Consider the following 536,067-nt stretch of genomic DNA (forward strand, 5'->3'; position numbering starts at 1 on the left):
ATTTATGAGATCTTTGCTGCCATGACTCATACAGTAAAGAATGGTGGGAGAGGGCATTTTCTGGGATTAATATTTATATCTTAAAGGATGAAATCACTACTACATTTCCACAGAAGAGTTTCCTCAGGAGCTATTAAAAAGCCAGACTTGGTTACCTTTTCTGTACACATTCTGCTTTGGTAGATGTGGCTGAAGTGGAATAAAAAAGCTGACCAGCAACATGCTATTTCTCAGAGTGATTCTGGTGAAAATGTCCCTGAGTGAGGGAAAATGTGGAAAATAACAGAAGCAGCAATACTTAACCTAATCAGATAATTCAATCATTAACTTATTCTTCAAACCTTCAATCTAATAGATATTAATTAAATACTGGGGAAAATGGAGACAACTGTACTTGAACAATAAAAAATGTAAAAAAATCAAGGTAAAAAAAATGAAGTACCGTGATCAGTAGTTCAGTATAGGTTTATATAATACAGGGTGGGGCAAAAGTGGGCTTATAGTTATTTGTATGAAAACTAACACAATAATTAATAGATGGTAATGCAAGAATAAGCTCTGTGTTTCACGGGCTCACTACTGTAAACCTACTTTTGTTTATTACTCTGTATTTGTGTTGGAAGAAATCAAAGGGTGCAACTTCCTTATTCTTAGTTTTTGTTGCATTTCATTTTTAGGTTATTAGCATTGGTACACTATTATTAATTAAATTACAGACCTTACTGCAATTTCACTATTTTTTTCACTAATAGCCTGTTATGCTTTTAAAAATTATTTTAGAAGAAGGATAAAGTAGAACTGTGTGGGGGAGTGGCCTGATTTTTGCTATTTTTTTTTCTCCATCTTGGGTTCTTATTTGAATTATCCTTTTATATTTTTCTATATCTCTTTTATCCCCAGAATTTTTTAAAAATTTCATTTTTCCTTTTTTATCTTTTGACCCCCTTAGCCATTTCTCTGAATCCTAATAACCACCTGTGACAACCAACAATCTTCTGTGTGTGTGTGTGTGTGTGTGTGTGTGTATTTTAGATCCTATCTATGAGACCAATCATATGGTATTCTTCTTTATATGTTTATTTCACTTAGTATAATGCCCTTGAGGTCCATCCATGTTGTCAAAAATGACAAGATTTCTTTCTTTCATATGACTGAATAATGTATATTTGTATGCCACAGTTTCTTTACCTGTTCATCTATTGATGGTTATCGTAATAATTCTGCAATAAACATAGGGTTACATATATCTTTTTAAATCAGTGTTTTGGATTTCTTTTGATAAATACTCAGAAGTGGAATTGCTGGGTCATGTGATAAATCTATTTTTAGTTTTTTATGAACCTCCATACGTTTTCCAAATTGACTGCTCCCATTACATGCCCAGCAACAGGCACAAGGGTTTCCTTTTCCTTACATCTTCGCCAAAACTTTTTATTCCTTGAATTTTTGATAATATCCATCCTAAAAGGTGTGAGGTGGTATCTCATTGTGGTTTTGATTTGCGTTTCTCTAATGATTAGTTATGTTGAGCATCCTTTCATATACCTGTTGACCATATATATGTCTTCTTTGGAAAAATGTCTATTCTTTTTCCTGTTTTTAATTGGATTGTTTTTTTACTATTGAGTTATATAAGTTCCTTATATGTTTTGGATATTAGTCCCTTTTCAGCTTTATGATCTTCAGATACTTTCTCCCATTTATTAGGTTGTCTTTTTATTTTGTTGATTATTTCCTTTGCTGTGCAAAGGATTTTTAGCTCCACATAGACCTACTTATTTATTTATCCTTTTGCTGCTTTTGACTTTGATGTTAGATTCAAACAGTCATTGTCAATGCCTTTATCAAGGAGCTTACCACCTATGGTTTTTTTCTAGGAATTTTGGGGTTTCAAGCCTAATCCATTCTGAGTTAGTTTTTGCATATCATATAAGACAGCAGTCCATTTTCAGTCTTGTTAATGTAGCTGTCTAGCTTTTCCAACATCATTTACTGGAGATATTGTGTTCTCCTGTTGCGTATTCTTAGCTCCTTTGAGTAAAATAGTTGGCCATATATGCAAGCGTTTATTTCTGTCTCTCTATTTTATTCCATTGACACTGTGCCTATGTTTATGCCAGTACCAGACTGTTTTAGTTACTATAGCTTTGAAATATAGTTTAAAATCAGAGCACATAATGTTTTCAGCCCTTGTTCTTTCCCAAGATTGCATTGGCTACTCAGGGTCCTTTGTGGCTTCATGCATATTTTAGGATTTCTTTTCTATTTCAGTGAAAAATGTCATTAAAATTTTCATAGGAATTTCATTGCATTTGTAGACTGCTTTAGGTAGTATGAACATTTTAACAATATTGAGTCTTCTAACACATGAGCACAGAGTATCTTTCTATTTATCTGTGACTTCAATTTTTTTCATTAATGTCTTATAGTTTTTAAATACCAGTCTTTCATCTCCTTGGTTATATTTATTTCTAGGTATTTTATACTTTTGATGCAATTATAAATGGGATTGTTCTATTAATTTCTCTCTGATAGTTTGTTATTAGTACATAGAAATGCAACAGATTTTTGCATATCAATTTTGTATCCTGCAACATTACTAAATTTATTAATTAGTTCTGTTTTTAGATAGAGTCTTTAAGGTTTTCTATGCATAATATCATGTCATCTGCAAACAGTGGCAGTTTTACTTCTTCCTTTCCAATTTGGGTGCTTTTTATTACTTGTCCTATTGCTGTGGCTAGGACTTCAAAACCTATGTTGAATAAAAGTGGTGAAAATGTACATCCTTATTTTATTCCTGATCTTAGAGGAATAATGTTGAGATTTTTGCCATTGAGTATGAAGTTAGCTGTGGGTTTGTTATATGTGGCTTTTGTTATTTTGGGCCACATACTCTTTATACTCACTTTGTTGAGAGTTTCTATCATAAATTGATACTGAATTTTATCAAGTAAGGGCCTTTTTCGTAGGTATTGAGACAATCATATCATTTTTATCCCTCATTCTGTTGATGTGGTATATCGCAATGAATGATTTGCAAATGTTGAACTACCCTTGCATCCCTGGAATAAATCCCACCTGATAACGTTGTATGATCCTTTTACTCTATTGTTGCTAATATTTTGTAGAGGATTTTTACATTTATGTTCATTAGGAATATTGGTCTGTAGTGTTCTTTTTCTCTGACATCTTTTTGGTTTTGATATCAGGATAATGCTGGCCTCATTCAAAGAGTTTAAAGAATTTCCTCTTCTATATTTGGAAAGAGTGAGAAGAATTGGCATTATTTTTTTTTAATGTTTGGTGGGTTTCACTGGTGGGGTTGTCTGGCCCCGGATGTGTTTTTGAAGGGTCTTTGATTACTGATTGAATCTCCTTGTCCTTTGTTGGTCTGTTCAGATTTTCTATTTCATCATAATTCATTTGGGGTAGGTTGTATGTTTCTAAGAATATATCCATTTCTTCTAGGTTGTCTAATTTGTTGGTACATAATTGGTGTAGTAGTCTCTAATTATCCTTTGTATGTTGATGGCATCAGTTGAAACACCCCCTCTTTTATTTCTGATTGTATTTATTTGGATTGTCTCTATTTTTTCTTGGTGAGTCTAGCTAAAGGTTTGCTGGTTTTGTTTATCTTTTCAAAGAACCAGCCTGAGCTTCATTGATATCTATTTTGCTTTCAGTCTCGATTTAATTTATTTCTGTTCTTATCTTTATCTTCTTTCTTCTATAAACTTTGGGCTTCATTTACCTTTTTAGTTTTGGGGGGTTTAAAGTTAGGTTTTTTATTTTAAGACTTTTCTTGTTGCTTGAGCTGCTCATTAATCACTATGAATTTCCCTTGCAGAATTGCTTTTACCAAATCCCACAAATTTTGGCATATTATATTTTCATGTTAGTTTTTCTCAAGGTATTTTTTAATTTCTTTTTTCTTCTTTCTTTAATCCATTGGTTGTTCAGTAGCATGTTGTTTAATCTTCACATATTTGTGAATTTTCCAATTTCTTTATGTAAGCAACTTATTGTTTCATAGGTTTTGGTCAGAAAAGAGGTTTGATATACATAGATGTATATTAAGATAAACCAAGCAAGTAGTGAGGTCAGGAAACCTTGAAGATAACTTGCTTGTCTTTGGCCTGAAACATTTCTCTTTAATCTTTATTATAAAAAAGGAAAACACATAATAAACATTAAGAATTTACTTATAAGTGTCTCTTCTCCAGGGTTTTGCATTTTTAAATACCCTTAAATATTCATATATTTAATTAAAAGATATTAAGGGTATGACCTCCTCCATGGATAAACTAAAATATTTAATATAATTTTCTTTATATAAGTAGAATAATATCTTGAATAACAAAAGAAACAAACTTGGGTTATATTTGCAGGCAAGTAAACAATTAAATGAAAAATGTACAAACCCCCCACCAAAAAAAACTCACTAAACTTTATACTTTTTCAGGTTTATTAAAGAAAAAGAGACCAAATGTATCAATTTTTAATAAATTTGTGTTTAATAACTTATTAAAATGTATTCAAACACATATTTAACTATCATTTTAATCAAGCATAGTTTCCTCTTATAACTGATATTCAAAAAACTATTTGCTGCACCTGTTATGTTATCATCTCTGTTAGGAAATCAGTCTCTCTTTTTTAACTTTATTTTTATCATCTACACTATTTCAAATGTTCCCTTTTTCCCTCCTCTGCCCACCTCCTTCCAGCCCTCGCACCCCCTTCCCTCAGGCTATCACCACACTGTTGTCTGTGTCTACAGGTCATGGGTCGTGAACAAGTATACTGTGACTAATCCCTTCACCTTCTTTCATCTAGTCCTTCTCCCCCTCTCCTCTGACAGCTGTCAGTCTGTTCCATGTGTCCATGCCTCCAGTTCTATTTTGTTCATCAGTTTATTTAGTTCATTAGATTCCACATGTAAGTGAAATCAAATGATATTTATCTCTCACCAATTGGCGTGTTTCAATAGGTATAGTAAGTTCCAGGCTCATCCATGATTTTGCCAGAGGTTAGAGTTTCTTCTCTTTTCTGCTGTGTAGTATTCCTTTGTGTAAATGTACCACAGCTTTTTTTATCCGCTCATCCATTGATGGGCACTTGGGCTATTTTCAGATCTTGGCTATTGTAAATAATGCTGTTATGAACATAGGGGTGCATAAGTTCTTTTGAATTGGTGTTTTGGGAATCTTAGAATATATTCCTGATGTGGGATCACTTGCTCAAAAGGCAGTTCCATTTTTAATTTTTTGAGGAAACTCTATACTGTTTTCCACAGTGTCTGTATCAGCTACCATTCCCACCAACAGTGCACTAGGGTTCCCTTTTGTCTACAACTTCACCAGCACTTGTTTGTTGATTTATTGAAGATAGTCATTCTGACAGGTATGGGCTGATATCTCCTTACAGTGTTAATCTGCACTTTTCTGATGATTAGTGATGTTGAGCATCTTTTCATATGTCTACTGATTATCTGTATGTCCTCTTTGGAGAAGTGTCTATTCAGATCCTTTGTCCATTTTTAATTGGATTGTTAGTCTTCCTGGTGTTGAGTTGTGTAAGTTCTTTATATGTTTTGGACATTAACCCTTGAAATCACTATTTGTGCTCTTGTTAAGAATTTTCTGGTTTCAGACTGGCTATTTTTTTCCAGGCAAATTTAATACATTATTTCTTGTCAGGGCATTAGAAAAAATATGTATATGCAGGGACATGGAATTCTCCAGACTTAAGTTTAGCTAGAATATAAAAGAACTGGTGTGAGCTAATTGAACCTATGCTGAGTAATTACCAATGCAAATGAGTTTAGCCATTTTCTTTTTACACTGGGAATGTAAACAATGTTGTTGAGTAAATATTGATACTGTATTTGTGCATTCATTAAAGTGCAAAAGCTTCTCATTTTAATTCCAAGGATGTGGATTAGAAGGCAGAAAGGATTAGATGGAAATACCCTGCAGCATAAATGTATTACTGGTTGGATAAATTCTCTTTAAGTAGTCAGATTTGCAAAGGAATTTCCATAAACTAATAGTTTCTCTTAGATAATTTGACCATTCGGGGTGAGAGAGCCAATTCCTCACTGAATGTGATTAGAAATAACATCCTCTAGTAACATTTTAATAAACAGAATTATTACATGGCATGATTTACAGAAGATAATTTGTCAATTGATTATTTGTCTTTTAGATATATAGCTGTAATAAAGACCCATCCTTATTTTAACAGCCATGGTGAGTTTTCCTCTAGGCCTTAAAAATAATAATAGCTCTTCAAATCTAAACCTGAGTATTAAAGTTGCTTTCAAAATTTTGCTGTCCTCCAGCACCAAATTTTACAATTGGTTGTTAATATTGTGTCAGCATAACTGCATTTATTTTAAGACTGCATTTATTTTACCTGGAATGAAATACATATTCTCTTTTTTAGAGGATAGTGTTGGTATTGCCTAAAAGATGGTTAGACAAATAGTAGTTTTTTCAGAAAATGCATTGGATTACATGAAAAGGAATTGTAATGAAGAAAATTATGTGTTTAGGATAATGTATTCTAAAGCTAATGCTACCTTCAAAATAGGTGAGACTACTGAGGCAGCAGTCTCTTTCTCTGTAAATAGTTCCAAAGGGGAAGATATTATAATATTTTTTGCACTGAACAAGATGATATAAGGGTTGTTAATGTCTGTGTATTATATATAATAATAAAAATATATAAACATATACTTTTTTTTAGTTAAAGTAAGGATGTGAAACATATAAAGAAAGGAATGATGTGACTACTCTTTATGTGCTTGCCTGGGCCCTGGCACCAGACCTGCTTCTCCAGGCGAGATTTCACCTCTGCCTGCCTGAGACACAAGTTCAATTCTGTATCTCTAGCCTTGTTAAAAGAGACAGGGTGAAGTGATTCTCAGTTAGAAGCAGCAGCATGCATAAATCTTATTTCCTGGGCCATGATCTAAAAGGCCCCAAGCTCCAGATGAGAATGCAACCAGCTGACCCTGTGATTTTTTTCTTGTTATATTCTGAACAGAGAGCCCACCTATGCAGTGCTGAACTTCTGACCTAAAGAACTGTAAGGTAACAAATGGGTGTTGTTTCAACCACCCAATTCTGCGGTGATCCATAACACAGCAATAATAAGTTACTACAGTGGTAGAACAAGTTTCCCATACACTATTTAAAAAAAAAAAACAACGTTTCTCAGGGGTTATTTTGGATATATGCTCTTCTGTATTCATTTAAAAATTATTTTCTGATTTTTAAAACAAAAGCAATAAAAAATTAATAATGGTTAACATTAAATGGCATTACATATTAATTTTTAATCACATGACATTATTATAGTAATCTTTTAAAGAAAATGAAATTTATTTTCACTTAAGCCTTTTTTATTTTCCTGACATAATTTTCCAGCATTATTGTATAACTTTAAGTGGTTCATTTTTATTGTTTATTGTCAGTATAAAGAAATTTTTGTCACAGTTTTCAGGTATTTTATAATTTTGAAAATCCTTACTGTTTCTTTTGCAATATGTGTATTCACATCTTTAATTTTCTTGGCTAATTGTATTAGCTAAACCCTTCGAACAGTATTTAATGGCATTGAAACTTTATTTTACCATTGCATTGGCATGGCCCACTTTGTACTTTAGGAAAATTAGGTTGTCTTTGTATATAGAAGAAATTGGATGAAGAGGGATTTAATGGCAGTAGGAAGACTGGTGAGGATATTATTTCAAAAGTCTAACATAGAGAAAAAATGGAACAAAGAGGCACCACAGAGGTAAAATTGACTGAACTCATGGATGGTAGTAGATGACTTCAGGCTGACTGAGCTTTTATGTGTAGATGACTGCATCATGGATTAACAGTTGCTGGCAAGACCATGGAAGGTAGGAAATAGCTGAGAAGTCAATTAATTTGGATATGACTGTTGAGTTTATAATGCTGGAGGAACATCTAGGTGGAGGCAATTTGTTACAAAAAAGAGACTCCTAGTATGGTCAAGAAAGAAGTAATCTGAGAGTTGAGTCTTGGATTAAATTCTACCCTGCCTTTCCCATGTAGTAGCTGTTTTATCTTGGATAAATGGGTGAATGGAGTTTGTTCCTTCAGATGACAGGGCAAGGGAGTCAGCTGAATTAACCGAACATGTATTGAGACTGTACCATGTAGAAGATCTTGTCCTAGGAATTACAGTGATAAAGCTGGAGTGCTCTGAAAGACATCCAGAAGAGCTCTAATTTTGCTGGATAAGGAAGAATGGCAGAGTTTAGGGAACGGCCATGTGGAGCAGACCAGATCTTATTTTGGAAGAGTGATCCAGTGCAGTGAAATGGTTGGTGTGGGAATGCAGATGGGAATAGGTTAACAGGTTAAAAGAGAAGATTGGTTCAAGGTTATGGGAAACTTCATGCTCAAACCGAGAGTCTGGCTGTGGAGGAGCCCATCTCTGTGTCAATGAGGACGCAGGCTGTTTTTGACTAAGGAAATGGCCTCAATCCTCACTGCGATCGCTCAGATCTTCATCTTTCTTCATATAGGTGACTTGAGTGTCTTCTCATTTATACCTCCAGTGTTTTCTCACACTCTATTTTATTCTCAGTACAGGGAAAAGGAGGAATTTAACCTTCCTAATATAAAAAAAATCAATATATGTCCTCCCACACCTCAAAAATTTAAATAGATTTCCATTGCTTAACAAAGTCTAAACTCCTTACCATAGTATATAAGGTTATTTGTGACCTCCCCTCTCTTCTTCCTCAGACTATTGCTTCTGCTTTCTAATTTGTATTTCAGTCATTAAAGTCCTGTTTACTATACTACCTCAACTATACCTGACCTTATTCCTTCTGCCTATAATACTTTCCCTTACCATTATGTTGCTTACTCAGGAAATATATCAAGATTCAAACCAATTTGATGATCATTTTCTTTATGAGAACTTCTCTAACCCTTTTTATTCATGGTGGCCTTGCAGTAGTTGATCATCTCTTATTCACAGGGATACGTTCCAAGATTCCTGGTAGATGCCTGAAATTAAGGATAGTGCTGAACCCTATAAATGCTGTTTTTTTCCTGTACATGCATGCATACATTCGTGCATACCTATAATAAAGTTTAATTTATGAGTTAAGCAGAGGGATTAACAACAATAACTAATAATAAAAGAACAATTAATACACTGTAACAAGTTATGTGAATATGATCTCTCTCACAAAACATCTTATTGCACTATTCTCACGACCACCCTTCTTGTGATGACATGAGATGACGCAGTGCCCACCCAATGAAATTAAGTGCAGGGAATCACGTAGGCACTATGATATAGCATGAGGCCACTTCAAGGATTTCTTAAGCACAAGTGCTGAGATACCACAACAGTCAATCTGGTAAACTGGATGGCTGCTAAGCGACTGGCAGGTGGTGCATGTGGAGTGGACACATGGGACAAAGGCATGAATCTTGCCTTGGGAGGACAGACTGGGACTTCATTAGATTTCATCACGCTATTCAGAACAGTATACAGTTTAAAGCTTAAGAATTCCTACTTTCTGGAACTTTCCATTATTTATATTTTCACACCTTGGTTGACCATGGATAACTGAAACCCCAGAAAGCAAATTGTAGATAAAGGGGGGAGACTACTATACTCATCTACTGTTGTTTTGTGTGCACCCTTCACTTATTGGAGTTAAAAGATTGATTCCTATCTCTTTTCACCATTAAGTGGACATTGTTGAAGACAAGGCTTATGATGTATTTTAATATTTTCATTAAATATTTGGTTTGAATTTTTTCACCTTTGCATTTACTTTACCAGCAATTCCAGGTTCAGACAGGTCCTCATTAAATCACTAAATAAATGTCATTTTAGATGTATGCATGTCAATTGTCTGAATTGCTGTTTCTCTAGATCATAAACACACTTCTAAATTAAAGAAAACATGCTTACTCACATATTTAGGGGACTATGAGCTTATCTAAAGCAAATCAACAAAACATATGTTCATTCTTTTGGAGGCTATAGGGTATTTTCATATCTTTTAGCTAAAAAGTATTCTACTCCATGTCTACAGAAATTATTAGAAAAATATATTCAATCTTTTATTTCTCTAATCAAATGCTCACTGGTAGGCTTGCATCACAATTTGTTTCAATGTCAATTTAGGACCTTTCTCTATAAGCACATTTATAGAACTAGGACATCTGCCACTATTGGACACTCAGGCCCATGTAACAGCCAGCTGCAGCATACATTATTTATTTGAACAGCTGTTTGATTTGTAAGTTTAAAAAAGTTTTTTCCCTAAAGACGTCATTGTATAATATTTGTGTGTGTGTGTGTGTGTGTGTGTGTGTGTGTGAGTTTGATTTACTGGATATACAGGTTTCTATGAACAGGACCTGGGCAATTAAAGTAATAACAATGAGAAATGTGAAACCATGGCATCCATCCTATACATCTGTGGGGTAAAGGGAAGTCATAGTGTTTTTTTATGTTATAGAAGGCACCACTTAAAGAAGAAGAAAGTCTGAATATTTTGATTTGTACAAGTACTCATTAATTGCTCAATCAGTAAAGTTGATACATACAGAATATGCATGACCGAGTGACAGACAAAATTTTGACAAGTTAGCTTTGAAGGAGATTTATTATTTTCTAATTGAATCCTAATCTTATCAAAAACTGAATTATTTAAATTCTAGACATTTTAAATATTATAATTCCAAGAATTAAAAAATAGAGCCAAAATATATTAAAAACTGAGTATATTCTTCTTTTTAAAATGGCCATATTGTTTTTCTTTGTTACTGTCATGAGGTACAAGACAGACAATGTTAAAAACAGGGTGATGTGAAAGTGGATTATGTACAATTTTTCAGGGCATGTACTGAGACATGGGGGATGAAAAATGACTTCTGAGAATTTCATTAAAAGTTCACACTTAGTAAATACCAACAAAGAGTGCTAGAAAAAGTTTCACTGTAGTCATCATATAAATGCCTACTTATTTGTGACACATTCACTTATACAGCCAATTAGCTAAAGCTTAGATCCTGAAATAGTCACTTTGATGGTGGTTTTTTGTGGATCACATGCCACATAATGTATTATTTTTATTAGAATAAGCAGTCTATTATGTGAGTTCTGATGTTTTTAAAACCATGGATTTCTGATGATATGCAAAAATGAGAAATTTTATTAACATTAATGCTGTTTGCACAATGACATAAAATATTGTCAAATTGCCAGGAGTGGCCTATTTCATTGATTTTCCTTTCTTGCCATTTTCAATGTGTTTGATGATCTTAGTTTCCTGCTTTTGCAGGTTCAAAATATCAGAATCTCTCAGTAGTAAACCTTTTCTTACACTCCAAAGACTTGCTAATTCTGTATGTTCCATGTCTTCTTTATTTCTGTTCTCACTTTTCTTTCCAGACTCCATCACTGCTGTTCTATTTATCAATAATGCTTCACTTACTGAGGAATAAAGGCCTTCCAGCTAGCTTCCACACACCTGACTGTCTCTTAAAGTCACCTCTAGGCACACTAAAATAGTCTCTTCCTCATATACACTCTGCTTTTCCACCTCAAGTTTTTATTTATATATTTTTAGTTTCTATATGTACAATATCTGATAGTCTTTGCTGTTAAAACCATGGCCAGATTGATACTAATCACATGTCCTCATGAACTATGCTTGATTCCCTAGATGAATACTTTCTACCTTTTTGAGTTCCAAGAGCATTTTAAAGATCTTGGCATGTTTATAATACATTTTTTACATGTCTATCTTTACCTCTAAGACTCTAAAGTTGTGCTTCCCCACATAGTAGCCCCTAGCCCGAGAGATAGGACTAGTCTGAATTGAGATGTGCTATAAATGGAAAATGCACACCAGATTCTGGTAACAGTATAAATAAAAAGATCATAAAATAGCTTTATCAGCATTTTAGGGACCCATGACAGCTGCAAGATGCTACAAATTGCAGCATGTAGCACATACATAAAGATGTTTGTAGAAATCTTTACTATGTCAATATTGAATCAGTTCTGAAGTCAGGTAGTTTCCAGCAAAATAGCCTAATTGAAGGGAGACCTGGATCATCCTAGTGGGTGAAGAAGCTTTACTTTTTTCCCTTTCAGTTCTGTGCACACAGCAAGCCAACTGAATCATCTTCCCAGTGAGCTCCTTCTTAGTGCTTCATACCCCTTACAGCGGCCTTGAGGTAGAGCTGTAATAAAAAGAGCACTAACTTGTTTAGTTGCACCTGTGAGGCCCGAATGAGCTGAAAACAGCTTCTTATGTAACTCAGGGACTAACTTGGGCCCTGAGAGTATTTAGGTAAATAAATGTTATTTGACAATGATCCATTCTGGTTGCTTTATGCTGCATGAAGTCATGACTTTGGTTTATGAAGCAAGGACTGCTGGCATTCAGACATAGACACACTCTCCAATTGTGTCTTTCTGGGATAAAGTGACCTTGCAGCACAGTTGATGGACTCCCCTTCCCCCTCGCCCCCCCACCCTGCCCAAAGCTGGGAGCATAGCAGTGTCCACTTGAATGGCAAATTGTGATAAAGTAGCAGGAGCAAAATTGCATAGCATAATCACTGCAATTTTTTATTGAATTGAGCCCTTTGCTCTTTCTCTTGACAGAACAGTTTATTGAATGTGCATGTGGAAAACAAAGAAAGGCAATAAAGAAAAATACCTCTTTTTTTTTTTGCCTGTGAATAGAATAGAGAGAAAATGTGTCTACTTCCAGAATGCGTTTCTTAAGTGGAAGAACATTTTCAGGTGCAAACAGACTCTTTAGAAATATCATAAAACTGTGCTGCTCAAGGGCAATTCAGTGACTGATGAGGTTTCTATTTGGCAGCCGGTCAGCTCGAACAATGGAAGTTTCTTGTGTCCTTTATTCCTGAAAATGGGGAAATTCTACCAACTAATAAATTTTTTTCATTAAAAGGTTGAAAGATAATTTTAACAGATGGCTAATTTATTTTGCACATTGAATAATAAAAGATCTGTCAACTGCAGGTTAAAGTTTTATAATGAACATGATTTAATTGAAAACCAATTGTTCAGACTTCACGGAAACTGACCCTGGGAATTTCTGGGATTGAATCATAGCTCAAGCATTGACGCCATTTAGGGTATTTAGAATGAGGCTCCCTGGCTTTTCCTATCACTCTCAAGCTTAAAAATCTTGAAAATAAAATCCTGAAATTGCTTATTTCACAGTCTCTTCTCTGGAAAACAGGAACAGTGTGTGCCTATCACACAATGTTTTTGCAGAGTTTATTAATAAAACAAAAGCTTCAATTTTTAGACATTGAATGTTATTATCATTTGATTTGTGTTACTACCCATTCTAACAGATGATTGATTCTGATATAATCAGTATTTTCATCGATACTATAATCACAGTTCATTCTATTCCTGAAGTCTAGGCTTCTGTCATATATTTTAAATATTCTTTAAAAAAGTACACAATTGAAATAAACATCAAAGTTCTTGAGATTTTACCTTTTGTACAACTTTATTTCTTCTTAATATGATTTGTCTCTGTTGTTACTGTTTACATTATTACAGATGTCCCCATTCCCCCCCCCCAGTTGCCTACCTTCCTCCCACTGGCCATCCCCCACTGTTGTCTGTGTTTATGGATTATCCATATATATTAGAAACATTTTATAATTTTATGTATATAGTCTTTTAATGCTAAATACCTTGGTCATGCTATTAACTGGTTTTCTAAAAGTTACTTAGCATGAAGATTATTTTATAAATCATTTTTTGTGGAATCCCTTCTAAATCAATATATTTTAGAGAAAAATCCTTTATTTGGCAGAATAGCTTGAAGAGGTTAGCCGATATTTTTAGCTGTTCTCTAGGAATTTCCTACTATCCATTTGAACTTTTGTTATTACTGATATTAAATCCAAATTAATAAGGTCTTACCCGAGAGAGAATTGGACTGACAGCATCCAGGACTACTAAGTAACTAAAGTTTAGCTGCTCTTGAATAGTCATTAGCTGTCTTCAACATTTCTCTTCTATTAGCACTCCAATATATATTTGCCAATTGGATAAAAACAGTTTATTGAGCATTGATATGAAATTAAGAATTTAAAAGGAAAGGGCTGAAGATATGAATTTCATTTCTCTTCCTCCCTTTCCTGTCCCAGAAGTGTTTGACTTCATATATTTATATATATGGTTCTCACAATTTTATCTTTCAGTCCAGACTGGGATCTTATTTAGGGCTACAAATGCTATGGTAAATTGCAACATTTTCAGTCACCTCTTTTAGTGTTCTGTGTCTTTAATTCAGTTAAGTGAGTAACTTATATGGAGAAAAGGATTGAAAGGTATTTTGTAAAAAGGAGTTGTCATAAAGATAATGTATAGTTAATTACTAAGCAATTGATGGGGCTCACATATAAAAAAAGTTAAAACACTAACATATTTTATCTGATGACTAACACATATATTACCATCACTTTTATTAGGTACCTTATTTTATATTTTCTAGGTCCAAAATTTATTAAGGCACACATTATGCAAATAAAATGGAAAGCATTTTTCCATGTGAAGTATACAAACAACCAAAATTTTCAAATGGACTATTAAACAAAAAAGTGAAATTAATTTTATGATTTCAGTCAGTATTTCCCTCAGTAGCAGTCATTTTGTACCTGATTTTGTACCATCTGTTTGATGTATTCAAACTCCCTCCTGACTTACAAGTTCTAATTTGAAAAGTAAATGCTAATTGATAATTTTCTCACAATTCTTTACATATTGTCTTGTAAATCAATGTGAATGAACAGAAAACTATGATTTATTGCCCATTCCGTGCCTTTTACATCAAAGGTGCCAGTTCCTGATGGACTAGCTTGTGTCGGGTTCTTATTCTTCTGGTAGACTTTGTTCCCTCAGATTTTGTCTCTAGGCTAGCTTCCTTATGTCCCCACAACACGTTTCCTTTCCTGGTAGCTCAGCTCTGCTCTCAGCCTGGAAGGGTACAGTTGCTTCAAAGGCTGCTGTTGCTACTGTTTTGGCAATGATGGGCTCCCGCTGTTTCGGCATAAATGTTGCATGTGCACAGTGAGAGTAGTTTTCTTGACATTTGGGAGAACTGTTATCATGAATATAATGAATTCAGGAGCCAGAGTGTTTTTGCACTCTGCATTCTATTTTTCCTTCATTGTCTATTGTCATGGTGCTTCAAATAAGCATGATTTATTTTCACAGTTTTATTTAGAGAGCACAATGTACTTTCAGGTATGCATTCAAACAGACTTTGTTTTCCTACGTGGTATGTTTTTTTCTAGTTTATACTTGTCACTTTTTTACTATTTTTGTTCCTGTTCAGATTTCTTCTTTAGAAAATGTATGCACTGTTGAAAAGCTAAGGCTTTAGGAAAAAGACATACGTGAGTTTTATACTGAGCTCCATCCCTTGCTCTGTGACATTGGAAAAGTTACTCCATGCCTTAAGTCTTAGTTTCACCTTGCCTGAATGAGGCTAATAGTATATTTTTTATAAAATTATTTTGATGATTAAATCAATGCATCTAATATACACAGCACAAGGAAGATATTGAATAAATTTCAGTGTCCCTCCTATTCAAGTGTCTCATTATATTTTTCAAATTAATAAGTGATGAGAAAATAAGGCTATTTATGTTGGTCCTTGGAAGCTTCAGTAAATAAATTCTGCAAGGGTCTCTCATTCTAAAGAATTGTCTAAAGTTCTGCTGCAAAATGTAAGTACCCAGTCTTCTGACAAAGGGCATTTGAAGTTACACAATTTCAGAATTTGCCTAAAGTAGGGTTGAATTTGACTGAGACAAGGCTGGTGTTAAGCAATCTTACAGCGAGCACTTTCATTCACAGCATACTTTAAAAGGGACCAAAAAATCTCTTTTCCTTGAAAAAGATAGTCTTCCCGAGGAATATATCTCATTCTCATCCATTTCCCTAACATTTGGGAACACGTGACCGGCACAGAAAAGATTCACTAGTGCAAACTAAACTAGAAGATGTAAAAAGCAAACAGGCAGAAAATATATACGTAGTCTCCAAGTGTCTTCCCCCTAAAACTTTATTTTGTAACAAAATAGGGAAAATAGTAACTATAGAGAGCAGAGTCCTGGCAAACACCACTTTACCCAAGTTATCAAGGTTATACGTGTAATACTAATAATACTCACAGACCCCCTGGCCCCCCTGATGTGATGCACCAAGAAGGACACATCACCTCTAGGGGATTCTTCCCAGTCATGCAAAATCCAAGTCTATTCACAAGGAAACATCACCCTAAAGTGAAGACCATTCTAAACCCTAACAGAGTAATACACTTGAAAAGTGTCGGGAACGTCAAGGGAGGCCTGAGGAGATCACAGGTGGGAGGAACCTGATAACTAAACTCAGTGTGGAATCCTGGAACATAAAAAAAGACATTGGAGGAAAAATTTATGCAATCTGAATAAATTCAATATATTAGTTAAAAGTATTATACCAAAGTTTAATTTCTTAGCTTTGAAAAATAAATATTCTATGGTTAAGTGAAATGTTAACATAGGGAGAAGCTGACTGAAGGATCTTGGTGTATTATCTGTACTGACTTTGTAACTCTTATGTGAGTCTATAGTTATCACAAAATATTTTCTAAAACTTTGGGCATTTTCATCTTAAGCAGATGAAACAGAATATATTGATTATGATCAACCAGTTCAGTTTGCTTCAGTCATGTCTCAATTCACTGTGCAGTCCCCCTTTTCACAATGGTTTTCTAATCTGCTTCTCTGCTGTTCCCTAGAAGCAGCTGTGCCTCACACAGTTAGTGCTACCAACATTCGCTAGAATCCTGGGGTTTGCAGAGAAATATTTGAATATCATTATTCCCAAGGACCACATAGTTCTTAAAAGAGCTTAATAAATGAAAAAAGTGTGTCATGTAATTTTAATGCTATTCTAAAAGCATGAAGTTTCTAGGGAAACTGCAAAGATACAAAATAGTATGTGCCTGAAAGGTGATATTATAAGCATCAATTTGAATTTTTCAAATTTTTCCTAGTAAGAAATATTTACATTTTATGTTTGGATGACTCCTTTAAGTGAGGGAATATGGGGTGGACATTAAAGAGAAAAATTAAGGAAACATTAGGGATAGGCTTTTATTATATTAAGGTAAAAAGTGAGCAGATTATTTTTCCCACATAGTATAAAAGTTGTGTTTGCAAGATCTAATAGAAATGTTTACTTTTTTTATTTTAAGCAAGTCCAGAAAATTATTAGAGCTCTTTCTGCAGACTCAGTTATAGCTCAGCAAGTGTGTTACATACCTAATAGGTGATAATACTGCAGTGATGTTTGATGGTTTAGCTAATTCTTTCATATGCATCTTATTTGTCATAACTGCTCTCTGAATAGCTTAAACATGTGAAAAATATGAAATCCCCTGAGAAAAATCTGAAACCAAAAATATACTACCAAAAATTATCATTTTAAGCCCTGGCTGGTGTAGCTCAGTGGATTGAGCACGGGCTGCGAACCAAAGCATCGCAGGTTTGACTCCAAGTCAGGGCATATGCCTGGGTTGCAGGCCAAGGCCCCCAGCAACCGCACATTGATGTTTCTCTCTCTCTCCCTCTCTCTCTCTCTCTCTTCCCTCTCTAAAAAATAAATAAATAAAATCTTTAAAAAAAGGAATTATCATTTTAAAAAATGAGTTGCAAAAGTGGCACTTTCATATTGAAGTGAAGCGGGTGTGAGGGAAATGCTACTTGTTTGCTAGAAAAAACCTTCTGACTTGTCTGTAATATCAAAGGAGGAAAGTGAGTCATGTAAAAGGAGCTGAATTGGTTTTACTTTGAACTATCCCTTTATAATAAAGACCAAAAAACTTTAGTTTGGATAGAATCTTATTTTGTATAGCTTACACGGATTTGTCTGTTTACTTTTTCCTCAGCATTGTATCTGTCATTTTGCATTATTGCCTGAATGTTCTAGTAGGAAACAACCATGCTCTAATTTAAGCCACAAAAAATTGCAGCAGATTTTGTGTGTGTTGAATTAACCTAAGAAGTTTGTTTTATCTTGCTGTCCAGCTGAGGTAAAAATTTATGAGGAATTTTTGGGTCTTTTTAATCTTAACCATTCTAATGGGTATGTAGTGAAATCTCATTTGCAGTTTAATTTGCATTTCTCTGCAAAATTTCATGTGCCTATTTGTCATTTGTGTCTCTTCATTTGTGAAAGTCAGATTCAATAGCCTATTTTTAATTGGGGTTTATTTTTTATTATTGAATTCTAAGAGTTTATTATTCTAGCTACATGTCCTTTGACAGAAAATGTATTGCGAGTCGTTTCTGTTATGTGTGGTTTGCCTTTTTATTTTTTAATAATGCCTTTCAATGAGCAAAGTTGTAAAATTTGATATCCAATTTATCCTTTTTTGTGTTTTTAATTTGTACTTCTTATTACTGTGGGGTAGAAATCTTTGTTTACCCCACAGTGGCAAAGATATTTCTGTTTTTCTTGGCAATTTGTATTATCTTAACTTATAAATTTAGTTCTGTAATTTAATGAGTTAATTTTGTATGTGGTAAAATTTAAGGGAATATTTATTTTTTTTCCTTACAGGATAACCAGTTCTCTTAGCGCCACTTGTTGAGAAATGAGAAGACTATCATTTACCCCACTGAATGGCCCTGGTACCCCTTTTGAAAACCTAATGGCCGTGCACATATGGGTTCATATTGGACTCTCGATCTGATACCACTGAACTCGTTAGCCTTTTGCCAACCCCAGACAAAATAGATTACTGAAGATATATAGCAATTTTTGAGATCAAAGAGTATAAGACCTCTTTGTCTTTTTTCAAAAACAATTGGTCTGTCTCTTCTAGATCCTTTGTATTCCCATATATATTATATTCCCGTATATATTTTGGAATCTGTTTGTCAATTTCTTAAAATAAAAAAGCCAACTGTATTTTTGGGTGATATTGTGTTGAATCTACAGATAGATACATTTGGGGAGAATTTACCACATAACAATTTTGAGTCTTCCTGTGCATGAATGAGGTTTTTATGTGTGTACACACATAAATATAAAGAGTATGTATACATATTGTATAGTATAGAATTATATTACATATAGAGTACAGTATATATAGTATTATATATTATAGTTTATGTTATATATAGTATGCAGTATATGTAATTTCCTAATTTAGAATGTCTTAAGTTCTTAGAACATGTATTTGAAAAAACATTTGAGTAAATTTAACAGAAATTCTTATAAAGTAAATCGTCAAGCTATGTCCATCTTTGGCATTCCATAATCAAAAAAGTTACATTAAAGTTCACTGTGCTAGTGAGAAAATGTTTTCAAAGAAAGAGTGGGCACAACAACAAGGAAGACCTGATTTTCAGAACTTGACTATAAAGTACAACTTGCCCTTTCATCTCAATAATTTCCCTATTTCTATCTTTTGCCACACACTGGTTTACTAAAAATCTTTCTGAGGTTCTTTTATTTTTATCTTTCTATACCTTTTTTTCTGTATGACATGTAGGAAAAATCTAGCTCTTTTCAATTTACTGAAGTTGGGCTTCCAGATCCCTATGTGTTTAACCTTCCCTGATTTCCCTGTTCTAAAGCTAATCTTTATAGTTCCATGATCACATTTCTGCATTATTATAGGATGCCAGAATGTGACTTATTTGGTTTAGAGCTATATGCTCATTCATATTAGCTTGGTTAAGCCATTGTACCTTCTCACTTAGGCAAATTTATTATATGCTGTCATGTACAGATGTTTAATTTCGAAGATAGACACAAAATAAGAGTCAAATAGGCATTTTTATTCTTCATGGTTTTTTCTTCCTCTCCATGGCAGATGGGTCTTATGTCAACACCAGCCAATCAGAAGTGGCTGTCTGGAGTGCTGTGAGGGGAAAGACTGAGCAGCCCCATCTTGACACGGTGGCTGAGAGTGGCACAATCTAACAGCAATGTCCGTCAGGGGCTTGGGTGGCAGCAGACACTGTCAAACCTGCATTCTGTTATTTCCCCAAATGTTGGCCTATTCTTTGCTAGTCCTCAATGATAAAACATGCCTCAAAAATAATTCTAATGTAATTATCTCATTCTAGCTTTAGCATTTCTAATATCCTAATAGCGTATAATAATGTTATAGTCACTAATTTTGTTTCCATATGAGCCTTTATTAGTCATTGAATTTCTATTTAAAACCAAGCTTATACAAAAATATATCTGTGCATCTACCTCTATCTATCTATCTACACGGGTAGATAGATAGATATAAATAGATTAATCTGTAATGGGTAGAAAAAAATCAGTCTTTCATCACAGTTAGTTTGTAAAGCCCAGGGCCAAAGTGGTTTTAATGAACTTAAATGACATCCCATATTTGGAAAAAAAGATTAAAATCTAACTGTGAAATCCTTGAACATGAGCTTTCCTTAGCCCCAATTATTTTATATTAAAATTTTCATGTTATATGGACGTTGTTAGGGATTCGTTTTTCCCCTTAGGCTCTTATCACCCACATTGCTTCAGGTCTGTTGACTACTTTGGCTTTGCTTTGCTGTTTTCTTTCATGGATACCTCAAGCAGTTTGAAACTTCACTACAGATTTTGAATGAATTGTTGAAAGAGTACAAACTTCTAGTTGTAAAATAAGTCATGGGAATGTAATGTACATCATAGGGAATTAGTCCATGATATCATAAAAACTTTCTATAGTGACAGATGGTAACTAGACTTTATTGTGGTGATGATTTTATAATGCATATAAACATTGGATCACCATGATGTACACCTGAAACTGACATATTGTATGCCAATTATACTGCAACTAAAAAAAAAATAGTCTGTCCTTGAGCAAAGTTAGTATAGGTTACTGGATTTTAGGTGTTTTATCACTTAAACATTAAAAATAATATTATGATGTCACTCTTTAGTGGCCACAGTTTATTTTATAGTTAACACAGGCTTAATTAAAAAACATGTTACCTATCTGAATAATTTTTCTGACAAGTGAATTATGTGATAAAGATGTCTGTATGTGACTATTAATTGCTTTGGCATATTTCATTTTTAGTCATTACAAGTTTCAAATCTTATACATTATTTTACCTCTGTTGTCAATAAGACTTAAAATTTAAATGTATTTAAACACCCGTAAGGAAATTTATTACTTCATCTTATTATTATTAGTCAAGGCAGTTTTAGATGAAATATTTTATGATTTTTATCTCCCTAAGTAACCCATTGTTATAGTTTTCTATTCAAATAAGAAAAAAGATATTTGTATAAAGTCCTATTATCACTTCCATATAAAATTTAGCAGGCTGTGGTATAGAAACTACCTTTTATTTATGAATCAATTTTATTAGGAACAATGTACTTTTCAATTCTAAAGTGTTTTTAGATGATAGGGTGATAGTTTCATTAAATATTCCATTTTCTGGATTTCTCACCAATATCAACAGCAAAATTTTCTGTCAAATATTTTGATTCACTTTGAATTTCTGTTGGAGAAAGCTGGACAAGTGGCCTACATGACCTTATTTCCTTTAAAACCATATATAGTGTGATTTAACTCATGCTGCTATGATCTCTTTTTTTACTTTACAAGTAAAGTCTGATCTTTCAGCCATATTTTCTCAGTTAGTTTACTGAGCTAAGATGTATTTATCCATTTATTTTTGGATCATCTGTTTCCTACTTTTATTAAAATTTTAAATAACATGGATTCCACTTATTAATTGATTATTAATATGTTAGTCTACTTTTAAAATTCATCACCTTTAAGTTTAATAATTTCAATTCCATGAATGTTGTTAATTCTCTGAATTTTCTGAAGGTTAATTCTATATTATGGAGTTTAACTAAACATCAAATCAACAATATTCTTAGAGATATTTATAATGATGTTGATCTCAAACATATTTTTCTGGTTTTTTTATTTATGTATTCAACAAGCTCTTATTGAATAGCTTTGGTATTCTAGCCACTGTGTTGCTCATTAGGGATATAAAGATGGACATAACTGGTTTATGTCTCTTCTCTTTACACGAAGTATGTCTGGAAAAAGTGCAGTCACTGTTAATACAATGAGAACGGTATGCGCAACACTGATATAACCTGGCAGCCAAGGGGAGTGGACTAGAATGGGTGTGGGTGAACAAGGATGACTTCACTGTACTAGTCAGTGGGGGTGGCAGATGACCATTGAGTGAGCATGTGTACTATGTGGCCATCACATTCACAATGACTGATTGAGTAGAGCAATAAATCTGCATCGAATTTTGCAGAAAGCTTAAACATTCCTCCATAGAAACTGTTAGGATGATAGAGAAGGCCACAGCTATGGCAACTGGTGATTGGCAGCCTCATCACGACAACACGCCTGCTCATGCATCAGGTCTCGTGCAGAGTTTTTTGCTGAAACATCAAGTCACCCAGGTAGCTCAGCCTACCCATAGCCCAGATTTGGAGAAGTCCAAAATCACCTTTGAAATGCAAGTGATTTCAGACCACTGATGAGATTCAGGAAAATACAATGGGGCAGCTGATGGCAATTGAGAGACTGTGTGAGGTCCCAAGGTGCCTACTTTGAAGGGAACTGAGGCATCATTGCCTATGTCCAATGTTTCTTGTATTGTCTTCAATAAATGTCTCTATTTTTCATATTACATGGGTGAACATCTTCTGGACAGACCTTGTACTATATCCCAGGAGAAACAGATTCTTTGACAAGATTTTCATGCAGAAAATTTATTAAGGAGTGCACTCAGCAGTAATGTTTATGAGAAACTGAAGGAAATAGGCTTTGGCAGAGCTAGAAGTTGGCCTGCAGTGGTTTGCAGACAATTTTTTTAAATGTATGGCTCGGTTTAAAGTTCATCCACATTGTTTCATGCTCCACACTTCTTCCTTTCTCTTCCTTCCTTCCTTCCTTCCTTCACTCCTTCTTTCCTTCCTCCATTCCTTTCTTCCTTCCATTCTTCATTCCTTCTTCTCTCTTTCTTCTTCCTTCCTTCTTTCTTTCTCTCTTTTCCCCTCATCTATCTCTCTCTCTCTACACACGCGCGCACACACACACACACACATGCTGGTATCTTATAATAAAAACTAGTCAAAAATAATGTTGCCTGAATCATTTAAATTAAAGCTGCACCTAACTAGCAATCACAATGAAGTTTTGCTTAACTTCTCAGTGAAATGCTCCTGAAGAATAGACAGCTGATAACTCTGATAACAATGATTCAACAGAAAACCTAATGTAAGATTGTGTTAAAATTAATTGTTATTATCATGAATAAATGGAAGTAGATTAATTGAACTATACTCAAACTTGGAGTATGATATATCTTTCTTTCTTTTTTATGTAACAGGAATCTAAACAACAAAACAAAAAAAATACTAGCAAAATATAACCAAAGACACTGAAATAGGGGATAGTCTGACAGTGACCAGAGGGGAGACAAGGGGGAATTTCAGGGGGGAATGGGTAGGGTTTACAGGAACAAATTTGGAGGACACATGGAAAAAAACTAGGGGTGGGGGTAATGGGGGGTAGGTGGGGAGGGTTGAGTGGGTGGGCTGGAATGGGAGTAGGGGGGAGAAAACTGTACTTGAACAATGATTAAAATAAAAAAAAGAAAAGCAAGGATATGATTTCTTTTTCCTTCCTCCCATAACTTGTACCTTGTTTCAGAAACTTAGAGTGAAAATAAGACAGAGAACTTGTCACTTATCCTCCTATAATTCTTAAAATTTCTTTGCTGCTTTGTGAGGCAAATATCAACTTTGATGTTTTTCTTCCCATTTCCCAACTACCATCATTCTATATTTAGGGAGGGACTGCTGTACTCAGAGAAATAACTCTCAAAAAATAACTTTAAAAGATATAGGCATCTCATAGCTAATACTAAAGGAGCAGGCTCACTCAGAGCCCTTTCTGAGCTCTCCCCCATACAGATCCATAAAACAGTGAGACCGTATTGGAGAATCCATCAACCTGGTTCACACGGGTTGCTCTGCCCTGGTGATTACCTAAGGCTCCACCCCATCCAACTTACAGGTGCACTTTTCTACAGTAGGCCATGCTACTAAGACAGGAAGTCAAAGCAACTCTACTGAATACATAAAAACAAACACCGGGAGGCTGCCAAGGATGAGAAAAGAAATATGGCCCAAATGTAAGAACAGATCAAAACTCCAGAAAAATAACTAAACATAATGAAGACAAGCAAGCTACTAGATGCAGAGTTCAAAACACTGGTTATTAGGATGCTCAAGGAGTCATTGGGTACTTCAACTGCATGAAAAAAAAACAGGCAGAAATGAAGGTTATACCAACTAAGTGAAATAAAGGAAAATTTATAGGGAACCAACAGTGGACTGGATGAAGCTGAGAATCACATCAATGATTTGGAACATAAGGAAGAAAAAACATTCAATCAGAACAGCAAGAAGAAAAAAGAATCCAAAAAAACACCTTCAAATGTACCAACATTCAGATCATAGGGGTGCCGGAAGGAGAAGAGAAAGATCAAGAAATTGAAAACTTATTTGAAAAACATAATGAAAGAAAACTCCCCTGACTTGGTGAAGGAAAAAGACATAGAAATCCAGAAAGCCCAGTGTCCCAAACAAGATGGACACAAAGAGGACCATACCAAGACACATCATAATTAAAATGCCAGAGATTAAAGATAAAGAGATAATCTTAAAAGCAGCAAGAGAAAAGCAGAGGGTTGCCTACTAAGAAGTTCCCATAAGACTGTCAGCTGATTTCTCAAAAGAAACTTTGCAGTCTAGGAGGATCTGGCAAAAAGTATTCAAAGTGATGAAAAGCAAGGACCTATGCCCTAGATTACTCTATCCAGCAAAGCTATCATTTAGAATGGAAGGGCAGATAAGGTGCTTCTCAGACATGGTAAAGCTAAAGGAATTCATCATCATCAAACGAGTATTGTATGAAATGTTAAAGGTATTTATTTATGAAAAAGAAGATGATCAAAACTATGAACAATAAAGTGGCAATAAATTCACAACTATCAACAATTGAATCTAAAAAACAAATTAAGCAAACAAGAACAGATACACAATCATAATATGGTGATCATATCATGGGTTATCAGTTGGGAAGGGGAAGAGGGAGAATGGGGGGAAAGTACAGGGATTAAGAAGTACAAATTGGTAGGTACAGAATAGACCACAGGGATGTTAAGAATAGTATAGGAGATGGAGAAGCCAAAGAAATTATGTGCATGACCTATGGACATGAACTCAGGGGTGGGGATTGCCAGAGGGAATAGAGGGTACCAGGAGGGGACAAAAGGGGGAAATTGCAACAATTGTGATTGTATAATCAATAAAATATATTAAGAAACAAAAAATGCATTTAACATTACAAAATAAAAAAAATTTGAAGTATAAGAAAAAAATATATCGAAAATGGGTAAATAATGAAACAAAACTGTAATCCTAAAATTTCATACAGTCACCAAAAACTATTTTTGTGAGAGACATGATGCATAAATGATAGTGTAATAATTTGGCTTCAGAATCCAAAGATATGGTAAACAGGCTTGGGAAGAATAAACTTTATCCAATTCTCTTTCTTAATAGTTAAAAACATAATATTCTATTTAATCCTTGACACTAGATAAATATTTCAAGGAATGAATTTTAAGGAATTTCATTTGAGGGGTATAAAAGGTTAGCAATGATATAATTTAAGAAAGAATATACCCTCGACAACAATGGATAAAATATTAAAAAGTCATATATAGTGGAATCAGGGGAGGGAGGTGGCGATGAATGCAAACAACTGTACTTGAACGACAATTAAAAAAAGAAAAAAGTCATATATAGGAGAAATAAAACAATAGGAAGAACATTATAAATAGATATGTAAGTAAAAATGTATGAAACGGCTATATGTAAATGACTTAAATTTTCATATAAAATTACATCTGTATAATAATAGTAATCATCTCTAAGTCTGTTCAATTCCAAAGTTTCATACTTAAGACATAACAAAACACGCTAAATATTCAAGGAAGGGAGAAATTACATAATGAGTGAAAACAAACATTAAATGCAGATGTGCTGGAGGAAGGAGAGGGGCCCTGGTAGAGGCTTTGAGCTGCAAACCTAAAGGATAACTTTCTAGGGGTAAAAATGAAGAAGAAATAGACTGTACATCACTAAGACTGAAGCTCAGCTATGTACAGACTTCTTAATTCCTGGTTATATTAAGATGATTTGCAATGTCTGGTTTCCTAGGCCCCTGGCAGAAACAAATTTAAATTTCCTAAATAGAAAAATATTGTTATCCAGATCTCAAATATTTTTACATTTTTTGGTTAATATTTTGATTTATGTTAACATAGAGTAGAAAAAATTATCATATTTGTGTGTATTCTCCCTCTTTTATATATATATATATATTCTATACATATATACACACACACACGTATGTACAGGTTTAAGCACAAATAACACCCCTTTTTATTATAAAATCTTTTACTGCAAAATCATAAGCATGTAATTCTGTATCATAACAATATCACACTCAAGCACACCATATGACATTTTAGGTACAATGTTCAAATTAAAGCTGTAAATTATTACACCCATATTATTACCCTACCGACCACACTCAAGCAGACATTGCTTTCACTGGACACTGTGTGTGTATGATGTACACACACACAGCATGAAGCCAAAAGTAGGTTTATAGTTGTTCATATAGAAAATAATACAATAATAAATAATAATACAAGAATAATCTCTGTTTCATGTACTCACAACTGTAAACCTAGTCTTGCCCCATTCTGTATTTGATAATAGTAATCATTAACAGCTAGAAGTTATTTCTATTACATTTATTAAACAATTCAGTTAACGTCCATTATTAATTTTATTCACCATTATTGTTCACAGATAAGCTCGAGACAAGGGTGGGTAGACACAGAGTAAGAAAAGGGCTGAGACAGTCTTTCTCCCAGCAAAGAGCAGATTCCTTCCTGAGTAGCAAATCTAATTTTTAGACTGACTGTGGGGGGAATCTTTTTCAGAATAACCATCAAAGCCAATATGCTAATTTAACTTATCTGTGTTGAACAATCTGCCGCATAGTTTATCTGACATCCAGAGTCCAGAAAAGAGATTTCTTAATGAAAAGACTTTAATTTTCAATATAATTCTGTTAGACCCTGCTGAGAAGCACATCTATTCTTTTGAACCTTCATATTGCTTGAGTGAATATAACTTTTTTTTTATTTTCCAGATTTCAAATAGCTTACTGTGAACTTTAGAAACCATAATTAACTTGCTGTATTGGTGATATCTCTTTCATTATTTATTTTACTCATATAAAGCAGAAATCTATTAATTTTATCATTTCAACTCATTTTTAAAACTTCCTCCCATCAAATGTCCAGTGATGCTAAAATCTAGTAGTTCCAAGAAATGAGAGGAAAGTGCAAAGTATAACTCAAAACACTCATTCCTATATCATACAGTTTACATCCAATGGTACATTACCCACTAGGGCCTGCTTGTTGGAGCAATTGTGTATCCATGCAGTCATTAAAATTTTCTGTGTAAGTATTTAGGGATCTGTGGGGAACTCTAGCTGTCACTGTGGTTCCCTTGAACTCTTTCCTTTTCCATGAGAAAACACTGTAGAATAGAAACGGCCATATAAATTGACATTAGGGGCCCATTCCCAAATATTTCTTGCTTGAACCAAAGAAACCATTATAGTTGCCACTCACTCCAGGGATTTGTGTTTTGAAGAACAAAATGTCAAAAGTGAAATTAAGTTGTGGAATAAAGTGTGGTGAACTCCAGTTTTATCAGATCAATAGAAATTACCAAATGCTTTTTGGTACATTTCTTTATTTTCCTTTTATTCAAAATGAAGATGTCCAAAATTAGTTTTGGTAACCCTTAATTTAAAACTGAATGATTTTTATTTACTGTGGATATTATATTTTCACTTGTGTTTATTATATTATAATTCCATTTATTATTATTTATGATTTCATTTATTAATTTTTAATTTCAAAACACCAAAGTCAGATAATTCCCATTTTAATATTAATTGCTTAGTCATTAGATATTGGTAATCATTACTATAATCTCATGGGGGAGATTTTAAAGGTAAACTTAGCAAAAAAAGAGAAAATAATGTTGTGATATTGAATGAAGTCATTTTATCAATTTAAAATAGTTTATTTAGTGATAGCTACATCTTTTAATAAATCTAAAAATTGTTTCAATGCTGCCAACATCAAGTTTCTTTTTACCACATTACCTGGTCTTATGGTATTTTTCTTTTTTTTTCTGTAGACCTGTTTATCATGCCTTTTTAAAAACACTACTATTTTATAAAAAATATATAAAATATTTAAGCTAGGTTTAAAACCATCAACATCACTAATATGACAGCTGATTTATTAAGAGATGTAACAATGGCAGACTAGTGGTTGGAGCAGTGAATTATTGAAGATTATTAACATTTTGAGATTTAGCCTCTGGGTACTTGGTCACATTTGTGTCCAGACAGCAATATTTGTAAGATTTCTGGGCCAGATGATGCAACAAAGAATTTTAGGGGTAAAGAAAACAAGCAACAAAGACATAAGCTTTTAGTTGTCTTATTCTTACTTGATAGTTCAATTAGAATAATGTAAATTCCATACTGTTAAGCACTGATTAAATTTCCTGATATCCATTGATTGCCAACTTATGTTTTTTAATCCCAATATAATGGCTAGGTTAGGTTGAAAGATGTAGAAACAATTTAAGTGTCCACAATTATCTCAGTTTTAAAAATTAAATCATTATTTGTAGGCATATGAATTAAGATAATGTTTATATGAGTTTTTTTACATGGGATTTTCAAACTTTGAAATTCAGATATCAATGATAGCTAAGAAAATTGAATCTAACTCTTTTGAGGTTTGACTTGTTTTTGAGTTTCAAAAAAGGGTGCTGAGCTAACATTCAGATGACCATAATTTTGCTCCCAACTCTGATTTGGAATCAATCACTCCATTATCAAGCATATTGTTAAATTATTCAACACAGAGAAAGTGTCTCCCTAAAATTTTATTAACATGATAGATGCACTATGATGTAAAGATTAGAAAGTCAAGACTTGATATAACATGTTAATTTTAATATTTTTATTGGAATATATGCAGGTGCCTTGTTTAAATAAAGCTAGTATGGTTTGTTTAAACATAACATTTAGTTTAAATATTCAATAATATTTAAAACATAATGATACAGTGATTTTAGGAAGGCAGGATTAAAACTCTTTCTTTGCTGTCCATTGTAGTGAACTTTTATTTGAAATGTCTTTGGTAAATATGATCATGATTTTACCTAACATTGATATTTTAAGAAAAGATAAATGCAGAGGCAAAAAGTGAACTTTACTTTGAGGTTCTGAAGATGAAGTAATATAAAAATAGAAGCTGACACTACTGGCATAGTTTTCGGTGCTAATTAAGTTGTGGTCTACTGGTTCCCATATGGTTTACTTGGCTGCCATGGTCCCTGTCCTGCTATCTCCAGGGCTTTAAAGGAAGCATGGAAGGAACTGAAAGTCCATGTGCCTGTGGTTTAATTCGAATTGGGCTGTTGGCCGAAGCAGAAATTAAGCCCTTTACTTATCCATTCTATTTTCTTTTGTCAAATTATTTTTAATGTTTTTTTATAGAAACATCAAATATTTTTCAAGCAAATATCTTTGCCTATCAGTAAAAATACTGTAACTCAATAAGTATTGATATGAATGTATTATGTATAATATGCTGTGCAAGGTAATGAGGAAACAGCTAGTATGGTTCCTGCTGTCAAGAAGGTTCTAATAATATAGAATGTATGAGGTATATGAGCAAATAATCATTATAAATATCATAGTTGTTTTCAAAGCAGGCATATTCATGTTTGCCTAGGCAAATCAATAATAAATGGGATAATTTCAGTAGATATTTAATTCCATAGCCATTCAGTGTCTCTTGAACAACAGGTAAATTGTTAGTCATTAGCAATACACCGTCAATATTTTGCACAAGTGAAAATGCATTGGGAAATATTTGGAAAACAAATAAAAATGAGAAAGCTCCTAATTATCACTTGAGGGTCAGATAAAAATGTTGTCATTCTTATTTTTTAAGACTATTGCTTTATATCCACCATATCAAAGGTAACTGCTTTAGAAATGTCACATCACGTGAGACTCAGGCAAAAAGTAACATTGTTAATCACTAATATTTAAATTATAAAGTATAAGATCTATGATGTATTTGCTTTAAATAACTTAATTTTGAAAAGATAATGGGCAGTTTTTCTTTGTAGAATCACACTAATCATTTCAGTGACTAATACTTTGGAACTATCAAAGGAGGTGTATTCTGATTTTTTTTTCAATTAACTTTTAGGCCTTCTATATTCCTAATATTTTGTTCAATTATCTGAAAATGAATGAGAAGTATAAATTACCATTACATTAGTGATTTATTTAAATATATTTTGTTGTATCACTTATACTTTTTTGCTTTATGAATTTTGACATCATATGTTTAAGTATGTACATATATTTATTATTATTATGTGATTTAGCCCTAGGAAATCAAAACAATAAATTTATAAATTCTGTTTTATTTGTAGTATGCTCTAGTATTTACTAACTCTAATGATAAAATATCCTCCTCCTCCCTACTCCACTTCCTTTTGTATATGTCTATTCTTAGTCAATTATACTTTTTCCTAGAATTTATCTATGTATTATTTAATATGTTTATATGACTGTTCTTGATTTGTAAGCTTTAAAATACATATCTATTGATATTATTAGACTAGTAGGAGATAAAAGTAATATATTTGCTCCATTTTTATACTCTTGCCCTTTTTATTTTATGTTTTATATCACTTTTATCATCATAATATACAGGGGTGGGCAAAAGTAATTTTATAGTTGTTTACATGGAAATTAATACAATAGTCAGTAAACAATACAAGAATAAACTGTTTCACACACAACTTAAAGCCTACTCTTGATGTATCACATTTACTGATTTATGAACATTTTATAACCTTTCATCCCTGGGATAAATGCCACTTGATTATGGTATGCGACCTTCTTAATGCATTGCTGGATCTAGTTTGCTAATATTTTGTTGAGGACTTTATCATCTATGTTTATCAGGGATATTGACCTTTCTTTCTTTCTTGTGTCTTTACAAGACACTGACTTTGGAATTGGGATAGTTTTGGAATTAGGATAATACTGGCCTTGTAAAAATAATTTGGGAGGCTTCCCTCTTCTTTTTTCTTGGAATACATACAGTTTGAGAAGGATAAGTGTTATTTCTTTGATTGATTGGTAAAATTATCTTGTGAAGCCATCTGGTCCAGGACTTTTGTGTGCTGGGAGTTTTTTGATTACTGCTTTAATTTCATTGGATGCTATCAGTCTATTCAGGATGCTTCCAGGATGCTTCTTCCTGATTCAGATTTGGAAGGTTTTATGTTTCTAGTTCACTGCTTTTAGAGACAGATGAAGGGAGAGAGGGAGGGGGCAAGAGAAACATCGATGTGAAAGGGAAGCAGAGAAGCATTGATTGATTGCCTCCCATAGGTGCTTGGACTGTGGATCATATGCACTGGGACCAGGGACTGAACTCACAATCTAGGGATGTGCCCTGACTGGGAAAGAAACCCACCACCTTTTGGTTATGGCACAGTGCTCCAACCAACTCAGCCACAATGGCCAGGGCTGATATAACATACTTTATGTTGAATTTCCATTTGTATGTTTTGCTTCCATGCTATGTGTACATTCTGGGTTGATACAGGGACACTGTTGGTTTTATTTTTTCTCCAGCTTTATTGGAGTATAAATAAATTTTAATTGAATGTCTGTTTTATTTGATGTAAGTATAGCCATTTCTGCTCTCTTTTGGTTACTATTTGCATAGAATATCTTTTATCTTTTTTTATCTCTTCACTTTCAGCCTATATGTGTTCTTAATGCTAAATTGAGTCCCTTGTAGTTGGCATATTCTTGGTCTCTTTTTTTATCCATTCAGCCACTCTTTGTCTTTTGATTGGAGAATTTAATCCATTTACATTTAAAGTAACTATTGGCAGGAAAGGAGTCACTATTGACATTTTGTTGTTTTCTGATAGGAAGTCCCTTTTTCCTCTCTTCCTGTTTCTCTTTGCATTTATTTTGTTGTTGTTGTATGATTTTTATTACTTTATCTTTTGTGTATCTAGTAAAGATTTTTCTTTGTGGTTTTCCTGAGGTTTACATAAATGTTTTTATAACAGTCTATTTTAAGGTAATAACAATTTGCTTTTAATTGCATACAGGCACTCCATACTTGTACCTCTCTCCCCCCACCTTTTGCTATTAATGTCACACTTCATATTTTTATAATAGATATCCATTAACAACTAATTGTGGCTATAGTTATTTTTAATACTTTTGTCTTTTAACTTTTATACTAGTGTTAAAATGGGTTTACATACTGCCATCACAGTGTTAGTGTATTTTGAATTTCACTGTACATTTGCCTTTACCATTGGAATTTATATGTTTATATATTTTCATGTTGCTACTTAGAGTTCTTTCATTTTAACTTGAAGAATTCCCTGTAGCATTTCTTGTAGGAGGGTCCAGTGGTGGTGAAGTCCTTAGCTTTTCTTAGTTTCTGAGTGTCCTTCATTTCTGAAAGAGAGTTTTGCTGAGTGTAGTACTTTCAGTTGGCAGGGTTTTTTTTTTTCTTTCAGCATTTACATATATAAAACCTCTCCTTCACCTGGTGACAGTTGAAGGAAACAATCATGTTTTCCTGATTTTTTATGGTCCCTGGAGTCTTGTATTGGTGTCTGTACTTTTAAAGAGGAAAACCTCTCTTCCCTTTGCAGACTGCTTTGGGCAGAGGAAGATATACTCTTGTTGTTTCTCCAGGCTGATGGAATTATCTCCAGACTTGCAGTCAAGCTAGACTGGGGCCTGGCCACATGGCTGTTGCTGGGTCTACAGTGGTTTGTATGGTTGGTGAACCTGTCTCCAGCGTCAGGCAGTCCCAGATTCTGTCTGGTCCCTAGGTAGATGGAACTGCCCCTTTTTCAGGAGGGTATGCTTTCGGGTTCACAGTTGGGTCCACAGATGTTGGGCCTGTGACCAGGTGTGTAGATGGCCATAAATCCCACCACATTCTTTGGGAAAAGCTCCTGCTGATCGCTCAGTGAGTCCTTGGGTCCTGATTGTGGCTGAGGCTGGAAGTAAGTTCCACTGATGTTTCAGGATCCACAGCCAGGACTATGATCTGCAGACCTGTCCCCAAAGCAAGCACGGGTGTGACCCTCCTGAGCCACTTGGCATGTGGTGCTGCTGGCAGAATCAAAGGCAGATGGGGCTGTACCTGAGCCAAAGGGTGACCTTGTTTTTGGATATGTAGCCAGGACCACAGTCCCTGAGTCAGCTACCTGGGCATGGGCTTACCTTCATAAACCAGCCCTCCTATATCTTAGACTCCACATGTATTTCACAATACCCTACCAGGATCCCAAAATTCCATGAAAGCACTTTGTCTATAGGTGGCTGTCAAATTATTATTGTTAAAGTGGGGGTATGCATGGGGAGCCCCTGTTCTGCTATCTTACTCACCATTTTTTTTGTATTTTAACCTTTGTCTCTGTTGTTTTATTAACATTGCAAGAGAAGGCTTTCTACAATTTGATCCCCCCCATGCTGTTTCTTCCTTTCCTCTCTTTTGCCCCTAGAATTTCCATTATGGATAGCAGGATATTTTTTGAAATATTTATCTGTCTCATGATTTCACATTTTTATTATTTTACTTTTGAAACCAGGGAGAATTTCTAGAATTTTATTTTAACTTTATATATTTGTTTTTATGCAAGACACAGCAGGTACATACATGCCCATAGCTTGGAAAGGGGCAGTAGAATAAGGACAAAAAAATTGTTATCAGAGTGTCCAAGAATTGTGAATTTGGATTTGATTTAGCTATTCAACCTATTGTCTTTTCTATTTATAGGTAATTGTTCTCAAACAATGCAATGGATGAATGGAATTAATAGCAAGTGTCATTCCTAATAAGCCTCAACTCTGAAAATTCTTTAGCACTTTCATGTTTCTACTTTAATGATGATAGCTGTTAGGATATTCAGTTACTCAAGAGCCTCCTGCTTTGTTTATTTGTTAACATTTCAAATGCTGTGCTCAGGATGGACCTGCTAAATGGTTAAAACTGAACACCATTTGGATTGTAGATATGGATCCTCAATCAAATGACTGTCAATTAGTTATTGTCCTGCTGAACAAATCAGCGTCTAAAAAAGGATCTATGACTGACCTGGGATAATAACAGTGTCCTTTAATTGCTTTCATTGCTATTTTCTGTTGTTTCCTATGTAATTGTAACTGTCTGATGTTATAAACATAGCCTGACATATTCTCTCCTTGCTGTAAATATGTATTATTGTTATCATTATTTTGGTAAAGGTGCATTTGAAAATTTGGAACTGAGGCTCCTAGTTAGACAAAATAGATCCATCAGGTTATAAAAATAGCAATTACTGTGAATTATTTTAACTAAATGCTTTGGAAATAACCTAAGACTAGATCAGTTCTCCAGGCAGCTTGGGTCTGGTGATAAACAGCCCATCTCCCTTACTTTGTAGAAGATGCTAAACCCCGTAGTGAATGCTAACGTGTGTTTTGTTAGCCCTCCTTGCCTGCACAATTCATTATATTCGGTAACTGAAGTATCATCCACGCTTGCTCCTGTTTTCTCTGCCTTGTACCACAGATGGAGTAAATGGGCCTGCAATTCCTCAGGGTTTTAAAAAATTCACTGTCATAGTTTTGAAATTGTGGCTGCATCATTGACTTCTTACTACAGCAGCCTGGTTCAGGGGGCATCCTAGAAGGAAAGCTTGCATAGATTAAACCTGGAGCTTTGCTGAAAATCTCTTTATGGACTGTTAATCACCAAAGCAGAGAATATAATGGATTACAGATATTTACTAGATTTGTGCTTCCATATACAGCTGCATCTAGATAATTTAATCAAGGCTTGCAAAGCAATTTCTCCCAAAGAGTTTTATAATTTTGAATTTAAGCAAAGAAAAAAACCCCAGAAAAGTATTTTAAATCACAGTAGTTTTGATTGTTGGCCATTAAGTAAAAAGGTTTTCATTTATGGTATAATATGTAAAAATGGACTCAACTATTATCGAGTCACTGCATACAGTTGCATGCTAGGTTTAAAAAAATGTGTATCTACATAAAAGCTATTGAAATTGTTCCCATGGGAAAGCAGGAAATTGACAAGTCCATTCAAAGGGCAGAGCAGCAGAATAAAGTGAATATAGATCTTAGAGAAAGGGATGTCACGGTTTCACTGATGAAGTTTTACTTGGCTGGTGAACAGAATACTCATTTCCAGTGCACATACCAAAGATGATATCTAATTAATAAAACCTTGTCTAACAGACAAGCTTCTTCTCTCCCAAGTGGACATTGCTTTATTTAACATTTTTAAATTGCAGGCGAATATTTGAACAGCTGGCATTGCCCTGATTTGTGTGTCATTGTATCAAGTTTGCTTCACCAGCCAGTCTCTGTTTTGGAAATGCACACCCTCAGACACAAACCAGCTGTGTAAGTGAATCCTGCAGGAAACCAGTATGAGCAAACAAAGGGCTCTAATAATAAGTCACATGCAAAAACATTTACTAGTGATAGTAATTAAAATGAACTCTGGGGGAAGTTTATTTTCACAAGAACTCATTAAGATAAAAATCAGTGTTGGGAAACCATCGCTACAATAAACCCAAAAACCCTCACAAAGGAAGAGAAACTTTGTACTTGGAAAGATAAAAAATCACGTGTCTTTTACAGTGGAAACCTTAAATGGCGTGAATGGAAGATTAAAATATAAAGTGAAAAAAATGAAAAGGCATACAAACTGTTCTAGCAGCCTTGAGAGACAGAGGCTAAATATTTAATGATCCCATTTCTATATCTATAGAGGGATCTAAACGCTCAGTTGAAGGTTCATATAATGGACCTATCTTGAATAAATTGTGAAAACCCATTACCACAACTTTGTGGCACATACAGTAATAAATGTGCTAAATCGATAAGGAAAAGTCAGGTTAATTTGTGTTAATAGTCTGTCCTACACTCCATCCATTTATTTAAAGTATACTATGGAAGAATGGAGGTATAATAGCTATTTCACAAAGGTTCTTCACACGGGAAGAAAAAAGAGCCTCCGTAATTAAAGGCCAGGCCCACTCCGTTAGGGCCCTGAGGGGAGAGACAGCCACGGGAGCAGGGAGGCTCTGATGCGGCTTCCAACAGAACAAGCACGTGGTGCAGTAAATCCCTGAGGTTACAGTGTTGACTACAAAATGAAGTCCCCGGGATGTTTTGGGGAGGGGTGGGGCCCTGTATGGGGGTTGTTGGATGCTTGTCTAATATTCCTGCATATCTATAAGCCTAGATTAATTTTATCATCTGTAAATTAACTTGCCCTGCCTTGGTGGACATGGGCATTCCTGCTTAGGATGGCATGGATTCAGAAATTTTAAAAAAGCTGTAAACTCAAGGCATATGTAAAATCAATTTACTTTAAAGATTAGTCTGTGTAAAGTGAGGGAGGCTTCAAAATGTCAACAGACAAAAACTTGGCAAAGAGTGGAATATCTTCAAATGTGGAATAATGTGATTGCAACAGTATTTGGACTGTCTTTATTTCTATGATCTTGAGAAGCAGTCTTTTCTCTAACGTTATATTATTGTGTCAGCCATGAACCCTGGATTCTCTTGGAGAGCGACGAATTGCATAGATGCCATTGCATTTGTCTGTGTTGTCATTACAGTCCACAGGTCACGTGTTCAGTTATTCGGCTTGGAATATATGTTGTCTAGATATTGATAAGGTGACTTAAGATTTGGGGATTTCTTCCCTTCTGCCCATTGCTTTAATTCCAAACTGTTAATGACAATCTACTTATGCTCGTGTATGTAAATAGATTAACGACTATTTAAGATGAGTGTTTGGAGCAGTGTGACTCTTTTGTAAGCATTCTAACTGATCTGCTTTCAGCAGAGTCTCTGCCCACGTGAGTGCAACCCCTTTTTCTGATGGGAGTGAGTGCGGCAAACTGCATTCTAACACTGAAAGATTAAGGATCTTGTTAACTTTTTCATTCTTCTCTTTAAGTTCATGAGAACTTTCCATTTTTCAAATAGTCTATTGATTGTCTTTGAATTCTAAGATTGAACCTGGCTTGTAAATGCTGAGGAAACTGTTATGGATGCAACTGATATAATCTTAGCCAAATAAAGCCAGGAGAATCAGCACAGACGTACAATTACACTGCATCTGTATTATCGAGAGAAAAACAAAAACAAAAAAAAAAGGAAGACATCTTAAGGAACACTGGATAATAGGAAGACTGTCTTTCAACTATCAGAAACCATAAAGGAGTACTGGGTAGATGAAATACAACGAGGCTACCATTGGCTTGTAAACCCTGTGAGCTTTTCTGAGGATTAAGAGGAAGTCACACTGATAAAGCATTTGAAAACAAGCTTATCAAATACAGTTGGCTCTTCTGGGACTTGTGACAGTTGACAGCTAGGATTCGTTCTCAGTGAGTTAATAGGAGAAAAAACAACTTACCTATAGAAAGATGTCAGATCTGAGGGAGACCATTCTAAAAGGACGGGTGCAGTAGGTTATTCTAGGGGCTAAAGATGTATGAGCCTTTGTTGGATCCAAGTTAAAACAAACAAATAAACATCTAAAATATCTTTTACTTGGTACTATTTGAGTATAGATTGGTAATTAGATGATATCACAGAATTACTGTTAATTTTATAAAATGTGAAATGTTATGCTGTTATGAAGGAGAATATTCTTATTTTTAGAAGTTGCATGCTTAAGTATTTAGGGATGAAATGCCTGCAATTTACCATAAATTTCAATAGCAATAAAAGGAGTAAATATGTATTGAGAGAAATGAGCCGATATGGCAAAATATTTTAAAAATTGTTGAGTCAAATGGTGGATATAGAGATATTCATTGTGACTTGTTCAGCTTTCATGTGCATTTAAAGTTTTTTTTTTAAAGATTTTATTTATTTATTTTTAGAGAGGGAAGGGGGAGAGAGAGAGAGAGAGAGACAGACAGACAGACAGACAGACATCAATATGCGGTTGCTGGGGGTTCTGGCCTGCAACCCAGGAATGTACCCTGGCTGGGAATCGAACCTGGGACACTTTGGTTCCCAGCCCGCGCTCAATCCACTGAGCTACACCAGCCAGGGCGCATTTAAAGTTTTTAAAAATATTTTATTTATTTATTTTTAGACAGGCGAAGTGAGGGAGAAAGAGAGGGTTCTCTTTCGATGTGAAAGAGAAACATTCATCAGCTAACCTCTCATGGACTGGCAACATTTTGCTCTGTGAGACAACATTCAATCAACTGAGCCACACAGGTCAAGGCTGCATTTAAAGTTTTTATAACAAAATATTGAATAAAATCTATAGACCTTACATAGGAGCACAGGCACCAAGCAAAAGGAGTCCCAATAGCCAAAGCCAGAACAATTTGAGCAATAAAATAAACAAAGAAGTACTAGATTATAATATAAAATAATACCATTATTTGTATCCATACCAATATAAATAAGTATTAAATTTAATTAATAAGTGAAGGGAAGGAGTCAACCAGTGCAGAAGAAATCCAAGTAATTTATGTAGCTACTCTGCTCTCAAGGGGAGACAGCCCAACTCCTCACTCCTTATGAGTAGGCTGCACACACTGATTTCCTTCGGAAGAGTACAGTGTGCAAGGGGGAAGAGTAAAGGCCAACCTTACACTGGAACCTGACAACACTGCCTAAGCCAGGTGGTCAAGGTCAGCACCAACATTAGTCAACCATGTGGATGATAGGTACCCCTGATATGATGTAATAAAAGTGGTATTTTACTTCTGTGGTCTTCCTCCCAGTAACTCATAACTCTGCTGTAATGAGAAAAAACATCAGACAAATTCCAGTAGTGGGATAGCTTACAATACACCTGATGGATACAGAAAACTACCTTGTAACAGAAAAGATTCAGCAAAAACTAAGGAAATCAAAATAAATGATAAATTTTAACAAAATAAATTAATCAATGCTGTTCACTGATTTTAACATATATGCCATACTAATGTAAAATGGTAAAAAATAAGGGACACTGGATGTGGAATATGTAAGAATGTTGGGTACTACCTTCTCAATTTTTCTGCAAATTTAAAAACTATTCTGAAATAAATTCTCTTCAACAAATTACATATTTTAAATCAGTGATTCACTTGTAGGAATTTACCTTAAAATTGCTTACTATATATTGAAGTGTTGATTATACAAATGAAAAATTAGAAACAAAAACCAAATATGGTAGAGGTTTAACAAATTATAGTGCAACTATACTGTGTGGCAGCCAAAAAGTATATTATAGGAGGATCTTTAAATGGTGAAAAGCCCGTGGGCTAATGTGATGCAGAAAATGGATTACAAAAACATGGATAGTGTGATTCCAAATTACATAAAAGGCATTCTTTTTAAAGTAATGGCTTGAGAAATGATATAGTTTTCTTCTTGCTTCATGCTGTTGCATAGAGTTGGTTCTGGAGCAACAATTTTTTGAGCTGTTGACATTACATTTTCTTTATTTCACTTGGTTACCTGGTTAGACTGTTAAAGAGTTTTAATACTTTGCTAACTTTTCAAAAATGAGTATGGATATTATTTGTGCTTTTGTCATGATTTGTATTTCAAGTGATAATGTTTAAATAATTGTATTTTAATTTAATATAAGCCCCTTTTCTCTTGATCTAATAATATAATTCAGAGGTCTATAATTAATTAAAAACTCCAGCTTTAGTAATCAGCATCTGTACCATCATTCATTAAAAGTCTGTTTTGCTAATGATCTTTAAATTGGTGCTAAATGGTCACTTTATATTTTCTTGAAGCCCAATTAACCATAGAACATAAAGAGAAATAAATTATCTCTCTGTGATACTGGCTAAAATAAAAGCTAATATTAATTTTAATAATTTAAGATAGTTTAAATCTAACTTTCTCTTTTAGGTGTAACTTTGAGTCTATTTGGTCCTATTATGTGAAACTACAAAAATATGTTTCTAGGTAATAAAAGTTTTCCCTTTAATTTCTAACTAATAGCATAAACTATTTCAAGTATATTATAAATACACAAACACAAAATTTACCAATCACTATGTAACATGCTTAAATTTTACCATATTTTCTAAAAACCTTTAAAGAGGAAGAAGACTCTTAGGGATACAACTAAAAGTGCTTCCTTCTTAGCCCTCAGCTTTTACAAAGATAAATCAGTAATTTCATTTGTATCATTCCTGTCCACTTCTAAATAATACAAGTATTATTATTTGGCAACCCCCAAACCTGCAATTTATTTATAAAATATTGTGTATTTGTTCTGACATGTTTAAACTGCAGTCACCTTCAAAATACTCTCCATTTGATGCAATATACCTAGTGAGACATTTTTCCACTGCTCAAAGCAATTTTTGAACTTGTCAATTTTGATGCCTTTTAGTGCTTCTGCTCTTTTTTGTATCACCTCTTCCACATCAGCACAATGTTTCCCTTTGAAGAATTGTTTTTCATCTGCAGGGAAAAAAGTCACTTTAGGTGAGATTGGGTGAATAAGAATGGTGGGGCACGAGGGTCATACCATTTTTGGTCCAAAACTGCTGAACACCCAGCACGGTGTGGGCAGGTGTGCTCATAAATCACCATCATGAAATGGGCAACCATGGTGAAAGAATCTTCAAAAACAGTTCGCTGAAGCTGAACACAGACTCTCACAACAACACCGTCTGGTACACTGATACCCGTGGGTTCCTAGAACACTTGCCTGGTGGAGGAAGCCTGTACTTCACGGAGCCCACCCTCTAGACAATAATTCAACTTGGAGGTCCCCCTTGTACATAGTTTTAACATTGCATATCCTTTTGCGTGTTTTAAAAATTTAGTAAGTTGAGACCCTGGCCAGGTGGCACAGTTAATAAAGACATCGTCCCAATTGCCAAGGTTGCAGGTTTGATCCCCAGTCAGGGCACATATACAGAAAAACAAATCAATATTTATCTCTCTGTCTCTTTCCGCCTACCTCACTCCTCTCTAAAATCAGTAAAACAATGTAGTAAGTTGAATAACCTTGTTTGTATCCCTTTTTGATCTTATTTAAAATTATATGTGAGATTTATTCATGTTTGAAAAGATAGTTTAAATTAATTGAAGTTTATTAAATGTAGAAGAACACTATATGAGGTCTGTCCAGAAAAAGCCCAGCCATTGTTAGTATAATGAGAATGGTTTCTAGCATCGAAGTAACCTGGCAGCCAAGGAGAGTGGACTAGGATGTGCATGTGTGAGCAGTGATGATTTCACTGTACTAGTCAGTGAGGGTGGTAGACGCCCCGTGATTGAGCATGTGTACCGTGTGGTCGTCACATTCAAAATGTAAGAGCAACAAATTGAGCAAGTAGAGCAACAAATCTGCATCAGATTTTTCATGAAACTTGAGCATTCCTCCATTCCTCCATGGAAATTATTCAGATGATTCAGAAGGCCACAGCTATGGGCAACTAGTGACTGGCAGCTTCACCACAACAATGTGCCTACTCTGCACACCTTGTGCAGTTTTTTGGTGAAACATCAAATCACTCAGGTGACTCAGGTCTCCTATAGCCCAAATTTGGTGTCCTGCAACTTCTGGATTTTCCCAAAACTAAAATCACCTTTGAAAGTTAGTAGATTTCAGACCATCAATGAGATTCAGGAAAATATGACAGGGCAGCTGATGGTGATTGGGAGAACTGTGTGAGGTCCCAAGGTGCCTGCTTTGAAGGGGACTAAGGCACTAGTGTTCTATGTACAATGTTTCTTGTATCATATCTTCTTCAATAAATGTCTCTATTTTTCATATTACATGGGTGGACAGCTTCTGGACAAACCTCATATTTGTCATTTCTACTCCTATAGATGAATATAAAATGTATAGCCTCATTTAATCTGCAAAACTATAGTAGATTCTGTTGTTTTCTGATATAGCACTCATCCCTTACAAGAGATAAGAAAATTTAGGCTTAAACCATTTAAGGAATTGACCAACATTTAGGCCAGTGAGTGCTGAATCTGAGGTGTGAACCAAGTAGTGACTGAATATACCAAGGAATTACTCATTGAAATGCCTTTCTTTCCTTGTGGTTTAGTAGGTAAGGTTTGGGAATATTGGAGTAATGAGTGTTGCTAGTTTATGGCCTTTAAAAGTAAAAAAAATTAAGGGACATAACATGAATAATATAAAGAAAATAAATAGAAGACTATTGGAAATCAGTTATAAATACAATAAAAAACTGTATTCTTTCCCATATCCATAAGATTCAATTCTTGACTGATGATTTATCAGCTGAACACTCAGTGTGGAAATCCTAATTCAACTCAATTCAACCAGATACCCAGAGTGCTTATCATGTGCAGACCTCTCTGAGGAGCTGTGACACTGATGTAGAAAAACAATACCAATTCCCTGAATGTACAAATGAGTAAAATAAAAGAGTTGTGAACCTGGACAGAGCATGACTCACAGAGTCCCATGCATGGGCTGTGAAACTCAATCTAAAAATTAGGAAAGATTAGGAAAGGACCCCTACATGAGAAAAATTGATATGAATTCTATAGTATAAGAAGAGGTAAGCCAGGCACAGAAGGTGGTAAGAGTGTTTTCAGAAAGAGGAGATGTTGTGAGTAAAGACACAGAGGTCTGAGCTTGAACATCGCCGTGCAGGAACCACAGTCTTGTGCAGCCTTTGTGTGTGAGGGGGAACCCAGGAAGCGGCGCCCTAGATAGAGGTGGATGAGAGTAACATGATGAAGATGCTAAAATGTAGAGAAATCTTCATGAAGACAAGAAGAAACCATGGGACATGTTTTAGCTGGGGAAAACATTACGTTTCTGCATTAAAAATATAGTTTATTTATTTCTTTATAAGTTTTTCTATCACCATTTATCCCCTCATACCCCCTGCCATCTCCACCCACTCCCTTCCCCTGCCAGTCACCACACTGTTGTCCACATCTGTGAGCACTTTGTCTTTGCTCCATCCCTCCACCTACCCGCCTCATCCACAGAGCTGTCATCTGCTCTCCATCTATGAGTCTGTCTCTATTTTGCTTGTTAGTTCAGTTCATTAGATTCCACATATGAGTGAAATCATATGATACTTGTCTTCCTCTGACTGGCTTATTTCACTTAGCATGGTTTTAACAGAAGCTTTTTGACAGTATTTCAGAGAGTTGTTTTAGAGACAAAAGGCCTTTTCTGAGGTTAGTGGATCCAAAGCCAAGGTAATGCAAACTTAAGACATAAAATTTGTAACTTTCTTCCTAATGAATTCTTTACTGCCTGGGGTGGGGGGAGGGAGTAAGCATGAACTTCTTGAAATGCACTTTTTTTTACAGTCCCAAAATCTTCAGTTTTAGTACATATTTTGTATACCGGAGCTGTATATCCAGTTGTCCACTTTTATTATTCTCCCACATCTCTGCATACTCTACATGGCCAAAAAGGGGCTCTCTCCAAATTGTTCTTCCTCCTGCATTCTCCAGCTTGGATAACATACAGGGGAGTGAGTATGACTGAGAGTCAACAGGAGAAGTGATACTACTTTCAGAAGAGAAATTTCATAGTATCTTGTCTACTAAATGAAACTTGGTCTTATTTAAATTCTTCCATGTATAAATGATTTTGACAGAAATATTAGTAGAAGTGACATAGAAGGGCAGATGCCCTGAGTGACACTCAGGGTGACACTCAGGGCAGATGTACAATTTATTTTTCCTACTTAAAGGTTGAAATTTTTATATTATTAGTATTAATACAATGTGGACATTTACCTACTTGTCTTGGTAATGAGAAAAAGATTACTATAAAACATGACTTACAGATAGATCTTAACCCAATAGTCACTTTCTTAAAATGATTTTTCAAAGCTCATTAACTAAATCAACAAAACCTTAGTCGAGTGTCATATCTTTCTATGAAAATATATTATTAATTTAAAAAATCTAGTTCTCATTTCAAAATCTCACTTTTCATCAGACTCATCAGGAAAAGTGTATTTGGCATAAAATAATGTGATTCTTTCTTTTCTTCCAAGGACTCTTTTTGTCTGTTCTCTCAAAGTATGTCATAAGTTACCAATTAATTACCACTTACAATTTTTCCCTCTTTTGTGGGGAGACTGGCTTCCATAATATATTTATCTGTTCTTAATAAACTAATTGGATAGTTTCAAATATGAAAGGATAGTTTAAAAGTAAAAGGGAACAATGGATTGCATAAAATGTGGTGAGTGTTAAAGTGGCCGATGGAGGGATGTTTTTATTAGATTAGAAATATTATATCTTACAAGAGAAAATGCAAATTATGCAGTGCCGTAATGTTCCTTTCAAGCACACAAGATAAAATTTGCATATCTAAATTGGATCGGGTCGATTGGGTTTCCCTAGACTCTCTCCCTTGAGCAGCAGTCAGCTGGAAAAGCCTGCAGGTGATCCCGGCAGAGAGTTTTGAAAGTCCATCTTCAAGAGCCTGTGTATATGTATTTGTATGCAGGCACATAGATGTGTCTGTAGGTATATATGTACAAATATCAATGTATTTAGTTTATTTTCATTTTAATTACTTAGAGACTGACAAAATTCTTCAACCTGCTTTTAATAATTATTTACATGTCCGGATTGGTAATTATTTTTCACTAATATATTTCTCTACTGATTGATTTTTCAGTGTGATAAATATTCGAAAGTTTGATTTCTAAAGAGATCAGCTTTATATATTAATATTAATAGGCTATACTCTTCAATTCATCTTTAAGGAAATGTCTAAAATATTTAATAAAGAAGGAACTGTATTTTACTGAGTTTTTTTAATCTAAAGATATCCTACCTATTTTTAAAGATGAATTTCATATTCAAATTACCATGGTAGGAGTTTTTTTTGTCTCTTACAGGTGTATATATACAACTAATTTTGCAAATAATCCACTAGTCAACAGTTAACCCATCAATGGAATATGTGGAAATTTTCATGTTTACATGTATACTTGGTTTATTTTAATTCTTTCCAATGGAGTTAAAAGACTCCATTGTTGTTCAAAGACTTTTAAATCTTGTCATGGTTGGTCACCTTCACACATTTATAAGTTTAGATAAAATGAATAATAAATGCTAAGTGAAATAAGCCAGGTGGTGAAAGACAAATACCATGTGATCTCACCCATAAGTGGAACCTAATCAACAAAACAAATGAGCAAAATAGAACCAGAGACTTGGAAATATAAAGAACAAGTTGAGGCTGAGAAGCCTGAGATGCACATGCAGCTTCAAAAGGAGGAATCAGGGGAAGGGGCGAGCAAAGGAACACGCATAGAGGACTCATGGGCACAGATAATGGGGAGGGATTGATTGTGGGCATGGGGGAGCAAGGTAGAGGCAAGCAATGGGGAAAAAGGTGGGATGACTTTAAGTGAACAACAATAAATTTTAAAAAATGAATAATAAATGTGGAAGGCTTTAGTTGTATGATCACCACATTGTCAGTACTTAAGCAAGCATTCCAAATCAAACCCCCAACTCTAGGCGTTTGTAGTAAAGATTAGCTCTGGATATTCTTGAGGGTTAAAATAAATCCAAACTCTTAATAAGACAAGGGTAGCCAAATGTTTAGCTAGTGCTTTAAAAATTGATTTTTTATTATTTTATATGTCAGATACACATATATTGTCTTCGTGTATAGAGGATTATGTTTTATCCAAATGTTATAGAAGTATTCCTCTGTTGTCTATTCTTGATTATTCATAGATAAATAATCCAGTGTAGATAATCCATTCCCTAAGTTTCCCGAGTTTCATTTGAATTCATCTATTGCCAATTTTCTTTAGTTAGAAGTTCAGTGGAATATGTGAATGTTAGGGGTATATGGACTGTATGTTTTATTTTATATAGCCTTGTTTACACATGAAAAGGTAAGCTAATAAAAATCTTCCCTAAAACAGTGTTTTGGGTTCTACTACAGCAATAATTTCATAATTTGAAGAAGCTTCCAGAAAATAGAAACAAGAAATGCAAGACTATACCACCGGTACTATTACTATCATTATGTAGGATGGAGTTGACCCTGGGCCCAGCTGCAGGGGTTGTTTTTCAGGCCCATTCACCACTGTTTTCTGCCACATCTCCCATAATTCTGGGTTTCGCAGTGGCTCCTCCTACTCCCTACTACCCTCAATTTCCTAGTGTTAGTTCCCTTCTAGTAACAATTACCCAGGTAATAAGAGGACTTCACAGGAGTCTGTATAAACAAATGAATCACGACTTGAAAATATTGTATTTAAGTCTCTAAAAGTGAACTGTTTTAGGAAAGTGGAAATTTCATATCCTATACTTTCTGATTCTACCTAAGGGGCATATTCAGTATATTATCCATGACAAAGACATATAGTTTATATGAATACATAGATTTACAGATAGGTACATACATATTTACACAGTTATATTGCCTAGTTATAGAACACATACTACTTATATAAGTATTACACATACATACATATATTTGTATCTGTTGTGTTGTTTCTGATTCTAACTTTTCTCATTTCTTGGACAGTTTTCTGTGCTCTCCACTGTCCTCAGTTCACTTGTAAGTCCTAAACAAATGACCAATACTGATTTGTTGATTCTTTGAAGAACTATGAAGAAACAAAACAAAACTGACAAAAGCTTTTAAATCCCATGAAATCTACTGTCACTGGCATAAAAAATGTGTTACATATTTGGGAACATAACATGACAGTATCTGATAAAGTGAAGATGTGCATGCTTGTGACTAAGCTATGATGCCATGTAAGGGTGTCTTCCGGAGGGAAACTGACATGTGTTCTGGAAGGGGGATGCAAAGCGATTCAAGCGATTCGAGGCAGCCTCGTTTTTAATAGCAAAATAATAGACTTAACCTAAGTGACCAGCCAAAGGAAAATGCATAGGTGTGTGTTTATTCAATGGATTTTACCGTGAATAAGCATTCTTCTTCTTCTATGTTAACAGAGATTGGCAGCATTGCCATTTGGGGTACGCAGAAGCATACACTGAGGCACAGCTGTAAGTTCAGGCAGTACATTTGGGAGGTGATCCACAAGAATCCCAACAGGGGAGTGGAAAAGTGAAATAGGAAAGAGAAGAAAGCCAATAAAGTAAGTGTTGTCAGGTAAATCACTGCTGTTAAGTATGGTGGATACGCACAGTCCTGCTGGAGAATTCTGGAAGACTGGGTGGAATAGGCACCTTTGAGGTCTCATTTAAGGACCAGGGGCACCAACTTCCATCAGTCACTTGTTAAGGGCTTCAGGGTAGGGGTGAGGCTGGGAGTAGCTTCCTTCTTGAGACTTCTGCTCTGCTGCACAGTGGTAGGTAGGCTCTCTTGATCCAAGATAGCAAAGGTGAAGAGATGCAGACGCTGGCAGTACTGTAAATGCCTGGAGGATATGAGAAAGCTCTCCTCGCTAAACTGATGACTGTGCTTGCTGGTGCAGGGGAATGGACAGGAAAGGAATGGAAGTGGGTCTCTAAAACAAATTCCATTTATATGATTTTCTTTGTTTACTTAATAAAAGTGTTTGATATAAATATGAACAATGTTAGTAATTTTTACTTGATTGTGGATGCACAGATGTTTGTGATGGCATTTTTAAAAGTTACCTAAAATTTTTTAAAAACTCTCAAAATAAGGTAGCATAAACTAAAAGCCTAGTCTTTTCTTACTCAGCATACACTGAAAGGCCAAGATCAGATATATGAATTATGAACTCCTTGACATCAGGTACCGTGCAAATTGGTTTGCGAGGAGACTTACACAGAGTCTTGGAGAGTTTGTAAAGTAAGTGACAGAGTTAGTGATGGGTTCCAGTGGACCAAGCCGTGTTTTTGCAAGTACTCTGGACTAGTTGGGACTCAGCCATTTGGGCTGTAGCCACCAGCCTCAATGTAATTGTCTCTAATATCTCTAAATGTATTTTGTCACTGATGAGGGGGAAATTTAACTTTCATTCTTAAGTTACAATATTGTAGAGTGCTAGCTAAAAAGGTAAGGTCCTAGATAATTACGGGCATTGTCCAGTGGGATGTGAATAAACAAGACTGCTGAAAATATAAGAAGCTGGTTATTGGAGTCTCGGCCAGGCTCCATCTTGATGTCAGTGAGTCTGTGAAGATGAGTTTCCATCTTTTATTACTTTGAGACAATAGGATGCAATTGTGAAGTCACCATGATCTCAATCCATGCACAAAATTACTAAAGAATAAGACATGTATCTTCTTCCCCTTTGCTGTAACTATGACAAAGGTAATGCTGCTGCCAGACATTCCCTCTGAATGTTAAGAATCACATTAGGAGATGAGTTGAAGCACGGGGCTAATCCCATTCCAAAACATTACCAGAAAATACCTCAACAACCCAGGAACTCTATTTAAAGCAGCCCTTAGGCCACGAACCTACCTCAGAAAAACCAGTTCATTCTGTGTTTTCTGTCCAGCCAGCGTGAACTGAATTTTATCAGCCTCGCTAATAGCTGTTCTCTCATTTACCAAAGGCTGTGACCGTATTTGGTGAGTAATAAAGTATGTGTTTTATTTGTTATTTTGAAGGAAATAAGAGTGGATAAAACCAAAATGAAAAGGCAGGGGAAGGAAATTCTTGAATTATGTAGGTGAATATATGTCACAGAAAATATTGTTTGAAATAAAATTAAGAAACATTGATTGGAAAAGAAACACTTCTCTTCCTCACAAAATTATAATGTGAAAAAAGTAGCTTTTCTTCTTTTAGAATGAAAATTCCTTTGTGATAACAACACTGGGAGCATTTTTAAGAGTTGTAAAAATGTAATGCATTTCAAGATACTATTCAAAAATAAAGTAAGGCGCAAAAATTTTTAAAAGTCTGCAAGGCATATGCCATTTTTTGTTGTATACACTTTGCGGGTCTAAAAATGTACTAGTTGATTTGCTTAGATCCTACACAACAAGAAAATCTTGCAAAACTAAAGGCCAAGACCAACCTGAGATATGTTACTGAATGAGTTTTTTGCCTTAGGCAGTGTGTAATGCCAGTGCAGTTCAGATTTTGCTTCTGAACTTGATGTTTCAGGGTCAACATTCTTCAACTGCTATTGTGTGAGCTTTACCTAATTAGTGACTGCAAGGAGCAATGGGACACAAACTGCTGTGAGTGTTGCTCACTCCTTCACCTCACAGCTGTTTGATATGGAAACCGTGATCAAGGGAGATTGATGATGGTCACCTTGGAAGGGTATTGAAGCTGCCAAGGCCTTAGACTTGAAAGTGTGCAGAGAAAAATCTCTAAAAAGTAGATACTCAGACTTCATGGAACAGCAATGGGCCTAGACAAAGTGTCACAGGATCTTGGCACGTCAAAAGCTAAATTTTCCTTCAAAGTTTATTGAGGAGAAACTGCATGATCCCTCAGTCAAAATCTCCATCAAAAATAGATTTTCACAACATCTGCTATATCCTCCCCAGGAGAAAAATGTCCTACAAAATTTGGTGCCTGAATATTTCTTCAACCTCATAATTTCTACTCTGTTTTTAGAAATTTTCTTTATATATATATATTAAATCACCATGTTATACATCTAAGATTGTACAATGTTATGTGTCAATTATAGCTCAGTGAAACTGGAGAAAATGACTAATAGAAACATTCAAAAACTATTTCCATTAGCTCTTTATCATTTTGAGAGTTTCTAAAGAGTTTTGCACCTGGTAAACTATTCATAATTTCTTGGATTTTGAAGGACTATGCTATTTACTGAAGTTCCAATTAGAAACCACATTTTTCATCTTCATTTTACTTGTACTTTTAGTGATATTTCCTTAACCTTACCTAGTAAAATCTTAGTGCAGTTTATTTATTTCTACTACCATATTCTTAGGTTTAAAGTGTTATTTCTTGTGCTCTGACCCTTCCTGTTTTATGGTATGTTATGTCTACTTCAATTTTTTTCAACGTCTTGTAGTTTTCAGTGTATATAGGTCCTTCACTTTTTCTGTTAAATTTATTTCTAGGTATTTTATCCTTTTTGCAGCCATTATGGATGGAGTTGTTTCCTTTATTTCTTTTTTGAATGTTTCATTACTAATATACAGGAATGCAATACATTTTTGTACATTTATTTTGTATTCTTAATACAGTTTTCTTTTTTATATGTAATTGTATTGTATTGACTGGCTATTACAGTTGTCCTGATTTTTCCCCATTCGTACTCCTCCACCCAGCACCCCACACTCCCTCAGGCAATCCCCCCACCATTGCTCATGTCAATGGGTCATGTGCCTAAGTTCTTTGGCTACTCCATTTCCTATGCTGTGCTTTACATCTCCATGGTTATTCTGTAACTACCTCTCTGTACTTCTTAATCCCCTCTCCTCTCACGCATTCTCCTCCATGGTGTTCCCACCTGGCCACCATCAAAATGTTCTCCATATCCATGATCTATGTCTCTGCTCTTGTTTGCTTAGTTCAATTGTTGATGTGTATTTATTGCATTTTATTGTTCATGGTTTTGATGTTCTTTTTCTTAAATGAGTCCTTTTAACAGTTTATATAATAATGGTTTGGTGATAATGAACTCTTTTAATACTTTCTTGTCCGGGAAGTTCTTTATCTTCCCTTTGATTCTAAATGATAGCTTTGCTGGATAGAGCAATCTTGTCTGTAGGTCCCTGCTTTTCATGACTTTGAATATTTCCTGCCAATCCCTTGTAGCCTGCAAAGTTTCTTTTGAGAAATCAGCTGATAGTCTTATGAGAACTCCCCTGTAGGTAACTAACTGCTATTCTCTTGCTGCATTTAAGATTCTCTCTTTATCTTTAACCTTTGGCATTTTAATTATGGTATACCTTGGAATGGGCTCTTTGCAACATCTTGTTTGGGGTTCTCTGCCCTTCCTGGACTTGCCTGTCTATTTCCTTAACTAAATTAGGGAAGTTTTCTTTCATTGGTTTTTCAAATAAGTTTTCAGTTTCTTGCTTGCTCTTTTTCCTTCTGGATCCCTATGATGTGAATGTTGGATCTTCTGAAGTTGTCCCAGTGGCTTCCTATACTATCCTCATTTTTTTTGGCTTCTTTTTCTTCTTGTTCTGATTGTTTTTTGTTTGTTTGTTTGCCTCCTTGTGTTACAAAACATTGATTTGATTCTTGGCTTTGTCCACTCGACTGTTGTTTCCCTGTAAATTGTTCTTTATTTAAATTAGTATATCCTTCATTTCTGTCTGGCTCTTTTTTATGCTGTTGAGGTCCTCACTAAGTTCCTTGAACACCCTTGTGACCAGTCTTTTGAACTCTGCATCTGATAGATTGCTTATCTCTATTTTGTTTAGCTATTTTCTGGAGGTTTGAACTGTTCTTTCATTTGGGCCATGCTTCTTTGTCTCCTCATTTTGACAGCCTCCCTGTATTTGTTTCTATGTATTAGGTAGAGCTGCTTTGACTCTGTGACTTGGTAGTGTGTCTTAATGTAGCTAGTGTCCTGTAGGGTCCAGTGGCACAGCCTCCCCTATCACCCACGCTGGGCACTCAAGGTGCACCCTTTGTGTAGGCTGAGTACACTTTACTCTTGTAGTTGAGACTTTGTTGCTGTTGGCAGATCAATGGGAGAGATTTACCCAGACCAGTCAGGTGCGGGGACTGCTTGTGACCACTGACCACCAACCTTCACCCTCCGTGAAGGATCTGCTGTGCAGGGGCAGGGTGGCAGTGCCCCACCGTGGTCTGTAGCTGTCCACTGGGTATGTTAGCCCTGGGTTTTCCTCGGTAGTGCAGGCCAAGGCCAACCCCCACCTGTGTTTTGCCTGGGGAACCCTTCTGCACTATGAAGCAAAATGAGATGGCTGCTATTTGTACTGAGTTGAGAGATTCCTAGGCAGAGCCAAGCTGTGAATCTAAGATGGCTGCTGCCAGTGAGAGGCCTGGGGCTCACTGAAGCCAGCTATTGTTTGTTTAATATGATTCTGGAAGTTGTGAAGCATGAGCCAAGACCAGCCATTCATATGGAAAAGCAGCTTGGGTGGGTCCGTAAGTTGGGTGAGGCAGAGCCTCTGGGCATCTCCAAGGTGGGTCAGACAGTGTTAGCCAGGTTGATGAAGTCTCAGATGTCGGACCAGTTTACCGGCTCTTTGTTGGGAGGGTTTAGAAAAGGGACAATGGACTCTGCTCACCTTGATGACACACACTTCAGTTTCTCCCTGTATACCACTAGTGCCTTTCAAGCCACTATGCTGGTGCAAGAGCTCAGAGGGAGTGTGTCTGAGTAGTTGAGGCCATGTGTGGGTTAAGAGGAACTGCTTGCAGCTCCAGAAGTTTCTTCCACTGACTTAATTCCCACCGATGTTTGTAGCCAGTTGTGGGGACTTATCTTCCTGGCACTGGAACTCTGGGCTGGGAGGCCTGGTGTGGGTCTGGGACTCCTTACTCCCAAGATGTTCCTCCCAAATTTTTATACACCGCAGGTGGGTGTGGGACCAGCCCATTCTGTGTTTCCACCCCTCATACCAGTCTGGATGGATGTGGTTTCTTTAATTCCGTAGTTGTCATACTTCCATTCAACTCAATTTCTGACAGTTCTGAGTGATGGTCCAGTCAAGATGGCATCATAGGCAGACATGGCTCACCTCTTTGCACAAACACATCATAATTACAACTAATATAGTTTTCCAATTACATTCTTTTAATAGAGTTTGACAGAATCTGAAATGAAAAGGTTGCTAAGGCAACTAAACTTGATTTGCAAGAAAAACCAACTCATGCTGTAATGGGACAGCATCTCAATGGACATTTCCTATTTTGAAAGCTTTTCTGCATTCACATTTATTAAATAAAGTAAATATGCTTTTGAATCTGATCTAACCAATCAGGCAAAATGGAATTTAGTAAGAGAAAAGACAATGTTAAAGTCACATGTCTGCCAAACAAAAAAAGTAAAAGAACTTTACTTGAAAGCTCTTACTAGGAGAAAATGAGTTTTATAGCTCTATGTGTGTCTCTAAATATATATAAAATATGAATATTTTAAATATTCCAAGATATAGCACTTTGACCCTAATCAAAGTAATTTGCTGAAAAAATATGGTAACCTCTATGGATGTTTTGGGGTATAAAAACACACACATTATTGAATAAACAGTCTATGAAAAGTTGAATAAACATAAAACATCATCCTTTGGATATCTAGTATTTTTTGAATTTCATACTCTTTGAACTCAAGTTTCTTTTTATTAAATTTTCTTTTTTTATTCTTTCAATAATCTTCAAGTAATTTTTATTCCTTTTATTGCATTTGCTAACTGGGCTGACCTTTACATTAACAATGAGATGTAGCATCTATACAGCAAGGTCAGTTTGCATTTCCAGTTGTGCTCGGAGTAACAATTCCAAAGATTTCTCACTGTCCAAAAAGCACTCAACTTTTTGGTGATTCAGCAGTTTTGAAGTGAGGAAAGGAGGGTAATTTCTTAGGTTTTAAAAGCATTTTCCTCTCTCAAGCAAATAAATAACAGAAACTTGTTAACATTCGGGATTGAAAATACATAGAGTGAAATGTAATTTGATGATGGCTTCATCATCTGCTAATGATGCCATAAATGTAAATACAGACTATAAAATTTAAAACTTTTAAAGCTTGTGTTTATCTGATTATTCCAGAAACATTTCAGAGAATGAATTTGTTTGTAGCGAGGTCAAAACAATTGAAGAAGTCTTGCATGGAATTAGGCTTGTCAAACCACTGTATCTGGAGGTATAAGGTGCTCCATGGCTCCGTGGAATACAGCGACAACTTAAGCCCCCTGCAGACATATAGGGATATAAAAGGAAGGTTTAATTTCAGAGCAGTGTGCACTCATGACCTTTCTGCTACATGGTGAACTCTGATTAATGTTTCTACTCAAGGTGCTGCAATAATCATTAACTCAACAAGAAACTTAACTAAAATATAAACAATTAAATGAACCTTTTAGTGCAGATTTTACTGGTTTAAAGAAGATTAGCTCCTTAATTATAAGAAATTATAATCATCTCTCTGTTGTTGCTATTACTAGATGGCTCCTTTTATAGCACAAATTGATTTGTGGGATTTAATTACCATATTTGTATTATCTTACTAAAGTTAAGTGTAGAAAACTCTACTAATCTGACTTTTTATAACTGTTCTTCTATTGGATTAATAAAAGAGCTTCAAAATTTTGGGGTTAATTGGAAAGGAAGGATTCTGGTAGCCACAGGCAACAATGAAATTATTCTGCTTAAATTATGATTAGAAACAAATATCTGATAACATATTGATGTAAAGTAAATTTTAATGAAAACTGACAAATCAAATGAATGAATTTCAAAAGCAACATTCTTTATGATAATCTCAGGGTCACTATAGTTGCCAGGAATTAAGATGATAAAAATATTAATTAAACTCAAAGTAACCACTATACTGGAAGACCCAAAATAATTTGGGCATTCTGCAATTATCTTTGTTGAAACACAGACTTGGTGTTTTGCAAAGAAATCATTTGTTCTGCCTTAGTGAAGCTAATTATTCTCAGCATGCAACCACTGTTTCAAATTGCAAAAGGCACATCAGCCTTTGCTGTATGTTGTAGGAATTAAAACCCAATCAAATGAGATAATGAAGTGCATACAAAGAATATGATAGCACTATTGCGATGCAATAAAAGTGAACACCATTTAAGGAAATGTTTCAAAAATCATAATTTAGAGTGTAAAAACATGTTGTAAAGCAAATGCTCATGATTTAATTTTAATTACTTATTGCGAAGAGATAAGCATTGGGTTTATTTATCGTGTGGTTAAGATGGTTCCTGTTAAAGACTGAAGAACATGGTGGTGGTTAACAGTCCAGCATGAAGCGACATAATGCAGGAGCTTTTTTAACTACGTGGAAAACTAAGAAAATAGTCCACATTATGTTAGAGATAAGAATATACACTTGCAGGAATTCCATGAGACTATATTAAAAAATATTAGTTAAAAATGGAGTAGCATCCTTGCTCTTTTGTACTTGTATGCCTTGAAATAATAAAATACATTGGTGCTTCTCTTCATTAAAAAAATACCATCTGTGCTAACATCAACAACATACTACCCATTTAAATTTTTCTACTTATTCTTTTTTTGTGAAACCTATATTATCAGAATACATAAACCATTAGAAGCCCGCCTATTATATATAATCAGCTATTGAAATATGATAAGGTCTGGGTCCGTGTTCCATTTTACTAAAAAAAATCTCTTGTAATTTAAACCTTGAGTTAATACTTTCTTTTATTGTTTGCTTTGTTGTTTTCTTCACACAAGCCATTGTCAGTGATGTTTCCTGCCACCACTGACACTACCTTTTAAGTCACATGGGGTGAAATTAAGATGGATTATAGGTTTTGTCCCTTGCTCCTTTTGGGAGAAACCAGAGCAAGCTTCCCTTTCAGCTGCCAACAAAGTGCAGTCATCTCAGCAGCCCAGAATGGGAAAGCAGCAGGACTCAAGCATCAGCAGTGACAACAGAGAGCATGAAGTTTCTGTTCATTACACACTGTGCGGGCTGCCTGTCTGGAGGAGCTTTTGCTGCAAAGTGTCGGCTGAGGATAATATCCACTGTTAGTTACTTACATGCCAACAGAATACCCTAGGTGTTAATATGTTAATAAGCTTTTCTCTTGCTCCTGCATCCTTTCTTCATTACATTTACCTTTGTTTACATAATGCTGATCATATATATTATGTTTTCCTGGAGTGGAGGAACATGGCACTTTGGCATGCGCAATTTCAAGCTCAGTGCCATGCATCCATGAAGGCTCAGCAAGTGACACATGATGTATAAATCATGGTACCTACAGAGCTTGATGCAGTGTTTGGCACATAATAGGGACTTATTAAATGTTTTCCCATTGGTTGAATGAATGGGTGAATTTTAATCAAAGGTTTGATTTGGAGAACATAGTAGAGATCACATAAGAAATGTGATAAAATGAGTGGATACTATGAACTTTTCCTAAACCACAACTGGGTCATGATGGGAAGGTCTTAGATCTAGATATTTAGCTTGCATGAGTTTAATGGTGTTTCTCTTAAGTCAGCATTGATATCTCTATTTTTAATTCGAACTAAAAAGTAGCAACTTCAGAACATGCAAACCTCTGTAAATTGAGGTTTCCATCAGTTTTCATTTAGGGACACATGTGTTTATGAGGGCATCTTGTCCACACTGTCAACCTTTTCAGGGTACACTGAGTACTCACATCCCATTTGCTTATGTCCATCTCTTTTCAGTCGAGTAAAGTAAACCTGGGTGGTAAACTATTGTTTAGGTAGAACTTGGCAGCTCTCAACCCATTCTTCAACTAAGAAAGAAAAAAAATTAAGTACTTTTTTTTTCCTTTTACCATCATCTGGGATCTACTGCAACAGTTTCTGTGCCACAGATTAGCAAATGAAAAACGTTATTTTCTTGGTAAATTGCAAAAGGATGCAATTGTCATATGCTGAGACAAGTTAGCATCTGTATCTCAAGGGAAAAACTTTTAGAAGTGGCAGATCTGCCAGCAGCAATTAATTAGAAAGCTTTTCATAGTATTTGCAGTTCCAGACGTGTACCAGCAGCCTGAGAAAATTGGTAGTGATATCTGCTGTCACCACAGGGTAGTACAATGGATGGAGCTAATTTACTGATGTTTGTTTTCTTTTTTTTTTCTCCAAGTGTCATATCTTCATCTTACACCGAGCTTGATTTTTCATTGTCAAGTGTTGAACTCTGCATCACTATAGACTTTTTATTGCATTGTAATGCATGGTGTATGAGATGTAAGCTTATCTTACTCTACATGAATGAGTGCTCTTACGCTTTTGAATGCCAAGATGTGTTGAACAGCTGTTCTCCTTTCACCACCTACTAAACAGAAGTATGAAGAACAGCCATTCTCTTAGCAAAGAAAGATCTATCAACTTAAAATAATCAGTGGCAAGACTGTCAACAATATTTGTCAATTTTTCTAAGACAAACATAACTTCTATATAATAAATTATGTTTTATTTCAATGATGAGTTCCAGGTTTTTAGTTCATTCATGGGTAATCATCTATACCCAAGGTCATTCTTTCTTAGGAAAGTATTGTCCTTGAATTCATTCTGCATATCTGTCTTGGAACATTGGGGCACAATTGGTTCCCTTTCTAATTACTAAATTAAAAAAACAAGTATTTTTAAATTTTAGACATATGAATTATTAATTTAAATTATTTCTCTTTTCAGAAATACTTGTCATACTTCTATTATAGACCTTGTATTATAAATAAATTTAAATTAGACAAGAATTTGCATTTATTATTTTTTCAGTGGAGAGTTTCTCTACAGACTCACTGATTTGCAGGAAGCTGTCTCTAATTTGGAAAATAGAATGTGTAGGGAAATTATGGTATTCTGCCACTTTCAGACTCATTACTAACTACACGGAAAAGTTGTTAAACCTCTGTGTTAATTTTTTCCTGTACTACATACTAGTATCTTCTCCACTTATTTTATTGAAAGGTATAAATAACGTCATATGTAAAAGTGATGGACATCATTTAATTATTAAAGTCTTATTTTACAGCTGATTGGAAAATACATAAGAAAAAGAAAAATATAAAATAAAGTAATTGACTTCCAATTACACATGATGGATTGAACATAAGAGTTCTCCCTGCTTCATCCTTAAAGTCTATTAAAACACCAACAGCAGAATCTAAAATGTATAAATACATAAGGCCAAACAGAATAGGAGAGGAAGAAGATATAGCAGGTCCTCTGATAACATTTCACTCAACATTGTTTCATTATAATGTTGAAGGGATGCTATAGGAACTTCGTTTTTGTTTATATCAATTAGCTTATACTGAAACTGGTTTTGTTATATGGGGTTCAGCTTCAAGATACAGATCCTATTGAGGACGTTTAGGGCTTACTGTAGTACAAAATAAGAGGCATCAAAAACTTAGAAAAAATTAAAATAGGAGAAAACTTTAAAAATAAATCAGCGTAATGGAGGAAGCCAAGATCCTGCCTGTATCAAAGTATAAAGCGCGCACAATTCATCAGGAAGGGTCAGAAACCAGAGGTATCTCCTGCTCTGAGGGTAGGGTAAAGGAAGATTGCAGTGTTGTATCACCAGTGAGAGTCACTCACCTTGTTGCTCATGTAGGTGGTGCCTGAGGGATTCGGAGGGGAAGTCTGATGACCTGTTACAAAAACCTGACCAAGTACAAAGGGGTAATGCAACTCTGGACACCACTACTCACCTCTCTCATCAAAAACACATGCTTTGCGTTTTTTCCTCTCCTGTTCTATTAGGCCTAGTATATTAATACATTGAAAATTTTGCCATTGATGTTGTTTGATGTTTTATTGATGTTTTGGTCTGGTTTGGAGATGAAGCAGACAGACTTCATGTTCAACCCATCACACTAGCCACCATGGAGTAATTATTTCCAGCCTGCCTATGTTGTGAATTATATTTCTTATTTGATCAGAATTGAACCCTAAGAGAAGTATATTATCACCAACTTAATTACTGCTAGCTCTCTGGAGAATAGACTTAAATTTTTATATTTCAATAATTATCAACCCACTATTACCTACCTATGTGCCAAAAGATTTGACCAGAAAACACATAGAGATTTATGACATCCAGGTAAGCAGACAAAGAAAACTTTAAGCCTTTGGGGTGGTGGAGTTGCCTGAATGTAGGAATCTATAGCAGAGATATGGCTATGTATTTATCAAAACCATTCCATTCTCTTCATCTTGGGCATATAGGGAGGTAAATTTTCCAGCTGTCCTTACAATTTGGTTGTGGCTATATGTTATGTCATGTAATGATCTTTAAGAGACACAACGTAAACATCTCGCAGAACTCTAGAACTCTCTTGCCCTCTCCTTTCCTTTGAAAGCAACCATTTAGGCCACATGTTAAGATACTGAGTCAAAAGATGGAAATAGCCTAGGTCCCTGGAGAATAACACAGTTTAATCAGTAAACATGGATCAATAGAAATTATCTAATCTGATGAATAGAGGTGGAGAAAAAAATGAAATGAGCAATGCCTCAAAGCCCTGCGAGGCAACATCAGGCATGCTAACATGTACATGAAAGAAGTAGTGGAGGACAGGAGGGGGAAGGAGGAGAAAAAAAAATAACGCTGAAAGAAACTGTTCTCAAAATATTCCCAAAATTGATGAGAAATATTCATCTAAACATTTAAGAGTCTCAGCTAATCCTGAGTAGAATTAGAGTTCTACATCAAAGAGTAAGAAAATGTTATAAGGCGCAAAGAAAGACAAAGACTTGAGAACAAGGGAACCACAATAAGATGAACAGCAAACTTTTCATCAGGAATAATGGTTCACAGGAGACATCAGAATGTCACATTGAAAGAGTTAAAGGAAACAAAACTGTAAACCAAGAAATCTAGGTCCTTCAAAACCATCCTCCAAAAATGAAGATGAAATAAAGACATTGCCAGATAAAATCTGAGAGGATTGATTGCTCAGCCTTGCCTTACAAGGAATACCAATGGAAGCCCATTAGTCTGAAAGAAATGAAACCAGATGGCAACTCCAACCCACATAAAAAAATGAAGGGTGTCAGAAACGGTAAACATGTGAAAGAGGCTATAAATATATTTATTATTTTCTCCTAAATTACTTAAGGTTTTATACAGCAGTATTTATAATACTGTTCTGCTGGGTTTATAACACGTATAGGCCACATAGGGGAGGATAGAAAAAGGAGACATATTGGAAAAAAGATTCTGCCCTTGCTGGCGTAGCTCAGTGGATTGAGCGCGGGCTGGGAACCAAAGTGTCCCAGGTTCGATTCCCAGCCAGGGTACATTCCTGGGTTGCAGGCCATAACCCCCAGCAACCGCACAGTGATGTTTCTCTCTCTCTCTCTATCTCCCTCCCTTCCCTCTCTAAAAATAAATAAATAAAATATTAAAAAAAAAAAAAAGATTCTATTCTTTATGGGAATTAAGTAATACTATTCTGAAGTAGGTTGTGAAAGACTGAGAGATAGATAGTGTAGTCCTTAGAGTGATTAACTCAAAAAAGCATTTCTAAAAATTCAGAGGGTTTAAAATCGTTTGCTGAAAAACAAAAAACAAGGCATTAAGGGGAAAAAGAGGAACAAAGGGAGATATGAAATGTACATAAATGTTCACAGCACAGTTACTTATGATAGCCAAAAAACAGAAGGAATCCCAATATCCACCAACGCATTACAGGACAAAGAAAATGTAGGATACCCATGTAACAAAATCAAGGAAGAGCTGATTCATAACATAACATGATTAGACCTTGAAAACTTACAGTGAGTGAAAGAAGCCATTCACCAAAGGTCATATATTTTATGACTTCATTTGTTTCAAAATGTTCAAAATAGGTCAGTCCATAGAGCCAAAAAGTGAGTTGCGGTTACCACAGGCTGGGGGAGGAGGAGAATGGGAACAACTGGGTTTTGGATTTCTTTTAGGCCTAATGAAACTATCTTAAATTTAAAACTGGCTCTCCCTTCACTACTACACATCCCTACCAACCAGCAAACTAATCAGCCGACTAATCAACAAACAAAACAAAGTTGTTATAAAAAAGATGTTGGAAGGAATATAAAAGGTAAGTATCAGTGTCAGGCTTGGGAGAGAAAGTAAAATCTATGGCTACTTATTACAAACATAAAAAGTGATGTGTTTTATCTTTTAATAATTTGGTGGGTGTGGCAAAAAGGGGGGAATAAAAAGAAGCCTAAAATAAATTTTGTCCATCCCAAATCTTGGTCAAGTATGACACCTAGAGGCCACACAAACAGAATTCCTTAAAAAAAAAAAATAAGGCAAGATGCATTTGTGTAGAGAAAATATTTAAAATTTTTATTTCAAACTGGACATCCTTAGACCCTATCCTATGTAACACTCTATCAATGAGTAACTATATATTTCTTCATTTACTTACTGTTTTTATTCGTAAAACTGATTATGTTAAAAGTTTTTCCCCTCCCTGTCAAGTAATTGAATTTTTGATGATTTATTCTAAATGTTGGTACTAGTCACTGAATGTCATTACCCATATGACTTATGGCTTATGAAGTATGTTTATATGCTTACGTTCGAATAAAGAGAACACACTTGCATGGATATGCATACACCTCTCCCCCCCTCCACTCTGTGCAGTTTAGAAATGATAGAAAAATAAAGACAGATGAAAGAACACCGCATAAGAGGTGACAGGTTCAGAATTGTCTCATTTCTAAACATTAAAAAATATGCTTTGCATTTTTCATCTATTGGTTTGGAAAACTTCTATAGCCCTGGCTCATTAATACTTGAACAGTTCTTTATGAAAAATGATGAAGGGCTTTCTTCATGGCAGCCGGTACAGATGGTCAATTTAATCTGCATCCTTGAGACTTTTCATGACTAAATTTTGACATCATGTCATTAAACATTTGTATGTTATTTATATCATACTCTAGAAAACAAAAGAATGTTATGTATTGCTATCTCTTGCCACCTATCAGTTTTACTGATAGGATTTATCCAGCTGGACACTACAGCTTTCACAAAGGAGCGATATATATATATATATCGCTCTAACCAACATTTAGAATAAATCATCAAAAATTCAATTACTTGACAGGGAGGGGAAAAACTTTTAACATCATCAGTTTTATGAATAAAAACAGTAAGTAAATGAAGAAATATATAGTTACTCATTGATAGAGTGTTACATAGGAGACTTCTGTCTCCTCAGAGACCCATACATCTTTGTCCCCAAGTGCAATAATGACATTGTTATAGAACAGCTACGTAGCAGAGGTGGAGACAGATGTTTACATGACTTTGTTTCGATAACCTTGTCCAGACATGTCTTTACTACTGACTGATGGTGAATGTGTATGTGTTTGTGTGTGACCCCCTAAGCCTTGTATAAATGGTAATTAAAAGAAGGAAATCCATTGTTGGCTATTTTCAAACACTATCATAGAATATTCACTCGAGTTGTTTATTTTAAGTGGCAGCAAATTTTGACTTAGAAGTGGTCCTTGGCTCATGCTTGAGGTTGTGGTTATAATGTTTAAAATTTCTCCCAGTTGAGCACTTATTATAAAACCATGGATAAACATAAAGATTAGAATCTTAAAGTTTCTTTTGACATTAACTTACTAAGTTTAGCTTCTGATGACTTTTCAAAGGGTTAAGTAATTGCCCTGTACATTAAATTGTACTAACTTGATTCTCTGCTTTCTGTTGTTATTAATGAGTTTTTACTTGGTGAATTGATTTGGGACTTCCCAAGAATGCTTAGAATGGAGTCATATTAACAGTACTTTCCATTTAAAATCCTCCCTGTGTCAGAGTTAGAGGATTTCAAGGTTCAGGACTGTTTTGGTAGCTGAGAAATACAAACAAACTGGGTAGGCAAGCACTGCCACTGTGGAGTGCCATTGTGGTTTTCCCTAAGAGGTCAGAACCAAGCACTATTTTCTTCTTTGGTGTGACTGCTTCTTGTTTGGTGTAACTCCTTCAGGGAGCCATACATTAGTTAAGATCAGGCTTCCTTTGTATCCCTTATCAACCCATAATCTTTTGATTGTTGCCTGTTTTTCACCAGTGAAGAAATAGTAATCCACAGTAGTTTATCTCTCCTAATCACAGACTCACAGAGCTAGGGCTCTCTGAGCTTTTAATTCCCTCTTAGAGGCCTAACAGAGTGGAAAGTAAACAAAGAGGGAATTTGCAACCTTCAACATTGCTAATTTCCTCTGATGTCAGAATACTTAAACAGGCAGGATCTGGGAATTATTTGATCAAACCTGCTCTTAATCTAATGCATGCAGAAGGGCTGTGTCTGGAATGATGTGCAAAATGACAGGCATCCCAAGGGAGCTTTATGGAAGGTTTCCTCTTTCAGGAACAGTAGCTTCCTCATTTTAAACTCTTGGTTGGCTCTGCTGATAAAGTAAATTCACAAAAGTACTTTTCCTGCTTTTTAAATTTTATTTTCATTTGGTCAAATATTGCTGACCGGATGTGAATAGTTTTCTTTGGCTTGGCTTTCTGTTTGTAGAGTTTTTAATTGGCTAAATGCCTTGATATTACTTTAGCTTTATTAGGAAATGAATTAATAAAAGGTCATAATTGGGGGAAATAAAGAGAAAGGGCAAAAAGCATAATCTGACATCACACACATGCCTCCATTACTACTGGTTTAAGAAAGTGAAAACACAAAGAACAAAAGACCCAAAGCCATGAGGTTGTTCAGATCCCCTTTTTCTACACTAAGAGTTTAGAGAAATGACGTCCAAGGATGTTTACGTAAAGAATTTACTAATTTAGAGATACTGGAACAATGAAAACTCAGTTTTCCCTTTAATTTTACGCACAAGTTTGTGGATATTGAAAGGCAGACTATTTTGGCGGAGACAAGTAAAGGGAGACCAATTAATTTTATTTATCCATATTTCAGATACAATTTTTAATAGTTTTTGTAAAATGTTATCCACAAAACTAGATAGCATTGTGAATACTTATTATTGTACATAGTAATTGTTTTAAAAGCTACTAAAACACAATGTACTTTGATTTGTCTGAGTAAATCAATATCACTCATATTTTTATTGAGAATAGATTAAGTTGAAACATTTTTAAAAAGTGGTGAAGTGCATTTCCGCAGTAAGTGAACACCTTTGTTGTTTTTCTATGTTTTCACATCTGATCATGAGTACTGCTCCCCACAAAAAGTGATTCAGAAGGCACCACTGAAAATCAATTATAAACAATGATACTTTGTGTACATATACAGTAAGAACAACATACCACTAGAGCTAGCCTTTGACTCCTTGGGTGACGAGGAATTTCAATGCCTGTTATTTGTCAGCTGAAGCCTGTCGGGTGATGATTCTTTTTATTGGTGTATCCTTCCAAACATATTTCATCACACCATGTGCACAGGAGTTCTTTGGGCGGGTATGTTGCATCTGGGTGCCCCCTGTCTCTTTCGCTCGCTTCCTTTCTCGCCCTCGCTCTCCCCCCCATCCCACCCCCTCTCCCTCATTTCGGCTCACGCCCCCTCCTCTCTCTCCAGCTGGCGGCCGGGGCTGCGAGGCTCCCCAGACCTGGAGGACCTGCTCAGTCAGCTGGGGCCCCCTGCGGACGGACGGCTGCTTCCCTCGCCACTAGGACTTGCGACTGTGCGCGGAATGGCAGCCGCAGCAGCATCCCCGCCAGCGGAGGTGGCGGCTGCAGCCACGGCCACCGCGGACGCTATTGTTCCCCGGTGTTAAAAGAGCTTTCACTCCTTTTCATCTGAAACGAACAATAGCAGGGAGAGCTTTGCTTTCTGTACTCCTTGGGAAGACATTCCGAGGGCAAAGAAAAATTCCCTGCCCACCGTGTTCCGGATCTGGACCCTGGAGCGGCTGCGAGCGGCATGGGGCTGCCAGCGAGGCGCTCGGCGTCGCGGAGCCCAGGAGCCGAGGGCCCGCGCCGGGGCGTCCTGCAGCTGCTCCCGCTGCTGCATCTGCTCCCGCCGCTGCTGCTGCTGCTCTGCCCGGGCGCCTGCGGGGCTGCGGCTCCGGCTGAGGCCGAGACACCCACCCTCTATCTGTGGAAGACTGGTAAGTGGGACGGAGTTCCCTTGCATCCCATCTCCACTGCTGGGCACCTTACCAAACTGCGGGGCTTCGGGTGGGACCCCTGTGCTTCTCAATGGCTCGGGTATGCTGGGATCCTAGGGTAAAAGTATGATTCTTAGGAAGCAAATTAGGTCATGTCCGATGCTATTTGGAAAGAGAAGCCTAACGACTACGAGGCATTAGTGACTCACTGGAATGAGCTCTCTCTGGCGCAGCTCTGTAGTTAATAAGCACAACCGACGCTGCACTTTCGAGATGAAGTGCCATGCTTTTAACCTCTGGATTCTCCTTCTACTACGAGTTTCTTAAATGTATTTCTAGCAAACAGTTTCGCCCCGGCCCTTATTCTGTCTCGAGGCAAACTCTGTGTTCAGTGCCGAGATACAGATGGGGACAGAACTGAATTTGTTAAGTATAGCTTTGTGATATGTGGGGCACGTGGCAACAAGCCAAACCAGAGCAGTTCTGACAGTGAAAAGCGAACGGGGCTCCAGTGAGCTCTCCGAGACCAGGTGAAACTCAGTTCTCCTCGAGTGAATCGCGGGGTTTTTGAAGTGCACGATTGTCAGGATGTTTAGGTTTAAACTTTCTCTGCCTGGAGAATTCTTTTGCTTTGTTTTGAACCAGCCAGCACAAGCAGTAAGCAATTACTCCTCAGCACCTCCTGGCAAAGTGCTGACTACAGGTCCTGGTGGAGCAGTGACAGGCAGGAAAACAATACCAAGTGAGGAATCACCGCTCGCTCCCCAGCGACTCCTTTCTCCTCTGAAGGACACTGGGAGTTCTTCGGCAGACTTGAAACTTGTGATGTTTATCAGAGTAAAGTGGGAAACGTTTTTCCTGTTGCTTAGAGCGAAGGATAAATTAAGTTTCTTGGCAATGCCTAGGCATTAAAAGAAGCACGCTGGAGAAAGGAGGGAGAGTACGTATTCATTATGGGTTTGCAAACAAGTTACAGGAGAATGAGTCTGCTAACTTCAGCTGTCAGTAGTTCTCTGCTACACAGACAGATCAGTCTACTCTGCAATTATACCGATATCCTGAATTTTTAAAGTTGTTGCATCTATCCAACAACTTAGTGAGATTGAACAGGAATTGATTTAAAGCTAATTTACACGATTTGGCTCACAATGTTGCACACAATATACACCCACTGTTTTTTTTAGAAAAACCATTTGGATTAATGTTAACTGTTGTTAACACTTGCAGTTTCAAGATGATGAGTGGATGTAGATAAAATCAAATGAATGTCAGTGTAAAACAAAGAGCAGATCTTCTCTAGTTTAGTTAAAGCCATCGTTTTACTTTTAAAAAGCTCAGTCATAACAACACATACTAATCAAACTATACTTTACCATTAAATGGTAGTATTTGGATGGTTGGTGGGGGCTTCTCAGGTAAGTGTGGGACAAAATAGTGCTTGCCAGGTTGAATTTGGTGCTGTTAAAGTAACAAGAGCCAAGCAGTTATTCAGATAGAAAAAGAGTCTAGGCAACATTTAGTGTGCAGGAACGGAGGTGCCAATATATGTCAACATAAATGTCATGGTGGGAACACAAGCTGATAAACAGTTTGAAATAGCGGGAAGCTGTCGCAAGCAAGGATGTGGAGACCTTGGCTACAGCACCAGTTCCAGCTCTTGCTAGCTATGGGAATGTTGGCAGTGCACTTAACTTTGATGCCTCGTTTTTTTCAGCTGCATAGAAATGTGGTGATACCTTCTCTGACTATTCACAGTATTATGAAGATCAAATGAGAGAGTTATGAGAAGTAATCTGTAAACTCCAATGTTGTGTGCTTGTCCAGATACAAATAGGCTAGTATGAGAGGGATGATAATGACATCTTTTCGATGGTGATTTGCTGGCTTGGGGGGAAAAATGGTGAGTTAAACTGGAGAGCAAAATAATGATCTCTTTATTCTTTTTGAGCAGGAAAGGCAATTTGACCATATCTATAAAGGAATTGAGAGTACTTATTGAAGGGACTAGGGAATATTTGAAGGGGAGGGATACATTGTAAATGAAAATGTAGAGATGACAGAATCATGAGTGTTTCTCATTTAATGAAGATAAAGACTCAGGAGGGAACTGGGAGAGAAAATGAGGTGAGACAGTCCAAGATATCTATTCCATTAGGATAACCTTGGTGTGGATACAGCAGGTTATATGGAGTCACATTATTGGTGAGATCATTAAAGTGACGGAGTGAAAGGTGCAGTGGATGAGAAGCTGGGATAGAATTCTAACACTGTGTTGATCAACAACAAGCTCTAGAACCTTGGCAAAGTCATTTGACTTTGGTTCTTGGCTTCCTATTTTGTAATAATCATTAATTAGGAAAGATGATATTCAAGGGCCTGGTCAGCCTGAAAATGTATCAACTGTATGTACACATATGCATATACATGTACTATAAACACACATATATGCATATATATATACATAATATATTAACATGTATATAATAAATGCATGAATATAATACATAAAGTTTATGACATATAATATACTACATAGTATATATTATATGGAATTTTAATGTATAATGTATATTACATAAAAGTTTTGCCCTGGCTGGTGTGATTCAGTGGATTGAGCATGGGCTGTGAACCAAAGGGTCACCAGTTTGATTCCCAGTCAGGGCACCTGCCTGGGTTGCAGGCCAGATCCCCAATAGGGGGAATGAGGGAGGCAACCATACATTGATGTCTCTCTCCCTCTCTCCTTTTCTTCCCCTCTCTCTAAATATGGGTAAATAAAATCTTTTTAAAGAAGGTTTATTAAATCAACTCACAACAAAGAAATGATTGAGAACTCACTGTGTGTGATTTGCATGAAGTCATGTAGTAGGAGAAGCTGACTAGGATATTGTCATCTCTGCCCTCAAGAAACTTGCAGTTGAATAATGCTATATGTACACAAGAATTACAACATGGCATATATCATACTCATAAAAGACACACTGTGAGAGCAGGGAGGGTGTGTAGCTGATAAAAGGGGCTGTGCAAAGTTTTAAGCAGGAGCTAATGTTGATCTGGATTTTGAAGAAGGAGCTAGATTTTTACTCAGGGAGTAGTAGAAGTCCATTCCAGCAGAGGAAAGAGAAAATAAAGGTGGCATGCATACAAACATTCCTAGATCTTGGAAATACTGTAGCTGAAGTCCAGGATGTTTGGTCAGAATGAATGTATTTAATGCCAATGAGGTGAGTTGCGTCAGGTTGTAAGAAAACCTTCAAACCATGGTAAAGATGTTAGAGTTTAAACCGTAAGCAGGTGGAAACCATTGGAATCTTTGAGTAAAAGTATTGACTTATTCTTTGCCAGGAGTGGAGAGAGGGGGATTAAGAGGCTAATAGGTCAGTAAGGAGAGGGACTAGAGGCAAAGGGGAGCAAAACTAAGACCATAGAAGTTTTAGTGACCGATGATAGTGGAGGACTGGGGGTCACACTGTAGAAGTTTTAGCTGAGGTGTAGAGCACAGGGAAGAAACTCTGTTCCCTGTACTGTGCGGCCATTGCATTCGAAATGACTGAGCAAGTAGAGCAAAGGATCTGAATCAAATTTTGCATTAAGCTTGAACATTCCTCCATGGAAACAATTCAAATGATTAGGAAGGCGACCGTTATGGACAACTGGTGATGGGCAGCTTCATCACGATAACATGACCATTCATGTGTCACGTCTTCCGCAGAGTTTTCTGGCAAAACATCAAATCACCCAAGTGACTCAGTACCCCTATAACCCAGATTTGGCACCCTACAACTTCTGGCTTTTCCCCAAACTAAAATCACCTTTGAAAGGGAAGAAATTTCAGAATGGTGATAAAATTCAGGAAAATATGAGGGGGCAGCTGATAGCAATTGGGAGAACTGTGTGAGGTCCCAAGGTACCTACTTTGAAAGGGACTGAAGCATCGTTGTCCTATGTACAATATTTCTTGTGTCTTGGATCTTCTTCAATAAATGTCTCTATTTTTCATATTACATGGCTAGGTGCCTCGTGGGGACACCTCATATGCATGTTATATATGTATATGTTACATGTATGCTATATATGTGTTTATACACATACATGTTTCATATATGTATATGTAGTATATGTATATATATTTTTTACTTAATTACCCTGCCTGTCTTTTTCACCTAGATCTCCTAGCCCGCTCCCATCTGACAGTTGTCAGTCTGTTCCATGTGTATGCTTCCATTTCTATTTTGTTAAATTAATTTATTAGATTCCACAGTACATGAAATCATGTGATGTTTGTCTTTCTCTCACTGGCTTATTTCATTTAGTGTAATGTTCTCCAGGTCCATCCATGCTGTTGCAAAAGATAGGATTTTCTCCTTTTTTGCTGTTGAGTAGTATTCCATTGTGTAAAAAAAAATGCACCATAGCTTTTTTGTCTGCTCACCTATTGATGGGCACTAGGGGTGTTTCCGGATACTGGCTATTGTAAATAACGCTGCTATGAACATGGGTGTGCATATATTCTTTTGACTTAGTGTTTTGGGTTTCTTTGGATATATTCCCAGTAGTGGAATCACTGAGTCAAAGTCAGTTCCATTTTTAATTTTTGAGGAAATTCCATTCTGTTTTCCACAGTGGTTACACCAGTCTCCATTTCCACCAACAGTGTGTTAAGGTTCCCTTTTCTCTACATCCTCACCAGCACTTGTTGTCTGTTGATTTATTGACGATAGCCATTCTGACAGTCATGAGGTGATATCTCATTGTGGTTTTAATTTGTGTCTCTTTGGTGATTAATGATTTGAGCATATTTTTATATGTCTATTGGCCATCTGTATGTCCTCTTTGGAGAAGTATCTATTCAGAAACTTTGCCCATTTTTTAAAAAATAGAACTGTTTGTTTTCTTGGTATTGAGTTATATAAGTTCTTTATGAATTTTGGAAATTAACCCCATATCAAATGTATCATTGGCAAATATATTCCATTGATCTGTATGCCTGTTCTTATGTCAGTACCATGCTGTTTTGATTTTTATGGCCTGGTAGTATAGTTTAATATCAGGTAGTATGATACCTCCTACTTTGTTCTTCTTTCTCAACATTGCTAAGGATATTAAAGGTCATTTGTGGCTCCATATACATTTTTAGAATATTTGTTTTAGATCTGTGATGTATGCCATTGGTATTTTAATTAGAATTGCATTGAATCTACAGATTATTTTGGGTAGTGTGGCAGTTTTAATGATATTAATTCTTCCTATTCATGGTATATGCTTCCACTCATTTGCATCTTAATTCCTTTCTTTAATATTCTATAATTTTTAAGTACATGTCTTTTACATCCTTGTAAATTTATTTATAGGTACCTTATTTTTTGTTGTTGCAATAATAAATGGGATTATTTTCTAAATTTCTCTTTCTGATAGTTCATTATTGGTATATAAAAATGCCATTGATTTCTGGATTTTAATTTCATATTCTGCTACTTTACCAAATTCATTTATATGTTCTAATAGTTTTTTGTTGGAGCCTTTAGGGTTTTCTGTATGCAATATCATGTCATCTGCAAATAATGACTTTTACTTCCTTTGGTAAAGGACATTTTATGTAGACCGGTAGAGATATAAACTTGACTAAATAAAGATAGTGGAAAAGGTATACTATCAGTAAAGTTGAATAACGAGGTGAAATTTAAGTCTCTCTACTACAGTTTTTGTTTTTTAACAGGGAAAACCCAGAATATAAGACATTAAAATATCAAGATATAGAAGTTAAATATTTCAACAGTTTTGTCACAGCCATTTGAAAGGTTTCAAATAATCTTTGTGTGAAGAGTTGGAAAACATTTTATACACACAGAGGTAAAGTACTTCTATTGAAAGATGACTAATTAGTGTTACTGATAAGTTACTTTTTTTGCTTTTTAATATTCTAGAATATGGAATTATTTCAATAATAATTTATGGCTAATTATATTCACCTAGCAATTCCAAATTAAGGGCATCAATGCCCAGGCCAAACCATGATTGACTTAACATGAGTCAGACACAATACAGTGAATACCTCTGACTTCTGTCAGTTTTTGTCATAGTGATATTTGGAAAAAGACCTTAACGAGTTGAATTGATTTCTATAATAATGAAATTACATTGAAATTCAATAAGTAGTTACTCACTAGCCATTATTCGTGATTCAGGTTATGAGGGTATTTAACGGTGTGAGTTTCTCTCAAATAAATTATTTCTAACATTAAATGCTTCTGTACTAGGTTCATCCAACATCAGATAATACTATTAGTGACAGTTACTGTCTTTTACCTAGTTCATTTTGCATAAAACAATCCACTGCTTCAATATAAAATAAAAATGTTCTTTTTTCCTTTCATATACTCGTACCGATATAAAGTATTTTGCAATGTATATGGAAAAGTACCAGTCCTTATCTTCCTATTCCTTAAATAACAAAGGGGAGGGGCATGTCCCTTCCAGGTAGTAGTAGCATGAGGGTGGCATTATCTTAATGAAAGTGTTTTACACATCCATTGTGCTTACGGTTTGCCTTAATTTGGACTGACACGATTTGCTCATTAAATGAAGGATAGGGATGGAGCAGACTGGACAGAATGTGGGCACCAATGTCAATTACTCTGAAGCAACATGGATCAAAATGTATCATGTTACCTACAAAATTATGTCACTTCCCTGAATCTTTTTTTCTATCTTAATATGGGCAAAGCATATATATTCCATAGGGATCTGAGGATTAATATGGTAACATGTAATGTGTGGTTGACTGCTTGAGACATATTAGAAATTTAGTAAATGGTAGTTTTATTATTGCCATTATTCTTATATATAATACAATGGCTACTTAATTTTATGACCTAGAGCAAGTCCAGTAATAAACATTAGCTTGCTGTAAAGCATCATTTTTTTTTTTGTAAATCCACTAGAAAGGACAAATTGATACAGTTAGAGTGCTAGATACTCCAGCAAATTATAAGGCAGACGGTATGGTGGGATGGGATGAACAGAGACTTTGGAATCAGACAAACCACTGTTTAAATCTTGCTTCTTCCTGACTGGGCAAGTTACTTAAATGCTCTGACTTAGTTTTCTTACCTTCGAATGATGACAGAAGTTCTAAAGTGAAGGGCATTTGTGAAGCTTTAACAGGTTGTAAATAAGTATCTAGCAAAATGTCCTAAATCTACTATGTTCAAGAACTGTTTGCTCTCCTCATGTTCTTTATCCCTTTATCTCCTAAAAATGACACAACTTGTAGGAATTGTACGCATCCAACACATTTATCTGTCTTCTCCCACTAAGGGACACCATGGAAAAAGAAAACAAGTCTGCAAAGAAGTTATTTTATTATAGGTTTGTCTTTTTTTTTATTAGTTTGGCACATATGTATACAGCATGGACCAAAGACTATAAAAATATTTTAAGTGGCAAATTCAGGGTGAATTATTTTATCACATTTTTTATATTTAATTTTGCTTGTGTCTTGGGACTTCTCAAAAATCTGAAATTTTACATTCTTGCAATTAACATGGTCACATGGGCCCTCCAAATGAAATTATTTCACAGAATTGTTTGTGGTTTATGCATTGTTTTGTTTTACTTGTTAGGTGATGATCTAAGTAAACTCAGTTTATACCTTGTTTTCCTACCCTTTTTTAGCATACATAACACAGTTATTGCTCAAAGTTTATTAATTATTTATATAAAAAGCCAATGTTCAGGTGGTTTTCTGAAGCTAGAACATCTCAATGGACTGTGGTAACTCAGGTCAGTCCTTATGCAAACTGTAGGGAAACCACCTGGTTTGCAATGTGATGAAAGACCCAGCCGGGACTGATTAAGAGTGCTATAGAGCAGTGCACAGCCAGACTCTTCCTGTGTATCATTGCCATATAAAAAACTGGCTTGAGGCTGGTGGGATGAGATGCTGACATTCTGGTAAAGATGCTGGGGAAGTGTGATGGGCTTTGGACTCGTTTGGGAGGAAATGAAGCCTCTCAACCTCTGACATTTTGTTGTGGATCTCTCTGGGAAGGGCAAGTGGAAGTGGAAGCCTGTCAGTCTAGCAAATACATAGGACAGGCTCCCTTGGAGTTAATTTAGAGGCACATTAGAGCGGTCCTTAATGAAAGAAGCATTCGGGAAAATACAGCCCTTTTTATCACAAGAACATCACAGAGTGTGAGTCAGAAGTGCTAATGAGTCATAAGGTAGGGATTTTTTTCTAACTTTTTTCATCAAAGCTGTACTCTTGACACTTTCGAATGTATCGAAATGATGAACAACAAAGGAAGTTACATTGAATTCCCAGGTACCCAAGCAAAAGGAAAAGTAATACTTAGAGGAAGTGATGCAACAATTAAAAAGCATATTGGGAAAGAGTGGGGGAAATGTAGCAGGAACTATGTGAAATCATAGTCTTTCTTTTATCTTTCTCATTGGTTCCATATTGTATCAATGTTATATCATGAGAAAAGAAATAAGGGAGATGTGAAAAAGCACAAGTGGGCTCCTTTATGTGGAAATGAATTTTCAGATGACACATGTAATATAGGGTGATGTTCGGGGGCTCTGTGCCCCGGGAGACATCTGAGAGATGGCCCACATGGGATGTACTGAGTGGCACTGGTGAATGCAGGAGAGGCTACGCATGGCTGCTAAAACTTGGGAGAAAGTTAGGCGTTGTAGGAGTGCAGCATAACCAGGAGAGAAAAGAGAAAACAGACAAATAATCTGCATTTTTAAAAAATTATACTTAAAGTCTGTCATTTATGATAGGGTTTACTCTAATGAACATTTGCCCGTATGAACATAATGAACAAATATGCCCATATGTGTCCACCACTAAGTATCATACAAGGTGGCTTCATTGACTGAAAAAGCCCGTCTTCACCTATTCATCCCTCGACCTTTCCCTTTTCCCCCTAAATCTGTGGTAATCTTGGATCCTTTTTCTGTTCCCATTGTTAAGCTTTTTTGAGAATGTCATGTAGTTGATATAATACATTACGTAGCTTTATCAGATTGGCTTCACTCACATGATAATGAACATTTAAGTTTTCTTCATGTCTTTCACTGGCTTGATAGCTCATTTCTTTTAATTACTGAGTAATAATCCATTGTGTGGATGTAGCACAATTTGTCCAATGGCGTGCTGAAGGACATCTTCATTGCTTCCAAGTTTAGAAATTATGCAGGAAGCTGCTATAAACATCTACGTGAAGGTTTTGGTGTGGACGTAAGTTTTCAGCCCCACTGGGTAAATACCAAGGAGCACATCACTGGATCATAATATGGTAAGAGTATGGTTATTTTCATAAGGAACCACCAAACTGTCTTCCCAAGTGCGGGGGTATCATGTCGTAGGCCCACCAGTGATGTATGCAAGCTCCCATTGCTCCGCACCCTGCTGGTGTTGTCAGCGTTTTCGATGTCAGCTATTTTAATTGGTGCGTGCAGTCGTATGTCACTGTTCTAATTTGCCATTCCCTACTGACATGAGCATCGTCTTTTCATCTGTTTATGTGTCATTCTTATCTTCTTTGTTGGGGGATCCGCATTCTTTCCATAGCATGAATGAGAGTAGCAGGAGCAGGTAGAACTCTTATAAGACAGTCCAAAGTCTCAATCCAGACTGTGCTGCACGTGCTGCACTTCTTGTTGCCCTGACGATATGACCTACACTAAAGACAATCAATCATTTTATAAAGAGAAAACACACATGGAAATTAAGTAAAGAATAAAGAATCAAAGGAGACAATCCCAAATTTGGTCTAGTTCGTTCCACCTGGAGGGGGACACCTTGGAAGAGAGTTTGGGAGTGACAAACGATACCTTGAAATGAAAGAAAATGGTCTGATATGGTAAAGGTTAAATTGAGCTCATAAACTTGTGAGATTTTCAAGTGCATGACACCTGTGCTGTGTCAGTAGCAGACTGTGGTCTAGTTAATAAGCCATGTAGTTGTATATCCACTTCTTGCTCTTGCATGGAGGAAGTCATGGGCTGGTGTAAGGCTGAAGTACAAATATCTTCCTGAACTTCAGGAAGCAGTGGAGGTCCACTGTCTTGAAGCCCTGGTAAGCTGACCTGGGCACCAAGTTGCAAAGCACCCTGATACTCAGATAGCCTCCACGGAGCTTCCCATGGACATAAAGTATTGAGCACACCCAAAATGACAATAGTAGAGCAATGACTCAAAGTGGATAGTTTCTGTGTGTACATAGGGGTAGAAATACAAGATAGTATCAGAGTGACTAACCTAGAACTATAAGGAGAGCTTAATGGAAAATTAATCTTCCCAAGCAAATCTATCAGGCATGGATGATGTAGTTGGAATAATTTAATTTATTAATTTATTAACTTATATGGCCAACAGGGCTTTCTGTGTTACACGTTCTGGGTAGAAAGTTACACCTTGGATTATGATAGCAGTAGCAATAATGAGACATTCTGAGTATTATAGATGGATGTGTTTGCAAGTATGTTCTATACACTGTGCCTGATAAAGAATGGTGTCAGAACACAAGTAGTGCCTATTTGGGTTGCACTATTTAAAGGCTATTTTTGTTTTTTCTACTAAAATTAGAAAGTGTCATTGTAAGTGACAGAAGGGTCCACTCTCTTTAGGTACTTCCAGTTGACAGTGAAATAGAGATTCACTGCAAATAATTAAACCCACAGCCTAAAATGAAAGAAGCAGCAATTGCTAAGTAGTTAAATAAATATATACTCATACACATTTGCATGTATGTAATAAATAAAATGAGATGTTCAAGGACAGACTTTTGAGCCAGACAAACGTGAGTCTTGACCTAATTTTGTAATTTATTAAGAGTAATATATATAACCTCTATTTCTTATTCCTCAATTATACTGCAGGTATGATATCTGTATCTACCTCCTCAGGTTATTTTACAGGTAACTTGAGATAAGTTATGGCATCTCAAGTATGGCATGCCATATTGGAAGAAGAGGTGTCTTGGACCACACATTAAATACATTGCAACACATTGTCACACACAAAAAAAATCTCATAATGTTTTAAGTTAATTTATGATTTTGAGTTGGTCCTCATTCATAGCCATTCTTGGCAGCACGCTGCCCGCAGGCTGCAGGTTGGACACCCCTGCCGGAGTGCAGACCACTTCCATGGTGCCTGGCATGTGTCACTGCTCAGCAAATGTCATCTTTTACTTGGTGGAATCCTGGCGTGGGCTGTAAGTGCCTCCTTCCTGGGACAGAGTTTGTCTCCTGCATGTTCCATCCTTCTCTCCTTCTTTCTGATTCTTCCTTTTTTTAAAATCGTTGTTCAGTTACAGTTGTCCCACCTACTTCCCCATAGTTCACCCCTGCCCTGCCCCCTCCCACAGTGATTTGCCCCCACCATTGTCCGTGCCCAGGAGTTCTCTGTTCATGTTCCTTTGCTTGCCCCTTCCCCCGATTCTTTCTTTTGAAGCTGCATATGCTTCTGAGCCTCAGCCTCTGGCATTGCTCTTCCTTCCGCCTGCTGTCAGAGCCCCCAGCACAGTGGCAGAACCCTCAGCTTTGCTGTTGGCAGGGTTGTTCAGAGTATAGCTTTCAAACACAGAGACATTCTGCTTTGGAGTTTTATTTTTGCTTGTGATGGTGCATATCTTTGCCATGCATGGAATACTGGAGGTGTGACTTTTTAGTGGGACTGTGCATTCCAAAATTCCTTTGTGTGGAAACACCTAAGAATATTCTTGGCTAGATTTTTGTGGTTTGTCATGCTGTTAGTGAAATGGGGCAGGAAGTCTGCAATTATCCTTTCTCCAAGTCCCCTCCCCACTCTGTATACACACACCATGTATATGATCAGTATATTTATATCTGTATGTCATATATAAAAATTATCCTTATATGGACACCTCAGTATATGTGGCTCCAAAGCTTCTAAAGGAATTAAAATGTTTCTTAGTTTGTAGGAGAAATAGTTGTTTAATTGTTTCATGCCCATTGGAACCTATTTATCTGTATGTTCTCTAAAATGCATGTAGCATTGGTAAACTTATGATAGAATTACATTAATAATTTAATGCACCATTACCAGCATACTCAAACACTTTTACACGTCTGCATACCTAGACGCATAAATACATAAAACATACATGCACATGCAAACAGCACAGTCACTTATGACTAAATTACTACACAGGACTTCATAATTTACCTGGTTTTGTGTTTTATATCTGGTATTTATAGTGGTGACTTTAAAAATATGTGCAATTGTGATTACTTTTCAGTCAATTATTAATTATACAAGAATTTATGTGAACATTTTTATTTCAGAAAACTTTATGCCAACCTTATATTCATCAGAAAATAGTTCATATAAAAGATCTTATTATACAAGGCCTCGCATGACCTCTCACTAACTTTTAGCTTTTATTTTAAGATTGTTTTATGTCTAACCATCTTCCTGTGTTTGTCACACTGGTGCCCAAACCATGTCTTCATATTGCAGTGCCTGCCGGCACAAATTTCTAGTAAGTACTTTCTCTCAAAGAGCATCTGCCTGCCAGCATATCCATGAACATCCTTTATGTAAAAGATTACTTATACATATTTGGTGTTTACCGTGCTATCATTAAGACAGGACTGGTAACAGACCTGGTGGGATGATATTGGTTAACTCTTATTTTTTTATTGTGCCTAATTATGTATATGTTTTTTCTTATAAAATACAAATAAAGTTCATTCAGCGCCACTCACTGTATTGCACAGCTTCAGGGACTCCAGAAACTGTCAGAATGAGGTGACCCTTTTCTTCTCAGTTTGTGTAGATCATTTCGATTAAGTAAAGCTTGCAGGCACTTAGTGCTTATTTTATGCCCTGTTCTGTGCTTGGTCCTGGGGAGCAAACTTGAATATTATGTGGACCCATCCCTCTGAAGCTCCCTAACATGGAAATCAGTAACTGCTGCCTGGCAAACTTATTGTAAAAACAGAAGCATATGTACATACATAGAATAGAGAAGGGGTGATTTTCTTGTAGAAGGAGACAAGAACAGGAAGATTTTATGAAACACAATTTGAAAAATAAACAGTTTACAAAATGGACAAAGGGAGAATTCTAGGCAAAGAGGAGCAGTTGGGAAGAAATGAAATGGCATGCATGTGCAGGGACAGCAAGCTCTGAGGCCCAGCAGGCAGGGAAGGAGCTGGGTGGCGAGAGGGGAGTGTGAAGTCTACACAGGACTGGCTGCAGCCAGGAACCTGGACTCGGTTTCCTGTTATTCCACTCACGGCATCTAGGAGCCCAATTCTATTTGAATTGATACAGTATTACCAAGAATAAAAGAATCTATATGCAAGTCTAAAGTCATATGTGAATTTATGAGTTTTAGAAGATTGTTAATTGTGAAAATGAACTATTTTATTTCCAGTTACAAACATTCTATGAGAAATGCTATCTTTAGGTAATGCTAGTTAAACACAGTTACTTCAATAATGGAGTATCCTTTCTGGCTTTTATATATATGGGTGATTTAATATTTTATTATTTCCTCAATAGTTTTGATTAGACCAGTGTTGAAATGAGTAAGCCTTAGGTCAGTGTGCTGTTTCTCTGGTGGGGTCAGTGACAGAGAATATAAATGAGTGACATGGACTGGGCATGGTGTAAAGGCTGGTTGTACTAACTTGTCTGTGTGGGCTTGGTTCATCAGAGAACTAATACCACTCCTTGACCCTGCTATGGGTCTGTTACTGGCCATCATTTACAGACGGGGTCTAATTTTTTGAAAAACCTCACAAGGAACACCATAGTTGACCAAATACAATATTTAGTGAGCCAAGGTAGATTATGGGGTGCTTGTTCACAACCCTTGCCTTTGGCAATCACATCAGGTCTTCAAAAATCTGCAGCTTAAATATAGGGGCAGAAGAAATATTTAAAGGATACATTTTTGAGTTTTAGAATGACTACGTGAGAAAATTTGAAATATCGAAATCAAAGTGTGTGAACAGCCTGTTGCCAGCCAAAAACAACATTTCCCTGCACTTCTCCCCACGCTGTGCTTCATTAGTTCTCATTAGCTAGCGAGCCCTGTGGAAAGCAAGGAGCTTGCAGGAACAAGGCATCCGCTGCCCTGAGCTGGTGCGTGTAATCACAGAAATGCAGCGAAGATCATGGGGTTCAATCGTTGTATGAAACAGCTTCTTCTGACAGTTTGCAGCGGTGACTCCACATCTCTAATGGGAGAGTCGTCAAAATGGATTGGGATTTATAGAATCCAATAATTCAAAAGGAAAGCTTTGACTGCGGCTGAGAAAAATGTCTCTCCCTGTCTCTTACTGCAAGATTTACTGTAATTTCTTTAGCTCCCTTGGCTTGTTTTATAAGAAGCGGCTTTGAATTGCTTCAGCTGTGAAAATTCCACAAGAGAATAAATGCTATAGAGGGGACAAGGTGGTCTTTCAACCTTGGTTGATCAAGCAAGCGCTGCCACACCACAGACCTCACGGTGCCCCAGAGCATGATGCAAGTTTCAGAGCTGCGAAGTCCATTCTTCTCTAATTTTCTATCTTGACAGAATCATCTAAAGGCTAACGTAATTTGATTATTTAATGACAATCTGAATATTGGAGGAAAAAGTGGCTCTTATAGCACGTCATTATATGTAAGATGAATCTGCATTGTTGGCTATATGTGGAATATTAGAATTTCAATGACAGAGACAGTTTTTAACAGCTTTTTTGGATACAATTTAAATACCATGCAATTCACCTGTTTCAAGTGTACAATTCAATGGCTTTTACTATACTCACAGGATTGTGTATCCTGGACCACAATCAATCTGAGAACATTTTCATTACTCCAGAAAGAAATCCTGTACCCTTGGCCATCAACCCAAACTCCGCATCCCTCCCCATCAGGCCCAGCCTTAGGTAAATACTAATCCACTCTCCATTTCTGTAGGTTAGCCTATTCTGGACACTTCATATAAATACTTCATATCAATAGTGCATGTCATATATGCTTTCCGTGTCTGAATTCTTTTATTTAGCATGTTTCAAAGGTTCATCCATGTTGAAGCATGTGTCATCACCCCATTTCTTTTACTGTTGAATAATATCCCATTGTATGGGTAGCCCCCATTTTGTTTATCTGCTCATCATTTGGGTTGTTTGCACTTGTTGGCTATAATGTATAATGCTGCTATGAACATTTGTATACAAACTTTTGTATATTTTCAGTTCTCTTTGCTAGGTCTTATGGTAACTACGTTTAGTCTTAAGAAAAATGCCAGAATTTTAAGAAATCTTACAGAACTGCCAGACTATTTGAGCTGTATTTTCTGAAGTCAGTACAGCATAATATACATCTTGTTTTCCAAGAACTTCAATGACGATATAGTTGTCATTTGAGAAAACACATTAAAGTTCCACAATAAAGATATCATTGTGTAATTAGGAAGTAAGTAGTAGAAGATATAGGGAAATGCTGTAGGGGACCTAGTTCATAAGAAGTAAAGCACATTTAGGAGGAAAATCTGCTAAATTAATCATGAGCATACTTGATAGGGTGCCTACAAGAAACTCTTGTAGGCTTTCAATCTGATTGTATAATGAAGGCTACAATAAAGAATAAAAAAGGAGTTGGGATGAGTATGCTGTGATGACTTAAAGAGAGGATGACTTAATAACATGTATTTAAAATGCATAGATAAATCTAAGTGAAACTAATGAAAAATTGAAGATGTTAATGCCTTTTGGAAGTTGCCCATTTGGTTTTTACAGCTAAGTGAATGCAATAACATTACATTCTAGTGTTCTCATGATACTCTACAATTCTCCAAGCACACATGTTCTTTTACTGGATTCTCACATTTTCTTCATTAATATGCAGCAGGAAGTAATGTCCTCTTTTAATGAAAGAGTAAACCCTGGTAGCTGAGGTTGATTGATTGGTCCTAAACCACACTTTTACTGTAAGACCAGCAGCCAGGTCCTTGGTTTCCTTTATGCTACAGCGTACACCAAAATAATAATTTTATACAAAACACTTGAAAATACACTCTTAGCATTTTAATTGAAGAAGTTTAAGAGAAATAATCTTTGCTTGTGTGAAGAGTTAGTTTAAAATATTTAAATGAGCATTATGTGGTATAAATAATAAGACAATACAGAAATTTAGTTTTAATACATTTAGACAAGCATAGGGAAATACAGTAAATGATCACAGATTCATGTTTTGATATTTTGACTACTCAGTATCTTAACTGAGCATTTGCCCATGTTCTTGAGATTGTAACTTTTTTTTTCAGAGCTCCCTTCAATTTGTAATTGAAGGAATAATATATACTTAATCTAAATAATTCATTGCCCTGTAATCAAGAAGAAACACATTCTCATACTTTTTCATGGTGCAATAAATCTTAACATAGAAAAGTATAAAATGCTGCTTTAAGTCATTTTAAGTATTTAATGACTGACATATTAAGTCAGTATTTAGTTTCAGTCTATTGATGCTATTCTTATTCTATTTAAAAAAATGTAATGTTGATTTAAACTGGACTTTCTTGACAGTTTAACAGGAGTTTATACTGAGCACCATAGAACAAAACATCCTAGGTACCACCTTAATTTCCCAAAATACCCCACAGAGCTTCTCTCCCCCCACCCCTGTGTGTTCCCCTGCCCCCACACACTCTTAGACATCACCTCCTTTACCTCTCTGACATAGTCTCAGGTTTCTTTCACTCTCTCCTTCAAGTTCTCTTTACTGTGAATCTCTTCCTTTTCTTTCTCTCTTATCTACCATGGCTGACCACGCATGTTGTGTTTGGGTACAATATGCAGTCTACTTATAATTTCAGGGAATCATTTTCCAAGTGTATAAATTGATACATTTCTTGAGTAGAAATACTATTGACAATAGAAATGCTGACTTTTGCAGTGTGCTGTACAGGGAGACTTGAATTCCAGCTGTAGTTTTCATTTTCTTTTCTTCCTGAAAGAGACAAAGTGAAAACCTGCTGGCATCATTATATTTGTTTGTAGGCAGCCAAACTAGGATAATGTTCAGTATAGACTGCTGTATGTGATACAGCTGTGAAATGAGCTAGAATTTATTATTGAAAGTAAAAGAACTAGTTTGAATTTATTCAAATGAAATCCTTTGCAAACATTACAGTGAATAGGCTTTTGAAACATTCTCATTCTGTCTCTTGTACCTTAAAATGACTTTTCTCAAGATACTACATATCGTAGGGCATGTGATGAAAGAGATGAAGATTAGGATTGTCAGCATTCAGGGACTTTGTGTGGTAGATTTGTCCTGCCACCAGTGGTGGGATTTCTAATTTGAATTCTGATCTATGCTTGCCTCTTCCTGAATAGCAAAAGTTCCTCTTCACGAAGTAGATGAAGTAGTAGAAGTAGCTACTCCTAAATGCATCATGAGCACATTGTGGAAGCATTTCAGTTTTTACATATTACAAATGTACCCCAGATAGCAGTTGTACCCCAGAGGAAAACTTAGAGTGTTCTTTCCATTTGAAGATCTTTACAAAGCTTTTGTGCAGTGCATGTCCTTATTTTAAGTTGTTTTTTTTCTCTGTGTGTGTATGTGTGAGTTTGATAATTCCCTTGGCCATCGCACACAGGAAATTTGGTATCTTAATCAAAGTCTGCTTAATGGACAGAAGAGACATTACACACAAATCACCGAGTTTTAAAATATTATAAACCAATAAAATGTACTTAACACTAACATCATACTGTGCATAATTTAATCAGTAGTTTATTATGATGCATAAATTTCTTTAGGAGGTTGAAGTGCACCAGAGTCTTTATTATGAACAATAATTTACTGCTCTAATAGAACTGTGGGGAAGGTCTGTGAGAAATTTCTGGTTGGTAGGATGCTGAATTAAACCATTTTGGAGGAGTCTTTGAGTCTTTCTCATTTAATTGTATACTTTTACAGCATATTTAAAAGTATCAATATTATTCTGACTGACTTTCTACATTCAAGAATTTAGATGCCCTCATCATCTTATTCCCCTCTATGTCTTTGAGAGTTGAAATTAAACCACTCTAAGGTGATGCTAATATCTTCAATGATTTTGCCTGCATGTACACTGGGTTGTATTTGCCTTGTTATTTTTGCCTAGTATTGATGTATCTAGAATGGAAAGATACATTTATGATGAAGACAAAGTCTTTGATATTTTATTTTTCAAGCTACGCTGTTCTCCTCCTACTTCCCCTTTTAATTGATTGCAAACATATTAGTGATGTCAGCATAAGGTGTGATGCCCTCTGAGCCGCCTTATTAACTGTCCAAACATTTTACTGACCCCTGGGCCAGATCCTCTTCTAGCTGTGCGGAAATGTAGACACATGTGGCTGGTCCCCTGGTCACTGATGAGCTCTTCGAAAGAGAGGCAGATACATAACCATAAATCAGTGTAATTGGGGCTATCGACGAGGCATGTGTGAAGTGCTCTAAGGACACCGAAGAGGGAGTGATCGATTCATCCAGGCTGGGAAAGGGCAGTGACCAGGAAAGGCCTGCCAGAGGTGTTGACAGTTATGTTGGGCTTGAAAGCGTGAGTAAAAATCTGGGAGATGAGAGCTGATGGGGTGTACACGGGAAAGACACAAAGGTGTGAATTAACCTAAATGGCTTTGATATTCTGAGTAGCTCTCTCCCTGCGTCTGAAGCCTGCGGCAACTCCCTGTGGGTATCCTCAGCAAGCCCAGTGAGCCCAGTCCAGTTTCCCTTTTGTCCTTCCTCCTGAACCTGCCTTTAGGAAACAGCCACATGTTCTACCTGCTTTTTGCTTCCTTGTTTAATCTTCTTGTCATGCGTCCACGGGTTTGTCTGCTCAAGGTCCAGAGACTGACTTTGTTCCTGGTGGATTACTTTTCTAAGTCGTCAGTTTTGTGCTGTTTAAGCAAATAAATGGTCAGTTTAATTCAACTTCCTTGTTTAAGTCCATTGTTCAAGAACCCTCAACTTTAACATGAGCCCAGAAATACCAAATCACTAAAATTGGATATTAGATATGACTTTCAGGTATATTTCCCTTGACCCTTGTATCATACCATTTATGCTTTGGTACATATGAGAACCACTTTGGGGTATGAAACAGATTTAATTAAAATCTGTTTATGAGAAATGTGCTATTACTATCTACGTTAAACCCAGGAATTAAGCAAGTAAACAAGTTCCACATTTACTTAAAATAGTTCATTCGAGTTTAAAAAATGTCTTCACTCTGTCTTAGTTGATGACATATAGTGCTTACTGTGATATTTAGCCTGGTTCATCTTTATCACCCCTCTTCACAATAACCTGATACATGCACAAGGCTGTGAGCATAGAGCTGTGAAAATCTTCCTCCAGTAATGAGCTGTGGTTTTCTTACACTCACAGGCAACCTCAGAAGAAAGGGAGGGGTAATTGTGGGTAGTAAAATGTGATTATCTTCTCTGAAGTCTCGTGCACCTAAGCAGCCCACGGCCTTCACTCTGAGAGTGGAAGATTACGGGACTGAAAAGTCGCCCTCCTGTCAGGGCAGCTCCAACACCACTTGCTCTGAGAAGCCTTTGCCAGCGTCCTTCCCAACTGGTGGTACCACTGTGATGACAATACCTGATTTCCTTTTGCTTTTTCTTTTCTTGTACCTGTATATGTGTCATTTGTGCCTCCACTGAAATACCTACAACTTTTTTTTTTTGCACTGTATTGATTCTGCTCCTACTATTAAAATGTGAACTCCTTTAGGCAGGGGCTATTTCGTCACCTTTGTTCTTCAGCATCGATGCCATGCTGGCTGTCAGCACATGGTTAATGAATAAATTACTGAACTGTATTTTAGATTACATAATTTTCTATTACGTGTTATTTTACTTTATAACACTCATGCTAACCTTCTTATTAAATATCCTTGGAAAATTTGATACCTTTTAATGGAGTACATTTTCTATTATGTAATACCAACCATTCAGGTTTCTTTTTTTATTATGGAAAAGGTGCTGTGAAATATACTGTTAAGTATATCTTTTCGCATATTTCTAAGTTACTTTTTTTATGATGCATTCCTAAGAAGGGAGTTAATTTATTTTAAGGGATGAACATTTTTAAAATTCCTGCCCCAGATTGTCAAATTATTATACCTACTGGAAGGGAATGGTGGGGGAGTATATCCCACATGATCAAACCTGGGCATAAAGACCTAAAAACTTTAACCAATATGACAGATATCTCAATTCTTCTATCTCAATATTATATATTTTTAAGTTATAACTCAAATATGATTAAAAATATACATTTGCATTTGTTGTATAGTTGGGTTTATTATTGTTTGGCTTATTTGATTTTGTTTGATATTGGTGTTTGGCTTCTTCAATTACCTTGAAGAAGATGGAGCAGGGCCTGGAGGTGCTCCAGTCTGGCGTAATCAGAACAGGTCTGGAGGGAGAATGAGGTTTCTGAGTAGCTGTGTATTGGTAGATGGTAGATAAGTGGGGAGCAGTGAGGGACCCCCTGGGGTTCTTGGGACAGGAGAGCAAGAGGTGGCATTTAGAAGACAGGAATGGGGTGTCAACAATGCTCTGTTTGTCAGTTATCATTCATTTTGGCATTACTTAATTAAGAATTATTTAGTTCTAGTTGAGAACTGGGAAAATAGGTACATGAAGTTAGTCTCATAAGAGATGAAAGAGAAAGCAAGAGAGAGAGAAAGCGAGAGGCAGAGGGGCAGAGGGTGGGAAGAGGAAATAGTCATGCTGCACTGGATATTTCGTGCAGGTGAGGAATCATGCCAGAGGTCTTAGATAGCAGTGGAAGAGACACATAAAGTTCCAAGGCTATTGCATGGGAAGAGTAAAAAGCTGAAGACACAAGTACCCAGCCAAAAGGAGGGTCATTGAGGGCTGACGTCCATTCTCTAAGCTACATACTGAACGTTTCTCTTCCACTGTCTCCTGGCTCTCAGCTCACCACCAGGCCCCACGAGGCTTTCCTGCTTCTTACCCTGAGGTCCTGCACCATGCTCTGTCATCCAGGAACCTTTGTAGCAAAACGTCGATCTGTTTTAATGCAGAACCATTTTCACACCAGAAGCCTCACCACACTTCTGCCTTTTTATTTTTATATATATTTTTAAAAAATGATTATACAATGTATACCAGCAACTATTTCTACATTCTGTGGGTGGACTAAAATTAAAGTCTCCTATTTATAAATTGTAATATATTTTTTACCATTTCTTTGGGAAGATGAACTGTGTAGACCATGTTCCAGAAGCTCTATATTTTGCACACTGAGTCTTTTGATTCTTGGTTACTTACTCTTAATGAAATGTTAAATTTAGGTTTAACATGGTTTTTGAAATTAATTTAGGGAGTTATTTCTATTTAGATATTTAATTTTTTTTTCTTGGAATAAAACATACATTTGTAGAATTTATTGCATAAGTTGAAGTTTGAACATAATAAAAAATACGTGTTTTTAAAATATGGGGTTACAATCCCTGACCCATAGAATGCTGGCTAACACTGTGAGGAAGACACATGTAAATATTTACCTGACCATAGGGCATTAAATAGATTCTGTTTTACTTACCTGAATTAAATGGGCTTTCGCTCTCACACAGAAAACCAGAAAAGTATGGCAGTGAGAACTGCTCTTGATTTTTGAATGAAGGTCAAAATAAAATAAAGAAATCAATCACTGAATAGTTTGCCATTTGTCCTTGTGAACATCTGAAATCATCCAGTAAAGCAAATATAATTCATATTATCCTTTTAAAAATAATCTACTGTATTATTTTTAGTCAACAATGTGAAAATTTGAAACCTATTATGTTATAACTGTACTGTATTTTTACAGTAGTGATACATAAATGATGTTAAATGTAAGTAGGTTATTTAGAATTAATAATTCTAAATAAAATTATTGTCATTTTCAACATTTCAAATTATTTAAAGTCAAAATTGCTCTATTTCTTTTACATTATAAATTACTGTCATTTTTAAACCATATAATCAGCTATGAACCAATAAAAATTATGAACAGATCTTTTCATTTGTTCATGATATAAGGAAATTATGTTCCCTTAAGAAGCTTTAGAGGAATGTTAAAATGTTTCTTTAATTAAAATATTATGTACAATATAGAGACGATGAAAACCCTGTGGATATTTTGTTTACATATATACATACAGTTTTTGTCTGAAAACATTGTATTGACAACATTGAAAATTGTAGCCACAGTGAAATGTCAAGTGCATTTACTTTATTGGGTAAACAAAGGTAATATTGTCACATTTTGGTGCTTCTTCTGTAGGTGCTAGGGATAGTAAATACAGCACAACATTTCAATGAACATTGTGATGACTGTGGGAACAATCACTGGTACAGGAAAGACACAGTCTCCATTTCCTTCACATTTCTTTTGGAATGAGAAGCAATCTCAATGTATTATTGCAGCAGGAACATAAATGGCAATGTCTTCATTAGTAAACAAGAGGACAAAGTTTGGGTATATGAACCAAAGGTTAGGAGACTTGAGGACAGGGGTACAAGTGCAGGCAGCTGGTAGGCTAAGCTGTAGTGACCAGAGATGATAGACCCTGCCTAATTACAGCCCCTGGTAGGGACTAACACAGGATTCAACTTCCAGAACTAGCAACAAGTAGGAGGGCTTGAGAATAGTGAACAAGGGAAAACATTCATTACCAGGATTAATGCTGACTCTACAGAGTTGCCAAATATGTGTTCCTCTGTTACTTTTTCTCTGTCCCAGTCAAATGATCCTAGAACCAAGGTGGGCTCTGTCTACAATGGGGACTGAGAGGCCCCAGGTCTGGGGATTGAACAGTACCAGGCAGTTCCTTAACTAAACAATGGAAGTATGTAAAATTCAGTCACAATATTTGGTGTATTAAAGGTGGTTTTCATTCCCTTTGAGAAAGATATTAGACTTAATCGTTAGCTAGGAATTGGAGATCCCATGATATCACAAAAGTATAATTTATGAGCCATAAACATTGTTTCAGTTCATTTAAGACACAGATTGAAACACCCTGTGTAGATCTTTGTATAAAGCATTTAACTAATGCCCAAAAGCATTTGAAGTAGTGTATATTTCAGTTGTGTTGGGTTTGGAGTTTATACTTTGAGAAGGCCTTCAACACAGATGGCATTTCCCAAACTTTTGTCTGAATCAGACAATCCTGGGAGAAAATCTTCAGAATGCACATCCCTGATTCCGCACTCCGAGATTAATTCAGTAATACAGTGGTGAGGCCAAAATGAAATCCTGAAGGGATGATAATGCGAGGACCATATCTACATCAGTGTTGGAAAAGAGCCATTGGAACTCTGATGTGGGAAAAGAAAGAGATTTTGAAGGCAACAAGGAAGTGATAAAGTGATACAGTTGAGAAGATTCCTATACTTTAAAACCAGGAAATTTCAGCCTTGGGAAATGAACTCTAATTTTTGGAGATTAAATAGTTTTGTAAAGAGCATAGAGGTGTCTTTGTGCTTATGGATACTCATATGCACTAAGGTGAAAAGCTGTTAATTTTAAACAGCTTTAAATATCATACTGAAATACTGCCTGTGAAATGAGAAATTTGTATTTTGTAAAAATAATGCTGGAATTGTTTATGTGAACTGATTTAAATGTATTCCAAATAACTTTGCAGTGTGAGAATGTGCATGTATATTATTAAATATGTCACTGCAATTTTATTGTAAAATTTGCCTAAATTGAACAATATATTATGTGCCTAATATCACCAGCTTTTAAAATTATTCCTCTTGAACAAAGTAGAAAAGCATGATTATAACTTCCCTATTTCTTGTGGTTATTTTTGTCATTGTTCCATATTTTTTGTCAATGGTTTTGTTATTTGATTTTCCCACTCATCTTTCCAAGTCTAAATAGAATTTACTTCCTTTTTTCCAATTATTTGAGAAATTTTTTTTACAAATTTGAAGTTGTATGTGTTTAACTATTATATAGATGGATGTGACTAAAAATATAACTAACTCAGTAAAGTAGACTACACTGATTTGGAATCCATGATGTTTTGAAGTGCAATGACAGTTCTGAACTCAATGTGCCTGATTTAAAACCCTGTTTCTGGCACTTTCCAGCACTGTTACCTTGGACAAGTTTCTTAAACTCGTCATATCTCCATTTACTCATCTCCACATCACAGATTTTCTGTCAGAATTGGCTGAAAGAATGCATAGGAAAGACTTACTCTGGCCCTTGGAAAGTAATAGATCTCAGGTTAAGAATAAAAGGCAGCGAGTCAATATAGACACCGAGTGTGCCATCCAGCAGTGCCACTTTCTGGACTGCTGCAGGACAACGGGCTCCTCTCCAGACTTGTGCACACGCCCTCCTCGCTCCTCTGCCCTGGGTGCCTGGTTCTCCTGCTGGTGATCTAGACACAGTGTGCAGCCAGCATCTTGCAAAAGGTTTTCACATCTCCAAGTGGGCCCATGAGAGCTTCCCCCATGTTAATTTTATATATGTGTACTAGAGGGTCAAAATCTACAATTCTGCTGCTAAGTGATGGTGTGATCTTGAGTTTCAACCATTGTTAATGAGCCAACTGGATTTTTCTTTATATTCACATCCTGCTCTTAAAATCTTTAATTTGTAATGTTTCCTCAAGTACCAATTAAGATCTAGTTTCGTATATGACAAATAAGTATTAAGTGGAAAGCAATTTTTAATATGCATAAGGACTTTTCAATATGTGAAATAAAATCCAAAATTATGCTTGGTTCTTTTACTGCCAATAAACAATAGTTAAGTGTTTTAGAATGACAACCAGGATATGAGTGCCTTTATACCATAGGCATACTTATTAAGAAGATTCATGAAGCCTTTTAGAATGAAAAAATCTTTTTTTTCTAATTAAATATATTTTTAGTTCCCCTTGTTATGCAAAATGGAATAGTTTTATTAACTGAGCATTAATGTTTTCCTGATTCAGTTATGAAGTAATATAATTTAGAGCATGATGTAGTCTAAAATCAGTGTATTATACTAAGTAGTTACAAATAAAAAGGGCATCAGTGTTCTAGAATTTTCCACACTAGAAACTAGAGAACTTATTTGTTCAAGTTCATATGCCTATTCTAACCATTCTTGCCCCTAAAAGTCTTTTTTTGTGACTGTGATATGAAAGCTTGTTCAATAAGATTCTCAAGTTTAAACCAAAAAATAGATATATACCAAATAGAGAAATGGGGGGAAAACTGCTTTTACGATATTTGCTAATAATGTTTAATACTTTTCCTTTCATCAACACTGTTTTCCCAGAAATGAATGTCATTGTTAATATATGTGCATGGTGTTATTCTTCATTGCCAAAATGAATGATTTAGAGGATAATCTGATTTATTGGTTGTATATCACATCACACGTTAATAACAAAAATATTTTCATGTTTGTCAATTTCATGCTTGTGTGTATTTAAAAAATAGAAATATTATTCAAATCACCTAAGTAATAGTGATACAGGTGTGCTCAGTTCTTAAATATTCACCAAGAGCACATGATTTGTGTAAATGTTTATGTGCATGTTTTATTTTAAAAAAGTAAGGAACTATAACAGATAAATCTATTATAGTAATAAGAAGATAATGTTAACAAATATAGCCCCTTCTGTTCCTGTTAATAGACAAAGTAGTTTTGTGAATTCTATACAAACTCTTATCAAACTGTGCATTAGTTCCCATCAATGCATCTGGCTTTGCTTTGACTCACTTTAGTCTACATATTGCTCACAATGTCTGTATTTCTGATATTTTAGTTTAATGTTGACATCTAGATGTCTCACTTAAATTTTATCTGGTATATTATTAAGCATTATTAGTTATTTAAGCAATATTCTAAATTAAATATTCATGGATAACACTATATTGAGTTAAAATTGAAATCACTAAAATAGCTGTTTTTTAGGATTTTTCAGAGGTGTGATATATTTTTGATTACCTTTAAGATGATGTACTATTTTTATTTATAAAGTAATTTAGCATTTTAGTTAAAGCAAAATTCCACATGCATCTACTAGTAGAAAAGTAAAATTGAGAAAGAAAAATGAACAATATGGAAATTAGATTGCTGCAAACAGCATGTGATTTAAATGTGTTATTCATATATATCAGTGTTATGAAATATGAGTCTGTTGAGTTTAAAAGCAAATTTTTTATTTCTACTGGAGAAAAAAGGTATAAGAGTAACATAAAAACATATATGAAATGCAAATGTTTAAGTAGTCAAAGAGTTGTTTTGATTGGCATAAAGTTTCTGAGGGGGAGTTCAGATTGTTGGTGGGCTCTAACTAGAATCATATGTAATGTTATCAATTTAATAAGTAAATCTAATCTATTAAAGAAAAGCACACTCCCAAAGCTTCTAATTTCTATATATAACAACATTTAATTTATGAACATTTGAAACTGTTCTAGAGGACAAAAAGCTCCAAAGCCAATGTCAGTATTAATGAAGTATATAATTTATTTCATTGTTCTTAATACCTTTAGAAAAATGAAATCCTGTTTTTAATCCATTTTTGTCTTACTGTCCCTAAACATAGCACAGCTTAAAAAGTAAACTTCTGTTGCACAGTACTCTGCCATAAGGAATTTGATTCTATTCTGAAGAAGCCAGAGATAGTGTCTGTGCCTTTGTATGATAGTAAAGTGGGTGGGAAGGCTGCTGAAAAATGTTTTACTGGTAACAAGACATGTTTCAAGTGACTTCACGAAGATGAGCCCCTCAGTATTGATTCTTAGGTCCTAGGCAATGATACAGAGTGCACTGGAAAATTAAGCAAGCTTAAATACTGGTCCAGACCCTTGGCAATGCTGCTTTCCCCCTCCACGCCGTGGATTAAGAAGAGATTGACCTGAATTAAATCCATATAGCATGTTGCCAAATACAAAAGATGCAGGAGTGTGGGGGTGAGGGTAGAAGGAAGTGCGTTTGTGGAAGAGATTTCCACTTTCCTTTATATCCATTCTGAAAGACATCATTAATGATCATTAACTCCTGAGCAGAAGTTTGATATGGATGTGATTCTAGGCCAAGTCACAATTTGGCTTAATAAGAAATTCTTAATTAAATTATGCAGGGAAACACTGCTAAGTGACTGGATGAGCTCTGGAGTACTTACTGCAATTTTTCAGGTTTTGAGTAAAATTGTTATGTATCTGTGTCACAGGTGGGCACAGGTAACCAGGTTCTTGGTGATCGGGACAAAGAATTGAACTGAATACCCAGAGTTTATAGCAGAGAACATGGAAGCAGGCCAACTCCAAGCAGAGGTCAATCTCCAGCAGAGGCTGGAGGGACTCTATTCTTATAGGGCAGATCCTTCCTGGCTAGTTTTGGTGGGCTTTTACTGAGCACATACAAGTAGTTGTATTACTTTAAAGCTACTGCACCTGTGGTCTCCCATGATTTTCCCTGATTGGCCGCCAGGGAAGAAGGTCCCACAATGCTACTGAATTTACCCCCTTTCTCCTGGGGTCCCCCTGTACTAGGTTCACCTTTCTCTTTGCCAGAGAGTTATAGCTCTCCATATTAGAGATTGGTGAAAAGGAAAGGAATTATTTATTCAAGTTATACAGACTTGAGAGTAATGACTTAATGTCTTCATCAAAATCCCAAAGTCCCTTAAAACACCCACAAACACACACAGTCCTTCCTTCCCCCCTTTGCCCAGTCTGGGGTACTGTATCTCAGGAAAAGAAACAGAAGTCCATGGCTCAGGCAGCCCCTGGTTCTTCCCAGTAATCCATGCTCGGCTGGGAGGCCTCCCTCAGTTCCCAGCACCATCAGCTGGGTCACCTGGATCTCCAGCTAAAGCCGCCTGGTGGTTCTCTGCTAAAGCTGCATGGTGATTCTTCTCATGGCTGGGGGTGGGGGGGTGGTCTCCACTCTGCCAAAAGTGCCTGGTTCTCCTCACTGCCATAGCCGAATGGTCCTCTCTTCAATGGCTGCCAAGTCTGAGTTTAAATCCTTGTGCCAGTCTTTCTCTGCAGCCCCATTTCTGTCTCCTCCCACAATCAGCTACACTTGCCAGCACTCCCATATCCTTTCAGCTTTACTGGGCTGCCATCGTGAGTCTGGGCAGCGGTGGCCCATGTAATGGAGCCAATCATCTCCAAGTTCTCATGCAGGAGCTGTAACTAGGGGGAGTTGCCTCCCAGTTACATCTTGGGGGGAAGTTCCTTCCATCCCCCTGGCTCAGAGCATGGCCACACCTATTTAACATATCAAGGCAACCAGTTAAAGGTTATAGATGTGTTAAATGACCACACCAGAGGTTAGCTGCAAAGCTGTTGCTATGCAAAGCAGCTCTCAATGGCCCTGCTCGATGTGTCCCTTCCCTCAACTCACACCTGTGGTGGAGGGTGAGGACATCCTATATATCTTTCTAATATTTCCTGGACACCTGGAGTTCTGGACCCCATTACAAATCCTTCTTTTGGGGGCTCCCTGGCTGTACCCTCCTACATCTGTGTGTTATATATTTTATTTTTATGTTTTAGGAAAGCATAGTAGGCACACCTGTGTATCTTGGCCTGACAAACTTAGTTTTTTACCCACTGTGTTTTACTGATTTTAATGGAAATGAAATATGTTAGAACATAATTAAGTGGAAATATAACAAGAAAATCTTTATAACATGAAAGTTTCTTCCTATTCTTTCTTTTTTGTCATTATTTCACATCCATTTTTGATGTGAACCTAATGGAACCTAAACTTCATTGTTTTCCCTCCTAAACTCTCCAAAATCTTAGATCATTTTATGTTAGATTATCTGATCAACATATTGAAAATACATCTACATATTTGGTTTTCATCTGTTTCTGTTCTTCTCCTTCTTCAAACATTTGAAGAAGAAATGAATACATAAGAAATCAGGAAAAAATACAGTATTAGAAGTTCAACAACATGATTAAAATGAAGCACAAGTTTTTTCATTCTGTTTTATTCAGTTATTTTTTTTAAAAGTAGTTAGATTGCTCTGTTTATAAATTTTTATATCTAATTTTTTAATTTGAAAAGTATAGTGTAGCATTCCCATATGACTTTTAAAAAGCATCATTATCTTATTAATGACACCCCAAAGCTAGAATTTATTTATTAAAAAATTGTGTATTCTGTTCTTACATTTTTAAACTTCAGCTACCTTGAAAGTACTCTCCATATGATGCAATACACCTGTTAAGACTTTTTCCCACTGCTCAAAACAGTTTTTGAACTTGTCAATTTCGATGTATTTTAGTGCTTCTGCTGTTTTTTGTTTTGCCTCTTCCATGTTGGCAAAATATTTCACTTTGAAGATTTTTTCATCGGAAGAAACAAAAAATAGTTGCTCAGGGTGAGATGGATTGAATAGGGTGGGTGGGGCACTGGAGTCATTCCATATTGGGTCGGAAACTGCGGAACACTCAGCATGTTGTTGGCAGTTGCACTTGTAAATCACACATCATGAAATGGGCAAACATATTGAAAGAATCTTAAAAAAAATTCACTGAAGCTGAACACAGCCGCTCACAACAAGCTAGCTGGCACAATAATATAGATCAGTTAGTTCCTAGATCACTCACCCAGTGGGGGTAGCCTGTACTACAAGGGGCACACCCTGCAGAAGATAATTTCCTTTTTTGGGTCCCCCCACTTTTGATTACCTTATAATTTGTCTTTAAGTTAGATTTCTAGAAGAAAAAATACTATACCATTTTTATTGTGATTTCTAGATTCTAGATTTTTAAGTATAAATTTAATTTCTGTGGAAGTTTTTCTGATTTCTTCCTTAGAGGCAGAAATTTTTTCAAGCTCACTTAGAAGTCCCTGTATGTGATGGTTCTTTGTCATGGTATTATGATTTTTCATTACATATTGGAAGAATTATTTGCATTCTCCCCAGATGGCCAAAAGTTTTGTGTTGTTAATTATGTTTTGTCTTGCTTATAAAGTAAATATTAATTTTGTCATTAAATATTGCTGTCTTGAAATACTTCTTACTCCCTTAATGTCTCGTTTTATTCCTTCTTATTTTCTCCCCATCACATCCTCTAAGCTTAATTTTTGCTGTGGTTGTCCATCTCTGTTGCACAGAGACTATGTGATTCTTTTTTTTTCTCACTTGTAGATACCAAACAGGTTTATGTACCTTTTTCCTGTTTCCAACAATAATGTTAAACATTCAACAAAATCTTAATTGATTTATGTGTATCTTACTTTGAAATCACGATACTATGACACATTGCAGGGATTGAAAAACTACAACCTCCCCAGGCCAAACCTTAACCACAATCTGTTTTTGTAAATAAAATTTTATTGACACTCAACCACATCAATTTCTTTACATATTATCTTTGACTGCATCTGGGTCACATCTGGGAGGTGAATAGTCGAGACGAAGACTGTATGAACCCAAAGCACTCAACTATTTACTATCTGGCTCTTTGCAGAAAATGCTTACTGACCTAGAGTATAATGGACATTTAAAAAATTTTTTAAATTTGTTTTGTCATATTTGCTTTGGGCTGCCCACCCATTTTCCCTGTCTAAGAGCTATTATTTTTTATTGGAATTACAGATTCCTCATGGGATACTTTGGGGAGGTATTGCATTTACTCCATGGGCCAGGTAAATAACCTTAGCTAGTCTATTCAGATATGCTACTCCTAGAATTCATATTTGAGTGCATTACACTGCTGGTGAAGCTCTGATTAGAGTCCCCACTATAAACTTTGCTACAGGATATATTGCGGGAGAGCAGAATTGGTAATAAACTCAGTATGATAGAACTTGGAGTTAGGAGTGAGGTTATTAAGAACTTATATACCATGAAGAATAGTTTGCAGTGGGCAGTCATCAAGGACTTCTCAGCAGGAAAATGACATTCAGATTTATGCCATAGGGCAGGCAGATCACTGCTGACTGTGGAAAAGCTCTGGTGTAAAATTGAAAAGCTTTTACATTACCAGCAGAATGATCAGGTATGACTCAGAGTAATCCAAGCCAGAAAGGGTAAGAAACTTCAGTCAAGACAATGATGATGGAGAGGTAATAGAGTGATGTTTGGAGAGTAAAAGCAATGACAGGTAAGATGGCAAGTGTGAAAAGGAAGGAGGGGAAAAGACCACAGCAAGGGTTCTGGTCTCCGTGACTGGGTTTGTGGTAGGAACTGCACAGAGGAGAGTGGTTTTACTAGGGGATAATGGTTCACTTCTTAGGCATATGGAGTGGAAGGTGTCAGCGGGGCCTTTAAGTAAAGTTATAAAATGGGGAGACCACCAGTAAACAAGAGTAAAAGTAGAAAAAACCCTCTATGGATAGCACCAGGAAGTGTCCCAAAGTAGGGGGTAGGCAAGGAAGAGGGAGCAGCAGACAGGAAAGGATGTGCCATTCAGAGCAGGGACATGATGCAATGCACCCTCACTTGCCATGGTCCACCCATGTCATGTCATCCCTCTGTGACTTTAGAAAGCAGAAACTATTTTTCATTTGCTTCTATGAAAGAAAAATAGCCATTAGTGTCAAAATTTGAAATCTAAAGAACTAGATTAATATAGGCTATGGTCTCTTTATTTCTAAAAATATTCTTAAAAGGAAGACAATGGTAGCCACCCAGGCAGCTATAATTTACCATGGAATTCTCCCTATGAAACTGTTCCTATCAGCAGAAAGCCTCACAAGGTAATACATTTAGACAACCCTCAACTCTCACAGTCAATTCCACTTTGGGAAATGACAGTGTTACCTCAAGCTTAACAGAAGGTGAACAAACCTGATTTTAACCACTTATACTACAAAATTTCCCATGTAAAGGAGACCACGGGCTGGAGGAAATAACATTGTTATCAGTATGAGAGAGAAGCAGTGCAATAAGACTTTCTATAGCTACCTGACATAAAAGATAAACACCAGGACCCAAGGAAATTGGGTGGAGTGCCCTGTGTCATAATCAGAGCAGACCCTGTGGAGGTAGCTACTGAGACACACAAAGTTCAAGTTTTTAGGCTGTAATCTCCAACCATATTTATGTATTGAGTAATCTGTGCCTTAGCAGGCAAATCAGCTACCTATTAAAGGTACCCTCATCAGGTACCTACATCAGCTACCTAATGTGGACATTAAAGTTGTCCACAGACATAAAAGGCTCAAATGTAATTTTCTTTAATTTTCATTTTGTAAATTTATAGTAGGTAAAAAAATTATTCAAGGCTTGACTTCCAATCTTCCACATTATATTTTTCATTCTTCACAATATTGTAAACACGACTGCAGATTACAGTAGAATATAGAGGGCTGTCTCAAATGGGTTTTGTTCTTTAAAGAAATGGTAAAGGCCAGAATAAGGTGTGTGAGTAGTCAACAAAGTGAAAAGAAGTTTATTTTAAATTTTATTTTTCATATAAAATACAGGAAAATTTAGAAATCACCTATTGTTTCACTAACTTGTCAGAATGAGTATCTGCCAGTCTTTATATGTGTCCTATTTTTATAAATTTGTAATAATATATATGTGGCACTTATATATGTGTATATATATGTGTATACAATTGTACCTTAAATTTTTATAATCAAAATCATTTAGTACAAACTTTTTTAGACCAATAAGTATTGGTCTAATATTGTTCAGCAATGAATTTTATAATGGGAGGAAAATTTTAAGTAGAAAAAGTTCCCATCTCTTTAGTGTAATTTTTATTATTTGCTCTTACTGCAGTGCTCATTTTATCTTTCACTGGGGCAGTGTTATTTTATAATCTTTAATCCTGCCTGCAGTACTAAAAGATTTAATGAGACAACATATGAGAACTTGAGGGGTGTGAGTACGAAACTATTCTATTGCAAAGTAAAGCACTGGGTGCTTTTTTCCAAAGCTCTGGACAGCTGTTTTTAGTGTTCCTTTTATGCAAATGTTACCACTCTGAGGGTATCAGTTTACAGCTTAGTTCCTTCAAATACAGTGTATCATTACTTTATTTTCCCAACAGTATTGGTTACCTTACATGACAGTCAGCAGCATCCCTTTTCTATTTTATTCATTTTCATTTTCTGTGCAGGATAGCACTATTTGAGCTGCTTAATTTGATTTTCAGCCCAAGACGCTTTGGTAGCCTGGAAACACTCAGCACTTTCAGGTCAATCATATACGCTTTTATTTTGACTCTGACTGAAAACTCAATAAATATTTAATTTGCCCCTTTTCAACTCTGCCTCTCTTATATTCTATTTCAATACACATTTTGTGTCTCCTTGCCTCCTCTCATTTGTATTTCCATAAGATTTAATATTTAAATAAATATTGGGGGGAAAAAAGACACCAGTGTAGTACACAGATTTTGTTATTCACTTTATAGCATTTTAATACTTAATTCGAGATATATAAAATTAGATATACAAATTTACTTCTCTACCAAGTGTTTATGACACAAAATTGGAGACTCAGAAGTCCATTTCACATAGTCCCGCCCACAAAGAGCTTATAGGCTACTCAGGAAGACATGCACACACATGAACAATTACATACCAAGTGCCATAAGAAAACTACAGTTACACAGCAATTTAAGGAGGACCAGCAGAGTCTCCAAAACAGTAGTACCTTTTGAGTTTGTTCTTAACAGACCAAGATTTATCTACTTGGAAAAGAAGATGAGAGTGTGTGATCTTCTCTTGCCTGGTAGGAGGCTGTTTCAAACATTTTTGTTCACAGTTAGATCTATGATCCACTTTGAATTACTTTTTGTGAGGGGTATAAGATCTGTGTCTAGATTCATTTTCTTTTGCAAGTGGATGTCCAACACTGTGGTTGAAAATAGTTGGGTTGGCCAAAAAGTTTCTTTAGTTTTTTTCCATAAAATAAGAGACACATTGTTCATTTTCACCAGTGACTTTATTGATTTGGATATTTTGCATATGTCGGCTATCTCCCATGTGGTATAATGTTGATTGTTCTCCATTAATGTCTCGATGTGATCGCTATCAGCTTCAACTGGTCTGCCTGATGGTGGAGCATTGTTCATCGAGAAATCTCCATCATGAAACCTCGTGGTCTACTTTTGACACATTCGATCAATCACAGCACCTTCTCCATATACTGCACAAATCTTTTTTGCTTTTTGGTTGCCTTTTTACCTTTCTTGAAATGTTGCATATTTTCTTCTATCTTCAGTATTAAAATGGCTACACGAAAATTCACTGATCAGTTCTGATCAGTTTTTTTAAAAATGCAAAACTGATATGACAGCTGTCATAATACAGTCTAACAAGTTTTTTTTTTAAATGAAATTAAAGACAACTAAGCACTACTAGAGCCATCTTACCAAACTAACTTTTTGGCCAGCCCAATTCATTTTTCTCTGTTGTATGGTTTGCTTCAGTTTCAAAAGCAGCCATTCTACAACTGCAGCTGGGTTGCTTCGGGATGTAGCGGTCAGTCCAAGGTTACCTGATCTTTTTTTTGTTTTGATGAAGCCAAATATCCAAATCTAACAGTTTCTAATGCTTAAGTATCGGTAATTTAACATTTGCATAAACTCTTTAGAGCAAAGCATAATAATTCTTGGCATTAATAGGCCCCAGGGACCACCAGTTTGCAACCACTGCTCAGCAATACATGGTTGGTGACAATACCAAGCATATATAGTTAGGTTAAAGTTTTAAGTTTTTAGTCAGTTGGGCGTAGGGGTAGGGAGAGATCAAAGAAAGATATCTAGTAATATGATATTGGCTTGCAAGTAACAAAAGTATAACTATAACAGTTTTTGTTCTTGTGCTTTTTTAAAAATGGTGTCTTCTTATTCCATTAGCAAGGCCCATGGGGAGAGACATCCAAGGAATACATGGCTGAACAACATATCAAGGTTTCAAGTACTTTCTTCTTTTCTACTTCCACTTTCTTAGCATCTTTTTTATAAGATCATGACTTATGAATGCAACGCAGCTGCTGTGCCTCTAGACTTAACAACCACATTCCATGCAGAAAGAGTGGAGGAGGCAGAGAGGGAAAAGTTATTTATCCTGGCAAGGCTTTGCCTTTCTGTATAATGAGGAAATCTCTCCCCAGGGTTTTCTAGCTACAGTTTATTGGCCACAACCATGTACCGAGACTATCCGTGACTGCAAGGAAGGATGCACAATTGAGTAATTGGGCTGACTTGCCTCTATTGTATAGGAGGGAAAGGGAAAATAGGGTTAATGAGGGCTTTTGTGTAATTGGTTGAGTATCTGCTACAATGTATTTTTAGGACAGGAGTGAGTATTAAAAACTAAAATATTTTAGAACAGAATGAAAGATCTGTTCAAGATGAAAAAAATGAAGATTCAAAAGATGAGGAAATGGTAAGTGAAACAAATGATTATTTAAAAAGAAAAGGGAGAAAGAAATGGATTAATATGCAGAGATACTCTGTAATGGATAAAACAGTTTAAAGGAAATCATTTCTGATTGAAATGGGAAATGAAATCCAGGGAGAGGCACAGAAATGTCTCAAAGATTTAGCAAAAGATGAATTAGAGATTATAAATTAGCCCTAAGAGCCCATTTGAGGTTTTGGAGAGTTATTTTATAAAGCAAAAGATTAGCCTATTCCTTTTTTTATTAAGGCTTGGCAAACTGATTGTAACTGTGTGTGAAGTTCAGCTGGGACTGGGATAAATTCAGTGTTTACGACTGAAAAAATAAGATTAAAATGTGAAATATAGAGAATATATGTGAGTAAAGTCAAAGTGCTTATTAAAATGTTATTTTAATAATCATGGTTTCATGAATATGGAAGAAATAAAAGTATAATGAGGCACAGAATGTGCTTATGGAACAGAAGATATTTGAGGGACAGGATTAACAATGAAAATTAGAAGTGAGTAAAAATGGGAATGAATAGATCAAATTAAAGATATTTTGCATATCATGAGCATACAATGTGTGTAACAAAATATAAATGCAAACTAAAATGTAGTTTAACATTAAAGGTAGGGATGAGCTCTCTAGAAGACTGGAGAGGAAATTTGAAGGGCCAGGAATGAAATGAAACTGAAACCCAGACTTGTTATTTCTACAGTGAAGCCAAGGTTGACCTGGTGAGTTTACAAATTTAGTAATCAAGGGATTTGGAATTTTGTATTGGAGAAATCTGAAGAAAGGAGACAAGGCTATGGAGTCTGAGAAGTAGGCAGTTGGAATTGAGACTTCCTACTTATCTTAGACACGAGAAGGGCTCCTCCCTGGCATAAAGAGGGGTATAATCACAGGTCTCCATTTTCCATGCTTGAAGTTAATAATCACTCTACCTAAGCAAGGTAAAAAATAATTTATAGTGGTGTTATTTGAGTTGAATCCCTCAGGATACTTGACAAAAGCCACCACAAACCCAGAATTTATGGTATAGTCTGAATATTTGCTCACAGTCTAAAATTTCAATGCACACAAAAGAATCCCAATGCCTAAGACTCAGGAGAAACTACAAATGGCATTATTAGAACTCCAAGAATTTGAGTGCATGAAATTACTGGCTCCAGCTTGAAAAATAAGTATAACATTTAATTATGTTAAATGGTTAAAAATATGATTTTTTTGTATTTGTGGTTAAAAATTTAAATATAGAATGGTTTAAAATGAAAAATAAAATGAAAAGTTCTGAGAGCACAAAAAGATACTATGCAAGAGGACCAGACATATTCAAAAGGGAAAGAAATAAACTGAGAAATGAAACAAAACAAACAGAAAAAAATTAGTGGATAAATTAGGAGATTACATATGGATTAATAGAGCATTATTTAACTAGAAGTAGATAAAATTAAATTTAATGCAGTACAAATAGTTGGAAGTTTTGAAAGAAGTTAAGAGACATGGAGAAAAAATGAGATTTTCTTACATCTAATTAAAATTTCAAATGGCAATATTTTTAAAATATTGGTTGAGAATTCTTTAGAATCAATGAAAGACATGCCCCTCTTAAGATTCAGAAAGCATAAAAATTTCAATCAAAAATTTAAAATTGCATATAAATGGATTTCTGGAGTAATCACTAGCAAATATGAATAATAGCTCCCATTAGCAAGGTTAGGGGGATCCCAGTTTCAGAAGAGGAGGTGTTTAGTTTTGTTGTGTTAACTTGTCCATGTCATTTGAATTTGTTAATTCTATAATTTTGCAGATTTAAAAAATAACTTCTTTATCTTTAAAGCAACTAATACACAGTATAAAAATGAATAGTAATAAATGGATATTTATGGCCTGTATTAATTAACTGATGAGCCAGAGGGATTGTTTTTCCATTTTTCATTTCACTTGCATTCTAGTAATAGAAAAAAAAATGTTTGTTTTTAAAGTATATTTTATTGATTAGGCTATTAGGGTTGCCCCAATTATTTTTATCCCCTTTACTCCCCTTTTCCCTGCACCACCCACCTCACCCTCCAGCATTTCCCCTCCCACAGTTCACGTCCATATGTTGTATATACGAGTTCTTTGGCTTCTCCATCTCCTATACTATTCTTAACCTCCCCCTGTCTATTTTGTGCCTACCTATTCTTCCTCTTAATTCCCTGTACCTCCCCCTGCCCACTGATAACCCTCCATGTGATTTCCATTTCTGTGATTCTTTTCCTGCTCTAGTTGTTTAATTAGGGTTTTTTTTTTTATATGGAGAGACAAATTTTACAACTACAGTAGTAGATCTAGTTAAAAAGGCAGTGCTTCCTTGAAATTTCTAAACTATGGTGTTTATTGTTTTATAGAAGTTGTAATAGAGCATATTTGGGCAGTGTCCCACCCATAGCCCCTCTAACTCACTAGCTAATGACTTCTAACTGCTCAAAGCTGTAGTTACTCATCTGAGCACCTTTTCTGCTTTCACTTTCGGTGGAGGAAGCCAAAAGTGCTAGCAAATTAGCGTTCCTGGCTACAGCACTCAAGGGCTGCTGAGGGTGGTGTATAAATACCCCATCCCGCTTGCACCTCAGTGGGATGGCTCTGAATATGTATTGTCTGTGGCTCTCAGTTTCCCTAACGGGGTTAAGCTTCAGTTGCTTTGAGTGACAGCTTGCTTAACCACGCGCCCTTTATTGGCTGCTCCCACCTTCTGTGTCTCACTTTTTTGGTCCTCTACCAGTGTTTTTCTTCTTTTACCATAAAATAAATTATACATACCCAAATAATTGTATCAGTGTTAGCTTCTGCAGAAAATATAACTAAAACAGAAAGCATAGTCTTTCTATTGTTACAGTCAAGATTCTTGTGTTGAAGTAAATGATTCACAACCAGTCATTCAAGTAAAGTGGAAAACGTGTATAATTTTAGCATGCATTAAAGAATACTTTGTAATAGTGCCCAGAAGTCCCTAATATTGTAAAAATTACTCCCTTTGCGTTGTGTAGCCATGGGTGCGACAGCAAACCTTTCCATGGCAGAAATATCTGTAATTCTAATAAGTAGGAGAATATATTATATTTCTTTTTTAATACCATTAATAAAAACAGTTATGCCCTTAATTTATTAAAGACCTTTCACTAATTCAGGTGGTGATTCCTGTTTACTCAGCTTTGAAAGTTTCAACAAAACAGACTTTAGTTTGTGATTTCTGCCATCCTTGGTGCTTAAAGGTATATTTGAGCTTTCCTAAGTCAAAAAGTCGGTAGTTTATGTGATGACCTACTAGAAGTGCAAACAATGAATGGCTGGTTTTTCCAGAGTACATACGTGTGTCTCTGTGTGTGTGTTTAACTTGAAGCCTTCTTTATCCTGTGTAGTAAAGACATCATATGCTCATCTAAAAAATTTTTTGTTGATTCCTAACATCAGGCTGATCATTTGTGACAATCTGGCAGATTATTGTAACTATGGCAGATGGCCTCAGTCTCTTTAATCAGAAAATCCAAACTGAAGGTTCTGGATTGGCTTTACGTTTCATCCTTAGATGTGAAGTGCTGCAGAAGAGATGGAACGTTCCTGCTTGTTGAAAGAGGTATTTTTTTTCAGTAAATGCTCATAAATTACATCACATTCTTATATCTGTAACAGTGGTCTTTTATGAAGGGTGAAATATCTTCTCAGGAACATTTGTTGAAGTCTGCAAACATTTTTCATCATGGCATGGAAAGGGGAAAGGTGAAAGGAATCAAGTTTTGATTCCATATTTAGGGTATTTTATTGCTACATAATGTTTCCCATAAAATTAAAGCTCTTTTGTATTAATTTATCCATTAATTTGTAAAAAAAAAAATTATCATTGCTGTGTAACTTATTCATTGCTGTGTAATTTATCTATTGTTGTGTGGCTTAAAAAAAATGAATGTTTATTATTCCACACAGTTTTTCGGGTCAGGAATCCAGAGATTTGATTAGCTAGGTGATTCTGGCACAGGATTTCTTATGAGGTTGCATCAAGGTGTTTAGGGGAGCTTCAGTCATCTGAAAGCTTGACTGTAGCCAGAGAATTCACTTCCAAGGTGATTCACTCATGTACACAAAACATTAGAGCTGGCTGTGGCTGAAGACCTCAGTTTCTCACTACACGGACCTCTGCGTGACCCTGTTCTCTAAGTCAATCCTATAAGGAGAAATACTTGAGTGTCTTCAAAATATGGCAGCAGGCTTCCACCAGAACTAGCGATGTAAGAAAGAGCAAGGCAGAAACCAGCAAGTTTTTTTATGACCTAGTCACAAGGTTCCTGCACCATCACTGGCACAGTACTTGATTGGTTACATAGGTCAGGCTTATTTAGAGTGGGAGGAAACTATACAGACACAGAAATCAGAAGATACAGGTCATTTGCCTGTCTCTGTGTTTCTAGTGGGCATGCTTCTAATATATTGGATAAAATGTTGAACTACAATTGGCCAAAGTTTTTACTTCCTTTTATGTGTCACAGAGTATGTTCATAAATTATTTAGCTGTGTTTCATATTAATTCTGCAACCCATTGATCGATGACTCGAAAAGGAAAGGAAGTAGAGAAATCAATAAGCAAGTACTATGACAATTCATTCAAAGGAAGATAAGGAACTAGCCCGTGGAAGCAGAAATAAACATTAAGTGGTAGGAGAAGAATGGGAATATGTGAGGTCAAATGAGTAAGCTTTGGATGTGAATTAGAAGCTTTGCAGATGATTCTGAGAATTTTTGCCTCTGCACAAAGAAAGACCCTGACCTTAGTAAGACAGCAAAAACACACCAGTGAAGAGTAATTTTAGATAATAAATCTAAATTTGATCCTCATGACCTTGATATGTCACACAAAAAAATTCAAGATAAAAATATCCAGGAAGGAAACTAGTATCTATTCCATGGGAGAGAATATCTAATTAGAAATCTTGTTGAGGAATTAATGGCTAGTAGGGATAGTTAAGATAGGTGAAGGGTGAGGGAGGGAACATTCACACTGAGCAGAAGTAGACAGTTCTGAAATGGTAGTCATAGCAGAATTGATGGGGCAAATGTTTCTTTTTAATCTAAGTAACTTGGTATAGTGAAAACCACATCACATTAGGTGTCAGACTCATCTCCAGTGCTAATGATTGATCTGTGGGAAGTCATTGAATTTCACTTACCCTTACTTTTCACACCAATTAAAGACTTACCCTAGGAAATCTCTACAGTACATCTAGGTAAAAAAGTTAATGATACCAATTATGTTTACACGTGTTATATGTGAATATCAATACTCTTGTTTATAGGATTAGTATAAGAACAAAATTAGATAATATATGAGAAAGTACTTTATATATTATTATTTATGTAGCATCTACATGGTGTTTAAAAATTAATAAGGATATTATATATTTTGTTCATGTTTACAGTTTGTAGAATCATTGGTTTATTTCCCTGTATATGATTTCAATGTGATAATTTCTTGTTCACATGAAAAAAATTGCTAAAAATTATAGTCTGCAGTTATTTTCTTATAATTATCCCTGTAGACATAAGAGGGAGAACCAAAAACACCCAGAATTATCTTCTGTAGGGGGTGCCTCTTGTAGTACAGACTTCACCTGCTAGGTGAGTGAGTATTCTAGGAACCCATCTGTATCAGTGTACCTGGTGGCAGTGTTGTGTGAGGCTGCATTCAGCTTTAGTGAATTCTTTTTTGAAATCCTCCCTATTCAACTGGTCTTCCCACTGAACAACATTTTTTTTTGTTTCCTGGATGAAAAAATATCCTCAAAAGGAAATGTTTTGTCAATGTGAAAGAGGCCAAAAAAATGTAGAAGCACTAAAAGACATAAAGGTCGATGAATTCAGGGACTTCTGATGAAGATGGAGTCATAGGTAAACAGGCTTCTGCTCCTTGTGCAACCAAAGAAAGAATTACAACTAGACCTCAAAAAAAAAAAAAAAACAAAAAAAACAAAAAACAAAACCAACAACCCTCAGAACTATCAGAAAAACGAGCTGTTTGTAAGTCTGACAACCAAGCATTTAAAGAAGACATGTTCATCCAGACATGTGGAAGGGGCAGAGATGTGGAGACAGGTACACAGGCATGGAGATGCAGTGTGACACAGAGAGATGGCAGCAGCGGTGGAATGGCTGGTCCCACAATCCTATGTGGTGGGTAAAAATTTGGAGGGATACCTTGGAAGCAAGCTCTCCCAACCTCAGTTCAGACCACATAACACAGGGTTCCAACACCAGGAAGATAAATCTCCATAACTTCTGGCCGTAAAAACCAGTGGGGTTTAGGGTGGTGGAAGAAACTGCCAGATTTTCAGGAGACTGAGCCTAAAGGTCCTGCACAGACTTAAGAAGTATGCAGTCCCACCTGCTCTGGGATTCAACACAAAAGGCAACAGCTGGAAGGGCTCTAGTCACACAGGAAGACCTCCAGAAGCCAGGCATCATTCCCTCTCTGAGCCTTCTCCCCACACAGAACCACAAAGTGGTGAAGTAGGTTGCCCCACTCTGGTGACTATCTAAAGCTCTCCTCCACACAATTCACAGGTGTCTTTTCTACAATAGGCCATGCTACTAATACTGGGAGTCAAAGCAACGCTACCTAATACACAGAAACAAAGACAGATAAGCTGCCAAATTGAAAAGACAAAGAAATATGGCAATTTAAATAATAGAACAAAACACCACAGAAAGAACTAAATGAAATGGAGATAACTAACTTCTCAGATGCCGAGTCCAAAACACTGGTGATCAGGATGCTCAAGGAACTCACTGAGTATGGCAACAAAATAAAAAAGACCCAGGAAAAAATGAAACTTACACTAAGTGAAATAATGAAAAATCTACAGGGAACCATCAGTGGGTGGGATGACCAGGGTTCAAATCAATGATCTGGAATATAAGGAAGAAGTAAGCATTCAACCAGAACAGTAAGAAGAAAAAATAATGTAAAAATCAAGGATAGTATAGGGAACCTCTGGGACATCTCCAAACATACCAAAATCCGAATCATAGGGATGACGGAGGGAGAAGAGGGAGAGCAAGAAATTGAAAACTTATTTGAAAAGATAGTGAAAGGAAACTTTTCTAATTTGTTGAATGAAATAGACATACAGTGAGCCCCAAACATGTTGGACCCAAAGAGGACCATGCCAAGACATATCATAATAAAAAATGCCAGAGGTTAAAAATAAAGAGAAAACCTTAAAAGCAGTGAGAGAAAAGCAGATAGTTACCTACAAAGGAGTGCCCATAAGACTATCAGGTGATTTCTCAGAAGAGACTCTGCAGGTAAGAAGGGACCTGAAATAAGTATTAGAAGTGATGAAAAACAAGGAACTATAACCTAGATTACTCTATCCAGCAAAGATATCATTTAGAATGGAAGGGCAGATAAGTGCTTCCCAGACAAAGTAAAGCTAAAGGAGTTTGTCATCACCAAGCCATTATTACATGAAATGTTAAAGGGACTTATTTAAGAAAAAGAAGATCAAAACTATGAACATTAAAACAGCACAAATTTACAACTATCAGCAACTGAATCTAAAAAACAAACAAACTAAGGAAACATCCAGTATAGGAACAGAATCATAGATCTGGGGATCATTTGGAGGGTTATCAGCTGAGATGGGGAAGGAGGAGAATGGAGGAAAAGGTACAGAGATTAAGATGCATAATTGGTAGGTACAAAGTAGACAGGGGGGATGTTAAGAATATTTTGGGAAATGGAAAAGCCAAAGAACTTATACTCACAACCCATGGATATGGGATAAGGGGTAGGATTGCTGGAGGGAATGTTTATTGGGTGGAAGGGTACAAAGGAGGAAAATTGGGACAACTGTAATAGCATAATCAGTAAAATATACTTTAAAAATCAATGAGTTCAAAAACTGGTTTGAGCATTGGAAAAAAAAAAGTCCTGCTAGGTGTATTGCATCAACGGAAAATACTCTGAAGGGGACCGAGGTTTAAACATATAAGAATAAATACACAGTTTTTTATAAATAAATTCTTGTTTTGGGGGGTACCCCCTCATAAGGATTGAACTATGATTTCTGAATATAAATATCATTCTTCACAAATTTAAAGGTACTTCATTAGTTTTAAAAGATATCTTCATTTCTAAACTGGTGAATTTTCTTAAAAATATAAGTACTCTTTTTCCAATCCTCCATCTTTCTGTCTCAGTTTCCATTCAGTTTGATCTCTTCTAAAATAGAGACTCAATACCTTGTTCTTTACTTTGTTGGACCTATTAACCAGGTATAACTCTTTAATAGTAGACATTAAAGTAAAAATTCTTATTAATTAAGTATGACAACTTGGTTAGTCATAACTAGAGCATTATCTGGTGATTATTTTTGAAGAAAGTGTTAAATGTGTGAGGAAGAAGTTTTAATCTTTTGAGAATAAGAATCTACTTAATCTGCTTTTCCAAAAACCCCATCTAGAAACTGACACCTCAAATCTGTTAATGAACCTACTGCACAGGGAAAGTTTTTCTTGCTGTAGGAGCAGGTACAATTTTAACTACTTCCATAGTGTGGTATATTGAGGACTATAAGAAAAAAATAAACCAAGTTTGAAAGTGTGCCAAGGCACAATTTCCACACTAATTATTTCATTCCTTTTAAGTCTTATTGATTTACTATAGATTCACTGAATTTGACTTCTTTAATGCTGTCCTTACACGTGGGTTTTAAGTCACAGGGAATTCTATAATTGGACTGTTTATCTTAGATGAACATGGGAACTTGAAAGATACACAAACAGGTGAGATCCAGGCATCACCCTCTCCCTCCCCTACCCTGAGCCCCCAGGACCTGCCCACGTAGGTGAAGACTCTGAATCATATTAAATACACTACATCATACATACTGGCTATAGCTGGCTCAAGAAATCGATGTGTGTGCACATGTACATGTGTGTGTATTTAATTTACCTTTGAACCATGACTTTTGTTACACCATCATGGAAGAACAATGGCCTTTGCTGTTGGGGTTTGGATCTGTTGGTGCTAATATTCTTTGTGGTGTTGTACATGTGGGCATTCTCTTTAATACATTTAGGACTCCTTGTGATAAAGATGGTTAGTAAATCTCTTGAAAATGCTATCAAGTGGCATCAAATGCCCCCATTCTGCTGGTAGAAACAACTATCATTTTGAGTCCTGTAAAGAATTTGGGCTTTTTAGAAATTGAGCTGAGCAATTTATATTACTTTTTGCATTTTTATTCCTTGTACATTATGTCTGGTGGTTTGCTGTCATGCAAAATAAGCATCACTTTCCATTCTGTCCTCAAAAATGGTAGATTGTATCTTTTAATGCTTTTATAGCAATTCAAAATAGGCACAATGAATACCTAACTGAGCAAATGGAGGGTAGTTAAACTTCTTGATGTTAAATCAACGGCAAAATTGATTGCAGTGTTTCTTTTTTATTTTATTGTATTTTATTTTATTTTTTCCATTACCATTTAGTGCCCTTATACTACCCCTTCAATCACTACACTGTCCATGTCCATGAGCCCTTTTTCCTTTTTGCTCAATCCCTCCTTTCTCTCCTCCCCTACACTTAGCTGTTATCCTGCTCTGTCTGTTTCTGTTTTGCCTGTTAGTTCAGTTTGTTCATTAGATTCCACATGTGAGTGAAATCATATGTTATTTGTCTTTGTCTGACTGGCTTATTTTACTTAGCATAATGCTCTCCAGGTCTCCATATAGTGGTTGCCACTGATGGCTGAAATGCCTTAAATTTAAACTGGGGTTGATGAGAGAACCACTAAGCATTGGTGCTTCACAATTTTAAATACCTATGAAGTACTTTCAAACTTTATGATGTTGGGACTTTTATATGAAGACAATTATATTAATTGTCAGGATGTGTCTTTGGCTCTTGCAGAGCACTTCTGTAATGTTTTATCAGTTCAGTCCATAGATAAAATGTCTACACTTTTAGAAGCTGATTTCTAAAAATTTTACAAATTGGGTGTAAGGTATGGATTGATAAAACCCCAAGTTTTACAAAACACAGCAAACGTTAAAACAGAGGAATGCAGAAGACACAAACATGATGTAGTGCTTCGTCCACCACCACATGAATTTAAAGTAGGTTCTATATAAAGCCATTAAACAGAAAATGAGATCTGATTATAATGGACCACCCTCTCTATTAGCAAATAAGGTTGTGAATAGAGGCCAGATAATAAAGGGAGTGCTTTTTTAAAAAATTTCTTTTTCTCCCTAGGGAATTTTGAAAAATTATAAAGCCTTCAACATCTTGCTTCCAGGCATTGTAGTCACACCAGCTTGATGCGTTCTATTATTGGGCCTGGTTTTTCATATGCAGATTCTGTCTCGGGGGAAAATTTCATACGTGAGGTTAGAACAGCTTCTTCTACAAATTTGCTAGCTGCCCTGAAGGCGAAAATGAAACATATGCCCTCACTTTATGTTTCAGATCTTTGGAGGTCTGCAAAGAGGCATTTCCCCCCAATGGAGTTATCCAGAGAATTGTTTTCAGTTCGCTTCATTGAAATTGCAACTCCCTCGTGCCCATCCACATGTCTTAGGAAACACCTGCTTCACCATCCGAGGTCCACAAAGGGAACCACTTTACTTACAACTAGCCTTTTAAAAGAATACCGGATCATATTTATCTGCCCTGTCAGTGTACCTTTGTAATTACAGAAGTAGGGGTATTTGAGGGGAAAATTTAGAAAGTGGGTAACTATGTCATTATCCGAATGTTCATAGTTATTTTTAATCCATGGGACATTTACTTTGATTTCTTTGTTAGTTTTTAAAATTGTAGTAACATATGCATAACAAAACTATTTTTCATTATCTTTAAAATAAACTTTTTATTTTCATTACACTTGACCTCCAATATTATATTAGTTCCAGTGTACAGTATAGTGATTAGATGTTTATATAACTTATGAAGTGATCACCCCAAGGAATCTAGTCCCCACCTGACACCACAAATGTGTATTACAGTATTATTTATGATATTTCTCATGATGTACTCCACATCCTCATGACTGTTTTGTAGCTACCAGTTTGTACTTCTGGACCCCTTCACCCTTGTCACCCATTCCCCAACCCCCTCCCATCTGCCATCCATCAAAATGTCCTCCATGAGTTTGTTTCTAGTAAACCATTTTAACTGTACTATGACAGTGTGTTCCAGTTGTGCAGCCAGTGCCATATTCACCAATACATACTGCCTGGAGATAATTTTTCTCCACAACTGGTTTTCATCTTGCAAAACTGAAACTCTGTACCCGTTAAACAAAAACTTCCTATTCTCTCCTCCCCTAGGTCCTGGCAGCCACCATTCTGTTATAATTTCTAGGTGTACGAACTTCAGTACTCTAGGTACTTGATATAAATGGAATCATAGAGTACCTATGCTTTGTGGCTGGCTTATTTCACTTAGCATAATGTCTTCAGGGTCCATGCATGTGGTAGCACGTGTCGAAATCGCCTTCCTTTTAAAGTCCGATTAACATTCTGTTATACATATATACCACATTTAATTGTCCACTCAGTTATCAATGGGCACTTGGGTTTCCTCCACCTTTCAACTATTGTGAATAGTGCTGCTATGAACGTGAGCACACGAGTATCTTTTCGAGACTCTGTTTTTGATTCTTTGGGAGATATGCCAAACTGTATATTGCTGGATCAGTGGTAGTTCTATTTTTTGAGGAACACTGTGGTGTTACAGTGATTGTACCATTTACATTCCCATCAACAGTACACAGGGTTCTAATTTTTCCACATTCTTACCAATGCTTGTTACTTTCTGTTTTTTTTTTTTTAAATAATAGCTATCCTAATGGATGTGTTGATTTTGTTGTTTTTTTTTTGCACAAATAATAGTGTAGTAAATAATTTTTTACTTAAGTTTTATATCTTTTTTCCTTAGACTACATTTCTAATTAGAGATTTATTGGCATAAAGGCAAGGATAGTTGTTTCACATATTACTATTCTTATTTATATTCCTCCTGACTGGATATGAGTGCCACTTTTACCAAATATTTACCAATATATACTATTATTATTATTTAAGTTTGGGTACTCTTATTGTTGAAACAGTATACTACTTTAATTTGCAGATTATTATTAGGTAAGCTTGTCTTATTTATAATTTCTGTCTATTTACTTGTGTCTACATGTATATTTTGTGAATGGTCTCTTTATGCCCATTTGTTCATTTTTCTCTGTGGATTAGTTTTTTATCATTAGTAATAGGCTTTTTATTAGTCATCTTACATGTAATTTTTCTTCTTCATATTTTAAAAATGATTTTTTTCCATGTAGAAACTTAAAGTCTTAGGCATTCAAATGTGATTGATGTTTTCCCTTTGTGTAATAATTCATTGTTTTCATATATGGGAGGTCATTTTTCACTTTCTATAATGATTGTTAAATTTTTCTCCTAAGGCTGTTATTGTTTAGTACTGATTGTGTATTTAACCATTCAATTTATTTGGAATTTATTTTGTATTATCACAGACTCTAAGGAAGTATCTTTTAATATCTCAAAAATATCTATCTTTTACTTCCCAGCAAACATGTGATGGAGCTTTATAATGATAATAAAATTCTTAGGTATATTGAGTCTTACTTAAGCTCTTAATTCTATTTCACTAATGTTCTTGATTGCTGCATGAGTATCAGTGTTAATTTTTATAGTTTTTTTGTAATTTTATCTTTTTTCTTTTTTTTAAATTTTGCTCAAGTACAGCTATCTCCATTTTCCTCCCACCACTCACCCCCACCCCATGATCCCCACCTCCTACCCTCGATCCTACCCCTCTTTGGCTTTGTCCATGTGTCCTTTATACGTGTTCCTAACAACCCTTCCCCCTTTTCCCTCTATTATCCCCTCCCACCTTCTCTCTGGTTACTGTCAGTTTGTTCTTTATTTCCATGTCTCTGGTTATATTTTGCTTGCTTGTTTGTTTTATTGATCAGGTTCCACTTACAGGTGAGATCATATGATATTTAACTTTCACTCCCTGGCTTATTTCATTTAGCATAATACTCTCCAGTTCCATCCATGCTGCCACAAAGGATAGGAGCTCCTTCTTTCTTTCTGCTGCATAGTATTCCATTGTGTAACTGTACCATAATTTTTTGATCCACTCATTTACTGATGAGCACTTAGGTTTCTTCCAGCACTTGGCTATTGTGCTGCTATGAACATTGGGGCGCATAGGTTCTTTCAAATTGGTGTTTCAGGATTTGTAGGCTATAATTCCAGCAGTGGAATTACCAGAGCAAAAGGCAGTTCCATTTTTAGTTTTCTGAGGAAATTCCACACTGTTTTCCACTGTGGCTGCATCAGTCTGCATCCCTGCCAACCATGCACTATGGTTCCCTTTTCTCCACAACCTCGCCAGCACTTGTTGCTTGTTGATTTGTTTATGATGGCCATTCTGACCGATGTGAAGTGATATCTCATCATGGCTTTAATTTGCATCTCTCTAATGGCTAGTGATGCTGAGCATCCTTTCACATGTCTCTGGGCCCTCTCTGTGTCCTCCTTGGAGAAGTGTCTGTTTAGGTCCTTTGCCTGTTTTTAATTGGACTGTTTGTTTTCCTGAAGTCCCATGAGTTCTTTATATATTTTGGGGATCAAACCCTTGTCCAAGGTATCATTGGCAAATATGTTTTCCCATGTGGTTGGTTCCCTTTTCATTTTGATGATGTTTTATATAGCCATGCAGAAGCTTCTTATTTTGATAAAGTCCTGTTTGTTTATTCTTTCCTTTATGTCCTTTGCTCTAGGGGATATATCAGTGAAAATATTATGGCATGGAATATCTGAGATTTTCCTGCTTATGTTCTCCTCTAGGACTTTTATGGGTTAGAATAGCTTTTCTTATAAAATAGAGTTTGGCCTCATTGTTATACTTCTTCCAAAGTGTCTTGCCTTTGTTGGAATTTCATTCTTCAGGTGAACTTTAAAATCACTTTTCCAAACTCTGATAAAGAACACCACTAGAATTTTTATTGGAATTGCATAGAGTAATATGAAAAAAAACTATTATCTTTATAATACTAAGTCAACATAGATTACAATTTTATGACTGCAACTTTACTTATCAATGGTTTAAATGAGCAAGTTCACAATTTTTCTATTTCATTTCAATTTACTTACTGAATTATAAATGTCCACATGCTACACTTTATACCATCTTCAATGCCTTCATATTCTGTCTTTTTTTACATGTACTCTTTGATTGCTGTGTTTGTTTATTCATCTTTATTATTAGAAGCACCTAGAATGCAATTAGGACCCAAATTGTATCTAGTTAATAAATGGCATTGCTGATTTTTATAATTGAGAATAATTATAAATATATTTATGGGCTTAAATTATGTCATCGAGATGTTTTATTATATTAATTATAGTGAAGAATCTTTAATGGTCAGTGTTAATTTATGTATTTTTTCAGGCTTGACAAATTAGTGTGTGAAGAAAAAAATTTAAAAGGGTGTTATGGGATACTGGTATGAAGAAACTATCTCCTCATTCTTAGCCTTCTGTTTCTCAAAAAATACAAATACTTGAAATGTTCTGATATTTTTTAGGCAAATTTATAGCTTCAAATGCATTTTTTTATATATTATCTCTGTTTTTTAATAGAAATTTTACAAAGAATACTGTGTTTTACTATACCATATAATTTTATTTACTCAAAAGAGCTCTGATATATTTCTGTATTTTCAGTAAATATGGGGCCAAAGAATACTAAATCATAAATATTTACCTTACTTTTAGTATTTTTGCAAATTGTACATAAATATTCACCATATTTTAAAGAGGTAGTAGTGTTATGTGTATTTTTTCTCAAAATACTGGATGTTTAAAACAAATCACTTAAACCATACAATCTAGAGCTATTTGTGATAATTCTATTTAAGATTCATTTTTCATACTGAATTTAATTTTTGGAGTAGAATACAGAGTCGTAGGAAGACCTGAGGAGTGATAGAGTAGAGAAGTCAGATTGAAACTGTCATTTGTCAGTGTCCAGCTGATGACGCTAGTCCTTCTCCTGGAGAGCACTGGTAACAGTGGCTTACTTGTACGACCCACTAACCTTGTCTTTAAAATGCACTGTTAACTGTAGACAAGCAGAAAATATGTTGTATAATCATGTATAGAATGATTTTATTAAGATCAGACATTGAGGAAACATATGATTAAGCCAGATTATTGCAATTTCAGTTAACATATAATTCTTGGAATGTTATTATTGTCATTAGCAAAATAAATATTTGGCTTGGCTTTTGAATGCAACATTAGTTATTTAAATGCTAATTAAAGTTAACTCTAATTAAATTTAATTCTTTTATTGATTAAAAGCCTTTGAGTATGATAAGGCAATATTCAAATAAGTGACTGAAAAAATAATTTTATAAAGCTATCCATGATAATTTGATGTTATTTCTTCTTCAAGGATTTTTTAAATTCTTTATTTTTAAAGTTTACATCAATGTCACAGAATTGTCAATTCACTATATGAAAGAAATATGACACATGTAGAATAGTGGTATGAACATTAAGATAACCACTATTCATAGTCAAATTCTAGCATGTCTTTTGACATATATCATAATACTTCACATTAACATAAATTGCAATAGTGACCAGGAAGTGCAATTTAAGATTAGACTAATATAAATGAAATATCTAGTTTGCAAAAATGTTGTTTACAGTATTTAATTTTTCAAGATGCCTGAATTAATAATTGCTATATATTGCAGGTAATGATAAAGATATTTTTAGATTAAAGTGAACAGGAAGACCCATTTAGATATTTTTCATTTAGAATTAAACTACTAGTCAGTAAAACTAAATATACAGATACTTATTGGGTATAAATAAATCAACTTGATATAAATAAATTTATAAATAGAAATATTTGATATAAATAATTAGAAAGAAAAATTGCAGGTTGCACTTTGTAAATAGTAAGAACTGAAGAACTGTTTGCTAAAATTAATAAATCAAGTGAGGTAGGATTACATGGGGGGCAGTAAATGCCTGCATGTGAATACCAGCAGTGTTTGTAGCTAAACATACTCAATGGAATTTTGCTTAGAAAAGTGTTTTTCCCTAAGGATCACTTCTTGAGGAATAGGTTCCTATACAAAAGAGATAAATTTCTAGTTAAACTCATTTATCATCACAAGCTAATGTCTAATGGCAACCTAGAGATAACCTCTGGCTCACCTTACATCCCAACTAAGGGACTACCACATTGATTATTTAATAATTAACTATTGTTTGCTAACAAATACATTTGAAATTAGTTTTCCAGGATAGGCTGGTCTGTAGTGATTATTTTAAAATCCATTAAATGTATTATGATAGGTCATATGTTTAAAAGTAGGAAGCTTTGCATTTTGGGGGATGTTGAGGTTGATTGTGTTCTAGAAAATTTGTAAACCATGATTGTAATGGAAAATATATATTTTCACTTATATATTATGTTCTTAGATAAGGCTTCCAAAACAAAGTGTTTTATGTTATAAATTAAGAATGCACGATAATTTTTCTAATTTTATCTTAAAAAGAAACTAAGATATATTAAACACAGAGAAAATAACACTTTTTTAATGAAACCATGACCTCCATGTCCTTGTTCAAGGAGTCCATCCCTGAGCTCAAAATCATATGATAGAGTTGGATCACTTTTGATCATACCCATCACTAATTTCCTAAATAAGTACCCCTAGTACCCAGGAAAAATAAGAATGCAATGCATATCTAGAAACAAGCCTCTGAGTGTCATGCCTTCCAACCTCAAGATTCCTAACCATCTCTCTCCACTCACAGCAAGTTTAAATGACTTCATGTTAACCAATAGTGTGCATTGCACACCATTGGTTATATATTTCCTATGACATCAGGCCAGTTTATGGTTGCAGCTGATTTATTTAGCACTTGAAATATGGAGAACTTGCCAGGTGATTTTGCCTCATGACAAGCTAATGGTTCCAATTGCAAATATCCCTTGATATATTGTAGGACCCATGCTCTTTTGCAGATGAGCTTTGAAGGCAGGTAATACCAGTCTCAACATGAGCATAAATATATCATTGGATTAGGATACTAAATAGTCTGAAAAGTATAGTTTTTTAATTTAAATTTTGAAAATTTCTTGCACATTACTTATCAAATATTTCATGCACATCTCACTGGATTACATTTATGCTAAATCATTTGATTATGAATGAGCTTTCTCATCCTACAAACTCTTTAAAGAATAGTTAATATATTTATTTTACTCCCCTTTCAGTTCTTCATTTGTGTTATAAAAGTAAGCAAGCCCTGGCTGGTGTGGGTCAGTGGATTGAGCACGGGCTGCGAACCAAAGTGTCCCAGGTTCGATTCCCAGTCAGGGCACATGCCTGGGTTGCAGACCAGGGCCCCAGTAGGGGGTGCATGAGAAGAAACCACACATTGATGCTTCTCTCCTTCTCTTTCTCCCTTCCTTTCCCCTCTCTACAAATAAATAAATAAAGTCTTATTTTAAAAGTGAGCAAATATCTAAGGTATCTTGAGGTTATCTCTCATTCCTATTCTGTACTCCTTGGATTTCCCCCCTGAGGCTTTTGTCTTCCTACGCTGTTCTCTTTCCTTCTTGGGCTTTTATATTTCCTAACCCATTGTGTCCCACCACAAAATCTCATGTAGATCTTTTCCTTTTAACTCCAAAGGAAGCCATAAAGCTGTTCTTCATTCACTAAACTTTCAAAAAGAATTAATTAAAAATCTGTTATGTGCCAGAAACTCCTGTAGGTTTTTTATCAAACAAAAATCCATCCCTCTTGGAGCTTATTTTGGGGTAATTCAAACTATAAAAGTGAAAATACTATGTAAGCAAATATATAACAATCTGAGAAACAAAATATATAGGAGCTTAACATGTGTTGCAGCAGAATTACAATTTTAAATATGGTAGTTGGACTAGGTCTCACTGAGGTGTCTCTAAATAAGGAATTAATACATCTAGAGGAATAATGTTCCAGGCTGAAGGAACAGGCAATGCAAAGGTGTGCCTGATAGGTTCAAAAAACAGCAAATGCACCATTGTGGCTGGAGTGAATTAACAAAAGGGGGGGAATTCTAGGCAAAGAAGTCAGATCATGTTGGGTCCTGTAGGCCATTGAAAAGAATGGTCGAATTCAGAGCAAAATGGCATACCAGTATAGTTTTTTGAGCAGAAGAAAAACATGATCTGAGTTTTTAAATTGTCTTAAACCCACAGAGAAGTTGAAATAATATGCAGTGCACCCCTATACAGACTTACCCTAGATTCATAAACTCGTTATTTTTTCATATAGTTGCTCGTTACACAATCACTTCACTTTGCCGAGTCGTTGTCTACAAACATCACAACACTTCCTCCTAAACATTTCAGGTGACATTTTCCAGAAACAAAGACCTTCTCTTACGCAGCCAAAGCCCATTACCATGCCTAACACAATACATAGCCACAAATTTGCCACATTTTTAAATTCCCCGTTTCTCTTAAAATGGCATTATTAGCTATGTGGCTGTTCTTTAACCCTGAATAAACCAAGGCCCACTCATGGCTGAGTTGTCTCTTTATTCTCCCCCGAAGTCCTTTTGCCTGCCTTATTCTTCATGGCATGTAATCTTTGGAAGAATTCAGGTCAGTTTTCCTGTCTATCACTCCTCATTCTAGATCTGTGTGACAGTCTCTTCATAATTGGATTCAGATCATAGCATCACAATATCCTTTGCTTCTTTTATATGTTCATTGCTTGGTTAGTTTGGCAGAGAAAGTCAAACTTGTATTTATAAAGACCACATGACATTCGCTTGTGTGATCTCTATAAGGACAAGAGTTGAATCAACAGAGTTATTTGTTAAGAGTCACATTTAGTTTAAAAGACAAATGACACTCTTGGATAGAGTGTGATCTTGGGTTCAATAGCCAGTGAGTTTGCCTTGGAAAGTTGTGTCTTATTTACCCATTTCAAAATTCCCACAGGACAGGCAGTTGACTTCTAAATTTTGGAACATTCTAGTTAGATGTGTTATTGATGAAATCACCGGTCAGGGCTGATGACAATTTAATATAGAACAAACTGGATAGAGTGACCTTTGCTGCAATTGATGTTGGCCCTTTTTTTTGTTAAGTGACTGGACAATTTATCTAACTTATAGGAAATATTGTGATTGCTAAATGGACTGTCATAGATAAAGATATATACCATTCATCTTGAAAAGGTTCACTGGGCAATAGTAATAAGAGTAGGTCAAGGGGCATGAAATTTCATAAACCTTCTTTTAAAATTCATTGTCCTTCCACACATAAGTAGTTGCATTTTTTTTTTACTTTTAAATATTTACTTAGAGTCCAGTGTCACAGAATAGATATTGTGACACCCCATTGTTAGAATATGTTTTGCTAGATCATTACAAAGTCAAACTACTTAGATTTCTGTCTGGGATAAAAAGTAACCTCTATTTATTCTTTGAGATGAAGTCAGGCTTAGATAATTATTATTATTCAGTTAAGTTGCTCGGGTTCTGGCCTCTTACTGAGGAAAATTGGATTTACTTCCTCATGGTGCCATACATGTTTAGGGTTCATACAGGCTGGAAGGAATAGATCTATAGCGTCATAAGCAGTCTGGGGATAAAATGAAAGACTGCTGCTATCTGCTTAAATTAAACTACTCAAGGAAAACAGTCTTTCTTCAGGGGAATGAAAACAAGTGAAACGTGTAGCATTCTTACTTTTTGATAGAATGTGGGACTAAAATAAACTAAGAAAGTATAGTTCAAGCCCAAAATTTAAGTTGGCAGTAGCTGAAGTTCTTTTTCTAGAAATGACTATACAAACCAAATATATATACATCTATGCTTCATTTTTTATCCTCGCCAAACCAAATATATTTTAACCACTCATTAGTATTAAGGAACTTACCACATAGTAAAGCATTTGTTAGTTCTGACCTCTTCTAATTTGCTCTTCTTCATAGGTAGCCGGTCACCTGTGGGACTGGTAAAAATCCTGTTCACATTGCTGTTGACCGCTGTGTTTCCCTGACACATGCCAAGGCTGAGCAAGGGTTTTCTGGGTCTCTGTAATTTTAGAGCATATTCATAATTGCACAAGGAAGTATCCTAAAATAATATAACAGATTTGGATATGGACATCAAAAGTTTATATCTGTATGGGCTTAAAAAATGATAAAATAAAGTTTATCATTCTCCTTGATAGTGAACTTCCAACTAGTAATTTCCTGAACTATTTTCTGTTAATGAAGCTGGGTTTTTTTCTATACCATATTTACCTATTTACAAATATATGTTTCTCACAAAAATGGATTTTTGTTTTTTATTTTTTCTATTATTCTCTTTTGATAAAATGAGTTACACATTTTTATCCCACACATTTCTGTATACTTAAACTGTGTCTGCTATTCTTAGTTGTCATTAATCATTTTCATACAGTTATATACTTTTAAACCATTTCTCCTTACATTAGGGTGTAATATATTAGCCTATTGAAATCCTTGTTCTGTTTTCCATAGTTCTTCCTAAGTTTAGACTTAATAAACTATGTAACCAGGGAAACTTACTTAAATATTTTGAAATTTAGTTGCTTCACTTAAAATACTGTATTTGGCTGGAGTTGAAATTATAATGAAATCAAGATTTAGATTTTAATATTTCAGGATATTGACCTGTTTGTCTTTTTGATGTTATCGTGAGAAACTACATAAGATAATTATAATTTTATTCCCTTCTCTTTATTCTCTTATTTACCCATTTTTCTCGTGTAAGTTATTTGCAAATATCATCTGTTTAATTTCACTTGGCCTTTAATGACAGAGGCGACCGTGTTGTCCAGTACTGGCCCCGTCAATCTGTAAACTGTCTGCCTCAGTGTCAGACATTCCATTTCTAAGATTTCAAGTAACATTGAATAACCATGTACTATATTACATCTCTTAGAACAATAAACTGGTAATAATGTGTTTAAAATGAAAATTTGCAGATTTTTTTCTATGTTCTTTTTCCAATTTGTGTTTGGAAGGAAGAAAAAATAAAAAATTTAACAGTATAATGAATAACTGATCATGCAAGTTGAGATTTCTTAAGAGCTTTGTAAAATCTGACTTCTCTTCATGCAATTATTATCCTATTGTAATTACTTCAGAAAGCACATTTTATGTTATGTATTCCAGCTGACATGTTTTTTATAGACCATGTCTTTAAATCCTAATAAAATGAGCTATAGAAAATAGCTAGAGGAAAGCTAAAGTAATGATTGAAATGCCCTTTTTTTCCTTGGAAGGCAGGAACACAATACTGAATGACCAGCCCCAAATACTGCTATATTAAGGGAGATTGTGTTCTAAGGATGAGTAAAGGTGATAAACACTAACTGATTTTTTAATTGTTATACTAAATGAGAAAAGCTAACAAGCCTTATTAATCTCTCTGCTTGACTTTTTGAGTAGACAGTTTTCAAGCACTATGCTGTATCTTAGGTTTTATTTACATGAAAAATATACATATACATACACATACATATATAGATGTTCATGTGTATATACATAGGTGTATATGTAAATATATACCTGCGTGTGTGTGTGTGTGTGTGTGTGTGTGTGTACATATACAGGTATGCAATCATACATATGTATTACGCATATGACCATGACAATACACTGTAAAAATATTTTTCATTTCTATGAGTACAAAGGAGGAAGCATCTTACTCAGCCTAACAGAGATAGAAGTAGCCAAGAAATACCCCAAAAGCGAGATTTTAGCTGAAACCTAAAAGTTGCCTAGAGGTGGTAAGAAAGGTGAGGACAGAGACAGGAGAAGGGACCAGAGCGAGCAATAACAGCACGTGTGTGCATCTGGCTATGGGGTGACTCAGTCTCCAGCAGGGTGGGAGTGTAGTTGGTGTTGAAGGAACAGTTGTAAAGGATGGTGTGAAAACAATGTAGAGTGGCATTATGTACTACACCAAAGTGTTCTTTTGATTTTTTGTTTGGTCAGTGATAGGGGCAAAATAAAGAATTTTGAGCAAGGGGATGAGTCAGCTAGAGAGGTGAGTATATCAAAATGGAGAATGGTTTGAAGTGTGTTTGTGGTGAGAGTAAGAGGCATTTAGAATTTGTCAATGTGCAACTCTCTTTATAGTATTATTTCCCATTCACGTGTTAATAAGTCTAAAGGACACACTCTATATATACATGAGATAATGTCCTTTTTTTAAAAAAATCCACGTTAACAGAATCTCCTAAAATAAGTTCTAGAAAGTATGTTTCTATATGTGTTACTGTATATTGAAGAAAGTGTAATAGTCAAAGGTATTATATCTTTCCTACTTTAGGTGAGCAGATTTTAAATTTCCCTTCCACATGAAAAAGTTATTCATTTTTATATCTTGCTCAACCATTCATGAAATACCTTTCATTTGTGAAAACCTAGGGCAACTTTTGTATTTAGAAATGAGTTTACTTTTTAAGAATTGACTATACAAATCTTAAAAAGTATTTTGCATCATTGAAATTTTTCTCGTTTTACAAACAGCAATTGAAGCTTCAGTCACTGCCTGAAGAATTTCTTTTTATTTGTTTGTGTGACATTTATAATTTTATGTTAGATATGTTTGTAACTTATCATCATTTTAGCCGAATAACAGGTTTGTATTGGAGTTACAAAGTTGAATGCTATGGTCCAATAGTGTTTATTTGTGTTCCAAAATATGTAAAGTTAGTGGATGAGTAGCTTTTAAGTAGGTATTTAAAAAATAAATCATTTGTATCATATTAAATATATTTGATCCTCATAAATTATTTCCAGATAAAAGTAATATTGTTGATTATCTGGTTTTAATTGGTTATTTGCTGATATTACTAGCACAGTATGTGCTAAAGCCTCTGGTACAACATGAAAGCTGTAATAAAATCTACTGTAAACCATCCATGAAGGGGACTTTTACAGATGTTGTGATTATGTGAGCCTAGAGGCTACATCGCAATAATTGGCCTCCTGTGAGGCTGTAGTTCTGCAATTGTTCCTGGAAGCTCAGTGAACAAGAAGATTGGATTTCACAGTGTTTACATATGTTGACTGATACTTTGTGTTAACAACAGCCACATAATGATGAATAGCAATTTAAGCTTGTATCACGGTTCTGATATAAACGAAAATTATATCCAGTTTCTTTTTCCCCACTACAGATTCAGCTACATAAATATTTTTGAAGTGACTATTCAGTAAATATTATTTTCAACATACTATGTTTATTCCTGCCTCTGTGCAAATGTACTTAACTCTACTAGTAACCTCTAAGTCCCTACATCATCCAATTTTTTTAATCCTCTAGTTGAAAAGTTTTATACTTTATAACTATTCAGTGGTTATAATAGATATGTTATTGGAAATATTTAACAAATTCTAAAGACAATATTTTTCTCCCTTTTTCTCAAAATATAAGTACCTTAGAGTGTTTTAAATCTGCTCCTTCCCAATTCATCTGATATCATTTATCACATTTAGATTTTGCATTTTTATTCCCTAAATATTACATAATTTTATTGTATACAATCAATAGTGGCTTAAATCCATGCAACTTTCTCATATCTTTGGGTTCAATAATTTTTTATAAAGCACATTCTTTAGAAGTTCTATTAGTGAGACTATGTATTTGGTAAATTGTCTCAATTTATCAGTATCTGAAAATGTCTTTAGTTTACCATTATTATAAAATAATGCTTTTCACAGTCTATAGTTCTAGCTTGACAGATATACTTTATCTCAGCACTTTGAGAAAATTTAATAGATTCCTTTGTTTTCAATGTTCTGCTTCTAGATGTGATTTTTCTAAGGATTCACTTGACTTCCTGAGTCTGAGTATGAATTACATTGTAGATCAAGTTGGGCAGAACTGACATCTTGATAATATTAAGATTTCCTATCCATGAATGTGAAATGTCTCTTCATTTATTTGTTTTTTTTTTATATTGTTCATCACTGCTTGGTAGTTTTCCCCATACAGATCTTTTACATATATTGTTAGATTACACATTAGTGTTTCACTGGGAGGGGTGCTCATGTAAATGGTACTGTGTTTTTCATTTCAAACTCCACTTTTTCATTGTTGATATAATAAAAAGCAATTGACTTTTGTATATTACAACCTTGAAATAATAGCTCATTTGTTTCAGGAGGTTTTTGTCTATTCTTTCAAATTTTCTTCATAGGTAATCATGTCATTTGCACACAAAGTTAGTTTTATGTCTTACTTCCCAAGCTGTATGTCTTTTATTTTATTTTCTTGCCTTATTGCATTAGCTTCTAGTATCTCACCATTAAGTATGCTGTTAGCTGTAGATTCTTTGTATCTATCTGTATAAATATAGGTAAGTTTTCTGAGTATGTAGTTTACTATGACTTTTTATCATGAGTGGGTGTTGAATTTTGTCATATGGTTTTTCTTCATCTGTTGATAAGATCATGTGATTTTCTTTTTAGTTGTTGATATGATGGATTTCATCGATTTATTTTCCAGTGTTGAACTATCCTTGCATACTTGTGATAAATATTGCTTGGTTGTAGTGTGTAATTCTTTTTATACCTTTTTGGATTTTATTTGATAACAGTTTTTGAGCATTTTTGCATCTAATATTGGGCTGTAGTTTTACTTTGTTGTAATGTTTTATCTGGTTTTGGTATCAGAGTAATGTTGGCTCCATATAATAAGTTAGGAAGTATTACCTCTGCCTTTGTCCTCTTAAAGAAATTATATAGCATTGGCATAATTTCTTTTTTAAATGTTTCACAGAATTAACTAATCAATTTATTTGAGCTTGATACCTTTTGTTTTGGAAATTTATTACTTATTGATTCAATTACTGTAACCAATATAGGTGTATTTAGATTGTCTCCTTCTTATGTATGTTCTGGCAGATTTTGTTTTTCAAAAAAGCAGCCTATTTATCTAAGTTATCAAAAGTGTTCACATAGCCTTGTTTATAGTACTTTTGTTATCCTTTTAAATTTCATGGGCTCTATAATGTTATCCCCTCTTTCATTTCTAATATCAGTTAGCACTTCTTGCTTTTTAAAAGGGGCCCAACACTTTTGTTTTATATTGGACCCTGCAGTCCAATATAAGTTGTGTTCATACTTAACTTGAAGTGTATATGCAGTTTGCAAATACAAGGTCTGTCCAGAAGGTACCCAGCCACATAATGTGAAAAATAGATACATTTATTGAAGAAGATACAGGATACAAAAAACATTGTACATAGGACAATGATGTCACTGTCCCCTTCAAAGTAGGCACCTGGGGACCTCACACAGTTCTCCCAATTGCCATTAGCTGCCGCATCATTTTCCCTGATTTCATCACTGTTCTGAACTTTCTTCCCTTTCAAAGGTGATTTTAGTTTGGGAAAAGCCAGAAGTCACACAGTGCCAAATCTGGGCTGTAGGGGGGCTGAGTCACCTGGGTGATTTGATGTTTTACAAAAAAAAACTCTGCACAAGATATGATGCAAGAATGTTCATGTTATTGTGATGAAGCTGCCAATCACTAGTTATACCTAACAGTGGCCTTCTGAATTATTTGAACAGTTTCCATGGAGGGATGTTCAAACTTAATGCAAATTTGATACAGATCCTTTGCTCTACTTGCTCAGTCATTTTGAATGGAAGACCACACAGTGCACATGCTCACTCAACGGTGTCTACTGCCCCCACTGACTATTACAGTGCAGTTGTCATTGTTCATGGGTGCATATTCCTGGCCACTCTCCTTGGCTGTCAGGTTACATTGATATCACACAAACTGTTCTCATTTTATTAACAATGACTGGACTTTTTCTGAACAGACCTCATATATAGTTTTAAGAATCTTCTACATAATTTGATAATTTCTCTTGGCTTTGTTTTGAGTTTTATTTTGAAGAAGAGGATTTAATATTCAATTATAATATTGAGAGTATATGTTTTTTGTATTTAATTATTCAACCATTTGTGTGCTGACAATTGAAGCATCAAATTGTTCTGACACTTTGCTTTAAGAAGTGTTTTCTAGAACAAATTACCTTTCATAAGCTGGGGGACAGCTTCATCTACAATCACTTACTAGTCACATTCACAGCCAGGTTTGACAGTTATCTCCATTATCCAAAACAACCTTCATCTCATTCTCTTCCTACCTAAGCTTTTCCTAGAGAGAAACCTGTTCTTCACTATTAAGGTTTTTTTTTAACAATAATTTTTCTTTTTTCTTTTATTTAAGATTTTATTTTTTATTTTATTTTTAGAGAGGGAAGGGGGGGAGAAAGAGAGAGAGAGAGAAACGTCAATGTGCAGTTGCTGGGAGTCATGGCCTGCAACCCAGGCATATACCCTGAATGGGAATCGAACCTGCGGCGCTTTGGTTCGCAGCCCATGCTCAATCCACTGAGCTATGCCAGCCAGGGCTATTAAGGCTTAATCAATTCACCAAGTCCTATTAATTTGTCTTCTAAACAGTTCAGCAAATAACTTGCCTTCCTTCATTCCCATTGCTATGATTAGGCCCTCATGCTTTCTGTACTGCTATTGTTTTCTTCTGGCCTCTTTGTCATAATACTGTGCTGGACTGTTTCTCAATCCTGGCCATACTTTATAAAACTTCCCTATTTAGAACTCATTAGCCTTTAGGTTGAAGTACAAATGCCTTTACATGTCATAGAGTCATTCATGATTCGGCCCCTGGTCTCTTCCTCAACCCTCTGATGGGCAATGTCTATACACATTCTGTCATGTGAAAACTTTGTATTTCCCTGAAAGTGGTTGTTCTGTGAATATCCTTGTGCCTTTGTACTTTTACCTCTGTTGGAATGTCTACTTACCCATTGTTCTTTTGGTTAATACCCCTCTTAAAGATTTAGTATATATCACTTTCTTAAGAAGTTTTTATGGCCTTCCAGGAGAATCAAACACTCCTAGTTTTGTGCTTCACAATTTTCTCTTTTCCATTTTTACATCAGCACATACTCACTGTAAAATTACTGTTCACTTCCTGTGTTGATCTACCTAAATGGTTACCTTACGTTATTAGGTAACCATTTCCTTACAGACTGTCTTTCCTAAATGCAACCCTAGTAGCTGACATAGGACTTGATATGTGCTAAACTAAGAAGTTGAAAGAATAAATAAATAAACCCAGAAAGCTTAGTTGGTAAAACCAATTTGGATTCTAATAATAAGCATATTTGTACCAATGTAACAATCTGATTGAATTTCTCTGTATTTCAGTTTTGCTAAGTTGCCTGTATTTTCAATATAAACCTTCTAAAGGGAGAGGTGTTTAAGTTCTTAGAATCACAATTAAGTTCTTAGAATCACAATTAAACTCAATAGAGAAACACATCAAGTGCCCATCTTTGCATTCACAAGTAGGGCTACCTCACAAAGTTTTATTTTTTAAAGAAGAATTCATAAAAATGATCACAGTAAATGTTAGAGATACAAAGCACTATGTAATATTTAATAAGTACAATGTGATTTTTCTTATTACAAGTAATCAAGTCTATTAATATTTTAGTTTTTATTCTCAGTTTTAAATGCATTTTTCATTAAATTATAAAAACTAGTCATTTGAATAAAGAGAGTATACTTTCTCTTATGGAAAACTAAAGAGGTTAATAATTGGTAAGACTATCAAAATAACTTTCATTCAAATTATTGTAACTACATAAAGCTCATATGTAAGTGAATGTTATTCACTTCTGGAAAGCAAACACCATTGACATGAGGCAGTGATTATAATCAGTATTACCATATTTTAAAAATAAGAGCAGGAGAGAAGGAACAAATCTTTTGTATAGCTTATTAGATGACCATCAACCTCTTCCAGAATGTAGAGCTTAACACCACCTCCTAAAGGGTGGGGTGAAATTAATGACTCACTTCCAAATAATAGAGTATGAATGAGGAAAGCATAGTGGACAGTCCTGGCAAACATGATCCAAAACAAATGACCAAGGTTAACATCCCTAGTGGCGTCACGTTGAAATTTTGTACCCCTTACATATTGGGATGAGAAATGCACTCCATTGATGAGATATTTGTTCGTAAAACTAAAACCACAGACTAATAATAAGAAAAGCATCAGATTAAACCCAAGTTGGGGAGCATTCTACAAAATATGTTACTAGTACTCCTTAAAACTGTCAGGTCATCAAAACAAAGAAAGTCCAAGGAGCTGTTATAATCTAGAAACTCACTCCTAAGGAGATCTAACTACTGAATGCAATGAGGAAATTCTAAACTGGGTTTTAAAAAAGATAGTGGGAAAAACTGGTGAAGTTCAAATAGAGTCTGGAATTCAGTTAATAGTATTATACCAATGTTGGCTCTTAATTTGACAAATGTGCCATCATAACATTAGGGGGAACTGTGGAAACATTATCTTGGAACTCTTTATACAGTCTTTGCAATTTTCCTATAGTTCTGTAATTATTTCAAAATAAATATTTATATGTATAATACAAGGTCAAACGCAACAATTACTAATACTGAGTAAGTACAGTTTTTAATTAATTAAAAGGTCAATTAAATGTGGTATAAAATTCATGCAAACACATTAATGTACTTATTTTAATTGAAAGCAAATACATGTGTACTCATTACTTAGTCTTTTGATGTCAGGAGAAGGCTTGCTTCATAAATTTATTGCCACATGTTTTGGTACCTTAGTCATAATAAATACAGGGCTTAATTTTTATCTAACAAATCAGTAAAACATCCTGCGAATTTATTATTAGCAGGATGGCTATTGTATTAAAAACAATTATCCACAATACAACAACATGGTATGTGAGAAGTCATGAGATGTCAATTTTTATGAAAGTTGTCGGGATTAGTTTTTGTGTTCCTAACAAGTCAGGGCATCTCTTGGAGTAAATAGCCTAAGAGCCTCTGAAGTCCTCTAGTGCCAGGATACGTCAATCTAGTCTGTATTAAGTAGCTGACAACTGGTTTACATTTCAAGTGGTTACATGGGAAGGGATGTGGTAGGTGCCATCAAAGTCAGCTATATGTTCAAATTTTATATCATGATGGAATATTCTATCCATTTTTTTATCTCAGATTAAAATTTTAACAAATCCATACCTTCATAATTTGTTATAGACATAAACAAATTGCAAGGGTCTTTGAATATCACAAAATAGGCAAGCAGTGCTTTTGGAAGAGACCCCTAAATGCAATGTGGGGATATTAGCTGGTAATGCTAGCATGGGATTGGGAAGACAGATCTCTCTCTACTAATACAACTCTGTGTGTTTTACAGGAGATGATAAGTGAGTTTGCACATCGCTTTGTACTTAGTCTTCATGTAACCATGTTGTAGTTTGTGTCTAGAGTAAAATAACAGTTTCCAAGACAAATTATATTCTCAAGAAAACATATTATACACTGGGAGGAATATGTTAAAATGCCATAACTGAAAATAAAATCTGAAACCAGAATGAATAGTATTAGATTACAAAAGGAGTGCAATATTTATTCTTAATTATTTGATATTTTCAAAGAAGCATTGCTCCCAATTGATCTCATCCTGAATTGATGAGATACTTAAAGAACATGCAGAAGATAAATTTGATCTCTTTGACTTAGGTGAATGTTCCCAGTGGATGATAAATTTATTTCCAGTTGCTATAAATTTCAGCTAAGAGATAAGGAAACACAGTGCCGGTAAAACTGGATTTGGTGTTACATTCTAAACACCTCAACTATTTATTATTGAACTGCCTTGTAAAGATAATGAAAGTCAATAAAGCATTGCTAAGTATCTCATCTATTAGAGCTATAAAATATTTATATACCTTCATTAATGTTAATGAAAGAGACTAGGTAAACAAATGTCGCTGGCTATAAATTAGAGTTTAGAAAAGCAATAATATATAGCCCAGTGTTTTAAATAAAAAATTTCTTGATCTTTATCCTTTGAATGAACCTTAATGTAGTAGCTGATTTCTTCAATAAGGAAGAAGAGTCAGGACTCCTAATTGCAGAGGTACATTTCTAACCTTGATGGTGATATTATCAAAGAATTATATTAGGAGCAATTTGCATTGGAAACATCAAGGAACAAAATCATGGTGACACAAAAGACAGCCATTAATTAAGGATGGATTACTATGTTTTAAAGCACTAGCCATGGAAGGAGAAATGCCACTTCCCAATGAAGGGCTTCTGTTTGATCTGACCTCCTCCCACTCAGATGTGCAGGTGATAAATCACAACGCACAGCAACGGCAGGGGTCCTTATTAAGAGCACCATCTGAGTCTTCTGGCCATCACTGCAAGTGACATGCACGGAGACTTTCCTTTTCAGCTGAAGAATGTGATTTTTCTATCAAAATTTCTTAGAAATGAATATAGAATTTCTGGGCCGTGCATCTAAGCACTTCACCTAATAGAGAGATATTGCAGGAGTTCTTGGAATGTGCTCTATCAGGCCATTATTTTGACAGTTTTGATTAAGTATTATCCTATAATAGGTATAAACTTGAAACAAAAAATATATACATTTAATTTATTTTTCTTTAGGCAATAGACAGAGGATCTAATATTTGCAATTTAAGCAGTTTGAAAGAAGAATCAAACTTCCAATGACAACTAAAAATAACCTTTAGTTATTTTTCTTTCCCAACCCTACTTGTTACATCAAAGAGTGTTGACTCCAAACATGTTTTGTAATTATACTTTTTTCAGTTTTTTTAGTTCAGTTATTTGTATACTACCTCTGAATTTGACAGCTTCCTCTGAAAATCACAAGTAGACAATAAGCAAGAAGTGAGGTTCAGTTTGATATTACAACTCTTCTGTATTTCTAAAGTTAACAGATAAAGATTTGCTTAAAGGAGTGTGAACTTGGGAAGCCTGGGTTTAAATCCTAGGTTAAGCCCTCTGTGAACTTGGACATGTCATTGCATTGAGAATTAACACCCACATCTTTAAAATAAAAATAACCATGCTGGCATTATCTAACATAAGAATTTTGTATGTGTGTAAGGACCATATGAAACAATGTTTGCACATGAGCTTTAGAAAGAGTAAACACAAAGAAATTAAAGGTAGTTTTACAAATGTTATTGCTAAGGCAAGAGTAAAATTTTGGATCACAAGTAGTTTGAGGTTAATATGAAATCATTCTTTGTTTCGGTCATCAACATAGCTATTCAAAAATGGGTTTATATAGATAGTATACACTTTACCTTTGACTTTCTGTTTCCCTTCCTAGAGGTGTTAGCATTGTAATTTAAACATATTTATTATTTCAGATTTACTTTAATCAATGAATACTATAATTTCAGTCTGGATTCCCCTGTATAATTTATGACTTCTTGATTGGTGCTTCAGTTTTCCTTCTCCTCTGGGCTCACCTGTGCACAAATGAGCACCTTTTCACAGATTTTCTGTAAAACATCCACTGATGGCAAGAATTCAGTGAGTATAGTAAATTTAGCCTTGGGAAGACTTTGGAAAGTCTTTGGAAAGGGCACAGGTAAGGGATCATATGAACCTTCCTTGGCCCTTGGTTTTCTTCATCTTCTACTCATGCTCCATGACCTTCCACAAGCCACCTCTAGGCCAAGGGACCCTTCTTCCCCAACTTACATGGAGCCCAAAGAAGTGTAACTAATTCCATCCCCTACCACCACCACCACACATAAAACAGCTCTGTATTCTCAACCAGCCACCCCTCTCAGTCTGATCTGACCTTCTAGTGTTCTCATATTGTGGCATATAAAATGTTCTTCTCATTATGTCAGTACAATGTAAGAAATGCCAAAATATTTTCAGAGTTTTTACTTTCTTTCTCTGAAGGTCTAGAATGTCTTTTTTTTCTTCACCATTAAGTGCTTCTTAGTTTTCTATTTGTATATAGGAGGGTTATACTTAGCCTTTTTCTTTTGGGGTTACCAACACAGATTGTGGTTTTCTTTTATGATTTTGGTGCAAAAAGAATAAAAACAGTATTTAGAGCTTTCTTATCACAGTCTTACACTAGTTTTGAACAGCTCTAGAAATGAAAGCCTAATTAAATTCCCCATTTACTATGTAAGATGTATTAAATATTATGAGACATGGAGAACTTTGCTCTAACTCCTATCATGTGGGCCTAGTTTATTATTATTACTCAAAATATTTTACATGCATCTATGACTTTAGCCAAATGATATCTTTATTTACTCTCTGTGTATTCATCTTTAGAAAAGAATTCACTCAATGTCTATGAACTGGATTTGATACTTCATTACCTTGATATTCATCTGAAAATTTGGATGTAAATTAGGAATGTTAAACATGTATTGTTGAACTTTAAGAGATATGTACTTACCATGTGAATGTTTAAAAGTTAACATACTTAAGTCTGATTAATGTAACACATGAACTAATAAATATACTGCCATTTGAGTGTAAGAAATCAGGCAATATTTGTTCCATTTTCTGGTCATATAGTTTTCACTTTAAAATGGAATACTTTTATGTATATGTTCACTTTTCATCTATAGTTAAGTGTATCCAAACAAAATATTTATATTATACACAAAGCACTGGGTTCTTACTACCTTCATGTGAGTCAGAAGTATCATTATCCATCCAAAAACTAATGCCAATGATTTTAGCACCATATTACACTGCTTCAACTTTTATTTCTTACATACTCAGATGAAATGAGAAATAGTTTTGACACTAATCCATAAAACTTGTGCTTGAGAGTCAAGTAATTATAATACCTTGTTCCCTCCCTCTTTAATATACAGAGAAAAAGTTCTGTTGCTGTAACATTATAGACACTTCAATAATTCTCACTAATGTATTCTTAAATGCCAATTATGTGATAAATTATTGTGACTATAGAAAATAAGAAAAACCTACCCAGAAGGACTGGGGAACACTCCAATAGAGTATAACTAAGAATTTGAACAGGAAATGTTTATGGCACAATCGACTGGAGATAGAAGGCATTTCAGGTTGGAGATTTGAACATGTAAGGAGAGGGTTCTTACAGAAAATGTTGTAACCCATAAAGGTAAGAAAGTCCAGTAAGTTTAGCCTTTGGCAAAAATAAGAATTTGATTTGGTCTTCTCAGCAATAAAAATCATTAACAAAGCAGTTCTCTAAAAAGACTATATAATCAACTGAAAATGCTTTTTCAAAATAATGGAAGTTTAATTATTTTCTCATTTCTAAAGCTTTCATATTTTTCAGGAGACGTGATGAGGCACTGTACTATGTCCTTTGTGGAATGAATATTTTATGAAATTGAAATTCTTGGGAGCATTGTCATTCCTTAGAAGCTTACCATCTAGAAAATATTAGGGACACAAATACTAATAATGTAAGAAAGGCCCATTGTCAATACCCTAAGAGAGAAACCAAAACAATATTACACATGTTCAATAGAGAGATTCAAGAGATAGTACAAGGGAATGTCCAAGGAAAAGATCCTACAGAGAGGTGAAAAGGGAAGACCAAGAATTGAACCCTGAAAATTTTGCTATTGATAAGTTGATTGGTCTGTGGAATAAAATATAAGAAAATTAATGCAGTAGCAAGAAGGGGAAAGGAAAGGGATGGGAGGAAAAGACAAAAAGAGAGAAAGAAGTTTGTAATCTGCAGTATCATTAACATATAACTTACTTTTTAAGACATGAACTGAAAACTATCTATGAGTAACAAAGAGATCATGAGCAGTTTTATTAGGGGAAGAAGCCAGGGTGATGGAGATGTTTTTAAAGCTTAATTTCTACCTTATCGAGAGCTGTCTAATCATTATTCAAATTCCACATCTTTGTTAATGATGTCTTCAGCACTGTCTTCGTAAAGGTCTCATGGCTCAGACCTCATCTTCCCACCCGTTGTAAAAAACTGCCCCTTGTTTAGTGCAGGTTGCATTTTCCTTCCCAGTGACAGTCAGCATTACCTCAGCCAGATCGATCCCATCACTACTTCTGTCTTCCTCCAAACACTTGCATGAAAGTGATGCAAGAGAGAGAAGGTATTCATGGGCTTGGCTCTCACATTTCATTACTTTCAAACACATATACCCTAGATTTTGATCATTAAATGTCATTTAAGAAATGCCAACATCAACATGAAGATATATTGGTCAGTGTTTGTAAACCAAGATGTATTTTCTGGCTTGCAGAGCTACCAATTGAAAATTCAACAATGGGCATAACAACACGGCCAATATTAACATCATTTTAAGTGGAGTAACTCCCACCTACAGTACATGGATATGTCATCCCTGTTTTTCAGTTGGGGCTGTAGGCACCCATTTTATAGAAAACACCGATTCCTCAAGAAGATTTTATCTGAGGGCAGGACCTAGCATAGGGAAGAAATTGCCTTGTTGAGAATTAGATGGGATTGCTTTGTTAGTCGATGATGATAGTCTTCAGAAGCTGTTCATATATTCTCATACTGTATGCTTTGATACAGCTAATCAGTAATTAACATTAGGTAATACTCTTGGGATATTTATGTCTAAGGGACTATTTCTATTATATAGTTACATGGGGTAGTTTGAGGTTGCTAAATATGTCCAGAGGCATCCCAGCATACGTGTGTCTTTGAAATCACATTCTTTGATGGCATTTTCTAAAAATCTGTGTGAGGAGTATAGGTCATATTTTCAGAAATGATTCATCTGAAGAAACAGGCTTTCCACCATGGTTCATATGCCTTCACTGCCATTTGATAATCTTATAATAAGTTCACTGCCATAGGCCACTTACATGTACTTTCAAAGCTATGAAGATGATTGACTCTGGATCCAATGTTAGGCAATACTCTGTGGATGGACTTAAAAGCACATGTACTGTTGTTGTTGTTTTATAAATAATTAAAGGTTTTCAGCACATGTGTGAATGTTGTGTGTTTCATACACGAACTATATAATACAGGCACAATGTAAAATATCTTTAAAATATTCTGGAAATATTTTAAAAGAAGAAAGGACACTGATATATGGGCTTGGAAGAATAATCCCTTTAGTGGTAACCTCATGAATAAGAATCAATTTCATGTTTAACATAGTTTTACTCTGCACTGTGTGTCCTGCGTTACAGTACACTGTACTTGGTTTTCAAATTTTTATTTTACATTTCTTTCATATTAAAATTATGTATTATCATACTTGAAGCAGTGCATGGTAAATTTTCAAAAATCTCTCTCTAAAGGGATTACCAAAGGATGTTGTGTGGCTCTTCTATTAAAATGAAAATATGTGTTCATGTTTTCACAAGAGCAAATATGTGCCCATGTGTTTGATGCTCAATAAGCAACACTATCTCCTTTTTTTTGCAGCTAAAATCATATCTCAGCTGTGAGATTTTTTCCAGAGGTGCACATTTTAAAATCCTTAAGTAACAAATGACATTGCTCTTAATATATGCCTAATTGTGCAAATACTCACCCATCAATTTGCTGAAAGACCTGGGTGCATAGAAACGTATCACAGACATTAAAGTACTATGGATTTTAACACTAAAATATGCTGGATGTAGTATGTTATTTATCACTTGTGATAATTAGGATGATCAAGTATATAAGGCTTTTTAATAATATTTTGAAGCAGAAGAGTGGAATGCCATGTGTCATAATTATTTTTGTCACCAAAGATTTTCTATTTCCATGAGCACAAATTAGATTTCCAAACACTCTCTCTGACATTTAGCCTACAGTATGATTTCCTCTGTTAATATCAACCACATTACTTTTCTGTTTTACTAGGTGTATTGGTTGTGATTTGGATTATTTAGATTAGGTAATTGAAGTTACTTTAGTTTCATGAATAAAATAAAGTAGACTATAAGAGAAATAGTAAGAAAATGATTTTGAGATATTGGAAAGAAGACAAATTTTTGAACTTAAGTAATGAACTTGAAGAATTCAGCATAAGATGTAAGTTTCATCAATAACTCTGAGGTATTATGGAAATAGTAAGAACTCTTAATTTTATGAGTTATACATAAGTATATGCAATAAACATACTGATAAATCTTTCCCAGATGAAGCCTTTGTTAAGAAGCATCTACTCTCTGTCAGCAGCATGGTTAGCACTCTTGGGAATGCAATTATCTCCCCTCAAGGAAGTTCAACCCTCATAGATAAAAGCTGATTTTCCTGAAAAATAGCAAGATAATTCAACAGGAAAATATGTCAATATGTATAACGGAGCAAGGATACAATAGGACGATGTATACAGCACAAGACAATGAGGGATTTACTGTCAAATTATCTGCACAGGGAACAAATACAGGATTTCAGCAGAACAAGAAGTTCAGCATATTGTTGAGGGACAAAGTGAAATATGAACTGTTTAAAAGGAAATTAATTAGATATACGGAAAGGCCAGAAAGAGCATTTTTAAAGATATCATGATCTAAACAAATTGCAAAGTCCGACCATCTAGGTTTGGTATGTTCTGAGAAAGGAGGAGAGGCTGTTATTTCCTTCAGTTTCAGAAACTGAAGGAAATAAGAATGAACAGACAGCTGAGATTGCCTCCTGGAGGGGAAGTGGGTACGCTACAAGATGGATAGCTGAGGAGCTATCAGCAAACTGAGAGAATCTCAAGAGACAGAAAATAAAATATAAAAGGGGTATTCAGTGACAGTTGTGGTGCAAAAATGGGTGACCAGAAGGCTGAAAGAGATGAGTAGAGTATTGATGCAAAGATAAAGGAACTGAACATGAGCACTAACTACCCACCCATGTTCAGGAGGAGAAATATTTACTTCTGTAAAGTGGGCGAGGGGAGTTAGCTGTGGACAGACAGGTTGTATGTGTGATTCATATTTTGAACCAAAGGTGAGGAACTGGGAAAATAGCGTAACACTAGTCAAACAGAAATTTCAGAATATTTGCATCATAATAAAATATGTTGTAATGCATTATGTGGCACTTGTATTTTAAAACATTAACTGTTGTAAGACAAAAACAAATTAAAAAGAAGAAAATATTAAGATGAAGGCATTTAGAATACATGTGATATCCTCCACAAGTTCAGTTTTATTTTATTTACTTTATATAAAGAGAAACACAAAAATATAGTTAATTACTAATTTAAATATTATTCATTGAATTTTTTTAAATGCATCACTTTATTTTAATTCTGGTTAAACATTTTGCAAAATAAAGTTTTAAAATTCTGGTTCTTCTGAATTCAGTTAAATTTAATGTTGGGTGCAGTTTGTCTAGATGCAAAATGATTCTGTAGCAAAATAGGTGAACCCAAAATGAAAAAGCTTATCATTGTCCATAGTTGCTAAATCATTGCAGTCATTTCAAATGTACTCACCAATGATAGAATGTGGGCTGATGTTGATGTTTCAGGTTCGGCTGGCTGTATCTCTGTCTTCACCAATATCAGTCAGTCAGTTGTTTGGCGAACTATTCTTTCAACAAAATGGTCTAAAACCTACAGAAATTCTTTATTTCAAACATTTTAAAATAAGTGAACAAGTTTAATTTTCAAATATGGGTTTATAACATTTATGGGAACTTCATTTGCTCAAAATACTACCTTGAAAAGACAGGTTAAGTATGTCTGTATTTTTTCCACACCATCCACTAGGCAGCATTCAGCTAGAAGGCAGTATATTTGTATTGCCTTCCTTTATAGGAGAAAACTGTTTAACATACCTCTAAATCTGATTCTTTTAAGTATTTTACAGGGCAGTCTGTATATAAATGATGTTCATGATCACTGCCCACATATCATTACAGTGTTTGTAAAGAATTTACTATAAGTCTTATTTTTCAGTCTGTTTATTTCTAAAACAGCCTGTAGCTCTTTGGGCTTTTCCTGCTTCAGCTTCTCTCTTGCATTACATTGTCCAGGAAGGATGGAGTGAGAGACAGTCACGTGCTGAGTTATCTCGTGGTGACCTCACTCCAGAATCTACTTCACTGGTGGTTACACTTAGAGACAGGGATCCCCCACCACAAAAATACCACTTTTATTAAATGTTATCTACCACTCAGAATGTGTCTTTCTCCCTTTTTACTTATTATCTCAAACTATGCCTTTCACAAGCTGAGACAGGATAGGAACTTTTATATTTACATCCCACTATGAACAGCTTTCCAAAATTGCATTACTTTGACATGCCTGGTCTTTCCCCTCATCAGCAATGTTTTCTACGTGGATTCCGTCCCCAGAAATTTGCTGACGAAGGAATTCATTTACGTTGCCGCTATATTGTTTCCTCTATATCATATCAGTGATTTTCTTTGACTAGGGCAGAAGAAACCTCCATTTCCCTAATGGTATAGTTTCATTTCATTATTTATCTCACTATTAGGTTAGAAATTACAAGATACTTTAAGTTATCATGATTTTAATATTGCTGAAAAAGCAGCAGAGGTTTGTCTTTATTAACAAAACATTTAGTTTTGAAATATCTTGCTCACCACGAAGGCTGAGGGTACCAGGAAACAAACACTCCGAAGCGGTACTAATATTTAGTGTGCAACCTGATACCCACAGCCTCGCCCAGTCTATGCTGTATATAAAACATTTTGAGGGAAGTTGGGATTTGACCAGTGCAAATCTTGTGGAATTAGTCATAGTCAGGCTAATCATAATTCAAGTGACTTTCTCAGTAATATGCTTGGTCTGTTTCTTATCAGCTATGACTAGATTGTCATTGCCCACCCCCAAAAATGTGACTGAAAAGTAGTTTGTAATAGAAGAAGAATCACCTTTGCCAGTTTTTGCTCCCTTGCGTTTGTCTGCTTAGCCCTGTCTTTCATTCATGTTTACAGGTTTCAAGCCATATTTGTTTTTGAAGGGTACATTTGTGCTACTCTTGATTATATAATCCTTTATTGTACAAGGGAACTTCAATACATTAAACAAGTGGAAATGAAAGAAAAAATTGAGCATGCCCTTTGATTGATCAAAATCTGATGTACAGAGTATCATATGTAGCAGAAGGACTGAGTAGGATTGCCAGCATCAGTTTGTACACTAACTATTAGTAATAATGTGTTTCCTATTTTATAGATAAAATGGATTAGGAAAAATTAGTGAAACACCTGGAGAACCTTTTGCAGGTTCTAATAAAGTAGGTGTGGGGTGGAATCTGAGAGTTTTCATTTTAACAAGTTCCCCAGGTAACTCAGGCTGCTGGTCTCTGGACCACAGTCAGAACAACAAGATCCCACAACACTTCAGTGCATTTTCTTACAATTGCCATAGGAAGCTTGTTCTGATTTGAAAACAGCCATAGAAAGTGCACTGTATAGTGTCATTTAAGGATTTTCTAGGACACAAAATAAAATCAAGTTTATTTCAAGAACCAAAAAAAAGAGAGATACCAATTCATAAGCTACTACAGTAGTGAGGTAAAAAAGGTTAGTATTGCTATTAGAAATGGAAAACAATGGATATATCCTAAGAGAAATGTAAATCTCGATATTATGAATGAACAGATCTATTGCCATTGGAATACCTTTAAGTATTATTGCTTTGAGATGCTCTTCTGTCATTTATTTAAAACAGTGAAATAATACATCTTCTTCTAAGTAAACTAAAAAAGTATAAATAATATATAGAAACATTTCACTTTAAAAAAACATGAAACCCCATTATGCTAAATTGGTAATGATGTTTATTGATTACTTCAACATTGTGGTCTCAAAATGAATTTTTAGAAGAGGAGAAATAAATGAAGGTATCCTTTATAATAGGTGTTTCTATAGGTGATATATTTATGAATTCACTCTACCATCATATCTTTATGTTAAATTGTTCCTTCCCCTTACTACAGGTGTTACCATTTCGAGATGTCCCACTCTTTTGGTAGGGTAAGAGAGAGCAGGAACATTGCTGTGATTACAATAGAATGAAGACATGACCACCTAGGAAAGAAGAAGGTCAATGAGGAAAGGCAAGAAGCTACTAGGAAAGGAATGAATGAGAGGTTCAAGATAGTTGAAATGAGTATCTGGTGATACTGGTGACAATTTCAATGACTCAACTTCACAAATACCGATCACCGCTGCATTTCCAGTGCAGTGACAGAGTAAGTACAGTCTTCCCTGTCGGCCGCAGCCTACATTTTCATGAGAAAGACAACAGCTATAATGTGATATAATATCAGCATTGGGGTCTCAAGATTAAATTAAAAAATAATCTGGATGTCTCTGAAGTGAGCCTCAGAACCCTTGTCATCCAGCTAGCGGTTGGTGTTTCATATAGTGCTTGTCAGAGCTCCGGCAGCTTTGTCAAGAGCTCTGCCCCAAACTCTGGCTTTTATTACTAGAGAGAGACTGGGTGGACATGAGGAATGGCTTTTGGGCAGTTGGCAAGGTAATCTAGGAAACACGAGAGCCACCAAGCATGGGGCACTTATGTTTTATGATTCCCCAGTCAGTGTTATTTTCTTCAGACTCTGGAAGAAAATAGAAGGGGAAATAAGTTAATTTCAGTACTGCTCACACACTGGTCGGATTCATGTGGCATTCACAGATCAAACAGCCAATGTGGAAAAAATATCGGTCCAAATTGCAGTTCTCCTTGATTCAGGTATGCCATGAGGGAGTCACAATCCATTTAGAATATTAGCACAGCCCTTGTCCACCTCCATCAGTTTAATGCAAAGAGAGGAAAGGGAATCATTAGGGCACTGAGAAAAAATAATTCTGGGCATCTGTCTGCATGCAGACCTCAGGCCAAAACAGATTGAGTACTAAAAAGTAGACAAAAGGGAAATCCCAGATTTCATTGTGCCATTCTTTGGTGGTGCTGCTGCTGTTATGTGACTAATGAACCTTTCATTTTGAATCACTGTGTTTTACAGCTGAACCTAATCGTCGGTTCTAGGACCTAAGACTATGATGTGTGGCAGAAGCTCTAGATGAGGTGAGGGATGATGGATTGTCATTGTCAAATTATTAATAGAAAAGTTCATTATATATTAGAAATAGAAAATACGATATTTTATTCACATCTCTCTTTTGAACTCTGGTTCCAGCTGCCAAAATGAAATGTATCATTCAAGACTGCACAACTTTGCTGGAAGATGTAGAGCCTTTGGCAGTACATATATTAAATTACTTTTTACTCTCTCTCTCATGAAAACTGCTTCGCACCATCTTGTTTCTCTCTAAAGCACTAGTAAATTCTTCTCTAAATAATTTAAAATGTGATTAAACTACACTGTGATAACCACAGTGAAAGAAGAACAATTCAATTAGTTTTGTTTTTGTTAAAATAATTAAGATTTTTCTAAGCCACTCTCAGTGTATTTATACTATAGATATATTGTAAAATTTAATATTATGACTATTATCTCTTTTATTGATGAAAGAACAGACTCAGAGAGGAGAAATAAATAAAAGTCCATTTTAGATACATGAAGCAGCTTATTTTAAGAACTAATTAACCACATAGAGTTCAATCTTAAAAATTACTTTCCACATTTATATGGCCCTATTGACATTTCACTTTCCAACCTGGATTCTAAATTAATGTATAATTATTTTATGAAATGAGAAAGTAGTGAATTTTAGTAGGTCCATTGCTAGTCAAAGCCAAACAAGCTAAGTATGTCTTTCACAACTTTAACAACAAAACATCCCAGAAAAAAATTATCTCCAGATATTTAGTATAGGTCTTTATTCCACAAACTATGTTTAATGCTTAAGCAAGCTAAGCCCTTACGTGCAAGTTCTAGTGAGAACATCTCTGTTTTCAGATTGTAAAATTAATCCTGTTAATTCAATATCATTACATGTATAATCAGGTTAACAAGCTGTATCAGGCATCCTTAGGAATTTCAAAGTAAGGTTTATTTTTATTAATGTTCTTTTTAAATTCAGTATTTTTTTATAAAAATACAAAAGACTGATGTTAATATTCAAATTTAAAAATGTATTATTTTTCCATAACTCACGTTTGAGTAGGACTTTAAATTTTACAAAAAAAAAAAAGTTCATCAGTTAAAGGACTTTTCTGTTGTTTCTTTGTCCTTAATTTTGAGGAATTTTATTAATTTATGCATTGCTTTTATCATAGATCTTACACTGGAAGTTTGTGTTTAGGGATTTTTTAATAGTTTATTTTTTATTGTATTTTTTCCATGACCATTTATCCCCCTTGGACCCTGTTCCTCCTCTTCCCACCCCCTCCGCTGCTTCCCTATTTTGTCTGAGGAATCTCCTCAGTAGCATTTACTTGTTGGATTACCACACTCACAGCTTGTGTAGCAGGCTTGACCAGTGCCTTTTAGCTGTTATATATACTTAAGCATGTTTCTCCACTGATTCATGCACTGATTGGGGTATTCAGATATACACATATGATGGTGGCCCTAAAATAAAGGAACAGTTGTTCTTTAACCTGAATAAAAATTATTTTCTCATTTAGAAACTCAGCTTCCTTAAGTGTCCACAAAAGTGGAAAATAAACTGAAAACCATTTTTAAAACTGCAAAGTGTCAAATTATCAAAACTGAGGCTTAAATAATATTTTGTTAGGGTGGGAAATTATATATATATGTATATACATTTATATGTATACAGGTTGTAAATACACATTTTTCCCTCTTAATTAAATTTTTACCTAGCTTTGGTCCACAGTGATATTCTGTGTGGCTGGTTGTAAGTAATCAAACCAGTATCGAGCTCTGCAATCAATACTACAGAGTCAGATCAGTGGAGGGTCACTTGAGAATGTGCAAGAGATGCCTCTGCTGCAGGCGCAAAGAATGGAGCTATCCTCAGACTTCGCCCTGTATTGAATTCTAGATCAGAGTCTATTATAGTTTGGCTCCAGAGCAGTATTCAAGCTAATATTCTGAATCATGTTACATCTCATTAAATGACTTCATTCTGTGCACTTTGGGCAAAAGCTCTGGTGTCATCCATGACCCCTCTCTTATACCCCTAGCCTACATGTCATCTATCACCTTCAGTCCTATTATTTTGATTCAAGTCACCATCATTGCTTGTCTGGATTATTGCAATAGCTTTCTAACTGGTCTTCAATTCCACTCTGGCTACATTTGGGTCTATTCTGTATTCAGCAGCCAGAGTGCACACAATCACCCAATAGGTTCCTACTTTACTCAGAGTGATAGCTGAAGTCTTTATAATGCCCTTTAATTACCTATATGGTCTGTCCCAGTTACCTCTTATCTGACCTTCTAGTCTACTAATCTCCTTGCTCATTCTGCTCCAGTGTTAATGACACTCTTTTTATAAGTGAAAATACTAGTCAGGCTTATCTTTCAGATCCTATGAACTTGCTCTTCCCTCTGCTTAAATGCTCTTTTCCCACATAGATATATGTCTCTTATCTCCATCTTTGCTCAAGTGAAAACCCTCTGACCATAGCTCCAAATAAAAGTGCAAAACCAATCATCAAACCAACAAATACATAGTAGCAACACTTGCAATTTGCCTTATCTGCTTTATTTATCTTCTAGGTACTATTACTGTCTAATATACCATTTAATTGACTTGTTTATCTAGTTTGTTTTTGTAATTCCTCAACTAGAGTGCAGGCTCTGTAAGGGCAGGGACTTTTTCTTTTCTTTATTACCATATGCAAAGTACATTGAACAGCACCTGAGACCTGGCAGGCAGTCAATCAGTATTTGTTGAAAGAATGAGTGAATTTATTTCCAGAAGATAGTTTACAGGAATGGAAAATATAGAGGTCCCATTGCTGCATTTATTTTGCACATAGTCAAAAATGTTACCAAGGTGTTTTGGAGAGGTGATAGAATTAACAATTGTATGGATATTAGAAGGGAGCTTTGGCATAGGTAAGAATATATTTGTTCTTCCGGGACAGCATTTTAGATTTGAATTATCTGTGTATCTAAATACCAAAGGAGTAGTAGCTTTAAGTGTTCAATGTCTTATGAAAGGAAAGCACATATAAATAGCATATACAAAGAAATAAAGGCAGCAGGAAGAGAGAGAGATGTTACTTGGAAATGTAAATTGGCAAGAAAACAAGTAAATTCTTTGACCTTGGGCAAACTACTGATCTTTTCTGAATCAAAGCTTCTACATTTTAAAATTAAGGATGTTGAAATAGATTATTTCTTTTTAAAGTGATTTTATGTATGTATTTATTTTTAGAGAGAGGAGAAGGGAAGGAGAAAGAAAGGGAGAGAAACACTGATTGGTTGCCTCTTGCACACCCCCAGCTGGGGATCTGGCCCCAACCCAGGCCTGTGTCCTGACCGGGTATTGAACCAGTGACCTTTCAGTTTGAGGAATGATACCCAATTCACTGAGTCACACCAGTCAGAGCTGAAATAGATTAATGCTTAGGCCCTTTATAGCTCAAATATGTTTCATTAATGTGTATGAAACATAAATTTATTATTATTAAGATATATAGATAGATAGGTACAGATATAAATGTATGTACACACACAGTGTGAGGCAAAGGGTTTACAGTTGTGAGTACATAAAACAGAATTTATTCTTGTGTTATTTATTAATTATTGTATATTTCCTATACAAACAACCATATGCCTACTTTTGCCCCACTTTGTATATACACACACAAGAAGTTATTAGCACTTCACACACTATTTTATCAAAAGAGATGTTTATTGAATTTCTGTTGTTCGTGAACTGAGAGTTATAAAGAAAATCTGTGAAGAAGTCACCAGAAGACCTGCTGTATAACTTCAGTAAGTTTACAGTTGGACTTAGAAAACAACAAATTAGTACAAAAAGTGCTCAAGCAAACCTGACAAATGGCATGACAAGAGTACACAGTGCTATAACACTCTCAAAGTGGAGGCCTAACTGGATGGTGAGGGGCGAGTAAGGCTTTCTGGAACAACATGTAATTTAGCCCATGAATAAAAATAAGAGGAGAAACTAACCAGGCAAAGGTGACAGGGAAGTTTTGAAGCAACAGAAGAAAAAGCATATTTAGGAGTCTTAGGGGCAGAAGATAATAAGGGTTCAACATGTATGGAGCATAGAGAGCCAAAGAGAGACTTCAAATCAAGTTGAAGAGGTATTGTGGGGCAAGCTCTCAGAAGCTCTGGGGTAGCATATGAATTTGTTATTTTTGCCTATGATCCTTGAAGGGTTTAGAATCATTGAAGGGTTTAGAATAAAATGCAAAAATTAGTTTTTTCAGTTTAGAAAGCTCACTTGGGCTGCAACTTGGAGAATGAATCCAAGAGGCGGAAGACTAGCTGTAGGAAGACTTGGCAGGTGCAGTCAGTAACCTGGGTGGGATGCCTGTGCCACTGTAGGGAAGTGCACTGGGAATGGAGAGACGTGGCTTAATTCAGGATGCTTAAGGACTATTTAAGGAAAAACAGATTCTTGGGATAAGAAGACTTCTGTCTTGTACTTGATTTTAAGTAGAAAGTAGAGTTTTCTAACAGTTTCAAATATTAGTTAGAAGCTTAAGGTAAGTGTTTTGCCTTGAGCAAAAGGTTTGTGATCCATAAACATATGCTTAGTATTTGAAGGCATGAGATGAGATGTAATCACTCACGGGGAGAGTATTCAGAAAAAAGAATGGAGGAGAGCTCAAACAGAGCCATAAGGAATACTGTCAGTTAGGGGATGGGTAGAATGGAAGGATCTAGCAAAGAGGAAGAAAAAGGAGCAGAGTGGGAAGTCAAAACTAAAAGAATCTGAAACTCAAGGGGAAACAATGTTTGAAAAAGATAAAGTTGTTGAGAATGTCAAATGCTGTGGAGCATCCAAGCCAATAAAGCGTGAGAAGTGTCCATTGGCTGTATCAGTGGAGCTGTCTGAGATGACCATGATGCAGACAGTTGCAGGGCATTGCTGGTGGTCAGAACCAGTTGGCAGTAGGTTCCTTGCAGATAGAGGAGGGAGGGAATAAGGAGAGTGACTTTGGATGGCTTCGTCTGCAAGAAATAGATGAAAGGCAGAAACTGAAGTGCAACAGGGCATTAAGGGGAAGTATTACTGTTTGCTATATTTTGCTTCATTAAACTGGGAGATTCTTGAGCACATTTAAAGGCTGATGGAAATGAGACAGTACAAAGAGAATAAGGATAGAGGACTGGTGATAATCAATAGACCTAGATTCCCTAAGAAAGCCAGGTTGGAACTCAGAAAATAAAGAGGGATCATTCTTATATAGAAGGCACATTGCAGAAAATAGGCTTGACAATTAAAAGTCTGGTTTTAGCTAAGGCTGTAAGCTAGAAGGAACCTAGAAAAGAGATAGAATAGGAAAGCTTGCTAATCTGGGTTGATGTAGGTGACCAAGGGAAGGCTTGCTTTGTCTGGAGGATGAAAGATGTGACACTTGGCCTTATGCGGTCTTTAGGAAGAACACACACACACATACTATATGTAATGTTTATACAAAAAAAATAAAGTTCTGTTCTTTTTGCAATAACAGCTACACAATTCTTCAGTGAGTATAAAGTAATAAGTTTGTCTGATGCTTCCTTTGACATCCTTTTTGCTTGTCATAAGCCTCCCATGTCAACAATGGTACCTACGTTTAAAACCTCTTGAAACAGCAAAGAAAATTTGCAATGAAATTCAAAGTTCTACATGCCTAAATTTTACATATCTTAAATTATTTGAACATAATCAGGGACATAATTCCTCTAAGATATATTATTTTGTTTTTAGATCGGCTTTGGAAGTTTATAAATTACTCTTTAAAGGGACTATGGATTATATGAAGATTTTTTTATCAGCTAACTCTTTGGCCAATCCCTTATCTTCAGTGAATGCACTCTGGAGACTAATAGTATATCAGGACCCATTGATGGAAGCTGTTTAGGCACAGATTGGTGATTTATTTAAAGGAAAATAATGTGGCTAATTGTCAGAGCTGTACACATTGTTTATTGGTACAAACTGGCTGGAGTTCAGTACCGCCTGATTCCATGCAACACAATCTTTTAAACTCTTCATAAGGACTATAGAATGTGTCTGTATTCAAAATGAAAATATTTTAATAGGTCAATGTAAAATGTGACAATATTTTGAATATTTTACCAGATTAGATGTAGTAAATGAAACAACCATAGTTCAAATTATATATAGGTATTATATATAAATATATACACATATACTTAGGTAGGATAGGCAATTTCGATAGAGGGAACAATGTTTAAATATATAAATTTGTTTAGAGTCTTCCTATGATCAAAAAACACTCTCTGCAGTTATGGAGACTGGAAAGCCCCATGGCCTGTCACCTGCACATCTGCAAGCTGGAGACCAAGGAATGCTGGTGGTCTAGATTCTGGTTAAGTCTGAAGGACTGACAGCCAGGGGAGCTGATGTTGTGAATACCAGTCCAAGGACAGGAGAAAACCAATGTCCCAGCTCATGCAGACAGGCAGGAAGGGGATGAATTGGCTCTTCCTCTGTTCTTCTTCTATTAAGACCCTCAAAGAATTGGATGATGCTCACCCACATTGAGGAGAGTAATGTACTATACTGAGTCCATCAATACAAACTCTATTCTCATTCTAAAATGCCCTCACAGACACACCTCAAGATGATGTTTAACCTGGGCATCTGTCCTGTGGCCCAATCTTGTTGACATATAAGATTAACCATCAGAGATATAAAAACCACTTGGAGAATGTTACAGCAAGCAGTAAATATGTAAGCATAAATATGATTATTTGCAATAAGAACAAGAAGAAGAATATGAGGCATAAAATGAGTTAGGAGAAACCCATAGTCTATTTGATTGTGTAATTATTTTGGGAGCATTTAGGGAGAGTTGGAGGAAGAGTATTGCAGTCAGAGTGAAATACATGTGTAAATCCCTGCATGTGGAAGAGCATGATATGTTGTAGAATGGCAAGGATTTTAGGGACAAAATTAGGAAGGCAGTAGGTATGGCTTGACAGAGAGGTAACACAGAATCAATGTTAGCTTGACATGCTCCTCAAGGGGTCCAGTAGGCAGACAGATGGGCCTCTGTGTACTCCTCACTGACATTATCATCACATCCTATTGGGTTCTCCTCTTTCCGGAGTCCTAGCAGCTCCATGTGAGCTACTCCAGGGTACATGGGTTTCCCCCATTGTTTAGTTCCTACCTTAATGAAAATGTTGTTCTTATATGGTTGCAGAACAAACAAACTTGATTTGCCTTCTAATATTTACAGAGTGGCTTTCATGTTAGTGGGTGTCCATTATTTACTATTTTTCTCCCATTGGAAGGTTCAGAAACGAGGAAATAGGAAGTAGATTAGACCCCATAGAATACCTTGTGCTATTTTATGGCCAGTGAACTATTCAGATAACACCGTTGCTTGGGTAAAGCAAAGTAAGACTTTTTTTTTAATGCAATGGCACTTTGTGTTTTAAGGAAGAGACTATAATAACTCTCAAATCAAAATTCTATTGCTTTGAGAGACTGAAAAAAAAATCTTAACAGGTGCTATGCATGTGAGTTATCTTTCATATGCATGTATTTCTGGCCAGCTCAATCACTCTTCACCAGTTAATTGAGATGAATAAGGCCATTTAGAAATGGAGACCTTAAAATGTCATTTTTAACCACTCATCATGGCTTTTCCCCCCTCTTTCTCCTGGAATTGCTATTGTACTATTTAATCAGCTAATGCTAAACTGACTTTGTTGTATTTTGGAGTGTCCTTGGAGAATTACTCTCATATAAACTGGGAGTCTCTACTTCATCACGAATGAAGCTTTATTGCAATGTAACAAGGGTCTCTTTGCTTTTAAATGAAAATAATCTGATTTTCCACACAGAATTTAATTTGCATAAATTTAATATAATTATCCACTTCTTTCATACACACCTTTTTTTTCCTTGAACAATGAATACTTCAAATTACTGACCCAACTTTTATTGACCTGGAAAAGCCAAGTTATTCCATCTGATTCTCCATAACTACAAGGGATGAGAGAACCATGGAAGCCACGTGGGCAGACTTGCACAGCCTGACTTGTGGGAAAATGAGAAGGGTGTGCTCCCCTGCACCCCTTCCTCATACGGTTATTCCTGGATCCTCTCAGCTAGCCTGGATACACCTCTTGCGATGGCCACACTAAAAAAATCTGTTGTGGACTCAAAGTCTGGAGTTCTTTAAACTTGACTGAGAAGATCCATGTGTGAAGAGTGGCACCAAAGAGAGAGAATAGTGACATAGAGTGCTCTGTGCATGCTGTTTTCTGGCAAGTTTAATCAAATAGTATCTATTAGTTCCAAATATTCTGTACTTCAACTGAAATTCTGGGCAAACTGCTTTTTCCTATGGAATTTTTAAATTAACAAAATATTTTCAGGTTATTTGCTTAAAAAAAAAAACAGAGGGCACAGAGTAGGGAAGTGTCTTTAAATCTGTTAGTGTGTTGTAATGGATCGAGTCAGAATCATTTATTTACTTATGAAAACATGCATTAATTCAACCAAAGTGCTATTACAAGGGCCTCTGATAAAGGTCTTAGAAGTTCAGTCTGTACGAAGTGGAAAATAAAAACACCCGTCTCACAGGGTGGATATGAGGATTACTTGAGAAAATGCTTGTATGTCACAATGAATTATTCATTGCACAGAGAACCTAATTTAAAATTTCATTATACTATTACTTTATTCACACATTTGGAGATCTCAGTACAGCAGGATTTATTATATCAGTGCTTTCTAAACTTTTTTGACTGTGACCCACATTAAAACAGTAGTTTTAAAACTGTGACAGTGTATGTACATACATATATAATTTAAAAGTTTCAAGAAATAAAGTTCTTTATATAATGCACTCATTTTCTTTACTTTTCTGTTCTATTTTTTCTTTTCTATTCTGTTCTATGCACTTTTTGTTTTGTTTCGTTTTATTGTTGTTCTATTACAGTTGTCCCTACTGATCTCAACCAACAATGTGAAAAAAAAAGGATATATATTACCAGCATTCCATTAACAAAATATGAGTCATGTTAAAATTTCAGGACCCACTGATAAGAATTATAGTTCTTATCTCAGCTTGGACAGTCACACATTAATTGGCCTTGACTATAGTTCTCTTGCCCAGAGTGGTTACCCATAAGATGAAGCTGGAGCACCACTGAGCTGTCTGTTTTCATTGGGGTTACAGACTTCTCCCGGGTCACACTGGGATATAACTGGCTAGCACTTCATCTTTCCCTTAACAAAAATTTCCATGTTGAGTACCCACACTGCACTACATGTTATAGCTTCACATTTATTATTCCACATACTCCTAATACCAGTCTTATCTTGTAGCTTTCCTGATGAGGAAATTGATTATGTTAAAACATGGAAGTGCAAATGTGAATTTTTTTATATGTAAAGGAAAAGAAACATAAGAATAGAGAGATTAAGTAGTTTTATAAATAAATGCCACATTTAAGATTTAAACAGCATTTCTGAATCTTCACTTGGGCTCCAGGAATGTCACGTGCACCTGGGGATGTTGACACAACTAATCAGAAGGAATCAGATCTGAACTCAGGTCTGTGTGGCTCAAGGATAGACACACTCTGCCCTTTAATTTATAGCACATGGAGTGGAGGACAAAACCCACGGTTTGAAATGACAGAGGCGCAATGTTATCCAATGTTTTTTGCCTGTGAGTTTAGCTAAATACTTAGAGCACTTTTGCTCATCTGGTTGACTTACCTTCCATCACCTTCCTGAGGTTTTTACTGGCCCTTAGAGATAAAAGAAGACAGTACTGGGAATAGTCCTAAAGGTTCTTCCACAAAGGAAGAAAATTATAAATTTGTTTGCTGAATTAAAATATTAAATATGCATTATTTAATAAATGCAGCTTAAGACCATTTAATACATACATCTATTGTCTTAAATCATATTAATAAGAACATTATTTTATCAAGTAAGCTAATAGTCACAATTATACAAGTAGCAATAACAGGCAATTAGATTTCGAAACTTATACTCAACTTTATATTTTCCTCTCTTATTTTTGATGTAATCTGCATAATACTTGGATGATCTAAAGCAGATGATATTCTGTCAATAGGGGCATGTAACAAATAGAAATTTAATAATGCAAACACTCTTTGGCTTCTCGGGTGAAATAATAAAGCACTTATCCTCCTCGGAGCATTTTGCAAACTTGATCAATTCTGTTTTCTTCAGAAGTAGGTCAGCATACAGATTCTCTGCATTAGAAGTCAAGAAATGCTTTTTAATTCTGCATACAAGTATTCAGCAGGGAATATCTCTCCTGGATTTTACCCTCAAATAATTCTGGCCTCCACCCCCTTGGGACTTGCAGATAAAGTTTTGCTGCTCATTTTTGTAGCTGAAGACTTACACTACCCATTGCTGAATTTCATTTCTGAGACTTAAGCCTCAATGAGTAGATGGAACAAAGAGTTACTGGGGCTCTGATTCCTGATTCAGCTTTCCCAAATTGTCTGAAAGAAAAATAAGTTACAGGAAGTACATGTATTTGAAATTAGAAAAGCCATGAACAATAACTCTCTATCAAAGTTTTCTATCTCCTCTCCCTCCCCCTGTCCCTCCCCCTGTCCCTCCCCCTCTCCCTCTCTCCATCTCTCCCCTCCCCCTCTCCCTTTCTCTCTCATCATAGATGTTTAATTTATCCATGATGCACTGGTTCACAAGGCTTGTTGCATGGCCTATCAGCATCACCTGGGAACTTGTTAGAAATGCAAATTCTCGAGCCTCACCCCAAGTGATATGTTTTAACAAGCTTGCATGGGTGTCTGATGCTAGGTAAAGTTTTGAAACCACTTCTTCAATATATACAACAGACCCCTTGATTTTGTAAATAGTGCTCATTCGATTATTTGTGTTTTCAGTAGTCAGACTGTAAAACTAAATTGGCCTGAAAATCCACAACACTCAAGTACAGTGACATTAAAGAAGTTTGTGGGTAGCACATATATTTTATCTGACTTTTTAAGAGCCCCAGCAGTCAGCAAGCCTGGCTGCATGAAGTTGCATCCAAGTAGGAAATCGCATTTGCATTGATCCTGGTGGGGAGCCAGACTACCTTTAGCTTTCACATCATGTGGAAAGGTATCAGGCTTTAACTAGCAGGAACTACTACGTTTCTTGACAAACTTGCTTTGCTCTCTGTGGCTTCCTGGTTAAGATTTCCCTTCTAAATCTCAATGTTTATATCCCTTTTGATAGAAAAAGAAAAAGACCATTTTAAACAACCTGGAAATACTGATTCTTACCGGTATTTAATATTCCCTAAGTTAAACTACTTCCCATGTGTCTGTCAAGGCCTTGTCTTTTTTTTTTTTTTTTTTTTTTTTTTAATAATATGTCAGGTACAAGCTAAAATATAGACCAAAAGAGACAGTAGTTGAAGTAGAGAAGAGGCTCCTTCTGGTTTCTTCTATCCTAGCTATGAGTTATGGCCATAGACTCAAATCTGAATTATAAGTGATTCAACTCATCATAACTCATTTACAAGGCCAAATCATGACATTGGTAAGTCAGAAAGGACAGCAGCTCTGGCACTCAGGTGGTGTGTAAATCATACCAGCAGCTTTTTTTTTTAATCGCAGGCTGATCTGACTATAGTAGGGTGTTTGGGGTATAAATTCATGTGGTAAAGAGAATCTATCACTTAAGAGGTATTGGTTACATACTATGTACCAGACACCATGGGGAATGTAAAGATGTGTTTCACATCGCTCCTATGTAGCTTGAACAGAGCCTTCAACAAAGCAGGGGCTGAAATATCCTGAATAACTGGTGGTTCAAAAACCCTGCAGCCTTGTCTTCTTTGTAGACTAGTTCAGGTTATACTAGAGTTTTCCGTGAAAGCAGGGGTCGTGTCTTATACATTTTCTAGTTTTCTGGGGCTTAGTAGAGAGTTCAGTGTATAGTAAGTTCAAAATAAATCAAGGTGGTTCAATTTTTCCCTTGTCTGAATTTTCCTTAAAATAGCTTTCTAAACTATTCGTGTGACATCCATCACATATTGCTAAAATTTCCATTATGTTCCCTTTGTTGATGTGCTTTATTTGCCCACATACAATGACTAGGCATCTAGAAGTCACATTAAATAATATTCTGTACATCTAAACTCCTTAAGGGCTATGTTTAGTTGATTCACCATAACTCTTTGTTAATGATTGTGGAAGCAGCATGTCAGAGTATACAACAGATGACAGAGAACTGTCAGCTAAGTGGCCCAAAACTTTTGAATTCAGAGAAGGCATAAATCCCTGCGCTGGAATAAGTGGAGAAAATGTTATGGCACAACAATTCAGAGCTAGGGTGGAATTTTCAGATAATCTACTCAAGAGTCTCCATGTTACAGCTGAGAAGACCTAGTTCCTGAAAGACTGATTTCTTTTAAAGGTCTTAAGGTTTTATGGTGATTTGTATTTCATTCTTTCAGGTTGCTGATCTTTGATTGATTTTATCAGAAGTTCTTTGTGTGGGGATGTTGTCCGTTTGCACCCTCAATAGACTATAAAACAGCAATGGGCCAACACATTGTATTAGAAAACAAACGGTAAATATTTGTGGTTTCTGCTCATTGTTGCTTCCTTTGTTTTTTTTCAAACCTAGGAAAACATCCTCACACCTATGGAAAACCTCACACCTATGAGAAAAATCCACTTAATTAAAAAAAAACTAAATATGTCTTATTACCTGTAATTATAAAGTATCACTGATTTACAACTATACCCACATAAGTTGAAGGAATAATTATAAATGTTTAACACTGGGAAATAAATTATAACATTGTTTCTGTAATATATATGTAACATCTGTTTAACCAGCTTTAATTCCAGGCTTTGAGCCAGGCATTTTGAAGATTAATAAATCTTGATTAGTCAGAGAAGCTGGAATTATCTTCTAGATTATAGAAATGGGGTGAAAAAGAATATAAAATGGGGGAAATTGCAAGAAATATTTGCGTGACCCATTGGCATTCCTCAATTTGATTCAGCTGTGTGCTATTTTCTTACCCAATGTATTGGCTTCTTTTTTTAGGCTTCAGTAATCATGGTAAAATACACATATCCAAACTTCTTGACAGTCTAGAAAAAATAAGTAGAAAACATAGAGAGATCCTTGAATAAAATGTTTTATTTGTATGAGCTTATTTCACTTTTAAGTGTTATTTTGGCCCAAGCCAAGTGAATTTCAAAGGAATATCAAATAAGCGTTGAAGGATGCAGACATGGAAACCGGAGTGTACCTCATGCTGTTGAAGGCTTTAGAACAGAATCCTTTGGGTCTTCCAGCCCCTGGTTTCAGTGTGCATTTCATGTTAATTAAAAATAAGAATAAGATTTCTCCACTGCTGGGGAAGGTCTTACTCTCTCTGATGGTTTTGCCTGCCAGGCACTCACATCCAAGGATTTGCAGAAATTATAATGATAGAATGTATTGATTCTAGCTAACAAATGACAAAACAAAAGTCAGTTGGGGCTCCCCTTAATAATAAATGCCCAGAATTTTCCATGATTCCTGAACCCAACAGAGTTATATGTACTGGTTCAGCGAGCAGCCAACACACTTGGCATATGGGGCAGAGTGTGGTGGTTAAACAGAAGGCCTGTAAAAAATTAACAGCTCCATAACTAAGAGGCAACATTCAAACCAGGAGGGCAGAAAATCTCTTGCAAAGACAAACACTGTGATTACCTTCCTACTGCGGCTTTACTATGATTTACAGCTACTTGGGCATGAATTCAAAGAAAACCAGAGAAGGAATCAGAACTGTTAATGGTGTCAATGGCTAGAGATGAGAATTCAAACATCTATTTCCAAGGGGTGACTCTAAGTCAGGGACAAAAAGGACTACCTCATTTCCTAACCTCAGTTAGGTGACACTAAGCAGTGTCACCTGCTTAGTTCAATGGTTAAATCATTTTGGAAACTCATTCCTTTTTATATTGAAGTCACTTTCCCCTTTTGTGGACAGTGTTTTCTTTCAACTGCACTGTGGTCTACCTCTTTGTCTCATGGTTTAAAAAATAAAAAAAAGGAAATTTTGTCAATCAGAAACCCTTCTTGCGTGCAAAGAAAAAGCTGGGAACTCCTGAGTCAGAGCTGAGTGGATTGCTTGGTATCTACTGTGTTCAGATATTGACAACGAGATGACTGATTACTCATTTACCAATAACTTGCTGGTTCTTTAAGCTCTGATAAATGTATTTTAATGATTTTCTGTGAAGTTGGGCTTAATCTTTGGAAGTGATTAGAACACATTTTCTCTGGTTTGTACTATTTCACCTAGTTTGTAGAGGTACCTTGTTTTAAGATGCAGACATATTCCTGCTAAGCAGTTTATATTTTTGTTCTCAAATGTTTAAAAATTTTAGTCAATTTTCAGACCCAAGTAATAGAAATTCTTATGAAGAAAGGGCTGAGGTGTAGATGTTAATGTAAGACTGAAAACAAGCAAAACACGAGTCTTGTCTGAATAGACAAGCCTTGTGAATAAAAGTAGATTGGGTAGCTGCCAAAACAGAAAGAATATTTTTGCAAATTAATGCTGTTTTCCTTTACTTGCTGAGGAATCGTAACCTCTTAAGTCTATTGTGTGCTTCCCCACTATCAAGTTCAATGTGCAGCCTCTGTTTTAAAACAGTCATTTGGACTGCAATAAAAGTAGCACTTAGTCTGTAAAATATTTAGCATGCATTCATATTTCAGACCATACCACTGGGGTCGACGCTGGCACAGCACACATATTCCAGCTGTAACAAAATGAGGTGCATATACAAATTGCAAGGTGGTGCCTTTTTAGCAGCACATTTTAATGTAAATGTGATGTCTGACAATACTACATTGAGATATTATCTTTGTAAAATAACAAACCTTCTTAGATCAATTTTAAAGTGTAAAATGATGGTAATTCTGAAACATTTTGTAAGAACCAGATCAATGTGGCTTCAAAGTATAGTAGTAAAAAGTATAACCGGAATCATCTGTGTAGCATGGAGACTCTAATAATAAAATGCTATGATTAATAATAGTGTGCTTTTATATGTTGCAATATAGTAGGTGCTCACTCATTTATTCAAAGAGTCTATATTAAAGGCAAGCTGGAAGCCATACTATGTGATAGATATTCATAGAGGCATTGAGTGACAATAATGCTGGAATAGAGAAGATAAGCCATTAAACCATGAAAGATAATTACTTGTTTTGGTAAAGCCTACTATATTCATGGACTAATTTGCAGAAATTAATTTGTCATGGGTTATGGTACTCCAAAAACATTTTCCCCTAGGAGAAAAAGGAATCACTTGCCTATTAAACCAAGTTTGATGAAAAGTACCTAAAATACAGTATAGATTGTATCATAAAATCTAATAACATTGTAAAAGCTAAAAATCCTCTTGTCTCTTTAGTCCCTAACTAGAGGGCATATCTCCTCCTGCCCCCTTTTTTGTGTGGGAGGAATAAATGAAAGAGGGGTACAGTATAAGCCCAGGCTGCAATAGGCTGACTTAGGGGAGATGAAGAGGAAATCAAGTCCCATGTGCCTCTGCAAGGAAACGGGGTTCCTGGAATCAAAACCCCCACTCAAAGTGGGTATCACCAGATCACCTTTCAGAAGTAGAAGGTATACCTTGGTCTGGCTAGATAAGCAAATCTAAATTTGGAAGCACATTTATATTAAATTATTAAAGTTTATAATAGGTACCTTTTGAACTTTGTATATGATTTTTACTCACCGAAGAGCTTAAACATGTTTTTAAGTTATTTAACTATCTCTGTTACTTATTAAGCAAATATAATCATGGTGAGACCTTTTATTTTACTTAGTGTACTATATCTGTAGGTTTAGGGAGTCAAGTTTCTGATATTTGATGATACTGTATCTCAGGTTGTCAGCACAACAGTGACAAGAACTTTTAAATTACATGCAAGAAACCAACAGTACTTTATTTTTCCTGTCTTTCCATGGGAATCGCTATATTTTTAAGTCACTTAGTTTTGAAATGTTAGTTAATGATTGGCATTTCAAACATAATGCAGCCATTAAACCTTGCTTAGGTAAAAACATACTCCAAGTAGGAGCTATTAGAGAGCTATTTTAAATGAAACATGTTCAATTACTTGATTTTCTTTATGGTGCCCCATAATGTAGTTCCCAAGGTATCACATAACTTGGCAAAATATGTCCCCAGAAGCTATAGAGGAATAGTTGCCTAAACTTTTCTTGGTCATGAACCATTAACAGATCATACACTATGGACCTTCTCCCCAGGTAGAACGTGGGAGAACAGCACATATACATCCACATACAACTCATGGGCCCAGGGTTAGCCTCGGGTCACAAACCCCACGCTGGGGAGTAGGGCTGGCAGAAATGTTGCCAAAGGATGACAAAATCTGCCCTTTTATAAATTTCTTCCACAACTACTGCTTAATAGTGAACACTTCACAAAAGTGGAAAGAAGTGGGCAAGGGTCAAAAGACAAATGGAGTCTTTGGCCGTCAGTGGGAGAAAAACCTGTCTATTGAAATAGAAGACAAGGAAGAGAGAGTAGTCCTGTAAAATCATAACAACAAGAACAATATAACAATAGTTATGATTTATTGAAACTTATGTGCCAGGCCCCGTATTAAGCAGTTTACATGGATAACTTAATCCTGCAACAAAGCCAATAAAATAGAGATTATGAAATTCCAATTTTACAGGTGAAGCAACCAAGTCATAAAAAATGACAAACAAGCTTAATGCCACCCATTAATAAATTGAGGATCCCAGCTGCAATGCCCAGGATCGTGATCACTAGGCAGAAATGAAATAGGGGCAGGCTTGGTGGGTTTGGAAGCGGGAAGTCGAAACCTCTGCAGTGGTGTTCTAGTGTGCTCCGAAGTCTGAGGCAAGTTTATATTCTGGAACTAAGGGGTAAGTTTGATGAGAGCTAGATTTTAAAATATTTAAAATGCTTTTCCTTTTTTCATGGGATATGTGTCTCAGAATTGGCCAGAGGAAAAATGGTATGATTTGCAGAAATTCTGTGAGGATAATGATCATGAACTTACAACGATAACCTGGCTGATGAGCAGTCTTTTCCCCCAGCAGTTCTGGGAAACTCCAGTGTAGGTATGGAGAAAGCATGCAACAGAATAACATCAGGGTTTTGGTAGGACCGCTACATGCTGTCATAGGACACTATGTCAAAGATAAATAGGAAAAAATGTGGGAAAATCAAAGAAGTAAATGTCCTCAAGATTTTAATGAAGTTGGAAAACACTTTTAGTGGAGGAAGTTGAATAATCCAGTTGGAAGTTAAAGATATCATAATCAGAACTCATAATCCAAGAACTGCTGATTTTGTATAAAAATAGGTTCTTGCTGCAGGTGTGACTTCACGGTGATTGGATGATGAATGGAATTCCTTTAGGTGCAAGTGACAGAAGTATAGCCTCACTAATTTAAGCAAAATTGGCAAAGGGGTGCTGGTGAGAAAAGTGTGAAGCCTGGAGGTGGAGCCAGCCCTGTATGACCTTTCTGAGGGTTCAGATACCACTGATGGGCCTGGGGGTCTCCGTCCCCCCTCCTGCTTCTTCTCCTTGCTCGTCAGAGAAATTCAGTGAGGGAGATACTGCTGTAAACATATATTCCACCTACATCTCTATTCCCCACAGGGTTAAGTCATGTAAATTGTATCTTGTGCATGATTTGAAAAAAATTATAATTTCATTAATAGTATGACAGAGAATGGGGCACAAGTAGGTTTGCAGTTGTGAGTCCATGAAATACAGTTTATTATTGTATCATATTTATTAATTATTGTATTTTTTTCCGTATAGATCACTGTAAACCTACCTACTTTTGCCCCACCTTGCATTTAGATATACCAAGATATGTTATTATGTACTATTACTATGTTTTGAAAATATTTTATTTCTAATTTTATCCCCATGTCAAAATTTAAAATACTGAGGATTTTGGAATTCAGGCAGCTTTGTGTTATTAGTAGCAACAGGGTACCATGATTCATTGCTTGCAGTTTTGCCTTAAAGTTTAATTAAAAGTTTTAATAAGTTGTAGGTAAAAACTGTATTTTCTCTACTTTTATTAAGAGACCCTTATAAGGGTTTTCTATGCTTTGTTCCTCCCAATTAAATACTTGTTCTGTGTATAAAATTAGTGTAAAGATTGGCTTATGGTTCAAAGATACCATTAATTAAGTGATAATCTTATGTATTCTGAAACCTGTTTTGTTTTCAGCTCAAGTCCATGTCTGTTGCCAATTATATCCCAATTAATTCCAGTTTCAGTGTGAGAAATCTTTCTTCTTTCTCCACTGCACTCGATAGAGGGGATGCCTTTTACTGACGCTTCTCTGATCTTCTGGCTTTGCTCCTCTTTCAAAAATGATACGCTATATGAAGCATGTTAATTTGCTCAGTGAATTTCACTAAGTCCTACTGTCCCTTGGAGTCTGTTTGATCAAAGCATTAGGAATATATAATGTGTGAAATTAAAGGGAAAGAGGTCAGAATACAGTCAGGGACCAAAATGTATATTTAACATTTTCTGAACAAAAATTTGTGAAATGCTATCTGCATATAAGACTTTATTCCAGGTGTTATGCAAAGAGATGGTAGTACATTTTGTAAATACTTTTTAAAAATACAGATGCCTTCAGAAAATAGCAAATATTAACTTCAGAAGAATAGCAGTTTCTCAGTTGTGATTAACCAGAGATGCAATACAATGCCTGGAAAATCTACAGACAGTGGATCTGCCCTGACCCAGTTTTAATCCTTGTACACTCATTGGGTATAGTAAAACAAAGTTCACTTAGTAGAAAAAGGTTTTGTTTATTCTGAAATAAAATCCCCAAGATTTCTAACCTACAATGCAGAAATAATATAAGTGCAGCGTTTTGTGTGTGTGTGTGTGTGTGTGTGTGTGTGTGTGTGAGAGAGAGAGAGACAGAGAGGGTGGGGGGGGGAGAGGGAGGGAGAAAATTGGAAGCCATTTCTCACAGTTTGTAGTTGTGCTTCTTAGGTCTGTAATTAGGCAAGTTGAGACAATTTGGGAAAGGGTTTTCTAGACTCTTGACACCTCAGCACCGCCAGGAAGTGAATTTGAATGATGGTGAGCAACAGAACACATGCTTGTTCCCTTAGGAAGGGTGAAATCGACTCTAGGGCCGTCCAGAGAGCTGATCTTGCCTAGAGAAAGCACCTAGCTCAGTGTTGTGCATGTTCTCCCTGAGCAGAAATACTTAGCCTTGAGCAGCTCTCTCAAACAGTTGTTGAATAGAGTATCTTCTTCACAGAGTTTCCAGAGGGCTGAGCATACATGATTACAAGTTTCTGTCTAAGGGAGCTAAGAAGAATTACACTGAGCTAGCCTAGTACCAGAGGCAGGAATAAGAAGCAAAAGATGTCAGTGACCATACTATCGATAATATTTGTAACTAACAGATATTGAGTACCTAACATGAGCTAGACAGTGTTGCAAATGTATTACATATAGTCTTATGAAATAGGTATTCACACCATCCTCATTTACAGATGAATTGGAACACAAAGAATGATTTAACTTGCTCAGCCAGAATTTGAAGATGGCTTCCTGAGGTTCCCAATTCTTGGTTATTCAATCAAGCACAAATCTAGGTACTCTGTAAAAACACTTTGCAGATATAATTCAAGTTCAAATTCAATTGATTTTAAAATATGGAAATTTATCCAGGTGGGGCTAGCTGACAAAAGTCACATGAACCCTTCAAGGCAGAAAGTTTTTCAGACTGGTGTCAGAAGTCAGAGATTCAGACGACAGAAAGGATTGGAGGGGCCATTGCTGCTTTGATGAGAGTGACTCCCTATGGATAACCAGCAAAATAGGGACTGCAGTCATGCAGCTGCAAGGTACATGATTCTGTCCACAACCAGTAGTAGATTTTCCTCAGGCTCTACAGTCAACCACCCATTCTGGCTGACACCTCGATTTCAGTCTCATGATGCCCTGAGCAGAGAACCCAGTTACACCATACTGGACATCTGGCTTACAGAAGTATGTAAGCAGCTCTGTTTGTAGTGACTTGTTACATAGCAATTGAAAACTAACACAGTCATACATTTACTGAGTGCACATGCTCTAACTGCTAAATCTCTAGAAGGTAGACAGACCTCAGACCCAGGAAATACACCTGGCAGTCAGAGTTAAGGCTTGGAGGTGGCAAGGAACAGCTAATAGCTTGGTGTGAGAAAGCACCTCCACAGAAGAAAGTGATCTCAGATGTCCCCAGGTCTTGAAAGACAGAAGCAGAGATTGAGAATGAGAGATAGAACAGAGATAGGAAGATAGAGAGATGGAGAGAGAAGTACAGAGAGAGAAAGGGTGAGAGAGATGGAGAGAGGCTTGTTCAGAAGTCTGATCCGTTGGTAGCCCGGTTATTATCACATGAGTCAACCTTAGGGACTGTGGTCTGAGACAGCCTTCCGTTGTAGAGGTATTTGGGAAGCAGGCAGAAGGAGCATGAGCATGGCACCTAGAGCCTTGCAACTCAAAATGTGGCTTGAGGACCAGCAGCATCTACATCATCTGGGAGCTTATTAGAAAGGCTGAATGTCAGTTCCTGTGCTAGACCTAATAAGTCAGAATCAGCATTTTGGCAAGGTTCCAGATGATTTATTTGCACACGAAAGTTTTTGAAGCACTTCACTAGGAAAACAACAGCAGTTTCTATACAGTAGTTTTTGTTAGTTTCTAAGTAGTAGAGTGTAGCTAAGAAAAAGACTTAATGGAATTTAAATAATTTGTTATTTTCTGTTTTTTAAAAAACATCTTCCTAGTGAATTGTAATGATGTATATAGCTTAGAAAAACTGCAGAAAAGTCAAAGATGGCTCTGGACAGGTAGTTCAGTTGGTTGGAGCATTGTCCTGTACTCCAAGAGGTTTTCGATCCCTGGTCAGGGTAAGTGCAGGAGGCAGCAAATCGATTTTTGGGACATTGATGTTTCACTCTTTCTTTCTCTCTAAAATCAATAAACATATCCTTGAGTGAGGATTGAAAAATCTTTAAAAAAATCTCAAATATGAAAAAAATGAATTGCTGAACTAAGAAGGAAATAAATGACTCATCAAATCTTCAAATGATTTGCATACAACTCTAAAGAAAGATCTACATATTGAAAACCTGTATGAATTATATGTGAAAGCCCTTATATTTACTATATGTTCCATGTGTGGTTTAATTTATCTTGGTATGCAACATCCCTCATTAAAAAAAAGAAAAATGGACACATACTGTGTTTTTTAAGTTTGAATGGTGTGCATATCTTGAAACATGGCAACTGGAACCCTATGAAATATTATTACATGTTTAAATTTTAAAGCATATATCACTATTTTAAAGTATACAAACCTATTTCTTATGATGAGAATTACAAAAGAATTTTTAAAAATCAGTATATGAAAAGGGAGGATAATTTTCATGTTCTTGTAAAATAAAATTAATAATCAAATTAAAGATTACAGTTCTTTTAAAGAAAATAGTGCATACAACCTAGGTATATAAACTTAAATATAATCAGTTCTTTAAAACTACAGATTTTTCCCAAAGTGAAGCTGGAATTACTTGGAGATGAAGTCTGTTATTTTTCCCCAGGCTATGAAATAATCATGAATATGAAAACACGTTATTAGATAAGGCAGTGAGAGCAAAGAGTTGTGAGACCCAGGGTACGACAGTCCCCACATGAGATTGCCATTAAGATCAAAATAAATGACTTTGATTTTCAGAAATGTTTGTGAGAGATCATTTCATCTTTCATGTACTTTTAGGAAAGCAAACATAACAACATTCCAGCTGTAGTTTTAGTCATAAGATAATTTTTAGTGAAGAATCTATATGTGGTTATACAGAGAACTCTTAATTTTTTTCACTGAAGGCAACATACTTACAGTTAAAGTTAATAATTTTTGTGTTAGACTCTTAAGTGAATTTTTTAATAAGGAAAAATAGAATTGCATAAAATTCAACTGTCTTCCAAAAGTTATGACATTTCCAATGTCATATGGTAGGTTTTTATTTGAAATTAGTGTCTTTAACTATGGTTTTTGCACTATTATTTAATAGTGCAAAATAATGTACTGTAAAAGAGTACATTATTTAATCAATTTCCCTTCTGTTACACCATATTTGGAAGGCTGCCGGGAATTGATCTAACAAGTAGTATCTTTTTAACCTGGTCTACAATCAGAAGCCCTCCTGTAAAACAGGATTTATGTCTTTGGCATGTTACATGCCTTGTGATTTTCAGAAAGTAATTACTTTATAAAAATAGTAATTCTTTAATTACAAAGAGTTAAAATAAATATACTGTTTACAAAATCTTCAACTAATGAATCTATCTCCATATAATTTTGAGTATTTCTCTTACATAATGTTCTGCCACTGCCTCTAAATAAGTGAGAAGACTTTGTCTAGGACAACACAAGATGTATGGGGCCATCTGTGTGTGTGTGTGCATGCGCACATTCAGTGCCTTTCCTGACACTTCCATCAGTGCAAATTCTAACCACTTTCATAGCACACTATTTACATGAGATCCAAGAAGTCAGTTATGTGATAACTTTCACACTCCAGGTACATAACTGGAAAGTTGAAGATTTCATACTGGAGAAGTAGCAAAATAGCCAAATAGCAAAGCTAGTGGATTCTGAAGTTCAGGGTGAGTCTGAAGGGGAATCTGTTTATAAGATAACATGCAGCATTTATCTACTTAGGACACATTTTCATCACCATGATTTAGTTTTAAGGTAGCTCATGATCTCAACTTTTAAGAATGCTTCTGCATTATGCAAGATGTGCTTATAGTTTATATTTCACATATATTTTTATATATTTTTTATATATTTTACTTATACTTTTAGTGCATTGAGCTAAGAATTTGTGGTCATAAAATCAGACTTATAAAAAACAAATAAAAATTAAAAATTAGTGCTAATAAATAGCTGGATATCCAGCTGAAAGATACAAAGCTTAAATTAGTGCCTTTTCATTTTCTAGTGGATTTTCTCAAGTTTATTTTCCAGAGAGAAGGGATAGAAAGCATAATATAAAGAGCAATACTAGTTCACTGTGGGTTTAATTTTAGTCTAAACTATATAGCCATGGAACATAGTTTTTTTAAAAAAGTTACGCCGGCCTTGAATCAGTTATCTGACTCTTAGCAATGGTAAGGGGTATTGGCACTGGAAATGCAAAAACAAAACAATCAGTGACATGTCAAGGCACCTGCATGCATATACGCTTATTTTAAGTCATTTTTATATAAAATGAATAATAAACTGGAGCTACATCGCTGACTCAAAACCTGATCTGATTTTCCAATCTTACGCACCTATTTAAAATGATTAGAACTGTTCGTTTCCATAATTGACGTCGCTCTCTCTTCACATTACCGTTTCTGAAATCAGCAGATTCCTTAATCTTTGTACTTCCTTTCAGTGTTGGATGATTTCCAATTTGAAGTGTTTTTGAACCTAAATAGAATCAGCTCAGAACAGCTCTATGATACATTGAGAAATAAAGGTGTCTTTGGAGAAAGAACTTCAAGTGCAAATTAACTCGAAATAATTTAACCTGAGTGTGGAATAATTTGCAGCCTTTCTTTGGTACAGCTGTGGGAATTGCTTCTGTAGGCCCCGTTGGGGGAGTTGCCCGGCTACATGCAATTTTGTCACATCTGTCAGCTGTAGCTAAATGGAAAATATAGTAAAAGGTAACATTACAGAGATTTGGGATATTCCCTAGAGGGTCTTGTCTCCTTGCAGCAGTGAATAAATTATGTGAAAGCTGAAATGCAGTATTGTTGATTTGCCAACTCATGCAATCTGAAAAGAGTGAAAAAAAAGTCACTTCTTGGATTCACTGTTTAAATGCTCTGTAGCCAGAAGCTCCTGTCTAGTAGGGTTGTATTTGCTGGTCCTAAAATCAAACCGGTGTTATTTAGGCAGGTGTGTTTTTTTCTGATTTATCTGTTTTCATGACAATATTTTACAGGGAAATGATCATTACATCGTATTTAGATACATATATTCAATTAATTTTTAGTTTTGAAAAAAAAGTACAGGCAGACATACCAGCATACCTACAATAGGAAGTGTCAGAGTCCATCAAAGACTAATTTAGTGATGATGACTATGCAGTTAGAACAGTCAACAGCTTCCAGATCAACGGGGCCCTGGACAGTTGATAGACTGCATTGCCGAAACACCGGGTATCAGACACTCAGTCGTAGACTGAAAGAAGTCAGTGTGCAGTGCTTATTTACATACATTTAATTGGTGATATTTTTAGTGGAGGAATTTGATTTCAATTCCTAGGATGGCACCTAAGTATAGAAACTAGGTGACCTTCCATCTGATCTTCTCACTATACAGGTTCCTGCATTTCCTACAGAGAGATCTTTAACTAAGTGGCAGGTTGTTAACAATAGCTTCCCCTCTCATTTTGAAGAGTTCTTGTGAAGGTTAATGAGAAGACATTTGAAAGAGATTTATTAACTGTAAAGGATCAATAATGATCTTTTGGGGTTCAATTAACAACTGAAGAACAGGAATTGTTCATGTCTCTTTCTCGGGCTTTGTTCATTCAAAAAATATTTACTATACATTAAATTTATGCAGAATATCATGTAAGATACACAGTTTTTATCAGCGTAAGTTATCTACTGATAACTTACTCCTCAAAGAGTTTGAAGCCCAAATATATGGTAGCATATAACAAGCACCAAAAATAAATTGTTGACTGACTTAAGGGAAATGAGAATTCTGTTCGTTCTTCCTAAAGTTATCTGTGAAGAGCTCTGGGCATGAGTTGGGCCTTAAACAGTTAATGAACAGTCAACAATCTGAGTAACTGGAAAGGTTATTTCAGGTACAGGGAATGTAATGCAATAATGTTTTGAAGGTTTAAGGCAAAAGATAGGTTAGTCAAGGGCAAATAATACTATTATGTTAAAAACCAGAAGTTACAACATTTATTTGGAGCTCACAGTATAAAAGAACTAAAAATCTATAGTAGGAAATGTTATCAGAATCCATTGTTAAATCCACAGAGATGGCAATCAACTCGGCCTTGCCAAATTCAAAGTCATTGAATTCTGTGAATCTATTGCCAGTATTTGAAAGGTTGGTATTTCCCACAAAATTCTTATTTCTGGAGATCTTGAACTTCTGATCAAAACTATAGTGTGGATTTACATTCTTTTATGGCCATAATCAGAACACAACTCATAGTCCATTATACAGGGTCTGGCACAAATAATACATTTTGTTATTACATAAAAATCTGTTTTTTCATTTTATCTTTTTATTTGGAAATATTTATATCAGCACAGTGATACTAAATTTTAAAAGACATTGAATGTTATTACTTTGGATATCATTAGTTTATAATAGAAGAGACACAGAAATTATTTACGTGATAAAAGATTTCAATACTTCAATGGAATGGACTTTGTCATGTGATGCCACTTCAATAGTGATTTATTTCAGTCTACATACTTTCCAAGACTGTCACCATCTCTAAATAAGAAATAATCCTCATCATCTGGAACTACTTTGGTTCCTCCATATTCTGGAAGAACTTTATCTCCAACTTTAGTGCTAAGTGGTCGAATCTCCCCACCTTTCCTTTGGAGCCCCATCCAACAGCTGCTACGGTTGCTTGCAGTACTTTTCCTTGAAACTTTTCTGGAAGCATAATGTGTCTTTTGGTTACAGTTTCTGCAGCACACCTTTCAACCAATACAGGGTCAAAGAGGGGCAGAAACCTGCTAAATGCCTATCCCACCATGACTCCAGCCACCACAGTTTGTACTCCGCTCTCGTGCCACGGTTGCAAAGAGATTCCAGCAGTCAGCCCTAGGGACACGTGAACTTGGGAAAAGGCCACTCAGTGCACAGGTGCACTGACCCCCACTACCCACCCTGCCCCATGCCAGAGAGGACGGCTACAGCGGCAGGCACCACGATTTGCTGGGAATGTTCTGCATAGCCCACTGACAGCATGACCTGGAGGCAGGAAGAAAAGAGGCACTCTCTCTGGGCTTTTCTAGGCTTCCTGCCTGGGTTAAAGTACTATCCCTTCACACCCCCCCAGGAAATTACATACACATGTTTTATTATAAAATAATAAGCATGTAATTCTATAACATGACAATATCACACTCAAGCACACCATATGACATTTTAGGTGAAATGTTCAAATTGCTGTCCATCTAGTGCGAGACATTCATGTGCCCTACCAACCATGCTCAATGGCATTATTTCTGCGGGACCCTGTAGATAGGAGGTGAGTGCTCTACATTATTTTACTTCTGGCTCTCTTCAGGTATGTATGTTACTTACTTAGTGCTCATAGGTATATGAATTTGTAAACCCTAATTTATAATACTCCAGAAGTCCATTTCACATTCATAACACTTTTTGAACACTACCACGAATTTCTCTTCTGAGGTAGCATCTTCACATTTCAGAGCATTTTTAGAAGTTCTTCCTTATTCCAAATGGAAATCTACTTGTATCTTTGAGGTGTTTGTCTTACATATGCTTAATGGAGCCACATTAGAAGTCTAATCATTTCTTCTGTGATAAATCTTCACAACAATATATTATCTCCTGGCAATTTCACCCTTATTTATGGATTTACTTAGCAACCATGCTGCCAACTATTATTTCCAGCTGCCTACTGAACACGTCTAGTCTTTGTCCCACATGGTAATTCAAACACGACATGTCTGAATTGAGTCTGAGCTCATCTTCTTCACCAAACCAGGTTGTATTTCCTTATTCCCTAGCTTAGTAACTGGCCTCAGCCTTTACGAAATTATTTAGTCTAGAAATACAGTCTTCCTAACCTCCTTGCTTTGCATCATGTCTATGCAGCAAGTACCATAACTGCACTGAAACTTATCTCAGTTCCTCATTACCGCTTACTGTGGACCACCACAGCCTGCCGGCCCCGTGTCCTGAGCCATGTCCACCTCCCCTCTGTTCTTCATGCTGCTGCCATACAATTGATTGCTCTAAAATATGAATTTATCCTGTTATCCCCCTAACTTACCAAATGTCACTTCTTTGCCACCATATTTAAGGTGAAGTCCAAACTATTTAGCTTGCTCTTCAGAATCTGTTTCCATCTACTTTCCAGTATCATTGACTACTATGTCCTAACATTACTGTGTTGGGACCAGTCACACCAGCCTTTAGTTTTCTACATTATCTGTCAGTTAACATCTCTCCCAACCTCCTTTTCTATCTCATTTGACAGGCTAATTTCTTTGAGTTTTGTAATAAAGTTCATTTAATGTTTTCTTGGTCAGGTCATTCTGCTCCACTGCATTTGAGAATAATTAGGTACTCAATTTTGTCTTCCCACCTGTGCATATAGCTAGTACTACATGGAAATCAGTATTTTATTTTTTTCCTTCCTGTATAATACCAAGTCAGCTATTGAGGATACAGATTACATCTTGATAATTTTCTGAAATTCTAGCATCTAGCACAGAGACTGGCTCATATCTGGCACTCATTAAATTTTAATTAGATAAATTAATCAATAACTACCTCTAAATTAACCATTTTCAGATCTTTATATATCTTAAGACTTTCTATTATCCTGATTATTCTTGGTATACTCTCTGTTTTGCCAGAATTCTTCTTTAATTGAAGTTTATTATGACCAGCAAGAGATGAACAGGAAACATAATTCTGTGATGAAATTTCTGTGAACTTGAAAGTTGGATATAGCTCGTTTCATATCTCATCTCACCCACATGCTGCCTGTGTGATCGTGGCAGATTTGGTCACCTCACTTAGTCTTGGTTTCCTCATGCATAAATTATGAAAAATGTGATACACTTTAAGTATGGATTCTGGCACGTGGCAAGTTTATATTCAATTATTTACATTAGGTTCATATTCTAGAACTCAGCACAGCATTGCAATGTGTAATAGTCATGCTAAGAATTTTTGTGGAACAGTCCTTGAGAGCTAGACTGTGAACTCCCACTCTTTGATAGATATTATCACTTATATTTCTAGGAAATGCAGTATGATGGTACATTTAGGTTAGAAGCATTAGAATAGGAAAGATATTGCATATTTCAGCTCGAATATTGTGACTATGTTCACAGTTACTTTGCTCAAAAAGAAACCCATCTGTCCCTTTTCTGATTGCTATGAACTGTATTTCACAAACCTCGTGAGCAGTGTCATGAACACTTCCTGAACTTACGAAAGCTTCACCACCTCCTATTCCAGGATGAGATCACAGTCAGCTACTCTCTCTGCAAGCCAGCATCTGTCATTAATCCCTTTTCTTGGTGTTCTGCCCTATGTCTGAATACTCTCAATATTCAATTTAACTGGAAAGCTCTTCAATGGCGATAGGGCTTGAATTTTAGTGGCTGACATGGAGTACAATATCTAAATCTGGTATAGATTCTTCTGACTGGTGTCTGGCAGCCTGGAAAGGGCATAGAGTTGGTTAAAATTTTTCTCTTGCTTGAAATGTATGCGAGAAAACAGCAGTTATTGGAAATTCCATACTAAGAGAGTGGCACTGTGAAAAGTCCAAACTAAGTCACTAATCAACTGGAGTGAGGCTTAGAAGGGTAGCCTAGAGGTACAGAAAAATGAGGCCATGGGAAACAATGACTGATAGAGTACGTTAAGAGTGACAAGGCTCCTTAGCTACACTCACTTATACTTTTATATACCCACACGTTTTAAAATCTCAAAAGGAAAACTTCTTTGAGTACTTCTATAAACCTAATTATTGGGATGTTGGGAAAAATAAGAAGTGAAATGATTCCTCTGAGTTTTATGAAATAAATTACTGCAAAAGTACTTATTGAACTTTCCTGAGGGAAGTAAAATAGAGATGCCTTAATTACTTGCCAGTCTCAGATATTCTAGAACATTTTTCCAAAAATGGTCATGTGATGACAATAATGTTGTGAACCACGGCAACAGCTACCATATAGAATGGCACGTGAACTTGACACATGCCAGGTTTTGTGCATGTATGTTTTCTAATTTGCTTCAACAGTAACTTTGTAATTATCACTACCCTTGCTTTCTAGGGTAGCCAGTGGAATAAACTGTTACCACCAGTGGAACCAAGATTTCAGGAAATACTGCCTGGGAAACAGATAACAAAGCTATCTTTGTCCAAAGATAGCCAAAGCTATCTTTGGCTGAGAACTTGCCTCATTGCAGTATATTTATACTTTCCCTAAAATATCAATCTGCCATACAAGTTTACTTTTGAGAGGCAGGTGCTTTTGAAATATATGGCCCCTTCACACTCTCTGAACCAAGGTGAATGTATACATTGCTTCTTGTATATTCACCAAGTGTGGTTACTCTTTGGACCCTGAACAGTCAGGTAGAAAAATATATCGTAGTTCGTTTTACTAGACAAGCAATTTATCCCTTAGGAAATTTGCCAGAAAAATACTTAGATGTCTAAAAATTTCAGGAGAATGTGGAATGTTGTTTTCTCCTTTCTAAGAGTATGTGGTTATATGGAGTGTTTAGGTTGATATTTGCTATTACCTATGAATTATTTATTTGTGTGAAGCTAAACAAGTTTCATAGTATTCCCGGTGAAATAAAATGAAATTTATGATTTGGCAGCATTTCAGAAACAGCTAAAGCTGTGAGTTTAACACAGGCAGATGCACACCTCTGGAGCTCAGCTTGGCAGGAACCTCAGTGGTCTCTGTCCATCGTTAACCTTTTCCTTTCTTCATTCCAAATGGGTGAGGGCTTCCTTAATTGGAATAGGGCCCATACACAAAGAGCTGTCTTCACTCCATTAGCTATTGATTTCTAAAGGTTTGACCTCTTATATTTTTTGAAATTGTGGGTTAACCTCCTTGCCTGAAGGAAAACGGCACCTGGGAATGACATTTCCATTTTCTAAAGCAATGTCATCATACAAGCCGGACTACAATGGCCATGACATTAACCTATGGTTCTTAAGAGGACAGTATCATTCACTTGGTTTGATAAAGAAAAGAAAAAAACACGGTTTTATTTTTAATTGACCAAAAAGGAAGAAAGAGCATGGACTCAGTCTTTCGAAATGTTTCTCCAAACCTTTTCTCAGTAGGATGTGACAAGAAGAAGGTCACAGAAGTGACACCTACTCTCTGCACTGTCAATTGTTAAAAGTCATGATCATGTTCCAGTAAAAGCTACATCTCTATTTCAATCAAATTAGGAAAATGACAGTTATGAGAAAAGCATTTTATTGCATACTGTGGTATTGGAGGCAGTCACTGAACCAGTAAATGCTTTGACCTGACATAATAGTTATCATTTTAGCAGCTTTAACCAATTTGTTCATAATTGCTGGGAAGATAGTTTGTCAAATAAAGAATTCCTCGACTCAGACTCTGTAGCTTATCTTTATGGAACATAAAGGCCCTACCGTGGCCAGAGCTTTCATTATGACATCGTGTTTTCTCGCTATTGTATAGAAATTAGTATTTATCCACATTTTAATCCTTAAAGGAAGGGAATACCACAAAAGTTTATTCCCACTTGAGAGGACAAATAGAGGAGAGAAACTTATTTTTTAAATCTATCTTTATTTCTATCTGATGCATTCTCATAAAGTCTGTCTTTATAGCTTCAACTCTTATATTTTACTTGCTACAGATCTCTAAGACTTGCTACTGGGGCAGGGCAAAGCAGAGTAGTGGGCTTGAAGTGCAGACACACAAAACTGTTACTACCTGCTCACCTTCCCTCTCCCTTTTCAAATCCACTGAACTCCACTGATGGTCTCTCTCTCTCTCATTGCCCTGCAATACAACACACTCACCTCCCTTTTCCCGTATTTAGAACTTTGGTTCATATTTTTTCTCTCTGCCTGAAATGTCCTGTCCTTGCCCTTCCATGGCCACCACCACCTCCTCATTTTCAGTCTCTGTTTAAATTTTGTATTTCAGGAAGGCCTGTCTGTGCGTCCCATGCAGGCGGCGCCTCTCCTTTTCTAAAGCGGCATTCGTTCCTTTGTTCACTTACGGTCTCACCTGATTTTCGGGATGAGTGAATGATTGTACACAGTGCCTGTGTCCTCTCCAGTAGACTGTACTCATGAGTTTCAACCCAGGCTTCCCTTTAAAATACCCGGGCAGCTTTTAAACAATCCTGATGCATGGGCTCCATCTTCTAGAAATTCCCAGTAATTGGCCTTGGGTAAGTCCAAGGTACCAGTATTGGTTGGAAGTTCTCTAGAGGATCCTGACTCACAGCGTGGTTGAAGCCCTGCCCTGAGGCACAGAGGCACTAGTCGGCCCCATTGGCCCCCGGCCTAGGGCTGGCAGGCCTGAGATGTACTATGATCATCTGTGGGGTGTGAATGTTTGGGTTAATGTCTGGCTCATTGCTGACATTCTAGTTGTCTTTGTTTTCCAAAATATGCCTTAGAGATGATAAAAATATTTGCAAGCAGCAGTACTCTAAAACTTGAAATGAGAAAGAAGTATCAGTAAATCTTCTGAGCTTAAAAATAAAAAAAAAATGAACCCTGTTGTTCTCTTCCATTGATGACATCAAGATATTTCCCTGCAGTTCTTTTGCTGAGTAATTTAAGAATGTCTGCCACCAAATGTACCCATAAGCTGTGTGTGTATGCATCTGGTGTAGGTATCTTTCATTTTCTTAACTATGAGAATCTATCCATAGATCACTAAAACCATACATCAGTATCCCCATCATAGGACAGTCATTCTTGCATATTACAACCAAAATAAATAATCTGTAGTTGAACTTAAGTTTATATTTCTTTTTGCTTATTAGCAAAAAAATATACTTTTTAGTATTATCTGTATTTTAGTGTTTTATTTTCTTTGCATCTGGTGATTTTATTCTACACCAAAGCCAGAACTAGGCTACTGGGCTGTGGCAAGGGGTTCATTTGTCTCGGGGTCAAAAAACCCAGTAGTTGCAATAATATTTTAATGTAATATTATAGAAATAAAAATTAATGCAAAAAACTCCATTGGGAAGAAAATGTCAAAATTTTAGATAAAGGCTGCCACCCTGCTGAGCCGTGTCCAAGTCTGAGGCAAAATGAAACATGTGCACCCCTGGGTACATCCTTGAGTTTTTAAATGGGTGATTTTTTTTTCCAGAACAATATAGTTGATGAAAAAAGTTTCCATGGTAGTATTTTATGCTAAATACTTGGCACAAAATAATTTATTATAATTTTAATGAAGGTGAAGCTCACTAAAATTATTTTAGGTTATCTGTTGGTCGAGAGAAATTGACAGACGGCAATTTTCTCAACTTAAAACAAGGTGAGTGGAGAAGTTAATTTTTGAAAAAAACGTGATTGATGAGTTTGCTTCCATTAAAATCAGAGTCCACACATTTCCTTTTGCCTCAGGCTCCAGCGTGGCTCCACACAGCACGGTGATGCATGAGTTTTTATTTATAAAGTAATTTAACCGCCCCCCCAAAGAAAATGTCACACTATGAAATGAAATTAAAATCGTTGGCTCAAAAGTGAGACAAAGATGGTTATTCTGTGTTGATAATGAAGATTTAATATTTACATATGCCCTTTGAAATGTTGCACAAACATAAATATGCAAACTTTGTTCAAGATAAAAAATGACTCATAATTGTAGAATTTACATCTTAATATTAATCTAAGGTAGGATATAACCCAATGAGAGAATTTTAATAATAAAGTGAAAGGTGTGATTTAATGGCTTAATATCAGCTTGACCAAGTTCTTTTTAACTGCAGTGAATTAGAAATAACAACTGTACAAGCTATTCTCTGATAGCAAACAATAAGAATAGAAAAAGTATTTTAAGCAAAAAGGAAAATCAGAAAGTACATCTAAAATATGAAAAAAATCCTTTTTGGGATATTAATGTTTCCCCCGTGGGAATATCTGAAAGAAAGGAGGAAACATAAGGATTCTTTAATTAGAAATACCCACAGCCAGGAAATGAGCAAACCTTCAACATTGTGATATCTAGAATGCCAGAAATTCTGGAATATTTTATAAGCTCTAACAAGATTAACTCTATAAAAGTTAAGAATTAACATGTCCAAAATTTTACTGAATTCTATTCTCCATAATAATGGAATTATTTTATTTTTAAACCTGAGAGGAGAAAAAAATGAAAGTAAGAGTAAAGAGAGAAAACAGTAAATATTATTTTAATATTTAATCATAAAAATATCACTAAACTATGGATTATAAATTCTACTCTCTTTAGGAATCTGTTAGATATATAACAACAGAATAAAATATTGAAATTACTATGGAAATTTTTGATCATCTTTATTTGGATTGCATATATTACAGGTGGAATATGTAAGTGGTGTTTCATTGTCCTAGTAAGATTCAGTGATAATCCAAATACATTCTCTTATGAACCTTCTGTACAATATGTTATAACATCCTAACCATCTACCTATAAAGTTAAACATTCCTATTGAAAAAGAAAAAAAACAACAGAAGATTTTACGTGCCCATCTTAGAAAAGGATGTGTAAAACTATGAGTGGGTTTCACAACAATTCGGCAAACTGCAAGTCACAATGAATAATAAGTGAACACAAGGCTGGCTCTGTAGCATGTTTCTCAGCAACTTCCAAATACTCATGCCCATAAAATCATTTCACTGTTGTGTCTACAATTTAAATAATTAGGTATTTGACTATCACTAATAAACAGTTTATAGCTCTGAGCCATATCTGGAACTGAAAAGTGAACTGTTGTATCCCAGGAATTCGTAATATAACGGAAACCATGCAGCACTAGAGGCAAAACACGGGCTGTTAAAGGAGCTGGCTATTTAAGTTTCACCTCATTTAGAAGACTGATTTTGCTGGTGCTTGGAGCACCAGAAAAGCAACTAAAAGCATTTACTACTTTCTGTGCCCACTGTTTACCATCGAAGGTCTATTAATGTTCCTTTGTAGCCTTCAGGTATCCCGAAAACAAGACCGGAGAGCTCTTCCTTATCTATGATTATCCTCTGGAAGTGCACATGTGAAAACTTCTCATCGGACTGGAAACGTCAGCAGACTTGTTAATGCCTCCAGAAAATAACGTTGTTTTACAGAGGTCAGGGAGTCTCACCATCTAAGACCAGTTGCTGCTCTGACAGCCAGGCTACTATGAAAATGTGAGCAAAGAGCAAATGTGTTAGCTTAACATCAAAGCCACAAAGAATAAAAATATTTGTGGTAGTTTGATTATTGGAACCCATTTTTTAGCCTATGATACTGTGAAAGCATCTTCAAAAAGATGGGATCGAATCTCTGTAAATAATAGATTTATAGCAAGGGCTTTGAAATGCACCAGAGCTGTGCTTTTGCTGAATAAGTTAATACTGTCTACAGTGCTTTGAAATGAGGCCCCTTCAGCCCAGTGGATCACTTTATTGAACTCTCAGAATTCTGGAAGTGGTGCATCTTAGATATCATGTCTTTGCTACAGTCAGTTTGTTCCCATCAGGGCTATGTTAGATACATGTTAACACAGCATTAACACTCATTAACAGTGGTTTGCATTTATCAGTTCATTTAGCTGCCTAGTAGAGCCCTAAGGCAAACTCTTCAATACCAACATTCTCCTTTCCATATACAAAAATTCAAAACCCAGGCCCCACCCAGACTGTGCCCTGCTCAGTGCCTGGATCGTGCATCCCCCTTTCCAGAGCCACAAGCCTGTAAATGTTTGGCTCCTGCCTCCTCAGTGAAGAATGCTCTGTGGTAGTGGCTCTCCATTGTTCAAACCGCAGAACCCGAGATTCAAGTATAGACTCATTAGCCCAGCCTTCAAAGTTCTGCAGAATCTGGTAAAAACCAGGTTTCCAATCTCATGTCCCACTCCGTGTATCTTACACTGGAGTGAAACTGGACTTCCAGTAATGTTCATCCAAAGATGTTCCGCCTTTTGCCTCTGCTTTTATGCTCTTCGTTCTGCTTGGTGTTCTTCCAATTTTTCTTCATACCCATTGAGTGTCACACATTGCAACTTACACTGACCATATTTGTAACACACATGCATTCATATGCATCTGCATGCACACAGGTATGCACATAGGCATGCACATATACATACAGTAGCACCTAGACATGAAGAGTTCAGGAGAGTCGTCATTAGGCATGAAAATGGCTCTTGTGGTTCCAGTCAGGTGACAGAAGTCTGGGAGTCCAAACTAGGAACCTTTAGGGCTAGTGGATGCTTAGATGAAGGATTATATATTTGGGATGAGACACCATCCGTCTTCTAATTTCTGTTGAATTATACTGATAATAAATACATTTAGAAATGTCTCTGAAGCAAGATCATTAAATTCCAGATATGACTACTTATTAACTTGTTGATGAATAATTAGTGCATATTAATTTATATTTACAAAATCTCCAGATATGAGTCTTTTAAAACCAAAGGTTTTACTTTTGTAAAAAAAAAAAAAAAAATATATATATATATATATATATATATATATATATATATATATAGAGTTAGGGAAACTATAACCAAAAATGAAGGTCATTTAATCTTGCTCTAACTTCCCAGGTGATGTTGATTATTCATTTATTTTGGATTACTTGACACTGTGTACATCCTTAATTACAGCATGCTTTAGTTTACAGAAGGTTGTTTCAAAGAGCTCTCACACTGGTTGTTGAGTTACACAAAGGCATGCCAAGCTTCTTGTATATATATATATATATATATATATATATATATATATTACCTCCACATGTGGTATAGTAATCGAAATATAAAGAAATCTTCAATTAGTGACTTAAGGTACTAATTTTCAAAACTACCTTTTTAAGTGTTATGTTCCTGTCACTCTAAGAAATATTTCCTGTTGCGGGTAGCCAAGAATATAGGTCTTTTTCTTTCTGGTGAGGTATGTTCATATTAGCAGCAAAATTCATGATTTGAGTTATCAATGAATGAATTCAGATTTTATTCAGCCCTTTCACTTTCCAAGTGCGACTTCTATATAACAATGATTTTCTGTATACATAATGATATGTTAGTAGACAGGTTAGCTTCTCTGACTTATTTTAATATGCTTGTATGAAACAATTTAATTGCAGCAATCACTAGTGAAATTTCAAACATTTTACTTCTTCCTTTACCTACATTATTAGCTAATTGTTCCTACAAAGTGGAATGTCACCCTTCATATTTTTAAAAAGGAATCTTTATTTTACATTTCTTTGGGTATATTTTATAAAACATATCCTTAACTATATTTGTAAACAAAATGTTGTGCTATAGCATAATATTTAAAGGATTAAAAAAAGTTTCATCAGCAATGGACACTCACATACTATAGCATACTTGATAATAAATTCATAAAAATATTATTCAATAAAATGTTGGATATTCTCCAATACATACCAGTCTCTGTACTAGGCAGAATGTGATAGGGATAGTTTAAATTATAATAATATTAATTATTATCTACTATTAATTAACACCCACAGGAACTGCCTAATACATTTTCTAAGTGTGTTATTTGAAAATTTATTTCTTACAACCCTTTGCTATTCAAATAATTATTTGTTAATCAATGATGTAAATAGCCTGATCACCTTTGACCGGCAAATCCGAGGAAGGTTTACCTGTAAGAGAGTAGAGCTCCTCACTTGCACAGATGCTTGGTAAAGCCCTGGGTGGAAGGAGAGACTCGGGCAATATTGTTATAGGGTCATTTATTTTTGTATTTGTTGCCTGTTAAAAGCTTTCAATTTGTGTCTATTTATTTTCTCATTGTATATAAATTCTCACCCTTGGGCCTAATTTTGCATCTGTATCTCTGTACTTTGTTTTTTTAGAGAGGGTTCCTAAATCGTATACACTTCAGATCTGTTCCTGCAGCTGAAAAGAGAGCTAAGTGCAAGGCTTTCGGACTATCGGTCAAGACTAGGCTTTTTCACTGTGCCCAACAACCTTGGAGGGCGCTCGCTCTGGGAACGGGAGTCTTGTGTGCAATGTCTAGAGACTGTAAAAAGAGATGGGTGCTCCAGACCGCCCACATTCCAACACTGTAGAGGGTTTGTGATTTGTCACACTGCAGAAAGCTTTCTGGAGAAGGCTTAAGAACAGCTTCTGATTACGGAATGTATGTGGTGGACAGATAAAGAGCGGCTCAATTAGGGACACAATAGAAACCCAACTCATATTTGCCTTATTTTCCTGTAGGGTTTTCGGTCTCAACCTTACTGCTTATTAGATCTACTCATACCATATTTATTGAATATATGTGCCTGCAAAGCTGTTCTAGCTGGCAGGGTCTGAAAATTATTGGTAATTAGCATTAATTAGCAGGAAAACTTTCAGTGGCAATTACAAAATCCTTTCACATCATGTCATAATATCTAGTTAAGAAGGTTGACTCTTCCAACATTCATTCACATTTTCTCCTTAGAAATAAGCTTTGTTGCATGACCTTATATATGCAGAGAGAAGGGGGGTTTCCTTTATTTGGAGTCTAAACATTCTTATGCCATCGGAGAAGCAGCCACAGGAAACTCTGCTTGACATCACAGACAAAGCCTTTGATGCTGCTTTACCTGTGAATTGGTATTGATGGCTCCCGAATTGTGAGATCCAGCTACAAGTAACAGACCCATCAATTTAATGCTCAAGTCACCCTTTCCCTTTTCTTTGATTTGCATCCATCTTATTAGAAAGTGACACTCTCTTATTGATTTCATTCAAGCCTTGAGAGAGAAGATAAGAAAAACGAAAATGTGACTGAGATAAGAGGGCCTCAAGGTGATCCATGGATAGAGTCTGAAGGGGAGGATTGTTTCCAAGGAAAACTGGGGTCTCAGGAGGTACTGTGAAGGGGACAGGATTCAGAGGTTGGGGAAAGCACTTTAAGGTTACTGTCCTGTCCTTGAGAATCTGTTCCACTACTTTATCCTTGGTAGTAATTTCAGTGCTTTTAGAAAGCATGCATCTCTTATCTTTTGTGTTTCTAGGTATCAAGCAGTCTAAGAGGTTACAGTTGATAACCATATACAACTTCACATCAGTTTCAATGGCTATTTGCTACTCATTGCTGAGTGAAATGTCAAAATATGTCTCTGCACCTTAGGCAAATGTGATACCTGATTTCTAAGTTCTTCCTTTTCAGTAATAATAATACTAAATGTGTGATATATTTAATACAGCATTCCTATGAAGTGTGTTCTATTATTATCCTCTGTGTAAAAATGAGGAATTAGATGCTTACAGAAGTTAAATGGTCCAGAGAAGTATAATAAATAAAGGGCAAGCATCTCCAAAAACTCAGATTCCAGGTCTACTCTCTGCACTCTGTCCACCTGACTACCATAGATTGCATTTTGTTATAAATAGGGACAACATACATATGTTTTAAGGTACTTTGATAACCCTATTTATTATTCTGACAGCTGACTTCTTGGCCTTCTTGAAATATTTGTACTAGAAAAATTTATTGAATCTCTCATAAAAGAATGTGGATGATAGAGACTGAAAGCAGTAAAAAGTGAATAACAAAATTATACACTAGTGTTGAGGCCATAGAGCACCAATGTAATAAAAGGGGTGGCTAAGAAGGCAACTTTTAGTTCTAATGTTATGTAGAAGAAAAGATGCCAGAATGTAGGACAACTTCTATTTTTACCATAGCATGTTACATTTATTTTTGAAGAAAATTTATCATAATTCATTATTTAAAATGAAAGGAAATAATATCAAAAAGGAAAATATAGTTAAAATCCATTATCATATGAGCAGAAAAAAGTCACCATTATCATTTTGCAAATGTCATTTCAGTTATTTTTCTCCAACACAATTGAGATTCTTTATATTTCATCTAATATCTGGTACTGTGACTTAACCATGCATATTGACAAATTCTCATTTCATGATGTTTATTGATCTTGAAACATTAAAACCAATCTTGTATTTTGGGGGGAAATTTCTAGTGGGTCGTGATGTATTATCCTTTTGATGTGTTTATTGTCGGATTGCTTTGTAAATTTTTAAAAATTATTTCTACATCTATGTTCATGAAAGAGATTGGTCTATAATAAACTCTCCTTATATCCTTGTCAGGTGGTAGGATCAAGGTTATTCTGAGTCCATAAAAAAATGAGCTTGTAGGGATTCCCTTTTTCTCTCTGTTCTACAATATTTTAGGGGTTGAATTATCATAGTTTTTTTCTTGGGTGTTTGATGAATTCATCAGCGAAGACATCATGGCCAAGCATTTTCTGTGTGGAGATGCTTTCTTATGGATTGAATGGGTAGAACAATATTTATTTATCTTCTTTGCATCACTTAATGCCAGTTGTGATAAATTTTGTGGTTTTCTAAGAATTTATTTCATTTAATTTTCAATATTTGGGCCTAAGATTTGTCATAATATTTTATTAATGTCTGCAGAATCTCTAACGATGTCTCCTTTGTAAATTTCTGATATTAGTAATTTGTAAGTGCTCTCTTTTTAAATTTATCTATCTTGGTTGAGGTTGACCAATATTGTCAGTGTTTAAAAAATGTCTTTTCTCTGTGGAATATATGATTTCCATTTTATTAATGTCTGCTCCTATGCTTATTTATTTCTTTCTGCTTTCTTTGAATTTATTATTCTTTCCTAACTTTTTCAGATGAATACTTACATCATAGTCTTTAGAACAGTTTTTCTTAAGTACTTACAACATTCTCACTTAGAATTATAAATTTTTCTCCAAGAATTACTTTAGCTTTATCTCACAAATTTTGATGTCACATTTTTATTCACATTTGCCACAAAGTAGTATTTAATATCCATTGTGACTCCTCCTTTGACCTATGTGTTACTTGTGGATTGTTAACTTTCTCCCATTCAGGGAAATTCTGTTTATCTATTTGTTATTGAATTGTAGCTTAATTCTACTGTGGTCAGAGATATGCTAGTCTGAAATTAATCCTTTGAGTTATGTCGAGACTTTGCTTTCACGTTTGCATGTGATCAATCTTGGTCCATGTTTTCTATGCATTCATAAGAAAGTACTCATTATGCAGCTGTGGATGTGATAGCATGTGTATATCAGCTGTGGATTTTGTTAATCTTGTTCAAATCTTCTAAATAGCTACTGATACTTTTTCTAACTTTTCTATCAACTAATAAGAGAAATGTCTTGAGGATTTTTATTATAATTACACATTTGAGCATTTCTCCTGGTCATGTCAATTTTAACTTTAAACATTTTGAGGTCAGATATTACTAGGTACATACAAATTTTAAAATGTTTTCATATTCTGATGGACTGATAATTTTATTATTATTAAATTCTTGTCTTTGGTGATTTTTGTTACAATATATTTATCAGGTGTTAATATATCTTTACCAGTTTCTTTTGATTTGTGTTTGTATGCTATCTCATTTTACTATTCCCTGTTTTCCTCATATGGGTTATAGTTTTGTATGTTTGTAAGCAATAAAAGTTGGCTTTTGATTTTATACCCAATCTGACCACGTTTGTCTTTTACATTGGATATATATTTTATTTACATTAGATGTAAATCCATGCATTTTGGTTTAAGTATACCATCTTAATTATTTTTCTACTTGTCTACTTTATTATTTTGCTATTTAACTATTTTTCTATTTTCTCATTTCTTCTACATATCTTTTTCTTTATTTTTTTTTCTTATCATTTCTCCTCTAATAGCTCATTAATTATACACTTTTTGGCTATTCTTTTAGTAGCTTATGCTTACCTTCATTTATTAAAGTCAACTCTAAGTTAGTAATTCTATTTCATCCCAGAAATTTCAATGACCTTAAAATTTTTTGTCTCTATTTGCCTCATCTTTCATTGTTAATCATGTTAGTGATGTATATTTTTATTCTATATACATGAAACTGCACTAGACATATTACTGTTTTTTGCATTCAATATTTGCTTGGATTTACCTTTTCAGTCTTTGTATTACTTCCAGAAAGTTTTCTTTTTGGATATTTTTTCTCCCTTTTCCTGTTAATTTGTTTGAATGTTACAGATTATTCCTATGTCCCTTATGTTCTTTTCTTTAATTTTTAAGTCACTCTAGATATTTCTAATTGAATTATCTTCTATCTTACTAGTCTCCTTGCTGTGAAATCTATTTATTCCATTCTTAATTCAATTATTATATTTTTTAGTTGTAGATTTTTCATTTAACTTTTTAAAGTTAATTTTTGCTCTCGGCTGAAATTCTTCATTTTTTTATTTTCTGGAAAACAATCACAGTTACTTTAATGTGTAGGTATCTTCTGTATCTTGGTATTCTAAGCAATTTAAGCAATTTTTGCTGAATTCCAGCCAATGTGATTTAAGACAGGGGAAAAGGGGACTCTGACAATTGATATAATTTTCCAGATAGGGTTTTTGTGCATGTGCCTGGCGTTTACTTAGGCTGCAGAAATATCACGATCATCTAACCTGGAATCCTGCTGATATTTTTTTTATTTTAACTTTATCCACAGCCATAGCATTTTGGAAATCATAACTGACAGCTGGATTATTTTCTTTCTTTCTGGTGAGCCCTGGACATAGCATTTTCTTGCCAGGTCTATAAAATGACTAAAAATCCTGGTCCTCTTCTTCACCTTTTTGCAACAATTTAGGAAATGGAAAATTACTCAAAGGTACCATTTGAGACAAATGTCAGACCTTTCTTCACTTCATTCTTATCTGGGATATTGTTTCTTCAACTTCTTGCTTCGTTAAAATGTTTCTGATGCCTTCAAACAGATTTTTAAAAAAAATTTTAGCTAGCTATTCGAATTGTTCTGATTGGAAAGATTGGTCTGAAGTATGTCAGGGTTAGAAGCAGAAAACTTCTTCCTTTGTTTTGAATACATATTCACTTGTATTTTTCTTATTTCTCTTTATAACAGGTTTCCTTTTCTACATTGTTCTCTACTAGGCATACATAATTTATTTTAGTGTATGTTACTAGGTAGGGATTTAACTTCTTTTCTCAAAGAATTAATCAAGAATTTAGTCTTATTTATTTTTATTCAGTTACTAAATTATTAATACAAAATGCAACATTTATTACATTTTGCTACAATATATTTTTTGAATTTTTTGTTTTTTTTTCATATTTTATTATGTTCTGTTGAACTGTTCTTACTTGGCCATCATATTTTATTTCTTGCAACTTCAAAATATGGCTTAATGTAAAAGCAGGCAAGACTTTTTATACATATCCATAATGTTTTTATCCCTAATGTTTATTTTAGAGATAGTTGATTTTATAAGAGATGAAGTTTGGAATCATTTCTCTTCTGAAATTATAATATTTTATTAGAATTTTTGTTTGACTTATATGAACCTGAATTTTCTGTTAACCTTTGCTTTCATTGTAAGTGTGTAATAGTTTTTGTACATCTTATTTAAGCTAGTCTTCTGATCAGGTGGGACTCTGTATGTGGGCAATAATGGCATCACTTTTAAACATCATGGTGCACCCAGGGCCTCACACAGTACATGGTACAGTTGCTACTTGTTACTTCTTTTTTTTTTAAAGCACCAGTGTCATAATTATTCTAGTAAAAATTTGTTTCTCCTTTAATTAATTCTTTTCATGTACAAGCATATCCCTCCCCATCTAGACTGATATGAAGGTCCTTTTATTTTGTGTAAATCAATGATCTGTACCTCTCAGACTTTAATACACATACAAATTATATAGACATCTTTTAAATATGCAGATTCTGATTCAGTTGGTTTGGGGTTAGACCTGATTCTGCATTTCTGATCATTGTCGATATTGCTGGTCTCTGGAGCATACTTTGAGTAAAAAGGGCCTACATTCTTAGATAGGACTTCTATGGATGTTTGTATTTTAAATAAATTAAGGTCTTGTATTTACTGGGAAGGGTTACCTATCACTAGTATATTAGTAGTGATAATTTTTAAAAATTAAGCAGCTGGAATTTATATTCATTAAATGTATTCACTAAATAAATATTTGTACAGCAGCAATTAATATGTGACATGCATTATCCTAAATATTGGAGGTAGAAAAATAACAGGACATTACCTGCCTTCATGGTATTAGTAATCTGTACAAAGGAAAACATACATAATAGCAACACACAAATGCTATGACAGAGATCTATTTGAGGCAAAGTGGTACAGAAGGTGAGTGTGGCTAAAGCACAATATTGGGAGGGAGCAAAATACGAGCCAGGCTTAGAGAGGGAGTTGCAGGTCTGGTCCTGTTGGCATTTATAGGCAGTGCTGCAAGCTCTGCTTTTATCTATGAGCAAAGGGAAGACATCAAAGAGTTCTAAGCAAGAAGATGCCATGAACAGACTTACATGCTGAAAAGATCCCTCTAGCTGGTTAATAGAGGGAACAAATTAGAAGTGGGCAGAAGTGGACAAGTGGCTTACAATTTTAAATTCCAAGTATGAGCATAGGTTGCTCTAGTGCCTTTGAACACATTCATATGATACTACAATCAATGGGCGCTGGGCTACTCGTGAGCAAGCATCTGCACAATGGGGAAATCAGTGACACATGGGTCGTAACCAGAAGAGCTTGGGAATGAATGAAAGATTATTTTGTTTAACTGGAGTAAATTGAAAACCCAAATTTACTCTGTCAATATACTTTTTTTTGGAAATATGTCCCAAAAGTACAATTTAAGTCCTAAGAAATATACTCATACTTGATAATTTTCCCACTGTTTTCATTCAGCCTTATAGGCATATAGCCTATTGAGTTTTTGCTAAGAATCTTAAAGTCGAATGCATTTTCTATGTGCTCATTTTCTTATCAAGAGAAACATCAATTCTCATGTTTTCCAGGAGCTACAAGGATCAGAAGTCAAAGATAAAGGAATTCCCCCACCAGTATCCCCTACTTTATGATTCTTTATATCAATTGAAAACTGCAAGATATCAAAGAACGTAAGACAGGAATGTTTTTATGGTATAACATCCTGAAAAACTGCTTATCTACAGATAAAAAAAAATAGCCATTGGCAGAATGAATTAAAGAATCCTGTAAGAGGTTGAGATTTGTGAGATCTGTGAAGCTCAGGTCTGTGTTTATCATGGAAGAAACCAGAATGCTTCAGGACAGAAGCAGTAATGAAAATGTGACTCACGCTCAGAGAGACATTGTGACATTGAAGAAAATGTCATTGAAATAATGAGTCAACCATTAGCACCATCAGAGTGTAAGACCTATATGGGGAAAATAATTTTAATTCTATCACTTCTTAGTCATCTGTGCAAGCATATTAGCAAGTGACAAGTCTAAAATAAAATAACCATGATAAACATGCATCCTCCTGATAACAACCTCAGAGAAAAAAAGAAACCAAACCAGAAGGAAAATAATGTTAAAGTTTGTTATTTTAAACAATCATGGGTAACTTCATCTCACAGTTTCCATTTTAATTGCCTAATGTCCCTGAGCAGCTGGTTGAGTTTTGGATTCATTTTAGGCACAAATTTCCTTAAGTCTGTAAGTTCATTTTCTCACCAATTAGTTTTGCAGTTGATGCATTTTTGATGTTGGACTGTCCCCCCACCCCACCCCACTGGTCTCTGGATGATGCCCCAGGGTGGACATCCTATCGAGTACTTGACTTTCATTACTGTTGCTTTTTGAGTGTAATATAACCTTCACCTTGATAGCCAGCTACTCTGTTTTTCAGCCTCTTGATAAGTCATACAGGATGTCAAACTATATATATTTTTTAATTCAGAATCTTTTCCTTTGAGGATTTCTGGAAACAGCTATCCTCTGCTATCTTTTGCAGCTCACCAAGTATCTATTAAGGAGCCATAGCCATTATATTTTGTGCTATGGAAAAGACTCATATCAATTTTTATTGGCAGTCTAGCATTATAGTGGAAACCACAAAAGGAATATAACAAAGCTCCTATCTCTGAGTGGTTTAAAATCTTATTTGAGAAAGAGGTTTTCATACACAAAATACTGGGTGAACAATAGAGAACACAATTTAACAATATGTCAAAACATGTGGAACAGATAGTGCAAGAAATCCTCTTAAACCTCTTAACATGAGAGGAGAATGAGTGAGCACAATTAAAGCAGATTATTGACAGAAAATTTGGATTTACTTGTAGTAAAGTACTGTAAGGTATATTAAGCTAGGATTCACCTAGAGGAAAGTTTCTAAGACTTTTCCCTACCTGGCCCCAAACTCTCTCTCTCTCTCTTTTCATATATGTGGGTTTCATGAGCCTCTTTATATTAATATATACAGCCTGCATTTCCTGTTTGTGTTCACGTTGTTTCCTATTCCTGGAATTTTCTACTCTAAGGTTGTACCTGTCCAACCTTATATCTCATGATTTCTGCTTTGGCCTCTCCAACTCCCATCCCATTACTTCCTTCAGGCTTTGCATTCACAAGTAAGAATATAATGTCCTTCTTCTTTAGGCTCTCCATGTACTTACTGTTCCCTTCTCTGACTGAAATCCACAAAATGCACTCTACTATTTATAAGCATTAAATGTTAACTTGTGACATATGAGGAGGTATGAGTTAAAGCGTATCACTAAGATTGCATTGCTATAGTGTATATCCTTTCATCCCCATGTTTCAAACTGATGCCGATAGAACTCCATATGAAACTTACACTTGGCAATTTTAGCAATTGGGTCACATAGAGCTTGCCTCAGATCTTGTTATGAATAAGCAATAGTTAATTCTTTATTCTCTGTCATATTTTAAATTAGAAGACAAGAATCTCATCTTTATTTTTCTACATTAAAAACTGCTTGGATCTTTCAATAATGACTTTTCAATAAGGAGAAAGAAAATATACCTACCCACCTCTAATTTTAATATTTTCTACTTTAGAAGTTCATGGGGAAATGAGGTGAGAAATAATTCTGACCGATTCCTTGGGTCAAAAAAAAAAAGATCAGGATGCTTAAAAAACCCAGGCACATGTAATATGTATTAAGTTAAATTAAATGGAATATTTTGATTAACCAGATATTGATGTGAACTGGGTCATGGATATTAAATAATTAGACCAGTTGGCACACCTGTTTTTGGAAGCACAAGCGATCTATGTGACTGCCTGGAGCCAAGACAGATACATCAAAAAGATAATCATTAAAAATGAATACTGCTAATATACCTTTAAGATCCTGATTTCAATTCTTTTGAATAAATACCCAGAAGTGGGATTACTGGGCCATATGGCTGTTGTATTTTTAATTGTTTTCAGGAACTGCTGTATAGTTTTCCATAATAGCTGAATCAATTTGCAATCTCGCCAACAGTATTCAAGAGTTCCAATTTCTCCACATCCTTCCAACACTAGCTGTTTTTTGATTTTAAGATAATAGCTATCCTGACAGGTGTGAGGCAATATCTCATTTTTGCTTGGTTGAATTTGCTTGATGATTAGTGACATTGAGCATATTTTTAGATACCTGTTGACTGTTTGTACATCTACTTCGGAGAAATGGCAAGACTAATCCCAATTACCAAGATGGAGAAACAACTGGAATGTCCATTAACTGATGAATAGATAAAGAAAAGGTGGTATGCAATGGAGATATCTGAAATAGTCAAGCTTATAGAAACAGAGAGTAGAATCGTGCTTGTCAGGGGCGGGGGGATGGGGAAATGAGGAGCTACTAATCAATGGGATAAAGTTTCATTAAGCAAGATGAATAAGTTCTAGAGATCTGTTGCATAACATTATACCTATAGTTAACAATAATGTATTATACACTTAAAATTTGTGAGTAGATCTCATGTTGAGTGTTCTTACCACAATCGAACAATTTAAAAAAAAATTAAAAATGAATTCTGCTAGGGACACCATCTAAGTAATCCAAATGCAAGTTTCCTCTGTCCTTCTGCTGTGTCCTATTTAGCCTAGAGACCATCTGTGGACTGGGAGCCCCTATGCCTGATGTCCTCTAGCAAATAATGAGTATTCAGTATAGAGTGCTCGGAACATTTTTAGCTCTGGAATTGCTTCCTATAAAGAGAATTTAATTTATGAGCAGAATTTTGATTTAAATAATTTTCATTTCTTTCCATCAAAAGAATACTAAATTGAGGCAGATAAATGTATAAAGCATTTGCTATGTAATTACTCTTATTTCTTCATAACATTTTATACACACCATGTCAAAGCATGCAAACATATGTTATGAACACTTATCTTCAAACATAACCTAAAACTTATCAATTCTGAACTATGCAAAGGAATTACAATCCCCTGAGAGCAAAAGATTTGGAGAGTGATAAATGAATGCATGGCACCTCAGGAACCAGGGTCTTGAAGGTTGCTGATTGAGTAATCTGGAAGAGCTCAGAGAAATATACATCTTGTTCCTGGAGTCAGCCTCTGGGTGAGGATTCATTGAAGAAATAGGTATTTCTTCAGGATTTTCAATATGTCTCTTCATCTTTATAGGGCTGAGTTAGCCAAGCAATTACCAAAAGAGTATACATAGTGAATAAATCCATTACACAGTGCAGTGTAAATCAAGAAAGTCTGAACCTGGACAAAAAGTGTGTGAGATGAATTAACAGTATTTAGAAACTTGAGGTGAGAACTCATCATGTTGAAATGAGTATGAGATTATTTGCCTTTTTTATTTTAATAAGGGCAGGAGTTATGTGGATGTGGTCAGATATTTTATTTATTATTTGTCTACTCCATTTTATTTTCTTTACTAGTTTCCTGATCTCTCTATGATATTATTGTACAATTGGACAGTGCCACAGAAAAGCAACAAGTTTAATGATTGGACTAGAAGTCTTATTAAGAATAGGAAAAAGAAATCCTTTAGTTAAAAGTTTTAGAATATTTGGAAAGTGGGTTAAAGTAGAATTCCTAGAGAGGAGGTTTTTATAGGAATATAGGAAAGATATAATAAGTCAATAAATACTTAAGCTTTCCATCACCAGAAAGGGCAATTTCACTTAACAATGGGCACTTTCCACCAGAAGTGTTCCAAATGAGGTTAAAAGAATGTAAGATGAAGAAAGACAGTATTACAGAATCTCTGTGGATCATTCCAAACAAAGAGTCCAAGATAAAGATAATTTTTTGTTCATGGCAGCAAATGATTTATGGAGGCTAAGATAACTTTGATAATTTACTAACTAGAGTTTGAGAAATATAGTTCATTTGTGAGCTACTCATCTGGATTAAAGAGTCATAAGGTAGAATGTGAGGGTACTGCGCTGGGCAATTAGGATACCTGGGTTTGGACTCTGGCTTGGATGACTGTATAACCTGCATTTAACTTCTGATGGTCTTAAGATCTTGGCTATAAAATATTACACTATTTATCACCAGCATATCCTTCAGTTTTAACAAACTAGAAAAGTCATCCCTGCAAGTATAGTCTTCCTTCAGGTTTTTCTTTTAATTGTTGTTCAAGTACAGTTGTCTCCGTTTCCCCCCCACCACTCCCCCCCACCCCAGCCATCCCTGCTTCCCACCCTCGATCTTATCTTCCTTTGGCTTTGTCCGTGTGTCCTTTATGCATGTTCCTGACAACTCTTTCCAATTTTCATGAATGTGAAACCATCAGCTCCTTTATTCTATATCTAACCGTTTCCTTTAGGTGATTCTCATGTTGTTATACTCTTGGAACCAATTACTCAGTGCAACCATATGTATCAATATCCTAAGATAATATTATGTGTATAATATTATATGTGTGTATATATATAACGTTTTTAAAATGAACCCTTACTGTGATTTAATCAAGCAAAAGTAATGTTACATCTATATATGTCTTCACAAAGACTAATGGTGTGTCTTAAAGTGTAGATTGACCTCATAAACTGGTATTAATGTATTATGTTTTTAAAATTATGACTATTTAATACTTGTGGAATTTGTCAGCCATAGAAATTTAATATCCAAGGAGAAATTTATACCCAAATACAGAACAAATATGCATAGAAACAAAAAATTTAAAAAATGGTTGTTCATTTCTGCCACCCTATATTTGTAACATCTTAATGGTTCACGGTAAAAGAAATTTCTTCTAGTTAAAGATATAGGCTCCATGGCTATTAAAGAACAATGAACAGAATTGTATGTATCTTCAACAATGTTTTATTGGTACCAATTCCTTGAAGATAAAACCAATTGTCTGACTTCATTAATAGAGGATATATATGTCTCTTCATTAAAAATATTTGACATTGATCAAATCTAGTTATGGCTTTGCATTTCATAATTTAGGGCTTTCTTTCATATGCCATATTTTCCAAAGTAAAATTATTATATGAAAAATACTAATCAAATAATCTAATTCTTAAGAAATTTGCACATGCATACTTATGAGTTACAGTTTATTTTAAAAGTTGAAAAGATACTGCTGAAAAATTAAGATATTTCTCAATTCACTTTTTGGGAAATTGAAGCACTTACATTCAGATCTTTTACTGATGGCCTATGCATTATTTTTTCTAACACCTTATAATTTTGAGCTCATGTTTAACCTTAAAAAATTGACTTGATTTTCACTCATTATGGAGACAATCTAAGATGTAATAGATATTTCTAAGTTACTAATGTTGCAAATTACTACCCTAAACCATACACTCAACTTCCTTAAACACATGGAGTTTGAAAGGAGATACTTGGCCTCAGGTGAAGTAACCATTTTCACACAAAGTATTTCAGTAGCAAAAATCATTTGTATTAGTAATTTGTGTATACTTTACATTTACATTTATGTATGTGCTAGTGTGTTGGAAATGTACTGTTTTAGGTATATGAATTGCTCACTTTTCTAAGGATATATAATCACAACATTTAGTGGGATAGAAATTGTGTGGAGGTTATAAAAATATATAGCAATGCATGTTGATTAAGGTAACCATGAAGGAAGGCTTTCTAGTCTCTTATAAAGAAGTCATACTTCTCAGTTTCCTAAATATATAATAGTAGTCCACTTAAGTAAGGAGACAAAAACTGAATTTATTGTTATCCTTCATAATGAAAGCCTGTAATGAAACCAGTCTTGACCCAGTGCCAGAAATGGAGAAATTAATGTGATTTTTTTCTGACTTTATTAATTGTTATATAACATTGGGGGGAAAAATAATTTGGTCCTGTCTTACAGGAGCAGTTTATTATATGCAAGGGAATACTAAAATGTACTATACACCTGAAAATGAGCTTTATAAAAAATAACAGCTATGTATATATTTGTTAACCAGAATATGGGTAAAACTGTCCCACAGAATCATAGAATACCATGTTCTAGGTGTGTGATGGATGTGGCACAGACATCAAAAGGTTGTCAGTTCCACTTCATTTTTTATTTTTCATTTTGTAAAGATGATACATATCTCACATTTCTGACTAAAACTATATTATAATTATTGAGGTAGGCAATGAACAGTGTAACATCAGAAGAAGAACGTGGAATGTGTTATTTCTAATGATAACTATGTATTTAACATGCTAGGCAGTGGACATAAGATAAGGATGGCATCTCTGAGCATCTCTTTCCAGTGTGTTTTATAAGACAAGGAAGAGTCTATCAGGTCTATAATTGGCCCTTCCCTTTTTGCTTGAAGGTCTCAAATAAACTGCTCCTAGGTCTAAGGAAGTTAAGAATTCCCCAAGGCTTTATAACTTGGCAGTAACTTCCTAGAACTTTGGAAGTACTGCTATATCCAGTGAGGTTCTCTAAGTTTCATTAGGATTATAAATGTGAATATCAAAAATGTTCGCTAAAGTTTGTTGGTGCGTTTTTTTTATTATGGTAAAATGTACAATGTAAAATTTGTCATTATACTACATTTAAGTGGACAATTCAGCGGTCCTAAGTTCATTCACATTGTTGTGCAACCATCACCAGCATCCTTCTGCAGAACATTTTAATCATTCCAAACGCAAACTGGGAACCCAGCAAACAGTTCCCCATTCCCCACTCACCTCAGCTTCTGGTGATATTCCACCTTTTATTTCTGTAGATTTTGTCCTTCTAGGTACATCATACAAGTAGGATCACACAATATTTGCCCTTTTGTGTGTAGTTTATCTCACTTAGCATAAGTTTTCAAGGCTAATCCATGTTGCAGGATGCATCAGAATTTCTTTAAGAATGAGTAATATTCCATTGTATGTATATACCATGCTTGGTTTATGCATTTAGCCATTGATGGATATTTGGGTCATTTCCACTTTTTATAGTCCTTTATCTTAATACATATCTATTCTGCTTGCTTATTGTAGCATAACACTTTGTAGGCTCACTAAATATCTGTTGAGTGCATAAAATAAATGTGATAAAAATTCAGAAATCTTCAGCCTTTAGCAATTTTTCCTGAGGGCATATTGTTCCTAGAAGAAAAAGAAGATGCAACAAAACAAACAAAAACCTTCACCATTTGGTTCACCATTTGAGACTCTGATCTTTTGATAGATTGAGACAAATTGTAGCTAGGAAGTGACACTTTTTGTGCAATGCTCTAACATATGATCCATGGGGGGAATTCCAAAATTAGTGCAACATTAAACATTCAAAATATGCAGGAGAGGTAATCTATATTAAATTCCTGTTCAATTGACCTGGATTGTCCCTGAAAAAGTAAAACAAAACTGGATGGATCATGGAAGATGATAGCAAGCTGACGTAAACTGAACCAGGTGTTAGGTCCAGTTGCAGCTGATAAGAGGAGGTAATATCTAAACTAAAACAAATCAACACTGTGTTTGGAACTTGGAGATGTGGATCTAGCAGTGATGTTTTTCTCAATTGCCATTAGAAAAAGGATCAGAAGCTGTTAGCTTTCACTGGAGGATGTACAACAAACACATTCACTCCCTCGTCCTGAGGCCAATGGAACACTTCTGCCTTTTGTCAAAATATAGTCTAGCAGGATCTGGGTTGTCTTGATGTTCCTCAGAACATCACATCAGTTCTTTATATTCAAGACATGCTGCTTGGACTGGGTGAATGAGAAGTGGCGAGTACTCTATCTGAGATACCCTACTAAAAAAAAAAACCAGGTGGCACCTTCTGCACTCTGATTAGATATCTTACATCCTCCAGTTTACTAGGGATATTTTCTGTATGACATGTGACTACAGGTGACAATATTGCTAAACTGTCTGCCGAGATATAACAAAAATCCCCTTGCCTCAGGTTCCCAATAACATTCTCCTCACATCTTTTGAAGTCCTACTGGTAGCCATTACTAGACTTCTAGCAGTCTTTTCAAAATACTCTTACTAATACCTCCCTCATTGTCCTCCCGGCTTCTGCCTGATGCCCAGTTCCACTACGTCGTTCCCATATTTTAGGTTTTTGGTTATGGCAGCATACCTCTCCAGGTACCTATGTTAGATATCGATTGTCACGTAACAAATTACTTTAAGTTCTAGCAGATTGGGACCAGTAAATCTTTATTATCTTCCAGTGTCTGTGTGTCAGGGATTTGGAAGCAGCTTAGCTGGGTGGTTTTGAGTCACACTCTCGCATGAGACTGTGGCCCAGACGTTGGCTAGGCCTGCAGTCATCTGATGGCGTGCCTGGTGCTGAGGTGATCTGCTTCCAGCAAGGTCATGGGTCACCCACATGGCTGTTGGCAGATGTCTCAGTTCCTTTCCAAAAGGCTGCTTGAAAATCCTCATGACATTCCAGCTAATTTCATCCAAAACGAATTAACCAAGAGAAGGCAAGTCAGAAGCTACCATATTCTTTTTGATCTAGACTTTTACATTACATACCAATATTTCTACAATATACTAGTGGTTTCACAGGTCACATCTGTTCAGTGTTAGAGTGAACTATAGAAAGGCATGAATACCAAGAAGCAGGGACAGAGGCTGGTTACCACAGCCTCTTTGCATTCTGAGAGCAGCACATATCACACTTGGGAATATTGCCATGGTCTACTTATTGGTTGACTTGAGAGACTGCCAGTTATGAATGGATCCTACCGTGGAGACCTCTTCAGTAGGTCCAGGCTGTGTGCAAGCTACTAAGCTGCTCAGGTCACAATGGCCCACAGATCTGATATTAATAGACAGATGATGGTATTAGACAGATTTCTGATAGATAAAATGGCTGTGTGGCATCTCTGGCTAGACCTAACAGGAGAGTTATAGCATAGACACCTAAGGTTTAGAAATAAGACTGTGAGTTTCTTAGAGGAAAAGAAAAAGCATATCTCACATATCTCTATACGTATATACATAACACACACACACCAGGTCCTGGCTTATTATTATGTCCTAGTAGATAGTTTGTGCTTCAGGAAGGGAACCTTAACACATTCACCTTAGCAACATTTGAATCGAAATGCAGACAAGGAAAATCCAAACAAAAATCTGTTCACTAGATTTCCCTCTGTGTCCCACTGTTTCTGGGTTGCTCAGCAAGAATTTTTTTTTACCCCAAATGTTTGTCCTTTCTCATCAGCCTGTGAATTAATTACCTGCTTTCCCTTTGAAGTCCTGCAACCCTGCTCCCCTTCTCCTTTGTTCTTAATATATACAAACCTCAACTGCATAATTGAGTCTCATAACTTATGGCACCCCAAAGGTAAAATCATCTTAAATTTTGAAACTTTTCTCCTGTTAATCCATCATATGTTAATGGGATTTTTTCCCAGCTAGAATAATTTAGAAGGAGGGAGGAAACTTATTTTTTGCATGCCATACTTCATAATATTAATACTTAGCTTAGCTTATGATAGTGTTATGAGATGATGGAAGTTAATGACATGTTTTATATTATATTTTACAAGTGGGAACAAGCAGGATTCAAAGAGGTTAAGTAATCTTTTAAGAGAAATCAAATATGATAGAACCTGAAAATAGATACTACTATATTTGGCAACTGTAAAATCAGCTATCACAGTCACTGATTCCTCATTCATTCTCTCATCAGATTTAAAGAACTTGTCCTGATTTTGTAAATTTAATTTGCTATTCTTAACATAATTTCTTCTAAAGCTTAATTAATACTGAAGATGAAAGCTCAGCTTGATTTCTGAGTGATCTTTCCTTATCCAACAAAGTGATCTGTCATTTGAGAATTATATTTTAAATTAAAATTAAATTACATTAAATAAAAACTCCAGTCTAAAAGCTATGAGCTCCCCTTTTGTTTTTTAAAAATAAATTTTAAACTACTTTATGCCAGTAAATATACAAAATTTAATTGTTGTGTTCATAAATCCATACAAAGAGATTTTCTAGACAGCATTCATATTTATAATTAAATTAATTAGTATTATGTTGAATAGCACAGCTAGGCACTCAAATAATCTATGGGACCACTTCAAGACAGCCATTTAAACCCACATGCTTGCTTCTTTCCACGGCAAAAAAAAATCATTTTAAATGACCAAATGGGTACAAAACAGGCAAATGTATATTTCAGTGTTGAGAAATAATAAGGGCAATATCAATTCTCAGGAAGTTTTGAGGTCTTTTGGGAGACCACAGTACACAGAGGATTGGGGTTGAAGGAATAAAGACTGTCTTAACAGTCAAATAGTCAAAGGAAGGATCCTGTGATGAAGCAAACACCTGCGAGTCCCTTAATAGATGCCCAAACCTGGAGAAATAGAAGTATGTAGATGTGAGGAAAAAATACATACTCATAAATTGCTGGTAGGATGAAAAACTGGTACATTTTGTTGGGCATTTTTGTAATTCTAGCTATATCAAAAGATTGAAAATTTGTCAAACTTTTGACTAAATTGTTTGACCAATGTACAACAGTGGATGCTCATTGTAACATATTTATTAATGTTGTAAACAATTAGAAAAAAGAGCTACATTTTCCACAAATAGCGTATCAATGAGATAAATCATGGTAAATTAGTGCAGCATACTGTGCCACTGTAGCATAGATTTAGTTGTGGAGTTATGAAGAGCAGATGAGACTGAGTGTCTCATAGGCTCGGTCTGGTGTGTGTTTGTGTGAGTGGGGAACTGCACCCCTCATGTCTACTGAAATGGAATTATTTCATAGCATACTGGGAAGTAAAAAATCAGAGTATAAAACAATTTATAGCAGAATTCCAAAATTATGTAAATGTGTATTTTAATTGCCTAGTAGGATGCCAGCAAAATATGACGACTACTTGCCTGTAGTTTATGGGATTTATGAGGGGTTTTATTAAGTAGCAGTCACTTCTGATTTTTTCTAAACTGACTTGTGGAGTAAAAACAAATAGTTTTTTAAAATGATGTGAACTATGAATTTTAAAATAAGATACTACACAGCATTCATGAGATAGAATTTAGTATATTAGTAAGCTGTTTGTGTACTCCTTGATCTTGGCAAACTAGAACATGCTGTTCCATTACCAGATCCAGGGGGGGAATGCACTATCTCATCTGAATGGTGCAAACATATTTAGTCTAACAAGAAACTGGCTCATTTGAGACTTTACAGCAAACAAGGACAGAAAGTAGTTTGCATAATTTTCTCATGCTCCTTTTATAGTGTTTAGCTTTTATAAGGCTATTTGGAACAGTTGCTCACCACCTGTCAATAATGTGGCCTTTTATAGACTTGGCTTTATATTGTTCTTGTGCCCTTGACATATAAAACAGAGCCTTAGAAGAAGTCAATGTTGAATGTGGTGAGCAAAATACTAATTCTAAATTTAAAAGGCCATCTATTGTAGACTAAAATAAAGACAGTTTTGAATGACATGAAAAGAATAGGCATGTTATAAAACCCTCTTCCACAGGAATTAAAAAAAAATTCCTATCAACATTTTTGACAAGTTCATTAAGAATTATATTTAAAGCACTAGTCTATGGAAAACTGAGCCAAGCAGCACTAATTTAAAGTTGTTATAACAATTGTGCATGATCTTGCATCAATTCCAACTGAAAATATTTGTGTTGTGAACCCATCAATTACATAAATATTTTGGGTATACAAACAATTGTTTTAACTTTTTTTAGTAGAATAAGACTTCTAGAATTTCTTTCTTGATTTACATAAAATATGTCAGGCTAAATGTTCTACATATATTTTTTGAACTGTATCCTTGACATGTGTTACATGATACTGAATGAACACAATCCTATGCAGAAATATATTTCCATTTATAAAGGGATATTATCCAAGGCCTTAACTTAAAAGCTGCCTATCCTTTGTTCTGTGCAGTTAGATTCCAAGTCCTCTGTATGTTATTGTGAACAAGAACAACAAATAAAACAAGTTTTAAACCAATGTAAATTCTTTCTGTCCTTGTTAAACAGCGAACATCCCCACACATACTTACACATGTGTGCACAAACACACACAGCCTTTCCAACACCAGTGTACCATTATGCAAAGATATAGGAGTTCAATATCACAGTTTCATATGGTGCTTAGGAGAGGACTTCGTGTTTTCCTTGCCAGAGTTTGCATATTGTGCTTTCAAGTTGCCTTTAGAAACATTTGTTCTCCATGACACATGGTAGCTAATTGGTCTAACAATTCTTAGCTGTCAAGAGCAATTTTAGATGTGGCCCCTTTTCTGTTCAATGTGTGATTATTTTAAAACTGCTGGAGGAAAGAAGTAGACAGCCCTTCATCGTGGTGGAGATCTGATTTTTCAAAAGGTCTGTTAATTGGACACGTGTAATATCCAAGGTGCAATGAAAAGATAAGACAGCAGTTAAAGCCTGCAGAGTGAATGAGTTTTCTTCAGGTTCACTTGTGATTATTTTACCACCTCCACTTTCACTGACACCTTCATACATTTTATCTTCCTTCAGCCTAGAGGGTATTTTTATAGATCTCCATGGAATTTTCTCAAGATTGCCTGTCTTCTGGTTCTCAACGTAAATATATTTGGAATAAGATAAACCCGACAGGGTTATCTATAAATAGATTATTAATAGGAATCTGTGGTGGATATTTTGGAATGAAATTTGATTGTATTTGTATTTAGTATGTATAAAATACTAATAAAATTAGTATTTGTAATAAAATACTAATTATCATCAGTTAGTTTAAACACATCTATTAATAATAGTGTAACCTCCCTACAAAGTACAATTAAGTATTTTTAAGTGCCAAATTTACAATTTGCTCTATTTTTTAAATTTTTATTTTGAGGATAAAAGACTAACTTCCTAATGATCCTAATCTGAATAATCAGTCTAATTTCTTAATTAATATTAAAGATTAGAAAAAAATAAAATATCAAGAAGTTCTCAGTTATATCTAGAATTTAGACTCTTAATTTATGCAAGACCTTTGTATTTTGAAATTTAGATATAATGGTGTATAGCTTACTCCTAACTTGGGTGCCCAAGATAAATTTATCTTCATATGCTATGTTCAGGGTAGGAAATAAGGATTATTGATTTGTTCAAGCACAGTGAGGAAAAGGAATAAATACCAAAGACATGTGAATTAACTCTAAAATTTTATACATATTATTTTGTTCCCATATTGAAAAGGGTCCTAGGTTCTGTAATTCTTAAACTGAATATTTACAAAATCTCTAAGAGAGTATCAACTAATTTATGAGTAGGTGTTTTCCTTTGAAAAATTAAAAATAATATCAAAATATCATCAGGTATTGTATGTGGACAGATGTAACAAACTCACTGACTTTCTTAGCTCATAGAATTTTGACATCAGCACTATGGGAGAACTGTATTTCTAAATGTACTTCAAATTCTTTATAACTCTTCACATGTGAACTTCATGCAGTAATGATATGGATACGCTAAATATACAATTCTTATTTTCATGCAATAGTGATTAGTTGGCACAATGTTTTTAGTCAATCCCTTTCCTATTTACATCTCCATTATTCCATTTGTCACGAAGATAACATTTCAAATTGTAAACACCTTCCTAGCTAAACAAAATTAACTGTTTAAGTTAAATATGATAAACACATTCTTCCTACTTCATTCTTTGTAGATTACTCACCTTGTATAGGCATATCTAAGTCTCAAGCTCTAAAATCTAGGATAAATTACTTAACTAAAAGTCAGAACTGGAATCTGAAATGCAGGATGGTTTTGTTCTTCACTCAAGATGTGAACCTGGCACGTCACTTCCGCTTCTTGTTACCAGTTCTTCTCATCCATGGATGAATCTGTTGGCCTCGTTGAGTGGTTTTCACTTTACAGCAACAGAAACATCTTGTCGATAAAGTCTTTCATAATTTCAACATATATAAAATAAATAAATAAATAATAATAATAATAATAATAATAATGGAGCTTTTCCTACAGAAGCAACAACAAAGAAGGAAGGAGGGCCTTGGGGGGTGGGGTGGGGAGACCCTGAAGCCCAGCCCTGAGTGCTGGCCCTCACCTGCCCACACAGCCTGTTCAGGAAGGCTCTAGGCTACATCAGACAGTTTCTCCAATTCCATGGACCACATTGTGAGAATTATGCAACTATGGGGTCATTCCATTTCTTCAAAATCCCAAAATAATGTAATTCTCAATTTTGTGAATTAAGATGTCAGTTAAAGCACTGAAATCCTATTATCCACATTAAAAACGAAAGAATGCATGCAGATGTAAGAGAGTTTCAATCTATGTTAAGAAGGATTCAAAGGTAAAAGGCCCACATTTCAGACTAAAGCCTCTGATTTAAGTATCCCATGAAACAGCTCTGTAATACCAAATAGTACATACCTCAGAAATGAATAGATTGATAAAACTCCAAATAGCCCTTCAAAGTTCAGAAAGAAGCAATAGTCTTTTAGTTAAATTTAAATTCTTTTGTTTATTTTTATACTTCACTGGAGAGATGAGGAAATAATAACTTTAAAGGCAGAATGTGCTTAAATGAAGATTTTTCACTTGGTTACCAGTGAGTAAGCACTTCTGTCGGCACACACACACAATTATTAGACTCTTATAGTCACAATGCACAGCAATAGACGATGAGGCAGAACAGAGCATATTCTACAAGACAGTCCCTTGCTTGGGAAAGAAAAGCCTGCAGGAGAAGTTCATATGGGTGCATTGTCTTTCCCAGTTACCAAAATCGATGACGGTTCTGAGGTTTTCACTGTGACTAATTTCTGACGTCCTTCATGAGTGTGGGTTCTTTAACAACCTAAAATTAAGGAAATGAATAAAAGCAATCTTTTAATAATCCCTAAAGGACCCAGAGTGAAATCGTCCCAGCAGTTACCTTATATAGACTTTGACACAGTTCCCCTCCCGCAATACTGAGTGTAGATCATTACTTTCTAATGATGCAGAGAGACCTACTTTATAACACTTCAGGGAAGTGAATGTACTAGGTCTTGATATGTCTTTCTGGAACGTAGAGTAACCTCTAGTTTTCTTCTAGTAGAACTGTTAACTCTTGTGTCATTTTTAGGTCCGTGGGGCCGATGCATGGGAGATGAATGTGGTCCAGGAGGCATTCAGACCCGGGCTGTGTGGTGTGCTCATGTGGAGGGATGGACAACATTACACACCAACTGTAAGCAGGCCGAGAGACCCAGTAACCAGCAAAACTGCTTCAAAGTTTGTGACTGGCACAAAGAGTTGTACGACTGGAGGCTGGGACCCTGGAATCAGTGCCAGCCTGTGATTTCAAAAAGCCTGGAGAAACCCCTGGAGTGCATTAAGGGGGAGGAAGGCATTCAGGTGAGAGAGATAACATGCATCCAGAAGGAGAAAGACATTCCTGCGGAGGATATCATTTGTGAGTACTTTGAGCCCAAGCCGCTCCTGGAGCAGGCCTGCCTCATCCCCTGCCAGCAAGATTGCATCGTGTCTGAGTTTTCCGCCTGGTCGGGATGCTCCAAGACGTGCGGCAGTGGGCTCCAGCACCGGACGCGGCACGTGGTGGCGCCGCCCCAGTTTGGGGGCTCAGGCTGTCCAAACCTGACGGAATTTCAGGTGTGCCAGTCCAGTCCGTGTGAAGCTGAAGAGAGCATGTACAGCTTGCATGTGGGACCTTGGAGCACGTGCTCAGTGCCCCACTCAAGACAAGTGAGACAAGCGAGGAGACGTGGGAAGAACAAAGAACGGGAAAAGGACCGAGGGAAAGGAGTGAAGGACCCAGAGGCTCGGGAGCTTATTAAGAAAAAGAGAAATAGAAACCGACAGAATCGTCAAGAAAACAAATACTGGGACATCCAGATTGGATATCAGACCAGAGAGGTTACCTGCATGAACAAGACCGGCCAAGCTGCTGATCTGAGGTAACATTTCATTACTATTAACTACATGTGTCTCTCTGTCAAGACCATGGGGTAGGGGAGTCCTTCAGACGTGCTCTACTAAATCCTGGAATGCACATGCCCACAACCTAGGATGAGCTGCCCGGAGAGTAACCTTTTCCATTTAAGGCATTAAAGCTTTGTGGGTGTCCTGGCATGATTTTCACTTTGCGCATGTCTAGGCAGCGTGCTACTTGCATTTAATTTTTCTGTCAAAATGAGAGATTTCCCCAAAAGGTGATACTGCTTCTTTAGGTCAATAGTGATGTTTACACCTCTAATGGAACAAAAAAAATTACTTATTTAAAGGCTGGAGTTTTAGGATTTGGAATTCAGATACTAACTTTACTGAGAATAAGACACTTGTAATCTTTCCAAGTTTATAGCATTTTCAGAATTACCCTATAAACAAAATCTAAAGAACAACTCAGGGAGCTATACCTAAGAATGTAAAATGGAATAATTTTCCCCAGAGAAGGAAAGGAGAATCAACATAAATTAAGTAGATGGTATTTAATCATGAGTTTCATAGTTTACAAAACATGTAATTAATTGGCTGCATTTTCTAGACAGAAATTATTTGTCAAGTTATCTCTGGGCAAATAATGACAATATTAAGAAAGACTTTCTCATGTGTGATTTATTTGTTATGAAAATATTTATTGACTACTATTCATTAAATATTATCTAAAGGATATGATGTTCTCTGGATATTCTGAATTTTGTTCTTGGATAAGCCAGACCATCTGGGAGTGGCTTATATGGATCATTGGCATAATTGCCTTTTCTGAAATATTTATGCAGTTATGATTTGGACTTAACTGAGAAATTATCATAACATCACTCAGAATTTTATATCATACATATTGTAGAAATGACATTGAAAATGTCATCTACTCCATCAGACGTCTGTTCTTTAATTAAAAGCACATAAGATGAATTTCGCTGAAGTCTCAACCCATGTGCTTCTGGTGAGCAGCTGCCTTCTTTTCCTTATGGTCCCTGGAAATCTCGTAACAGATTATTTTTCTGTTTACTGTGGCTGCTGGGAACATAAATAGGACCGGGTGACGTGTGCTGTTTACCAACAGACCCGCTTGGCTTCGTCTTTCTCACCCTCATTATTTTTCTTCACTCATTTTTGTCCAGTGATTTTGGTATCCTCAGATTTTGAAAGCTGGTTTGAAGCCTTTGTACTGCTGGGTATAGTTTAAATTAATGAGTAAACAAGGAAATGATCGATTAGTCAAAGACAATAATTTCTCTCAGTACAACATTGTTCTAGTCACTGTTTATAGGATATTTGCTACTCCCTCTCCTCTTAGAAAGGTGTATTTTCGCCCAGCCCTCCAGTGATTTGCTTTTTCTCTTTTCTATTTTCTTGGTGTCCCACCTCCTTTCCTGGCCTTGCTGATGGCTGTCGCTTCTCCTGCCCTCACTGTCCAGGTTCCTTACGACTCCTTGTCTGTGTATGGGTGTGTATGGATGTGTTCACCTCTGCTTCTTTGTCATGTGTATTCTCAAGTCAATTCCTGTTTTTATTCTTTTATGACCATTCCTTATTCTGCTAATTTCTTAATCTCTTCCCTGCCAAGTAATTGGGTGAGCCTTGAAGACAGCCTGAGCTGTCTCTGCTTTCACTGGCATTAACATGCTCTCGGCACTTAAGTTCATGTTGACTTCTCAGCTGAAAGTGTAATTAGGATAGTGCCTATCACTGCCGAGAGCCTAACATACCAATACAGTTGTTTGAAATAAATAGCTTTTAAAATCTGTAGATGATTTGTTAGGTGCTTTATTCTATTAGAAATAACTATCTAACTATTCTAATAAAAAAATTATAGTTGCATATATGTTGTAAACTTACCAGGGCATCGATTAAACATAATGTTAAGTTGGTTAATAATATTTTCTTATTTAAGAATATATGTGAATAAACATATATGATTAGGATAGTTAAAGTCTTAGTGAAGAAGAGACAAAAATCAGATGTGACCTAAATTTTGCTCAAACATTATACTGTGTCAGTAAAGCTAATAAAATGAAGACTAAATCCATAACACCATCAAAGCACAAGGCCACAAATATGGACTTAGTGATTAAACTTAAAGTATTTCATCAAATTGAGAAATAATTTTATCATGTAAGATGATGAAAAATGATTTAATATGGCTTCAAAATCTTATTAGCCCTGACTGGTGTGGGTTAATTGGTTGCACGTCTTTGTCTCATGGATGAAAAAGTTGCTGGTTCAATACCCAGGTAGGGCATGTGCTTGTGTTGTGGGTTCAATTCCCGGTCTGGGTGTGCATGGAGGGTCTGAGTGTGCAATGTTTCTTTCTCACATTGATGTTCCACTCCCTCTTTCTTCCTTCCTTCCCCTCTCTGTAAAAATAAAATAATAAAATCTTTAAAACTCTTATTAAAATACCTAAATGAATTTAGATAAATCTAACATTGGGGAAGCAATTTATAGGCAAATAAAAATAATTTTAGTAGAATTGCTGCTAAAGCATCCAAGTTAAAGAAGATAGATCTGCCCTGCTTCCTGCTTTCAAAGTCAATAAGAATAAAACTTATATATGGAAATCCATACTTTTATGATTATTAGAAATGGTCATAGCCATAGTCCCAAACCACAGTTGACAGAGAAGATTTGGAGAATGTGACAAAATTAGGTGTACCTGAGAGGAAACTTAGAGCAGCATTACGCCTTTGCAGCTGTCATGAACTCAAATCTGTGGGTAGCCTAAACTTTCTGAGGGGCCACACCGATGAGACCTCTTTGGTAGGGTATGGCCTGCATTAGTGACTTGGCTGCTAAATAGGGTTTGAGTTCTGTTTAAAAATGTTCTGGTGTAATAGGCGGGACTGCACAAGGAAACTCACTATGCTATTGCTGCCAAGGAAAGGCTATCAGCCCTGGCTGGTGTGGTTCAGTGGATTGAGTGCCAGCCTGCAAGCCAAAGGGTAACCAGTTCAATTCTCAGTCAGGGTACATGCCTGGGTTGAGGGCCAGGTCCCCAGTAGGGGGCATGTGAGAGGCCACAACACATTGATGTTTAACTCCCTTTCTTTCTCCCTCCCCTCTCTCTAAAAATAAATAAGTAAAATCTTTAAAAAGAAAAAGAAAAGACTATCAGTTTGACGGACTAAAGTCCATCAAACTCTTGGCCTGAAGGATTAAAGTTTTGCTGACCAGTGGAAAAGAATTCTAAATCACTGCACACAGTGTGAATGAATGCTGAATCACTCCCTGTGAACCAGTGAGTTTAAATAGAGTATTACCTCAGGCCAAGAGTTGCTATGAAAGTATGGGCAAACAGTTCTCCAAGAAACCAAAGATAGACAATGTAATACATTTTTTCTAAACCAAAAAGAGAAAATTTCAGTAGTCAGAGAAGAGTTAAGAAAGCTAAATGAGCTTTGACGTGATTTGATAGTGCACACAAAGGAAATGGAGAATTCTAAAACAAGAAAAGAAATGAAATTCCCATTAGAAGAAACAAAATGTGAGAAAATATTCTGCCATAAGAGGCAATGATATTGAGAACATGAAATAATGTGTAATTTTTTTAAATGATGGAGATAGAAACAAAGGAGATCACTATATGAAATTCTGGTTTTATTGAAGATAGGACCAGAAAAATTAAAACAGACAAAACAAAAACACTAAGATACAATAGAAGATTGTCCTGAAATTAAGGAAGAATTTTATCCACAGATTGACACTACAGAGGGCCAAATGTTCTCGAAGAGGCTGAAGTAATGTTCTCATGGAAGAACTGATATAGAACAATTGTTATATAGAGAGACAGGCAAAAAGATATCAAACCGAAAGCCAGAACAATACTCAGAAGTGTGATGCATTTCTTTAAAGTAAGAATAAGGCAGGACAGCACATTATTTCCACTGATAGTTAACATTCATCTGTAAGGACTAGTCAGTGTGGTTGAAAGGAGAAAGAAATGAAAATTGGAAAGCCAATGACAAAATCAAGACTCCCCCAAAAAAAATTTTATAGAAAACTCAAGATAATCATCTGAAAACATAAATAGTAAAATAGCTTAATGGGATGGATGTTTAGAAAGATAATATTCCAAGATTAATATTCCCTAGATGCAAATAGCAATTAGTTTGACATTGATGGAAACAAAAGATTAAAATATCCCATTTATAATAGTAAAAAAAGAAAATTTGAAATAAACCCAAGTATAACCATTCTGCACGTGATGCCAGGCTTCAAAAAGTAAAAAAGTGAATGTGCGCTTGTTAGAACATCTGGTAAATACAGCAGCTGTTCCTACAGTGTTTTTGTGCAGTTACCAAGGGGAAAATAAGTATATAATGAATGTCAGGAAAGTTCTGAAAACTGAAAGTAAACAGAAAAGACTAATGTCACAAGAAAATTCAATTCATTGTATTCCATGAATAATAATAATAACAACAAGTTTATGTCAGTACATAAATAATCAGACCAAACAGAATAGGGTCTGGAGAAAACATTAGCAAAAGTTCAAAAGAACGGAAAGACAAGCTACACTGGAAAGATTATTTGCAAAAGACATCTAATAAAAGGCTGTTACACTAAACATACAAAGAACACTTAAAACTCAACAAAAGCAAAAAAAATCAATTAACAAATGATTCAAAGACCTTGATACCTCACCACAAAGTAGATACAGATTCCAAATAAGCATATGAAAAGATGCTCTACATCATATGTCATGAAGGAAAAGCAAATTAAAACAACAATGAGATGCCATCACATACCTACTAAAATCGCCAAACTCCTTGACTTTGACACATCACATGTTGGTGTGGATGTGGAATTGCTGGTCGGTTGACAGTTTGGCAGTATCTTACAAGAGCAAACCTACCCTTACTACAGGATCCAGCAATCACACTTCTTGGCATTTACCCAGAGGAGCTGAAAACTTATGTTCATACAAAAATCTATACATGCATATTTATAGCAGCTTTATTCATAATTGCCAAAACCTGGTGGCAACCAAGGTGTCCTTCAGTAGGTGAATGGATTCATAAACTGTGGAACCTTCTACTTCCAGGTGATGGAATATTAGTCAGTGGTAAAAGGAAATGAGCTATCGAAAAGAGCCATGAAATGACATGGAGGGAACTTAAATGCATATTCCTGAGTGACAGAATTGATCTGAAAAGGCTGCATACTCTATGATTCCAACTAGGTGACACTCTGGAAAAGGCAAACTATGGAGCCCATTAAAAAATCAGTATTGCCAGGATTTAGAAGAGAGAGATGAATAAGGGGACAACAGAGGATTTTTAGGGCAATGCAAGTACTCTGTGTGATATTATAACAGTGGATACATGGCGTTATACTGTTGCCCAAACCCATAGAATGCACAACACAAAGAGTGAACTGTGATGTAAACTATGGACTTTGATTACGAGATGTCTTCATAGGTTCATATTTGGTTTAAAAAAAACTATCATTCTAATGAGTGATGTTGATCATGAGGGAGGTTATGCCTGTGTAGGAGCTATAGGTGCATGGAAAATCTGTATCTTTCTCTCTCTTTTGTTGGAAACCTAAAATTGCTCTAAAAAATTCTTTTAAAAAACCGAGTAAAACAATGAAGAGGAAAATAGTTTTGTAATCCCTAAAATACACTTTGGAGTATTTGTCATTTTTGTTATCAATTATATTTTTTAAATCTTTATTTAAATTCAGCCTTCCCATTTTAGATAGTAATGAGTAGAGTTCAAGTGGCTTTCTGATTTTTGTTCTAAATTCATGCTTTTCTGACAAACCTGTCAACTTCAAAATTAAATCTGTTAAGCAGAAAATTGTATTTCTTAAGAAAATAGAAAATTGTATTTCTTTTCAATACAATCTTTTAATGCTTCTTATTTTTCCTTGGAATACTAGTTGTTAACTACTCCATCCTTTAAGGATTGCTCTCTGAAATGGAGATATAAAAGTTGAATATAAAACAACTGGCTTTATAACAGCCTGAAAATTCACTGCATCAACAAGAGGAATTTAAGTAATGGATGAGTAGGGGAAATAAGTATTAAATAAGAATAGGGAAATCTATGCACTCTTGGCTACCCAATGATGAATACGTCATTTAAACTTTCCGGGACTCAATTTTCTCACCCACAAACCATGTGTGCGTAGGGGAGTGAGCAGTGATGTTCAAGAAGAGGATGGAGTTGAAAAATCTTTCAAAGCCTTCCAAGTCATGTGACTCCAGTGAACCCTGAACAGAAAGCATAACTAAAACTCTGCATATAAAACTCTATGTCATTGGTGGCAGGAAGTTAACTTCCAGCATGTTCCACAAATCAGTTCGTACTGGAACTTTAGATGGACGTATGCATAGTGCATATAGAGTGAGACAGCTCTCAGCAGTCCTGAAGGTAACTGCAAGGTTTTTACTCAACGATGTGCTGCATGATCCTGAGGGCTTGTTCCCATGTTATGACTTTGTGAATCCGTGAAATTGCAAATCTAATTCTAACCTCACCAAAAAGACGGGAGTAAATGGCCCACTATTTAAAGTAATGCTGACTACTTTTAGGTTATTCAGAATCCATTTATGAAATTACTACTTTTCATGAATAAATAGTAGGCTTTTAGATTAAAGAACTTTCTGTAATACCCAAAGTGTCAATTTGCCTGCCAAGGTACCCATCATCCTGTCTCACGAGCTTGCCTCAGCAGCTTGCTGGCCACATCTGACTAAAGAAGTGGAGTCAGTAAGCTCAGTCTTTCGCAGATGGCATATGGATGACAAGAACCTTTACTTCTTTTAAAATGTACAGATTACTGGGCACTTTGCCCTGGAGGGCCACTCCCAACCCCTTCCTGATACTGCTTATGTGCCTGGAGACTGATCTCTGGCATTAATAATTAATAATAAAACATTAATAAGCTTCCACCCATGGAAGGCAGCAGCCATATAGATGAAGATGGAAGGAAAGGGAAGTTGGGATATTTTTTTCTGTCTTCTTGAATCAACAGTGGCTACATTTCTCTAACAAAAGGCTTCACCCCCTGTCCTACAACCTTGTCCTATAGTTCTATCTAGGTCACTCTCAGATCCTGGTAAAAGCCTTTCCCTTGGACCTTTTATTACCTTGGGGTGATCATCTTCCCATATTTGCTAGCCCTTGGGTGCTGCGCTGTTCCTTAACAATTTTTCTTAACACTGCCCCCACTTTTAATAATCCTTTTATTAAACTCTTCTGATTTAGGCCATATGCGTTTGCAATTTGTTTTCTGCTAACCCTTACAGATATAAGTGATATACAATAGAACACAATGTTAGAGACAGAGAACTACTTCTTTGTTGTTGCTGGTTTATTTATTAGCTAATTAATTAACAGTGTTTATTTACTAATTTACTTTTTCTGCTTGGCAAAGTGCGACACATGAAGACATTCTGGGTGCTGGAATACAGAGACAAAAAAAAAAGTAGAGACCCTAATCTCATGGCACTATTCATTGCCGTGGAAAGAAGTCACAGAAAAGCTACATAGTAAGAGAAGCCTTGTCTTACATCTGTATATGGAGAGGGAGTGCATGCAAATAACAACTGAGGTAGTGAGTGCTTCCCAGAGGGAAGCTGACACGATACGGAGCAGCTTTACAGAGGAAATGCTGGTAGAGTCAAGGACTAGTAGGTATGCACAAGGAGAGGAGAGTGATGGAGAAAAAATATGAGACTAGCAAGTGCAAAGGCACTGAGATTTGCATTAGTAATTGTTCATTGTTCAAGGATATGATATATGCAGATTATTCACACATCTAGAGGTTACATTGTAAAGGGATGAGAAACTAGACTCAAGTAAAGCCAGGGAAATCTTGGAGGTCAAGCTTCAATGTTTGGCCTTTATATCTCGTGGGACATTCTTCTCCGCGTTTATTAGAAACAGTGTTTTGAGCACATCCCAGTATATGTATTATTTATTTAAAAATTATAAAAATATGCTATATATATATTACTACAATCATGATAATTAAAACTAAGTAAGATAAAGAAATAAGGAAATAGTATTTTGTTAATCACATAGGTTTGGGTTATCATTAGCTAAAATCTTAAGAAAAATTATCCATAAAAATGTACATTATTGGTGGTAGTGATTTTTAGTCCATTATATATATATTTATAAAATATTTTATTTTATATAAGCCAAATGAGCTATAATATATATGTATATATAAATAAAATAAATTATGTATTGGAAAGTGGAGATTTGTGAATATAATTACCATGTTATATGCATATTATAATAATTTAATCAATAAACAGGTAGTAGTTAAGCACTTACTATGTGTTCAACACTATGCCAGGCACAGAATTAACTTTGCAATTACATAAAACATAACTTTTACATTGAAATATTTTATTTTTATAGATTTTCTTTCTTTATTTTTAGAGAGAGGGGAAGGGAGGGAGAGAAACATCAATGTGTGATTGCCTCTTGTATTCCCCCAACTGGGGGCCTGGCCTGCAACCCAGGCATGTGCTCTGACTGGGAGTTGAACTGGTAACCTTTTGGTTTGCAGGCCAGCACTCAATGCACTGAGCCACACCAGCCAGGGCTACACTGAAATATTTTAAAAGATCACTATATATAAAATAAAGCTGATTATTATTCCTATGTTATAAATGGCAAAAAAATCGACTATGAGAAATTTTAAGTACCTTGCCAGGTCACCCAAGAATGAGCAACAAGAGCAGAGGGCAGTAAACAAGCCTTGACCAGTCAGCCAGCTGAAACCCGAGTGTTGCCTTGAATGTCTAGGAGGAAGAGATGGTTCTTGTGAAGACTTTCTAAGAAGCTAGAGCTCATTCTCATCAGATAGGGACATGATTCAAATCTAGAGGTACATCTAATGTTTAAAGAGTCTTCTGGATTTCTTCTGATTTAGGGGAAACAGCCTCTTTGGATCCGATTATATGATCATCACCCCCTCCTTGACTCGGCAGAAGTATCAGTCTTCCTTTTTCTTATTTTTCACATGTTCCCAGAAAGTTTCCTATTTAGATTACAGAATATAGTAGTGGGGAGAGAGATACAGCATACACTTATTTGTACTCAGTAAAAAGGAAGCACATACATTGTTATGCTCCTTCCAAAGGTGTTTCTGTTCATTTCAAAATACTAGACCAGCCGTCAGAACAAATGCCAATAACTCTGTATACACTTCAGTAAACCAGCTTTAGAGGATCCAAGATAGCTCTGGTCAGAATTATAAGCAGGAAAAGCTTGTCTTCCTTTTATTTTTATATCCTCACTTAACATCCCTCACTAACCATGACCTTTTCCTCTTCAAACTTACACTTGAGTTTATGCACTTCTCCCATCCTGATCCCTTTACCTAAAGTCTGACCCAAGTGCAGTTTTATTTCCTTCTGTTCTTTTCCTCAACTTACTTGATTCCTTTTTTTAAAAAGTATGTTTTAAGGATTGTAAAAAAAAAAACTGACTAGCTCATTCATATTATGTCAAGTTTCAGATTTCATTGAAACCTGTATTTTGTTAAATGTTGAAATTTTCTCAGAAGTTATTATATATATGTAAGGAAATATACTAACATATCTACTTATATGTATACATCTGTGTTCTACATAATAGCAATAGGTGAGTGGCTAGATAAGCCACACTAAGATAGCTTAGCTCCTGTTCAACTCTGACAATGCCTGGCATCATAATCAGCCCCCAATAAATGTTTGTTAAAATATTACAGTTTGAGGGAGTCTTTTGGTTTTAGAACTTGGGCCTTTTACTGAATAATAGGGAGTCAATTAAGGCCAATGGGAAATTAGAAATGTCTTCAGATTATGAAGAAAATAACCAAAATATGTCAAAGAATGTCCACACGAGAAATGTCACATTCAACTAGTAGAATATGGAATATATAGAATATTGAACATAGATATTGTTTTTTTCCACAGAAATTTTAATATTATTGTGCCTGGTTAATACTAAAAAATTGTTGTTGCATAGTTAATTAAAATATATTCTCTGTAGAAATTAGAAAATGTATCGTTCTTAATATTATAAATGTACTCCAGTAGTTTCTGAGCTAGTTTATTTAGTTTTATCTTTGGTGCATTTATAAATAGTTCTGTCTTGTCCCTCTTGTTTATACATCTTGAAGCCACTAAGCTATATAGTCACAACTGTCAGTTAGTTGGCATTGATGATGGTGGACTAATATTGTCAATTCCATCTATAAACATGTGAAATTCAGAAATGTCAATGTGACACCAGGGTCACTTCCCACATCCTAAAGATATGAGTGTCTCATCATGCTTACGATATATTCACCTTTCCGACACCTCTCTCTCTTGCCTCTCAGAAGTGTTTTGGTCTAAATGATGATCCTATCATGGGACAGATGAGCAAAGGCGGGCTCTTAGGTAGCATTTAAAACATGTTAAAGGCAAAGGAAAGGATTTAGGGCCCGGGATTAACCTTAAACCACACTGTAGATATCACTGCTAATCCTCCCTCACATAAATTTGAAAGTCCATTCCAATCCCCTTGCTTTTCCTCAGAGCCTTATTAATATCTGCCATTTGATTGTTCTAAGTTTAGCTTTCTTCCTTGCGCTAGTGTGAGAAAAGTTTCCTTGAGAAACTCCCTGGCGCTTCCTCGAGCAGCCTGGCCAGGGACTGGGGCAGTGACCTTGCATCTCCTAGGCAGGAACAGTGATCTCACCCATTGTTTTCACTTACTAGCTGCAGTTGTGCCAGCTTCATGTGGGTAGTGCTGGGTTTCCCCTTGACTGGGATAGGACAAGAAGGGTTGTAAATGGGAGGAAATATGTTAAAAGGAAAAAATATCCATGTAGGAGAGGAATTTAATAAATCATTAATGTATTATTTGTGTAACCTAATCAAGAATATGCTCACTCATTTAGAGTCCTGTATTTCAGAGACATGTATTTTATCTTGTTTCCTTCTTAAAATTGGTGCTTACATATTGAGCTTTATTTTAGGCCTCTCCTCACACTTTCATTTTTTATCTCTAGTCCTGTTTCTTTTCCCTCCTCTAATCTTCTTGTGTCATATTTTTTCCCTAACCTGGTATCATTTTATTACAGGGCAGTTACCTAGCTTTTCCTCCAAAATTTCTTGGACAGATATTTTCTTCTCTATTTAGTGCAAATATGTAATCACTGATGCTAAATTTTAAAAGGATGTGATCATGGAAAATTTCTTTAGCTAGCGTAGTGGTAAACACTACCACTCTGAAACACCAGTTGAATTGTCAATGAACGAAGTACTGTCTGTGCTCTGCTTGTTTCATACAAGAAGTCATTGTACAGCAAAGACCCCGGAATGCTGGTAGAATCATGCAGAGCATAGCGTGTTGGAACAAACAAAGCAGGTTTTTGATAAATAAAAATCAATTTTGACCACTCATAATTAAGATTTCATTAATTCTTATCTATGGCTTAAAAAAAAAAACTTCCAAAAGACTACTATTAGAGATAAGCCAGACCACTAACTGACATATGCCTAAATATGGATCCACATATACTCGTATTAGTAGATGGATAAGAGTAGACATAGTAAAAGATATCTGTGTATGTGTATAAGTATATATCCTAATTCAAGATTAATAACTGTGAATTTGTCAGAAATTGTTTTGAATAGTTTGAAATTTGCATACTTTTGGGTTTGCATACAGTACACTGATACATTTTGGAATTCACACTGGTTTTCAAAGAGTTTTTATCAAAAATGCAGTTCTCTGGCAGGTCCTGCTCCACCCAGGATTGCATGTAGTGAAAATAAGGAAACAGGTAAACAAAGATACAGTAGACACCATGTAGGTCCAGATCTGGGTAAGTCATTATTTCCTCACTTGATTTTATGCATGCCAGACCAGGAAAGAAAAATAAAAAGTGAAAATAAAATAAGTAAAATTACTTTAAATTACTGTAACTTTATACAGACCCAGATATTTTGTATCTTTAATGAGTGTATAATATATAGAGTGCATGGTTGGTAAAAATACTAAAGTTTTCAAGAGAAAGCTACATCTGTGTTGACTAGAGTAATTCAGTAAGACAATAGAAATTTACCAAGTTTCCCCCGTATGGCTTATATTCACCTAAATGTGGTGTGATAGGAAAAGTTAGCATTCCAAGGCAAACATTATCTTTAAAATCTCTGAGAAGTATGAATGGGCAGGTTATAGTGAAGAACTGGTAGGATTCTAATTAAAGAAGCATGTAAATAGTAATAACTAACTTTGGAATGGAAGCCTGATGACTTTGATAGTATGGCAGAGAAACTTGGGTGGAGGCTCTAATAAGCAGAGACAGAATTATATGTTAACAAACAGGAATGGCATGTAGAATGCATGGGAGGGCCCACATTTTAGAGTTTGGGCAGCCAGGGCTTAGGTCTTCTTTAGAATCCAAGACTGGGCCGAGGAGTGCGTGGATCCAAGTCCAGCCCTGGGGATTCTGAGGTCAGACACACGATGCAGGATCAGTTTAAGAGGAAAGACCATCTTGGCAATTTCTATTCAGCAGTTTGTGTCTTGTGATCTCTGCCTGGTGTGAGCCTCCAGTTTCCAGAAGTCTGACAAATAAGTGACAAAATGCTAGGATGGTTGGATCAGCCAAAATGGAATGCTGACAAGTAGGAGAAAGAGGACAAGACATTGCCTTTTTCATTTGGCAGTCAATTATTTCATGCTCTTCAAACAATAATACACAGATTTTCAACCTGCCATTTTCTTTGAGGTCCCACTTCCTCCTTAGACCAGAGCCAAGGACACTAGTGGTCACATAAAACCACCAAAGCTGATCCCTGGCTGTGCGCATTGATCCCCCCTCACGATGATGACAACTAAGGTTTTCCTCTACTTTTTGTTAAACATATCCACATATGCCAAACTCTGCATTCCCAAATTTGACATACACCTTCCACAAAGGAAGGGAAAGGAAGGTGAAAGAGATCCTTTTTAGTAATCACTTCATTCTACGCCCTCCTCACCGCCATCTTGTTTACTTACTTTCTTTAACTCAGAAATGAAATGAAAGAAGAGGAAGTTGGCCAAGGGGTATGGCTTAGCTTTTTTTTTTTTTTTTAAGATAATGAATATAAAAGAAGGACTTCTAATCAGGACATAGAAGACAATGTAGATTAGTGGGTGATGGGGACAGGGCCCAACCAGCAGGAAGCAAGAGAGGCTCCTGAGGCACAAAATGTAAGGAGATGCTCACTCCCAGGGTCATGTCAGGGCCTCCTTCTGTTTCGCTCCCTACGTACTTCTTAGCCTCCCTAATCTCACCCTGGGTGATACAGGGGTGTGAGTTGGCTGATGGACTAAGGAATCTCAAATTTTCTTCCTCCAAAAGCTGTTCATTATCTGTATCTGTATATTTATTCGACAAATATTTAATGAGCACCTATTGAAAAGTTACAGTGGCACTAATCTTCATGATCCTTACCTTCTAATTTAGATATTCCATTAATTTAGCAATATTTTAGGAAAGTATGAAGCACTGTGGGGTGAAGTTTGAATAGGTACAAAATCACTAATTACTTTTTCTTGTAATCTAGGTGTCTCCCTTTGTGGGAGTCCTTTCAACCCTACATTTGTTCTATTTTATAATTACGTAGGTATATCTAATGCCTCTCAAAGGTACCCATGCAGTGGCATTTGGGAGACTTTCTTCACTCAGTCTAAATTTCACTAGAAATTTAGTTCCTAGATTTTTAGTTCCTCTATAGTTATTGATTATTTAACCTAACTAAATAATTCATACAATATATTCATGATAATAATACATGGTTCACCACTGTGTTGTTGTTGCCTAAATAAAGCAATTCATGTGTCTGTGTGCATCAAAGCCCAATAAAATGCTAACAGGAGTTTGTAGCAAAGGCAGTTAATGGTTTATTTAAGGAAATAGTCCCAAGCCCAGAGACTCAGGTGTGTCTCTAAGACCTGGCTCCTAGATGGCCCACAAGGGGACAGATTATTTACAGGAAATTTTATTGATTATGGTGACTAAGGAAGTTGGGATCATGGGCCCAACTGATTGGTTGGGGCCAGAGTGGGGAGTAGTTGACCAGTGTCAGCCATCAGTAGGTCCTGATGTCATCCATTGAGGCATTCTGTCTGGTTTCGTGAGAGTGTGGTTGGTAGGGTTGTCCTGCCTTCATGGACCTAGGACAGAAACACAACGGAGGCCAAGATGTTTCTTTAGTTTGACCTAATCTCTGTTCTCATGGTCAACAGATTGGAGGCTCTATTTTGTTTCCACATTTTTTATTGTTGTTCAAGTACAGTTGTCTCCATTTGAGGCTTTATTTTTAAAACAGCGTGGTGCTGCCCAGAACCAGACGCCCTAAGGGCTTAATGACTAAGGGAATGAGTGTGCAGTATGTGCAAAGGTGGAGGGAGTGGGATGAGAGGAGGCAAGTGAGTCATTGTGTTGTTAGACTGGACAAAACTAGCTAAAACCAAGGAAAATGTCACACTAAAAAATGTGGTTCTCATGTGGTTACATTATTAGAAAGGAATATTGAGGGTAAGCACTTTAGATATTGAAGCAGATTAATAAGAGATTCATTAAGGTAGTTTTTGAGTCTCTAGAGGCTCTTTTAAAGACACCTCCTTTCTGACTTAGGCAGTTTGAAGAGGAGGTAGTGTTCCCACCAGCTAAGAGCTTAGAAACAAAGTCGTACTAGATGCTAGACCAGTAGTTTTATGCAACCGATGTAATAGAACACTGGAATTAGACTAAGGTGGCCTGGACTCAAGTCTGAACTCTACCACTTAGTTAGTTACTAAATGAAGATAATATTCCTAAATTAAGTATGTACCACAACTATTGTGAAGATAGACAAAAAATATGCATGTAAATTTCCATGTAAATAAATGGCTGAGCAAATTTTTATTAATAAAAAAGGATGACTAAAATAATTAGATGGTAAAGATTGAAAACAAAAGGAGAGAAGAAAAGAACACAACTCTTAACTTCTTAGGTTTTTTAAATCTCTTCTAAAAGGGTAGAGTAATATGCCACAGGCAAAAAGAAACCAATGTATATGCAATTTTATAAATGAAAATAAACATCTTCTTTATATCTATGCACCTATGCTGGGAAGATAAGTGTTTATTTTCTAAATAAACTATGAACATGTCTTTCTTCTAAGATCACAGAATCTTGGGTTCTACTCATACACTAGTCAAGAAAACTATTTTAAATTCTAAAAGCCTCCAAAATACTGATAATATGATGTCATCTTTAGCTACATCCTACTTAACGCAAAATAAAATCTTTGCATGAACATTGTATGATTGTGATAAAGATATTTTAAAAATATTTTGCATAACTTATGATATTCAACAAACCTAATATGAATCTTTGATAGCCAGTGCCATTGAAATAAATATTAGAAATTAATAATAGAATTAAATCATTAAAATTTCCCTTGAAGAAAAAAATTACTCCATCACAGATTTTCATTGCAAAATCATTTATTGACTCAATATTTACTAATATTTCATCCTTAATTGTTCTCTAACTTGTAAGACACTGCTTTCAAAATAAACCTGGATACAAAGACTTTGTTTGTAAATTTATATATCTAAGTGCCAAGGATTTATGTCTATAGTGACCCCTCCATAAATTCAGAATTCTGTGACTTAATTCAGAACAATGTGAAGGTTATTATTCAATAAAGAAGATAAATAAAGGAAAATAAGATAAACCAAATTTTTAATTTAATAGTTTCTATTTAAAAATAGAAAAGTAAGGGTTGGTTTGAAAATTATAAAGAATTTGTTAATTGAGGGGCTGTCGTAAACAAAAACAAAATTTATAAGACATCTCGAGGGAAAGGAAGGAAAGCGGAGAGGGGATCTAAAATAAACAAATGGAAGGGTTGAAATGAATCAAAACTAGTTTTAATTGAATTTGTCATGATCTGGATGGTGCATTGTTGAGAGAAACAGATAATGGATCATGTCATGTCACGTTAATTTTGACAACTGTCAGATTAGGCAGTGCTGTGAAATCATCATGAATGATGCATATGCTCTGTTGTGTCATCTTAACTTTAGACTTGCATGTTGGATATTAGAAACTGTTTGCATTTGAACAACCAAAGCTGGGTGTTGGGAAATAAATCAATTTGAAAGGAAAACATTGTTGGATGTGATTTGTGGAGTTCCTTGGGAAGAGTGCACTGGTGACATGTTTTTGCATAATTTCACTTTACTGCCTACTTTCATTATGGAGCTGACAGCCTGGAGCCCTGGAGAGTCAGAGGAACAAGCGAAGCAGAGAATGAACTGGGTGTGGGGCAGTGGTTCTGAATTTCTGCACTGATCGTCTCTGTTAGAAGGGACCCTGTCAGCAATGACAGTTTTTAAAGTTGGAAATTGTTATGTCTTTATATATGTAATCGTCTTATAAATATTATGTTTATTATTTCATTAGTATACAAATGCATGATAGTACTTCTGCATATACATTAAATAAATTAATCTAGTACAGTAACTTCAGTGCCATTGTATCATGGATTTCAAATTAAAAAAAAGTTCTGGTGAATTTTGTCCAGAAAAATTTTAAAATGCAAAATGGATAAAATGTTTTATACTTCTAAAAAAATGCCATAAAGTACTAATAGCCCAGTATAGTTCAATATAGAAAATTATTAATGGAGCGTTACAACTTGTGGATATTTGTAGAAGGAAGGCATAAAGTAAGAATAAAATTGTTAATTAGTCAGGCTTAACTAGTTTTTATTGAGAAAAACTATCACATAGTTAATTAGATGTCTGTCAGCCCCATGGTTTGCCATTACCAGCTTACCCCCCGGATCGGAAAGAAGGAACCAGATCCAGAAGTGCGATCTGGTTCAGATCACACGCCCCGAAGTGGGAACCAGTTCGGGACGTGTGAGGCCAGACTAGGGCCTTGTTCTAGGTTAGAGGTGAGCAGTCCCTGACAGGGACATGTGTATCAGCAATTTCTACTTACACAAAGATAGAAATGATGAGATAGACAGAGGTAAAATCATTATAATATTGTAATATTATTCTAGTAAGACATGGTTAAATATCAATTTTATAATTAGAGAAAATCATACTTATTTAAACTGACTCATATATTAAAGTCACTTGATATTCATATTTCTTTGTGCCTTTCATCAGCTTATCATTCAAAAGTATAAAAATGAAAGAACTTGTTATTTACTCATATAGCTATTTTAAATGAAAAGTTTACATAATATTCATGAATCATATAAAAATTTATCTCTGAAACTTAGTTGTTAATGAATAGATACAGTTGCAAAAATTACAGGAGAATCACTTGTGAGCATTGGTTGTAGTCATCAATATTATAAAATTACATTAAAATTAGTATCTGAAAACTTTGAAAATCCAGTATTTTTTGCTAACAATGAATGAAACCAGTTCTTTTTTTAGTTTCCTGATTATATTTCATTGCCTTGTATCCTCTAGCTTACATATAAATATTTCATAATGCAATTATTTTTGAAATATTCGTTTTTATTACTCTTCATACACAGTGGAAATAGACTTATTTTCTGTTTATATAAATAATACATATTGTCTTTAAACCAAGAGCAATATATTAAAATATAACAAAAAGTAAAAGCTACCTAGAATTCAACCTCACTGAAATAAGCATTATTAATATGTTGGTGGTTATGCATCGTACTATGTTTCTGTATCACATCATTTCACATAAATTGGATTGTGTTACACATGCAAAATTTGTTATCCCCTTTCTTGCATCATATTAACACATCAAACACATCTTTATTCTCCCATGGTGTGTAAGTTATATTAACAAGATGTATTCATATGAACCTATACATATTGATTATACATATACATGCACACATGCAACTAACTTATTTTGCCCCTTTGTAAAAACAATGGATTATACTGTGCACATTTTTCTGAATCTTATTTTTTTTCCTAAATGAAACTCTACTGATTTATACATAATAGCTTTACAAAAAGGAAAAAGGACTAATGGATATGGACACCAGTGTGGTGATTGCTGGTGAGAGAGGGGTATAAGGGGACTAAATGGTATTAGAAAAACACAATAAAGAGTAAGTAAAAAATAAAGAAAGCAAGGATTATAAAAAAGAATAGCTCTAATCCATTCTTCTTAAATTCTTAAATTCCCTATTGATGGGGGTTAACTTTGTTTCTGGTTATGACTACCAGGAACCAGCCCACAATAAATAAATATCCTCATATATATATATATATATATATATATATATATATGTATTATATCCCTGTGAATTGATATTTCTATTTCTCTAGTGCATATTCCCAGGTGTGGGATTGCTGGATCAAATTTAATTTTAAAAACTATTTCTAGATGCTTTCCAAAAAGGTGGTCAACACCTAACATTTTCTTCTCATTTCTCTGAACAAACACTCTTAATTATTGCCAGTTTCATACAAATCAAGTGATATCACATTGTTACTTGAATTTTCATTGCTATGGTCAGTAAACCTGAGCATTTCGTCACCTGTTGGCTCTCTGAGCTTCCCTCTCTGTGCATCTGTACACATGAAGAACAAAAGAGGTGTACTTTTCTCTTCTGTTCTTTTCCTTACCCATTTTAATAGCTCATATTATTTTATAGTAATTAATTTTTTAAATATTCACCTAAAATCTTTCAAGTGTATTATTAATCTACTAATTAGCACAAATTTTAAATTTTTGAGACGTCGGACATATCTTTTTTTTTTTTAATTACAGCCTTTGAATTATCTGTTGAGATTGAGGTGGCCTTCCTAAATATCGATTACAAACTCAGTCTAGATTTTCTCAAAAGATTTATATTGTTTAATTTTAAACTTACATAAATGTCTTTCTGGACTTCATTTTGTATATTGTAAGCTTCAGTTTTTATTTTCTGTATTTTGGATATCTGGTGCCATTTCAAGTAGTCATGTCTTCCTCATTTATTTGAACTGTTGATATCTTAGAGTTTTTAGAATCTAATTCTGGATTGACTATACTACATGACTGATTCATTTGTTTTCTCCTGCACAACACCACGTGGATTTTTCTAAGTGAATGTACCACTATATATTGCTATATTTGAATTGGCAAGTGCTCCTCTTTCTCTTCTGCTTTTTCATAGTTTCCTAGCTATTCTAATAGCAAGGTATTTGGACATAATTTTAAGACAACTCATGTTGTGATTTTAACTAGGATAATGTTTGTTTAAATATAACTGTGAATTACTATCAAGATTGAATTATACTGTTCAGTTTCTTCTGATAGTGTGTGTCATGTTTTAAAATAATATAATTTTATACCAATTATGGACATTTCTTACTGCATTTATTTCTAAATGTTTTGTAAGTGATTTTTTGTGCTAATATATAGTTATTAATATATTTGTATCTAGGTGCTTACTACCAGTTGTAAAGCTATTGATTTTTATGTCTTTATCTTAATCCATTTACATTTTCAGTTCTCTTTTTAATTCCAAAAATGTTTTATTAGAGCCTCAACTCTACTATGCTACTTTGCAGAGTATATTGTGACAGAATTAACAAGAGAAATTTCTAATCTTTTCCAGTGTTTATGTCAATTATTTCATATTTTTACTTATATGAACAATGCGGTTTCAAATATAATCAATATTTTCCCCTGAGAGATGTATTTAATTTCACTGAAATAATTATTCTTAGATATTAGTACCAAAGAAAATTTGTGACCAACAAATCATATAATAGTAATATAATATTTGAGTTCTCTACAGGGGAAGGTCCATCAAGGAAGATGTATAAAGGACACATGGATAAAACCAAAGGGGGCAGGATCAAGGGTGGGAGGTGGAGATGGTGGGGTGGGGGGGTCATGGTGGGGTGAAAATGGAGACAACTGTACTTGAATGACAACAACAAAAAAAAACGCCTTCAAATAATTAGAAAATGTCATATTAGTTTTATGCTCCAGATTGAAATTTATCTATCATAAAAATAAGTCAAGATGAAGAAGCTTTATAACATGGATTCTGTGTTAAGGAATCTATGCAAATTGAATCTGTTTAAGGAAGTGCAAAGTGTTACTAGTTAGAGTTTCTGTTCTGTTAATTCTCACTGGAACCCAGAGCTGACAATGAGACCTGTGGTCTTCAGATACAATAATAGATTCTTCCTCTCTAATTGCTAATTGAAAAGAGACTCTTGATAATGGTGATTTTCAATTAACTCTAGATCTCTTAAATAGCCTATTACTTAAAGAAGAGTAAGTTAGCATTGAAACTAAACATTGTGGTTAATTTCCCTTTATCCTAGTTCACTTCCTAATTAGACCAGACAGTAACATCTAAGAAAAGGTATTTAATGTAACAGCAAAAGATTAGTAATTGTTGATAATCTGTGGTAAATAGAATGCTGAATAGTGTGATGTATGTGTGTCATTTGCCAACAATAAAAATGTTGGAAATTTATTTACCTATTTCAGATCCCTGTTAGCATCTATGTAATGTAATTATAATACAATGTAATGTGTGGCATAATTATAATGTCATGTGATGTAAATATAATGTACATATATGTGTACACATGCTATAATTACATATACATGTAACTAGTGAAAAGAGGATATTTTATGAAGTTCTAAAATCACATGTGGAGGTTTGGCTATACCAATCAAAAAACAAATTTAGACTGACATACCCGAGAAGCTAGTAGAAATAAATGAAACATGTTTTGTATTTTTAAATGTGTCAGTGTGTACATCTGTGTGTGTGTGTGTGTGTGTGTTGTACATATACTGGTTTCTTCTGTCTGCTGCTGGTGAGTGTTGAGAGCACAAGTCTTTTCAATCATTTTATAAAGCACTTCAAGAAGGATCAAAGTACTATGGACTAGATAAAAAGCTTCTTTTGCTTAGAGGAAAACTGGGGTTCGTCGAATGTCTTGAGAGATATATCTGCATACACTTACGTTTTTTCAAAGTTTGGTATACCATCACCGTGAAATTCTAAATATAATGCTTGTTTTTTTCCTGAGTCTCATTGAAAAGTTAGATGATAATTATCTTAAAAAATAAAAACATTTAAATGAATTATTGGTAGAGAATAAAAATCAATAATAAGTGAATATTCACAGCTTTCTTCTGTACTTTTTACTATTAATGTTTCCCTTTTGCCATTTTTTCTCTGAGTAGAAGGATGATAAAAGCTGCAAGACTGTTTTCTGTTATGAAAAGCAATTAGAGCTACAGAATAAATGGGATGGGAGCAGGGCTCGTCTGTGGCTTAACTGAGGAGAAGAAATTTAAGCAGTGCTGCTAGGAACTACATTTTCTGGATTCCCTTTAGTGCAAGAAAAAATTGAGGAAAAAACTGAAAATTTAACTTTGGCTATGTTTTTTCAATTTTGCATCATTCTTGAATAGGATAAAGCAATGCATCTTGACCACAGTGTGGTGATTGCTGGGAGGAGAGGGGTAAAAGGGGACTAACGGGTAACGGGAAAAATACAATGAAGATTGCCCTGGCTGGTGTGGCTCAGTGGATTGAGTGCCAGTCTGCAAACCAAAGGGTTGCTGGTTTGATTCCCAGTCAGGGCACATGCCTGGGTTGTTGGCCAGGTCCCCAGTTTGGGGTGTGTGAGAGGCAGCCACACCTTGATGTTTCTCTCCCTATCATTCCCTTCCCCTCTTTCTAAAAATAAATGAATAAAAATCTTTAAAAAAAAGATTAAATAAAAATGAAAAAAATAGAGCAATGCATCTAAAATGTATTTCTGCCTCCAAGGATAGCCTCAGATTGATGATCAGATCATACTGTTATTACAGCACACTTGCGTTTACTGGTGTTCCCATGTGTGCCCCTTGATTTTGTTATACATCCACCTGAGTGGGAGGAGAAAGATGAGATCAGAACACTGCTGAACTTAATTCCAGGTGCATTCTGTGATGATGCATATTCCTCCTAAAAGCAGAGAAATCGAGAACTGGGGTAGCTTTATGAAGGAAGGAGTTGCAAATGTGTCAGAAGTTACTGAGACCTGCAATGTGCCTGCACTAGTGCAGAGAATCGAGGGAGTAAAAGGTTCTTTCTATTTAAATTTTTGGTATACTACAAAGACAGTATTAAATCAGTGGGTAAAGGAAAATTTATTCAATAAATAGTACTGTGACATTAGTAGTACATATGAGTTTAGTGACAGAATTGTTTTTAAAAATAAATTTAGCCCTGGCTGGCGTAGCTCACTGGATTGAGCTCGGGCTGCAAACCAAAGCATCGCAGGTTCAATTCACAGTCAGGGCACATGCCTGGGTTGCAGGCCATGGCCCCCAGCAACCACATATTGATGTTTCTCTCTCTCCCTCTTTGTCCCTCCCTCCCCTCTCTAAAAATCAATAAATAAAATCTTTAATAAATAAATAAATAAATAAGTTTAGAGCCCTACTATACACAGTGCAACAAATGGGTAGTAGTGAAATATTTTTTAATGTTAACTAGTAGAGGAAAATAGAAGAGTATGTAAATAGTATCTCATTTGTGAATGGGTTTCCTCCCTTAAAGTAATTCAAATAATGGGAGGAAATTGTAGAGGTCAAAATTGCATAATGTGATGGGTAAAATACATTGTGTGAGACCAGATAAATCTGTATTAAAACAGTGTTCTTCCATTTATTTCAAAGAGGCTATGTTTATTTTAATTGCACATTGCAATTAGAAAGTGGTAACTAAAAGAGAGCCAAAAGAAAAATACATATTCTTGGGCTGAAGAGGAGAGGAAGGTAAAAAATTGGAAGTCATTTATAAATAATAGAAAATGAGTATACTATGCATTTGGCCAAAGCAGTAATTATAGACTTAAGTGAATTTATTGGGAAATTAGTATACTGGTCCGTGTTCTGATCTGCAATAACAGAGTCCACAACAGCTAGTTTAATAGCAGAAGAAAGTTCATTATTGGTAATAGGCAGAGTACAGAATTTCTGGGAAAGACAGGGAAATGAGTTTAGATGCCACATAGCCAGAAGTACGCCTGGGAGAATTACGCAGTCCCTTCAGGTGGCAGCTTCAGTAGAGGTCCCATGCCTTTACTCACTCCTCTTCACTCAATATCCCTAGAGACAGAAGCTTCATTCTAATGTGTAAAGGATAACCAAAGACCTTTGTGACTGCATCCCTCTCAGAATGATCAATCACATCCCTTAAATTGCATGCAGCTGTTTTCTTACCCCTTCCAAGTAGCATACAGTTGTGTTCGCCTTATGAAATCCAGGCCACATGTATAACCCAAGCCTGCAGGAGAGCCAGAGCTATGTGGTCTTCACTTTGCAGCCTCCCGTGTGATGTGTAAGGAGAAGCGTGGAGCAGAGCGGGCTTGGGCAGTCTCTGATGTTTGCCATGGTGGGCCCCTCCTTTGAATACTCAATATTTGAAATGCTTAGATTCTATTTCAACCTTTTAAATATTATGGTAACAACACCATGCCATTGGGTTTCCCTGTCTGCTTATAAGGGAAAATGTGTTTACCTTCTTCCTAAAGTCTCGTTAGTCACTAATTTCCATTCTTTGGTGATATTTCAGCTCCAATCCAAATCTACATAAATAATTATGATGATATCATCTACTAACAACATGCCATATGTAAATGTAATGGATAATAGGGAGAAGAAAATTAATGTTATTATTATCAGTGAATGTATGGATCCATAATAGAACAAGAAAGAAACGCTGGCAGAGTCCTTGTTCCTTCTGTACTTGGTTATAAGACCATAGCTGTGGCATGTAACTTACTTGCCCTCAGCCGTTCCATTTGTCTAATGGAGTGACCTGAAACTTTAACCTGCTGCTGGTTTGAGCTTGGTAGATCTGCCTTCCTAACACTAGACATGGCAGTACCCTGGGGCAGCCCCATTCCGAAGCAGGAACTCCATTCACTTGTGATGATCAGGACCAACCACCACAACCGACTGAGTTGTGACCCCTGCCCCTTTTTTCTAGTTGGTTTAGTGGCATGAAGAAGCAGAAACAGACTGTTGATTGTGTCAGCTTCCAGATCACTACAAATATTTTCTCCTAGTGGAATCAGTCCATCATTGGAGAACTAAAATCTCTAAAGCAGGATGTACGAAGTCATGCAAACCAAAATTATTCAAGTGGATCCTTAGAAATAACTCTCTATCTTAATATTTAGTTCCCAGAAATATACATTTTGGCTCTGGAAAAAAATAGTACCATATACTTGCTTCTGGTTCAGGTAAAACATTCCACTATTATTTCCCAGTTGGCTTAATTGAAACTTCCTTTGACTAGTCCATCTTCCCATTGGACCAGTTACTTCTGGATGATGAGTAATTCGCACGTTAAGACCAGTGGATTCTGGTGTAATCACTCCATCACCTTGCACCATCCCTGTAAAATAACTATTCGAAGCAGTAGGAATCCATGAGTGAATAAGGCATTGAGTAAGTCTCTAGAAAGTGGTACTGGCAGAAGCATGGTGAATAAAGAAGACAAATGCACAGCCAAGAGAATTGTCTGTTCCATTGATATCGAGCTGCCCCCACCCTTCTTCCAGGATTAAAAGCACAATCTACCACCGATCACAGATTCCCCCAGGGTTATCCTCTGCTGCTGGCAGGATACCCACTCAGAACAGTGGTATCCAATTAACTTTGGTGAAGGGAAGTACGTATTTTGAGCTCATTCAAAACCTTCATTCCTGACAGCCTGTCCATCTTTTCCATGAATAAGCACTAAGGTGACTAGAGAAAGAAACTGACTGACATCCATTGAGGGCCGGGGGCAACTTAGGATGTAAAGAAAAGGCATAACTTTGCACAAAAACATAAGAACTTCTTTTGTGATTATTTCATGGCAGTTAGTTCTACTGATCCATATCAGCCAAGTTCAGAGATGCTGGCAACAAGAGCCTGAATGAGCTGCAAATGCTTTATTCATTTGTTTGCTGGCTTTATTCTAGACTTCACCCAAGGCTGCCAATTTACTTAGTTTTCTCAGTAAATGGATTAGATCAAAAGTGCTAAAAGTTGTGTGTGTTTCCTCAACAATCCAAAGAGTTCCCCCAAATATCGTGCCTCTTTTTTAGGGTAAGGAAAAGTGAAATACCACAATTTGCCTTTCATATGAGGTATCATCTGTCCAAATTGTTGGGCACTCAGAAAACTCACAGAAGTGGGAATTCCTTGAATTTGTATATCATCTATTTCACCCTTCATAAACTCACATGGTTTACCAGAGATTCTAGTGTACTTGCTACTCTCTGATTATAAGATTTATTGGCATACTGTCATCCACATAGATACCCTATGGGATGATGATATGAACAAAATCCCTGAAGAAAAACTGGCTCAGAGAGTTGATGCAACCTGATGGTAAGATACTGAAACTGTCCTTTCTCCTTACCTGGTGAAAGCAAAGCAGAAATACAAAGGCCAATGGGTTTATACAAAGTTGATCCTCATGTGTAATCAAAGATGTGCAAAGTAAGACAACAAAGAGTTAACCACTTAATCACCCTTTTAGTTTTCTTTTTTAATTTAATTTATTTATATTTAGAAAGAAGGGAGGGAGAGAGGGAGATAAACATCAATGTGTGGTTGCCTCTCGTGTGCCCCCTACTGGAGACCTGAACCAAAACCCAGTGATGTGCCCTGACTGGGAACTGAACTGGCAACCCTTTGGTTTGCAGGCCAGCACTCAATCCACTGAGCCACACCAGCCAGGGCTCACCCTTTTAGTTAAAAAAAAACCTGTATAATACTTTGATAATATCAAGTTTGGGTTGACATATGATGAAATGGTACTTAAACACTGATGATCAGCATATAAATTAAGATTGCCATATGGAGAATGATGTGGTAATACTATCAAAATATACTATTAAAATGTGTGACCCAGCCCTGGCTCGTGTAGCTCAGTGGATTGAGCATGGGCAGGGAAACAAAGGGTTTCCAGTTGGATTCCCAATTGGGGCACGTGCCTGGGTCTCAGGCCAGTTCCCCAGTAGGGGGTGTGCAGGAGGCAACCACACATAGATATTTCTCTCCCTCTCTTTCTCCTTCCCTTCCCTTCTCTCTAAAAATAAATAAATAAAATCTTTTAAAAAAATGCGTGACCTAATAAAATCATTCTGATATTCTTGCTAGTGACACATTGCATACACGCATGAGTATATAAGTAAATATGAGTATATGTTTAAGGATGTTTATTTCTGTGAATATGCAGTGTATCTCTAGGAAACACATATGGGATTCAAAGATAATATCTGGATACTCTGATGGATTTGGATCCTCAGACCCACTTCAAGAATATAAAAAGGAGTCAGGGCACTGAGGAAGGAGCATCCGTAAAGCAAACTCTTTGAAAAGAGAGGCTGTTCTCTTAACTTCATACCTTATGAGGGGCTCTTTTTCAGGACCTCTCTATTTCCTGGGGTCTGGGAGTCTAGTTCCATTTTACTTAGGTCAGCTCTGGAGCAGTAGTGCCAGCAAGCTACTGCTGTGCCCGGGGAGCCCTGTGGGGCAGGGCCCACACTTTCAGAGATAATTATGGTGAGGGCTGCTTCCTGCAGACTCCATGAAGACTGTGCTGTAGAGAGAGAGCGCAGCATGGGCTCATCCTGGGTGCTGCCCAGAAAGCCATCTGGAGGGGCACCAGGCGTGGAAATCTGCTGTGTTTCCCTTAGGTAGTTTAGGATGTGATGGCGGGGGGGGGGGGGGGGGTGCTGCAGTGGTTTCAGTGAGCATTCAAGGATTCTCAGTAGGCGCTGAGATGCTACAGGGCCAGTGGCAGAAATTCCATGAATTTGGCAAATGGCTTCATGGTTTTGGGTCACCTTTACCTCATCTATAACATTGAAGAATCAGTTGGGAGGATTGGGTTCCTTTATAGGGAAAAATATATGTACATGTATACATTTGTGCTTTATGATATTTATGGTCAGTCAAAGTTCCATGATTAACCTACCACCTTCAATACCCCCCTGTGTTTTTATATATTGCTTTGATCCAGGAAGTTTAAGGCACAGTAAATTATGATATCATTATATCTATGAATTTATTATACTTGATTATAAATCCAGTATGCATAGTAGCTGTTCTGAGCACATAATGAAATGTAATACCTACCAAACCATTAAATCAATGATTATGGTTATTAATATTAATGAATTGATCAATAATATTTATTACCTTGTAAACATTTAATGTACAGTAATTACTTTTGCAAGTAATATAACAGGTCTCTTGCCTGAATACACAGTTATCCATTAATATTAGAATGAATATATTCTGAAGAATAGCCTTATTCATCAGTTATAGAATATGTAGCACAAAAAAATAACATATTGTAATCAATCCTCTCACCCAAAAATGAAAATCTGTATATTTAAAAGTGCCATCTGCATATATTTAATGCATGGTCTTGCTCCTCTAGAATAGAAACTGGATTCATTTCTTTAATTGCATATTAAATGTTGATTTAGGTAGGTCTTCCCTAACACTTGAAGCAGACTGTAATAAAAGAAAAGTGTGTTTTTACTGACAAATACCTTTACAAATTCTCATTGTTTTGACAACTATATACTATTGAGGTTGAAATGTGAGGTTGTTTCACATCTGTGGTTATTAAAATCTATATCCGATTTCAACTTATAACTTGAAACCTTCAATGTATTATAAAATGTCAAATAGGTACTTAAATAGGGAATCTGACCTCATTTTTTATTTTTATTTTTTTTTATTTTTTATTTTTTTAAGATTTTATTTATTTAATTTTAGAGAGGGAAGGGAGAGGGAGAGAGAGAGAGAGAGAAAGAGAGAGAGAGAGAGAGAGAGAGGGAGAGAGAGATATCAATGTGCGGTTGCTGGGGGTTCTGGCCTGCAACCCAAGAATGTACCCTGGCTGGGAATCGAACCTGGGACACTTTGGTTCCCAGCCCGCGCTCAATCCACTGAGCTATGCCAGCCAGGGCCTCATTTTTTATTAATCTCCTTTAAGCATCCTCTTCTATGTAGTTTTGTAATTCAACAAAAAGATGTTTCTAATGAAATTTAGTTTTCATTAAAGAAAAATCACTTTGAGATTACAAAGTATGTATCTTGAAACATTGTGAATGATAAGATAAAAATATAGCCAACAGTGAGCAGTTTTCCATTAAGTTGAACAAATATTCTAGCAGAAAGTCCCATATAGCTGTAATGACTTTTCATTTTTCCTGTTTATTTAAATTTATCTAAAGATGTTGATTTTCTAGTCCTATTTCTGATGGTCTCGGTTTCTTCCCTGAGCCTGCTGAAGCCTTTGAGAAGGCATTATGGAATGGCAAATAGAATTATCTTCATTTAAATGATTCAGCTTTCCCCTTTCTCTCAACACAGAACTAAGCAAGCTGTTCTTCATCCTACAGACTGCATATTTCAAGAGTTTACTAAAGAGTTTTTGATTAGTGGATAGAATATTTTAAAGTATTGTTCCTCCATAACTTATTATGTCTTCTCATTGAAAGCCTCTTCTGTAGTTTTATTACTCATAAAATACCCTTTCCTGTCTTCACCTGCTACACTGACAATGATTTCTTCCTGTTTGTTTGTCTACATTATGTGAATTATGAATGGGGTGTACATTGTTTCTGTCTTGCCCAGTACTGAGGCAGTGCGAACAAAGGAATAAATAAGGGCTGCAAGATTTGCCAAGTATAAAGTCCAGTAGAGGAGGGATAGTAACACACATGCCGAAATTAGAGATGAACAAGAAGCAGTAAATGATCAAGTGCTCCTCTCTTTGTCCAAGGAGATGAGAGTCTAGGTGGCTTCCAGAGAAGAACAGTTAATACTTAAAGTTAGATTCAAATTTTTAAGTTGGTTTGTCTCATCTTTCCCATCATCTTCATACCTAACACTTGGAGGAATTAATGATTTTCAAGCAATTTTTATGACAGTTACTCACACTGTTCACACAACTATGTTGTAAATTTTTTTATTTTATTTATTTATTTATTTATTTATTTTTATTTTTAAATTTGGAGGATGCTACTCATTAGTTAATTCTTTTTTTAATTTTATTTACTTATTTTTTAGAGAGGGAAGGGAGGGAGAAAGAGAGAGAGAGAAACATCAATGTGCAGTTGCTGGGGGGTCATGGCCTGCAACCCAGGCATGTACCCTGGCTGAGAATCGAACCTGCGACACTTTGGTTCGCAGCCCGCGCTCAATCCACTGAGCTATACCAGCCAGGGCTTGTAAAATTTTTTAAAAAGCCAAGTGCCACTGTCTCTAATTTAAAGATTTGGAGAGGAGTGGTGATTTGCTCAAGATCATGTGACAAAGAAAGGACAGATCTGCAGGTCTTTTCACTCACTGACCCCTAGTATTTTTTTTTTTAAGAAAACAGATTACATAAATGTCTGTGGTTGAACTAGGGGTGAAAGTCAAGAGGACCTCCTACCAAAGTCCCTATGGCCTCCCTCCCTCCCTGAGGCCATACTACCCTGTCCCAATGGATATTCTCACAGACCCTGCCTCAATTCTTCTAGACCTTGTCTCTTTTTAGGCAGCTCTTTACATGTGGCGCAGCAATAATATTAGGAATCCGAATGCTGCTTTCCTGTGTGAAGCAGCATTCCTGACCCCATTTAAGTCGTGCCTTATCTGAGCCAGTTCGAATGTCTCGTCAGTCCTGGTGACCCACTGTGCTTAGGGGCCAGCTCTGCCGCGTTGTCACAGGGGTCACTGTTAGAGTCAGTCTCTTCACTTCTGGGTGTGTCATTTGCTAATGTAAAGTCAATACTTTAAATCTCCCCTGTTAAATTTAGTATTCCACAATATGTCACGGGCTTGAGAAGATCTCTGAAAGGTTAAGAGCCAAAGGGAATGAGAGAGAACCAGAAGCTACATGGACACGAAAGAGGCAATCAGCGTGCCCTGCTTCCATGTCCGCGAGGAGATACAGGTCAGAACAGCATAAAGAGCCTTGAAAGTTGGAAGGAAGCGTTTCAGCCGGACAAAGGTGACTCTAAGCCAACCACTGTGGGTTCTTGAGCAGGTGATACATCAGACAAATATAAGTTTGTCAGAAAGGCTGTTCTGACAGGGTAGCACGGGATGCTGTGTACCTATTAGTAGCAGTTTATCCTCCTACTACTGTCACAAAACAGAGCACACTTGGCTCAGGACTCTAAGAAAGAAAACAGAGATCAGAGGATGCCCTGAAAACATGCTGTGTGCAAGGATTTGTGATAACTTGTTATTGAATGGGCGCAGGGGAGAGTGGACAATGAGGAATTAGGAGGGATAAGAAAGATAGTGCAGCGGGTCGGCTTGAGGGGAAGATGTTGACTTTGGTTTAGAAGCTATCATATTTTAGGTAAACAGAAATATGGCTGTGGTTATTTTGGTTGAAGTCATGGTTATGGATGCTCATCTCAGAGTTGAAAGTTCAGAGAAAAGAAAATAATATTGGGAAAATATCCTAAAATTGGTAATCAAAAGCAGTAAAAGTTAGCATTATTTTAGAATCACTGCCTTATTTTTCTTACGTTTTCATGAATTGTGAATTACAACTTATGATTAGATTCTATATCATTGGTATTTCCATATTATCCAGGCCATGGGGAGTTGGCCAGGGCAGGTGAATGTTAATGAAGTCCAATTTTAGTCAATATAGAAAAGACTTTGTAATCATTATCACTGACCCTAAACTTTCTTGCTTTTAATTTATATCTTTAACTTGGATGTATTAGACTTTATTTCTCTCTTTAATTTGTCATAAAAGTTATGACAGTTAATCAGTGTTTGAGTTGATACTTGGCAATATTACTTTGAAATAATTAATATGTGATATTATGATTTATACTAATAAAAGTATATATTTGGCCATTCAGCTTCCCCAAACCCCTGGAATTTTCTAAGTGTTGAGAGTGATAAAGGTGTCTTTTATTAAGTCAATGAAGTGGCTTTTGGAAAGCACCCAAGGATGGGCCTGGTTGTCTGTGGCACCAAGAACTCACATGATTACAAGGTTGAAACTTTCACTCCTCCCCGCCCCCACCAACCTCCAAAGACGGGAGAGGCCCTTGAGATTGAATCAGCACCAATAGTCAATGATTTAATCTGCCATGCCTATGGAATCAAGCCTCTATAAAAGCCCCCAAAAATGAGTTTGGAGAGCTTCTGGGTTGGTGAACACGTGATTCAGCCAGATTCAGAGTGGAGCTCCTAGAGAGATCATGGCCACTCCGCACCACTTCTGACATTTCTTGCCCTACGTGTCTTTTCAACCTGGCTGTTACTAAGTTATAGTCTTTTATAATAAACTGGTGATTTAGTAGGTAAAATGTTTTTCTGACTTGTGTGAACTGCTCTAGTAAATCAACGGAACCCAAGAAGAGGGTAATGGGAACCTCTGACTTATAGCCAGTCGGTCAGATGCAGAGGTGACAACCTGAGCTGCACCTGGCATCTGAAGTGGGGGAAGGGCATTGGATAGACTGAACTCTTAACCGGAACCTGATGCTCTCTCTGGGTAGAGGGTGTCGGAATCAGGATGAATTCTGAGACAGCTTGCTGTTGATTGAGAATTAATTGTTGCTTCTGGGAACCCTCTCTGCCTGACATGCACACATTGAAATTGGGTGCAGAACCCAAAATAAAAACCTAAAACATGCCTGTAATATGTTTAACTTCTCTTCCTACTTAGAGTTTTAAAAAGAGGCAAAGAATCCTTAATGTGAAAAAATGTCTTTGATGAAAAGAATTGCCAAAACGATTCCTGCCATGTAACTCCATTTCAGAAGTCCGGTAGGTGGTCTGACCCCATCTAATAAAGCTATCTAGAGTTTTCACTTGGGGTGGCTCTGCAATTGTGCCATGAGTCTCCATTATGGTTCATCTCCTGAACAGCATGGGTGATAGGGAAACAGCTGCATGTAAGCATTTGCTGTGTGAAAGGAGAGAAAATGCATGTCCTGGCCCTTCCAGGAAGGCCTCGTTGCTACAACAGTTTATCCCATTACTAAATACACGCCACGCTGATAGCCTCACATTCAGCTGTTGACCAGCACCGCGGCCTTCAGCTTTAATAGGGAGCATATGATCGCTCCAGCTGGCAGATGACACCATTTGGCAACGTTCCACAGCAGCTCAACAAAGGATTTTCAAATATCAAAGCAAAGGGAAAGACCTCTGCCTTTATTTAAAAAAAAAAAAAAGTGGTTTGACTGTGCATGCATTTTGCGTCCAAATGAATGATTGCTTCTAACTTGCTGAAATCTGTGAAGGAAAGGGCACACTTAGAGAATAAAATTAGCTCAAAGAATTGTAAACTGTTTATTCACATTCATAAATAAATGGTAAATTGCAGGAAATTTAATTTCATGTTTCAGAAGAATGCAACTGAACATAGTTAAAGCTCAGAAAAGTTTTTTTTATTCTATCTGAAAACACAAGCCAATAAGAAATAAGATTGTTTAGGTTATGACAACTTAAATGAAGAAAGGGACCTTAGTGGTCTTTTCGGAAAATGTGCTCTCACCGTGTAGAAAAGCTATGGGGCAGAGTAATCTCTACCTGATCGGAGTCAGGCAACTCGACAGTGCCGATGGAGGAACACCCCAGGTCATGACCCCAGGTCTCTTGACTAGAGCATGGAATGCATCATTTTATAACTTGCCACAAACTGGGGACTCAGAAAACCTGGCAGTCCTCTTGGTTCACTCATTTTTTTCACTGAAAAAGCAAACACTGAATTAGTAGAAAAACTAAATGTGTCTGAATATATTCTGTGTTAATCTCTGAATGTAATTTAAAAATTAAGTGTTTGTATGTAAGCATAGTTATGGGACCATAGAAATTACTGTCAATTGGCTGATGGCTGTCAGAGGCATATTTGAAAAATGTATCTACCTCACAAACCATGCTATTTTTTTCTGAAATGGTCAGTAGAGTTACAGTAATACTCTATATGTGGTTTAAGTCCCATTACCCTTATATTTTGCTGGCCAGGACTAGAACAACCACATTCCTTCTTAGTCATGTGGGGTATCCTGAACATACCATATAAGTGAAAAGGAAACTGTCACAGAGACCACATACCTTCTACTTTGACTTTGACTTTCCAGAGGGTCATGTTCTCATGAAAATCATAATGAGCCAGAAAATATAGTTCCCCTAAGCTCTATAGTGTCAACTTTTTGCATGACTAGAATAAACAAAAGAATAGTTAGAAGATGACAGCCTAATAGTTTATGGCAACCATGGATGATTTGGTGAACTACTTAGTCTCACTAACAACAAAAAAACTGAACTTAATAAATATTACAGTGTTCATGGCTCTACCCAGCTTCACTGTAAGGCCATGTGTGGGTTATACCCAGGTTCACTGTAAGGCCGTGTGTGGATTATGCGGCCCTCGAATGAGCCCCAGTGCGTGAGTGCTCAGCCACTCCTATGGCCTTAGCTTTGAACTTTGGTGTGCTGATAATTCCTAAAAGTATACAAGTCATCCAGAAATGTACTAAACCCCTGACCCTTAATTATGGATCTATCTATAGGGCATTTCTGTCTCTCTTGGATATGTCCTGGATATGTCCATATCAAATCGAGATATCAATGTCCAACTCATTTATCAACTGCCAAAAACTTACTTCTCATTCCATGTTCTCCATTTCAAAGGAGCGCAGGGCCACTTGCTAGACGACCAAAGCTTGACACTTGCAAGTTTGTTTTATTTCTTTATTCATCTTCACCTGAGGATATGCCTTATTGATTTTAGAGAGAGAGGAAGGAGGGGAGAGAGAGACAGAGAGAAACATCAATCAGTTGTCCCCCCTCACCCTCCCCAACTACAGAGCAGTCAGCAACCTAGGTGTGTGCCCTGACCTAGAAATGAACCCCCAACCTTTTTTGTGTATGGGATCATGCTCCAACCAACTGAGCCACCTGACCAGGGCAAAACTTACAAGTTTTAAATGATCTCTTTCTTTCTTTTAACCCTTTCAACTCTTCATCAGGTTGTACAGTTTCTGAAGTCTGTAACTCCTTTTAATTCTTACGGCCATTGCCTTTGTGGACACCTGCATAAACCTCATGAGCAGAAAGATCTAGTTAGAGTCCCAGTTCTGCTACTTCCTAAATTTGGATAAGGCATTTAGATTCTATTCCCTTATCTTTAAACAAAAGGAAAGGAAAAAGGGGGGAAAACTGTGGATCTTTACCTTACAGAGTAGTTTTGAAGACTGTATGAGCTATTCCAGGTAAAACACAGTGCATGACTCACAATAGACATTCTCACAATAGACATGAGGGTCACTCTCATGTTTATGATGATTTCTCACTCAGCCTGACCAATGTCTGGCTCATAGTGAATACTTAACAGGAAATACAATATCTGCCTTTTTGCTCCAAATCTTTCAGTGGCCCTCTTAGCCACAAGAGGTACTTTCTAGGTCTACATAATCAGTTACCTGGATCTGACCCTAGGCTTCAATTCCACTTATTTCTGTTGCTCAACACAACTCCTTACATCAAAGCCAAGGAAAAGTCTATATTTTCCCCGCCCCACCAACAAACAAAAGGCTATTTTCTTTCACATCTCGATTAACTACCTTTATCACAATTTGACAAATTCTAATATATTGTTTAAAATTCATCATAATAACCTACTACTTCATATAACATTCTGTGCCTCCCCAAGCAGAGTTATATGCTTCAGACTTTAATTACTGTAACCTTGTCTTTGTACTTTTGAAGTAGAGTTACCTAGTACACATTTGTTGAAATAATGGTTTGGGCTATTGGAAAATTACAGGAGAGACAAACTATAGATAGATCGATAGGTAGATAGATGATAGATAGACAGACATCACATACATTAAAAGCTATATAATCATATCCCATAATATTGTTCTCACATTTATGCTACTGATGTCTCTTATGTAGGACCTATATTGAAAATTGTAACATTTATCAGAAACAATGTATTCACTCTGGCTTTTCCATAATCACTAATTCCTCTTTAGGATAAGCGGCACATGTGCAAAGGGCATGGATGGTACAAATCCTGCTCTGTGAACTAGTGATGCTAGTTGATTCACAACGTGCCAGTGAGTTTGGTGTCAGCCTCAGCTAAAGCATTTGCTCTCACAAAGTGAGGTTTACAGTTAGTTTAAACTGTGGGGAGAAGCAGGGTTCTGGTTTTAGAAAATCCATGTTCAGTTGCCAGTCCCACTACTGACAAGCTATATAATCTCAAACACATTCCCTAACCTTTTGGAGGCTCCTTCCCTATAAAACGGAATTAATACTGACACCCACATAAAAGGATACTTGCAAGTATTAAATGAGGTAATATGAGTCATGTTGTAAATGTAGGCTGTACAGATTTTCAGATGCGCAAGACCCGCAGGTTATCATAGACCACATTTGGCATTAATCTGCTTCAAAGCATATAGAACAGGAACTAGAACTTACCATCTTGTAGCATTGACATTCCTTATCTGAAAATTGCCCTAGAAATCCATATAGCATTGCTCAGATGGAGAAAGATAAGTCCTACATTAGGAAGGCCCAAGAGCTGACTTGGCTTAAAAGTTTCATGTCCCACAGGAGCTGATATCTCTGGAAACAAGCCCTTGTCCTCTCCTGCAAGTCCCCACAAAACACATCATCCCTGTTCTAGGCGTTGCTACATTTAGGGAAGCCCAAAGCTATGACTGCCTACCAGGTATTTATAGTTGTTTTCCCAATGTAGATAGAATTTATCCAAAGGGGCCATGTTATCATAAATAATTTGATCTAGTAACATAGCTGACATCCCAATTTCGATCAGGTTTCCAGAATAACTGGAGGTAGTTAACTGATGGTCCCCTTCATTATAAAAGTTTCAAATGGATGGTTAAATCTGTGCCTGTATATACCATATGAATTTGATAAAAATTATACAGAGGATAATATCTAAATATGTATATGAAACCAATCTCATAAAGAATAGGACATATATTTAAGAGGAGAATAGGGGGAATTTTGTAAGAGGAAAGCTATACAGGTTATCATTTGGACATTATTTTGTCTGATTTTCATGGACAAACTCACTTATAAGAGTAAAAATTTATCACAGAAAAAGTTTTGTTCTGTGGTTAATGCCATACCTAATGCACCATTGATATGCAATACATGATATTTGAGCAAAAGGGGAGTTTAGTTCTCTCTGTCATTATAAGAAAAACAGAGCTGACTCACAATGTCCTTTGACCCCCCACTCTTACATGATCCTGCTTCCCAGACCTCTCAACTCAAATTGGCTTCGATGCTTTGAGCTCTGTCTCCTAAAAGATCAGTTTTTGTACCCATGCCAGTAGAATTAAGAAGATTGAATGTGAGCTGTTACATTAAAATGGACCTGCCTCTCTGTGTGGTTGATTACCATAGTTAAATATAGCACCTGCATGACAAGCAGAATTATCTGCGGATTCTCCCACTGGAACAAACAGCTCTATCACGGCGACAGACTGCCTCTGTCTTGTAAACATGCACCATTGGTTACCGACCAAGATCAACACAAGGCCGCTCAGTTCCAGGGATTTCCTCAAAGTGCATCTGCCCTTAGTTATCGATATTGATAACATCATCTTTATCTTCATATATGCACATTACACTTTAAAGTCCAATATCCCTATGATTCAAGAGGGCACAGATAGGTAAGAGTTTGAACACAAATATTTTATGGATAAATATTAGAGATTTATTTAGAGGATATATCTATAGTAATAGAGGTATAAATAGTTTATATTTATAATGTTTATGACATATTTAAGATATCCGTATGTATACTGTGTCTTAAAGGGTGAAGTGGAAAAGTTGATATATTTATCTAAGTATACATTAGAATTGTGACATTTCAAATAATAAAAATTATGTTAAACATATATTACATTATTTTTTCTGTTTAAAGCAGTATTGTATTAAGTTAGCCAGGCATGTTTATTTAGATCACTAAGCAGAATGGAAATCATCATGTTAACAGTTCTTGGTTTCTCATTTTCTAAATTAAAACAAATCTGGAATGAATGAAATGAACAATATGGTAAACTTAGTTTCAGCTAATTTTGCTTAGTTCCTTTATTTTCTATTTCCCATAATAGTTTAACAACTCCCACAAAATAGGAGGAAAAATGCAAATGTTAGCTTTGAGCCTAACTGCTTTTACACATCATAAATGTTGATCTGTTTTCAATGAAATTAGGATTTCACCTCCAAGTAGAAATAAAACTGTCCAGGCTGATTTCACTCCGGAGTGCAGAAGAGAAAGTTCGTAACTGTCTGTGTGCCTGTGATGAGAATGTCGATGCTCTTTTGCAGATTCTGCCAGCAGGAGAAGCTGCCAATGACCTTCCAGTCCTGTGTGATCACCAAAGAATGCCAGGTGTCGGAGTGGTCAGAATGGGGCCCCTGCTCAAAAACATGCCATGATATGGCGTCCCCCGAAGGCACTCGTGCACGGACGAGGATCATCAGGCAGTTTCCAATTGGCAGTGAGAAAGAGTGTCCAGAGCTGGAGGAAAAAGAACCCTGCGTGCCTCAGGGAGACGCAGCCACCCCCTGTGCCACGTGAGTAGATATGGACCGCAGCCTCTGCTGCCGCATCTGCCCGAACCACATGTCTGTTCAGCTGTTTAATTTAGCTGAGTAGCGGTGGATTTATAGTGATTTTTTACAAATTCTAAGTAAGAAAATAAAATACCTTTTTATAAACACTATGCTAAAAATGATTTTAATGAATAAAACTGTCTTTAATAAGCTGTATTTATAAGTCTCCATGAAGGCTCGAATTTTATCAGCAATTCTCTTTTTATATATTTTCTATAATAGGTGTTGGCAGACTTTTTCTGCAGATGTCCTAAGGCCACATAGGTTTCTGTCACAACGATTCAACTCTACCACTGCAGATACAGACAATATGTAAATGACTATGGATATGTTGCAATAAAACTTTATTTACAAAAATAAGAGGCAGTTTGGATTTAGTTGCCAAGCTATATTTTATCAACCCCATTTGTGGAGGTGTCCAGTCTGTGGCCCAATACAAAATTGTAAATTTACTTAAAACAGTATGAGATTTTTTGTGTGATTATGTGTTGTGGTATATTTAATGTGTGGCCCAAGGCAACCATTCTTCTTCCAGTGTGGCACAGAGACGCCAAAAGTAAAATAAACTTTCAAAATATAGGTTCCTGTTGCTTATTGAGCAAGTCCTATTAAAATTCAGTGCTGCATATAACAAATCCTATGTAAAGAGTAAAATACTACATCAAAACAATAAGCTCCTTGGGGACAAACATTGTGCCCACTCACTCACCCCTCCCTTTTTTTAAATGAGAAGCTTGTGTCACAGGGTCTGACACACAGTAAGTGTCTGATAAACACCCATTGCATTCAGACAAAAAAAGGCTAATTCTGGAATATTTGGCAGTATATCCATATTCTCTTTGTCCTTAAAAATAACACTTCCAAGCTATTACTATGAATTACTTTGGCAATAAATACATTTCAGTTTAGTTCGAATGTAGACTAGTTAGCCCTGACTGGTGTGACTCAGTGTGTGGCTCCGTTTTGTTCCACAAAGGTCTCTGGTTTGATCCCCAGTCAGGGCATGTGCCTGGGTTGTAGGTTCGGTCCCCAGTTGAGGCAGATATGAGAGGCGACTGATCCATGTTTCTCCCTCACATCAATGTGTTTCTCCCTCTCTTGCTCCCTCCCCTCCCCACACTCTAAAACTAAATAAATAAATAAATTTTAAAAATGGCATATTCATAAAAACAACTTTCAAAACCTTAGCTTCTCAAAAGATGCACCCAAGTTTTGTGAGGAGCTTCTCTGGACTACTCCAAGCAGGTGGAGAACATGCATACGGCTCGAACATCATGAACCAGTGAGGAGGAAAAGGACTATCCCCACTATTCTAACAATAACATTAACAATAACAAAGACAGTGATAATTTACATGAGATCTTCAATTCTACAGCACTTGGGAACTGCCCCTTTTCCCCTAATGTGACAAGCGACTGAAAACCCCAGAGAGGTCCTCCCTGCCTTCTCTGCAGTCCCACTGACTCGCATTCCTTCAGAATAGACTCGAGGAATTTGCCTAGATCTCTGATCAGAGTGTTTTATCTCCTATGAGTGTCTTCTAGTTTTGTCCCAAGCTAGGTGCTTTGTTTTTCCCCCTCTCAGATATTCAAGCACTATTAATGAAATAAATATGTATCCTGAGTCTCTTTCTTCTCCCCCTTTTGGGAGAGTAGCATTTTTGGAATGTGTAACCAAGTTAAATTATTGAAAATATATTCCTTTCATAGGCCTCCTTAGGATGACTTAAATTGAGACTCCATTCTGTAAACATATAAAATGTTCATTTTAACTCTCCTAATGACTTGTTTGGTTTTACTTTCCTCACCCCCATCCCCTTCACCCAAGACACCAATTATTCTTGTTTTCAGAATTAACCTGAATGCTGTACTCCCTTTATAAACATGTGTCGAGTGTTATTCCTGATGCCCCCAGTCCTACACCCCTGTTAAGCCATGAATCCCCACTTACACAAAGGAAAAATGAGCCTGAAAGACAGCCTTATTGTCATGAAACTTTACCACTGAAGGACCAAAGCATCTAGATCAGACATCTGAGAGCCCAGTTAACCTTTTTCCCTAATTGAGATGAGCATTAGCACATCCATTTGTACCTGTGCTGGCTGTTCATCTGATTAGTGAGGAAGCGTCTTGGTTAAAGTGACACAAAGTGCTACATGAGCCATTTTCTTTGTGCTTTTAGAATATCCATTTTCCTTGAGGTAGAGAAATGGCCACCACTTTCTATCTGCAGAGGAATCGGGAAGCAGTTCCCCGACCACCTCCTTAAAGCATGTGTTGGGCTGACAAGCTCCTGACATTTCTTCTGCATCATAATCTTGACGAGAGCTTTAATTTAGAACCACAGATCGTCTTTCCTGTGTCCACTGATTAGAAACGTCAGCTCTTTTCATCATTTATCAGCATTCATCGGGGATGCTCAATGCTATAGAAAACCACTCTCATTCCTGACAATAAAGAGAAAACTCTGAATTGTGAAATGTTCTATTTTTTAATCCTAACACACCATTATAATTTTGATCTAGTGTGAAGAAGCAATTTTCATGCATTTTATTAAATGCAAAATAAATGTTTGGGTTGATCACCACTTAGAATGTTTTCCACCCTCAGATTCAATCCTCTTTTGTTTATAAGTATTAAGAAAGGGCAAACCTGAGTTCAGCTTAACTGAACATAAAATTTCATGTTTTCAGCACTATGCTCTCTTTTCATAAAATATTTATAAGCAACTTCCAGTAATTGCAATTAAAATAGGATCATCCTAAATTTAACTCCTCTTTAAATGGAGTACTGCTGAGGATAAAGAGATTGAATGTGGACTTGCACTATGGATGTGGCAGTCTGTGATTGATTCAAGAGGTAAGTGTTTCATGAAATAATTTTCTTAAGAAAAAAATATGAGAAGAGCAGGGCAAAGTATTTTTTAATAAACATGGTTGCCACTGATGGCATTTTCTTTATCCAGGTACGGCTGGAGAACCACGGAGTGGACCGAGTGCCGCGTGGACCCTTTGCTCAGTCAGCAGGACAAGAGGCGAGGCAACCAGACGGCCCTCTGTGGAGGAGGGGTCCAGACCCGAGAGGTGTACTGCGTGCAGACCAATGAAAACCTCCTCTCACACTTGAATACACACAAGGACAAAGAAGGTAAACTGTGTTTTCTTCTCAAGGATCATGCATATAGACTGAGCATGGCATGCTGCTAGGATACATATACTCGGCCAGCCGGGGTATGGGTAGCCATATTTCTGTTCACATCATGGTTGATAACCACTATGGTGAACAGCAATCTAAATTTTGGTTGTAAAAATTTATTTCAGTTCCGTCTTTGATCAATTCTGATTTGCTGACTAGTCTTCATTACATTTTCTAAATTTAGGCTGTGAATCAAAATTTAGCTGGAGTAATTAATTATAGAAATAGAATAAAAATTTATCTGGTAAGTATATGCAAAGAAGTATTTATTCTAAACCCTAAGTTTTTTCTTTCTATAAGAAATAAAACCTGCTTATATAAAACACCTCCTTTTGCTATTTATATAAAATATAAATAACATGAAAAAATTATAATATTAAGTGAAAATTTCAATTTGAGTTTAAATGAAATAAATACAGAATAAATGCAGAATCAAACTACAGTAAAAAAAATTATTTAACCCACAGGCATGACTGTTTTGTAACCTGTAATTAAACACATCTTAGATTTTTCGATTTGCTTGTTTAAATCTGTTTTGGACCAGATGTGATACACTAGCAAAAGAATAAGTGATTTTGACATGGCCAGGGCTCAATGTATATTGTTATATATTATATTAGTCTGAAATTCTAATCATTGTTGGATCAAGTTTACATTCAATTAGTAGCTTTTAAGTTCACACAAAAATTAATATTTTTAAAAATGCTCTAAACTAACCCTTATCCATTTCCCTCTGTCTGAACAATAGCAGGATGTCTATCACTGATCTATTCAACATATATTTTTTAGTTGCCAACAGAGTTCCAAAAATTGTGTAAGGTGGTGAGATCATGTCAATACAGACTTCATGTCAAGGAAAGTTCATGGTCATCATGGGGGCGCACAAACAAGCCGATAGTTACAATACAATATTCTGTAACCATAAATGAGTTTTGGAGTAACTGTAAGGGGCTGGGAGCAATGGAAACCATCATGGGGAAAGGAAGTGGCACTTGAGTTGAGTGATAGTGAGTATGTGCCTTACAGTTCAGGGGGTCAGAAATGCCAGAGGGAACAACATAGATTAAAGAACACCATTAAAGAAAAGTGAAAACAAAGGAGAGATCTTGCCAGAAAAGATGAGTAATGTTGCATTTAGCAAATTGCGGACATGATAGGATACTATTTCCCAGCAAGTACATTGGTTGGAAAAGGAAGAAAATAAAGATAAAGACCTTAGTTGACGTCAGTAGAGGAAAGACCAAAAAGGGGGTGTGGGGAGTGAATATATAGTGAAGGAATCTGATCAAGAATGACCAGAAAAGGAGGGAAATAACCAAGAGAAGTGTTTCAAAAAACAAAAGGAGAGAGGACTCCTCACCTCCCCAGGAGGAGTGGCACCAGTGACAAGCAATTCGTGGAAAAGAAGCATTGAGGTTTTGCATCTTTAGCTTGCAAATTTAAATGTTTTGTAGCTACTAACTTTACACACATATCAACTCATTTAGAAATGTAGCCTAAAGGTACATTTTACTACTAATGTGTCTTGAAGGTGTAAGAAGTAGCATAAAACTTGTCATTTTAGTACATTAATATTTTCTTGGCCACTTTAATGAGTACATTTTTAACACTCTTGGGTGGATTTATTATAACAGTCCTTTCAGGGTAGTATAATTTCATTGCTAGAGGCAGATCAGGTTTTAGTTTCTCAATGTCAATTATGTCCTGCAGGTTATTACTTTCAGCAGAGCCTTCAGAATTCTGAATTGCAACTGGATATATTTTTAGATCATTTTGTCACGCAGGTTCCCCACTGCTATCAAAACACAGCAGAGCACCAAAAATAAAAGTCACACAAGAGAAGGAAAACAAAAAGAATATTATTGTTACGATGTATCTGTTGAACTAAGCAAATGTCAAAGCAAAGATCAACAGAAATGGAAATAATCAGTTCTTCTGAAACTAATATTTCTCATGTAAACATGTAACATGAATAACTTACAAATGTGTCCTTTCATGTTAAATACAAAGAATACTAATAAACTGGTAGTCTGCAAAAACAGTCAATTATTCCTAAAAGTTGCAACCATTTTCACCCCTCAGAACTTAGAGTGTATGAATTTACCCCGGAAGCACTTAGCATTTCCCAGTACTCAATGCAGCGGCATCCCAAGGGTGACGTGTAGAAACTAAATGCGTGTGAATGGAGAACAATGTGACCGTGGACTGTGAAGAGTGTTCAGTCTATCTTCACTGAATAAAAACGGAAGAATGAAGACTTATTTCATAGAGAGAGAGAAACCTCCCAAAATAAGTCCCTGCATCAATTCTGACAAGAAGGCACTGATCTCAAGAAATTCTGACTGTGTCACGATGAACAACCTACCCTAAAAACCATTAATATTATACTTAATTTGAAGAGCAAATTCTATACTGTTATTTTGGCAGATTCACTCTATATATTCTAGAAAAGTTGTTTTCACATGTAACCAAGCCATTAAACATACATTAACTCAAAATAGAATACACTAACTCATAAATAAAATTTCTGGATACAAATATACTGAAAACAAGTGACAAGAAATTCACAACAACTTCCTTTTTTATCTTGGCATATATTATACAGGAAATGATCACCTTAGCACAAGAACAGAGTCACTTTAAATAATTTTATTCATCAAGGTATTCACTACTATTAACTGACTCACACAATACCAGGCCATAAGAATTTTCCTCCTTGGACCTAATATATTTAATTTCCAGAAAAATTGAAATATGTATTATTAAAGTACTCAAAGTGTAATGTATGATATTCACAACTTAGTATCTTATCTGTGTCAATTGAATTATATCTTCAGAATGTTTATTAAATCGGTGATCACATATTTAAACAGTAGGAAAAGTACATCTACTTGGTATTGGAGTAGTCCACATTTTATTCATGTATTGTTTCTGGCCATAAGTAACCCTCCCAATCGTGACAACTGAGAAGACTTAGTAGTAACACCTTTGACAATTTCTGTCCAGCCAGCTGAGCAGAATTCCAGTAGGCTGTGAAGAATCTCCAGCTTATGCTGGCATGAAATCTACCCTTATCAGAAAATGACAGGAAGAAGTCTTGCCCGTGGGGAGGTTATTGGTGTAAGCCCTAGAAAGCTGATGAAGTGTTGCTGATCACTGGATGCATGAACATGAATTGATTTTTTTACAAGCACAAAGTGAAGTGAAAGATTTAAACTAAAGTATCTGAGAAATTCTTCCATTTGAAACAGATTGAGCATGTTTTTAAATGAGAGAAACCAAAAGTATCCCTTATAAAACACCATGAAGCTTGCCGTGATTTATATTATAAGAAACTTAAGAACATTTCTTTGTAGAAAAAATATGTAATAATTCACAGTGAAATCTGGGTAAGGTCTATGGGATTTGAGGTTATTAAGAAGGACAGTCTGTACCACGAGCCTGTAGGATGACAGAGAGAATGAGATAAACCAGCAGAAAGGTTTGGAGGATCCATGGAAGCATGGGTGGAGGGAAGGATGATTGAACTGCGAATGGGTCGACTGAAGGATGAACAAAAAGCTCGTGTTTTCCCATGTTCTGCAACAAAATAAGGAGAATAAGCATAGCCACTATCCCTACATGAAATGCAAATTCTTTATCATTGTAGTCTTTATACCATTTCTACAAACTAGCCTACTTTAGTCAAAGCTATTTTGAAAAAAAAAGTAAAGACTATGCTCATGGTCCAATTTCCCTGTTATTTCAGAAAGTAAATATCAGAGTATACAGAAGGCTAGTGCTGCACCTTTCCTGTCCATCACTTTTGAAATGACAGGTAGGTGAGAGTGTTTTACATGACATCTCAATCAGAAATGTGTATCAGAGATTCTCTACACATTCCCTGACGCAGTCCTCAAACCACCCAGGAAATAAAGTGGTGTATTTCCACTTTCTATCTTGCTAGAAATATATCAAAGCAGTCCCATAAAATAGAAATGACTTCATGTGTCTTTGATTATCTAAACCATCATTATATAGCTGTAAATTATTAGAAAAACAGAAAAAGATTTTAAGTTTATTTACTTATCTAAAAATGCCACTAGGGCCACTTGATTATAAAAACAGCCATATAAAATTCAGTTATGAACACTTTGTTGAGATAAATTAATGAAGATACAAATATATTTCATAATTTATATTTCTAAGCACACCACACTGTGATCTACTATTCTTAATACAGTAAATGAAAATGGAACTAAACCACAATGGCTACATTTTGGAAACAGCCTACACTGAGGCAGGGAGATGTGAAAAGCACTGTAATGTGACTACAGAATAATGAAAATATAGGCAATCCCTGAAGGAATCCGATCCTCCTGGAAGTTAGTTACTTGGATATTTTGTGGGGGAGAAGGGCTGTTACCCTATGAAATGTCTCTGTGATCAGTAGATTACAAAGTGGAAAGAGAGATGCCAAATGGTTTCAGCCACTGGGATTGAAGCAAATAAAAATGTACATGCTGGGAATTAGATTGAGCTGGTCAGTAGTCTACCCCAGATGTAACTCGAGAATTTTGGGCGGAGGAAGAGCTTACTAATGAGATGCCATGCCTCTACAACTTTGGCTTTGAATACAGGAAATGATTTAGTTGTTAGATCAAATGATGAGAGTCAAAATTCATGTACTTTGTTTCAGTTTTGGCCACTCGTTTAAGGCAAAACATCTATTTTTATCTTCTAATAATATAAATGGCTTTAAAGCCTTTGAACTTTCATGTTAAGGCTACTTTCAGAAGAACCCTAGACCAGGGAACCTATTTTTATTTCTGCTTGGCCTTGTGTCCTTATGCACATTACTTAATTTTATTTGCCTAAAAATATCTACTTAATGACTCTTGTTCCAATTTCAGCAACATGGCACATTAGAATAACTGAGAATCATCCTTTGCAAAACACCTAGACATGCAGACTACAGTATTTTTTAAATGCTTTTAAGAGCAGAAGTGATGTCTTAAAACTAAATGATGTCCCCGAACAAACCAGGAAACTTGAACTGTTGCTTTCTGTGGTCGACCTTGGGTAGGGGCGGTACAGGAAGAGGGTTAGACATTATGGAGACTTAGAGGGAGTGAAGCCCAAAGGGTTGCGACATCAAAGTTTTAGCCGGAGAAAGAGAAGACATGCAGAAATATTGCATTACTTCATCCATCAGTGAGTGCACAGAGGGATTCAACTTACCTGTAGAGGGAGATGATCGGAAGCAGGTCAGCCTCAGCCACAGGTCAATGCAAAATCAAACCTCTCCTAAGAATTCCAACTGTGGGCCTGTACTCACAGCGGGACAATAACATATGCACATTGAGATACACTGGAGTGAGATTTCAACTCATAAACTACAAGGACATATTAAAAGGGATTAGAGAGAGGGAAAAATTAAATGCAAAGGAGTTAGCAAATTAACAGTGAAATTCTCAACAGCCACTAAAAAAGCAAAGTAACAAAGATGATGTATTAAAACTATTGAGAGGAAAGTAACTGTCCACTTAGAATTATTTATCTAGCTACCTGTCATAAACTGTGGGCAAAATTAAGACACAAGGGGAAGAATCTTGCTTCATTAAACTCTTACTGAAAGAACTGCTAAATGATAAGGTTTAGGAAGAAGGAAATTGAACCCAGAAACAGAAGAATTCAAGATGTGCAAAGAATTTGGTAAACACATGAGTGATCAATATAAGTATAGGTATATGTGAAGCAATATTGATATGTTTCATGGCTAAAGCACTGAACAATTAGTTAATGAAAAGCATCAATATATGACAGAAGGAAATGATAAGGAGTATATTGTCTGGAAAAAGGTAGAGATACTAAAAACCATTATATATTATTAAGTCACTTTGCATGTTAAATTGTAAACATAATTAGTTAATTAGTGATTATTAATATATAACTATGTAATCATGTAAGATAGTATAGTCAATTATTAATAATTATATATATCCTTTCCAGTCCAACAGAGGAAATAAAAGGGACTACATAAAATTCAATCAGTTTAATATGAAGTACTCAACAAGAGGAAAAGACCTCTTTTTTCTTACAGAGATGATTTAATTAATAACAAAGAAGACTAAAATCAAGAAATATGGTTTTTGAGTATCAGTCAAAGGTTATTACAGAAAATCGTTTTTCTCATTATTACTACATCTGTGAAACCAGCCAGCTGTATTATTAGTGTTTGCAGTGATCAAAGAGTCTGGAGTACTCAGCCCAGACATTCACCACTGCTGGCAGATGCATAAACCCACCAACAGGCCATACGCGTTGTGTTCCCCAGGCAGTGCCGTCTTATACACAAAGTGCTAACGAAGATTTCATTCCTCAAGGAAATAACATGAGGGGGACTTACGTTCGTGCATGTGCATGATGTTCAGACTCTTCAGAAGACTGAATAGTTGGACCAATTAAATGACATTTGATAGAAAGTTTCCTTGAATAATCAAAATTGCCCAAAATTTTCCTCAGATTTTTTTAGAGTGAAGGCTAATCTTCACAAACATAACTCTTCATAAAAATTATGTTGCCAAACTGATATTGTTCAATGAAGCAGGAACGTGGTTGCAGACTTGGAGAAGAACCTGTGAAAATTCATGAGTATTTCAAAACTATCTTCCTTTCTATTATTCTGGTTCCTTTCCAGTTTGCTAATGGGGAAGATGAATGACATTGGCATTATTACCTGGCCAAAGTAATAATGACAAGGGAATTATTACTAGAGAAGACAATAAAATTCATTATGTGTGTTGGTGTCTTGGACAAAGTTGTAGATAGTGTGCTGATAAAATATGTGAGTGATATGAGGATAGAACATATTGGATAACAATCTTATGACACAAAAAGATAATAGGCTAAAAACAATGGAATTTCTCCAACAATGTAAAGTCTAATGTAATACTTACAAATATGGACAGTTAAGAGCCCACCCTGAAAGAAAATAATAGTAATAATGATGATGATGATATGAGGATGGTGACACTATTGATAGCATTTATGAAGTACTACGTTAATTGTTTGGTTGCTGTGAAGATCAAATGCCTGATATGGGGAAAAACTAGTTGGAATCAATGACTTCATGTTAAACTCACTCTTTGTTCTCCCAAGTGTTACTCTTCTGACCATCAATCACAATCTGATTGATGAAATGCTACGGATTTGGATTTCTCACTTGGTATTCCTTCATGGAATGAATGCTTATTGAACAACAGTAAAGTTGCATCACTAATTTGGATGTGGAAGGTAGAATATTTGAAAAATCAAATTTGATCCCTGTCCTCAGAGAGCATATAACTAATAGTAGCCCTGTATTTCGAGCTTTGTTACTGGGGCTCAGAACTGACCCTTCCCAGGGCTGACATGGAGAGACTTCTACACACATTCCAGTTTGGGACTCTTCAACAAAGCCCTGAAAGCACACTACAACCATGGTTCACCCTTGATAAAGAACCTTTACCATTTAAGGGTGAACTATTTTTCTGGAAAACAAATAAACTCAAAATGCAGTTTAAGAATCTCCTAGATGCTTTAAGAATTTAAGAAAATGCAAAAATGCCTGGATGCTATCCATTGAGATGGTGAATCTATAGTTCTGAAATCTCTGTCATTTTTATAAACATCATTGTGATTATAATCAGGAGTTGATTTTACTATAAGGCTTGAGAGTCCTCTTAAAAGGCTCTTTGCAAAGCTTTGGGAGAGACAGGGATAGGGGCCAGAAAATCCATGTTTTCTGAGCTCCAAAGTTTATGCAATTTAGGGCACCCTCATTGTTTAAAAAAAAAGAGAGAGTTCAAATACAAAATCACTAAGATCTCTGCCAGGGTCTCAGAAGGGACATCTGGGTATGAAGGGCCCTGGACCTTAAGCTTCGTGTGCTTCTCCATAAATCTGTCCCAAATTCTAACAGGTTTTTGGCTTCTATTAAAGCCAAAGAGAATCACAACTTTAAGATAAGAAACAGAAACACAGGCATTCATGTGCTGAAAAGCCCTGTTTGCTACAGTTCCAGAGGGAAGACTGGAGAAAAGGGAGTGCCTGGGAAAAGTCCCTGGTTGTCTTCAGAAGTGATTCGAAATTTCATTTCTTGTATCGGTCTTATTTATGCTCGCTGAGGCCTGCTTTTAGGTCCCTGAGCTGCAAATCTTTAGAAAGCCACTATCCCATGCTAGCAGTTAAGCTGAGAAATTGGAAAGGAAGAACACCTAACACACACAGATACTCTTTCATCTTACTTCATACTGGTAACACAAGATGGAAAGAAGCTAAGTGTTAGTTAAAGACCTTCCATTAATGAAACAAGAATGGGGGATGAAATGTCACGAAACTTGACACTATCAAGTGACTGTAGTGTGTGTGATTTCTGTAACCCTTAAGCACCGATTTCACTGAGTCCGTTGTGGCTGAATGACAGCATCAGAAGGAGTTTTGAAATGAGCACTCAGGGATGTGCACTGGTGAGAATGAATAGCACTTTTTCAAAGGCACACTCCTGCCTGCTCTCTGAGAATGTAAAAGAAATGGGTTGTGACTGCCTGTTCCCTGCCTTGCTGATGATTGCTCAACAGGGAGTAGCTCCTCTCTCCAGTGCTAACAGAGGAGTACAAACTACATTGTGGAACTCATTAATATTTATTCCTTCTAAAAGCAGTGGGCAATAAAAAGGGAAATAAACCAGGGAGAATAGCAATGGGAAAAGGACACCATGACAACAGATACATCTTACAAAGGTTGCACCATTTATTGCCCACAAAAATGCACTCAAAATACTGGGATCCGTATTATGATATGATTAGTCTGAAAGCCAATAAAAATGCCTGTTACTGGGTGAAATAATTTATGAAAAAATTGTATATTAAGCACAATTGAAGAATTCAATCGAACCTTCCATATTCTTATAACTACATATGTTGATATACCTCTTTACAAATTCACATTTTCAATATTCAGCAAAGCTGCAGAGTACCGGAGCCTGTGCTGTATCTGGCTACAGGCGAGAAGTTTCGCTAGCATTGGAATCACCTGTCTGTTACAACAGAAACAGTGACAACCCTGTCCCTTTGCTCTTGCTGCTCCTCCATTTTCTGCTTTGAGATACTTTAAGCATTGTCCCAGCTCTCCAAATATCTCCTCCTATTTAAAATAATCCTTTTTATACTGTAAGACCTCCATAATCTTTCTTCATACAAAGCTTAAAACCTTCTGACACTATATTACATAATTTGCCATTGGATTATATATAATTGTATTCTTTGACAATGGCCTCATGAATATTCATGCAAGCTCCCCAAGATTTTAAGCTTCTGAGGTGGGCATAGCATTTTTCCCCTCCTAAACTTTATTAGCCATCATTCTTACCGTAGGTCTGGGTACATTTGCTAATTATATCATTTAGAAATCGCTTTAAAAAACACAGAGAAAGCCCTTCAATTACAGGATGTTGACTTCCTAGACATCTAATTTATGGTGTTTTATTTCAGATTAATCTGTCTAACTTCATTTTTTCCTCTCTTGCTGTCCTTTCCTCTGAAAAGGATTAATGAGATAACATGTGAAACATCTTAGCACAGACTTGCATTAATTACATGCCAGATGAATCGTAATTGTTTTTGTTTATGTGTTCCTGTTCTGGCCAAATTGAGAAAAACTGGAAGAATTTTTAAAATAATAGTTTTACTCTAAACTTTCTGCATGTTGGAAAGACATAATTATATATTGGCTTTGCTGGTTGAGAAACATAATGGAGGATGTATAATTCATGGAGTCTCTTTACAATATGTCCCAAAATCCTACCATGTGCTTATACTACATGTGAAATTGCTCCTTTCTCCAAAAAGACAGACTTTCTTTGCATTATTCCAGAGAAAGAAGAAATGGAACTCATTTCCATTTCTTCTCAAGTAAAATTATGTAATAACTACATAATTTTACTTCTGTAGTTATGGGAGACAGAACCATTCAGTTTCCCTTACTCTGTGACACAGAATCTGTAAGAAGTCTAAGTAGCATTTACTGCCAAAAGATTCTTGCAACAGCCCTCGGATGGTTCGGCTGCTCAAAAAACAATCCCGGGAATGCCACCCTGGTCCATCTGCCCCTTACATTATACAGGATTCCTGGGCATCTAAAACCACATTGTTTGGGTAGCTTTATGCCTTGGAGACCTTGTCTCTTTTTTACAAAATAATATTAATGAGTAGATGCAAAGAAAATGATTTTTATAAAAAGAAGCACATTTTCACAGGTCTCTAGTTAGGTCTGGTTAGAAAGACTTGGATCTTTTAAGTTCCTACTCCATTTGGAATTTCCAGAAGTACTTCGAACGAGTCACACTTCTCACTAAGAAAGCTGTCAATCCATTTCTCACTGTCTTCCAAAAATCCATAGCAAGTGGGCAAAAGCAAAGATACTAACACAGTGTTTTCTCATTAATACACAACTAAACAGATAATTAGAGAATAATTTTCCCAAACATACTGAGACAATAGTGTCGGAGGACAGACTCAAAGCTAGATTTTTTATTCCAAAGTCTATAAACTCTGCCCAGTCCATCCCCGCTTTCCCCTGGCTCTTTGACTTTGTTTCAAAGTAAATAACTGAGTAGTTATTTTTCTACAACTTTATAAAAACCTTTGGATATAAGTAAATTATATTGAATTATCTGGTGGTACCTTTGTAGCAAAAATAAATGAAAATGCCATCGAGATCTACCTCTTATAATAGAAAATTGAAGGGAATTAAATGTAATTGAAGCCCTTTTTAGCATTCAACTCAATTAAGTTCATTCCCAGAGATGGTTCTTAAGGTTAATATAGAGAGCTGTCCATGGTTATTTGAACCAGTATTACGTTGAACCGCATGAAATTGCTATTTTTGTAGGTCAAGTGGCAATTTCATGTAGTTCAACTGAAGGGGAACAGTTACTGTATTGTGTCAAGTTACCTGGTATGGACTCCTCTCTGTCCTAGGCTTTTCACTGTCAGAGTCAAGTCTGCAGCTACTGCCTATGAATTGTGGTTGCTGCTTTCATGTGAACAGTATGCACTGTGGTGTATGTGGTGTGCCTCAGAGAGGGTAATGATTGTCTTCTATAAAAATATGTAGATTTCCTCATAGTAGATACTTTTTATGGGATGATAACTCATATTGATGGCTTGAGAGTGACTTGAATTCATCAAGCAGTTTTTACTCTATGTGCATTTAGAAAAGAAATCTTCTGCACTCAATGATGTGATTTCTAATGCTCGCCTATGTCCCACTTCTTTATGGAAGCACATACAATAAAGGGAAATACAGTGATTTTTAAGGATACATGGATGAGGAATATGGCGCAAAGAAAAATGTTAGCAGAAAGAAAACACGAATCTAATAATGAATATAATAAAGGTAATGCACAAAGTGTATGCCCTAGGAGCCCGTGAATTTCTTGAAGTAGGACCACAAGTTCTGTCCCTAAGCTTGTAACAGCCAATGCAAAGAGGAGCACTCCATTAATTATGAAATCACACTGTTCATTAGACAAGAGAAACCAGTTGTAAAGAAGAAGCACAACAGTTTCTGGATTTAGGGTCAGAGAGGAAATTCACCATCAGTCTTTCATAAAGACAGCACTGTAACTATGTTGAATACTTACAACCTCATTAACATCTATACAATCAGCTCCATGACGAATTGTAGAAGGAAGCTTTTATTTTAAGCAATTTTCTTCAGCCCAGGCCACTAGCATAAGTATGAAAAGGTAACTCAGTAAAAACAAATTAGTGGGGGTTAATGTGATGTGGCACAGATTTATAGATCTCTGCTAAGCGAGATAACCCAAGGAGAGTTCAGAATATCTAAATGGATGTACAGCTATGCCCTAGGCAGCCCTCCTCAGAGCTTTGATAGATGTTGAGAGGCAGAGAGTCCCCTTCCATCCCCTGACACAAGGACCTGGAATACTGCTATTTGGGTTTCTATTTGGGTGCAGTTAAAGGCAGAGACACGTTTTCCAGCCATCATCTAGGTAGAGATAAGATGATCATCCTTAAAAGAAAATCGAAAGGCTTGACAAAGACACAAACTTAAATACAATATTATCCCACTTCAAACAGGGAGATGAGTCCAGGCCTCACTGGATGCAGGGCAAAGAAAATGTTTAGGCACAGATAAAGGAAAATCAAAGGTCCATACATCTGTTCCCCAGCTTGTAACCCAAAGCAAAAGTCTGAAACAGATGCATGGGACAACCAGCTTCAGCATGTCATCTATTAGAAGAAGCAGTTTAACTTTCGGACCTTCAAACTAAAATGACTTCCAAGTATAAATCTGTAGAACTAAAGGAGTTCATCTGAAGTAACATGATAATGATGAAGAGGATTAGGAAAATGATAGATAAGACTCTATATATGAGACACGTTTGTTTTATGTTTATTTGCTTATTTGATCCTCACTACAAGCCTATAAAGTAAGTACTATTATTATATAATATTTGAGGTACAGTGACATTAACTAATTTTATGAAGTCATATAGCTGGCAAAAGTCATAACCAGAGTTGTGAATCAGAAAGTCAAAGAACATGTATAAAGGACCCATGGACAAAGCCAGTGGTGGGGAGGGTTGAATGTGGGAGGTGGGGGTGGGTAGGGCAAGGGAGAGTAATGAGGGAAAAATGGGGACCACTGTAATTGAACAACAATAAATTTTTTTAAAAAAAACGTCTAGCTCCTTAACTGGTTCTGAAGGATTATTAATTGTAAGCCAGTTTGATGCTGGGGAGAAGCTACCTCCTCTCTAAGTGATACTGGTGTTAGAATATGTGCACTTCTTTAAATAATAATTACATCTCAGAGCCAATGGTCTGTTAATGTTATTGCTATTTAATGACATAAGACTATACATGTATAACACTCATGCTTCTATTTTCTATGGCAGGAAGTCTTTATTCATTTATTCAACCAATATTTATTGAGAGCCTTGTATGTGTAGGCACTGTTCTAAATACCAAACATAGAAAAGTGAACAACAAAGACAAGATTCCTACTATCACAGTTTATACTTCAATGGAGAGAAAGAGACTATACAAAAAGAAATAAATAAATAAGAAAGTATCAGGTAGCAGTAAGTGCTATGCTGAGAATCAAAATAGGGTGATTGTGAGAGAGAATGACTGGGTAATGATAGTATTTGTTTGGCTTCCCAGATTTATACACGTAGCCTGAAGTTTTCCCCTGAGGGGCCAACTCATACATCTATCTTTCTATATATTTGGCATCTTCAATCATACACATTAGGTATATTTGTATCTCCCCCACATACTCTTGTAATAGCAAAATAAATACAAATTTTAAAACAGTATCAGAATACATATATCTGAATAGCATAAGCTCCATGATCTGTTGCATAGATGTATTAAAATAAGTCCCTTAAAACTTAGGGGGATAATAATCACTAACAGAATAGGCAACACATAAGTGTTTAGTAAGTATTTATTGAATAAATAATGGATGGACTTAGTAATGACCCCCAAGTATTTATATATATGCTTCTAACTAATCATTACTCTGGCAAATTTTTTTCCTCTGGTTGCAGAGAGATGAAAGCTCTAAGGTAAGCATATTTATAAATGTATCACAAAACCTGGAAGTCAATATATTAAATCATCAGAAAAGCAAACATTTTGTTAGGCTTCTGCTTCCAGCCACAATTGAGTAACTGGAAACTTCTCAATAAGAATAACTATAAAATGAGGAAATATATACAAAGTGACTGTTTTTAGGCATTTACACGCAGCAAGCCGCAGAAGACTGTGATTACAATTATGATCACAGTTGTGATCAATCACCTCCGTCTTCTGCTGGAGGCTGTTTACTGACACAGAGCTGGAGAAGCGGAGACAAAGGGAGCGTCAGGTCTTTCTGAATGAAGGAGTCTGAAATCTGAGCTCCAGGCTGCGGAAGTGACTGGACATTTCAGGGCAGGGCACAGGGAGGGCATCTGCCCTGGGAGGAGTGGGATGGAGTCCAGGAGTCCACGTGTGGATACACCAGGAGTCCGTGGCCCAGGGCTGGGCTGCACAGGTACAGACTGAGACTCTGTGAAGTCTAGCAGAGATGCTGTGCGACAAGGCTGTGCTGAATGAAAGATGAGGGTATAGGTAGTGCAATGCCTGGAGGTTAGTTAGAGTTCTAGCCCTTCATGGGCGAAGAACTTTGCTAAGCACCTTGGACTCCATGGCCCTGGAATAAGACCACGCTGTCACAGCCAGAAACACTCTAATCCAAATGAAACCAAACCTCAAAAGATCTAAACAACCTGCCAGCAATGTAACTGTTTGACGGAAAAAGAAAACTTAGAAAGATGGCATAATTCAGACTCTCTACAGCACATCACTCACAATGTCCAGTATATGATAAAAAGTTACTTCACATGCAAAGTAGTAGAATAAAGAGGCCAATTATCATGAAAAAAACCATTCAGTTAGATAGATACCTTGAGAAAACCCAGATATTAGAATGAGTAGACAAAGACTTGAAGAAACTATTATACATATGTTGAAAAACTTAAAAGAAAAGATTGTCTTGGGGAGTGAACAGATGGGAGTATGAGAAGAAAAACAGACATTATAAGAATATGGAAATTCAAGAATATAAAAAACCTGCAGTAAAAAAATTCACCCAGTGGACTTTTAGAGATTGCAAAAGACAGATCAATAGAAATGATCAGATCTGAAGAACAGAGAGTTTAAGAAGATTAAGGGGGAAAAATGAAGTGAATCTAAGTGACTGTTGAAATAATATCCAGGTGTCTATGCGTTAATATCACAGAGAGAGAAGAGAGTGATCTGAAAGAAAATATGTGTGAAGAAACAATGGTCAAAATTTCTCCAATTTGTTGAAAAAGAAGCCATCAAATTTCAGATCTCAGAAGCTCGGCAAACCCCAAGCAGATAAATGCAGGACAAATACAGCAAAAATATATTCAAATAACTAAACACTAAAGATGAAGAGCAAATTCTTAAAGCTACCAGAGGGACAGGGGTGGGGAAACATGAATAAAGATAACAAATGAAGGTTGAAATCTCATTAGAGACAATCAAGGCCATAAAACAATGAAACGATGTCTTTGCTGGAATAAACTTCCAGATTTCCATAGCCAGCAAAAATGTTCTTCAACACCGAGGGTGACAAAACCGACATCTTCAGAGAAATTAAAGCTGAGAGAAATCATTATTAAACAGTTAAGAGTGAGACTGTGGATATGAAATGCCTGAGTCATGTGATCTTGGGAGGTTATTTACCTTCTCTGTGACCTATTTCTTTCTCCAGAAAATAAAGATAATAACACTGGTAAAATTTTTAAATGAGAGAATCCATGTACTGAACTTAGAACTGTGTCAAGCAGACACTAAGGTCTCAATAATTCTGATCTAACATACAAAGCAGGGCCCAGGTTTTAAAATAAATTCTCCTTTAACAAGAAGTATGTAATTTGGCAATAGTGCTGTAAGGGAAAAAATGCTCCCACAATTATAGCTGGGACCTTGGAAGTTGAGGAAATCCTCCAGGCTCCAGTTTTCTATTGTACTTTCACCCACAGTAGTATCCAAATTTCCTTTTGGGAGGGTGTGCAGAGCCTCCTCCATTTCCTCAGTTCCAACAAATTTATCAAGAACCAAAACTTTTATTCTTGAGGAAAGACTAGCTTCCCTTCTCATGTGTGGCATTTCAGATCTATTGGGTGCCAGCTGGCCTGAAACCAGTCTTCATACATGAATGTGGCCTCCCAGCTGAAATGCAGTGGAGCTCATTGGGAACCCTCCCCCGCCCCGAGGAGAGAGCTGAGGAGAGCCAAAGCCACGAGCGTTTTTTGATGACTCCATCAAGAAAGGAGACAAATCATCTTGACATAACAGCACAAGTACTAAGGAAAATCCATATGAGACCAGATCCCTGGTTTTGGATTCACTCCTAAATACCCTCTCAACAGTTCTTCACAGGTTATATGCCACCTGCTCCCTCATCTGGGTGAAGCCAGAGGCTGAAAGCCCACCCCCTCCCCGACCCCTGACCATCGTCCCTCCTCGATTGGGCTGTAATGCTAACATTCTTCCCCTCAGAGAATTACAGTCAGTAATTCTTGGTGTCATACTTCATGGATTTTAAAACATGCAGCTCTACATTAAACTTTGAATGATGTGTAATATTAAAACACAGCTCCATTCCAGTTTTTAAGTGATACTTAGCATTCAGGAAAGCTTTGGTGTTAAATAGAAGGTCAGCAAAGTGCAAGGAGGAGACTGCATTCCGTGTACACTGCTGTCCAGAGAGGGGAGAATCTGAAAATGTATGAGAACAGGGAACTTAAAATGAATAACAGTACGAGTGGTGAGAAGTAGAGTTTTTAAATTGCAAAAAAAAAATGGTTAGAGAAAAAGTAATAAGGTAATAAATGTTATACTTAAAATGCCATTAAAATAAAAAATGAATATGAAAAAAGGTAATAAAATAGGTAAGATTTTGAGTGATTACAATAGGCTAGAAGTTGACAAAGACATAAATGTAAGAGACATAAAGCTGAGATTAAAAAGTTAAAATCTGTGAGATAAAATGTATGACAGTGGAACCCAAAACAAGGAAATTTATTTATAAAAACTTGTGCATTTATTCTTACATGTTTAAACTTCAGTCACCTTCAAAGTACTCTCCACGTGATGCAATACACCTATTGAGTCATTTTTTCCATTGCTCAAAACAGTGTTTGAACTCATCTATTTTGATGCCTTTTTGTGCTTCTGCAGTTTTTTATTTCAGCTTTTCTACACTGGCAAAATGTTCCACTTTGTGGATGTTTTCATCTGGGGAAACAAAAAAAAATTGCTTGAGGCAAGATAGGGTTCTGGGGAGGGTGGGACCTAGGGTTCAGGCTGTTTTTGGTCAAAAACTGCTGAACATGCAGCGTAATGTGGGCAGGTGTGCTGGTAAATCACCCATGATGAAATGGACAAACACACTGAAAAAGTCTTCAAAAAAATTTCACTGAAGCCGAATGCAGCCTCTCAAAACAACGCCTGCTAGTACACTGATACAGATGGGTTCTGAGAATGCTCACCTAGTGAGGGAAGCCTGTACTACAAGGGGCCCATCCTCCAAAAGATAATTCCAGTTTTTGAAAGCCCCCCCCTTGTAAAAAGAGCTTATTAACAAATAATAAAAATTCAACTTAAAATGAAATAAAGACTCGAAAGGAAGGCCTGAAACTGTTAAATTTATAGAAGAAAACGTAGGGCAAAACCTCTTTGGCTCAGGTCTTGGCTATGATTTTTTGGATTTGACACTAAAAGCAAAGACAACAAAGGCAAAACTGAACAAACAGGGCTACATCAAACTAAAAGGCTCTGCTCAAAGGAAACCGTCAACAACATTAAAAGGCAACCTGTGAAGTGGGAGAAAGTGTCTGCAAAACACATATTCAGTAAGGAGTTAGTTTCCAAAATACACAAGCCCACCTGCCTTAGGGGTCTTTCCTAGTCCTCGCTCCCTTTCTCCCACGATTTTATCCTTTTTCCCTAAGATATAGTTTTGTCAACCCACAAAAAGTGAGTCGGGGGCACTAATATCAAGCCTCCTGAAGGACTTTTCCTGAGGTTTGAGATCTACAATGGCGTATGTTTTACAAGCTCCACTATTATTCTTCTAAGCAGTTTTACTTAGAAGAATATAGTTAAGAGCTTGGGGAAGGTCTTTAAATTCAGCTTCTAGGCTGCTGAAAGTAAAAAGGTAGGCATAGGCTTAGAAAAATTATCCAGCAAGAAATAAATCACCAATAGAAAAAATAATATACCACTGAAGAAAAAATTCTTACTTAATATTCTATAGCCAAAGACGACAGCAAGCAATTCTTTTTTAAAAAATTTTTTTCAAAGATTTTATTTATTTATTTCTAGAGAGGGGAGGGAGGGAGAAAGAGAGAGAGAAACATCAATGTGCAGTTGCTGGGGGTCATGGCCTACAACCCAGGCATGTACCCTGACTGGGAATCGAACCTGTGACACTTTGGTTCGCACCCCGCGCTCAATCCACTGAGCTACACCAGCCAGGGCTAATAGCAAGCAATCTTTACCAGAGTGCATGCAACTCTGTAAAGGGCATGGTGTCTTCCATACAGTGAGCACTCACTGCTGCAGTGATAGGGCTCCTATGGTTACCTTCAGCTCCCATTCTGCGTAGCTGTGTTTCTCAAAGTTTAGTCTTCCATCAGAATCAGATGTAGTGCTCGTTCAAAATCCTAGCTCAAAAGTCCCCAACTTATTCCTAGATTTCATTCCAGATGTAGCGAATCAATTTCTGAGTGTGGAACCTGGAGTCTCCACTTCCTTAAAAAAACGCTTCTCCTCACTTCCAGCCCCCTTGCCCCCGTAATTGTTGGATGCAAATTGTTCAATGAAAATTGAAAAGTAACTGTTGTGAAATTAAGCATAGATCCTGAAAATTAGGATTCTGTTCCACAGAATCAGACACCAGTAACTGTCACGTTCCAACAAGCTCTGATGCTACATGGTGACATTTTCCAACTGGTGATACTGAGATGGCTGGCCCTTCAGGTGTGTTTTTAAAAAACACCTGCTAGAGTTTAAAAATCCCAGAAACATTAATGCTGTTTTTTTTCTAGGAGCTTTAGGATAGATTGCACGTACTTACCATGAATGAGGTGAACACCACCCTTGTGGTAAAGTCTACTGAAGTGGGAACCTAGGCATGTTGGAAGGGCTATTGTTTACATGTGAAAATGAGGAGTTTCATCCAGACGAGCTGTAGGGTTGATGGGTGGGTTAATTGGAGGTGAAGAACAGCAGGGCAGGAGTGGAGGTACCAGGAGGAAGAATTGGGGGCATTTCTGTCCATTGGAATGCTGCCTAGAGCACAGGGCCCTGATCTGAAAGGCAGTGGGAGAAAATAGATGTATCGCCGTCTAATGGTCAAGAGCAAGGAGAAACGATGCGATGATATCCAATGGCTAGAGATCAGTTGCTTGGACTGAATCTGTCACCAGACGGGTTCCATGTTGGGGGCTGGCCCTGCCCCACACAGTCGGGGTGTCTAGGCTGTTTCACAGGAAAGAAGTCAAGAGTGACTCTGAGTGAGAAAGCAAGGTTTCTTTGGTAGAGACAAACAGGCTAGGATGGGCTAGGGGGCAGTGCTCCCGGAGAGAGGATCAGTGCTGGAGCCACCGCCGCCCCCTGGTTTCGGTTCTCCCAGGCACTGCAGGGAAAGAAGCAGAAGTACACTTCTGATGGGGACCGTCACAAGTGAGTTGCTTGTCATGGTCAGTGGTTCTTGAGATTTTGTATGTTTCAGTGGCAGAGGGAAGGGGGTGGGAATTGCTCCTGAACTTTGTTGTGCCATACTCTGACTCTGCCTTATGGTTGAGAGAGGGTCTTGTTCCTAATATGGTCTGTTCCAGAAATATTGTGGTGTTGGTCCCTCTGGGGTGAGGGCCCTCTACTTGTGGTGTCAGTTTTCACTGTAATGATGGTATAATGAGCTTTTCACTTTAATGATGGGAGGAAATCACAACCCACTTCTCCCACTACCAATCCAGAGCCTTCCTCTATTGTTGTTGTTCTTCCTCTCCTTCTCCTTCTCTTTCTCCCTCTTCTTCTCCTCTCTCTCTGTCTCTTTCCATAACACTTTTGCCAGCTTATACTGATAAAAGGACCAAAATTCTACCACTCTGAAGCTGCCCTTTTAGGATTTTGATTTTTAAGCTGTTTATTGAGAAACAAAAGACTTAGATAAGAGCCTTTGACTCCTGCCCCCTTTCCTGTCTGGGAAATTCAGAGAGAAACCTGCTTCAGGAAGGAGATCTTAGGATGTTTGCCTTAGCCTAATTTGAACTAAATGTCACAAACAAGAGGCCATTAGCTGGGGGCCTGTCAGCTGGACACCAATGTGTCCCATTGTTCCTGGGTGGTCCAGCAAGGATTTTCCTGCCCTGCCTGTTCTGCTCTTCTTCAGGCACCTGTAAATCATTCTCACTTCTGAAATCTGATGCCCCACTACATCATCTTTCTCCCTTATCCAAAAATAATTTCTACCCAATGTTCTCTCACTGTCTTTGGAATTTTCACACTTATGTGAACTCCCCATGCATGTGTATTAAAACTGTGATTATCTCCTGTTCATCTGTCTCTATTAATTTGATAATTAGCTCAGCCAGAGGAGCTTAGAAGATGGGAGGAAAAGTACTAATATTATTTTAGTCCCCATACCATACTATGCCATGTAATAGTTCATAACATTCCTGTTAATTTTTCTATTTCCTCACTCCTTCCATAGAAGCTGCAATAAAGCAGGCATCTTTATCTGTTTTGTTCTCTCCTAAATCCAAAGCACCTTGTATATACCAGTGTGTTTCCAGTACATGTTAGGTGCTCAATAAACATTTGTAGAGTGAATTAATTAAATAAATATTGAAAACATTTACCCAGTCCTGACAAAATGTAAGGGAAATTTAGGAATAATTATAAAGGATTAAATAGAGAACATTAACTAGAATAAGAATCAGGTCCAAGTTAGGTGAAAATAGCTTGGCGAGCCAGAAAATCTGAGTGGGCCCGAAACCAACAAACTCATTATGACAACATTTTTCATAGGAAACCAAGTAGTTTTGAGGTCACAGTTCAAGGCTACCCACAAATCATGCTTTTGGCCTTTGCCTCAGTGTTCTGGGTTGTTTTATTTTTTAACTTCAAGACGTTAGAAGGAAAAACCATAAAACATCTCCAAGCCATTTATTAAGTTCAGCCTCTGTTTATGTAATGATAAGGAAAAGGGACTCAACACAGAGTTCTATCAATGGAGACTTTGAAAAAAGAATGGAAAATTTTAGGAAAAAAGAAAGTCTTTATTTTCATTTTTTTAAATTATTTTATTGTTGTTCAGTTACAGTTGTCTATATTTTCTCTCCAACCCTCCTCCCCAAATATTTACCTCTGTTTGCTTCTAAATAAACTGTGATCAGACAATAATAGTGGCAGCAGCCTGCAATGGAGAAACTTGAGTGAGAGCAAGCTTAGCTTAGATTTTGTTTTGTTCCAGAAGATGAATAGGGAAAGTTAATAAAATATGCAATTAATATGGTCACACACTGGACTATGCTTAAATCGCTATTCACAAATTATTTCTTTCTTCAATATTCTATCATGCTTGGTATTATGACCTGGGCTGTGTCCCTCGGAATCCATAAATTAAAGCCCTAATCTTCAATGTGACTTGTTTTGGTGGCAGAACCTTTAAAGAGGTAATGGAGGTTAAGTGAGGTCATAGGGTGGGGGCCTAATCCAACGTGATTGGTTTCTTTACAAGAAAAGAATGAGACGCTACAGATGTGCCAGAACAGAGAAAAGGCATGTAAGGAGAGAGTGAGGAGGCAGCCGGAGTGACTCTAGGGAAACCACCCCTGCTGGCTCCTTGGTCTTGGACTTGTAGCCTCCCGAACTGTGAGAAAATATATTTCTGTTGCTCAAGCCACCCCGTCTGTTACTTTCTTATGGTAGCCCTAGCAGACTAATATATTTAGTCATCAAAATAATTATATTTCAAGTAAGTTTCCCTGTCATTATATTGTGGAAATCATACAGGTTCCAAATTGCTTATTTTAATTTAGAATATCTACTAATGCCATTTTTCTAGTTAGGGACATTGTAAATGTGAATTCAAGTCAATAATGGTACGTTCCGACAAGGCTTCTGTGTGTGTTTTTCATAGACTATTCTACAACATGTCCTTTTTTTTAAAAGAAAAAAGAAAAGAAAACCTCCATATTTGCAGTGTTGCAACAGATGGTACCTCCCTGTAGTAGGAGAGTGATGGCCTCATCAAGCTGTCGATACAGTTTGTAAAATTGAAATCCTGACAATGATTGGCATTGCAACAAAGATGTATATTTTGAAAGCCCACATTTTTAAAGGTTCTTGTCTTACATGAATCAAGGTCAGCAAGAGAAATTATTTGACATGTTTGTTCCTTCCTATAAATACTTCAGAGGATAGCACAGTTCTATTTTACTCATGTCAAGTCCCGGGGACTGTTATTTCCAAGGCAATATGGCATTGTGAGCATACGCATATGGACCTTTCTCTGTAATTCCCTAAAATGACCAATAGAATATACAAGTAGGGAAGCCTGCATCAGTTCTGAAAACAAGAAGAGAGCCCATCCACAGGCAAGACCTCTAGAAGAGTTTCTATTTGCTAAGGCAATGATGTATGATGAAGGAAAGGGGGCACACCGAGGCAAAGGAACAACCTCTGTGAAGCTGAGTAGAATTTCTGGAAGAAGTAGGAAGAGACCATTGACAGGAGTTTCCTTGGCACCCAAACTCAGCAGAGTAAGGGCTGGAGACAAGGCCCATCACTGGGTGCCCTGCTGACTCTGCTCACAGGCAGCGCTCAGACAGCAGACCAGCTGCACAGAGAGGAGATGACTTTCTTGGAAGTCTGTATCGGTTACGAAAGTGTTAGTGTTGGTATTCGTGTGCTAGTGCCTTTCCCACCATCAGTCTCCTCAACACCCACAACTGAGAAATTAAAACTAGAGCATGCAGATAGATAGCTGAGCTGAAAAGAGAAGGGACTACTCTCCTCCAGGTTTAACCTGGACCCGAAGGGATATTTGGGAAGAGCCTCATCAGAATTAATTAAATGTACCCAGTATATAATTTCTGCCTGACTATACACCAAAATAGAGCAAACCTACGCCACCTATAACTCCAAAAGAATAAACAGAAAAATCAAGGGGCCTGACTACAAAGACTGCAATGTCACGCACAGGGACCACCTGAAGAGCTCAGTTCTGAAATAGTCTAATGTCGGAAGAAAAACAAACATTAAAAACTGTTTGCGACCTCAGTCACGTTTTGATTGGTGATCTCAACCCAGTCTAGGAGGTTCTCCTGGCAGCAAGCACTGAGAGGAAGGGCGCAGGCCCTGAGCTGGGATGGGCTGGGGGTGACTGTCAGGCCTAGCCGTTCGTGGACTGCTTGGAAGCAGTGACGACTCTGTTGGATACTAAACACATTAATTATGAGTAGAAAATAAACTCAAGGACTGTGCATGCATGCTTCCTAAATAAACTATATACTGTCTTGAGTTAAAAGAAAAGGTTCATCAAAAGCGTTAGCTCAGTAACAACTTTGTCGTAGCCAGAAAGGGCTGGCAGTGAGTTTTGAAGCACATTACATACTGAGAGATAATTCTGAATGATTGTTTTAAATATGGTTACAAAATTGATTAAAGAATAAGTGTAGTATCTGCCAAACAATACCCTGTATTATTAGAAAGAACATGATGGGCTTTATGTCCACATTAAATATAACAGCTTGAGAAAAACAAAAGAAATTTCTGTGAGTCAAATTGAGTATAAGGACATCTTCAAAAACTTTCAAGTAATTATGGATATATGTAAACTTTAATTAATTTTCAAAAGAAAGATTTTCTTTCCTTGCTTCACATCAGTTCTTGGGAATAAACATATAATGCCCCTAGCTGACATGTAAGTGGGTGTTGTGTAAATCATCAGATAAAACCTTGGAATTAAAACAGCTTTGGTTCAATATACCTTAAATGCTGCTACACACTTGTAGCAACTAAGGGAAAGCAAACAAACAAAAAAATCACCATTGTCATTGCTTTTGTACCATAGCACTCTTTCACATCTAATATCTAACACAAGAGCAGGGCTTTGAATAGAGTAGGCATCTAGTGTTTATTGTGACTGAACAAAAGAATAACAAAGTAAAGCATTTTCAACTGATCTTGTTTTAGGTCTTTGGAATCTCTTTGTTATTAGGCCCCTTGTGCTTAATGGTAACATTTGGTCAATACCTATACAGAAAGTAAGATTTAAATCTAAGAGAATTTTCTTGTAATTGTGAGTTAGCAACCAAATAAGCTTGTTTCATGAAACAATATATATATACTACTTCAAGAAAAAGGTAGACTTTCAGGTAAGACAATGGAAAATAAACAGAATGTCAGGAGGTTTTGAGTGCCTAAAATGTTTTACTGTTTTGCTAAATGGACGAATGAATTATTAAACTTAATGCTTTTTTCTCAACCTTTGAACCCTGAGATATCTTTTGTATGAGTACAGAAAAGGCGTATCATTTTACAAACAGGTCTGAAGTAGGCTGAGTGTAAGATCCTGGTTTAAACAATTCTGAAAATCTAGATATATTTTTTATGATGAAAAGAGTTAAAATACATAAGCAGTATATTTTTAGGCACTAGAAAAGATATTTAGTTTAAAAATTTGACATTACAAACAGATGAGAATCTAAACTATTTCTTATTAAAATGCCGAGACTTTGTTTTCCAGATAAATGTCACTTCCAGTCCCTGCTGCCACCACCCCTTCCCCTAAACACGCACAACCAGAACCAAACACTGTTGTAAAATTTACTGTGTGCTTTAGTCAAGCCACCCATTGTATTCGAGATTAGGGACTCCTGGGACTTTGGGTAAGGCACGAGGGAAGAACAAGGCTTTTACAAATTGTCATATAGTACAGTGGAGTGGGTAGCAGCATGGTCTTTGCCCCTGATTAGCTGTAGGAACTTGGGCACGTTACTTGACCTCTCTGTGCTTCAGTTTTCTTGTCTTTAAACAATTATATCTACTTCATGAGATTGCTTGAGGATAAAAGAATTTATTAAGTCAATTCAATATAAATATTAACTATCGTCATTATCAGTATAAATGCAAAACCTCCTACTTTAATAGTAATTTAATGGGATGGCCCGTTCCTGATCTCTGGTAGAATGACAATTTGGTTTCCATTTCCAACTGGAACCCAAAGGTCAGAATAATTTTCACTGATAGGCCAGCAAGGTTGGTGTTGGATTATCTTGGCCATCTCTTTATATTATTATGTTAATATGACACACACTGTATTAATAACCCCCATTAATTATATATTAATTTATTCTTACCTATAGCAAATGTATTTCCATGTGTCTATAGCTGTTGTTTACACGGATATTACCTATTATTGGACCCTCCTCACAAATCTGTGCAAGACCACAAGGAGAAGTAGTTTGAGGTATACCTGAAGATTATGGAGCCAAATTACCTGAATGTGAATCCAAAATCTTTAATTTCCTAGTTGTGTTATTTGGGGAAAGATACTTAACCTTTCCATGCTTAATTTTCCCATTTGGGGATAATTATCCCTACCCCCCAGAGGTGGATAATTGAATACATACCCTAAGGGGTTTTGTAAGAATTAAATGAATTAATATGTGTTAAGTACTTAGAACACCATAACATTGCCCAGCACAGTAAAGACCAGTATTTGTTAGTAAATAAATCACATTCCACTCTGTCCACAGTGGATTTCCTATTCGAAGGTTTATGTTAAACGTTCCTTGCTTTTCTGTTGACACTTGACTTGTTCTTCCTCTTCAGCCAGAGGCCAACAGAGAAACACCTGTAGTTGAACTGGTTGGGTTCACTCCTCACTGCAGGGTGGGGTGGCGCACTGCAGGGGCATCTGTGGGCGTCTCAGTTGCAGCGTCATGAAGGATTTATTACAGCCCTGGGACTTCCGTTGTGGTTGTTTTTTTAGGAGGATTCCAATGAGTGCACTTTGCCCTCAGGAAGCAAGGATAATTGGATGATCAGTATCTCAATAAACCTTATTTGGAGGGAGGACAGACAATACAGAGACTAAAGCTATAGCTGGCGAAGGTAGAACTCATTCACGTTATCGGGCGGAGGGGACTGTTGGACAATTTTTTGCGCTCCTCGCAGTTTACCTTGTTTTTGCTTAGACAAATTAAGAAGTAGTCATATATTTTTATCTCACTCTGTCCTAGCACAGAAGGACCTTGTCTGATTTCATGCTCTGTGAACTTGTTTATGTCTAACAGGAGAAAGCCACGGCCTCCGCCTGAGTTCCAGGCCAGCTACGAAAAACCTCGTGGCCTTGCTGACAGTATCGGCGGTCCCAGACTATCGGGCTGCTCTCCTCTTTCCTAGACCTGTGTATTTACTCCAAAAATAATGACATTGCTCATTTTTTACAACTTTATATGAATGGTATACTTCAGTATATATTCTTCTCTGCCTTTCTTCACTCTTCGATATATTTGTGGGTTCTACCATACTGATGATTGTGCTCAAGTTCATTTATTTCCACTCCTGTATGGTGTTACATACTATTGAATTCCATAATTTAATATCCATTCCCTTTTTGTTGGACACGAGTTGTTTCTAGATATTTACATTTATAAATAATATTTCATTGCCAGTGTCTGATAGTTTTTCCAGCCTATAGACTTAGGAGTATGCACAGCCTCAACCATACTAGATAATTCCAATTTTTTTTCAAAATGTTTAAAATAACTTAGATTTCCACCAGTGATGTTCAACTGTTCTGGCTGCCTCACATTTTCTCCAGTACTTGGGATTGTGAAGCTTTTAGATTGTTGAGAAACTAATGGATTTAAAATGTCTCTGGTTTTTACTGGTTGTGGTTAATCTTTTGAATTCATTTCTTCCATCTTATTTTATTTTCTTCATTCCTTTTTTCTGTTTCTTTGTCTCTCCTTTCTTCTCTTCCTTTGAATCTATTGCAACAGTTTTGTTGTTATTGCATTGTTTCCTTTGGTTCGGAAATGATGCATCCTCATCCTGTTTGGATAAAGAGATTACTTCAAAGCGTGAAGGTCCAGACCCAAATGAATACTAAGTGAGAAATAAAATACAAGATTACATAATACGTAGGTTGGTGAAGGATAACCAGAGGTCAAATGGTCTTTCCTAGTAGATTTCTCGTTTTTTGTCTGAAAAATGCCTTCCTTTGCCTCTGATAATTAAAGAGTTCTGGACAGGCAGTTCTCTCACCGGGCCGTGAAAAGAGAAAGTTCTGTGACCTGCAGAAGAGCCACGCCCCCAGGAAGAGGCAGCCTTCCGACTCTACTACCGTATCAAGTCCGCGCTGTGAACTGGGGAAGCCTCTGAGGATGTTCCTTTCTTAGGATTCCAGTTATATTATTAAAAGGTTTCATTTTAAAAGTAACATAGAATTCTTCTTTTAGGACGATAGCACAGATGTAATATTTCCTAATTCTTCTGCTTGAAGAAGAAAAACTCCTGGACATTACATAGTAAAATAAGCCACAAGATGACTGAATTTTAGAGAGAAAGAGACAGACAAGCTAGACTTGACCGATGTCCATGTTCCGGTTATGATATTGTGCTGTACTTTTCTAAGATCATACCATTGGGAGAAACTGCATAAAGGATATATAGAATTTCCATGAATTACAGCTTCATGTGAATCTACAATTATGTCAAAATGAAATTCAGGTTTTTTAAAATAACACATAAGCTGTTCTTAGGGTTTTACATAGATTCATTTTCAGAACACCTCATTCACCATATTGCTGTAAAAAAAAGTCTTAAGTTTGTTTCCTATGATGAGTTTTTTCCATTTGTGATGCTTCAAACATAAAAATACAAAAATACAAAAATATTTTAGATTTGCAACAATGCAGCAGTCTCATTTTTCATTTGTTTTGTTAATTCCAGAAAAGTTCAAATATGCTTTTGTAACCTTGTGAAACATACAAAGTAAATATAATTGAATGTCATGTAAGTGATATGAGAAAAATAAAATTTCTCCTTTATTTTTAAGAGCTCAACAATAAGACTTTTTAAAAATCCAACATATATTTCTTTAGAGCTCGTACAGGGTGAACAATTTCTTGGGTAGTACAGTTCTACTTAGTAGACCATTCTAGAAAATTCAGATCTCAGTTTTTAAGAATACGTGATCAGGAATAAATGCTACATTACATAATACAGAACTGCAGGAACTATATCCCACACATTGAAGTGGAACACAGTGAGGTCTCCAGGGTCTGTCTTTCACCTCATTCGAACAAGCCTTCGGCAGTTGCGAAAATGTAATTGACTTATAGTTTTTGAGGCGCTCAGCTAATATCTGCGATTTACATGAATCAATATAAACTCCATTTTCAAGAAAACGTATAATGAAAATCATCAAAGGAATAGAATCGTACACAAGGAAATATGTACTCTCTCCCTGTGTTTCTTTGATTAATGAAATAACTTTATATATCCTCTAAAAAGACATCTATAAAATTGAGGTTATTTTCAAGAACTGTATTATCTCAGAGTTGACTTGGTTAGTTTAGAAGCTAAGAAGATCTTAAGAGTATTTTGCTTTAAGCAATACTTCCTCAAATCTTTATTCAACACATTTCTCTCTTAATAGCTCAAGATTTCTATACTGATTATTCTATTTTGTTCATTTAAAACACACTGAAAGCTAACATTATGCTTATAATGAAAATGTCCAGGAATTAGAAACACAATGATTTAACCTGTTTCCTTGATAAAACCTTCTTTCCCGTCTAAAGTTTTCAACCAATACATAAAGTAAATTTTTTCATGCTCTAACAGTCCTCACAATTGTGTGCACTTTAGAGTAATAATGATTTTCAAAACAATGTAAAGTTTAAAATTACTTTTAGTCAATTGGGAAAGTGGAGACTTTTCAGGTAATTGTACACACAATTCTAATTTAAATGATAGTCTAAAAGATTTTACAAGTGAAGGAATTACTTATGTTAATTTGCAGTTATAGCATTTCTCTACACACTGTAGACTTATTAGTCAAAGTTCCCCAGAGAACATCAACCAATAGGCTGGAGAGACATATAAGAAGAGATTTGGAATTAGCTCACATGATTATGGGAATGGGGCCACCGTTGTAGTTCCGGGTTTCCTAGAACTAGGGACTGTGATGTTCAAGGGCAGGAAATGGGTGTCTCAGTTCAAGAGACAGGGAATTCCCACTTCCCCTACCTTTTTGTTCTGTTTGGTCTATCAATGGATAGGACAATGCTGGCCCGCACTGGTGAGGGTGATCTTTTATACTTAATCTACAGATTCAAATGCGCCCATGTAGACACACCCAGAAACAATGTTTTACCCGCTATTTGGGCATCCCTTAGCAAATCAAGTTAAGACATAAAATTGACCATCATAAAACTCTTTATTGTTTGTGAAATGTGTACTAGTGGTGTCAAACTATGTTTTGTATTCAGAGAAGTGAGGCATTTATTTCTGTATTTTCTGTCATCAGCGTGCCAAGTACTTTCACTGTTGGAAGACAATAAAATTAATCATTTTTGGCTTGGGCTGATGTTATGATAATGCACATTGGCAACAATTCTGATAAACTTAAGAATACTCATGGTTTCCTATACTAAGCAAATTAGGGCTGCCAAGTTATCAGTTTTCACTGAAGTGCGTGTGTGTGGAGGGCGGTGAAGAGGAGGAAAGGGATAAGTTAAGTATGTGTAGGAAGGAAAAGAAAAAACTAATACCTATAGAATATTTTTCAGAAATGGAAAACAGTGGCAGAAAGAGGAGTTAATATAATAGTTTTAGGTAGCATTGATTGGTACGTGTGTCTGTGTGTGCAGGAAGTTGAGAGATGCACAAGTACCTACAGTTTGCTATAGTGTTGGAACTACAAGCAGATATGTGTAGTACTTTTATTTAAAAGTTAGGACAATATAGCTTAAGCTATTTGAATTTCTCTGTGAGCTTCTAGATGCAATCCCATGCAATCAGAATTGGGTAGTTCTTTATATAAAGAAGATCAGAATTATCTGGGACCACTTTTATGTCAGTCCTTTGTGCTACAGGTATGGGCATTCCAAAGTATTGATGGAAACAGGCTAGTTTTTTATTGAAGGAAATGCATGTCCCAGACATTCACTTCTTAAAATTTTTACAACAAAAGTAACTATAGCTATATAGTATACAATGTACAGCTAAACTCTATTCTTTTCTGCTGTATACATAGCTTTAAATATCTTTCTCACTTATTATTTACATGAACTGTCAAATGCATGTGCTGCACATAATAGCCAGACTGCAACATAACAATAGAAGAGAAGCAAGGGCAAGCAATATTTAGCCACAGTTTGGTCCACTTATGAACAGACATGGATAATTAAAAGTGTCTCCTTAACAATCCTGAGATTTGAATCACATGTGCAGATGATGTGTTCCATAAAAGTTCTGGAAAGTATCTGGTGAGTCACGCAGCTGGAGGTAGAGAGAGATGCCCCTTTGGGTGGCATGAGCTCTTCCTCCGAAACACCCACCCGTTACTGCTCTGGGACCCAAAGAAAAGGGAGACTGTGCCATCGGAAGCCACAATATGTATTTTGCTGTACATATTGAAGCTGTGGCCTCTCTCCTATTGTGTTCCATCCTCTGAAGGAGATATACCACTTTCTTAGGATCTGACTGCAGAATTTTAGACATAAAATTGACCTTAAGGATTATTTTACTGCCTAGGAAAGTTAGACTCAGCATTATTAACTGTGTGATGAATTAATTGCGAGGCTGGCGATCAGTCCTTGAGGCCTCTGGTCCGTTCCCGGTGACCACACTGTCCTGCCACTTTCCCTGCTCCTTCTCCTTTTATTTTCAGTGTGTAGCTGAGAAACTTTGGAATAATGTCTTGTGGCATTTTTAAACATTTCTCTTCTCCATACATGAAGAACAGTCTGATTGTTGACCGTAATAGTTTAATTTTTAAGGAATCTCTATTTTTCTCCAAACAGCCTCAAAACCAGTGGATTTGAAATTGTGCACTGGCCCTGACCCCAACACCACGCAGCTGTGCCACATTCCCTGTCCAATCGAATGTGAGGTTTCACCTTGGTCGGCCTGGGGACCTTGCACTTACGAAAACTGTAGTGACCAGCAAGGCAAAAAAGGTATGTGCTGTTAACATGACCTCACGGAACCTTAAAACTCCCATCAATCGAATCAAACCATGAATTATCTTAAAATGTCACTCTGTGTTACTTGCGATTATTTATTTGTGATAATTTCCAGAATGGCTAAAGAGTAGTGATTGCAAAAGATGAATAAACCTACTCTGGTGATGATCCCAGAGAAGTAAAACTGAAGAGAGTAGGCAAGATACTTATTAATTTTGACAACAGATGGAGAAAGTATAAGGCAATTCTGTACAGGAGTTATTACGAACTAGGCTGTGAAACTGATCTGGATTGGAAAACCTACTCAGTCCCATATTGTTTAGATATGTTAATTAGCTAATCTAAATCTTTATCCCCTTATCTGTAGGGAGGACGTAATAATATCTGCCACCCAAATTTTCTCAAAAGATTCAATGAGATCATAAACAAAGATCTTAATTCAGTGCCTGATCCATAGCTAGTGCCTAACAAACAGAAGTCAATCCTTTAAAAGTAAAAACAAACCAGAATGCCATTCCTCTTATGATGCAAATGACATATCTAAAGAGAGTAGATTAAATGCCTGGTTTATCATTCAGTAGGCATTGTGGGGTAATTTTAACATGATCTAGAAATTAAAATCATTTTCCTATTTTGTTTTAAAGGACAGTGGCCCTACTGATTCTAGTAAGTCCACATAGCAAATAAACAGGCACTAATTTTGTTACATTGTCCAGAAAGGCAATATTTAGGTGCTACTAAGGCACCGAGCAGGACTTTTGAATACTCCCCATCAGAGCAAGTTGGTTTATATCCCTAATTCAAATTTCCGGGGAGTCTAAAATCAACTAAGTCTCCGAGAGTCAATTTCTCTGGTGCTATCCAACTTATCAGAGGTTTCTTTTCAGATTTAATCGTGTGGTCTAGTGTTGAAGAATTCAGAGTAACAGCACTTTGATCTGGTCATGAATATTTCTGAACAGCTTGAGATTTCATTGCTTCTTGGAATAGCTTATAACTACAGACTTTCTAAGTCAAGCAAAATCAGTCTAGATCTCCCTCTCTCTCTCTCTCTCTCTCTACCTGCCCCAGCCCTGGGGGAGATGGGAGATACTAGCCATGTCTTGCCTTATTTTTACTATAGTAAGCTAACACCAAAAGTTCCTTATTGGTCATTCTATGTATTCATTCATTGATGCGTTTAATAATTATTAATGAGCTCACATTAAGCTAGAGTTTGGGGATGTACCAGTGATTAAAGCAGAAATGATTCTACCTGCTTTCGTTCAGGGTTTCATTCAGCCTTCTTCAATATCCAACTCAGGAAGGTAACAATAAATATGTTCCTTCCCCCATAATACAGGTTTCAAACTGAGGAAGCGGCGCATTACCAACGAGCCCACCGGAGGCTCTGGGGGCATCGGGAACTGCCCCCACTTACTGGAAGCCATTCCCTGTGAGGAGCCATCCTGCTATGAGTGGAAAGCAGTGAGGCTTGGAGACTGTGAACCAGATAATGGAAAAGAGTGTGGTCCAGGCACTCAAGTTCAAGAGGTTGTCTGCATCAACAGCGATGGTGAGACAGATGTACCTGTCCTGCTTCTATAAATGTCCGTCTAACCCTATGATTCACCTTTTGTTAAAATCTCATTTTCTTTCATCATAATTGGTTCCACTTACAAACACAAAAATAGCTGCTGCTTCTTTTCATAGCTCATGCCCTTCCTTCCTTCCTCCCATCCTCCCTCCCTTCCTTTTTCTCTTTCTCTCTTCTCTTCTCTTCTCTTCTCTTCTCTTCTCTTCTCTTCTCTTCTCTTCTCTTCTCTTCTCTTCTCTTCTCTTCTCTTCTCTTCTCCCCTCCCCTCCCCTCCCCTCCCCTCTCCTCTCCTCTCCTCTTCTCTTCCTTCTTTCTTTCTTCCTTTCTTTCTTTCTCTCTCCTTCCTTCCTCCCTCCCTCCCTCCCTCCCTCCCTTCCTTCCTTCCTTCCTTCCTTCCTTCCTTCCTTCCTTCCTTCCTTCCTTCCTTCCTTCCTCCTTTCATCTTTCTTTCTAGTGGTGATAGTAGAGCGGTTCTTTGAACAACCACAGGATATTTCTTAATTTGCAAACAAGTAATATAGAATAAAAAGTAAATCATCATTAGGCCAACAATGTATTAAATTGTCGATTTTTAAAATAGCAACAGAAGGTAACATTTTTCTAAGTATTTTTGTTTAATTTCTGTAGAAAATAAGAAGAATTACAAGCATTGGTTAGCTTGTCTTGAGAAGGCTTTATTTCCCCCTGCCCTGATATTATATCTGAGTGGTATAATTTAATTTCCAGATTCTGGATCCACCAGGCCTCTCTTACCCTAGAGTTCCTGAGTCATCCTTCTGGTGTCTGGGGGTATCGCCTCTAGGAATGTCATTGAGTCACTAGGATGATGATTTTCTACAAGGTTCTTTCCTGAACCACAGGAATGACCTTGGACTTGTACAGTTGACTTTTGTTTGGTAAACTATCCTGTCTCGTTAGCTGTGATATAAGATTTTCACATTCTCTCTAAGAGTGGCGGTACTGTTTTCAGGAGGTCCCCTTTCTCTTCAGCCATCACTGAGTCACACTTAGGAAACAGAGAACTTCCCCAGACACAGTTTAAAGCCTCTGGCTCACATCATCCCTAAGGTCCCCTTTTACTCTCGAATCCCAGGGCTCTACACAGCAGAGCAGCATGGGCACCAAGCCCCAGGGACCCCTGGTTTGGTGGTCTTTGCTCTTTACAGCACACACAGGAATATTCTGGCTCCCTCTCTAGGGCACTGGAATATCCGGTAACCACCACAAGTCCTTCCATCCTATTTTTCCTCCCCCTTGCAGAATCATTGCCTCCTGTGAGGCAGTTACTGTTCAGGAGAGAAAGATACTCTCTGGGGTAAGAGCACTGCAGACACTCTTAGTACAGAGACATTAGCCTTTCGACTTTGAAATGTACAATGTGCTCTTTGTCCAGGGTCCAAGGTGGTCTTGCAGGACAGCACCAGGTAAAATCCAAACCGGCACCTGAGGATGGCTGGTGAAGAAAGGGATTATTGCTCCAGGGAGTTTACAGTGAATTTTGTGTGTTCTGCTTTTTTTTCTGTAAATGTAATTAGCTATGATGTATCCTCTCTTTAGCTTTTACCTAGATCTATCCTAAAGGGAAACAACAGAAGGAGATTGACATCTAGGAAAAAAGAAAGCAAAAAAATGCATTCTGTTGCAGTTGTACACCCGCTTCAAATCCTAATTTGGATTAGATGGCACTCTGTGTTATCTTCTGAGTTGCTGTCATTAGTGGCTCTCTTGCTGATACTGCTTCTTGATTTTTTTCCCCCTCAATTCAAATAATTTTCCTTATCCTCCTTCAGACCTAGGGAGGACCTGAGATCCTACATGTGGTAAAAGGTATATTTGGGCAAGCTAAAATAAAAATTAAAAATGCTAAAATGAAAATTTCAGTACATGTGAAATTGCTGCCCAAATATTATCAGATGAAAAATCAGATCTCACTTACTGCACTGATATTCCTGAATGTTTATACAAATTGAGTATATTTTAAATATTCTAGATAAACTGGTTATTTTAAAAGTATGACTGGTTAATTCTAATTTTGTTAGCTAAAATATTTTGTAACACAAATATTCACTTCCTAAATTGACTCATGGAACATGAAAGAAGAAGGAGAGAGTGAGTTAGCTATGCCTGGTTATACTGAAAAGTAACATGTGTTACAACTTAAAAGGCAAATTGATAACTCACAGTATACACAAGCTGATTTCACTTTGTCTATTTCACAGAAAGCACAAATTATAAAAGATAAGATGTGTGGTATCGATATTCAATTTTTATCATTGTCCTTTATCAGTACATTTCTCTCATCATTAAATTTTACCTCCTGACATTAATTAGTTGCAGTGCAGCTCAATATTTTAACTGGCTCAGCCACAGAGGTATATAAAACCAAGAAAAATCCCTATTATTATATATCCTAGAGGCTGTTCAAATTTATATACAATTGAACCATAATTGAGCTGATGGAACCAGAGCAAAAGCTGGAGAGCTGTAAACACTACTCCAGCATTATTACCATGCGGTCGGCCACCTAGTAAGTGTTTAGCAGCTGCACCAAATGTTGTTTTGTAATTAAATCGAACCCAGGGAATTAAAGCTGATTAGTTGTACAGTCTCCACCACTAGGCCTGGCTGCGGCTATAGATTTTGTTTTAGAATTAAGTTAAAGCTCAACTAGAGAAATGGAGAATTAGAGCCCACGAATATAACAAATAATAAAAAGACATTTTTCTCCCACATTCCTGACAAATTTGTAACCTTGTTAATGACCTCAAAACATTTTTTCCTGAAATATTTTTTCAAGGCTGCCAGAGATCATTAGGATTTGCTGGTGTTTTAAAATTAATTAATTAATTAATTAATTATTGTTTTCATTTTCCAACCATCTTCTAAGGAGCAGGAGTGGGGGAGGATTGTGAGAGCGCCCAGGAAGAGTACTGTGTGAATTCTCTTAGAGAAGTGTAACAGAAATGCAAGGGAGAGAACTTAGAAACATTTTATGTGTACTAGAAAAGATATTACTCATAATTTAAAGATGGTCAAGAGCAACTTTGGATCTTCAGCACAAATACAGGAGCCACACCAAAGGTCCAGTGCTGACGTGGGTGGGGCAGGTGTTGGATCTAGAGGGTGCTGGGTCAATGAGAAGACCCAAATCTTCCCTACTTCAATTTTTTTTTTTTGCAAAATTTACACTTCTTTTCTTTAAAGGTGTAAATTTGGTGAGGCAAGAGTATGTTGTTTCCCAGACTGGTTGGTTAGAGGACAAAGCAAGGCTATTAGACTGAAAGCAGGGGGGCGGGGGGAACCTATTCTCTTATTGATTACTGGAGACCATTGATTACCAAATATTGTTTTTATATTTTCCTCCCCTCCGTTGGAAACAAAAACCAAATGATATCATCCATATTTTATTATCACGTGCTCTCTTTCAGGTACCAGAGTATTGACACACTTTTCTTTGTGCATTTCAAAACCACAGTTTTGCGATTTTATTTCGGGTTCTGCTTTGTAAAGCAGTGAACCTCAGCAGTTTCAAAATGCCTGCAGCTTCTTACCTTTATTATTTTTCTTCGTATCAGTAAAAGTTAACATAATCGGGGACATTGATATACATGACTCATGTTTACACTTAACACAGATTTTTTAAGAAACCCAAAAATTATATTTCTATGCTTGAAATATGGAAATAAAATTATATTTCATAGCTTGAAATATGGAAATAAACTGACACACAGTGCATCATTCCACAGACACAGTAGTAAGAGCAGTGATGGCCTGGCCCTCAGGGTGTTCTGCCTTTCTTAAAGCACCAGGGCTCTGGTTCAACCCTGCCTCTCCCATTGGGTAAAGCATGTCAAAACTCAAGTGAAGGGCCCTGGCTGGTGTGCCTCAGTGAATTGAGTGCTGGCCTGGGGACCAAAGGGTCACCAGTTGATTCCCATTCAGGGCTCATGCCTGGGTTGTGGGCCAGGTCCCCAGGAGGGGCGTGCAAGGGGCGACTATATGTTGATGTATAGTCTCCCCTTTCCCTCCCTTCCCCTCTCTCTAAAAATAAAGACATAAAATCTTTTTAAAAATTCAAATCAAGGGAAATTCATTATTATATGGATAATCTCAAAAACCTCTAATGTATTTGTTAAAAATAGCTAACTTACTTTAAATGTCATTAACAACTAGTGCTTTATATACATCTAAAACCTGATTGTAACACACAATTGTGTCATATTATCATGGTTAAAAATGTTTTATTATTAAGAACATCTGCCAACCAATTCCTCATGCACAGATAAAAGAATTATAATATTAATAATATTAGTTGTTTACAAGTTATATATAAACAGGTATAAGATATGGGGTCATATGTATAAGAATTCATTATATGCAAAAATTTTTTCAATTTATCTTGAGAGATGCTAGATCTGTTTTTTGCAAAGAGTGCCCTAGATACTGCAGTATTAGAATCTCCTTAAAAGTGTGCTGTAAAATCAGATTCCTAAGTCTTTGGACAGACCCACAGTGAATTACGATCTGTGGAGGCAAGTTCCACAGAACTGCATTTTTATGCAGCTTCCCAGGTGGTTCTGCTGTGCAGTGAAGGTTGTGAATTACTGTGCCAAAATGACAAAAGGGTGTTTTCAGTGGCACCTAAAACCCAAACTCTGTTACCCAAAGACCCCTAGCACACTGGCTGGATTTGGGTAATACTGAAGAAGACCTATGATTAGAACATAATGAGATCAACACTGAGGCAAGCCTTTCACGTAAGTTCTTCTGCCTGGTTTGGAAACATCTCTGCCTATCACCAGAAGTGGCAAAAAAAAACTTACCATGAAAAATGGGGGGAAGATAACTTTAATATTCACAGTACTGACTTGTCACGTGACTGCTTAGTCTTTCTGAAAATTTTCCTACCACTTTGCTCCTTCTGGAATGAGGTAGTATCCCCATGTGACTAGGGAGAAGGGAAGGCTTGAATACTATTTTTTTTTCCCAAGTAGTACATGTCTTCTTTTTCTCGTGTATTCAGTATTGAGAGGAATATAAGAACAGATCTGTTTTATATGTTGAGGTTTATGCAGGAATAAACACCTACGTTTCTCAATAAATTAAAAATGGAACTGACTTATGACCCGGTCCCACAGCTGCTACTTCTGGGTTTTTATCTGAAGAAACCCAAAACACTAATTTGAAAGAATATATGCACCCGACGTTAATTGCAGTGTTTTTACCAAGATATGGAAGCAGCCCAAGTACTCATCAATAGACAAGTGGATAAAAAAAATGGTGGTACATATATATAATGGTTTATTACTTACTTGGCCATAAAAAAGAAAGAAATCTTACCATTTGGCACAGTGTGAATGGACCTAGAGGGTATTATACTAAGTGAAATAAGTCATCAGAGAAAAACAAATACCACAAACGATTTCACTTACATGTGGAATCTAAACATAATATAAGTGAACAACCAAACACAGACCAGACTCGCAGAGAACAGACTGGTGGTTGACAGAGGGGAGTGGGGTTGGGGAGCTGTGTGAAAAGGTGAAGGGACTGAGAATCACAGATGGAGAGTTACAGAGTGGCCCTGTGGATATGGGTGCAGCATAGGACATATGGTCAATAGTATCGTGGGAGCTGTGTATGGTTCCAGCTGGGGGCTGGAGGTGTCGGGGGGACATTTTGTAAAGTATGTGATTGGCCCCTATGCTGTCCACCTGAAACTAACATGAAGTACATTAAATGTGAACTGTAATTGAAAAAAAAATAAAAATAAAATAATGCTAAAAGCGACGATTTAAAAATATTAAATGATTTTTAAAAAAATTGACATTTTTACCTCTTGAAACAGGACTCAGTATGGGAACAGCTAGGGCACGGTACTACTCTTATTTTAAGCCTTGTAGTAAAAGTTATATCTGATTTATAAATTGTAGAAACACTAAATTAATTTGTTCACATATATTTATTAAAGAATAACATTTAGAAAGGTTAGAGGTATGTGGGATTAGGATGAAAGGAGCAGCGAAGCACAAGGAATAGAAAGAGAGAAATTACAAAACTTATCATTGAGGCTAATATTTTGACTGATTGAGGATGTAAATAAGCTTTCCTATGAGCAAAGGCCAGGTCAAGGATGAGGATACACAAGGTGTATTAAGGATGCGCTCCTAGGAGAAACCAGTAAGAGCAAGGGGAACAAAGAAGCAAGGTAGAGAATATCATTCTTATGTATAGAGCTAGCTGAGAGCGCAATTTCAGGAGCATGCTCACTCTCTGGAACTGAAATCTGCTTCTCAACACCATTACACAGCCATTACATGGAAAAGCTGATCTTTTAAATGCAAGAATATGCTCTATAACGAGTTGTTTTTCCATAATTTAAGCAATAAATCAACTAAGTTTCCTTCCTGTAGAATGCTACACCACTTAATGTGCTTGGAATATAATTAGGTTGAATATTATGCTTAAATCTAAGGTCTCTTACTTTACAATTAGGATCGCCTATCACTGTTGATAGGTAGTTTGTTTCCTGTAATTGGGCTGAGATTCTCCATTCAATTTGTTGTAAAGATGAACTTTTTTTTAATTAAGGCAATAGGTTATGCTTCACTGTTGGTTTGTGGTAATCACAATTTTACTTTGACCTTAAATGACCTGGCATCAGATGCCCTGATCTGCCTGCTTTGTGAGCGTGTGTGGTTTTGGTTTATAAAAAAAACTTGCAGGATTGAACCAATGTTCTTTTGGATAGCATGCCTTAGCAAAGACTAGAGTTTTAGAAGGAGTTTTCTTTTTAGAAGTAGTGTCGATTTAGCAGAAACCTCAGATGAAAGTTCAGTAACCAGTAATTTACTCAGCACTTAATAAGATGATGATATGAATTTCCCAGGAAGTGTTAGCTACCACTTCAAAATGGCAACTGTAGAGAAAAACAGCCTTGCGCTTTATCATAGGTGGTCAAATGCCTTTGCAACAACCTAGGGGAGGGAGCTAGTTTTTGGCATAGTTGGGTTCAGTGAAAAAGGCTTGTATGGGCAGAAGCATACCTTTCCGTCAAACTAGGCAGGAGTTTAACTACTAAAACAAACAGATGCATCTCATTCTTACATCAGCAGGCACCTTGTTGTCTGTTTTTTACTCTGCTTATATCTCTTATCTCCGGCCGGACTTTGTCTCCCTGCCCCCCACCTTGTTGATCTATGTTCCCCTGGTTCCCTTTCTGCCTCTCAGGCCACGTGTCATTTAACTATTGCTGGTTCATGTACATCCTCCACACTCACTGGCTGAACCCGAAACAAATTAGAACGTCTCATGATTTGGGGAAGTTTCTGTTCAGGTGTCCTCTGGGCTCACTGGTGGACGCTGGGCTGTGGCTGGGAGCTCCAAGCTGGCCTCCCTGCTATGCTTTGCTGTTGCTGCTGTCTGCTGAGGGATGTTGGGCTTCTCCACATGGCCTCTCACCCTCCAATAAGCTAGACCAGCTTTCTTACATAGTGGTTTTAGGGCACTGCTTTAACAGGACAAATATAGAAGGTGAGAGGTCCCTGAACTTGTACAGTGCCACTCCTGCCACCTTCCATTGATCAAAGAAAATCACAGTGACAACTCAGATTGTAATGGGTAGAGGAAAGGACTATACCTCCTGATGAGAAACATTACAAAGAATAATGGCAAAGAATTCAATTACCTGCGGTCCACTCTCTGCGGTCACACTTGTTTTTCCTCCTCCACATGCAAAATATAATTCCTCTCCACCCAGGGCCACCGAAGTCCTTACGCACTGTATCATCAGGTTTAAAGTTCACTGTTTATCTTATAATCTGCACCTGGTTCAAATATAGGTGCGTCTTCTTGGGTACAGAAATTGGGGTGTGGCTGTTTTTTCTTTTACATATCTACTTTGAGCCGTTACTTTCAGAGGAGCCGTTTTTCTCCCATTTGTCAATAAATTCTCTTCTGTGTACTTCAAAACAAATAATGCTACCTTTTAATCGGGAGTTTTTTTGGAGAGGAAAAGGGAATAAATCATTACAATATAAACTACTAGAGGTCTGAGCAGGGGAGTGACCAAAACTGACTTATATTTTTAAAGAACAATTCATATTGCTTTGTTGAGGTGAAATATTAAAGGAGTAGAGAAGTGAAGAGGCTGTTGCAGGTAATTCAGGGCAGGGATGGAAGTGAGGGCTTAGGTAAGGGTTGCAACAGTGGGAAGGAGTTTAAAATAATTAAACTCCTTGTCTGGGGAGAACCAAGGCAGTTACTGTGTATTTTGCATGTATAATGTGCTCCCCTGTATAATGCACACCTGTGTTTTTGGCCCAAACTTTCAGGAAAAAAAAATCTTTTGTTTTAAACTTTTTTTTTAACAAATTTTTTTAAATATTTTATTTATTTATTTTTAGGGAGGGAAGGGAGGGAGGGAGAGACAGAGACAGAGAGACAGAGACAGAGACATCAATATGCGGTTGCTGGAGATTATGGCCTGCAACCCAGGAATGTACTCTGGCTGGGAATCGAACCTGGGACACTTTGGTTCCCAGCCCGCGCTCAATCCACTGAGCTACTCGTTTTAACTTTTAATTCAATTTTTTTTATTATTTATATTCAGAAATGAGACTGATTATCATGTTCCAGGGTATTATTTTGCATAGATATCATTATTGCGTTTCTGGAGTTACACTTGTAACTTATGTAATGCATAAGCATAAATAAAAGAATTAAAAACACCTATAGATACAGAATTAGTACTACCTATGTAAAATGAGCACCCTTATTTTTCCCTCAGAAATATGGGCAAAAAGTGCATATTGTACGCAGCGAAATACATTGTTAATAGGGATATTGGTATCCAGGGGTCAGGTTTCCTCTCTCTGGGATTACAGGTCTCCCAGCAAAAACCCTGTCTCTGCTGTCATGTTATTTGGCTGTTTAAAATCCCTTCCTGGTTTCCTGTTGCCTTTTCCATAAAATTCAAAGCCATTTGGTAATTACAGAGTGTCTCTCCCCTGATCTTAGTTTGCCTGTTTACCAATTGCTTTTCTGTCCTTTATTACACCCTTGTACGGTTTACAGAATTTGGTTATTTATACATTGCTGTCACCCATTCTCCCCTCTATCCTGCTAGTTACTATGGAGGTCGGGGTCATGACTTATTTTGTACACCTGTTTCTTAGCACTGTGCTCTACATACAGATTGTCAGTAAATTTCTGATTCACCACTAAATTCTTGCTTTCTTTTATCCCTACACATCACATCTTTTCAGAAAATGACTCAATTTCTCCTTAAGTACATTTCTGCTACTGCTCTAACTGAAAATTCAGACTTTGCCTACCAGATGTCACATAAAGCTGGAGAGCAAGTTGCACCCTCTATTTTCATCTCAAAATACCTTCAAATTCCTTTACTCTCAAGTACCAGTATACAGAGCAAAAGAGCATTTGCATAAAGAGAAAAAAAGATAAACCATGTGAATAAAAACCTATAATCTGAAAGATTTCTCTCACAGCATTTGTTCATTAGACTGTTTGCCTTGAGATTTGGTTTTCTGGATCCCAGTCATTGCAGCGGAGAGTACACACGTTCAATGCTAACCGCTTTTCTTAGCAAGTTATCGAAATCATCTATGATTATGTCTTGTCTGTGAAAGACGGATAGTACAATTACCTACACCTAATATTGTTATGGAGTATAAATGAGTCAGTATATGTGTAGTGCCAAGAATCGCCCCGATGCATAATAAATACCAGTTAAGTATACGTTGAGATCAATAGTAAAAAAAGTTAACTAAGCGCAAAGACTGTTGTTTTTTTGTTTGGCTAAGGATAAGAATGATCAAATGATTTATAGTCTATCTCATTTATTTTATTAAATAGCACCCTCATAAATAGGCTATAATAAGACCTTCATAAGTTTGCTTACTTTAAGAGAATTTGTATATGGCTTTAAAGAAATGGGTGCCTGCTTCTTATTCTATTAGCTATTATAAAATAAGTATATAACAGTAAAATTTCATAATAGGAATATTTTAACTTGTTATACAAGTGAAACTGATCTCTGAATTACATTTCATTTTTCACTTGACACATGTTATTGATTCAATTATTGATCAGTAATGTCCTCTGAAGATAATTAGGGTTATTTGAGTTTCACAAAGTCTATGAAAATTAATTATTGCAACACATCGGTATTAATTTTCAAGTAGATTATGAGTGTGCATTTTTCCACACTCGTAATGACCAAACTATTGCACTGAGTGAGTCATATCAGGAAATTACAGTTTCCTTTTCTTAGGCAGCTAAGTCATTGACTATGGCCAGAAATTGGACGTAAGTTGATTTATGTAAAATCAGGAAATACTGATGTAGAATGGCAATTAAATATAATGAGGAAAGAAATCTGTAGTAATCTTTGAACTTCAAGATTGCTGGTACTAAGCACTGCATTAAATAGGAGCTGGGGAAAATATACCTTCCCAAAAAACTCACTAGTAATTCCCATGAGGAAATAGCACAGGAGTTGCTCTTTAGCTATGATTCTCAGTCTGAGATTTCTTATATCTTATGGGCACCTATTGTTGAAACAAGGCATGTAGTATAAAAAGCCACAAGATTAGCGCAGTGCATCTTCCCTGCTTTCAGTTTGGCCAATAGGCTACACACAGAGGTAGAAAATTTAAATAAATTAAATGGTAAAAAATTTAAATATTTGCTCTTATACCTTAAAGGTATAAATCTTTGATCAAAATAGATTGCTAAATTGATTAAAATTCTAAGATATATATTAATTACAGACTTCTTACTTCCTCAACATTTATTCATTCTCTTCTTTTATCAACTGTGCCTCTGATTTTTCTTTGAGAAATTCATCCATCCCCTAAACCTATTCACTAGGCTTGCTGGGATTGATCCTATTTCCCCACCAGGGCTGTAACCCATGTACCTGGCATTGCAATTGCTTTAAGGATGAGCATATGACCCAGTTTGAGCTAGCAGGAGGGAATACACCCAATAACTTGCACAGAAATAACAAAAGGAGTTTCTGGAGCTCTCCAGAGTCACTACAGAAAGTTGCAAATACAAAAGGCAGGAGGAGAGGTGGAGGTATTGTTGGTGTCATTTGAGCCATTGGATCTGTCTTCACCTGAAGCCACTTTTAATTATTACCTGAAGCCATTATTTCAATCAGTAAAAAGTCTCTTCATTATCTTTACCCCAAAAGAGGTCTGCTACAGGAAGAGATTAGGAAGTTCCTGCTGTGAATGAGTGGCTGCCTGAGCTGCTATTTTTCAGATGTATACTAAATTCGCCTATAGTCAGTCACTGTCTTTTATTTTTAAAACAATGTACGACAACATTTGCAAAATTCCTCCATTATATAAAAGAAGAGTCTAATGTGGCCTTTCCAAAAGAAGTTAATTACTATAAAAGGTTTCAAATGCAGGTGACAATCTGGTTGAAAAGTGCAGGTGACAATCTGGTTGAAAGAACAGGGACTTGTTTTGTCTGTGCAGAGCATTTGATAATCCATTACGAAAAAATCATTGTCCTTACCAGAGCAGAGGTAGGCCAGCAGGAATGGTGGAGTGTCTAAAGCGCCTCAAGACGTCTTTTTTATTTTTATCACTGTTGTTCTAAGATCTTCTTTTCCCTCTTATTGCCTTCTACCTTTTAAAAATTAGAACATCCCATTGCTGGAAATCATTGCTGACATGATGATAGAAATGATATAATGTCACTAAATATCTGCCTGATATTTTTCATTATGATTCCAAAGTGTCAACCTTGATCCAAAGCTATATTAGGAGTTTTAAATATGAAATTTATGCAGGAGCATCCTCTGGGCTTTTCTAAGACACAACCCAACAGATGGCTACATTCCATGAGAGAGCTAGAACCCTCTAGAGAAGTTTCAATCTCATTAACAAAGTTTAGAATTGGTTTGAATGTTGGATACATTTCTAAGACTACCCAGACTCATTCATTCATTCATTCCACAACATTTATTTTGCCTGTTCTGATTCAGTCACTGCAGCTTGTGCTGGTGATATTCATATTAATAATGACAGTTTCTGCCCAACAAGCATTCACCATCTAGTGGGCTTTGGGGAAATGTGTGATCAAATTGTTTGAACATAGTGCAGCAAGTTCCAAACTAGAGATATGTTCAGAGAGCTAAGGAGCAGAGTGGGTAGAATTTATTCTCTCTCTGGAGGTCACTGAAGGTTTTGAAAAGAGATGATTTATGTGTTAACTCAAAGAATAAAAAAAATTCTTAAGAAAGTATATTTCAGGCTAAAATCACAGCTATGCAAAAGCACAGAGGTGTGAAAGGACTTGAGGTGTTTGCAGAGATGCAGATATTTTGGCATGTCACTGCAGAATTTGTGTCTGGAAAGTCGAAGGACGTGAGTTTTTTTTGGATGATACTAGATCATTTTTTTTAAATAAGGCCAAGTTAAAGAGACTCTCCCATTCTATTGGAATTAAAAAGTGTTCTGCTGGGGAAGTGCTATAATCAGGTCATTTGGAAATAGAACTCCAACCACATCAGGGAGGTCGAGACAGTGTTCTTGTTCTTTTTTAGAACTAAGCCAAGAAGTACGGCTATAAAACAAAATTTGATCTAGGAATAATCCCAAGGTTTTTATTGTGGTGAAATTTGTTTTTAATCAGTGATGTTGATGCTGTTTTGTTAACCTGTCACATGGTAAATTTAGAAAGTGGGGACATACTCATATGTTTTAGAATCTATGTTTAATGTGAAAGACCTTTTATGGGTTGTCATGATGCTAATGAAAAGAAGGAATGTTCCAGATTAGTATAATACAGCAAATACAGGAAAAACTTATATTGCAGACTTTGTTATTTATTTTAAAGAGTCCCTGATACTGTAGTTAAAAGAATACCTTTCATAATTATTGGTGAAATATATATCCAAACTTCATCTACACAAAGTGTTAAAGACTAATGCCATAATAATATTGGTGATAGCTGTATTTTTAAATGTCATATTTCTGTGCAGAAATAATTGAAAAATAATAGTAGAATTGTATTAATTGTTATTTACAGATAGTAGGTTGTTTAAGCTTCATGTTCATGGCATTGATTCATCACATAATTAACAATAATTAAAATGGTCATTGTTCTTCTGTTTCTAATTCTAAAATTTATTTTCTTATAGTTTCAATTTGATATGAAGAATATTATATTTATGTATTTTATGGTATTTTAATGCATCCACTTACAATGTAGTTCCTTAGCGGGATGGATTTGCATTCAGTGACTGTAATGCCGTGTAGGTGAACTGGACTCAGGCATGGCCTGCTGACTGCAGCTGGGGGAAAACAAACCAGAGCTGCGTGTGAGTCATAGAGTCCTTTACGTTCAGTGACAATAATATTCCCTTGTTCTAACTTGATAGGATCCTTTCAGTATCGGTTTACTGGTAGCTTCAAGTGTAGCTTTGGTCAGTAGAAAGGTTAATATCAATGTGATAAACATGACGATGTGTATGAAGAATACGGCTTTCATGTCCAAAAAAATGGGAGTGTTTATCTCAGGGTAAAATAAAGAAAGGCAAGGCTAGTTGCTGCTGTTTCTTTTCAAATAACCCAATAATCATTTAGTCATACTCAGGAAAAAGAACATTTCCTTTTCTTTTTAACTCTTACAAAGTTGCATTTAATGTGGATTTGGGGGTATGTACTAACCATACATTCTGAATTAAGTATATCTTAGTTTCTTTCCACCTTCACCTTTCTTTTAAAAGAGAAGGTCCGTAATTCTTTCGAAGTAGAGTGGCCTCAATTATTGTAGTTCAACTGCCTCCTTTTGTACGATGAGAATTACAAGGATGGACAAAAGTAGGTTTAGAGTTGTAGGTATGCACATAATTATCATTTATTATTGTATTAGTTGTTTACATTATTTCCATAAAAAAAAACTGTAAACCTACTTTTGCCAAGCCCTGTATAGAGTCCAAGGGCCATTCAGCACACTCTGAAGAACTCAGGCTGCAATGGGCTGTGTTTCTTGCTGGCCTGGCCTATGTAATATATGAAGTTGTATAACATACAAACCACCTCTCCACTTACTTTAAACATTCATCTATTTTATAAAGGTCCCATATCCCCCCAAAATTATTTATCTGAAATGCATTAGTTTGGACTTAGCCTCCTCCATCTGAATAGCCCAGAAGACCCGAGCCTGCCTTACTAGGTAGGGATAGACTGCGTGGCACGAATGCAGGAACCACACCCCTCTCTGGGAGATTGTCAGCACGACTGTCAATCATTCAGAGTGTAAGGGGCAAGGTGCCCCCAGGAGCTCGCCACTGCCCTGGCTGTCAGCCCTTCACTGGGCTCGATTCCGAGCACCACCACAGAACCAAGACTTGCTTCATGTTAGAAGAAATACAGGCAGTTCCCAAACACATGAGAATACCGCAACAAAAAATGCAAATTAATGAGACAGTATCTATTTCCTCCTATCTATAAAGTCAATAAAAAGAGAATCCAGTGATAGAAAATAGAAACTCTTACACATAAGAGGAGAAATTGTAAATAGTTATATTATTTAGACTGTTCTTTAAAAATATATGTTTATAAACCTCAAATATGTTAATCTGTACTACTACTAATAATCTGTTCTAAGAAATAATACCCAAAATGTAGATTCTTATAGAAAAAAAAAGTTGTCTACAGCTTGTACTAAAGGAGCAAGAATTAATTAGCCAATAAAGGCCTAAATGGGCTATAAGAAACAGTAGAGAAGAATAAAAATATCTTCATGTGGGTAAAAATGTATTTGTTCTGATAATTAATATGTAGTAGGACTATGCATATAATTTGGTCTATTGATTTCTCTATTATTCATGTGTATCCTATTCTTTCTCCAAAACTAGATCACTGGATAAATGAGAAAAATCCTTAAAAGCAGTATTTAACAGTATGTTAGTGTTTAGTCTCATCTATAAAAAAGAATGTGTGAGAAAGAAAACTTATAAAAATTCTCCATTTCTGTGATTCTGTTCCTGTTCTAGTTGTTTGCTTAGTTTGTTTTTGTTTTTGCTTTTTAGGTTCAGTTGTTGATAGTTGTGAGTTTGTTGTCATTTTACTGTTCATATTTTTTATCATGTTCTTTTTCTTAAATAAGTCCCTTTAACATTTCATCTAATAAGGGCTTGGTGATGATGAACTCCTTTAACTTGACCTTATCTGGGAGGCACTTTATCTGCTCTTCCATTCTACATGATAACTTCGCTGGATAGAGTCATCTTGGATGTAGGTCCATGCCTTCCATGACTTTGAATACTTCTGTCCGGTTTCTTTTGCTTGTAAGGTTTCTTTTGAGAAATCAGGTGGTAGTCTCATGGGCACTCCTTTGTAGCTACGTAACTGTCTCCTTTTCTCTTGCTGCCTTTAAGATGCTCACTGATTAGTCATTTGTCCAAGTTGCAAACTCACTTTTTTTTGTAATTGTTGGGTGACATTCTGAGAATCATAAATGATTCAGGAAAAACTGACATCTTTTATCATGTATAATCTCTCCATCCATCAGCTTGGTGCATCCCTTTACTATTTATATATTTTTTTTATTTTTCAGAGTAGAGGTTTTAAAATTTTGTTATGTAGAACAAAGAATCTCTCAAAGATAAGGGGTGATATGATTGTTGCTATTCCTTGCTTTTTATAGTGCCTGTGTTTCTCATTTACCAACCATTTGAAAAAAACAAAAGTCAAAAGACTGAAGCCATATTTTTAGAGATCATTGAAGGAAAGCCAAAATTTTAGTTATTACTCTGTGACTGAGTAGTTTCTATGTAATTCATTGAACTTTCTTAATCATTCATTCATCAAAGTACAAAATCAGTGCATAACTGAAAATTGTGTGTTAGCTCTTTTCAGGTCTTAAGAAGTTGTCTTTTATATTAGTTTGTGTTGCTACTAATGAAGCACCATTTTCCCTGTAACTTTTCTTTGTAGTTTAGGTATTGAAAGAGTTGTTCTGAGTGCACCAACCATAATCCTTTCATTTCCTTGGCATTCAGATTCTACAGAAATATGTAAAATGCCTTAATGGACCTAGTGCTGATTACTCTGTGAATGTTTAAGGGACAGTAGACAGTGAATAGCATATGGGACAGTGAATGTGTAACAAAAGAAAAATATTGTGTGCACATGTTGGTATTTTGTTTAAATGTGTGCTATGTATTGATAGTTTTTACTTTTTAAGTACTTCCATATTATGGTGGAAACCAAACAAACATTACCACAGTGAATTTCTTACTCTAAGCAAAGTGAAAGCAGTGGGCTGATTTTTAAAGACTTTTATATTATTTTTTCCAGTCTTGATGTAATCTGATTCTTATATTTGATGTTTTAGCATTAAACTGAACGTTATTTCATTTTTTATTTACAATAATTTATTTATAATGATTCAAGATGCCCTAATAAGAAAAACATTATTATTTCATTATCAACAGTAGGTTTTAAATCAGGTGGTCTGTAATGGTAGCAACCAAAAATAGAAACCATCAAACAAGAAAAGCAAAGTCCATGGATAAATGACAAAAATACTTAAAAATAGTATTTAACAGTAAGTGTTAAGCTTCATCTATATAGATGAAAGTGTGTGAAAGAAAACTTGTATAAATCAATAAGATGAAATATTACCTAAAGAACATTTTAAATAATATTGATTTCTACTAGTTCTTATTTAGGCTAAGTGACCTATTTCAGCTGGGCATTTGCCTGGTGGTCGGTGGGTGAGCACACATTTTTAAAAGAAAGTGGAGAAAGCAGGCTCTGACTCTTGGGTTTCTAAATAGAAATTCTATCCCAGGAATAACAGAGGGTACAAATGTTTTTATGAATTCCCTCTGGCAAATAGCTCCACCCACTGATCATTCTCCTTCAACTGACATCTCCCCCTGCCCCTGACAGAATCATGAAGGACCTGACTAGTTTAAGACCTAAAGAGCTTAAAAACTCCAAAGTTTTAGGGCTGATATCAGAAATCTATCTCAACCCTGTATCTAAAAGGGTTTAAGAAATCCTTTTAGAAAATAATGATCAAGTATAATAATTTCAACATAGGAAAATATATTTCTCTAGGCAATCGCCTATACATCAAATCGTTTCACGTACTAGTGCCTATATTGAAGGCGCTGTCACAGAAGGCATGCTCAGGTGGTTGTAGTCACATTTATGCATTGCATTGCACATTATCTCCTTTATGAAAATTGTGGGAAGAAATTTACCTATGTTTTACTTATGTTCTTATATTTACTTATGTTCTTAAGAACAGTTTTACCTCTCCTGAAAATTTTTCATTCCTAGGATGAATCTGTAATTAATCCTCCTATGTGTTGACTGTTAAAAAGTTTGAACACAGATTAAGAGGACCCTGCATGGGATTTCATATATGCCAATCTTTGTGTTAACCTCATTTCTCGAATGTCTCTACTTCTAAAACAAAAATTTCTCGTCTTTTTAAAATTATTGTTAGCTAACTCTTATGTGTTGCAAACTACATTAAAACTTTTTTGGTCCTTTTTTTTTCTCCTTAAAGAGCAAAAAGGAAAAAGGACTCATGGGCATGGACAGCAGTGTGGTGTTTGCTGGGGGGAGGGGAATAAAAGGGGACTTAATAGTAATGGAAAAAATACAATAAAGATTAAATATAAAAAACTTTGGGGGGAACAAGATGATGTATGAATTAATGAATGAATTAAATTCCCATCTCCAGACATCTGCCTTACAAATTCTAAAGTGAGCCAGGCAGAAGATAGTGACTGCCTGTACCCGCCATGTGGCAGCCCCCTTTTCCTCCATTACCATTACCATTAAGTCCCCTTTTACTCCCTTCCCCCCAGCAACCCTGCAACGAGTCATTTGAAGGAAAAGTCATCTAATGAAAGTGTAGTACCATGGAAACTCCTTTTAAATGTGTGGCCCTGTCTCAGGGCCCTAACCTTAAAATCTCATTGTCTCTGGAAAGTTCTGTGTCAGAGATCACACTTGGCCAGTTAGCAAATACGTTTTTAGAAATTAGTGATTGCATATGAAATTATTTGAAAATATAGGCTATGTGAATGTAGTTGGCATATTTAACTCTTTAAAGTACTGAAAGAATGGAAAGTGACCTAGGTGATATTTCATAATTAGAACAGAAAGTAGTGCTATTAATGAGACAGCTCAGGTTGAATACAGTTTTTTTTACACTTGACTTTGTATGTGGGGTGTGTGTGTGTCTGTGAATGTGTTCAGATGTACAAAATGTCTGACTCTGTAGTATGTTAATAATTATCACTGTGTTTCTTAGATCAGGTTGATTGGTGAAGTCTTGAACATTCTCTAAGCAGATACAGGGATTTTAAATGGCTGCACTTTGGAGAGCAGTATTTGAGGGTTGGTTCGTTTTAATAGCACAGTCAGCATTCTGATTTTCGATAAGCCCCTCAGTGTATTTGTAAACTGGGGCCTGAATATTGATTCCACTTGTTTCCATGACTGAAATTGATTCTCCCTCCCCACCTCTCAGATGGTTTGCCTGTCGTCAAACTTATTTTTTCTCATATGCAAAGATTACATTTGATTGGATTATTCAACAGAAGAAGGATTCCGTGTTGAGCACAATCAATATACTCGTGTTCACTGGTTTTGTGGTCCCCTCAGTGACTGCCTTCAGCAATGAGTGTTGGAATGATTCAGGTTCTGGCCTGGTAGTACCACAACTTGAAGATTTTTTACAATTATAACCTCTTCTATCAATGTAAAACAATAGTCATCGTCTACTCTGAAAAATGTTATGTAAATATGTTGTCAATCAACAAGTACTTCAAGCAGTTGTTATTTTCATAGGCAAAGGTATATCCATGGTTCTTAGTCTAAAGGATTTTGTATCCCAGTGGCATATATATAAAATATGCATAAAGATAATTAATGATAAAATCACTCATGATTAATTTTAAATGAGCTCTACTAACAGTAATGATAGAAGTCATATTTACCACCTATTTTAGCAACCATTATGTACCAGACTCTTTATACTGTATTCACCTATTATATCTATCGTATCTAATTTTTATATGATCCCTCCAAAAGAGTTAGTATTAACTCCATTTTGCAGACTAGAAACTAGTAACTTACTCAAGATCGTGCACCTGGAAAAGAGTTTAAAACTCATCTCCATTTGACTCTAATTCCTGCAGTCTCTCAAAGCACCGTGTTGCATCCCCAGAGAAGTTACCGATTTTTAGGAGTTAGGAATTGCTCCCAGCTCCAGTGGTGAGGAAGATTTGACAGAGGTGGTGCAGATTAACTCAGCATTGTATAGTATGAAGGATTCCATCAAGTTGAAAGAAGGAAGAAGGGGTTCTAGGTTGGGGAAGAAAGACACAAGTTGTAGAGTAAAGACAAGAAGAAGGGGACACACACATCCTGGAGGGCTGACTATATTGATGTGTATAGAGCAGAAGTTTCATCTGAAAGTGGTTTGGAGATACTTTGAAGGGTCAGTTAATAACATTAGATTATATTCCAATAGAAGGGTTTATATGCCACCTAATGGCTTGGAATTTATTATTGAATGTACCAGATTCACCTGAAGGCTTTATCAAATGCTGTATTAAAACTACTGTATTAACCTGGAAGGGCTGCAGGATAGGAGGAATGTATGAGCACCTGGAAGCAGAGAGAAGAATGAGGAGACATTTAAACTAGTCCAAAGATATGGGGCTAACTTTCACAGCATGATTCACATGATGGAGCTAAAAGAGTGTAGGTGAGTAACATTTTTAGGACTAATCAGATCTTTGCAATTGAATAAATTTGAGGAAAATTTGATTCAAACTTGTTTTCAAGTTTTGGGTCTAAGTAAATAAAAAATATTACAGTAAAGAGGTTTATCAAAGCTAGCAGGAGTAAATGGCTTTATGAAGAGGGTTGTTTAGATAAATTAGTTTTTATATAAGATATGAACAGCATAAGTAAGTTGAAAGCAACCAGCAAATGAATAATATGAAATAGAACATTGAAAAAGACACCAGGAAAAAAATATGTTTTGTCAAGTATATGAAGATAAATAAAACCACCAGGCTAGATCACATCTCTAAGTAAAGAGAGCTTGTATAAAGTCAAATATAACTCTTGTCTGAGTTACTTCTAACGCAAAAAAAGCACTAGAAAGTTTTAAAGTCAGTAATAGATTTCTGTTTTATAGAATAGTGAACTGGTACTAAAGCTTACTAATTTCATAGCTAGCAACATTCCCACTAATAATAATTAGGACTAACTGTACTTCTAAGAATATTAGAAAAGGTGGGAAATTATATTTCTACAAATGTTTGAAAGCAGTGGAGAGCTAATAGGACAATAAAGAATTGCAGGTCAAAGATATGAGAGAAGAGTAACAAAAATATAAGCTTGGCATTCGGATGGTTTTTAGCTCTGTGGATTTTTTTATTAAATGTTATTTTTATTTTTGATTTTGGAGAGAAGGGAAGGAAGGCAGAAAGAGAGGGAGAGAAATATAGATATTAGAGAGAAACATCAATTGGCTGCCTTTCTGGCTTGACAGAGGATTCGAACCAACGACCTTTTGGTTTGCAGGACAACACCCAACCAACTGAGCCACACTAGCCAGGATAGCTCTATGGATATTTGCAGCTACAGAAGGGGTAGCTGCAAGCATGAGAAGATTAACTGAGCTTTTAATAGCTTCTTAATATTATGAAGACAAAAATGAAAAGTCAGGGCCCACCAAATAAAGGACATCTTAGTTAACTCATCAGTCTTTTGTGTGGGACTTCAAACAGGTCTACCTAAGATAAATCAAAAGAATAAATAAAAAATAGACCAACGCAAAAAGAGTCTGCCCAGCTTCAAATCACTTTAATCATGATAATTGGATTAAGTTGTCCAGGACTGCAATAAATATTATGTGACATTTTAATAGACCACTATCAATAATGGATAGAACAACTGCACAAAAATCAGTAAGGGTAACAAAGAAAGATATGAAAAACACGATTAACAAGCACCAACTAAGAATATTACATCCAACAATTACAGAGTACTCTTCTCAGTAAATGTGAAATATTTAAATATTATGGAACATAAAGCAAGTCTCCATAGATGTAAAAGGTGTCAAATCTTCCAGAATGTTTTCTCACCATAGTACTATTAAGCTAGAAATCAGTATTAAAAATATAAATTCTTCACATGTGTAGAAATTAAGAAGTAATTTTTTAACTAACTAATGGACCAGAGAAAATATCAAAATGGAAAGTAGAATCTATTTTAAATTAATTCTAATGTAAATATTGCATACCAAATAGAAATACATAGCTTTAAAGGCTATATTAGAAATAGATAACTACTGAAAAAAATCAATGAAAAAAGTATTCCTCCCATGTACTTAAAAAATAGCATAAAAATATAAACTCAAATAAAATAACAGGAAAGAAAAAAGTTTTAAAGAGCAAAAAACTCGTGAATCAGAAAAGAAAGTATACAATGAATGTGATAAATAAGCATTTAGTTTTAAAGGCCAAAAACATTTATAAATTTATTACAGAGACAGATGAAGAAAACTAATAACACATTATTATGAGTTTCAGGGTGAAGAGGGGACAGACATCATTAGCGATCCTGAAGACATCAAACAATAGTGAAAGGATATAAATAACACCTTCATACCAATACATTTTAATTTTTTTGAGATGTACTCATTTTATTTTTTATTATTTTACTTTATTTTGATTTAATCTTTTTAAGTATATTGTATTGATTATGCAATTACAGTTGTACCAATATTTTTCCCCTGCTCCCCTCCACCCAGTGCTCCCCTTCCCTCCAGCAATTCCCCCACTCTTAGTTCATGTCTGTGGGCTGTGCATGTGAATTCTTTGGCTTCTCCCTTTCCTGTACTCTTCTTAACATCCCCCTGTCTATTTTGTTCCTACCAATTGCGCTTCTTGATCCCTACACCATTTCCTCCCATTCTCCCCCTTCCTCCTCCCAGGTGATAACCCTCCAAATGATCCCCATGCCTATGATTCTGTTCCTGCTCTGATTGCTTGCTTAGTTTTTTTTGTTGTTGTTGTTCATTTGTTTTTCTTTTTTAGATTCAGTTGATAGTTGTGAGTTTGTTGTCACTTTAATGTTCTGAGTTTTGCTCTTCTCTTTCTTAGATAAGTCCCTTTAACATTTCATATACTAATGGCTTGGTGATGATGAACTCCTTTTAGCTTTACCTTGCCTGGGAAGCACTTTACCTGCCCTTCCATTCTAAATGATAGCTTTCCTGGGTAGAATAATCTTGGTTGTAGGTCCTTGTTTTTCACCTCTTGGAGTACTTTTTGCTAGCCCTTTCTTGCCTGCAAAGTTTCTTTTGAGAAATCATCGGACAGTCTTATGGGAACTCCTTTGTAGGTAGCTCTCTGCTTTTCTCTTGCTGCTTATAAGATTATCTCTTTATCTTTAACCCTTGGCATTTTAATTATGATATTTCTTGGTGTAGTCCTCTTTGGGTCCAACTTGATTAGAATTCTCTGTACTCCCTGGACTTGCATGTCTATTTCCTTCACCAAATTAGTGAAGTCTGTGTGTGGGTTCTTTAAGAGGAACTGCTTGGGTCTCCAGGAGTTTCTTCCACTGACTCAATCCCTGCTGGTTTTTGAAGCCAGAAGTTATAGGGACTTACCTTCCTAGCACCAGAACCTTGGGCTGGGGGACCTGGTGTGGGGCTGGGTCTCCTTGATCTTGAGCTATCCCTCCCAAATTTTTATCCACCACACATGGGTGAGAGACCAGCCTGTTCTGTGTCTATGCCCCTTCGACCAGTCTTGATGGATATGGTTTCTTTAATCACATAGTTGTCAGACTTCCATTCAGTTTGATTTCTGATTGTTCTGAGAGATGGCTGTTCTATATTTTAGTTGTAATTTTGATGTGGTTGTGGAAAGAGGCGAACCATGTCTACCTATGCCACCATCTTGACCAGAAACTTCTCCATACTAATATATTTTAAAATTTAGATAAACAGATTTCCAGAAAAATACATTTCACCTAAGCTGAATTCAAAATAAGTCTCTTCCCACAAATAAAACTACAGACTCCAATAGCTTCACTAGCAAATACTGCCAAAATGTTAAGAAAAAATAATGCCAATTTCATCCAAATTTTTGAGAAAATGGAAAATGAAGAACACTTCCCAACTTATTTCAAAATTAGATGCAAAAATCCTAAATCAAAATTAGCAAGTAATACCTAATTATATATAAAATGGATAATATATAATAACTATTTATGTCTTTTTCCTGGAATGTGAGGTCAGTTTATCATTAAAACTTAAACAGTTGGTTCTAATGAGCTAATCTAACTAACTGAAACAATAAAAGAAAGAACATACAATTGTGTCAATAGAGTTAGGAAAGATATTTAATAAAATTCAACCTCTATTTATGACTTTTTTAAAAACCTGTAGCAAACTAGGAATAAAAGGAAATGTCCTTAATTTCATAAGTATCTGAAAAACTACTAAAAACATACATTATATTTAATGATGAAATATTAAAGCTCTGCCTCTGATTTAAGCAACAAAGAATGCACTTTTTACCACTCCTATTACTTAAGTCATTTATTAATTATCAAATGTTTATGTTAAACATATACAGTATCTATAGTATTACAATAAAAATTATAACCTATATGGAAATTTAGGGAAAACAATCAATACACTCTGGAAACAGAAGGGTGTAAAAATATGCTATATGAAAGAGTAAGACCTTTTATTAATATAAATAAATAAGACATAGTGGAATTGAGGCAAGATATGCATTTCAACCAATGGAATGGAATACACAGTCCAGAAACAGAATGAAATATTTATGAATAAAAATGTATGATAAAGTTTGCAATGCAAACAAATGGAGGAAAAATCAATAAATGATGCTAGTTCAAGGATAGCAACAACAAAAAAGAAAATTTAGTCTTTCTCTCAAACAATACACAAAAATAAATTCCAGCTGGGTTTTCAATCAAAATATCAGTATAAGACAAAACAACTAGTTTCTAATCTAGAAGATAATATAGGAGATTAACGTTATGAACTGGTTTATAGAAAGTTTTCTTTACACTTGATCTTAGCCGAAAGGCCAAGAAGCAATAACAGCATAGGAGGGAAAAAGATTCATAAGTTATATTAAAGTCAAAAGGTTATTTTAATCACAAAACATTATTATAATCATGGAAAGGCAAGAGAAAATGTGAGAGAACATATCTGGTAACAAAGATTTTGTATTCAGAACATATAAAGTATTCAGTAACATAAATACATAAGAAAATGAACAAAGAAAAATAGTCCTTCCAGTAGGAAGGAAAAAAAAAAAGACCAGACCACAGAAGACTTGAACGGATATTTTTTAAAAGAGATACCCTAAGGCAATAGATAAGTTAAAATATACTCTTATTAGTAACTGGAAAATGCCAGTTAAAACCAAAATTATATACCACCAAATAGTCACCAGGATGGCTAAAATTTAAGTTACGCAATGCCAAGAGGTAGTGAGGACACAGAGCAAGGGAGTTGTAAATACTGCTGGGGAAAAAGATGATTTGCCATTACCTAGCACAAATGAAACACACTCATCACCAATAACTTAGGAACCCCATTCCTAAGTATTATATCCAAAAAATAAATGTGTGCATGAATACACTTAAAATATATAAAGGATGTTAAAAACATATCCATATAAATTTTGAGACCAGACAAAACTATAAGAATGATTTGAAAATCAGAATAGTGGTTACTTTTAAGGAGGAGGGGAAGAGGGAACAGTGGGAAAGGTCATGATGGGGCAGGATGGCTTCATTTCCTTTCCCATCTCAGTGCTGTCTGTACAGCAATGTGTCTGCCTTGTCTGTCTGTAGCTCTTACAGCTCCTTGCCAGTGTCCTGTATGGGGATGGGCCAGAAAGATCTATACATCTTTTTGAATACTCTGAACAGTTTTTCTCCAGCAGTATTCAGTTACTAATGTTGAAAATGTCTGAAGAGCACCTGATTCTAGATGGGAGGAGATTAGTGTATAGAAATGATCCGTCTGTCACTTTTCATGCAGTATAGGAAAAGTAAACCTACCACAAAATTCTCTTCTATGTATCTCATTATATGCCTCTATGAAATGTGCTTTCTACACAAGTCGTTTATAAAGCCATGTTTAAAATAGTGTAGTTGTCTTCTGACAGCTCAGATCAATAGAAGCTCCTAGAAAAGGACTTGAGGTAAAATGGCAATCAAAAGCATGCAGTTTTCTGAATTTTTTAATTATATGGAAATATTTCTACCTCCCTTTGCTTAAACTGTTAACTCTATGAACATAGCAGATGGCAATACATTTTACACCTAAAAAACAATAATTTGGACAGGAAAAATGTTGTGTGGCTTTCTCTTTTTTATTTCTTTGCAGCATGTATAAAGACTTATCTACATGACCATGACTGTAATTCTGGTAAATGACAACAATTTAAATAAGGATGCAAATGTCCTCCTATTACCAAAGTGCTAATAAGATGAAGGAACAACTGATACCACATCCCCAAATTCAGGCTCATTATTAAATACACATGGAATTTCCTAAGGAATTACTTCGTTATATCCTGGTTCCTGATTTTCAATTAAAAATTAGTATTTCATATTTCAAATGTGCAATTTAAATTCAGCTTGTTTATCACTCCTTTAAAAAATAAATCATTGTCTCATGGACACTTAAATTGTCAGGAAACAGCCTACTTTTTCTTTTTTTTAAGAATATATTCGGCCTACTTTTTCTTAAGAAAAAAAGAAAAAACATTTTGCAGATAAATAAGAATTTATAACCAAAATATTATTTACAGCATTTCACCCTGAAACAGAAATTGGCCTTACCACCTAAATAAATGAGGTCATCTCTGCACACGGGCCAGTTCAGTTGTCTTGTGGAAGCTTCATTTTATGGGAAGGTGGGGGCAGGTGGCTGTATTATATCAGCAAAGTGAACTTTTATCATCTCTTCTCTGGAGCTAACAGATCAGTAGCAGGTCATCTGGAGTCATGAATCAATTCTCACAGAGTCATTTGTAGAGTACAGTGACATCAGCCAGGCTTAATCAACAACCCTACTTATCTTCCATCCTGCTATTCTGATGTCAAGAAATGGGTCAATGAACTAGTTTAAATTTTCTGATTTGATGAGTGTATTTAATGGATGTATGTATTTTATGAGTATAATTACCTTGATTTGGGGGTTTGAATGTATTTCCAGTATGTTTACAAAATTACTAATTAAGTATTGTGCTTCATTATAGGTAGAATAGAGCTTAAAATCATACAAATAGTAGCTCTTAGAAATCTCCAATTCAGGAAGGGGAATTGTAAAATAGCTTTAAAGAAACGACCACAACCAAGCGCTCTCAATTTATGTAGTTTAAACAACTTTTATCCACTACTAATTCACTCACAGTATACTCTAAATCATGGTTGATGCTGCTACTTGAAATATTTGACAGGCTCTAAATAGGGTTTGGCCAGTCACAGTTATGAATTTCCAATTCATTTAGCTAAAGCACTACTCCTTTCTCCTCAGCAACTTAGTGAGGTTATATCCCTGAGTAATATAGCCAAGATATTATGTATGCAAATCATTGCCAGAATTGTACTGGAAAGATTACTAAAATATGAATAAAGAGGCCTGAATTCTAGTCCTGTGTTCTGTCCCTTACTGTAAAACATTGGACCAGTCTTTTCTCCTGTCATAAAGTCAGTTTATTCATCTCTTAAAAAAATGGACAAGATTCCTGAAGTTTTAATTTTCAATGATGATAATTCAGTATCTGGTAATGAATCCATCTAAATGCAATGGCTGTGTATGAGAAGTGAAATTTTCATATTAAGTATAAATTTTCTGTAATTGTTGATATTTGTGCTGATTTATGGTACTCTGAATTATCAAATTGTTCTGAACATTTAGAGGGTCAGAGAGGAATTCTCTTCTTTCAACTAAAATGTAGAGTGCATGGTTTGAAGTCAAGTTGAAAATTGTCAGAGATCAACCAGAAATATGTCAAATAAATAATAGGCAGAAAAAAGGGGATCATTTCACCATCATTATCTCCTATGATTGTGCAGTGCTAACCTTGTTGGAGTTGTGGCTATTGTTAAAAAGTTGCATACCCAGGAACTAATTATGCTGTTCTGAAGCCAATAGGGGTGGCTGGAATAGAGTTCAATAAATAAATTTCAGAGTTAGGAAAGAAAGTAAAACTATAGCAACATTTTTCCACTTTCAGTTGAAAACGTGTGTTTTAATATTTTCTAATGAGCTTTCTAATGTGATGCCTGATTGTTAACTTATAGAAAAAAGTTATATAAAACTTTTTTCTATAACTATTTTTGAAGAAATTTAACACATTTTGTCATTCAAAGCAAAAGAAAGCAGTTATGAATGTGTATAAATATGAATCAGCTGGTGGTCTGTCCAGGATTGGGTAAGTACCTGCTTCCTGATGTTAGGAATGGGTGAGCAGAAGTCACTGTTACTGAGGTCTGAGACCCCACATTAATGGAAGCCACTGGCAGATTTCAGCAGAAGACTGATGAGATCCGAATTATGTTTTCAAAGGATTGTTCTGGCTGCTGAGCAGAGAAGAGCAAGGATGGAAGCTGGAACCTAGAAAGTGGCCAAATCAGTAACAAAAGGATCAGGATACAAATGAACCAAACATAATAATAGCCATATAAGTCAAGTAGAGTTCTTATAATTCATAACAAAATGCATTCTCTATGCTAGGAAAATGCTTAATTAACAGTAAAAAAAAAAACTTTAAAAATTGAAAACATCAAAGCACTCGTATTTTGTAGTGTCCCTCGGTGAAGTTAAATTATTTGTACTCTGCTTCTGGCCTGTGTCAGGAAGTGTGCCATCCCTGCAGGATGGCAGGACCTCTTAATGCCTGTATTGTTCCCGTAAAAGCATATTTAATTTGCTTCAGAAGTACTTTTAAAAACAGGTACTCTTTGTAAAGCACTCTTAGATTCTCCACTGCGTCATTCCAGACTTATCATGCCAAGTCACTGGCAGAGAGAGGAGACTCTAGATAATGAGCCCTGCAGATACATAAATTTCAAGGTGTAACGCACATCCCAGGAAGGCAGTCACTTCACAAATGGCGTTCAGCTAGCAGACTTCATTTCATAATTGTTTCGAATCCTTACTCCACTTTTAACTGTGTAAAATTTTCCATAGCCTCACTCACTAAACACGGCAAGATTATGTGAATTCCTCTTTTCATTCTAATGAAAAGGATGATTCCCTAGAGTCCATGTAACCCTTTTTAAAATATTATATAAATTCTTTAGTGTATTTAATTACTGGCATTATATGAATGTTCAAAAAACCGCTTTTAATTGTAATGATCCTATCCATGGCCGAGCTTCTATTCCCAATTCAGTTGTGAGAACTACTTTGCCTTCTCTCCTTTAATTCTTCTTCTCAACCCTTTTAAATTAAAAAAAAAAAAAGTTTCTTTACAATGTACTGTTAGTTCTTGGAAACGTAAGTTGTAGCTGAGTTCTTTTAAAAACTTAAATCATTGCTAATTTAAGTTGAAAAGGCAAAAAGAAATTCAAGTTTTAAATCAAATATGAGAAATGGATATCTGGAATTAGGGACCATTTATCTATAAGACCTTTTAGAGAGAAGCATTAGGACAACTGATGAAATGAGCTACAGAATTTTGATTATTATTTCCTTTAATCAAAGAATTTTAATCCTGTGGTGTTGGGGAGACTCTGTTCTACCCTCTTTCAAAGCGTAATTGAACTTTGTCATTCTCTAAAGCTTTATAAAGTCAAGACTTTTCCTCAGCAGTGATATCCCTGCCAAATCCATCTAACTGCCCACTGAATGGATTAGAACAGGATTGCCCCAGTGGAGTTTAGCAGTTAGGAGTGCTGAACTTACCTGCACCTCTGACTATAGTCTCTGGTTGCCTCCTATGTACAATGAGGTTAATAGTATACTTGGGCAATTGTCCTTTACAAAAATTCTTCTGAGTGGAACAGGCTATTAAGTATTCAAGATTATTGACAGTGTATTGCATTGCAAAAGGTGTTTACCAAAAAGAATATCTGTGTTTTCCATGCTATCTTTGCAACAATGCTGAATTGGGGGATGGCTTTGTTTGAACTGCTTTCTCATTGCTAATGTCCTCTGATAAAATAGGATGGGGTGAATTATTATCAATACCATTATTTTTAAATTTGGAAGATGTATAAAAACACCTTGACTATCTCAGCAGATATGTATCCATTAAAATTACCTTATTGATTATGTCAGTTTAATTTTTAGATTCATGGCATCTACATTGTCTTCTGTAATAAAGTCTGCAATGGATTAGCTTCAGTTCTTTTATTTATGTAGGTTCAATTATCGTTATCAGGCAATAACATTGTGTTTTTCCTATTCCCTAGTTGTTGACTTTGGTTCTACTCTCAGTTGGCTGAATTTCTTTGGTTGTGTTTTCCTTTCAAGAATAATCCCTTTGTATGCTTATAACCCCATGCATATTGAAGTGAGATTTGCTGCTTTTATATTTGATTTGTAAAGTTTTTTCACTTATAAAAATGAGATACTATTTTCTGCTTCTCCAGGTTATTTTAAGCAGGTTTTATAGCATAGGCATATGGCCCTTGGAGAACTGTAATTTATTTGTTTTCTTGGTGCATCAGATAATTGAGAACAATGCCATGAGGTCATATCTGTAGTCTCCATAACGGCCTTATGTATGCGAACATAACAAGTGCTACATCCCTAAATCTCAGCTCCATGTGGTCACTGAATGAATACTAAAAACCCAACTATGTTATTAACTTGTGCTGTGATCTTAGACAACTCTTTTCTTTTCCCTGGGCTTAATTTCATAATTCTTTTTTTAATATATTAATTTTTTAATAACAGTGAATGTTAAAGTAACTATCAAAATTAAGAAAGCATCCTTTTTAAGTGTATTTTATTGATTATGCTATTACAGTTTTGTCAGTTTTTTTCTCCCCTTTATACTCCTCTGCCCTGCACCACCCCCCTTAGTTCATGCCCATGGATTATGCCAAGTTCTTTGGCTTCTCTGTTTCCTATACTATTCTTAATCTTGTCCTGTCTATTTTATGCCTACCATTTATGCTTTTTATTCTCTGTACTTCTCTCCCCCCTCCTCCCACCCCTCCCCACTGATAACGCTCCATGTGATCTCCATTTCTCTGGTTCTGTTCCTGTTCTACTTGTTTGCTTAGTTTGTGTGTGTGGGCGGGGGGGGGAGGATTAGGTTCAGTTGTTGATAGTTGTGAATTTGTTATCATTTTACTGTTCATATTTTTGCTCATGTTCTTTTTCTTAGATAAGTCACTTTAACATTTCATATAATAAGGGCTTGGGGATGATGAACTCCTTTAACTGGACCTTATCTGGGAGGCACTTTATCTGCCCTTCCATTCTAAATGATAGCTTTGCCAGATAGAGTAATCTTGGATATAGGACCTTGCCTTTTTTGACTTTGAATGCTTCTTTCCAGCCTCTTCTTGCCTGCAAGGTTTCTTTTGAGAAATCAGCAGCTAGTCTTATGGGAACTCCTTTGTAGGTAACTCTCTCCTTTCCTCTTGCTGCTTTTCAGATTATCTCTTTACCTTTAATCTTGGGTACCCTAATGATGATGTGCCTTGGTGTGTTCCTTGGATCCAATTTCTTTGGGATTCTCTGGGCTTCCTGAGCTTCCTGGAAGTCTATTTCCTTTGCCAAATTGGGGGAGTTTTCCTTCATTATTTGTGCAAATAAGTTTTCAATTTTGTTCTCTTGTTCTTCTCCTGGCACACCTATGATTTGGATGTTAGAGCACTTAAAGCTGTGTTGTAGGTTCCTAAGCCTCTCCTCATTTTTTTGAATTCTTGTTTCTTCATTCTGTTCAGGTTGGGTGTTTATGTCTTCTTTTAGTTCCAAATTGTTGGTTTGAGTCCTGGTTTCCTTCCCTTCACTGCCGGTTTCCTATATATTTTGCTTTGCTTCACTTTGGGTACCCTTCATTTCTTCCTTCACTTTGTGACTGAGCTCAGTCAGTTCTGTGAGCATCCTGATTACCAGTGTTTTGAACTCTATGCCAGATAGGTTGTCTTTCCTTGATGCTTAGCTCTTTTTCTGGAGTTTTAATCTATTTATTCATCTGGGCCATATTTCTTTGTCTTGGCATGCCTCTTATGTTGTAAGGGGGAGGGGCCTCAGGTATTTGCCAGGGCAGGGCAACCTTCTTTGCTACATTATGGCACTGTCTGTGGGGGAGGGGTTTGAGAGGGAACACTGCTGCTCAGCTGCTCCACTCTGGCCCTATTTTCCAATGAACTCTCCTGTGAGATTGGGAGTTTCTCCTGCTGTGGCAACCCTGCAGGAATTTACAGCTAGTTTTGAGTCTTTAGTTTCCTGTTCAGCCAGCTCCGCCTCACCCACCTGCATGGTCCGCTGCCTTGCCACCCATCCTCTCCACTGGGCTGCCCATCTTCCATCTCCACCCCTCCTACCAGTTTGGGTGAATGTTTCTTTAATTCCATGGTTGTCAGAGTTCCAGGCAGTTTGATTTTCTGGCACTTCTGATTATTTATTGTTTTTAAATTGGTTGTTATCCTTCCTCGTGCAAGGAAGCAAAGTGTTTCTACCTATGCCTCCGTCTTGGCTGGAACTCCCACAAAAGTATTGACCATTTCATAATTCTCGAACTAGATCTCCTCCATGTCTTTTCTTTCCACACATCTTTGATTGTATGCACAAAACAGGATCCCATTAAAGAATCACAAGAAAAGGTAAATAAATCATTTCACACAAATAGTAAGAAAGCACAGTGTAACTTTAGGCATATTAATTGATTTTCATGCTTTAGTTTACTTCTCTAGAATGAATATAATAATTGTGTCAGCCACATAGGATTGTTGGAGAATGACATCAATTAAAACCTGTAAAATACTTAAGTGCGCAAACTAAATGTTAGCAATTATAAACACTTAAGCACACAGAAGTGCACATAAATGTTACCAATAATTAGTTCCAGATTGTGATTTTATGTTCATGTCCCTTAGACTAGAAATTGGAAATGTGGTATCCACATATGAACATAGCATTTATCTATACTTTTGACTCATTGTAGAATTAATCACTTGAAAAATTTATGATCGTAAAGAATAGCTGTCAAGATTCTCCTCTTTGGGTCTCTATTGTTATTCTTCCCATTGACTTGCCAGGAACTTAATTTGTCTAAAAATCTTAACTCCCCAAATCCCCTATTATTTTGATTCTGTATATTCTGTCTCATCCATTTCCCCCCGTGGCTTTGTAAGTCCATCCAAATCCAAGCAGAGTAGCTTATTATTCCTGCCCTCAGGGTAAAGACATCAAAAGTCTTAGCACATTAGCTATGGAACTCATTCAGCCTGTGTCTTGGTTTGATCTAATAGGTAGCCTCTATTCCATCTTTAGGATGTACACATAAGCCAAGCACTTTTTAAGATTTCTGTAGTTCAATAGTGGTTTTGATTTTTTAATGGCTTCTTTGTGAGTGTTATCTTGGTACACAATGCTAGAAGATATAGTTTTGCAATAGAAAGTATTCAAATTGATTTTATGTTATCTTCATTGATATATGTTAGCAACTGCTATAGAACTAGGGGACAAAAGTGAATGTCATCAGTTTCTAAGTGAATGTCATCATGGTTTCCTTAGTATTCAAGCTGAATTTTAGGTGTGGTATTTATTTCTCTTCTTTCTTTATTGGCTTACAGTTTGTATTTTTGACATTTATTCTCATAAGCATATAGAGCCAATGCCTCTATAAAGCTTACATAACAAATTATTATGTATGTTCTGAAGCACAGATTATGGAAGTACAGTATAAAACAGTATATATATGGAAGATGTTAAAAGTAAATCAAAAAGTGAAATTATAGATCAGAATTTCATCTGAAAAAGTATTGCTTTATTTTTAACTCTGATTTGAATGCACTGTTTCTGGCAAATTATCAGGTTATAACCTTGAAAAGAGAAATGTATTAAAGGTCAAGTTGCTCATAAAAGCATTTCTAAAATGTCAGAAACAATTAGACTACATAGAATGAACCCCCAAAGAAATTATACATTAATTCATGAAAACTTGTGTTTATACTGTAATTCTATTTTGTAGTTATACTATTGGTGATTTCCAGATTGTAATATGCTACAAAGAGTTGATAAAATTTAAGGGTAGATTTTCTCTGAAAGAAAGAGGAAAGTATATTTTGGAAAATGCTCTAGTATATAGACTTAGATTTTTTAAAAAGCTCATTTACTTTACCAGTTTTTATAACATGCCTATCAGATGTTTATTCCTGAAATTTATCGTGTTATGATGAAGAAAACAATTTGGAGTAGCAATGTGGGCTGGAAATTCCACCTCTCCCACGGAGTGGTTGATGACTTGGGACAAGGGGAAAAAAGGCTTTGATTTTCTGTTTCAAATGCTGTAACATGATTTAAAAATATTTACCTCCTCAATTGCCATCATGATTGTTTGCTTGGTACATAATAGGTACTCAGAAGTGTTATTTTGTTTTCCTTTATCCAATATGTAATAATCATTGTGAATCCACTGTAGATTTTTAAATAGAAAAGGAATGTGAAAGATATGTGTTAGGTCCTCTTACCATGAACTGCAATCATAGGTAGATTTAGATATTTTTATTTTGTGTATTCCTTAACTATTATAATTATAGTTGTTTTACTCCTTTTGTCTTTCAAGCTTTATACTAGCTTTATATGTGATTAATCCACTACCGTATTGTATATTTATACCTTTTCCAGTGAGATTTAGACTTCCATATATTAACTTATTACTAGGGTTTTTTTTTTCAGGTAAAATAAAGTACCTTTAACTTTTCTTGTAAGTCTAGTTCAGTGGTGTTAAATTCTTTTAGCTTTTGCTTGTTTGGAAAACTCTCCTTCAATCCTGAATAACTAAGCCAGGTAAAGTATTCTTGATTGGAAAAGTCTCTTTTCTTTCAGTATTTTATATATATACATAGCAATTCCTTTCTGTCCTGCAAAGTTTCTGTGGAAAAGTCTGCTGAATGTATTATGGGGATTCCCTTTTATGTAACAAAGTTGTTTTTCTCTCACTGCTTTTAAGACTCTTTAGCTTTAACATTTGATGTTTTAATTATAGTTATGTCTTGTTGTGGATCTCTTTGGATTCATCTCATTAGAAACTCTCTGGGGTTCCTGGGCCTGGATGTCTGTTTACTTCCACAGGTATAGAAGTTTTTAGCCATTATTACTTTATGAATTTTTGTCCCATTTTTTTCTCTCTCTTCTACTTCTTCTGGGACCCCTATGAGGTAAACGTTATCACCTTGATGTTGTCTCATATGTCCCTTTAGCTATTTTGTTTTCTTTTTGCTGTTCTGTTTGGGAGAGGTTTACTGCCCTATCCTTGAGAGCACTGATCCTTTCTACTGCTGCACCTAGTCTGCAGATGAACATTGTAGTGTATTCTCCAATTCAATTACTGTGTTCTTCAGCTCTGTGACTTCTGTTTGATTTGTTCTTATCTATCTTTTTGTTGAAGTCCTCCTTGTGTTCATCTATTCTTCTCCCAAAGTTAGTGAGCGCTATTATGAATGTTACTTTGAAATCTTTATCAGGTAAATTACTTATTTCCATTTTATTAAGGTCTGTTTCTGAGGTTTTAACTTGCTATTTTATTTGGAACCCATTCTTTTGTTTCCTCCTTTTGCTTAACTCTTCTGTTTGTTTCTCCATATTAAGTGAAACAGCTGCCTCTTTCAGTCTTAAAGGAGTGGCCTCATGTGGGAGATAAACCTTACTGTCCAACCTTGCCCTATGTCTTGGTTAAGTCTCTAACCTTTCTGATTTTTCCAAGCAACCTGATTTATTTTTTAATAGCTCCAGTTGTTGGGGCTACTAAATACACAAAACAGGTCATGTACCATGACCTATTACTGTTCCAGAGAGAGGGATCTCAGTCAGCACTTAGTTTCAGACTGCATGGGAGCCAGACTCTCAGGCAGCAGCCTCTGAAGTATGCATATATATCTACATTCCTGTGGGGCCACAATAATAAACGTTGCTAATATCCAAGCCAGGTGATTCCAAGGTATCCCTGGGCTACAGTTGCAAAAATCAGTGCTCCAGGGGAGAGTGTATGGTGCTTTCTGGGAGGTAACAGTGAGCTGTAGAGAGGCAGAGTGAGAGTGGAAATATGGCCTTTCCTGGCCCACTTTCCCTGAGAGCACCTCAATATCCTCTAGCGGGACAGCAAACCTAAAGCCTGACCCTCAGGTTAAAGCTCTAAAATAAGTCTCTTTTATGGGAAGACTGGAAGTATGTTTCAGTCTGCTATCTGCAGTGCCTCGGGGGCAGTCATCTGCCAAGAACTATCTCTCTAATTAGTACAGCCCCATGGACCCCAGGAACACAGAGCCAGGCACTCAAGGGGTGTCTCCTAGGCTACCAATGCCAAAACTGGGCACCAGACATTTAAAAAAGAAAGCAGAGACACCAGACTTGTGTAAAAAGCTCTCCTCTGGAAGATACTAGCACTGTGGAGCATAGCAGGAACAGTACAGGGATGGCATCAGCCAGCTTTAACAAGGCAGAGAAAGAGTGCAAGGACACGCATGTTCACTAGCTTCAGTGAAGGAGAGGATGAGCCAGTGATGGCTCACACCTGCTGGCTTTAGCAAGGTAGAGGGAGAGCACAAAAGTGGTGCTTGTCAGCTCCTCTGTCCCCAGAGAGAATCACACAAGCCCCTGGCCCTCCAGCAGATGCTTTAAGATTAGAAGATGAATCTCATTCACTTACACTTTGGGTGCCTTCTGCTTCCTCTGCACTGAGCCCTGTGACAAGTGAGTCTGTCTGTGTGTGAGCCTTTCAAGAGCAGTCTCGCATTTTGCTACCCCTAGGTCTCACCGACACTAGTCTTGGTTTTCAAAGCCAGGTGTTTTGGGTGCTCATCTCTCAGGGCAGGTCTTAAGAGTTGGGATGTCTGATGTGGTGTACAAACCTTTTGCTCCTCAGGGAGAATTTCTGGATGTGTGAGATCCCTCTTGAGTGTGAGTTGCTACTACAGGGATGGGGTTTTTGGTGAGACCCCATCTTGGTCTCCTACCCACCTGAATGTAGCCTGTCTCTTGTTTGCTGTGAAGCCACGGTTTATCTAGTTTTCAGTTGCATCCAGAGGAAATTTTTTCCCATGTAGCTGTAGATTTGATGTGTCTGTGGATGTAAGTGAGTTCAGAATCTTCCTATATCACAATCTTGGACTGCCCCCATTAGGAATTCTTTTTATATGAACATTTCTAAGATTTTGCTTTGTAGATCCATTCAGTAGTCTCTGATTGGACCTGAAGATAAGAATATTAGAACCACTCATTAACCTGCCCCCCCTTCACACACACACACACACACACACACACACACACACACACGGTTTGGAAAACTTAGCTAGAGTAATGTTTTAAATATATTTTCCCAGATACTTGTTCACACTGTCCTTCAATTTTGACATAAGTTGACTGGTTCTTGGGTTCCATTTTGGCCCATTTCATACTAACCAGCTCTTTCATTAGTACAGATACAAATGCTTTATAGAACTCTCAGGTTTTCTTTGTTCAAGTATTTATTAATAATGGTACGCTTTTGTTTGATTTCAACAGAGACTTTCTATCTCATTTGCTAAACTGATGAAGCCCTTTCTCTATCAGCTGAATACATTTTTATTACAAACTCTTATAACTGTTATTAACTCTGAGGTAGCCCTGAACAACTTCCAATGTTAACTGTTGATGAGGTGAGCTGCGAGTTTCTAACACAGTCATGGTTTTCAGTGTGAAAGCAAACAGCTTTCAGGCCAATTAATAAAATAATACTCCCCCATCATTGAAAATTCATTTGCTGTCAGGTTCATTTCCTATGAGTTGCTAGCAGGAATTCTAATATAATTATGAAGATTAAAGGGAGCAGACTGTGATTTACTCAGCTATAGCTCTCAGTCTGGTCTTTAGGGTTCAAACTTTCAGTGTTTCTACATAGAGCTCATCAGAGAGCAGAGTGGAAAATCTTGGTAAAATTTAATGGTGATGATTAATTCTTTGAAATAGTTTCTGCTTCAGAGCCTTCCCATGTGGACCAATCTCCCATATTTTACTGCTGTCTTTTTCTCATTTCCTGAAAACTCTGTTCCAAGTGCACTGCCTTCAAATATCTACCTTTATAAACCATGCCGTTTCTAATCATCACATTAATCCAGTCTCCATCAGTGGGCCAAGATTTACACCATGTTTATTTGCAAATGATTTTATGTGATAAACATAATATCTCTGTCACCTGATCTTCTTAATTCTGGCAAAATTCCAAATTCCAATATAAGTTTATTTAAATTTTTTAAAAATATTTTCTCCATTATTCTGTAAACTTGTTTGCACACTGTGATCTTGTCATTGTTATCTGTAGAATAACTGTATTTTCTTTTTATTTATGATTATATGAAAGAGATTCCAAAATGTAGGCTGCAGAAAGGTGGTAAAGATGTTTTAAACAAGAAATTTTGAAAATTAAAATTGATTTTTAACCGAGTCCTAAAAGTTGATAAAGGCTCAGAGTCATTCCCTTCCAGGTAATGAGGCCCCCAGAGCCGAGTCATGTTGCTAACATACCCAGGTAATGGGAAGTGCACTTTGCTAGACAAGGTAGGTCAAGTGGGGGCAGATGGTGGAACACAGCAGACATGAATGCATGCATGATCTGGAGAGCTACAGGGAATCATTTGAGGGCGTAATGTAGTCACAGCAGTGTGGCTGGCAGACAGTTTGGTTGGTAATTTGCGGGACAGATAGGAAATGTGAGACTCCCTCAGAGAATGTGAGGTAACCAAGACCTGCACAACAACAACAAAAAAGGAAAAACTACTGGAGCAGCCCTTGTCCACACAGACTCCTGCAAGGTTCCATGCGGGACTGGAACCTGTAGGATGCCTTCATGTGAGGGAGGCAGAGGCTGCAGAGATTGACACAAGAGTTGCGTTCCATCACAGAGTAAAGGGAATTCTACTGACACATTCGATGTGGGAGTCTCTATTTATATAAGCTTTTAAAGTTAAAAAGCCAATAGATTATAATAAATGTGATTATTTTTATTGTGTTGATAACTCTACAGAATGACCCTAATATAGAGTTGCTTTCATTTAGTAGCATGATTTCTCATTAAGTACTGTAATATATAGCTCAGTGTAACTGCATTATAGCACTTCCAGAAGAAACTCTTTTTACCTTTTATCTAGAAAATGCCTGAGAGGTTTGCTGACTGAAAGTCATTGTGTATAGCTGTTTAACTTGTGGTTTTTAAAAGTTGATGTAAATTATTTCATTTATAAAGAGAAAGGAAATTAAAGGAGCATTACAAGATATCACTGTGAGCTACATATTCTATAGTATACTTTTTGTTAAAATTTTTTGTTAATGCCCCAAAGATATTTATAACACAACTCTAAATAATTTCTAAAATATGAACTCTAAGATTTAATAGTCATAATTACATAAATTGTTTTTTCTCCAATTTCTGTATTTCCTCACAACCTTAGCACTTTAACAAAAAGGAAAATACAAAACTGCTGAATAATCAAGCTTATACTGCGAGTCTAATGTGATAGTATTTACTAATATCTTTCTGTAAGCCCATTTATAAGCAGAAATGGAAAAAATGATTATCCACATTAGTTCAAGTTGCTTCAAACACTGTGATATCTATCTATTTATTTATCTCATCAAATAGTATGATGTTTTAAAATTTTATTGTTACTCTATTATAGTTGTCCCAATTTTTTCCCCTTTACCCTCCCCCACCCAGCTCATCCCCCACTCCCAGTCAATCCCACACTGTTGTCCATGTCCATGGGCCATTCATACATGTTCTTTGACTGGTTCCTTCCCCTTCTTTCCACCGTTATCCCCCTTCTCCCCTCCCCTCTGTAGCTGTCAGTCTGTTCCATGTTTCCATGCCTGTTTCTATGTTGCTCATAAGTTTATTTTGCTTGTGTGATCCCTCTTATCAGTGAGATCATATGGTATTTGTCTTTCACTGACTGACTTATTTCACTTGGCAAAATATTTTCCATTTCCATCCATGCTGTTGCAAGAGGTAGGAGTTCCTTCTTTCTTTCTGCTGAGTAGTATTCCATTGTGTAAATCTACCACGGCTTTTTGATCCACCCATTTACTGATGGGCACTTAGACTGTTTCCAGCACTTGGCTATTGTAAATAGCACTGCTATGAATATAGAGGTGCATAAGTTTTTTGAATTGGTCATTCAGGATTCTTAGGGTATAATTCCAACAGTGGAATCACTGAGTCTAAAGGCAGTTCTATGTTTATGATTTTAATGAATGAGAAAGCTGTTAGCTCAAGAAAAGGAAAAACATCTGTATTAGACTCATACAGATGTTAATAAAGATCTGTAGAGAAAGTTTTTGTCACAACAATACCTATGGCAGTTTAAACCGAAGTATTGCTTTTCTTTATTGTATTTTTTTTCTTCACCATTTAGTCCCCTTATACTCTCTTACCCGCTGCAATCACCACATTATTGTCCATGTCCATGAGTCCTTTTCCTTTTTGCTTAATCCCTCCACCTCCTAACCTCCCCCACCTTAGCTGTTACCCTTAGCTCTCTATTTTAAGTCTGTCTCTATTCTGCTTGTTAGTTCAGTTTGTTCATTAGATTCCATGTATGACTGAAATCATATGGTATTTTTCTTTCTCTGACTAGCTTATTTCACTTTGCATAATGTTCTCCATGTCCACCCATATTGTCACAAAGGGTAAATGTATCCTCTTTTTTAGAACTGGATAGTTCTAGTGTGTAAATATCCCATAGTTATTTTATCCATTTGCCTACTGATAGACACTTGGGCTGTTACCATATCTTGGCTTTGTAAATAATGCTGCAATGAACATAGGGGTGCTAATGCTCTTTCAACTTAGTGTTTTGGGTTCCTTTAGATATATTACCAGAAGTAGTATTACTTGGTCAAAAGGCAGATCCATTTTTAATTTTTGAGGTATCTCCATATTGCTCTCCACAGTGGCTGCAACAATCTGTATTCCCACCAGCAGTGCAAAAGAGTTCCCCTTTCTCCACATCCTCACCAGCTCCATTTATTGATGGTAGCTATTCTGACAGGTGTAAGATGATATCTCATTGTGGTTTTAATTTGCATATCTCTGATGATTAGTGACATTAAGCATCTTTTCATATGTCTATTGGCCATCTGTAAGTCCTCTTTGGAGAAGTGTCTATTCAGGTCCTTTGCCCATTTTTTAATTGAGTTGTTTGTTTTTCTGGTGTTGAGTTTTCTGAGTTCTTTATAAATTTTGGACATAAACAATATGATACTTAGAATGAAGCAGTTCCATTCCCATAGTGGTATGGTAGGTATGGGCAAATCTTCCACTGACAAAGGTGATGAGTTTAGACATAGTATTTTTAAAGTAATTAACATTTTTAATCATGTGTCAGACACTGAGCAAGACACTTAAATATTTTCTCATAATATGCATAACCATATCATAAGATAAATGCTATTACTAGCTTCCATTCTGACAATTAGGAAACTGAATCTTAGAGCAGTTAAAATTGGCCCAAGAGCACTAGTTGATAAATGATAGTAAGATATTACTTATTTTGCAGTTGTGTTAAAGTTCAGATAAGGTTATTATATGAAAATGCTTTCTAGAAAAATCCAGGCAAATATGAGACTCTATTATTTTCCCATCTCAAATTTTTAAAAAATCTATATTAGTTATCAATCAATCAATAATGACTTTCACTATCAAAAGTCAATATGAATTTTAAGATAATTCCTGATGAATACCAAAGACATCAACAACTCAATAGTACTTCTCAGGATTATGGTAGAGTTTGTACAGGTCTAGCAAAAAAAAAATCTGATCGCAAAATTTAAATGCTAGAGAATTTCTAAATAGTGTGCTTTAAAAAAAAAGTCTTAGCTCTGTATCTGGTTTCTCTCTGTTTTTAATACTCCTTTCACCCCCACCTCAATTCCATGGCATTAACTGAGTTTCAATTTTGCAAGCCTTCTGGAGGTGTGGTTCACATAGCACTACTGTGACTGTTAAAAACCAACCATAACAATTTGCACATTTCTATAATTAAAAAGAAATCAAAATAACATTTAGAGAATAGTGCTAAATTGTATATGCCTTACAATAAAATATAATTAGTTATACTTTACTGTATTAATGTTGTGTTCTTGATTAAGCTCCTAAGCTATAGAAACCTGGAAACAATAAAAGTCTTGATAAACCAAAATTTATATTTTATATTCTATTTAGGCTGCAGCACAACGAATGCAAAAACTTTCAGTATATACTTTTACCAAGAATAAAAAGGAGTTTATCCTCTTATCTCAGTTCTCATTTTGCTTTATTTCCATGGAAATCTTCATGAATTTTTAGTGTAATTACTTCAAGCAGATGTTCAGTTCTCTTGTCCTGATAATAGGAAACACAGTAGAATGAAAGATGTCTTAGACAACTTTATGAAAGTGTTTAGCAGTGTTCATGAAAATAGCCCAAGGGGAAATTTGGGTGTTACTTTAGAAATATCAAAATACATGTTTCAATCGATTAAAACAATGAATTATTAAAAACATTCTTAAAATTATATTTGTGAAGAAAGAGGTTAAATGGAGAGACAGTAATTTAAATGTTAAATCTCATTTTGAGTTCATAAAAATAAATGAACCCAAAGCATTTTCATTGTATTTCTTAACCATTTGTATAGGGTATCACAAACAAGTTAAAACTAGATATGCTGTAGTTCACACTTCAAAGTAAGATAGTAAGATGTTAACTTTCAATATGTAGACAATGGTTCATTCATTTAGTTCTGTGTGCTATATTTCATGCAAATATATACATTTTGCAGTTTTAATTAAAATGCCTGGAGTTTCATGGAAGGAAAAACAAGTTTCATAAATGCAAAGCAGTCCTTTGAAAAATATATAGTATCTTTAATATACAAAGGCAAGTGTGAAGAGGATTCTAAGTGTTTCATACATCACGTTCAGAATCTAGCCAAGAAATTGTACTAAGAAAAACTAAAGGAAGAAAAATAGGTTGCAGTGGGCTGTTCCTGTATGAGTTGTAGAACTACATCCTTCACTGTAATAACAGTTGGCTGTGTTTGCCCAGATTTATTGGGATGCATACACAGATAACCCGAGTGTCAAATGGTTCTCTAATGCAGACATGTGGTGGTTGAAAATGTCCTAGTAGTGGGGCAGCTGATATGGAAATATGGAACTTCAGAGTACTAAACAACAAAATTTTTATTTCTCTATATGGAAGAAGTATCAATTAACCTGATATTTGGATCTGTACATGTTTAATTTATGGCTACATATATGAATTCTCTGCAGTAACGTCATGCAAACCAGTTCTTATCTAATTAAAATAATACTTACCAATCATGACAAGTTTTAATGTGAAGTAGAGGGACGAAATCATTTTCTGCAGCTCTTATTAGACCTTATTTCTAGGGTCACTTTTTATAGTAAAATTAGATAAAAGTAAGAGGCTCAGGAAATAGATGGAGATGACAAGTTATGGAGTTTCCTGTGATGGCCAGAGAGCCAACTTTCCCCACCTAATGTTTCCCAGATGACTGATGCCTGGAATGCTGGAGATTTAGCTTAAAAGAGCATAGCTCCTAATAAGTCCAGTTAGTGGTCAATTAGCTGAGTTGATTAAAGCATCCATTGAAAGCCAAGTCAAAGATCTGAATAATTCCATATTTTCAGATTTGTTGCTGCTTGTTCAATGGCTACAATCCAAAGTATGTAACCCTGGACATGTCAACAATGCATACTCTTTGCAGTAGAAACAGTATGTGGCTGCGACCATGCATCCGTGTGCCTTGAGAAGCAACTTAGAGTGCCAGCTCCTTGACTTCTTCGTAAACAGAAGCTCATCCAGTATTAATGTCCTTGGCATCTTGGGTTCTCCCTACCATCATACCAGTTAAACAGTAGATTAGGGTATTGGTTAGAACTCAGTTCCATTCTTCTTTAGTCAAACAACTGCTATTTGAGACAGTAATCTTAAACTTGTTGAGCTCCAATTTCCTTTAAAGGAAAAAATAAATATTAACACCTATTTCAAAAGGTTGTAAAAATTAGTTTCAGTTATAAAATAAATATGCCATGGGTGTAATGTACACCATGGCGACTATAGTTAATCATACTGTATTGCATATTTGAAAGTTTCTCAGAGAGTAAATCTTAAAAGTCCTCATCACAAGAAAAACAATTTGTAACTATGTATGAGGACAGATCTTAATTAGACTTCCTGTGCATTCTGCAGTACAAATAAATATCAAATCATTATGTTGTATACCTGAAGCTAATATAATATACCTATCAGTGTTCCCTCAGAAGAAGGTTATCATGACCATTAGATGAGATGATATATATGATATTCATATCACAGTGCCCTACAAAAGATGGGCAATCAGTAACTATTCATAGAATGAATTTCTCATCCATGTATACTCTACAAAAAGAAGTATAAAGGGAAGTCCCACAGAGAAACAAATGGTGTTAGGTATGAAATCAAGATGAATTTGTCTTATACAGCTGCCCTTTGAATAGGTGGTCTGGTTCTATTCAAACCATCAGAGAAAAAAAGGCAAAAAAATAAATAAATCCTACAGCATTGCTTCTCCGATTTTGTATGCTTATGAACCACCTAAGAATTTTATTTTATTTTATTTTATTTTATTTTATTTTAGAGAGAGGGGAAAGGAGGGAGAAAAACATCAATATGAGTGAGAAATATTGATTGATTGCATTCCACACACACCCTTATGGGAGACAGAACCTGCAAGGTTCTGAGTGCTGGTCCAGGCATGTGGACCAGCACTCAAACCTGCGACCTGTTGGTTTACATGATGACATCCAACCAACTGAGACACACAGGTCTTGGCCTAAGAAATTTTTAATGCAAATTATGACTCAATGGGTGGGATCTGAAAGACTGCACCTCTAGCAACCTCCAGATGATGAGTATGCTGCCTGTGCACTGATTCCACTGTAGCTGAGTCCAGCGCATTGGATGGCATGGCGCTTTAATAAATACTGTCCTTAAATTTGCATTTGCCTTGCCCATCCATTTCCTGTCATGGCAGCTTAAAATTAAATTAATTCATGCATTCACTTGGCAGAAGATTGTTTTGTGTCTATTATGGTGCTGGCACTGTTTTAGGTTCTAAGTATAAAATAATGAACAAGACAGATAAGGATGATGCCCTCACTGGCTTTCAGTAGAATGGTAGTATCAGACAATAAACATGTAAACAACTAATTAAAGTATTTCCTAGTGGTGAATAAAACTGTAACTAAAATAATATGAAGTTACTGTGAGACTGTGTGGGGTCATATAAGCCTCCTCTAGGAAGGAGACAATTGAACTGTTGCCTGAATGTTGAGAAGCCCTCTGCAGTGTGTGAAGATCTGAAATGTCCATGCAAAGGAGAGAGAGAATGCAGAGGCCCCAAGGCAGTATGAGACTGGTGTGTGGGAGAAGAGGGGAAAGCTACCGTGGCTAGATCAAGATGCTGTCATTTGGATGTAAGACACTGGTGGGAGCAATCAGAGGGGAAATGTGGACAAGGTCATACCTGGCAAAGTTGGGGGAATGTAGTACAGGCTGAAATCTAAGGAAATCTTAGAAGTTGAGTCCCAGGCAGGTCTGAACAGCTCCACAGAGAGTTAAGTGTCCTATAGAGAAAATGTACTTACAGGAAAGTATACCTAGCCACGCAGAACAAGGTAAGTGAAAAAGAGCTAATATAAGGTATGGGACACAGATTGAAAAACAGATTATTCAAAATGAAAAAAAATCAAATTGTACATCTGATAGGTTTACACTACAAGAAACAAACATATATCCCTGAAGCCATGTGAATTAACTAATAGCACACATGTAGAACACTCTCAATTGCTGTAGAATAAATCACTTTTTCTGAGTAGAACTAGTTAAGTGATTATTAGAGAAGACATAAAACTATAATTTGTGGTTGACCATAAGCTGTAGCCCAAGATTTGTCTTACTTTCCAAAAGAATGTTGGGAATGAAAGTGAAAGAGAGTAGCCAGGGCAATAAAAGATAGCAGTGAAGGAAGTAAGACATAGCAAACCCCTTCCTGCACTAAGAAAACAGTCTAGTAGGAAAAATAGCCATCATTATTATATCAACTGTAAAATGTTAAATGCCTTGTATTAGGAGTTTTTACTCCACCCATGTACCGTTTTAAACCCACAATCTATCATATTGTTTTAGTGGAATACAAGCCAAACCCTAAAACCAATAAAGACAATCAAAAGAGAACCCACAGATCAGAGTAACGAAGGAAGAGCGAATGATGTTGTGATGGCTCGGCTGTCCTTGAGTGACTCTTACCTACCAGTATACCTAATAATTTAAGACCTACAGACTCGAGGTTATTAACATGTAACTGCATTTCAATTGACTTCTGATTTTGTCTAATGATTTAAGGCCCTGAAAACTAGTAGCTATTAACGTGTCAGAACATTTCCAATTGATTTCTGATTTTCTGTCTTGTTTTTCAAATATTGGGGCCCCTAACCTTCCACCAGTGAGAAACAGCTTTGATTTGTTTGTCTAGTAGTGATGAAGATTGGCATAGTCGGTCACCCTTTATCACCTGAGTGCCTGCTGCCTCAAGGCACTCATTTCTGATATATTCATCCAGCATTATGGCTATATTATGTGAGGAAATAGCAGATTAATGTTGCTTGTTTGTATATTATTTCACTTTGTTCCACTGACCTCATCAGCACCCTCTAATAACCAGCTAAGCCACGGAGTTCAGACTTTTTCCACGCTCTGTTCTCATTACTTATTTGTAATTGTTTCAGTTACCTTTGGCATTTATTAATGCCAATGATATTTTCTTTCTCATTGGTCCTTTGTGTACCTCACTGTGCTCATTGAGCAAACACTAAATGAGTGCCCATCTCTAGGGCTTCGAGGCCCGGGGAGTGGGTGAGCGAAATGAAGCTAGAAAGGGGCCCAAGAGCCAGGGCATTTGAGGTGTTGCAAACTTTTAAAGAATATGTTCTCTCTCTTAAGAGCTACTGGAAACCACTGAAGAGTTTTAAGTACTTTATTGACAACATCTTATTTCTATTTCCTGACTTTTTCATTTTCTTCCCCTCTCCCAATGAGACCACTTTAAACAGTAGTTTTATAATGCTATCCTATTGTTTATATTTTGTGGTTATTTCCAAGTAATGAACTAATTTTCTAATGAAAGGAAAAGGTTGCCAATGATACAAAGTTAAATTCTGCGAGAGACACAAGAGTGTTTGCAAATAGAGATACCTGTGAGTTGGGTCATGGAAACATATGCTGTGTGCTATGGATAGAGTCATAATTTGCAAGTGATGGCTCATCTCCAATAATGGAATAAAGTAGAAAACCTATTTCATTGATGCCCTTCACTGTAAATGTAATATTTTAAGTATAAAAATAGGAAAATATCTGCAATGTTAAAGTACTTTCAACAATGTGCTTAATTCACACACCTAAGTTTCATATGATAAAGGACAATATGTATGTACATAGACAGATAGCCATCTCTAAATGAGGCTTTTTATTATGCATATATATTTTTTTCTGGTGTTCTTTTAACATCTGGCTAGTCCCTCTTTTGGCTTTACTTTTAACTAAGAACAAAAGGGATATAACCTAATTTATCTTGGTGCCCATCTGGTTTCAATTGCTCATTTTACATTTACTCAAAAATGATAGATTGTTGGTGATGATGTCTTTCCCAGGAGAAGAAGTTGACAGACAGCTATGCAGAGATGCCATCTTCCCCATCCCCGTCGCCTGTTATGCCCCGTGCCCAAGGGACTGCGTGCTCAGCACGTGGTCTGCATGGTCCTCCTGCTCGCACACCTGCTCAGGGAAAACCACAGAAGGGAAACAGATACGGGCACGCTCCATTCTGGCCTATGCGGGTGAGGAAGGTAAGGTCTCCAGCTTCAGAAGGCACTGAGGTTCCTTTCAGAAGTTGGCATGCATTTTCTTTGTCTCGCCTGGATAAGATGATGTTCTAGAAAAATCAACTTCCAGAAATCTAGCAATCTAAGGAGATTTTGTACGTGTTAATATAATGGGCAACTTGTTTCTCTTCCCCAAGACTAATCTTGAAAACAGATCATTAATAAAAGAAGAAAGATTTTTAAAAGTGCACTCACTTTGCCTAACAATTCAAATTCTTTCTAGTTCAAAGCATTCAACTTGAGAAAAGACCTGAAAATGGCTCCCAAAATTCCATGTCAGGTTTCATCATTTTTTTCTCCATTTCAGCAGTTTTACTTTTTGAAATCACACTCTACCTCCTCATAAATAGGGATATATGTTCAATAATAAAGTTAATTTGAGAATAAATACCAGCATGGCTATTTCTTTACTAAAAACTACATGTATTTTCAACCATTCAGTTTTCTGACCGTGGGCTCTGAGATCCGTAAGTTTCATTTGTAGACTGTGTTCACTTTTGAATTGTGTTGCTGTTCAGTCACTTCCTCCGGCTGGGAAGTGGTTCGTCATATATTCATACCTCACTTGTGTTTGCTTTATTGTCAGCAGTTACAAGACTCTTGGTAATTGTCTCTCAAGCTTATATCCAAATGCTAATTTGGCCTCTGTGTGACTTGGTGATACAATGTCCTACTTAATCTTGTCATTCTGGAAAATAACACAGGAGTAAGGAGAACATAGAAGTAAATCGAGTTCTGTCACGTTGAGGCATGTTCTGTCTCAAGAATATATAGGTGAATGTTATTTAAATATCATCAAACTGAACGACTTTTCTCATTCAAGTGATAAATACTGATTTCTCTTTGTAGTAAGCATGTGTTTCTCTGTGTATACTCCCAAATACTTAATTTTGGAGGAATTTTCAGGTTGCCTATTTTATTTTTCTGTTTGTGAAACATTTTAGTGATGGCAACCTTAGAGTATTCTCATTTGATCAAACTTGCTATCTGTGTGTGTACAATAATATCTATTAAAAATATAAGTTCCTTGACCTTAAGACATGAGAGAAAACATTAATATACTTAAAGCAGTCAACATATGGGAAATTCCTAATTCTCTGTAAAGTGCCCATACACTTTTTTCCTGTCACCTTCATATAAATTTAACTATTTGCTACCGAAAAAAAAAGAAGTGTATCTCTGGAACCTAATGGAAAAGTAGCACCTTTTAAAGAGAAAACTATATTCTCTGTGTTATCAAACAATAACTCTAACCTTGTATAGATTATATTCAGACTTCAAACTCTATCAGCTCAGATTATGTCTTGAACTCCATTAAAATTAGATCTGTGGTCACCCTGCTTCCTATAAATCCATTATACTCTGCAGACACTTGCTGTGTGACTAGTAATGAGTGACTTTTCGCCCTGTGAGTCACGTGACAGAGATTGTGCCGGGCTTGCAGAACCCACCAGATCATTATTTCTGTAGACACGATGCTGCTCACTGAAAGGTCATGAAATGCTTTAAAGGCAGGAATTTATGATTGCTCTTTGATATGTATCATCCACTTAGTGTGAGAGGGTGAGACTTCGATAATTTTTAATTAAGTCTAGTAGCTGCATCATAAGCAAGCTGTGCTGGAAAATCATGGATGTTTATATAGTAAATCATAAAGGCATAAATTCAAAACATAATTTTAAATGGAAACCACAAAAGAGCCATGTCAATGGGAAATCTGCTGCTATTTTTCTCTGATAATAATAGTTATAAAAACTGGAATAATTATACAAAATACTTGATGACAAATCTATCCTTCAAAAACTATTTATTTAATATCTATTATTTGCTGGACACTTACACATATTTTATCTTCCTCAAAATAAGCCTTTTTATAATGCTGAGATTTAAAAAAAATGATTTAGAAACTACATTTACAGAGAGTTTGATATGTTTTTCTGGAATTAGATAATCCTTTGTAATTCTAAACAAAAGTAGATCTTTCTATTGTATTATTCCCCAAGAATTATTATTTTGTATGTGTTATAATTGTTCCTACTTTTCTGTGGATCAGAAAATTACTGTGATAACCTAACGAAAGAGATTACATTAGTAAAAATTATATAGAGATTTTTAGACATAAAATTACATGAATTTCTGGGGAAATAACTTGTGGAGAAGTACAGGTACAAAATATTTATCTATATTTACAAAATAAATGTAGCAACCTATATACTTTTGTTTATCTCAGTCAGAAATTCATCATTAAACATTGTGAAGATTTTATAACCTCATGTTAAGGACAGACTAAGTTTTGGTACAGTAACAGCTCAGAAGTTTCCTAACTTAAAAGAACAATTCTTTCTTTCTTATGGAAATGTTGCTAGAATGTTAGGTAACTCTACAAAAAGTCTTTCTGCCATAACGTGTCTCAGCATTGCACCTTCTTATGAAGACCTCCTTCATAATCCCCATGTCAGTGGAATAAGATAGTTGGAGAGTCTGTCTGCTGATTTAAAATCATCTGCATTAAATTATTCCATCCAGAAATGCTTTATGTCATTTCCACTAACATTTCATTTTCAAAATAATTCACATAATCATGACTTGAAGTTGAACCTAAATTCACGCAGACTAGAGGCAGATATAATCCTATTGTAAGCTAAAAGGAGAGGAGTGCTGGCTGCTGACCTTACACCTGCTTTGTTCGGTCTCCTCATTGTGTATAGGTACCTACTTGATTCCTCACCACCACCACCAGTCTCTCTCTGCCATCACCACAGGATATCCCCACTACCCTGCCCATCTTCTGACACCCTGCATCAGGCCAGCCCACATGACAGAAGCTCTTCCCACCCCCACCTGGCTCCAAAGCCCCACACTGGACTGGCTTCCTTGATGCTGGGATTTCCTCTGCACTCTGCCTGTGCTCCAACATCCCGTGTTGGGTTGCCATGTCTCCCCTCTTAGACATTTCTGTGCCTCCCATTGCTAAGGACTCTCTGTGTGTCTGATGCTCTTGCCAGGCCACCCCCTTCCCACTGGGGATTCCCTTCTATCCCAGGCTGGGCTCTGACAGCCCCCTCCGGACCACTGCAGCCCCCCACCTGCTGGCACAGATGCTCACCTGCTTGGCTCCACCAAATAGCTACTTTAAAATTATGTTGTCAGCTCTAAAAGAAAGCAATCATTTAACACTTAAATCTGTCAGATTTGTAATATAAATAATGATAGGTTGAATTGGAATAAAAAATTTTAAGTGGACATTACATTAATAGCCTCTTTAATTTTTTGAACCCATGCTGTGGATCTTCAGTAAACTTGGTTTAAAAAGGAAAAATAGTTTTAAAAATGTTTTCTCCTGAGTATAACAAATTCTGTTAATTCTCACTACATAATTATCTGTGCAGAGCAAGAAATGAGAGCATATTTATTTTTGCAAAGTTCAGAATGACCTGATGTTATAACTTCATCAGCCAAATTTTAGTGTGCTTTTACACCTGCTTTATGCATGCAGAGAATAGATGCAAATTGAAATCAAATTAGGCCAATTTTTCCTCAAATAATTAGTAGTCTTCAATAGTTACATTTCATAGTATAAACCACGGAGGAGAGGAATATTTTTATTTTAACTTGTTCAACTTTTACAGCTAAATGATTTTAATTCTAAGAGCCAGGGAGCACTTACATTTCCTAGAGGAATTTGAAGAACCTGGAATCTATCATATGTGTATATACACGCATAACTCTGACTTCTAAATAAATACTATCACTTCCTCATCCTCCCACTATCGACTTTGAAAACGGAGCTCTGCTTCAATTGGTCCCTACAGGACCACCACACAGGATTTATGCAATGGGAAGTCTTTTTAGCAAGAAAAAAAGCGGGGAGAAAGTGGCAGATAGTGCTGGAGCAGAGTCTGCTTAGGTTCTCTGTGGCTAGTGCTATTCCAATTCATTTCCCTGAAATCATGCCACTGCTGATGTGCTTTTCACCAGCAGTGGTCTGCTATCAAAGGACTATGGCCTGCAACAGCAGGCACAGTTGCAAACATCTTAATACTGTCATCCATAGCACACTAACAGCCTCTTCTTAGCATGAGCCAGTCCGCTGTCTTAACCTTGCTGCCATCACTTGCCAGTGTGAACTCTGCCCTCCAGCTGACTGCATTGAAACTGCCAATTCCCAAGGTCAAAGCTACCTGCATACCTTTGCTTTTTTTAAAATTTTTAATTCTGTTCAAATAAGATTCTCCCTTCCTCCTCACCTTTCCCATAACTCTGCTTGTCCAAGCCCTATTCCTTCAAAACTCATCTCAATGCCTCCTATCTGAGGCATTTTTCAGTCCCCCAAACTAATGGCATCTGGTACTTTTGAATCCCAATTATACTAAATACCTTTTTGAACATTATATTCTTCCTAGGATCATACTTATTTCTATGCTTATCTCATCCCCTCTATTACTCTTCCTCACTGAAGGATAAGATCCTTAGGAGTATCAGGAACGATTTCTAATCCCTCTAGCTATCCCCTGACGAATTGGACATAAACAAATTACATTTGTGCTCAACACTACATATCCAATCATTTTGAATGAATTATTTTTTTTTGATCTGCCATCTAAATTGTAAGAACTTCAATGCCAGAATCAGAAACATCATAGATTTGTTAAATGCATGCTAACAAAGTTTGTATAGGCTTGAGATTGGAAGAAAAAAAGTCACTTTTTTGTTTCTAAGAGAGAAGCTTCACATAGTAGTTGATATTTTTATACGAGTGTGGAAGTTTATTTATTTGGCAGAATTTCATTGTAACAGTATAAACTCCCCTTGATGAATGATAGAAAGCCTAAATAATCACTGAGTATGAAGCATATATTTTTATGTATAAAATTTTTTTCAAACTATACTTACCACTAATTTTGTCATGGGTGACATTTTATAATTTCCCCAGCACAATGAAAATATTCCCAGATGTCAGGAATTAGAGTTTCCCATGAATAATAAATAAAGTCAATATTATATCTATCAATTTTTCTACCATAAAATTATTCCCAAAACAACATGACGATGGTGCAGTGACCGATTACTCCAAGCTGCGCTCTCGAATTGCCATATCGTTATTATAATTAGAACCACATTGGGGCTTATCTGTACAAATATCCCGACTTCAGGCCCAAACTGCTGATGTGGCTTTAATGTGGATTGGGGCAAGGAAATAAATAGCCTTTATGTCTGTAAACTTAACAGCTATCTTGCAGTTCCTCGACACATTATGCTGAGGTTGTAGAAGTTTTTTTCTTATCAGTTTTCCAAAGCCAACCAGTTAATTCCAATGTCAGAAACAATTCAGAGTTTTAAAATCACAATTATCACAGTTTAAACAGCATACGTTGTACTTGCAGTGAAAAGGAGGTAAGTAAACACATTTTTTGTAGATCAATAATTTTGCTATGAAATATAAGTGGTTAACATATAATACATGGTTAACATAGTTTTTTATATATACATATATATTCTATAATTAGCATCTATTTGTCTGAGAAAAGATTGGATAAATCTAGAGCCTCAGGTAATGGGTAATAAGAGTGCTCATTTTCTTCTTCCCAATCCAATTATCTGTTTCAGGCTTTGTTCTTATTCAAATCTTAAACTTCTTTTCAGAAGGTGCCAGGGTCTCTGAGCATCATGATGGAGAATAGGGTATGAACTATGACAGATGTTTTCACCTTCTTGAAGCAGGGGATATTAATGAAATGCTGTTTAACTCAGGTTATTCTGATGTTGATCCGATGTTGTACCCTGCATAAATGATTCTAAATTGCAGTTAAATTCTCACATAAATTGCCTACCGATTTAGTTGCTTAACAGAAGAATGTCCTTACTCATAAGTTTAGTGATATCTGAAGAGCAGCTCAGGATGTGGATTTGTGATCTTGTTTATGACTTTTATGTAAATCTCTCAGACTTTTGAGGTCATCTTCTATGTTAGAGTCTCTAGGTATTGAATCACCTTTTTCTTATTTTTCACTTTTTAAAACTTGCTTTCCTAATATCTAAAATCTACCTTTTATTATATTCAATATTTCTTTCATTTACTATCATGAATATCTGTGATTAACACCCAAGATTTGCACCATTCCACATTAACAACCAGTTATCTTCTGCTCCTAAGATGAAATCCAGAAACTACGTAAGTTTGAATAGATCAAATTGTCGATAAAGTAAGCAGTAAATTCCTCCAACACTCTGCCTTTTATTTTTGTAGTGGAATTATTAATAGTGCAGTGATAAGAAATTGGACTCCATCAACTCCCAGCTGGCCACATCATTTCAGCTGTGTGGACTCATTCACTTTATGATTTTTAACACGTGGATATAAAATGAAGCCCCACTTACAAAGTACTTAAAATAAGGCTAATGCATTAAAAGGGAGGGTTCCATAATGACAGCTCCATATCATATTCTTTAAAAAAAAAGATTTTATTTATTTATTTATTTATTTTGAGAGAGAGGGGAAGGGAGGAAAAAAGAGAGGGAGAGAAACATGAATGTGTGCCTCCCTCTCATGCACCCCCTCCTGGGGACCTGGCCCCCAACCCGGGCATGTGCCCTGACTGGGAACCAAATCAGAGACCCTTCGGTTCACAGGCTGGCACTTAATCCACTGAGCCCCGTCAACCAGAGCCAGGTCATATTTTATTAATTATAAAAACACATCTGTTTTACTCTTTATAATCTCTGTAATTATTGCGTCTTCCAGTGGACACATTTTGAAACCACTGTGGCCAAGCAGTAGTCATAACATTGTTGTCATGGATAGTACATGTAAATTTTATTGTTATTCCTGATGGCATTAGTGACCCTATGATATTTCTGCCCGAAACAGACAAACAAAAACAGCAAAGGACTATTTGGGGAAGGAAATGAACCTGTTCTCAATTGATTGCTTAAACTTCCCACTGATATCTTCTGGTGCCACTAAGAATGCAACAGCATCCAAAGTTAAAGACTGGTACCAGTATCCCAAAAGGAAACCCTGACAATAGCAGGGGAGCAGTTCTTTAAAAGCAATTTTGCATCAGCACCAGTTTGGATGCCACGGAGATAATACCATGTAAGAGAACACACACTTTAATGAGTGTGAGTTAAACAATGACAAAGAAATTGAACTGTGAATGTAAAGAAGTTTTAGGAATAGCTTCCCTTTTAATGTATGCAAAAGAGTGACATAGTTCTTAACAGCTATGTAAATAAGTCATACAAAGCTATTTCAATAAGCATACAATAAAAATTAGAGTCAATTAAAAAAGCATTTTATTATAGTTTATTTTGCAGCCATTTCTCTTTCTTTGGGACACATGTGGTGATGGTGTACCTCACAGGCAGTGACACCTTAGGTTTGAAGAAAAACAGTGTTGCCATTCCTGCATAGTTTTTCCAGTAATGTTATGGAAGATCAGTAAGCATTACTGATCACCCTGTTTAAAACCACATTTCTAATCACCCTAAAGACTAATACATTAAAATAAGCAGCACTATAAAACCTGTAATTAAGACTTTCAATTTGGGGGATACCATTTGAAACGCACTGGCTTTTGTCCATGCACAGAGTCTTAATGCCCATGTTTACCCTGGTCAGCAATCACATAGGCTTCACTTGTACTTCATTGTCAGCTTCTCTGGAGAACAGTAGCCTCTCTTTTTGAGGTCGTCCATAGTACCCCCAAAACAGATTGCATGTACACCCCATAGTGTACATTTTAAGCAAGACCACGCCAAATGAAGTAAGATTAACATGCACTTTACCTTCCTAGCAATGTGCTGGTTATATGCTGTGTGCTGATAAGTAACAGGTATCATTGTTGTTGCTAATTTCAAAAAACAGAGAATGATAAGATTTCTGTTGGCACCATATCTAATCTGCTAATGTTGTTCATTTTTATAGGTGGAACTCACTGTCCAAATACAAGCGCTTTGCAAGAGGTGCGCAGCTGTAATGAGCATCCCTGTACTGTGTATCACTGGCAAACTGGTCCGTGGGGCCAGTGCATTGAGGACACCTCATTGTCATCCTTCAACACAACCACAACGTGGAACAGGGAGGCCTCTTGCTCTGTTGGCATGCAGACAAGAAAAGTCATCTGTGTGCGGGTCAATGTGGGCCAAGTGGGACCCAAAAAGTAAGGGCTTTAGAATGTCATCAGTAAACCCTGTGGCCAGCCATGCAGGGGATTGGCAGGCTTCACTTGCCTCATGAAATGGAACATTGTGATGCTTGTCATATCTGTCCTCAAGAGTAAGATTTGTTTGTTTTGAATGTCAATCACTGATACAGTTTTAACAGCTTCAGAGTCTTGTGCCTGGGATTCATAAATTCTGGGGAAATCTTTCTCTGTGATACCTACTTTCAGTTTTACAGTAGCACTTTCTGCTTTTATAGTCAGGCAGTAAAAGAAGTGCTTGCTTTAGGCCTGGCTGGTCAATGATGACAGAATACGAAGTCCTAGCAGTGTAGGTTGTCCACGACCGCTTAGATTTCCATAGGCTATGGAGATAGCCAATCTAGTTTAACGGAGCAGTAGCCCTCTATGGCCTGCCTTTCATTTTCCCTAGAAAATATTACATCAAAAATACTGAGGCTGAACTTATTGCATCTTTTAATCATTAAATGAATAAGCTATTTACATCCAAGAGAGAGCCTTGGGATAGGATGTGTGTTATGATAAATAGAAAAACCATCGGTTTCTTACTGTGGTTATGAATAGTGTAATAACAAGGCAAACAGTTTGCAAAAAGGGAGGGCAAAGAATGAGTTAGCTTGTTACTTGTGCCTTGTGAGAAATATAAACAGAAAAAGCCAGGGCATAACTGGGCTAACTATTCTTCGAGAAAATTAGCAAGTCAATTCTGAAAATACAATCTTTTCAGGGGACAAACTTATTTATCTTCTGAGATTTAGACAACACAGATCTTTTATAATTGAAATTATCTTAGCTATGTGAAACATTGGAAGTGAAACCAGTCAAGTTTGCATTGGTATGAAAATGGCCTCAATTTCCAGATACTTGGCCAGCTGCTTAAATATTATGGGAGGTCGTAAGCATTCTACTTAACTGATTCTGGCCTCAGCTTTCAGAGTTTATTGAAAGGATTTAATGGAAAAAATAGTAGTAATGAAGCACTCAATAAATGTTACAAATTGTTACCTTCTCAGAAATTTGAGATACTTCTTAGTGTTTCAGGGAAATGATAATAATATACCTGATGCATGAAAAACCTCAGGGGATTAGTAGAAATCTTATTACAAGTTGTTTTTACTTGGCCAGCATTCCAGGCATTAGTGATATGCCCTATACTTTGTATATTAGTTTGAAATTAGGAAACATATTAGAAACATATGGCAAATAGAGTTGACTAAATTGAGAAACTACTCCACATGCTTAATAGGTAGCCCCAAACCAATATTTTAATGGAAATAGTGCTAGCTAAAGTTGTGATGAATCTAACAAAGACAATTAATGCGCAGGGTATTAAAATTCAATAGCAGTAACAGCAGGAGCAGAGATCCCAAGTCCTAGAGGACCCTGGGCCTTGCTGGGACAAGTACAGAAGTAGAAATACTGCAGAGCGTTCTCACCCGACCAACCTGTCACAGCACAGGATGGAGGGTTATTCTGCTCAGTTTCTATGAGTTAGCTCAGCTCACTCACTCTGTTCCCATTTGCAGTTACCAGTAATCACCTTTCAAATGATGCTATTGATATTTACCTCACTTATGCAAACTAAAAACTATTTTGCTGGACAGTGGATGTACATGTGTAAAACAGCCTGCTGGGTTAATATCATTAAATCATTCAGCAGGAGGGGTATCCTGAAGCCCCATGTCGGACCACCACGATAATCCATTAATGTGCTTTGCCCTTGTAGCCTTTATGCAGTGACCTGGATACATGGATAGATTTGTTAAATCAAATGGATTTGCTTTGCCCTTAAAGGTCTGAAAAGTAAGCAAATGCTGTAAATTCAAAAGAAAATGTTAGTGCCTTTATGCCTAAATACTAGGTTAAATTCCATGAATGCTTTTGCGTACTAGGCATTTGAAACAGAAATGCAAATAGAAGCCTTGTTTTAAACTCCTCTTAATAAAACAGATTACTGCGCAATGGTAAAATCAATGTTATTGATCTTATCTATCCTCCAAGTAACAAATTTCATCTCCTATCACATCTGTTTAATTTGACCTTGAATAAGATTTGGGAGAAAATCAATTCCTTGATTTAAACCACAAACACTAAATACAAACAGTACAAAAGAGAAAAGAAGCATGTTGACTGAACCAATTGCCTCACGAAAGGAAGTCTGAATTTATTTTATTGGATGTAATCTAGGCTGTATGATTTATCTTTGTGTGTTCATTTAATGGCTTTATTGTTAGTAATTTTGTTCTCCACAGTGAGCCACGTATCTTGCTGTGGATATTTCTAAACTAAGACAAAATTTTGAAGGTTGTCAGTGATAACATGATAAATTGTACTGACTTATTCAGGGCTAAAATTTGAAGAGCATGCCATTGAGTAATGCTCCCCCATTATTAAAGTTATAAAAGGGCCTCATTGAAAAAAGTGTGCTCCCAATAATAATTACTAATCAATAATTTCATAGTTCCAAAGAATTAACAGGATTATATGTGGAGTTTTGCCATATAATGCTTCCTGGTTAAGTGTGAAGGTTAAATTATAATTCCAGTGATTTATAGTCTCAAGTGTAGCAATACTTTAACTTCTCTGACACACAGCTAAATTTCTCTGTCGTCCATTGACTTTGAGTGCTCATGGCAATTAGACAAACACAAGCTTATTCTTAGCATAAACCAGGGAGATTTATTTCTTTTTGAAATGTTGAATCCAATATATTTTTAAAATTCACTTCTGAATAAACCCTACTGTCATAGAGTGAGAGAAGAAAACATGTATTTATATAACAGAAGAGAACATAATATTTATGTATGAGATATAACATGTAGATAAATGATTACAATGCAAAATATATAAAAAATGGAACATTGGCAAAGGGCTATAAAAAATTATAGGAAAGAGATTAATGATGTTATTTTTTTCACTCATAATTTCTCTTTCTGAAAACCTGACTAACTTACTTGTTAAAACACAATTTATCTTGACCTACAAAAAAAGTTGGCTTCTCCCATGGCGAATATTTTTAAATCCCAAAGTTTGCTAATTTCCTATGTTATTTCATCAATAGTTTTATTGGTTGTTTGGTTTATTTCTTCAGTGTCTCTCAGCTTATTTGTTAATGATTTATATGACCTCAAAAGAGTATTTCTTAGGAATCATAACATTAAGTTACTTTTACTTACATGAATTATGTTATTATATTATGTCATCCTAATATACATCTTCTTTTAACATTAGTGCTCACAGCCAACATTTGACTACTAGCAGTAGTAGAATTAGATTGTAAAGAATGCTGATAAGAGGTGGGAAACTTAAAAATCACATAGTAAGTACTCAATAAATATGGCAGTATATTTCAAACGTATATATCAGCTCCCTAAAATTATCTTTTAGGGAGTGAAAACCTTATATAATATAAGGTATTTCAGTGTTTTGTCATTATTTTTCTTTTGTGTTCCTAATAAATAATATATTTTGCTTCATTTTTTAAATAACAATTTAGTTGATTTTACCATAATTTATGTTGGGAGCACAGTGTTTTATTTTTTTTAAATTAGTAATTGACTATTTTTATTTTCATTTACTTTTTTGTTTCAAAAAGTATTATAACTTATTAAAATATTTAAAATTCCATAATTTGAAACTAGGAATATAATGGAAGAAAAAAGACATTAAATGAAAGTAAGACTAAAGCAAAAATTGCTTATCATAATGACCTATACACTTTTATTATCTTATTACTTATTTAATGAAATATATAGCTATAAATACAACTTTGTTTTGAGCATGTACTGTGTATAAAATATACTCTATTATAAATTTGTTATAATATTTTATAAAAATAAAATATAGAATAACTTGAAAATTTATAATCAGCAATAAGCCTAGTTAGTTACACAAAGATGTAAAATTAGGTCCTTAAATTGGTAATTTGAATTCACACAAATTTTTTTAAAAGTATGTTATAAAATACAAATTTACTAATGGGGAGATGATTATAAGGGGATAAGATATAATTATCACATTTGTGCTAGATAGCACCATTACTATTATTAAAACCATACATCCTGTTTTGAGAAGCTTTACTGCGGTCCAGTTTGGAAGGATTAAGTTGTATAGTTCTTGTCAAAAGCAAAGCTCCTGAAAGCTAAATGGCACAGACTGGTGACTATTTAGCAATTTTAGAAATGAAAATTCTAACCAGAGCTACCTGGTTTCCAGGATTACTGCAGAAGCTTAGTAATTTCCGTGTGCTTTTCCCAGGTGTCCTGAAAGCCTTCGGCCTGAAACCGTGAGGCCCTGTCTGCTTCCTTGTAGGAAGGACTGTGCCGTGACCCCATACAGTGACTGGACACCGTGCCCCTCCTCATGTAAAGAAGGTACGTTCTGCAGAGTTCTGCGGACTGTTCCCCTAGAAAACCACTCGCCAGCACCTCCACGTGCTTCTGACTGAGCAACGTTTGTGATTCTTGCATGGGACTGCGTAATCCTGGTTCAACATGAATGCCATCAAATTTCAGTTTCCTTCTAGAAAACAGTGTACCTTTAGAGTACCAAATGAATGGGCTTTATGCCAAAACTGACTTAAAACTTCATGATATAAATCAAAGTGAAAGGATTCTAGATGTTACTATATTAACAATGTTTCCTTTAACATTAATTATAAAAGAATATATAGTGTGGCCTTGGGTATCTCAGAAAGAGTGTCCAGTGACCTTATCAGTACTCATAGCTTCCAACCTGCTTAATAGCAAGCAATAGCCATGGCACCAGATTCACTCCAGGTTCAATTATGCAACCCCCAGCACCAGAACAAAGGAAAGAGGGAAACGGCCAGATTCTTCCTCTGCCAACTCCTAATGTGCCATGAGGCATTTACAAGAAAAGGATTTTTTCTCATTTTGTGTTTTCTTTCCTTTTGTTATTCACGAAGACTCTTTAGCATCATGACAGATACTTTGATAATGCTTCACCCTCAAGGAGAGGGTTCTTTCTCACCTGCTGAGAAAGATACCAACATCCTTCACCTGACTCGTGCACTAACTGAGCACATTTTCTCTTTCTGTCACAAATGCCACTGCCTCCTGTTTTTTATTTTACTCTCACAACAGAGGTAGTTTTTTCTTAAATTCCTTTTTGCTTTTTTAAAATTTTTGATTCTTGACCAGAGATATCCAGATTCATTAACCAGAGATATCCAATTAAGGATCGACTTCTAGTTTAATATTTATTTTAAGTTACCAAAAATACTTAAATCTTTAAGCTATTATAGGAGATTATATATTTAATACCAGATTTTTTACAGCGTAATTGTTATTTTATGTAATTAAAACATGAGGTCCTTTTTATCCTTTTTCTAGTTTAAGTACCACTGAAATATCAAATAAAAGTAAATTACAAAGTGAACAAGAATAGACAAATTTGATTTTAAAAGTTTTTTACGCATCTAAATAAACTTTTTGGACAAAAGAAGTTGGTATTAACTATTCTTTAAAAATACTTATTGCATTAATATTACTAATAAAACAATGTCATTTTCAAAATTTTTTCCAGCTTTTTTTCTCTTATCCTCTTATTTTCTTAAAACCTAAACATATGATATCCTTTGGTTTGGTTATAATCAGCAATAGAATTATACTTTCAAATAGGTTAATATTTCTATGGTAATTGTTAGTTATTCATCACTACAATAAAAAGGTTATTTATTACATTAAATTAATATTCTTGGAAATTTCATTCTTGATATTTTTATACTTATTGTTTTGTGTTAGCATGAGATAAGTTCATTTACTATTAATCCTAAAACATATGCAGTTACATTTATAACCATGTGCTTAATAATCAAACCCAAATTTAACATTTTTATGTAAATTTCCTGAAAGTGGGGAGAAAACATAGCCTTTTCCTTATATTGCATATTTCCTGGTATTGAGTATTTAAAATAAAATTTACTTGGTCTAAAATTTGGTTGGTCTAAAGTATTCAAGGAAATAAAGTAAAAAAAATTCAAAATCTTTCATTAAATTGACTCTCAGTCATTCATAAAAATCAGGAATCAGGTAAAATTTTTTCATTTCTTTACTCCTTCATTTGAAAATAATTTGGAATGTTGGAATGTATCCACGATTAGGAACAGAAAGAACTCTAGGGAAGGAAGGGAAAAACCATTATGGGGGCAAAAAAAAAAAAAAAAAAAAAAAAAAAAAAGGAGAGAGGAACAGGGAGTCAAAGATGTTTCCAAGGGATTACTTCTAATAATAATGGAATATGGAATCGAAGTTGGGTTGGGATGGAACTGAGGTCCTGAAAAGGGTGATAGATATGGGAAAAGTGATGCAGGAATTGGATTGGCCATTTTAATTAATTTGAAGAATTTTAGCAAGATGAGAACTAAAATAAGTGAATTGAAGAAGTAACCAGAAAGTAAAATGTTTGAAGATGAGAGTGTGCAGGTACTGATGATGATAACATCAGAGGATGAACAGAAGAGCTAGTAATTGGTGTGCAATGCAGGAGAAGGTGAGTGGGGGTGAGGAAGTACAGTAGTTCAGAGTACAGTGCCTTGAACACAATAACCACATGGATGCCAAGCTGCCAGAGAGGTGAGGGTGCTAGATAAAGAGAAAGGATCCCAGTAAGGGATACCCTAAAGTCATTAATTAATGTGTCAGTCGATGACTGCCACAAAGTGAGTAGCTAATGATAAAGTTGATGACAGGAGCTTCAGAGGAGTTGGAGATTTTTAAAGGTAAAGGGAGAAAGAAGGCTAGGAAATGGCTAGGTAGAGTCAGCTTCCACTGCAAAGAATGTGAAGGAAACTCTAAGAAAAGATAGCAGATGAAAAAACATGATATCCAATGGGTACAGTGGTGGAAGGATTAGAGGATGGAAGAAAATGAGAAATTGAAAATTGGGGTATGCATGCAAATAGTGCTGTGGGTTCAGGTGATGATGAAAGATATTTGGTGTAGAGGGTGCTAGTTTCTTGTGAGTGATGGGCAAGTGAGGTGTAATGGGTCTGTTGCGGGCGGACAGGTATCTCGTCTAAAGTGCATGGTGCCACTATGATACCCTTCTCCCCTAGTGATCCTGGGGTGGTGGAGATCAGGAGCATAAGAACAATGGCTCAGAAATCTGCTGTCCTGTGAGCAAGAGGCTCTCTGAGAGGCGGGGCTGTGTTTGGTTGGGCATGGGTCATCTCACCAGGAGCAGATCAGCTCTTGCCTGTTCCGTTTGTCAGCTCTGTGCAGATTGAGCCTCTTCTAACAAAAGGCTTTTAGAAACCCTGAATCTAGGCATGCAAACTTAAAAAGAATAGCTGTACTTGTGTATTGAGGGAATAAAGGAAGCCTGGGGGTAGGAGATGGGGTGCTGATGGACAACAGTGCCAAGATGCTTTGTGCACCGGGAGACGCCTGTTCTGTTTTGCCTGTAAACTGCTGTAACGGAGAATAGGGATACAATGATGTTATAGAAAACTAGCCTTTTGTTGTAAGGAATATAAAGCAATGATATGTGGTTAGTTTTTCATTATGTGGTATGAAATGGGAATGGCCCGAGTTTTATTGGAATTACACTGACTTTCACACACAATTAAAAAATGCAAAACAAAGTGGAATGTTCAAGGATAGATAACAGCAACGGAAAATTAATGCAGGGATAGGGTGGGTTTTTTTAATTTAATTTTGTAGGTGAAGTCTAAAGTTTACAAGAGTTTTGAATTAATGAAAGTGTGGAGCTAAATGCCTTTTAAAAATCAATTTAAAGAGGTAAAATTATGCTTCAGTGTTACAGAAAATGCAACAGAATAGCTTGGCATTCCAGCAGGAACAAAAAGAGTTATTTGAAATGTTATTCAGCCCTTTCTCAAGATACATCTTGAAAAATCAATGCCGATAAAGATCAGTATTGAGTAGAGAGTAGTTTAATCCTTAAACCAGTGCACTGGTTAACTTTTTTCAAATTTTCATAAATTTTACAAAAGGTGTTTTTTTAAGAAGAGGAAACATGTATGTGTGTACATTATTTATAACTCTGATCTTTAAATAACCAATACTTTTGATCAAATAATGCATTCAGCTGCTCAAATTCTATGCACTCCTTTTTTCACACCACATTTATTGAGTTGAGAGCTCGAAAGGATATTGCAGAGGTATCTATTCTGCCTTGATACCCTCAAGCAGTGCTACCCAAGAATTACCCCAAAGATATGAAAAATACCTTTACATTTGGCTTCTTGCAGAAAACATTTCTAATCTCCTATCACTGTTAGGCTCCTCCAGCCTGCTATTCCTCCCACATCCAGCTTAACAGATTTTAGTTTTGCCTGCCCTTTAAATCCTTCCTCCAAGTAACTTCTCTGGTGAAATTTATCTTGAATGTCTTAAGATATCTGAAAATTGCTCTGACTGTGTGAGACATTGTATACCATCTGAATCTATGTGCCCCATTATCATTTAATGGTTTTCTGAATATATAATCCCTATTTTTTTCCTGGTCCTATCCTAGATAGGTATTTTCAAGTACAAACACTACGGGAATATTCCTTTATTTTTCCCACACTCATTATTTCCAATGGACAAAGTGACATCTTATTGTCTATTATTCCTCAATGCACAGGCTTAGTCCCCATGGTTTACTACTATAAAGAAATGGATGGGAAGAAACAGAAGACATTAATCCAGTTGAGAAGAAATAAAATAAATATGTTCATTCATTCAGCAAATATTTATTAAGTCCTTGCTCTGTGTGACTATTGTTCTAGGTGCTAAAACACAAAGGTAAATGGAAATGAGATGTATATATTAACCACATATAATAAATTGGATGTAAGTACGTGAAGGAAATTATGAAGGTTGTGAAATTCTTGTTCGCCAACTCAACTCATTAGTGAGGAACCTTCCATTTTTCTTTTTGTGTTCCGTAGCTCTCCCTTTGTCTGCACTTTGATCTGAGAGCTCTCTCACCTGGGGGCACTCTACAGTGCTGTTTCTTTGAGTGGACAAGTAATTTCTTAACTCAGATCTGAGAAGAAACAAACCTCTTAGTGGGTAGAAACACAGATACCATGACACTTCCTGTGCAACCCCATTGCGCTTCCTCTCTGTGTGTTATGGCTTTGGAATGTTTCCCCTGAATTAGGTTACAGTCTCCTGTGAGCCACACAAAGTTAAGGTATTTGAACTTTTTATAGGAATAAATGGATTCCAAGGTGGAATCAGTTGTGGAAGTTCAAAGGAGTTATTGTAGTCTTACATATCAAGTACAAACTTGTGGAGGCTGTGATGAGAGGGCACTAGAATATTTCAGAGTTGTACATTAGGTGACATTTTTGCTTTCTAGTCAGTGAATTAGGGATGAAATGGTAACATTTGATTGCTGCCTCCCAAATCTGAACCACCCTGCCTATGTCCTAGGTGACATCTAGATAGTTAATGAACTGAAGCTCCAGTCTATAAGGTACCACTGATAAGGTACTCACAGTCAACTACAGACTCTGGATCTCTTGTTCCGACCTCCATGACTGTTGTCCATTTCTAGGTTGAGAAGGGTTAGACTGTTATTGATCCCCTGGGAAGCAAAAATCTGCTCCTTCCTTCCTTCCTTCCTTCCTTCCTTTCTTCCTTCCTTCCTCCCTTCATCTCTCCTTCCTTCCCTCAATCCTAAAGAAATATAAGAATGGTCATTTTGTGTCTCTACTCACTTAAAAAGTTTAATAACAGATCATAAACAAAAGAAAAATAATTGAATGTCAAAGAAGGATGGAGCCAAGTAACAAATAGGAGAAAAAGAGAAAAATTATATTATAAAATCAGAGTTAAGGTAAGCTCCTGCAATTGAGAAGAAAATTAGCTCTGAGAGTCTGGTGAACAAAGCAAAAAATAGAAACACCATGGATTCTTAACTGATTGTCAGGGGAAACAAAACTTTTCCTAGGTCTAAATTATTGGAGGAATTCATCAGCTGCACCTTAGAATAAGAGTCAGTGGATGATAAAATGGATGGAGGCTGCATTAGCAATTGTATTAAAAGTTCTTGAAGTCAAATGGCATTTTGGCATTTCTTAGATCTTTCCTAGATAAATGACATTTAACATGTAAAAGCTGGAGCTAGCATTCAGACTACTATGGTTAAACTAAAAACGTTGATGACAATATTTTCAGGTACTTTAGTTCTCTGCCACTTACTACCTGCAGTCCCTAATTCCCTGCTCCATTACCTGTAGTATTCCAATTATTCACTAAAATAGTTACAGTCCTTAATAGTACAGGTTTCCCCCACAATGGGAATAATCCTAGAAAGTTACCCATGAACCCTAGAATCTGAAATTGGGACAAGACATACAAAGTCATCTATTCTGGTAGATATTAAACCTGGGTATTCATCACAATTCCCCGGCAAGTTTTATAAAAGTCAGATTTTCACTCAGCTGCCCAAAATTCTGATTTAGTAGTTCAGGGTATAGGCCAATACATGTTGTTGTTTTTGTCTTTTTAAAGGAATTATCCTATGCAGTCAAGCATTTAGGAACCACTAATCTGACCCACTCTCCCGTCTAATACAGGAATCTTCAGGGCACATTGCTCAGAGTTGGTTGCCCAGACTGCATTGTGGGATACTATAAATTCACGAGGAAGGATGTTTCATTATTGGAAAGTTCTAATTGTCCAATCATATTTTTCTGCTAACATAATCACTTGAAGAATGTTTCAGTTCATTTCTGGTTAAGCTTTCATTGTTTGGGGCTGCTAACCCTCCTAAATTTCTCTGCTCCTCTAATCTTACATATTAAATATTTAATAATCTTGCCAAAAACAATGTAAATGCATTTTAGGAACTCCATTAAAATAATTCTTCAGATAATTCTTTTGTGAATGAAATTGTACCACGTGGTTGTTCATCCCCAAAGTGTGTTTGTTGTAAGTTAGAATATATCTTTTACTAAAGTTGGCAAGTTCTGTACATTATCTGTCTCTAATACTAAAAAATTTTGCAAGTCTTTATACCAATAATACTGTCTAGCTTATATCTTCATTGTAGATCAATCTCATTTCCTTTGTTCTTTAACGTAATTTGGATTTATTGAGAGTAATTTGGAGTAATTATTGCTATTTCAAATGTTTCTTTAAAAATTCTGCCTCTACAAAATGACTTTCATTTCACTACTTATAGCCCTGATGCTTGAAATGCAACCTGAATTGAAGATCTCAGGCTGTTTAACATGAGTAATAAATGACTAGAATAATTTATGAGTTATGCATTTCAAATTAAGTGAATAACAAAGAGAAAATTTCACATTAAAACAAGGAATATAGTCTCCTAAGAAGGATTCATTAGATGTGTATGAGTCCCATGTGGTAAGCAGGGCTATGTGAAATGGCAGGAAAATAAACTTAAGGTACAGGAAAATAAATTAATTAGAACTGTCATATTTCTCAAGGGGAACAAAATATACAAAAGAGCAATTACTTTGCAACTGTGCACTAGGAAAGCTAGTTAACTATGGAACTGTGTTCTTCATTCTTCGAATTTTAAATATAAATTGATTGAGTTTTCAATATAAGCGGTCTTTGGGAGAATTTAGGAAATGATTAGACTAGATGAGGACTCTCATTCAGGGATGTTGAATCATGTGTAGCTAGAGGCAATGTAATTTCTCCACACAGGCTGGTCTTTGGAGATTCTTTTATCAGTGCAAAGTACAGAGGTTAAAAAGCTGCCTCATTCTAGGGAATTCCGGAATCAAGAAGCAGTCTCGGCACCGGGTCATCATTCAGCTGCCGGCCAATGGGGGCAGGGACTGCTCGGACCCTCTCTATGAAGAGAAGGCCTGCGAGGCCCCTCAGATGTGCCAAAGCTACAGGTAAGAGAGTTGAAGGAAAAACAGGTGACCGATGCACTGAGCACAGTACTTCAGGTCCAACCCCGTCCTGCAGGCTCAGTGGAGTTTGGGATGTTTTGGGCTGAATGTGTGACCTCTTGCCTTTTTGAAAGAGCTGTTCTTCTACCAAAATTATCTCCAGAGAGACAATTACTTGTATAAATTTCCACGCTGTATTATTAGCTCCAGAAGTTAGGGAAAATTTCTTTTGTTGACATAAACTTCAAGGAACGCATAAAAGTTGTTAATACTTATAAAACATATGTTTTAGGAAGCAATTCTTTTTCCTTTGAGGAATCACCTAAGCATTCCTCTCTTGGCACCAAAGAGCTCCTGTTCCTACTAAAGACTGGTGTTCTGGCTGCTGAAATGTATCTTTATCTCAATGAGGCTAGTAAGAAGTTCATTCTATCAATTTTGGGCCACCTCAAAGAAAATGAAGGTTATTGAAGCTATCTATCATCATCTTGACAAATATCAGAGAAGTTTTTCTTCAGAACTATTAAAAGAAATTTCCTGATTGAAACATGATGTAGTACATAATTGCAATTCCAACAACAGATGAAATATTATGGCATCAATTGATGGAATGTGTGATCACAAAATAGCAATTTAAGGTGAAATTGATGGCAGATTTGCCATCTTAACTAATATTAATCTATATTTAATTCTGAGATGACAAATACTATAATTGCATGTTGACACTATAAACACTGAGAACTATTAGCCGAAATGTATTTATTTGATGGATCTGTTTTTGTGAAGTGTATTACACTTGCAGTTTCTGAGTTACCACTGCAATGCTAAGGGAAAGAGCACTCTACAAAAGGCTTATCACAAGAATGTAGTTTTGTAACTTGAACAGAAAGTGTATGTACCTTAATTAGACAAAATGCATCACTCTGGTGCCATCTGGTATGTCTGCTGGAGTGCCAGTCATTGAAAAGGCTAAATGCTCTCTGCAGTGTTTATTCTTACAGAACTTGACCATGATGAATTCTGTATCCACTGCCATAGAGAATATTTTATATTTAATGCTGCTCATTCCAATGTCTTGGAGATCTAAATTAAATTTAGGTAGGACTGAGCATAGTCAAATCTCTGTTGGCAGAGGTCAAAGTCATGTTTCTATGTCCCCGTGTCTCTGATTTGCCCGGCATTTTTGCTTCCTCTCCATGAGGTTTTTTTTTTGCTTTTCTTGTAGGTGGAAGACACACAAATGGCGCCGGTGCCAGTTAGTCCCTTGGAGCGTGCAACAGGACAGCCCTGGAGCACAGGAAGGCTGTGGGCCCGGACGACAGGCAAGAGGTGGGAGGCCTCGGTCTCATTCTGCAGAATGATTTGCTTTTCATTTCTTTAGCATCTCTAACTTCACCACCAGCTTGAGGAGTTTGTCATTCTGATGCCATGCTTAGCCCACAGAGCAGAGCAGATCTGAATCTCCTTACTACTTATTCTGCCTAACCCCAGAACATGGAAACTTGTCTTTTTAAATTGTGTCCTTTGCTCTTTGGCATTAGCCCACAATTTCTCTGCTTGTGTTTTTCCCTCATAGATATCTAGGAGATAATCAGACAAAGCTCTTAAGAATGCTGTGACACAGATGGTATGCTGCAGCTTGTTGTTAGCTTTTTTGGATAGTGGTGTTCCATGACACTTTGGCTTGTCACCTTAACAGTCAATAAGATCCTTACATCCTTGCCCATCTGCACTGTACATGCGTGTGCATACAATGTAATATAACTGGTTAACTTTCTCAGAAATTCTCAGCAATGACATCCATAGCATTGCCATGGCTCTCCCTGATTCTGTTCATATGCAGTACTGATTTTTACGTGCAGATTTATGAACTCAAAACCTGCCATGTGTGGGCTGCAATCTGTCTGCACTGCTAGGTAATGTGGAATCCTGCAGAAATGCATGATGGAAATGTTTCCAACTTGCAGTATTATTCATTGGGTATTATGAATAACACTTGCTTTTGAAGCTTTAGAACAATGTTATTTATGCGTATAGCAAAGTCAGTCTTTAGAGTGTACATGATTGTTTTTACTCATATGACTTTTAGAATGTAATTCCTACATACCTAAAATGTAGCTGAATATACAATTGAAAATGCAGCCACCGCCTCTCTTTGACTCATAAAAACATGTTTTGCTCCCTCATTTGTAGTTATATGTTTGATGATGATGCACAAGTGTGAACATACAGAATAGAATTCCAGCTTTTGCTGCTGTGACCTGGAACCCCCCTTTCCTTTACAATGTGAAGCTTATTGTCCTCATTTGAGAAAAAGAGCTACTTTTTAATACAAATGTTCTGTTTGTTTAATCATCCTTTTATAAGTCTTTATTTGAAACATAAAATTTAGTTTACAAAGAATATTAACTACCTAGTTATTTTTATGATATTATTTTATATACTTAATTTTTATTGTGTGTCCTCCACCATCAGCTTTAGCTAAAAATTACCAGTATCATTTTACAGTTATGGAGACTTAGGTACATATCTAAACTCAGTCATTCTCTCCATTTAAAACCATTTATCGAGAAGTTGAGTGACACGAGATCTTCTTGTCTTGCCTTACTAAATCCTCCTTGAATCAAGCAGACATGTGAATTTAATGTGGGTGCTATGTGGAGTTTATAATGAAAACAGGTGTGGGTTTGGGAATCAGGAAACACAGGTCTTAGTCCTTGTTTTTTCACTAATACAATGCGAGTCTTATTCTTTATTTCACTTTCTTTGTCTTGGCTTATTTAGATGAAAAAAAGGATAAGAGGGTTAGACCAAATCATCTTTTAGGATTATTCCGATTTTCATATTCTATAACCTATGCACAGAAAATACCCAGGGATCCAAGTCTGAAGTGAAATTAATTTAAAAAGATGAAAGCTGTATTTTTATAGACTACCACAGGAAGAAATCTGATTTGGTGGAAACAGCTTCAGTTGCAAACTTTTTGACTTAACAACTGCCGAATCTTGGGCTATTTATTTCCTCCCCCTGAGCTTAGAATATAATGATTCTCACAGTGCTTTGCACATACCCAGTCTTCTTTAAATGTTGAATCCTTCCCCCTTCCTGTTAGGTCGTGGCCCTGATGGATGTGTGTGTAGGTCGTAGTAGACCTGAAAGCAACAACAGTAACATGGACCTTTTGTATTTTTGACACAAAGTCTGCAAAATGACTGTTTTTTTCTGTGATTATTAGTAATCTCTTCATTTCCAAATCTGAAGACTTTTGTTCATTCCTCACCCTGGGTGACTACTTTGTCGTGTCTGATACCGAGACCCATTCCCATGGGGAAAAGCAGTCTTTAGCTTCCTCGATGCCACTGTCTCCTGCCTTTCTGACTCTTCTACTCCTGGTTTCCTACCACTGGCTCCTCTTCCTCTGCCTGTACTTCAATAATGATTTCTGAGCTTGGAATACTTGTCAGACAACTGACTCTATCTTGGTACTCTTTTCTATTTCCAAGCTATCTGAAAAAAGAAAGTCATTTCTGCATAAATATACTAAGAAGAGCCCACTTAAATTCCATATGAAGATAATCTTTCTTGCCTTGCTAAGTTAAAGATTTTTTTCCTTAGTGCCAATATCTGTACAGAAACATGAAGTGGGGAGAATCACGAGTGTAGAAATGTATTTTGTGAATGGCCAAAAGGCAACATTTTGTTTCCTCGATGGTTATGCTTGTGTTCGGCACTCTGGATGATGGACCTGTCAGACTCTTGCTATTTTCACCTTTGTTTTTACCCAGTCAGAGACTTTCAAAGTGCCAACTAGTGCTGCTTTTTAATGATTAAAATAACTGTGTAGTAAGGATTAGCATCAATCAGCAAAGACTGTAGAGAAGCTACCCCCATCCTCTCTAATGTATCCAATTTTCTAATTCCAGTCACTCATTCACATGTGATTGCATTCAGAAGACTGTGTGGAAAGAGCCAGGAGTGTCAGGAAAGAATGTAGAGGTACAAGTCAGGGAGCTTATCTTTGTTAGGGAAACGGCATCACCGGTGACATTATCCAACATGTAGGAGTTCAAGACTGAAACCGATCCATTGCAAAAGCAGTAATTTGAAGCTAAAGAGCTTAAGAAAGACCCTAACAGATGAGCTTGGGCTTGACTTGTACCTTAATATTAGAATTAGCAGAAAAGAAAAAAGAATACAAAATAAGATCAATTCTATAAGCTACACATTTGAGGTAAGGAAAATAAAAACATTAAATGTGTTCACAGAAAAATGGGTAGATTGAACTCTGAAGCTCTGAAGATGTGAGCTGGAGCCTGGGGTGATTTCACAGAAGGCTATAAATGTCAGGATCAGTATTTTAGACCTTGTTCAATAAATAGTAAGAGCAAGCACCTGATGAACGCGGTGGTTTATCTGTCAGCGTGTGCAGAATAAATTAGGATAAGGCCCATGGGACTAGGTGCCAGCTAGTTCACTGTTGTAGCAATTCAAGGATTTCGTTATAGGGTCTCCTAAACCACAGTGGTGGGAATGGGCAAAAATAAGTGGATTTTCTGCATACTATAGAGGAAAATAATTTTAGGACTCGGTGGCAGGCAATAGCAGCAGAAATAGAAACAAACAAGTCAAAGATGATCATGTGATTCTTAAACTCTAATACTTTTAGCTTAAGAATAGTTATAATAATGGTGAAAAGTCTTGGGTCTGCAAGTAGAGTTAACTTTATAAAGTATACTTTTTATATTCTGCATTAGAGGTGACAGCAGGGGAGCCAATTAAAAATATCCAAGTGTGCATTTGGAATGCAGCTATAGACATAGCTTAGGGCAGAAGATAGTAATTTGAGTAAAATTACCAGAAAGGGTTTTGATGAAGCTACAGAAGAACCTAAGAACTCTGAAACACATTGTGTGCAGAGGGAAAAGTGGTTATTGTATTTTACCATTAACAGATTTTTCTCTGTAACCTGTTTGCATTTGTATACTCTTTAAGCACTTTTTTTTACCGAAAGAACTTTAAATGCTATTAACTTTAAATTACTGTTTCTTCCTGTGTCATAAAATATGAGAGCTAACTATACTGTGCTATGGTTCTAAAGGTAGAAATTTCAATCCCATAGATTTTATCAAACTATTGGTCTAGACCAGTGATCAGTAAACAATGGCCTGTGCACCAAATCCAACCTACAGTCTGTTTTTTTAATGATTACAGCTTTATTGGAACATTGCCATACCCATTTCCCTACCTGTGGCCAGTGGCCGCCCTCATGACACAAGGCGAAGTTGAGCACAGTCAGCCCTCCATATCCACGTGTTCCACATCTGCAGATTCAACCAAGCACAGATGGGAATTTTCTTAAATACTACATTGTTGCTGATGCATACTATGTGGTCCTTTTTTTTTCTCGTCATTATTCCCCGAACAATACAGCATAGCAACAATTTACATAGTGTTTACATTATATTATAAATAATCTGGGGATGATTTAAAGTATGTGGGAGGACGTGTGTAGGCTATATGCAAATATTATGCCATTTTATATTAAGGGACTTGAGTCCTGGAATCAGTTCCTGTGGATGCAGAGGGATTACTGTAGTTGTTATAGAAACTGTATAGTCGATGAAAATACTTACTATTTGGCCCTTTATAGAAAATGTATGCCGACCCCTGGTCTAGATTCTAAAACCATATCATCCATAATACAGTCACAGCTTCTAATAGTACTGAATAGTCATTACCCAGTAGGACTGGAAAATTCCTGAAGTTTACCTGGTCACTAGGGGAAAAGCTTTTTAGGTCAATTCATCCACAAAGGGCCTCTTTTAGAGTTATGAGAGTAGTGGACTCTAGAGGCTGTCACAGTAGTAAAATATATGCCTCTAGGATGGAATCGCTGCATTCTTTGGGGAATTTAGGAATAAAATTTTGACTCTAAAAACTTCAGTAATAAAAAGAGTTAAAGGTGAAACCAGATAATACATAAGATGAGAAAGACAGGAGAGAGTGCCCTCCTAATTCTCCTGTCTGGAAGACGATAAATCACACCCAGGAACTGGCCATCAGGAGATAATTTACTAACTACGCACAGAGAAGGAAGAATGTGTGAGCTTGTATAATATGCACCTCTCCACAGAACACTCACAAAGTCACGTGTCGTGGTTCAATTCTCCTCAAAAGACTTGAAGCTTCCATAATAGTTGACAATGTTACACAAAGTTCTCTTTTACCAGTGTATTAGCCAACCCTCCTAAGTCTTCTCTTATCCAGTCACCTGCACCTGCCTATTTTTCACCACCTATTAACAATAAAGTGGCTTTATAGTCAGACTCTTATTTTTACTATCAATACTCCTAGTAGCATAGTTGTTCCAATGGTAGGACCTACCCATGGTGATGCATTTCAAAGGATTTGAAAAGCAGATATGTTCCCAGAGTCCAAGAAGTAAGCAGCTGGAACGGCTTACCATCTCTATACAAACACTTACTGTAAAGCAAATCAGTGAGACTCAGCCTTACCCTGAAAGGAGCTGGAATAACTCAGGTGTAAGAAGACAGGAAGATTCTATTCTGAGTAAATAGAGTCTTGATGAAGTCTCCATTCTGTGGATTTCAAAACTGTGAGAAAATACTTTCTGAACTATTAACATTAGAACACAAAGTACTTTAAAAGAAAATCAGTATACTCCTGAAAAGCGTGAAAAATACATAAGAATTCATGTGATTATTTATGACCAAATTCCTTTACATTGGTAAGGAAAAGTAAAATAATAATGAAGCAAAATTTTGTATCAGTCATTCCCAGTATCACTGATAATTTTTACCTAATTTTCTGTAAATTAGATATTGGTTATTCTGTTACTAACAGGATATTTTCCTTAAATTCACCAAGTGTGTCTGTAGAAATATTAGACATCTTAAAAGTTTAAAACTTTTAAAGCTTAAAACTTTGTGTTAAAAGTTGTGTTAGTCTACTTGGGCTGCTATAGCAAAATATTATAGACTAGGTGGCTTAAACAATAGAAATTTGTCTCTGATAGTTCTGGAGACTGGAAAGTCTAGGATCAAGGCGCTGGCCAATTTGACTCATGGTGAGATTTCTCTTCCTGGCTTACGGTGTCCTCATATGGTGGAAAGAAAGAGAGCAAGCCCTCTGGTCTTTTCTTATAAGGGGCACAATCCCATCTTGGATGTCTGGCCCTCATGATCAAATGACCCCCTCTAAACATAAGACCACATCTCCAAGTACATCATATTGGAGGGCACAATTCAATCGATAGCAATAATGAAGAATCAGTGTGTTTAAATAAAATTCCTATCTCAATGTACAGAGCTGTAAGTGTGTTAACATTAAGTACTCTCAGAAAGCTGTAAAAACAGGATAAGATCTGTTCTTTCTTAAGGCAACTCAAACTTCCTGAGTATCATTCAGTACCATTCATTACTTTATAAAACAAATGTTTATTGAAAGCATACTACATGTTTCACATTACCTACATGGTACTGAGCTCAGCCTATTGAGAGAATACAAGTGTGTAACAAAGGGCTTCCATTTATTTCTTATGGTAGGAAATATACTATAGATATCCATGATTGAGATGACTCATGAAAATGGCAGTCAGCAAAATCTGTGTGTTTGGGGAACAGTGTATTGGCCAGTTTGCCTAGGATTTCCATGAGTGAGTTGGATACAAGGGCCACACTCTGGAGGATTTGAACATCAGAAGGAGGAGAAGAAGGAATGGGAGGAGGGCTTTTTCAATAGGAAAACAGAAGTAGTGAAGAATCTCAGCAAAGCTTTGGATATGGACAATGGTGTATTATGGGATATTTTATCTAATGGTATAAGAACTTAAAAGAGAGAGGAAAGATGTGTTTTAAAAAAGGAATTGACAGACCCTGGCTGGTGTGGCTCAGCAGATTGAGCATCATGCCACAAACCAAAAGGTTGCCAGTTCGATTCCCAGTCAGGGCACATGCCTGGATTATGGGCCAGGCCCTCACTTGGGGGCATGAGAGAGACAATCAATTAATGTTTCTCTCCTTCTCTTTCCCTCTCTCTAAAAATAAATAAATAACATCTTTTTAAAAATAAAGAAGGCATTGACAGGATTTGGCAATTTTTAAACTTGAATCATCCTTGAATATTATACAGAAATTTTAGAGGGCCTTTGACACAGCCATCTTTCCTATAGTAGTGTCAATTAAAGGAATAAAAATAACATGAAATTATGTCCACATTCCATTCAATTTTTAAGTGAATAGACAGCTCGTATTTGCTTCATACTATTTGAGTCACTATGTATGAGCTTTGAATAGAAATGTAATCTCTACTGTCTTTTTTTCTCTGCCCACATTTCTATAGTTTCGATGGCATTTAGAAGGCTAAATTATGGGTTGATCAGTGACTATGTCATTGAAACCTATATTTAAAAGTTGAAGCTAGAGTTACTATTATATTTGCATTAGAATAAAATATATGACTGGTAATAGTGACAATATAGTTATTTTTTGCTTTAAGACTTCTCTAAAGGGCAATATCAATCACTATTTAGTGTCAATCATATACTTAAAAATGTGTGTGTATATATATGTGTGTGTATATATATATTTCCAGTATTTATCACTTAGTGATGCATTTTTAACCAAGAGTATCATACGAAAATATTGTAGATGCGGAGATTTCTACAAATAACTTCACATTTGCTCTTTCTGAAGCTCCATGCTGTCCCCATGCTGTCTCCTGATCAATGTACTTTTGAGAAATAAGATGAAACTAGAGTAACCCCCAGAGTCAGCCCTGACTGTCCTAATCTCCCAGCCCCTCTGTATCCTTCCTGCCAATGAATGCCCATAGTAATGTTGACCTGTCACTAGATCTGACGTCAGCCTGTTTATGTGGATCCAGTGTAATGCAGATGTATCCCCAAATCTAGACCACAAAAAAGAAAGAGAACTTCAATTATTTGTCTCACATGGCAGGGACCCATCTCCCCTCTGCATCACTTATTGATTAATAAGGTTATAAACATAAAGCACAGAAAGAAAAGTTTTAATTCTCCCTCTATCAAAATTAAATCTAAATAAGTTTATAGAACATGAGATGTAAATATTTAACTACAATTATGCTATTTTTTGTGAACAAATATGATTAAATCTCATGCTTCAATTAAGTGGCTTAAATGATATTGACACCCTTGTCATTACCCTTTTGCTTAAACTCTGGTCCATTTTGTTCTTTTTAAATGATTGCATTTTACAAGCAGTATTGAAGTTATGCCCAGAATATAAGGGCCAGTTTATCCCAGTGGCTCACATTAATCTGTTAATGTGTAGAGATTATTACGCCATAGGAAGAAAAAGAACAGATGTGGAAAATGAACTAGGTAGAAAGGAACAAAAGAGCTTGCTTTAAAGAACAGACATAATTTTTGAAAGCATATTTCAGCTAAGGTATCTATTACTCGCCACCCAATAATTTTTACATGCTTCATTGATATAAACTATTATTTTAAACTTCTAATTTTTCTATCATTAAATTATTTCCTCTAATTTTTTATGAATACTAGCATCCTAGTTGATTCGGGGATTTTGGTTTTGTTTCTGTGCCTATGAGAGCCCTGTCATAAAATGATTATTAGCATTTCCTAATTTTTAAGTGGCTCATAAAATCAGCTTGACACTGTAATGTGTCTGTGATGGTCCCTCAACGCTCCATTTGTTGTCCCGCAGTTAGTGAGCCTTCCCGGCTCCCAATGGGGGACCTAGCTGAGCTGCTCCGCTGGGAGCTGATTATCATTTCCTAGTAACTCCTGATACAAGGACTTTCACATATATTATGAGCATCAGTGAACCTGGGAATCACTGTAACTATTCGGGATAAAATGTTTTTAAAGTACATTTTTCCCTTTCTACCAGAGGTACAGTCACAACTTGTAATTAGGAATTGTAATTGGGCAAACTTGTCAGTGAAAATCTCTTTTCCACAGAGAAAGAGGACGATCATTATATCCACCTAGTAAACAACCAGAGCCCTCTTGCATTATTTATAGGTTTGGTCTTCTAAGCACAATTAGGTCTCTTGGTAACTAACTCCTGTTCACATTAAGCCTATTATTTTTCATTTCTACATGATTCATTCTCACTATTGCCATTTTTTCAAAACACTATAGGAAAAACCACTCCTTTAATCACTCGATCACCTAGACGCTGTTGCTGTGGGATAAACCACGTTGCTATCGCTCAATTTAATAAATTGGGTCTCAGAGCTTCCTGAAATCCTTGTTACGTAGACTCCAATGGCTTTCACTGTGCTAGGACGTTGATCTTATTCTGGTTCTGGTAATGAACTTCTGTGCGCACATTGTAGGCCTAGTAATTTACTTCACCTTGATTATTTGAACAAAATGACAACCTGGTCTGACCTGCTGAAGGGTAATCTCGTGGACCAAGACCACCTGTCCTTTTTTGCATCCTGAATAATCAGGGAGCATCCTTCCTTTTCATGAAAATGAAGAGGAGAAACTACATTTGAATTCTATTAGATTTACTTCACAGCCACTTTGGTAGCCTTCCATTTGCATGCTCACGTGGGCATAACACCGATAGCCATGCTCTTGCTCCTCAAGCCAACGTTCTCTATTCCCTTTCATCCCAGCAACCGGTATGATTCTCTTCTTTAAAGCGTAGCACGGAATTCAAGTTACATAAAAACATTCTGGAACTGACTCTGTTCATTCTACTTATTGATGTTTTTAAAGCTAAATTTATGGGAAATTTCAATAACACGCAAAAGCAAAAAAATAATGAGTACTTAGTAACATAGTCATCACTGCCTCCACCTCGACAGCATTTCACATGTTGCCCTTCTTGGTCATCTGACACTCTCCACACACTTAAAAAGGTTTTGCTGGTGTATTTTAAAGCAACTTCCAGATAAGATGTATATCATGTGTAAATTACTTTTTAAACATGATAGTATTATTATAGCACTAAGCAAAATTAACGATAGTTCTGTACTATCATCTCATATTTAGACCATGTTTCATTGCCCCCCATTGTTTCAAAAATGCCTGTTTGCAATCAATCTGTTTAAATCAGGGTTCATGAAGCTTTCCACATTGCATTTAGTTGGAACATTTCTTAGGTCCCTTTGAAACCAACAATTCTGTCTCCGTTTTCCAGAGCATTTCTTCGTTTATAAAAGTGGCTTTCTTACCTATGTTTCCAGCAAATGTTCAGTGTTGACGGGCTAAGCTGGCCTGGCTTGATTCATGTGTAACCCACCAGTCAGTCACATGGGTGACTCCCTGGCTTTCAGCCTGCTGGAAGCAACCTCTCCGTGACGCTTAGATAAAAATCGCTGTGCCTGGGTGCTCTGTCCCTCTCTGGAGCATGCCAGTGCCTGCCTTTCTTTCCCCCTCCTGCCATCCCCCAGGCGTGTTACCTTTGCCTTTCCCTCTCCTAAGCTCCAAGGGCCCTTCTGCCTCTCTAACTTCTTTCAGGAGCCTACACAACTTAGCTGGTTCCTTCCTTCCCTCCCTCCCTCCCTCCCTCCCTCGCTCCTTCCTTCCTTCCTTCCTTCCTTCCTTCCTTCCTTCCTTCCCTCCTTCCTTTCTCTCTCTCTCTCCCCCACCCTCTCTCTCCCAAAGACTACATTTCTTTATTTTTAGAGAGAGGGAAAGAGAAGGAGAAAGAGAGGAAGAGAAACACTGAGCTGTCAGAGAAGCATCAATCAGTTGCCTCTCTCACACCCCCAGCTGGAGACCTGGCCCACAACCCAGGCCTGTGCCCTGACTGGGAATCAGACTCGTGACCTTTTGGTTTGCACGTTGACACCCAACCCACTGAGCCACACCAGTCAGGGCTGGCTCACTTCTACTACCTCTGTCACTTTTTAAATAAACTCTCTCATATAGTTTGAAAAAACATTGCTATGCCTCAATAAGTACAATAAAATGATCAATAAAATAAATGGATATAATCAACAGAGAATTAAATATGGAATTTTACTTTACAATAATCATTTGATATGTGCTAACCTCACACTAAGCTTTTATGGTGAACTGTTCATAAGGCAGCACGGTTTTGGGCCCATCTTTCTAAAGATACCTCAGCCCAAAAGAGCACTTGCATAATCATTATACACAAGGTATGCCTGCTCCACCTGTAAGTGCAGATATAATTGACTGAGTATATGGAACATTTTGATGTGCTAGGAAACCATGCTTAGTATGAGGAATCTTTTCTACTGTTCAAAGCACCCTGTTTTTAGTGCCTTAGATGTGATTTTTAAGATTTATAAAGTTGAGAGACCAGATGGCTCCCTTTCCAAACATTTATATTTTTCTCAGCCCAATAGCAGGAAGCTCATTTCAGATTGCATTCCTGTGTTAGAATTGTTGCATTTCCTCTCCGTCAGAATAGAAACAAGTTGAGATGTGTGATAAATTTTCAATATGCTGTATAAACGGTGGTGTTGCTACTTGTTTGCATAACATTGCATGAGTGATTCATTCAAAGTACACTGTCTAAAATCTCAGATACGGGAGTGGAGTGCTGAGTGGGCTTTAGAACAGATATGGGAATTTTGCGTTTTTTTCTTTTCAACTAGTCAAAACACTAAAGATTTTATGTGCTGCAGGTATGTAGAGAAAACGACTTTAGATTTATGTAAATAGGATAGAGCTGCACAAAATTAATTTATTTCTGGAATGGTGTTGGTAATGGTTTTATTTATTTATTTATTTTGATATTACTCAATGTGATGAGAGTTGGAGCAATAGTGAAAGACAGTTTGTGAGAAACCACCTTAGAGAGAGAACCTTAATGGAGAACCTACGGCAATTTCATGTAGTTTCTCAAAATATTTATAATCAGGTCTGTTTCAGAGTAGGTAGAAGTAGTCTTATTTCAAGGAACCCAAGTTTAGTTTGATAATTTTCTTTTAGTTATAAACAGTGTAACCTGCTACAAAGCTTAGAGTTCTGATGTGGTCAAATCTCTTATTTCCCAAATTTATCATTCTTGAGGTTCCTACCTATCCTGATTAGCAAAAAGTCTGATTTCTTCCTCTTTATCAACCCTTCCTCTTGAGCCTCCTTGGGGCAACTTTGCCCACAAGCCACCTGAGCTAAGTTTGAAGTGTTTAAGGAGTCAACCCTTCTTCCACAGGTGTAGCAAGAACTGCACAGTCACATTAGCTCATGAACAATACCACATCCTGGGAATTGGTCCTATACCAATCCACAGATAACATTTTTCCAAATTATATGAATACCCCTTTTGGTCCACTCCTTGTATGGGTCCCCTGGAGCTTCCTTAGCTCATTAGCATAAGTTCAGTCATTTTTTTTCCCAAAGCTTGGCACAGAGCTAGGGTGACTGGGCACCAAAGGACTTTCCATCTTAGCCACAAGTGTCAACCAGACCCTTCTTCGTGTCTTCATTACTGAAACCTAGTGGGTTTTTAACTTGAATATGCATTAGGAAATATGAGCAGCTTGAAAAAATGCATATTCCTTGACCCCACACATAGAATTCTCCTTCAGGGGTTCTGGAATGAATCCAATTAAAATGTTATTTTAATAGCATTCCAGGTGTTTCTGATGCAAGTGCAAATATATTACCTATTAGAGCAGTGTTCTCAATCCACTGATACATATTTGAATTATTTGGGCACTTTAAAAACATGTTAATGGCCCTGGCTGGTGTGACTCAGTAGATTGAGTGCCAGCCTGCGAACCAAAGGGGCGCTAGTTTGATGATTCCCAGTCAGGTCACATGCCTCGGTTGTGGGCCAGGTCCCCATTGGGGTATCGTGTGAGGGGCAACCATACATTGATGTTTCCCTCTCTCCTCCTCCTCCCTCTTTTTCTCCCTCCCTTCCTTCTCTCTAAAAATAAATAAATAAAATATTTTAAAAATAAAAAGATGCTAACGCCCAGGAGCCTGTCTTCCATCATTTAAATCAGAATGTTTGAGTTCAGCAAAGGTGTGGACATTTTCCAAAAGCTGTGCCGGTCGTTTTAATTGCAGCCTGATTTGAGGCCCATCCTGATTTGACTCCCATTACCTGAGACTGGAATGATCAACACAGATCGCCAGCCTTCTCCTCTCCCAAGTTGTGAGAGTCTCTTTGGGACACTTAATGTTTTTCTTGTCACATAACCTTCATGAAGGCCACTATTGTCCACTCTCCCAGGTTTTCATGTCTTCAAAATTCAGGGACCCCTGTTTTGTTTTGTTTTGTTTGTGTTTTCTTTTTTCCCCATAAAATTGGCTCTTCCAGGGTTGTGAATATTAAATTAAGAGATATCTATAGCTAAGAAATAGGTGATTATTCACCTACATTTGTACAATTATGTAACTTTTCCCGTTGCAGTTGCAACCAATTGGGTTCACCTACACAGAGAAGGCCTTCCCTTGCTAGAATTGTTATGACCTTATACACACCCAGCACACAGCCCTATACTGCTAGCTGTCAGTCTTACTGTATGGATTTGGAGAGTGTTGTCTAACCTGAGACCTTCTGTGTCTTCACTGTAATTTGGGATCAAAATGCCAGACCCCTTCACCTTAGCTTCATCTGACAGAATCCCAAGCAGGGCAGAGATCAGCCATGTCACCCTAGACCATAAACACGAACGGACCATGTAAATCAGTCTGACTAAGGCCATTGAAGCTAGTTCAATAAAGACTTAACTTTAGAACCAAGGTATAAATGTTTCATCTGCTTCCTCAGTAAATGAATGAATTATTTTAAAACCAACAGGGGAGATGGCAGAGGGAGAGAAGGGATTTTAAACATCACCTGCTCTTTTTAAGTCCTGTTCACTTTAAAGCAGTTGTACATCTGTGTTGAATAAGTAATGAGACTATGGCATGGTTTATAGAAATCAGTAAAGCAATTTGTAATATATATGAATGAAAATTATTTGATGATTTTAAGCATACATATGTAATTGTGGAGATAGCAATTATAATATGATAGATTAAGGTTGCTGAAAGTTTTTATTTTTTAATTTTTGGTTGATATTTGTGCATGTGAAGAAGTTTTAGCCAGAGGGAGTGGGGGGCTTCTACCCTGCCCCCTCCCATTAACCACTTGAGAGCCATCCCAACAAACTTCCAATGTAAAGAAATAAAATAAAAAAATAAAAAATATGGAAGTGCAGCTTCAAGACAAACTCCGTGAACATCCACTTCCCACCCAAACCTTCCAGCCAACTCACTGCCACTGAGACCCTTCCGGGCAGGAGCCCCACAGTGGCCAGTGATGTGGGAGCGATTGTTAGAGGTGTGTGGCGTCTCCCCGCACTGCTAGGAATAGCCTGCATCCAACATAAACTATTATCACCACCCATGTATTATTCATTGTCTCCTAAATAATTCATTTCTAAATACACTCCACATGTGACTTGAAATTCTTAATAGTGTGTAATAAAAATGGCTGAATGCCAAGTGCGTGTGCTTTTCGGTGTCATAAAAACCACTGGGGTTATCTGTGATTTTTTTTTAATTTGCGCCATCAATTTAATGACTTCTGTGATTATTGGAAACACTCCCGCTAGTTTTCTGATGAAAATAAAGAATTAAAAAAGGATCCCTCTGACTGCTTAAGAAAATGTTAATTCCTAAATTGTCGCGTGATCACAGACATTCAGACTTGCTCTAAGCAGCTCTGTGCTTTTCCTTTAGCCATCTCCTGTCGAAGGCAAGACGGAGGACAGGCTGGCGTCCAGGAATGCCTCCAGTATGCCGGCCCCGTGCCAGCCCTCACCCAGGCTTGCCAGGTCCCCTGCCAAGATGACTGTCAGTTCACCAGCTGGTCCAAGTTTTCTTCATGCAACGGAGACTGTGGCGCGGTTAGGACCAGAAAGCGCACTATTGTTGGTAAGAATAATTCATTGGAATGCCTGTTGAGGTAGAAAAACAAAACAAGTCAGACCAAGAGAGTTCTGACAATGTATCCAGAAAATGCATGGGTATGCCTTATTGTTGGTATACTTATATATATATGTATATATACATATATTGTGTATGTATAAGTATACCAACAATAAGTCAATGGATTCGAATGTGTGTTTTCATGTAAGTTGGCAAGGCAGACACATTGTGTAATTTTGGTATGAAGGAAAAGTGACCTTGAAAACCGAACTCTGTCTTCCTATGACAGTACTCGGAAGGTTATCTTTTGTTTTAAGTATGTACTTTTGCTGGATTGCCTACAGACTGCGCAGTGTTTGGAAAAAGTTTTTGGGAGCAAGAGGAAAGGTTGCCACTTCATTTTCCTAACCCATTCTCACTGCCACAGCCTCACTTATCCTTTACACCCTAGAAGAAGACTATGGCATTAATTCTGTATCTCAAAACTGCATTTTAAAAGGCAGTCACAGTGACAAAAAAAAAACAGTGATGTAATGAGCAAGAACAGGAGCCATTGTACTGAACTAAACCCTGGTGCATTCAAAAATACCCTCAGTTGGCAAAAGAAACTTAAAAATATTGGTGGTAGTAGACTCATCAGAATTTAAAAGTTACAAAATAAGCCACCTGTCATAATGAAAACTATATGCCCTGGCTTATAAAAGTTACAGATAAATATATGTAAAACATACATAACTAATGATGGTCAATATAATTAAAGAGTCATAATATATGATACCACATAATAAATATAAACATAAATGATTTAATTAAAATAATGATATATAATTTTTAAGCACATGTTACTGTTATATGTCAGGGTTTTATTTTAACAGGGAATTTATTTACATATATGTACAAATCATTTCTAATATTTTAGGCTAATATTAAATACCTTCATTTTGAATATTATTGATATTTCCTATATTAATCACCAACTATGTCAAAGTGACGACTCTTCAGAAATGCTGAAAAATGCAAAATCATACTCAGAAAAATAAATACAAAAATCTCATTTTCTGGATTGCAATCCTTTATAGTTGTATCATCTATCTGGAATTCACAAAAAAAGCTGTGCATCTCAGGGTGGCGACTCTCTCCATTTCGTATCGTAAAGGAGAGATGTAGGCAGGTGCCTCCTACTTCCCAGTCAGTGAAAACACATGATCCTTTGAGAGGATTTTAATCATTTTAAAAAATATAAAAATCACCACAACAGTGCCTAATGTAATGAGCTATTTTTAAAAGAGAAAAAAAAATTCACTATGCAAAGCACCTGACACTAACAAAAGCCTAGATAAAAAGCACCGTGGGTGAGAAAATAGCATTTATTTATAGGCTGCTGTAGAACAGGGCTAAAATGGACAAAGGTAGTTTAGGAAAGGAGAAAACGTAGGGCGGCTTGAAAGTAATAATGATATTTTCCAACTGAAATTTCTCCACAGGAAAAAGTAAAAAGAAGGAAAAATGTAAGAATTCTCACGTGTACCCTCTGATTGAGACTCAGTACTGTCCTTGTGACAAGTATAACGCGCAGCCCGTGGGGAACTGGTCCGACTGCATTTTACCAGAGGGGAAAGTGGAAGTGCTGCTGGGAATGAAAGTGCAAGGAGACATCAAGGAGTGCGGGCAAGGCTATCGTTACCAAGCAATGGCATGCTACGATCAAAACGGCAGGCTCGTGGAAACATCCAGATGTAACAGCCATGGTAACCCAGTTTTTCTTCACTGTTACACATTCACTGCTTTGGGAGGTGGAGGTAAATTGCACATGTATGAGAATGGAGGGAAATGAAGGTTTACATTATTATTTTTGAAATTGAACATTATGGGGCACCACCCTGTACACATAGTATTTATATATAACAGGACTTTTTATAATGAAATAGCATTTATATATAACAGGACATTTGATAGCACTTGTCTCATCCGGGAGTTGACCATTGAGTCCCAAAGTTGGTAGCAAAGAAGCTTTATGGGTAGGCAGAATGGTGCCAGCACCTCCTTTGGGGTTAAGAGTATGTTGAATAGACCCAACCATCCCCAACAGGTGTCTGTACAGAAAGAAAGGGAGGAGATTTCAATTGAATATAATTTGAGAAGCAAGTTTTAAACCAAACTTTTAATAACCGAACTGACAAGATTTGCAATCTGCCTAAAATGTCAAGTGTCAGAGAAGAAATATTGAAAGCCATAACTGGTGAAAACTCACAAATATCTGTTTATTGCTCATTAAGTTGAGATTGGCAAAAAAAATACCATTGGGAAACTTTGCACATTTTTTTACTTCTAATCCTAAATAAGTAAATAGCGGAAAAACTGTGATGATAATTTAGTTGCCAAAAGTTTGTGAAGTTTAGTTTGGCCAATGTATGCAGTGAGCTCTTTGGTTCTAAGTCTTGATATAATCATCCTTCAACATTGTTTCTCCATTACTCTTTTATTCTAATACAAGTGTCTTTTTATAATGGAATGAGATCAGTTTGCTGTGGGTCAGCCTGAATCACAGAGGTTGCATATTTGCAAATACAAGACAATGATCCTTCTACCTTCTTCATGGAGGTGACCTAAGGAAGTCAGGTTCAATTGCTAGGAGGGGGTTCCATGGCAGGTAACTTCCGGTCTTGCTGAAATAATTTCTGTTGGAATGGTGCTCCTCTGGTTTTATTCTATGGTTCAGAAAACATTATGAACTAATAGGACCATCTCACATTTAAAAACCATCAAGGTATCATAGTGGTGCATTGATTGGAATCGGTTATACATGTTCTTACAAGGAAGTTTCCAAAAAAACCTTATCTTTTTATTAACCCTACCTCATAGTTCCTGTTTTATCAATGCAGAGTGATGTAAGTCTCAAAGTTTCCATGATATTGAAGCTCTAGATGTATTTTTCAGCTTAATATATGTGCATTGGGAAGTTTATGATTATTCCATATATTTAGAATAATAACTATAAAAGAAAAAGAGTTTATTGCTTCTAATAGGCACACTTTGAAAAACATCTCTAAGAGTAACTATTTTATTCTCTATATCAAATAACAGAGGGGCTATAAACTAGATACTAGGAAACATGCAAATGTATTTCTCATTCAGAGATGATACGATGATAATATATAAGATTGTAATTAGTCATTAAAATGTAAAATTGAAGATTACTTTAAAAATGTGTTTCTCCTGGAATGTAGCAGGTAGGTGTTTGCTCACACTTAAAATTGTTATGCATAGTGAATCACCAAGACAATCATGTTTCGCACATAACCAGTGAGCTTGCAGAACGATTCTCATATATTCCCGCTTTTACCCTGATCTGTTAATGAGATGCAGGAATGCTTCTGTAAGCCACTTAACAGTCAGTCTTAATTTTAGAAAAAAACGTTTAAAATGTCCCATGACTGTCACAAAAATGTTTGAGCAGATAAAAAAAAGTAAAGGGGCAAAAAGTATTGAAGGTGGGCAAAGGCAATAGAGTTCCCAGCTTAGTATTGTCGATTCGAAGCACGAAGAAAGGAACACTGCATTCTGGAAGAAAAGTACATAGAGAAAAACGATGGGCCCTTGGTAGCACTGATCTTGGTGAGGATTGCGAAAGGGTCTAAGATCCTTCCTAAGTGAACTGTTCCAGTTCAGTTATTTGTGTCTGTCCAACACTATTCCTTCTTTATTAAATCTGACCTATGATGGATGTCCAATGGAATATTTTAGTGTTTACTAATGTATTTACTCCAAGAAAAGCCTGAGGAATTTCTATTGCCTAATTCCTTTGGAAATAATTACTTTTAAAATATGTTCTGTCAATTCTGATGGTGTCAGCAAACTCTATAACTTTGGTCCTCTCTCCCAGGCACTCACTAATTTGCAGTTTCTATGTCCACTGCCTCCTCTCAGTCAAATCAGCTTTTCAGATGGATGGTAGAAATGCCATTTTTAAGTTGCTCTCAAGAAAAAGTCTCTTCCTACTTTCAGTTTAAGTATGAAATTGACCCCCACATGTGGATAGTACAGAGACGCTACTCCCCTCTTCCATAAGGACCTCAGGGCATTTCTATTTAATGTGCATTGTTCATCTGTGGATCATATTACCATTTATTTTACTGACAAAGCAATTTTACTTTTACCAGTTTAATTATATTATTTTAGGCCATTTCACATGTAGTCACTCTTTTTTTAATGTCTTAACTTGAGGCACAATTCTGTTAGGCCTGGAATTCCTCATAATAGTAGATTCTGTATATTGAAAAGTGATACCCATTCTCCAAAAATCAGATCTGAAAGTATAACTTGGGAACCACATAAATATTCATTCATCTTTATAAAGGTATTAAATATAGTTCCTGCACAAATGTTGATATATAAATACATTTCTGGCATTTATTCTAAAAGCATAATACAAATTATATACATTTCCTTTGGTATGAAATTTTGTATAGTATCACTATAGCAACAGATTTTAAGTCTCTCAGAAACCAAATCACACATTTTCTACTCACTGCTAGAATCCTTTAAGGTCTTAATTAATTGGTTTACTGGAAAGTTATTAAATGCCTAACCACATAGTACTGGGTGCTTCTTAATCACTTAAAATTTCACAGAACAAAACGTAGAATTCCTGAAACTTTTTTTATTATATCATTTAACCTTGATATTTTAAAGAATCTTAGAGGTAACCGAGCTTATGCAAGGTACACATATTCAAGATTTCCACGAAACAGGAGTGGTAGGATTTTACATGCTGCCCCCTCCACCCACTGTCCCCAAGCCCCAGATCCTGCTCTTCACCTTGTATTTCTAAAATATATGTCACTCTGTAACATATCACATAACTTACTTTTTATGTTTCTGACTTATGTTTTATCTCCTGGCCATGAATATAGATTGATGAGGGTATTTTATTCACGGCTGTAGCCCAAGCACCTAGAGCAGTGGGTGCCCAATAAATGTTTGTAGGATAAATGAGTGAGTGAAGAGCTGGAGAGAATTTTTGTAGTTGCATTTGATTCACAATTAGGTTTACACACTTCCCTTTTTTCCCTAGACCGTCCTTCTGTATCAGATTTCTGGAAAATAATCAGACAGATCATTGAGAAAAAATAAGATCTGTGGAAGAAGAGCTTTATGTGGCGCAAACTTTTTGATACTTATCAAATATCTGTGCTTCTCTCTACCTACTTAATGGGAGAAAAACTAATAGTCACACACCCACTTTACTGAATAAGTCCCATAATATCAACATTGGCAAGACTCCTGACTGCCACTTAAAGCTTATTCAAAATTGCCTGATTTGTATAACACTGAGTTTGGACAATGGCTTACCCTCTCGGTTTATATCATATTAGTAACCGTGACAAACTACATTTTCCATGCCCGTGTTTACACAACCTGTGCAAACATGTGCTTCTACAACCTGTGCAAACCTGTGTTTCCTAACCTGTGTTGTTAATTGAGAGCATGTGGTGTTTATTTAAGTCTGTTTGTTCCCACTCACCTTTCCTTGAGAAAATAAGGAATAACATTTCTATTTAATTTATTTAGATGGGATACTTAGAAGTTGAATTCGATAAAGTGTAAAAATGCCAAATGTTCAAGTCTGGAGCTCCATGACCTGTGTAATTCACTTCAGACACTTCTCTTCAGTCTTCACCCTCAGCAAATTTGTCTTTGCTGTTTCTCATTGGCAGGCCATGCCATAGTGCACTATCAATAAGTATTCTAAAATTGAGCTTAATTATATTTGTGATGTTAATACCTATTAATATCAAGTACCAGAAAGGCTTATCAATTACCTTACGGCTGTTTTTCCTGAACCCAAGCTGTTTAATATGCATAGCTTTCCTGTCGCCTAAAAGTAATATGTCTGTTGCTACCTATCAAATACTTGCCAACAGGGAGAGAGAGTCATAAGGAAACTAAAGAATCAGCTATTAGGTTAATTTGTCACCAAATGTTTTCTTAAAAGGCCAGATAGCAAATGTCTTAGGCTCTGCAGTCCAAAATGTCTCTGTCACAGCTACACAGCCCTGCCATGATGGCATGAAAGCAGCTATAGACAATATGTGAGTGAGTGGCATGGCTGTGTTCCAATAAAACTTTATTGGCAAAAACAGGCTGCCAGACTGTGCTGTCATTTGCCAACTGGAATGTAAACCCTTGCTACTCAAAATGTGGTCCCCAGCCCAGCAACATAAACACCACAGGGAAACTCTTGGAAATGCAGAAAGTCAGCTCCTGTTGCAGACCTGCTGAGTCAGAATCTGCGTTTAGACACCATTCCCCGGGGAAGTGGTTCTCTTACCCATCTGAAGTCGACTTCATTAGATCACACAGACACTCACAGGGTTTGGTAGGGATCATGATCTGGAACCTTGGAGGCAAAGGCCTGTGGAGATCACCTCCTATAGATCCTCAACCTGGTGCTGCCTTGGGCAAAACTATGAGCACCTCCCTTGTGAGATTCACTTGATTACCAGCTGTGGGGACCATTAGGAAATGTTTGAAATTATAAGGGCAGGTCTTCATAAGATGAATGCCTACTTGATATGATTTTTAAAACAGAATGAGTCTATAGGACCTTCTGTGGAAAGGATATTGGCAATTTAATGATTGCCCTGAGGGAAATCTTTTCCAGTTCAGACGAGAACTGAAGGAGAGCTCTGGGTTTATTTACTGCCTGATTGGTAAACAGAATACCCTGTTTTATTACAGTGTTGTTCACATTTCACTTGGTGCACTCCATAGTCATGGCCAAGGGCCCTGACACCATCAGGACTTCATACTGCCACCTGGACATCACACGGGCATGCGGACTGCAATACTTTTAGGTCACATTACCCCTTCTAATCATTGCAGCTTGTTTTCTAACTGTAGTCACTTTGAATAGTTCAGAGTAGTTTGTCTAATGACTTAAGAGTGTAGGATTAAATTTTCTTTAACATTAATTTTAAAATATAGTGATTTGTATTGACTCTGACATGTTTGCTCTCGTTGCCTACTGTGTTTATAAATGATATTACAGAGAACCTTCCAGACGTTAATGAATGGCTTTAGCAATTGCTTTTGGAAGCATCTGTGGGACTCAATGTGTGTCCACTCAAGTTTGGTATTTTGCAAAAAACACTTGTTGGCACCCAAAATTGCTCTTATAGATGATGCAGCCATGCCGGGGTCTGGGGACCCAAGGGTCTGTGACCCACTGTAGGTTTCTGGCTTGACACAGGAAAGAATTCAAGTATGAGTCAGTACAGAGTTTAAAGTGAAAGTGATTTTATCAGTGCAGCACTGAGAAAGACGATGGGCTACTCCATGGACAGAGTGGCCCCCATTTAGCAGAATTTGCTTCCTTTATTAAGATTCATGTAATCAAGGGGTAGGGTATTCAGTGAAGGGGTGGGATATTTAGGATCTTCTCAGGAAAGGGGAGGAGATTTCTGAGTTGCTCCATCAACCACTTTGTCTCCTTATATAGGGCTTTTCATTGCCCACCCTAGAAATAAGGGGTGTGTCATTTAGCGTGTTAATGTATTATAATGAGCATATAATTCCACCGTTAGGTGTCTGCTGGTTTCAAGCCATGAATCTGGGGGTGGGGGTGGTCTTCCCTCTTCCTGACAGCTTCTGCAGCTTTTATCTACTGCAGCTATTCTGCCACATGCCCTATCTCATAGGGTTTGCTTCCTTCTTGGCTTGTACTACAGTGCTAATTATTAAAATTAAATAAAAGCTCTACACATTTTACAAATGAAACAAAAGACTTTTAATAAAATATTTTCAAATTATAAGCATAATGTCCCTTATATGATAGCTTCCAATATTATTGTTTAATAGCCTAAGTAACTTCTTTATATCACCGGCGTCCTGCAGTTGTGATGCAGATGATTTCAAAATTATAATGTTTAAATTACCACCCCGGCTACTGCAAGCAACTGTAAACACCAGATACTACCTTGTAAGTTAGGGACTGCAGTACACAGGCCACAGGTGTGGAACTGGTTTCTAGTAGAATTTATGGGAACAGAGAAAAAGAACCATCAGCAAAACTTAGAAAGGGAATATATCCGGGGTGTATCTGTGGTGCAAGTGCCCAGTTGAATAAAAAAAATTCACATAGTACTCCATTTACAAATAGATTTTAGTTCAAGAGTATATACTTTTAGGACATTAGGTGGAACTCAGGGTACAACTGATAAAAATATTTATGAATACAGGGAGAGTGGATCTAATGATAACATGCTCACTCAACCGTAATGTGACTGGAATGTATTGCTTTCGGTGATGGGATGCTGTGGAAGTTTATGAAAGTTTAATATTGGAGGTTAATTAAAAACAAAATTGAATGAGAAATTGCACCTTCTCATAGTGGATGCTAGTATTTGAGGAAAAGCATGTTCAATTAAACCAGGCAGGAAAGGCTATAAAGAGAGTCTTGTAAACAAACTGAAATGGAGTGCTATGTCTCTGCAAAGCTTTTTAAGTTGATGCTGTTTATTTAATGTCTAATTCATGTCAGAATTTAAATCTCTCATTTAGTAGCCCAGGTAGTTAGTACTGCTTTTGCAATTATCATTCACAATGGAGACCTTCCCTTTCAAATGGAAAAGAGAGGCAGGGGATGAGGGACAAACGTTTCCAGAGGTATTAATTGCACATTTAAAGAGCTAGGGGGAAAAGGAGTGGATTACTCTGGATACTTGAGTATCATTAAAAAAAAAAAAAGCAATTGTCTAGCATTGAATTTAAATAAGGTACGGATACCAGCATTATTCTTGGATGGGCTCCCTGAAGGAGCACGACTACTGAGGTGGTAAGAGAGACTTCCGTGGGAACATGTCCTGCAGCTACCCCTCAGGTCAGACGTGGTGGAAAACCATCTGGTGTGAGCATTTAGTTCGGTGTGTTCCATGTCCCAGAGACCTCAGCTCATCTATTACTCAGTACCATAGGCTTCAAACTGAGCTCCGCAGAAACCCTCCGGCCAGGCTGTCAAACATAGCCTCTAGTGTATCCCATACACTTACTGGGCTTTCTTTGCAGCTTTTTAAGCAGAAAGTGTTCTGCTACTTAAAATAAATTTAACTGCCAAGACCAATTCATCGTGTGCAACAATAAAAGAAAAATTGATCTCTGCTGTTGTAGCACAGGAGCCCCAGAGCAAGGAGCGGCTTCAGTGCTCATGATAGTCCAAAAAAAACCACCTGGTGGACTAGCCAATGTGGACGTGCCGTTTATTACTCACGTTACTGGGGAGCACACCAATGGCAGGTCAGCTTGAGTGAGACCACACCTCCTCCAGTCTGAGGCTCCTTATAAGGGGTCCCAGACAAAGGCAGCAAGGGTCCAGATTGCACAAACCTACACGTGGCCTGGAGCTACATTACGTCAGTGTGCATGTGCAGAACAAAAAGGTCAAGAAGCAGTCACAGAACAAGAAACCTCTCCCAAAAGGAAATAAGGAGGGAGTTACAATCCATTCCCAAAACAATACACATTCCTTCTGGCCAGGGCCCGCCTGGCCAGCCCTCATCACAGGTGGTGAGAGAGCCATGTATGGACCCCACAGCTTTTGTCAACAATTTCTGCTACTTTATTTTACTCTGTATCCTCTCCTTTGAGCTCTGACCTCCTGTTCTCCTTAATGCCTTACAGAAGTGACAACACTAACTTTAGTGAAATAATTAGAGTGTAATCTTCCCGATATCTGTGGTAGTTTTAGTGACATCACCAGAGTCGTTCATTACTTATGTTGTAAGTTTTCATAATTCATAAAGATGCTAAATGACCTGTGTAAATTCACATATATATTCCTATGTATTAGTAAAGCCCTATAAATCCAAGAAATTTTTAAAGCTCTATATTCCACTAGTTGAGTTTAATCTAATTCCTAATATGCAGGTATTTTTCTACCTCGAAGCATCATTACAATGGTCATGGAGTGACCACGGCTTACACACAGGGATTTGTTTTTATAAATGCATGAAGGAGTCATAATATATCAGACATAAGCCAGATCTATGGATTGAAAAAATAACCTGAGAACATGCCAACAAATGTGTGGGCATTTTAAATTTAAATTTTAAAGAAAAAACTCTGTACTTGCATATACTTCCCATGTTTTGCCCATTTCTTCATAATTGCATTGAAAGTCTATTTAGCCCTTAGAAGAAATTTTGTTAACTTCCATTAAAAATGATCGACTCTTCTTATGGTCTCTTTAAATAGCCACTTAAAAAAAAAAAACAACTTAAGTTTATCCACATAATAGTTTCCCCTTCCTTTACCATAACTTTTGACCTTTAAATCTTTAAAACTTTGAAGCATAAAATAATTTAAGGAGAAACTGTCTTAGGTTTGGAGGATTTGTTTTTAATTTGTTTATCTGCATTTGAATTTTTTTCATATTTGGAAATGGACATAAGAAGGCCTACTTTAAAAATACTAAAACTCTGTACATCTGAAAACATGAATCCAATTTTAATGAATTGTAATTCCAACCTATGTGGATGATCTATTCCTCACTTGTTCAGTGAGATGCTATAAGAAAAAGTCATTAAGTATAGGAATGCAGTACCTGAGTCATCTTCCTAGAGAGACTCAGCTCACATTAGCAAACAAGAAAGCCCAGGGTGAGGAGACCTGTTTAACCCAGTTTAACGCAATAAATGTCTAAGTCACTTCACCACAGAGTGTTTTTTTTTTGTAAAATTTATGTTTCACACTTAGTACACCCAACAAAATAGTGTTTAAATATCATCCTTTGGAAATACTTCTATGGCAATATATGATTTTCATTGATTAAAAGAACAGAACCTTGCATTAGAAGAAGCTAAAAATAAATTACTCTAAGTAGTTTCAAAGTTAATTTATTTCCCATTACTTCACCTTGGTAATCTGAAGACTCCGTCTAATGTATTTATATTGCTGACAAAACCCTATTCCCAAAGTGAGTTTTTAAAAACTGATCTTTAATTTTTAATACAATATTACTTAAAATTATAAATGTTAAATTTGGGGGAAAAGTCAATGAATGCCATAAGGCATGTAATTATTCCCAAGGTTTTTATTTTGGTTGCATAAGTAAACTATAGGTACAGGTTCTTACATAAACAAGTTTATTTATTTCCTTTTTAAATAAAGTATATGTCGGAAAGTAGATTACAATTCCAGCACGAGCTACCTAGAGGTAGGCCAAACGTCACAAGCTCAGTTCTCCACATGACTGTTCTCACTTAAGACGTCAGCTAGAAGTTCGGGGATCCTCAGGTCGACCTTATAACTGACAAGCTGGTTACATATTTGAGGGTTCCCACTACCCCATCAGGCTCATAAATGTACTGGAATGACTCAGAGAACTCAGGAAAGAACTGTATTTACAATTACAATCAGAAGCAGCCCAAATAAGAGACACAAAGGCAAGGTCTGGAAAGGTCCCAGACACAGGGCATCCTTGTTCTCTTGCGTGGACCCAGGAGGCACCACCCTCTCTGCACATCAATGTGCATCATCAACCAGAAAGCTCACCTGCACTTGGGCATCCAGAGGTGTTACTGGGGTTTCATCACATAGGCATGATTAACTGAATCATTGACAACATGGTTTAAATCTACCTTCCCGTTCGATTCCCAGCCAGGGTACATTCCTGGGTTGCAGGCCATAACCCCCAGCACCCGCACATTGATGTTTCTCTCTCTCTCTCTCTATCTCCCTCCCTTCCCTCTCTAAAAATAAATAAATAAAGTGTTAAAAAAAAAAGATATTTGTTAAAAAAAAAAATCTACCTTCCCTCCCCAGAGGTTTTTAGCTATCACGTGGCTTAAAGCCCCAACCCTCTAAACTGCTGCTTGGTCTTTGAATGTGACCAAATGCCTCCACTAGACATCTTTTTAGCATAAACTCGTGTGCAGTCTCAGGAGCCTGCAGTGAATAGCAAAGATACTCTTTATAACTCTAGAAATTTCAGGGCCTGGAGGCTGTCTCCCAGTAATCAGGGTCAAAGACCAGCCAAATTCTTTATTATACAGCAGAAAGCTTTAGAGTCTGCTATAAGAAATGGCCTTGATAATGAACTTATACATAGATGTGTCTGTGAATCTGAATGGATCTTATCATTGGGTAAGTGCCCAGTGTTGGAATACCAATGTCGACAAAACCCCACAGCCATTAACACTGATGTTGAAATTTCCTGAGAGAATCTTTAAGTGCTTAGCAGAACACAGAGATATGTATATAAAACAAATTAATATAAATAAAATTAAAACAACATTACATTGTAGTGGTATCGATTTACCTGGACACTTCTCTATGAAAATTTTAATTGTCTGGTGTTGATTCATTACTTTTGATACATTGAATATATGAGTTTGTGTAGAACATTCAGTTATAGGGGTTTGGATACATACATAGTCGTTTGGTTTCCCTGGTTTATCTTGTTACCAGTTTTTAATATGTACTTACAAAAGAATATGCTGTGCATTTGGAGATATTTTAATTTTAAAAAATATTTTAAAACCCATGAGGACAACTGTAGATAAAGTTACAGCTAATGTTCTCATTCCTGATTGCCATAATATGCATATATTACACATATCAATAGGAGAGATTTTTTTGAGGTCACTTTGGAGATGACTGCGGATGATTCCCATGGAGAGCCAGCACTGCTCATTCCCACAGCTGTAAATCAGAACCAGCCAATATGGTCCACGTGTTTTCAAAATAAATTCTTTAATCTATCAACAGTGCACCTTTCAACACCACAATGTAGTAATTGTGAAGGTTGTTAAGAGATACTTTACCTGCACATTCATAATTCAAATGATTGAGGTCATTGGATGTATCTCAAAGGCAACAGGTCCTCTGCTTACCCCTTTAAGGTTGCTAGTGTTTTGTGTCCATTTCAACCTGAAAGAGCAGTCATGGGATCCCCCCCCAAAAAATGATCAGAAATCAGGAGTTTGATTTTTCTGTGTGTCAGATTCAGTGCTGAACTGCTAAAAGTTTTAATACCCTAATTGTGAAGCCATGTATTTTGTCCCAGCATCCCTCAGGAGCTATGAATTGCTACAAGATGGCAGCAGTTTATTTAGCCTTAAAACACATCAAATTTTCCTGTCTTTCCAACCCCCATGATTGTTTGGTGTTAACTGCCTTCAAAAATGATCTTAGTGAAGAAGGCAGGGGAATGCTTATATAGCAGTTCGCTACTAGCATTAAGAATTTTAATTGTGCTAGGTAAACATGACAGGCAATTATTGAACGTTGTTAACATATTGGAAAATAAAAATGGAATGCTAAGCATTATATTCTGTTACAGTTTTGTCTTGGTGCCTGAATGTATCTTTTAACAATTTAATAGGCTGGATTTTATTTGAGAGGTTTTCTTGAACACCCTATTGGAAGATTATACATAAGTGTTAAGTGTTACCACTTGATAATACAGTGTGAATCAAACTGAAGTCATGCATGTTAATCCCACTAATGTCCTAATACTTCAACAGATAAAATGGAAAGAATTTCCATTTATCTGTTACTCTGTGAAGTAGTGACATGAATGATTATGTGTTTCTACTTCCCACTATAATTACTAAATAACAAAAGGTTAGAGGTTTACTTTTATAGTCATTTTGAAATTTAACAAGGTGGGAAGGTGCAGCCCTTCTAGAAATATTTCGATAACATTACCTTTGAAATACAAGTGTCTTTTTACCAAAGCTATTAATAATATTTAGAATTAATTGGGATTTAAAAAATATTATTGGACTTTTACAAACATTAAACATTTTGGTGACAGAATAGCATTGATTTGATATTATTTTAAACATCTTGCAGGTTGATTCTATTTCTTAAGCTATTACTATACAACACAAAACTATTATATTAAAAAAATTACTACTGGCCCCTATCAGGAATTACATTTTGAAATATCTCATGCTGTGTTAGATAAACTCACTTATTGGCTGTGCTGTAGGAAAAGGAGAATGGAATTTGAAATATACTTCAACTCAAAATAATGAGGTGAGCTTCTGTTCTCTCGTCTCAAACCATAATTAAAGTCAAAGCATAAGATTTAAGTAGACCACTACACGCTCCTTAAAGATTGTTATGCTTTTCAAAATTCTGGTAAACATTATTGTAAAGTACTCCTTCAGTTCTTTATTGGACATATTTTGGATCATTATCAGTACTCCAAAAACCTTCTTGAACATCAGAAGTGCATTCAAAACTTAACATTTGATGGGAGTAAAAGGGAGAAAACTGTACTTGAACAATGATTAAAATAAAATTAAAAAAAAACAAATTTAACATTTGCATCTTCTTTCGGTTGTCAGTGTTTCATAGCTGACAAAGCCTCAAGTAGCACATCTGCCGTCTTGAAGACTATCTGATATTTATTCCTACCTTTAAAATTACAGTTGACAAACAATATTATATTAGTTTCAGGTTTAGTGACTTAGACATTTATGTAACTTACATAATGATCACCCAGATAAGTCTAGCACCCATCTGGCACTGTACTAATTCTCTCTGGAAAACTCTGTTATTGCACCTTGCTCTACATACCAAATTTGTAATCCCATCTTTTAGGAAAAAAAAGCTTTTTCTTTTATACTTCATTTATAATTAGGTATTATATGCATACTCTCTGTACTCTTAGTATGCATTCCAGGTAACTTATGATAAGGTAATGCTAGGAAATACTGCATGATAAATTGGCCAGCTTCTTAACACTATCCCAATCCAGGGCACTTTGGGCACAGCTTATGTATTAAATTTGTCATATTGGTCTTATTTCACTATACTAAAAAAAATCAATGTTTGTTAGCTCTTTCTACCTAGAATAAAAAGAATAAAATACTTAGAAATAAATTTAACAAAAGAAATGCAAGGATTCTACACTCAAAACAACAAAATATAGCTGAAAAATATTAAAGAAGACCTAAATAAGTGGAAAGATTCAGCGCTAAGTTTAAATAATAATTTTGAAGTGGACCACCATAATAACCACCATTTAATTCAAGAAGAAGAACATCATAACTGGGGCCTCAAAATTGCCCCATGTGTCACTTCCAGAACGAACAGCATCTTTGGGCATTACCCTTCATTCACTTGTTTTTTATTTTATTTAATTGTTTTTATTTTATTTTTATTATTATTTTTATTGTATTTTTTCATTACCATTTAGTCCCCTTATACCTTTCCCCCGCCCCGCAACCACTACGCTATTGTCTGTGTCCATGAGTCCTTTCTCCTTTTTGCTCAATCCCACCACCTACTAACCTCACCCCTCCCACTAGCTGTCACCAGCTCTCCATCTGTGAGTGTGTCTCTATTTTCCCTGGTTGTTCAGTTTGTTCATTAGTTTCCACATATGAGTGAAATCATATGGTATTTGTCTTTCTCTGGCTGGCTTATATTATCTTTTCAGGAAAATTTTTCTTTTAGCTGAATTCCTTCATAATTTACTCAGCTTGTCAAAGAAATTTACTAGGGGTATGTTGTGTTCTGAGCATTCTTCTAGACTCTGAAGGAACTTATGTCCTGATGATGAAGATAAATACTGCGTACATAAGGAAATAACACAAATTTAATACTAACCGAATGTGGAAAATGATAGAATATTTTGGGTATATTTTTTATGGAGAGCCATGGGACTTACCTTACAATTCATGTACCTGGATTGTTAAGATGGCAATACTCCCAAGTCAATTGAGCTATTCAACACAATTCTTATCAAAATGTTAGCTTTCATTTTGGGCAAAAAATGACAGACTTATTCTACAAGCATGCAGGAATACAAGGGACACAAAAGAGCCAAATTTACCTTTAAAAAGAAGAGCGACATAGGAGAACTCATACTTCCTGATTTCAAAACTTACAAAGTTTTATGGTAATCAATACAGTGTTATACCAGCATAGAGATCAATAGAATGACATTTAGAATCCAGATATAAACCCTTATGCTTATGCTCAATTGATTTTCAACAAGATGCCAAAACAATTCAGTGTAGAAAGAATAGTCTTTTCAACAACTGAGTCTGGGAAAACTTGATAATCACATACAAAAGAATGAAGTTGGACCCCTAACTTTTATTATATACAAAATTAACTGAATCTTATAACTAAATATAAGAGCTAAAACTATAGAGCTCAGAAGAAAATATAGGTGTAAATCTTCATGACCTTGAAGTAGGTAATGATTAACAAGATATGTCATCAAAGATTAAACAACCAAAAAAATAGATAAGTAGGATTAGTATTGAAAACTTTTGTTTTTCAAAGGACATTAAAATTTTAAAAAATAAGATGTTTTAACAGATGTAGAAATTGGGGCACATATACCTTGCTATTGATACTATAAAATGGTGCAGTAACTTTGGAAAACAGTTTGGCACTTCCTCAAAGAGTAAAATACAGAGTTATTATATGACCCGTCGTTTCATTCCTGGATATGGATATCCAAAAAAACTGAAAACATTCTCACTCAGAACCTTCTATACAAATGTTCCCAACAGCATTATTTATAATATACGAAATGTGGAAACAACTGAAATATTCATCAACTGATGAGCAAATAAGCAAAATATGATTTATCTATATCATGGAATACTATTTAGTCAGAAAAAGGAATGAAGTACTGACTCATGCTAAAACATAGACAAACCCTGAAAATATTGTAAGTGAAAGAAGCCGATCACCAAAGACCATGTAGGGTTTGATTTCATTTTATGAAATATCTAGAATAGACAAATTCTTAGGGACATAAACATGATGAGTGGTGACCAGGGCATAGGGAAGGGAAAATGGGAAGCAGATGCTAAGGATTTCTTTTTGTGGTGATGAAAATGTTCTGAAATTAGATGGTGGTGATGTTTGTATAACTCAGTGAATACATTACCAGTGTGAAAATGTGAGTGAACTTTTATGATACATGAATTACATCTCAATAAAATTTTTAAAACTCTACTTAGAGTGCCTAGTACAAATTGTTTATATCATAATCATTTTCAAAATGGAGTCCTTCATGTTGATGTAAAATGGTAAGGCAAAGTGTTTTCTTGCACCAAAAACAACTACTCTTCACAGTCAAGAGTATTACAGAGCACAACATCTGATTCTTTTTTTTAAGATACTTTGTTTATTTATTTTTAGACAGAGGGTAAGGGAAGGACAAAGGAGAGAAACATCAATGTGTGGTTGCCTCACATGTGCCCCCTACTGGGGACCTGGCCTGCAACCTAGACACGGGCCCTGGGAATGGAACTGGTGATCCTTTGGTTCTCAGGCCGACGCCCAGTCCACTGAGCCACACCAGCCAGGGCAACATCTGATTCTCGACCCAAGGAATTTCACTTTTCTTACATATTTGCCTTGAGAACAATTGTGATAAACTGATGTAGTGAAATGTCAAGTTGGCAGTATGGGACTATTCAAGGGAAATGTTCCCATTTCTCCAAACTAACCTGTAGGTTGTTAAGTTAATTGGCTGTGTGATTTGATGGAATGAATACTGGACTAGACCTCAGAAAACCTTTCCTCACACCTCACTGTATGAACTTGCACTTGTTAATTATTTCCCTGCCTTTGGGTGGAATATCAATAATAGCCCGATACGTTTATAAGATTTTCAAGTGAATCAAATGAATGTAAGATGTGAAGGTACTTTAAAATTGACAGCACTATAAAAATAGGAGACATTATTTACTTAACACCCTTCATTTTTCTTCTACAGACTTGATTTTCTAAGAAGGGGGAAACATAAAGTGCTAAGTTAAATGGTTCCCTTTGGATAGTAATTGAAAGGGTCTGGCTTTCTTCTTGAGGAAGAACATTGACTGGACTCAGGAACTGAACTTGTGTGACACTAACGATAGGATTTTGTAGAAAACTGTTATAATTTTTTTAATGAATCATTCTGGCAAAACGAGAATGATATGGCAGCAGACAGGTTATTGTCAATTAAACACGAGCTGTCAGAGCATCAGAAATGTTAAAATATGGTGAGTGTGAATCCTAAGCTGATCATATGGCAGCTGCTCGGCTGTTATTTTAACAGAGTTGCTGTATGTATGTGTCATTTCCCTGCAAAATTTAATTTGAATCCTTAACGACAGAGTCACCTCTGCATTTGCACGTTGCTGTTGCATCAAACTTGGACCTTCTTAATGAGCTCAAATGGTGGGTGGTAGAGGGCAGGTGGCATTTGGAGGAGATAGCTCCCATCTCTTTTTCTTCCACTCAGGTTATATTGAAGAAGCCTGCATCATCCCCTGCCCCTCTGACTGCAAGCTCAGTGAGTGGTCCAACTGGTCCCGCTGCAGTAAGTCCTGCGGGAGTGGCGTGAAGGTTCGGTCTAAATGGCTTCGTGAAAAACCGTATAACGGAGGAAGACCTTGCCCCAAACTGGACCATGTCAACCAGGTATCTTCTACCATTCAGAATAATGAAGTAGTGTGGTTTAGATTGATAGTGATCTGTTTTTTTTTTCCCCAAATGTACAGAAGTAAATAATAACTCCTGAATTAGAAATCTGACCCATTTTATCTTCAGAATGCCGGGTTCAATACATGTATTTTATTAAAATCCCAAGTCAGATATATCACTTCTGTATTCTCAAGAGATTTAGTACCCTGCATATAAATGCATATGAATATAATTCAATAGAAATAAAACAAAACTTACCTTGGAAATAATGTCAAGGTATTTAACCTGTCATAAAATTAGATCTAACGTGTCAACAGCAAGATCGTCTCACACTTGGAGTTCCCCTGGTCTCTCAGAAAATGCACCTCAATTAGCAACTGCACAAATTAAAATCAAATAAAGTATACAGATTCAGGTCTTAGAAAATATATGCTGTGCATTAATTTAAATTTGGTTGATGCAAAATATGTTTAAAAATTTAAAGATGGCCTCAAAGTCACTGTATTTTATCTGTCAATTTAGTCACTGGCCTTTTTCATCTTAGTTTGAACTTGATTTGACTTCAGATGTGCTTTATTAGTTGCTGTTGATAGCTGTTACCTGTGTTCTACTAGAAATATGAAGTAAAAGGCTAATGTAATATAATGCATTAAACAATTACTGTTATGTTTGGCCTGTGTGTGAATTAACAGAGAATGAATTTCATATAGTACGTGTAGAAATTAAGATATGTATTTAAATCCAAGTCACAAGCAAATGAATCAAGTCATATATAGGAACCAACCTTAAATGTGTAAATATATTTTCTTCATACATAGACTAATTTTAATCTCCAAAAACACTACTTACCAGTACACAAAATTTCCTTCCCAAATTAACCTACATTTGTTCATAACAGTGAAGTTATGACCTTTATTGTAGAGAAAATAAAAAGGGCTTTTGAATAAAGAAATTAGGGTGAAGAAAGTGTGGGCTTAAATTCCATAGAAAGTACTCTGAAGGAAATTTGACTTTTCCCCAAGTAGCTGAACTTGCCCTGAAGTTCAGCTGGAAGTGAGTAATACACGACACTGCTGCCATCTATTGGCAATCAAGTTTCCCTGCCCTGGGGGACGTTTCCAAAGAAGAAACTTCAGTTCCATGATCCTAATGAAGCAGAATCATTCTAGTGTAATGTTTGTGATACAAACCAATATTTTCCTGTAAGTTTTGAAATCTTGTATTTCTAATAGTAAGTCTAAATTATAATACATTTTCATCCATGGTTCTAACAAAAAGAACTTATCTTTAATAGTGAACTTGCAAAGATTCAAGACCCTGTGCCAAGATGTCTTTGCTATGAAAGTCTGTCCCCTAAGCCATTTCTCTGTCCCTTTGGAACCCTAATATCATCTAATGCAGTGTTTGATAGAGACATCTGGGTACTGGTTACCAGCTTCTTGGTGTTATTAGCAACTAAAAAGTCAGAGCTAAAACAAGAAATAATACATTCCTGAATGTTTGACTTGGAGCATAAATGTTCTACATTTAAAAAAAAAACTTTTCAGGATTCACGTGTTAGTAAAATCTTAGAAAAGCAAAGACTATGCAGTGGTCTGTGTTATAGTCAGAAACTATAAATCACATATATTTTTCACAATTATACATTCCTCAATACAATTGGCAGTGCTTTGACTTGAAAATGGTATTTGAGGTTCTGTTTTCCAACTGAGGAAGCAAATCCTCATTTCTTAAGAAATGTAGATGAATGGATGAAGATGGATAGACTTTTCAATCAATTTACCTATAGATAGAGAGCCCCTTCGCAATCTTAATCAACAAGACATTTGAAGTTATGTATCAATTCCCCATGGTAAGTATTTTGAGGTCCATCTTCATCCCACTATCTAATACTTTCCTTGACTCTGCTGACTGCAGTAGTTATTTGTGTCTCTGAACTTTAAATAATAAGTTGGACTTTCTTTCCCAAGGCCTAATAAACATGTTCTAATTATTTACCAGAAAAATAGGCTTTTCAATAGGGATAACAATATTTGAAACTTGGTACATAAGTTTTTCTCATTAAATATGCTGACACTCTACTTGTCTTTGTTTCCCTCCCTGTTCCTGATTGCTGTGGAATACAACCACTCCAGGCACAGGTAAGAACTCCCCGACCTCAGGGCTGTACTGCTTGTTTTCAGTTTTACCACTGGTTTTAGAGGATGTGTTTGTCCCTACAATGCTCTTCTGTCTTTCACATGGAGAAACTATCATATTTTCCATAAAACTTATGTTCTGAAGTTGTTCTCTGTTTATTCCCTTGTGTGCTACCTGTGTTTTCTCATTCTATGTGGAATCAGGGCCCCAGGTGCAGAGTGGGGAAGAAGCTTTACTTCTCACGCCTTGACAGGGCAATGACACCTGCTACTAAGGATCTCATGCTTCTTCTCGGAGGGGGAGCATAGGTACAGGAGCACTGAAAGTGGGCAGCAGGAGGATGCTCTGAACTGATCTGTATTCACTCCAGTGTCAGAGACTCAAATGCAGGCCATCAAAGGATTAGGAAAGACGGCATTTCCCCTTCAATTTTTCCCTTCCCCACAAGTTGTAACATAATGTTTTACACAGTAAAAATGTCACATTTTAAATAGCACCAATGTGAATGTGATCACATCTGACAATAGGTATAGATTCTTACTCTAACAATGCATATTTTTATTATTATTTGGAATAAGTTTACTCTGTCACTTGGGTGCTTAGGCCACTAAACATTACATGAGGGAATAGTCCACAGGACTGAATAAATCTATATCTTCTGTAATTAGTTACACAAGACACTCATGTGCTACAGTGTGTGTGAAATCAGGAATAGGATAAAAATAAAATAAATAAAAATATAGATTTTGAAATGATTTTTAAAAACATTTTTCTATACTAGTTGAGTCAGCTTTGTTGCGGTGGGTTATGGTCTATTTATTTCTTTTATTTAGTCATTAGTCTCATCGAGAAAAGAACATAATTGTTCATTGTTCCAAAAATCCCAACACTAAACAAACCACCTTGAACTTGGGGTGGAAGTGGATGCCTGCACACAAACAATGTGCTTTGTTTGGAGTGGCCCTCGGTGCTTTAGGCTGTAGCTATGTAATAGGAGAACAACTCCACACCTGGGTTCCAAGCCCTAAATGACTGAGGGTCTGTTTAAAGATGTCTTTATTTCATGTATTGATATTTTAATTTAACTTCAAATATGAAACATACAGATATATTTTCATTATTATACATATGTATTTTTTAAAACCCAATTATATTTATTTGAAAATATCTATTTGCCCTGGCTGGCGTAGCTCAGTGGATTGAGCGCGGGCTGCAAACCAAAGTGTCCCAGGTTCGATTCCCAGTCAGGGCACATCCCTGGGTTGCAGGCCACGACCCCCAGAAACCACACATTGATGTTTCCCTCTCTCTTTCTCCCTCCCTTCCCTCTCTAAATAAATAAATAAATAAATTAAAAAAATCTTTTTTTAAAAAAAGAAAATAGCTACTTTATACACTTATTTAATTCATTCATTCATTCATTCATTCATCTACCAAGTCTCTATTGATTGCCTAACATATGAGTACCCTGGGGTAAGTATTGAAGACACTCAAAACTGTAAACAAGGCCAAAAGCCCAGAAAATTACAGTACTTTGTGGTAATGTTGTGGTGTCTGTGGTCTTTGGGTTCCCCAAGTTAGAAATCAAGAGGAACTACCAGAAACACTTCTGGACAAATTTTATTAAGCTAAAGCTCCAGCACAAGGGAGGCAGCACAGAGGAAAGGAAGGTCTTCTGAACTGACTCAGGCAGGGCATTGGCTCTGCTTGGTCACTCATAAGCTGGAAACAAGGCAGGCTTGTGCACAAAGGTGAGCTTTTTGCAAAAGGCAGATTTGAGAAATTTTCCATGTCAAGCTACTTCCTTCTGCTCTCTGGTTGCTTAGCAACTGCTTTAGCACCTGTGGGGGCCAAGATGGCGGACTTCTCCCTTCCACCACCCCAGGAAGGTCATATAGCCGTCAAACCTTAATCAACTGCATGTGCAGAACAGTGGCTTCCACTTCTGCAAGGAGACAAGCGGTTCTAAGGGAGATAAACAAGGCTAGTTCTTCATTCTTGGGTCAGGAGGAGCTGAGATGAGGGCATTTTTGCAGTCAGCTTATCCTGTGTGCCTTCTGGCCATCTGTCATCCCCTCCATCCCAGGCCCAAGGCTCTGTGCTGTCTCAGTAAGGGTCACTCCAGGGAAGCAGGTCACGTACCAAGTGGGGTCCAGCAGGCCAGATCTACAACTGCAACATAAGGAGCAACAGAATACAAGGCAGCCAGTTCTGCCCTTTTGAGTACTAGAACTCTCAAGAAATTTCAAATAACAATGGAGAGAAATAAAAGTAGCTAAAATAAGAATATAATGATTATTATGATGTCAAGTCTTCCCAGGCACTCTCATCAGGGGCCTGAGAGGACATCACTGCAAACTGTGTGTGTTTCAGGTGTATGAGGTCGTTCCCTGCCAGAGTGACTGCAACCAGTACTTATGGGTCGCAGAGCCCTGGAGCGTCTGCAAGGTGACCTTTGTGAACACGCGGGATAACTGTGGAGAGGGCGTGCAAACCCGGAAAGTGAGGTGAGGCCAAGCCGAATGTCCCAGAGGAGCAAAACACACACCACTTCCCAGTTTCCCACCTGCCAACGTGAGCATTCACTCCTTCCCAGTCTCCTGATAAACTGCCTTTAGCTCTATTTTTAGGGAATCTGTGTTCATGGAAAACTCTAAAAGAATCTGCTTCAAGCAGCAGTTTATCATACTCCGCCTTCTGATTTAGGAAGCTTCACTCCGAGGTGCTTTTTCTTGCAAGGAAAGAGCCTCATATTGAGTTTGGGCTGCACCAGTGCAGATTCTCTAACCCTAATAATTTTTTCCTTCAAGCCAAATAGGTTTCTAACTGCATTTTAATGATAATCTGTTATAAACTCTTGGTCCTTTATATAAAACTGGCCAACTTTTGAATACTTCTATCTTCCAGGAAGGCTTCCCATTGGCTAATGCCTATCGTTTCTTCTTCTGTGGCCTCACTGTTCGGTAGGATAGCCCCTAGTCACATTTAGCTATTTTCACTTTTAATTTAAACGAATTAAAATTAAATAAAATTAAAAATGTGTTTCCTCAGTCACAACAGACACATTGCAAGTGCTCAATAGCCACCAGTGGCTGGAGGCTATTATATCAGCACAGAATTTCTGTCATTACAGAGAGTTCTATCGAGGGGTATTGTTCTGCGGTACCCAGATAGCCTGCATTGTTTTGAAAAGATCTTTTCACATGCCTGCCACTGTTTTAAACCCTGAAAGTTTCTCCACACTGAAATCCTGTTGTATTTATGGACATTCCCTAACACCTAATAAAAGTTTGACATTAACTTTTCTCTACAGCCTTTGCAGAGGATCCTTAAGGGTTCTAGAACCTGGGACACAAGTCTACTTTTATTATTTCCACTTCATAGAGTAGATTCACAAATACTAACGTACCAGGAACACATATCTAGCGCACACAGTTGGCATTCAAACCCAAGTCTGTCTTCATTCTTTGTAACTATACCAGTTTCTCCTAACACAGCTGAATGACACACAGTAAGATAAGTATAAAAACATACGGAACTTGCCATGCATGTTGTGAAGAAGTTCATTCTCACCCATGACCTAACTTTTCATTAATTTAAGATTCATATTTTTAATATGCTCTAGTAGGAAGGTAGAACCAATTAACATTTGTAGCTTAAAATAGGGGGATATAATGAGTTGATAGGGAAACAGGGAAGAAAAAAATAAGTCCTGTTTCTTGACTTTGTCCTTCAAATTTTAAAATTTCACTTTCAATTTTAAAATACTTTCCTAATATTCAGAATTTGATGAGATTGACATTTCGGTTAGTAAAAAAAAGATATAATAGAGAACTGTGGTTCTTTCTGCTTCTCCTTCAGCTATCTGTGTACATGTTGTTTCTTCTTTCTCTGTGAATAGGTATTCTCCAATATTCCCAAACACATCCCAAACTAAGTAACTTTTCAGATCGACTTATTTTTTCAGTAAACACCTTTAATGCAAATACAAAAACAGAAGACCAGCATTGATTGTGATCTCTGATCAGATGTTTCTTTACTGATTGTGTACCTCCCTAACCTTATCCTCGGCTAATTAAGGTCAAAACGTCCTTCTTAGATGCAAGACTTGGGTGACATTTTAGGACACATGAGTATCTCAGAGAGCAGGATTCAATATATCCCATCTTGTTCTTTCTCCTTTTAGAATGGTATGACATTTCAAAGATTGGGTGATAAAAGTGGTTTGCCCTGGTAGGAAGAGTTGTTTTTTCCACTGGCATTTTTTTTTAAGTACCAGCACGTTGCGATAATAAACAACAGAGTGATTTGGTTATTTTTATTGTTGCTTTTGAATTCTCTGCTGACAATGTGCCCCCTACTGTTATACCCGTGGTGGTCCTCTGGCCCCACCTTTGGCCTCCTCAACTTGATTCTACACTACCTTTTCTGATACAGATCAGTTTTCTTACAGCATAATTCCTTCTCATGTGGAAGGGGAAAAGGCCAAGAATTTGAAAAAAGCAAATGAACTTATAGGGCCTCCCTTTGGCCCTAAAACTTGATCCAAATATTTATCTTCTATTCTAGTGTGATTTTAAAAAATCATTAATACCAAACAAAATAAATACAGCATATATAATTTGAATGTCAGCATAAGAGTTTTTAGCAATTGTGGCACATTCAAGTGTTGGAATTCAAATGCAGTTATTAAAACTTATATCTTAGAAAAATACTTAACAACATGAGAAGATGTCTATATTACTTTTAAAAATAATATAGTAGCAGGTAAAGTGCTCTTGAGTTTAATGAAATGAAAATATATATTTAAATATAACAAACTGTTAAGAGTGGTTATCTCTGATTGAATCATGTGAATTTTTACTATTCTGATTTTCTTGAAATGCGTATGTCACCTTTATAATAGAAATTAAAAGAAAAGAAAAGCCTTTGAAAATAAAGTTTTATGTACATAACTACATAATAGAGCCTTGACCATCCGCCCTTAACTCCGAATCAATGGGTAACTTTGCAAGTTAACCCTTATACATGGTGTCAGTACCTACCACGAACGATGTCTTTTCTCAGCAGCGAGGCCAACTTCAAGCATCGAGCTGCCCCATTGTCCCATTCCTTCCGTGTCCTCTCCACGCTGCTCTCAGCAGATCATTCTCTAAAATCCATTGAAGGTAGAACTTTTTTTTCCTGAGGAACTAAAGTTCTCCCAAAGACATTTATAATTTAATTTTCTCTTTCAACAATGAAGTCAAATAAATATCTACCTTTGTGGGTTGTTTTTGTGATCACTCTCTTATGCATTCATGCAGTTTACAACAAAATGCAGAGGAGAGCACAGCCTCATTCAGACACGGCCAACAGCAGTTTTCTGGTCTGAATGCGTCTCATGGGAAAACAGCATTTCTCTTAAATCCGGCAGCACTGTAGAGGGAGGTTACTCTGCAGCGCAGACAGGAGAAGACATAGTGTCTCTGCTGTTTGAAGAACTCCTGAAAAGAGTTAAGATTTCAGGAATGACCAGTGCTGTAATTCAACTAACAGTTTAAAACGGCCTGGTGGGTTTGAGAGGTCTTAAGAGCTCCAGCCTTCTTCTTCATCTCTGGCAAGGCAGTTCTGTTCCTATGCCATTAATCTGGTTGCCCTTCTCAAGTTAGAAATGAGCGATAAAGTTTCTCTCTTACACTAGAAGAGTGCCAGGAGAGGTTAAGTATGGTACGCATGAAGTCTGGTACTGGCCACATTAATGAGATTTCCAAGAGGTGAGTAAAGAGTCCTTCATGACTGCTTACACCAGAATGAAATGCGATAAAGTGTTTGAATTTGTTCTGTCAAAAAGAAAACTAACCATAAAAAGGTCAAGAGAGGAGGGTTCAAACAACCCCATTTAGATAATTTGTGCTATTACTATATTATAATTGTCTTTTCACTTCTTGCTGCCCTTAAAAAGTATCAGCAGATGGGAGGGCAAATGCCTTTTTATTTGACAAAACCATTTGATAAATGCCATGGGCTACTTTCAAAAGCACTTTATGAAACCTCACTAATATATTTCAGTGTGCCTACTCTTCCATCATATATGAATCTACCTTCTCTACAGAACCCACCATTTTCTTCAAAAGAAAAAAAAATGCATTTTATTCCAAAATTGTAACCGCTCTATAAATCTCTTTGGACCACTCCTCGTCAGTCCAGCATCATATATGCGAGTAAATGACCCTCTCCTTTCAGAGGAAGACTACAGAGTTTACATATATACAGTGGCCGTGATGTTAAAAAATTGTGATGATACCCATAAGCTTAAATTTTAAAATCATACCAAACCTCTACAAGTATTTATGGGAGGTAGTAATCATTTTATATGTTCATGTTTGAAGAATTGTATTCATTAAATACAGTGCTTTCCACCCCATTCCTGCCAACCCCAGAATGATGTCTTAAGATGAAACACCTCTTCTACAGGTTGACCATTGTTTTAATCATCCTGGTTCCTTCACTGATGGGTAGGTATGTTTTCTTCTAGATGCATGCAGAACACAGCGGATGGCCCTTCTGACCATGTGGATGATTACCTCTGTGACCCGGAAGAGATGCCCCTGGGTTCCAGAGAGTGCAAATTGCCATGCCCTGAGGATTGTGTGATATCCGAATGGGGACCATGGACTCGATGCACTTTGGTGAGATGATTGGCTATTTATTAATATAGAGTTTGCTTAGCTCCTTACCACTAAAGCTTTAAGGATATTATTAAGAAAATCATAGTTACTAAATTAGTTACTAAATTAATTACCAAAGCAAAGTATATTTTCTTGACTGCTTCATTCTGTGATTGTGACACTTAGAGTCAGCAATATTTCGACTCACACTAGAACAGCGAGACCTCTTGCAAGCTTACACCCCTCCACCATCCTCCTTGCCAGCACAAAATGCCTTCAGATGGGCTTATAAACACACAGCAGGTTAAAAACTACAGTGGTCTTAATGACTCCCTCCAGGTAAAGGGACAAAGAATGAAGCTCTAGTAAAGGCACTTTAATGGTGTTACGTTATTGTCGTCCCTTGCTTTTTGCCCGGTTCATTTTATTTAAATTGTAGGAATAATCTTTCACACAGTGGGGGTCCTGCAAGCAGGAGTTTGGACAGTAAAACTCAAAAGATCCTGGTAAGAGAGGGAGTGGGGAGAAGAAAGCAGTGTATCTGTGACTCTCTTTCCACACACTGGCTCTGTGTCTCTTCAGGCCTGGGAAGCCAGGGGAGAGTTTCAAATCACACAAAGCTTCTGGATTTCAGCAGCCCGTAGGGGCTCTTCCCTGGGACCCTAGAAAGAGAGTCATTTGAAACGGAACTGGCTGATGGTGTAGAAAATTGGATTTACCCCTGGGCCCCTTTGTGAAGTTGCACATTTCACAAATGGCATCAAAGGCGTAGGGAAAACACATGCAATGTGAAATTAATTTTTTTTGAAATACAATATAGGACAGCTTCAAAGAATTTATAATGCATGTTTTCAAGGAAAAATTAAATTTTTATCTCAGGGCTAACATTATTAAAGGTGCTGATTAGCAGCCAACTGGTACAGCAGGAGCACACACAGGGCTGGCAGTTGACTTGGATACATTTAAATTGTAGTAAAGAATCACCTGTTTCACAAGGGTATGCAAATGATTTTCTAATGCCATCAACCATCAAGTTTGAAGTTACTGCTCCTGTTCCTGGAAGCCAAATGCTTTCAGAACAAGCCTGTACCTGTAGGAGATTGTAAGCCAGTGTGTTTAAGTGTCGTGTTTTGTGCCTATGTAAGTGTGCCTAGGAAAGTGAAAGTCACTAGCAGCAGTTATTTAAAGCCACTCTTAAAATGTTTTTTGTGGTACTCAGAGACTATATTAGATGATAGATAATAGAAAAGTTCTGTATTACTCATTCATAATAATTAATATTACCATACATATGTGTTTGAGTACATGTGATGTGATATATCTATTAATATTTGACACATAGATCCTTACGCATCTTATAGCTAGATAGCACAGCAGAAGCTCGCACAACACTTTGATCTTATAGAAGAAATGGAAGTGTAATGAGATTGTTCAGGTTAGCCAGTGGGCCCGCGTGCTAACTCCTGCTGCAGTGCTCTTCCTAACACATCAGCCCTCCTGCGGCTGAGTGTTCACCTTTCTGAGGATCCTGTTATTCTCTGTCAGCCTTGCAATCAAAGCAATTTCCGACAAAGGTCAGCGGATCCCATCAGACAACCCGCTGAAGAAGGAAGAGTCTGCCCTGATGCTGTTGAGAGGGAACCCTGCAACCTGAACAGGAACTGCTTCCACTACGATTATAACGTGACAGGTACGTGGACGGTTATCTCCTCACAGAGCTACAGGCCAAAGCCCGTGTGTCAGCACAGCAGCATGCCGCGTGTTCATCTCTGTGCACCTTTTGAACACACTGCTTACTCTCTCAGAAAGAATTAAGTGACAGATATTTAGTATATATTTTAAACATCAAGGTACAGATAATGAAAGTATCACACAAACATTAGCCCTATGGTATATTGTGAATAGTCTAATTGATCCTATTGAAGACATCCTCCCACTTTGGGAAGGTGTAAATTAGATACTTTTCTGCCCTGGCTGGTGTGGCTCAGTGGATTGAGTGCCGGCCTGCAAACCAAAGGGTTACCAGTTCGATTCCCAGTCAGAGCACGTGCCTGGGTTATGTGCTAGGTCTCCAGTAGGGAGCTTGTGAGAGACAACCACATATTGATATTTCTCTCCCTCAAAGGTACAGATAAAAAATGGATAGATGAGTATTTTTTTCAGGGAAAAGAAGGCTTATTATAAATTCTCTTTGTTCTCCCTAACCCTCACCTCCTACTATCAAGGCACATACTGTAGGAAAGAAGAGTTTGTTGGTTTGGATGATGGGGAAACACTGAAGCTTATTTTAGAACTTTTTCAAGTAATATCCCCAGTGATACAAACTACAGAAACTGTTCAGTGATACACAGCAGTCGGGTTGGCTTTTGTTTCTTTTGACTCTTCTCTTTAGTTTTCATTGATGACACAAGGAAATCACGGTTCTTTGAGATAAACTATGTTACTCTAAAAAGGAAGATGAAAGAGTTATTTTGACAAAGACATGACATAAGAGAATTAAAGGAATATGAGCACAGTGATTTTGAAATAAATGCATCTTTTAAAACATTTTAAATATGAAAGTAAGTGACATACAGTGTTTTGTTTGAACATAGTGCAGTTAACATACTATTCATTAAAATTATCATTACTTTGCTAAAACAAAAATAATGCTAAAACTGAAATTTCTGCTTTTATAGAAAAAGTTTTAAGTGACATTTGATCTACAGGCCAAAGCCATTTTTAAAATACCATCAACTGGCTGTCAGGATTGTCAAATGGACATCTGCCTTCCAGAATAACCCCTGTGGTTCTGTGCAACCCCAGCGATTCTGTTTGACTCCTGAAATGTTCAGAGCCGGGACCCTTGTTCTTTTCGTGTAGGATGATTGTGCAGCTTAGAAGCAGTTGTGAATTAAATACGGAATCTGGGCCATTTAAATATGGAGCTCCATCTGAAATCTGCGTCTCCTGTGGCCGTCTGTCTGACGGGCTCCCTTCCTTTCAGATTGGAGTACATGTCAGCTGAGTGAAAAGGCAGTTTGTGGAAATGGCATTAAAACAAGGATGCTGGACTGTGTTCGAAGCGATGGCAAGTCTGTTGACCTGAAATATTGTGAAGAGGTGAGGGGATGCTGTGTTATATCTTTGTGAGTAATTTCTTTCCTAATAATTTCAGTTCATGCTGAGCCAGATGACCTGTGCTCCATGCAGCTCATTGCCAGCAGATGTTTTTCTGCACTATTCAGAGGCTGTTAAGCACCCTCTTGAAAAGAGACACTGTCCAATCCTACTGATTTCTGCACATAATTTCCTGTATTTTGTTCTGCTTGGAACCCAAAGGTATGCTAATTATCCTTCTCTGAAAGAAATGCTTGGGAAACAATAAGTAATCAAGGTGAATATGGGCAATAAATCTTAATCAGACTACTCATCATCTTTGTAATTTCATTTGAATTTTGTGTTGCCTGGGACACCTGCCAAGCTCCATCATTCATTCTCTCTGTTGCTAAACATTGATCGCATGTGGTTTGGGAGCAGATTTTGATATTAAGATCTAATACCCAGCTGTGAGAGTCCAAGTACTCGGGTGTGGATAAGAGAAATTCAAACAAAGGAATGGAGTCTGCCATTAGTATCTTTCTGGTACAAAGAGTTGTAATTCGTAATACTTCACTTTATAAAAGTAATGTCATCATTTCTAGATATGATCTTATGAACTGGGAGGAAACAGTTGTTGGCCTTTCTTAGTTTTCATGAAGCTACACTTCGTGTTTGAATTACTTTGTCTGATTTCCAAATCAAAAGGGTACGTCACTCTCCTGACAGGTTTCAACTCCTCCTGCATCTGAGACCCACTGGGTTAAACATGAACCAAGATAAACAGAAGCCTCAGGAGATCTAGAACACACAGTCAGAGCTTATAACCTCATTAGGGTTCAGTAGACAAGGTGACCACGACTTCTGTTTGCATATCCTGGCGGTTATTATAAGCCCATGGTAAATTGTTCCAACCCCTGAGGGAAAGGTTAAGATAAAAATATATTAATTCATTTGATATCTTTATCATGTAGACCTAACTTAAGTTCCTTATATCTCTGTCTGTGTGAACATGTGAACACAGCTCCCAAATGTGCTGAAGATAAGTTGTTTACTTAATAAATTTATTTTATTATCATCCTGTACCATAACTTAGTCCATTCATACTTTAGATTTAATTAGAAATTTTATACCTGAATCAATTTTGAAACTAATAACATTGAAGTAATATACCCATTATAACAATAACATTACTATTAATGAATATTATTATAGTCATACACTGGCTGGAGAGCTTTCTGCGATCTGCTTCTAGTCAATTAATATGTCTCTTTTGTTGCAAATTCACATATTAATGCCCTCCTGAGTCAGAGCGAAATACACAGTGATAGCTGTAAGAGCTTTTTGAAAGCCAGACCCAATCAGACCAATTTTCATATAGCTCATATGACTGCAGCCAGCACAAAGCTATAGAAAGGGTCCTTCATTTCTTAAATAAAATTTGGATAAAAACTTGACAAATAACTAATTTTAACTATCCAGGAAATTAGATAAATGTACTCTATGTACAGATATTTTTATGTTTGAATGCTGCAATGACAATTAGGAATTTAAATCATAATAGTCTTGCAAACACTGCTTCAGGGAGAGGAGTACTGTTCTCTGCAGGAATTGGATTAAACAACTCATCCCATTTTCTCCATCCCTGTGGATACAGTAGGATTGAATAATAGCCCTGAGAGAAGCTGGCTATCTTTTTAACAATGGAGTGATTGCCTGCCTACTAACACATGTGTAAACCCTGCATTCAGCGCAACAGCAGTAGATAACTCTCGCTGTTTCTCTGACAGCCAAGAAGAAAGATGGCATTGCTACCCAACAAAGAGGATAATTGGGGTTAAATCCATCCAGTATTTATATAGTATTTTTGTCTTTGATGTTTTTCAGACATTTACTCACCCGATGATACCTAGTAATTGATTTCTCCTTTCCTATTCCTTGACCCCTGAGCGTGTGCTTAGATAGATGGTGGTGATAGATAGATGGTTGATAGGTGATTGATAGATAGATAGATGAAAGAAGAGATACAATAAATGTAAGGGAAAAAAGTAGTAAAGTGCTAAAAGGTCTCAGAACTGCATACCCAGAATATCTGTCAACAGACATCCTTTATGATAAATAAGTTAATAGTAACTCAATTCTGTGATTCCAACCCTCTCTCTATGATGCTATTATCTACCTAAACAGAACACATTATTTTTATCATGTCCCCTTAAGACTTTAATCTCCAACCTCTCGGGACTTTCAGTGACTATGAGACTTTACATAGTGACAAGTGAAAGTATTCGTATCAAATACTCTCACCTTTGTCAAGCAGTCCTGGCGGAGAATGTGTGGCAGTCCATGAAGAAGGTGTAGTGCACAAGTCATCAACCTGACCTTTTCTCAGTGGACAACTTAGAGCCAAGAGCTGTCCTTGAACCAGAACAGCAATTCAGAACTTTTTCTTTTGCCATGTTCCAATATACAAATTAGATACCATAAACTTATATTTCATGCAAAAATAAAAAAGCTCTTGATAATCCCAAGGATTACCAATTTAATAAATCATATTCTCCTAACATGCTCTTAAATTTTTCTATTTCAATGCTAGTTTGTATCTCAGACTTTTTAAATGTTTTCATATGCAGTAGATGAGTTTGAAATGTCATCTTGTAATTTAAAAGAATAATACGTAAGTATTGAAATTCAATGTCAATACAAGGGCACAACATTGTTTGATGAGGGACTAACACTAAAATAACTGAATTATATCACAGTTAGCTTGTGATATAGTTTTAGAAGAAAAATATTTGTAATTAAAAAACTATATATATAATATTAATAACCAAAAATTCTAGTGATTTGGATTTTCTTTCAGAAAGATAGCATACTTAAAAACTGATATATTATTTTAATATATTATAGCACTAGTTTTGAGTGGCAATTTGTCTTTAAAACTTCTCCCATTTGCTTTTCAGTTTAATATGCACATATAAAAATGAGTAGTATCCCAAAGATACAACTGTAGATCTGTATATTGATGACATTCGTGGTTTTTAACTAATGGAAAGTAATCACGCTTACCCTTATTTATTCATCACTTAGAGAAACCCAACCTATTTGGAGATTAAATCTACTTTTATTTATTGCATATTTTAAAAGTTCAACATTATAGAAGTATATTGAGTAAATTGGCTCCTCCATTCATCCTGTGCCCTTTGCTCCCACTCTCCTGTGTTGATCGACTTTATATTTTTAACAGTTTGCACGTTTGTCTTCCAGATGTCTTTCTATTCTTTTACTCATCTTGCTTATTCTTTCTCCTCTCCTTTCCTCTCATCCCCACTCCTATCTTTGCCTTTCTCCCTCCCTCTTTGTCAACCACACATGGTTCCCATGCCTTCATGTCCATACAAACGGATGTGCCTCTGTCCTTTCAGCTGGGCCTTGAGAAGAACTGGCAGATGAACACAACCTGCATGGTGGAATGCCCTGTCAACTGCCAGCTTTCTGAGTGGTCCGCATGGTCAGAGTGTTCGCAAACATGTGGCCTCACAGGTTAGTTTGTACCTTAATTAGCATTAGGCGAATGGTCACAGAACATGAAATAAAATGTCCCTCTTGCTTTCAGTCACATCAGATAGTCTTCAGCGAGATTGACTACAGGTGTCTTTCTCTCCAAACATTTGAGACTGACTTGTTCTTTGCATCTCCTCAGGAGAATTGCATGTGGTACCCTCTCCCAATGATGTATACTTGCACAACTGTAACATCTCATGAAAGCTGCATCCCTTTGTATCTCTTAAAGGAAAGATGATCCGAAGACGAACAGTCACCCAGCCCTTTCAGGGTGATGGGAGGCCGTGCCCAGCCCTGATGGAACAGTCCAAGCCTTGCCCAGTAAAGCCCTGCTATCGGTGGCAATATGGCCAGTGGTCTCCGTGCCAAGTGCAGGTACCAAATCTCAAGAAGTTTTATGGAAATGTGCATTCTTTACATGCAGGCACTTGGTTTTAGAGTTGTTTTGCAGAGCTTATACATGGCATGCTTCCTCTTCAAGATGTTAAGTGCCTAGCTATTTCATAACTAGTTTAATTAGTTTTGATAACAAGCTCTCCCTGTCCTGTATTTTAAACATCATTTGGAGACTGATTCACTTTAATGAAAATGTATTTGCTTGTCTCTAGCTGGAAAACAAATAAATTGTTCATTGTAGGTCCCTATAGGACTTCCCTAGGGTTTCAAATGCTTCTTTAACTGCTCATAAATCAAAATCAATGATGCAGAGATGACTGTAAGTGATGAGCTCACTAATGAATTATTTTTCTTTTCCTAATTAGTTATGCCTTTCTTCATTCCAGGATGCCCATTGTGGAGAAGGGACCAGAACAAGAAACATTTCTTGTGTAGTGAGTGATGGGTCAGCTGATGATTTCAGCAAAGTGGTGGATGAAGAATTCTGTACTGATGTTGAGCCCATTATAGATGGTAATAAAAAAGTGGTCTTGGAAGAAACCTGCACCCAGCCTTGCCCAGGTAACAACAGCAAAACATGATTTATATTTTGATCAATTCTTACCAGGACCGGGGTGGAGAGGGATTGCATGCGTGGTCTAAGTTAAGGGATGTCAGCAGCCTTCTTGTTCAGTGATACCTGTGCTGACAGCTGGACACTGCAGTGTGGACGAATGGGGGGCACCGCCTCCTCCGCCAGGTGGGGTGAATCCAGGTCTCTCGTGTGGCTGCTGTGACACACACACACAAGTTTTAACACCTGTAGAAGATGACCATTAAGGCTGAGGCTCATGCTAGACAGGGAAAGACTGAAAGAAAGTTTGAGAAAATGAGCATACAACATACACCTATTTAGGATGTCTAGAAGAAAAGAACAGAGAATGAGCCCTGGCTGGTGTAGCTCAGTGGATTGAGCACGGGCTGGGAACCAAAGTGTCCCAGGTTTGATTCCCAGCCAGGGTACATGCCTGGGTTGCAGGCCATGAACCCCAGCAACCGCACATTGATGTTTCTCTCTCTCTCTCTCTATCTCCCTCCCTTCCATCTCTAAAAATAAATAAATAAAATCTTTAAAAAAAAAAAAAGAACAGAAAATGAGAGGCGTCATTTAAACATAACCAGCGAAAGAAAAATTGAAGTCCTTATAATGGAAGCTTATTCTGGGTCTTAAATAAAATCAACACCTGGCTAGCATAGCTCAGTGGATTGAGCGTGGGCTGCGAACCAAAGTGTCGCAGGTTCGATTCCCAGTCAGGGCACATGCCTGGGATGCAGGCCATGACCCCCAGCAACCGCACATTGATGTTTCTCTCTCTCTCTCTTTCCCCCTCCCTTCCCTCTCTAAAAATAAATAAATAAAGTCTTAAAAAACATAGAATCAACAATGAATTCATACCTAGATACATTGTAGTTACAATAGAAAATGCCAAAAAAAGAATTATTAAAGCATTTAGAAAAAATAAACAGATTACCTGCTTTTGGAAGACAGAATTAGAATTATAGCAGAATTCTCAGTTACAGTGAAATCCAAAAGACAATGGGATATACAGCCATGGGTCAACAAAAGTAGTACAGTCTGAGAAATGCATCACTAGGAGATTTTGTCATGTGCACACCGTAGCAAGCACTTACACAAACCTTGATGACACAGCCTTCTACACACCCAGAGCCTGTACCCAGGCTCTATGATACAGCCTATTGCTTCCAGGCTATATAAGCCTGTGCAACATGTTGCTGGAGGAAATTATAACACAATGGTGTTTGTGTATCTACACATGGAGAGGTACAGTAAAAGTGCAGTATAAAAGATTAAAAATGGTACACTTGTGTAGTGCACTTGCCATAAATGGAACTTGCAGGATTGGAAGTTGCTCTGGGTGAGTCAGTGAACGAATGTAAAGGCCTAGGACATTACTCTCCATGACTGTAGACTTTATGAACACTGTCCCACAAGCCCTCTCCCTGCTTCCTTTGGACAGGGTCAGACATAGATTATTGTAGTTGTCAGTGCTGCTCCATAAACAGGCATGTAGGCTGAATTGATTGGAAATATCGAGGAGAAACTGACCAGGCAAGGCATAGGCACCATAGTAGTGGCTGTCGTGGGGAGTGAATGGTGGCCTAAGGGTCAGAAGGAATAAGACATATAGGTGGAGAGATGAAGGATCACAGGGGACTGCCATGACAATGTGGTTCTGGCTATTGCATGTTGGGGCAGTGGTCGGATGAAGAAACTCTGTGGTATTTATAAAAATAGAGGGTCCTTAACATGGAGGGGACTGGAACCGAAGACTCAAATATTTTGACATAGGAAATATGTTCTTGGTTCTGTTGACCTTATCTACACAAATGGCTCTCTCTGGCATTGAATTGGTGGAAGAAGTACAACTTATCTATGCTTTACATTATTACAACCTGGAAATATTTCCAAAGTACAGGGACAGATTGGCTCCACACTACCACAGAAAGCTTGTTACTAAGCATCAATGGCACATGATCCTTGTTTAAAGGTAGCTGCCGTGGACCTGTGTCCTTATATAAGACCATAAGAATTTACAACAGTGTACTCTGAAGACCATCAGGCTAGATCTGGGAGGGATGTAGTGCCCCCTGAATATATAGCACCAGGAGTACAGGATCCTCTGGGCTGAAACACGTAGCTGATTGCTTGGGGTGTGATCTGTGTTCTCAAACTTGAGGTGCTATGAGTGAGAGGGAATATATTGTGAAGCCCCACAGATATTGCCCCCATCAGGGAAAACAACAGGGAAATTCCTCCTGAATTATATATCCTTCCATGTCTTACAGGAAATTCAGCTCCATTAAACTCTCATGGGACCACTATTGTATATGTGGTCCATAGTTGACTGAGCCATTGTCCTGTAGTGTATTACGATATTTGAAATGTGATGGAAAATAATCATCAACCTAAAATTCTGTTCCCAACTAAATTATCATTCAAGAGTGAAAAATTACATTACAGATGAAAATATTGAAATAAATCACTCTGACACAAGGTTGGACGGGAAGAGTGTGTGCAGTAAAATGTGGAAAGCAAATGTTGTCTGTCAAATATTTAAAAACTAATCAGAAGACAGTGATAAGCTAATATTGAAGAATTTGGACTTGATTCAGAGAACTTCAGGATAGATGTAAGGTCAAAATAAACTCAATGTCAAATATTAGCCTATGGCCTTGAGAAAGACATGGAAACAACAGCTGATTAGCAGCCTAGAAGAGATCAAACTTGAAAGCAAATTACCTATAATTTATTCTCAAATGGAAAATTTTCCCTATTCACTTATAATAATGACAGTAAAACACACTTGTTTAAGAAATGTTTCACTTTGAATAAGACATCAAAAAATAAAAAGGATCTGGCAAACAAATACTGACTGGGCATAAAATAGACTCTCTATACAAAAAGAACATAATGAGAAATTTTTAAGGATGATAATATATATTTTTAAAAAATTTTAATGGAATTAAGTTACTCAAAGCTGGAAAACTTGACAACATGGGTCTTCCACCCATTCACTCATCAAATTACTTGTTCTTTAATAAGTAAACTATTTGAGGTGATAATAATGACAGTTTCTATAGTTTGTTTTTAAGATGAACTTAATAAATTGAACAAAGCAGTAAATAAAATAACCCCTAATACCTTGAGATATATGCTAGACCTTGAGGGCATTTCCCACTGTGTATATTCACCTGTAATAATAGTTTTTGCACACACTGATATTTTCATCTACTAAAGGTAGATGAAAGATTATTAAGAAATAATCTTTTTTTAAAATTTGACTTTCTGGACTGAGGCCAAGTGTTGCTTCTTAGACAGTCCCACACCTGCCAATAATGACCTTTCCCTGATCCAGCAGTTTTCCTGTTCCATTTCCTGCTCCCCCAACTGTTCTGATTTCAGGTCAGACGTAACACACAATCTAATTTAATAAAGCCACTTGGCATCACAGCAGGCAGAGGTTGAGGCTATGACAGCAGGTCCAAGGACTGGGGCCACGGACTCAATCCTGGGTCTCTGATGTGTGGAATGGCCACATTGTCAATACAAGTTGACCCAAGGTAAAAGCTGGAAGACCTACCTAGTCCAACACCAATCTTCAGTGCCAATAACAGCATCATTGTGACGCTCCCAACATTGAGCAGAACTGGAATCCTTTCCAGGCATTGGCCTATGCTTTATTGTGGAGTCTCCCCATTAGTTTTCATTATACTTCCTGCAGCACAATTACCCACCTGATGATTTATCAAGTGTTATTGTAGGCTAGACCCTGGGCTCAAGATGGGAGATGCAGTGGGAAGCAAACCTACCCTGTCCTCAGTGAGTTTACCATGTTATGGAATAAAGAGCTGCTAATCCAATAATGACAAAAATAAACATAAGATTAGAATCTGTGGTAAATGGTGCAAAGGAACACTGCAATATCCGATAATAACATAGAACGAGGAAAACACACTGTTCTAATGAAAGTGATTACAAATCTGGGAGGAAGTGCTTCTCCTCCTATAAATTACCATCTATTCATTTCAGTTCCTCTCCTGATAGTTTCCTTCAATAATGGGCTTTGAAAGTGAGCAGTATGTGAACTAATAAGCCTTAAAGAATAAGATACTGAAGGAAATGCATTTCATATACTTAATTGTCATATGTTTGGCAGGCATGGTGTAATTTATCATTGCAATGGTTTATACAGTCAGAATATAGAAGTATGTTTAGTACCAGGCAGTGCCTCACTCACATTTGCTGTTATTGAACCTCTGAAGCCTGACATGGATTATTTGGTGGTGATTATGATATAATTCACAGACCATATTAAACAATTTATTGAGTTTTATCACAAAATACACTATTTCAAGTGACATAAGCACAGAGTTTATAAAGCTTACTAGTAGAAAGACATGTTTTATTTCTATGTAGTTTGCAAGCATTGAGGTGCAGTTATATACATTCATGTTTATAGAAAATTTTTAATTTTAATAATTTCTCCTGCATAATTAAAAATTGAGTTAATCAGAAGTAACATTTCCTATGGAATAGAAATATTCCTAAGATGTTATCACACTACTTAAAAATTCTTACCCGTATTTTTTTCCTTAACACTTTCAAATCTTACAAGAATTTTCTACACCACAGTATAACATTAGAGTATTAATGAGGCACTATAATAAAAGCCTACAGGAATTACCCCACTTTACTATTGTATGTATGTGCTAGTCAATAACTCATGTATTTCTAGGATTTCTTAATCTTGGCACAAGTTTTTTTCATTAATCAGGTATCCGGGCAACTTTTTGCCAATATTAGACAACTTCAGCATAACATGAGGCTATATGAATTATTCATGCGATATGGATGGAATAATTAAAATAAGAACCCTCATGGGCTTGTCTGTCATCATTTACTGTAGCCTCCGCACAGCATCACCAAGCAGTCAGTCCTGAAGGAAGGATGTGCACACGGGAGAGGCGCCTTCATTAAACCTCCCCGGTCCTCACAGTGGCTGAAGATGGTGATGTCGAACACATGGTGCACAGTGTCCCAGCGGTCCCACTCTGGGTGTGTACCCAATAGAAGTACACGTGTATAACTTCACCAAGAGATTCAGACTGAAATGTTCACAACAGCAGTGTTCATGATAAGAAAAAGGTGCAATTGTCCACCTGCCCATTAATAGTAGAATGGATATCTAAACTGGTAATTGATACAATGAAAGTAAATTACAGTGATAACAATGAACGAGTTAGAGCTACATATGTCCATGATGGAGCACACAAACATCAATGAGTGAAAGAAGCCAGACATAAAACATACATATGGTGTTATTCCATATAACATGTTATTTCACATAACATGAGAGGGGTTTCTGAGTTTCTGAGAATGCTCTGTTACTTGATTTGGGTGTCGGTTACATGGGTATATAATCAGGTTGTGAGAACTCAGCTATCTGTGTGTTTATGATATGTGCATATTGCATGCATATTCTTCTTCAATCAATAATCAACAACAAGGGAAAGTGGAGTGAAATTGTAGATCAAGGAAACACTGTGTGTTATCGCCACTACTACGGCTGCTCATTCGGCTGACTCGCCTTCACACCCCTGGGAAGAAATAAGAATAAAGCATAAATACCAGCTTCCTCAGACTTGGACTTCAAGCTTTTTTGAAATTATGAATATTTAGAAGACAACTTCTATGTATAACTAGATTTTCTTTGAATAATACAAAGTGTTTAATAAACCTCTTTTCAATAATAATGACAAGTGTGGTAGTAGGTTTTCATCACATATTTGTTATCTCTTAAGAGGAGGGGAATGGTACAGATAAACTCCTTCAAGAGAGAGTGTACATTTGACAGTGTTTCACAACACATATTCCATGCCAGTAACATACACTGAGAAAAGACAACAATATTAATATAAACGTATAAAGCTACATACAAACTTGCAAATATCCAATACTTATCTAAATGTACAAGTAGTATGTATGACTGGCATGCATGCAAACATTTCCAGTGGGATTAGAAATAAAATGACTATCTGGCTGGCTATTCTTTATGGGTAAGGGTAGGGTAAGGGTATCAAGTACACACCTGTGTTTTGCAGGCGACTGTTATTTGAAGGATTGGTCCCCATGGAGCCTGTGTCAGCTGACCTGTGTGAATGGTGAGGACCTAGGCTTTGGCGGAATACAGGTCCGCTCCAGAGCGGTGATTATACAAGAGCTAGAGAATCAACACCTGTGCCCAGAGCAGATGTTGGAAACAAAATCATGTGATGGTAAGAACTACAATTCAGGAAATCTCATTTTAGTTTTTTGTGAATAAATAAAAGCACAAGATATTGAATTTTCTATTAAATAAGCAAATTTTCCAAGCTCTCACTTAAGGTTGAGAAATGAATTAAAGGCGTGATTCTGAATTTTATAGATTTGGAGGGAGAAATATCTTGCCACCCTTAATAGATATGCAATATTGTGAGAATGCCTCCCAGTTTTATGAGCTAAAGGAAGTTGACACTATTAGGAGCTCCTTGTTTGTACACCTGTAACAATCCTGATCCTGTGTGAATCTAGAAATACACTCAATGCATTTAAATCAAAAGAAAGAGCAAATAAGAATTACAAATTTATAGCAAAATGAGACATTTTACTAAAATTTCAGAAATTGATAAAACAAAGTACTGGTAAGAATTATTCTAAATTTGACATAAACCTATTTGAATGTACATATGTATATGTCTGTATGTATATCTGTAACTCATATGGAGCCATGGACCAAGCATAAGCAACGCATGACATTTTTCAGAACCATAGAATATTAAAATGTCATAGTTTGGAAACACAGAAAAAGTGCAAATGAAAACAAAAGAATTGCTGTCTAGTTGTTCACCAAACAATCCTTGCCTTCCTACCGGTGTTCAAAAAGAAGGACAGCAAATAGGAGCCGAAATACCACATTTATTAATGAAAATTTGGGGGGAAAGCTTAGCAGTTGGAGTAGAATGCTTAGAATAAAAGCCAAATGGTCTAGATGACTTAATCCAAGAAATAGATTATCTGTTTTGTCAGTTAAATCTCCCCAAACTTGCCAAATAAAACATTCCTTGTGTCCTGGGACAGGGCAGGTGAAGTAGGGGTGAAAAGTCAGGCATTAAAATAAATGAAAGAATTCCCAAGGAAAAAAAAGAGAATTGTTTAAAATAAGAGTGAAATAAAATTAGACATCAATAACATTACAAATGAGAAAGAAATCCCCCCCCAGGTTTACAGGTTTTCATATTGAAAATTATACAAAAATTAATAAATAATAACACTAAAATATACTCTGTGTCCTTTTGCCCCACCCATTGAGTAAAGAAAATCCTACCTTACACAGATGTTACATACACATACTCAAAGAATATCAATGTCTCCTATGGTCCCTGGACCATACTTGAGAGTTGCTATTCTAGAATAAATTCCCACAATTCAATAAGAAAAAGCATCGATTTCAGTAGTAAAAAAAAGAGAGAGAGAGAAAAGGCCAGAAGATACATGAGGTCTGTCAGGAAAAAGTCCAGCAATTGTTGATATAATGATAATGGTTTGCCTAACATTGATGTAACCTGGCAGCCAAGGAGAGTGGACTGGAATGTGCATGTGTGAACAATGATGACTTCACTGTACTAGTCTCTGGGAGCGGTAGATGCCGTTGAGTGAGGAAGAACCAGGAAGCTTAGCTCACACAAGGTTGGCCACTGAGGCACTGTTGTAACAGCAAAAACTGAAAACAACCTAAAAGTCCACCTTCAGAGGAAACAGCTAAGTAAATTATAGTAATTAGTATCAGGGAAGTCTAAATAGAAGTCAAAATAAACCAGCTATATCTGTGTTAAAATCACATGGAGATGTTTTTATCTGTATCACTGGCAAGTTTTAGAATGATTCAGAGTATGATACTTTTTAAATTTTAACACTGACTAAAAATAATAGCTTATATCATTTATGTACATATATTTTTATTTGTATATATATTTGTATATATTTGTAATAAAAGAATAGTATTTTGTAGTAAAAGAATATTTATATTAAAAGAATATTCAGAATAGTGGGTATTGCTAGACAGACATGGAGAGAGGTCAAATCAGAAAGGAATATAATAGGACATCAAGTTTATATTATTTTTTTACTCATTAACAAGTAAAAAAACTAAAGCAGATATGGCTAAATGGTAATATTTGTTAAATGGTATGATGGGTGATTGAATACATTTATTTAACTATTTCCCATCCTTGTCTATATGTTTGATATTTCATAATATTTCAAATAAAACACAAAAAAATAAATTTAAAATACAGGTTTATATTAGATAGTGTAATAGCAGATATGGAAAATCAGCTGAGACTTAGATATATATCTAAAATTTTGTAGTGGATGTCAGAACACTAAATTGACACTTGAATCATTTGAGATGGACTTACCACTTTTCAATTGTTTATAAATATTTCATCAACACTCTGTCACCATGATTATCCCTCCGGACAGCGGAGTGCTTCTGTTAACATTTGCTGTGTCCCGGCAGATGGACAGTGTTATGAGTACAAATGGATGGCCAGTGCTTGGAAAGGCTCTTCCCGCACAGTCTGGTGTCAAAGGTCAGATGGTGTCAATGTAACAGGTAAACCTCCAGTTTCTCTTTGTTCTTTGAAAGTCTTCCTGGAACCCACATGTAATAGGTTAAAGAGAATAATTGAGACAACAAAGATAGTCTTTCAGTATTCAACACAGGGTTGGATTCAGGGCACCTGAGCTGTATACCTGTCTAATGACCAATGACACATCATTTTATTTTTTAATGTTTCAATTAAATTCTCCCTCCCCTTCACTATAGGCTAAAAATAATTTTTTGTTGACTCTATCAGTTTCTGTGACTTAAAAGGCAATACACACACACAGACCAAAAATATTATCAAGAGAACATGATTATACAAGTCATAATATTTTTTCTTGAATTCAGACATCTATGATTTATAGCTTTTTATTAATAGGGAAGACCTGTTGCCACATCTCTAGCCCAGAGCATCTGAGCAGCTGATCTACTCTGTCACCACACAAAACGTATTATATATCTAAAGAAGAAATCCAAATGACAAACTTTTTGATTGTCCTTTATGCCCAGATTTACTCCAAAGAGCCACTCTAATCTGCAGTTATTAAGTTTCCTTGTCTGAGCCCAGTAAAGCAGGGGATCCCAAGGATCCCTTTGAAGAGGGAAAAAACCTGCTTCCTGATAGTGAGGTGAGCCACCCTGCTGGTTTCCTAGAAAGGTTGAAACCAGAGCCTCAACCTCAAGCACATGGACCCAAAGAACTATTGTCTCTTAATTTATTTATTTTAAAAATGGTTCCATTATTTATGCTGTTACAGTTGTCCCAGTTTCCCCGCTTTGTTCCCCTCCACCCAGCCTGCCCCCCACTTGCATAGTCAGTCCCCACACGGTTGACCATGTCCGTGGGTCCTTCAGATGCGTTCTTCGACTAGTTCTTTCATTTTCTTTCCCTTGGTCGGTCCCCAGCTTCCCTCTCCCCTCTTGCAGCTGTCAGTCTGTTCCATGAGTCTGGGCCTCTGGCTCTGTTTTGCTCCTTTTTATTTTGTTCATTAGATTCCTCTTATTACCATAGCATAGCAGCAGCATGAGTATTGACAGAGAACTGTTCAGGGCGACCTGCTGACTTGCTGCCATTGCTTTGACCCTCTGACAGGGAGAAAACGTAATGTGCATTTGGGTGCCTCTGAGTGCGTCCATTTATAAATTTAGCTGTAATGCATACAGTAAGATAACAGGAGCAGGGATCAATATGCTTTTTGGAAAGCATCAATTCTTATATTGAATTTTAAATTACCTGGATTTATTGAAACCTAATTCCTTATTTCCTCCCTATGAAAGCTGGGGCAGGATGTCAAATTGTATTCTTGTGAAGATAAGATATATTACATGAGAAATCTGTATCAAGAAGCCCTTGATAATGGCAGCTCCCAGTGGACACATGCATAACAAAGAACAGACACCTCCCAGGAAACGCTTCGCTCTCTCCCAGTATTACTTTCTGGGAGAAACATGTGTTCCAACCACATCGCTCTACGAGGCATGGCGGGGACAGCGCTATGGAGGGGAAGCAGAGGCTCTCTGAACTGGAAGCATTGTGGAGGCGGGCCACTCAACTCAGGAGTTGAAAATGAGCATCTACATTCATCTCTAAACTAGCCTGAAAGAACTTTACAGCTTCCCTAGGGGGTCCTATTAGTTTTCAGTGTTTTTTTTTCCCTCCCAAATAAGGATGCAGATTATATTTATCTGGCTTTTCTTCTGCATGTTAAAATCTCTTTGCCTCTGAAACTGAGGCTATTCCCCAATGCAAAAATAAGTCAAATGTCAAAAAATATGCTCATAGAAATCATATTTTAATTTATTTTTAATGCAGTGTAGTATGAAATGTAGTTATTTCTTAATACCACTGGATACCAAAAAGCCACCATGTAAATGATTTGTGATAAACTTTCTATGCATTCCTTTCTCATCTTTTAGGAGACATGAGATTCTTTATGAGAAATAGTCAAGCATGTAAAGTATACCCACTACCTTGATGGATTGCTTTAATGTTAGGAATAGTTATCCTTACAAGAAACTCGGGCTGTTGTTTTCCTTTTTCCTCACGTGTTTAATAACAACTTCAAAATCGCCATTTAACTGCAACTGCCTTGCAGTAACTAACTGCTTTCCATAATGTTTTTCCTAAGAATATTTTGTTTATGGTATTCAGAGATTAAGGCAAAGAATTATCAATAGTCACCTCTGAGAAATTCCATAGAATCATCAATTCTATAAATAAAGAGAAAACTTTGCAAAAATTCTGTTAAACTGAACAAGGATGGTTTGACACTATGAGCTCCTTCCACATCACCAATGTTGTTTCTTTATGACTTCTGTTCCTGTCTCAATGTGACAGTGTAGGCGTACTTGGTACTATGGTGAAGAAGCAGAGGGATCAATAGAGAGCTGCAACATTGGGGTAAAACAGCTGTGCAAGCACCCACTTAGTAGCTACACTTGTTTAATTTCCTCTTCCCCCTAAATCCTGAATTAGCAGGAATAGTGGTTTTTCAAAAAAAAGAAATACATATTATAAAAATGTATGAATGTGGTAGCCCATAAATTAAAGAAACATCTCGAGGGATATGAAAACTGTTAATTTAAGTAACTGAGAAAGAATTTTAACTGTAAAAGAAAATGAAATCCTTTTTTTTAATGCTGGACTTAGTCTCAGGAACAATGGCAGAAATAGCTTGTGTTGCACTCAGGATTTTCATCATAGCAACTATCAGATCATCTGTCCAGCAAGCTCTTGTAGGACACCTGCCAAGTGCCAGGCACGGTGCTGTCTCCTCTAAATAGAAAGGGCCTCAAGTTCCTAAATAAAGTGGTCAAGGTTAACCAAGTATTTCATACTCAACTGACCTCAGAAAAATCTGTGGGATGCCCAAAGTGGTGTAGGATTCAAAGGCAAGCCTGTAACAACAGTGTATTTTTATCATTGCAAGAAATACTCCTTGTCAAAACACGGTTTTCTGTTCTGCAGGGGGCTGCTTGGTGGTACGCCAGCCTGACGCTGACAGGTCTTGCCACCCACCGTGTAGCCAACCCCACTCATACTGTAGCGAGGTAGGTCTGAATTCATGAGGGTGTGCAAGCCAGCTTCCTCAGTCCTCACCTCCCTGCCTCTTGTGCAACCATTTCCCTTTAACAAAAGCATGTCTGAGGCATAAAAATGCTATTTTGGAACCAACCCTTTATCAATATAAACAATTCTGCATGCACTTGCTTGTACTGTTAGAATAAGTTTGAGTGCAGTACAAAGAGTGTGTATGTTTTTTTAATGTACTTAGGACAGGAATTGCATGTAGCAAATCCCAAAAACAATACTTATTTAAAGTGTCCTTTTCAAGTCAGTTCCGTTATGCTTTCAAAAATCACCTTGTGCACAGTAGAAATCTTCTGTTCTCCTGCAGATGAGGACCTGCAGTTGTGAAGAAGGGTACACTGAAGTCCTGTCTTCTAACGGTACACTTGAGCAGTGCACATTGATCCCTGTGGTGGTGATGCCCACCGTGGAGGACAAACGAGGAGACGTGAAAACCAGTCGGGCAGTCCACCCGACCCAACCCTCCAGTAACCCGGCGGGACGGGGAAGGACCTGGTTTCTGCAGCCGTTTGGGCCAGGTGAAGTGACTAGATAGCACAGATGTAGAATTCTTTGGTTATACATTTTACCAGTGACCGATGATTAAAAAATGAGCAAGTATTTTCACACGAGCTATTTATTATTTCACCAAAATTATTTTGTTCTGATTTTGCCATAGAATCTCTCTCTTTTTTTTTTTTTTTTGCTATTTCACTGAAGAAGGCACCCAGGCTCACAATTCAGAGAAATGAAATTACTTTCCTCTGGGGGGAAAAAAATGTTAGGATTCATATTAGTTATTCAGTCTCAGTCCTAAATTTACAAGTATAATTATTTTCATATTGAACAAAGAAAGCTAACAATTAAAATATTAATTAGGAAAAAACAACTTATCATTCAGTACTAGAACAAATGAAACTATAAAAGCATTCAAGAATTTTTCATTGGACCACACAGCAGTAATAATTTGAACCTAAAATAGGGACATTAGTAATGCAGTACTGTGCCGACCAGGGGGTGGGGCACTGGGAAGCCACACCAATTTCTATCAGCCCTTAGAGTTGGCTCACTCAAAATCTCAGAATATTTGCTAGCACCAGATACACAGAGAGAGGGATGGAGCCGTCCTGTCTAGGTGGGACCATATTGGAGACTGACCAAACCCTTGTGGTATTAGACAGCTCTCAACGTGTCTACTAATGGACTTGAAGCCGATACAGGCAAAAGCTTCAAAGCCTGGTGAAATGCTGTTCCTCCTCTGTACACTTATCCTCTCCAGTGGACTTAACCATACACGTATGCCTGGAAATAAGCTGAGGCTTAAAAATATGCCATGAGGCCTGTATAGTAGCTGAGATCATGCCACTTTTTCTCACACCAAGAAGGATTTACTAGTTCATGACCAAAGGGGATCTTCAGGCCAAGTCAGGCAAAGACTACTTTCTAACTCTGTCAGAAACATGAGAAAGGAAGGAAGAAATTTACATAGCTAACACATCTCTATTTTAAATGCATTAAGTCAAAACATTTTTCCTTACTGGAGAGTCACTATTGGGATTTTTTTAAGTACTTTCAATATTTGGAGTGATTCACATATAACCACATCATTTGAAAAAACATTTTATTTTGTAAAGCTGACTTGTCTGGGTAAATATGGGAAACTCCTCTCAGTGTTCAAGAGAGTGGGCCAGCATGTGACCAGCAGCAACCTTGACCTTGACTAAGAATCCAAGTAGGCCTCCTCACATCAAAACTAGTTTTTTAAAAGACAGAATATTATTATCATCATATTTAAACACTAATATATGTTTAATTGCATGTATGCAACAGGAAATATATACCAGTGTGAGGATCAAATCAAGTTAGCAAAGTCATTAATAGTGCCTTATGTTTGAAGTTCATTCAAGACATAAAACTGAGTTCACATAAAATGAGACGAGAAAACCAAATTAGAAGAGTCTCTACCCTGTCTGATTTTATATACAGACTTCCCTTTGCTATCTGAAAGAAAAGTGTTTCTATGAAACCTTTCTCAAGTCAAAGTGCCATAAAACGAAGAAGCGGTTACCACTAATTTGTATGGAAAAAAAAATTTAAGCAGACCCAGTTCCAGAAAATCATCTACTAATTCATACCAAATATACTTAATTACCTGCATCCAGTTTTACACTGAGCATAACACCCTTATGAGCTCTCTTAGCATTTTCTGGTACCTTGGGACACATCTTGCTAGTGGATGCACAAAGTAAATCGAGATAAAGCCCAGATGTTCAAACAGGTCAAAGCTTGGCAGCGTGATGCTGAGATGCGGAGATGCTGAGTGTGGTTCCCAGGGAAGGAGCTTGGCGGGGCCACTGTTGCTGCCAGTAGTGGGTGCCACCTCTGTAATGGCTCACTGCAAAGCAATCGCTGAACGCTACTGTTGCTTCTCGCCATTTTTTGTAAAAGAGAAAATGATCGTTGGATTTCTTTCAGTTATCAAAAACAGGTGCTAATATAGGTCTTCTGTAAAAGTGAAGTGGCATAATGGGAACTTTCAAAACTCAGGTAATACCTGTAACTGGGAAAGGTGCAAAGAAGTTATTTAGAGATCCTTTTATATGTTAATCATACTTGGTTATTTTGCAACTGATATTGTCAAATCAGCTTTAAAGGACAATGCAAGTGTAAACTAAATAAACGATTATTAATTCCCCCCCAAATTTAATATATTCATCTGGGGAAAAAAGTTAAAATAACAGCGTTCATGTTTAAATAACTGCATCCAACTCTAAGTTGTAGGATTTTTTTAAATTGCATTATTTTTCTTTCCTCATAATTTTCAATCTCAAAATGGAATAAAAGTCAAAAGAAAACATTTATGTAGCATTATACGTATATTGAACTTGAAGTAAAATTCAGATAAGAAGCAGCAGAAATTTAGACATTAACTTGAAATCAGAATGCAAATTGAAAGTATTATTTATTATTTTCAATTCAATTTTTATTGATAATTTATCTTTAATGAAGGAGAATCTAACTCATAATAGCAGCTTTGCATTAATCATTAATTGTGCCTAAGCAGTAATTCACTTTGAGTTTGAAAGGATTTGGTCATATGTGACTGGTCCATTGGTCATAGTTAAAGTTTCATTTATATGCCAGACTACTCTAAATTAATGATTAATATCCATTCTTCTTAGATGGGAGACTGAAGACCTGGGTTTATGGTGTAGCAGCTGGGGCATCTGTGTTACTCATCTTTATTGTCTCCATGATTTATCTAGCTTGGTGAGTGTCTAGATTTTTCAAAGTCTAAGGATAAGTAATCTTTCTGTTTTTAGAGGAAACATTTTCCATTGGTCATAACACAGGAATGGCAAACTAATGTCTCAAATAAGGGTTCCACATTTATTTAGCACTTGTCTGAAGTTCTAAATAAACACGGCTTTAGTCTCAGATATCTAACAACTACCAAATCTGAGTCACTTAGTTTCTGAAGATGAGCCAGAGCTGCTCCAGGCTGTCTTCTCAGGTACCTTCTCCTTGCTTATGCAAGAGAATATGCTTATGCTGAACTGTAGATATTTGTATTGAGTTAGTACTGGAGGAGGGTATTATGGTAATACCTAATCTCACTCAACTATCTTTTTAAACATGCATTATTTATAAATTATACATTATTTATAAAGGTTTCTGGCCAAATATAAATGATTATACTATAATGTTATTTTTGTTGTTAGTACTAGGGGAATTCCATTTGGATAATTAATTTTTACATGATAATATAATATTTGAAGGGTTCTGTTTCTAGTTGCTTCAGAGCATAAAACTGAGAAATTCAAAGATATCAGAACGTCAAATTTTAAGTTTGAATTTAGGACTGTAGGCAATTGAGTAATTTAGGTTTATCAATCCACTTCAAACTTTTTTCACTTAAAACAGTGATATTTTACAATGGACTGATTTTTTTCTCCCAATTTTAATGATCTTTTTTAACAGCAAAAAGCCAAAGAAACCCCAAAGAAGGCAAAACAACCGACTGAAACCATTAACATTAGCCTACGATGGAGATGCAGACATGTAAAATATACCTTATCCTGGCAACAACCAGTTTTGGCTTTCTGATTTCGCAGTAGATACCCACCCAGAGGTCACAAAGCTATTCAGGCTGTGTGGGTTAAAATGCGTTGCACCTTTTCAACAGAGCATCAGTAAGAAAGGGGTGAAAATCACAGTGCCAGTGGGGATATCAAGATAATACCACTTCCACAGAAACCATCAGCCCTGAAGTCTAGAAGATTAAGTTGACTACATGCTGCCTTCCAAGAGTTTTGTGTGATCTTTCATGAAACCTACCAGCTGGCAATTTACTTTCATCTCTAATACGCGGTGGTGGAATTGGCCATTTGGGATGCCCGATGCAAGCCTCTGCCCTCGGTGTTAACCCATAGTAACATTTTAGCATGAAGACTTCATACCAAGATCTCTACAATACGATAGGCAAGCATAACATCATGTATACTCAACTGAATGCTACATATTATTGTGTCAGATTATATACTTGTTAATAAGCCATTTGAATGGTGAATGCAAGATAAGCTCTAAACTGAGCAGAAAACCCATTGAGTAAACTCAGCATCTCGGTGATTAATGGTAGCTTTTACTGACCTGTATTTCAGAGGCAAAAACTTTTTTTTATAAGACTGAATTCTTGTCTTTCTCCAAAGTACGAATGCTGGACATGTACTAGTGTCTTAGAAGAGTTCTCAAGTTCAGTATTTTATAGTGGTTATTGTCTGGAAAACTAATTTGCTTGTGTTACTACAGTAAGTTTCTACTTTTCCCAATTTCAAACTGGTTGCCTGAATCGTTTTTGCTAAATGGAAGGCACAATTTTGCACTATATTAGTGCAGCATGAAGGCATTTAACCCGTATTGCCATAGAAACCACCTCTTTTCATATGGGATGAAGACATCTCTGCCAAGAGTGTCATGGAGACATTTACAACTTCCTGTATCCTGAAGAGAGGCAAGTTCATTTTGGATGGCGACAGGATGGAACTAGCTGTTACACCTGCTGTATACACTTTTCCTCATCATTGCAGCCATTGGGAAATCAACAACATGGCGGTGATTTAAGTGTTTCAGTCCAAAACTCATTAACCCTCTGAAAGATGGATCCCTCGAGTTGGTTTTTAATTGTACTTCGAAGGTTGTTTATGACTAGATTTTTATATTTGTTATCTTTGTTAAAAAAAGAAAAGAAAAGAAAAAAAGGGGCTGGTTGTCTTTTTAATTTTGAGCAGATGGAGAAAATAATGCATTGATGATTTTTTGTGCCTGAAAGAAATCAAGATTGTGTGTTGATTTTTTTTCCCTCTGATCTGTTTTTCTAGTTTTGTCATTCTTACTGGTAACATTTGAAGTGGTCTTTTTAATTTATGATTTTGAAAGCTAAAATTTTTAAAAGAGAAAAGTATTTTGTCTAGGGCTTCATTAAATGTCTAGACCAAGGGTGGCAAACCTTTTCTGTAAAGAGCCAGGTGGCGAGTATGTTCAGGCAGGTCAGTGCTACAGCTTCTCGGCTGTGCCATCATGAGAGCACAGCCACAGAGAACACACAGTACAGTGAAGGGTAAGCACGGACGTTTTCCAGTAACACTTTCTTACACAGTCAGCAGGCCGCATCACGGGTCGCTGTTTACTGACCACTAGTCTAGAAGTTTATTCCCTGCTAACTCTCCACCGTGTCTTTAGTTTTTATTCATTTACCTCAGACTGAAATCGGTGTTTAATTTCACAGGTGAAAAACTGTCATTGAACGTATCACTGTGTTAGAAGTCCTATATTTTTGCAGCTATAGGCCTGGGAATGGCACAGTGAAATAATATCTAACTTGGCAGGTTTCTTTCATATGAAAAGAAAATTCAAAAGGTGCCATTAAAGAGCAATATCATTTTTCAGGCAACTTTTCTTGAAACAACCTTTGGGAGAGGGGGGGATATTAGGGTGTCAGGTCTTTTGAAAAATAGTGTAACAGCTATTTTTACCTTAAACATAGCTGTGTTGCTATAAAAGTGGTTTGGAATAGAAGGTATTTTACCTTCATACTAGAGTTTGAACTCCCCCTGCTGTTCCTTAAAGTATTTGCAAAAATTATAGAAGACATCAGATCAGGATGTCATTGTCCCCCAAATGAACACATTTCTACATATGTCAGTAAGAATTAAATGTGGTAAATGTTAATATGTTATTCAATATTTATTATATTAAGCAATGTAAATAATTTCAAAACAAACAAGTGGTTGAGAAGATGAGAATTTACCTCTAACCAAGGAATTAAATAAGGAAAAGCATAAAAACAAATTCCATTTCGTCTTATTGAAGAGGAAGACACAAAATAATATTGTTACTTGAAAACTGTGATTGCCAATATAGGTATGTACTCAGGAGTCTTCCAGAAAATTGATCTCTTTGAATAAAAACAATTCCATTTGTCCAAAATAGTAGAGAATTTAATTCAGCTAACAGCCTTATGAAATGCGTGCAGCACTTAATAACATTGAAATTATTGAATCAAATAAAATATTGTTGCTACTAAAGCTATACGTATAATAATGTAAAATGTCATTAATTCAGAAGGCAGATCGGTGTCACCCTGCCTTTATTATGAGAATTAATTGATCAAAATTAGAAAATGTTATGAAAATAGAAGATAACTTAATTCATAAATTGATTACACTTTACAACACAATGTGTGTGCAGAAGACTAGGTTTAATGTGACTCAACACTAGGCTAGGGAGTATATTTGAAGTTCCTTGTTAGATAAATAAATACTGGATGGCCTCTTGTTAGAAAGGTTGGAAGGAGGAGAATGTAGCTAGCTGGCTATTTTGGACAAATGAAAGTTACTGTATTCATGTTTATAACATGAAAATGGCCTTATTTTTGCTCTTGGCATGAGTTGATAATGAGTTAAACACCTTACTGAAATTTCATCAGAACCTTATTCTTCCTGTCCATTTTAAGAATTCAGGACGGGAATATAGTAATAACTTGTTTTTTGACACTTTGCCTTACCAAAATGGTCTGAGTCCAGAAAGATTTAGAACTACTGTTGGATAAGTATGAAGATCTACTTGGTTTAAGAAAAAGAAAAGAAACGGAGAGTATTGACATTTGTTACACTATTTTGTTGGACTATGTCAATATAAACCACACAGAAGCGACATAATTGATCTCTCTCGAAAGGGGCTGATTTGCTCATTCATTAATACCTTATCTAGGATCTTGACCATCATCCTTATTTCAAAGCCTCTTTGAGGACACTACAGCGTAGCTTAAGCTAATTTGAAATGAGTACATAAAAGCATGTTCTTAATTACTTACTGCAAAGCACAAACTTCTTATAACAGACAAATATTTATTGAATTATCACAGGTAAGACACTCTGCTAGGCACTGTAAAAAACTAGTAATGGCTTTTGTGTACATATGTAGCTAAGACATTCAAAAGGAGGAACAAATGCTTAATGAATACACAGCGCCCTTTAGCTCTGTTTTTCAGTGTGGTTCGTGTTTTTTCTTACTGAATGCCCCTCCACCCTCAGACAGGTGGCAGTGGTCATTATGGCTTAATGAGAACTCATCTTAAATTCCTGTACACTTCAAGATAAAGTCACCTATTTAAAAACTTCTTACAGGGAGCAAGTAACACCTCTCACGATTTTTTTTTGCCCCCCTCCCACTCTCTATATCCTTGCTCCTTTATGATGACTTTTTGTGCTTGGTTTCCTCTACTCTGCTCTCTTATCAACAAGTGATCTCATCTACTCACCTCAGAATCACCTTCTACTAAACATGCCCACATTGTTAACGAGAAAAAATAAGACATGAATACCTGTATTTCCTTCCTCTTAGAGTCGAAGTGTCACTTAGAGTGTGCACACATTGATTTAAACAGAATGTATGGGTCAAGGACATGAGGACAAATGCAGACTGCATGCCAAAAAACAAGACAAAACAAAAAAACCCTCTTCTGTAAAAGTGTTACTTCCTACACTCGATTTCGCCCAACTCCAAGTCCTCCAACTTGGGGTCTGAATCCATTTGCGAGAATCATCCCCCAAAGTTCTGGGATCCCACTATTTGTAACGACATCACCAAACACAATGTCTTTCTTGTTCTCTTTCCCTTCTAATACTGAGGTGTCAGAATGAGAGCAGTCCTCAAACAAATCTGGGAGGAACCTTGCAAGAGGGTGACCTCTCCCAGGTGGGGTTTAGATGTGAGAACAGAGGTGTCCCACCTGGCCTGGCCTCAGGTGGCCATGACTGCAGAATGGGCTTTTAGGTTTGAAACAAATAGGAGTGTGGGCCTAGCAAACGTTACTTTTTATAGAAAGGACGTGTGATGTGATGATGCTGGATCTAGCAGGGACACTGAAAAACAGTTATATCTACATTCTTAAATAAGTAAAATAAAGCCAAGATGGGTAGAGTTAGTTTTATAGTTTTATGTTTTCATGTTTTTACCAAGCCAGACCTTGAAATGGGCAGTGTATGGAGACTTACAGTTTGTGGGAGTCATGTTGTCCGCGATCAAAAATCTCTATTTAGGTATATGATGGGGTGTCTGCCTTATTGTTGTGTTTCGTGGATGTTCTTTTCTTTTTCCCAAAGCGGTGGTTGGTAGGTCACCTACTTTGATGCCCCGATGACTTTCCTTGACATTTTTCAGTAATCTGTTTGTGTTTGTTTCTCAAAAGTGATCATCAAGATTCCCTTTCTGGTACTTTTTCCTGCCTATTTCTAGCACAGAGATTTAAAGAGGTCAGTATCTGTCACTGTAATATATAACTTTGTTAAATTTGCAATATGTCTTTCTATAAATTATACTTCCCTAAGTATGGTTTTGGTTAATTTAATTACCTGAATATTTATTTTGTTTAAATAAGAAGGCAGCTGTCTAAGAAGTTTTTGTTAATATTACTTTGTAAATTGTGTAATGTAACTTATTTTAAATTATGTACATTTCTTTTTTAATGCACAAAATGCCTATGTACTGATTAACTACAGATCTGCGAACAAAGCCACTAAGCTTTCCTCAGTTAATACAGATGGCATGTGAAGATGTAATATGCTTTTTTACATTTTCATGTGGGGAATTTGTAAATAATTGCGTTGCTGACAAACATAAACATGGGAATCATTTTCATTCTACTCATGTGTCTGTTTTAATTTGCATTATTTGCTACTCAAATGTGGGTTCAATTTTTTTTCAGTGAGTGTGCAAATTCTTTTACTACTTTTATTGCCTATTCCTGGGTCTTTTTTTTTTAACAACTACAATTTAGAAAGTTCAAGAGATGCAAACCTTTACTTTAAAACTCTGCTGAGGTTCCAGAGTCGTCATTGTAAACAAAGGACCTCTTGGTTTCCTAACTTAAAAAACAAGGCAGGAGTTCACACATTAACAAACTGATTCCTGTAATTCCCCAAGTCAAGTAACTTTCCCACATTTACAACTCAGGAAAGGATGCACGACTTACATCAATTACTGGCAGGGCTGCTTGCAGTTACAACATGTTCTGAAGTAGCTGTTTGCAAAAATAGAACAAAGCAGGGAGCCAGCCCTCAGACACTCACTATAGGAACCACTTAACATGTACAGCTAGCCTCCAACGCTTGATGTGAAAATGGTGATTTGCAGCCTCCTTATTTTCTTTGTTGTGCATTACAACTGAATCTAAACTTTTGTAAATCATTTTAAAATATGGCGCCCAGGTATTTTTTTACATATTGCTGGACAGTCATGATCAAATTCCTAACTTCGTGTTTTATGCAACTCCAGTGTATGTCCCACAAACACAGATAGGAACATGACTGGGCTACATTCGAGAGGGGGATGTATAGAGGGGGACATTACGTAACCATGAAAATATACCCATAGACCATTTAAAATCCACTCTCTGTGGAATATAATGTCTCAATTTCCTGGAAAAGTTAAAAAAAATTGAAGGCCAGAGTCAGCCAATGGGTTCAGAAAGTAATGCAGAGGAGAAAGTAAACACCTTAAGGGGAGGGACAGGTCTGTGTCTCAGTCTTTCCTAAACAGTGATTATAGTGAAAACCCCGTCAACCTCTATCCCCATTGGCCCTCACCTGCTACTCTGACAGCTGATGTATAACCACGCCCTTTCATAATTTATCTCTATCAAAGTTTCACTCATTTATAATATTTGTCTGCTGGGGGGTATTTTTCTAATGTTTATTGCTTTTTTCCTATCTTTGCAAAAGGGCTGAAACTCTTGTTCTTCTGATGGCACTCCCTGGCTATCTATGGGGAATGTGATTTACAAATATAAATAAAGCAGGCATCCTGGCTGTAGAAAGTCATAGTGGACAGTATTTTGATATGATATTTGTATGAAAGATCCTAAAATTACAAGAAAATTAATTTTATATGGTCATGTAAATTCTAATGTTTGTATGTAAAAATTCACAGGAAAATCAAATTAAAGTGTCTCCTTCATAAAGAATGACAGACCAAGGCCAAGTCTGGTAGTAATCATGAAATAATGCATGTTGCAAAAAGATTTTGGCAATGCTTCATCAGCGATAAAAACTAAAAGAGACCTTTAATAGAATTTCTTTTAGAATAGGCATCATATTGGCTTTCAAAAAATCAACAATCTCTAGCCAACAGTATGTCAGTGTAATGATGGCTTTGTAATCAAAGCAGATGAGCGATAAAGTGCTACATTATTTTACATAGACTACAAACCATCCATACTCACAGTCCACTGATTCGTAGTATGAGAGCAGTATCTGTAATGCCACTGTTATCAGATCCTGTGTATTTTACAAAGTTTGTTTATAAAAAAGTAAATTAATGAAGGGTCAAAAACCTTAATTGAAAGTTCCATTGAAAGTGGCCTTTGTACTTCCTGGTAGGATATACAAACAGGGCCAGAGAACAGAGGAGGACATATAAACAGCTTGTGAACTCATGGAAAAGATTCTCGTGAACCATCACAGTTGAAAATAATGCCATTTAAAAACAATGACTCAATAGATGGGGAAGTAAAGTTTGACAATACACAGTCTTATCCAGTAAGGCCAAGAGAAAAAAAGAAAATGGTTAATAGGAATATAGTAATTGATTCAAGTTAGTGAAAGACATGAAAATACTGCTTTTTAATTTAAAATAAACACCTAGTAATTCCACTTCTAGGAACTGATCCAAAAGCTAGAGAGAGAGAGATGATAGAGATAGATATAGATGGGTGATGGATAGATAGAGATAGACACAGTGGGTGATGTGTATGAGATGTGTGAGCACTCTGTGTGTGGGGGGGGGGGTGGACAGAGAGATGATAGGCAGGTAGATTATAGATATAGATATACCTATCTGTCTACAGATAATAGATAATTGATATAAAGTAGGTACACAATGATATGGTATAGGGATATTTGTCACATTTGTAGGTGCAAACATGGAAGCAACATAAATGGATATAACTAATGGAAGTTTAAATCAATTACCGTGCATAAATAACACAGAATAGTATGCAAGATCTTGTCTATGAGATCCTCTTTTTCTGTCTTTAGTTTTTCAGAACTTCAAACAGGCAAAAATTGGTGACAAATCACAACATACACACATTCACAAAATATGCCTTAATTATGCTTTAAAAATTTTCCAGCTATTTATATTAAATATTACAAATGATTGGATATTAAGAGTCAAGATTTTTGGTGCAATATGAAACTCAAAAATATTTTCTCTGAATTCTGCACTTCTAAAGCCAATTTAAAAAGCAATTACAACTGAGGAAACTTCAGTACAAATAAAAGAAAAAATAATGCTCAGTATTTGTCATTTGTAATGCATCTTTTTTCTGCCTAAATCCCTATCTTCCAAAATAACTTAAAAAAAAGAAGAAAAAAACTTTAAAAACCCCCTGGCTCATTGTTGCTAATGTGAAACTGAACTTTGGAAGTGCCAAAGAAATAACAAAAAAGAATTATCTTGCATTTTAGCAATTGCCTGAAGTTAAATTTAATGAACTGAAAAGGAAGGGTTCTGCAACATTAGAGAGAGCAGCTGGAAAAAGAAGGCTGTTTCTGTCTGCCGCGGCCGGTGCTTACCAGATAATGAGCGAAACGTTTACAGCTCATCGGGACTTAGGAAAACGTAAAACACCAACTTGGAAGTACAGAGAATGGATAATTGTCTTCTGATTAGATATCCAGCCTCAATTTTTGAAGCTAATAAAGTAGGTAAGGAAAAAAAAACCTCCAAAAATGTGCATTAGAGAGCTCTAGGAAAATATGGAACAAATGTTTATCTAACTAGATTATTGCAATGTCTCTCCTGAAACACTCTATTAGAGCTTTGCTGCGAGGAAGAATAATAAACAACATGAGAAGCTTTTCTCTTCTGTCCAGAGCTAGTTGGATGAAGTTGAAAAATACCAGGAACTTAATACAATGGTCAATCCAAAGGCAGGTGTAATGAGAATGTTATTTGCCAGACGAAAAGACTTAGTTCTAACATTTCCCAGTTGCTTCACTAATATGATAACTGCTGGCAAACTGTATATATCACATTATACAGGATATGGCAGACAATTAAAGACCACTTGGTTAGTAAGATGCCCAAAGTCTCCTCTGAAATTGGTGGATATATATATTCACCCAATACAGGCAGGGCATGTGGTCTGTATCTCTCTACTCATTCATGCGTTCATTCATTCATTTATCGGTAATAATTACTGAGGATCATCTTTGTGTCAGGCACCACTCTAGACCCTGAGTAGTGGGAAGTGGGAAAGCAAAAAGAAAACTTGCTTTCGCTGATTATACATTCTAATGAGGGGAAAGAAATAATAAAGAAATATAATAAGATGCCCTGGCTGATGTGGCTCAATGCCACATGCCTGGCCCTCAGTATGGAGTGAGCAAGAGGCAACCACACATTGCAGTTTCTCTCCCTCTCTTTCTCCTTCCCTCCACCTCTCTCTCTCTAAATAAACAAATAAATAAATAAAATATTTTTAAAAAAGGAAATATAATATGCTGCTTGGCAAGAACTGCCAAGGAGAAAACAAAGTAGGGTACAGGTGGGGGAAGACAGGAAGGGTCCTACAATAATAACTAGCAATTCTCAAGAATGGAGACATGGATACAAAGGGCATTTTGATGGTTGCCCCATGAAAGGGAGCTGTGGGGGAACAGGTGAAGAGGTGAGGGAATTAAGGAAGTACCAATAGGTAGCTACAGAATAGCCAGGGGGAAGTAAAGTACAGTAAAGGAAATGGAGTAGCCAAAGAACTTATATGCATGGAGGAAAAATCAGGACAACTACAATAACATAATCCTAAAATATAATTTTTTAAAAAAATACAAGTAGTTCTTCAGACACTAGCTGGTTCAACTCAATTTTGACACTCTCTACCTGGAGAGAGCATCAGGTTCCACAGGCGAAGGATTCAGTCTACCCAACTGCCCTTCCGCTACTTCGGATGCAGGTTGTAAGCCCAGGTTGTCACCAGTGCACCTGACCAACTGGCTATAAATCAGAGGTTCCCACAACCTGCTCCTTGGGTTCCATTAATTTGCTAGAGCAGCTCATAGAATTCAGAGAAGCATCTTGCTTACTAGATCACCAGTTTATTAGAAAAGAATGTACAACTCAGGAACGGCCAGGTAGCAAAGATGCACAGGACAAGGGATGTGAGAAGGGGTGTGGAGCTTCCCCGCCCTCTCTAGGAGGAACGCTCTCCCAACACCTCCACGTGTTCACCCACGCAGAAGCTCTCTAAACCCAGTCTACGTGGGGCTTTTATGGAGGCTCTGTTCCATGGGCACGATGGATTAAATCGTTGGGCATTGACAGTTGATTCACTCTCCTGCCCCTGCACACTCCCTGGAGCGGGGAGAATGGCAGTAGGAGGTAGGACTGAAAGTACCAACCTTCTAACCACATTGTGGGCTCTCTTGGCAAAAAGCCTCTCTCTTTATGTAAGTTCCAGAAGCCACCTCATTAACATAACAAAAAACAACTTAATGCCCTCATCACTTAGGAAATGCCAAGGTTTTGGTAGCTGTGAACCAGGAACCAAGGATAAAGACCAGATATCTATTTCTTATAAATCATGTCACAGTTCACTGCTTGTTCTTCGAACGTGAATCCCTTAAAGCAAAATAATTATAAAAAATCAAAGATACCAGCCCATTATTAGAATCTCATTCAATCACTAATAACTCTCCAGTCCATCATTATATCACAGGAGCAAGGCCACTCAGATTTGCAGGATTCCATTTGAGCTCATCAGGCTCCCAAAGCAGGAGTGTTCTCTCTCAGCAATAGACGGCTTCACCCTTTCAAGGCATCTGGTATAACGAGTTAATAGACCATAGCATCTCTTGCTTAGAGGGTCTTTCAAGGTGTTAATGTGGTAATTACATGTTTATTCATTCCTTTACTCAAAACTACTGTTTTTTTTTTTTTTCTCTCCATTTATACCTAAACTTATCGACCTTCAGAGGGGACGTTCTGGTACCGAGGGATCTGATCAGATCACTGGGGAGAAGTAGGGAGGGGCCATAGGAGGAGTTTGCTAAGGCAATTGTGGGCAATCTAGGACGGGATTGGCTGAGAAGCTGAATGCCTCCAGAGCTCGTGGAAATAAAAAGAGGGCTGGCTCTCAGTCTGGCTGGCTGTCTCTTCCTCAAGGATGCTTGGATGACTGTGCTACAGCTGCCTGAGTTTCCCAACAGATAGCATTTTGGATGGGAGGGAGCTGCGGGTGCAGCCTAATATCACGCTGGCCTCGCAGAGGGTGGCAGGGTTATCCTTCTTCGGGTGTTCCAAGAGGGGACAAGCTCTGAGGTAGAAGCCTGCCATTCTTCCAAAACTGTTTAGCTTGTGTATCTTACATTGTTTTAGTTTGTAAACTAAGCCTAAAGAGATAAGATAAATAGAGCTAACAGGAGAAATGATAAGAGAACTCAGGTGTTAAAGAGTTTAGCCTTAATTGAAAGGTTTAAGTGACTAATGCATGTGGAAAGCTGTCATTCTAAAACTGTGAAGCTTTTGAATAGACTTCTTTCCTTTATCACCAAACCTTTGCCTCTGGAGTTTTGCCCAAAGGGTGACGGTGGGCAGCAGGGCCCCAGTTGCTGTCCCATAACAATTAGGCTTGGCTATTTTGCAGGTCTAGCTAGCAGGCAGCAATACTAGCCTAGCCAGTGCCTCCTCCTCTGGCCCCTTGTCATATAGAGTAAGGTTATGTGGGTACAACCCTAGTGGGCTGTCTTCACCAATAGTCAATATAGCTCCACTCACTGTTAATCCCAGTTTTTCCAGCTGAGGTGAAGGCACGTCCTGCCCCATTGTAACAGAGTGAAACTCCCAGTCTCTCTAACTCCCTGTTCAAGCCTGCTTTGCCCCCACGGCCTTTAGGCATGGCCTTTAGGCTAATAGCTTCTGCTTAGTATTGCACGTGGACTTCTTATCATCAGAGGAATTTTGCTGGAGGCGTGGGGAGATAAGGGAAGTATTGTTTATCAAGGATTTCCAGGAACCTCAGGATTAGATTTACAGCAACTAACACCATTTTCCTCAGACCTCTGCCAGCGCCCAGAGGTCTGAGCAATCACCTCTCCCCCCCTCCCATTTCCTCTTTACTTGATATGTAAGAAGCCTGAATTCTGCAGTGTCTTAAGATGGATTTCAAGTGCCACTGGGGCTCCCATTTTCTCCATTGGTGCTTTCTTGATCGATAAACCTTTCCTTACCCCAAACTCTGATGCTTTGAGTTTTGGCTTTTCAAAGCATTGGGCATATGGACTTTGGACCAGTAATACCATCAGGCTTTTAGGAAATCTGTCTGACATGAAGATTAAAAGTATAGTTACACTACTTGATTGGGAATGGCTCCTGACTCCAGCCTGTAGTTTGTCAGAGCAAGGTCAGTGGACTAGGGGTGCAGGGGCTGGTGGAAAGGCAAGTGGGAGGTCAGAGGCTGAAGGCATTTTATAGATTGTTCTGTTGAGGTTATTGACTAGTAGTACAGAGAAGGCATCAATGAAAGACAGGATAGAGCAATAAAAATTCAGGAGATACACATAGTTGTTATTAAAGATGGTATTTTGGTTTGAGTTTACTTTTAAAGAGAAAAATTACCTGAGACAAAGAAATGCATCTCTGGCCAAAATGATGACACTTGGTGTCAACAATAAAGAAAATTGATAGAACTTTCATTTCTTAATAAGACATTGGGAACATCAAAAGAGTTTAAAAATTTGCAATTTTTTTTCAGATCAAGTAGACAGCAGGCAGAGTAATAAACTTTAAAAAAAGCATAATTATATTAAGTTAGGTCAATTAAAATTGATATTTGCCCAAAGTGAAGAAAATACCAAGACCTCCATCCAGGTATGAACCATGTTCACTGCTACCATGACCTGGGAAAGTGAAGGCAGTTCTTTCCTTTTCACTGTTTCCTAAAACCCCAACCACTTTCTCCTTTAGTCGGGACAACTCCAAAGGATGCTGCATACCCAGCCTCTCAGACCAAGAGCAGGTGGAATGAGGAAAATAAGACCTTACCCTCTCACCCCACCCTAGACTCCCAAAGTCTGCAAAGGAGAAAAACACCCCTTTTTAAAGATCACATCATTTCGTGGATTCATGGGGTTACTTCGGAGCCTCCGCCAGGTTTTGTGGAGCCGTGAAACAATGTCACTGTAAGTGATGCTGTGCTTCAGAGCCTGGTCGTTTCCTCTTCTCCCTCTCGGAGCACTTGGTCTTAGATTCCAGCCACATTGCTGTGAAAGGGCTCAGGTAGCTCCGTAGAGTTGCCATATTGAGAGAGGAAGGAATCAAGGCCCCAACCAGCCACTCGTCAGCACCAATTTGACAAGATACAATGAGTGAGTTATAAAAGTTAAGACACCCCACCTGTCATCACTCAGAGCAGATGAGGTGGCCCCACCGAACTGTAACACACACAGGCTTATGAGCCAAATTTATGACTGTTGTTTTAAGTCCCTAAATTGTATGTGATTTGTGACTTGGAAATAGATCACAGAAGAGAATCTGTTCTCCAGAAGTGAGAAAAACCTAAACCAAGTGACACTGGCTTTGCCCCCAGGCAGCAGGTGGGAGCGGAAGGGCCTCTGGAGAATTGACTATAAAAGCTGGAAGGGCCTTTTCTAACTCCAAGCAATCATGGAGTTTGGAAGTCATGGTAGAACAGTTATTCAATCCCAAGTTTTTGAAGCATAAAAGTTTCAAAATATAAATAATTTTCCAAAGAAAAAGATCAGTTAAACTTCATTGTAATTAGCTGCTTTGGATCCAATAAAAAATAATATAGGATTGATCAGGAAAGTCTTCAAGGTCCAGAGGTTAATTTATACTGACACAGAAGGAGCTGGGAAGAGCTGCCGACTACACTCAAGGCATCACCTAGAGTTTTTCTCCACCGACAGACAATAAAACCTGGGCTTAAACAACAGCAGGAAGGAGACGGGCTAAATTTAAAACTCACTCTGGCAAAAGCATTTAGCTTGTATAGTCTGAAAAGGTGTCATCAGTCACCTTTGACGGGAAGGAAACCCTGATAGGAAGTCTGCAGATGGACTGGTTAGCTCTGTATCATTTGCATGCTTTCAGCTGCAAGTAACCCTGACTCAGCCGGCATAAGCAGTGAAGCCACGCATCATCTTCCATAGTCAGAGACCAAGACTCCTCCAGGGTTGGTTGGATCGCTGGCTCACCAGCTCAGGTGTCATCAGGATACACTTTATTGATGTCTCTTGTCCTCTTGGTGTGGCTCCTATATCGGGGAGTACTGATTCACGTAACTGTGAGCCTCAAGAGGGAGTGGCGATTGTAAACTCAAGTTGGTCAGCCGTGTCTCAGAAAAATAGACCAGAGGGATAACCACAATCTGGCACCTGGAAATAGCAAACAATGCTGAATTTAATTCTGCTTTGCTTTGCATGGTATATTGGAATGGTGCTCACTGATGTTGACCAGAGTTAAAAGTAAGAGGCAGTTGATATTTGCAGGTGAATCTTGTGCCCCCAAAGGGCAGAAACTAAACCATTTGAATTATCTTTTTGGCAGGCATAGTCCCTAAGGTTAAGGATACAAGACTAGTGTCCAGCCAGGAGTCCCTTATGTGGCAGTGAGTGGACCCGTAAGTGCCAAATAGCACACCCTCAGCCACGTGGGGTGAAAGCAGTGAGCTCCTTCCCTGAGCTGATCTGACCTAAAAAAATTCCCCGTTCCACATGGGCCACACCAACCAAACTTCAGGTAAATTTTGTTGAAGAACCAGGGAGGCAACAGGGAGTTGTTTCATCTCACTTCAGTTCTCACCTGCCGGGGCACTGCTTGGGGTAGACCTTGAGGTGGAAGTAATGGAAGCTGAGAGAGTTAATCCAAGATAAACTCCCCATCTCAAAATCCTTGTCTTAGTCACACCTGCAAAACCCCTTTATCTGTGTAGGGCAAAATCTTCCCAGGTTCCAGAGATTAGGACCTGGATATCTCAGAGTGTGGAGTACAGTTGGGGTCAGTGGGTATATTTTACCCACCATACCCACTTTTATTTAAAATATGTTCATATTAGGTAGCTACCCAAATATTCCTAATATGCCCCCAAATTCCAAAATAAAAAATTCTATGGTTATTTTCCTATTTAGAAAAACTGTCAAATCTCTTGACTTTGTACCTAAAATGTTTAAAAACTAGCTGGATAATTTCAAATCTGAAGCCAATTAGACTGTATTTTTATGTGTAGACATAGTAAGAATAATTATATTCTTTCTTAATGCAAATACTTTTTATTTTTAATAATAAATGTGCTCTTCCACGTGTGTTTTCAACTTTCAATAAGTGAGAAACAGGGAAAGGAAGTAATTGGTGACCTAATCTTCAAATTCCACCATTCAATAAACAAAACTAAAATAAGAAATTATATTTTAATTGAGGATGTTATAGAAATGCTAGCAAAATGGTAAATAGTACACTATATAATAAAGTTCCATACTTAAAAGTGGTTGTAAATATTTATATGACCACTTTTTGGAAATGTAAAAATTCCAAATTATTCCTTCTATGAATATTTGGTCCAGACGTTCCATAATGTCTTCAGTGAGTCTCTGAGCATGTTCATTTTCTGCAAGGAAAAAAAAGAAAGGAAGGAACTAGTTTGGGAGAGGTGACATGCCCAAGTCCAGATGAGAGGGCTGGTTTGGTCACTTCTTAGTGGTAAGACTTCAAGCAGGTCACCTCAATAACTCCTCCAGGATAAAAGTGGGAACACTGCTTCCTGCCTTGCCTTCCTTACAGGTTGAGGCAAGGTTCAAATGACAGAATTGCAAGTGTAGGCTGCTGTTATCATCCTGCAGCCGGAAGCATTGAAACTGTTCTTCCCCTGTTGGAACTAGGGTCACAAGGAGCTATTATAGAGCTATTTCACTGGAATTCAGACTATGGTATGTTGAATCCAAACTTTCTTCTGGTCCTGTAAGACCTCCTAGAAAGAAAAAAAAAAGGATTATTTCAAAAATAAAAAAGGTGTCCTTTAAGACCCAGAGGTGTCAGTGGCTTCTTCAGGCTTGATGATTTCTGCTTTTTAGTGAAGACAACTCACGACACTGGTCAGCAAAGCTGGCCTACTCTAGCTTTCTTGCTTCCCCCTCCAAAACTTTTTGTCAAGTTTTCACAGAACATTGTGAACTCACACACAAAAAATTGTATTCCACATAAAAATGGTTTAAGATAAATATTTTGAGTGCCCTCCTATTCTCTGGAATAAACCTACTTTATTTAAGACATGTCCATCCACATAATAAAATTATAAAGTCAATTGGCTAAAACAGCAATTTTCAAACTTTTTCAACTCATAGCACACATAAACTAATTACTAAAATTCTGCAGCATGCCAAAAATATATTTTTTTGCTGATCTGGCAAAAAATTGGTGTAATTTTGATTCAGTCATGCAGGATGGCTGTTGTTGAGTTAGTGATTGTCATTTTTCTTTTTGTTTGATAATCTGAGGGGAAAGAGGTCAGTGCCCCTGTGTGTGTTTTAAAAATTTTGTGGCACAACAGTTGAAAATTGCTGGGCTAGAACCATCTTATACTGTAACCGGGTGCAGCCAAGCGGGGGGCCCAAATAGGGATTTGTAATGGGGTCCAGAACTCAGGATGTCCAAGAAATATTAGAAAAAAAATATACATAGGATGTCCTCGCCCCCACAATTCTGAGCTGAGGGCTGGGATGCATGGAGCAGAGCCATTGAGAGTTGTTTTGAATAGCAACAGTTTTGCAGGTAACCTCTAGAATGGTCATTTAACATAACTATAACCTTTAACTGGTTTCACGGATATGTTAAATAGCTGTGGCCATGCTTTGAGCCAGGAGGATGGGAGTGACTTCCACCTATGATGTAATTGGGAGGCAACTCCCTCTGGGTACAGCACCTGTGTAAAAGCTTGCAGATGATTGGCTCCACGCCATGGGGCCACACCTGCCCAGGCTTACTATGGCAGCCCATGAAGCCGGAAGAATAGGGAGCGCTGGCAGGTGTAACGGATTGTGGGAGGAGTTGGAAATGGTGCTTCAGAGGAAGATTGGCGCCGGGATTTAAACCCAGCGTGGCAGTCATGCTAGGGCTTTTTGGGACCACACGGCTTTGGCAGAAGTTGGGACTGTGTAGTTTTGAGGTGTTCCTATTTTGCCCCATGGCTTAGGAAGCAGGAAAGACTTTGCCTGGAAGAAAAGGGGTGAAAGGATTCTTGCTGGTGGGCCATGAGAAGGTGCCACATGGCTTTGGATTAACTAGAGATCATGGAGGCGACACAGCAGATGGTGTTGGAACTGAGGGGTTGCCTGAACTATGGACTTCTATTTTTTTTCCTGAGATACGGTACCCCGCGGGCTGGGCAAAGGAGAGAAGGAAGGACTGTGTGCGTTTGTGGGTATTCTGAAGGACTTAGTGTTTTATGAAGACATTAAGTCATTACTCTAAGTCTGTATAACTTTTTAAACAAATAATCCCTTTCCTTTTCACCAGTCTCTGGCACTAAGAGACGTCTTTCCCGGGTGGCAGGCAAGGCGAACCTAGTACGGGTGGGGAGGGAACCCTGGAGCACAAAGGTGGGTCCATTTGGTAATAATGTATCATTCACCACCCACCCTGGACCTGTTCTGTAACAAAACCAGCCTCAGTTGCCTAGGTTTCCACAAATTGTTTTGCTCATAAAACTTGAAGAGCTGGTGTTACCTTCCCCCCAACACTGTGTGTGGCCATGCTCCAAATCCCGCTCCTCCCAGAGTGGCATGGTTCTGCGATGCAAGAAGGGCTTCCCAGGAGGAGGATGGCACCCAGCGTAGGAGGGAATCAAAGATAGCTTTTTTGTCCCTTAAAACAAAACCTGTGTCAAATCCTCCTTACTGTTACTGAGAGCCATCACATCTCTCCTTGACAAGATTGTTTGCATGCAAGTTCCCCAAGAGAGAATCTGTGGGACTCATTTGCTTCTGCCACCTTGATTGACTGCAGAGCAGCCGTCAGGCAACCGAAGTGCCTCCAGTCTCCATCGCAAATTACCCTAATTGGTTTTTAAGATAAACTTGCCAAGCCTGTTAGGCTTAGCATCTCTGACAGAAAAATGAGCGATTGACTTAAATGAAAACAGGAGGATCCGTGTGGGGGTGTTCATCATAAAACTGCCATGGCGCCTTTGTTTGCTGATGTTTGAGAAACTACAGATACATCATGTACATCCAGAAAATAAGAACCTGTTACAGGCACCCTGCTATGTCCTTCATGATTCAGCAGCAGAAAGCTGAGCTTGTGGAAAGCAACAGACTGTAAAGGAAGTCAGAAAATGTTAATAGAAAAACAAGTCATGGAATGTTGTGATTTCTTTGGTTTCCATCAATTGTTCTTAATGCAGGTAAATCCCAAAGGAGAGGAATGGATTCCTCTCTTCCGCCTTTTCAGAGAGCTAAGTTGTGTTCCTCTATATGAAAATTCTATCAATAATTTTCTATTTTCATTACAGTTTTTTTAACTAAAGTCAGGTAAGAAGTCATAAGTCATAATTACAATTTTTGTTATGTTATTCCACAGTTCTCATCATGAGAGCTGAACTGTCTTTCCTCTGAGCCATCTTTATCATCTGTAGTTTCCAGCACTGCTGTTTTCTCTGCTCCATCAGAGATTTATAAACCAGCCTTTGGTGACACCCTCTGGGTTAACTCCCAAGCCCTCTTTTCTGGGCCCTGCCCCTTCCCTCCATGCACAGTTTACGTGGAGCATTCCCAGTGGGCGTGTTCACTAAAGAATCACAGTTGACAAGGCCAGGAGTGGGAGCATACTCACCATCAAGGGTCACTAAGGGATCCCAGTCTATTTGTCTGGGGGACGAGTGGAGCTAGAATTGGAATGCAGACTTGATTCATTCAGTGCCTGTGCCTGGAGCATGAACATATAAGCTTGGAATCGTTGACCATGTTTCATGGGAAGCAGAGAGAGCTCCTCAACAATGAGAGGGAAGAGTGAAGCCAGACACAGGAGAAGGAAGCTCTGAGGGTGTGTAAGGTCCTAGCTTCCAAGTTCAACGGCAGCCCTCCTTTCTCCTAGTACCTAATTATGCTAGTTCAAAGAAATTGCTGTAATTGCAATCCTGTAACTCCTCAGCTTGCATTAGTACACATATATCTCTGATCTCAAATGATCTGTAATTTCTAACAGGGAATCTGAGCCCAGAAAATTAACATTTGAGTACAGTTATAGCGACCCCTAGTGGCAGAGTGTAAAATTACTATCCTTCAGATTACCCTTGACGTCTGGAAGCTCCCCCTTGGACATTCTGAGTGTTTTGCTTAAAGATCAAATCTGTAGCATACCCAATGATGTTCTTGAGTTGTTACTATGTGTCTGGTCCTCTTCTAAATACCATAGGTGGGTTACGTCAGCTAATGCTCACAACTACCCAGTGAAGTAGGTACCATTACAACTGCTCTAGGGATGAGAGAAAGGAGGCAGGCTGAGAGTTAAGTGACTTGCCCCCACAGGTGGCAATGGAGGATCAGGTCTCAAGCCAGCCGGCCTGACCAGGACCTGGCTCTTAACCACTTTACTTCTGTGCGAAGGTATGATATGCCAATGTTTCACTTCATTGGTTTTTAAACTTCAGATTGTGGAGTTGCTAAACTGGAGGAAGGTGAGGAGAGAAAACAAAGGGTAATTGATTGGGGTTACCTTCGTTTGCCTTCCTTTTGGGCATGCGTAGTGTTACGGTGTCATTCAAGGTGTCTTCCTACAGCAAAGGGGCAAAATGCCCAGGTTACCAGATGGGAAACAGGGGAAGGGCACGCCGTGGCTTGAAATGTCATACTCCGCAATTTACCTGCCACCTTGACGAATCGGGCTGGGAGAAGAATGAGATGCCAAGTTCCAGTAATTGCCGAGCAGGGTGTAGGTGGGAGAAATGTTTAAAAGATCAAATCACCAGTCATTCTGACTGCCTAAATTTCCTCAGACTCCGTATTTGAGTTTTCAAGGGAATTAATCTGGCCCACAGTCCCAGCGAGGAGGCAAGCATGTATCCATGTGGTCAGCAGCCGACATGAATTAGTATCATTTAGGATTATCTTAATTTCCACAGCCTTCACTCATTTCTCCCTCTCTCCTGATTCTTATGGAATAAAAGACATAAAATAGACAGTTTAGGGTGGCAGGGAATTTGTGACCCAGTGTCTCCCAGTTTTTCATTATAATTCTAATTTAATAAAAAAAAAACCTCACCACAGTACTCAAAATTAACTTTAATAATAAAAACTATTCTAAAATTGGTGAGAAATTTTTACTAATTATAACCTCTGGAAGGTGCAGCTTCATTTCTCCCAAAGACTAAAAGAAGAAAAATTACATTGGAGAATAATTTAATAAAAGAACCAAAAGAGAATGATTTTCATTTCTCAAGGATGACCTTTAGAAACACACGACCTCTATGAAATGGAAATGGAAAAGCACAAGCAAAAGACAGAGATGAAGGTGAAAAATGAAAGGGGTAACAATTCTGAACACAGAAGCTGACAATGGAGTGTAAAGGAAAATTTGGTGAATTTCACTACACACACACACACAAAGTTAAAACCTCAGAAAGCAAATGAAATGCACAGGAAGGCAGGGAATGGTTGGCAGTATACAGGATGAGAAATTATTAATAGCCTAGCATGATAAGTAGCTCTAACAAATCAACAAGAAAAATAGAAGAGAACAAAAGTGCAAATAATTATGTAAGAAATGCAACTTCTGGTAAACATAAAAGAACTCAGTCTGTTTAATAACCAAAGAAATAAAAATTATTTTCTCTTCAGGCATTCTTTATACTTTGACTCAATCAAATGAAAATGATGTTGCCAAGGGTGAAGTGAAACAAATCCTCTCATATAATGCTGTCCTGGAGAAATTATTACAACTTCATGAAAGATAACTTTGCTATTTGAATTAAGAGCCATAAACTGTTTTATAATTGCAAACTCTTGAACTTCAAGGAAATTTGTCCTCAGGAAAAAATCAGATTCTCATCAATATGCATTCAAACAGTTCAAGGTGTCAATCATCTTAGAGCAAAATATTTGGGAACAACCTATACTTGTAACAATTAGGACCAGACAAAAATACTATAAGGAAAGAAAATTAAAGGCCAATATCCCTGATACAAAAATTCTCAACAAAATATTAGCAAACTGAATTCAGTAATACATTAAAAAGATAATACACCCAAAATACTTTTTTAAAAATGATTTTGGTTCCTAAATAAATACATTTTTCTCCACATGGTGAGCTAGGAGATGTTTCAGGCTATGTTTTTTACAAGTCCTTAACATTCAACAGAGTGCGTGTATGAATAATCTATACTGCCAATAAAGGAAAAGCAAAAGTAGGAAAAGTTAGAATTGGTTAAATTACTTCTGTACATAATCGAGAAAAATATTTTAAAATTTTGTTTCTAAATCACTTGAGTGAAAATGTCCATCTCATAATATGGATTAAGAAGAGTGGAACCAAGCTGAGTAAAATTTTGTCAAAGAAAAATTATAAATGTATTACACATATGAAGAGATTAAAGTCTGAAAGAAAATACATCAAAATAATTAAAAACTGGTTATGTTTGGAGAGCAAAGTTACAGGTGTCTTTTCTGAAATATCCACATTATCTATAATCAGACTGTGACTTCTTTTATAATCAGAATATATTTCAAAAATCATGGATCGATGATAAAAATAATATCTTCTCTACTCATCTCTGAAGAAGAATATAACTAAAACAAGTTGATACTCCATTGTTCAAAAGTAACAGTTATGTGTTTGCCTTTCAAAGAGTACCTGTCTCAGCCCAAACTACCCGACAGCATACAGTCAGTAAGGAGGTTAATGACACATTTTTGTAATTTCCTTTTTCTAAGACAAAATGGCCATCTTCTTTGATGGGCCCCAGAAAAGATGCCTGCTCTTAATTTCAGCCTTTCTTATAAAAATCATTTCTGCCATTAGTTTCGCTAGCATACCTTCCATAGCAAATATAACAAAGCTACCTTCGGTTACTCAACTCTTCAGAAGCTCTGCAAAATTTAGTAAAACAGCATAGTTATATGCCCAGCAGTCATTTGACAAAATTATATGCAATTTTCAGTTTCACTAGACACATTCAGTAAATTGGAGTCCAGGAATTTCTTTGAACTCTGATGAAAGGAGTAATTTCTATTCCAAGCCACTCTGCCTGATGTAGGTGGCTGCTGCACTGTAGAAGTGGTTTCGACAACTGTATTCCACTAGGTGGCAGACGTGTGACGGTACAGGTAACAAATTGAGTAACATGGACAAAACAATAACCACAGGGTTAAGAAAAAAACAGGACCAAGGGGAGGTCTGGGGAGGTTGAAGATGCTAAAAAGATGGAATATAAATAAGCAAAGAGGAAATGTTTAATAATTACAGCTAAGACTAATAATAGGAAACAAAAACTTATTAATCTCTCCCATGTTTATTAAGAGCAAATTCAATGTATAGCTCATTTTTGTTCATACTTTACTTTCTTTGATTAAGAAACATAAAATTTATACATTTCACAAAATAGAGGTGACTAACATACTCTGAAAAATACTCCTGAAATATACCAGAGTATGAAACAGACATCATTAAAAATAAATGTTTTTTGATATCAGCGGTTATATTAATAGCATTCGCTTTGTTCCTATTAATAATGATCCTTTTTTTCCTATCCAAAACTCCAGCAAACTCCAGCAGCTGTCTCTGAGCAGGCACTGTGCAATCCGGATTTTAAGGAGCACTCAAACTTATGCTTCCCACCATCCTTTTCTAACAAGAATTAGCTGAGCTCCACCCACCCACTTGCAACCCCCGAAAGAGGGCATGACTTAGCAGGTCACTGAGGGAGTCGGAAACAGAGTGAGGACTTCTCCCTTCGCAGCTCCTTGGAATACCCCTCTCACCATCTCTGCTGCCATCTCCACTGCATGATGTAGCAGAGATTTGTTTTAAGAGCTTTTGTTTAGAGAGAGAGGGAGGAAGAAAGGAAGTGAAACATCAATGTGTGGTTGCCTTGGGTGGGCCCTCTACTGGGGACCTGGCCCACAACCCAGGCATGTGCTCTGACTGGGAATCGAACCTGTGACCCCTGGTTCACAGGCCTGTGCTCTATCCACTGAGCTACACCAGCCAGGGCCCCATCTGACAATTTCTAATCCCCACCATCATTACACTCCTTTGTTGAAAGCAACATTCTCACAAAGACTATTTCATTCCTTTTACAAATACTTCTTGTCTACTGTGCCCTCGGCACACGACTGGATTAAGATGAAAAAGCTGTAGTCCCTGACCCCCAGAGCTGTAACCTAGTGAAAGGAAAGGGAGAATGGCAGAGGGCAAAGGGGATGATGTGTAGTGTGTCATGTAGCTGTGATGCCATGTCGCATGATCTCAGACTCAGGACCCAGGGCTCGCCAGAGACCACGCAGTCCTCTGTCACAGGTGAGGAGAAGCAGTCAAACGCCAAGTCCAGGCTTATCTGCCCGTGGAGCCCGTGGCTCGGAGCTCTGGGCTATCCTGAACCCACGCTGTCCAGGGCTTCCAGGACCTTGAATTCTAATGAGAAACACAGGGTGGGGCAAAAGCAGGTTTACAGTTGTTCATATGAAAAATGATACAGTAATTAATAAAATTAATACAAAAATAAACTGTGTTTCAAGTACTTACAACTGTAACCCTGTATATTTTCCCTTCAAATAATTTCCATTCTAGTAATAGGGATAAGGCAGATATATATATGCCATTTAGAAAGTGCTATTTATAAAAGTTGTAGGGAGGCCAGACAAGTGGCATTATTTATAACTGGGAAGAACCAATAGGCAATCCATGCATAAGGTGACATTGAGCAGATTTTGAAAGGTAGATAAAATTTGGACTCATGACAATGAGCAAAATCAATGGCCTAAAATTTATGGATTAGGCAGAAGAAACAGTGCCTGTAGTTCCCAGTGATTAGTGTGAATGCTTTATTAAATTAAAATGAACATTTACTGGGCACGTACTATATTTCTGGTACTCTTACAGGCTCTGGGAGTTTAGCAGTGAATAAAATAGGTTTTAAAAACTCCCTGGTTTTATGGCATATTGTGAGTAGTAAGTAGAATACATGGTACGTCAGGGGGTGGTAAATGATTGAAGAAAATCCAGCCAGAGGAAGAGATGTGCTAGAGGAGACCCGAGACTTCGAGGAGGAGAAGGAGATAGACAAGTGTTTCAGTGCAGGGAAAAGCAAGTTCTCAAGTCCCACAACAAGAGTACACCAAGAGAAATATGAGGAAATGAAATTGGAAAGATTGCCTGGAGCAAAATAAAGTCATCCTGTTGGCGCGGATCATGCTAATCTGATGACAGCTAAGAGAGGTCCCAGATTTAACTGTGGCTCCAATCCCAGGACCACTTCTCCGAAAGGTGTTGGGATTCAGAAGCCTGCCTCGGAAAGCTGTCGATCTTACGCACACTCCATTCCATGGCAGTAAAAGGGCATTGCTCTTCCCAGCGGCGATCTGTTCCAGTACGCTACAATCTAGTGAAGCAGTTTAATTCTTGAACACGTTCTCTAAAAGGAGGGGCATCTCAGATGAGATGCAAATGCAGGCGGTTTATAGTATAGCAAAGAGACACAAGGCCTCCACCAGGTTTGTGAGGAGAAGTTCTGGAAAGCTCCCATCACTGAGCTGGGACACAATTAGGGTGTCTGATCAGAATCGACAGTGATTGCTTTTAGTCAGCTTCTCCATCTCGGCAGCCTGCGCCGGTGTTGCCCCCGCTCCTCCAGCCGCGGGTTGAATGGTACCAGCGGTGTCCCTGGCCCCTGGTCACCTTGGCCTGGACGTAACTAGGTCCTCTCTGAACCATTCCTCACCCGAGGGTAGACCAGTCAGTGTGGCCTTGCAGTGGTCATCTTCTCTGCTGTCCACGTCACCTTTGCTTGGTGACTCCACACGTGGGTGGCAAGTGGGATTAGGGATCGTGAGATCCCTGAAGCCTCTCATCTGAAATAGAAAGGGAGGGTGGGCGAATGAATAAAAACACGAATTCACAGTTCAAGGTGTCAGACTGATCACATCCTTTTATCTCTCCTCCCCTCCCAAGATAGGACTTCAATGTACACCAATGGAAAGACTCACTTCTTTATTCCAAAGAAAATTGCTTGGAATTTAGATCAGGCAATTTCTGAACCCCAACGGTTGAGACCATTTCACTGGTTCCTTTGGCAGCTGTGAAAACTGGAGCCCCGCATGGCCTTGGAAATGAGAAACACTCCATTTCTCCGAGCAGAGAGGATGCCCCGCACGGGTCATCCCAGCGGAGAGTGCAGGCCACGGATCAGTGCGGCTGCCTGTGCTCCCCCTCCTAGGGCCCTCACTCTTCTGTGTGCTGGGCTGGGCTGGGCTGGGAACCGAATTACCTCTCTTATTTCGGGAATCCTACAGACGGATTCGTCAGCAGCGCTAAGCTCCGTGAGCACTCAGGGACAAAGACGTGCCTTTGAATCTCTGGGCATGAACTTGGTCCTACCCTTCCGCTGAAATCGTCACTAACTGAGACTGAATTACGGATGCAGAGCCTCCGGAGAGACCACCGACTGCCATCCATTTGCTGCGTCACAAAGAATGATGACTCTTCCTTCATTCTACCAAACCCTAATCCTGTTCTCCGCCCTTTCCAGGGTTCACAAGCTCACTATTTACCTGTACGTCTTTTTAGGGGAACAGGGAGATTTCATGAATATAGAAAGAATGGTGTCCGGCAACCACCACTTACATTTTCATGACCATTGGATTGAGTCTTAGGAAATGAATTTTTAATTCTAACAAATAGGCAATCAGAACAATCAAAATTTAGATATGCTTCAACTACCTAAGTTTTAAAAAATGCTGCAAAATAACTATTACCAAAGATATGAAATAGAATAGCAAGCATTAGCACCTAGTCTGTTACAAAGACTTAGTGACAGATATCTTTTTGCCAAATAAATATTCTTTTAAAAGGAAAGTAAATACTTCCTTGTCATCCAAATTTTCCTGCTATATTGTACCCAGATGTGTACCTGAAAGTATTCTCCTCAAGAGTTTCTATGTATCATGTTCTAAAATTCACTGCAAAATAAGTCTATAAAGTAAATTCGTAAGTACCTGAACAAAGGCTAATGGAAGTAGATACTAAGATAATATAACTGGATTGAACAAAATGTTGAATTAAGAAGTTTGGTATAAAAATATGATAAGACACATACTTATTCTTGGAGAAAGGAAAGATATTCATTAAAAAGCATAGAGAAAAATACTAATAATTTTGACAATTTCAAAATCTAAAATTTTGCAAAGGGCAGTTTTTTAATGTTGCAAAAAGCATAAAACATAAAATATAAGTAAAAAGTTAGTGAAAATACTTCCATTACATAAAATACAAAATATCAGAATCCAGTGTCAATATAAAGAATAAAACCTAACTCTCAAAAGTCAAAGAATATATACAGTAAATCTCAGATAAGGGGAAAGTATATAAGTATGTCAAAAATCAGAGAATTAGATATTAAATCTCAATAATATTTCTTTTTTTACCCATCAAATTTTTTAAAAACCTGACAATACCAAGATTTGACAGGTGTCTGAAAAAAACATAGGCACTTATGTGTGCTGTTGGCTTTACAAATCCACGTGGAAGGGCAATTTGTCTGAATTTGCCTAAGGTTCAGTAAATCCCTCCTCTGAGTCCGTCCCAGGGAAAAGCTTGCACACACCCACAAGAAGATACATTTAAGGATAAGTCAATTGTATAGCAAAAAAAAGTCTATTCAGTAAAATACTATTTCTTCAGGTGTTTCATAGGTATTATTAAGCAAAAAAGGTTTTCTCGGTGAAGTAGTTTGAGGAAACTCCCAGTGAAGTCAAATCGATCCGGCTCCGTTCTATGGGATTGCTCCGTGCTTTAGCTGCACTGGGAGGCCGTGAGGGCCCACAGACGGCAGCGCTCCCCACCGTACTGAACCACTAACATCTTCCACGGGGTGCAAGCCGCTAGTGCTTTAGGGGATGAGCATGTGGAGATGCTGAGCTCCTTGATAGTGAAAGAGCAGGCAGGGCCTCTTTCCACAACAGGGCCTGTAGCGTGGCAGCTCCGAGAATTCAGTGGTCAGGAGAGTTGAGCAAGGAGTGGACAAATGACTTTTGTTTTAGCCAAGTGCGGAGAAGTGGAATCACAGCTAGAGGGCAGTGCAGGACTGAGGGCTGGTGTGTTGTGTGTTGTATTGTTTTTTGGCGGGTTGTTTTGTTTTCTATTCATCTTCTGTTTCTGTTTTTTTACTATCTTGTGTGAGTAAAGGGAAAATCGGCATGCCAAGGGCTGAGGTGAGAGAAGACAGATGAAGGGAGAAGGGAGAAGGGAATAAATTATTACAAAGTATTTCATTTCATTTTTTAAATCTCTTCAGCTTCCTGCCGGTATTTTCCTTAGTTTTTACTTGCTTTCCATTTATCACAAATTTTGTATGTTGAATTGCCTTTTATTTTTAAAAAAGGAAAAATAAATAAAAATAACCCTAAAAATTCCTGAATTCTCCAGTTTATTTCATAACAAGATCTTTAAACTCTGTTCATGACATGATCGATGAAGACTGTGAAGAGGAAGGAGTTGAAAGGGACGGATATTTCCTTTCAGAGGAAGGTGTTATCAAAGATATTTTAAAAGAACAATAGTAAAGTCTAGCCTTTCAAGAGGGTGGGTGAAAAATGAAGACGGTATATGGATGCCACTAGAATTCTCACGTATTGTTCTGAGATCGCATTCAAGCGAATCACTTCAAACCATTCTCTAGGAAAATAAAAGCCCTCAATTCAGGCCGCACACGTTAGAACCACAGGCTTCCACTAGAGGGCAGTATTTCCTCAGTTTTGCATAGTGAGTGTGTGGGGTTTGCTTCCATTCTCCCTCCATTCGCTATTCCTTTTTTTTTTTTTTTTTTTTTTCTTCTTTTCTCATGCAGACCGCTCCTAAACAAACGCGTTTGCTTTCTTCTGGGAACATTGATGTGAACATAATACATTTCTCCTTTATGCAGGTGAGACTTTATTGGCTACATGCTCACCATTTGCAGGAACACAGACCTGACACTGAATGAAGAACATGTTAAATGACAATGGGGACAGTGGAGACGCTCTTTGAGATTATGTAATTTTGTTCTACACAAACTGGCAGAATTTTTCCTATAATTAGCATTGTTTACTTCAGAAAAATCTATCCTCCTCTCTTGGGTAAGTATATATTCACCCAAACCTTATACTGCTTCTGTACAAATATGATAGATGGGGGTACTGTTTTCCAAGCTTAAAAAATATTTATACAATTTCTTTGGGACCTTGCTTCCAATACAAATATTACATTATCATATTTTAATCGTTACTAAGTACCAAAAAGATGCTGCATTCTAGAGCTCATACAGAAAATAAACTTTAATGGGGGAAGGTAATTAATAATGTAAGATCCCAGTTGGTATTAATTTTTAATTTTAATTCACAAGAACAACAACACAGTGTTTCGCTGGATATATTTTCCAAGTTTATAGAAATTATTTTTATTCCACAAAATAAATGTGATAAAAACAGGAAAGTCCTATTGATTGCATGGACTTCTTAGGCGTTTTGCAATTTAAGTAATTCTGTTTTAATGAAACACCAAAGAGTCTAAAACTAAAACCCTCATTAGCTATAAAACAGATTTCTTTTGTTGGGTGTTGTTTTGTTTTACATTCCCTGAAGCTCGGGTTGCTTTCCAAGAGTGAATTCTTTACTCATACCTTTCATCCTCAAAACGGAAGATTCCCCATCAAACTATTGGCATCCACTAAATGTTAATAACCTCGGAATTCAGCTGTGCAGAAAAGCAATCTACAGTGTCTAGGAATGATTGCTTGTTTCACGGATAATTCTGCCTCTGCACAAAAGAAACAGGGGGAAGAGGTCTGCACTGTTCTTTTGATAACAAATAGTAGAGACCGTCGCTGATTTTCCCCATTACGCGCTCCAGGGACGAAGATGGAAATGCAGCGCAAAGCATCCTGGTCCTCGCTCATTATGATTCTGTAAAGTCCTGCCATTTAGGAAATGTGTCTCAATTTCCATGGAGATCAAGCAGGAAGGTCAGGCTGAGCTTTAATCAAAGGTATCTCCCTGCCAGGGTTGGAGGCTTCCCTCCTCTGCTATATGTGGCTTTAATTTGGTTGCTATTTTTAAAAAAGGTGCTGAAAGCCACATCGGGGCTTGGCTGTGGCTTTTGTTCACTTAATCCCTGAAGCCGAGCACGAGCACTGATGTTGTCATTGACAATTTACTCTTGCAGTATATTCTCTGCTAACCTGAGAGGACTTTGTCACTGGTGCACAATGGAGGGCTCACTCCTTATGAAGAGCTGTCTCGGCCAGCGAGACAGGACAAGGTAGCCCTAGCAATGAGCAGGCCAGTTCCTCGTGGGAGGCTGGTAGACACACCATGCGACAGGGGGTCCTCTCCTCGCGGAAGGGCGCATTGTGCTGTCATTCCACCTCCTTCTGAGGCTCTCCACCTCTCTCTGACCTCTGCCGGGGTCTCTGCCCCAGGGCCACACTTTCTCTCTCCCTCTCCCCTCCCTTGTTGCTGAAAAGGTCGTCAGTAATCTTCTCCGACCCCTTTGTTTCATAGGAGGGAGAATCCCTTTTACTTTTCCAGCGTCCTAGATGTCATAATTCATTCTGCACTAGCTAGGGGTGGTTGACTTCTTCTTCCGTGACCTTTTGACTTAGAAGCACTGATAAACGAGGCCATTCTTGGGAGAGGAAGGGGGTCCTAGCCCTCCATGACCCCATGTCTCCTCCCAGACCTGACACTGGGTATCCCATCTGAAACGTCCTCTTCCATTTAGAAGTCTCTCATGGTTCACCAATGTGCAAGACTATATGTGTTACAAACGAAACTTGATTTCTATTTGTCAAGTTCAAAAACAGCACTGGGTTTCTCCCTGTGTGTTTCAGACAGGAGAGGTGGCTGTCCGTGGCACAATCAAGGCCAGGCAAAACAGCCCCACCCCCACCATGCTGAGGGACCATCTTCCAAAGGCATCTTTTCTTCCCATTTTTTCTCTCCTGGCTGGTTATATGCGTGCCAGCTAACAGATAATGAATACCAGCTTAAATTGGAACCAATTTTTTCAAGGACACTTGCAATTGAAAAGTGAGAAGCAAAAGAGTCTGGCTGCGTGACCTAGGCAGCCTGTTTCCTACATTCTAAATAAACCCCCAAAGCCCTCCAAGGATGTTTTCAAGGGTTAGCGACTTCCAAGAGGGCCAGCACCTTCTCCACACCCTGCTCTTCCATCACTTTACTAGCTTTTCCTAATGGATGCCTGAAATTCCCCCCAAAATGTCCTTTTGCTAAAACAGCTGGAACTATAGAATCCTTAAGAGATGAAGTTACAGTGCTCGGGGAATAGAAAGAACTATCTCCTAATGCCACAAATATTTCTCTGCCAGCTTCTTGGTTGCAAACGCCACCTACTTTCACTACACAGCATCTAGACATTTGAAAACCATTAACCGAAGCCAGAATATTAGCTCGCTAACCAAAGCATCCTAGTAGCTCTGTCTTACATCCCAACAGTTAGCTCTCCAGCCCACCCAGTCTGAAAGCCAAGTTCTTATCTGCAGGCCTTGCCCTCTCTGTCCTATCAACATTCTCTCTGTTTCCATATTCTTGCTTTGTTAACATTCTTAGTTGAAAAGTGGTAAAATCAGACTGAGAGGAAAGGAAAGGAATGTGTTGATACTATGGGATGGTATCGCTCAGAAACCAAGAAAGGGCTGACCAGCAGACCAGGGTGAGGGGGCAGCTCAGATGGGCCTCGCCCATGGAACCAGAATCAGGGTAAGGGCTCTCGCCCCATCTCCACCACGCAGCTCTGGAGACGCTTCCACGGAGCTGAAGGTAGAACACAAACCCACCACACCGGCTGAGGGCAGAACGCATTCCTTGGTGACGGTGGAATTCACTGGTGAAAGAAAAGTGGGCACTTTTTTAAAAAGGAAGGTCATTTCTATGTTTGGAGAAATGAAGATAAACAAATGTACCTGAAATTGGTATATCAGAACTTACTTTGTCCTAAATTCTTCATCCGTGTTCCTTTTGTCAGCTAAAATTATAACAATCCTAACAAAAGTTATTTGAATCCCTATGATAAAAATATGGCCATAAATTTTACTTTCAATGGCCCCAAATTGTCTACATAATAACTCTGCCATCTAAATGGAAATAGAAAGATTTTTGTTCTGTTCTAAAATTGTAGTAAAAAGAAGGGAAGCCGTGTATGCCAGTTTTATCGTGCATTCAGTTAAACTTAACAGGACCCAACGTAAGTGTGGTTTAATCAGAGAGGGTTCAGCTCTTCTCTTATTGAAATAAGTGCAGGGTCGCTTGTCCAGGCAGGCAGTCCAGGGTTGCTCAAGGACTCCACAAGGACATCAGGGCCTCCCCTTCCTCTAACCCTTCTTCTCTGTCATCCTCAGCAGATGGCTTTGTTTGACATTGTTAATCCATGGATGCAAGATAGCTGCTCCACCTTCAACTCACTCTGTGTCCCAGGCAAGAAAAGAAAAGAATGGAAAGGATGAAAGAGGAAAGGTTTATTGTTATTCCCTTTCAAAGGCTTTCCTGAGAGCAGCACCCACTCACAGCACAGCCCCGAGCAGTGCCCCTCTTTCTACATCTCCCACCGCAGAGGGGCCTGGGTGATGCAGTGTCTTCAGCTGGGTACCTTGCTGTCTTACAGAACATCAGGCTTTCCTTCAGAAGTAAAATAAAGAAGAATGGCCACTGGGCATACAACTAAAATACCTGCCATGCTCTTGAAACATTGTCAACTCTTTTATTTGCCTCAATGAAAACGATCATTTGAGCTTCTTATTGCTATTTTTAAAAAGGAAAAATTTAGTAGTAGAGTATATTCATTGCAATATACTTCAATATGCTTTGCAATGAGAGAAACTTCTCATTGCAAACAACTAAAACCAACAGATAACCTTAAGGAAAAAAATGGTGGGGGATTGATACATGTATATGAGGGTATTTTATGGAAGTGAAGAAAAGTTTGAATAATCTACTTTCAGAAAGAAAAGGAACCAGGGATGCTCCAGGGATGTCTTGAACTTTTTCCCTACAAATCTGCCAATAACAGGTACAGAGCAATAGTACATCTCACAAAATAGCACCCTAAAATTGCAAGGTGATAACTGCCAGCTCATGTCACAGCTGGGGTTTTATTGGGTCATTGAATCATTCTAGAAGGCCAGTATTTTCTGAATGATAGGGCGTATAATAGTGTCCATTAATCCCTTGGGTGTCATCCCATCGCCTTGCCACTTTTGCTGTGAAGTGAATTGGGGGGTAATATGTTTTCTCTGACAGCCTATATGACCTTCAGTACGCTTGTAGATGACGAACATTGAGGTATACGGAGAAGGAAGAGAAAACCCAAACCAGAGCATACATTTCCATGCTGATAGAATAAAATCTCTGATGTGTTCACTGAGGGCAGGGGCCCTGGCCTTACTACCAGGTGCGTAGAGAGCACCCTTGAGGTTTGACGCTGGATGGTGGTTCAGGACTGGATGCTGTTGCTTGGAACACTGGGCACTCAGCCATGAACCTTGGTAGGCCAGTCAGATCTAGTGGGGGGACATTCGTGCAGTAAGGCCCAGAGCAAGCGCAGCACTCATCTCGCCGCCACGCCTACCTTGTTCACAGCCCAGTGCTTAAACACCACACACTCTAATAAAGGAAAACGACGGCCATTTATGCACCATCCTGCCCACCTAATGAAGAGTCTCTTCCACAGACTTTGGGCTTCACCAGCACGTACCTTGCTGTGATCAATGGCACATGAGTGCATCTGACAATATGCCAGTTCCTAAAAGAGACCTTAAGGTGTGGTGTGTGCTACCCATTATTCTCTTGTGCTCCTGCCTTGCACCAAGAGAATGTCCCAAGTAGGTTATGCTCTTTCAACTTTGACCCTGGGATAAGAAGGCTCATAGAGCTGACCTGAATCCTACCTGTAGCCTGTATTACTGCTGCAGTGGCAATGTGCAATGTAGGTGAAAGAAAAGGAAATGCTTATTTATGTAAGCCACTGAGCTTTTGAGATTTTCTGTTATGCAGCAAAACCTAGTGAAAGCAGACTTAGATGCCCAGTGAACAGGTCAGAAACAATGTACAACCTGCTTCTTTCCTTCTCCTGGGGTAGGGGGGGTTGCGGGCATCAGGTACAGACACTTGCCCTTTAGTTTGGAAATAACATTCCAACCTACTTTAAACCATGTATGCCATAGAAATGTCGTAATATCAAACCCCAGAATTTTTGTGCAAGTTGTCTCCTACTCCGTTAATCAAAACATCTGGAGTACTTCCCGTTTTCTGTACTTCCAGGCTCTTCACCTTGACATCATCAATGTCATGAACCCGCATGGTATCTACTCTGAATGGCTTGCCCAGACCCCTGGCTCAGGCTGCTGCACCGTCTTCCAGCGGCTTTGCCTCATAGCTGCAGCCTGCTGCCCAATGGCTACAAGTTACTCCTTCCAGAATATTCGCAATCCAGTGACCAATTCCAAATACCTGATCTTACCCAGTTTCTGAGTCTACTGCCTGCACTCTCCCCCCAAACAAGGACTGAGCTGGCTGAGATTATTAGGGCTGTCAGCAACAGAGATGGACCCTGGCTAGCTTAGTGGAAAACGTTATCGGAAGAGTAGAGGAACAGCTCACAAATTAAAACATGAGTGGAGCAATGAAGGTTTGAGAAGAAGACTCCGAAGCTCCAGGGACATTTGCAGCCCAGATTTAAGAACCTCCCCCACTGGCCATGGTTCTCAAGTTGGTCTGCACTTTAGAATCACGGGAGTTGAAAGTCCTAATGCTGATACTCAGTCTGTACACTAAATGAATTAAATTCAATATCCTTTGGAATGGACCCAGATACCAATATCCTTTAAAATCCCAGGGGTGGTTCTGATGGGCAGCCACGGTGGAAACCTTAGCATCATTAAAATCACCTGGAAGGCTTGTTAAACCACAGATTGTTGGGTTCCATCCTCACGGGTCCTGATTTCCATACAATCACTTAGAAATAATTTGCATTTGTGGCAAGTTCCCAGCTGATGCTGAACCTGGGTTGGGGGTGGAGCCTGGAGTCTCATTCCCAAGCTGTCCCGTGATCTCAGGCAGCAGGTCCTCCAACCATACTGGAAAATTCTAGAGCAGCGCTTCTCAAATTGGAGCAAGCTCAAAAGTCAGTGCAAATCTTGTCACAACACCAATTCTTGGACTTTGGGTGCCGGATTCTGATTCAGTAGCTGCGAGGTAAGGCCCAGCGTTTTCTAAATAGCGCGTGTGATGCGCACGCTGCCAGGCTGGAGTCCACACTGTCCACGGCACTGCTCCAGAGTGGGGGTCCGCAGCGGGGCCGGTTTCCCTTCATGGGTCAATGGGCAAGATAAGAATACATTTTTTAAAAAGGTTTCATTTATTTATTTTTTAGAGAGGGAAGGGAGTGAGAAAGAGAGAGAGAAATATCAATGTTCAGTTGCTGGGGGTCATGGCCTGCAACCCAGGCATGTACCCTGACTGGGAATCGAACCTGCGACACTTTGGTTTGCAGCCCGCACTCATTCCACTGAGCTACGCCAGCCAGGACATTTTTACTTGTCACAAGGTGGCAGAGGGAGAGGAGGACGGAGAGAGAGTGCTCCTGGCATCTAGCAGGCAGCTGAACTTCCCACAAGGTAGGAAACAGTCCCCGCTAGGAATTACCCAGCGCAAAGTGTCAACAGCACTGGGGGTGAGAGGCTGCTCTAGAGAGTGGCTATTAACGACGCTCAGCTGCTGCTCCTCTTTGGCCATCCATTCTGATGTGATGAGTCCCTGTGAGGAAGAATAATGTCACCCAGCTTAGGTCACTGTCCACTCGCGGATGAATCAGCTCTAGCAGGGGGGAAAGGCCTTGCAGGGTACACAGGACCACGGGACAGCCAGCTGCCTTGGGAGGGAAGCCACAGAAGGCAGATGGTGAGCTGTCCTAAAAGTTAAGGGAAGCAGGGAAAGGTGCAGCTTTAGCCAAGACAACAGTGCTCACAAAGGGCGTGGAGGGCATTGGGTAGGCTGCTCTTTCCGATGGGTTTCAGACAATGGAGTCTCCATGCACACAGCCGCTGCAGGAGCTACTCCTGTCACCTGAACAGCTGTGCACCTCATGCCAGACCCCAAAGCCCAGGGCACCTGCAGAGAGCCCCCTATTTTCCATCCTTCCCAAATTTCCTTGAAATAAATCCCTATCCCTCAGGTAACTGAGTTTATTCCTGTCTTTGCAAACCAAAGTGTGTGCACACACAGGCAGGACACATACACACATTGTAATCAGCGTTGATTCAGCTTGAACTTCCTCCAGTCCTCAGTAAGAACAGGTGAAACACGCAGCTAGCTGGGGCTGAACAAGCTGAACCTGCCCCAGTCTTATCAGACCACCCCTCATTTTAGTTATCCAACTCTGTTTCAGCTACTAACTGCTTTGTTCTACCAAAGACTGTCCTGGAATTGTTACTTTGTTGGTGGGGAGTAACAATAGCTATCTTCTATTCAGGATCCGTCCTGAATATTTATATTTGCATATATGTTTTATACATATATAGAGAGTGCATATATACATATATATAAACACCTACATTTATCTACGTTTAATACTCGCATTCTTATGAAGCAATACTGTTATTACTAATGAAGACAATTAGTCTTAGGTTACATAACTTGCCCAATGTCATATAATTTCAGAAGCAGTAGAGCTGGAATACAAACCCAGGTCTGTAAAACACCAACGGCTTTCACCTAACCACTGTCTCCCCTTTTTCTCCCCGACTCGAGACTTTCCCTTACTGCTCAGTCCCAAGCGTGAGACGTAATGTATTGCAACATCCTCTGTAGCTAAAACAGGTTAATATGATCTCATAGGACTGTCATGAAAAACAAATATAAACCAAATTGATCATCGAGGTTAGTCACATTTACAGTACTTAATGTTTACTGAAGACAGTTTCAATGCATAGCTGAGGTACAGAGCACCACTTAGTAACTATAGAATTTTTATGTCAATCAAGCTAAGCACACAGCACATAAGTGATTTCAGACCAGATGGTAAAGTGAACTCAGAATAAGAGAGCTCTTATTGCAACCATTTTCTCAACAAAGATACCGCCTATGAGGCTGTAACCACCACCAGCTCCCTGTAGATCACCCAGAAACATGCTGTCAGATCGGCTCAGCTGGAATGAACCCTAAGTGTTAAAGAATGTACCAGGAATTCCCCAAGACTCTGTGGCTTTCAGACCCGGCATTTCACTGATTCTTGCAGCAGAGGGTAAATGAGAGAAGCATGCATGAGCTATGCCAGCTCCTTGGAAAGTTGTGTCTCACTTAGATCATCAAAGCCATTGGCCAGACATCCTGCCATCCCCAGTGCTTAGTACAATGCCAACTATTCTACAGATGGTTCCCCAAGTGCTACATTCTAACAGTGCCTACCTTTCCTGGACTATTTACAGTACAGTTGTTCTTTATACACTTATTCCATTAACTGCCCTTGTCTCTGCTCTCAATAAGAAACAGTGTTACAAGTGACAAGATGGGCACCTAGTTAAAAGACAGCTTCAGAAATAGACCTTCTTGCTCCCAATCATTTCAAACTCTTACAGCATTTAACTGGAGAAAGCCTTAAAATTTGTATCAGCTTGTCCTTTATGCTTGTTGCAAAATTTGCAACCACCCCTCTCCCTGCATCTTCTCTGAGATCCTGCGTTTGAGGGCTACCGTGGCAGAATTCCACTCCACTGTCTAATGTGATGGTGAAGAGGAATTTTCTGCTTGGAAGAGACCATCTCATTTCAATATGCTGTGACATCTTTTGGAAACCAGTATCCTCTATAATGGGGAATGGCTGCAGATCAAGGGCAATCATTTCCGTGATTTATGAGCAGCACCAGCAGATGGTTTTTTGAATATTTGGCCTTTTCCCAAAAACCTCATGCAAGTTAAGCAGTTGTATCTTACTGCATGAAAAGCCTTTGCTTCCAGGTAAGGAGATGATGGGCTGACTCAGAATCTGACTTTGTACTTGAAAACAGGGACAGAAGAGGCTGCTAACCTAAAGGAAGCCAAGGAACTACATTTTGTTTTTCCTATAGCCAGCAGCAATTCTAACTACAGACCAAGCTGTGTCAGCCAAAGAGAGAGACAGCCAGATACCTGGTCTGGGAGGTGAAGGAGTCTCACTTTGCTGTGGTTAGATTATTAATTTTCTCCCCTCAAACCTGTGTGACTCACAGGGAACACTATTAGTCTGGCAGGAATGGATTACAATCCTGATGAAGGTGACCTTCCAGACAAAAGTGGAAAGGCAAACTAGTCTTTTGTGTGAAGCACCTGAGAAGTTAGCAGGTTTGGCTAAGATTCTAAACAGGATCTTGGGAAATACTGTTCGTTGAAAGAGAAGGATGTTGAGTTGTTTCAAGTGGGAGGCCAGGTGAGTGGAACCTTACCCTGATCTGTGACAGGAAATTTTAACTATCTGCATTATTCAGTGTTTTGAAATTTGAAAGCTTTTATTTCAATTAAGTCGGTCTTTTCACAGGCCAAACAGAGGGAATTTTTAAGGACTAAGGATTGACAGTAGTGAAAGATACAGCATTGCACTTCATCCCAGTATCGGAAGGCTTGGGGATGCTGCCCACATACGTGAAGGAAGCCAGACACACCGACTTGTAACTGGGAGCCGAGAAGTGGGATGCATTTCTCTACACTAATATATCCAGTAATGTGCCATTAGCTTGAGTCTATGTGCTCCTCTTTCTTTTTCTGGAGAATTAATATTGGAAAATGTATGAAGTAATCAAAATGAGACTTTTATGATTTTGCACTTTTCCCTGTAGCAGTGAGAACCCTCCCTCTCCACCCGGGCCTCAGCCTCCCGCAGTGTGGCAGCCTCCCCGCCCCCGCTTGACACTGTGCATCCCGGCAGGCTTGTTTGTCTGTGACAAACTCTGCATTAAACCTAAGTCACCCTGGCTGGCGTAGCTCAGTGGATTGAGCGCGGGCTGGGAACCAAAGTGTCCCAGGTTCGATTCCCAGCCAGGGTACATTCCTGAATTGCAGGCCATAACCCCCAGCAACTGCACATTGATGTTTCTCTCTCTCTCTCTCTCTCTCTCTCTCTCTCCCCCCCTCCCTTCCCTCCCTAAAAATAAATAAAATCTTTAAAAAAATTTAAAAAATAAAAAAATAAAAAAAAAACCTAAGTCACTTGATTACTGCAAAGGTTTCCATTTTGAGGTTAAAATGGAAGCCTTCTGCACCCTTTCCAAGGATTTTGAGGGTAAAGACAAAGTTTGCCCCCAGAAGATGCCAAACATTCCAGAAATAAATAGTGAGGCCTCTGACCTTCCCCACCTGTGCCTCTGAAATCACACTCAACTTGGCTCACCTGTTTCCTTAAAAACACCCGTGTGCAACTGATCTGTGCATTTTCACAGCTCCCAGCGGCAAAGGGTAGAGTACTTTTTCAGAATTCATCTTGATATCCTTGGAAGATCTTAGATTTCAGTTCTATTAATATTCATCCCCTCACACACACAAATTCTGTTTTTATTTGTTCATTTATTTAATCACTCATTCACATGTCAATTCACCAAATGTTTACTGATGTTCTGTTGGCTCAGCACGCAGTCTTGGGCTGGGAGCTCGGCACGGAACAGCCAAGGCCCACAGCCTCAACAGGCTCATCTAATGTATGTGTCTGCTTAACTTCGTGTTATTTGGTTTTACCTTTAATGATTTCTTGAGTTAATTGATTTATTTTTTCTTGTTTAATAATGAAAAAATTTTAAACTATGAATTTGCCCCTGATTACAGCTTTGATAATAAGCCTTCAGTGTTCTTCCCTGTTTCTTGCTATTGCTTTTTCTAATAACTGATTGGAACCTCTCTTTGACCTAAGAGTTTGCAGGAGGCTGCTTTGCATGAGTGTTTGCTTCATCTCAAATGGCTGGAGATATTTTGGTCTTTCAATATTAATTTCTGGTTTATTTTACATTAGGGCCAAAGAGTATATTCATTGTAATTCTACTTTGTAGGACTTACTATGATTTCTTTGTGGACTAAAAGGTTAAAGGGTTTCAATTTATTTAAAAAACATATTTTTAAATTTTTATTTATTCTTATTTTTAATTTAAATATTTTAATTATTTAATGTATTCATTAAAATATTTAATTATTTTTAATTAAAAAATATTTCAATTACAATTGACATTCAATATTATATTTGTTTCAGGTATATAGTTTACATAATCTATGAAGTGATTCCCTACAATGTTATTGAATACATTCCTTAAGCTCTAATTTACATCCCGATGACTATTTTGTAATTGCCAGTTTGTGCTTTTTAATCCCTTTCTCCTTTTCACCCAGGCTTTTAACTTCTCTCCCATCGGGCAACCATGGGTTTATTCTCTGTATCTATGAATTTGTTTCTGTTTTAACTGTTTATTTTGTGTTTTATTTAATTCCACATACAAGTGAAATCACTTTGTCTTTCTCTGTCTGACTTATTTCATTTAGCATAATACCCCATCCATGAGTTTCAATGGTAAGATTTCATTCTTTTCTTTTTTCTTTTTTCACTGAGTAATATGTCATTATATATATGTATGTGTATATATATATATATACATATATATACACCATTTCTTTATCCATTTAACTTTTTATTGGAGCATTTAATTCATTACATTTAATTATTGATAGGTCTGCAATTATTGCCATTTTATTAATATTGGCATGTTGAATATTTCGTGCCAATATCTCTGTTCTGCACAGTGTCTGTTGAGAAATCAGTTAACAGTATCACAAAGCTCCCTTGTAGGTAACTAACTGCTTTTCTCTTGCTACTTTTAAGATTCTCCCTTTGTCTTTAACTTTGTCATTTTAATTATCATATGTCTTGCTCTGGGCCTCTTTGGGTTCACCTTGTTTGGGACTCTACACTTTCTAAACTTTATGTCTATTTCTTTCATCAAGTTAAGGAAGTTTTCAGTCATTATTTCTTCATATAGGCTTTCAATTTCTCATGCTCTCTCTTCTCCTTCTGGTACCCGATGATATGAATGTTGTTGTGCTTGATGTTGTCCCATAGGGCATTTAAACTGTCTTTATTTTTAAGAATTGTGTGTGTGTGTGTGTGTGTGTGCACGTGTGCGTGCACTCTGATTGGGTGTTTCCTGCCACCTTGTCTCCCAAATTACTGATTTTATCCTCTCCTTCGTCTGATTTGATGTGGAGCTCATCTAACGTATCCTTCATTTCAGTTATTGTATTCTTTATTTCTGATTATTTTTTATACTTTTTATCTCCTTTTTTTATGTTTCCTATCTCTTTGTTGAAGTTCTCACTGAAATCATCTATTCTTCCCCTAATTTCATTGAGTATCCTTAAAACCAGTGCTTTGAACTCTGCAACCAGTAGATTGATTGTCTTCCTTTTTTGTTCAGTTCTTTTTTCTGTAGTTTTGTTCTGTTCTTCCATGTGGGGCATATTTCTCTTCCATCTCATTTTGGCTGCCTCCCTGTTTTTGTTTCTAAGCATTAGGTAGATGTGCTACATCTCTCAGGCTTGGCAGGGAGGTCTTCTATAGTAGGTGTCCTTTGGGGCCCAGAGGCACAGTCTCTCTGTTCACCTGAGCTAAGTGATGCACAGGTGTTCCTTGTGTGGGCTGCATGTGACTTTCAGTGGCAGTTGAGCCTGGACTGCTGTTGGCATGTCATTGGGTGGGACTGACCCTCAGGCAATCATGTCATCTGAAAACAGGAGCAGGTTTTTTTCTCCCCTTTGATCTGTATGTTTTTAGTATTTATGTTTGTTTGGGTTTTTTTTTTTTTGCCTTATTGCTCTAACTAGAACTTCTAGTACTATATAAAATAGGTAGTGAGAGCAGATATGCTTACCCTGTTCCCAGTCATCGGGGAAAGCATTCAGTCTTTCATCATTAAGTAAAATGTTAGCTATGGGCCTTTTGTGCATGATCATTTTCAGATGTAGGGAGTCCCCTTCTATTTCTAATTATTCTGAAAATCTTTGTGGTGAATGTATGTTGAATTACATCAAATTCTTTTTTGGTATAATGGGTGTTAAATTATGATAAATGCTTTCACTGCACTGCTTGCTATTAGCATGTGGTTTTTCTGCTCTAACCTGTTGCTGTGGTGGATTGCATTGATTTTTAAAATATTGTATCAACCTCGCATTCTTACAATAAACCTCACTTGTTCATGGTATATAATTTTTTTATATTTAGTTGAATTCTATTTACTAAACTTTTGTTAAGGATTTTGCATCTAAATTCATGAAAGATATTTACCTGTAGTTGTTTTTTGTACTGTCGTTGTCTAATTTTGGGGGAGAGAGGTAATCAGAGTAACCAGTGTCATAAAGTGAACTGGGATGCATTGTATGCTTTTCTAGTTTCTAGAAGAGATGGTGTACAATTGATGTTAATTCTTTTTTAAATGTTTGGTGTAATCTTCCAGTAAAACCCTCTGGGCCTGGAGATTTTTGCTTGGGGCGGGGGGGGGGGTGCTTTTAAATAATAAATTCAATTTATTGAATAGTTAAAACTATTCAAAGTATCATTTCATATTGTGGTGGGTAAATTGTGGCAATTTGTGGGTTGTTGTCATTGTTGTTTCTTGAAGAATTGGTCCATTCAACTAGTGTGTAACATTTATGTGTGCGAAGTTGTTCCTTGTGGCCTCCACTGATACCATGGGGAGGGTAAGTGGCCTTTTTACCACCTGGCAGTGGTAGAGTTCTGACTTTCCTCCAAAAGGAGGGATGAAGATGCCTCAGTACTGCTGGGTGGGGTTGGAAGTCCACTGACACAGCATGGACTGTTCAGCCCCCTTACTGCCCAGCAGGTATGAAAGTCTTGGCTCTTTGCTCAGCTATCCCTGGCAGCACCCTGACGCACCCTGACGCACCCTGACAGGAGGGATGAGATGCCACATCACATTCTGGTGATGTTAGAAGTCGAGATTCTTCACTCAATCTTTGTTGGCATGAGTGGGAATGGGGTCATAGAATTTTTGTGCTGTATGGCTACAATAATTATTACCTCAGAGCTTTCTGTTTCTAGGTTGTTCCTTTCCTGGTCCTTTGGCTAGAAAGAGGAAGATTTGTTTGGATTTTTTTTTTTAATCTGTGGCTTTACTGAGTTTCTGCTTCATTAGCTCCAAATACGTGATAAAGGAGGCAAAAAGAGGATTCAGGGACTCAGGAAACTTACCACTATGTTATTCCTCAGGTCCCAGGACCCCCTGCTAGTCTACCTTCTTGTCCCCATCTTTCAAAGTGTTCTTATGTTTGGTTTCTACACAGTGTTTAGGGATTCTGGTTGTGCTTAGTAGGAAGAATAAAGAAAAGTACATCTACTTCATCTTCTCAAGAGCAGAATTCCTGAGTTTCCTTAAAAATAAACATGAATTCTTGATTAGTTTAAGTGTATCATTGAGTAATCTTTTTGCAACAGGAGTAATATATATGGTTTATTTTCTAAAATTCATAATAACTATATCAGTATATACTAAATAAAAAGCCTCTGCACATGAAAAATACCACTACTAAATAGAAAATATCTGGTCAGATTAATTTCGCTTACTTCAAAACTCTGCGGGTATTGCTTCACCAGCATCTAATGTTCGATGTTACTCGGGAAAAGACTGAGACCTGCCAGATCTCTCTGCTCTTTCTTTCCGGATGTGCAAGGGGTTCTTTGTTTACTCTTGAAATTCAAATATTTTACCAAGATAGATTCAGGTCTTGTTATCTTTTTTTCCCAATTTGCCTTATATGCTGCCTCAGGATATTCTTTTAACTCAGGAAAGTTTTATATCATTATTATATCCTGACCTGTGATCTGTTATTTGTTCTGTCTTCTGGGAAGACCAATTTTCTGTAGGCTGAACTTTTGTTCTTTGCCTTGCACACTTATACTCTTCTTTCTTGTTAATTTCTTCTCTTTGTTCCTGTCCTCGGAATTCTGGGAAAATTGTTGAAAGACATCTTCCAAGTCACAGTTAGCTCTCTGAAGATATTAGTCTTTTCTGTGCTGCTTCTAATATAGACTTCGATTTCCTCATTACATTTCAAAGTTCTTTACAATTGAAACTTTTCTTGCCAGTTCTTTTTATACTTACAACTGTATATATAGAAACTCCTTCCACTTTTTAATGTCATTTTTCTTCTCTTACTGCAGAGATTCCATTTCTTCTTGAAGTTAATTGAGTGCACAGTTATAATGTATTTATGTCCCTTCTAGTAAATCTTCTCTAGTTTAAGAAGTAATATGTGAATAGGAAAAACAAACATGACAAAATATAGGTCATAAATAGCAAATCTCCCTCTTACCCCAAGTATTCACTTTTTTCCTATGATCAAACATTAATTTCTCATTATCTTTCAGGAATATTTTATGTATACATGAACATATAAATATATATTTATGTTTTCTGTTTTAATACAAAAGAGATAATTTTATTTTTATCTTTTTAAAGAACACCAACATGTGTTTAACATGATAGAAAAGAAACGAGATACAAACATTTGAATTTAAACAACATAATAGCCTTTAATACATTGCGTGTGCTCATTGTATAATATAATCATAATGAACATAATTACATTTGTACACAGACTAAGTACTGGACTTGAAAATGTGCTTATTGCTGTACACATATTTCAATAAAGTATAAGCCCAGTACTTCAAATGCCTACATTTTAGATTTTTTTACCAACAAAGTAATCAATAACATCTGTGTATATAGGCCTTGCTTTACAGATTATTGATTAGTATATCACAGTCATTCTACCTCATTCTACCAATGTATAATAATACATTATTGTTATACATTATTTTTCTCAAAGTAGTATGCAAGCAGCATTCACACATATTCATCCTTTTTACATGTTTATAAACACTTTTCTGCATTCATCATGTAATGGCATTCACATTTATTCACCGAAATAACATTGTTCTCAAAGTAGCGAGCAAGTAACACTAAATAAATCCACCATAATTGATTTATCCATTACCCCATGAAGGATATTTAAGCTGCCAAAAGCATTTAACCATAAAAAAAGTTTTTGAAAAGTGTGATCTTCCTTTGATTCATGAATTATGTCTTGGGGGGGATTGTAATTATTATTCTTCTTGTTTTCTTTTTTCTTATATATTTTTTTTCTTTGCAAATTCTTGGGTACTAAGAAATATATCTAAACTTGGTGTTTACCCAGCAACAAGGTGACTTAATTACACTTAATTCTTTCCTCTCACCTGTCCATTTTTTTTTAGTGTCCTCCTTGCAAACATAAAATCGAGATGCAGATTTATTTTATAAACCCATTCAAGAAATTCTAAAGGAATACACACTAAAATGTTAATATTTATCTATGGGTCATTGACTTAAAAGAGATTTTCACTTTTGTTTTTGTGTCTTTTTGCATTGCTTAACTTTTGTACATTGAAAAGATATTGTGCTATAAAACAAATATAAGGAAAATTTATTTGTCATCATTATCTTTGAATTAAAAAGAAAATTTTAAATTTAGCATTGCCAGTTCAACCACCCAAAACGTGCAAGTGGGGGCTACTGAAGGTGACACAGGTCCCAGAAGAGGAATTTCATCTCTGTGCCATTTTCTGAAGTGTGTTGAGCCACTATGCTGGTGACACACCTCCAGTTGGTCCTGGTCCTCACAGTAAGATAATGAACACTCTTAGGTGCTCCCCCTTTTTTATTGCCATCAAAACCTAGATTTTTTTAAAAAATCAAAAAGTTTTTAAATTACAGTTTACATTCAATATCATTTTGTATTAGTTTCAGGTATACCCCATAGCAGTTAGACAATCATGTACTTCACAAATTGTTCCCCCAGATATTTACATTACCTATTTGACACCATCCATATTGACTATATTCCCTATACTGTACTTTGCATCCCCATGACTATTTGGTAATGACCAATTTGTTCTTCTTAATCCCTTCATTATTTTTACTGGGTCCCCCAAATCCCCTTCCCTCTGGCAACCATCAGTGTGTTTTCTGTATCTATGAGTCTATTTAAATTCTGTTTGTTTATGTTGTTCTTTGGATTCCACACATAAGTGAAATCATATGGTATTTGCCTTTCTCTGACTTATTTCACTTAGCATTATATCCTCTATGTCCACCCATGCTTTCACAAATGGTAAGATTTTATTCTTTTTATGGCTGAGTAATTTTCCATTGTATACATGCACCATCACTTTTCCATCTACTTGTCTATTGATGGACACTTGGGTTGTTTCCATATTTGATTATTGTAAGTAAGGCTGCAATGAACATAGGAAGTGTATATATTCTTTCAAATTAGTGTTTTGGGTTTCTTCAAATATATACCCAGAAGTGGAATTGCTGGGTCATAAAGAATTCTTTTTTATATTTTTTGAGAAACCTCCAGTGTTTTCCATATTGGCTGCACCAGTCTGCATTCCCACCAGCCTGCAGTCCCACCAACAGTGCACAGGGGTTCCCATTTCTCCACATGCTCACCAACACTAGTTTGTTGATTTATTGATGACGGCCATTCTGACAGGTGTGAGGTGATATCTCATTATGGTGTTAATTTGCACATCTCTGATGATCTGAGTTGTTGCGCATCTTTTCATATGTCTATTGGCCATCTGTATGACCTCTTTGGAGAAGTGTCTGTTTTGACCCTCTGCCCATTTTTTTTAATTGGAGTGTTTGTTTGCTGTTGAGTTGTATGTGTTCTTTACAAATTTTGGATATTAACCCCATATTGAATATATCACTGGAAAATATATTCTCCCATTCAGTAGGTTGTCTTTTTGTTTTGTTGATGAAAACTCCAGGGTTTTTTGGGCAGAAAATGAAGGCATGAAGTAGTTAATAGATGAAAATTCAATAGAAGAACTTTTTACAGTGTTTTGGGAAGAGTCTAAGGAACAGCAATTGCAGAGAGCTAAAATGTCTAGGCCTTTTGCCTCAGCCTGAAGGAAAAGATAGATGAGGGGTTATCGAGTACAAAGGAGAGCTATAGCTACAGGATAAGGCCTCCAGGCAGAAAGAGTAGCCTTTGACATAAAGATGTTACCAAAACCCAAAGAGAGCTGGAGCAGTGGAAGCAGAACTACCTTTCAGGATTTGCAGCCAATAGCAGTGCAAGGAGGGAGGAAGCTGGGGTGAATAAATAACCATTCATTCTATTCTCCAGAATTCAGATTTCTTGCTATGTCTGCTGGTACCAAGACTCTGTGAGAAGTCAGATGGTCCCCAAAGTTATGCAGCAGGTTGAAAAAGGCAGTGTGGCATACATCCTGTCTCATAGCTATTTAGGATGTCATCTTGTTCTGGTCATTGCTATGGCAACAAGCTACAGCAATAGAACCCCGGCTCAGCTACACAGCATGTCTCCTGTGCCTCAGGAATCCTTGGTCTGCATGAGACTAGCCTGCTCACCCATTCTGCAATATGCTCAAACTGCATGGGAAAGGAAGGTAGTGGTCCCTGGGCAACGCTTGACCAATCAGGGTTGGAAGCCAGTAGATAAATAAATCCTCTTCTATCTCCTGAGCAAACAATTTTTAAAGAGGATCTACAGTGTTCTTCAAAGTGTTCTCACTGAGCTCGAGTTGCCCATAAGAGTAACTATCATTCAACCTTAATAACTTCATTCTTGGGTTAGCTTCATTGCCTTCTGTGTTTTCCTATATCTAGTCCCTGATTCCTGTTCCCTGACCTCATTTCCCAAAATAACTAACTTCATGTATCCCTTCTCTCAGGCTCTACTTTGGGGTAGACCCAAGAGAAGCAAAAGGAAAATAACCAATCCATGTATCCACCCTTCTCCCAAGTGATACAGGGGGAAATTACCCTATTCCGAAAGGCAGGTTTTGGAAAACTCTGGTAAGTCTATAGTAATCGTTTCAAAAAAGTGTGTGTGACCAGTTTGGGCCAAAGAAGAGAGAGGAAAAATGTGTTGTTATGCTGTATTGTGTAGGAGAAAACTATAGCACACAGGCAGCTCTAAACAGGCAGCCTATAATGTGAGACTACTACAAAATACATGTTTCCATCGGGCTCAAAACATAACTCAAAAGGTTTAGGTTAAAAAATACACACCACTGGTCACACAACAGTCTAGCAAACTGCTGGTTCCTAAGTCACAAGTCAGAGCTTTGGCCCAGAAACTTGAGAAACAGGGAGGACAGGGAAAGGGAAGCCTGTGGTGGCCACAGATGTCCAGCCAGAGTCCAAGGCATTGGAGAGCCCTAGGTTTAAGGCTGTGTCCAATACAGGGTCTGATTCTTCCATCATTTAGAAGATGTGCGCTCTCATCTCTGATTCCACCAGATAAAGAGATTCTGTAAAAACCAGTGATTGACCAACTTTTTTTCTAGAAAAAAACATATGGTAAATATTTTAGGCCTTATATACCATGTACTCTCTATAAATGCGGTCATAGAAAATGCATACACAAATGGCCATGGCCATGCTCCAGTGAAACTTTTTTCTAACAAATACAGGTGATGGATTTGATTGGCCTCTGGATTATAGTCCCCTGGCCCTAGTGTAAACCAAAAAGCCCTTTGTTGCAAACAACCCAATAGTACCTCAATCAATACTTTCTTCTTAATGTGAAGATTTCATCAGCAAGTAAAATATTAGACTATCCAGCAGCTGTCATCCAAAAGTTTTATTTTCTCTTACTTAAGAATTCTACTATAGGAAATGTAGAAGCCAAAAAATGGTATGTATGACCCGTGGACATGAACTAAAGGGGGAATGTGAATGGGAGGGGTTATGCAGGGTGGAATGAAATAAAAGGAAGAAAATGGGACAACTATAATAACATACTCAATAAAATATATTTAAAAAAGAATTCTAGCAATTTACTGTTTTTATTTCCAGAAAAATTCAGATTAGCAAAATACTATCTAATTAATCATATTTAATTTATCTTACAAAACACTACATAGCTCATTATGAAGCTCCTATCCCCCAAAATGAAACTGAAAGCATAAGATCTGAAAACCTATCCTGAAAGTCCATCAATAATAAAAAAAAAAACCACTAAGTAGAGCTAAAGAAAACACATTTGTTCAAATGCAATCACATAACTAAACCCAAAAGTAGTCTCCTGGAGACAGCCTTATGTTAAAAGATTTTCATATTTTCTTGAGAACTTTTCATGCTGAAATTTCTAAAAGCCACTGGCTGTTCACAGTGGCAGAGTGCAACAGTGATTTAACTACCCCAGGCAAAATTATATAACAAAGCAAGGATATGCCAGAGTAGATTTCTTATCCAGTGCTATGTAATCTGCAATTGCACAAATTAGAATTTGGTCAGGCCCCACATGCTAATTGCAGTACCAGGCAGAGTGTACTCAAGGTTTAATTTACATCACATAGAGTAGAGGCTTCCAGTACTAGGCACTGAACCTCGAGTTAGAATGCTCTGGCTTTTCCTAAAGCAAAAGAACACACGACCAACTTCATTGTTCAGTAGCACCATAGGTATCTCCGTGGGAGACTTTCTAACAAATTACTGACAAGAGTTGGCCCTACTTAATCCATAATCACGAATGCCATCAGTGCCTATGGCTAGGAGACTAAAAAGCCAAAGAATAGCACACACTTGGGCCTTGTTCAGACAAAATTGCTACAGAACAAGGGCCAGATACCAAAATAACTGCAACTACCTCTTTAGTGAGTTCTCTCAAAATAGTCTTTTTTTTGGGGGGGGGGGGCAGTGTATGGAAAAATATTACAGAAAAACAAGCAATTCCTTTAAAGTTAGGAATTTATTTTTTCCTGGTAAGCAAATGTTTAACTTTCTGATCAAATAATGATTATTCTTCCTTATCAACACCCACAGTTTCTATCAAAGTGTATGGATTTTTCTTTGCCATCTTCCTTATATATTCTATAAACTGAATTGGTATATCATTTATAGATACTGATGTCCACGAGGTAATGGCTACACAGTGTAACTTAGTCATATTTAACTGATCCATAAAGAACATAAAAACCACTAACCAAAAGAGCTGCAATGTCTTAGCAATGTTAGCAAATGGCAGCAGTTGCATTTGTATTCATGGAGGAGGGTGTGGGGCAAGATTCCCACTGACTCCTGTCTCATCACAAAAGACCTCCTGAGAGAGAGAATGCTGTAGAAAAGAAGGAAGTCCAAGCGCAATCCTTAGGGAGCTAGGAGACAGATAAAGCATGACAGATAAAATAGAGAGAAAGCATCCATTTAAAACGTATATTTTACTTAAATTAATGTGAACTAAAATGAATTTGCGTATAGATCAAAGGAGAAAATCTGCTTATGAAAATTTGCAGTGGTCCTAAAGACACATGTTTGTGGTCAAATTAAAGCTGTGTTTAAGTGATGGATGAGACATTAGAGGTTGAAAGAAAGGCATGATACCTGTTGTGCATAGTGCTTTACCAAGAATGTCTCGTACGTTGGTTTCATTCTGATTACAACCCTGTGAAACAGATATGTTATCCCCAATCTCCGTATAAGAAAGTAAGGGGAGTATAAGTGACTCATCGAAGACCATTTAGCTGGTGAAGAGTAGACTAATAAAAATAAAATAAAATTGTAAAACTCCAACCTTTTAGCTGTGTTATTTCCACTTTATCACAAAACATCCTTTTAAAAAGGACAAAGTAGCAAGGCGCCATAGGATACATACTCTTGGACTGAGGGCACAATAAGTTCCAAGGTCAGTCCAAAGTATGACCCCGGCCTTTGCCAGTCACTGGCTGTCTGTGGAATCTGTTAGTGGCAACTTCACTTGATTGTCTCCAACTGCATTACACGCACCCTCAGGCTTTTGCAAATCCCTCCTCGTGATTCTGGGAGTCCCAGGGGTGTCTCACAGTCTCCCGGCTGTGTCTTTGCAGGGATGCCCACTACCTTGAAACCACTTGAGGGCAGTGCCCCCCAGTGTCCCCGCTACCGTCATATTCTAGAAGGGCACTGGTGTCTGACCAGCATGGCCTCAGCCTGACTGAGCTTTAGACAGCCTTCCTCCTGACTAGCTCCTCGTCTTCCTTTTCTTAGAGCATTAACTTGGGAAAACTTGCAATTGTAAATTCCTTCTCCACCTCTTGGAGATGTAAATCTTCTCTCAGACACTTGCCAGTTTTACAACCCAAAATGTCTTTCTCTAGTACCTTGAAATATCATCATCAAGAAAGACAGAGCACCCATCTCCCTGTGTCTGTGGGAGGACAGGACACTAACTTTGTGAGCAAACACATGGACTCACCATTTCCACCAACCTTCCCCCTAATGTCCTCCAGGTACTTCCCACCCGCTCACCACCATGCTTAAAACTCTCCTGTCTTTTGCATCAGTGGAGTTGAGTTCAGCCTCTCCCCACTATTATGGTAGTCTTGAATAAAATATTTCTTGCCCATTTAACTCTCTCTACTGCCGGCTTTTCCAGACCAAAAGTGCTATCGTCACTGAAAATCACTCTGAGCAGTAAACCATCAGGGATTCAAAGAGGTGCGGAGGGAACACCTCTCTCCCTGACACAGGTCACACTTTGTAACTTGCAACAAAGCCAAAGCATTATCGCTTTTTCCATATTTCATGGAGTCTTTTATGCAAAGAGTTTCTCTACCTGCTGGCTACTGTTCTACAGCCTAAGTTAAGGGCAGTATGATGGGCAAACACCAGGTTACACTCTTCATCTCAATTCTTCATCAGGCATCGCCACACACACACAAAAACACTTTCTTTCCAAACCCTACCCCCAAATTTTTAGTTCAAATGAACTCTCTACACACCCACCCACCAGATGGAAATCATGCTCACACATGTTGAAATTCCAATTTAGTCCAAAACCAAGATCCCTGTTTCACTTAGATGAATGAAATAGTGCGACGGGGGTGCTTAGAAATAGAACAAATCAGGAGGGAAAATGAAGCATTTTTTTCCTTTACCCCTTTGGCATTGTTTGAAAGGTCTAGTTTGAAAGACCCAATCATAGAATATATTTAAATACTCATATGCCTTTACCACACACTGATTTTTCCATTTAATTTTAAGTGAAGTTTACAGCCCAGCAAGTTTACAGCCATTTTACTGAAAAAAGAAAAAGTGTGTGAGGAGGGCTGGAGGCATGTGTGGAAGACAGAGTTTATCTCATTTCGTATTAGAAAGAGCTGTAACAATTACAGCACTCCAGCACTCTAATCAACGATTGTAAGAAAAGGACTTTTCTATGTGGGGATCTGCATAGAGGCTGGAGATAGTATATTTAGGATGTTGTAGAGAGAATTCACATGTAAGGTAGGACACTAGAATTTTCTAAGGACCTTCCAACTCTGAGATCATACTATGTGGTGATAAATATTTTTGCAAAATATTATCCTTGGATTCCTTAATGAGATCATCTTAATCTCTTTTGTATATTTAGCACATCATTAACCAAATAGAAAATATCCCCAAATATATGATATTTCTTTCTGAAATAGAACACCTAATAACTGCAAGTCATTTTTATCAACACATCAGCTTCAAGGCAGTCTGGGCAGAAGCTTTGAATTGTGCATTTAACTGGATCTTACATAGCTGCTATTATCTTTGTTCTTTGACATCACATGTGAATTGATTTAGTTATTCCTCAAGGCCAATCTCCATGTAATTAGGCAGCGCTTACTCACAGCTGAATGATATGAGCACTTTAGAGATAAGTAAATTGTTCTTTCTCGTATTTTTTCTTTCAAGTGTTACATTAGAACACTTCCCAGAACCCTGTGCCAGACATGAAACTATCACAGAAGACAGAATCCCTCCTCTCAAACAGCCAGTGCTATAGAAGAGAGAGAGAGAGCTCCAGATAGGAATCAGATGTTTCTCTTCCAGCTGATCTCCCCCACTCCCAGATAGGTGAGTGAGCAGCTGGGCTGTACTGATGCTGAAAACCAAGCCAATTGGACTGACATCTTAGGCACTGGCCCAGCTGAATTTCTGGAGGTCATCCATTCTTGCTGGTATGGGAAGCCATACAATATTCACAAAAAGAAGAGACTATAGGCTTTAGGACCCTCTCAGCTACAGGATGCTCTAGGCTTGTGGTTAAGTCACCTGACCCTTTCAAATCTTAAGATCTCATACACAGCTGCAAAATGGGAATGCTACCACATGCTCTGATTACCATAGCAGGGATGTAAAACTCATTTTCACTGGGGGCCACATCAGCCTTGAGGTTGTCTTCAAAGGGCCAAATGTAATTTTAGGACTACTCCTTAACTAGGGGTAAGGGGCTCAGTGATGCCATTGGGTAGAAACAAGGTGCAGGGTCAGGTAAAACAAGGTGGAGGGCTGTATTCGGCCCATGGGCATTGTGTTTGCCACCCATACAGGCATAAGGTATTGTTGTAAAAATTAAAAGATAAAAATGCTATGTAAATATTATTTGTTTTTTAAAGATTTATTTACTTATTTATTTTTTAGAGAGAGGGAAAGGAAGGGAGAAAGAAAGGGAAAGGAACATTGATCAGTTGCCTCTTGCAGGCTCCCCAGGGGGGACCTGGCCCTCAACCCTGGCACGTGCCCTGAATAGGAATCAAGCTGGTAACCTTTCAATTTGCAGGCAGACACTCAATCCACTGAGCCACACCAGCCAGGGTTATGTATGTACTGTTTAAAAATGGTTATTATTTGGGGGGAAAATGAATAAAAGAGCCACAACCTTGCTAATCAGGAAGGTCCCAGGCTGTATGATTTCCATATGCCCGGAGCCTGAGTCACAGGAAAAAATGATGAAAGGCTAAGGCAACATTTTCCAACAGACTCTACCAAAGTAGAGTAGAACTTGTGAGATTCTAATCTCTCATCCTTCACCAATGATGTCAACTACTAACCAAGACTTGAGATAAACAATCCGAAGAATTTTGCTTGTGCTGAACACAAAATGTTTCCTCCCTCGTTCTAGCTTAAAGCTTTTCAATATATGCTTAACATGAAACTTATCCCCCAAAAGATGCCATTGTTGTTTGTAAGAGAAATTTTTATAATAAAAAGCATTTATTTTAAAGCTTTTAACTTTAGTGGAATAGAACATTAAGAGTAATAGTGGGTTCTCCCCTTGGCACTACTGCTTTATTCTGCTCTAACTGCTTTTATTTACCCCTCCAATTGTGTTGCCTAAACGAATAAAAGCCCATTACATAAGAAAAACCATTTAAAGAATTTATTGGTGTTATGTAAACTGCTCTGCTCATCTAAGCAAATGGAGAGCAGAGTTGTCTGTGACTGTTGGAATCCAGCATTCCTGGAATTGTGTCAGGAAAACTCCCCATCCACTAAAAACCCATATGTACCCCTGGTTGAAATGAGGTCCTTAGATTTAAAAATTTGCAATAACTATTCAGAATCACAGTTTTCTGGTTCTAGTTAAAAATAAAATAAATAAAAATCTGACTTTTTTACTAAAACGACATGCTATTTTTTTTCTGATGGTGGAGAAAATACTTTAACAGTAGAATGAAAAGATAACCATTTTTCTTTCCAAATATAGCTCTGAAAGAGTACAATTGTTTCTTTTTGGTCCTAGGCACTGTCTTCCTTTTACTTTTACCCACAATTTTTTAGGTAAGCTTCCCTTTATCAAATTTTACTTTCAAAGACTCTGAGTTTAAATTCTGTTGGCGCTTCCTGCTTTTCCAGTCAGAGCACAGAGAATTACGGCCAAAGCATATCTTTAAAGTCAGTGTGTTGGCTGAGACACCGACCAGCTTTTGTGCAAAGGTGCTTTGTGAATCATGAATTGAATGAATAGCATAATAAGAGCACAGACCTCTGAAAGTATCCACCTAATGCACTTTGGAGGGAGAAAGAATATCTAGTCTCTCACTTCTAAAACTATGGAAGTCAAATTTAAAAAATTTGTGTTTATCCAAATCTACACATCTTTTTTCCCTTCTTAGTGGGTGTTACTTATTCACAATGTGGTGTCTCTAGGATAGCCTGTGAAAGGCAGCATCTTGTCTGCCCAACATCCTTTAAACAATGGTGAGCACAGGAACATCCGTTACCACAAGCCCCCACCCAATGGAGTGCAACAACTTCAATGTCAATATAAATCCAACAAAGGTCATGGATTACACACAAAGTTTAAAAGCAATGATGAAGGTCATTCCCAAAAGTTGTCCACGAATATTCCTAACCACTTTTATGGTGAGAATAGTTAGTGGAAATCTCTTGAACTAAGTTCTGCAGTATTAAGTTCAGACACAGCTTTATTTAAAAATTCTTCTGGATTTTTCCCCTTCATTCTCCAAATGAATTGTGTCATCTCTGACATTTTCTTAAAACTGAAATTCAAGCTATGCATAGCTTAAGAAAACATGTTAATTCACAGAAGAGAGAGAATGTAATATTTTGCTTAAATTATTAGCAGAAGGCTGAAGGGGAGGAAATTTTGCTCCTATGCAATCTGATCAAAAGGAAGAGCTAACAGTGTTTCCTTACATGCTGGCCTGCATCTTTAAGCATCATGAAATCCACCCTCTGTTTCTGAGGCTATGAGTTTCTACCTATTGAAAAAGCCAGTTCCAATGGAGGCATTTCAAATCTTAGAAAAGCTTCTGGCAGGTTCAATGGAAAGCACTTCCTGCCACCTCCCCCCGCCCCCCAAAAAAGATGAATGAGGATTCCTTGCACAGACTACGTGAAGCTCACGGCATTGGCACAATGATATCCACTTAACTTCTCTCTGTGTGGCATCCTCAAGGAGGACTTTTGTCTCAGGTCTCAGCAACATCCCCTTAATTTAATTTCCATCCAGGTCTCCATTCCTCCACCTCCAACTTGATGTAGTAATTCTTTTCTTGGGAAAACTCCACTCAAAGAAAGTACTTCTCCCAGACTCCTTTGCAACTAGGTGTAGCAGAGGCAGCTTTGGCCTGTAATACCTGAGCATACTTCTGGAAGGGCTTTGCTTTCCCTTTCCTCATTGCTTCCCATTTCTTCTTTTTTTGTCCACCAAGATTGCAGATATGGAGCTGGAGCAAGCATGCTGTGACCATTAAATCACCACATAAGTGAGAACCAGAGATAACTGAGCAACAGAGAAGGAGGATAGAACCCCAGATAGTGGTATCGTGGAACCGCTGTGTATGTGGTAGTCTAAAAACTAAGGAAACCTTCCTAATTAAAGATTTTCAAGAATTACACAACCTCAATACCTGTCTCCTCAAAAAGTGAGAAGAAAAGATATTAACTCCTGATGTCTACATTTCCCTTGAGCAACATTTTGCATGACATACTTGGCGGAGAGTAAGAGTATAACCTAACAGATCATCTAATATACATGGAATTTCAGATACTTTGAGCAAGAGCTCAGATGACTAATGCCAATCTTATAGCCCTCTAATTCCTAGGAAGAAGTAGCATAAAAATTTATGGGAAACAAAATGCCAGCATTTATTCTCCAATTTAAGTGTTTATGAACTTGGGAAATTACAATGGCACATTGCCATACATGTTTATCTTTCAATACATGCGTTGCCTTGGATTGTTTTTCCGCAACACTTTCCATGAAAGAGAATCCTGTTTTCTCTCAAGGGCACAGACTATAGCTCTACTTTTTCTGTACGCCAAACACATTTCTAGGGACCTGCTGGAATCTCATCAAACAATTTTGTGGTCAGATGCCTCATATCATGTTTGAATAGTAAATTGCCTTGTTTTAAAAAAGCCCTCTATTTTCTAGGGGGAAAGAAGAAATGTAGCATGCCTGTCGTACTTCCCTCAATATGGCAGGCCTTCACTTCCCCCACACTTGCTCTTGAAGGGGTGGGAGCCTCACCCGGAGTGCCACTGCTCTTTCCCATCCTCCCACCTTCCTCCTGACATTGGTGTCTGGTGGTGTCTGAATATGCTCATTTCATCACCCTTTGCAGCCCAATGCCAATAAGCTATTTAAAGGGGATGAAATCTGTGGGTCTTTTTCAAATATTTAGTGAAACTTCTGAATACCACGTACCATTCTTCTACTTTCTCTTATCTTTTGAACCCGTGTTCTCACCAAGACTTTGATTTGCTATGAATACCAGGCCCCACTAGCTTGTGATCATATCAGGTTACAATATACCAGTCCCTACCTACTCTCACTGGAGCTCATCTACCCTCATCCACCAGTTTCTTTCTAAGTGTTGTGGGTACACTGTTCACAGATCTGAAGCTGCTCCCTCGTGCTCTTTTCCCCTGCTCTAGTTTTGCTTTGATGCTCTGAAACGTCTGTTGCTAATGTACTCAAGGGACCACTGACGGCCTCCAATGGCCACAGTGCAGCTACTCCAACCTCAAGATAGAGACATAGTTCTCCTGTTTTCCACTTTGTCCCAAGCAATGAACAGCTTTTTCCTAATTCACTACAACCTAATCAACAACAAGGCTGAAATTATAGGGGAAAAAAAAACACCTTACACAAACAAAGCAAATTCTGAGACTGAAATTAGCTTTGCTCTTGGAAACATTCCTGGGGAAAAGGAAAGAAAGATTAACAGAAAGAGAAGTTTGGATGCAGTTTAGTTTCAGTGAAGAACTAGTCAGTCTTAAAGAATGTTTGGGAGCTGAAATGACTCTTCAGAGTTTTCCAGAGTTGGGGCTAGAGGACCAAGTCTTTATATAAATTCATCAACCAGTCATTGATACAGGTTTCTCTGGAAGGGACCATGACCTTGGGCTACATGACTCTCTTCAACTAAGAATCCCAAAAGGAGCCCACAGCTGAGAGCCATCTGTCAGCAGCATATCCTGAGTCGGGAGAGAATCTAGGCAGCAAATCACAACATCTATACAAATATCTATGTTTTATATAGGAAATTTCATTGTATGTATTTTCCCTTCTAAGTATGATACCATGATCAATTCTTCTTCCCTTATAAGGTAACTTTATCTGTCTCTTCATGTAAGTCCTAGCTATCCTCTGGGGTCAATCCCAATTCTGCAAATGCCCCAACTCCTACAGTACCATGTGAACCCTAGATGTTTCCTGAGTATGTGATAATTATCACAAAACCTACTAAACAAAAACTGTATAAATATTTTGAAGATTCAAAGGCTCATAATCATTTTATAGAGCTCTTAGAACAAAGTACACAGTATAGAGATTTCTTACACTTCCTTGAATTCTCATCTAAATAGTAGCTATTATCATTAGCAACAAGCACAATAAAGCATATGCTAGCTATTAAACACCAGCCAATGAAAGTATTTCATATGGAAAATATAGGTCATTAATATCTTAGAAAGTTAAGAGAAGTGAATGAAATTGAATTATCTTAGAGAACTTCTTTAATAGATACAAGAATATCCTATTCTGATAGTGTCATCGAAAAAAACACGAGAAAAGAAATATATGCTAATTTCAGAATTTGCTTATCTAAAATTTCCTCAGAGTGTAGCCACTATTTATTGGCCTCTCTAGATCTAGCAGTATGTACAACAATATCCTGTTTCCATAACTTTTATAAGAACAATCACGTATTTCCTGAGGACTGTCTTAAAACACAATTTAACCCATATTTCTCATTATATATTTTAGGATAATGAAATAATTAATATATAAAAAATATACTGGGTATCAAAATGATTTTATAGCTATGAGAGTTTTGTGAATTTTCCTAACCATTAAACATCATTTGAACACATTAGCAATCTCTAATATAGGACTCTTCATTATTCAGTCTCAGGGATTTTGTAAAACATAAAAGAAACATACTAAGTTAGTATTTCTATCTGGATAATTGGACCATAACATGTTTTTATAAACTTTTCATTGAGGTATAGCATATATACAATGCATAAATGTTAAATGCAACCACCACACAGATCAAGATCTGGAATATAAATGACAAGATTAAAATGGAAAAGAGACAAATCCACAGTTATAATTAATTCTGTCAATTTATAATTTATGTTTTTTAAAGGTCGATTATTAAGTGCATACAAGTTTAGTTGTTTGGGGTCCTTGTTGTATTGACCCTTTTTCTTTATAAAATATCTTTTTTACATCTAGCAATACTGCTTGCAGTAAAATCTTCTCTGCCTGATAGTATCATAGCCACATTAAGTTTTTTTTTGTTATAATTTATATGGTGTGTCTTCTTCATCCTATTATTTTCAATATATGTTTATATTTAAAATGAATCTCTATAGAGAGTATGTATTTGGCTTTTTAAAATCCATTTTTTTGCCTTTCTTTGATATTTCATTTTTCTTTTTTTTTTTTTAAAGATTTTATTTATTTTTAGGGAGGGAAGGGAGGGAGGGAGGGAGAGAGACAGAGAGAAAGAGAGAGAGGGAGAGAGAGAGGAAGAGACATCAATGTGCAGTTTCTGGGGGTTATGGCCTGCAACCCAGGAATGTACCCTTGCTGGGAATCGAACCTGGGACACTTTGGTTCCCAGCCCGCGCTCAATCCACTGAGCTACGCCAGCCAGGGCCAATATTTCATTTTTCTTTATTTCAAGTATATTTTATGATTATGCTATTACAGTTGTCCCATTTTCTCTCCCCTTTATCTCCCTCTGCCTTGCACACCCCTCCCTCCAGCATCGTCCCCCCCGCCCACCTTAGTTCATGTCCATGGGTTATACATAAGTTCTTTGGCTTCTCCACTTCCTATACTATTCTTAATCCCATCCCCCCGCCATCTATTTTGTTCCTACCAATTATGGTTCTTATTTTCCTGTACCTTTTCTCCCCATTCTTCCCTTTCTCCTTGCCCCTTCCCTCTACTCACTGATAACCCTCCATGTGATCCCCATTTCTGTGATTCTGTTCCTGTTCTAGTTATTTGCTTACTTTTGTTTTTGTTTGTTAGGTTCAGTTGTTGATAGTTGCTGGTTTCTTGTCATTTTACTGTTCATAATTTTGATCTTCTTTTTCTTAGATAAGGCCCTTTCACATTTCATATAATAAGGGCTTGGTGATGATGAGCTGCTTGAATATGACCTTATCTGGGAAGCAGTTTATCTGCCTTTCTGTTCTAAATGATAGTTTTGCTGGATAGAGTAATCTTGGATGTAGGTCCTTACCTATCATGACTTCGAATCCTCTTTCCAGTCCCTTCTTTCCTGTAAGGTTTCTTTTGAGAAATTAGCTGATAGTCTTATGATAACTGTCTCCTTTTCTCTTGCTGCTTCTAAGAATCTCTCCTCTTTAATCTCAGGTAATTTAGTTATGATGTGTCGTTGTGTATTTCCTCTTGGATCCAACTTTTTGGGGACTCTCTGAACATTCTGGACTTGCATGTCAAGTTCCTTCACAGATCGGGGAAGTTTTTCATCACTATTTGTTCAAATGAGTCTTCAGTGTCTTGCTCTTCCTCTTCTCCTTCTGGCACCCACTATGATTCAGACGTTGGAATGTTTAAAGTCATCCCAGAGGTTCCTCAGAGGTTCCCCAGTCAAATATGAGGAGTGGAGAGCTTCTCCTCATTTTTTGAGTTCTTATTTCTTCATTCTGTTCTGACTGAATGTTTATTTCTTCATTTTGTTCCAAATCATAGATTTGAGTCCTAGCTTCCTTGCCTTCACCCTTGGTTCCCTATATTTTTCTTTATTTCACTTTGTATAGCCTTCATTTCTTCCCTTTTATGCCCATACTTAATCATTTCTCTGAGCACCCTGATTACCATTGTTTTGAACTGTGCATCTGATAGGTTGTGTATCTCCTCATTGCTTAGTTCTTTTTCTTGAGTTTTGCTCTGTTCTTTCATTTGAGCCATATTTTTATGTCTTGGCACACCTGTAATGTTGTAAGAGGCAGAGCCTTAGGTATTTGCCAGGGCTGGGCAGCCCTTATTGCTGTGTTGTGGTGCTGTCTGTGGGGGAGAGGTCCAAGAGGGAACAATGCCACTTCCTGAGCTCTCACCCCATTTTCCATCATTTCCCTCACTTCCTGCTAGAGAATCGTGCTCTTTCAGGTGCTGATTCCTGGATGGGTGGGCTTTTGTACATTCTGGGACCCTGCGCATCTCTCCAACAAACTCTCCTTTGAGACTGGGAGTTTCTCCCACTGCTGCAACCCCCACAGATTTTACAGCCAGATATTTTGAGGCTTTATTTTCCTGCACTGGAACCCTGGGTTGCATGTTCTGCCTTGCTCCCCACTTGTTCCTCCTGGTTTATCTACACACAATGTGGGAATGCCCAGTCTATCAGCCACCATCTTGCCCAACCCAGTCTACCAGCCACCACCTTTATGTGACCTCTGAGCCCCACCTACCAGTCTGGATGAATGTTTCTTCTTTAACTCCTTGATTGACAGACTTCCATACAGTTTGGTTTTCTGGTACTTCTCGTTGTTTGTTGTTTTTAACTTTGTTGTTATCCTTCTTTTGGTTGTGCAAGAAAACAAAGTGTATCTACCTATGCCTCCATCTTGGCTGGAACTCTTAATTTTTTTATTTTCTATTACAGTTGACATACAACATTATATTACTTTCAGGTGTATACCATATTGATTAGACATGTATATAACTATGAAGTCATCACCTGATAAGTCTAGTACCCATCTGTATATGTTCCTGTATGAAAACAGTTTCTATTGACTTATCTTCAAGATCACTAACACTGTCTTCCATTGCATTCAGTTTGGTATTAGCCAGCTACAGTATTCTTATTTTCAGAAATGTCAATTTTATTCTATTTTATAACTTTTAATGTTCTTGTAACTTTTTGTAACTGGCAATTTGTATATCTTTATCCCTTCCCCTTTTTCATTTGTTTTTTTAAATAGTGCTTAGACCATTTATATGTAATAGGTACTGTAGCTTCATTTAATAACATCTAAATAATTGTTTTTCTTTGTTCCATATAAAATTTGTTCTTTTTTAAAAATTTGTTTTCCATCTTATTTACAATTAATTAAAAATTTTATCTTTTTCCTTTTATTTCTTCATTTTCTTCTTTTGGCTTGTTTATATTTTAATCCTTTTTAGAAATTACCCTAGATATTACAGTGTTAATCTTTGCCTTTACACATTCCTCCTAACATTTGTATTTCCAATACTTCCAAACAATGCAATAATCTTACAACAATTCAACTTCATTTACATTCCTCTCAATATTTATGCCATTATCATTATATTTTACCTTAATATATTACAAACCACAAAGATATTGTTTTTAAACACCAATATCTTTTCTATTTACTCATATATTCACACTTTCCATTGTCCTTTATTTCCTCCTGTAGTTTTACACATCCATCTGAAATACTTTTTTTACTTTAAATAATTTAGACTATATCTTATAGCCTGCTTCTGTTAGTAGCAATTACTGTCAGATTTTCTTTATCTGAAAACTTACTTCATATTATTTTTCAAATATTTTTAAAGTATTTTTTAAAATATTTGAGTAAGTTTAGATTTATATAAAAGTTACAAAGAGGCTATGGAGAGGTTTTCATAGCCTTTACCCAGAATCCCCTAATGTTTAGTATTTGATAACTCCAAAATTAAAACAGTAACACTACTATTAACTAACCTACAGAGTTTACTTATGTTTCACCATATTTTCCACTAATGTCCTGTTCATGTCCTAGGACACAATCTGAGATAATGCATTGCCTCTAGCATCTTCATTTTTAAAGAATATTTTTACTGTGTATAAAATTCTGTATTGGTCATTGTTTTCCTTTTACCTCTTTAAAAATGTAATCATACTGTTTTTGTGAAACAGTTTCTGCAAAAAGTTAGCCATCAGCTTAATTGCTACTGCTTTAAAAATTGCCTCTGGCTGATTTTAACCTTTTGTTAATTACATAGATTTTTATTTATTTAATATCATGTGTCTAGATACAGATTTCTTTGTTCTTATTTTTATTTGATGTGACTGAGTCTCTTGCACATGTGGGCTAATCTCTTCCTTCAATTTTGGAAAATTCCCATATGTTATCTCTACAAATATTGCTTCTGCCCAATCCTCTTTTAAGTCTCCCTCTTGAATTTCAAGCATGCACATGTTAGAAATTTTCTTGTCTTATATCCCTTGTGCTATGATTGATTCTTTTTCATCATTTCTGTTTATTTCAGATTAAGCAGTTTCTATTGACTTATCTTCAAGATCACTAACACTGTCTTCCTCTGTATGCAGTTTAGTATTAGCCACCTACAGTATTCTTATTTTCAGAAATGTCAATTTTATTCTATTTTATAACTTATAATTTTATGCTAAAATCTCACTATTTTTATTCACTTGTTCATCTTTTTCTCTCTTTTTAAACACATTTACAATATTTTTTTAAAAAGTGTTTGTTAGCTATGTCTAATACCTAGATTATCTGGGTGTCTGCTCTTATTGCCTGTTTTGCTCTTGCTAATAGGTCGTATCATTCTATCTTTTCATATTTTTATACATTTTATTGCGTGTTTGACATTGTGTAAAAATATTGTAGTACCCACTGATGGTGTTATTTTCCACAGAAAAAGTTTATTCTTTTTCCCTCTCCAGCAAATAAGGTGAAAATTTGATTACTTAAATCCAATCAGAAATTTTACTGAGTTACAGTTTTAATAAAAGGCTGTCCACCATTGGTTCAAAAATATTCCTTGGGTATGGGCACCATGGATTTTTGCTTTAGACTCTGGAAAGTCTTCATCTGTTTAGTCTGGAAAATCTATGGAAGATACTGTTCTGTTCATTACAGATTTTGAGCTTGGCTCTATATTTCCTGCTCCACCCTGCTTCAAATATAGTGTTGTGTCCTGAATGAGGGAACTACCTGAAATTTCACCTGTCTTTTATAAATTTTGACCCAGTCCCCAAGCTTATATCTCATAAGAAAAAGATACTGTAGTTTTGAGTATCCTCTAGATTCTGTCAGTTTTATTATCTGACTGGCAAAAGAAACAAACTTGAAAAAAGCAGAGTAGAATGGTGGTTGCCAGGGGCTGGAAGTAGGGAAATAGGCAAGATGTTCTTTAAGGCTACATATTTGCAAATAGTAGCTAAATAACCCTGGATATCTAATAAACAGCCCAGGCATTACAGACAATAAAACTGTATCATAAACATCAGTTTGCTAAGACACTATATTTTAATTATTCCCAGCACTAGAAAAAAATGATAATTATGTCATGAGAGATGTTAGCAAATACTACAATGACAAACTTATCATAATATAAATGTATCAAATCAATGCTGTATGCCTTACAGTCACACAATGTTATATGTCAATTATACTTCAATTTAAAAAAAATCTAGCTTTCCTTGAGTATTATCCCCCTCTTTACACTAAGGCTGATCTTCTTCCTGGGCTTTCCCAGAGGAAAAAATGGCTGGCAATCATAAACTCTTCTAGGAAAGCCTGATCCAGAATTTTATTTTGCCTATTATCTTTGTTTACACAATAATCCGATATCTTTCAAAATACAATTTTGTAATTTATCTTATAGTTCAAATTTGTTGCAGTGGAATTGTTGCCTTCCCATCATTTATTACATTATACTTACAAGTAGAATTTCAGTACCATTATATTTAAACAAATGAACATGGGCCTAATTGTTTGCAATCTATGTTAAGAAACAGAATTGTAAATGGCCTTAAAAGCTTGTCTTTGGCCTATGATGTTGAAAATCTGGAAACAGTAATGATACTGTATACAATGCAAAATCATTGGCATGACTCACCTACTTATGTCTAAAGTGGTTGAGATATGGGCACTCTAGAACCAGCCACTCAGAAAGCAATAGCTTTAATTATGTTGGAACTAGTTATATACCTGGGATGAATATATATTCCACTTTTTCCTGGATGATCTCCATTTATATCTATAATCATTTTGTAACTACAAGTATGCCTATCACAGGTAAAATGATAAATGATATGGTCCCACTTCAGTTTATGTATGGATATGAGGCATAATGAAAGATAACATTCTGATTTTCACTGTATGTCCTCACTACATGCTCGTGTATGTCATCAGATCTTACTATCAACTTACCAGTATATTTGGGTTTCTGAACCATGGCCTGTGTCACTTGCCAGAAACCAGAGCAAAAATATGACTTGTATTCTACATATGTCTTTATAATAAATACCTGCAGCTTCAGAATTCTTTTTTTTTTTTTTTTGTATCATGTTCATGTCTGCAGCTTTCAAAAAAGCACCAGAAAAAGTTCACTATTAAAGTAACTTTATACCCTTATTGGTAAAATGTAGTTTGGTCTTATTAAAATATTTTTATATTTGAGTATAAACTGTTTACTGTTTTAAGACATTTATATATGTACTGTTTTTTTCTTTAAGCATAATATAACAGACACTTAAAAAACAAAGCCAGAAAACAACTTTGGAATTTTTATCATTTTTATAAGCAACATATAAAACAGGTTGCATTTAATTCTCCATGGAATATAGTTTGGAAATGAGGCTGAATTATTTGCAGATAATAAATTTAGTCCCTAAAATATGCTTGGTACATTGTAGAAAATCTTGTCGGTTAAATCACTCCAGCCATCAAGTTTATCTTAAAGTGTCTCAATATGCTTTTGACTGATACCATCTGTTATCTACTGAAAAAATTATTTTCCTTTGGAAGGTATTCATCAAATTATAGGTGACATATTTGTTTGAGAATATAGTAGACCATCTGGTTCTATAAAAATGGGCTCCTAAAAAAATACTGCATCTCATCTCACTTGCACCATTCGTATTTTTCAGAAGCTCTTTTGTTACATTCCAAAATAGAAATGTGCAATATTTTTGGCTCCTGGTTAAAAAAAAGTAAAGAAAACCATTTACAAAGAGATGTTTTAAGCACCATGATATTGTATAGCTATTCGCTAAAAGAATAAGGAGGTATACAAAAGAATGGAGTGTGGTGAAGAAAGGGAGGAGGCATGATGAGCTCAATGAATATTTCATATCCTGAATAGAAAACCATTAAAACAAAGCCCTTCATGAAATTCCCCTGCATATACAAGCTCTTTAGCAGGCCAAGGTTTGTTTTCCTATTTGTAATCATTAAATCTAAATTTTCAGTTTATAGACATACTCCCTTCTCTATTACTATACTGTAGATGCTACTTGGTGATATAAAAAGTTATTTCTATACCTAGGAGCATTTTTCTATTTATTAAAATAATAAATAAGAAACCTCAGAATATAATCTCAGCCTTGATTTTTTATTTGATTTCAGTAAACTTGCTGAAGGTCAAATTTCCTCTGACTGTAAAATGAGCCAGTTTCCCACCAAAACAAAATTTATCTAAATCAGGTAGAAATTTTTTTAGTAACTAGAGCGATTTTATCTCAAAGTTTCCTACTATAAATTACTGCCTGCCTTTATCAGTTATTTTTACAACACCCTGGTATCATATATTCTAATGTGAAGAAAGGAGTATTTTGGCTGTTACTTTTTAAGACCTAGTTTTGAGATTGGAAGCTTACTGAACAGCAAATGTTTAATTGTCAAAGGGACACTTTGGATGAGATCCAGAGTGCATCAGAACATTGCCAACATAACATCTCAGAAGAAAATAAAAAATCTGCATAAGTGTTAGTTTGAGAAATGTAGTAGTTAGGAAAACCAATGCAAATGCAGAGATCTTAGAATAAATCCAATTCCATTTCAAATTTCCCAGCAGATGTTAGGACCTTTGGATCCACTTTTATAATTGATGAAATTGATCACTGAAAAAATGAATGCCTAAATAGAAACAATATCCCCTACATTAAGTGTTACAGAAAAGATCTTTCATGGTTGTTTCTAAAAATAATATGTTCCCCTTACAGAAACTTTGGAGACTTTGGAGAAAAAGTCTCCAAAAGAAGACAACTGTATTGCAGTTAATAGTTAGGGTCTTGGTGACTAAGATGTAAAAACAAATGACAAACAAGCATCAGGCCATCCTTAAGAAACCTTTCTATATTGAGACTATATCATTACTTTTAAAAATTAATTTCAGTATATAAATATTTCAAATTTGATTATATAAATATTTATTAATTAGATGTTTATTTGAATTATGATATTTAACATTCTTGGTTATGATAATACTTGAATAAATTCATTATTATCACAGTGTCAGATAAAATGCAAACAGCATTTTACTTCATGCATAATTCTGATTTTCTGAAGAGCCTAATTAGTTGGTAATAACTTATATTTATCTTATAGATCAGATAATAATCATTAATCAGGCTTTCAAGACAAAGAGAATCTTAAAAGTAGCAAGAGAAAAGCAGTTAGTTTGCATACAAAGGGGCTCCCATAAAACTGTCCATTGATTTCTCAACATAAGCTTTGCAGGCCATAGGGACTTGTAGGAAATAATCAAAGTGATGAAAAGCAAGGACCTACAACCAAGATTACTTTACCCAGCAAAGCTATCCTTTAGAGCAGAAGGACATATAAAGAGTTTCCCAGACAAGAAAATGCTAAACACCAAATCAGTATTACATGAAATACTAAAGGTTCTCCTTTAGAAGAAAAAAAAAAGTTAAAAGTATGAAAAATAAAATGGCAATAAATACATATCTATTAATAATTGAATCTAAAAGACAAACTCAATGAACAAGCAGAACAGGAACAGACTCATAGATGCAGAGAACATTTTGACAGTTGCCAGATGGGAGTTAAGTGGGTGGGATGAGTGTGAAAACACTGAAGGGACTAAGAGTACAAATTGGTTGTTACAGAGTAGTCATGGGGATGTAAACTATGGTACAGGGCATGTAATCAATAATATTATAATAACTATGTATGGTGTCAGATGGATCTGAGATATATTGGGATGATCACTTAGTAAGTTATATAATATCTAATTACTGGGGTGTACATCTGAAACTAATACAATATTGTATGTCAACTGTAATGATTAAAAAATAATAATCATTACATATACTGAGATCTTCATATTGCAGAGATGTATATATGTATATAAAACTATATTGAATTAAAATAATGAATATATTAAACATTGTTCTTGTAAACTTCAAGCAATGTTACAAATGACCTAAACCCACTGAGTTATTTATATTATCTTAGTAAAATTTTAAAAATAAATGTTTAAATACCAAGTAGATTTACTGTTCTTTATGTCAACTTAAATTGTAATTTTAAGACCCTTAATTAACTTCAATACTTTAGACTTAATTAACTTTAGGACCTAAGGTTTGGAAATGCTTAAGTAATTAAAATAAATAGAACTCCCTACTTGTAACAGATGGTTTGCAAATACCATCAAATAAAAATACTCACTCACCACTCAGTAATTTTTACTTATATACTCTTGTTTATTTGTAAACACATTTGCTCCTCTTAGTATTTATTTTAAAAGGATAAAACTAGTGAGGTGAAAATATTGTATTAAAATATGCTTATAAAAATAATTGCATTTTAAAACTAATGATTTAAGCTGAAGAGGTATCTTATTGTGTAGTGTATGTCTATATATTTAAAATAAAGATACTTAGATCTAGTAAGATTCAGTTGAAAAGGGATCTATGCATAATAAAGAAGTGAGCACTGATTGCTCACAAGGAAAATTGGTCTTTAAGTGTACAGCTTGTTTGCAATACAAGGCCGTGCAAATTATCTTTTGTTCTCTTCATATTCTACATAGATGATGAAAGATTTCTGCCTGGCCACTGTTACATGTACTATTAAAAAGATTTTTGAGTCTTGAACTGCTTTAGTATATTTTATAACTAAAACAATCATAAGCAAACAAGAAAATAAAAGATTTCTCACCTCTATAAAGCTATCATGCCTTTGTTATTATAATCTATTACTATGATTAATAACATAGTCAACACTGTGGTGATTTCTTGCTCTTGAACACCTGTGATTTTATGCAATGACCATTTCATTGTTGATCTTCTCCAGATGAAGCCCTCAAGTTTTAAAGTTGACCAGGTGCTTTATATACATATATATATAATCTCTGATACTCCCTTGAAGCACAGACTCCCTCTCATGTTACAGAGGATTATGCCTTGAACAGGAAGAATACTAGCAGTAGTGAGTTAAGATAGATATGCTTCAGAGTTTCCTTAGTTCAATGAGAAATAGAAGCTCAACCAATCCTAGATTACTTTCATTTAGGGAAAATGTAATTAAATACAAACATAACTTAGTGATGGTATAACCTTTGAATATGGGTAGAAGTATGCTAACATTTATGAACATGGGCTGACACAATGATGCCCAAGAAATTGACTTCTAATAAAATTTTATTTCTAGGTTTTAAACACCTGGGTCAAGATCACTGCTTCTTGCCAAAATGGAGAAACAAGGACCAGTTTTTCTCTCATGTACTTTAAAAAATATATATATTCACTGTTGAGTTGCTTTGGTATATTTCATAACTATAAACAATTAGAAGAAACAAACAAAAGATATATGAAATATATGAAGGAGTTTGAAGACATTGGATATCAGGAAATGAAAGACAGTGATCCATGAGAAATGGAAAACAAATGAGGTGAGCTCTGTGATTGCCCAGCCAGCTACTTTGTTAGTGTTTCTAGGTCATGGCACAGAAGGGAGAACCGCTATTGAGTAAATAGCTTAGAATTCCTTGAAGCACAAGCTACCAAAATTCACTGAAGAAAAAAATAAATATCCTAGATAGCCCTATATTTATTAAAGAAATTAAGATTTTACTTAAAAAAAAACCTTCTGACATAGAAAAGTCCCAACCCAGGTGACTTCACTGGTGAATTTAACCAAATATCTAGCAAGATATAATATCAATTAGTATCAATTCTTCAGGAACTCTTTCAGAAAATAAAAAAGGAGGCAATATTGCTCAATTTATTATAAAAGAGCATTACCATGATATTAAAACCAGATAAAGATATTACAAGAAAAGAAGACTACAAATTAGTATCCCTCAAGAACATAAATGCAAAAATTCAAAAGAAAATTTTAGCAAACTGAATCCAACAATATATAAAAAGTATAATACATGGTGAATAAATGAGATTTATCTTGGATTACAAGATTGGTTTATCATTCAAAAAATTAATGAATATAATTCACCATATTGAACAACTAGAACAGAAAAAAACATATTGAGGCAGGTTAGTAAGGAATGAGGAAACATTCCCTGACAAGTGGAATGAGGAAAGTGAGATAAATGACTGAACAAAGGGCAGGGGCAGCTGAGCAACTGACAGCCAGCTAATAAATCACAGGACCCCACCCTCCCTAACAAAATTGCCTAAAAAAGCAGATGGTTTAAATTACTATATTCAGAGAGGTAGATACAAAAACTAGTTAGATCCAGGCTAATCCTTGACTGAGGTGAAACTGACCAGAGAATGACCCCAAATTCCATTACTTGCTCATTTTAATACATCAACATACTTAATGATATACCCAATGCTATTATGATTAAAAGCAAAAGATCCATAAAAGGTCAAAAGACAAAACTCGGACTTCTGGCAAGATGGAGGCATAGGTGGATACACCGTACCTCCACACACAACCAAGATTAGAACAACAACAATTTAGAGCTAGAATAACACCCAGAACTGATAGAGAATTTATCTGAATGGAAGTTGGACAGCCAAGAAGTTGAATTAGACCCGTTCATCCAGACTGGTAGGAGGGGCGGAGCCAGGCAGGCACAGGTAGGCAGCAGCGCACGGTGATCAGGGAGAGCTTGGCGTGAACTCCGTGCGAACTCTGCGCGTAAGCCATCCAGGGTGCACAAGATCGCAGCAGTGGACCCTGAGTACGCCGACCCAGTGAAGCAGTGATTGTGGACCAGGGCAGAGCTTGCAACCCAGGATCCCAGAGAAGGGACTGTGATCCCAGGAGAACGGAACTACTGCCATTGTTCCCTCCTGCCCCCACACCCGTCCCCATACCTGTCCCCACATACTACGTCACAATCTAGTGACTGGGGTGCCCAGCCCAGGTAAACACCTAAGGCTCTGTCCCTCACCGTAACCAGAGCGACCAGATGGGGGTGGGGGGGAAAGAGAGACATGTCACCAACAGAATAGATCAGTCCCCAGGACTCATCCTTTTGAGCGACTAAGAAATAGCCAATCTATCAGATGCACAGTTCAAAACTGGTTATCAGGAAGCTCACAGAATTGGTTGATTTGGGGCAAAAATTAGATGAAAAAATGCAGGTTACCATAAAAGAGATGAAGGAAGATGCATGGAGAGCCAATAGGGATGGGAAGGAAACTGGGTCTCAGAAAAATAGAGTGGACCAGAAGGAACAAAAAACCACTGAGCAGGAAAACATGAAGAAATAAGAATTCAAAAAAAATGAGGAGAAGCTCAGGAGCCTCCAGGACATCTTTAAATGTTCCAACATCCGAATTATAGGGGTACCAGAAGGAGAAAAGGAAGAGCAACAAGTGGAAAAGTTATTTGTACTAATAATAAAGGAGAACTTCCCCAATCTTGCAAAGGGAATAGACTTCAAAGAAATCCAGGAAGCACAGAGAGCCCCAAAGAAGTTGGACCCAAGAAGAAACACACCAAGGCACATCATAATTACATTAGCCAAGGTAAAAATGAAGGAGAGAATTCTAGAAGCAGCAAGAGATAAGGGGACAGTCACCTACAAAGGAGTTTCCATCAGATTGTCAGCTGATTTCTCAAAAGAGACCTTACAGGCAAGAAGGGGCTGGAAAGAAATATTCCAAGTCATGAAAGACAAGGACCTACATCCCAGATTGCTCTATCCAGCAAAGCTCTCATTTAGAATGGAAGGGAAAATAAAATGCTTCTCAGATAAGGTCAAGTTAAAAGAGTTCATCACCACCAAGCCCTTATTTTATGAAATGTTAAAGAGACTTATCTAAGAAAAGAAGATAAAGAAAAAACACGTATAGTAAAAGGACAGCAAACTCACAATTATGAACAACCACACCTAAAGCAAAACCAAAAGAAACTAAGCAAATAACTAGAACAAGAACAGAACCACAGAAATGGAGGTTACATGGAGGGTTAGCAACAGGGGGGTAGGAGGAGGAGAGAGGGAGAAAAGGTATAGAGAATAAGTAGCATAGAATGTAGGTTTAAAATAGATAGGGGGAGGGTAAGAATAGTATGGGAAATGTAGAAGCTAAAGAACTCATAAGTATGACACATGGACATGAACTAAAGGAGGGGGGATATGGGTGGGAGAGAGTGTACAGGGTGGAGGGGAGTGAAGGGGGGAAAATGGGACAACTGTAATAGCATAATCAATAAAATATATTTAAAAAAAAGACAAAGCTCTTCTGAGATGTCTTCATACTTTCCTCAAAAATATAATAAACATTCTGTTGGGATCCTCCCTGGAACCTCCCTTAAAATCTGTTTGTATAGAAAAATAGATAAAAATTCTCAGGACAAAGAACACCAGCATGCACTCTTCTTTGAGCATGCCTGTGCCATCTGCTCAGGCAGGTACTTTTGCTTCTTCTATCCTAAGCTCTAAAGGTTCCAGTAAGTCCTGCAACCGAGGGAGCAGTGGGCAGCAGCAGCTCATCCCAGGCTGATCCCCTGATCCCGTCTTCAAGGGCCCTTCCTTTGCCTCACTATTCTGAGCATCAATAAACTTATTTTTACTTTCAGCTGGACTTAACTTCTTTCCTACACAAGTCAAAAACCTTGTCATCCCAGACCATGCCCAAACAGGACTAGCCTCAGCTCAGACCCGGTCCAATGACAAAATAATATCTCATTAGATGCAGAAAAAGAATTGACAAAATCTATCATCCTTTCCTGATTAAAACTCTCTTAACAAACCAAGAAGAGAAGGGAACTTCCTCAACCTGAAAAAGAGCATTATACTTAATGGTGAATGTTTTTACCTTAATATCAGAAATAAGGATGCATGATCTCCCCATGTCTAGTTGACATTGTAACAAGGGTAAGAACAAAAATAAAAGAAATCTGTATTGTAGAAGAAGAGGTAAAACTATCATTATTCATGGATAATATAATTGTATAAAAAAATCAAATGGGATCTATAAAAAATGTGAGTTAATGCAAGAACTATAAATGTAACAAGCAGGTTCTCAAAAGAACTTAATACAACTATCTCTAATATTTGGAGCTCTAAAGTGATTTTTACATGGGGTGAACTCCAGAAAACCATGATTGTTTTAGTTAAAAAGATGTGGAGATACAGTTTACTTATTCTAACCACAAAATATCTTTAAATAATCAAACCACTGATGGTGTTTATATGACAATTCTGTAAAAATCACATGTGTGGATTGGCCTTGCTGTAAGACTGCTTGTGTTATAAGTCAAATATTATGGATATTGCCTTTATTGTTTCCCTGTACTGCTCATGACAAGGTGATTGTTTGCATAGTTTCAATATAATTAGATAAACCAAATTTATAATCATAACCATAACAGAAACATCACACTTGAAAGCTAAGCTCATTTAATCAAGTATGATAAGCCCACACTAAAGGAATTAGAACTGCACTTCATATATGAAACTTGGTCTGATACCTACTCTGTAACTAGAGTTCCAGCCTTACAGTGAAATATATGTCACCATGCCTGGAAGGCCAGATACAGTGATAAACTTTATCAGGGGTATAACAAAGAGCAGTGAGTAATTTTTAGATGATGGTGGGCAGTCCTAGAAGAAAAGAGCCAGCCACTTGTTGATTAGTCCTTTTCCTCGGAGTAGGTAAGGCAACAAGAGCAGTTACAAGGAAGGAAGGAAGGCAGGGAGGAAGAAGGGGGAGAAAAAATGAAAAAAATAAAAATAAAAAAAAGGAAAAGAGAAGGAAATGGAAAGAAGAGGACTAAGGAGAGGAAAGAGAGGAAGAGTTGATGAAGAAGGAGATAAATGAGGAGGGGAGGGTGAGGAGAACAGAAGAGAGTGAATGAAGCAAAGGAAAGAAAAGGAAATTCTGGGACAATAATGCAGCCTGTATTTTTTTTAAATCTCTGACTATAAGTTAATTCTCTGTCCTTATTATGGAATAACTTTAGTTTTGTTAAGTAAAAAGCAAGAGTGTTAATCAACATTTTAATTGGACTGGGGTAAATAAACTAGGCCATATTAAAAAGAACATAGATAAAATAAAAGCTTTAATCCACAGATTATACAAAACAGCTAAGACTGAGTTGTCATAGGATTTTTTTTTTAGAAATATTCCTGTGATTTAGGAAAAGGAATGCATTATAATGAAACACTGTGGAAGGCCTGGTGTGACTCTGTGTGTCTGTATGTATAATTTATTACATATATATATACACGTACATGTAATAAATTAACCTGTGTCTAATTTTTGCATTTATTAAAAATGTAAAACTCAATAAATGATCTTAGCACAGCTCTGCAATGAGAACCTTTTTTTTTTACTGAGACAGATCTTCGAAGATTGTCTGTCAAAGGAGGCCTTTGAACTAACAACTATCCCCAATCTGCTCTGAGACAGAATCTTATGTAATCTAACATAAAACCTTGCCCCTCTGAAAACTGATATTCATGATGAACTATTTAAGCAATTTCTGATAGATGTTAGCTGGATTAAAATCCCTTTGAAGAAACTAGTAACCTACACAACCCAGTGGAGTGTTATTAGGCCTCGAACTAAATTTCGTTTAATTTCACCACTCTTTTCTCCAGAAATGTCTCTATCAAGAGAGACATCCTTGAAATGGCCTGCTATGTAATCTGTAAAATCCTTAAAGAACCTTGGGAATGCATACACAGCTAGTTACTCTGTCATTTAATAGCATTTTGTGCAAGAGGAACAGTAATTGTAAAAATTTAAGTCATTTAAAAAAACAACATTGAAGATAAACTACATGATTGTTGCCTAAGAAATATAATGATTATTATATTAAAATAAGCATTACATTAGCCACTGGTTTGAAGAAAAGACAATTCCAAGATTATCAGCAACATGTGTGTGACATGACAACTACCCCTGGGGTGACATGGAACATATGCCTGGACAGGGAGAATAAGAACAATGAATAATTCTTGGTGAATAGAGCAAATTAGAAAAACCAGCTGGCGGTTAAAGTTCTGAGCAGGATTAAACATCGCAAATGGCCTAAGGTGTCAGGGAAAGTAGTCAGGAGATGTCATCTGCATGGTTCATGATGTTACCAGCATGTCACATAAACGTAGTGATTGAGAGAGGGGAAGATTTAAGACAGAGACTAATTTTAATTATAAGGCAATAAATAAAATGATACATTTCTGGATATGAGTTTGTAGAAATTTTTCTTGCTGTGGAAGATTCCATTCTTATCCAATGCTGTTTTGTGGACTAACTGAACTTGCCTTTCTGTCACCTACTTCCTTAGCCTGTGTTTTTGGCACCTGCTGTCTTCAAATTCCAGAAACTCAGTCTCACTTCCCATCCTAACTAGACATCTGAGCTGCCACAGACACCCAGCAAATGGCATTGCACAAACTAAGTATCAGCTAGGTAAGACAGCTAGGTGCTCACTCCTCACAAACATGATCTACTTTTAAATCTACTTGTTTCCATTTCTTCTCAGTTGTTAGGGATTTTTGTATTAATTTAGTTTCACTAAATAATGTAAAACTAATGCCTTATTCCAAAGTCATAGAAGGAAAAGTGAAGAATTTGTTGTAGCAACGTCACTCAGTTCTTTGTATTGTTTCTGTGCATTCTTATATAAATGGTCCAATCTGTAATGAGAAATGATGATACAGTACAGAATTGGAGAGTCCAATGATAGGAAAGGACACACTTGAAAATCCTGTGCAAGAGAAGAATGGGATCCAGATTTTGAAAAGAATTTGGGACCACCGGGTACAAACGCTTACACCTAAATAACTCCCAAGGTCAGTGTGTCAAAGCAGCAGTGGGGAGTGGCCCGGGGGCGTTGTGGAGAACTGAAGTCAGAGCAGCTGGCCCAATTGATCCCAACACAACTTAAAGCAAGGAACACAGAGCAGCAGCCTTTGTGGCAGTATACTGCTAAACTGGCTCTTAGGAAAAAAAAAAAAAGGTTGTTAGGTAAGAAGGTAGGAGGGAAGAGAGAGAAGAAAGAAGGAAGGAAGGGAGGGAGGGAAAAAATGAAACAAAAGGAGAGAAGAGAAGAAAAAAGAAAAGGATAGCCCTGGCTGGCGTAGCTCAGTGGATTGAGCGCGGGCTGCGAACCAAAGTGTCGCAGGTTTGATTCCCAGTCAGGGTACATGCCTGGGTTACAGGCCATGACTCCCAGCAACCACACATTGATGTTTCTCTCTCTCTCTCTATCTCCCTCCCTTCCCTCTCTAAAAATAAATAAATAAAATCTTAAAAAAAAAAAGAAAAGGAAAGGAAAGAAAAAACAAGGAAAAAGAAAAGAAAAAAGAAAGGAAGATGGCAGATTAGCAAGCACCGGAAATCTGTCTCCCCATCCAGACAATTGCACAGCAGAATCTCTCTGATGTAACTATTTTGGATCTCTGGAGACTACTGAAGGTTTGTACCTTCCAGGGGAAGTCTTGGGCAGTAAATTATAGTTAATTTTAGTCAATTTCCATCCAGCAGAGTAGCAGCTACCCCACCATCCCCTCCTTGGCAGGCAGCGATACATGCGTTCCCATATTCCAGAGCAGCTGGCACACAGCATGCAGGAAACACAGCGAGCAAAAAGGACCCTGCTGCTTCTGATCAAAGACGTGCAGGCCAGGGGTGATTAGCCATTATTGTTGCACCTCCCCCACTCCCCAGTTATTGCAAGTCCCTCCCTCTGGAGCTGGAGTGACTTCCTGGGGACTAAAAGGGCTAGCTCCCTCCCCCTTCTCCACTTTATTTGTCTCTTTTTCCCCATCTGGAAGCTGAAATTAAATATATATAATAAGTGTGTAAATGCCTGTATTGATATGTCTTATTCTTAAATAATTCATGCTGAATGAGTATAATGTAGCAACCAAGTTCCACAAACAGCACAGTAACAAAAAATTGAAACTATCTTTTATTATGATATGAATCTACAATTTCCAGGTATAACAGATTCAGAAAGTATTGGGCAAGCTGAAGAGTTCTGAGAATGCTATACATACTTGCCGAACAATCAAAACACTTCTAACACTTTCTCCCAGAGAGGGCAAAAGAAAAGTAGATCTATTAAAAAAAAACAGTTTAATAACACAGACCCATTGAATTAAATGGCTTTCAAATAAAGGTATGAAACTTACAGTAAATTCGAGTCACATTCTGTAAGGGGCAAAGATTTACATGAAGGAACTACTTTTAGGTGTATGAGCATTCAGATAAGAGAAATGTGCTCAGTGAAGGAGAGAACTCGAAATGCTTTGCTGTCCATTGCTCAAGCATGATGACTTCAAAAGGGACTGCAGAAAGAAATGAAAATTTGGCATAAATACTGACTGAGGGATGAAGGGGCAGAATAAAAGTGAGTTTCTGTATTTATAAATCCAAGTCAAAATTTCATTTCTGTATAGACGATACAGAGATAATGAAGTCACATATGTCAAAATCTGAACTAATCTTATCTCTGTTACCAAATATTCTTTCTCCAGATCTTGTCTGATGATAGTCCACCTACCCAGTTACCCAAACACAAACTTGAGTCATCCTTGAATCCTCACTCTCTCCTATTTCCCCACCTTTATCAATTCTATTCATTGCAGTGCTGTTCCAGACATTCCTTTCAATATGCGTATCTTGCCTAGGTCACTGTAAGGATGTCTCGATTGATCTTCATGTCTCCATTGTTTCTTCTTTCAGTCTGTTCTCCACATTGCTGCCAAAGTAATCATTCTAAAATGCAAGTCTGATCATATCACTTCCTTGATAAATATCCTCCAAAAGTTTCCTAGTACCAACTGAGATGAAATCCAGACTCCTTAGCATGTGATAGGGACTAACCTCCTGCCTACCCATTCTTTCCCTAGATACCTCCTGCTAATCCTTCCAGACCCGATTTAAGAATTATCTCCTCTGAATGTTCACTTACGATATCCTGATCTGAATCAGATTCCCTAACCAAAGCACCTTGCAGTTCCTTTTGTCTTAGAACTTACCGATACCTTAGTTTGTTGTTAATTGACTGACAATATCTCTTCATCCCTGCTATTCTGTGAGCAACCGAAGGAAAAAATCCATTGTCCTTTATTTTTGTATCCCCAGCATGGAGCACAAAATATAATAACTAATTGAAGTATTTTAGAAAAAGAGGAAGTAAGGAAAATAAGAGAAATGAGGGAAAAACTAGATAACTCCTATGAATGAATCAGCTCTAAAATTGTGTCTCCATGACTCCGTTTATTTGGGCCAGACCTTCATGTGCACACATATAAGCTACAGACAGTGAGGGGTAAACTGTCAAAACCAATCAGCTATTCTTCTGTTCTCCAAGTCCAAGAGAAATCATTTCCTTAACCCCATCACAAAAAAGGCAGCAAGGAAGCTGTAAGGTGAGAGAGATTTTAGCAGTACAAATTCTTAAGAAAACTGTTAAGGAACAGATCTCCAGGTGGTATATGCAGGGAGCTGGTTTTCATTGTACTTCCAAAGCCACAATGCTCACAGGAGCATTAGATAACCCTCCCACACCAAAGGAAGACCTCAAAGCCGCATACAGCGGAGGTGGGGCCTTTCCACACACTAGGGGCAGTCATGGAGCAGCAGTTGATGCTCCCATGTTTTTGAAGTTTCCTTTGTCTGGATTTCTTCCCCTTTTATATCAAGTTCAAAAGTATCTCCTCTTATTCCTAGACTCCCCTAGGCAGACACGGTTGTGCCCTCTTCTGTGGCATATCCATAACTCTTTTAGAGAATATATCACACCGTTGTTATTATTGTTATTATATGTGTTGAGAGGCAGATCTCCATGGGCTTCATATTTCTGCCCATTTGAACAGAGCAAAACATGGGCTGTTTTTGCTTCTAACTCTCTTTTCAAGGGTATCTGTATCTCAAAATTCCTTAGAAGACAGAGATAGTGTCTCCCTTCAAGGGGAGAAAAGGCCGGTTTTTCATAACCTGTCTTGATAATGAAGATAATGTAATGTTGCCCACCAAGGTGAAGGTTAGACAAGTTTGGTAGCAGTCTCCTTTATAAGATGGGAGCTTCATAAACTTAGGATTCCTCAACTGTGATACCAACCTCCTGTATACACATCTTCCTGAGCCACTTTGTATCACTCCAATAGAACCTGGTAGAGGTGAGGAAGGAATCTATGAGAACATGAAGCTCATGCTGTCTGCTGTACAATGAGTAATAAAGTCCTTTTCTCTGTCCCAAGAATGTCATGTCTTATGTTAGCATCTACAAAACCATAGCAGACCCACTTTTTAAGCATTTGAGTAGAGTAAAATCTCAGACCCATTTTGAATTGCTGATACTGTGCAAGGTATATGTGTGTGTGTTAAACCTGTGTAGTTTCTGCTCACCATGAACTCTTTAAAAGTAAGAATTATATTTAATTCATCCAAGTGTTGCTAAGACATAACCTAGTTAAAAGATAAATAGATGTTAGCTGAATAACAATATAATGAGTACATGGGTAGTTAAAAAAAGGAAAGAGGGTCAAGGAAAACATACCGCATAATTTACAGATCTTAAGTTTATGCTGCATTTCATTAACTTAAATTAATGCTATTGTTCTCAGTTGGAAAAAAAATAGACTCTTGTTCATACATATCCTTTACATTATAATGATTATCTTAAATCCAATTCTCACAATGCCAATTCTATCCTTTTATCATAAATTTGGGGGCATACTTCAGCAAAAATGAATACATTCATTCTAAGTACCGAAAATATATAAAATTAACAAGGAGTTTTGCTTGAGTGAAAATCTGTGCTTAGATATAATCATGAGAAACATGTAATGTTGTTTCTTCCCCAGTGGGTTGGCTCTGGAGGAAGTGGGGAAAACCCTCTCTCAATATATATATTTAATGTCACAAATGCATATAGAGCAACTGGAGTCTCCTGGAAGATAAAGAACTTGGACCAGGACTCTTCTTCTCCCCACTCACCAACCCACCATTGACATTAAAGTTCAAATATAAAGCCATGCCTTTTGCAATGAGAACTTTTTTTTAAAGAAAATGAACTTACCATAAGAAAGAAAGTGTTTGGACCTGTGTTCCAGGTGGGAATGTGACTTCTGGATTCTGGTTTTGGTTAACTTTGGAACCCATCTTTAGTCAGTCACTATTGCAGTATGGGTATGTCTGGAAATATGACTCTGTGTATATACATCCAAAGCCTTAAAGCATCATATCTAAAAAATATTGTTTGTTTTTCCCTACTGAGTGTGATACAAAAGAAATAAATGTTCTTCTTTGCACTGAAAGGAAACTTCATGGTTGGACAAAGTGGGAGGTTCAATGATGATAGCAATCAGACAAACAAGTGAGACCTTAGAACCTGGAGGGTCAGAAAATTTAACTGAGCATTATCTCTGTGAATCTCCTGGGGCTCCTGAGGTTGCCCACATTGACTTAAGGAGATTAGTTTCCAATGAACCTGGAAGCTCCTGATTGCCTGGATGCACCTGAAAGATAAAGTTGCCTGGCTGTCAGCCTCAGTGGGGCAGACGAAAGATCTGAATTTCTACTTCTTCTAAGATAACTGATTCATGGACATGTCTAAGCATCCCTGGAGAACCTTAAAAAGTTTGGGGAAGGACACCTTGCTAGTCAGCTAAGTGAGGTTTTAAAGCCATTGATATTTAGTCATAAATACAAATGCAATTTTATTTTATCCACAAGCTTGTGAGCACAGGGGACATTGGGTAACAAAAATATCAAAGTACAAATGATGAATTTCTAAAGAAAAGTCTATAGCTTGTCCTCTGCAAGACAGACTATCTGTGATGCTCTTTCATCACAGTTAGTTAAATGAGAGCTCTGGCAATGCAATGACTCAGAGATAACAAAATAAAGTTGTAACATCAATATCCCCAAATGTTTGGGGATATATTTGAGAACATAAATATTAAATGTTGAAAGAGGGATCAACCTGTCCTTCAAGTCCAGCCAGCTGGCTTTCCTCCATCACACAGTGTTCTCTAAGGTTATCCAAATGGAAAAACAAAACTCTCAAGGAGCAATAGACTGCAATACTTCATAAAGAGACAGTGAGTGAGTGGCTTTATTGTTAGTTTTCTTTCATGTCTAAAAATAAAAGATTTAATTGTTTCTGATTCTACCAGAACAGATAGATAGCTTACCTGAGGGCAGGTATTGCATATAAGGGGCTCTGAGGACTTCTTACCAATAAGGTCTTACAGCATCTAGCCATTGTTGCCCTTGATGGATAAATTTTAGCAACTCTTTTCTTTGAAGGAAGTCCTGTTAGCACAGGAGGCCTGTTGGTTAAAAGTGCATTAAAATAACTTTTTTACACTTTCCAGTATGGTAGCTAAGGCTATCCATTTGGAATGTGAAGAAAAGTTGAGAACATGACCCATAGACTTCATTGTTACCCAAGATTTCCATAAAAGACGAAAGAAAAAGGAGAAAACAGTAAAGGAGGAGGTGAGGCAGATCCAGAGTCAGACTTTGCAGATTTGGCCTGTGACCTGACAATAGAGCCATGTTAAAAATCTAAATTATTTTCTGAAGTATGAGTGTTTCTACCTTTTCTTGGAAGTGCACTTCTCAAAATTATCTTAAATGACAGCAACTTAGGGGAATCTCTGAACGCTGCTTGACTCTGCACTATTTCATAGAAATACAGTGTCATCTTAAGTTAGTACAGTAAAATGAGAATCCCACAAAGAAGTAAAAGGCTGGTTGATAGAGGTAAATATTCCCTTAGCACATATGATTAACACCTTTGACTATTTTTCTTAAACTCAAAGAGCTATTATTAGAAAATCATAGCGCTGTGCAGTTAAGTGTGGCAGATGGCATATAGGAGTGAGTGGTGTGCAATTTACAGTAAACAAATTCTTTATCTTTGACAGATCATGGGGAGAACTAAAACGGTCTCCAATTCAATCAGGGAATCTGCTAGAAAACACTGACATGCAGATTCACTAATTATGGTGAAATGTGTTAAAAAGCTACAATTATCCCAATGGATGGAACCTTTTCCCATGAAGATTAGAAAAAACAACCAGGCGTCATGAGCTGACAGCAGGATGCCACTTGTAAATGTGCCCCCAGATTGGTTGACACCTGTTCAGAGAAGAGATTCTAGTCTTCAGGGCCTTCCACTTGGTCTTCTCTCAAGACAGATATGCTTCTTAATAGTATGTGTGAATATGATTTCATCCGCTGTTTGGTATCCGATAAAAGGAAAAACTATACCTGACTTTTCTGTCTCCAAAAGCAGAGCACCATAAAGCAGTGGGGAGTGATTCCCACAGTGTTCATGAGGTTAATAATCATCAGAGTAATGTTTCAAGTGTTCCAAAGTTTGGCTTCTAGCATTACAAAAAGGGAAAAGGAAATATACAACTATTCTGTAATGTATTTTTCAAAAATAGTTGTTTGGTAATATATTGAATGGTGGCCATGAGAATTTATCAGCCTTTATCAGCCTGTGAAGTAAAGATACAAGAATGTAAAATCACATAGTATATAAGAACCACCCAAATGCTCTAGAGAATATACCTTACATCATAGCACTCCATGAGGTTTACTAATGACTTGGGGTATATGAACATGGAGAGAAGGACAATGCTCTTGATGCTCTTGAATGATGCCATGTGGAACTTTGATCCAAAGGGATTGATCACTGCATTGGAAGAAGAGTTGATCTAGATAATCTCAAATTCAATGATGAGATACTGGGATGTATCAAAGAATAGCTAGAATCGAGGGTAATGCCTTATCAAACACACCCAGATGTCTAGAGGCCTGGGAAATTTTGCTGGATTTGTGTCATTTTTGTGTATGTAGTTACCCGTAAGATACCAACTATCCAAGGAGTCTCAGGCTAGAATTTCAATCTGCCAACTGGGGTCTGTTGAGCCAGCTGTACTGTGAATGGCAGAAGCATCCTCAGGTACGCCCAGCAAACTCTGGAGTGTGAGACTGCAGACACCACCTTGGAACCATGACACCCCCATTTTTAAGATGAGAAACTGACTTCTTCCTCTAACTGGGAAGAGATTCCCCTCTCCTCAGGAAAATGTAACAATGCATCGCCCAAAAAACTCACTTGTAAGGAGGGACTGGGAGTTTTTGACCCCACTTACTGCTTATTGTGTCACTGATCATGGGTTTTCTCCTGAAAGGGATGCGTGACTTCACGTTAGGGGTTGTTCTATGGACCAGTGTTTCTAAACCTGGGGCAGATGTTTGGACAGTCATCAAGTAGTCACCTGTGTGTGTTTTAAAGATTCTTATTGTATAAGAGTTGGTAGAGGAAAAATAAATAAATTTTAATTCATTGGATTTATAACTCGTAGGACAAGAGAATTTGATTTGGAACTTTGTCTTGGAATTTAACTTAAGAATTCTGGAGTTTAGTTTGTTTGTATTCTTAATCTTTGAACTTTAGTTTTTCCCTAGCAGTCTGATAATAGCATGGCACAGGTACTCAAATTTGGGGCATCTCCATATCATGGCATTCTGTTTTGGGGCTATCTTCCTGTTGTTTTGCAATCTCAGCACATATCCTCTGGTGAACTCTGGTGGACTGCATGTCTAGAGTTCATGTGGGAGGAGAGATAGGTGTTCTTTAAGCAATGGATAGACCCAGGTCCTGGAATAGATTTAAATAGTGTTACATTTTCACTTCGTTTTAGAGCCTCTAGACCAAAGTCTGCACTACTCCCTAGTGGTCTTCACAGCAGAGCCCTGTTGGAATTAAGAGAATATCTTGATGAGGGTCAGAGAACCATCTGGGTAAGTGGTGATATCAATTGGGGCTCACAGTCACATCTGTGGGGAGCCACCAGCTCATTGCTAAGCCAAATGGTGTCAAGAAACAAAAAGTTGGAATTGTCATGGAGCTTATGAAGAGTTCCTCACTCTTCACGATTCCCTGTGGAGAGATTTCAGGCAGAGTGGGGCTCCGAGGTCACTGCACTGCCGCTTTCTCACTGCTCACAGCTGCTGCTCACTCGCAGTTCAGGGGGAGAAATTAGTAGGTTAGGTTTCCAAATCAGATGGAATTTCATATTATATCTCTTAAATATTTAGAACTCAGTCTCTTTCCTTCTCTAGCTACCCAAACCAGTGAGTGGGAGGTAATGATACTAGTAGGTCTCTGCCTGGCAAGCATGATCAACCTCATTTTTTCCTCCCCTCTAAGCCCCATTCTTCAAACTAGTGACAAAAGTCACAGTATTTTTATCTCCATCTCCCTGACTTGTGTAACTATTTCTCCAACAGTCCAACACTTAGGCAAAGAATAAGAGTGTTATTTATTAGCCTATTCACTTCTACATATTTTAATTTTCTTAATTATTTCAATTATTTTTCTATATAAAAAATGGGAATATTCATTCCTATGTATTTGTTCGGACATGTCCTCTGGTTTCTAAATGTTATGTCAGAACTTCATTATTTTTTTCAGAAAAAAACGAAGGTCAGTAAACATACTTTTATAGATTTTATAAACCACCACATGTTATATTTCTGGCATGCAACAAAGTCATAAATTTTGGACATTGCATTCATAGTAGGAGAAAAGTTTTTCAACATATAAATTTTTTTTTAATTTTAAAATTTTCTTCAGGAACCGCTATCCTATCCCACTGGACAACTGGAAAACCCAAGCTTGTTAGGTAGATATTGTTTTTCTTTTGGACTATAACAACCTGACACTACTCTATGCTGTTTTGGGAGGAATCCATACTCCATGAACCTTTATGAGAGGCAGTGACTACTGTTCACTCTAGAAATTGAAAATTTCTTCCCCAGCTGTCCTTTCAGCTAGTTTGCATGACCTAGATTTTGCCCATGAATTGCACACACACTACTCTTGGCTTAGAAGCCAAGATGCAAAGAAGCAAGGGGAGGACAGAATCCATTCTGTCAATATTGGCAGGAAAGGCAGTGGAAGGGGTTCTGGTATGATCTCAGTTGGCCGGCATTGACCATACAGAGAGTTCCGGTGCAGAGTCTCACCCTCAGCAGTGCTGTCTCCATGATGTGCTGTAAATGTGAAGAACATGCTCAATTTCAAGAGTTAGTACTCCCCAAAATATATAAAGAATATCTCCTTAATAATGTTTATATTAGTTTCATGTTGAAATAATATTATACAAATATTAGGTTAATTAAATACATTAGTAAAATTAATTTTCTGTTTCTTTTTATATTTTAAAAATACTAGAAAATTTAAAACTACACATTTGGCTCTCATTATAATTCTATTGACAGGTATTGAGGCAGCAAACAGTTATACATCTATATACAGAATCTGGCAGGAGTAATGCCTATTAAGTGTAGGGTAATTATATGGGTATAACAAGTTACAGTTTTAATTTGAACACTTCACCTAAAATGTCATATGGTGTGCTCGAGTATGATATTGTTATGTTACATAATTACATGCTTATGATTTTGTAATAAAAAAGGAGCATTATCTGTGCCGGACCCTGTATTATATTATTATTCTGTCAATGATAATCTATATACAAAATCCTTAAAAACAATAAAATCTTTATTTTCCATAGCTAGATTATTTTTATTACCAAAGGAAGAGAAGAGCTCATATAATAAAAATGCCTGGGTACCTGGTACAGTACTATGTAATTTGCATATATCATTTTATTTAATCCTCACTATCACTCTATGAAGGAATCCTCACTTTATAAATGAGAATATAAACCAAAAAGTTAGGTAGTATTCCACAAGGCTATATACCTATTATATGCCAGAGCTAGATCTGGAACACATCATTTTCTCTTCCAAAAACTATTTTCCATTACCTTGTTGGTGAGACCCCCTCCCTCCCACCTTGACCCTGGAAAGATTACAAAATAAATCTACAGCATCTAGATCAACATCAACTCTTTGTTTTAATATATATGCCACATCCTTCTATTTTTCAATTTCAGAAAATTATAGTATTTCCCATAAGTTGTATTATGACTTACTATTTTGCATTGTCAAATTCAGTAACTAATTGGGACTTAAACTTATTGGAATGAGACATTCTTACCCAATAAAATTTCTGAAGGAAGAGTAATTCTTTATTGCTTCTGTCTTTTATGTCTGTTTTCTCTGGTCTAGTCAAACTAGGTTTATTTTAAAACATAGCTATTTTAAAAATTTCTATTTCAACCAACCATCTACCTGATCTGTTTGGAACCCTTTGATCTGGCAGAGACAAAGACATACTCTCTGTATATGAACAGGTGGTCAAATAATCTTCTCTGTGCAAGAGGTTATCTAGGAACTGTATTTTTAATTTCTGACATAGTAAACATTTCTTGGACATTTTGATAATTTGTAGGGGCACCTGGATGCTTTTTTATGAGTAGATATTGGAATATCCAGAGCATTTGAAATCATACACAAAGGTCTAGGAAAGATTTAATGCCATTGTTTGTAGGTTCAAAATAAATGTCAAAATAAGTTCATTAATTTAGACTTTGTGACAGATTGTTCCCAAAATCTTGTTCTTTTTTAGCCTGTGAATTTTTGTCAGTTGTAGATTAGTCTGTCCCATATTAATGTTCATCCAAAATAGTATTAATCTTGCTGTTCTCTAAGGGTGGCCATATGCAATAACAGGCCTGCAAAATCAAGGACTTCACTGAAATGTCCCATCAACAAAAGTCCTCACAGTTTCTGAGTGCCATCATCCACATGTCTCAGTGCTTACATGGTGTGCTTCTGTATTGATCTGAGGAAGACTGGCATCACAGCAAGTCTTTTGGAATAATAAATTCAGTGTATTGAATTTTCCTAAGTAGCTTTATTTGAATACTTTCAAAAATAAATTAGATGATATCTAAAGAGTCCTAAAATAGGCTCAAAGGAGAGATCTAAAGAATGGCCCCATCCTAAAGAAGAACACAGAATAACAGTGAAGTTGAGAATAATGGTCTCTCAGGCTTCGAATGCAGGAATGATTACTATAAACTGAAGTGATCTGAGGATCAGATCACTGTTGTGAGGTCTAAGAAGGGAATAGGCATTGGTGGAAGGGGGGTAAGAGAACCTCAGAAGTAAACATATAAAGGCAGAGAAGAGAATTGCATTTTCCAAGACAGCTAAATGATAAAGCTCAGTGGAGTAGAATGTAAAAGAAATGAAAGGGAAATTGGATAGAATGTTTTTGCTGGTTTATATTGTTGAAATATCTTGAATGTTAGGCTAAAGAGTTTGGATATTATCTTATATGTTATGGAGTAATAATAAATAATTTATGCAACATAATGAGAACATATATGTTTGATAAAACTCTGAACTAATGAGATCAAAATGAGGAAACAGAGATGGGATGCGCATGATACAACAAGCACTGACAAACCTGTGGCCCTGGTGAGGGACAAGGATGTGGGTTGAATCCAGATTGAAACCAGAGAACCAAATCTGGAAGTTTAGGAGGACTGAAGTACAGATACAAATACAGATACTATGGACAATGCAAGAGGAGGCTGATTTGGAAGAATAAGATCCTAAATTCTACTGATTCTGAGAGAATAGCACTACTAACAAGACCCTGAAGCCACTCAAGGCTATAATCAAGATTGGAGTGTGAGGTTTCTTTATTTGCCAACTTTACCAAGTTTGTCAAATGAATTAAAGCAATATGAACAGTCAAAATCACTGAAAAAAATATTTATTATTTATTAGAAATATTTAACACTTACCTTGAATTACTTCTTGAGTCTAGTTGAAATTATATAACAAAGTGATTATTTGAGAGAAATCCCAAGTAATTGGGCAAACAAACATATGCATGCAGAAGAAAGGAGACTGCAACAGGCATTTATCCTTGGAAAATATAAAACACGTAAACTAATAGTTGCTCTACTATCTTCTTATCCATTGGAATGCATCCTTTGATTTGACACGGTTCAATTTTTCACAACAGATATGGTTTACCTTGATCTTGACTTTTTAAAAACATATTCAGCAATTTAAAAAAACTTCATCTTTATTCCATATTACTTTTAAATTGTACACCCAAATGTAGAAAGTGAGAGAACTAATAGTGTTTGACTGGTGTTGAATTGGTTAATTCCTTGAAAATGTTTTGTATGCTTAATCAAGATTATTGTTGAGTCATCTTTGATTAATTTCAACCATATGATCATATAAGAAGTATATAGGGATTCAATTTAGGAAGGATTCACTTGGAAAGATTGGTTCTTTACTTGACCACATACTCAAAAGTAATCATTTATAACAGATTGGGGTCTATTTACCTTTTTGCTTTCTATCTAAAATTACTTCCCAAGGTCTTGTTCTAGGTCAAACAAGCTTGGAAATAACTGAGACTTAGGAACATTAAGATTGTTATAACCTGACTAATGATTGATGATCCCTTATAGTACATTTTAACAGTCAAGAAAATAACATTTATTTCTTTCTGAATCATGTCTACACTACAACAATAATAGAGATACTATGAACTTTATCTTGATTCACTTGGAAAAGTAAAAGTACATAAAAAAATGTTCTAAGACAAATGGACTACTGTTACTAGCACCATAGCTATTAGTATTATTTATAATTGTGGCTTCCTCTTAAGAGGAGCCCCTTGCCAAAGGGGTCATAAAAGCTACCGATTTTCACTTTGGTGGAGATGGATTTGTGGGTATTAATGTCTCCTTTTGTCACATCTTTTTATTTTATCCAACAAAGTAGAGAGAAAAGCTAAACTAGGCAGAACAAATAGAAGTTCTGTGACTTGTATGACAGAAAATTCCCCCAGGTGAAAGCTTCAAACAGCTATAATAAATCTTGATTTAGCAAAGTATAATATTTCATGATAAAAGATATTTCATTTCCCTAAACTGCTATGTTGCACACACCTATAACATACGAGTAAGAAACGTGAAATTTTTTATTGACTGATAAATACAGGACTGATAGTTACTAGGGTTTGAAAATATATAAGCTAGTTTGTGAATTAAGGTAAGACTATAAATTATAGGATGGTATTAGTACCTACATCATAGGATTTTTAGAGGGTCAAGAGACAACATGTAAAAATTCCTTATCACAATCAGTGTCCCACTTTCGTCATTCCATCAAGCTATTATCAACACTGCCAGTAGTATTTCTATCACTACTACTATACCTCAAGCAACATAGTAATTAAAGGTATTTATATTACATTTAAATGACTTTCATTATATCAGAGGTTACTATTGAATTGGAAATCATGCTATTTTTCCTACTTATTTTCACACTTGAATGTGATTTAATATAATCAGGGTTAGTGGAATAGTGATCATGAACCTATTTGATCATTTAAATGGACAATGACCAGCTTTAGTCAGCCAATTTTTCACTGTAGACATTCAACTTCAGTTTATTCAAACTATCACCAGTTAACCCCAGGAGGAGTTCTCAGCTTGTCTCAGGAAGACATGCTGGAGGCCATCAGCAGGGTCCCCATGAGGTGAGCGGGCTAATTTAGAAATGCTGGTCAGGTAGCCAGAGAGGGGCTGGACTGCAAGGAATAGACTATTCACCAAAAGAATAGTTAGAAAGTTGTTGGAGCTATTCAAGAATAAAATGCGTAAGAATGTGTTCATTTTTGAAAATAATATAAAATGAAATTAAACACATACAGTAATACCTCACTGAGGTAGAAATTAACTTTTGGCAGTGTTCATATCCTAAATAAAATTGTGAACCTGTCCTGGGGAAAAAAAAGCCACAAGCACATGCACTGGAGCTGCCCTGAGCCCTCACACCTAGTGCATCTATTTGTACTTTCAAACCATGCAATCCATCCCGGGTTGTAAATAACATGTTTCAAGATAAAAGAGAATAAAACAAGTACATAAAAGCAGAACAACTAGCTCTATTTAAAAGCAACAATCTGATGTCCTTCATATAGGGGACATACGACCCAAACCATAGTGTTACTTCTAAGGAACAACGCGATCTAGCATCATCATCGAAATGAGCTGGGTTTTAATTATAACTTAACAAGAGGAAGAAACTATTTTCTCTGGAATTCTTGAGGACTACAGGTGGTCAATAGCCAAGTGAGGCTGATTCCCAGGAGGACAGCAGGACAGGACAGGGGAGGGAAAGCAGCCGAGTACCCTAGAGGGCTGCCCGTGACAGCGAGGGCAGCTTCAGAGGGTGGACTTGAGCAGAGCAGAGAGAAGACCAGGGCCTGGGAGGTGAAGTGACGCCACGGGACCCCAGGTGAACAGTGTAAGCCGCTCCTCGCTACAACCGGAATCCAGGATCAGAACAACATCCAGCTAAGTTTCTGAAAGACAAGAGACACTTGCAGTAACGTCAGCATTCTGATTAATGAGAAAAGCCTGTCTTAGTTATGCATTAATGTTTAAAATTTCTGTCACCTGAGACAAAAGTAACTTAACAGTTTAAGAAACTGACTTTGGAGTCAAGCAGATCCAAGTTTAAATCCCTATTTCATCCTGCTTATATTACTTTGGACAAGATATTTAGCCTCTCAAAGTCTTTCTTTATAAGAGTAATAATAATGCCTACTTCAGTGCCTTGTTATAAAGATGAAATAACATGCTGAAAGTTGTATTAGTTATTGGTTGCTGTGTAACAAATTACCCCAAAACTGAGTGGCTGAAGGTACCCAGCGTCGATCATGGCACTGTCCCTAATCCAGCCCAGATTCAGGTGAAGGCATTACGTCAGACAGGATTTCAGGGAGGTGGGATCATCGGGATCTTCAGAGAGGCTGCCGTTGTGTTTGAGCACATAATAAAAGCTCATTATATCCTAGCTCCTGTGACTATGGTCATCTGACAATTTCACAAAGTAGCTCTTTCTTCATTGTTAGTGGATAAATGAGGTATTACTTGTGCTCAGGCTTCAAATAATGTCCTAAGGACAAATAAAATGATCTCTATGCAAGTATGAAACTCAAGTCACTGAATATTAATCCAGCAAGTTACATCTGCACACACAATTTTAGAAATTTTTTGCATCTGGGAAGGTGGGGGGACAGTGAGAAGCAAAAGGCCATGGGAGGGTCAGCATGATCTATTCACTCCGAAGGCTTGCAAAAGTGGCCTGCTTTCACCCTGACTTCTGGATTCTCCCACTCCGTAGCTGAGGATGCCTGAATTAACTAATGCCTCTGATCAGTGGTGGAGCAAATGGTGATGTGGGGTAAGGAAATTAAACATCCAATACCTCAGGAATTGGCAGGATGGTTAGACTATGATTTTCACAAATCAAATAAGATTTCACTCAAATTATTTAAACACAAGTCATAGGAGAAAAGAAAGGGAGAATCCTAAAATCCTTAACTAAAATAGCTGTCTCACTAGTCTTTGCCAAGAAATATTAAAGATGCCAAAACAAGTCATTGCCATTGTAATAAACATGAAAAGCCCTCAGACTACAACAGTCTTGGATACTGTGGTAGCCCTACAACTGACAAGCTTAAATCCATTACACTCAAAATTGCATCTTTGTCCCCAACCCACCCACGAGCAAAATGTCCTAAGACAGCTGCTAATTTAAAGGCAGAATTAATTATAAGTGACTTAGTGACAGATGCTCCGCATTTGGACTCCAACTGAAAAGACTCTATGTTCTGGGCACGATGCTGGTGTTCTACTCTAAAGATTTTGCTACAGCCACGCAGTGCTACTTGGTGGGTGGCTTGCTTGCAACCTGTTAGGGCAAACCACTGTGACTTAGCCTAGTTTTCTGATTTCCCCAGCTTGCTGTCCCTCTTGCTGGCACTCTCCTTCTTTCCCTGTGGCTAAGGCACAGTCTTATTTGTCACAGGATGTCAAGACACACAGGAGAAAGGAGATCTATACCAGCAAAATGTTCTCACCCTCCCTTCTGTATCAGCCAAACAAGGGACTATAGACAGAAAGCTTTGACCCTGCAAAGGGGGGTCACTTGCCTCCTTGGTACCAGTCCATCGCCTCCATAGCTTCCAGCTATGATGCCAGTCACTGTTCCCCGTCCCCCACAAACCACCTGACTCCTCATGCTAGAAAAGAAACCCAGAAGTATTCAAATATTTATTTTAAAAAGTAACACATTTGTATTTTAGAAAAGTTGACATAGAACATTTTTTGAAAGAAAATTAATAGTTAGAATATATTTTCCAGTCCATTAAATGAAGTATTTTAAAGAGTTTGTCATGTCCTATGTTTGCTGAAAGTCCTTGGTATGTGTCAGCCTTAGAGAAAAAGAGGTTTTGCTTAATTTCATACCTTATATGCCTGGGGTAAATGTTGGCCAGTGATATTTCTTATACTTTTCATTTTACTAACATGATCTTAATTCCATCCAGCATATTTTATTTTTTAATTAAAGATTTTGTTTATTTATTTTTGGAGGGGGAGAGAGGGAGAGAAACATCAATGTGTGGTTGCCTCTAGCATACCCCCTGCTGGGGACCTGGCCTGCAACCCAGATACGTGCCCTGACTGGGAATTGAACCATGACCCTTAGGTTCACAGGCCTGCTCTCAATCCACTGAGCTACACCATCCAGGGCCCATCCAGCATATTTTGAACCCTGAATGCCAATATGTCATACACAATAACCAATTTTATTAATTATTTTTCTTTGTAAAAATTAAGCTTTACCCATTGACAGGTTTGGAGAGTATTAAGGTGCTTGGGAAGTCCTCATTTCCTTTTTGCCTACTTAAAACATATTTTTTTGATACACTGGACTCTACAAATGTTACTTTTATTCCATACACTCTGTGTCCTACCCATTTTCTTTCCTAGTATCTGCCTTTCAGCCTGACTTATTTGCATAATCACAATATTCAACAATCATGACTTAAACAATATAATACAAAGAAAACTTATTTCTGTCTTTAACTAATCTCAAAGTCTACTCTATGGAATAGGTACCTGGTACCTGGATGAAAATTAAGGCAGGCCCCTTGATGTTTCTGATACTTCTTAGGTAATAAAAGGTTTTATTGTCATCTCATAATACAGTGCAGTAGAGCACTGAGGCCATTTACTGCTATGGGATGGTCAGACTCAGGCTTGCTTTCAAGTTAGAACAAACACCTCCTTTGAAACTTTTACATCATGGTTTGTACCCCACTTAGAAATATGGTATCAATGTTCTCACAGCTTCAACTAAAACTTCTATGACAACATTCTCTTCCTATATTTCCCTCTCTCTTCTTATGTTCATAGTGTTTAGAGGTTATCCTAGATTCCCCCAACATTAGCTGTTAGTATATTTTATAGCACCTGTTCTCTATATCATGTAAAGAATAAAACTGATGTGTCAACAAAGGCATTTTGTCCACCTTTCAGAACAAACAAAATGGCCTTATTATTTGTTTTATCTTCTACTTACCACAAAGGATCCTAGCTTTCTCCAGATTGTGAAAACAAAAGATCTAAATTCCATCTGCAGGGTTGTCACTGAAGCCCAGAGAAGACAATTGTATTTTAGCTAAACCCCACCAACTTTCCCTTTACAATACTGGAGCTACCCCTGCCTAGTTACTTAAAACAGTAGAGTGCTCCTGTTCGCCACTATTCTGTAAATTACCTCATCCTGATTAGACATCCTGATTTCTCATCACCCCCATCCCCAGCCCTTACCCCTCCTGTCACTATAGGCCCCCTGCCCAATTTCCAACTCACTGCTTTATTCATCCTCATTTTCCTCATCAATACCCCCCGGCACCAAAACCCACCCCCCTTATGTAAATGAATAGCTCATCCAAATCAACATCCTAATGTGTGAAAACTGCTATTTTCCCCCTCCCCCAGCTCCTCTTTTGGGCTTCACATCCTAATGTAAATTAAACAATGCATTGGCATTGTATCACTTACAGGCCACTCTGGGAAAGGTTTCCCTCTCATTGGCTCTTTCATCTCAGAGCAGGTGTCAGCTGCCTCTTTCTTTGCTACTCAATTGGACCACTAATGACTGGTTTCACACTGACATTCACAGAGCAATTACAGGTCATGCATGTCATAACCATGCTCTGAGACACAGCTCTGCTACATGGTATTTTGCCACACCCATGAAATGTATCCTCTGTCTTCATGAAACTCAACCTTAAATCACTTCTCTCCTACCCTTAGGTTAGATTTTCTCCACCTTTGCTCCAAATGAGAACTGTAGGGATCATCCAGTCAGGAAGATCTGAATCATCATCTATCCTAGCACACCATCATTATTTTTCTTTTCCTAAAACAACAATCTTTTATATAACTCTTTGCCTAAGTGCCTTTAATCGGCCTCCTTTACCTACAAAACTAACTGCCAGTTTGGATGTGAGCTCCTGCACTGTAGCGACTTAGCCTTACCATATTGAAGATCAGATGGCCAGATTTAGCAAATAAAAATAGAGAACTTTATCTAGAATCCCTAATTGAAGAATAACCAATTGCAGCAGAGAGATGCTCCCCATCCATACATATGCTATGCTTGCTACTATTTGAAATTCTAAGCAACCAGTACAGCATGAACACTGACCAGTCAGAATGTCTCCTATCAGCATCCATGAAACGAACTGTGCCAGACCAACTTGTAAGCTTGCAAGTGCAGTGAAATCTGAGACCCTTCAGAGTTGTTTTCACACATGTAAATCCATTATCTCCAACTAGATTATACTTAATCTCCCTTTCTTTGTCTTTAGCTCTGCACATAGTGATAGCTCCAGGAAAAATCTCATTGAAAGATACTTAAACATAATTTGAAAGGCAAAACAACAAATTGAAAGAGGAAGACTTATAAAAGATGTTTAGGGAAGACAATAAACAAAGAAGGAAGTCTTCTTGAAAAATCCAGCCGTGGCTAAAAGTTAAGAAGAAAGCTAAGCTCAGAATGCTAGGAAAAGATCCAGATAAAGTGACAGAGTCGATGAGATGCCATCTCCACGTCTGTTTTCTGAAGCTTCGCTGCACGTTAGCACAGCCAGCTTGCGATGAGCCTACCTCATTGTCATCCTTGCTACCTCCAACCAAGTATTTACTTCTCTTATATGCCTACTTGATAGTTTTAAGGGTTCTGCCACCATGGTGACAGTAGAGTTGGACTGCAGGAATTAGGAAGGCAGCAAAACAGAGCTTCTCTAACCCTTGAACTGAGGCAGGGTGGGACAGAGTTAGCAACCATCTGGCTGTGGACCTCCAACTAACTATGGGCCACTCTGGTGTTAGCAATAAGCCTGTGTCAAGATCCTGTGTGGGAGCTATAGTAAAACCTGGCACTCAAGTAGAAGGTCACACCCCAGAGCATTATGCTACATGAAAACTACAACGTTCATTTAAAACACGCACACACAGACACATATTTAAAAATAGTCTGACATTAGAATGACCTCATGCTACCTGTATTTATCTAGAAAAAGAAATCTGTAGTGTTGGTCAGACTAGAAGCTCAGGGAAAAGGACTTATCTTATTACTGAATTGATCTTGCCAGTGTCCCACAGGTGTCTGTGGTAAAATATATGACATCTGTTATTTTTTAAAAAGATGAATGACACTTGATTTTTAAGTAGTAAAGGTCAAATCTGGAAAATCAAAACCTTTCCTGACCTGGAACTTTCAATTCCAAATAGGCATATGGTTATGAACTAAATGTTGAAACTTTTCTAGCCTCTTCTCCTGATGTTTTTTTTAATTTCATGAGACAATTTTTGATGCCCTCTTGCTGTGTCTCATCACTCATCAGAAGATTTAAATTAAAAACATCTGACAGACAGACTTGACTTATGAATTCATTTCCATAATGTTCAAATATCTACATCAAGGCTCTGTGCCTGGTAAGTGGCTTTTCTTAAATAATCATATTATAAGCCAGCAGGAATCATCTTGCTAGCTACAGCCTCATTCAAGAATTAGATATTAGGAGATCCCTAGGTCAGTGTAATCAACTGCAATTTCAACTTTTTTTGAGGACTTATCAGCTTCTAGAAATGGGCTATCATTTATTCTAAATGGGATAAAAAACAGGGGGAAAGAAAGCATATATTATGATGTTTTTCTGATATCCTCAAGCTCCTTATCTTGAAACCTTTACCTAATGTATAAATTCTACAAGTTTTTTCCTTTCTCCTTTAACAAGAGCTAAAACTTGGATCTCAATGAAGATAATTTGTCTATATCCCTAACCTCAGCCAGACTCTTACCCCTAAGCTGCTCATTAGCTGCCAGGTCTCCGCACACAACTGGCCCCAGGGGCCACTGTCCTGGTGTCTCTGCTCGAGGCGTGACTCCGGGCTCTCAGAGTGGAGCCACTCCTGATGACTAACTAGGTCAGGGTAGAGGGAAATCACCATTTCACACATTATTCTTCTGAGTCCAGAATAATGTATCTCATCCCAGGCTTCCTAAAAATTATTTCCTTAACACTAGAAGGTTATTCTAATAGTCACTTAATATTGTCCCTGACACATAACATGTGCCCTATCAATGGCTGTTTAACCGAACTGAACCAGTCATGATCATTTTCAGCAGACCAAGAGAAAGGATACTCCGGTTCTCACATATTTTGCACTACACAGACACAGAGCCTGAGGGCAAGTGACTGATGAATCTTTCGGAGAGAGGTGTACCATACGTGGTTGAATACAACCAAACATCAGATTGAAAACATTAATAATTCATAGTACAAGCAAATTGGAGCCACTTGATATTTACTGCCAATTTTGGGGGTCAGATAACATTGTAACGATAGCCATAAAACAGGAAAATTTTAAGCACTTACTATGCACTGCAGTGCTATATACATTGCCTCTGCACTGCGTTATACCACATTTATCAGTCAGGACATGTTAATCAATGCAAGGAACAAATAGCCCTAAAATATTAGTGGCTCAATACAGCAAAGATTTATTTCTGGCTCGTATTATGTGGCCATCAGAACACCATGGCAAACCTTGCTTTCATGGTCTCCAAGATGGGGAAAGGTTGTTGCAAGTTGTACAGTGGTTTGTAAAGGCTTCTGACAGAAAAGGACACACATTACTTCCACTCACATTTTATCAGCCAAGCAAGTTGCTGAGTGCAAGTGTGCCCAGAAGAGGGATCAGAATATTATTAACAATTCTAATGATACCACCCTATAGAATAGTAGAGTCTCATGAGACTTTGGAGATTATCTTGTAATATGTTCTTACTTTACAGATGTGAAATGGAGACCCAGAGAGATGAAAGTGACACAGTCATTCAGTGGTGGAGCCAGAAGAAAGACTGTGGATCCTGATGTAGGACAGGACTTTTATGCTCAAACAATCATGCTATTTTAGGAAATATGTCTGTTTGCATAGGACTTACCATAGATAAGGCAGCATTTGGGAGAGAGAGCTATTTTGTTGGTTTACGTAGTCCAAAGAGAGTATTACTAAGTTTTAGTTTGGTTCTGTTCTGTCCAGATATTCAGCTATGATAGAATCTATAATAGTCTTAAATAAAGTTCTTAAAATGGCAATAAAGAATTAATTTAAAGCAATAGCTAATATGATAAGTTCAAACTATAATGATAGCAAAATATATTGCACATTTTCTATGTACCAGGTACCACTCTGACTGTTAGTAGGTATATTTAATCCTCACAATAGCTTTTTAAGGTTGGTACTAGTACTTTTCCAACTAACAGGTTAAATAATTTGCCAAAGGCCACAGAACAATTAAGTAGTAGACCTAAGATTCAAACTTGGACATTCCAGCTACAGAGTCTGGATGATGAAGAATGAATACTCTTATTCTCTGCCATCCTAAACCACTGCACTACCTGTGAGGACTTCATTTAACCATTAATCTATGAGTAAAGTAAATACATGTAACAATCTATAGTTAATATACAGTGTCTGTCTAATTTTAATTTCTAGTTACTTCAGCAATGTCTGGCTAAAGGAAATGTCCCTGGACTGTCTAGGCTATTCCTTTCTGCTTATTGTACCCTGTAGTCCCTTTAGGGCAGAAATCAGGTCAAAAATCCAGTACCCATGCTAGCAACATAATTAATGCTTAATAAATACTTGTGAGCAAATGGACAAATTCAGTTCTCCATTGCTTATGATTTATCACTTGTGCACATAACATCTAAACTAGAAAGTCCTTTTATTAAATAGTTTTTTAGAAAAATTTTTTAACACACATTTCAAAGACCTTTAGTTTTGTGGTCTGGAAGTTCAAACATAGTCTTTATCAACTGTTAATTTCTTCCAATGAAGTCTGCAAACTTTGTCTGTGTATTTTGCCCAAGTAATAGCTTTTTGGTACCTATTGCATGCTGTATCCTTCCAATCTCCCCCATGCTGTGTAGCCATTTGGTACGATGTCCCGTAGCCTCCATGTACACCCTCCAGCATCCTGAGCAGAAGGCGCTCCCTGAGTTCATGGGAAGCAATTCAGTTGCCTGTTACCCTATTACACATGAGTTCCCTACTGCTCCCTAGTGCTTTTCCCACTGCCCATAGTCCAGGCTCGAAAATTGTAGAAACAGGTCATAAATCAGATACCAACTATAAGATTCACAAAATTTCCCATTCCATGTAGACATGCACACTGGAAATTCTCTTTTCCTTTGATGCATTGATCACCAGCTTCAACAAAATAGGGAAAGTCAGGCATAAGAAAGAAAAACTAGAGAAAGAAATAGACTGCAAGATAGACTGTTATACCCTAAACTCTGTTGTCCGTATCAGGAGAAAGGCTGTGTTGTGCCTCCCTTACTCTGATTGTTATATTAACTACCTAGTTTCCTATATGAACTTGGCTTTACATGGCTTTGAAAAAAGCCATTGGCCTAGACAGCATTCCTCAAATTGTGCTCCCTTAACTTAGTTTTCCTCAAAATGCCTATGTGTGTTTCATGTTAAATGGTTCTTTGATCAAACAGACTGAGAAAAAAAGTGGGTTTAAGTCAATGAAATGGATTTTTTGTACAGACTGCTTGGATATTTTTCAACACATATAACCATTACATAGAATTCTAGGGTATCTTATGTTTATTCTATTTTCCCACTCTTTTCATGAGCATGGTAAAATAAAGCTATGCTTTTGAATGTCATTTTTTTTCTATAAAAATATATCTTTGGAAAACCATACCTGACAAGGAATTTCTTTCAAATCCAAAGCTGAGAACTTCAATTTTTCAAAGCTCTATTGTTGAAAACTTGTGTGTCAAATAAACATGTTGTTTTAAACACTCAGTTTTTCTAAGTTCACAGGGTATACACACACAGACACACACACACACACACACAGGAAACCTCACCCTGTTTACTTGTTTACTATGTGATTCAGCATTTTGCAGTCCCTCATTGGCAGGACATTTTTCACGAGTGGGGGCACTCACTGACCACCTAACTGATGCACCAAGGAAGACTGCCAGGACCAGTTATCAGCTCTAGAAGATCCAGTCATGTGCTTAAAACTCACGATCTTTTTCATCTGTTTTTCCCTTTGATTATTGAGCCAGAAGAGCTAAGTTCACTTCTATTTTTATCACTTTACTTCACTGTGGAAGCCAGGCAAATTAATATTACCCCTTGTTTATCTGTTTTTCACATACTGAGAACAGTAATGCTTCACTTTCGAAGTACTTGTGAGATTAAATGAGAACATTTATAAAAAGAAGGCCAGTGCAACTCATTACAGGAAGCACGCCACAGATGCTGCTTCCTAATATTCCGTCACTTCACCTAATCTCTACCCCAGTTTACCTCACCATCTAGTCTCTCTAAATCTTTTGGTAAGAAAATAAAATATTCCAAAGTATACTGTGAACACATATTCTTCCTAAATCATTTAATCAGTTCTAAGGTGTCTGTCTCATACATACAGTGAAGTTCTCTTAAGATGTGGTGAAATTAGAAGGAAAACCTAAAGGTACTACATGCTGTTATGGTGGGATACACCTACCCAGTCATCCCTGTTCTGGCCTTCCCAACCACAGCTGAAAGATGTGGTACTTCCTTTGCTGACAGTGTTTCAGACAAGCCTTATGAAAATATGTCTAATGTTGACTTGTTTGAGTGAAATTCAATAAACAAGCACTGGAGTGGCTGGATTATGATCAAAATATCTGCTAGCTCATTAGAGTGGCACAGCCCTGGCCAATGTGGCTCAGTTGGTTGGAGTGTCGTCCGGTAAACCAAAGGGTTGCTGATTTGATTCCTGGTCAGGGCACATGCCTGGGTTGTAGGTTCCGTCCCTGGTCAGGATGTGTATGAGAGACAACTGATGGATGTTTCTCTCTCACATTGATGTCTCTCTCCCCCTCTCTCTCCCTTCCTTCCCCTCTCTCTAAAATCAATGTGTTGCATAATTGTTTGCCTGGAACAGTTAGACAGCTCTTCTCTTGCTCTGGAAATCTTCAAGGTCACAGAGCACACGCAGATATAAAATGCATCACCTCTAAAGTGACCCACGAAAAAATAATTCCAAAGAACTATACTTCTTTCTTAGTGGTAACAGGCTCAACAAATAATTGTTTTTCATTTTTAAGAAATTATCTCAATATTCCCTAGGTACTTCAAACTGGTAACCGGATGCTATATTGTCAAGATTTTTATCCTCCTCTTCTAGTGTTTGGTAAAGTGTTTTAACAAGTCTTCCAGGGTTTCTTCCATTCCTTTTTTTCCTCATATTTTCAGGATGCAGCAAATATGATGAACAAAGATGACATCAGTGAAACAATGATATAGCCACATTTCCTTCAGCCAAAATTATAGCACAAAGTTGGACGACTGATTAAACCCTGGGGTGAAACAGCAGGAATGTACTGTTTTCCCTTCCAGGTAAGAACGAACTGCTACTGTTATTTTTTATTTACTGGGAAAAGGTGTGGGGGTGGATATTCAACAGTGTAATAGCTACATAACAGATTTAATAGGCTGTAATGATTTTCTCAACTAAGGAAACTTCATCAAGAAGAGCAGACGTAATTGGATTCACCACTTGATTAAGCCTATAATAACCCACCGTCATCCTCTGAGATCCATTTTTCTTCTGCATTAATCTAACTGGGGATGTGATAAGAATCATCAGTCTCCATCTTTGAAGCCTTTAGTAGTGGCACTAACATCTACAATTTCTCTGGAGATACAGAGTTGATTTTGATTTAACCTTTTGGAAGAGGGTAGAAATTCCAGATGCTTCCATTCTGCCATTTCTACCACAGTGGAATTTACACAAGCCCACAGCAAAACTGTGATATAAGAAAGTATTATTATATCCCTCTTGCATTTCTCTTTTGCTCCTTACTCCCAGCTTTGTAGACTTACCACTTCATTACCAACATCTTCCTGTAAGCAAAACCTGAGAAGATATTACTATCATTTCTCTTTGAAATACATTTCATGTCCAAATAAAAAAAATTATAATGTTCAAACAGAACAAAAAGGACTTCTAATCATAAACCCATCACTTGCTAAATCATGTGTGACTTTGCCCACCTTATTAATTTCTCTAAGCCTCAGTTTACTCATCTGTAAAAGGGTGATCAGTCTAAAGACTTATGAGGCAAAATCACGGAATATGGGCATTTACAGTAACCACAGGACTGTAAAACACATTCTGATCTTTCTGTTTAAAATATTCCAATTCTCCAACCCTTGTACACATCCTTTGGAATTTTTTTGAAACATACTGTTCTCTTTCTCTGTTTAGGTCAAATTCCCTTAAGGTCATTTCTCTCTCTTCTCTAGTATTTGTCTCACTTGTTGTCTTGTAGTCATTTTTGTATTTATTTGATACTTGCCTATCTTTACCATGCTCTGTACATTCCTAGAACAGAAGATATGTCTACTTTTGCTCATTTTTGTAGTTGATGCTTGGCATAGGGCGTGACTACTGTAGGCACTTAAAAATTAGTTGAATGAATGAATATCACAATACAACAACTAATGAGCACTTACTAGGGGTAATACTCCATGCTCTGTGCTTTATGTCTGCTACACATATAATGCCCTAATATCCCTCACATTTCATTATAAAGTGGAAAAGTGAGATTTAGAGAAAGTTAAATGCTGAGATTTTTCTCATTGTTTTCCTCATTGGTCTGCATCTCTTCTCTCCTCATTCCATATCTCAATGACACATTTGAATATCTCAGGCCCACGATAAAATTTGTCTGTGCTCTCAAGACCACCAATACAATACAGCTTGGGAACTCTAGTCTGCATCACAAACCTGGGTTAAGTACTTCCTTCAGGCATAGAGATTCTAATTCTGCAATTCAGGAGAGATAGAAGAGCATATTTGCTTTTATAAAAAACCTCAGGTTTGATGATGCTGACGCAAAAACTCCACATAGCACTTGAGCAATTTTGAAATCCGGAGCCTGGAGGTAGGAGAGGAAAGGAGGGGTGGGGGGGGTGGGGTGGTGCGTAGGGGTGGGGGTGGGTTGGGGGGGTGGTAGAGTCGGAATGTTCAGTGGTAGCTCACAGAGAACTTTATTGTCAAGAACTTTATGTTAAATTCTCAATCTTGGAAGCCAAAATTCAGTGTTCTGTAATGACTTGCATTCTAGGTGGTCAGAGGTGGTTAACTAATACTGTGATGCATATAGAGACCACCAACAGTGACACATTTAAATATATATGCTGGAAAATTGAGAAAATAGCCTGGGAAATTTTGATTTGGCTGTAAAAAAACACTAGAATTATTTATGTGAATTATTTTCCACTTATGCCTAATTACCCAGCAGCCTAACAATACTCATGCATACCTATAAATGTGGGTGAGAGTGCTTTTGTGTAATGGGAAAAGTGATCTCTGTGGATCTGACTTTTTAGATAACTTTTCTAGAACCACAAATATTTGATCACAACTTTAAAATACATAATGAAAGCCTGATTTATATTGATCAAAGAGAGAGAGAGAAAGATTTGGAGTATAGTAATTGTTTTTAGAATTATCCTATATCCCACTTGAAAGAGAAAACTGGTATATACTCTCTAGAGGCAATCTCGGAGAAGGACAACTGAGATTTGACAGATGGAAATAAAACGATCTGTGCTTCTCTGACTACTCCGTATGGTGTCTGTAAGCAGTGGACAAAGGAGCCTGGTATGCCCCCATTGAAACATGCATTTCATTGCTAACGTTGGACTTCAGTTTTAAGAATGGGCGCTTTCACTCTATGAGTTAAATAGTATACTTTGCCTTTATAGTCATGGAGATTATCAGATTATTTTTTCTTAAAATACCTCTATATAAAAAAACAAATAGGATTTTCCACTTGCACATTCAACCCATGCATCTCCTTTATGTAATTCTCTTGATCTTCAAATATTAACATTTAGATAGATACAATGAAACTCAACAAATTGAGCTAAAAATAAATACGTTACTGAATCAAAGAAAATTCAAATCTGATTGTATAGATTTCAAGTTCAGGCAACTCTTCTTCAAAATGATATAAATGTTATATTCATATGTGTAATTGTTAAGCTAAGACTCTAAAATCAGATTGACTATAGCTCAAATATAAGCTCTGCAGTTTACCAACTGAATGATCAGAAGCAAAGGTTTTTAACTTCTCCAAGACCCAGCCCATTCATCAGTAAAATGGGGATATCCATTGCATAGGTTCGATGTGAGAAGTAAATAAAAGCATCCATTTAGGAGTGCATTAAAGTGTACCTGGCAGAAGGCAGATGTCAAGAATTATGATTTTTTAATATTACTAGCCATCATTGATGGTAAAAATCACTGAGAACTGTCATCATTGTGATTATCATGGGGATATGAGAAAAAGGACCAACGGGTCTTTTATGAACCTCACATCTGCCAGTATTTGTGACTACCGCTGTTCATAAACTCCATGATTTCAATTCTGCCTTTAAGCCTCTGATAAATACTTTTCTTTCTCAGCCCAGCTGCAGGAAAAAAAATGTATGGATTTGGGGTGAATTTCCCTGTTTAACAAAATGACAAAATCTCCTTTGGTTGCTGGTTTTCCAGTTTCACGCCTGTTTTGATGTTTTTGAAGGAAGCTGTTGTAATGTTCAAGTGGTAGCGCACCTTCCCCAGACAGGCCATTCATTAGTCAGCCTTCTTAGTACAGAAAGCTGAGTGTGGTCCACACAGCCGTCATTTTAGCATTCTCACCATGAAAAGAAAAATTAAGAAAGATGGGAACTTTTTTTGTTTCAAAAATGGATATGGCCAGTAAAATTGTCATTAGGTCACTTTCTCAGGAAAGCACAGCTGTGGCCCTGAAGGCTACTTGAATCGTGGAGAGCATCCCCGCTGGATTTGTGGCACAAAGCAGAACATCTGGGGACAAAACAGGTCAGGAGTAGAACATTAAGAAAGACACTAAAGTGTAAATGAGCACCCAAGAACTCACATTAAGTTGTCTTTGCTTTATTTGCTAAACAAAGAAGTAATTTGGGGTTCATATTTACTGTTAAATATCCAGCTAAAGGTTGATTAACATAAGTATCAATATTTAATTTGGGGCACTTAAGTTGAAATGAGGTGTACCTAACTTCTACAGAAGTTAACTTTGGCCTTAGAATTACAGGTAAATGACCAAGGAGGGTTCTTTTCATCCATAGTTGGAACGTTAGAATGTACTCGTGCAGCTGGCTTTGTTTCAAACAACTCAATTTGCATTACTTTGGATCTAATAGGAAATCATGATTTGACTCAAATTCTAATGGGATACAGAAGAATAAAAGAAAATAGTAGCGCCAAGCACAGATATAATCACACCATACCTCACTGAAACTTTTTAATTTGGTAAGATAATGCTACAAATAATAGTGCTGTTTTTTAAATAAAACATTGATCCTTAAGAATAATACTTCAAAACAGACTTTATATTTAAGTAATAAAATAATCCATGGGAATTAGAAAAGATTAAGAGTTATTTGTTTTCTTCCTCATAGTGTCTTTTACTAGCTTTTATTAGATGAAAAATACTTCTGAGTGAAATTCTTAATGGAAATTTTTTAGCATTTTTTAAAAATTTTATTTAAATTGTTGTTGCAGTACAATTTTCTATCTTTTACTCCCATCCCAATCCACCCACCCAACCCTCCCTCTGGAAATTTTTTTTTATATTGTCTTGAGTAATATTTTACACCTATTTAGATACACCCAAGTTACAGAAACAAACTATTAGGGTAAGTAGGTGTCCTTTTAAAGAAAAAGAAGTTGGCCAGGAATTCTAAGGGCAGCTGGAAGTTAAAACTGCAATAAATTTTAACTAGAAAATAAAGGGTAAGTTTATATAAGTAACAAAGAGGGTCTTTTTTCTGATATTCAAAATAGTCCTCTATAAGGGTATTTTTTTAGATTATTGGTAAGGGGGCTAGACAAATTAAACCATAATGTCTAAAGTTTTGTGGGAAATTTCATAATCTAATAAAAAACCTTAAAGAGGCATGTAAAGGGAAAATTATGTTAAAAATGAGAAAATGGTCATCTTATGACAAAGGGCAGTATAATTTTATTAACAAGTGCATTAATGATGAAGGTGCCGTGTACTAAGCAGGACACCACATAAATTATGAAGCTCAATAAGTATGTCAGTGTCAAGAAAAGTAATGTAGAATCATAGGCATTAACCTACATATGCTCTCACCTGGCCTAATATATTTACTTGAACAGAAATTGTAATCCATATTTTAAAATATCTTTCATGAGGCCTCTGTTGTTAAATAACACATTTAAATCAACTATTTAACTATAGTTTGTGTTTTTATCGATGTATAATTGACATATAATATTAATTTAAGGTATACAATGTAGTGATTTGTACAAAATGACCACCACACTATGTCTAGTTAACATCCATCACTATACAGAATTACAAAAATTATTTTCTTGTGATGAGAACTTTTAAGATTTACTCTCTTAGCAACTTTCAAATATGTAATACAGTGTAATTAACTATAGTCACCATGCTGTACATTATCTCACCATGACCTGTTTAACTCTGTCCTAGCTCTTGGTTGGCTCTCAAACCTGTGATTGTCCCAGTAGCCTACTTTACTTGTAATGGCTGCCAGTAGTTGAGGGTGTGCCAGGACCACTTAGTGTCCCAAAGAGCAAGATCTCAGTCAGCTCCTAGATTCAGGCTGTTTGGAAGCCAGACTCTCAGGAAGCAGCTTTTAAGGTATATAAATATATATAGTTCTGTGGGACCTCAAGTGCAAGCCTCATAGGCCACCAGGGTCAAGTGACTTAAATGAGTTGCCTGGCTGGCAGTTGCAAAAATCAAGGCTGCAGCTGAATCTACAAACTTTTGTCTGGGAGACAGGGATAAGTAATGTGGGGCAGGCAGACAGCACAGAGATGGTGTGCCCATAGGCCCTAGATGTGCCACACCTGAAGTGTGTATCTCGGGCCAAACCACCAAGACAAGCAAATAAGCAGCTTTCCTAGAAAGATCCTGGGTGTGTCTCAGTCTGCCTTTGTGCAGTGTCCTGGGGGTGGTTGTCTGCCTAGAACTATCTCTCCAATGGTGACAGTCCTGTGAGACCCAGGAATGCATGCCCACCTAGCCACCAGAGGCAGGCTCTTAAAGGACATCTGCTAAGCAACAGTCACAAAGACCGGGCACCAGAAAAATCCAGGGTACAAGATGCTCAACAAAAACTCCCTCTGGGAAATGCTGGTGCTGTAGAGGGCGGCAAAGGAGATCATGAAGATAGATCATGACCTCCTTGATCATGACCATGATCAAAACCTCAGACCTGCTCTCTGAGGTCTTTGGAAGGTTTACAGTCAGCCCTTACTTGCGAGTTTAATTAGAAGCATGTGCATATAGTGAGGATGATTTAGCTAATTGAACTTTTTCACAGAAAGATGGGGCTCCTGGATCTGTTGCCTCTCGCTATGAAGTAGAGGAGGGGAGCTGTTTAAGAACTATTTGTCCACAAGCCCCATTGCCCACCAGAGCCAGGTGATAGAGAGCATCCCCTAACGAGCAGCCCACAAAACCCAGGGCAAACAACACCTGTGAGAGCTCCTTTCTGGAGATACTGCTGCTTTAGAGCCCAGCAGAGGCGGCGAGGAGAAGAGAAGAAGAGAAGGAGAAAGAAAGAGAGAGCTTGCAAAGATGGCGCCCACTGGCTGGTGTTAGGCAGAGGAGAGTGTGAAGTAGGCGCCCACCAACTACAGTAAGGCAAAGGCAAAATGGAAATGAAACCACAGGAAAGAAAAAGAAACTTAAAAAACAGTCTAGACTTTAAAATATATATATTGTGCCCCACCTGGGGCAAGGTGGAAGGAGAGCACAAAGCTGGTACACACCAGCTGGAGTGAGGCAGAGGGACAGTGTAGATGTGGTTCACCTGGGGAAGGAAGGGGGTTAGGAAAGAAGGAGGAAGGAAGGAAGGAAGGAAGGAAGGAAGGAAGAAGGAAGGAAGGAAGGAAGGAACTTAGGAACCAGGAGTTAAGAAACAAATGCTGGAGCCAGCCTGCTGGCCCAAGGCGGAGAGAGGGAACATGAAGATGCCTGCCCCAGAGGCAGATGCTCACAAACCAGCACACCAGCCACTCCAACACCAAGTCCAAGTCAGGGCACCGCGCCTGGGACTGCTTCTGCACTGGGCCCAGCGGTGGGTGAGTCCCAGGGCATGAGCCCTTTGCGAATTCTATCTCAGATGTCTCTAGTCTTGTGGGTTTTGTGAACATGAGCTGCATTGGTTTTCAAAAGATACGAGTTCCAGGAGGCTTGTCTCTCAGGTGCAGGTCTTAAAGTCAGGGTGCCCTTGTGAGGTCTGAACCCTTGGGTCCTGGGTCCTGTGGGAGAAGGTCCAGGTTTTGAGTTGCCCCCTTGCTGTGGTCACTGTGCTGGGGGGTGGAGTTTCGGGTTAGAGTGTGCCCCCGCCTCTCCTACTGAGCTTTGCTGGACCTTCAATGGCCAGATGCTTAGAAGTTGGTCAGCCTGTGTTTTGTTTTGTTTTGTTTTGTTTTGTCTTGTTTTGTGAGGAAATTGTTCTATTTGTACAGATGTAGATTCCCTCCCACGTGGGCATGGGAGGAAATGAGTTTGGAATCTTTTATGCCCTCATCTAAACTGAAACCTTATATAACCATAGTTTTCTTGTGTGTGATACACATTGTATTTTAGAAATTCTCACTTAAAATACAAACATATTAAACCATTGATACCTGCCAGTAGTTTATTCTTTTATTACAAATGTTTATTAAGTACTACTATATGCCAGGGCTATTGTATATGAGCTATACATACAGCAGGAAACAAAGCCCATGAACCCATGGAATTTACGTTCTAAATGACAAAAAGTCAATAAGTATATTTTCAAAATGATGGCTGATATATGTTTCAAAGAAAAATTAAGTTACAGTAATGGAAAAGAGAATGATAGGGGTTACTTTCCACTAGGAGCCAAAGAATTTCCTCTCTTAGGAAGTGGCATTTGATCAGAAAATGGAATAGAGTGAGGCTGAGGGAGAAAAACCAGTTGGGAGGCTGCAGCCATGGGCCTGGTGGAAACACCTAGGGACACTGTTGGGTCCCTGGGCAGATGCAGAGTCCTGAGGGCAGAGGGAAGAGCTGAGCTCTGAAGAGATTTACAGTGTAAGAAAAAATATTAAGAAGTATTGTTCTACTAGTAGCATTTACCTTAATTTTCTAATTGACTACCTACTGCAAATGTCAGAAGTGGCAGAAGTGGGAAGACTTACATGCAAATCAAGAAGGTTAAAACTAAAGAACCATTTTCAACAAAATAGAAAAGTCAAATCCTTAGCTCTAACGATTACAGAAAGAGAAAACGGTCAATTTTCTCATTATCCTCAACAAAAGTAATAAAATCGGTAAGGTCATGATCAAAACGCTTACTGAGGAGGAACGTGTAAAGGAGACATTACAGCCATGTGGACACAACTACTAATGGGCCGTATTAATTGTTCCTGTGAAAGAATGTAGCATGTAGTTAGCTTACGATTTGTGATACAACTAAGACAAAAAATAGGTGTTGCTTTATGGTGCTAAAGCAAAGACTAATAGACAACAGGGTTCTGAGTTTATTTGCAATAATTACACAGTTTACGTAGGCTTGCCTATAATTTCCCGGAATTCCTGTACGTCAAAAAGAAACCTACCATATTCTTTACCTTCTGCTTAATGTCCTTGATAACTGAGAGAGCCTATACAGCCCACACACAGACAGTTTGGAAATCTTTAAGGAATAGTGAAAAATTGTTTAATAAACTTAATTCATTATCTTAACCAGGGCTAGACGTATACTGAATGGGAAATCCAGTGGGTGCCCAAATAGTTACATCAGGGGGTTACTGTTTTTTGTTTGTTTAGGGTTTGTTGTTAATTCTCATAAGGTCCTAGACTATATATATAAATTTGAGATACAAAGAGAAGCTAGAGCGCAGCAACAAGATTAGATATTTGCAAAATTATAAAGCATAATACAATCAAAAAAAATATATATATACTTTCATATATATATGAATATATATATATTATTCTCCCTGGAACACTGAACAGGGCTTAGCTGGCATGTTGTCAGCAAAAGAAAAAAAGTAATTCATTGTTAACATTTATGACAGAGCACACAATGTGTTAAAGAGGAAGTTGGACTGATAAAGATGCTTAAGACAATTTGCAATAGTACTTTAGGCAGGAGGAGCCTTGGAGCTTTCTTCTGTTTTTAATGCATACTTGTTGCCAGCCCACCAAAATGAGAAATGAGTCATACTGGTATTATTAAAAGCTGAATGAATGAAAGAAAAATAGACAATCTCATTAAATGCTTCCAATAGCTCCAACTCATTATGAAAGTCTCCATATAGCAGCCAATAATCCAATAATGATACACGTTTCCAATAATATACCTACAAATAATTGTGGCTTGACACTCTATAAATATGTTGCAACAATGAAATTTGTGTTTTTTTAGTTACAAAAATCTTAATTTTAATGTTATTTTCATAAAATGATGACTATTGAATAAACATAAATTTGTCCTATAAGAAATTGTACCTAGCAGTATAAAATACCTGAAATATTCATCTTTTCCTTTTTAAAAATCTATAGACTCTCCTACCTGCAGCTTTCTGTCAGTGTTGACAAACTAAACTTTGTAAGTTGTCCCTAACTCATGGGGTGTGTCTGGTCCCTCGCCAACACATTTTTTCTTATTTCTTTCTTGGCCTCTGTTTTTCTCTGAAACACCCCACCCCCTGCCAATATACTTAAATGCCAGTTTTAAAATTTGGTGCATTGCTTTTTAGAACAGGACATTTTAACCTCAATAAAAATGTGATAGCAGCTGTGAACAGTAGTAGTAGCTGAAAATTCCCCTAATGGGCTGTCAGTATCTCAGTTGAGTTTATAGCATGTGTGGTGTTGGTTTTAATGGGTAATACTAATCTGGAGGGGAGAATGTGGAAATTTGAAATGATAGGTCCATGAACAAAGAGATAAAAATTTCAGAAAGACACATGTCAACATAGGATGAGGAAGGGATAAGTATAATATTATCAGGGGGATAACTTATTACACATAAATGAAGGAGAAATTGAGGATGAACAATATGTTGTAAGATATTCTGCTCTGAGGTAGTAGCAGAATGCATTAAATCAATATAATTAGACAAATGTGATTCAAAGAGTAAAAGATGTCTTGGTCCACAGTGACCTTAGTTAAGGCGGAGTTTCCGAAGAAGAAAATGATAGCTTGTAAGGGAAGGAAAGGGTTATGTGAATTAAAAGAAAAACTTTTGAGTCTGTGAGCTCAGCAGCATCTGCCTGGTGAAGGAAACCAAGTATTCATAGCTCCACAATGCCTCCTGGACCTACGTTCTTGCCCTTAATACACGAAGAAATTCTAGAGGAGGAAAACCCAGAGAATCTATGTGTGACCATATTTTCTCCTTTATAAGAAGATCAACCATATTATTTATTATTCAAATAAGGAAAATTTTGAGTGTGAGAGGGGCAACTATAACCAATTAAATTAGGATGATAACAGCTATGCTGTTAATTCTCTTAGGCAAAACACATTTGTTAACTCTATTTGTAACACCCTAGACTTCCTAATTTATAGAACCTACTTCCCTAGGTTCTTGTACCTATTATCCTTAAAAATTACCAATCACATGATGATAACACAAGTGTAGACATTTTCAAACTCATCAAATTGTATACATTAAATATGTACATTTTTGGTATACCAAGTACACCTCAATGAAGATGGAACAGAATTACCAGTTATAAGTTTTACCTGCAGCTTCTGGCAACGCCACATCAGTGTGGGTTGCTGAGCGTGAGCAAGGCATCTGACCTTGTGCAGAAGGCTTACAGTGGTCACAGAGTGAAGCAAGTCAGTGGTTATCAATCACGACTGCCCCAAATCACCCAGGGAGAATTTGAAAAAATCTCCAGACCAACCGAATCAGAATGTCTGTGAGTAGGATGCCAGCATCATCACCCTAGGTGACGGCAAAGCACATATTGAGGGCTGAGAAACAGTTGGCTAACCGGGCTGGTAAGGTGTGGTCCACTGACCAGAGCTGCCACCATCACCAGGGAGCCCATAAAAATACAGGCACTCTGGCCACTCCTCAGACCTACTGAATCCAAACCTGCATTTTAATGTATTCCCCCAGGACATTCCTGTGAATTTTTATACTTCTTTCAGTTTATATTTTGGATGTTTTTTTTTCACTTTTCCTAGTAATTCCTTTTTTTCTAGGGGGGGGGTGATTATAATGAATTGAAAATTTTTAAAAGTCAGGCCCTCTGTCCCCAACAGTCTAAGGAACACTGGTCTAGAGCTCTTTCCATAACTTCAGGGAATCTTCACATTAGGCATCAAATTTGAGCTTGTCATCTACAGCCCTAAATGGGTTCACCCTCTTGAATCATTGCCCAGTTTAGGGGACCCCCAACTACTTAGTCTCCTAAATGAACCCACATGCCCACAGTGACTCCTTCTGCTCCTCTCTCTTCTCCCTCCTGTCCAACCTACCTAAATATTTCTCAGTTCCATCTTCCTTCCTTCCAGTCTCACTTCACGCCCTCATGTTCTACCTTCTGGACCATTAACATGGATCCCCGGTTGGATACCTGCTTCCAGCTCCTACTTCATTCCCTAAAAGTCCACCCTCTCAAAGCCTACTAGGTCATGTGTGTGAGCCCAGGATTGGCCATGTCACTGTACCCTTTAAATGGCTTTGGTGACCATCCATCCCTATGTTACAAATGTCATGCTCCATAAGGTTTTGCAGAGGCCCCCATACCCACTACTCTAGCCTCTGCTTGCCTTCACTTAACCAATGGACAATATCAAACTGTAGTTTGTGGTTGCCATCCACACAGGGCACTGTTGTCCCTGGGACTTTCACTGCTACTGGGTCTCTGCCTGACCTCATTCCATCCCTTCACACTTTAAGAACATGGGACTGCTAATTTCTCTTGTAGATTCTAATTTCAGTTCCTTTTGGAAAAATATGCAGATGTGGGACTGATGGATCATGTGGTCATTTTATATTTAAATTTTTTAAATGCTGCAACTTTTAGACTTTTTAAAAAATATTTTATTTATTAATTTTTAGAGAGGGGAAGGGAGGGAGAAATGAGAGAGAGAGGCATCAATGTGTGGTTGTTTCTCGAGTGCTCCCTACTGGGGACCTGGCCTGCAACCCAGGCCTGTGCTCCGACTGGGAATCGAACTGGAGACCCTTTGGTTCACAGGCTAGCACTCAACCCACTGAGTCACACCAGCCAGAGCTATATTTAATTTTTTGAGAAACCTCCATGCTGTTTTCCATAGCAACTGCACCACTTTGCATTCCTATCGACACTGTGCAAGGGTCTCATTTTCTCTACCAACACTTGCTGTCTTATTGTTTTTCACAGTAATCATCTTGACAGGTTTGAAGTGATATCTCAATGTGGTTTTGATTTGTATTTCTTTGAAGATTAGTGACATCGAGCATTTTTTCCATGTGTCTGTTGTCCTTTGTAGAATTATTCACAATAGCCAAGATGTAGAAACAACTAAATGTCCATAGAAATATGAATGGATAAAGAAAAAGTAGTACCTACATACAGAAGAATATTAGTCAGTATTTTTTTAAAAGGAAATTCTGCAATATGTGACAACACGGACAAACAGTGAGGGCATTATTCCACGTGAAATAAGCCAGTCACACAAAGACAAGTATTTTGTGATTGCACTTACTTGAGGTATCTCTTCCCTCTCTTACCTGTAGGAAGGTGGCTGGTGATTTTTTCCTAAATGCGCTCTCCAAAGGTTGTTTGTTTGCTGTTCTGTTATTTACATTTTTATGTATGTCTGCATGCTGAGTCATTTATGGCTCCCTATTCATTCTTAGAGAACGAAATACTTTTAAATTTATTTTATATTTCTGAGAGAGAAACTGAATGGCTCTTCCTTGTTTTGATTAGAAAAGCGCAACAAGCCAGGGAGGGGTACAGAGGTCAGTGAGAAGGAAACCTCCAAGCAATTTGCACACAAGTAGGACATTTTATCGGATAAGGTGTACACCTGGAAGTTTTCCTCTTCTTTCTAGCAATAGTATTATCAACCAGCTACAGATATGGCAAAAGAGTCACCAAAATCTGAGAATGAAGGGGCAAGACATGAACACAAGGCTATTCAGCTGCATTCACTTCCTATCTGAAGGACATATCATTACTAGAAGATTTTACTACTAAATTTGACACCTTAATGTTAATAGAATAGAGAAAGGAAATTGTTAATTGTCATGAAAAGGTGCAACATAGTATGTCAATGAATTCTTGGGTCAATGTTCAAGAAATGTGAGCTTCCACAGTTCAGAGTATGCTTTCCTGCTCTCCTTTCCTTTCTTCCTTAAAAAACATAACTGCTACTTCAGCAGAAGGAAAGTGAAATGACCTAGGCATGGTGTAAGTAAAAGTAAATATCATCAAAGAATCTGTAGGGAGATGGGAGGCCACACGGATTACTTGGGAATTAGAAGTGTCAAGGATTAAGAAAGGTGGAGGAAATGCAGATATAAAGAATCAAATCACTTGTTTAGCCTCAGGAGGCTAATCTTTCTAAAGATCAATTATATATTTGAAAATGCAGCTTTCAATTCAGGAAGTATATTTTTAGTGCCTAGCCTGCTGCAGCCGTGTATAATGCCAAAGAAACGTAGCCCCTCGTGACAGCAGTCAAAGAGCTTACAGCAACATTTTCTGTGTCTGTAATCAGTGTTGTTCAAAAGTTATAAACATTACCTGTGGGTATCGGAAAGGGCAGACGAGGCACTATCGTTAAGAGCTTTAATTAGTAAAATATTTCTGGAGAACAGATTGGCAGTATAAAACAAAGCCTTTAAAATGTTGTGTGCTTGACATCCCTGATCGCTAGGGAAACACAACAGCCCATCAAGACGGCATTGAGATACCACCTCACACCCATTAGGATGCTACAGTGGGAGCTTGCTAGGGCTGCTGAAATAAAACACCACAGACCGGGTGCTTAAACAATAGCTATTTATTTTCTCACAGTTCTGGAGGCTAGAAATCCAAGACAGGGTATGGGCAGGTTTGGTTTCTTCTTAGCTTGGGCTTCTTGTCTTGCAGATTGTCACTTTCTGTGTCCTCACATGACCTTCCCTCTGTGCATGCACGGGGAAGGAGCAAAATCTCTGGAGATGCTTATTCTTCATAAGGACAACAGTCTTATAGGACTTGAGCTGCATCCTTATGACTTCATTTATTCTTTGTTGCAACCTTAAAGTCCTTATCTTCAAATGTAGTCATACTGGGGATTAGGATTCAACATATGAATTCGTTTGGGGTGGGGTTTGAGGGTCATACAGTTTAGTGTATAGCAATGTCATTGTTTACAATAGGCTAAGATTAGAAATGACTCAAATATCCACAAATAGGAAATTAACTAAACACATCTCTGTACATTCATGCAATGGAATGGTATGCAGGCATTAAATAAGATTATTTACATGTAGAGGCATATTTCATAGATAATGTAGGTTTAGTTTCAAACCACCACAATATATCAAATATCTCAATAAAACAAGTCACATGATTTTTAAATTTCCTAGTGCACAGGTTATGTTTTCCCTATACCATAGTCTACTAAATGTACAACAGTATTAGGTCTAAAAAACAATGTGCATACCTTAATTTTAAAATATCTTATTATTTAAAAATTCTAATCATCATCTGAGTCTTCAGTGAATCATAATCTTTTCGCTGGTGGAGGTCTTGGCTTGATGTTGATGAAAACACAATATTTGCAAAGCACAATAAAATGAGGGATTCCTGCATATTTATTAACATGGAAAGATGCCATGGTACAATGAGATGTTAAAAGACATGTTTCAGAACAATATGTATGTGTAAGCTCATTTTGTAAGTATGTAAAAATGCATAAACAAACACATGTTTAATTCCTCAGTGTGTGTGTGTGTGTGTGTGTGTGTATGTGTGTGTAAATCATTTGGGAAGATACACATCATAAAGTAAAGCTAGGAGTAATTTTACTAGATGATGGGCTATGGTTGTTTTTTATTTTTCAAATTATTTTATTGCCTGATTATTTGACTTTGAGCATATTTTGTTCTTGTATTCCCAAAATATAGTTATAGTTATTTTTTTAATTATTACAATTGGTCTTATCTGGGTGGCTTAGTTGGTTGGCATGTTGTCCCATACACCAAAAGATTGTAGGTTTGATTCCCAGTCAGGGTACATACTTAGGTTGCAAGTTCCATTTTCTATTGGGGCACACTCAGGAGGCAACCAGTCAGTTTCTCCACCCCCCCACCCCCCACCTTCTCTCTCTCTAAAATCAATGAGCATATCCTCAGGTGAGGATTAAGAAAAAAATCAGTACCACTGAAGTGAGAATATTTAAGCTTAAAAGTGAATCTGAAATAAATAGGCAAAGGAATCTATCGGCTATTTTTTTAACTTTATTTTTTTAATTTATTTTAAAGATTTTTTTTAAATTTTTAGACAGAGGGGAAAAAAGAGAAAGAGAGGGAGAGAAATATCAATATGTGGTTGCCTCTTGTGTGCCCCCAGCTGGGGACCTGGTCTGCAACCCAAGCTTGTGCCCTGATTGGGAATGGAACCAGTGACCCTTTGGTTCACAGGCTGACACTCAGTCCACTGAGCCACACCAACCAGGGCAACCTATTTGCTATTTTCCAATATGCCCCTAGGTTTGTACCAAAACCCGGAGGCTATGAATTGTATTCAAGTTTTGTCACCAAATTTTCACAAAAATATCTGTTTCCTGAATTTTTTTCATCCGGACAGTATCCTTTAGAAGATATTATCCTTAATGCTGAGAAAATGGTTATTCTTGTGCCTGCTCATAGATATATGGCACCGTCCTGGCCCTGCAGCAATTTGGCATTCAGCAGGCTTTCCTCAATTCTTTGAAAGCCTGGCCTGCTGTAGGCAGCTCTTTACCAATTCACTTTCTTTTTCCAGTCCACGTACTGCTAGACCAGATTGTCTTCCATGGAGTAAACCCAACTGACATTTGATTCACCTTCTGGCAGCCACCCAACCGTATCTGGACAAGCAGGTCTCACTGAACAGAGGACATCAATATTTTTTTTTCTACAGTGTTTATCAGCTGTTTTCAAGTGGTTGAAATGATCTTGGTAATACCATTCAAAGTAATCCCTCTCTCCTCTTCCCCACCACCATTGTCCTCTGAAACCCAGCACCCAGTCTGCTTTTAGGTTTGTTTATCTTCCAGCCCTGGCACTATGGAAGTTATCAATCAAGTCAGATTTATGAAGTTCTATTGTAAAAGCACTGCAAGATATTGGACAGAATCAATACAGAAATAAATCATGGAGCCCTGGCTGGTGTAGCTCAGTGGATTGAACACAGGCCTGTGAATAGAAGCATCACCGGTTTGATTCCCAATCAGGGCACATGCCTGGGTTGCAGGCCATATCCCCAGGATGGGGTGTGCTAATGGCAACCACACATTGATGTTTCACTCCCTCTCTTTCTCCCTCCCTTCCCCATCTCTCTAAAATAAATAAAATCTTTAAAATATATATATTTTAAAAAATGAATAAATCATGGAGAAACAACCAGTTAAGTTCAATTAAATTAAGGAGTTTATAGTTTCACCTAAAGCATAAACACAGTTAGAGAAATGGCTTAGAAGGATACACCCAGTCTACTGATTTGCTTTCAAGTTGCCTCTTCTCAGAATCTAGCTGTGTTGTGGCAGAACCAACAACAGCAATAGCTAGTTTAATGTATAGAGAGAAATTCTGTTAGAAAACAAGAGAATATCTCCCTCTGCTTTCACATTCTAGAAGAAATGCAGAATTGACCTATTGAGATTATTTTGTTAAGTGAAAGTCATTAGTGTCTTTTTAGATTTCCAAAAGTATACCAGAAGGTTAATCTCTAGATAGAGACCAAATTGTTTTATCTATAACAAAGAGATCAAATGTATTTCCAGGCACTGGGGAGACAGGAAGAGTTTTAGCCAAAAAGAAGTCCATTCACACAGCAGCAAAAGATCCTATTGAGAAAGATGACAATGAAAAATCCCTAACACCCATGAGGCTTAGAAATTTTAAGGGTGATGTTATGTATTCAAATTCTGCTGTATTGCTAGGTTCCTCTTAGGTTACTCACAGCATAAGTAAATGCCTGTTGGACACAGCAGTCTTACATTAAGGATACCTAGAGGAGGGAGGGAAGGATTGTCCAGTGTGTGAAGCTTTCTAGAGATGACAACAAGGAAAGCAATGACTAAAAGACAGCAGAGAAGCAAGCTGTGTTACAGGCCAACTCAGCAGTGCCTATAATTCAAGTCCTAAAGCCTACCAAAACCTACCAGAAAAAGGTTTGGGGAGGAAGGAAGCTGGCTGGATCCAGCCCTTTCACAGGCAGGGATATCTAGGTGGCAGTAATGTGGGTTCTAACATGATTGGAAAACTGTGCTATGCCTCATAATCTACATCATCACTTCAAGGCAACTATTATAATGGTTTCCAACTTGGAGATCAGAAAACACTGAGCCATGAATAGAGAATTAAGTAATAAGTCCAAGGTCACATAGGAGCCACTGACAGAACTAGGATGGAAGCCCAGGTAGGACTGCCTCTTACCTCTGCATCTCTCCACGATCCTCTGTACCTCTGTATAAACACCCATGTGAAAGTGCCAGGATTCCTTTACACCTGCCTTACATGCCATTTGTAACTGTCGATTGGCAGAGCCACCACACCCAAAGCAGAGAGCATTCCACTTTGCCAGAGCAACTGAAAGCGACCCCATGGGTTTTGCTAGCATCTAGTGAGGAGTCCGTAAATTCCATGAGTGTAGGGTCATTTCTGTCTTCTGTCTATGTCTCCCTTTCTCAACACCTTTGTGCCAAATTACTTATTGAATAAAAGGCTAGTGTTTGAAAGGAAAGTTTGATCTAGCTGGCTTTAAAGGTATATCTATGCCTAATCTTTTCTCAATCACTTTATAAGAGGAATTTCACATTGAGTACAATTGATAAGGTGCCCTTTAGAAGAGGCTTCTCTTGACCTGAAAAATTAGTACAAGTAATTCACATTCTTATAGATAAATTAGAAATTACAGGTAAGCAAAGAGAAGAAATGAAACTACCCATAATTCCACTGCCTAGAGATAAGCCCCATTAATGCTCTGACATGGAGCGCGCTCTTTGCTGTGAGTAATGCTCAGAAAACTGGAGCTCCCTCGCTCCAAGAACCACTGGGCATGCACAAGGATGTGAAGCATAAGCGTCATTCACTTACACTGCACTATTGGACCTGGTCTCAGAATCACTCAGGAGAGCAACGGTGAAACAGCTTCGGAATAATCTCTGTGAACAGAGCATGCCTTCGCGTTCTTTGGCCACGCAGTTTTTAAAAAGCTGTAAAGTTCTTTTGCACTGACTAAGCCTGTGTGCTTCCTGCACAGTTCTGAACAAAGGAACTCCCGTCTCCTCACCGAAGATTGACTGCACTTCAGTCTGGCACACAAGTGATCAAATTAGACTTTATTTGATGAAATTAGACTAAAAGCTCCGCTTTTATTTGTACTTCAGACTGAACCCGTTACATAAATGATTCTACAGTGACCATTCTAATATATAAATTTTGCAACTTAGTGCGTTTAATTTATATATTGGTAAGTCCCAAGTGATTGTATAGAAGGGGGCCTGATTCAGAGCAAATGGTTTAATTAACTCATTTGGAAAACTTAGAAGGGAAATTGCTGCCCCCAAAGGCTTATCTTTTAATGCTTTAGATTCATATTGTCAAAATACCCATGATGAGACCTGCCAGCAATACTAAGGTCCTTGTAGGTGAAGAGCCCCAGTTCACTTTGCTGATCCTCTGTTACTGACTTCTTTTTCTCACACAAGTCCCTGATGCTCCACGTTCACCATCTCCAGATGGACAACAGTAAAGATATTTAGGAGATCTCTCAGGTCTCTTTCCTTTCAAGGACATCTAAAGCTATTGCATTGTAACTGCTACTATTTGTAGCATGTCACTGTACACTCATTATCACCTACCTGATTCTGCAATTCATTATTGTAATTATACCTGCCTTAGAAACCCAGAACTCAGAGAAGGAAGATGACTTGCTCTAGTTCACTTAGCTATCAAGTAGCAGAGCCTGGATTTAGGTGCTACTGTATGATATTTTAAAATCCGTCCTTTTATGCCCTGGCTGGTGTAGCTCAGTGGATTGAGCATGGGCTGAGAACCAAAGTGTCACAGGTTCAATTCCCAGTCAGGCCACATACCTGGGTAGCAGGCCACAGCCCCCAGCAACTGCACATTGATGTTTCTCTCTCTCTCTCTCTTTCTCCCTCCCTTCTCTCTCTAAAAATAAAAAAAAATCTTAAAAAAAAAATAAAATCCATCCTTTTAACCATGCTTGTCACACTTGTCAAGGGGCTTAGAAGACATGGGTGTCCTCAGATAAAGAAAATGGAAATGAAAACTTTATGCTCTGACTTTTAGCAAATCTTAAAATGTGTCCCTGATCACAATGACTAACAGGCAGACCTCCAAGCAGTAAACCTGAAGGGAAAAGACTCAGAGAAGTCTGTAGACTGAGCAGGTCCATTCTGATAAAGCACCCAGCTAGCAAAGCTCTGATAGCCAAAGCTGCTAAAACTGAACTTTCCAAGCATAACATGGTGACCCTGGGAAAAATACGATTCTCTTTCTACCCAGATACCAAACTAAATGCAGAGCAGTTTGAGACATTGGTCAAATGATCGTATACTTTAGCTTGACCCTTTCAGTGTCTGTCTTTTAACCAGAGTGGGTAACTACACTTGTGAAACAACAAGTTTTAAACACACAAAAAAATTAAGACTTGCTACACTGCAACCTTCTTTGTGGAAAGATTATTTTATTCAATCATGTAATTGATAATAACCAATATTTTGATGGATTAAAATACTATTCCATTTCAATGATAGCTTTACCAACTGAGTAAAATGAAGCTACATTCTAGAATAGGAACTAAATACATTTTCTACATAGTAGCGTAAGGCATAAATCTAGAAAAGATGATCTACAATGCCAGACAGTGGGATTTTCTATAAACTTCTAGTTCCTCCTCACAGAAGTCTGCTTCTTCCTCTGCTCTCCTAGTGATGTTGATCTCTTCTGGGAGGCTGGTTTTCCTGCAGTTTTAATTTTTGTTTTTAGGTGAGAGTCTACATAGTTCGTCTCTACTTAAGAAATTGTTTTGTTTACCCCAAGGTTTTTTTCTCCTTCCCTCCATGCTCAGCACATGTGACACTAATTCCACATTCCCCTAAATAGAAGAAAAAAAAAGTTGTATTCCTGCAATGTTACATATTAGTTTTATTTTTAAATTTGAGTCCTTGGTTCTATAATGTCCTATAAATTCTTCCTAATTTAAGAAACTACTTAGGTTACTAGTTAGAAAACATTGTGGAATAGAGGCTTAGATCTTTGTGGTCGATTATTCTTTTTATCAATGTGAACTATCCTGTTTTCTCCATTAAGTGCTTTTCCTCTTGAATTTGTTTAGTCTGCTACTTCATTACTATACATACTTCCTTTTATTATGAATAACCAGTTGCTCATACTTCTTTAATATCCCTTTATTCTGAAACCTCTGGGGAGGGATTTTTTAAACCTGGGAATCTGTTTTGGATTTGTGTGTGTGTGTGTGTGAATAGGCATAACACACTAACATTTATTGTGGTACCGAATGTTTAAATTTATTCCTGCCTTCTTGTTTTACGCATCCAATTTTGTAAGATTTCTAATCCTTTAAAAAATTTTATCTGTCTTTTTTTGGATTTATCAAGTCATTAAATCTACCTGTCTTTGGGGGGTTAATTTAGTTTACTTTGTGTCTTTTCTTGAACTTGTTCAAAAGTTATCCATTGTTTTTATTCTTATGATGATCCTTACATTTTTAGCACACATATTAAAACATAATTTTAACAATGTCCTGAATTAATCAGTATCAACAAGAACTCCTTTTCACTGTCTGCTATCTACCCACCCTATTTCATATTTTGATATAGCTTAAAATTTTAGATCCAAAATTTTTATAGTTAATATACATTTAAACACATTTTAAACTCTAATTTCTTTTATAACCCTACTTATTATAGTCCTCTTTTATCTTGGATTCAAATTTTTTTGCTATGGTTTATATTGACTAATAATTCTTTCAGAGATTATTTATTAACTATAAACTCTTTTGAGCCACTGAGCGCCAAACACTATAGTCTGGCTCACTCATCTGGGATTCACCCCCTCATCTAGCTTGCCTTTTGTTCTGTAAAGCCTGCCACCTGAAAACTATGGTTCCAGTCTTCCAGAAGCTGGGTATCTGCATGGAACCTCAGTTCTGCCAAGCAGATGCACCCACATGAGGCTCAAAGACAGCGGTGAAGGCTGGGTACAGAGAGAGAGAGCTGATCTTTGGCCAAGCACAATACTAAGGGCATCTGATTCCACTGGGGGCTGTAGCAGAGTTCATTGCATTCAGTTCTTAGCACCATGAGCACTGAGCATTAAGTGGCCACAATGGTGGGGTTTTGCTGGCTCTGTCCAGTGATTTGGGTAACCTGCTCCTTCCTCTGGCTGCATCATTCTGGTGATGTGGCCTGCTAGCCTCATTCTCTGACCTTCCTGGAGTTTCTCTGAGCTGCATAAAAACCTTTAATAGGTCCCTTTCTGCTTAAACTTGATAGGGATAATTCTGTGATCTGCCACTGAGAATCATAACTGAATCAGCTTTTATGTTTGAAAATATGTTTACTTTGCTCTTGTCTTTGAATAATGAATTCACAGAGTATAAAGTACTAGGTTCAAGTATATTTTCCCTCGGAATTTTTATATTATTCCATTTTCTTCTTGCAACTTATATCTCTGCTTCTCATTCCCTAGTTAATCTGTTTCTTCTGTCTGGGAGTTTTAACAGTTTTTTCCTTGTCTTAAATTTTCTGAAATGTGTCTTCTCTTTATTTAGGTGTGAGTTGATGCTGTTCTTTCTCCCTCCCTCCTACTTGTACTCATTAAGCCCATTTAGTCTGGCATCTAATGCAGTGCAATTCTTCTCCATTATTCTTTGTGCTTCCATCTATTCTCTATGTTTTCTTCTAGATCTCCTAAGTGACTGATATCAGAACTTCTTGATCTATCCTACATACTTTAAAAATTTCCTTCAAACCCTCCAAGCCTTTATTTCATAATTGCATATCATGTCATATCTCTGTGCTTGTTAAACTTTCATGTGCACACAAACCACCTTGGGACCTCAGTAAAAATGAATATTCTGATTTAGTACTGTAGCGTGACCCCTGGGATTCCCTATTGCTGACAGGTTCCCAGGAAATGCCAGTGCTACTGGTCTGCAATCTGTACTCTGTATGGCAAGGCCCTGGGCAACATGTGAAGCGTCACAGGTACAGAAATGCGTGCTTTCAGCACACGGCTCCACAGTCAGCCAGTGTGAATTATTCTCCTCCACTCACTAGCCACATGACCTTGAGAAAACTGACTTGTCTCTTTGGGAATCCACTTTCCCCTCTACAAAATAAAGATATTTATTGCCATGTTTCACATTTCCTGCCATGATTAAGTGTGATTTTAGTGTGATTTTCAGCCAGCACACACCATAGGAGGCATGAAGTAGAAAAGGACAGCCCCCAGGTTTCTGCTGTTAGGGGCGGGCTTTAATGTCAGATGGACAGAAAGGGCCCTGGTAGTCATGTGTCTGCCCCGTGGGGAGGGTTGTATTCTCTGCTTCACCTCAGCCATGAGGTTGTTCTGTGAGTCGAAGTGTTTGGAATAAAACACCTAGACTGGTTTCACCCCAACACAGGGGCAACCCCTCCCACAGAACAGGGGCAAGTGCACTAAATCTCAATAAAGGAAAATCTTCAGGGTCCTCCACAGAAAGGAAGAAAATTATTCCATGATTTGTGGAGTGTATTGAAAGAACAGATTTCTGTAAAAAACATAAAGGCATTAGTTAAAGTGGAAATTGTGAAAATTCATGAGCAGAGAGTGAGGATAAGAACCTGATGTTTGGGGAAATCTTGCCCTAAAACCATTTGACAGTTAGGGTTGTTCTGAGCAGCAGGGTCTGAGCAAAGGGAACAAAAAAGGAAGGAAGGAAAGGCAGCAGAAATAAGGTGACACAGATACCGGCCAGCAATATCTGCAGCACTGCAGATGGTCAAGACACTAGAGACATTCACACGGAACTGAGTCCTGTGGAAGAATAGGGATGGCATAGCCACTCTCTCTAAAGGAGAGAGAGTGCCCCTCCTCCTTGTCTGAACAGGCTTTTATTAGGTAGTTTGGGGTAGGAATATGGATACAGCTTATTAATCATTGTCTCACAGTGAGGATCTAATAAATAGATAACATTCAAAGAGCTAATGGGGCTCACGCTGAGTTGGGGTCTATTACTACAGAACTTAAGGGGCCAAACCCATTTCCTGCCCAGGTCTTCATAATCCAATTAACAGCATCCTCAGCAAAGCAGGTTTCACAGGATTTTACATATCCTGTCTCAGGCCTGATTACCCTGGGAAGCCCGCCATTCCCAGCATAGGGCTGCACCACCCCTTGTCATTGTTACAGGCTTGAGTCAGGCAGAGGAGACAAGGCAGCTGAGAGGTTTGAGACTTCTCATAGGCAGAATGAGGACTCAGGCTTTGTCAAAGCTGATGGGCAGGGGTTGATCACCCCCACTTTCCACAGCCCCCCAAGTCCTTCCCTGAGGGCCTTCCCACGTAATCGTGCCTGTCTTAAGTCCATCCTCCCTTGAGGAATCTTACCCATCATTGGCTAACTGACCAAGCAATGGGGGCCAGACAAGGAGCAGAAACAGCGCTTCTGCCAGGGAGATAAGCTTGTCTCCTAAGTGTCTCCTGGTCTGGAGGTCTCTCACTCAGCCTTAGCCGTAGAGGGTTACAGCTTCCTGAAACCAGGCAGGGCAGTTCCCAAAAGAGAGGAACATCAATATTTACTGAGTAGCTATGACAGGTTGGGCATTTTACAAGTGTCACCATGGGGTATGAGGTCTGCCAAAGCTGAATTCAGCTCCATGATGCCTCTCCACTCCCGCTGCTCCCACACACACACGGACCTGTAGAAAGAACAGAGCAAACCACAAAGAGGATGAGTGGCCTCAAGTAGTACAGTGAGAAGAGGAATCAGCCCAGACAAGTGTTCTTAATTTTTTTCACATATTAGAAATTTAATTATAGATATGTGTTTGGTCATAATCTTGTTGTTCACACATACAGAAACATTTGGCTACAGTTTTACTGTTTGGAGGCCAATTTACTTCACAGGCCAACTTAAAGTTTTAGTCTTGGTAATAACATTTTTAGAAACCAAGGAAGATATGGCCTTGCCAGATCAAATACCAAAAGGAAGGAAGAGGATCACTAGACTCCTGAAAAATTGGGTGGCAGTTTTTCTAAGAACAAATTTTAGCCTCCTTACTTCCATAAGTATTTATAGAAAATTGCTTTGTGTTTTATTAGCCATGCTAATATCTCCCAAGAAGGAAGTCATGAATTAGACCACACAAAAAGAGATTCTGAGCCAAATGAGGTTTGGGAAAATTTTTCCTTAGCTAAGGATTTTCATCAGCTTCCTTTGTGGGAAAAAAAATTCTAGAAATTTAAAAGTGAACACCACTCAATATAAGGTACAGTTTGCTATATAACAGTTAAAAGAACTTTTTCCCAAGAGTTGCTGTAAGTCATTTTCTTTGAGTGGGAAGGTTTGTGAAAGAGAGGCCTCCATCTATCTATTTCAGCCAAGGTTCACCTTTCTGGAATACATGAAAGGGGTGTGTGGCACCTGTTACAGTGTGCTCTTCAGTAGGGTGCCTTCTGGCCAGGTGGGCTGCGTGCTACACCAGAACACATGTGGAGTATCTGGCCTTAGAGGGGGTTCAAATCTACATTTTTGTTCTTCATTTCCTTTAACTGTTCTTCACCCTTCTCCTCTATCCTTCCTGCCCTTCAGAGCTAGATTTACCTGGGACGCTAACTCAGGGTGGAAGAGGTTCTCCTCAGGCCCAGAGTCTTCCTAACCTACTCATGTTTAAGTCAGATATATTTAAGGTAAGACAAAGCCCTGGATTCCACATCTAGAGATAAGAAGATTAAAATGCAGGTATCTAGGATCAAGATGAATACAAGGTGTTAGTTTCTTTCACCAAATAAGTCTGTCTTTTCTTTCTTTCTTTCTTTCTTTCTTTCTTTCTTTCTTTCTTTCTTTCTTTCTTTCTTTCTTTCTTTCTTTCTTTCTTTTCGATTTGAGAAGGACTCAGAAACAAACAAAAATACTTGAAAGATAAGGTCAGTACACACGTTGGAAAGGAAATACCAACATAAAGTAGCACAGTTGCATAGCTCACAAATCAACTTTTCCAGCTTCATAATTAGACCCTAGACCAGCCTTGGCTAGTGTGATCTCTACTCAGGTTAAAAACAGTGGTGGCAGGCCAAGAGCCTTCTTGTTCTGCCTTCTGGGTGTGTTCTTCCAAAAGCAGAGTCAGGGAAGGTGGAAGAAAAGAATCAAACCTGCATTTTACAGAACACTGAAAGACACTGAAAGGTACTGACAGAGTTAAAGAGAAAAGACTTAATAACCAGACAGACTTGGCTATAAGTCACACTCTGTTACTGAACTCTTCTCAACTCTGGTTTCCTGCAAAATCAAGCTCATAATATACCACTCAAGCCTAAGAAATGATTAATTGGTGCTTAGCATGATGCCTTGGATATAGCATTCTATCAGTCAGCTATTGCTATATAATGAACATCCCCCAAATTTAGTGGTATAAGAGCAATGAGATTTTATTCTCATACTCATAGGTCCAGTGTAGGCTAGAGTGATGATTTTAAGCTGCTGGTGTTTGGGAAAGCTGAGCTGGCTCTAATTAATATCTCTTTTCTCCCAGGACCAGCAAACTCCCTAGGGCATGTTCTCACTGCAGTGACAGAAGCACCATGACCCAAGCAAGTTTCACTAACACCCACTGGCCCAAGACAATCACATGGACAAGCCCAGCACCCATGGGGCAGTGGGTGGGAGAAAAGTGTAGTTGCTGAGCAAAAATACAAACTATTATAGTCTGTTCTGTTCTTTATATTAATTCATATCTTGGCATATGTGAAAATATGCCCATCCGCATTCCAAGACCCTCAGAAATCTGAATCACAGTGTCAGGTTCAAAGTCCAGGACCTTGTGATCTACATCAGGTCTGAATGTAGCTCTTCCTGATCCAGAGACTTGTTAATGAAATGATAAGTTAGCCACCCAGAATACACCCTACACACAAAGGTAGAACAGTAGAATAAAAGCAATAAATCCCATCAGGAAAAAAATGGAAGAATGGGAGACACGTAAGTCACTATTTCATAGCTATTCTGAAATCCCACTGAAGAAAATGTTGCCAGATCCCACTATAGTGAGGATGGGAAATTTTTCTTGATTACACCCTGGTTCTGCTCCTGAAAGTGATCCCCTGGTTCACTGATTTCCATTGCTCTGGGACCATCTTCTTTTATCATCATCCTCCTTGGTTGCTTTGGGAGGGCATTGGAGGACATTACATTTTTTTGGATACTGAGCCATTTTTCCAATCTGATTCCTTCTAGGACCTTTTATATCTCAAATGATGGCACTCTTTTAGTTCAGACTGGCCATGTTTTCTCCAATATGGTTCTTTCAAAAACATTGTAAGTTCCAGACATTGTGGCGCCAAACTCTACGACACTCATGATTCTTTTTGAGACATGCCTCACTTTAGAGACTCAGTTACAAATACTTTAGAGATTTCCAGCATCAATAGAACCAAGACCTTAATCTTTGTATAAACTCGTTTGTCCACGTAAGAGGATCTAGTAGGGACCTTAATCATTTCAAAAGTCTTAGCAAAGCACCTCACAACTGCAGGCTTGAATTAATCTTGACTCTGAGGCAATGTCTTATTGGCAGTACCCTGAATTTGTTCTTTTTCTCGACACTATGTCATAATAGCCAAATGCCTATGCTGAGGAATAGTTTCATGTTCTATTTCCATTCCCACTGACATGTATTTTTAAATCCATTTATTAGACAGAACCTGATTTCTCTACGTGAGTAAGGGGCTATCATTCATATCATCATTCTCACAAAGACTATATTGGAAGTGCACGAAGCCCTCCAAATGCAGACTTCAATTCTTTAAATGTTCTCCCAGACTATGGCTAAGTCTAAGATAACACAGGGAATTTATAAAGCAAAAGTAACAGAGATTCAGCAAGAGGAACGAAATTAATGATTCCACTTCAGGCAAACGATCTGTTCTTGGTGCTGGTCTTCCCAAAGCAATAAGAGAAACTTAATAAAGAGTTCCAGAAAATGTTCATGGACCAAATCACTGCAACACAGTGAGCATTATTGATGAATTAAGAACAACCACCAATTATTATACCTGGAGCCTTGGTGTGAAGAGAGCAATTAACAGTCACTCATTAACAAATTCAAAGGAAATGAATGAGCCTAATGGATGCTGTGCAATTATGTGAAAACATACCTTATTACGGGCTCACTGGGGACTGGAAACTCATGCATTCTCCTCCATAGATCTTCATGGATTCACATATGGAATTGTAAAATATACAGTGAAATATAATTTCTTAAAGCCATGCTTTCGATCCCATCTTTGCCATTCTTGGCAAGCAAAAGGGGTTTCTGATTTCCTCTCAAATAAGATGAAGAGTCTAATGTAGAAAGCCCTCACATCAGACCCTTACAAATACAGGCCATTCCCTCATACACTTCTGATCCCTCCTCGACTCCCTGTGGCCTTCTTCACCTGCTATTATCTCTGACCTCAGTGTGACAGTTGCGCTGTTCCATCGGCCTCAGGTCCAGCCCCTTGTCTTTTGGAGCCTTATTCCAATGCCACCTCCTCCATAAAGCGTTTCCTATTACATTGCTCTGAA

The 536,067-nt window shown here is 36.9% G+C and overlaps 1 protein-coding gene, 1 long non-coding RNA gene and 1 pseudogene across 4 annotated transcripts; 2 read left to right on the top strand and 1 right to left on the bottom strand.

The window, feature by feature from the left end:
• The first annotated feature begins 32,977 nt into the window (after nt 1–32,977).
• On the top strand, nt 32,978–47,289 carry LOC118497061. Its single transcript, XR_004899611.1, has 5 exons — nt 32,978–33,177; nt 34,048–34,184; nt 35,701–35,866; nt 37,886–37,890; nt 46,932–47,289. It is a non-coding gene; the product is annotated as an uncharacterized LOC118497061 (long non-coding RNA).
• A 16,869-nt stretch (nt 47,290–64,158) lies between these two features.
• On the top strand, nt 64,159–413,973 carry THSD7A (thrombospondin type 1 domain containing 7A). Of its 3 annotated transcripts, XM_028525671.2 has the most exons (28): nt 64,163–65,048; nt 200,918–201,749; nt 239,161–239,409; nt 242,413–242,594; nt 273,328–273,483; nt 274,832–275,044; nt 322,073–322,267; nt 330,231–330,465; nt 334,744–334,859; nt 342,211–342,343; nt 343,566–343,669; nt 358,035–358,229; nt 359,708–359,971; nt 376,489–376,667; nt 378,806–378,811; nt 381,183–381,316; nt 385,327–385,480; nt 387,005–387,149; nt 388,446–388,561; nt 391,960–392,077; nt 392,328–392,473; nt 392,881–393,055; nt 399,158–399,331; nt 401,614–401,709; nt 404,669–404,751; nt 405,099–405,309; nt 407,953–408,040; nt 408,752–413,973. In XM_028525671.2, exons 1-28 carry the CDS (start codon nt 64,862–64,864, stop codon nt 408,834–408,836), a joined length of 4,971 nt encoding a protein of 1,656 aa, XP_028381472.2. In that variant the 5' UTR covers nt 64,163–64,861; the 3' UTR covers nt 408,837–413,973. The 3 variants fall into 3 exon arrangements, with proteins under 3 accessions (XP_035866463.1, XP_035866462.1, XP_028381472.2); XM_036010569.1 differs by lacking the exon at nt 378,806–378,811 and having other exon boundaries at nt 64,162–65,048; XM_036010570.1 differs by lacking the exons at nt 399,158–399,331; nt 401,614–401,709; nt 404,669–404,751; ... (1 more) ...; nt 407,953–408,040; nt 408,752–413,973 and adding an exon at nt 395,342–395,610 and having other exon boundaries at nt 64,159–65,048.
• On the bottom strand, nt 166,873–167,481 carry LOC114508222 (annotated as a pseudogene).
• Nucleotides 413,974–536,067: the final 122,094 nt, after the last annotated feature.

The sequence above is a fragment of the Phyllostomus discolor genome, chromosome 10 (genome assembly GCF_004126475.2).
Source record: "Phyllostomus discolor isolate MPI-MPIP mPhyDis1 chromosome 10, mPhyDis1.pri.v3, whole genome shotgun sequence".
Classification (NCBI taxonomy): Eukaryota; Metazoa; Chordata; class Mammalia; order Chiroptera; family Phyllostomidae; genus Phyllostomus; species Phyllostomus discolor.

Excerpts from the sequence above, each read along its gene's own strand:
- THSD7A (XM_028525671.2), top strand. The coding sequence starts at position 64,862 with ATGGGGCTGCCAGCGAGGCGCTCGGCGTCGCGGAGCCCAGGAGCCGAG. Across the intron at positions 342,344-343,565 it reads CAGATGTGCCAAAGCTACAG|GTGGAAGACACACAAATGGC; the intron begins GTAAGAGAGTTG and ends CTTTTCTTGTAG. Across the intron at positions 381,317-385,326 it reads GTGCAAACCCGGAAAGTGAG|ATGCATGCAGAACACAGCGG; the intron begins GTGAGGCCAAGC and ends GTTTTCTTCTAG.